The following is a 422,976-nucleotide window of genomic DNA, read 5'->3' as shown; positions in this document are numbered from 1 at the left end:
ATTTTGTTGTGTTTAAATAATGTGCAGATATTACTGCCTATTTAGCTTTTTTTTAATGTGTTATTTCCAGGGCTAGAGATTAGAACATTAGCATGCCTGTTTTTGCAAAGTTACTGTATTTCTGTACATGTTGCTGTCATTTGGTTCCTCTTTAGATGTTTGTTTGTTTGTTTGTTCTCTTGAACTTTGTCACCATTTCTGGACCAGAAATCCTGTAGCCGTAAGCAACAAGAATCAGAAGAAGACACCGGAGAAAGATTCATCATGCCGTTATAGTTGAGGTTCAGGGTTTTCAACCCTGTCCCCTAGAAATTATGTTTGAACTAGTAAATGGTTTTGCCTAATGCATTTTTGAAGAACAATAATTGTTGATCATGCTTTAGATGCCACAATCAGATATCGTAGGAAAACAAACAAAAAAAAAGGCAGCAGATACGTTCATAAAAAGCGTTATCTGGATGATGTTACATTTCTTTCAAATGTATCGTATTTGCTGTTTGCATGAACATAATTTTTAGGGAGACAGGGTTGGGGAGATTTGTGATTAGTGGTAAGGAAATGGTCACAATGAAGATTATAGCTGTGTCCCTTTTCATGGGCCACATCCCTCAAAGTCAAGACTGAATACATCATAAGAGGTCAACAGGGGTGTCCCATTCCAAAGGCGAAATATTTCCTGAATTTGATGTAAACAGCTGATGTTGTTTGTTTCTCAAAATCTATCACAAATCAGTCAGTTGTACCGCTTTCAGTCCTCATCAACTCGTAAAGTCAGAAAATTACAATGTGACCAAATATACCAGGTGTATTCATGTGGTCATATCACTGGTAAATATAGCATATGAACTGGACCAATGGAAAAGCCACTACAAGATGTAAATAATAGAGGTCCACTGTACCAGTTGTTCATCATGTCCTTGAATTTACACATCAGAAGTCTGCCACATCTTGGGCAGTTTGAGGGCAACTTCCTGCTTTGACCTTATGAGTTGACGAGGACCACCCAAACGCACCATGAGTTGTCTCTGTGAGGCTCGCAGTGGGAACGAGAGATGACATTAAGATGAATACTCCGTAGACCATCTCATCTCAGGAGGTTGTGCAGGTTCAGCCCACTAGCCTTGAGTGCTTAGACCGACACCCCTTGTAAACCATGTCCTTCGAAAGAGGTGGTCCCTGAAATGGGACACAGCTCATGTGTGCGTTATTAATATTGTCGTTTGGTTTTCTTTAGGTTAATTTGAGAACACACTTTCATCTCTTTCTCTCTTACATACACACACCTCACCTTTTTCCAGAGGTCTCCTTTAAGCATTTGGACCAGTTCTTAACCTGACAGGTTTGGGCTCAACAGTGACTCAAAAAGGCCACATGTGCTCTGTCAAAATGATTTTCAGCAGGTTTGGACTGCTAGGAATCTAGCCAAACAAGTTCTTGGCACACAAGTTTCCACTGCCTGCAATTAATCTTGAATATCACATGCAGTTTGCTGCCTTGGGCTCAACCATCTGTTCTTCATTGTCTGGTTCATAGTCCTTGTTTCCTGCTTTCCTGCGCTACTCGCTGATGTTCACTGCTTATAACTTAGTGCTCAGAGGGCTCAGCATGCTGACATCTCTACACCATAGAGTGACCAAACATCTGATTTAGCCGTTTTTTTCTCTCTTTCACCACAGCTGTTGACATTGTGAGTTTGTGTCACCACTGCTACCACCATCTTGTCTTTAATTTGTTTGTGCCTGCAGTGATGTGACATGTATTGTAACTTTAATTCCTCACTTTATATGTCAGAGATAATGCCCCTTAACCAACATAAAAATAATGGTCAGACAAAAAAAGACCCACTTCCTGGGAAAATGTCTGGGAATTTTAAAAACTATAAATGAGCCACAAGTCTAGTCTTTATCTGTCATCTGATCAGATATTAAAGGCACTCTAAAGAGAGGAAAATTATGTGTTAAATTGAGCAAATTATTACAAAGCCACAAACAGAATATGCTGGTTAACATCATCAGCTTGTGGGGGAAGCTAATGCTGGTTGTGCTCTGGCCATTGTAGTTTTTAAGCACATGCTGGTCTTGCTTGCTAGCAGCTGTGATCTCATTTACCACTATAACCAGCATCAGACTGTCTCTGTCTAGCTAAGGCCAGTTAAAGACCAGCCAGATCTACCAAACTGCTCTAAGCTAGGTTTTTCATTAAATGTTTGTACTCTTGGTTAACAGTGGATGTTGTAAAAGACTAAGATCAAGAGTTTAGATAATGCCAATTGGCTATACTACATGCTAAGACTTTAGCATGCATACAGAACTACCTAGACTGAGGTAATTTTGTTTCCAATCCTCATTGGATAAAATAACCAATGTATTAAACTACCAAAAACAACCTAGCTATTTCAAACTAATGAAAAAAGCCCAAGCTGTCACAGGTCCAAAGGATTCCAATGGAAAACTGTGCTGTAGCATAAGTTTGGCTTAAATGGGTATACGTCTTTAAATGAATGTACACACTCAAGCCGTTAAGCATATAGCCTTTTAGTGGTCCTTTTTTTTCCACGAAAATAAATGAAGAAATTTGGCTTCTTTTAACTAACTAGGAAAAAATTGGTCTGTTTAAAGGTCTCATTGTATGCATAGAATGTCAATGAAATTATTTTAAAATGTTCTTACTCAAGCCATAGTACCCTGCTGTGAATTTGGAAAAAAAAATTTTTAGTCTGACCATCTTTTTTTTGTACAGTGTTTCTCCTATTTTAGACTGCAAGCTAGTACACTGTGAATGTGTGAATCCATTGTGTCCTTTGTCATAGAGTCGAGTCAAATTAGTTTTGATTGTGAAAATATGTAGCTGATAGTATGCAACAGAATTCCCAACGCTAACGTACATAAGTCTGACAGCAGCAAACTGGAAAGACACAGTGCCTTTGAATAAGAAAATGGTGGCATGCATTCCATTCCTCTCAGTGTCTGTCCATTAAAAGGTTTCACATCTCCATCTTCCTGCCAATTTGCTTTTATTTACTACATTTCACAGTCGTAAGCTAAGCAGCACTCTGTTCAAATTGTGTCATATATTCAAAATGGCTACATCTGGTATATATGATGGGATCTTCTCATTGTCCTTGTGAAAGGATAAATCTGGTTTATTACAACTTGGATCTTATTTTTTATAGGTTTTGACATCATTTGTACCATCATAATAACAGTGTACTCACCAAGGTAATTGCTAAGAATTCCAATGGGACAAGAAACACCAGCAGTTAGGTTGTTAATGAAGGTAAACTGCAAAATTATGACTCAAATTTTCAGTTGTAAAGGCCACCATTTGAAGACCGATTGTAGTTGTGTGCACACAAGATATAAGACCCAAGATGTAATACCTTGGAATTGTCCTTAGAAGAAGACATTTGGACATACTGTCTCCTCATCCTAGAAATTTAGAGCAAACCATCACATCTAACTACAACAACACATTTACACTTTGCTCAGGTCCCATATTCTCAAAAATATCTGAAATGGTTGGATTTGTCAGAAGCAAGCATGCAAACAAACTAGAAATGGATATTATTATTATCATCACAGTTTTTGATATGGAAGAAAATGAAGGCTTCATGTATTGTATTGATCTTTTCTCAAGTGTTGTGTAATTTGTCCTGTTTTTGCTTCACACACCTCTGAAATGTAATTTTAAAAAAGGGAGAGTGCCATTAGCTAATTATACTGTCTCTGCTGAAATACAGTGTGAAAACATACAAAAGGAACCATGTGAGTTTATTGTTTTGTCCAAAAACAAGCTTGAAGGTGCTCTGGAATTGCAAATGCAGGACCAATTTTTGTGCAAGTTTTCTACCTTTGTCACAGCTCCTGAAATTAATTTGTGGGAAGACATCAGGTGAACCAGTGCTCTTTGTTCAGATACCTCAAAAAATGCAAGAATGACACAGAGGCAGCCTTGCATTGAACTGTTTTGAATCCACCATTTGATTCAGTCAGTCAGAATAAAGACATGTACCAGATTTTTTCATCTTGCTCGGTGTTTGTGGGGAGGAGACAAAGCAACATGATTTTTTCAGGGTTTGAAAAAGACAAAAAACATCCTGCCAAGGTTCTCTGTCTCACAGTAAGAGTCACCAAATGAGAGTGTCTAACAAACAACTGCTTCATATTCAGTCAGACAGGAGACTTGAGCCTCCACTGCCAACAGCTGGTCACTGTCATTGATCCAGAGCTCCCTGTTCTTCAGCTTCTCTGTATACAACAGCTTCTTTACTGCAGGTCAAACGTTGGTAGGCTGCCACTCTGTCTGTCCACTGTCACCGGTGTAAATACTGAATACTAACTACGGAAAGAAGAAGCAGAACACATTCTGACTTTGCATTCTGCCAGAAATTCTTGTGCTGAATAAAGTTAAAAAAGAAACAAAAGACATTGCAAAGTTTTCTTTTAAGGTATGGACTGTCTGGTAGTTTCTAGCATGTAAACAGACTTATATAATATAATAATACATTGATAACATTAAAAAGGAAAAAATATGTTTTAATATTTTATACATAGTTCATAAGAATTATGAACACTTGCTGTTAAAATACAGTACATTCTTTAAGGTCCAAGTCAGAATGGAAAAAGAAATATTTATGAGCTTAATGTTAAATCTATCTGCCAATTATGAATTATAGATGGTATTTTGACAATTGTAAGATTTCCCCAACCTTTTCCTTTATTTATTCTAAAGCAGTTTTAAAATCAGCTTTAAAAAATGTAATATTTGGAAATATTTGACATACCATTTTTTGCTATGCTATACTATTGCTATAACTATTTATGTGGTAAAACATTTTGCAAGTAGGATAATGCCATTAAAATGCTATTTAATATTACTGCTGTATGTCCTCTTAACATGTCTCTGAGGCTAACACACTATGAGAAGTTATTATCTAAAATATCTTCTTCGGAGGTAAAATATTTTTAAAATACAGCAACCCCTGAATGTCTGAAATGTTGCTATAAATAAATCAGAAATATGTGCTATGTACACTAATTTTGTTAGTTTGCTACAATCATGATTTTTAAACTTTTATAAATACTTGTTATTTTGCTAATGTAATTCAGATCTGGCTGAGACAGCAGCATCAACGAAACATTATGAATTATTGCACAAACTTAGTGTAATGAAATGAAATAGGAGGAAACACATCCGTTTCCTTAAAACAATAAGGCTTGCAGCCGTTTCTAAAGTTTAATTTAAAAATAATGATGTAATAGATTATTGTTCTCTTATGTTTAAAATATTTAAATTCATCCTGACTTATTCAGTGTTTTTGGTTTTCAATTTTTCTGTTTTCGACACAGCAGGAGCAGCACGTTTGATTTTTTTTGTATGCATGCTTTAGCCCTGGGTGAAGGATAAATACCAAACCAAAAATTACAAAAGTTCACTCGTTTATAGAACTAAATAGAACATTTCAACTCAGCATTGCCTATGAGCACAGAATCTGCACAATGACATAATAGAAGAATGTGAATGTAATTTAATTTGATCTATTAAACTCTGGGGGGGAAAAATGAGGCATTTAACTATAAATCCAAAGATTCGGATTTAACACTGTTACTTGTCATTGTTCCTAGGTGTTGGAGACATGAAGACATTTTTTTTATAAAACAAGTAAAATGAATGGAAGCTACATACATTTACACCAATTATCATTTAGAGACTAATTCTTACCCAGGTCATGATTTACTGACTCACAACTAATCCATAACAAAGGCTTTAGTGACGCTCTTATCCACATATCATGCAGTTCTGTATATTGACCACTAGAGAGCAGCATGTCTCCAAACTAGACACAGACTGAAGCCATGAGAGCCAACAGTGTATTACAGCTGAATCACAGCACTGGGATGTTGTATATGAAAATGATGCGACGTTTATAATACTTTCAGTATCACTGTTGTTAATTGCCGTATCATTTTATTTCATCACTGGAAATTATCCAATTCGGAGGATGCACCTCAGGGAGCATCAGCTCCCCCCATACATTGCATTCAATGCAATGCAAAATCAACAACAACGGCATGGATCCCTCAGTGTGATGCACTCAAGTCTGTGGGAGTAATGTGTGTCTAATCAGAACAGTGCAAGACCTGGTGATTATTGAGCTTAAGTAGTTCTCTAATTTGTCCAAAAGGTGGCAGACTAATTCAATTTAACAGAAATGCACTCACGTTCTATGGAAGAAATACAGTCAAACGTTGGTTTAAATATTTCTAAATTAGGAATATGGTGACATGGCTGAAGGTATAGAATCTACAAATATAGAAAGCCAGTTTAATCATACTATTTGCAAACTACATGTGTCAGAATACCCTTTTTACATTTACATGTGACCTATGAGTCAAAAATTTCAAGTGATTTCTCACACTTGGTTAGAGAAAAAGTCAAAACTAGATTGCCTCAAAAGTCATTGAAACCCTGAAAAATTAATTAGATAATTAATACATCATCAAAAGAGCACCATGAAGCATCACTTTAGATCTGCTCTGCATGTTTATCTGAATGACTGATAAGACTTGATGACGAGTCAGTGTGTGATGAGGACACCACACAAAAAGAGTCATGACACTTTCGTCACGTCATTTTGGGACACTGAGGCATATACTTCTATATATTTACAAAACATTTGAATGAAAGACTTGTGTTTGTGATGGATTTTTCTTTTCATTCAGGAAAAGATACATTAAAATACATTAGTACACATGTGTTCTGATTCATAAGAGTCATCAGATGCTCATTAAACTGGTTCAAAAAGAAACAAAATGTCATATAAATGACTAAATGATGTTCAAATAGTCATTTAAATAAACTCAAAGCTTCATGTCTTCCCCTCTCCTGCTGACTTCATCTCACTGCTCCACTCTCTAACCCCCAACTTCACATGCACCAGATTAGGGTTCTTTTCAGGAGAGCCATCCCTCCCCCATACAATAACAATGGTCCAGTGTGGTCCTATATGGCCTGAGATTGATCCTACACGCAGATAGCTAAAGGCACAGAGCCCAGCCTCATGGCTATTACCTGTTTGAACACATGTTTACTTCTGCAGTCACAGTCAGTAGTGAAGCCTTGTGTTAAGCAGTTTGGTACACACGACCCCACCTATCTTTAGTTTAGAGAGGACATTGGTCAATGTGTGGTAATGAGTTAATTAGTGAAGTGGTTGTGCCATGTATGTAGCATTTTGTCTGCCTTTTATCACTATTAAAGGTGCAATTAATCCCCTGTTAGATTGATAAAATTGAACAAATCAAAAACCTTTAGACATGATAATGTCATCCATCAGTTTTTAAAGGGTTATTCTTTGGAGCCAGAAAATCCAAAGGCAAAGTGGGTTGTTACTGGATGGTCTTGAGGTAGGAGGAACGTGGAATCCGAGGGTGATAGGCTGAGATACCTGTCAGTCAAGCAGAAATGCCCCCAACACACCCATTTGTCATCCTTAGTATCTCATGTTGGAAAAAGTGAACAGCATTGATATCTAAATGTGTTGTGGCAATGTTTTAATACTGTTATTGACAGATGTTGATTATTACCTTTTAATGTCGGGGCATTGTGGTATCTCTTCAAATTAAGACCAACTTTTCTAACAACTGCATGCAACAGTGTAGAGAGCTGAAAGATGCTGCCAATCTTTTCCACAAGGCTCTGGCAGTTTTACAATAACTTGGACAAAAAAGTCACGTGAAAAATCATGTTTTTTATACCTATCTTGGTTTCTACATTTGATATTGTGCTATCACCTGTGTCAATTAATATTTCAAGGTGTAGCTGTTTTCCTGAGTGTGAATAGTTGTTCATGTTTTCAACAGTTACAACGTTTTTTAGAGTGAAGCTATCTGTGGAAATGTAATTTGAATATTTATAATTTTCAGATGCAACAACCAAAATCTGTTAAAAAGCATATATGGTAAGGTAATAAATTGTACATCTTTTAAAAAAAAAAAAAAAAAAAAAAACTTTAGTCATGTTTGTCTCTGTCAAAGCAGAGGAAACAGTTTTCCTGTGTGGCATGTTGCAGTCCGGTCTGTTAGGATGGGATTTCAGCACTAGGTGGTCTGTGGACTAACAGTGTTCTCTTCAACACTGTTGCCCAAACTCAGAAACTCGAGCATCATGATAATATTCTCCAATACAGCGTTGGTATTTTGTGCCAAACGCAGGGATCATTTTCCACAGTAAAAGCATGTAAACTGTTGTAAACAGTCACATTTATTTATTGAAGCTGAAGTGATTTGATGAAACAGAAGGCCGCGGTTCCCATCGAAGTCAGCTTTGTTGAGAAGATTAGACTGCAGACTGAAGATACCTGAGGCTGAGCTGCAGTTTGTTTTGAAATACACACAAGCAGATGTTTGCACAGAGGATTCTCCTTCTCTTTTCTCTTTTTTTTCTGATTGTTGAGAAATATTTGTTTTTTCATGCATAGAATCACATTTCAGCTCTAATTTATTTTATTTGTAAAGCGCTTTTCTAGACCCAAAAGCACCAACAGACAGAGATACAAAAACAGTACAGACAGTGATACAAAAACAAAAACATTCAACATGAAAGCACATAACATTGTAGGATCTCATTTCCAGGCTGCTCCTGTCTTGTCCCTTTTCGCTTTAGCCTCAGCAAAGAGCCAGCCAGCCATGCATTCCTATCCAGAACACTCTGCTTAATCTCTGCCTCCCAACCTTTAAATCACATCAGTGTTACATCACAGCATACGCACTCATACTTCCTGCCTTGGCCACCATGCCAAAAACGTTTTTCTCGCACACAACAAGTCCTCCAAATCAAATGACCAGAAAGGTCGTTTGACCATGCGCTCCAGAATGAGCCATAGGGGTGTTTTCAGAACAACACATAGGGTTGTTTTCTAATCAGGCACTTCCATCAGCAGTAATCAGCAGGACAACACCATTTGTCAAGTCACTGTTAAAAGATAATGACGTTTTATGATGTGACAGCTCTGTGGTTAAGGTCTGGTTAGGTTTAGAGGCACAGAAACCACATAGTTAGGGTTAGGGAAAGATCATGGTTTGGGTGAAATGTGGTGGGTGTTAAAGTTACTACTTCCTTAAAGTTAGGCAACCTTCATTGTCATGGCAATAGCAAACACCACAACAATCACAGTTATCTTTTTTTAAAAAAACTGTCCCGATTTGCAATTGGAAGCGGGAAGAGCGGCCACCTGCAGCAGGGTCCACTAAGTCCACTTGTTGCAAGTTAGGATCTAACCAGCCACCCAACCCGCCACATGGTCATAATTACTACAGTCACTCAAACGTAACTATAGGTCGTTTTTGGCAACTGTCTAGAGGTCATTTTTGGGAGGACAGGCTCCTCGCACAATATGTTTCCCTCCTGTTTTGTCCAAAACTTTCCTGTAGTTACAAAGAATCATCATCTACATCTTTTTTTTCTGATCCTTAACTCAAGAAGAAACTGTTCTGATATTTCCAGTGTGCACATACCAAAATATTTTGGACAGACAAGGAGCATTTTGTACTAGTGAGAAGGTACCAAAGGATATTATGTGCATATGAGCAGATTTACAGTATTTAATAAATCCTTTTATTTTGTGAGGTTTTATAGACCCAAATGCAGACTGTGGAAATACAAAGACTTGTGTCATGCAAAATAGACCTGCAAAAAGAAGGCAACATTAAAAGTTCATAAATTCTTACAGAATAACCTCAGTTCTTGTGATAATCATCATCACACAGACATATTCTCAAGTATCAAGAGTAATGCAGTGATTGATTGATCCATGGTTACAGTGCAAACAGAAACTGCTGGAGACTTAAATGGTACAAATCCTTGAAAATGTAAGCCATCCTTTGTAGACTTTGTAGATAGTTTTACAGTAAGTTTGATATTTAGACATTTGGTGAGGTGAACTCTTACCCTCACAGATGATTCATTCTTGTATACTGAACAGTAGGTTACTGCTATTAAATGATATCAAAGCCTGACAAAGGAAAATAATCATGAGCTAAATTAGATGCTGTCCTCAATTTTTCTCAATGTAACTTTCTCTTTTTTTTGTCATACTTCCAACCAACTCCTCCCTATTACATTACAATTTCATCACTATATCTTGTTTTAATTGCCTTGTAAAGCACAAATGATGTACAAATGGCTATATATAAACAGATATATAAGTTTATTATTATATAGCACTATAGCACACATTTTGTACCTGGATCAACAGTTAGGCTACATAGAAGCTGTTTAGTAGGGGTGTGCCCGAATACAAATACATTATTCGGCAAAGCACAAATAGTGGGTTTTTTACGAATATTTGTTTCACACAAAAAAGCCACGTCACATACAAGCGTGCAGGTTGGTTACATTGCTATCTCAGTCTCTCTCCTTTGCTCCGCTGTTACGTCTATCAGCGGGTCTCGACAAGGGGAGTCACATCCACCTGCTACATGATGCACTTTTCCTTCACATCACTCCCAGAGTTGGGGGTGTTCCCCAGAGATAAAGTTGAGCTACTGACACAAGCAAAGTGCTTACAAGGGACTCTCCATAACCTGTTGTTCCCCTGCTCCTTTCCACAAAGTTAGGTTGTAAAAAATAGGCAAAAATGAAAAGTGCAAAGCAAGTATCACCTTTGAAGTTCCTCCCTACACGTTACATGCTGTATTGTCTCTGTGTTATGGGTGTATAAATAGGTAGAGGTCTGTCTGCAATGAGGTGATGAGTAACTTTAAATTTACTCATCACTTATATCACTCATACTTATATCACTCATCACTTATCATTCATAAATTTCTAAAATTAAACAAAACAAACAAAAAATGAACAAAAACAAAAACAGGATTTTTAAGCCTCTTTTCACTTTTATTCGAATACAAATACAAATACAAATAATTTTGCTGCCTCAACAAATACACATACAAATACAAATACTGGGCCCTCTGCACATCCCTGCTGTTTACTTACTCTATTCTGTTTTTAGGGGTAGGGTTCAAACACAGACTGATTATGCTAATCATAATAAACTTTTATTCATATGGAAAATGTAAAAAATATTGAAGTATTCAGAGTGTATTCACATTCATACTACAGAAACACCCAGAATCTGTCCATTTTCTTTTTTCTTCGTTTCGGCATTCTCTTATTGCAGTGGACCTTTCATAGAAATGCACCAGCAATTTGCAGAACCTTCGGTTTTTGATCAGCAAATCTTCAGAAGGGGGCTTCTTCAAAGAAATAACTTCCCACTTCACTTCTTAAGCTGAACAAAAAACTCCTCCTAAATGAATGGCTTTTGCTCACAGCTTGTGGCCGCAGCTGGCAGTATTGTTGCCCACTGTCGTCCTTTGGCCTCAGAACAGACAGACAGGGGATGAAGGTTGATAGAGGGGGTTGACACAACAGGTACACACATGAAACGACTACAATTATTGCCTTTCCTCCTTCCAAACACCACTGTCTGACTAGACAAGGTGTCGTTGATTTATGTTTTGTTTTGGGGGGTTTTTTTTTCTTATGTTGGAAGGCTTCCACAGATGACTTTTTCATCTAACATCAGAATGAAAAGTTCAAGCCAAGAAGGTGTTTGATTCTCGTTCTTGCTTTAATGAAGATCACAGAATATTTGAGTAGCACTGCAAGTCATTGATTATCAATAGAGGTATGGATACAAAAAACAGACTTCCAAAACAACACCTCCAGGAACACAAGGCCAAGATAGGTGAATAGATAGATAGATAGATGCAAGGAGGAGGAGCAGGGAGACAGCCAGATTGACCAAAGAAAGTCTCGAAACTGCATGCTCTTTACCAAATCAGGGAGAAGTGAGCATGCTTTATGGTTCCAAAAATCAGAAATTGCACTTGTTGCTGTGGCAACTCCAGTCATTTAGAGAGGAGCAGCCAGAGTTAGCAGTAGGCTGGTAACTTTCTTTTAGTATTGAGGTGCCTACAAATACTGAATTTATTCCGATTTATTAAAGGATAGGTTCACAATTTTTTAAAGTCTGTCCTAAAACAATAGTCAGGTGCTCATTGATACGTTTGACCCGCTGTTATCATTCCTCCTGGTCATACTGGCCATTAAGAGATCCCTTCATAATGCACTTTTAATGTAAGTGATGTGAGACAAAATCTACAACCCTCCTTCCATGCAAAAAAAAATATTTTAAAGTTTATTTGAAGACAATACAAGGCTTCAGTTGCACAAATTAAACCCCAAATTCCCTGTTTTTGTTACTATTCTTCCACTGCAGCTAAACAGGAAAACTCTGTCCACTGAGACACAAGGTGGAACTTTTTACTACAAAGACAGTAACTTTGGAAGATATTGTCTTTATTTATCTAACTTAGACTGCTGAAGCCTCATATTATCTTCAGATAAACTTTTAAATATATTTTTGCTCAAAACAAAGACTGTTGATTTTTTTTTTCACTTACATTACAAGCACATTTGGAGGGGATCTTCTAATGGTCAGCATGAACAAGAGGAATGATTACAGCAAGCAAAACCTGTTTCAGTGTCCATATGGGCACCTCACTATTGTTTTAAGACAGACCTAAAATATTGTGAATCCATCCTTTAATAGCCTTAGATCATCAAATACAGAACAATTTTTCTTGTCCCTGTGACATTCGTTGTGATGCCCGTCCATCCACCCCAACTTACTCTGTAAGAAGAATTTTCTGTCTTAATAACAGCATCACATTATTTCCACCTTTGTACAGTCTTATTTCATTCACATGTTAGACTTCTTTTTGCTGTTTTTCTCGTGAGGACAGTATCGACCTACCTAATTCATTACTTATCTAACTCTAAGCAAGCAACTGCTCAAAATGTTCAGGGTTCAACAAGTCAAGGTCCCCCCTGATATGCCTATCGTTAAAGCTTGTATTTTGCTTATTTTCTTTATTTAACTACAGTTCATCTCTTTTTTTTTGCTTCTATTCTCCATTGATTTGTCTGTCCTCCATCTTCCTCCCCATCTCATTGCACTCTGTATGAGCATGTCAGTTCTTTGAATGTGGGGTCAAGTGTTGCTACTACTTTCAGGTTTGAGATGGATTATTCTTACTCTGCCAGCTCCTATGTGAAATGTAACCTTGAGGCACAACATATTGGCTAGCTCATTATATAAAATCTTATTCATTGTGAATCCAAAATATCTAAGATGGCATGCAGTAAGGCAGGTGCTGCCTTGCTGCCATCCAGCTTTGACTCCTGTTGCCAATTCAGTGCAGCTGTGTTTGGTCAACACACTCAATCAAGCTCATCTTCATCAAGAAAACACCTGTCCCAGACATCTAGTGTTTCCTTTGTTCTGTGGATATACAGAGATATGTTTGCCTGTCAAACAATTTGCTTTATATTGCAATGTTCTTAATAAGCAAGAAAAGCAATCATCCCAAATGCTGCTTCCAAAAACAAAACAACCAAGCACAAGTCTCCCAAACTGCTGTGGAAACTTTCTGCATACCTGTTTGTCACATTCCTGCTTGCGGGGGATGTGCATCCTAATCCTGGGCCAACTGCTAGGGACGTGGGCCCAGATCGACATCATCCAGCAGCACTCACAGATAGCGTGCATCACTATCCTGGCTTGGATGATATTACACCAGGGTATAAATTTATTGTTATAAACAGCAATCTGCTTACCACCAAAGCCATCAGACTGCTTGAGGTTTCAGCTGATTCAATACGAATAACTACATCACCAGCAGTAATCTTGCCAAGTGTTGTGCCACCGTCCATGGCAAATCATATGAAAAAGATAAACTCTGCATCACCAAACAAGTCAAACGTGAACCAGGCTCACATTCTGTGGGACTAAACCAAACGGGCATTTGCATATTTGAAGTGCTATTCCTAAAAGAGAACAAGCACAACATCTTCTATATGAATAAAATTTGGACTTCCTATGCCTATCAGAGACATGGTTACACAAAAACTCCCCTGCTGAAATCAAAAGTGCACAGCTACAATATATTTAGACAAGATAGTCTATTTCAAGGATAGTATTTGATGTAAGCAAATCCAATGGTTGTGTGTTAATGACTTGGAATGAATTGGTCTCAAATTAACTCTCAGCCCAAATGTCATTCATTATGATTGGAATTTATAGACCACCATCTGCAAAATATGTGTTTTATAAGTTGAATACCCTTCTTACAGACTATGATACTAACAATGAGATCATATTATTAGAAGATTTTAATATAAATTGGAATGATAAAGCAAAAAGGAAATAGCTAAAATGTGTAACAAGCAATTTTGCTTTTCAACAGGTTTTTGATGGACTAACTAGGATAACTAGTTCCTCAAAAACACTTATTTGGCTTTCACTACAGACCAGAAAGAATAAAGAAATCTTATCATCTGGTTACAGGATTGTCTGACCACAATATGATTCTGATTGTAAGAAAGCTCACTAAAAGGAAATTTAATCTATCAACCTACAAGAAGCTAGAACAGTATAAACTTCCTAATAGTCAGTTAATCAATCTTGGAAATGCAGTTAAAGAAATAATTTGGAATGAGCACCTTGTATGTAAAAATATGGATGATAACTATAATTCTTTCATGGCTGAACGTCAAACAATTAGACACAGTCTTATGAGGAAAGTGAAGTGCAAGCCAGGCCAAAGACACTATCTACCATGTTTAAATGAAAAAATACAGTCACTCATGAAACAAAGGGACCATGCTCTCACAATGGCTCTCAAGAATAAGGTGGAACATGAGAGGCGTTTATTTACCACACTAAGAAATAAGACTTTAAAAGAGCTCAGAAAGGCAAAATCAATGTTTTCCATTAATGCTATTAATGAAGCAAAGGGAAATGCCAAAGAAATCTGACAGAATTTAAAGAAATTAACAGAGAAATCTAATACCATTAATAAAACAATAGAGCTAAATATAGAGCAAAATGTGACCCATGATCCAAGTAAAGTGGCAACAGCATTTAATACTTATTTTATTGATTCTACAAAAACTCTGACTCAGAATTTCCCTATTATTATTATTATTATTATTATTATTATGTCACTCCTCTGAGTACTTATGCTCCCATTCTGACTTTTAGAGAAGTGAACAACTCCAAAATACATATGTTTATTTCCTATCTTAATTAAAGAGCAAAAGATGTATATGGGATGTACACAGTATTTATCAAAACCCATAAGGAAGCACTCATTTCTCCTATTTCAAAAAGTTGGTCCATTAATGAAGGAGTGTTTCAAAGTGCCTGGAAAACTACAATAATTACACCAGTGTACAAATCAGGTGAACACATGGTCATTAGTAACTACAGACCTATCAGTGTTCTTCAAGCAGTATCAAAAATTGCAGAAAAATGTATTTCTGAGTAGATAATATAACATTTGAATACTACTTCGTTCTCATTGCATCCTATGCAATTTGGGTTTCAAAAACATAATTTCACTGAAACTGCAAGTTTTTTTCTTCTGGAAAACATTACGTTTCATCATCTAATTTGTTTTGTTTTTCCAAGTTCTGCCTCTGTTCTTTTGTAAATTATTTTGTTATTTTGTCTAGCTATTTTATTTATGGAAAGCCTTTGATGCAGTTAATCATGAGGTTCTAATTACCAAGTTATCAAAGTTTAATTTTTCACCTAATGTAACTAAATGGATAAAAATATACCTTACAGACAGAAAACAACGTGTTTGCGTAGACCATAAAACCTCACAAAGGGTTTATAATTATGTTGGTGTACCTCAAGGTTCAACTTTGGGTCCTCTGTTATTTAGTTTGTATATTAATAACCTACCTGAGGTTTGTCCACCTACTGTAATTTGTCAAATGTATGCTGATGATATGGTCATATATTTACATGCTAAAAACAAGAAGCAAGCCACAGAAGAATTACTGTATGTATAAGAGAGAAGTAACAGGAGTGCTGCTGGTGTCCCTCAAACCACCGGTGCCCATGGAAGGGAATAATATTGAAGAAGAGTGGAAGAATTATGACCAATGGTCATAATTCTTCTGCTCTTCTTCAAAATTGTATGTATGTTTTTTTCAAAGTCTGCAAATAGAGATCCATACCCAGATGTTATAGTAGCAGGGAGAAAACTATCAGTAGTGCATAAGTTTAAGTATTTAGGCATAATAATATATTCACAACTCACATTCAAAACATTGTGAATAGATTTGAATTCAATTTAGCAAATTTTAGACACATTAGGAACAATTTAACTACTGAGGCCTCAAAGTTGTACATGACTGCCACAGAACTAAGAACATCACATCTCTCAACTCTTTCTCCAAATGTAAAAAAACAGTGGTTACTGTTAAATCAAACATTCTGTCATAATCTGGGGTAGTGTTTATGTCATTGTTTTGCTATTTGTCTGTGTTTATGTGCTCTTATATGTGTTTGTTTTCTTTAAATGTTTTTATATGCCATCAACCTGCCAGGGACTGCAGATGGAAATTAGCCAGTATGGCTAAATCTGGCACATTCACATGATGGACCCAAGTGCTTGTGTTAATAAATGTACATGTTGCAACACAACTAGACACATTCACACCATCCAAGAGCCCACTGAAATATCAGTGATGTTCGAAACCAGTGAGCAGAGACAAACTGACAATAAATCAGTCTAGAGTTATGTTTGAGGACAGTACCCTGGGAAAATGTTAGCATGGGCATGTTATACTTCTGCTTCCCTGTTTGAAAGTATTTTATTCCACTACATCAGCTCTGTCAAACCCTAGACATGGACATAATATGTGTTATATTATTCACTTCAAGCATCTGAAAGGACTTTTAAAGTCCAAATGTAGGGAAAAGGCTAGTGAAGGAAGCCTGGGAGGAATTGACATGGGTGGAGAAACTGGGCACCATTGTGAATTGTGATTGGCTGAGCCTCATGTCATTTATGCAAAATGAAATCTCTGTAAGTTCACCCATATCACACTCACCTCTTGTGATATTTAGCCATGCAAATAATTTCAGTTTGTCTTTTGGGGGTTTTTTGTCCAGGTTTTGAGATAAAGAAGAAAAAAATAACATGAAGGTGAATGGAATTTCATTTGTGGTGCTATAAGCATTTCTTCCTTAGAAAGGACTTCCATTTAAACCATGCACAGTGAGGTTTGCGGTTTACACAGAGTAACTGGGAAATTGTTTTTGGAAAGGCATGTTGCTGTTTGAGCATCAAAAACTAAATGCCATTAGAAGGACTTTTTATGTGACATACCATCAAGAGTATTTTGGATCCAGTATCAAGTGGCCATTAATAGAATGGCCGAAGATTTTGCATTCCCCACCTATCTCTAAATCATGCATAGAAGTTGAGGCACCATAATGATGTCACACTGCAGGGCAGACAGCCCCCAGGGTACCAGGCCCTAGAGTGCTCACGGGGTGCACAGCTGGACCTGGACCTTGAGATTATAGAAATATACCATGTCAAAGCTACTGTTGAGCAGTTTTCAGGGAACCCAGAATTATTGTGACACCTCTGGCCTGTGTGATCATAGCAAAAGACATGTTGCATGTCATTTAGCAGCATTTGTCAACCACTTATATACTGTTTTCATACTTTCATTGATTACTGTATAGCTTACAGCTACAGCGCCACCATTGTCTGTGTTTGACAATGGCTGTAAGGGTTCTTCAAGGCTCTTCTTCCTGACATTAGGTCATTTTGCAGTTACTGACATCCGTTGGATACATTGCTAATCGATGCATCTGCAATTTGAGTTCAGATGATATCCTCTTTGTTGCTCTGTTGTCTGATGTTGCTTTGAAAACTCACATGTCAAAGTACTGATTGTCAGACTACTGACAAATGCTGCTAAAATGGGTTTCAAGCTGAAATTACCACCACCGTAGAATCAGTGTTGTTAAGTGTGATTAAATGTTCCTGAAGTACGTCATACACTCAGTTCTTCACAATTTTGATATTAGTCATATTGTAGTACTTGCAGTTGTGTAAAATAAAAGTCTCTTCTTGCAACAGTTTTGAATACGTTTTACTAACTGATACTGATACAAAACATAAAACTGATCCTTGACTTTGTGCTATATTGTAAATTTCTCAAAGAACTTCAGTACAAAATCAAGATGCTCTGATATGTAGCACAGCAGGCTAGGGAAGCTGTATAAACACATGCTCAGTGGCGTCTGCCTTACATGGGACTAGTCTTACTGTTATTAGTCTTTGGAGCCGTTTCTAAACAAACTACCATGACCATAATGTGCGTGGTAAAGGAACATGTCACCTAGTGCAGCGGTGTGGCTCACTGACATGTTTTTAATATTTTTTGGACAACAACGAATGAAGGCACAGAGGAATATGATTTGTGTGCAAATGAAAATTTTTAAATTCATTCCTTTATTCTTATTGCGTTATTGAAACTCTGCTGCAAATGGTACTGAAATGTAAAGGTTAAATGGTTAATGGTATATTAGCCACCAGGATGATTTTCTGGTGATTGTGAAATATTATGGAGTATGGAAATGATAAAACTTGCATAATATGGACTGAAATTGGAGAAAACATTCTCCTATGCTGCCCGCTAGTTGAGCATGACACTGCAGATTAAAGATTAAAGTCTCTTGGTTTTGGTTCATACTTACATATTGCTCTCTCCTAGATTTTTGTAATCTGTATTTGAGTGACTTTACCAATGAACTATATTTTTATCATATATTTTCAGTACTGCATGTATTCACATGCAAGCAAATGGATGAACTGAAGCAACCTTCCAGCGTTTGCTACATGAAATGTCTGTAACTGATTTTTATCATGGACAGTTTGTTCTTGTGTGATTCAGTTTGACATTTCATGTTATTTTGTTATTTTTATGAATACTGTTCGTTCTCAGGTCTCTTTTTATATTTGAATAACTTCCTGTGTGCCAAAACACAACAGGAAGCGCTTAGAACAGCAAATGTAAAACTTTCATGAACTGTGTTACCTCTGCGTCAAATTACCACTGTGTTTTATTCCTTTCAGGAGAGAGTAAAAAACATACCCTTTTGATAGTCAAATAGAGCACATGACAGTTGTTATGTATTAAAGTCTTTCATCAACAATAAATCACAAAAAGAGGATGTTCCACATCTGAAGATGCATAAAGCTTACTGGTATGAAGCTCACATCAAATAATAAAATGGCCAAAAAAAAAATCTGTTATTGCACAACAGGGTTTCGCAGGACAGTTGAAAAGGGAGAATGATTACAGCAAGCAAAGCTGGTTTCAATGTACATATGGACACCTGACTATTATTTTAAGACCATCTTGAAAAAAATGTGAACATACCCTTTAAAAAAGTAGCTGTTTACCATAACTTGTACACTGTTGTCAAAGGGCTGAGGAACTTCATTGTTGTAAGGTTTGGTTTTCAAGACTAAAACCTTCTATGGATTGCCGTCACATCTTAAGACATAAGGGAAAGGTGGCGGGAGTTTGATGGGGTGGCTTAAACAAATCATGGTTATCTTAAATGATTCCTGCGCAGATATTGGAAACAAGATGGAAGAGAGAAAGAGCAGAAAGAAAGAGAGAGATGTGCTAAAGGATTAGCTGTGAGGAGCTTCCCTGTGGTGAGCGGGCCTTCTTTTTCCCGGGAACACCAGGAACACTGTAAGGTGATTACTGTGTCGTTTGCCATCGGTCCAGTGGTTAAGCACTATGGACACAAGAGCTTGAGTGCCTCCACTCAGCACAATGGGAATCAGAGTTGGGAGTTTAACATGCCTTGCATTTAGCAAATGCAAAGAAAGTGTATTCGCTTTTTGAATTTTTAAGTTAAACATGACATGTTGAAGAATTTACATGTTAATGACCAACAAAACCCAAAAAACAGAAGGAAAAAAGAGAGCAAGGGAGACAGGTAGGATTTCAGCGAGCGGTTTTGGAATTCTGCTCCACTTAAGACAGCTGGACTCCTATTGTGTGTGCATGTGTGTATGTGTGTGTGTGTGTTTGTGTGTGTGCACGTGTGTGTGTATGTGTGTGTTTTAAGATGAGGAAAAAGATGAAGAAATGGGTGATGAGGGGAGGAGAGGAGGTTCTTTTCTTTTCTATGAATGAAAGGCAGCTGTGGCCTTGCAGTGCAATACCTTGGCCGGAGGAGGTGGATGACAGGCGGTGGGTGGTGGGGGTGGAGGGTCAGAGAGGATAACGCACACACACACATACACACACACACACACCTAAACACCGAGCAGAAAAATACATGCAGCTGTGTATAGAACGCTGTATAATGTAGTAAGTATGTGTTGTTACTTTACTAACAAACACACACACCACACACATCTAACTAAATTGAAACATCGAATGGCCTTGTTGATGCTACACAAATAAACTTGTCTTGCCTACATAGAGCCAATAATCTGAGACATTTTTGTATGAAAACACTATATGTATTCAGTATGAGGTCAACTCTGTTTATTTACCCTAGATTGTATCCTTAAACTAGTTGTCTGAAACTATCTACTGGAATACAGGACAACAACAATGTAAATTAGCCAGTAATGCTACTAGTGCTAATATATGGAAGTAAAGAAGAGCTGTAAGGATTGGAATCTGAATTCCTCACTACTGAATACTTGTCATACTGAATATTACCAAATTCATAACATTTAAACATTTTACTGAAAACTCATCTATCTGAAATTCTCGGGTTTGAATTCCCATCTTTGCTATTAGTGCACAAACATTTTTTAATGCTTCAACATCTTCAAAATAAAAACATGTTGCACAACTCTTCTGAAGTACACCATGCTTTATTCACCAAATATTTTTCAGCTATCTTGCCTTCACCCTGCTGAGCATTTTTAGGTTTACTGGAGAAAAGCTGGACAAGTGCAAAAGTGTTTTCATTATGATGGACTTGCATTGAAGCTCACACTGGTCTGCAACCCTGTTGTATGCACATTCTTAAAGGGGATATATTATGCACATTTACAGGTTTATATTTTAAATCTGGGGCACTACTGGAAGTCCTGATTTAACTCATACTAACCCTTCATGCAATCCCATAGTTCAGCCTCTGCCGGAAACAGGCCGTTTTAGCTCCTGTCTCTCTAAAGCCCCCCTCCCAATGAGCCCTGTTCTGATTGGTCAGCTCTTGGAAGCTGACTCTTCCTTGGGAGCTGGCTCCGGAGGCTACATAAAAAAACCATGCAGCAAACTATAGTAATAGGATTTCACTTATTTCCCTTGTTCTTTACTTTAAATGTCAACTTGTCAAATACATCTGTACACGTTCGAGCTGAAATCCAAGCGGATGATGCAAACGACACACGGACAAACCTTAGCAACAAACGCTATGGAACGGATGGCCGTTTATGGGCATGTACAACAAGCTGACGTGATGAAGAAAAAAAAATTTAGAGCAGGCTGAAGCCCTGGATTTTGACTTGCAGCATTTCTACATATGTTAACCCCAAGTTTTGGAACTTTGATCATGTTTAGCATATATATCCGACATAACAGTATATAAATCACATAAAATCACAAAAAGCATGACATATCCCCTTTAACCATTGCTGCTACCACTTATCAAACTAACTGTGAAAGGACAACATCAGCAAGCATATACTGTATATATTGCTCCAATTCTTTTAATTCAACCTGAGACGGAACTGTGGATTCCCCATTTTTTAAAAGGATTTCAGTGTGTGTGTGTTAACTGGGTCACCTCACTATGCACAGTGTCCAAGAGGCAGGAAAAGCCTCCCGTCTCTTTCACCACAGGGTCTCGTGTGAAAGTAGACTTGAGTTGGAAGAAAAGATGAAAAGAGGAAGTACTGGGCAGCACAGCAGACTAATGATGAGGAGGGACTGGGCTATATACTGATCTAAACGTCCCTTCTTTTTTTTTTTTTTAAGGTGTTTGGTCACTCATCATATTCCTTTCACAAATATTAACTGAGGTGATGGAGCTGTGTTTCCTCCACTGCAATGACTGCACCTCCTGGATATTTGTATGTGTCATATAGTATTATTGTACATACTGTTGCTCAGCGATGTGTAGTAGATTGTAATAGATTTAAGAGACTTTATTGTGTACTGTTTAGAAAGCATTGCATTAAATCTAATATAGCCTTAAACCAATTATCAGACCTTCATCTTTTTCCCTTTCTCTCTCTCTCTGTCCTCTTTTTTTCTCCTTACTGCCTGTCGTTCCACATTTATTTCTTCACCCACCATTTCACCATTTAGTCCTTCCCTTACTCATTACAGTGATCTGAGATTAATTTAGGTACATGGACTTCGTACTAAACTAGTCTATTGCTGGGTTTTTTGGCCCTTTTGAGATGTCCATGCAATCTCCTCTAAAAGGAAAGAGGCTATTAAGCAGAGCTTCAAGAAAGGATGGAGGGGATCAAACCGAGGGCAATTGAACACAGGTAGACGAACAAATTCACACAGTGGCACTGGGAAGAAATTGAGGTGCGTGTGTGTGTAAAATAGCATTTCTTTAAATATGCCCTTTTAATTCTCTTATCAAGTATTTCCAAATGTCCTAAATATGTGGTTATTGCAGTTCAATCAATATGGCAAACATTTGATGGTGTTTGATGTTTTTTCTGCTTCATTAGAGAATCAGAAAGACTATAATAGGACTGTATGCTGTTCAAACAGTTACTCTACTGATACAGTCCCAAGAAATAAACAAAAATTATATCAGTATATACTCTCTAGATGGGAATGGCCATATAAATCGAGCTGAAAATGAAAGGCAAATGACAGGTAACACAGTAATGTGATTGCATGAGATACCTACAGATATGGCAGGTACAGACAGGTATGGTCGATATGAAAATGTTGAAATAAGTTAATTGCTTTTTGACACATCGACACATTGAAAAACTGTTAATTTTAACTGTTTAGTTGTTCAGATTATTTAATAACAAGAACAAAAGTGTGAAGCCAATACAACAGTGACTCTGTGGCTTGAGGGTGAAGCTAAAGGGACACTCTTGGAGTGTCCAGAATCAAGTCAAATCAAATCAGATTTATTTATAAAGCACATTTAAAAACAACCACAGTCGACCAAAGTGTTGTACAATAAGATATCAAGAATAAATTAAAGCAACAGGGTAACATCAAAAAAGAAACAAGAGCAAATAGAAAACAAATAATAGTAGAACACTGGATTCTAACGACAGTCAAAGGCCCGAGCGAACGAGTGAGTCTTTAGTTTGGCCTTAAAAGTGTCTAGGGAAGGGGAACACCTAATTCCAAAAGGTAAGCTGTTCCAAAGCTTTGGGGCAGCTACAGCAAATGCGAGATTTCTGGCATGAGAATGAAGGTAAGGGGCCAGGGGCCCTAAGAGATTAGCTATACCCCCGCTGGAGTCGGAGGGACCATATAAAACCATTTCAGTCTTAGAACACATCATCCTGTAAGAATAATAAATGTGCTTATCAAATCTCATTTCCACATCGGCCAGACCACTTCTGGCTCACATTGCGATATCAGTGTTGAGCTGTAAATTGTTTTGGATTTTTGTTAAGCCAACAGATTTATAATGTGAGTCTGACTCAAGTCCAAGTCATGTGACTCGATCATAGACTGTATAAAAATATGGACATAGTTACCGTGACGTCACCCGTTGGTTTCTGAAGAGCAGTTTTGAAGCTCAAAGCGAGCTGCTCCGACCGTCGCCATCTTGGCAGTGCGTGATGCTGCCTAACTTCCAGCCAATCAAAAATGGGCAAAGAGGCAGGCCGAATGGCTGAAACAAGCCACCTAGCGGCTGGTGGACCTGTTACTCAAAGCAGCCATGTCCTTCATTATGCATAACTTTACGGCTTAATAAAATTTAAACAGGCTAGTTATAAAAAAATTCACCCCCTGTACAGTTGTCATGAAAGGGGAAATTAGCTATAGAGACCAAAACCATTTTTTGTACCAGGCTGTAAACATGTTTATTTCTGCTGTAAAGTTGGGCATTTTAACATGGGGGTCTATGGGGATTGACTCGCTTTTGGAGCCTCAAGTGGCCATTCAAGGAACTGCAGTTTTTGGCACTTCTGCACTGGCTTCATTTTACAGCCCCAGAGGTTGCCACTTGGACTCGAGTCCACACATCTGGTAATTGAACTGTAGTCAGATTCAAACTGAGTACAGATTCACCAGTCGCTCTTCTTTTGTTGAATTTCTGACAGAGTAGCTACTCAAGGCATGTATGCTTCCACCAGTGGTTAATACCTGTGCCATGTGGTTGACACACCTGTCATTTTGAATTAAGCTCCAAGACTTATTTTATTAAAACACACTCACCATTACCACCAGTAACCACACACTGTAAAAAAAAAAAAAATCGTAAAAGAATGGTAAAAAGTCTAGCAGCAAAAGTTGCCAAACACTTACCATCAAATAACAGCAAAAAAACTTTTAGTTATCCTACAGAGATTTATTTTAAAAATACAGATAATTACTTTGGACATTGTCTGCATTTTTACAGTCCAACCATTGTAAAATAAAAATAAAATCTCATTTTAAAACATTGCTAGAATGTTAAACAAATGTATAAATCTGTATAAAAAATGAAAAACACTGCAGAAATACCTTAAAATGACCTAATTTAAATGAAGACTACTGTTTTTACACAGTAATCTTTGGTAAATTCTTAGGATTATTAAATCCATCCACAAGAACTCCCCTCAAAGTACAGATTTCTGGATGTAAAACACAGAAAAATGATGTAAAATTACATTCAAATTACTCTCCTTTAACACCCATTAATGGTATCTTGAGAGCTTTAGGCTTTTATTTTATGTGATTATCCAATCTATTTATAGTAAATCCCTGGCAAATGTTAGTTTTATACTGTACAAAAAAAATGGTACTGTACAAAAAATTGCACAAAAAAAACCTGCAGGTGTTCCCAAATCAACCAGGACAATTATAACCTCAAGTGTAGTGTTTCTACTGTCCTAACGAAAAGAAAATGCAATTTAGTCTTTTTTCTCACATCTTTACCCCTTTTCTTTGTAGACCAAATCTACAAAGGCCCACGTACTTCCCACAGGCTTGAACAAATGTGAAAAACGATGTAAACGGGGTTCCCCCAAGGAAAGACTCTGTTCAATGTACAGTGAATCCGTCTGATTTATTTGGTCAATGCCTGCCTCATCCACTCTCACTGTACAATGCATTAGGACTACCTGAGGCATGGGAGAGAATTGATCTCCTGTCAGACTGTAACTGGGGCTCTCTCCTCTCAGATCACCACTTTTCTGTTGTGATTTCTTCAACCAAGGAGATCAGCTCACATCGGTGAAGAGTGTAAATGGGTTCAAATATGTTAATTATTAATGAGAAAACTACCCCACCAAAGTCCATGTGGGGTTTTGTGTTTGTCTGCACAGGTTTGTGCCAGACGTTTCCTTTTTTTCCTATGTATTACCTGTCTAAAACAGAGGAGATCCAAGCTTTAAGGTTTTGTTATAGAACTGAGAATTCAACTAGAAATTCATGTGTGCGATGATATTAAAACGATCGCTTAACAATAGATGAGTTGAACTCTGATCTCCTTTTTCTCTTACAATTAGCCTCATCAGTGTTAATTTAGCAAATAAACAGAATATAATGCAAAAAAGGTGATACTCACAAATGTAAAAGTTCCGTGAAATACATGAGAGAGTAAATCCAGAGAATATAGCTTCTAAAGAAAGGATGCTCTCTCTGCCGTATGCGTACCTTGTCTCTTCTAATGCTTTTATTCTTCTATTTTATTGTTCTTGTGTTGTTGTTTTGTTCTGAAGAACCTCCATTCAGGAGTGAAAATATCAGTTTATAGCTGGGATGAATTGTTAAGTTAATGTTGTCTTCCCCTGAAAAAGAGCAATCTCAATGTGGCAGCTTGTCACACACATACATATACCTACAGGTTTTTGGTATTAAAGGTATGACTACGTGGCTATATATCACACTAACATCACAAGGACACTTCCATTACTTTAATGAAGTTGCTATAAATGACCCAAAGTCTTGTCTCATGGATAAAATCACTTGTTCCAAAAGTGTTATTGTGCAGTACATTGCTCACTGGAACGGTTGTATTGGGCTGTCCATTCTCCTTACAGACTGCACTTATACAGAGTGGTAGTTGTATGACTATCATCACCTCATCATGAAATTAATTTAACTCAAACTAAGTGAGCCATCTCAAACCCCCTCACAAAAAGCCCAGGGGTGTGCTGCAGTTTTTGAAACCACACACGTTCAGGTCTTTCTTCCAGAAAGTTCACTGTGGAAAAATCTAAGGTTTGATTGGCTTGCCTCACTTGTAAGTTGCTTTGGATAAAATGGTGCGCCGAATTTAAAATGTAAATATAAAAATTGTTGTTCTTTATGGTTTTCAAAAGTAATCATCAAGTAATCACAGGATTTGTTGAACAGAATTATAATTAAATGCATACACAGTAAAAAGTTTGACTTTGTAACATGTAAAAAACAGCATGCTCAACTAATTGACTGAAATGTCCATAAATGGTAAAGGTTTTGTTGTGTTATTTTTGTTGTTTATCTTGTTTCTGTTTTTTTTTACCAAAAATAATATTGCCATTGAATGCAAAGTTTTCTGATTTGCTGTCAATATGATACATGTAATTCTCATTCCAATGTATATTTGTTTTATATGATTTTTAGATGTTTTCAATAAAAATTGGATTACTACTTAATACTGAATACTGAAATAATTCAACAAAACTATAATTATAGCAGTATACTGATTGTGAGCAGACCACCTTTACACTGATCAATGAGGTCGGCGCAGATTTTGTGTCCACGTTGAATTGTTTGGGAATTATTTTGTTTTCTTGTATTGGAATACAGGTCAGCAATGCTTTGTAGAATACCAAAAAAACTGTTGAGCTGTTGCACTGATGAACAAGTCTGATCTACTTCTGCAAAGACTGCACTGCATATTATATGACTTTTGGTTATTTTTATATGAACATTATCTTTTATAATTTCATCTTCAGCACTGCATTGCAGTTTTGCTGTAAATGGACATCTAAGTGTTTTGGCACAGAGGTGGAATATAAGTACATTTACTCAAGTACTGCACTTGTATTTGGTATTTTGTAGGCACTTGTATTTTTCTTGAGTATTTCCATTTCATGCCACTTATTCATTCTGATTCTGACTCTTATATTGATTCTTATGCCCTTTGTAATCTCTGTTTTTGATCAATTCTGTATAAATAACTCACTCCACTTATTTGACAGCCATGTTTTCCAATCTTTTATGAATGAATTCAGCATCTGACATTAAAACATGTTTTAACAAGTTTTCCTCTAGCTGTGTCAGGGAGAAATTAATCATTATAATTAATTATATTTTCAGATTTGGCCAATATACATAGGGTCAATATAGCAAACACATATTTTGGTCAAACCTTAGTATGAATCAAAAAACGTTTTATTGCTTTTCACTCCACCTTTCAACTGAACATCACATTTATCTTTAGATGACCTTTTTTTTCTTCTTTCCTTTTTACTTAGCAAACAATCTTTGTAACAACCATCCTTTTAACAAAGCCAAAAATCCCCATGTTGTAATGATTAAGAGATGATTGCAATGTCTTAGGTCAAGGTACTCGTTACCTGAAACTGACCACACAAACCCAGTTTGTTGAGCTGCCATTCTTTTGCCATTCAAGACAAGAGGAGTATTGATCCAGTGGCTTCTCTTAAGCGCTGTAGTTTGTCCTCTGAGGGTGCAGCTGGAGGCTTGGAATGGAGAAGTAAACAGGCACTTGGTAAATAAAACACCTAGGTCAACATACCCATTTCACCCATTAACCTGAAGCAGGTTTGGCCATTCTGTGGGGTTACGTAGTATGTGTGTGTGTGTGTGTGTGTGTGTGTGTGTGTGTGTGTGTGTTGAAGTGGTCAAACCTGCAACTTGGTAAACACAACAGACCTTGGTCATTCAGAGGTCAGAAAGGTTTGATATTAACCAGCTTTGGTTGAATGAAACACTAACAGCAGATTTAAGTTTTTCTTTGGAATTTCTAAATATATTTATAATTTATCGCAATGTATTATGTAGAAATTGTAATTATTCAGTCTTACTAAAAGATGATCTTGTTAAACTTCCTTACTATCAACAGCTTAAACTGTTAAGTACACTATATTTGCAGTTACATATTTGAGAGGCTGGGGGTTAAACTAAGATTCAAACTGAATGATTTTTGGCTTTGCCCATGAGCACATGGTGAGCAAAAAGTACTTCCCGACCAAATCCAGCAAAGGTCAGAGGTGAGGGTTAGAGGTCACAGAGGCGTGGCCTCGGTGCCGGAGACGCCCCCAGGTTTACACAAGTGTAAAAAGAGTCCATTCAGTCTGGCTGCATAGGCAGAGTTTCACAAAGGTCCACTGTGTGGGGCCTATAACCCCCCTACACACACACACACACACATACACACACACACACACACACACACACACACACACACACACACACACCTCCTCCATGCACATGCCAACACAGGACACAGACAATGGGGGGTTTCTGGTCAGCAGAGCCACATACATGTTAACCTGAAAAAACTTTCCTCCATTAAAACTGAAATATTACCCACGTTTCCCCTGCCTGTTCACTACATTTTTGTTTGCAATTTAAACCAGAATGGACATACCAGTTCCTTCTTTTTCTATCATCTGCTAACCTTACCTTTCCACTTTTCAAAGGTGCTTCACCATGAAGAAGAATAAATAGTAATGAAAGAAAAGTCAGACAAAAACTGTTATGGTAAGAATTTAAACAATAGATGAAATAAATGATATGAGAACTAATTAGACAAGGTAAATAACAGCCAAAGAATATTAAAAAAACAAGCAGTAAAGCACACAAAATTTAAAAAATTATATCATCAACAAACCCCATGAAAACACCAGAACTAACAATGAATTAGTCTGTCTCCCAATACTTCAAGACTTCATACCTGTCTGTAGCATTCAGCCCCAAATCTGAAAATGTAAATCTTAATACATCACATATGGCTTCATTAAAAAAAAAAAGCCTCAGTCATTTCCTAAAACAGCTGGGCACTGTGGTTTTTAACAAACGAGACTGAAACAGGGGTAAATAGCAGCATTTGTTGTGGACTATTTTCATCGGTGGATTAATACATATTTGGTGCTACTGTACAGTGAGTATTTACAGCAGATCAAATAATCAAATGACAAGACATTACACATGTAGGCGAATGTATTTGCCTTCTTCAGCTTATAGGGACAAATCTGCTACATAAATTGAGTTTTTTTTTGATTGCTCTAATTATTTTCAGTAATAGACACTAGAGATTTGACCTTATCACATATCCCAAGTATCCCTTGAATTATAAAACAGCTACGTGAAAAATTAGTGTGAGGGTGCTCATTGTAAACCAAACTGATAACTCCACCAATCATTACCAGAGGTAATTGCATCATCACTACTAATTGTCTATATTCAGGGTTCTTTGGTTTTACATGAAATGCTGTGGCATGTGGAATAGTAATTGGTGTTTCTTTGTAACTGATCATCCTGTTCCTACATAGAAAAAAAACAATAAAGCTGTGGCAACACAATGGACATACAGCACACTGTAGATAACCAACCTCTGATTCACTCCCTGATAGTTAATGGTCCTATTTCTAACCTCAGCTACAAACCAAAACTTCCTCCAGGCAGCCTATCGTTTTCTAACTCTTGGTATTATTTTAAAGTGCAGTGATGATCTGGTTTTTATAATTTAGCCCTCATCTTCCTTTCCCTCAGTAAAACGGTGGATTATAACCAGATTAAGGGAGTGCCTTTTTCTTTATCCCTGGGTAAGCCTGCACAGCACGCAGCTCAAAGGTAATGAAGCACTCTGTGATCCATGCCGGGATGAATCTAAAAATTCCCAGAGCACCGCTGTATTTTAAAGGAAATGAGATTTCCCTGAAAGCCCCCTTCAAACCTATGCTTTCCATTTTGAAACAGCTATAAACTGCGTGACTACTCACAAGCTGGTGCAAGCACACAGACCTGTTGCCTTTTAAAAAATGAAATAAATAGGAAGACAAGCATTTTAGAATATATTAGAATTATGGCTTTTTTTTTTTTTTACAAGAAAATGTGCTTTCAGGTTCTTCTGAACAAATACATACATTTCTTTACCAGAATGAATTAGAATGTCCTCAGTTTTTGGTCTGACATTAAGATGCTCGGCTTTGTCAAAGGTACTGAAATACAGTGTATTTTAACAGGTATTACTCTAGGAATTTAATGAAGCTTTAATGATTTCGGTGGGGTAAAGTGGGTCAATGCAGCAGTGGCAAATATGACTCACTAAGAATATAACAAATACATTATTCAAAATTGTATTGTGTAAGAAATGAACAGACATTCTAAATATATTATCATATTTTGGACAACCTTCTCTCCTAGAAATTACATTTATATACTACCGAATTGCCACACGTTATGCAGAAAATGTGATGCTGGATGAATTACATTTTCTGTAAATATAATGAGAACATTTTTGTTAATTAACACATTGTGAGTGTATGAGTAAAATGCAGTTTAAACGCCTTACTTTCTCAACACCTGGCCAATGACTGTGAGAGGGGGTTTTAGACAATCTGATAAGCACTCCTTTGAAAGCATACTGAGGCCTTGACAGTCCAACGGTAGGTCCACAATGGTGATTGTCAAAGGTGCTCAGTTACTTCACTCAGTGGCAAACAGATGTCTCACAAAAAACTGAATTTGAGAACGCTTTGAACCAAGAAGACCAATGCAAAGCTAGAGTTATTGGCTGTGTCTCTTTTTATTAGTAGTCATGTAGTCATGAAAACTTTTAAGTTGAACTGAACCACTGGACCTTTACAGGCCAAAATAGGCAGCTCTTGACCACACTGAAGAACACTATGGACCACAATTTATGCCTTGGCACCTACCCTAACCCTAACCCTAACCCTAACCCTAATGCTAATTTTAATGTTTCCTCTTTAGCGCACCACCACAAACCCAAGTATGCTGTCAACTACTGATTGATAGAGCGTACTGACTGATCTGTTGCAGACATTGAACAACCCCAACCTCCTTCAGATAGTCTACTTTGACCTGACTTGCCCATTGCTTCAAACTTTTATCAGCCTCAGTCGGCAGAGTGCTGATGTGTGTGTGATGCATGAAGGTGACTAAACTCAACATCCTGGATGATGAGGCCCTTCCAGCTATTTGGTCTGTCTGCAGTTGTGTTGTAAATGGCTCTTCTTGCACCACCTGGCAAAGCTCCTTAATGGACCACGCAGCACGCCTCACCATCGCAGACAAGTGAAAAATAAATACATGTAAGGAACCCAGCAAACCTCAGCTGGATGTATTTTCACCTGTTGAATTTTTCCAATCAGTCAATGGTGAACAGGGTTTTTTTTATTTGTCCTCAGTAATATCTCTCTGGCTAAATGAGAAAAGATGTATGCCTGAACCACTGACAAACAGTAATTTATATAGATATTTCACTGTATCTACTCTGCAAACTGTAATATTTATGTGTTAGATGAAGATATTTTTTTTAAGAACAACATACATTCAAAACTCAAAACAGAAAATGTCAGTCTGCTGGTGGCACTAAACAAACATTCAGGGGATCAACATAGTTATTAGGATACATTATCTATGAACCATGAAATTATTTTCCAGTCCATCTAAGTTGAGCTATTTTACTGGATAATTGAAAACCTGATAGTGGTGCTAGATAAAAAAGTTAGGGGATCAACAAAGCCAATAGGATTCATCTTTATAATATAAATGTCTGTACACATTAACCAAAAGCCTACATTATGCTCATATTCTCTTCCTTCTACCACTTCAGCCAAAGTTCTTAAATAAAACAGACAAAAATAACCTCATTTGTCCTTTGAGGCATGGAGCACTTTAAATGTCAGATCATTTGTATTTTTGGCATTGGAAATTGGAAGTAAAAGCTTACAAGGAGCACTTTAAAGCAACCTAACAAAAGAATAAAATATACTTAAAATATAACATTGGTAAAGAGTTGCCTCCCGTTGGTGATGATCATTAGTTTATTTTCAGAGGGGCACTAAAGTATGCTTTTACTATAAAAGACTTCCAGAATTAAAGCACTAGTCAATGGAAAAAGCAAAATTAAAGCTTTGAAACAATGAAGGACTGTTAATGCAGCTAAAAGTATTGATCATTGCGGATGTATTTTTCAGAAAACAAGAACTTGGCCACCTGTTCCCAGTGCAATTTATTTATTTTTTTTGATTTGCTTCAAATTATGGTCAGTATCTTCAAAAAAAAAGAGGAAAAACAACTTGAAATCAGTTTAATTTTTGGAAACAAGTGAAGTAATCTCCCCCTAGTGCTTGATTATTTTGTGTTTCCTAAGAAAATCTGGTTGTAGAACTGAATAATAGTTCCAGTTTTTACAGTGTATTGTTTCTTGCAGTACATCGCAAGTGTTAGTATGTTGAATTTTGCTGTGTTAACACTACAATGTTGACTGATGCTTCCATGCCATCGGATGGCACTGGAACCTTTTTTAACGACTGACCCATCTGTTGTCATATGTGGTCATGTGGCCTATTACATGGCTTTTGCATCTGTTCAGGTTGAGGTACATACCTGTCTGTCACATGACCCTCGCTTGGCTGTGACGTCTTGCTGTGGACGGTCCATGCCAGCTTCATCACTGAAGGGTGATGAGTCTGCAGCCTGCAAAACTTTGGTGTGTACTTATGTAACATTTACACTTGGGTGATGTGTAGAATAATTCCATACTGATCTTCTGACCCACTTTATATAATCTGTTCTTTGTTCTGTTCTGTCTTTCATGGTTTTGCATTTAAATATTGTCAAATGTATTAATAATAGTAGCAGTAGCTTGTATTGAGAAACCTTAAAATAACTGTTAGTATAGTGGATGAAGCATTACAGGGAGACAAGGGCAATATAGTGTTATGATGTTGGATAAAAATACAACAAAAGAAAATAGTTTCTCCCACTTTTAATACATTAGGATACTAAACATGGTATAAAGATCTTACTTCACGTTTTTGTTGCTTGTGACTCCTCTCTCCATCAGGTTTATGCATGGTTGATTTTTTTAAATCTGATTTTCAAATGTTTTTGAATATTTAAAATATGTGATGACGTTTATTGTAACCCCCCCCCCCCCCCCCCCCCCCCCCCTTTTTTTTCTTTTCATTTTGTTATGCAGAATGGCTGAGGTGTTCTCCCCAGTTAACCTTTGCATTCATATCTGCTGTGCTCTGCTGCCACTTTAACACAGACTGTAGTTTTAATTAATTGATAGAAAATTGTTAAAGCGGGCTTAAGGAGTCCCCATACTTGACTTTCCCTTATAGGATCTCATAATCTGCCCCTGGCTGGAGTTTGAGAACAACTGTAAGCTGTATGTGAATTCAAACAGCTGGAGGGAGGGCAGTGTCGCTCAGCTTTCACTGCCATACTGTAATACAGCCGTTTGACATGAGACAGCCCCCTAGGTGTCTCACTTTCTCAGTGTTTGTATGGGCTGGAGCGCTGCGCCGGCTGCCCGCCTGCCTGCTGCTTGTCTGGCTGACTGGCTACGTTGACGTCAGCGCCGTGTTGATTTGCTAAGGCGAGAGAAGAAAGGAGTTAGTGCGTGTTGAGAGAGCGGGTACTGCGAACTGCCTTACTATGCTGTAGCCCCAATCCCCCTTCACTATACGGAATCAAAACGTGCAACTTAGGTGAGTACCAATCCGGGCTAAACGCAGCTGCAGTTTCCCGGCGACAAGTGCCAGACCCGCTACTCTGCATGCGTCTGCCACTGTTTTCTCTGTGTACTTTCATTCACCATGTGGATGTTTTGATGCATTTATAGCGCCGGGGATCGTTTTGCTTGTCCCCGTTCAACCTCATGCTGAAGTTAACAGTAAACGCGACTTTGGCACGCAAGTTGGATCTGCGCACCGGAGTGCTGGATGAAAACAAGTGTTTACCTGATTGCGCTGCAAGGTGTTTAAGTTTGCATTAACGCAGCCTATTGTAGAGATGTAAAGGTTGACGTAACCCCCCACCCCCCCACCCCCCTACCTCCACCTCCCCCCCCTTTCGGTCTGGTTTAGTATGCTGGAGATCGCAACCAGAGGACGTGAGGTCTGGCTGTTTCACCGGGAGCCAGACAACATATGACGCCTCGCTCCATGTGACTTTACTGGAGAAATCGCGTTTGCTCATTTTGATGGAAATTATGCAATTTTTAGACAGCGACACTCTTGCCCGTCCTTGTGTCTCCAGACGCACCAGTGTGGTTCATTCAGCCGTGATGACATCATGATGAAGACTGGGGACACTGGTCTCTTTACTCGAAACAAGCCCAAATCCAGTCAGTGTACAGTCACACTACAACTGATTGACAGGCGGCTAGATGCTTGATTGGTTATCAATAATCGGCTTGCAGTAGCACGCGCATCACACTGTGAGGTGGGGAATTGGTAACATGCATTGGCAAATTGATTTGTTATCGAAACTGTCTTATCTCTCTCTCCCCCCCTTCCACTCATTTTCTCTTTATCCTTTTGGCACCTTTCTCTAGATCATAGCCCTCTTCTCCTTTATTGTTAAAAGCCAGCATCGGAGTATTTCATCCTGCCTCAAACAAAGTCCACCTGTGCGTTGATCAGGGGAGAGCTGGCATGAATCGGCGTGAGATCCTGGCAGCTGTCTGTCTAGTGTCTACTTTTTTAACACGTTCACAATGTCTCTGGTTTTCCTCCTTAGAGATGCTGTACCATCTTGCTCTCTCCACGTTTGTGTCTGTCAGCGTGCATGGTCTGGAATATTGAACGCTGTTTATTCTTGTTGTGGCTGGGTCGCCAAGGCGCGCTATGGCAGACAACCCGTGATCACATTGATTATGCTGCCTTTCTGTGAAGTCGGCCTAATGTGGTTATTGTCAGCGGTCTACATTGTCCTCCGGGGAGAAAATCTCTCCTGGCTAAATGTATTTAATGTAGTACGTGGTGTTTTGCATAATGCATAACGCTCTGTATAATTTGTCTGTTGTGGCTGGCCAATTTTAACGCTGTCTAGACGCACGTAGCCTTCCTTTATTAATAGAGCGCCAACAGGCGCGATAAAGTCCCCAAACAGCAACTTTACATTGTGCTCCAAAGAAGCCACAGCTTGGTTGATAGCCCACAGAGCGCAACAAGCATTGATCATTTACGGGGCCATAAATCGCAGCTATTGGCATACCTGTAATAAAGATAATGGCATGTTTTGGGTACGACCCTGTTGACTGAGAGGTTGAGCTCAGTTAGATGAAAACCTGTAGTTTCATCATCAGCTCCCGACTATATCGATTTTATGAATGTGCCCAAAAGACAAACTGTCGAGTGTCCCAACAGCCGACAACATTGTGTATCTGACATGATCCTCAGCGCAAACAATAGCTGTCAGCAGCATTTACCTCCTGCATATTCCGATTTAGGATTGTGTGGTTGGAGGTTTTTGCGGTCAGGTTACATATTTAGGAATTATTGATATTTTTAAAAAGTCGTCTAGTTGAAGGGCTGGTGATATTTCCTCTTTTTTTTCTGTGTCTCTGTGTGTATTGTTCTCAAGCGGGAAGGAAGGAAAAGAAGTGCTCAGATACACAAACTCTTCATTCTTTTCATATTTCAAATGAAATTTTGGCTTTTTGAAACTGAAATGTAAGATTCTGAAAATGAAGCTGTTGAAAATGAAAATGAACATTTTCTAAACAGATAATCAATCAAAATGAAAAGAACTAACTGAGCTGATAAAACATGTCATTATTAACCTGATATACTGAATAGATGTAGACTAGCCATCAGTAAGCTCATCCTGGATGTGGGTCAATGGATTGAGACTGAGACTGTTTATTTAATTGGATTAATGAAGAGAGCATTATTTTATTGTAGTTCCTAATGTAAGGTATAGAAATATAGTCCCCTGTTAAGTTGAAAAATCAAGTTAACTTAATCATTTCTTTGAAGTGCAAATTGTGGTGGAAGTGTTTATTTAATTTGAGCCTCTTCATTATTTTATTTTAGGGTCAAGGTATGCTGTAGCTATGAGATGAAGCAACATGTTGCCCTGTTAACTTCAACTTAATAGCAGTCACGGAGACAATCATTCATTTTGGATATTCAACATGCGTGACAGCAGACAGAGCGAGGTGTTTGGTGCTGCAACGTTGTGTGCTTTTGCCTCGTCCTGCTTTCCTTTCCACCCATTTCTGGCCGCTGCTCTCTGCTCCCGTCTGTGATGGGAATACTGAGTAAGATGCTATTTAATTTCAGAAAGGCTGCTGACGGTCTTTGTGAGCCAAGCAGCAGTGAAAAACCACAATTCACACTTGTTTAACTGGTGTACATCCCCATCAGATAATCGAATGAAGATATCTTTTTAACATAACATATGCTGGACTGATTGGTATGCAGGGTGAACCTGTTGGACTGCTCACAAATTGTCTCCCTTCAGAAATCTACAGTCAATACTCTCCACTGATTTTAAGAACAATGCCATTGCCAGTGTTTACCATCCCTGCAGGATGTTTTACAATGGTTTCTTCACGCTTGCCATTTACAAAATAAATAATGGTATACTTTAAATAAATTTATTGACATACTAATTACATTTTTATTTTCAAAATTTAAGTGTTGAGTGATTTAAAAAAACATTTTTCCATTTCCATCCATTAAAAATGACTCAAAGTTTATGAAAAAAGAGGATTGCATTTGTTGGATTTGAAAGTATAAATGTAACAACATTTGCTGTTCTGTTTCTGTTTTTTCATCCAGGTTTCATCTTGTTTACATAGATAGATAAAAACACTGCTGAACGGGGAAGGCGAGCCTCATGAGTCGGCTTCGTGGATTGCATCAACGCAATGGATTTAAGTAAAATGGGTATGATCCAACTCCAGAACCCCAACCATCCCACTGCCCTTCTGCAGAAGGCCAATCAGATGCGCCTGGCTGGGACTCTGTGTGACGTGGTCATCATGGTAGATAGCCAGGAGTTCCACGCTCACCGGACTGTGCTAGCCTGCACCAGCAAAATGTTTGAGATCCTATTCCACCGCAGCAGCCAGCATTACACCCTGGACTTTCTTTCACCAAAGACGTTTCAGCAAATTTTGGAGTATGCTTACACTGCCACGCTCCAGGCCAAGGTGGAGGACTTAGATGACCTGCTCTATGCAGCAGAGATCCTGGAGATTGAGTATTTGGAAGAGCAATGCCTCAAAATCCTGGAAACCATCCAGTCCTCAGATGAGAATGACGTGGAGGTCAATGTGAATGACGGGAGCACAGAAGAGGATGACGAGCGCAAAGGCCACAACGGAGCTAAGAACTCCAAAAAGCATTCCATGGAGAGTCTCTATCTGTCAGGTACCCAGCAAGTTTCCACCATGGCTGGCATGGTGGACCAGAGTCCCTCAGTTTCCACATCCTTTGGTGTCTCCACCTTGAGTCCCACTAAAGCTGCTGTGGACAGCCTGATGAGCATCGGTCAGTCTCTTCTCCAGCAGGGCTTCGGGGGTGAACAACTTATCCACGGCAACTCCCACCACCTGATGACTGAAATCAAGACTGAAATGATGCAAGTGGACATGGGTGGCAACGGCCATGAAAGCCCGCAGAACATGGAGTCCAGTGGCTCCAGCAATGGAGAGCGAAGTGGGGAGGACAGGAACCGAGATGGTCCAGGAACACCAACCAGGAGCAGCGTAATCACCAGTGCCCGCGAGCTGCATTATGTCCGTGATGAAGGCATGGGCGACGCTCAAGCTGAGGTCAGCCAGATGGGTCTGGAAGCAATGTCTGGAATGACAGAGAAACATCTGGCATCGCTGTACTCCCTACCAGTCAATCATAAATCAGATGCCATCATGTCCATGCCGGCATCCATGGCCTCCGCTCTCCCCATGTCCCCAGCTCTGGCTATGTCTATGGACTTCAGTGCCTACGGGGGTCTTCTGCCTCAGAGCTTCATCCAGAGAGAATTCTTCAGCAAGCTCGGGGAGCTTGCAGTGGGCGTGAAACCAGATGGCAGGAACCAGCATGAACGTTGCAATGTTTGTGGTGCAGAACTACCAGACAACGAAGCTGTGGAACAACACAGGTAAGCCAAGTTTTCTTTTGAGTATCTGCTTGCTGATCGTTTTGGCCTCGAAATTTATAGTCCTTTTCAGCCTTTTAGCACAGTTTTTTTGTTTTCAAGACTAACATTTAAAAGGTTTATGCAAGAGTACTTTGGCAGTTTGCATTATGTGCAACAGAAAGTGAAAGTCATTTGGCCTCAGAATTTTTTAACACCTAACTATAAATAATTACAAACATATATGATTACTATGGTTACCAGGGACTCTATTATAACTTTTTCTCAGGTGTAAGCCAACTGTTTTCAACTTAGGAATAAAGAAATATCAAGTACATCTCTTTGAGGCTTGGTTAACGGAGAATAGAGGGAATTGGGTGTTTTCATTTTCTTCTACTTGTTTGAGGCTAATACCAATCATTTTCTATGTCAGACATCATAGCAACCAACAAAAGAACCCATCCACACATCTTTAATGTATGAGTAAGTGAAATCCTTTGATGGACACAAACCGTAGTTCTGTGTGGCTTGTAGTTCAGGCCCAGAGATGCACTCCTTCAATAACTGCCAAGCCTGTCCAGGTGACTGCCAAAGCAGTGCTGTCGTAACATTGTCGAAGACTATTAGTCACACCTTACAAGATGTGGACGGCAGCTATCACACACACTCTCTAAAGTGGTACCCCCTCATCCTGGATCTGACTCCCCTCCCCTTTCCCATAACTGCACAAGGGGGACCCTTATAAGCTTGATAATTGGAGTAGACGGTCAGCCCAGGAAATGAGCGCTGAACCTGGGACAAGGAGGTAGTTCTAGGACAGAGGAGTGGTAGTAAACCAGCACAGCGCTGTTTCAGTCAGTGCATAAAAATGAAATCTTAAGGCCTGGAAACTTCTTTCATAATACTGTAACTCACCTATAGACTTTTCAAAACTCTTAATGCATTTTTTGTCATTTACATTTATGTCATTGCATGTGTCATGTAATTGTAAACTGCATCTTGCAAAATTTTATCAACCCAGCTAGAGTACAAACATCTTGTTGAACTTACATCACTTCTTTGTGGATTTTGCACAGTCAGTGTTTTTGTGACTAGAAGCCTTTTCTTACCTTGAAGGCCACCTTTTCACCCTGTGATGTTTGCTTAAATCAATTGGAATGCACAGTGGTTAAAGTTCACTTGAGGATTTGAACCCCATCACCCATCCCTTCGTGCTTGAGCCAGTATCTTGGTATGCATGGCTAAGAACTGTACTGATTCAGTCCAAGCTCCTCAGTTTCTAAATCTGTCTCAAAGTTGTCTTTAGAAAATACTCAATATTATAGAATGGCTTTTACCCTAACAAGAAGTGTCCTTGTGTGCAGCCTTGCACTGTGTTATAGAGTGTTTTTTCTCTGTTTTTATATGGATGGTGTTGTATGGTGAAGCAATTTATGTTGTGGTGTTGGAAGTTATTTCTAAAGGTGTACACATTTGTGTAGCCGTCATGATGAATGCTCGATATTAATTGAATAAAAGGGGAATTTCTGCATTTACTGACTATGAGTCTTTAAAAAAGCAGCGACTCTAGAAGTGAATTTTGAGCAGCTTATCATCAGTTCTTCCTTTTTTGTTTAAAATACACCATAGTTTCTGTGTTACATGCAGTAATGTAGTCTCAGTGTGTTAAAGGACAGGCTACACTAGTCTCTGTCTTGAGAAAAGTCTGGCGTGTGAAATGGTTGCCTGTGTTTCAAGAGGAATTTCATCAATTCGCTCAAGCTGGGAAATCTTGTATCAAAGGAGATTTCCAAACCGTTTCATGCATTGATGTTCCTGCTTTGCCCCATAGCATACTAATGGGTTAATTTAGACTGGTTGATACACCGACACAACACTGTTTAATATTGTACGCGCTGTCCTGACAGCCTCCTGAAGTGTAGAAATCAAACATTGCATCATCCGCTGTCTGCTTTGCTGTCCGTACATGAAAGGTCTGCTGTGCTACCCTGAGATGCTTGATAATTCAGACGCTCCTCGTGTCCTCACAAATTCCAATGTGGCTCATTTGATAGCATATCAAGCTTCCTTTTCTATGCACAGCCTGTCAAGCTGCTGATTCTTTTGATGTGAATACAAGATGTTTTATTTCAGATGAGGGGAGTCGTGTTCCCTCTGACTAATTACACATCAATTCCCCACAGCCACTGTGTCAGGGTCACTGCAGCCCCTGCAACAAACACATAAAAAAGTTGGCAGAGTTCACTTGGTGCAGGCAGGTCAAGTCAAACATGAGTGTAATTGTTTCCAGATGTGGCACAGGTCGTTGGTGTGAGGTGTCTGTGTGTGTGTGTGCGTCTATGTTAAAATGAATGCACCAGAAAGCACCTACTTCCTGTATAAATTTAGTCTCTGTTCCCTTTCATTCCTCTGTGCCCTGGATTATATCATAAAAAACACCCACCCAGACTGAATACATTGTATATTGGCTCCACAAGCGGTGTATGACTGTTTTATTATATGTACGGCCCTTTGAGGCGTACTTTGTGATATTGGGCTATAATAAAGTTTGACTTGACTTGACTTGACTTGACTTGACTGGACATACGAAGTATATGCTGATACAACACATCCTCATGAAAGAAACGACAGTATAGGTCTAAAATTCAGGCCGGCAAAAACGACCTATAGTTACGTTTACACCATCTAGTGGCCATAACTTATTAATGTGCTCTGGCTTTCCAAAACCGTTACAAAACTAATATGTATAAAATAATGTTTTATGGTGTGATAATGCTTTGGTTATGGTCTGGTTAGGTTTAGGCACAAAAACCACTTGGTTGGGTTTAGGGAAAGATCGTGGTTTTGGCTAAAATAATCACTTGAAACTTGGTTTATACTTCCAACTACACGCAACCTTTGTTGTCATGGCAACGGTAAACACCACAACATTACGTTTTTAAAAAAAAAATCCATCCACCTATTCTGCCTCCTCCTAACATGGCAAATATCACCTTATCAAGTCACCTTTATATCGACGTCATCTGAACTGTGTCACTTCCCGGGGTCGTAATTACTACGGCTGCTAGATGGCGTAAACGTAACCATAGGTTGTTTTTGCCGGCCTGAATTTTAGACCTATATTGTTGTTTTTCTTGTGAGGACAGGCTGGCTGATAAGATGGCGGAAGCACAAGAGATGCTTCCTTGAAGTGGGTAACGAAACCTTAACACCTTTTGGGTAACAGACCAAAATCTAGCAAAAAGTATCAAAAACTGTCCAGTGCCAAAAGATGGCATTGGGTGTCTGGTCTGATTCATCACTTAAAGTTCACTTGAGTGATCGTTAAAATAAAAATAATATTTAACAGTTGAGAACTTTTTAAAAGTAAGATATAAAGAAGTATTGTATTGGCATTAGTATAATTAGATAAATTTGAAAATTTATCTAATTTCTCCTCCATAGAAATGTATCAAGCTAAATGAAGGGCCACACCTTATAGGTACCTGAGGTTCTGTTGACTGAATCTAAGTAGTTCCCATCTGACCACGACAACTTTTCCACCGTCTCTCCTCCAGTAGTCCATCCCGCCACTTCCTTACTTCTCTACTGACAAGCCCTAGATTTATTTCTTAAAGGAAGCCAAGGGTGAGTGTTGTTGCGGCTTCAGGGAGACAGGATTACAGCAATATTTTAGTAACCCTTGCACTGAGAAAATAATCAACACAGGAAGAGCCTGAGTGATTATTGGGAAAATAAATGCATGATGCAGGGGGCTAATTCTGCAGTGGCGGGGGAAAGAGGAAAAAAAAGTCCACTACTGCTTGGTATTCCAAACACAGCATCCAATTCACGGGAACTAGCCTTGGGTTTATCTCTTTCACTTAATCGTCCATTCTCATGCAAATGACTGACCCTCGCTGTAATGTACATCGCATAAGTGAAAAAAGAGCCTATTTTAAAGGAGAGCTTTTCCAGCATATAGCTGTTAAGCATTACTGATAGCCATCAATGCTTTAACTTTGCCTTTTCATAATACAGCCTGGGTTTTTGCGGAGGGGTGAGGGGTGCATGAATGAGATGAATCCATGAATTCCTGCTTTTCTCCTCTTTGTTTTTGCTCATGTTAATTTTATTATTGATGGATGTATTTGGTTAGGTGTTGGAAGTGGTGGAAATAATCACCCTTGCATTAAGGTCTGCACGCGCGCACACTCATGTGTTCATTACTTTTCACACACATTCCCCTCAGCAGCAGCAGCCAGCACTCACTCTTCTATTTCCTCCCCTTTTGTGGCAAAGGGGGACGGAGGGCGCTCTAATACCCCGGGCCCCAGGTGTTTAAACAGCGGGCCCAAGGCCCTTATCTGTGCATATCAGAGTGGGACAGATAACCCTTGGCACTCCTCCTCAGTAAACCAAGAGCAGATTGAGCTCAGATAGCGGCCCATAACGTTTGTTGCAGGTGATAACGATGTATGCACACACATATATACCCTGCACATTGAGGTGAAGCCAGTGGAAGGTATACAAGTTGTTTCCCTACACATTGACACTTGTGTGCTTTGGCCACTATCAACCATTAACCAATGCTTTCTATACATTCACACCATGAACAACTGAGCACAAGAAACGGGCTTCAAGAAATCTCTAACTTTAAAATCCAATTTTATCTCTTGAAAAGTCAAACCAAGATCTTAATACTGTAAGTAATTTCACTTCCTCTGATGTGTCTACAATTTGAAAATCATCTCTCCAATTAGGAGACACTAAAGCTTGAAAAGAAGTTTTACCGCATGTTTGCTCGATTGTCAAGTGACTCAACCTATCACAATCAGCTGTGGTAGTTCCTACTTATCTACTTATCTTCCTACTATCTCTCCTTAGTTCCACCCAGGCTCTTGGCCAAAAATTGGGTTTTATGGCTTTATGAAACCACAGTGATTTTTGCAAGTGGTAGTCAAATCGACGCTTCAGACACCTGAAGGGATGTTTTTGGTGACACGGCAGATGATAAAACCATTTTTTTGAACAGACAAATTATACATTTTCGCTCTGATAGTGGCTGCCATAGTTTTTGTGGGTTACTAGAGCTAGCTAGCAATTGAAAGTAAAAAAAAAACAAAAAACTGGCAAAATGTTCAGTTGGGACCAACTTTTCGCAGATATGCAGAGAATCTCCACATTGGCCGAGCTTTTCTGTTTTAAATTAACTGACTTGGTGACGATGTATTACAATGGTGCTGCTCATGGTTTGAAAGCATTGCTAGGGTTTCAGTCAAACAAGCACTGCTGCACCCATTTTGTGACCATAGTAGCTGCCACTACCATCAAACAACACTGTGATGTCCAACTGTGAAACATTCACCAGAAGCAACACAGGCCAAGTGATGGAAACTCTTATTATCAACTAGCAGCATTTTTTAACTTCTATTCTTTCTTTTTTTTTTACCTTTTAATGTTGTCATATGAAGACCGACCCTGTCTAATCTAGCAGCTGAATGGAAGGCTCAGAGACAGCTAGAACTGTTAAGGCAAATTTGTTCTTTCCGCATCAGTGTAGCCATGGGGGTCCGCTAGGGTCTGTAAGACTTTAATTCCATCAGACACCTGTTAGTGTTGACCAAAATGTATGACGGCGAAGACTGCACATGTGCTAGAAAAGCAAAATGAAACTTGTTGTCAAGAGGTCATGGTTTTGATTTTTTGCACATGTGTTGGACATGTCCATGCACACACACCTGAAGAAACATTGTGTGCATGTCTGCTTATATTTTGGAGTATATAGATAGTTTTCTTTGCACAACTTCAGTGTTTTGCTGTAAGGAGCAAGAAAGAAAGGTGCTGGCAGTTTGGAAAAATGATGGGTAAATTTGAAATGATAGTCAGCCATTTGCTTCATTGTCTCAGTCTTGCTGTCCAAATATATCACATTAACTCTAGTCTGAAATAAAATAATTCAAACCAAAACTGAAGCACAAGCGAGCTCATGATCCTAACCTGTAAAACTGAGCAAGCATTTTCCTGCTTCCTAAAAGCAGCCTGGCAACAAAGCATCCATTACATGGCAGTGGATTACCCTCTATTTGAAATCACTCAGTGAGCTAAGTCTCCCCGGCTTGCACTCAGAGGTACAGTACATGCTGGTGTAATAATCCAATAGCACAAAAAGCCTCACTCAACTAAAACGCCTCTCCAAGAAATACCTCAACCACAGACAACAGTAGAGGGCTCATTCAAGTCTGGCATCCACACCGTCTCTCTTTTTATCCTCACACAGGTGTTTTTTTTGCCCTTATTGGAGGTACAGTGTTTGTTTATGCCTCTGAGGAACTGGTGCTTTGACCGGGCCCACGGTGATAGCCGCAGTCAAGGCAGCTGCTGGCTGAGGCCCAATTATAGACAGGCTTTAAAAGGCTCTGGTTGAACCGTAAAGATTTACACCGCCATCGCTCTGATCTCAGATCTGGGCTCTGTCCTCACTGTCAGGATAGGGAGATGTATCGATTAAAGACTTAACACAGGGGGCTACATCATGCGGAATGGACTACACACATACGCACAAACACACACCTTAGTACAGATCAAGCATTTTAATGTCGTCAGGTGGCATGTCACCATCTCACGTCTGGAGAATCAGTTTTTTTTTTTTTTTTTAGGGAATAGAGATGCTTTTTTTGGAAAATGGGAGGGCGGGAGGAAACTTAACTGAGAAGGACAACCACCAAGAGAAAGGATGGGGGGGGGGGGGGGGGGTTTCTAATATCCAGACAGTGGCTATGGCAATGGGGGGGAGGGCGATCTAATCAGCCTGCTGATTAGATCGCCCTCCCTCTCTGAGATAAGAGTAGAGGGAGGTGCTTGTGCAATAAAAGTTAGCAGCTTGACTTGGTGCGACCAGCTGCCTCTATGTGGCTAACAGCGCTCAGCAGACGTGGCCTTTGCTGATGCGGTCTGGCAGGAGCTGCTATGAAACGAACACACTGAGGCCCCTATCTTTTGTCCCTGTGGGGGCCTTGTGGTCTGGAGGGAGGGATAAGGATAACATACTGTACTGGAAGTTGGCCTTGTGTGTGTCCATGCAAGCATGTGGGTTTTTTTTTGTTTTGTTTTGTTTTGTTGTGAGGGGGCGGGGGGGGGGGGAGCTCAAGGGGAGTACTAATTACAACCAGTTATCAGGTGACATGCAAATGTATTATCAGCCTTAACTTCCTGATGTCTATCTCTACTCCCAGAAGCTGCTGTGAGTGTTGGCAGGGGAGGAGGTTGCACACTGTGTGAATTTCAGCAAGTAGAATGCTTTAATAGCATTATCTACTCTTATTTTCTCTTATTTTTTAAACCATTATTAGATTTAGTAGACCTTCTTCTCTTGGTAGACTTTCTTACTATATCGAGGTGCATGTCTCATTGTCAACATTAAAAAAGAAAAAAGTCAATAGACTTAGAATGATCTGGCCCTAAAGCTGAGTGGGTTTTAGTTCTAGTTCATAGAGCTCTGCCTCCGTCCTCCTGGACCTGAACGCTCTGGGTTCTAATCCCATCGATATCCCATTAGCATCCCCTCTTCGGGTCCCCGCCACATGAAAGAAGATGTGTCGGTTTCCCCTCTCTGATTCTATCGCTCTGGCGGACCATAGGGAGGACGACCACAATGAGCAAATGTGCTAGAGCCAAAGGGCCAAACCAAGTGTGCTCACAAATGTCCTGTGGGTGTGTGTGTGTGTGTGTGTGTGTGTGTGTGAGAGAGAGAGAGAGAGAGAGAGAGAGAGAGAGAGTGTGTGTGTGTGTGTTTGTGAAAGCTAACACTGCCACCTCAGAGGCCCCCTAGCCTCCCTGGGAAGTATCAAACCAGAGCCCTCCGCGGGCTTCCAGCGAGAGAGCTTCTAATTAGCCTCTTTGTTACCACTTGAATGGTTTGCCAGAGATTGGCAAGGGGCCCCAATGGAGTGATACCAGCACGCTAAGAAGCTGGTCATAAAAATTACCCCCCATTCTCTCCACCGTCACCTGTCACAAAGGAGCTCTCAGGTAGGAAACTGAGGCTACAGCAGTGCCATGTGAGCTTTTAATCGACGTGACTTTGTGTACACTCACTCAATTAAATTCTCTTAGATCCTCCACAATATTGTCTATATGAGATTGTACCATACCATTTTGCCGCACTGCATTTTGGAAACTTTCAGCCACGAATCAGTGGAACACCCTGCCTGTTGATGTGAGGAGCTGAAGCTTTATCAGAAAACCAACTTAAAAAGTCTGTTAAAAGCTGCTTATCTCTGCACTCACTGATGTTGATATTCTATTTTATGGTCTTCATGACTTGTTTTTATTTGACAAGCATACATTTTTGATGTGCTATTGTGTGTAGTTTTGTATTGTGTGTCTAATGTGTTCTTTTGTATATGACTTTGTATTTTGTTTTTACTCTGTTATTTTGTTGTTTCCTTGCTCTGACCTGCCAAGGGACTACAGATTAAATTAGCTGGAAGCTATAATCTGGTACAGTGCATCAAATAGTGACATTTATGTTTGAGCTGTACAGCTGTACTGTCTCCTTTTAAATAAAATAAAATAAACAAATAAATACACCTCTTCAGAGCCCTAAGAGCCATGTTTCCACAGGTGGATGCTAGGTTACTGCTAACTATCTGCTCACAAGCTGGGCAGGTCTTGACAACATGTAAATAAAAAAAAATAAAATCAAAGCAGCCATTATACCTTCCAATAATTATTGTTACTGCTGCTATTGTACACTTAGAAAGGCTCATTGCGTTACTGGTAAATTGCAAAAAAAGAAATTAATTTAGCATGGAGTAGTCAAACAATATGCAAAATATATATATTAGCCCAGACTGATTAGCGACAAGTCAAATATGTTCACAGGTGGTTTGAAATATAGGGGAACACAAAATTGGCAGTGGAAATACACTAAACATCTTTGCAGTAATCACTTACAAATGTAGTCACTGTATGAAGGACAAGTAAGAATTGGCGCAATGACACAAATGACTTTTAAACCCAGATCTCATGATAAAATTATAACTTTTTAAGGTATGATTTCCACCTATCTTTGACTGTATGTTCAAAAAAGTGAATTGTGTGGACTCAACCAGGGCATTTTTTTTTTTTAATGTTACAGGTAGTGTAAACAAAATTTTCGTCAAACTAATTTAAGTATAACTACAACAATGTAGCTAACTTCAATCAAAAAAGCAGATTTTTGTTTGTTTTCATGGGATTTGTACAAACAAGAACTAACGTTCAGGAGAGCATATTGACCTATTAACTGATTACATGAATACATTTCTGAATATAATGTCATAGTATGAGATTATTTCAAACTATATCTTGAAAAACGTCATTGTCAGGTGGATTACACTTTATTCATTGATTGCATCCTAACTTCATAGCTGTAATCAAAATGATTGAATTTTCACTATGTAGTTTCAGATGTAGTCACTATATATAGTACCGTATAGGGTCAGATATTGTTTTTTGACAGCTGACAATAAAACAATAGTCAATAGAAAATAAGTGAAAGATTTCAGCGGTAGTATTGTATATGTTCTCATATTTTATGCTACTTAGCAACTAGCCTGTTAGTTGCTAAGTGCCAGCCTGTTAGCCACTAGCACCTTATTCGTAATAATAATTATTTGATTTTTTTTTAGCGATTTTCACATTTGTTGTCGACTGTTAGCCAAAAATGCCTTATTTAACTTGGGATTGTGCAGTTAGTAAATTCAGTTTTTAACTGGCTGCTGTATGTTGATGCAACCATTGGCTGTTGCTAGAAGCAGTCCACAAAATGTAGTAGTTTGTGTTAAATGTCAAATAAACTACTGATATTACATACCATATATAAATAATCTTAAATCATTACTCCTTCACAGTTAAGTCAACAAACTCAATTTAGACCCTGAACCTTTGAAAACTTTACATTACAAGTCTTGAAATTCAAATCAAAGAATTTAAAGAAATGTAAATTTTATCATCAAAGTCACTGTGATATCACAGAGCAGTCTATCTGCCTGTCAGCCTGCTCAAAATGCTTTCAAATCCATACTCGTGGCATCTGACATGCTGCTTGGTGAGCGTCGTGGCAGGAGCGCAATGAATGTCAAGGCGACTTGAGGCTTTAGCACCGACTGACACGTTTTAAGCTCCGCTGTAATCCAGGAGGGATCAGTTGGGTAAATCATGGCATAAAGCTTAAAACTATAATTGATTTATGTATTTGCTGACCGAAGACGCCCAGAGAGATTACCAGAGGGAGAGAGCTGATGATGGATAGGCCGGCCCCCTCGCAAAGGCTGCATGTGAGGTGGGGGTTGAATTCAATTGCAGGAAGATTTGTCTGCTTGAGGAGCAAGAATGTTGGAGTATTAGTTGGAAAATAAATGCATAGAGGTGAATTTACAAATATGCATATTAAAGCCAGTGTATTTCTGTGTTTTAAAGAACTTTTTCACCTGTTTATGAAATTGAATTGATACATACTGATTGTATATTGAACACCTGCTGACACAGTTTCTGATATTTTATCTATATTTTTTATACTATATTTTAAAATTATTTTATAAAGTTTTGCTTGTGCCACCAAAATATTTATATAGTTATGCTCAGTTTTTGAGGATGATGTTATTTCACTTACACATTAAACAAACACTAATTGACATACGGGAACTTAACGAAGCAACAGTCAAAGTTAAGGTTTGAAAAAAAACATTAGTAGATATTATTTATTATATATGCAAATAACATAATTTTTTTCAAAACTGTAGAAATACCGAGGTCCCCAGAATTATTTAACTTTTCAGCCACAAACCAAACTGTATGAAATATATTTAAATAAGAATTATTAAATTTCACACTGTATGTATTTACTGTAACTATAAGTAAAGATTTAGTCATTACATTAGGGTCTGGTATGGGCATGTAATTCAAGTGGACAATACTAAATGAGTTCGTTTTAATTTAATTTATTTAGGTATCTTGCTTAAATGCAATCAAATTTGGTTTGCCCTGAGTTAAGTCCCGCAATTACATGTATTTGTAGTTTTGAAAAGATGGGATTTGTTTTAGTATTTCCAGGAAGATCAGGGTCATTCATCACCTTGCCCATTGACTGGAAGATGTCAGATTTTTTATGGAGGGACATCACCACCCTAATTGACATCATAATAATCCAGATTGCCACTGACGATATATATTTGATAGTGAACATTTCATTGGTCAGATGGTTTTCCTGCCTTAATCAGCCTGTGAATTTCTCTACTGACACATTATGAATCTTGTCTTTCTTGTTTACTGCTGGGCTGTCAGGCATCTCCAAGGTCTCTCTTGACTGCTTCAAGATTGTTTTGTGTTTGTCTGTTTGTCCCTGGGCCCCGAAAGGCGAGAGTGGGATAGTAAAAGAAGGGGGGAAAAAAAGCTATTCCATTTCCTGGACTGATCACTGAAGCGGGTGGCTCTGACATGTCATGACTCAAACAGCATCATTTCTGCCACTCCTGTCTCGCCGCTGACCTTACAAATGATGCTGTAGGCTCCCGCCATATGCCATTAGGCATGGTGTAAAACAGGATGGGGTTTTATCCCCCTCATACGTGCGGCAGCACCCAGACACCCTCTGCAGCTTTCATTCCCTGCTCTCACCTTTCAGAAAAAGAAAAGCAGATTACAACAGCAGTTTTCTCTCTCTGATGGCTTTGTCCGTATACCGTCTTTTTTGTTTTTCTCTCTTCTTCCTTCTCTGCTTGTGTTTTATTGCCTCCTGTGAGTGTTGGTCTGAGGCGAGCAGCTCAAGCTTCCCTAACAGGTGTTTGGGTGCTTATCACCCACGTCTGTACCCTTATCTCTGGCCCTCAGCTTCCTGCATCCTCTCTCTTGCATGCCTCAGAGTGGGGATATATTTCACTTAGCCTCTGACCCGAAACCATCCTCTCTATCTCTTTAGGTCTCTCTCTCTCCCTCTCTCTCTCTTTCTCCTTCTTTGTCTCATACACATGCACACCCATACACTCACGGAAGGGTAGCTGACAGGACAGCGAAGACATTTCGTCATCATCAACTAACTTAACTGTTTTTTTTCTTCTCATCTTCTTCATAAATCTTATAGCCATTAATTAACAATTCATGTTTTTTAATGTCCTTGATGAATTGAGTTTTCTCTGTAAAATGTTAGAAAATTGTGCCCATCACCTTATGCACAAGGTCATTTCTTTATATTGTTTATTTTGTCAGAACCCAAAAACATTAAGTTTACGATGATTTTTTTTGTTGATTGACTAATCAGATTAGATTATAAATTTATAAAAGATCATAAATTCAAATGATGTCTGGTAATGGATATAAGAAGTTCACTAATATTTTTTCAAAATCAAGCCTCCAAATGACACAGATTGTTCTAGAAAGAAGAAAACAGTTGAATAAGAGTGGAAATGTCTTAGTGGCTTCGGCACACAGTGAGCTTTGATGGTTTTTTGAGCCGTGAGTTTGATCCAGCATTTTGTCAGAGTGATTGGTCTCAGGCTTTTAGCCCCACCTCCACATTCCCTCGATCCTTCTCTGCTCCCAAGTCTCACACAGGGACAAAGGCTAAAGTGTCTGTGGGATGGGGTTGTGATGCTGGTTTGGAGGGGGTTGACCCCCTTGGAGGACCTGACAGGGGCCCTTCTTTTTTTTTTTTTTTTTTTTTTTTCTAATCCCCATTCTGAGTGGGCACAGAGGGGAGAGAGCCCACAGTCTAACACCCATGAGAGAGTCTATTGTGAGCGGCAGGCTCTGTTACAGTAGGATGGATGCAGGGGTCTTAGGCCCAGATAAACGCCAGGGTCAGCCAGGCCCCCGTTATTTACAGTAGGTCCTTTCATTTGGCGAGTGAAACAGGAGCCCACAGTGGAGGTGGGGGTGGTGGTGGTGGTGGGGGCTTCAGGGGACGACCACTGTTTGTGCTCAGCCAGGCCTCCACTATAGGTCAAAGAGCACAGGGGGTGGGGCCGCAGGGGTTACAGACCTGACTTTTGTCTGTGTGTTGGTGGGGGGGGGGGTTGTTGCTTCATAGGGGAAATAGAAAAGGTGGGGGGGTGGCTTCAGAGAGAAAAGGCGGCAATGATGGCTTCCACACACAGCTTTGCGTGATGTGACATAACTAAAGAACAAGTACTGGACTGTAGGGCTGACTGATTTGAAAAATAATCAAATTTATCTGACCAATGTTGGAATATAAATACATTTCCTATCATTTAGACTCCAACCCTGTATTGGTAGTATGCATTTATAAAGAATTGTCGCATATGTATCTTGTTTCTACATAAAAAGAACAAGACTAAATAATACAGTTGCTTGGTGTTGAGGTCCTGTTTTTCTCAAACTAGTAAGTTAGAAAAAAGCTCTAAGTTCTAACTAAACTTAAATAGTTTTCTGCAGACTTACAGAATTAATGTTAATTAATTACAGCCAGCTGGTTATCAAAACTATATTTGTACTTTACAGAGTACTTTACAAGTATATAATTAATTGTACAGACCTTTTGGATTGTTATTGTTATTTGGATTTGATGCATTGACAATGTTTTTTTCTTGATACAAACCTTAATACCTTGGCTGATTTTCATTTTTCACTTAAGTTTAGTAAGATTCTATGATCAACATTTCTCACTTCACAACATCAGTTAATATTTCTGCTCTTTTCTTTGTTTCATTTATGGAAGGAAAAGCAAGGCAACAGAAAGTTTCATTTTTTTTTTTAATAAAGGAGTGTAGTTTCTGTTTCAAAGACTGATTGATGTAAACTTACATCAACTTACATTGTCAGGAAAAATGGGTTTGAATGAGAACGATTAGAACTGCACCTTGCAGCACAAAGAGCATTGTCGGGAGTGTAAGAACTCACTAGGTGTTTTTTTCTTTGTCATTTTTGCCAGGGTGTTGCTCAGAAAACTGCAAATTCAACACAATCCCCAAACGACTGCAAGCTTGTTTCAATTGTCTTGAAGTGACTTACTGACCTACAAAAGCACAGTGCATTACTTGACCTGCTATAGAAGCTAAAGAAACATATACACTACAAGAAAAAAAAAGGTTTACAGGAAGTTGCAGTAACTCAATGCTTCAGTTAGTTAGGTCATCCTCTTTCTCACGTGACATTCAATACTCTGTAATAATCCCTATTTTCTGACAAATCCGAAAATCCAATGGTCTCAAAGCAGGTTCAAGTATCACCTCTATACTAAAGCAGTTGCTGTCAAGTACATTTATTTAGCTTAATCCCACACGATCCATTACCAACCCAATTCCCGCTTGTTGTCTTTCATTAAGAAATGGGAAGTTGCCAGCGGCCAGCATTGCACGAAAAAGAGAACTGGTACCATCTGCCAGAAGGCTGAAGTATAATCTTGCCATAATCTTAGTGTCAACCTTCCATATCAGGAGGCGAGGACAGAGGGTAAAGCCAGCAAAGACGTACAATAAAGACAGCAGTCTCTCAGGCATTCATTTGCCGGAACAGATTTTATTATTTTTACTTGGACAATGACAGTAGGGGTGAAAGGTCAGCAGGCAAGAACTTTACAGATGAAGCGGGGTTTGGTTTGACCCTCCACCTCTCACCCCTATTGTCCTGAGATAACACAAAGGCTCCTGTCAAACTCTAGTGGTCAGCACTTCGGCCAAACCCGCCGAGCCACAGACGCAGCAGCAGAGGGGTTTGAATCTGGCTGAAGCCGCCAACGCCTGACCAATCAGATGATGAAGAGAAAGGCAGCAGTTTGTCCTCTCTAACGGCTTTTTCCTAAATTTAGAGCAAGCAGGAAAGAACTTACTTGTTCTTTTCTGACCTTTTTATTCAAGGACGTTCAGTACAATTTTTGACGGAGTAGTACTTCCTTTCTACGCAACTTTTTCGACTACATTTTAGAGGGAAATATTTTACTTTTAATCCACTACATCTACTACATTTTTGACATCGATAGTTACTTAAGATTTATATTTCACATACAAAACATATGATCAGCTTATACCTAACAGTATTTAAAATATTAAAAATTAGCTTCACTTTAACCAGCTACAACATTAAAATACTGCTTACATATGAATGCATCAGTAAAATAAGCCAATAATATGCGATAATGTACTGTAACACTGACAGGGGACATGTTTCTTGTATAAATAGTACTTTTACTTTCCATACGCAAGTTAATTTAATAATGCTTCTGTATTTTACTTAAGTAACCTTCTGCATGCAGGGAATTTTACACTGTATTACAACTTTTACTGTAACTTCTTAATACCTGCATACTCCATATATATAAAGGGAGGTGGCTAACATCCTGATTGACCCTGAAAAAACACCTTTCAAACACAAGCAAAGCTCTGCAGTAGGTATCTGTGAACCGCTACTGTCCTCATTCATCCATCAGTACCTTGAAAAATAAAAATAAAATGCAAAAAGTAAGTGTGTGCACAGCTGCAGTTCGAAAAGGGCTTGTTGGCGTCACATTTTCTCTGCATATGTCTTGCTTTCTGTCCTCTAAATACCCTTGACATATTACGGAGGAGATCAAAAGCGCAGGAGAGAGATGTGGGCTGCATGTGGTTGTCAAGGTACAATGTAGGCCGGAGCAAGGCCTTACAAAAAGAATATGCAGTACGCCCTTTGATTTCTCTCCTTCTTAGGCTGATGTTCTGGTTATGGTCATTTATGTATAGTTCACTGAGTGCTGACATTTCTGTATTGATTCTGCTGATCACCCATATGTTGTGTTGATATTCTTCCAATATAACAATTCAAATTTTAATAGTTTCTTAACAAAATAGAAACTTTGCACATTGAGTAATTGGTTAGTCAGTCTACAGAAAGTTTGATAATCAACTAGTAATTTAGGAGGGAAACTGCCAAGCACTCTGACATTTTGAAGCTGTCATATGGGTTCCAGGAACTTGTGATTTGCATTTTGCGTGGTTATATGATAGGTATTTTCTAACAATTTATAGACCGAATGATTAATTAATCAAAAAAATAATAATCAGATGATAAATCCATTGGGAAAATAACCAGTAGTTGCAGGCAGCCCTAATTTTATGCAAGGATCATTCCGATGGGACTGGGGAAGTTAATTGGCTGACTGGTGATGATCCTTTTACAGCACATATATGATGCTCCTCATACTATGTCAACTCCCTTCCTATTACAAAGCCCTCACCACCAAACACAAAACACTTAGTCAGTAATCAGGAAAGCCACTCTGATCAAGCAGGACCCCTCTCACCCCCCTCCAACAATCCTTCAGTTATTGACATCAGGTTGACGCTACAAAGTCCAAATGGCCGGGAAGAACATCTACAAAAAAATGTTTTATTTCCTCTGCGTTAATCACTCTGAACAAATTAAAATAGGCACTGTACTCTGACCTGTTTAACACTGTTCTTGTCAGTAGTTTAATAATTTTGGTCATTTTCTATGTGTGTGTTTGGATGTGTTTTTAAATGTGCGTTATTTGTTTGTTATTGAGCCTTGTCAAATGAGAATTTCTGTTGCTTTGTGACAGACAATAAAGTTATCTTAAAAAAAAATGTCAGGCAAATCAATAAAATTAACTAATTATTGATTCTAATTTGAAAAATTTCTTTTTTTTGTTATAACAAAAAAAAGCATTACATGAATGACTGATCTGCAAAAAGTTATTTAACAATGACATTATGTCCAAAGAAAATCAAAAGCCCTATAATGACTGGTCCATTAATGAGGCCTTTATTAAATGCTTCAACATAGGTGCTATTGATATAAACCTAATCTCAAGGAGATTAAAAACTTTTGTCTTTTGGAATTATAGCTGACATTGTCTTTGTAGTAAACAGTAAAAACAGCAACAGTCTGTCTCTCTGTTTGTTGCGTTGGGCAGTGGTGCGGCGGCTGGGCCTGTACAAGCACTCAGAGGTCAGTGGACATGGTACAGCTTTCACATGGCCCTGAGGTCCTGACCCCCACCTTTGTTGGCCATATTCACCCCCCTCCTCCCAGTAAGGACCGAAGCCCTTTGAGCCGAGCCCTCAACCCCCCGCAGAGCGCGCCCCTTCAGCACATTAATAGTGGCACTGGAACTAATTGCCCAACCTTAGATGTGCTTGAGACCCAGATTGCCTCAGCTGCCAGCGTGCCACAACCCCCCAACACTCCACCCCAAACAGAAGAAAACCTTCAAAAGAAGAATTGCAAAATTGCTGGTTTCTTTGCCCAGTCTTTTGGTAAAACACAGCTCTTCTCCTCAAAGGCCTTCATCTATTTCTTTGTGTTACTGTAAATGTGCATCTATTCAAGCTTGTTTTGAAAACATGTCCCTCCCTTCTTGTGCCGCGTTCTCGATTTTCTGTCTCGCCATTCAGGATGGCATTGGTTTCGCTTTTATTCCTGCAAGAGGACTGACAAGTACTCACTATGTACCTCACGCCTTGGCGAGACCTTCCCACACATGCCATCCACCGCCATTTTGTTGCTAACCTCATCAGGCACGATAAAGCGCCAAATCACCCTTTTGTATTCGGCACACGTATCGGTAATCCTTCCCATCATTCTAAAATATTTTCTTTCAGGCGTGCGCTTTGAACTGTGAATTGCAGTACGGGTGTTAAGTGGTGTCTAGTACCAGAATGTTGCTGTTAACACTGTCACGTCTGCCGTCTCCTTGGCTGCATTCAGTGTCACCCCAGTTCAAAGAGATACTGAAAGAGAGGGAAGCAGCCTGAGAGGCGTTTTATGATTTTATTGGGCCAGAGGAAGCATTGTTGCAAAGGTGTTGGACTGTTATCTGTGCTGTCTTTGTCATAACGGTACTACAGACTGTGGCTGTCTTACTTGATTGTGAATGCATGTGTCTATACACTGTATTCACAGTTACAGTGCTCCTTTATTTGTGCAGAAATGTGTCAATCCTTTATTGTCTGATTGCTTAATTTCAGTGGAGGACCAGGTAGGGAATATGATGCGTATTTTTAGGTAAACATCCAATCCCAAGCTTCTCCCTCAGTGTGTCAGGTCAGATTAACTACACACAAGCCAAACTCCTCATACTTATGTTAAAATGCATGTACAGTTTAATACCAAAAGCATTTTAAGAAACAGAAACACAAAAATCATATAGATGAGCATTATGGCACCAATTTTACCTTCATTATCACTTTTAGGAAATGGAATTTTCTGAATTTTTGCTGCACTTCCTGTGATGGCATTGAAAGAAATGTGTCTACAAATTTACTGAAGTGGTGAAGGACTACTGTCTGTAAGAAAAACCCATTGTAACCTATTTAGTAATGGTTATTTCAACAATCATGTCAAAAGTAGGAGAATTAAATTGGAACTTAACCTAGAACATCAGTGTTTTCCCCTTATTTCTTGAATAAGACAATGGCAATGTTTTTATGAAAATTTTACCGTATCATGGTCAGCTAATGTATCTGCTGGTAATAGAAAAATGATCATTATGGCGAATTGGTTCCAACTTAAAACACAAATGTCTTTACATTGTTAGACAAAAATAATATTAACTCGAGGTCCACTTTATAGATTCTGGCTAGATATACAGTCCTGCTATGTATGGGCATCCCACTAGGATGCTCATGTTGGTCCCTGTTGATTTAGCAGTGTACTCCCTGGTCTTAATTTGTGGAAGGAATATCATAATCCACTCCTTGCACTACTTGCTGCACCTCCCTCTTTCCATCCTGCTCCTCACTGACAATATGTTCTACTCTGCGTAGGAGGAGCCTCATCAATGATCTTTTATGCTGTAAGTGGTGGTTTGTGTCAAAATTAAGATTGTGGTCTGTGTGAGTGTATATATGTACATGTATACATGACACTACAAGATGGCCAAGTCTTTGTTGATTATCCAAAGACAACAAGACATGTAAATGACCAGCCTTTAAAGGATGCTACAGCCCAAACACCAGCAAAGTGTTTTGTACTTCACCTCCACTGGGATGTAAGTTTCTGCCCTAGATTGATTTTATCAATACTAATAAAAAAGATTATTAGAGCACTAAGTTCACTGGTGCAGTAGTGATGACACATTTTTTCTACTACTGCATTTTGCCTGAACCTCATAGTGGAACCATCAAGACATTTGGCTATGATATAGATCATGTGACACATACTCCTTAACATACTGGAGAAAAAATTGTGGACTACAATATCAAGGAGGAGGTTTTAGCTGTGAAATGATTCCCTCCATTCCAATCCTTCAGATTTATACTTCAATCTCAAACATTTACTTTCCCTGACCCTGAGCAGAAAACGGACCATTGGAGTTGAGGTCTTCTTTTTAATGTCATGTGAATCTTACAAAAACTCACATAAGACATTACACCGGTCTTCATAAAACCCGTCAGCAGTCATGGAAACTAGTGGTAATGTTTATTTTATTGGGGGAGGGGGTTCTTGTCTAAAAATATCTTGTTTACTGTCTTTTAATTAAATCAGTGAGCTCTTAAAGATGCAAGTTGAAATACACATAAATGGAAGAAAACCCATTTACAGTATGTCGTACACACTGCTTCACTTTATGTCCATTCATCCATTTGTGTGTGGAGTAGTTGGTTCTCTTAGCATGTACGGATGTCTTCTCATCTTGTCCTCCTCCTTAGCTGCGTCATGTTTTTATCTGCTGTTGCCTCATCCCAGATTCCAAACATGGATCATCAGAGTTTCAGCCTGTGAGAAAAATAGTGACCCACTTGTGTTTTTATCAGTTCAAGCAGAATATTTTATTTTGTTGCTGTTTTAGCCAGCTAGTTAAGTTACTGTGGGGTCTGAAATATTTTCAGGTTAACAATTTTCAGTTATCTGGGTTTTTAAGGGGTTTTGAACAGTAAAGTCCCTGGACGCTGGTCAGAATAGAAAGAAAGAGAGTGTCGAAAAGTTGAATGCAAGCGGTGAAAAAAGTTTCCAGGTTCATTATGACATCTATAAAGAGAGACTTCTCATTTGTAATTTGGAACTGAGAAATGCAAGTCGGTCCTTCTTCTCTGACATCATCACCAAAAACAATAATAATGCCTTGTTTGCTACTGTCGACAAGCTAACAAACCCTCCTGTGTCAATAGCCTCTGAACATCTTTCCACTAGGACCTGCACTGAATTTGCCTCCTTCTTCACCGACAAAATTGAGAAAATTAGACAAGCAGTCAGTGCCTCCATATCAGGTACAAGATTGGTGTTGACCCTGTGTTCACTTAAAATCAATTCATGTAGTATGACACAATTTTATCTATCAACCACAAAAACTTGGAAGACATTACACAAGATCTGAAATTCTCCACCTGCTGCCTTGATATTCTGTCTACAGGCCTTTCAAAAAATGATTCTAATTGCATGGCCTCAGATCTATAAATTCTCAACATGTCTCTTCTCTCAGATGTCTTTCCACAAGCCCTGAAAACTGCCATCATCAAGCCACTCTTAAAAAAGAACAATCTAGACACCTCACTAATGAACAATTATAGGCCCATATCAAACCTCCCATTTTTATGTAAAATAATTGAAAAAGCTTTCAACAGCTGAACAACTTCTTGGCACTAAACAACCTTTTTGATGTCTCCCAGTCGGGTTTTCAACCACACTGCTGCACTGAGACTGCTCTTGTTAAGGTCTTCAATGACATCCACTTAAACACAGACAGTGGCAGAATTTCAGTCTTAGTATTACTGGATCTCAATGCTGTCTTGGACGTGGTCGATCACAACATATTACTAGACAGACTGGAAAACTACGTGGGACTTTCTGGCACAGTACTAAACTGGTTTGAATCCTAGTTTAAGGACAGGGGCTACTTTGTGTCTATAGGTAATTACACATCTGAGTGGACAAAAGTAGCATGCGGAGTTCCCCAAGGCTCCATTCTGGGGCCTCTTCTGTTCAACATCTACATGCTCCCACTAGCTCAGATTATGGAAAACAACAAATTATGTTACCATAATCATGCAGATGACACACAACCATATCACTAATACAAGCCATTGCAACAAGGAAGTGCATTGAACAAATCAACGATCGGATGTGCCAGAATTTTCTTCAATTAAACAAAGATAAAACTGAAATAATTGTTTTTGGAGCCAAGGAAGAAGGATTAAAAGTCAGTGCTCAGCCTCAATCTGTAATGTTAAAAACTACAAACCTTGGAAATCTTGGTGTAGTCATGGACTCAGACCTGAATTTCAACAGCTATATTAAGACAATTACAAAGTCAGCCTACTATCACCTGAAGCATAAATCAAGAATTAAAGGACTTATGTCTCAGCAGGATTTGGAGAAACTTGTCCAAGCATTTATCATGAGTAGACTCGACTACTGTAATGGTGTCTTCACAGGTCTCCCTAAAAATCAATCAGACAGCTGCAGCTGATTCAGAATGCTGCCGCTCAAGTCCTCACTAAGACCAAGAAATGGACCACATCACTCCAGTTCTCAGAGCTTTACACTGGCTTTCTGTCTGTCAAAGAATTGATTTTAAAATACTGCTGTTGGTTTATAAAGCAGTGAATGGTTTAAGGCCAAAATACATTTCTGATCTTCTGCTACATTATGAACCATCCAGACCTCTCAGGTGGTCAGGGACAGGTCTGTTTTCTGTTCCCAGAGTAAAAACTAAACATGGAGAAGCAGTGTTTAGTTTTTATGCTCCGCTTATCTGGAATAAACTCCCAGAAAACAGCAGGTCTGCTGCAACTCTCAATTCTTTAAATCACAGCTGAAGACTTTTCTGTTTGCCACTGCCTTTTATTAAATCAAATTTGAGGGTTAATATCTTATACTGTAAAGTAACTTTTACTCTCCTGTTTTACCTGTCTTATTCTTTTAGCTTATTTTTTATTTCCAATTTAAAACGTTTTAATTGTCTTTTTATGTTGTCTTGTGTTACTTTTATATTCTGTCTTGATGCCTTTTATGTTCTATTTAAAGCGCCTTGAATTGCCTTGTTGTTGAAATGTTCTATACAAATAAACTTTCCTTGCCTTGCCTAAAGTCTACCAAGTAGCACAAAAAGCCATTCCTGAATTTTAACCTTAATTAAAAAAGTAAGGGCTTTTTAAGGTGTAACTTAATAACAGCTTTCATGTTAATTGGTCAATTTTTAGGGTTTTTACTCCTTAAAAAGCCATCAAACTGAAGATAATCAGTTTAAAAAAACCTGTTACAATCAATTGATCCATTAATTAAAATCCCATTTAAAGTATCTTACTTAGATTTTTTTTAATGGGTACATAGGGGTACATTTTAAAATGGAAAAATAAAGGACTCAGTTTTGTAGTGTTATGGAGATAACATTTATAGAAAAATGAATGAAGAAAATATACAAGAATATTAAATCAGAAATATTTACTGTTAAATATTAAGTGTTTTGGTAGCTTATCAAAAACAAATTCAGTGTGGTGGGGTTTTGGGAGAACTTGAGACTCATGACCTAAAATCCTGGCTACTGCCTCACTTATGATGTTACCACCAGGTCAGCTAAGTTGACTGAATGAAATTGTATGTATATCAAGGTATGCGAGGTAGCACGGTGCATTGACAATTCAATTGATACACAAAGGAGCAATAACTCCAGATTATTGCATTGCAAACCCAATCATTTTTGTAGCACATAGACATAATGTCAGATTAGATGTGATCCAAGGCTCAGGCTGTAATGTGAAATAAAACTCTCCACTGAAGCCAAGACCGATAAAATTCTTTGAGGCTTAGCAGCTCTTTAAAGAGATAGTAGCAACCTCTTTAAGAAATAACTTTCAGTATTCATGTTATATCCCTGCTTTTAAAAGCAGATGATACTTCATCCTGCAAGCTTTGACCAAGCTGATGTAACCGCTCTCATACCGTCAAACTGCATACAGAGACAGAAACTGCATCGATGAATGCCTCTGACTAAATAAAGAGTTAAAAATTCTCCAAACTCCCAAATGTCCTTTAATACCACACCTATTCAATTACAGAGAATCTTCCATTCAAAGTATTTTAGGCAAGGTAACCTCTATCCTTGACATACAGTATATTTATTCAGCATTATGATTCAAATAAGGCACAGATGAGGGCACGGGTGCAAGACGAGTTCAGTCATGTAGTGACATCTCCGGCGAGCCATCTTTCTCCCTGAAACACTCAAAACCTTTTTTGCTTTTCTAGGGCAGCATCTGCCCATTGAGATTTATTAGCTCTACCTGCTCTCTATGAAATACAGCATCTCATACTTCAGTTGCATGTTTGCATGCCACCAAATAATCCGTCATAGGAAAAAAAAATTCTTCTTGCTCCTTTAAATAAACTCCTCTACAGCAGCAGCAGGAGCAGTGTGTCTGCTTTCATAGCACGGCCGGTCAGATAATCCTCCATGGAAATGTAGCTGCTGACAGATGTGTGCATGGCTATCAAGAATTACAGCCACGATAAGAAAGAATGAACTTTATCCTCTTGTAACAACAATACAGTGATGGAGCGCTGCGCTGTTATTATATGGTAAACATCCTGAACATGATGTGCCGGCTGTAATCCCATGACCATGCACTTCAAATCTCAGTTTGCTGCTGACGTGGATGTCTTTTGTTCTTGCTGGTGTGTGATAATTCTAAGTGCTGTGTGAGTTATATTAAACATGCTATGAACACGACTGCATGTGTGTTGCATTCTGACATGCAGCAAACTGAATATTTCAGGTTGACCAGTCAGTTAGTGTTTGATGATATGAGATGTGAGTGTTTGGAACTCGATCATGCTAACTTGCCAGAGGTAAGAGAGAAAAGAGAAGGTTTATCAGCATAGATCAGTTTCAGGTTGAGTCATTTCCACATACTGTATAATCTTGTTAGGACAGAGAAAACTTCCCCAAATGTCTTGTCCAGTATTCCCTTAAATTTCCCTCTGTGAAATTTGTGGTATGAACTGAAAAAGTGACATCACTGTTATCTCTGAGTCAGCTCGGAGATAACGCATTTTAATTGAGAAACCTGCATGGGAATTTACCAGGCAGGGAGAGGTTTACAAAAGGGTTTTACTATTGGTTGCATTATGGAAGTGGAAGGATCTGATGTTTTAGGAGCTTGACCCTTAAAAGAGCTGCTTTGAATTTGACCTTTCTTTTTCTATTTTTTTTTTTTGTCAGTCTCTCACAAGTCCTTCAGCTTTATGAAAGTACAGCATTAAATCCCTGTGGCAACCGTTAAAACTAGGGGTACAATCAATTATTATTTTCATTATAATATATATATTTTTTTAAAAACACATTGCTTAGTCTATAAAATGTCAAACAAATTGCAAACAATGTCCATCACAAACTCTCAGAGAGAGTCACGTCATCAAATTAAATCTAAAATGAAGTAAAGAAAGGAAGTGAATGTGAATTTTTTGCATTTTTGCTTAATAAATGACCTAAATGAGCAATGTTGTTTTCCAAATTTACTAATTAACCATTTGTTTTAGAACCTACATAGACTGTGGTATTTGTTTATTTCTACATGATACACGACAATGAATTTTGTTATGTAATATTTCGTTTCAAGTTAATAATGGTTATTGATGTTTCCGTGAGAATTGAGGGTGTGGACGCTTGCACATGTGTATGACTATGAATTTCATCAGCCTAGATTTTAGTTTAGATTTTTTTTAATATCTCAAAGGATTTTCTACACTGATAAGAATCACATTCTGTTTGAAACCCTGAATATGATCTCCTTCATGCCAGAAACAGCAAATATTCAAAGATGATTTATTTTGGCAAAAAACAGAGAGAATCAGCAGCTTGACTTTGGCAGAGTAGACGAGGCAGTGTCTGAGATTTTATGTCGGGAGGCGTGTGAAAAGTTGATAAAAACAGTTGATTTTGAAGTTTGAAAGGCAAACATCTTTTCAGCGTGATGAATAAAATAGTTCAAACCACTCTAAGAAGGATAAGAGTGACCGATGACTGAAGCCCATTAACCAATTTTAGGTTAACAAGCTTCATTTGTTTGTGGCTTGTGATCATGCAAATATATCCAAAAACATGAGCGTGCACGGTTGTCTGGGGCTGCGTGACAGTGTTCACACTATGTGAATTAACTTCACATTTTAATTTAAACGTGCAACACTGGTTAATACTGACTGAATCACACAGTGTCACCCTTCTCTTAACACTTCTCCTCACATGTATTCTAAGTAGCTTTTTTTTTCAACCTTTATACAGAAGTTGTAAATAGAAACTCTACATACTACAGGCAACTGTAGTCAGAAGTTTTTGTTTTGTTTCAGCTTGAACTTATGTCTCTTTTGTTCCAAGGTTCTAAAGTTGTCTTGAATGCAAGGCGCTGAAATCGTGATGATTGGGTTGAGTTTTTTTTCTTTTTTAATTCAGTAAAATATGCATCTGTGTAAAACTAAAGACACTGGGTGTTAAGGAAATGCTAAAGGTCTCCTGCAACATGTTCATCCACTTTTACATTATATCAAAGAGTGGCAAAAAAATCACAAAACTGACATTTACTCAAAAGTAAAGGGCATCCAATTATTACAGAGTAGGTTTATAGTCAGGCAGAATAATCTATGAATATTCTCTGAGCTTTCATGGTAAATGGTGAAAAACCAGTTACCAGCAACTAAGCTGTTTGTGGCTTCATGTCATTTTCTATAGAGATGACTCATTTTTAAGTTGAAATACAACGTCTCCACCATTTTGCATCATTACCTAACAGTTGGTGAGTAACAAAAGTGATACATAGCTAACCCCTTCCTTATTTACTGATGAGTGAATCCCCCAAAATATGGAGCTAATGAGATCAGCAGTTTACATCTCACTGTCTCTAGTCAAAACAACCAAAAACAAACATGCGAGTCGAACAGCAGCTAAGGAGACCAAACAGGGCCTCAGTGACTCATGTGTATGGGTGAACATCGCTTTTCCAGCCCCCGCCTGCAGTTTTGGAGATCATTTGGCTGCGCCACCGTGTCACTGTCACCATCTAATCTCATTGGTAAGCCCCAGGCATGCCACAGTGTCCTGGCTGCCCACATCTGAACAAACACCCTCAGAGAGAAAGACACCAACCTTTTAGAGAAGTGACAGAGGAATGATGAGTAAGGGAGGGAAGCGTTAGCACAGGGAAATATACAGTGCAGTCGCGGGGCACCTGTCTTGATATTCATCTCAACAGTGTAGCAACAGAATCTCCTGTCCGCCTACAAGTGATACCAGTGAGTGGCTTTAGGCGAGAGCAGCACTGTACAGCAACAAGGAGACGTTGACTGGATTCATATACCAGGAGTCTTCTTTTTATGTGCTTTAGCACTTGAAAATGATGATACAAGTAGAGCTGAATGATATGAATAAAATATCTAATTGCAATTTTTCTGAACAAGTTGGAACAAAGTAATGTTACTTTTATTCTACAAGAAAACCAATATAAACATAGCTCATATCTAGTTAGATATTTCATTGCTGGTATATTTAACATTACTTATTATTTTTCAGAAACAATCATGGCAAATATTAAAGATTAAATTATAGGTAATTTATGGATTGCATTCCCCCCCTGTTGTACATAACCAGGAAGGAAATGTGTAATTTACTGTATCTAAAGGTAAATGGCGGAACAACAACCACACAGGAGAACAAGTTAATCAAGATTTATTCAGACATCAGAACAAGTAAGGTACGAGGTGGACAGAGAAGGGAAAAGAACAGTTGGTGCTCAACAAGCAAACACATCAGTCAGATCCAAACTATGATGAAACTCATTTATTCCAATGAAATTCGACTTGGTTCAATTAGTTTTGGTAGTTGATAAAATCCAATTTACATGAGGCAGCATGAATGTTTTGCAGTTTCCAAAGGGGGGAGCATGACAGAAAAGTTTAGGCCAGGTTTTTTGCATGTCGATGTACCTGTTACGGAGATTCTGAATGCACCAAGTAAAGTGGTCAGACATGTTTCCTTATTCCATTTCCGTCTCCACCCCCTTATTTTGTAACAAGGCTAATTAAAAATGGCATGTTTTTTCTGACACGGCCACCGCCAGTCACAGTACTGACTTTGTTTGGAGGACAGGGTTCTTGCCAACAGGAACTGGTCCAGCAGAGACTATTGAAAAGAAGACTCATTTCCACGCTTCAAAATAACACCAGGGAACAATCAAGGTCGTGTTTATTAAAACACATCAGAGAGGTAGACTCCTCGCCAAAAGCCCCGCTCAGCCAAATGCAACGCCTGCTCTGTGATCAGAGAGAAAAACGTATTCGGCGTCATTTTAATAAAATGATAAGGTGGCTGGATCCACATGGCCACGCTGGGCCGTTTGTTTTTACAGCCTTTTTGGGGACTGTGCGGAGTTAATCCTCCTTTGTAATCAATTCCTTTTTGTATCGCTTTCAGTAATAAAGCAGCCTGGACTGAGAACACCACACAGAAGAGACATTTAACAAAGAAAGGTTTGAGAGTGTGTGTGTGTGTGTGCGCACGTGTGTGTAAGTAGCTACTTCCTGCAACAATCTCACAGGCGTGCGGTATTTAAACTTATTCAGCATCTGCTGAAATGGACGCAGACCTCAAAATGAGGAAGCGATAGTGACATGGAGGAAGAGGAGCTTCTTTCAGCTTGATAGACTGTTTGGCATCACTCACATGAGCCTGTTTTATTCTTAGCACAGGCACGTTGTACATCATCGAGTTTACTAGAGTGCACTGGACAGCTTGGAAAAGAACTGGGAAGGGGTTTGACACTATATACAACAGTCTATTTATTTCATCATTTATTAAAAGCTAATCAAAATTTTTACCCAGTTGCGAAGCACAAACTAATGCCAGAAAAGAGTGCAGGCAGTGATTAAAGGATAATTCTGGTTTATTACAAGTTTGGTTTTGAGCATGGAGGTTCATTGTTAAAGGACCAGTATGTAGGATTTAATGGCATTTAGCGGTGAGGTTGCAGATTGCAACCAACTGAACACCTCTTCCCTCCCAAGCATGTAGGAGACCCTGTGGTGGCTGTGAAACTTGCGAAAAATGTGAAAGGCCCTCTCTAGAGCCAGTGTTTGGTTTGTCCATTCTGGGCTACTGTAAAAACATGGCGGTGCAACATGGCGGGCTCCGTGGAAAAGGACCAGTTCCCCTTGTAGATATAAAGGGATCATTCTAACACAATGAAAACACAATGATTCTTATTTTCAGGTGATTATACACTAATTAAAACATACTTATGAATATTATATTCCATTTCTGCAAAGTCCTTTCTGCTAGATGCCACTAAATTCTACATACTGCACCTTTAAATAATGAGTGTCAAAAATTGGGACCTTTTTAATACAAAGGTGAGAAGTAAAGTTATTACTCAAAGTGTCTGTTGTAAACATCTTTCACAGTTTACAGCCTAACTTTTTGTTCAGCTTTGACCCGATGTACTTACTGTAGTTTTGCACCCAGTTGTCCTGAACAATGAGGTATTATTATGGGCTTTTTGTGTGTGCTCACTTTCAGTTTCACCTCCAAATAAAGAGAGATTTTAGATAATTTGGCTAATCTATTGACTTATTTATCTGATCATCTAACTTTGTTGTAGTTATGTTTTTGTGTTTCCGGGTCTCAGGAATAGCTTAATCGATAATTAAATGATTGTATAAACTACAAAAATATCGGAATAAGTTGTTAAAAAAGCTTTTTTACTGACATTAGTGAGAAGTTTTGTAATGTTTGAGAAATATCATCTAATATTTGTCCGCATTCCTGATGAGGAGCTTATTCAAATGCAACTGGCTCAGCAGTTTGACCCTGCAGTTTGCATTCATAAAGGTCATAAAAGCAAAGTTTTTGAAAAAAACAACAAAACATGAAAGAGAAATGGTGACTATTTCTAAATATTGGTTCTGCTTTTATGTAATCTAATAAGTCATGCCTTTATCAAAACAAGCCAATTTATCAGTTCAGTTGTACTTTCATCAGCTGTTTCTTTATATTTATCCTCCCCTCACTGGGACTTATTACCTGCACACAGTAATTACAGTAATACAGTAAGATCCTGGCAAGATAGAAAATTCACTCACTGCAATGTTAACTCTGCTGTTAGAGAGAGATGACCTCTTGAAAACTCTTCCAACCTGTTTCCCAAACTATAAACGGTCAGTAGCAAACATATATGCCGCCACTCCCCATCATAGCCTAAAGACAGATTGTTTGACAGACTCTGGTCCTGAACGGCGTCCAATACAATTATGAGGCAGAACAGGACGTTGGAATGGAGATGCAAGGGGTGGAGTCAGAGCAAATACCCGACTAGCCAAAACAGGCCTAAACAAGACCTTGTCACCACCTGTCCCCTCAGTAGAGGCTGCTGGCCTGCACCTCGCCTCTGCTTGTCCTGCTATAAGTGGAGATAAGCAATTGCCCTGAGCTGATATACAAACTTTTTAAGACCATGCTTGACACACACACACACACACACACACACACACACACACACACACACACCACACCAGCTTCCTTCAGAACTTGATTGACATGTGTGGAATGGATGCCTTTGCCGATGCCATTGTCTCGCGGTCAAGCTTTGCGTCGCTTCCCTCTCAGACAAAGGTCATTCATCATGACAGCATAAAGCTCTGGCCATTAGCGGTTGATGAATGACCTGGCCTACCGGTCAAGCCTTGACCTCCCCCCTCCCTCCCTCCCTTCCTTTGTGCAGTAATCCACACCTTTTTTCAAGACTTCAGTCAGAGTTTGAAAAGTGCTCAGCCTGTTGGACGTGGAAGGTGGAGTCGTTGGATTCCAGTTGGTCAAGCTTTACTGTATCTATTTGCCCAGTGGCTGGTATTAGTCTCTCTCACACACACACACACACACACACACACACACACACACACACACACACACACACACAGGATGCTTCTAGTTCTTATCTCTGCTGCTTTTAGGACAGCTGTTGAGTGCAGGCAGCTGACCTCTGACCCCTTGCACGACTAGGCTCCTTCCCTCCCACCACCACCAGTACAACCAGCACGACAACCCCCACCCCTCTATAAATTCCTTCCCCTTCCAACTCTGCAGTACTTTGTTGTCTGTCTGGTGTTTTTCAAAATAAGAGTCTTGAAGCATACATTCCTTTGCATTAACAACACAAAATGTATCCCACTGGTCATTTGGACCATTTACTAAAAAAAAAATGGAACCATCTATATTTCTTTTTGTGTACATACACCATATGTAAGGGGTTGTCAGCCATGGCTTCCTCCCCCACCTCCCCTTCGTCTGTGTGTCTGAAACATATGTGAGGGGCTGGGGGTCTTTTAAGGTCATGCATAGGACTGGGGAAAAAAACAAGAGAGGGTCTTTACTTTTCCTCTCTTCATTGCGTCTCTGGTCCCTTTTCAAACATGCACTGCAACCCTGAACTGATCTAGTCATTACCTGGAGGAGCTGTATGTGAGAACGCAAATGTCCGAATCAGTCGGACCAGACATTAAACAGACTTTACCCTGCCAGCTCCCCTAGTGCAAAGTCTGTGTAATATCCAATTGAGCCCATGTGTGAATAGAGCAGGTCATTGTCTGGAGAATTCACAGCGAGTGAGTGGGTGTGTTGATCACGTTTCTATCATGCGACCGGTGCAAAACCAGAAGCCTCGTCTGCCATCTTCGATGTGCTGTAAACATTTCCGCAGTATACTTTTTGCATCATCTCCTGCCTCCTGCATGCTCTACCCAGGCGCCGCCCCTCGTCTATACTAAACAGAGTATTTCCAGTAAGTGAGAACGTGTCAGACATGGACAATCTCCTGTTGTGTGCTACATGTGTGGAAGGGGCAACTCCGGACAATGTCTGGACCTGATTCTCTGGATGTTGTCTGGAGAATGAGGTCTTGCTGACGGTGTTAAAAACATTTACCCTATGCAGAGGTGGGGGGAGGTTTTAGTTTCCGCCTAGAGGGCACTACTGTATTCAACATAAGGAACTTGCAGAGCAACCTGAGCAAACACACACACACAAAGATAACTGGACTGTGCAGCAAAAGTGCCAGTGTTCATAGAAGTCGTTAAGTGTTAAAATCAACACTGTCAGAGCTTATTGGAGGCCAATCAACACTTGTTAACACTGGAAAGTTGGGTCAGGAGAGCAATTAAAATATACTTTGTCCCATCTAAAGGACAAGGCAGGACAGTCATCGCACTGCACTGTATGGAGAGTGTTCACGGAAAGTTAGTTTCAACCACTGATGGAAAATACTCCTTTTACTGGGAACAAATTGGCAATATCACTCTTTACAAGTAAAAGTCTCTAAGCAACAAAAGCAAAAGTATGCATTCTATAACAGTGGCTTTTTAAGAGCATTTTAAAGTCCAAAGTCTCACTACTTTATGATTCAGTCATAACTCTGAGCTGTTAGTTTCATGTTTTGAATGTAAAATGCTAATCAGTAAAGTAACTAGCAACACAGCTGTCAGATAGTTGATTAAAGTACAATACTTCCCTCTGAAAGGTAGCAGAGGAAATGTCACCCAAAGTGGAAATATTCACATAAATTACACAGTGAGAAAATGTAAATGTGAATTACTTTCGGCCTTGTTATATGTATGCATGTATTATTTACCCCAAAAAATGTGTTGGTGCTGAATATGTATTCATTGCAAGTAAAAATAGGGAAACCACAATGTAGGAAATACTCATTCTACTACATACGTACTACATAAGTACGAGAGCATTATCAGTTAAATGTACTTAAAGTATCACGCAGATTTTATACTGTTATATTAATAAGTAGAATGTACAGTTTAATGTTGCAACATGCAGCTTAATTTACCTACTTTATATACCTTTGGTTAGTCTAATCTGTAACAATGTGGCATATTTTACAAACTGATCTTATATTTTTTAAATGTCAAAGTTCTGTCTGCAAAGTAACAAGTAAATGTAGTGGAATAAAAAGTAAAATATTCCCCTTTGAAATGTAGCGAAGTACAAGTGTAGAGTAGCAAAAATGGAAATACTTAAGTAGTGTAAAAGTACCTCAAAAAAAGCTAGTGTAGCACTTGAGTAAATGTACTTGATCACTTTCCACCACTGACTGAAAGTAACTGATTGCAGCACATTTGCCACTTCAAACACATGCTTTAGTAATATGGCTGGAACTATTAAGTATGTTGTCAATTATTGCTTCAAGATGCAATGCAAGACTGTTTCTGTGTTCTGTAAAACCTCAAGCTAAGCTCATTTATGTCAAGGCTTTGACTGCGAAAAGGACCGCAGTTAAACTGAAGAAATCATGTTTGGCACATAGTATTCACGATTGGTGCGCATTACATTTAAATCCTGAACCCTGCTTAGTGTCATGCATAAAACGTTGACTTTCGGTTCACTGGTTACAAAAGGTAGATAACCTTTATAATACTGTTTAGATTTTGCACTTTATAGTATTGCTATTTAAGTTTTTTTGTTCTTGTGATAATTGTTGCATCCTGTCTGTTGCTGTTAATGCTTATAAGATATAGACAATATAAAGATTATTTTGCCCAGTGAATTTTGCAAAATAAGATTAAATCCACTGTTTCTAGAATAAAGTTCTGCAGAAAAGTCCTTTTTTAATATTGTCAACAAGGACCAGTAATTGTGCACATACTCATGAACACACATCCAGATTTCCCTGCCCTCGCTTCAACTTAATTGTCCTCCCCTCTCTCCCTTTGCAGTGAGAAAATTTGCCGAGTGCCAAATGAAATTGAAATCAACTTATGTGTTAAGCAATGAGCAGGGGAGAAAGAGAGGCACAGCAAACTGCACTTGACCGCTCTTGACGATAGCGCCTGCTCCCACCAAATACACATTGATTAATTAATTAGAATCCCTTATTAGCAAATTGACTGTCTCAGCTGATTATCAAATTCAGTTTCTTTATTAGACGCAGCTGCCGGGGCTGCTGGCCCGACGCTCCATCTCTGCTCTCTATCTGAGCGCACCACTCAGCTCCAGAACAGCACTCATCCAGCCGTCTGAAGCGATCCTCTGTGAACTAACAATCAGACTGGACCCAGTGATAATGATTCCTCTGCCAGTATGTAAATTTATGGGATGGGGAGTGTACTGTTAGACCAGTACATGAGGTTAAAGGACCATTCAAGACATATCATTTACAGGTTATATTTTCACTAACCATTTGCCTTTCAGTTGTAGATTTCAGGATTTATTTAACCTGTATTGTTCCAGGCAGCCATTGGTTTCCATTCATTTCTGTATGGCATAAAAAATTTAGCAGTACTGTTGAAACTTGCTTGAATTGTGTTATCCATATCAATGAACATCAAGTCCCGTTTAATATTTATCATATTTACCATATGGACAATTACTGGCAAAACCACCAGTATGATACTTTAAACTTTTAAATATATCAGCCTGCTACTTTTGTCCATCTCTAATGAAAGTTTATTTTTTTTATTTTTGCTGCCTTTTAGCCATTCAAGTGTTTGAATTTGGTAAGTTAATTTGGAAAAAAAAACATGAAAAAGCAGTACTGTATCCTAAGGATGGGTGCTACCATCTTTTGGGTGGGTGTGGTGGGTCAAACTGCTTTATAGCATCGCTAAACCTCAAGTCTCAGTGCTATTTCTGATGCCTTTTTACCCTTACTGCAGAAGAATTCTGCTAAAAAAAAAAAACTGTCTTTATGTTTTGGCATGAAATTGCCAAATTTATAATATTAATTATGAGTAAACAGCACTGCATGAATAGCTTTAAGAGGCAATTTAACCCAAATTACAAAAATGCAAAACAAAAAGATTTTTCCACTTGCCGTCAGTGGTATGTAACAATGCGGATAGTTTTGGTATATTTGTCCAACTTTTGACATGTATCTGTCTCCGAGATCTGTGCCTCCGCCCTTAAAAAGAAAATCCCAAAATTCTGTATTGGGTTACAGAGAGAGATATCTCCAAATCTGGTCCAATTAAACCAAAACGATCTGCGTGACTAGATACCACTCGAGGTAAGTGACAAAACGTTTTTCTGTAATTGTGGTGAACGGAGCCATTAAAGAAATCAGCTAAAATCAGCATTTTGTAACACGAGGGAATGGTGAACAGGCATTTCATTTGTCACTTGTGCATTCATTGTTGGTATGTATGGTGTTTTCGCAAGCTGGAGTCATATGATGATTTGAAATAGCGATAAAACAAGCAAAATAGGGAAACAATCGTCTCATTGACCCTTCAGCTAATGATATGTTGACCTTAGGCAACATTCTTCGCATCCACACACTTGTGCGGGCATCACAGTGGGCCTCACAAATGACCCTGTTCACCCTGACTGAGACAGGAGGAAGGAACCATGGAACACACACGCACACACACGCGGCTGGCCTGTAGTGGAGCCGATGGATATCTAGCTCCATGCCTCCAGTGCCAGGTGGAATGAAAAAGCCGATAGTGTGAGAGCGCTGGCTGGCCGTCGGACCACATGGACGGGCTTGTGTAGGGCCATTGTGGCCGATGGCTTTGTCCAGATGGTTCACATACCTTTAGTCGTGCTCTGGGTTAGGAATGCGCTCCCTCGGGACGGTTCCCGACCCTGGAAACAAGGGCCAACATAAACACCCATCCCCAACCCCCAATATGGCTCTCACCTAAAATCCCTCCAATCCCTGTTAGAGCTGATAATGAGGTTGCAGCAGGAAGAAGAGTTATAGAAAACTTATAGAAAACTGGCGTGCCACCTTAAAATGCAGGTGTTGCATTTATTGTTCTGTATTTTTAGTAATGCTTGTTAAGTATTTTCTCCAGGAGGTTTGTGCATGACACATTTTTGCAGAATTAAGGGTGACAAAGTGGTTTGTCACATGATAGTATTAGGATGCAGTGTTCTGAGAGAGAGAGTGTGAGGGATTATAGCCTGACTAATTACCTTGTAAAATGCTGTTCCTTCCATTTAAAACACAGCAATGCCACAATTCCAATAAACAAGCATTATTCCAAACAAGAAAGCGGCGAGAGCGCGGCCTGGAACCCTCTGTTCCAGCTGTCTTGTAAACAGCGGTCGTCATGGAAGGATGATATAGTTCCATTTTTATCAGTGAGCATTTAAAACGCGGGTATTTATATTTCGCTATCATTTAGTGAGGGGAAGGAATTCCACACAAGTATACTCAGCAGTTCTCAAAGATAAGTGTTTATTCTGACATATTTGTACAGAGAGGAATTAAGAGGCTCAGCTTGTTTACAGTACATGTCTGCGCTCTTGTGTGTCTCTCTCTTCTCTCAGCACTGATGGGTTAATAACATGAGAATAAAATAATATTTCTCTGTGTTTTCTACATGAGGAGTGTTCTCCTTTTTGTAAGGTTTGTTTATCAGCTCGAACCAAAAAAGGAACGTAAAGTCTAAATGAGAGACTAAGTAAAATGTATTTTCAGATGAGAAGAAAGGAAACGTCTTGCTCTTGGCTGAGATTTCTTCTACTGGAATAGACTTATAAACAACAACGGCACGGTGTCAATAACATGTGATGCTGCTGTATCTGCTGCAGTTAAAAAAAAATAAATCCTTAATTTTATATTTAAGGGTTTCTCCAAAAGTTGAAGGATGTCTGGTGTCCCCTAACTGTCGCTTTGTGGCTTTGCAGGGCTGCTCTCAGTAGCTCTCTGCCAAAAAAAAATGGATGAAAGCAAGAAGAATTCACAGCCTTGCAAGCAGTGATTGAATACGTCTGAACTGTTTCAATAATAACTTCTCCTTGATTTCTTTGAGAATGTGTGCTTTTATAATCAAATGTAAGGCATCCTTATTTAAAAGATTGTTTTTTCATGTTAAAACTGAATATTGGCAAATTGTTATTGACTTTTTCTTAAACACTCAAATATTGATATTTGTTTCTGTCACTAACATTTAGCATCAGTCAGGCTGCAATAGAGATAATTTCCAGTTTCATGTTTTTGCTGGCATTCATTATTTTTGAAGGATCAAAAGAACTGAATTGCTGAGCTGCAGCTAAGTAAGCAAAGTAGCTCTGTAGTGAAGCAATTGACAAGATTCAGGTCTGAATCAATCTGTATGATGAAAGAAGATGGGAAAATCTGCGATAGGTTAAAAAGGGCTTAAAGCCAAGCAGACTACCATTTTCTATCCTCTCCTCCTGCTTCTCTTCCTCTTCTGCTGGTATCAAGGCCTGCGCTCCCTCGCACATCTGTCGGCATGTATCCGCCGCTCAATCGCTCTCACTGGGCCACGGCGGGTTCCCTAACAGCTCAGTATGGCTCTTCCATTAATCAAAGACACTTCCAGTGTCCCATTACAGAAACACTGCTACTCGGCCTGTCTGAAGCTGACAGCTCGCCAATTCATCTTCTAGGAGAAAAAAAAAGCCATTGTGGCACGCCAGTCGCCTTTACCTGTTCAAACGAAGGGCTGTTAAGAGCGCAGGAAGACCCCTCTGAAATTGTTTTCTCTAGGTCAGGCAAACAACAAAAAAGGTAAATTGCTTGTCTCAGGTAACACGCAAGGGGGAGTTTGGTGGTGGCAGTGGGTGTGATGTGGAAATGGGGTTGGGTGGAGGAATGGGTCAGCGAGAAAATAAGAGGATGGAGATGTGTTTGTTAAGAAGCTGATTTCAATGAGGCTACAGGGGATGAAATGCACTGATGCAGTTTACCGAAACGGCCTAAACACTGTCCTGACACCAAAGAAGACCCTCTGAAGATGCTGGCCACCACTAAGTACGTCTCCTTATACCTCCCCTGCTGTCTGAAGACGGCAGGTCAGGGTGTTTAGCTCTTTGTGGTGGTGATGGTGAACAGACTGAGAGGAAATGTACCCTTGTTCTTTCCACAGATCACTTGTCATTAAAACGGTGTAGTCAATAATGAGTTTAACTAGATGTTTTGTAGGTGTGCTTTTGCATATCTTTATAGCCATCACTGCTGTTTTTCTCCTCTCTCAAACTGTAAAAATAAAATTAATGACACTGAAATAATACACATTCTGTGAACCAATTGACGTATGGAAATACATCAAATGTCAAAGCTTTCATGAAATGATTCACTGATGTTATGTCAATGGCGATTTCAAGGAGAAAATCAGACGATAATCTGTTACTTCACATACCATTACTTTTAAGCGAAGGCTTTAACCATTGTATTGTTCTAAGATAGCCTGCACTGCAAATGGAATCAGAAAAAAAATGGAAAGCTTAAAGTTGCATTCATTAATTTGTGGCAGAAAAACTCAAACTAGCTTGGAGACCCACACTTCTGGCATATTATAGTCTTAAGGCGTTGCTATGGCGAATGTGTTAGAAAACAGTTGCCTATTTATTCAGAGGACATGGAGTTACGTTAACATTCATGCACTGGATTCATGTTCCTGATGGGTATTCACTGTCCTTTTAGCTCCGGTTTGGTCTTCACCCAACCTCAGAGAACGTCTTCTAGCTGTTACTGTAGATGCTCCACTATGTCGGCTGGTTAATAACTAACTTTATCTGTCTGCTGTTTAATGCTGCAGGTACAGGTACAGTGCTTTTTGGCTTTAAGCCAGCTGTGTACCAGGGGTGGATCACAGCGTTTCAGACTGAAGTAAATGTGTAAAAGCAAAACAATGAGCTGAAAGAGGTTAAAAAGTTCCATAGCTCTGTGGGCTTATCACTCGGAGTGACACCTTTCACATTACACATAGCATTTGATTCAATATTCATATTAAAAAATACAAATTAATGCAGCTTTAAAATTTGGACCCAGCATTGAAATGCGCTTGTGTAATCAAGATGAGCTTGAGGTAAAGTTTGTGAACAACAGCACAGTATAAAGAAGACATACGTCATGAGTAAGCATTTCCCCTCTTCATTTTTGAGTTTTTGACACAGCACCCAATACAAGTTTTACAGTTTTTACAGTTTCCCTTTTTATTAGGTGAATATTCAACCTGTTGAATCTTACTTGTACACTGGCAGAATTTGGCAAATCAATTTCTAAAGGGATCAAATGTTTGAATCCTAATTTGTTAGAAAATATGGCAGATTACTACAGTTCTCAGTCACCAGGGTATATTTCTAGGAAAGTTGTAAGTGCATGCAGCAGTGTGCTGTGCAAACATCATGGACATCCTCTGAAAATCATAGACCACACCAACAGGGCCTAACAGGGGGGGGCCAAATACAAAAATGAATACACTGCCAGCATTCAAATTCTAAATTGCTGTGGGATTTTAATGCAAAGAGTGAAGGTTAAGTAGACATGACAAAGTCTCAGTTGAGAAATTGTTTCCATCTAAATCCCTGTTATTATTTGAAAGTAGTTTGTTGGCACCCAGACTGTAAATAGTTTACCCTCTGCAGTTTAGAGGGAAAAGGCAAAGTGAACTGTGAAAAACCCAGCTGCAGCTCAGGGTGTGTGGCTCTGAACTGGCAGCTGGTAAATCCAACATTTTTAGCTTTGTGGAAGAAGAGGAGTGGTTAGCGGTTCATTACCAAACCAAGGTACAATTGGGGGGGGGGGGGGGGATACAGTACTTTACCACAAGCCCTTTCATGACAGTTCAACGCGATGACGTTACTCTCATTCAGATCAAATCTTTCTTTATTATGAACACATGGACAGTGAAAGTGATTGAGACTGAATGAGAAAGGACAGCTTGTTCCCTCCTTCTCCGCTCCCCTCCAACCCTCTACACCCCCTGGTCGATTTGATTGGCATAATGAGGTGAAGGCTAGTTGGCACAAAGCTGCTCGGGGGGCAAATGGAGACATTATTATTTTGTGTGTGTGTATGTGTGTGTAAAAGGGTGTCTTGGCGATTCACACCAAGGCCCCACTGGGCTATTAATTACCCTCTCTGTAACATGGCATCTGCTGAGACGGGGCGATAGAGCGAGCACTGCCAACATGGGCATAGCTGCTCTCTCTCTCTCTCTGTCTCTTGTCTCTGTAGACCCCAGCTGCAGTCTCGCTCCGTGCTTATTGGATTCTATCTACATGTATGATTGATTCAGCACCTGAACTGTGCTTTTCATGACAAACAGGCCAAACACACACACACACACACACACACACACACACACAGCCAGAAAAGTACCCCAGCTGGCAAATATTTAACTAACCATGAGACACGCTAAGATGCCCGCTCTGTTCAAGTAGGTTGGGACATTTTCTGAGCATCTGTTTGATTTGCTGTTCTGGAAGAGAAAAAAAGAAATGGTAAGAGTGTGTTTATATGTGTCTGGGTTTTGTCTTCTTGTATCTCTGGCAGCCACAGTTTTGATTTGATGGGAGCACAGACAGCAAAATGGTTTTTATTGACTCATGCTTATGGCACAGTCTCATTAGCCTCTTCCCATTCATTGCAATAGAGAGGGAAAAGGTCCTGGTCGTCTCTCTGGCAGACTTGTGGGGTTGTGAGTTCACCTTTGTTCAGTTTTTATTAAGGTTACACTGAAATGTTGGCCTTTAAAGGAGACATACAGTATCATGCTTTTTTGTGATTTTCTATTATGTTTATGTTGTTATGATCGAACATGGTCAGAGTTCCAAAGTTTGAGGTGAAAATATGAAAAAAATGTTCCCTGCAAGTCAAAAGCCAGAGGTTCAACCTGCTCTGAACACTTCATTTGCACCGCTACCTCTACTTCCTCCCTGTGATGACATCAGATTGTTCGCACACGCCCACAAACGTCTGTTCAGTAGCATTTGTTGCTAAGGTTGTTTCAGGGCTTGTTCACGTTGTCCACACTCGCATGTTTCGGATCGGATTCGGGCTTGAACATGCACGGATGTATTTGAGAGGTTTCTGTTTCGAGTATTTGGTAAAGAAGTGAAATCGTACTACTACTGGTTTGTTTACGTAGCCTCCACAGCTGGTGGATATCTGCCGAGGGGCAGCTTCTGGAGGGCTGGAGGGTAGTCTCAAAAAGACAGGAGCTAAAATTACCTGTTTCAGATTGAACTGAGGGACTGCATAAAGAGCAGTATAAGATAAACAAGGAGCTTTTTGAACTGTAAATCATACAAAGATAAAATGATAATCATGCATCACACATCAAGGTTTCTGCTAATGTATTTGCAAGCCCTGCTAAGTTGACCCCGTCAAGCCTTAAGCATCAGGGAATTTTTTTCTCTAAATGTATTTTAAGAAGTTTTCTAAACTAAAATGTGTTATACAAGTAGCGTAGCTCCTTTAAGGAATCAGTGTAGCGAGTGTGCGAGAGAGAGAGAGGCACGGTGGGGCTGCAGCGACCGAGTTTTTAGACAATTTGTCGGTGAATATATGCTACAACTCCTCAAGACCCGAGCCAAGTTCCTGTATCTTACTCACCACCCAGCTGAAGTGAAGCCCCAAAGCTAGCAACTAAAGGCGGCTATTTGCTTTTCAAGAGCAATATAGTAAGGACTCTTATTTTGGTGTTTCCAGGCTTCCTTGATTGCAAGTAATGTCCTGTAATCACTTTGACTGTAGCTACCACCAAAGACACTGTGGTCATGTTGTCAGTATTGGGTTTTTTTCCAGGGAATTTTGTGGGATTTTAGTGAACTGGAGAGCATTTTAGGTTATTGTGGTCAATGTTGCAAATCTGACTGACTGATTAATGACAAATTTGGATTACATATACTGTGATATAAGGTTTTGTGTCTATATTACTTGCTCCCTAGTAGTTTGGGATACACACTAGTCGTGCGATGAAGAACGTTTAAAGGTCTTGTTTATTGTTTATCCTTCTCCCTGTAAGCCCCCCACCCCCACACATCCACACACACACGCACACACGCAAGCGTCTGGTGAGTCACAGCATTAGCAGTCATATCGATTTCTTCCTTTATGTTTTCTCTAACCAGTTGTAAAGAAAAGGTACCCCCTCTCCCCCCTTACCACCACCACCACCTCCACCAATCCAAACCACTGCCAGCATTACCACTACTGCTTGGACACGACACACTACCACAACCCCCCACCCCCCACCCACCACATTACACAACAGTCACTACAACAATGGATCAAAAAAATAAACTGTCAAAAGTATTGCATTATCCACCACATTGACTGTAAAATATCTCATTATGTAACATCGCCATGAAGCAATCATCCTTCTCCCAGAGGTCGTCTATTCATTATGACTTATAAAGAAATAATTCCTGCTTATTGCAGTAAATAAAATAGTTTTATTTAACTAACAGATCTCCTTATAATTTCAACCTCTCTCAAGGTGCATTAGTGTGCATGTTAGTACATTATCTGTCAGACACTACATTATCAGCTGACTGTAGTGATGTGTGTGTGTGTGTGTGTGTGTGTGTGTGATGTTTTCCTAGCCGGGGTCGGGAGGAAAGTCTGCTCTCAAGTGAAGGGAGCGACCCCGGCCTGACACCCAGACGCTACTATTTCAGTGTTCTAGCCCTCTGGCCAAAAAGCTGTCAGCACATATTTTATCCTTTCACTCGCACAGTATATTTTCCCTCTTTTCTCGTCGGAGCTCCTGTCTCATGGTCTCCCCCTCCTTCTGTGTATGAAGCAGTGACACAGATCCGATACAAGGTTCTGAGGGTTCCTTAAAACGTCTAAAAATCATTTAAGCTTGAAAATAATTAAATCCTGTTTTGAAAGGTGCCAATGTCTTATTTTTTTTCCACTCAGGTTTCTGTGTGTAAAACAATATGTATCCTATTCCTTCACTGAACCCAGCAGGACGTCATGCGTCTTACCATTTCACCTGCTGGTGCTCTTTTTCTTATTCTGATCATTTATAGCTTAACAACATTAGAAAAAAGGCTGTTTTTCACAGCTTTGTTTATGAAGTGTCCTTAAATTTAGTGCCTGGCAGCTTTAAAACTTCGTAATGTGTTTTAGAATCTCACAATTTGCCTGATGCATAAGTAATACTCAATTTTCTTTTCAAATTTTTCGACATTTCACCAAAATCATTAACCCGAATGCCACCAGGCAGCATGGACTGGCCCAGAAGAACGCAGCAGTGGTGGAGTAAAAAAAAAAAAAAAAAAAGCAGAAAAAAAGCCATTAATTGCTCTGTTATTAGCTATATTTCACACACACACACACAACCCTAAAGTCTCACATGACCCTCCGCTGTGCGGGCAAAGGCACTGATTCAGACCGACAGAAATTCTTGGCACAGACCGCCCACTCCATTCACTGGCTGTTGTTCAGCAATCATACTCACTTGGCTGAAGTTTTTTTTTCTTATAATAGGGGTGCTGTGCAGAGATGAAGGTACTAATATAAGCCGTGGCAGTCAAAAGGCAGTTTCTTCATCCGTAGCTCACTATACCTTTACGGTCAGATATGATGAGAGTGAGAGGATGCTGTTTTGTGATAGTAGCAAAGAAGAGACATCAGGTATGAATGAGAACAGAAGCAATCTGTGGTTACATAATATACACCAATGATTCCCAAAGTCAGGTTCAGGAAGCTCCGGGGAATATCAGGGGGCTGCCAGAAATAGGAGCAATTGTCATGCTTCATTATCTTCCTGCTTTCTTTGAGTTATCTTAGACGGAAGTAAGTCATATTTAATATGCTTCTTTTCCCACAAGGGGAAACACTTTTATTTTAACACCCAGTATTTGGCATTAATAAGCAGTATGTAAACAATTATGAAAGGAAAGTTTGCATGCATACTAGTCTATGTAGGGCTTGGGCTGCAAAAATGTATTATTTTATACATAATTATAATATAATTATTTCTTAAATCTATTAATCATCATGAATATGTAAAGGGTTAAAGCAACACTTCAAAATCTCAAAATAATTTAATTCATAACATTGAAAACAACAATTGTAGCAAATCCTCACCAGCTAACCAACTTTTCCTTTTAAAAATGATTCAAGTTATTAAATGGTCATTAAAATGCTGTTAATATTCTCTCTATTGTCTAAACAACTTAATGACTTAATTGATTCATCATTTTTGTACAAAATGAGTTAATGAGGAAATTGCTGCAGTGTATTTAAAATATGAAAACAATACCTAAATATGAAGTATTTTATGAAGTATATTTTCATATGAGCAGCTTTTTATTCAGTCCACATATACAGTATGAGTATAAATACACACTTTATTTATACAAAGTTTTTATAGCAACATATGAGCATAACATGCATATCAACTGTAGGTAGAGATACATGAAGAAAACAAAAACACTCCATACTATTATAGGTACTGCGATGTGCACGAGCACATAGCAGAGTATCACATGGCCTAACCTCCCCCCCCCTCCCCGACCCGACACACACACACACACTCTCTGAGATGAGAGCGACTTGTTTACTGCAGCCCCGCAGAGCTCCGGCTGAGGCTGTTTGGGACGCCTGTGGGTGCTTTGCAACTCTTGGAAGGCGGACGTATAGTGAATGACAGTGCAGATGGCCTAGTGCCACCGATGCCACCTGAACCTCCCCGAGCTGCCCCACACACACACACACACACACACACACACACACACACACACATGTTCCCGAGGTCAGACATATCAAAACAACCTGCCTGTAGCCGTCTCAACTGTCAAAATACGGCATTTTTCTATTTAAAAACTCTTATTTCCCTCCGTGTAGATGTAGTCCTTCCTGCTCATAATCCCATTTGTATATTTTGCACAGATAGATAACACACACACACACAGAGTCTCTCATTGAGACACACAAACACACTGGCCTGCCTCTTTTCTTTTCCCAGAATGTGATCTGTCCGGCATTACGAGGTGTACAGTAAATCAAACCCAGGGGCATTGCATAATAGTTTGAGAGCTGTATCCAAATACCAAAAATAATCACCTTGTCAACTGGTCCGTGCTGGCTCATGCTGGTTACAAAAAATAACATCACAAGGTCCCTCTAACGTTTTCCAGGCAAACAAGAGTGTTTACACGGAGCAGCGTTATGAAGTTGGGACACCGCTGTCGACGAAATATTGACAGTGAGCCAGTATTTCCTGAGATAAACAGCACCTGGTCAACAGTAGCAGTCATAGTAACTATGGAGCAATCACACCTCTGCATATACAGTATAACTACTACTAGACTACTACTTTAGATTATTAATAATGTTTTTTACTTCATATTTAGAAGTCTGTGTTTCAGTTCTATCACTATTATGCTTTCAGAAGCCTAAAATGATAACTATGTAGATCATTTAGATGTTATTTGGAAATTATTCTACAGGTGTTACGGCAGTTTTAAAATATAATGATGACGTCTGCAGCTCCTACATATTTTCAAGGCCTTAAAAGTCATTAAATAGTCCAAAATAATCATTTCTGGGAATGTAATATCAGCATCGTCTATTGTCTTCTCTGGTTTTAACTTTTTCTTTTCATCCAAATTTGTTAATTTTTTTCAGCAACACCAAAAGTCTGTTGCCAAGCAAATCTTCCTCTTTACCCAGAACCTAACATTTAGAGCTGTGTTTTTAAAAAAAAAAAAAAAAAAAAAAAAAAAAAAAAGGCTGTAAACCATCTAACATTTAACCTGATGTGTCGTACCGAGAAACCAAACAAGCCGTTGAACTGATCCGCGTGAAACAAGTCAAAAATATCAAATTGGGTTGCTTTTATATTATTGCATTATAAGTGCTATTATGCCCTTCTGTTGGAAACGTTTTCATCATCAAAGTAATTACTCTTTTTTTCAATTCTTGAGGCTGTTTTCATGTTTTTTGAATCTCCCCCTTTTCTGTTCACTGCGACAGCAAAGACAAAACTTCTCCACAAGGTCAAAGTTTGATCCGGTGTCATCTAATCTAATCTGAACTCACTCACATACTCCCCCTGCTACTATCAGCATTTAACTCCTTTTTTTGTGTGTGTGTGTGTGAGTGCTGTGCCATCACACAGGTTGTCGTTGTTGTCATTCTTGTTGCGAAATTCGGCTTTTATTGATGTAACAGGTGCTTAGCTCGACTGCGGCAGTCAAAATAACACATCTCCTCCTCTGTTTGGCTTTCAGAATGGAAGCTAAAGTTAGACATCTTTGAGGTTTTTCTGCCACTTGATGGAAGGTGATGCCAATGCATAATGCATGAGGAGAGAGGGAAGACTTTGTCTGGCTGCTTTTTATAGACCACCAAAGCTCTGCTACTGCACACACACACACATACACACACACACGCCAGAGCCAACCGTCTCACTCGATGCGCTGTAACCTCTCTCAGATCAAGAAAGCAGGAGCGGAGGAAAAACAGGAATCTAGCAAACTGGCAACATTGTCAAGAATATATAAAAAAAAAAAAAAAATGAAACAAGAAGACAAAACAGAAATGTTGACGCGCTATTTTCAGATGGCAGGGTCTTTTGATGCTCAAAACCAAAAGAGAGGCGGGGGGGAAGAGGGAGCAGCGGGGCGGTGTTTGTCTCAGAGATGGGCTTTAACAGAAATACTTTATACATGTGATCTTACAGGCTCTCCCTCATCTTTGTTCCCCCTGTTCCAACGCCTCGGTGAAAGTGTCTTTAGGTCTAGTTAAAATGAGAAAAGAGAGTTATGACACGGGGGGGGGGAGACTGGGGATATCAAATTATATGCAGGCAAAGCTGAGCTTCTACTTTTGGCTGCAGACTTTGCAAACACCATTTGCTACCCTCAAAAGTGTTGAGTTATTTTCTCCTTATCCCTCTAATCCTTATTTAACCAGGCTGGTTGACTAAGAGCACACTGTCATTTATAGTAATGACCGCGGGGGGGGGGGCAGCCCAATAACACCACACAGTGAACTAAATCTATGAATAAATAAACTGATCTTAAAAGTCAGTCCACCTTAAATGAGCGTGGTCAAGTTAAGCTAACGCATTGTTGCTAACTTCGAGGCTAACCCCCTTCGATAGATGAGTTTTTTCTTTGTCTTGAGGAGCTGCAGCATTTATTAACTGACTAACTGTACATTTACTGCCAGATTGACGATTTACTTCCGCCGCTTTACACACACATATACACACGCGCACTGCCTTATTCCTTCACAGAGTTACACTATTCTTGTACCTTTCACGTAGATGTCCTTTGAAGAACGAAGAGAGGGAGGATGACTAAAAAAAAATCCACAATAATGCAGGGTTTTTGTGCTCACACAGTGTGCGAGTGAAAATCATTAGCATTAGCAATTTTAGCATTTTGCTACTGAATGAATATAGGGGAAACACTGGACTTGTAGTATATGTGGTTCTTGGGTCTGTGCCAAAGGGTACCATTAACAGTCTTTGATAATTTTTCACCACTAAATTTTGCCCCCTACCAGTCTGGGGATTTGAACTGCGAACTGCGGGTCATATTCTCTCTTGATTGTCACCTCTAATTGAATAAAAGAACTTTGTCAAAGAGGGGAAAGCACTTCACACTGAGTGGAACTATAGGAGGGGTTGAAATGGCTTCCTCGGTAATGCGGAGAGTATTAGAGAGTGAATCCTACCTTCTAAGCTTTGCTGGGATCCAGGTATCTAACTGGGATTAGGTTACTGCCCAGGAAGCACAATTAGAAGTTCCTTGGATTATTCCCCTTCTATTACCTGAGAACTCAGGCTTTCCTAACTGCTTAGGTAGTGATCTTGCTTAGGTGTGATAATTAGTTTAAATCTAAATAAATACATTTTTGTTTGTGACTTGTTTCGACCTCTGACATGCATCTGCACCGTGTTTTAAGCCCAATCTCACAGGAAACAGGTCTGACAACAATTTAGTTTTGAGCATAAAGGTTCAGGTTTCAGTCACCCTCCATCACTCTCTCTTTTTCAGAAAGAAAACAAAATTGAACAGTATCATAGACATGTCTTCCCTGTCTGAAAGGGGTTTAGATGCTTTGAGAGCATGCTGACAATTTCAATTCTAGTAATTTTTTGGTGGTAACTGTCGAAAAATACACTCGATATTTGGCCGCTTACTTGATGAGAATGGTTTTGGCTCTTTTCATCTAAATCCATCTCAGCTCTCATTCATCTTCTTGTTCTTTTAAACACATAGTAGGGAGAGGTGACACGTGTTTGCCACTGAAAACATCAGGATTTTATTTGGAAATGTGGTCTTTAGAGACACATGTAACGCCATTAGGAATGTGTGCGACACATTAATTAGTACTGTAGGTTAGGACATCTCCTGTGGGCTAACTCAGACATGACTGATTGGATTTTAATGAAACTTGTGGATATCATTAATCTAACCGCTTACAGCCAACTGTCAAAATTTCACTCTCAGATTTTGATGAAACTTGAGAGAAATGATGCATCTCACCACCACCGAAGGTTTGGAATCATTATTACAGGTGATGTTTCTCATCGGCCGAGACAAAGAGTGTGTCATGCAGAAAAACATGTTTACTATACTTGCTTTTTTTTTCATTGTTTTTGCCCCAGCAATGTAGCTTTTTCCTCTAGAGACTACCTCAGGTCAGATTTAGGGGTGACAGAGTCTGTGATATTATAAATAACACAGCCAGGATGAAAGGAATTGGCGCTCTCCCCTCCCCATCTTTCTGTCTCTCCTCTTTTCCTCTTGCCCTGCTACTCATCTATGCTCAACACGAGTGCCTCGGCGTTCGCGTGTGTGGCTTGAATTTATATGAACGTCTCCCCGGCGGGGGACAACGGGGGCCAAGTCATTGATATGTGCAGGAGGACTCAGGATAAACAGCCCACGCCGACCGGTGTTACGCCAGCCTGCCTGATACATTTTGATTGAGCAAAGACAGAGGGGTGGGGTAGGGGATGGGAGGGGGGGGGGCAATTGAATTGGGAGGCTTAAAAGCAGGGATAAGATGACAGAAAGGGAGCTTTTTTTTCCACCTGCTTCCAGACAGCCACAAAATGGACCCATGTAAATGTTGTGAACCACACATGGTGCCTCACTAGACTAGATATGTGTGCGTCACTGAGCTTTGGAGGACCTCAACAAATAGATTAGGTGACATTATTTCTCTGATCGTCATTTTTTTTTTTTTTACCCCTAAATGTGGGCTGTAATTTAGTTACATCCAGATAGGATTTTCCTCTTATTTCCTTCTTAATGATCCTTTTGTTTCACTGAACCACCACCACTATTCCCCTCTCGCCCCCGTCGCTGCTCCCACCATGTTTGTCTGTGTGACATGGTCGGACCCCTAATGGACTGGAAATTCGTGTTGGGGGGGGGGAAAGTCCCTTGTTCCTCCTCTTCGTCTCTCTCACTCTCTCTCTCTGTCAGAAAACCAAAATAAGAGGTGGCGGTGGCACACTGCGCCACTTATGGCCACATTAGGATCAGCCACCAAAGTGTCACTGAATCGCCTCGTGCATCATTTTGGCTTTGTTCACCATGACAGGGAATTGTGTGTGTGTGTGGCGGTAGCGGTGGCGGTGGTGATCCTCTTCCACCCTGGGATTTTTTTCCCCAGATGGATGTATCATTGGCTGGGCTCTTACGTCTGGAGTGCATTATCCCACTTATACCATGGATAATTTTTTATTGACCTGTGTTTGTTGTGCAATACTTATTGACCGCAGTGTTTGTTACTGCTTTGTAATTATGCCGGTTGACTGTTTCCAGCACCTGCCTTTGTACTTAAGCTAGCTTCACATTGTAGTTCCATCTGTAATTTAAAAATTTTATGGAATAAAGATCATAGATAATATATGAATAGTACAGTTTGCCTATAACCAGGTCTTTGAAAAAACAAAAACAATGAGTTAAAAGAGGTTAAAAAGTGATAATTCTTTGTGGGTTTGTCACTTAGAGTGACGCTTTTCCCATTACGCATAGTTTTTTGATCTTTTGTTAACATAAAAATATTGATTAATGCAACTTTATGGATACACATACACACAAAAAGCAAAAGGTTCAATTTTTTTTCTTTTATGCTAAGCTAATAGCTAATGTGAGAGATAAATGGTTGCATTTATAGGTTGAAGAACATTTCTATAACAACTTATTTTTATCTTCACCAAATGACTCAGATGCCCACATTGGACAATCACCATCCCTCTGCTATTTAACCCCAAGCTCTATTCAGAGGCCCTCCGTTCCCCAATGATCAGTTCTTTTTCTTCTGACCCCCAGAATAAATGCACAAATAGTCACACACACACATAGTACACAGCCTTTTCTCAATTTACCACTTCTTATCAATTGCCTCTCTTTATCATTTAATGTTTTCATCTCTCCATCTCTCTCTCTCCATAACCCTCACATCCCTCTTTTTCTCAAGCTTTTATTTAGGAACATCATTTCAGGTTGTTTTATAGCTTCCCCTCAGGAACGGAGGATGGAGGGAAAAAAATGGAAAAAGATGAAAGGATAGATGAAGATAGAGAAGAACACTCAAAGGCTGCTGAGGGAAAATAGATTTGAAGCAAGCAATGAGAAATAAGTTTAAGCCATCAGGCATGGCTCTGTCTACTACATTTTTTTTTTTTTTTTTTTGTCAAACAGTTTGGATGTGTTGATGTGAACTGGAGTGGGTATCATCATGAGTTCGAGCAGAGTCATTTGATTTAATGAGGTTTAGTAATAGTTCCACTGCCTCTGTTAAAGCCCAATCATATGAAATCTGGATGACTCAAAGTCATTTAAGGGCCATGCAGGTCTTTCAAGTAGCTCTACTTGTTGTAGTGTATAGAGCTAGTAGATAACCTTATTTTTGCCTTGTTTAACTGTGCCGTATTACAAGTGGAAGCGCAGGTGGTAAGCTTCGGTCTTTATTTCACCAAATGCAGTACTAGATATGATATATGGCTGGCCAAGTCCACCGGCAAAATAGGAAAAAAAAAGTTCTGAATCACATGAGGCAAGCTGTTACGGCTCAATAACGCAGGCCTGTAATCGACTCACATTTCAAACACACACACACTCCGACAGCCCTCGGTTGGGCTGTTTTTTATGAGGAAGCACACCGCACAAGGTGATCAGCATATGTTTTGTTGACATAAATTTAAAATTTATTGCTGTTGTCAAAAGTGACTGTTGGACAAAGTCGATTATTAACTGAGTAAATGGCCTGGCAGAGTTTTATGTGAACTTCTTAATGGCTACAGTCAGTCTGTTTCAAATCACCCCCCCCACCCTCCAGCTCCCACCCACCACACACACACACACACCTCTCATCATCTATTTCAGAAGCATAACACGAAAGCTGACATTTACGATGGGATTTGACAGAGTGTGTGTGTGAAGAGGTCTATCCGAGCTGAATCACTGAGCTGAGACAATAGTTTAGTATCCTTTAACATATCATTAAACTTTGTTGAAGTACTGAATTGTTTAAATCTGAATTACAATATATTATTAGCTCTGCTTAGGCACACAAAGCATTTCAAAGTGTATAAAATTCACCTTGAATGCTGACTCTAGTCTAATGTTGCATATTATTCTACTATATTCTGTAGGTGTGTGTGACTGTGCATACGATTAAATACATTTTCTCTGTCATCAGATCAGTGAATAACTTTTCTAGCTAAACATATTGTCACATTATTTCAAAAATAAGCATAAATTTCAAATCATCTCTTTATTTCTAAATTACACACAGAAGTGTGGAAGAAATCTCAGATGGCTGGCTGAGTTCCCCTTCCCAAAAAACGGTCAGATAGCCAGTCAAGTTGGGCCCATTGAAACTTAATGTCAGCGTACTCAACTGTGTTCTGGCCCCAGGACATCAAACGTGATCTGGCTCAGACACATTTAGATACTGTTTCCACATTTGGCTACGCTTTGTGGATGCGGACATGGGTGTTTTAGGCTAATAATCGGCTATTGTTCGCAGCCGGCATTGGACTGTTAACCAGATTTTGGTGCATTATTATAATCATGAGTCTGGCATGTTTCTGGCAACCAAGCATGTTGAATATAAGCCATTGCTTGGTCAAGCCATGTTGGGCGATTAATAGAATTAGGACTCGAAATTAGCATTTACTTGAGAATAGAAACTAAATATTATTATATGCCAAAAAATAGGGCGTCATTAGTGTTTCAATAGGACAGTCCTCTAAAAGTCCCTTTAACAGACTGAATTGCGGTTGTTACCATTCTGTTGAACATCAAGTAATGTGATGTTTTTAGTGGGTAGAGCTAGCTATTGCAGTTATATTTAACACACTCTCTCAGCTAGGGACATACACACTGCACTTTGCTCATCAACACTACATTTACGATGAAAGTACACGGCACGGCTTCCACTTGGAGTGGCCTTAATAAGTCCATCCATACCTTATCAGTGCTCTGTCTGGGGGGCACAATGGTCAGATTGAGGAGGGACACAAAAGGCCTTTGAAAGGCTTTGTGCTCTGTGTGTGTTGTGGTTTACCGCCTACGTGTGTTTTCCCCTTATCGGAGTGAAAGTGTGTACATCACCTGATCCTTAAAGGAAAAAAAAACCTGTTCCATTCCTTCGTCCATTGTGTATTTCTTTAATTCAAATGGATAACTAGTCAAAGAAGATTAAGATTACATTAAGATATTTTTCATTTACCTGAAGCATAATTTGTACACACTAGGCTTTGGTCCCTTAAAGTTACAACACAAGGGTTATCACAAATTTTAGTGCTGCTTTGCTGCACCAAAGAATTCCAATGTAGAGGTGGCCGAGATGGCAGGTTGTCCACTGGCAGTTGCCTCAATAGACCAGAATGCAATGCAGCTGTAAGACACAATGTATACTCGTGCAATTGCTATCAATTTGTCCAACTTCATGTATAACTAACAACCGTAATTGTTATGCCTGCTTTTGAACGCAGCAAATTCAGATTTCTTTCTTGCTGGTTGTGAGAAAAGTAGGAAGTGGGAATTTGTCATTCTAGTTCATTACATCATGATATAACTCCTAGTCTATATGCACCATCACATACTGATATCAAACAGTGGAAGAGATTTCTTTACTTTCTTAGCTGTGCCATTAATGTCTCTCTGTGTCACTTTCTCTTCCCTTTTGGCTTTTCAAGTGTCCTTTCCCTTTTGGGGGCATTTGGCATTTAGGGCCTTTTAATTACTCCCTGCTTGCCAAAGGGATGTCATTCTGCCTTTAGTTTTCAGGGTCTCTACAAATTCTAATCACTACAATGGCTATCATGACTTCTTCCACTCCCCTGCATTTTTATTACAACTTAGATTTTTACTCTTCCAGCCAGGTCTTCAACGATGTTTTGCAGCAATTAATTTTCACTTAACTCATACTAGACTTTTTTTTGCTTAATAACTCCTGCAGCCATTGCCATAAGGACATGATATAATCTCTCTCCGTCTGTCTCTGTCTCATCCCCGCTCTGTTTCTCCCTACCCCTTTCTCGAGGCACAAAAGAGAGCTGTAAATCAATTTGCATTCGACATCTGACATCAATCAGTCATGTTTTGGGAGAGTGGCACCACCTCTGCCTCTGCGGCTTTGTTGAGAGACGCTAAGATGGATGGCTGTCATCTCGCCCAAGTTGAGCGGATCTCTTATCAAGGGCATTGTTTCCCCAAGAATGCACTCAGCTGATCACTCTGTGCCACCTGACTCGACAATGGAGACTATGAAATCCTTCTGTTTGACATTGTCTTTTTTTTGCCTGCCAGAAGCATACGTTCACTTGAGTACTGAATCATGCACTTGTTTTTGTGCATATTTGGGGTATCTTTATTTAACTTTGCAGTAAAATGTTGAAGATTTTTCCAAAGCTGGAAACATGACAATCAAACCAAAGCCTTAAAGAACTATCAGTGGTGTTTTTCACCACTTATCATGGTCTTGATCACTCGATCCTTTCATCAAGAAGATGATACTTAGTTTGAAGCCTTACTGTGTGAAAAGGTTTTAGATTAAAAGCGCCAAATCTGAAACAGCACCAACTTGACCAACAATCATTACTATCCGTGGCCGTGTGTGCTTTTCTGTACCTCTCTCAAGGTGAGGTATTTGAAGTTCTTGGGAGGCTTAAGGCACTGTGGCAGTTGTTTGGCAATTCGTGTCACCTTAATTGCTTTAGAGCACTTTCAGATATCTCTCAAGAATAATATGCTTTGTACCGAGCCGTGGGGTCTTTGAGGATTTCGTAACGGAGAGAGTGGTGAGGCTAGACTTTGTGTTGTTAGATGTTATTTAGTTACCTAACCTTCAAGGCCTTTACCGCATAATCAAATATTGACCCTTAGTCTTGTCTGACCTTGTGAGCTTAAACTATGTTACAGCCTAATGACTGTCCATTTGGAAAAAAAAGGCAATTCGTTTTAGATCAGATTTTTTCTTCGAGCTACACATCACCTTATAGTTTGGAGAGCTGTTGTCAAAAACCGGCCAATAAATGGTTCATAACACAAAGTAGCTGTCTTGTGTGTTTGCCTAAATAAATCATTTTATTTCACTTTACAGCTCCTTATCCATCTGCAGCACTTTAGATGTAGGGAGTTGATATTGCCTCTGCTTGAATAGCATCTTATGATTTATAGCACTGAGTCATGGTCTGGTGCTCCATGTAGAAGAATATGTGTGATAGTTGGACAATATGTTTCACTGATGGTTATTGTTATGGGCTGATGTTATAATTGATGGAGTGTGACATTTTGTGTCTTTTAAACTGCAGAAGGCAACAGGATAGCCAAAGCTTTTGATGTACTGAAAGTCATCATTTATGTGCTGTAAAAAATTTTTTTTTAAAAAAGCCACTTTGTTTAGAGACACAAACATCTATTTGAGAGACATGCACATTAAACTTTGTCTGGTCAAAACAAGACTTTCTTAGCAGCAGAGTCCGCATACTTAAAGTGTTTGTTTTTCTCTTTGACAACAGGAAGATGCATAGTGGAATGAAGACCTACGGGTGTGAGCTGTGTGGGAAGAGCTTCCTGGACAGCCTCCGTCTACGGATGCATTTGCTGTCTCATTCAGGTAAAAGAAAAAACCCACAAAACCACATCCCCATGCAATGATCACTGTTGAGCTCAGCAGCAGTTCCTCCCATTATCATTGCAAGTTTATGGTTGATAATGGGAGTTTTTGAATGATAGAGCATTTGTTACTCCTGTTCCATACAGTTAAATTAACCATTATGTAGCTGAAAAAAAACTATATATCAGTGCTTCTCTCAGAGTTTCAATGAGAAACTGAATTTATATTGAAATCCTAATCAAGGTTGGAGGTTGATAAGAAGAAGGTCCTTAAAGAGTGGTTTTGCATGAACCCATTTATTACATTTGATTAACAGTTTATTTCTTCTATATTATTAATTTAATTCTTCACTTACATGTTATATATATATTTTTTTAATTGTATCAACCCTCCCAAGAAAAGACCTCAGTATCCTCAATGTTAGCTATGACCCTGAACTTAAGCAAGCTTTATGTTCCTGCAACTTGAATAGTTTATTCAAAGGAATGTGAAACAGGAAGTAACAATGCAGAAGGCTTTCAGTGTGATCAGTAATGACAAGTATATAATGTGTGATTGCAAGTAAACACATTCAAAAACACAGGCAAGTTCCTTAAAGGGGAGGTTGCATCTCTCTCTCTTGCAGACTTACGCTGTGATACCCTGCAAACCCGTACTTAAGCATTTACTCTGGTATCTCAAAAATCTGGTTTACAACCATTCACAGATTCAAAATGATTGATCATGAATGCATTGTACAGTACAGATGACGTCCCTGCAGCCTGAAAGCTGAGCTTTATACGTGCTTTAGATATCCCAGTTTAAATATATGGATGTGGAGCACAACCCATTTTTCAGTGATTTGTGGATTAAATAACTGTTCAGCCCAGTAAGGCTGAACAGCTCTGGGAAACGTAACCCAAGAAGTGCCTGCACATCATCATCCTGTCATCCTACACGTCTGTGACATTAGAGGTCTGAAAGGCAGTACAAGTCAGAACTCTGGACACCTTGATTGGTCCAATCTGACAGAATTACATCCAACCCCAAACACACACACACACACATATACACCAGCAGTCCTTGTGCTCTGAGCCTACTTAGCGCAGCACCGTTTTAATGGCATGAACCGTCTTTTATAGCAAAGAGCTTACACTCCTAAGGCCCTAAGTGCAGATGGTTTATTGAGACACTGTAAAAGCCATGGGACCTCTGAGGGAACCCCCCCCCCCCCACACACACACACACACATGCACAAAACCCCAAATCCATGTGTTGACATTGGCCCACAGATTGAGCCCTCTGTTTGGTACCCTGTATGTTTTCCAAAGGGACGCACTAAGCGGTCTGAATTGTCTGCTTGGCATTAATGTTGTTGTTGTTGTTGTTGTCGATGGGCATACCACCCCCCACCCTCCAATCCCGCGGCCCACCACTGTCAGTAGGCAGAAAACTATAATTGCTAGGATCATTTGTTTGTTCGTATCTCACCAAAACTTAAACAATGACTGAGATGGATGCTGACACTCCTGCTATGTTGTGACAAAGATGAATGACGAACTCACGCTGTGCCGGTGAATTGGCTCAGCACACAACTCAGCGTGTCAAAAACAAAAGTTGCTCCGAGGAAGTATTCAGTGTTTATTTTAAAATTACACCCCATTTTCACAGTCTCCCTGCTGCAAATGCACGCCCCCCCCCATCTCACTCACTTGTCAATGCAGAGAGAAGAGCGCTCTGTCACGGACACAAATAGGATAGTGAATGTTTTGGAGATTTTATGTGTCCCCCACTATGTGCCTCTTCAGACATAACATCCTGCCTTAAAGCCTAGAGCTGGCTTGGTGTTTATGTTGTTTCATGTCGCGCAGTTCAGCGGTAAGCATGAAGGTTTGAACTCAGGATATATGACAAAGTGGGAGCTAAGGGTGAGTCGAGGTAATGTTGAGCTCAGACACTTGTTGACTGTTCCTGAAGTGTGCGTGCAGCTCTCTGCATGCTCCGGTGGAGATGAGCCGTAAAGAGCCATGACATGGATCCAAGTTAACCTGACTTGGCCTCAGGTCCGACTAGTCTTAAAGCAAACTTACAGTTAGAAGCATATTGGGCATTTGTCATTGTAATAATTGTTGTAGTTATAAGAGTAACAGTAACGCTAATGTAATGTACCTGGCGCATTATATTTCTCCTCTTAATATTTGCAGTAGTAGCAGTAAAGGTGCAAGAACAAGTTGTAATAGTAGTGATAGAAACAGAGGATTTACTAGCAGTATTGGAAGTTGTAGAAATAATAATATGGTAGTAGAGGTAGCAGTAATGGTAATAGTAGCATGTCAATGTAGTGATAACAGCAGCAGTATTAGAAGTGTAAAAGTATTATTTATCAAACGTTTAAATTACCCTGTGAGACGATGAAAAATGTGCTTCTTTCTTCCTTCTATTCCTCTTATCTGAATTGTTGTATACAGATATATTATGTAGACGTGTATATATACAGTTATAATTTCTGTTTTTCTTTTGGCTTTGTATATTTAGTATTTTGTCCACCTCATTTATATCAATAAGGGTAAACCTGGGATAATGTACTTTTAACAGGATAACTGATCATGTTACTGGACCTGCATAAAATTATAAAAATAAAATAAACTAACAAACCTAAAAACGTTGAAGTCATCAACACTCAGTAATTTAAAGTGACAAAAATGTCACAGACTAAAAGCATTCTGAAGAAATGTTAAGTGCTTTTCGACAGCATTTGTACCATGCATGCAGAGGGTTAACGGCGCTAAAAAGTCTCACTAAAACAAATGAAATCCATTTCATGTTGAGGGAGGATCATGGTTTGGATTACATTTAGTTGTAGAGTTTAGGTAAATGTGTATGTGGGATATTAAGACCAGAGAGATCATGATTACGTCTTGAATAAGATCAGACTAGAGTGATTTGGATGAATATATCAGAACATAAATACAGCTCCGTCACATCCAGGAGGTGTTTGTGTGAGTTTCGACCACACTGAGGTAATCATTAGAAGACTTTCAGTATCTTCTGTGATATCAACAGGTGAATAAAAACTCACAATTTGTACCAATTGACATAAGGTGAAACTCTGTTGATATGAGATCAAATGGAAAAAGCAGAACACTGAAAACTCTAGGAAGAACCACATACTCCACCTTGAGAAAGGCAACCGAGCGGAAAATGTGGGCAGTGTATTTTTAGCAACAGTGGCAGCAAGTGCACAAACTTTTTTTTTTCTTTTTCTCTTTTTTCCTCTTTCCAAGCGGGGCTGTCTTGATGCACAACATCAACCTGTGCTGTTACACACATCAGTGTTGATTCATAGTCGCTTTGGTCTGGCGTAAAAGGCAAGACAAGCGCTTCTGTGGAGACGGGCGACGGTTAGGGAAGAGACAGCGCTGAGGCAAAGCTTCTTTGATAGTTTTTGTTGTCTTTTTTTTGCAGTATTTCATTTTTTTTTGTCTCCTCCACCTCCGCCTCCACCGTTTGACTTTCAAGGCTTTTCTCAGTCTGACACTGCGTCTCGATTTTTATCGTGTCTCTCTGTAATGATGACACTTCACCAAGTCCCAAAACCCTCATCCTCAGCCCCTCCTATCCTCCTCCTCCTCCTCCTCCTCCTCCTCCTCTGCCGCCGCCGCTGCCGCCATCATCCTTCAGCTCGCTTCAGAAAAGACAGAATATTGGGGAGATGAAGCGAGAGAGTGGAGAGGCTTTTTGGTATGCGCAGCGTGTCATGGATGTGGAGCGTTTCAGACGCCGCTGCTGCTGTTGCCTCCTCCCTCCCCTCTGCTTTCCACTCTGCCTGTCTTCCTGCCTGCCTGCCTGCCTGCCTGCCTGTCTGTTTGTCTGTCTGTCTGTCTCTCTGTGCTTGTTGTACGGAGGACTTGGCGGCTTGCCAGTCTGGGCTTCTTGCCACCACTGAGGGTACAGTATGTACAGTCTACCTTGTGCCAGCTATTTATTTTTTTTCCTCTCGTCTCGTTCTGTCTCAGTCCTCTCCACGTTGTTGTTTTTTTCTTTTTTCTTTTTTTTTTTTTTTTTTTTATCACCGCCTGACGTTTAGTATTTGACAGTGTTTGCTGAGCCAAAGCCTGCAGATGGGGGTTCGAGCAGGGTGGAGGACTGTGACTCAGCCCCTTTTGGGTGCATTTTGAGGTCTTGGATGTTGTTTTCTATAATTGATAGCAGCACCTTTACACTGGTTATAGAAAGTGATTCCAGTATTACATAAACTTTGACCAACTGAATGCAGATGATTACCTTAAAAAAAACCCAAATAATCATGTTTTACCTAAAATTGTATTTGATTCCAGTTCTGAAATAGCAGTTAAACCACAATTAAACCCCAGAATAATAATAGTAATTCTAAATATATTCAAAAGTAGTGTTGGTATTGAACTTTAATACATCTTTGGTGCTGACCAAAATGTGTCCGTTGCACTGAGTATCTTGTTTAGTTATTCTTAGATCAGATCCTGATTTGAACAATTTAGATGTATTTAGCCAAAGTTCTTGTGCAGCTGCTTGTGTTTAGATAACATATAAAATTTGAGAAGTTTGGCTTCTTTTATAAAAAATTCTAAAATGAAAAAAAAACCTATAACCCAAGGTCTACATATTAGGAGCTTTCAGGCCACATGATGCTGTTTTGGCAAACTGCTGTTTCCAAGGTCTTCAACTGCCACACAAGTCTAGTTTGAATCAATGAATATGTATCAGTCAAACTGCATATTATCCACTGTATCAATAACCTACTAAGTGTGTGTGTGTGTGTGTGTGTGTGTGTGTGTGTCTTGTACTGAAGCACACCAAACAAGACTAGACCAGACTGATATGATTCACAGTTTGTTTTCTGAGCGAGCCGATGCAGATAATAAGATTATCAATAAGACTCCCCTGAACACCCGCATCCCCATCTCTGTTACCACCAACTTTTCATCTCACTGCCTTTATAGTTTAAGAGTCTTAATCCTCTGTTTACAGTATGTATACATAGTAAAGAGTTTCCTGGATTAGCTGTCTGTGTGTGTGTCAGTGTGTGCGCATGAGATCTAAAGCACATTAAAACAGATCCATCTTTATTTAAACTGCAGTCGCAGGCTAAGTGTCTTGCTCAAGGGCACAATGCGATGATATATGAATGGAGAGATGGTGTCTGTGATGTGCTGCTTGGTAGTGAGGGAGCCAACAAGAGTATTTAAATATAGAGCATGGTGGATTGCACTGTCTGCTTGCTCAATACTGTCTGACTACATACTGAAATGTATCCATAGCATCGATTATTGGAACGTATCAGTACAAATACGTATGTGGTATTGAATGCTTTCTTAATTCTAAGGCATATATACGTCTTTGATCTGATATTTCCTGAAACCCTTCTAATATTTAACTGTGTTTTATATAAGAGAACTTATTTTATATTTGACTCTGGTGCATTTATCAGCATTTGGCTAATTTTTTGGTTAAAGTATAGGTTCACAATTTTTCAAGTCTCTCTTAAAACAATAGTCAGGTGCCAAAATGAACATTGAAACAGGTTTTTCCTTGCTATAGCCTGCCTTTAGCCTGTTCATACTTGATGTTAAGAGAGATCTTTCTTCATAATGCCTTCAAAATCCGCAGTCCTCCTTCTGTGCAGCATGTATTTAAATGTTTCTGTGAAGCTTCAGCCACCAAAATTAGTGAAATCAAGAAGATATCTTTCAAAGATGAAGTCTTTTTAGTGCCAGTTTTTTTGTTACTATCCTTCTGCCACAGGTCAAAAGGGAAACACTGTTTGGAAAAAAATATAATTTTAACATTTTAAACTGAAAAGACTGTAATCTTGCAAGACGTATTGACTTTATTTGACTAACTGAAGCCTCATGTTAACTTTACATGAACTTTTTAATACATTTTTGCACAAAACAAGGACTGTAGATTTTGCCCCCCATCACTTACATTGTAAGCACATTTGGAGGAGGGAATTATTACACCAAGAAAAACCTATTTAAATGTTGACAGACTTGGAAAAATTGTGAATCTGCCCTTTAAAGCATGTCTATATTCCGCAAATATAAACATGTGGTTTTGGTATTGGAAAAAAAACAATATCAAAATTTTCAAATGATGCAATACCTAGCTCTATGCTTAGTTAATCTGCACTTGCAAAAGACCATCATCATCATCATCATCATTTTGACATTTACCAAGGATTATTTTGTTAGCATTCAACATCTCCCGACCCAATTAGTCTTCAACACATCTGCTGTCAAAACCCTCATAATAGACTGTATAGTGAACACACATAGCACATATCATCTCAGATTCTCTACATTATTTGCCGTAAAACGTGACTTAACATGATAATCTCCTGTCATTTCAGGTCATATACTAGCGCTGTGTGGTGGTGTGTCACACAGCCTTCAGCAGTTTGGTATGCTTGTGTTTGGTTTAGAGCATTAGTCAGCCAGTACAGTATATTTCCAGAGTGAGGTTTAAAGTTTAGAGCAGTGTTTTCTGAGCAGGCTGAAATAGGATTTGTCTTTTACGACACCTCGTTTGGTACTATAACATTATGTTGCCTATTTGTTGATCTTTTTGGGGTTGTATGTTAAAAAAGAAACAAAAAAGCTGGGATACTTGGTTTAGAGCAACTAGAAATGACAAAAAGAAGAAAGCAACGACATGAATACACAGTCAGACGTTAAGCTGAATGAAGAATGTTTTATTTAAAAATTCATAGATGATCAGTAACCATGTGGATTTTAAAGTAAATATGTTTAAGTGTCTGTGCACCTGACTAACTCTAATTGTTCACATTTTGGTCTTTCGTTTATTTGACCTGAACAGCACACATTAGCTAAAATTATTATAAATGTGCCAAAGATAAACAAAAGGCAAGTTTTCCTCTTGTCGTCCCTGACTAGATGTTCAACTTGGCTCCTTGAAATTAAAAGCTTTGTTCTAGTCTGATCCCAATCTTAGCGTGGGAGCAAAATGCCCACGTAAATGTCCAGAGCGTTTAGATGAGGAGAAATGCAAAGAATTTGGATATGAACGCGGCGAGGCGGTAGGGCTGCTTTCCCATTGCTCTTTGTCTCTGTTTCTGTCTCTCGCTGCATTTGTTCGGCTGTTTGGCTGACGGCTGGTCGGCTGTTTTGGCGTTGTGCCGGCTCTTCCCTCACAGTGATGACGACATATTTGTGCCGGCAGGTCTGGATGTTCTGCCAGCATTCCAGCATTTATGATCGCTCGCAGATGTGAGTCCAGGAACACACTGTACTGTACCCAAACCGAGAAATTAATGAAACTTGACTGCCTTCCAGGCCACAAATTCTTAAATGTGTGTGTGTGTGCGTCTGTCTCTGTGTGTGTATGCATGACTGAGAAGAGAGACAGGAGACTCTGGGGAGGGAGGGGTGGCGGGGGGAAAGTGCTATTAAAAGCAAGTAGTAGGAAAAGAAGTAGTTCAGAAAAAAAATAAAAGTATGGCCCAAAGTGTTAAGTGGTTTGCATGTACATTTTTTTTTTACCACAGCTTATGTTCTGTCCTGCCTGTGTGCACACACACACACATATACACACATATATCCCTGCTGTTACCCTGTACATTAACACAGGATGACAGACAGAGTGGATAAAGAGCAGTAGCTCATGCTTTAGTAGGATAATGTAACTGCTTCTCTGCAACTTAAAATTCCCCTTTCCCCTGCACTCCTTGTAATACTTCCCCTGACCTGTTGATTTACTGGTCCAAACACCACTGGGATTATGCAGCTGGACAAGTCTTGGCTGGGTTATATTACATGAGAGGAGGGCACGTCGGGGACAGACAAGCGAGAGGTGACATGACGCAGGGGTCGACTTATAATACTGTAGAATCAGTAGTTGCTGTCAGATTGATATTTTTATTTCCAGCGGAGACAGGCGGTGGAAGCAGGGGGAGGTAAGGGGAGGAGGAGTGGAGGGGAGGCAGGGGGGGAGAACTTGTTAGACCGCTGTCCTGAGCAAATGTGACTTCATTGGAAACGTGTTTCACCAAGCAGCTGCGCTCCTTAGCCAGTACTCAGTGTACCTGTGCCGTGAGCTTCTGGGAAAAGTAGAGTTTTTAAAGAAATAAGACGTAAAAATAGCCAGGCCGACGAATACGTGAGGCATGATACTCTGGGTGATAGACTCTCCAGCTGACCAGGTTGACAGCTCCCTGTCTGGAGGCACACTCAGACTAGACGGCCAGTTGCCTTCAATGTAATTTTGCTCAGCATGGTTCTACCTGACACCTGTAACTGTATTCCTGGAAGAAGCTGTGTGGTTACTAAGAGGAACTTGCACTGCTGAGAAATGTTTCACTAACTAGCAAAAGATGTGTCATAGTTTAATGATATGTATGATGTTATTGCAGAGAAGTACAAATCATACTTTGACATCCAATTTACATTTAAAGGTGCCAAAGTATGTGCAGCATGTTTTAGCTAGGCGTGGGGCTAAGGTTAGTGATGTTGGGTAATCCATCTGCTGACTCATTTAACTTGGAACGTCGGTAGTCCAGGAACATGTAATTTTTCTGAAAGACCAATGTAAGGAACCTTCTGCAAGAGACTGCATTGAGGCTTGTAAGCTAGCGGCGGCAGCAGTTAGCATGGGAAGTGATTGATATGAAATTTGCTTACTTCCAATGCCCCATTTAGGACTGTTCTTTTTATTTTTAGCCACAGATAAGATTAGCAAGAATCTGTGAGTTTTTTTATACCATCCAACACTTATAGGTATTGTAGCCTCTAGGGGCTGCTAGTTTCGCGTCAGACTTTTTGTCTTGTAAAATCTAAAATAATCCCTGTTGTATTTCCTTTCCCTAAAGACAATAAATATGTTGTCCTTCCATCCTTTATCTGATAGTGCCGGACAAATTTTTGCACGGGAATAACAGAACAGCGCCGTCTTTCTGTTTTGTGCTCCTGTTTGTTTATGATCTTAAAATGAACAAGCAACTGATTTATTGATGGTACAATGTGACTGAACTGTAGCTAGAACATGTTCAAATAGAAAGTATGTTAATCAATTTGGGTACGGCGAATTATCGTTCAGGTACAGAATTGTCAACCGTAACATATTGGGCTCTTGCTTTTACGGTATATTATCTTATCATACTTATCTGCCTAACACGTGGAAATACAATTACATAGCATTTTACATGGGAATACATTAATGCAACAACATAACATTGAAACTAGCTTAAAATAAAAGTAATGCCTTCAGATACATCATATACAGTATGTACAAGCTCAGCTTTTATTCACAAGATGTGAAAAGATTAATCGTCCCTCAAACATAAATACTACTAATTGTATAATCCCACAAGTAATCACCTTTTTCTCAAACAAGCAGCTCCGACAGAGCCGTTACCATCTTTTCTTGTGGTATCGGTTACTCCCAAAGCCTGTCAATCAAGAAGTTGGACGGGGAAGCTCAGAGTTGACTTTTCAGCCCTCTCTATTTTCAGACAAGAAGGAAAAAAAGGAGGACTTGATCTTATTCCTTTTATTACAGGGATATTGCAGCTTTAAATCCTTTTGGTTGCTAAGTAGCGAGTGCCCCTCTGCTCCCTTAATGGGCCTGATTTGGTATTCCGCTCTGATGCCAAGTCTTATTTTTGTATGCGAGACAAAGTGTTTTGATGGAGGGTGATTGCTGAAACGTCTGTGTGTCTACCAAAGGCTGTTTTTTTTTTTTTCTTTTCTTTTTTTTTTTTTTTTCTTTTTTGGTGGAGAGTGAGAGTTTTATGGCCTCTCAGTACAGTACACTGTGTGCCTTCTGCTCAAAACAAGAACACAGTCGATTGAATTTTGGATTCGCTTCATCATCCCTCCCTCCTCCCAGCAGCTTTGTTGTCAGCGAGCAGCATGTGTGTGTGTGTATGTGTCTGAGAGAGAGAGCGAGCGAGCAAGAGAAAGAGAGATGTGAGTGCTCGCTGTGTGTGCTTGATGCGTATGTGTGTATGTGTGGTAAAAGTCAATTATTGCAAAAGGCTGCCAATTAATTTGCTCTCCTGGAAATTCGAATGATACTGTAGAATGCACACACACTCATAAACACATGTGTGCACATGAGTCAAGCACACACACACTCATTCACACACACAAACATGCAGTAAGCACGCACACCCTGCTCACCATTACGTCGAAAAGGAGGGAGAAGAAGATGCACAGGCTGCAGACATTTGTTTGCTCCAGAGTTTGATGTCAAATTAGGTTGTGTATGTGTGTGTGTGTGTGTGTGTGTGTATGTGTTCAGAGGGGCTCTTGCTGGATGAATAGTGAACATTGCTCAAGGGGGCTAAAGCAGGATCAGGTGGAATTGCCCGGTCTAGTCTCCAGGTATTCTGGGAGTGTCTTTTTTTAGGCAAAGGGTCCTTCAGACTGTCTCAGGGCGTTGAGATGGCAGAGGGGCAGAGCTGATTGTGAATCCTCCATGGCACTTATCTCGACACAATAAGTCTTGTTTTTAAAGAATTTGCTAATCGTCATCATCAACATTGTTTATTTTAGGGATGAAGTAGAATTTAGAAGCAGATGTAACTTTCAGACACATTCTGTGATTAAATCAATTGAACATGGTGTGTAACACATTAAATGTGACAAAATGTATTGCAAATACTCTCTGATCTGGTTACGATTTTTAAAAAAAGATGACCTCATGAAACCAAAGTTTACTTAAAAAAAAAAACTTGGGAAGACAAAAAAAGTGTGTGTGGGTTTGTATGGCTGGTACTGGCAAGGTCCAGTTATGCAATTCTCTATAGCAATTAGTGGTATTTGCCACATTCAGAGGAGGTGCTGCTATGTGTATCTGGACTGCACATGTTGATATAAGCCGTGCTCTATTTTTACTCTTGTTTCAATATATTTCTCTTTAATATGTAATTACTCTTTACAGAGATATTCATTGGATCATCGAAATTCCTTAACCTTGGGGGACTTTTGGCTAAGCATGTAACAAGCAAGACATGTGAGGGAGGCTCCTACAAACAAGTTTCATTTTTTTAAGCCTTCAAGTTCTGTTGGTCATATTTACTTTTTCAGTTTTGACTTTTGCATTGGACTGCAGCACTAAATCACCATCAATCACCCACAAAGCCACAAGGAAACATAGAAAAACAAGACACAAGTGAAGCGACCATGCTAACCCCTAAGCTGATGCTCCAGATGGTTTGTTACACAGAACCATCTGAGAAGTCATCCTTGGAAATTGTTTGGAAAAGGGCCCTTTCAAAAAATACTTGGCAGGTGATTGGATGAACCATCTCTATCACTCTCTATCACCGTCTTACCTTGCGAGGCAGCTGGATTTGCAAGATCACTTGAGAATCCTCATAGGATGCTGATTGGTCCGAACTACCGGTGGTTTGCACACAAGCACATAATTGGAAGCCTGACCAAATGGATTCTTGTGATGTTGTGACATCGTGATCTTGTGAATCCAGCTCCTTCTCAATGTATGCTAACCCTTATGAATCCTGTAATGGTGTCTGACGCTGAAGCTAGTGCTGAGCTACTCACCGAGCTTGACAAACTTCATGCCTTTCTCCTGAAAGAGCTAACTACATCAATTAACTCACCATTGAAAGAAGCACTTGAAAGTGCACTTTCACCCATCTCAGCATCTTTGGATAAGACTTTATCCACTACCGACTCTCATGGACAAATATTAAACGAGGTCAAGCACACACTATCAGACCCCAGTTATAAAACTGTGGCTCTAGAAGTAAGATGCGCTGCTCTCAAGATGGAGAACAACCAGCTTAAAGCCAAGACTGATGACCTTGAAAATAGGTCAATCAAACATGCAAACTCTTGGAATTCCTGAAAAAATAATACCGTAAAAATATACCGTAAAAGCAAGAGCCCAATATGTTATGGTTGAGTCGTAGTAGCTACCAAAAGATAGTAATGTAATATTATTGCCTCTTCAGGCTTCTGATTTTGACTAAGGCGAATTTGATTGTGATGAACAATTGAGGCTTTAATCAAACAAGGGTTAAAGGTTAGGTTAAGGTTACTCAAATACATTGTACATACTTGATCCACTGTAAAGAGGGAAAGATTACATAGATCCAGATGTATTGTAACCCTTACTCACTGTTGAAACAAAACCGAACGCAGATGCTTCATTTAGCGGCATACTAGGGACCATCACTAAATTACATACAAAAGGAAAAATGTGACAGTCATATCTTAATAAATAAATAAATCATTTGTAGACAGACAATTTCAATGTCATTCAAATGTAATATGACATAATTATCAAAGTGTATTGAGTGTATTTTTACCAAAATTTATTTATTTTCCCAAAAGTCAGGACTTGGGCGCTCTTCTTCTTCTTCTACTTCTCAGACTATCACTCAACCTTGAAAAATTATACATTTGGTAAAACCATACGCCTGGCAACTGATACTATTGGCTGAGAGTTAGACACCACCACAAAGTCATGTATGAGGGGAAAAAAGTAACTGTGGGCTGTGTCTTCATAATAAGATTATTTGTAGACATACAAGTACTTCAAAAGTGATTTTTTTAATAGGCTAAAATATCGTGTGTATTGTGTATTAAATGCTCCCACTTGTTTCTCAGTTCCATATTTCAAGGGTGTACTGATCCTGGACAGTCTCGGGTCACCCTTTTGAGTTGATCCCTTCAACTTCAGCAATTATAATTGTGGGGAAAACACACAGCCGACAATTGGTATTGATTGACAGAAAGAGGCAATAGACTCCTACCCTCTGTTGTCAATTGTCTGCCCTTAGCTGACTCATTACAATTTCTTTTTTCCTTTTATACACATAGGCCAATAGAAATAAGAGGTGTTCTTTAATCTAGCTTACCTATGCTATTGTTCTGCTGAGGGGGAGAGGGTTAGATCTAAAGGCTTAATTCTGTTCTATAAATAGAGCCACTCTCATGTGAGAAAGGAGAGGAAAGAAGAAGTTTCAGATGCACTGGAAACCGAGCACACAGTTTTTTCCTGCGGTCTTTTCTGTTCACGAAACAAGACGTACGAGTTTTGCTTTTTTGTTTTTTTTTGTGTTGTCCTTAAGCCTTGGAGGTATTGGAGAATGAGAGGGGTTGGCTTTAGGATGTATCTTTGTTCTCTTATCTGTTAAATGATTGAATCGATCTCAAAAATGCATTGCACATGATTTCTGCCATATCAGACATAGGCCTGAGATTTTATTTTTGTTTCTTTTGGTAAATGGCACCAAATAACAAGGTTAATAGAGGCGGTCAGGCAATCATGGAATATTAAAGGAATGAATAGCCCGGTCACACACTCAAAAGGTTTTTCTCACCTTAAACGTCTCAGTACTGAGATTGTGGTCTTGCAGGAGACACATTTCAAAGTGGCAGACCAGAAAAAATTACAAAAAGGTTGGATTAATCAAACCTGCCATTCTAACTTTAACAGTAAAGCTAAAGTTGTAGCAATATTGATCAGTAAAAAGATTCAGTTCATCCCCTTTAAAACTATTTCTGACCCCAACAGTTTTTATATTATTTTTATGGGTTCTTTATAAGACATGCCGATCCTTTTAGTCAGTGTATATAGTCCTAACTGGGACGACATTCAATTTGTTAACAAACTCTTATCTTCTCTCCCCTGTTTAAATACACACTGATTGATCTTAGGAGGTGATTTAAATTGTGCAATCAATCAGAGATTGGATCGTTCAAGCTTGAGAGTAGTCCCCCCAATGGGAATGGCAAAAGCTTGTGCCACATTTATTGAGGAGAATGGATATGTGGACCCATGGAGGTTCTAAAACCCTTCAGCCAAAGAATTTTCTCTTTTTTTTTCAAATGTCCATCCTACATTTTCCAGGATAGATTACTTCTTTGAAGACTCAACCGTTCTTAGTGAAGTCAAATCTGTGGAAAAAAATGGCAATTGTCCTATCATATCATGCCCCACTGACACTTAAAATGAACCTCTACAATTTCTTTACAGATCGTTCTCCATGGAAATTTATCTCATTATTGCTATCCAATGAGAAATTCTACGACTACCTATCAAAATCTATAGAATCGTTCCTAGATATACAAATACAGATTAATCCATCTCTCATTCATTACTGTGGGAAACTTTAAAGGCATTCCTAAGGGGCCCAATAATTGCCTATTCCTCTCATATAAGTAAACAATGCAAAAAAACTACTTAAAGAATTAACATAATCAATATTAAACATAGATCACCAGTGTTCCACAAACCCCAAAAAAGATTAGATCTACAATCACAATTCAATTTGTCATTCACAAATAAGGCAGAGCGCCCATTACTCCATTCCAGTTTTTATTATGATTACAAAGAAAAAGAGAGTAGGCTTCTCACTAATCAATTAAAATGATCTCGGCTTATACCCCAGGTGAAGGACCCTGGTAATAACTTGGTGTCAGACCCTCAAGAGATTGACAAAATTTTTACATAATTTTATACACTTTTGAAGCACCAGCAGACGATTCCAAAATGCTAAATTTAATATTTAATTAATATTTCAACAATCAGTGAGGATCTTGCCATGGATTTGGAGATACTTGTAGGTCTTGTTACAGCTATAAGATCAGTACAGAGCTGGAAGATTCCAGGTCCAGATGGTTATTCTGCCAATTTCTATAAGTTTGTTATAAGTTTGCTGACAAGCTCTCGCTTCTCTTGCTTAATATGTTCCAAGACTCGATTGAAAATGGTCAGTTACCTCCAACACTTAATCAGGCATCCATATCCCTTCTACTTAATAAAAAAACAAGAACCCCACTAACTGTGGTTCTATCTCACTTCTGAATGTGAATGTCAAGATCATTGCAAAGGTGTTTGCTCTCCATTTAGAATAAATTCTTCCAAATATCATCTCTGAAAACCAGATGGGCTTCATAAAAAAACGGCATTCATTCTCAAATTCTTCTTTTAAATCTTATATACTTTCCCAGCAACAACTCCTCTCTGGAAGTGGTCACCTGCCAATGACTGAATCAAACGGGGCTATTTATTCACAGTATTTGACAAATTTGGTTTTGGTAATAATTGTATTGCATGGATCTGTCTTCTCTATTCCTTACCACAAGCTGCGGTCTGCACTAACTCTATAGGGTCTCCGTTTTTTAACCTCTCCAGGAGACCTCATAAGGGATGTCCCTTATCCCTATTGCTCTTCGCTATAGCCATCAAACCACTTTCCATAGCGCTACAGACTTCACCATTACTGCAAGGTGTGAAAAAAGGAGGGGTTGAGCACTGTGTGGCTTTATATGCAGATGATTTGCTAGTCTACTTAACTGACCCTGAATATTACACAACAACAATTATCTCACTCCTTCTGGATTTCGGGTTATTTTGCGGGTCCAAATTAAAACTTCATTAAGAGTGCTTCCCAATCAATGAGAAGGTCCTACAAATTTGACAAGCTTCAATTCCATTTCACTTATCCTATTCAGGTTTTAGATATCTTGGTATTCAAATTACTCGCTACCTCTTCTGTCTTTGCACAGCAAATCTTACCCCACTGCTGAATCAAATCAAATTTGATTTCAACAGATGGAATAGCCTTCCACTGTCATTAACTGGTAGAATCCAATCAGTAAAAATGAACATTCTCCCAAAGTTTCTGTATTTTTTCCAATGTCTCCCTATATTCCTCCCTAACACAGAGTGTTCCTGAGTTGACAGATGACTATTGAGAGGAAGCATTAAAACAGGACAACTCCTCCCCATCATATGCTAGCCTAGCAATCATTCAATTTAAGGTTTTTTACATAGAATTCATTTTAGTAAATTCAGGCTAGCTGAGATTTACCCAGGCTTGGATCCACGGTGTGACCATTGCTTTCACTCTGACCCACCAAGCCCACAAATTGCCATCTTTGGAGTACCAAATAATTTGTTCTTATCCTTGAATAATAAACAAAATGATATTATTGCATTTACAACTCTTTTGACTCACTGAAACTCACTGGAAATCTCCCTCATCACCATCACATTCTGGGCCATTAAAATATGCAATTTCATATTTAACCTCATCTGCTGTTTTGTCTGTTTTGTTTTGTTCTTGAAAATTTGAAACATGTAGACATTTGTTACTTTTGGACACTGTATTTATACCTACATCTCCAGTAATAAAAATACTTTTTAGAAATTCCTTAACCTCATCTCACTTCATTCATATCGTGTCAAAGTGCATACACGTACAGGCATGAGCGTATGTGTGTCCAAGGGGGGCGGGTTGGTGGTCTTAAAGGGTTTCTGAATACATTACAAACACCCCCTCCCAAAACAAAAAAGAAAAACAGTGGTAGTGATGAGAGGTGGGTAGTACAGGGGGGAGATAAGGTTGTGAGAGCAGGAGGCTGAATTTAAATCGTAATTGGCCGACTTCCACAAGCTTGTGGGCATTTTAATGAGTCATAATAACTTCATTTAAAACCAGCTGAGCAGAAAATAGATTGGAGAGGAGCCTGTGGCTAGTATGGATTTGTGTTGCTGTGTGAATGTGTGCGCGGGTGTGTGTGTGTGTGTGTGTATTGAGCTTGACTGTAAAACCTACAGACTTGCACACACACACACACACACACACACACACATACACACCCTGCAAAAAGTAACTGGTGCGACATTTATCCAGGACAGCTCGCAGAATAACACTGAGCTGCTTTTCATGCAGTGTTTTTTTTGTGTATTGGTACACGATAATGAGACAATCAACACATTTATAACATGGTGATCGTGACACTTATACTACAGTTACAACTAACACTACAGCACTCAATATCCAAATAATATCATAAAATAGGTCTGTAAAAGAGCGAATATGTGAAAGAAGTGAAACTCAGAATTCTCACCCCAATAGGTGTTTCATTTAAGCCAAATCATTGACATAGTGTACATCTCACCTGTTTGTTTTATTGTTCTTGTTAGAGGTGTACCTTTCCCACCCTATAACCAACCACTGTTAACCTGACCAGAGGATAAATGTATCTGAAATTACCACACAGCTGTATACAGTACAGTGGTGTGCTCACCATTTTAAAATGTTGCTCGTATATTTAGTGAGAATTATCATACCCTGTTGTAGTGAACAGGCTGTGTTTTGTGTATTTATGATCCAAATATTTCAAGAGCCTACTAATGAAATTATCTCTAACATACAAAATGTCATGAAGAATTAGTATCCCACTCATTTTAATTTGTGGCTATTTTCAACAACATAATATAGTGCTGAGCTCAATATTTAAGAAAACTCTTAGATTCAGTATTTTGGACAATGCTGCATGCAGCTAAGCCAGCCTAATTCTGCTAATTCTGAGTGCCACAGACCTTTTGCTATGTGTGCTAATATCCAAGCATGAAATGCGCTGTCTGTCTGTCCGAGGTCTGCTGTGAGCAAAGCTGAAGCTCTGTAGCTGTCATTCTGCTATATATTGTTACCATCATCTACTTATGAGCTTTATAGGGAGTCGCACCTGGAAGTGAAGGGGGAGTTATCCCATGAGACAAGCGGCGTGTGACTGAGTCCTTTCAGGAAAAAACAAAAAAAAAACCACTATCCTTGTTTCAAAAAATGCCTCAGATTTCTCCAGCATTATGTCCAACAGTAAAACATTGTTCTGTTAATGATATAACAGTGTGTCATACGTTCACGTTGGCGATTAGATTTTCACTACCACTTGTCGCAGTCTCTGTAATGAGTCCCTGGTATGCACTGACATCGGCAGAAATGGAAGTCAGCCAATCAAATTTGACAGCTCTCTCATTGTGTCATGACAGTGTGTGTAATTAAGCAAGTTTGACATGACTGTAGACAGTCACACACTTCTCTGTTCACTTGTCCTGTTCAGATTATTGGCCTGCTCATGCCTAGAGCTTTAAATCGAGGCTGTATTAGTCACTAGTATTCCCATGTTTAACAACTCAGCCAGACATATGCTTTTTTTTCTGTATATCTTAGCTGCACCATGTGACAGTCAGATGAATGACATATACATATGTCATTGTCTTTGCCTGGTTCAAATTTTGCTTTTTTTTATGTTGCCTACTTTTATTTATTTAACAGAGCAAGACTCATTTTTTGACAGTTTGACAGATTTTCTTTAGCATACTAAAAATGTATTTTTAAATTTGAAAGAAATGTCATTATGGCAGTTTTTTTTGCAATGAATCTAGCTTTTGTTACAATCCCAAATGTGAAAATGAAATGGGCGGGATTGTTTGTGACACAAATAATAATAAAAGTAAATATTCTCTCAGGCACGACCTTTTATTGCATTATGTAAGTTGGCCAATAGCTCTGGGAAACTTTTTAGATCAATTTCGCAGCACAGATTAGAAAGCTATGAATCCCATTTATGGAAGAGCTCCCTCATGAAATGCTCTTTGAAACTTTTATATTTTCGGATGAAGAGAGAATGAACCCGGCTAAGCAAAGATCTGCCGACGGCACTTTCATGTGGGGGGAAGAAAGAAAGCAAGAGAAAGTGAAAGGAGACAGAGCGAACGAGGCAGAGAGAGAAGATAAAAGCACTCCTAAAGCCATCTGGAAGTAGCCAGGACACACAAGGATTGCTTTTATGCTACTAATTCCACTGGGAGGTGCGACATAAAAGCAAAGCATGGATATTGTGTTATAACTGTTGAAAACAAGCAAGTGGCCACGGAATACTAATATGGTCGGTCAGAGGGAAAAGCACTTCAATCACAGGCCTTTTTGGATGGCCTCTCAGAGGATTTTTGGGGTGGTGTGGGGGTATGGGGTTTATTGATTTGCAACTATTAGTTGACTATCTTGCAGACAGTTTCTCAAAAAGGCTGCACCACATCTGTACTGTGTGGCTTATCTAAGTGTTTCATGTGATAATTAGTTATTAGATGTATTTACATGCAGGTAGAATCCTAATCATTGTCCCTTCTTTGATAGTTTGATACTTTAAGGTTTTCATCATATAAAATGGGGAAGACAACATTCAATCATGATTTCAGAGTCATCTTTATTAAAACAACATGATGCAATAGATGCTCTCAGCCCACGGTTTGTTTGGCGGTACTGCTAACAGATACACCAGTTGCTCTTCGTACAGTATACTGCTTTTCACACAGTGTAGTCGAGTGTTTGCTGCCTCCAGTGGTCAATACATTTGTCATTTGAAACAGAACTCTGGGACCTGTATTATTACAACACACTTGCTGTTATTATCACATTAAAGGAGATGTGAATTATTACCTAAGGCTATAGTGATAATAATTATGTGTAAGCATGCCACAATCATAAAGTGAACAAACAGTAATATTATAGCACTGATAGCACTGTTAGTTCACTGCCTCAGGCGATCTGTGCACAGTATGACAGTATCACGCTTCTTTTAACTCATTTATAATGTCCGTATGCAGTTTGCTTGACCTGCTTTTAAAGGGAATCGCATGTAAATGTACCCAGTGAAAGTTCCTATAAGAGCGAGCCTTTGCTTCATGAGATGTCCACCGAATATGCAAAGACGTCTCTGTGGGTTAAACTGAAAAGAGCACAAAGACATAATGAGTGCACCCAGCATGACAGTGACACACACCACCGATACAGATGTTTCTGTCAAACTGTCACCCACTTTCAGACTTACACAAACCTTTGAAATGTTGCATAAAATTCAATGTGAACTTGGGATGTTTGCATCAGGCTGGTTGAAGTGAATAAATCAGCTCCTTGAACATCAAAAAGCACATCCGGCTGAAAAATCCAGCCCGGTTGGTACGTTCTGTCACATTTTGCTGCTAGTGGCACAGTTTTAACAGGCTTTAGAAGATGATAATAAACTGAGTAAACTAGCTGTTAAGTAACTGCATATTCAATAGAATAGTGTTTGTGTTTTAGGCTTTTCGGATTTAAATTGGATCAGTCATGCAGACGCAGTTTTGTTTCCATTTAACTATCCAACAAGTTTGAAATAGATGTTTGAAATGTCACAAAGTATTAAATATGATAATAGAAGTATCAATCAGTATTGCTGTCACTGCAATTTCTGTTTGCTCTTTTTTAATATGTTGCCATTTATTATAATTTCATGGGTTCACAACCAAATTGGATAATTGCATGCTAAAAATAATAGATAGGAATGAACGTGACAGATTCTACTGTACCAACTACCGATTATGCAACCTGAATAGACATTACATGTTTAATGCAAAATCATGGTCATACTGTGAAATAACCAAAACATTGACCTCACTAGATTGTCATTGACATGCAAGATTTTGCGATTTGACTTGATGCATGCAGCCACAATTTTTAATACTGCTTTTTTTTTTAATAACTTACTTATAACTAGCTTTTACTTTGTTGCAATTAACACACCGAAATGCACAAAATGAATAAAACATACAATAAATAAATGAAATTAAGTAAAATTTACATCCAGCAAAAGAATTTCCCAGATAACCCTACTAGGTAACAGCAGGAACAGAGGGGGAAAAAACCCTACTCAGAGAGCAACTAGAGAGGACAGGCGAACCCTTTGAACCGTACAGTCACCATTTGGCCTATTTCTGCCTCAGCTGATTGTATCCCCCCCCCCACCCACCCGCACATATACACACACACACACACTTCTCTACTTCTGGCCGCCTGCCAAGAGCTGTCATTGCCTCTACAGTATCAGTTCTGCTGTATCTATATCCAGAGCTGTGTGGAGGCCCGTGCACAAAGTGGCGGGTCTGCAGGGGGAAGTGGGCTGACAAACCCTCAAACCAGAATAGTGTTAATACCAGAATCCACTTCACTTTGGTCAAAAGAGGAAAATTATTAACAATTTTTTTTTTTAAAATCTGGTATCCAGGGTAAAAATGACCAAACTTTTAAAAGAAATCTTAAGCCTCATTTAAGTGACTTTCACTCATTATAGTAAACAGAACATGTGAAAATCAGTTTCCAATTGTCTGTTCTTTATTTAGGACTATACGTGTCTATGTATAATGCACTATGCATGCCGCAAGCAATGTCTTTTAACTTTATTGTAGCACAAAATGAAAGCAGCTGATCAAGGCAGCCTGAGAGCTGAGCTCAGGCTCTCATAAATGATAACTAATTGGATCTCAATGTCATCTGTGCTGTGGGTCTGGACAGAATCTGATCTTGGAGGATTTCCTTCATCTTTTTCTTACTTTACTCACCAAATAATATCCTTACTCTGACACCCCATTTGGGGAAAAACAAATGACTTAATGGAAAAGAGCTAGTAACCTCTGTATGGTGTCATTTGGCAGATAACACGGGCTTGATGACTACAAGTTCTGTGGTATTTTGAGACAAGTTTATACCCCTAAATAGCTTTTGTTGTGCGATTTCCCTAATTGATCCGATTTGCCCGTTTGAAGTCAGCACTTATTAAGTTTTATGTGGAAGATTTAACAGGGTGGAAGAGAGGATTTTGGAATCAAACAAAATAAACAAGTATGTAAATCAATGCACCTGAGAGCAGTAAAAAAAACCTGCATGTTTCAAGTATTTCCTGTTGTTTAGCCATTTGGATATCCTATCATCTGCAGCCTCAGTTATGTCTCCTGTTGTTTCTATTGGCTTTAGCTTGGCTTCTCTCCTGAGTTGAATTGACTCACACAAAAAAACTGCTCTCATTGTCTTTTTTTGGTGATCGTACAATTAACTAATCTTTGCACCAAAAGCACAATTTTTTTCATCTTCTTTTCTGAATAATTTTTGAAATGTCATCACATCACACCCGTGCTTTGTTTCCAGATTTTGCACCAATGCCAGTTTACACTCTTCTTCCCTCATTTTTTTCTTTGTCACAGTTTTACTACCCAAGTGATCACTGTATTCCCTGCTTTCCACTCAGGCCCTGTGACTCCAGCCTTAATAAACTCAGCATTGCCTTTGACAATGTGTGACTTGAAAGCAGGAAATAATGGGCCCTAAACACTAAATCTTTACAGGTTATTGACCTGGGGTAGGAGAGGGAGAGTGTGTGGGGGGAGCATCCACCAACTCCTGCCATGATTTCTTTGCTCATGTGGCCATTTTGGTTCACTGGGGCAGAGGGAGATGAGTGGACAGGACGGTGAAAGGTTATGTAATGCAGACATTAGTTTCCCCAGCATCTGACAAGAATGCTTATGCTAACATGAAGCTCGGTGAAAGCATTGTGTGTCCACCACACAGATTTTTAATGAGCGGGAGCTCGGTGTCTCCTGTTACACCGGTAAAAGTCCCAGGCTCAGCCTTGGCTTTTGCTTTGGTTTTATTCTCCAGCAATCCTTGGCAGTAATTTTTTGCCTGCTACTGTAGAAGAAGCAAATAAAAGCACAGGGTATGTGTTGCTAGATTTTGGTGCACTCACCCTAAACTTCAGCCCACCACCGGCATTCCCCAGGCAGCAAACGACAACCAAAATTAGTTTTCCTGCTCCGATTCAGCAGCCATCTCATCCCTTCCTCTGTTGAACTATAAATGCATTTACAGCACTGTAAAGAGGATGTCAATTGCTGCATTCCCAGCAGCTGGCTGGGCAACAGTCTATGGTGGTCACAGGGGTAAGAGTTCAACTGCTGGTCAGAGTCTCAGGTCTATCTGTCTGTACCTTTTCCCAGCACACAGAGAATAAAGCTAATATTGTGTGTAACTTAGCTTTACCCTTTACCCTAAGTCAGTCTGTCAATCTGTCCAACACTTTCAGATCACTATGAAATTTGGTGTGGTTATTCATGATCCTCAGAGGATGAATTGAAGCCGTCCTCATAAGAAAAAGACAGTATTGGTTGTTTGATCAAACCTTTAAAATGACCAATGTTTACATTTTTCTGATGATGAAATAATTACAGTTGTCTCTGAAGCAAAAGTAAAGCAGTTTGACAGTTGTCGGGGTGGATGGTTTGACTTCCAGATAGTCTGAGGGCCGACCTACCAACAGTCAAAGTTGGTTTCTTTTACCCATGACCAAGATCCTTTCCTAACCTTAATCAAGTAGTTTGAGTTGCCTAAACTTAACTAGTCCTTAACCATTGACATGGAAGATCAACACTCATATGAATTATATGGATTTTAGAAGACACAGACAAACAATCTACTGTATGTAGTTGTCATGTGACTAAAGGGGGGCGCTAGAAAACACTAATGGTCGCAGTGGAAGGCACTGATAAATGACCTGTTTTGGCGTTCAGTTTGGAGTACTTGTTGGACGATTGCTAATGATTTTAGTGAGCCTTGACGCACTAGGGTATCTCAAAATTTCATAGGCAAACTGATATGTAATTTACTAATTCATGCTCTCAAGATGATAAACGCTCTTTATTGCAATGACCCAAGGCCTTGCCTCCTTAGCTCAAACTGTTTTAGCTCAATTACTGGCAAGGTTTAAATAGTAAAATTGTTCACCATATTGTTTTTGACATACATTACATACTGAGATCAGCAAATATAAATAATTTACAAGCATTTCCGAAAAAAAACGTGTTTACTGCTAACACTCTCTGGACACAGTGTACATTGCTACAAAGATTCAGAACTGCTGTGTGGTTGTTTGAGGGGTATTGCGAGCTTCTGTTTCATGTCAAATTGCTTTGGGAAGCTACTGTTGAGAAAAGGAGCTGGTTTTGAAGGTTTAGGCAGTATGAATTCAACAGGAACATTCACTAGCTGTAGAAGAAGTAAACAGAGCTCAAGAGCTGAGCTCCCTAAGAAGAATTAGAAGAGCACATCACAGAAACAGTGTCGGGATTTGAAAGATGTTGCAGCAGCTTTTAACAACACACTTGCAAGATAATATTATTGGAAAACAATGTGACCTCATATCGACTTGTTCCTAACAGTGTTATCCACAGTCATATGTAGAATGCATCATCAATGGACTTGAGAATCTTCTCCTATAGCCTCGTATATTTTAGATAGTCATTCTTCAAGATTATACATTAACTTACCACCCAACTGTACTTACAGGCTGCTCTTGATTGACCTTGAACTTAATATTGGGTTGAATAGTTTAGAGCTCTTTGACCTCTAAGTTCAGCACTGATATGTAGTATTGTTAGTGATAGGATTGATAATTATCCTTTTATTACAGATGCTCGATTGTGAAATCCAAATGTGTCAGCTCAAGATAACCCAGCTGCAGCTCATTATGTTTACATATTACAATCACTGGCAGCAATTACAAGCAACCAGTTTTGCTGTTTAGGTTGGAGTTCATGTTGTTACGCGGACAGGATGGGAGTCTTAATACTCGTGTACACATCCTGACACAGCTAGATCTTTAAACTCTCATCCCATCATTATCCTTTGCTGCTTGGACTGATAAGCGTAAATACTGAATGCATTTTCCCAGAGTCACCGTACATTATTCTTGGGTAGTGAAGCCTTCAAAGCTGCAACAAGTTTCACAAGCATTTCCAAGCATCAGATACAAACTGACATTCAAGTTAATTTAAAGTTCAGCTTCATCTCATCAGGGCCTCTATTAACAGACCTTGGTAGAGTCAAACTGCAGTAGGTCACTCATGTCAGCATATATTTCACCAGAAGCCCACCCACCCTTGTCCAGCTAGGATCTATTAATACCAGGCCCTGAGGCTTGTGAGAAACGGTCCACTTTGGCATTTTAGAGCAGCCCAACTTACTTCCTGTCTCTTCACACCAGGAGAGCCCCGGGTGGTTCCTCTGTGCGTCCAGCTCTTGTTTCCTTCCTCGCACTCACACACACACACACACACAGATACACACATCCACCTAAAGGCCCCCAAAGATATCCTTGCATCCCGGCAGCCACTGTGGCCTGCAGGAGCACACGGATACATGTCAAAGCCTCATTTTCTTCTCTCTTTTTGAAAACAGAGGGGGGTTGAAAGCAAAGCTGAAAACACATGGCACCTTTCACCTCTAGGGGCAGCAAGGGGAGGAGGGGGGGGGGCCAGGATTTGGAGAGGGTGGGGGTGTCCTGAAACATTTGGTCAGTGTCTTGCAATGGCAGGGTAATTGCTGTTACTGGTCAACAAGACAGGGCGTATATGGTTGTGTGTGTGTGTGTTCTTACACCTGGAAAAATTACATGTTTTTACAACTTGTATTGTGTTTTGATTTAAATCTGGCTTATGTGACACTATTTGCACATTTTCTTGCAAGTTGTAAAGTTGTAACATGTCCTGGTTTCTCTACAGTCAGTTTTATGTTTTCTGATTTTAATAAAAAGAGCCAAAATCTTAAATAATCCAGGTTTGCTTTTAAAATTAAAACTAAAAAGTATTTAAAACTTCTTAAGCTCATGTAATGATATATCATAGATAATAATAAGACAAAGGAATAGTAAGACATTTGTAAGAAGTTGTAAGACATTTTCACATCTCTCCAATGTATTGCATCACTTGAAAGAAGTAGTTTCAAATGATGCATGTGTATTCGTGTCCATTAGTGTCAGTGCAGACTTGAAACTAGGTTTCTGTGACGTCAAGACAATTCAAAAAGGAAAAGGAGGGGGGAATGGGAAAGATAGAGGTAGAGAGCAGGAACTGACGAGGAAAGGATGGAGGAGGAGGAGGAGGAGGAGGGATGGATGCGTGTACTGAGATGCCCTCGATCTCCCAGGGGGCAAAAGCTCTGGAAATGGCTTCGTCGTTCAGAGAAAGTAAGGCAGAGGAGAGGGAGAAATAAACAGTACAAGAGAACAGGGAACAGTGAGGGCAGGAAACTGTCTGTGACCTACTGGACAAACAAATTGGTTTGCAGGCAAAATGGATTAAGAGGTTGAGCTGGGCAAAAAAAAACACGGGTGACTGATGTTGCAATGTGAGCTCATCCATTTTGAAAGGGGGCTGAATTTACAGGATTCATGTGGAAGTGTCTTGTGTATTTTCCCTCTGTGTGTGTGTGTGCGTGTGTGTGTATGCGTGTGTATGTGTGTATGCAAACGCTCTGCAAGTCAATATTTGTCTGCTTTGCCACGTCCCTAGACATCCCATTCGGCGCAACAGACCGTAAAGCTGTCAAATGCGACCTGAATATTCTCTGTCTTCATCTGTTTCCTCCTTTTTTTTCTCTCCCTCCCTCTTCCTTGTGCTCTCTCACTTCCCTTTGATTTCTTTTTCCTCTCTGTCGATAACAATAACATCGGGAGCAAACATGTTCCTGTGCTCTTGATGGCTTGTCTATAACCCCCCCCCCCCCCCGCCCGCCACCCCCCACAGAAAAGCGAGATTATCTCCTCTTATCTATCGCCATGCTTGCTCACGACATAGCCATTTCACATTTGTACGTATCTGTCTGATAATTGCAAGAACCAGCATGTTTTCTATATTTATTGCAATGCCCATCTACAAAGTACATCATGTATGTTCTGTTCTGTGGGCACCTACTCTGTGTTTATCTAGTACACTTAGATACATCGGATAAAACCAGAGTCTGTTGTACTGTGGTTGTTCTATTAGGTTCTTTTACTACTATATCATCCATTTCTCTATCATTTGTATCAACATCTCTAAAACTTAGAGGCTAATGTCTACTGCTACAGCTGATTAGCTGGTAATTTGGGCCATGAGCCAGTTCATTTTGTGGTGGTAGTTTGCTAGCTAATTTAATAGCGGATATTTCTTACCGATGACATTATTTTATTACTGTGCCAGTCTGGTTTAGTTTTCCTGGTTTAAAGTTCCTGCTGTACCTATTGTCAGAATAGCAGCCGTTTCAATATTACTTCAGTAGAGCAGCAAACTATCCAATTTTATATTTCTGAAGTCCATGCATTTGATATTTACCCAAATACATTTCAATGGTGACAGACAACTGAACTCATGTACATTGACAGACATTTAAACGTCTTCCCGCACTAACATTCACTGAAATAATATTAGAAGTTGAGACATATTTGTAGTTAGCTATCTGCCACCTGTGTTGTTTTCAGATAAATATCTTTATCTAATGATTCCCTTAAAAGTTTTTCTCTGCCAAAATATATCAAAAGAATTCTGTCCTGGTTTTGTTCGGTTGTTGATCTCAGCCTCTCTCTGCATGTTGCCATCTGTTACATGCTTTCTGGTGCACATTTTTGTTAGGTAAAAACTGAATTGCAAAATTCTATTCCATCATATTAGAAATATGCTAAGTTGCTAAAATGACTTAAGGTGTGTCTACCCCCATTACATCCCTAAATGGAAACCCCTCTCAATTGTATGTGTTCTGCAAGACCAGTGTAATAACTTGGCTGTAGTTGTGGTGTCTTATTGCAAACTCATCGTGTGTGTGTGTGTGTGTGTTTGTGTGTTTGTGTGTGAGTATGTTTTATTATTTTGAGAGGCAACCTGGCGCGGGACCAGTCTTTTTTTGAGCCTTGATAAAAACGTGCTGGGAGCATGGCGGTACACACCTACTCTGCTACAGGGTACAGGCAGTACCGTGGCCTGTCCTCTCCAATTGGCAGCCTCTGTGCTGCTGTACCACTGATAAGAGGCTGGTGTAAATAAAACTGTACAGCACGGCTCGTTATAACGCTGAAGGTAGAGCGAGGGGGGTGGCGGTGGAGGGGGGGTTGGAGAGCATGTGGTGTCTGTACTCATTGTTCTGACAGCATACTGCGTCTGTGTGTGTTCCCGTGAATATGTGTGTGCTTGTTTTGTTATTTGTATGTGAACCAGACTTGAGTTTTACATGCTGAGGAAAAAGGATCCTTTTATGCTGCTTAAAGTCATTTTGGCCATTGCGTCACTTTAATTTTATTTGTTTATAAAGATTGACGTTATGAATCTAGTAGAGGCAATAGAAGTTATTTTTAGGGTTATGGGAATGAATGGAAGTCCTCAGAAGTGTAGTGAAACCAACATGTGTGTGTGTGTGTGTGTGTGTGTGTGTGTGTGTGTGTGTGTGTGTGTGTGTGTGTGTGTGTGGTGGAGGGGGGGAGGGATGGACGGTGAGGGCATGTGTGTCTGTGTGTGTTTATGGATTTTTGCTGTTTTTTGGTACTGAGAGTACTGTCTTACGTAAGCCATTTATGTAGGCTCAGTGAACAGCCAGGCTATGTTTTTGATGGTGACTGCGCTTGTCTGCCTTCCTCCCTCTGTCACACACACACACACACACACACACACACACACACATGCACACACACACACACACATGCACGTTCTCTCTCTCCCTAATCTGTCTGTCTGCCTCTCTCTCTCTCTCTCTCTCTCTCTCTCTCTCTCTTTCTCTCTCTCTCTCTCCTGCCCTGTTTACACTGTTAAAAACCACTGAGTGTGATATTGGTCGGCCATTGACAGACACACTGTAATTAGCCTTTTTAATTTCCCATTTAGCCTCCCTGACTCCTGCAAACAGATCATTCAGCCACTTCCTGCAGAAATATGTGCATATGCAGTAAACTGTGTCCTGCCCTGCAATAACCAAAGCTGCACAAGGACTTAAGGGGGGGGGGGATCTGAAGTGAAGCTTTCTCATGTCAAGTTAACCTTCACATATTTTTGTGCAAAAAATTGGCCAACCAATTAGAATTCAGGCATCATCGTCTTGTCAGTTGTTTAAATTTTTGACCTTACTGCTATTGTTACTTCTCAGGTCAGTGTGGCCATGGCGTTTTAGAGGAAATGTGTAAAAAGGGAAATTTTGCTAATAACATGTTTTTTAAGCCATATTATTCAAAACCCCTACTTCATATTAACAGACCATAAAAGAATATAATCCCCAATTTAATTTTGAGCAACTCAAATTTAACAATGAAACGTACTATTTTCTGGTTACACAATGATGGTTGTCATCAAAATTTTCAGTAAAATATTATATTGGGTATTCAGTCCTTTTATACAAAATACAAATGTTAGGCCAATAGAAACACTCTCAAGCAAACTCTTTTTTTTTTTCCAGCATAGACTAACCTCTGCAGCCAGAAATGCATTTGTGATTTGGACAACAGATAATCAAACTTCAGTCTTAGAATTTGCTTAACTCGATTTATTCAAAAGTTTTGCACAAGGCACAGTTTTGTCAGCTCAAACTAAATATTACTGATATGTTCATCGGCAATATTTCCGAGCAGTTGGACAGGTAATTCTCAACAAATGCAGCAATTTATAAAGAGCTATGGTCCCCCCTCCTCCTCTCCTCCGCTAGCCTTTGTTCCAACCTGATGTTTCACTGATGGAAGATGATACAATTTATGATAAGAAAGTACAGATAAATTCCACAAGTTGACTACACTGTAGTCAAAATAACAAGTGGCATTTTATGTATACCGTGTTGTTTTTACGTGTGATGAACTGTCCAGCTTTGAATTTTGCATTTTATGTGTTAGCTTCTTCTCTTGGAACAGTTGAGCTCTATTGCAGAACATTTCTTCACTGTGGAAGCTCTGGGTGTTTTTATGTAATAGATGCTAAATAGTGTCATGCCTTCTCATGCAAGCAGATGACCATATTGCAAGGAAACAGAAGGTCTATGCATGACATGGCTGATTTTTTTTTTGGAGAACTTCGTGTTTAATTCTGTATTTTGTTTTTGTGACCCGTCATCTTCGTTTCTTCAGTAATATGTTTAATTGACAAAACTAGGTCATTTAGTGCATGAGTTGCAATGGGAAGATTGATGAATTCATCGGATTACGAAATGATCAGCTGTTGTTAAAGAAGAAATAATTTTTTTCCTTCATGCAGGATGAAATGTTTAGCTCTAGTATCAACATGGTGGCCTACTTTTTGTATGTTGCTATGAGCAAAGACTGGCTCTCTAACTCTTATGTTTAATTCTGTGATTGTCTTTGATGAAAGATTCTGTTTAGACTGCAATCCCCAAGGGGGGACATCTGTTGCAAACTTAGCATATATGCTCTACCTGTGAAGGAAAGTAGGTTGGAACAACAAGTGTCAAGCCTGAGTTCGGGCATACAGTCACAAAAAATATTTAGTCTTCCACAAGAGGTACAGAAAAACAAGACTGTTACCCCAAACAAACAGGGCCTTTCTCTGTCTCTGACATATTCCTTTAAATGAGAAGAGCCTCTGAATGGAGGCATTATGAGATCACATTGCTGAGCTGGATGATGCGAGTGTGGTGATAGTGTGTGTGTGTGTGTGTTGTTGCACCCAGATACACTTATCACACCCACAAACCCCCAAATGGGCACTGAGGTTAGGTTTTCCCTGGTCTTCATCTCTGCACCGTAACGTAGCGCTGGTTCATATTTGCAACTCAGTTTCTGTGCACACATGGAATGAGTGTAATAGCAAATAGGACAATGTACCATTGCACACCACATTATTTAGGGAAATGGGAGAATGAGCACTTAGTATGTCAGGGGAAATTACAGGCAAGGGAATGCACCATCACTTCCCCGTGAGGCTGGCGCAGTGGGCTAATCCACAATCCTCATCACGTCTGCATGGTGAAATGTTGCCACTGCTGGGGGAAGCCCACAGCAGTTAACTTTAAGTGAAACACTCTTGAATAATGCCAAAGAAGTGGTTGGAGTACCTAGAGTCAACTAGAATCAACAGTAATCACAAGTTGTATTTATAGAGCACTTTTTACAACAAACAAGTTGTAAAAAAGAACAAAAATGTAAATGATTGATGAGATTGTCATATCATTTTAGCACATGTATCACATGAGTCAAGTCATTTTTACTTGACGCGTTCCTTATTTTAAATTTGAAATGGTTTGTGACATAATGGCTTTGCAAAAGCAACCACGTGAATCACATTAGTGTTTATTTATCATAATAAAATTCTATTAAAGAGTTTAACATATTTTATTGTATAACAGGTATTAAATTAGCACTGCACTCTCTTTTTGTTCCGACTTAACTTGAGTTTCCAACATTTAGATTTGAAATCTGACATTATTGACACACATTTGACAAAGTCTTGACTTTTTATATTCTACATTTAGGCCCGGAGCTAATTACCAACTTGAATACTAATTCCACACAGTCAGCAGGACCTGCTGCGATTAATTTACACCCTCAACAAAGGATTTAGCCCACTTAAAATAAGAGGAACACAGCTGCAGAAACTAAACCAAACATGTTGATAAAAAAAAAAAAACAAAAACAAAAAAACCCACTTACCTTTTCAGGAAACCAAAGAACCGGATATGAATTTCTACTAGCTAGCATACGCTTACACTGCAGTTGCTACTAGCATTAACATACAATAGTTAATCTAACTTTATAAATCAGCAAAACACACTGAGAGGCCAATGCTTCTTGAAAGTTTATAATGTGGCACCATATGAGGGAAAGCTTTCTTTATCAGGGGGATGCAGGGCCTGAATAAACAGCTCAAGTTTACAGTATATAAGGGACCGTTATATTACTCTTTGCTGCCGGGCTTTGTAGGAAGTTTACTTTATTGGCAGGGAGCCCTCCTTTGGCTTGTTCTCTTTTACTGCCCTTTATGAAATAACTGCGCTGCAACAACAGTTGTGCAATATTTCAGAGAGGGAAGCGAAAAGGGAAGCGGCTTCGGTGGCATGTGGCACCTGATCACCATCTCCTAACTTGCGCACACACACTAACTCAATATGGGTTGTGCAACTTTTATTATGTCAGCTAAGGGGTTGAATCTGTAGCAATGTGCTAAGGGACTCCCCACTAACAGAGGAGACGGAGAAGACCTCTTTGTTTAATTTTGTTTTTGGTCGTCTTGGATTGTGTGATAGTTAATTTTTATTTTCTGCACATTAGCGTGTGTGTTTTCATTTATTCCTGATGGGCGACTGGGGGGGTGTCACCTTTTTAATGTTGGTGCTGTACAAATGAAAATCTTGTTGAGTGAAATTAAAGATCATTTCAGTGTTTCATTTGGAAATCATGTGCCTTTAGGTTCTAAAGTGGGATCTTGAATGGGCTCCCGGTTGGAGTGTGTTTTTTAACTATTAGTTAGAGCACACGTGACAAGAGTAACAGCTGATGTCAAGTGTATATCTCCTCGGTCCCGGTTACCCCGTCTTTCCTAACTAACAAGTTCACCCTCTTGCGATCAAAGGGGCCTCGAGATTTATCGCTTTAATTTGGCAGTGAAAATGGCCAGTGGCGGCTGTTACCAAGCGGAGGGCCCCCTGTTAGCACTTAGCTGGCTAACTAGAGTGACGGGCATCTGGCTGGGTGGCTGCCTGGCTGTGTGTACCCTGGATTCCTATGCTCCCACTTTTCCTCCCCCCCTTTGCCCCACAGTGACCTCACACAACTCCATTCTCCTTGAAGCAAGGCACCATGCAGGCATTTCCTGACAATTTATGTCCTTGTGCCACAAGCAGGGGCATGCCCTGCACTAAAATCCTATCCCTGGCCCATTTAGCACACGCCTCTTGGCCTCCCAGAAGACTGGTTATAGTGTTGCACCACTGTCTGTGGGGCGGAGTAACTGCTGCCATCTCTGCTTTTAAAGAGCTATGCCAGTGTTAAGCTGATTTACTACAAATCACCTATCTTTTACAATACTGCAAACCATAGATGTGTGTGTGTGTGTGTGTGTTTTTCTTACCTTCCAGACAGCCATTGGTGTCCATGCATTTTTTTTTTTTAAACAGATTAGATTCGCTGAGCATGAATGCATGTTTCCTGCAACACAGTCACACATTTACACACATTCACACATGGAAGCTGCCCAGTACAATCAAACAAGTCGATCTGTTGGCCACACAGGAGCCCATCTAGAGCTACGTGGGGTTAAGTGCCCTGCTCAGTGGCACCTCTGTAGCGGCAAGGAAGGAAGGAAGGGAGATTGTACATTAAAATTGACTTTTTTGAAACTTACTTATGACTGATATTCGCTGTGATGTACTACTCACTTTCAAGCGAGATTCAGTTCATTGCAAATTGATTTTCATAGATTACAGAAATGAATTTAGTAGCCAGTGGCTACATGGAGAATAAGACGCTACAGTATGTTTTGAGAAATGGTCATAAGTAATGTAAATATGCACTGTACAAGTGCAAAAATCACCAATATAGCCCCTTAGATGTTTCCCTGAAATGGAAATGTTAACATATATTTACTTTGAGCACTGACATCTATATGTAGCACATGATTCGGAGTCGGGGTTGTACTTGTATGGTCATAAAATTGTCCTATTGCTCCCTGCAAAGGCAATCATTGAGCTCAAATCAATAGATGCAAGGGGTCCAATGCAGGTTAGCAAAGCAACCATAGAACATAAAAATAATAATTACAGCTGATCCAGCAATGATGAATCAAGGAGTTAAAGACGCAACAGAGGGACTATGTGATTAATGCAAATGAGGGACATCAGTGGGTGTGTTGGGGGATTCTGTGTACATCTCTACTACATGTCTTGTTCTCTAAAGGTTAAGTGGCTGCTTTTGCCAGCTAATTCGGCCATATGCTCATCTGTGCATTTGACACTAGCGCACCATACGCTCACACTGCAAATTATGCCTCTTGAATATGCAGCCAATTAAAAAAAAAAAAAAGGACACTGCTCACCAGCTCGGTCTATTTAGTCTAAAGTTGTCAAATGGAAATAAATCTTGTGATCTCACAGATTAATCTAGGATGTGCTGGCTTTAAAGGTTGCATTACAGTGGCTTATGATCTAGTCACGCTCAGTTGTGCAGCGTACCGTCTTTTGCATAACTTGTTGCATAAGCACTCTACTGGCAGGCACACTCTGTCATGTACGGTCCGTGTCATTTCTGCTTTTGGTAGGGCTTATTACAGTACAGGCCGTTCCCTAATGTCACTGTGGTTGCAAAACCACACAAGCCATCTCTCCCTGACTTTTTTTTTTCTGTCATCTAAGAATTGGCTTCCTGTTTTCATTGTGTTCTCTTTCTCTCTCTGGAGGTGTCGTAACCCAGGAGGCCGTGCCAAGAACAAACCATGGTCTGGTCGGGAGAGATCGCTCTGTGCTTGCACTGGAAACAGACACACACACTAGCACACATGCACGCCCATTTTGCACACACACAATATCCAGATGTTAAATGTGTGTGTGTGTGTGTGTGTGTGTGTTTGTGTGTGTGTGTCTGCTTTGTGTGTGTGTGTGTGTGTGTACGTTTGTTTGATGTGTGATGTGTATGGCATGTACAGTGCTTGTTGCCAAGCCATAAAAAGTCATTCGCCTGGGCTTGATCTGATGTGCCCTCCAATAGCACCCTGTATATGTGTGCATGCCAGGCTTCTGTCGCTCCCTTTTTTATTGTTGTACAAGGTTGTACAATTTCATAAAGTATAGAGGAACATGACAATTCAGACCGTAGCTCAAGGGGCTACATACTTGATCTACTTGCATAAACAGAAGCAGAGTGTGGTGCAACAAAAGTGGAATAGTACTCAACAATAACTTCAACTTGGCTTTGAGTCAAGAACAGGAATGTATCAGCCAAGTGTACTATGCTGATACCAAATATATTTACTCAGCTCTATAGTACATATTAACAGAAAGAGTGTTCACTTCTAAATTTCCATTGATCTGAAAGTTAGAGAGTGAAGAGAGTAATGTGCTTGTGGACTTGTGGCTCCATTTTTACTGTGTAAGTAACATGATCTGTCACAAATAATGGAATCTATAATTATTACTGTTAGACATTTTTGGGAAATTAGCCTGTATCAAGCGTGTACAAGGAAGGAGATAACGCTTACTGCCACTATTTGCATATTCCTTAAATTTGCTGAGTCTGACCAATCTGAAGGCTGATAGTTTAACATCAAAGGTTGCACCCTTTTGCAATTATGCACCCATTAATCAATCAAATAATGAAAAACACTAGATTCAAATCTAAGCGATGAAAAATAAAATAATGAAGACCTGAGTCTTTGGTTAATACAGTATCAGACTGCAAAAGATGCAAGACTGCAAGTTAACTTTGGCCCGGTACATGTGACGGAAGTGACGAATTATATCGTAGCATATTTCAATGTTTTGCTTATGACATGAATGAGAATTATGTGTTTGTGTGCAAGAATGAATGTAAAAATGAAGCATAATGAAAATGACTTTTACTCACTTCTCATTCAAGAAAATATTGTGCAATCTGGATATGACTACTAGAGCCTAACTGATACTGGATTTTGAGGCTTGTACCAATATCGATATTTAACAGTTTGAAACTCAGCCAATAACTATATATTGCCTGAAATTCTTACCGCATAAAGAATTTTATTTTGATTAGGATCCCTTAAATTTGTTTTTTTGAAGAATTGTTACCATGTCATGGACTCGGACAGTCAGTGCTCTCTGGTGGACAAACTATGACACATCTTTTGGCATTTCTGTACCAGCATTCTTCATTCAGTTTTTATCAGCCAATACTGTATATTATCCTGGATAGTTTATCGGTTATCAGTGTTAAAGATTCACTTTTTGATTTTGTGATTGCTCCCTACTACTCCACCCTCAAATCCAAACACTTTCCTCCCAGCTGATTTTTTTTTTGTTATGTCTTTCAAAGTTGAGTTTCAAAGCATCAGCAGTGACATGAGAGGATATTTTGTAATATGGGTGCTGTGGTTGCTTTTTTTTTTTAGCCAAGCTATGGCACTAACTCTTCATTTCAAATTCAAATCATGCTACATTTTAGTTTAAAATGTCAGTGTCAGGATGGATGTGTTTAGGTGTAAAATGTCTTTTTAAAAATGAATGCAATTCCATGCTATAAAGCTCTTGTTTCTCCCTATTTCATACTGAATTTCCAAGTGTGGTACGTGTGTGTGTGTAAGTGTGTATTAAGTCCCCACTTTCTTGTCTCTCGTTGTTTTCCAGCTGGTGAGAAGGCCATAGTTTGTGACCAGTGTGGCGCCCAGTTCCAGACAGAGGAATCCCTGGAGGCTCACCGGCAGATCCACACCGGTATGAACACACACACACAGCCAGACATATCATCATGACACTGTGGACATAAACAAAAATATATGAGCCTCTCTGCTCCATCAACACGTTTGTATTGGTCGAATTCATACACTGAGTTTCAATCAATGTAACTCACTAAATACATATGTTTTGAATAGGTTGTAGATACTGTATTTTAGATAATAAGCATGGTCTGATGAGACAAATTCTTTTAAAAGTAGCCAAATACCTTACAAAAGCTTCAAAGTATGTACTGTAACCAGATCAAATTCAAACTGAGAAACACTGAGATCACACTGAATCATCAGGTCCCTCCTGATTCACACTCCCAAACTGCTGGTGCATTTGCACAAATCAGCATGCATGTTGTGGTGCGGTGTGTGTGTGTTGTCGAGGCTCATTCAAGCCTTCTCTGGCTAGCTGGAGCCATGGATTGACAGACAGATAGATCACATCATCTTGGATTAGTCCCCCTCGTCCTAAATCAAGACAGACTCAACAGTAATCAACAAACCGGGAAAACTTGGCAGGGCGATGTTGTTTATCAGTGCTCAGCTATGAAGATGGGGAGACGAGGACGATCTACATGCCAAGATGTAAATAGGAAGAAGTAAATCCCCTTTCAGCAGATGTGTGATGGCCCAGAACAGTTCACTGCTGATGATAAACTTTTTAATTTGGGGGAAAGGATTGTCTCATATTTCCCCCACTTTGTTATGGAGACGGTGTGCTTGGGAAAAGGGTATGCGTGTGTGCGTTTGCTATTACATATGGTGACTTTCATGTACGTGTGCATGTCTGTCCATTGGTCAGTTACATTTATGCATCTCTGTGGACCATCTTCTTTATCCCGATTTTCACTTTATATAGCCAACATTTTGGACAAACACTCCAGATCCACAATAATTATATAGTTTTTGACAGAGCAAGCAACAACATGTGGATTTTGTTATTCTTATAGTCTTACTGGTACTGGTGGTAAAAATGTAAAGAGGTTGTATCACCAAATTCAGAAAGGTTCATTCATTCATTCTTCCTCTGAGAACCACAAATGTACTCAGCTAACATTTTTTGCAGTCAGTCTGTCACAGTTTTCAATGCTTTGTGCAGAAGTTACTTTAAGTGTGTGTGCTAGAAGAAAGGCAACAGAATATCCACATTGAATAGAAATCATCCTCTGAGGACCATGACTGTCCACAGCAAGTTTCATGGCTATCTGGCTATTAACTTGTGATGTTATGCGGACAGAGTTGACATTTGTGCTGCGGGCTGCAGTGGAGGAAAGCTCCAAAATGGAAATCGTTCAACCTCTTTGGAGCGTGAATGTGCTTGTTAATATCATGGTTCATCATCTACCCAGCACATTTTGATATTTCTTGTACATAACAGTCAACTTTGGCCCTAATGGTAGCGTCAGGGGAAAGTTCAGCAGGTTACAACCCAACGATCAACATCGCCATCATTTAGCCCCACCCTAGCATGTCAAATAAAATGAGACGAGAAAAAAGAGTGCTGCCAGTGCCAGAAACGGATCCCTAAAATAGCCACACATCATCATTATCATCAACTTGTGTTTTGTCCTTCATCTGAAGCCATGACCCTCAGGCTCCCAGTATCAGCTCTCATCGGGCGGCTCCACTTTTTCTTTGCGGCCATTCATGCTCCTCCACACTCCTCCTCAACATTTGAGAGGGGGAGGTGGGATGGTGTAGTCAGGGTTAAGGTGGGAAGGGGGGGGGGGTTAGTCCTGAGGGGCATGCCCTCAGCCAATCAGCTAGCCGGAGGTAAGGAAGGGTTAAACGAGGCTAATGATCCAACAGCCATAACAGCGGAAAGGAGCACTCTAAATATAGGCATTCCAGTCTGGAACGAATGGAAGGGGTTGGGGGGGCAGCCGCAGCCAGGGCCAGACGTGTCTTCCTGCCAGACAACTTGAGCAGCAGCAGCAGCAGCAGCAGCAGCAGCAGCAGTAATAGTATAGTAATCATCCATGTATTGAGCCCCTCGGAGGGATCAGAGTCAGAAAAATGGGCTCTGGTAAGATATGACGAGGCAGTTTCACTGCACCGTCTGATTTGCAGTTTCTCTGTCTCTTTCTTTATGCTCTTTAAGCTACTGAACACGTACATTATAGCATCACTGGCTCTAGACTTGAGCACTTGACATATGACCTCCCCTAGTGTGAAAACATGCTTTTAAGACGTATTGCTGTGTATTGTAATTCAAAGAGTATACATCACACATGTTATCATTATGGAAACTAAAAGCCTATATATTGGCATACTAACATATACATACTCATCTCACTTTTGTATAGTCTTGTCTAGTTATCAGTTATCCGCCCTATGCGTCTGAAAAAGTCATTGATTGCCTTTGAAGGCTACTGCAGATCCACTCATCAAGGTGTCATGATGATTTGGTCTCAAAAAAGTTAATTCCACGTTCCCTGTATCATTTGTGGCAGACAGAGTTTATTGTTGCCTTGTGTCTCTTACTGTGAGTGTGTGAGTGTGTGCTATTACATATGGTGACATTCAAAGGTTAAGTATTATTCATGCACTGAGCTCAACAGTGAGCTGAAGGTTGACAGCATTTTAGCCGGTTGGTCTGTTTCCAGCAGGGGAGTGACTGATGAGATGAGAGTGAGAGAGGTAAACAAACAAGTCCCTTTCTGTGTCTCTCACTCTAACTTTGTGGAGACTTATTATGACCATCCCTGTTGTTGTCTTCTCTATCGGCCAGTGGGACCTACAGACACGCCGATGGACAAGTCCAAAGCACACCGCCCTTGAAGGGGAGCTTTACAGCACAACACGACACCACAACTTGTAATATCTAAAGTCAACCTTGGTTTTAGAAGTCTGTTGTGTAGTCTTTCAGTTAATTTCCCACCTGATGGGCCAACTTCTCCAGCTATGCCTTGCTAGGCAATGCATTTTGAATACCAACTCTTGGAAGTCAGTATTGTGCATTATAGATAGTTTTTGTCCCTCAGCAGTTACTGTCTCACTGCCCACTGTGACACCCTCAAGACTACTGTTAATTGGATGTGCCAATCAAGGGAAAAGTTTTAAATGACTCCAGGTTTCCTGGAGAGCAGTGTCGACACTATAAGATACTGTTTCCAATAGTTTTTGTTTGGTTTTTTTTGTTGTTGTTGTTGTTGTTGGGTTTTTTTTTTGGACTTTCCTAATTTACTTTTCCCGGGTTTTTCCCGGGTAGTTTTCCAACACATTCATTCTCCCCAGAGGATAAACCCTTTGATTTCATACACTCCGCTCATCTAGCGCCACCCCTGGGCCAAAAATGACAGCATGTACACAAGATATCTTACAATTTAAAGGGCAGATTGTGTGACATTTGCAATTCATGGTCCTAAGAGGATGAACCATTTCATCTGTAATGACTTTGTGGACTTTCTTCTATTTTTTAGTAGCCCCAGAGCTAATAATACCACATTGTTACTGATGTTCATTCTGATCAACACTTTTATATTGTGGGCTATGATGAATACAGCATCCTCTGGGGACTGCCAGCAGGGCTTTAGACTTGTATTCTAATTTTAAGATATAGTCTTCTTTATATGTCTAGAAAATATAAATAATGATGTTTCTGCTGTCTATATAAGGATGGACAAAACAAAAGAAACTAAATCACATACAAAAGCAGCTCCAATGGACAGCACTGTGTTAAATCCGTTTGAACTAAAAAGCTTAACAAACACGGATTTATTTATACAGAAATGACTGTGTGTACAGTACCCAAGACACAAAACATCAGAGAGGGCGTGTTGTGGGAGCAGGGGGTTACTGTTGGCCATCAAAGCCAGATTTGATCTCTGCCTGCCTCTTGGCAGCGCTTCAGCCCTTGGCTAATGTTCTCTGATGACAATATTTGGCCTCTGAAACTGTGGCTGTTTCTTGCTGCTTTGAATGGGAACTATTGTGGCATCTTCTCTGTTGGCCCGATCAGCTGTCTGACTCAACCTCTCTCTCTGCGAACCATGGAGTCTCTTTCTTACTTTGCCTTCTCTTGCTTTTAACTGGGCAGGCCATGCATGGTATATCGCACACCTCTCTGTGTTACTCAAGAGCTCTCATATGTGGGACGTATAGCGAGTGGTCATTCAAAACCATGGGATAGTTTAGAGGCCGTTGAGGCATTCCTGAAGTTGCTGCCATTCCTAACGGACAAGCTGTTTTGCATGGGAGTGGGGAAGGGGGGCTGGTCAGGATGCCAAAGGAACTAGCAGCAAAACATCATGTGGCTGTTTTTACCCACTGAACTCGTGCAAACACACACTGCAAACTACCCCCTTCTTTGGCAGTGTTGTGCAACACATACAGATAAATCCAAGAATGTCTGTGTTCAGGAGCCCAAGTCACTTGTGAGTTGAATTACATCTACTGAGGCCTAATTTTTGTCACATATTATCCCAAATTGGATGGCATCACATCAGAGTCTCTCTCTCTCTCTCTCTAAACTGGGACTCGCCTGAGGGCTTTTGTAACCAAAGAACACAGTCTGTTTCGCTTTCATGGAGCTCTCATCCTTAAAGAAAAACACTGCTGTCATTTAAGAGTTGTAGCCCATTTACTACTGTCTCTGCCTCGTTTATGTGTCCTCCAATTGTTATGCAATGAGACTACTACTCATTTCAAAAGTCCCAGCTTTGCATTGGTAGCGGCCGTCCAAGACAAACACAAGATTTAATGCTACATGCTTACTAGGGACTTTTTAGTAGAGACTTGTCAGGTGAAGGACAAGAAGAAGCAGTGCATAACATAATGTGCATACTGAAATGAAGCTACTCCAAACAGCATTTTATTTTGAAATACTGAATAGCTTCATGACAGTTGTAAGGATGGATGGCAGTCAACGGCTACCTCTGTAAGGAGAAGAAGGAACCTTTCAGTATACCATTTGGTCTTTGCTCTATCTTCTTAACAACTTGTAAGGTAGAAAACACAATCCCTCATCATCAGACAACTAGATTACCTGCCATCCACTGACTTTGTATTTTCAGCTTTCCTCCTGAAACAAATCTTCTGAATGTCAAGTACCTCAAATGTCCAGGATCCATGATATCCGGGACTGTGATTCATATGATGATCCTGGATCAGGGATATCATAATAGAAAAGGCAGGGGCAACTTAGACCTTTGGCAGAAATTTAAAGATCACCTTTAATTAGGTTTTAATGTGATTTCGTATGCCAGGCTGCACTCGAAATGTCCTCAGTTGCAAAGCATGCCACTGCACTCAGACTTTTTAAGAAGCGTTGTCCTCTTTAAAGAGATTTTCCTCCTACTATCCTTTTCTCTGGGAGCACATGCAGGCACACCTCAGTTTTTTAAACTTTGACACGAGCATCAAATTTAGCTGTTGCATTTGTAATGTTGTCTTTCAATTTATGGGGCAAAAAAAGAGGATGTTACCTATAAATGAGGTTTGGATTTATGGCAGTTTGAGGCAATAATTTTTTAATATGGACAGTCATTAAAGCTGGGGTAGGTAGTGTTCTGGAAAAGGCAAAAAAAACAAAACAAAAAAATGCCAGAATTTCAAAATAAAGCCCTCCTCCTGCAGCTCTCTCCTGAGAGCTCTCTGCTCTCTGTCCTAAGCCCCTCCCACCAGTTGCGCACGGGCATATGCACGCGCTTCATACGCACGCAACACAACAGTTTAACAGCTTTCTACTGCACTCACTCACACACACGCAAAGCTTCTTCTCAAGACACAACAGCCCTTAGTAAACAGTAAATGGTAAATAGGACCACCACTCACCTGTTTGAAGGGTGCCACAAAAGTAATGAGTTTCCCATCTCCCTGCTTGAAATCAAGTGACATCGCGTCTTTTTCATTGTCCGCCTCCAAAACCCCTCCAGTCAGAGAGCCGGACCTGCAGCTCCAAACCAAGTCCCAGAGCGATGAGCAGGACGCTGAGAGTTTTCACTTCTGGGAGTCTAATTCACTTCCATTGAAAGTCTCTCGCTCAGGTGTTGTTGATAAGCTTATGCGGTGTTCAGTTTCCCCTGCACTATAGTATGGGCAATAGTCTGATGATCGCACGTTGCTTTTCATTCTGAGTTGATCTTCCAATCTTTTTCTTCCCTCCCTCTGCAATTCATGCAGTCCCGTCACTTCCTATCCATCGGTATCCCGCTGCTCGCCTGGCTTCAAAACTTTGCACAATGAGTGCACAGGCAGAGTGTGCGCAGATAGGCAGGCAGGTAGGTAGGTTGACAGGTAGGTAGCCCGTCCAATCATTTAATTCAGGCCGAATGAAATAATTGGACAGACTTATTCCAGGCCTTTGCCAGCCACAGATACTGGATTTTTTCCTTTTTATTGTCAGAGCACTTGATGTATTGATTGCTGTCGGGATGCACAGAGAATTTCAACAAATATAACAATAAATTCTTCTGAAATACATCACCTACCCTAGCTTTAATGCATTTTATTTTCATAAATCTTGAGCGTTGGTTAGTGAAAGACAGGTTTCTCAAAAAAACAAACAGTCCTCAGAAGTAAATGTTTCTGCCATAAAATCTGTAGTTGTCCATTACTGCTACCACTTGAGCTTGATTTTGTCCCACACCGTATTATCATATTGTGAAACTGTTGTGCTCATTTAAACATGGCCACCTCCAACGTGTCATTTTCAGTTTGTATTTCCAGTAAAGCCTCTCCCCGTGGGGCTGCACAAGACTGCCCTGAGTTCTGAGCTGCTGTTTTTCTCTCATTCTGTCTTTATCTCTTTACATCTGCCAGCCATCTTCATCTCTTTTTTCATTAGATTGTTTTGGTCACCCACATAATTTATAGCTCTTGTATTTTATTGGTGAAACCCACCACAGTCACATTCCACTTGATTAAATTGTAGCTCGGTGCAGAAAAGCAAAAGGTCAGAATATGTGCACATTGTAAGTGGCTCACACACACAAGAAAAAGCAATAAATTGAAGTTAAAGTATGGTTTTTTTGTTGTTGTTTTGTTGTTTTTTTCATCTGTCTATCTGCAGATTTAAAATCGATTTCACCACAAGGGATTCATGCATTTTACAATCTCTGCAGGCTCTGTAACTGTCAATCTGAACTGCACACACTTTGTAATTTGCATTGAAATCTGCACATTCATCCGCCAAACTAAGGCCACATTCAGTATGAGCAGTTGCCCGTTATTCAGTATGAGCTGTGAGTAGCACTAGAAACGACAGGGAACTGCATCTCCCATGTGACCTGTGTAGAAATGAGTTCGAAGTCCACAGGCCTCGGAAGAATTTGTTGTCCGACTGTGTTCCTGTTTATACATGAATCATCCCCATGTACACACACATGCACACACACACACACACACACACACACGCAGCAGTGCCGGAGAAAATCCACATATAATAGGAGGGGGAGGCAGCTCTCTTACTCTTTTTCTTTTTCTTTCTTTTTCTCTTTATCTCCCTCTGTCCTTTTTAAAGTCTTGTAATACAGGGAAAATATGCAAACCATGGAGTGGCAATAGTGGGTTTAGCCAGTGGGAACACAGCGTGATTCCAGCAGGCCTCAGCCGCAGAGTAAACACTTTCTTTTCTCAAGCCAGAAATAGTTTGGCTAGAGAGAGAGAGAGAGAGAGGCGGAAAGGGAGGGAGGGAGGGAAGGAGGACGGGGGGGGAAAGGGGATAGGAGGAAAGACAAAAAAAAGAGAGAAAGAGAACAAGAAGATATGGAGAAAAGATTGTACAACAAGGTTATGATGGTCAAAAAGAAGGAGCTCTTTTTTAGTCATTGTCTTTTTTCTGCATAAACCGGTGGCCTCACAATCAGTTACCTCAAATACAAAAACACACACACATGCGCACACACACACACACACACACACACACACACACACACACACACAAAGTCCAGTCATGTCACTCAAGCAAATTAGGCCAATGGCAGTGCTACACAGGGGTCATGTCAAAAGTGCCGATTGTCTCAATCACATTAGTCCAGCACTGGCATCTGTTTAGCATTTAGTTAATTGTGATGTTATTAAGTTGTCAGTGAGAATTAGGGCGGCGATAAGCAAAGCAAATATTCTTCCAGCCCAGGCAGGCGGTGCTGCACATGTGTTGCTGTGTGTTGCTGCATACACACACACACACACACACACAGAGCCACACACACAGACATGTAGAGATATACAAGCATACAGCCCTCTGAACCCTGGAAGTATGAGTGTGATTCCACTCAACCTATTTATCACTCTTTACTCTTGACAGCTATTAGAATGAAATAATCACCATAAAGATAAAATAAGTATGTTTTCTGAGGCGTCGCAGCTCGTCGCTGTCGGGCAGATGTGCATTAGCATTGTGACTTTTGATCACTGAATGTTAGCATGTCGAGCTTCCTGTCGGTGTCATCTGGTGATTCAAAGTGCTGATTAACGCCAGGCTAACGCTCGTCATTTCGGCATCATACTCATAATTGAGCAAGCTGTCAGCGGTCTAGGCTGATTATCAGTCAGTCAGTCTGTCTGTGTGTCTGTCTGTTTGTGCCCAGCTGGCCATACAATTCATACAGGGGCCATTTTAGGTCACAGCATGTATCAGCCCTCACACTCACTATACCAGGCCAATACTGAGACATACATAATCATAGTGTGAGTCACTACGAGCAAAATACTACACAGTACATTTCATGGTCTCACGTTCGACCCTCCATGATGGCGTAAATGTATTTTTGTCTGTTTTATTTGTCGGCCTCCTTATCTCTGAAATGTCCAAATAGCTTCTATTGTCAAAAGGACTCGATACACAGTGATGTAAAACTAATTAAAGAAGCAAATCATCACATTTGTGAGTTATTTTTGCTAACTAACAATTATTTGATTATCAATATTGTTTTAAAAATGTGTAAAAAAAAATCGATTAATCTGCATTATGTCAAAAGAAAAAGTCTTTTAAGGTAGTTGTAGGTCTAAATATCAATTATTAAAGATGACTTTGTCTTTCTTTTTGGCTCTGTATTCACATATTCAAGATTTTTAGCCACTATTTATTGTCAGAATGTTTCTCATTTAAAACCCTGCTCTTCTTTTTACCTCTTTAAATGAATATCTCTTTCTCTTCGCCTCTCTCCATCTCCCCCTCTTTGGCACTCACTCTCACTCACCTTCCAAAATAAGAAGAGTACAAGTGGTCAGAGACACTATCGGTGGCTAAATTAAATCAAGCGGCACAAGCTAGACTACAGTCACTTCTCCTGCTACTAACCTCCTTCTTCTCCCTCAGCAAACAAATTTTTCCCCAGATAAGATCTAAATGAGTTTTTCCAGGCGGAGGAAGATCCTCCGTGCGGCTGATTGATACTGTGCAAGGCTGCAGTGTGACCAACACCCAGTAGTAATCATCCGCCACAGCCATAAGTGTTACGCACAACAGCCTATGTGAACAGGAGATGTGTGGTTTGTGTGTAAATGAGATAAAATGTGTGAATGAGAGTTGGCACTGCTACATTCCCCCCGTACCCAGCTTCATTCATTGAGAAACACCCAACTGGGCCCCTGCACTGCAGAACCTTAGTGTTGAGGCTTAGTGTCATGGTGGGCACAGGCGCATTGAGGCATCGCCACAGGAAACCATGGGACAACAGCATGTCAGGGAGGGAGGTAGTTTCTTATAAGGGGGAAATAGGTGGGTGGGATCCAGTAGCAAATTGGGATGTCCGTAGTGGTGCAACAGTTTGGCTGCGGGAGAATCCCCACATGGATGGATCATTGTAAACCAGGGACAGCAGCAACACATCCAGAGAGACCAATAAAATGATGTGGTATGGGCAGTGGGAGGGGGTTGAGTAGGGGTGGGGGGGCGCGCGGATTATAGACTCCCAGAGGGCTCTGCGATTCACGGGCCATAAAATGGAAGTCAGCAGGACACACTGCAAATCTGGCCAGCCAATATCCACCATCCCCTTCCTCCCTCTTTCGACCCTGAGGATGTGTCTCAGCCGTACGTCACAATGCAACCCCGGCGAGCACGTCCCGTTGTCGGACAATCTTAACTCCCTTGGATGCCACTATTCTATCCTGTTGCATTTGCATGTCAGCCGCTGCGGCTTTGTTCAAGATCTGCTTGGTTAATAAAAAAAAAAAAGGATAGATAAGGAAAGAGACAGAACAGTGGAAACCAACGCAGGCCTTTGCCATCCGGGGAATAAAAAGGCCGCTTTTGTCAGGAGGCTCCCCACTTCCAGATATCCCGACGCATTTTAACCTTGGCAAGGCGAGGACTTTGAATATAAAAGGATTCGCCCAAGAGAGTGAAAGAGAGAAAGAGATGTGGAACACTGGTCCCACGTCAACAATAGCCAGGGTTCTTTTGTCCACAGTGTTATTTGAAGTAAATCTCCCTCTGTAATTAGATTGGAGCTGTTTGTGGACATCTTAGGAGAGCATGTCAGTGTTAAAACAGCAACGTGCGAGGGCCCTTTTAATTTACAGTGCAAATACCTTTCGATTAGCGTGGCGAGAGAGGAGGGGGAGTACAGACAGAGAAGGAGGGACAATAGAGGAGTCTTTCAATCCTTTTCTTTTTGTTGTTGTTGTTTGAGAGCGGGAAGAGGTTCGAGCAGCTCTCCTGTGTTCCTTAATTGTGAAGCAAGGAGATTAGTACGAGTGCTTCCAACCTTTCACCCCAAACAAAGGAGCCATCAGATCCAGTTGCCTAGTGACATGGGGTTTCACACCGGCAAATTTAGCCACTACATTCACCACCCAGCTCCTTGTGGTCCATCTTAAGAGATGGAATGAAATCTCAGGCCTTTCGCTTGTGCAGCCCCATGCAAACCATTTCCGTCCCTGTCCGTTTGACAGCACCCTTAATGGTACCGAGCAGCCACACTAATGAAAATGGCCGCTCATCCTCACTCCAAGTCTGTCTCTCAGACTCATATAAAACTTAATGTACCCGTGACAATGACATTCAGAAGACCGTTTAGCTTTGGACAAATGCTGCATTTCTTGGTGGCAAGAGCAGCCGGGCACACAGAAATGTCCTTTTACACTGCGTGCAGCTCAATCAAAGGGCACTTAGCAGTGTCATATTGATTATGGGAGCTTAACCCCCGTCAATCTCTGATGGGTCATTTTGGCAGCCTTCCCGTAGACGGCTTCAATGAATAGAACCGTCTCAACAGAAAGAAAGGGGTTCCCTCATCTTAAGTCAGTGCTGGTCACTTCTAACATAAGATAGCCATAAATACGTGCTCATCAGACAGAGACAGAAGGGTGATTCCTGTATGTATGCATGTCTTGTCTCAGGCAGGAGGCAATTATTAAGACAAAACAAGCACAGATCCTGGACAATCCCAATTATGAAAATGACATTTAGACCTAATTAATTATCACTCCATTGAAATGTAATTTCAGCTCGCAGTTGATGAGCTGCCTTTCTCTCTTACTCCATAAAGAAAATGAGCTACTTACCAACCACACAATAAGAAAATGCTCAGATGTCACATTACACACAAACAAAGAGCCTTTAATATAGTGTCATTTATTATACAATTTACAGCAGTCCATAGGAACTAACACAATGATTTTGGTATATTCCAGTCAGAGTTGAATAGGAATTTCCAGGCTGGTGGACTTTAATTGTGGTCTGCTTGTGTTTCAGTGGTTTATTTCAGGAAAAACCAGGGGAGAAACATGGATGCTTGCCAGATTTTCTTTTCCCTATTGAATATCCTGCTCTTAATACATGTTAGCTACAATAAGTCCGGCTTTAATTTACCAGATTTATGGTAAACTCAGAAACTCAACCCTGAAAGGTCAGATGTTTCCCATGTTTTTGCTCATTTACCCTTTTTTGGGGTTTACAGTACCTACCTCCCAGGCAGCCATTGATTCTTATTAACTTTAGTACAGTGTGAAAATCATCCTGAGGGGTTCTATTAAACTCAGAAACTCAACCTTGAAAGGTCCACTGTTTTTGCATGTTTTAGCACATTAACTGCAAATATCATCTACTTAACATTACTGCTACTTCTTTTTAAATCTGTTTTTAAATGTTTTAAATAGTTTTTTTGCCATTTACAGCCATTGGTTCCCATTAATTTCTGTGCAAAATGAAAATCATCTTGCAAGTAGTTACTTAAGTTTGATAATTCATGTGGTAATGTATGCATGTTGTCTCTTTTCCGATCACAGTCAGAACTGTATATTACCTGAGGAATTTTATGAATTTTACATACTGTACTTACAGTAAAGAGATGTGACTGAATGTGTAAATGAACAGATTAGATCATGAGTAATGAGATACTGAGATAATATGTTCTTCAAAATAACCTCATATTGTTTAGTAAAAGCTGATCTGTGCAAAATAACGACTTCACTGATGGCATTTCTTAGCTTCAGAGGAATTAAGTCTTTCTCCTCAACTGATCCTGGCTGAATTTGGCTCTTGAAGACCATTTGTTGGCGTGAATCAGCTGCTGTACTTTTGACAGGGAGGAGTGAAGCAGTCATTGGGTTGGGTTTGTCTTGGAGGTGGCCTGCTAGGACAATACTACGAAAAGGAACTCAAGTGGGACCCATTACACCCCACCGAGGGCAGACTCTTATCAGTTAATAGCAGGTTTCCCTCTGTGAGTAGATTGTTTTGATAGATGGCACCTGGTCAGGCCTTTTGCTACCAGCCACAAAAAATCCAATAGTGTATGCCAGATAAGCTTTGTAAGGAAAAAGAATAGAAATAGAGTATCCTGTGAGTGTTAATTTGTACATGGAAGCAGAGAAAAAGTACACACTCTGGTGTTTTCTGACTATTTGAGACACAACACTTTCTCGTTTCACTTCCTCTTATTTGCTCATAGAAACAATGAGTACTGTGCACGTTTGCTCAGGTGTGGTGTTAGGAATGAGTCAGCAATTCACCTGATTAGACAGCATTCCTGCTACAAATTATACATTTTATGTGCTCTATTTGGAGAAACTGCTGTGACCTGGAATGCTTTGATCTTTGGTTGCTGTTGACTTCAGCATCCTCTGTTGTACATTAGTTAGCTTTATATCACCATTCACATATTGAGTAACAGGCAAGTCTATGCTGCTATTTACAACTATGAGTGGAAGATGTTTTAATGGGAATCAGTGTCAGATTAACTGAAAGCTGCTGCTATGAAACAAAGCTTTTCCAGTCACAAGAGAAAATATTAGTTCAGCTATTCAGCTACACACATTATCATTTCCAAGTAATATGGAGTACAAGATGTAGTACAACACGCATACTGTAGCTGCTAAACATCTTTTGGCAAGTATAACGCCTATGACTTAGACACAAGAATAGTATATTTGTAAGTAAAGCTTACATATTTACATATTTTGTATCTTGAATACAAAATACGTTTTGTGATTATCAACCAACTTTGTTATTTTATATGAGATAAATGGTCAATCCATCTCTCACAGGTCATTAATATTTAGTGTCTATTTGGTCTGTCCTAAACTGGTTCAACAAGATCCATGACTCAACTGAAAAGCCTTTGTTTACAGTCTGTGTTGCCGTTAAAGATTGCTGAAGAACCAGAGAGTCTGAATCCCTTTTAATCCCTGAATGTACAGTCAGTTATGCTATCATTATTTCTAAACAGCAGTATGAGAATCTTGGCTAAAACAGACGAGACTAGAATGGTAAAAAGCTACATATCAGTCGTGCATATTAAACATTAGACAGAAAAGCAAAGTAAAAGTCCAGGCTTATTTAAGAGCATTAAAAACACAACTGATCTTGGGTATAAGAATATATTACCAGTAAATCAGTGATCACTGTGCACCTCTCCTTGTTGTCTTTAGTGCCCTTCATTCATGCTCTCTTGGCTCTAATATGTAAATGTTCTCTTGAAAATTAATTTAGCATTTAATTATGTATTTATTCACAAGCAAATATGCCAAAAGTCTATGTGGTGTCAGCAACACGCTCGCAAGTCAGCGGCCAGCTGTTCAATTTCACGCTGACCTTGACTAACTTTAACAGCTCTGGAGCAACGGCATTATTTCATAGGAAAGTCAGAAGTCTTCCTCTGGTGCTCAGTGGTGTAATTCAGTTGGGTGCTGGTCAAGCAAAGAAGAAGAATCAAATGAAGAGAGGGGGTTTGCCACTCATAAAAAAAGTCAACTCTGGACAAATGTTCTTGATATTTATTTAAACATTTTCTGCAAGTGGACAAGTAAGCAACGCTTTTCACGTATGCACAAACTTCACATGCATTATTTTAGACATATTGCATATACATATACAATTGCATCCCAAGAATAAACAAAAAAAAATATAATAAAAATACATAAAATAAAATAATTTTAAAAAATCCAAAATTTCAAAATTCCAAAAATAAAAGACAGACCTCAAAGTAAACTTGGTAAGAAGGCTACTTTATTATTTTATACTTTAGGTCCCACATTATGAAGATTTTTCTTCTTTTTAATAACATGTTTTTTAGTTTTACAGTATTCAAACGTTAGACTTGTTAGAGTTAAATTGCCTCTTCATTGTCATTATAAGAAACAATAAGCAGTAATGGAGAAAGTGCAACAAGTATACACTGCACTGTACAGTCAGTTAAAAGCCAAGAATTGATCAGTATTGTTAAAATAATGAAATAAGTGGAATTCGGTCTAAAAAAAACAATAATCCAAAAAAAATCAGTAAAAAACTAAGTGATGAGCTTTGACTATGGGTCAACATGGTGAGGGGGGGGGGTTAAGCATTGTTGGCATGTCCATCTCTCTGTGAATGGAGCGTTTGTTTGCAGTGGACAATTTTAGATTAGTGGAGAATTCCCATCACCAGATTCCAAAGGATAGAGTTAAGGAGTTTGAGAAGATTTTAAAAAGTATATTTTGACATGACCCACTAAGCTTTCATTTCTGAAACCCCACCTTTGGCCCCCAAAAAAAAAAAACATGGAATGTTTGGGGGTGGGTCCGCTTGTCTGACTGAGGTGTCTCCTTACAGTCCGGCTGACCAGCAGGCTCTGGGAGGTGATTGATTGGGTGGTGCTGGGGCCACCAAGGACCCTTTCTGCAGCTTTAGAGGTGAAGGGTCAGCTCTTCTGCAAATCTGCTTCCTTTTGTACAGTCGCAACACCAGGAGACCAGTGTCACATCACCCCCTGCTCTCTTCTCTCACCCCCTCCACCACCACCACCACCCCATCCCTCCTCCCTCTCGTCTTCACCCTGGGAAAATGGGGGAGGCGTCAATTAAACCTTTTCTCTCTTTCGCTTCAGTTCTCTCTATCTTCTGAAGTTGCTCTTTAAAAAAAAAAAAAAAAAAAACACCAGCAAATTCTTTAGGTTTAGATGCAAAGAAGAGCTCGGGCCAAGCCGCGGTGCTTTTAAAAAGGGTTTGTTAAGGTTTCTCAGAATAAAACTAATGATAATAGAGCATGCAAGCTGTTGTAGAGACACTCCTTAATGAATTACTTAAGCAAGCAATTAGTAGTACACAAGCAGCCAGATATCAGCATCTGAATGGTTTAAAATATGTGTCACTTGTCATGATGCAATGTGGCAATTACTCTTGCCAATAGATTGATGTGAAAATGGTTAGACTGAGGCATCAAAAAATTAAATAAAATAAGCTTTTACTGTTCTCTCTGGTGCTGTTGTTAAGTTCTCCAACTAGATTCCCGGAAGGTTTACGTTGTATTGTGCAATCGTGTTGTAAAATATAAAACCATAACTTATTAATTTAGAGTTCTTGATGGGTAGGGAGTCAGTTTAGGCTTCATGGCCTTCCTAAAACACCAGAACAGAGAGAAGAGCCCTGAAATGTAATCCTTTGATATGTAGTCAGTCCAAGGGGTTTGCTGAGGGATAACATTGCAATTCAGAAAATGTGGCTGGTCCTTGGCCCTCAGGGGCCAAAGTCTTTGTGGTCACAGGACCAGGATTATACTTTAACCCCCACCACTGCAAGCAACCAGCTCCCCCAACCCCCCTGGCTAAGGCCTGGGGTCAGGTGAAAGGCCAGGAATCTTAAACAGGGTAGAAAAGGAGGGAAAGGGAAAAAAAGAGAAAGTCCATCTTTTAAACATCCCAAAATGCAGCACTATGACTCAATCCTGGATTTCATTTAGATTCCACCACTGAGGACCATAGTTTGTGCTCTATTCCTCACCAGTACATGCAGGGTTTTTGTTTTTTTACATATTTACATCTCTATTCAAGTAAATGTAAGGAAATAGATTGTGTTTGAACATCAGAGACTTGCTTTGAAAGGATGAGACATAAATGAACATGAAATGCAAACTTTGTCAAAACTGAATCTGAGACATAATGTAATCATAAAGCAAAGCCAATAAAGAGAGCCAATCACAGAATCTGCTCAGATTAAGTCTCAACTTTGCTTGTAAAACATTTTAAACACTGTACGTGCATCTGAAGCTAAAGTTAATGGGGGAAGGACAACTAATCCAATGTCTGTCCATATTGACACCCATCGTCAGCCAGAGGTTTTTGTCCGTTGTCCAGCAATCATTGACGACACGTCTGCTTCATGTCTGTTAGATCTCTGTTATCATCCATAAAAATCAAGGGTGCATCTGGAGTTTATCTTGAGGACAAATGTTAATATTTTAGATGAAGTTTTGCTAGAACTGTCCAGACACTTGAACAAAGATTTGAGTATCTTAACAACATATTCTTGGCTTCCATATAACATTTGTTACTTAACTTCTGCTATTGTTCTAAACTAACTCTGTTCTCATATTTAACTACAGATTACATGCTCCTTCCTAGAAAAGCGAGAAACATACATTTTCTCACCAAAATATGATTATATGAAGGAAGAATTCCTTAAAACACTTTGACCTGTTCTACTTCAGATTGTTAGTTGTCATAAGTGTTTGATGTTAAATTTATCCGGGCCAAGTGAGTGAAAATGATACATCCCCTGCTGGTGGTCATATTATTCAGTTAGTGATGGAAGAATGTAATGTTCACACAATTTCTGTCCACAACACATGATCAGCATTTTTAGAGTGCGTGCTCATTTAATGAAATTTGATTAGGGTGTATTGTCTCCACAGGCAGAATCTTTCTTACAAATCGGTCCATTGTGGCTGCACGGTACTGCTCAGTCACATGTATAAAGTCAGAAATGCTGGCTCTTGTTTCTATCTGCTGTGTGTGTGCTCTCTTCTGCCCACCCAAGTGTGTGAGCAAAGCCTGTGTTTGTGTCTGGTGTGTGTTGCTGTCAAGTATGTCAGTCAGCTTGTTCGCAGGCCAGGTGTACTAAGGAAGCGTTGGGGTCCCCCACCCCCGCCCCCTCCCCCTAAAAAAGAGTGGATTTACAGCGTTAAGTCTGGGTCAGAGAGCTAGTGGTCTCTCCCTCCCACACCACACTATAATTTCCAAGGCTCTGTCCACGGAGAAATATGGCCTAGAGACAGAGAGGTAGAGGAAGAAAGGAAGAGCTAAAGATAGAGATGATGGAGGAGATGCAAAGTGGCAACACAAGGGGATGAGGAAGACACAGTGGGAAAGATGTCATCTAGTTGCACATTGTTTTCCAATTCCCTACCTTTTTTTTTTTACATAAAGCACAAATCTCACAATGTCTTTCATTAAGATCCTTAATTATTCTTAATGATATTCGATGAACAGATAAAAGGCTCATCAAACAATCTTCCTGCTCCGAGAGGTGAAAAGATATGGCTCGCAATACTGTCTATCTTACTGTCAAATCCCATGAAAAGACCAAAACTGACAACGAATTGATCCTACTAACAAGTATTGTCTGTGCGTCTGAGCTACTGTTGTCCAAAAACTATTAAAAACATAATATGTCACTCTATTACAGTGACACGTTCCCTCATTACTACGAACAGTCATTTATTTGGAGTCAATCACACATGCACTTTCCTGCTGCTGTAAATGCTAGGGTTAAAGTTAAAGTTATTCATGTATTATATTCAGGTTTATCCAGGTGGACAAACCTCATTTTACCCCCATACCTAACCCTACCCTAACCCTAACCCTAACCCTAACCCTAAATATTAGAGCGCCAGAATACATATCAATCCTCAACTGAAAATAGTCCAAAACAAGTACACTTTTTACTCCTGTTTGGGTAGAATTTTCTTAAATCTACAGTTTTACAAAATTACTGAGCCTTTATTTTAAATGAAACTATATATTTTCAACATGTTCTTACGAGTCTACATCTTCAATCCTGCATTCAGTGTATCAGGAGTTCCTAAATGAACTGAAAAATGAATGAATTTTGTTTGATTAGCGGTAAAATGCATTTAAATTTGCCTCTTCTTATGATGGAAACAATATGTCAAACAAAAACTAAATGAAGAGCAAAATGAAATCTTTAAAAGTACAGTCTGGCCTACCAACCATTTCTACAATATTAATTGATATATTACTATTCTATTACTCTGCAGTTCATTGTAAAGTGGTGGAGTGTGTGTGTGTGTGTGAGTGATTACAGTGATTAGCTAAGATGGTCATAGAGAAAGTGCTCCGCTTTGCCGCACATTTTCATTCATTCTTCTCCAATTGTTAACCGAGTATGTTTCTATTACCTCGATTTGTCTTATTCTTCTTTTGATGCATCCCATTAATATTTGCTGATGCTATGGCCCAGTTTCATTTAGCGTTTTATGACAGTGTGCTCAAAGGATGCACAAAAAGCAAAGATCTCAATGCAGAAAATCTCAATCTTCACCAGCGATTCAGTCTATTATTAACTCCATAAATTCTATTCTAACAGAAAAAAAAACTGCAAATAGAACGAGTTTTAACTGTTTCTAATTTAATTATGACTTTTAAAAGGCATGTCTGTTTTCTTAGTCATGTGAAATGTCTCATACTCTCTTGTTTCACTTAAAAGAAGACAAATGTACTGTGAGCAAATGGAATTATATGACTCTCAGCAGAATAAGAGTCAGTTTTTTGTAATGCATCTGTAGAGTATACCTGAATTTAACGAGAATTTTCCTTCTCAGGTATGTGAGTGAAACCGCATTTATCCTCAGTGACCCCAGTGCTCTGTAACAAACACCTGACTCTCTAAACTCCTTTCTAATCTCCATTCTCAGCCATTAACTGTCTCAGCGGTCGACACTGAGGCTGTTAAGTCTTACCATATACCATATAAGAGGCTTTTTTTTTTTCTTCTGGAAGCAAACTCCTGTGAACTGGAAGGTCATATGAGGACTTCTCCCCTTTCCCTGTTGCTCTGGCTCTTCCAGTGTTGAACCAGTGTGTGTGTGGTGTGGAGACAGAGGAGCGCCCACTGCTGGCGAGAGGCTGCACTGAAGCCCTTTGCACACAGCTGTCTCACACATGCTACCCAGTGTGAGCACTTTACTGCTTTATTCCCACTCATCTGTATCGCCTGTTCTTTATTCAGAGGTGACTTTATGGGGCCGTTTTGTTGCAATCGGTGCTATCATCACCATTATATGATTATCTTTCACTAATCTCTCCAATGTAATAGTCCTGCAGGACCAATTTCTGGAGCAGGATCGTTTCTTATCTGCATTTTTAGGCAATCTGGGGCAGCAGGCATCTCACTTCTCTCCAGAGATAGAGGCTTAAGATGATGGTCTTTTAGTAATGATTTCATTTCTGCCTTCAGTGAATCCCCCAATTTGATCATTGTGAATGAGAGTATTCAACTGAATTTGGGCAGAATTTTTTTGGATTTGCATGCAGTCGTACTATACACTCATGGTGAAGACACGTGTGAATCTATAGGAGATAAATCTCTATCCTTTCACATTTGAGTGAATATTTTCCAAAGTCTTCATTTTTCAAAGATAATTTTAGGATTAGTCCTAATTCCTCCTGGGTACTAGCTCTTTGTGTGAGCTATTTTAGAAACCACAGGTGGGCACATACAGGTGGTTGTTAACAGTCCTGGCACTAAATACACTCATTTTCACTCCTCTCTCTTTTTCTGTCTGAGAAGCTTTTGAGCCTCGCTGAGTTTCTCGTCTGCTTTGATTTTCCCGTACAAATGTGGAAAACATGAACCTCCTCTGCTCTCATCTGCCTCAGCATGCACGAAGCAAAAATGACTAACTCTACAAGCCGCCCAGTGATATTGTGATAAGTGGAGTTCCCTGGTGAAATAGATGAAGATAGGAATTAAATCAAAGTCACAATCTAGATGTGTGGTAGGAGTGAGTCCTCTTTCTCTCTCTCTCTCAATCTTTGTTATATAAAAATGAAATATTAGCATTGTGTGAGGAGTAGATGAGCATCTCCTCTCAGTAGTTTGATTGGAATTGGCTGTTCAGAGTTCAAACTGAATGAATTGTACAATAACTAGGCAATATAACTTATTTTTGGAAGCATATTTTAATTGTAGCCTACAGTATATGTAAACAGCCTACTGTTTTTTTTTATTCTGGTTTAGTTCTCTTTTGTCATGTAATTCACTTTAATATTAATAAAATATAGATGATGATACAGTATTCTCCTACACCATTAAAAGGGAATTAATCAAAATCTGAATGGAGAAACTGGGTCACTGCAGCAGCAAAGTACAGAAGTAGAAACAAAAGAGAAACATAAAAAGGCAGGTTAAAAATATTATAGACTCACATTTTTTAATCAGTTCTGTCGTTTAATTCGTGAATTTGAATAAAATGTATATTATGGTAGAATATTCTCCTTCATCCTTAAAAGGATGGAAAAGGAAGGAAAGAAAAACACAAAAAGACAGAGAAGGAAGTTGTAGCAATAAGAAATGATGTACATCAGGAAAAATTAATTTAAAAAAGCATAGTTTTTTTAAAAACAACATACACTATTTTGGAAATATCCAAATTTTTAAATCTGTGTTATTAAATCCAACTGGAGCTTCAAGTGACGATGTTATCCATTAATAAAAACAGTAAGGTTAACATTAAGCTTATAAAGAACAAATGTTGGAAAGTAACTAGTAATAAGATTCTTCTGTTGTTTGTTAAAAAAATGTTTTGTTTAAAAAAAAAAAAAAAAGACTGATATGTTACCAACCTTTCAGGACTTCAGAGTAGGAGAGGAAGTGTTAGTCTGCTGCTCAGAATTATTCCATCCATCTGCCATAGTTCTCATGCATGTTGCAGTGTTAATATTAGCAGTTGCATGTATTTATGCTGCATAACCCCAGTCTGCTGCAATCCTTATTTATACTCTGATTTAAAATTTATGTTCCTTTTTTTTTTTTCGCTGCTACTTGTTGCTACAATGAGCCCCTTCCCCCCTACAGGGATCATTAAAGTTTCATCCCTTTTATTCTTATCACTGTATATCATAGCACAACAGCACACACCACTGTACATAGTTCCACCAAAGGACACAAATGAATGAAACGAGGCCAAGATTGTAATGCAGAGAGAGAACAACCCTGTGCACTCCCCCACATCCCCCCCCCCCCCCCCCCCCCCCCCAACCTCCAAATCAATTTCCTTTAAATGGAATTAAGTGAGATTGAGGCACACCACTGTATTAGTTCTTCAAAAAGCAACCCTCCCAGCAACTCTTACACACACACACACACACACACACACACACTTTCACTCCTCCTCCTCCTCCTCCTACTCCTCTTCGACGGCTGCCGTTTTCCCCTCGATGGAGTTTGATCGACACACAGCTGATCTATAAATAAAGGCTTTTCTTCTTACCCACAAAGTCATGTCGGCCACTCGCAGTTTGGCTCCAAGGTCACAGCTGCCTGAACTCGCCTTCGTCGCGGTCGTTCACCACTTGTTTGGGAAATGGCTTTAAATGCACTTTAAGCTAATGTAAATCTGTTGTTCTGCGGAAATGGACATAAAATAAACAAATTAATGCATTTTTTTTTAAAAAGCATAGATTTTAAAGCTGGTCTTAAACCCACCTGAATGCCTTTTTAATACCTATAATGACACATTTAACTTCATGTGCATGCATCACAGTAAATGAATGTTATCAGCCAGATGTTGCACATAAATTGGGCCTTTAAAATGATATGAATGATTAGATTTTTTCTTTTGTTTTAGACTGCTGACTGCAGAGTGATGTAGAGTAGAATTAACTTGCCTACCTGTATATTAAATGTGATTTTTTTTTTTCACATAAAAAATTTTCCACTATACCAAAATGGCTTTCTTGAAATAAACCAGATTATGAATCGCTGCAAGCATCTCAAAATTTTTACAGTAAAAAATTGCTTCAGCAGTAATGTTTAGTATTTGATTCAATTTTTTTTTTTTACACCCTACAAGCAGGTTTGCAGATAATGTATAGAAGTATAATATGAGTTCATTTATCTGTATCAGTCGGCATCAGTACAAAGAAAATATTTGACTCCTGAAATTAAATTCAGTATTAAGAAGAAATTAGAAAAAATAATAAATACGTAAATCTCACAATCCTTAATATATCTTTAATTCTTGCTGTTTTATTATTTCTTTTCTGTACAACTTTAACTAATCTTACCCACACTTTTAGTTAAATCTAATTACTGTTACATCTTAGTGGTTTTTACTTAAATTATAATACAGGCAGAAAATCTTACATTACTGTAGTTCTTTTATAAGAAAATCTGAATTTGCAGCCCTGATACCGCTCCCTGATGCTTATATTTCTATTGTATTCGCAGTCTCCTGCTCTTCACCATCTCAGTTATTATACAGGTTCACTCTCAGGACCTACATTGCTCATCTTTAGTGCAATCTGTTGTTCCACTTGTACCACTGCATTCAGGCTGTGAATGCCAGAGTATAATGCACTGTTGTGGTATTTGAAGCTCCTTCTCTTGTGTACTGCTAATTGTTTGCTTCACTAAAGAAAGTGTTCAAGGAGTATTTTCTTTGATTCCATATAAACGCTGCTATTGGCTCTTTAAGAGGTGTCTTGATTTCATCGAGATGAACTTAGAAATCAAATTATTATTTTTCCTTTTGTGTACTCCTGCTGAGATGGCTGAGAATGAAGTGTGCAACTCTGTGATGTCATGGCCTCACCGCTTCCTTGTGGCATATTTTGCAGTGGATTGTTTTTCAGTTTCAGAAGGGCGCACGCAGCCTTCACCTGCTCTCCGCTGTAAAAAAAAAAACACTCCTGTATTTGTGTTGAATACAAACCTCCCCAACAATGGAGACTTGTAGTGCTCTGTGACTTTGTTCTTAGACCTCCAACCCTGTACTCATCTTCTGCTATTCACAACAAAAGGCCCACGTTAACTACATAAAGCCGGCTGAGAAGCATGCCATCCCCATTGTACCTAATACCTTTATCATTCAGTAGTGATTCAGCTATGCTTCTCCGTGAGCATTCACATATGAATTGTGTTCTACTTTTTTACACACAACAGATAGCCTTCAACTCCCATCCACAACACCCCCTCATCACAGGTTCTTTTTGTGCCAGCCCACCCTTCCCTTCTTTCCAAACCGTCTGAGAAAACAAAACAAACACCCCATCCTGTCCAGCATGTCTGTGTCAGAAGGGATGGAGGGTGCTCTGTGTGTGTGTGTGTGTTGTGGTTAGGACAGTAGAGTGAGGTGCTAAAAGCCTTTTGTCCAGCAGGAAAGACGATGTCAGCAGCCACAGTGAGGGGAAAAAAGTAAAGGGGGGTGGGGGGGGCAAGGGTCATTTGGCTTCAGCCTTTTTTGTGTGTGTGTGTATATGTGTGCTTGGGTCGGAGGACTTAAGAGCCTGTGACTAATGTGGGTTTGCAACTCCGTCCCCCCCTGCCCCCTTTTTCTTTTACGTTCTCTGCCCCCACTGTCCAGATGGCCAGTGGGAAGAATAAATCCTGGGAAGGCGAGGAGAGATTTGGGATTCCATTGCAGGACAGGGGGTAAAGGTGGGGGGGGGGGGGGGGGGGTTGACGGGAGGTTGACAGGGTTTGAGTTGAACTGGTCACTCCCAGTCTGTCTGGCTCACAAACCTTTTTATTTTAGGGGAGCAGAGAGTGTCCTGTGAATGGTCAACTTTCTGAATTTAAATTAAGTATACAGTACATGGAAATTTAATGATGAACGTTTACAGTAAACACAACCGGATAAAAAACACAGTCGGCCAATGGAACACAGGTAGACAACAATAGCAAATGTTAGTACAGGTGCAGGAATGACACTGAAAAAAAAATCTAAAAGACTTGATGGACTGGAAGACTGGATTAAGATGGTATGAAACATAGCAGCCGTGGAAGCGTGCTGACACAAGTCTTTATTGGGACTACAGCAGAAGTTTGTGGCCCCTCATAACCCCACTCCGCTATATACTGCACTGTAACAGCAGACTTAAAAACAGCACACAACACAAATCACTTAAATGAATATAACAAATGAGTAACTGCGGCAGTAGAAGTGAACAGAATCTTAAAAATTGTGGGAATATCTGTTAATAAAATAACAAAGTAAACTGTACATTAAGTATCTATTGAACCCTTAGAAACTGAAAAAGTAGGGAAAAAAATTGAAAATGAAGGAGTTATTTTAAAAATTGTTTTTTGTAAGATATATGGAAGAGTACAAAATGCAGTTTTAATTATTTTATTAAGTAAATTTTGATAAAAGTGGAGAGAAAGCTTTTTTACCAACTCATTTATGGTTAAAGGAAAAGTATAAAACATTTTTTTACACTCCAATTCAATTATTTACTATAACTATTATTTATTAATGTATTCAGCAATATTCTTGCCTTGTCTGATCACATTTTTAGAACATTTTGTCTGTTTCACCACATTAAACATATAAATTTAAAGCTGCTGCCATTTGAATGGATTTCAGTTTTTTTTAATGCCAAACATGAAATGGCAGATGACAAAACATGAAAAAAAAAATCATGTTTCTGCATTTAACAAAAAAAAAAAAATGTCAGTAATTATGTTTTGTTTATGTTTAGTAATTAATTAAATGTGTGAAATCAAGTCAGTATGACAAAAGAATGATACATGAAGACCATCTGTAGTAAACCTCACACTCCGAGGTGTAAAAACATTAAAGATTTAGAAGTTTAGAAGCTTTGGCACAATTTAAAATAGTAAATACTGTTCACAGTTGTGATATGAACAGCAGGAGACACATCACAAATGTAAATAGCGAATATTAATTTAAAACATTATTCTGTAGTGCTATTAAATCCCACTAAACTCCTTTTAATGAATTAAAAAGCCCTTTTCTAATTACACGTATATATTCTTATCCATATCTTATTTGCAAATGTGACTTGATATCATCTTTAATTTCATGTTTGGATAACTGGTACAGCTACCCTTCCTTCATACTTTTAAATAATACATATAAATGGATTCACTCCTTTGCTATAAACCAACAAGTCCGGCTCTTTTTTCACATTTCACGACAATACAGATGGGTTCGTTATCAAGGTGTTTAAGGAAACAGAATAACGGACAAGAATTTTTTTTACTTTGTTTTTTTTAGGCTGTGCAGAAGGAGACAATGATCAGAGAGGAAGGAAATGATGCAAATGTTCAAAAGGTGACAGGTCCACAATCAGACATTAGACTTCCAGTAATTAACCTGTACAGACACGACACACACACGGCCAATGTGAGGTGACATTTTCGGCACTTTTTGAATTGGTCTGAGACCCTCTTCCTGCTTTGTCTCCCTTTTCATCTTTTGTTGTTTATGTCTTCAACTCTCCACTCTCACAGTAAAGAAGATATATATTAGTTTTTAAACCTTTTAAATAAGGTCTATTTGAGTAATTTTCCCCTCCCAGTTTTAGCTATCATAGCTGAAATCCTTATGTTAATGTATACAGTTTACATTTGTTTTTGTGCTTATTGAATAAGTGTCTCAGAATAAGATCAGAGAGGGGGTTTTTTTACATGTTCAAGTTCATTAATCTTGGTGACAGGGATATACAGCAGCTGGCAGATTTTCTGATATATTTAGAGTGAAAATGTCTCATTTCCTGTTAAAGAGAAAAATAGGATAGCACTCAGATGTGGTGCTTCATCTGTAAACACACAATTGAGCATTTTATGTGGAGAAAACTGGATATACAAATGGCCGAGCTGCGCAAATTTCTCCGTGGGATACTCGAACCCCCCACCGAATGCTGTCATTTATTTTCATTGGTTTCCTGCAGTAATGGACTTCGCTTGAGCAACATCTTTGTATTTAACCTTGAGAATGAAGCATTTGAGTGCATATGTGCATTTATGGAGTCACAAACACACATTCAGGCACACACTTTACTATCGTGATGATCATCTTATTTACTATTTTTTTCTTTTCTAATAGCGCATTTTGCTTTTTTGCAATTTCAGAATGCTTGTTGGGGTAAAAAGCCAACATTTTAATTCAAGACTGAATCAGTGCAGCTCTGTTGCTTTAAGTTATTAAATGTGCAGGTATTTGTCTTGGTGATAGTACACACTGTGTTGCTGAATTGAGAGCATATATATATATATATACTGTATCATCCTGTATGACATTAAAAAAACAAGTCATACGTAGAAGTTGCATTTCAATATACAAATTTCATGTCATGCCACAATGTGGGTGACACACAAGAGATAAAATACAAAAAAAATGTTACAGAGGTAATTCTGACTCCAAAAACACCTGGATCCTACAGTTCCAATAATGCAAATAGTAGCATATTTTTTTTATTAAATCTCTCCTGCTTTGTAAGCCTCCACATCTGTAACTCCAGTTTGTAAATCAGGGTATTTGTGGTATCAAGCCGTGATGACCCTGAAGACATCACTGTGACATCATCAAGGGTTATTTTCTCAGACATGACAAACTGTTTGCATGATCTATCAGATATTTTGTACTAGTACTAACATTTCAACACAATATTCAAAGTCTAGAGTCTTATATTGATATGAGCCTCAAAAAGCCAGCACTGATGAGGCTGTAGTTCATGGATTACAATATTCAACAACTAAATTGAGTTTTGCTATGAACATACGTCCTAAATGTGAAGTCAGAGCCTACTCAGTGGCCTCTACTGGCCCTTTACAAGTTGTACATCCTGGACTGGGCCCCTCCTGCTAAAAAAAAAAAAAACGAGGCCCCTCCCTGACTGGCAGAGGAAGAGCGAGCCAGTTGTCATGGCCAGCCTGGCTGAGAGTTAGGGGAGGCCAGCTGTAGCACAGGAGCTGTTCCCTCTCATTTCCACTTCATTTATCTGCCCTCCCTCCTTCCTTCCACTCTCCCTCCCTCCCTCCCTTCATCCCTTCTTCCTTTCTCTTCCTTCCTCTGCCAGTGGACCAGCACTCTCTCCATGCTGAGCTCCACTGTGCCCATTCAACTGTGGTAGAGCAAATGGCATCTCTTTGTTTCTTCACTCTCCTCCTCAGATTCAGAGTTAAAGTACAGTCATATGTTTGTTTTCATCAAGTTTATATATATATATATATAATCGTTACAAGTGAAAGCCCTCAGATGTTAATGACGCTCAAAGCCAAACCATTTATGTTTCCTTCTTTCACTTTAGTTCTTATATATGCCTCTAATTTTTCAAGAAGTACATAAATCAGTTAATTAATTCAGTTACAAGAGATGTATGAGAGACAGTTGGGCTGCGTGGAAATAACGATAATAGTAGTCATGCGGGAAAAAAACAAAAGTAAAGAAAATCCAATCACTTCCAGTCTTGACCCACTGTAGAGCAGATCAGGTCCAGGCAGAGAACTCTCTGTTTCCTTTTCCCTCCCTCCCTCCTCTCCTTGGTATGAATCTGCCGTATCTCATTCCCCAGCGCTAATTCCAATTTAATTGCCAGTAGCCCGAAGCCTTCTCAATAGGAGTAACAAATGGTTTGATTCTGTAGACTTCATCAGACTGCATTTTAAATGCGACACAGTAACCCGGTGCGAATGCCAATGAAGCCTGGCGAGTAGCTCCTCTGTTTACTAATTATCCTTTTTCTTACTCCGAGCCACACTGCACAAGTTGTCTGATTAAATCGGATTTGTGGGGATTGGAGGGTGGGGTAGGTGGGTGCTCCGGTGGTGGTGGTGGTGGTGGTGGTGGTGGTGGGTGAGGAGGGGATGTCAGGGGGGGCTGTGGTGGGGTGGATTGGATGGTAAGCGTGGTCCGTCTTTGTAAATGTTCAGCAAGTCAACAAAGAGAAAGAGGGCCGGGCACTGCAACTGTAAATCATGTTAAAGGGCTTTGCCACTGTTTTTCACATTGACATTCATTCCCCAGCTTGCATCGTTTATGATCTTTACAGTCAGCATGGTGGTGAGGGGGGAAAAAAAACAAACACATGCTGGTAAAAAAAAATTCTACTGACATGTCGGAATTTATATCCACTGCAGTCATGCAGGGGAAGGGTTTGAAATTCCCTTTAAGGTTCTTGAAGGTGGGTGTGATGTGTATTTAAGATCTGAAAACCTTCAAAGGGGGCCATGTTATAGGAATACAGATTGTCTTCTCTCTACACATCTCGTATGGTTAACAGTCACTGAAAGAAATTCTTGCATTCTAGCTGGTTTATTCCTAAAGGAAGTTTCCAATTAATTTCTCAGTAATTTCCTAAAACTGTTGGACACTGTAGTTTTTGGCAAACATTATTCAAACTGGAGTAAATCATGTATTTGTTGGGAACTATTTACATCCATAGATTAATACAAATTTGTTGGGTTTTCGAGTATGACATCAGGACGGCGTATGGTAATGGAGGAGCATGTCCCACAGTTTTAGACAACAATAGAGATCTTGGTCCTTTCATGGGATTTGTTGACAGTGTCAGAAATATAGAATATCACCTTGTCCTTTAAGCGTTGGCAAGCCTTGATTAAAATGTCATTTTTGCTTAAACCTCAAAAGTACATTTAAAAATCATTACAAATACTGAAAAACACATGACCACTAAGGCTTCCTAATACTGTATTATTGTCTATATAAAATCCTACAGATGCAGAGTTAACAATACCATCATTTCAGTAATAATGTGCAAATAGTAGTGAAGTGCTCCAGTTGCTACAGTAGAGAGAGAGAATATGGCGAAAGGCTGTGATGCTGTGCAGATGAGGAAATTTGCACTGCTATAAAGACCTCTCCCTGTCAACTAAATGGCCAGTTGAGCTGCCATATGGTTGTGCTGACATTATCTCTGGGTAATTAATATGGCATCTCGCCTGGCATCTGGTGGCATTAATCTAGCTGGGAGCAGTTCATCTTACAATGTCAGCGCTGCTGCAGGCCCGATGTGAATTATCACTGCCCGATGGAAGTGGGAGGCAGAGACGAAACAAAACAAAATACAGCAGGACCGACTCCATTCACTGTGTGTTGTTGCATTTTTTTATAATAGACATTTTCTTTCCTTTGATTTCTGGTAGTTCTTTTCAGCTGATCCTCATTCAGTAAAGCTTAAAGTCACTAGTGGATTGATCTTAAAGTGCTCATGTGATTTTATCGAATATTGTTGTTCTTGGTATAAAACATTCAGTGACTCATTTTATTGTGTTTCATTGCACTTGTATTTTAAGTACCATAGCGTCTCTCCGAAGCCAAGGTCATTAAAAAGTCAAAAGTACATTTATATACATTTAAAATGTATTCAAAGACTTAAAATATAAAGGTAAATGTAAAGGCTTGGTCTTGTACCACATTATTTATGAGTACTAAAAGATTTACTCACATGTTGAGTGTATTATCATTAGTATTTACAGTTAGTATACAAGAGATGAGTGTACTGTACCATTTAATACTAACAGGAAATGATAATGATAACGTAAGGCTCCCAACCCCTTAAAGCAAAGCGGCCCACATACATACTAGTGACGAATTCGACCAATAAGTGTTTTTTCCTTCTCACATTGCTTTATCTGAATTATTTTTAAAGGTTTGACTCTTTGAAATATGCTTTTATCGCTTTCCTGTCCGGTTTATCAGCTTTCAGTCCTTCAAATCTATCTCACGAGTCCTTGAGGGCTCCAAAAGATTTCTGTGTCCATTGTTTATTTTAAGTTTCTCTCCTTACTTTTGTTTTCTGTAAATTGTGGTGAATGACATTCTCATGCAGAAGCAGAAAGTCTTAAATGTGACTTTCTACCACATATTGACAACCTGGAACTTGAACAACAGCGAACCTATGCAAGACTAGATGTAAAGATTTTAATCAATTGTTGCTTTAATCAAGTAGTTTTCCACTGCACACAGATGTAAGACTCTCTCTCTCTCTTTAACAAGGAGTCCCTCCTCCAGTTAGATCAATAAATACTTTTGTGAAGGTGTTTTAAATGAATTAGCAGTAGCGCAAACAACCCATTTCATTTTCTTTCTCATACTGTATACAGAGCGCGCTGTGTTAGAGGCCAGGCAACTGTGCTCGAGTTTCTGGTGTTATGTGTCTGTATGTTTGAAGCACATAAGAGGAACCAGGCTGGAAATGTGAGCTGAGGAAAGAGGATGTTAGTGAGGGCCGTACACAGTTGGATAACAAGATACTCCGAGTGAAAGGCAATTCTTGGTGAACAGGTGATACTGTAACAACAATTCTGAAACTGCTCCCCTAAAAGGTTGTGAATCCAGTATGTTATCTTAAAATGCAAATATGAGCTCTGTGCTCCACAAGTGAGGGAATGATAGTGTCCTAAACCTGAAAGATTAGGTAAAGGAGATGTGACTAGCAAAAGGTTAAAGACTGAAATACTTAAGTGCAGGAAAGCGAGGGCGGATAGTTGCATATACCGTATATTTACATGCTTTTTCATCTGTATTTCAACAGTTTCTGATGTAACTCTGTCCCAAACCACACTGTCTGAACCCAGAGCTTCCTCACCATTCGACTGCGAAACTCTTGATGAAATGGGTTCATGATATATAATATTATGTGAGCTTTCACAGTGCTCTTGAATATAGAAATATGTCACATGACAAGTTAACGGCTCTGTAACTTTTTGGGGTCATGGACATTCCAGCACCTAAAACCAGGCTCCAGGATCCTGATCATGAAAGTAATATCAAACTCAAACCAAGATCATTTTTCTTCCTAAATTTAACCATTAGCAACAGTTTGCGTGTGACAAACAGGAGATGATTTGCCCATGCTGTTTGGAATGATGTAATTTGGAGGCAATGCGTGTTGCGTTAACTTCTTTAACAGAATGCTCATTTCCTAATTTCTCCATATATGTGTTGGCAGTCCTCATGCTTCTGTTAGCACCATGTGGCAGCTTTACTGCAGTCACTCCAAATGTACAGGATCTGTTCAGAGTTTGATGAAAGCTCTGAGAAATTGTTTGCATTGTTTGCATGTTGGTTAGCAAAAAGCTGGCCATCTTTCTTTCCCCAGTTAAGAACAAATTGGTTCTCTAGATAATCTGCTGAAGAGACCATAATCAGACTGAGGAGCATATGTCTAACAGTATGTCTCAATGGCTAAGTAATAGAGAGAGGCAAAGAGTTGGAATTCTTTAATTTCTGCATAGCCTGCTTTGAAATTGTCAGTGTTTGACACTGTTGGATAAACTATACGGTGACTGTTAGTTTCCCCCGTGGTGCCACAGACAACAACAGTTTCCCACGGGGGGTCCTGCTAGCCAGCGATATGCCAGAAATGATGACTACAGTTAAAAGTTATGAGTGTGGGGGGCATAGCCAAACATTTCAAGTGAGACCTTTTCCAATTCATAAGAGAGAGCAACAGTAGATACTTATTTGTTTGTTCATGACAAGATGCATTTAACAGGTGACACCCCATGGAGGTGGAGGTAAAAAAGGTGCTCGGCGACCTTTTCAAAGCAGCTGTGACCTGATGTGTGATGAAGCTTGATTGCAGATGAGAGCAACAACAAAAACATGTCTTGTCTAGACAAGGCTAAAGAGCAGCAGGAACGACACCTCGGCTTTTGTTTCTCACACCTCGCTCCGCCAACACAGGCAGGACTGTTGTGACTGGTGTTTGTAGTGACTGGCAGTTAGATGGTGGCAGCTAGCAGAGCTAAGAATACAACAAAGCGCCTGGAAGGAGGGATGTTATTGTGACTAAATGTTAAAGGCTGCGGTTGCTGGTGTAAAACAAAGACAGTGTAAGGCAAGAAGCGAACAAACGGGTCTGACTGTTTTTGACATTTAATGACCTAAACCTTTACAGATCAGCTGTGGTAGCCATTCTTCATCGCACCTTTTTAATAGGTTAAACAACGATTGGGGAATTTTGGAAAGAAAAACTTTACATACTGTGGATGATGTCAATTTTTCCAGCAGTTTTGCTTTTGATATTTGCTCCGACACTTCATCTGATATGTGAAAAACCTGCAGCTGAAACAGAAATACAGCTGAGAATAGTAGGATTCCCTTTAAGCTATGAGGTTTCTAAATTCACTCTGTGCTTCCTGTGATGCGCCTCTCAAATGCTCCATATATGATGCATATTTTCCTACGTTTTGCATCACAAAGCACAGTTTCTAAAATATAATGAAAACTCTCAAGGTGGAAGAAGAAATAAGAATCCTCTGTTACCTCCTCTGGGACCATTTTTATATTTTATATAACTCAAGGTCCACATAATAGATTTCTCCAAAACTTTCAACCTCTTGTTAAGAGTTAGTAAGTGGACCCTGAGTATTGCTTTTTTTTTTTTTTTTTTGTCTAACTACTGTTTCCAGGAATGAACATTCATGCTCGAGGTAAATCATGTTTATGACAGAAGCTCAGAAGTTTCAGAAGTTAAAAGTCTACAAAGCCGGACTTGAAGGCAGCAACTCACAAAACCATCATAAATTACACAACATGGTGACTTTGGGATCATGTTTCTGTTATTAGGCCTCAATCCGAGATCAAACTGAGACACCTGAGATTAATGTAGGTGTTTTAGGATACAGACGCCCACATTTGGTCACTATTTTGCAATCCCTATAGATAAACTATAGCTTTCAATAGATTGCTATTGACAAGAGCAAGCAGTAACGGAGGTTGAGGGCTGTGGTAATGGCCTGTGATTGAACACCTTGTGCTGAGGTCCCGCTGCTCTCTGCCTCATTAACTCTGGCAGGTCCTCTGTTCAGCACGCTGCATTGCAGGCCAGAGTCGGGACACATTTAACTGTCTTGACTACAGTCCAAGACACACAAGTGTTCAGGATGGATTTAAAGCAGGTACAGCTTGTTTTCTGCTCACATTAACACTCACCTTGAAAAATGTTGAGTTGTTACAGCTTCTAAGTCTCTAAGATGGTGCTGTGTGCGTAAAACAGTTAGTAAATCCTGCGTTTTTCCAAACTAGTTTAGAGTGAGAAATATTGGTTTTCACCTATGACGGGAAGCTTTTCAGAGGCTCAGCTAAGGTTTTCAGTGTTTTCTGAAAGTTATGAACATAAACTGTAGAAAACCAGGTATGTAGAATATGTGAGTGACATACTGAAATTAGTAAAATAACCAATTTAGACCTTATACTGTAAGTTTGATAGAATTCATGCAGTTTTAATACAGAAGAGTAATGAAGACAGTTAACCACAACTACATAATATGTACATGCGTCATTTGCTGTGAATAAACTGTAAAAAGTAAGTGATTACAGGCATTTTTCATGTCAATAAAAGTAATGACTGTTGTGACTTATTGTGACACTTAAATAGAACAGAGACATTGTAATTAGTAACCCCTGTGCTTTATCCTACTATGACAAGTTGAAATGTCTGCTATTCAGAAGGCCTCGCTGAAAAAATGTCGTCCATAAATATCATCAAAAATGCGGTTTGACATGATGAAATTTGAGGCCATTCATTGAGGTCTTTTAAGACTTTTTCAGACTTCTTTTTAGGGGCTGGTGGGTGGATGGGCGTTCGGCTACCCTGCTGCACATCAGAATCAGAGAAAGTGCCTACCTCAATGGCCGGCCTCTACCCCTTAGGCCATTTCTCTGCTCTGTGCCCATCCAGCCACTGTCAACTCCCATCGGGGAGTATTCCTCTCCATTACCGGCCTCTGTCCGTCCCCCACTTAAATAACAGCAGCCTTGCCACTCCAGGCCCATTAAGATACTGCCGGCACTGCCACAGCCGCACACACACAAACAGCCACAAACTGCCCAAGCCTTTATAAATAGATGGCGGAGAAAGGGAAAGAGGCTGGTTAGAGGAGGTAAATTATTCCAAAACAGCCCAACAGGACTGAGACTAAGAACCCCCCCCACTACTCTGGCTCCTCCAGCTCTTCCTTTCAGGTGTCACTTTGGGCTGACTCAATTTTACACTGTAATGGACCTCCTGGGTCAACTACTTTTCTCCCACCTTTCCTTCCTTTTTTTTTTATCTCTCCACTGCTCTCTTCATCTATCAGCAGCTAACAACACCTTTACTCACTTTCCTGTAACACACACACATTATTCCCTGTACTGACTGTATGGTTTGTACCACTTAATTTCGTCTAACTCTAATCAGGGTTCACACTACGCTTTACTAAAAACTCCTGTTTGTAGACAAGAAGGGGGAACGATAGCAAGTAGATTTCCCACTCATAAACAGTTGAAAGGCGTAGATCATACATGTAAGATGTCACCCGTAGGATGTATCAAAGCCTGGATTTGCATTTACTCGGCATCATCTTTGGCAGTTGCAGGTGAAAATCCAGAAAATCCAAATTCATGACGCATTCACACATAAAGACACAAAGAGGCCGGCGGGATCTCATCTCTCAAGTGTCTGAAGCTTGCAGGCTGTGTTTTCTTTGAGCATACTCAGCTTTGTTTGTGCAGTTATTTTCTGCGTGCTGCAACTATACTTGTGCACGATGTTGTTCATTTTCACGTTCCGCTAGCTTGTTAAAGTTATATCGACAAACTTTTGCAGCGTCAAGTCAAACTATGTTCATTTGCCTCACACGGAATCAAAATCAGCACAATTTGTTGTCTCTTAAGAGGCTACTTCTGCTCATCAGAAGACATTTACGGGGCATTATGCTGCAATTACATCAGTGGCAATTACATAGTTTCAATAAATGTCAGACTACGTAAGATTTGCTTTAAAAAACAAATCCAAACTTCTCTCTTGAAATACAAAATAAATGATTTTTCATGGCAGACCCAAAACTCAATCATCAGTGACATTGCAGGTGTTAAGTCCATGTTTTTTCCACAGTCTGTGTACTCAAAAAATCAGTCCACAGTTGGAGAGTAGTCAATACTAGTAAGATTCCTGTACAATGCGATCTGCTGAATGGGGATGCCATGGAGGTCATTCAGCTTTTTCTTGGTGTTAATGAAACGCAGAGTAGAAGAAGACAGCTCAAGGACCTGTCATAGCATATAGATATTAACCACCAGTGGTGGGAGAAGTACTCATATTCTTTTTATTTCAAATTAAAAGTAGCAATACCACAATGCAAAAATACTCCATTACAAGTCCTATATTTAAGATCCTACGTAAGTAAAAGTACAGAAGTATTATGAGCTAAATTTACTTAAGCATTAAAAGTAAAAGTACTAAGCCCCTGTGACTGATATATTAAATACATTTAATAAAATTTATACTGAAGTATCAATGTTAGAGCAGCATTTTACTGTTGTAGCTATTCGTGGTGGAGCTAGTTTAAACTACTTTATATACATTTTAGTCCAGTGGTTCCCAACCTAGGAGTTGGACCCTTCCAAAGGGTCACAGGATGAATCTAAGGGGTCGTGAGATGATTAATGGGAGAGGAAAGAAGAAAAAACAAAGTTCTGATACATAAATTTGGATTCACTTTTCAGGCTTTTCTCAAACCTTTCAGTCATTGAACTACTGGTTTCATCTTTAACAACGTAATGTAATTTATGAGCTCATCATATGTTATTTCATGTAAAATTTAACTAATTATAGTTGTAGTAAAAGATAGCTATTACAGTGGAAACAGTCTGTCTGGGTCAAAGCGTATGACTATTATAACTAATTTTTTTTTCATTTTCTTAATTTCTCGTGCAGATGACCATCATACATTTTTATATTTAATACATGAATATAAAGTAATGAAATGGACAGCTTCACTATTTACTGAATTTTATATTATTTTTATTGTTTTAAAATACAGTACAGCTGTTTCAAACACTTGTTGTTTGGCTGCTGCATCTCGTTGGGTAGTTTGGGCAGGTTGTCATGAGCTTCGAGGAGACGACGTGTTTCATTGAGAGAAAATGACTTTCTTTTTCCCGTCATGATTTCAATGTGCACACAAAACCAGCCTCAGGTCACCCGCCGGGAGCAAATGGGTTACCACAAGGCAATAATAGTGCCACAGCCACTAAATACATATCTTACGTGTATCATGGAAGTAAAGTAAAAACAAAAAGTAGAATTATCATAGTTTTAAAAATTTTTTCCATATGTTGTCATGAATGAAAAGACCCAAAATTAACACTGTAAGCAGACTACTGTATTATTATAAGTGAATTATTTAAACAGTATTTGTATAAGAATGATTCTGTCATGAGCTTTTTGATCCATATAAGCGGTTGATCACTGTAACCATGATCACTACAAGCAGTTTCCACTGTAATTATAGCTGTCAAATAAATGTAGTGGAGTAAAAAGTACAATATTTGCCTCTGAATTGTAGTAGAGTAGAAATATCAAGTAGGATAAAATGAAAATATTCAAGTAGAGTACAAGTACCTCAAAACTGTACTTAAGTACAGTTCTTGAGTAAATGTACTTAGTTACTTTCCACCACTGTTAACCATCTTTTAGGTCTTCTGTCCTCTTTACATCAAGGTGTGCATCTTTTTATTTTGGCACTGAATACAGGGGCTCTTCAAATTGCAACAGTTAGAGGCTGGACCATAGATGTGGTCATTTTTGATTCTTTAGTTTGTTCTTTTTTATCTTGTGGACATGTTTGCTTTTATATTGTCCAGGTTGAGGCCAAGGACAATTTTCCTGACTCAGCTGGACAATAAAGTTTATTCTATTCTGTTCTATTCTGTGCAGTTGTCTGATTGTCATATGTGTTTTCCCAAATTTTACTTTCACATTGACTCTGTTGTACTCTCTCAGTTGTCTAGTGTTGCTTAACACCTATAAAACACCTATAAAAGCCTTGAATGTCAGACTTCTTTTAAAGTTGATACATACTTGCTGACACATATTGTACGGCATTTAACTTATTATGTCTTGCCACTGTAACTGCCCCCACTTCAAAGTAAAAGTCTTTTTCATGTGGTTCTTCCGCTTCTGGCTCACCAGCCCTGTTTTTCTGTGTGTGTGTGTGTGTGTGTGTGTGTGTGTGTGTGTGTGTGTGTGTGTGTGTGTGTCAGTATCTGGGTTTCGTATTTCCACCATGTCCACGCCTTAGCCCAGACCTGAGGTCAAAGGTCCGCTAACCTTTTACATTCCAAAACCTTTTTTCCCTCTAATTCTCCATCTTTGACCACTCAATCCCCCCTCCACTCCTCTTTCACCGTCTCTATCACTGGTTCTGCCTCAAGACCACTTAGGCCATTTTCATTTTCTGCCTCTGCAAACAACAACAGTAAGATCTTTAATGTAACCATCAATGATTTGGTCTGAAGAGGCCTGGAGGAAGACGTCCTCTGCTTATTCTCCCTCACTGACTGAGCCAGGCCTAAAATACACACCGGACTAAGAAAGAGAGAGAGAGTTGGAGGGGAAAGAGAGAATGAGGCACTGGACAAAAGTGAATATGAGGAATGCTTGTCAATCAAAGCCACTTAAAGATCTCGAGTCCCAGAGGGATTCCAAAAGCAATCGACCCCAGTCAATAGCCTCTTCATTGATAAAAGCAGAGAGCAGAGGAAGAGACAGGCACAAACACAAGAGAAAACTAGCTTAGCACTAGTTACATTTATGTTGTAAGTTATTTACGCAAACTATAGTACACTTTGACTAACAGTAGGAGATTTTACATTTGCTGTTATAAACACATTGTGCCTTCAGGTCTTTCCAGGCAAAAGTCCAGTAGTAAAGAAGAAGTGATGCAGTTTTTGACCCCAGTTTGCTTTGAAAAAAGAAAATAATTTGTTATTTTGCATGTGCAATGTTATAGACCATGGCTGAAATGTAAAGAGCACCACCTATTGAAATTAAAACTTCAAAATCATCAATAGAAAAAATCTGATCCAGTCCAGATTGTATGCGAAACTTGTTGTTGGTTAACATGCATTCATATATTTTAAAAAAGAAAAGGAGAAAAAAATGCATAAAAAACACTCCAATCAGTCTAATCACCCTAAATGAAGACCAAATACGGAGTCACATCTTGTACCATCTAGCCAATCACTACTACACAAAGTTAAAATTGAAATCCATAGAACTTAGTCTAAAAGCATACATGGGGCATCTAAAGTCCATAATGTTTGTGCAGCAAATGACAAATTCAGTAGTCTTACAGCCTGAGGGTAGACCTTGAGGAAATGCCATGGTGGTGTTAAAATCAGACGGGTTTATCCTCAATTTGCTCAGAAAATTTCATGTCAATTTGGCCATTACTTTATATCCTAATCATATGGCGCATAATTTCTCTGAAGTTGATACAAGACAAAAGCTCATGATGTTCCCAAAATGAAGAGGGTTTACCTTCTTGGGAGCTTGTGCTCTGTAAATTCTCATGTAATTTTCCAATGGAACTTTTTTTTGTGAAAGTGGAAAATCCACCTTGATAGTGAGGCTAGAGAAAAGACCAATGTCATCAGCACATTAGGAATCATCCTCCAGGGACCATGAATACAACTTATTTCACCTGTAGGGCTGACACATTAGTACCACAGGCTTTCTGTCATGATTTTTAAATTAGGACCTAATGAAAATTATACTCTCCTGCAGGCACATCTGCTTTCTTTTCTGTACACAGAAAATGAAACATGGAGACAGGATATAGTCAGAGGGGGAAGGTTTGTCAATATTTATTTCTCTTTCCTACATGCGCCAAAATTAGATTTTTTTTTTCCCTCGACAACAGACTGAATCTCCTATCTTTACCTGGTCTCCAACAGCTCCTCTGTATCCTTCCTCCTATCATCATCCTCCAGCGGTGGTATCATCCCCGTTTTTGAGCGTGTAAAGCAGCCGAGACAGTGATTGATCTGGCGTGGAGGCTGTCTTGGGCCCTCCTCCTCCTCCAGTGGTTATGAACATGAGGCGGGTTGCTCTTCATAGATTTTTAAATTAGTGTCAGCTTTGCCCCAAAGATGTGTTATTGACTGATGAAATAGAAACTGAGCTCCAAACACTCAGTCCTTCCCCAGAGTTTTCCCCAGCCTGGTAATTGAAAAAGTGTGAAGGGAGTGTGTTCAAGTGAGCGTGCAACTGTGTGTGTGTGTACGTATGTGTGTGTGTTAATGGTGTTTGTGAGTTTATGTGTTTGTGTGCTTGCGACTGTGTGCTCTTTATCTCTGCTGGAGAAAAATGCACAGTGCTCACTAGAGTCAAGATTCGATTGAAGTATTGCATAGGAGATCTTTATCTTTCTGCACCCATCCTGAAACATGAGTATTGTGTGTACCTTTAATCCCATAAACATAGTATGCTTAAGCCTATGAGAGTACAGTTAGTGAACTATAATGTGTCCCACACCATTACACCTCAGTTGTTGCATAACCTGTATCTTAATAATTTTGTGCATGCACAACCTTTATTGAGGCTTACGGATGAGGTTGACACTCCTGACTAGTTCCACAGTAACAGCGCATCATTAAAAAGACATGTGACACTCTTTTTAATGACTACCCACGTTGTAAGAAACTTGAGTTATCCTTTAAATCGGTGGCCATTAGCAAATTAAATGAAATCATGCTTTCCGCCACTCACCACTAACTCCCTCGATGTGTCTTTTTCTCTGCAGGGTCAGACATGGCCATCTTCTGCCTGCTTTGTGGGAAGCGTTTCCAGACCCAGACAGCATTGCAGCAGCACATGGAAGTCCACGCCGGCGTTCGCAGCTACATTTGTAGTGAATGCAACCGGACTTTCCCCAGCCATACTGCACTCAAACGTCACCTACGCTCACACACAGGTCAGTGGAAGCACTATCTATCTATCTTTAAGTTTGTAGATAATATGAATGGAAGCACAGTGTGTTATCCATCCATTTATTTCCGGCCCTTTCTCCAGGTTTGTTGTTCACTGTCCCATGACCTTTTGACATTCTTATTTTACACTTCTTGTGATGTCTGAGCTTCTCCTTCAGCCTCTAATGCTGAGCACAGATACTCAGGAAAGGAAACTTCCACACATATGCACAATCTTATTCTTTCAGTTACTATCCAGAGTTAAGACCATAGTTGAGGACTGGAAGACAGGCTAACACATAAAGAGCATTACCAAGCTCAGCTCTCTCAACACCATATTAATCCAGTAAAATGATTAGTTATTACCTCAACTGTCCATTCAACTATTGACTATGTTTTGGGAATGATAACCAGTACAACAAATGAAATTAAATAGCTCATAAAATTTAGTTTTTCATACTTGCAAGCTCCTACCACACTGACTGACAATTCATTTCTCCTGACCCAACCCATTTTACATCAGTGTTTCTGGTGCACCAGTTTAATGGTGCAGCAGCAACTATGGTAGTGAAATTACTCAAATAAGCATTTGCTACAAACTTGCATCACCCTTTGTATTTTTTTTTTTTGTTTATTTATTTGGAGCCCCATTCGCTGTTACCAGTGCAACAGCTACTCCTCCTGGGCTCTTAATTCTCAAAACAGCACACTTCAATGTATTATTTGTCTACCAAATTACTACAGGATTCATACTGACATCAAGGATTTCTCATAAAAACTGAATAGTTGAGTGTTTAGTCATAGGCTTCAGTGTCATTTTAAAATTTATTGATTTTTAAAACACACATACACATAAAAAACTACAAATAAAAAAGAAAAAATCATGACAGCACCTAAATCAAGGATCAAATCGATGTAACAATATTAACAACATAGAAGACTAGTGTAACATTAAAAGAGATCTACTGCATTCTAGTATTAGGCTACTAGTTTTCAGAGAAAGAGGATGGGAAAGAAGATAAATTCATAAATAAAAAGAGAATAAGGGGATTTGAAGTCCAATTTTTATATGATGGGATTCACTCTGAAAGTTAATCCACCCCTCTATAGAAAGTCTGAAAGAAATTAACTAAAACTGGTTGCCAGATTTTTAGGAAATACGTGTCATTCCCCTTTAAAGTAGCAGAGAGTCTTTCCATAGGTAAAACCTTGTATAATTCTCTGTACCACTGTGTTACTGTTGGGGGTTTGTCTTTAATCCACTGGAACAAAATACACAGCCTGGCTAGCAACAACAGCTTTGTTACAAGAGTATACTGTGAAGGGTTAAGATCAAAACCTTCTGGCGAGGATCACAACAAAAACAATGTAGGTTCCAATATAATTTCCATGCGAAAGATTGTGCAAAGATTTTTTTAAATATTTTTTCCAGAAACGTGCAATCACAGGGCATTGCCATATCAAGTGAAAATAAGTTCCCACATCTTTCTTACATTTTCTGCACATGGGAGATATTTTGCGGCTACTTTTGTTGAAAAACTGAGGTGTGCACTGTGACCTATGAAGTATTTGGTACTGGCTCTCATTTAACCGATTACATGAAAAGATTTTACTTGATAACGAATACATTAGACCACTCTTCCTGGCTTGTTTGGATTCCAAAATCCTTCTCTCATGTACTGATGATTTTATCAATGCTATATTGATCCAGACACTGCAGCTCCTGATAAAAAGGGGAAATAAACTTTTTTGTAATATTTGGAGTTAGAAGAAAGTCGTCAAGAGGGCCCCTAACATGCTTATCATCAGGAAACTTGCAGGTAGTGAATACAAAATGTCTAATCTGCAAACATGTAAAAAAGTATGCTGAAACGACATAAGTGTTCCTGCCTCAAACAGGTCTCTGATTGCTTTAACATCTTTTGCAAACCATTTTTCAGAAACACCTTTACCTTGTCCTGGTAGAAAGAATTTATTAATTATGGTTGAAGGGATGATGAACAATTTCCATGGCCAGTCAATTTAGAAATATCATACCATGCTTTTCATGTGATGAATACAATTACATTTTTTTTAATATCTGTAGAGAGTCGGACATTACTTGTCAAATACTTTAGTAAGGAATGCTGGTGACAGAAGGCAATTTTGTTTTTTTTGTCTTTTAAGAAATTATGTATCCAATTATAAATTGTTTGAGCCTGGCAAGCCCAATTATAATAGAGAAGAACTGGTAGGGCTATCCCCCCTCTGTCTATAGGATGTTATTTTCATTTTCACTCTTGTTTTCCTCTCATGCCATAAATATCCAGACAAAGACATTTCAGTATCATAAATAGTGTTTTTTTGTAATATGGAAAGGGAGTATTTGCATTGGGTAGAGAAGTCTTGATAGTCTTGATAGTTCATCTTTATCAAGCTCACTCTGCCTATCCAATATAGGGGTACGTCCAGCCAGCGATTCAGATCTGTTTTAATTCCTGCGGTGATATTTGTAAAATTTGTCAATAAAGATGATTGAGATTTGCAGATATTCTAATTTCAAGTTAAGTAAATCCAGATTTTTCAAAAATTATTTTTTAACCTGTGATTTTAGAGAATTCATTTATAATGGAGAGGATTATAGGGATTGACGATTAAGGGTTATTGACAAAAAGCAAAACATCATCTGCGTAGAGCATAATTCTGTGGTCCACTCCCGCCAATTCAACCCCATTAATTTCTTTATGCATCATTATCATTTCTGCCAATGGCTCAAGAGCCAGTGCAAGAAGGAGGGGCAACAGGACGGAAACTTGGCACATCCCTCTCTGGAGGTAGAATGGGTCTGAGCAGCGTCCATTAACAAGAACCTTGGCCATCAGTGATTTATATAAAATTGTCATCCAATTGATAAATGTGTCCCTTAGCTTAAATCTCTTCATTATATTGAATAAGTACTCCAATTCCAGCCTGTCATATGCCTTTTCTGCATCTAATGAAATGGCAAGAATTTTGGATCTGAGAATACTGGATAACATTTATTAATTGTTGCATGTTTGCATGGCAGTGTCTGTTAATAATAAATCCTGAAAGAAATCTCTCCAACCTGGTAGCAAATACCTTACAGTTCACTGTGATCAGACTGATTGGTCTATATGAGGAACAGCTCTTAGGTGGTTTGTTCTTTTTAAGTATAAAAGATATGTCAGACAGATTAAGGGTAGGACGGAGACAGCCATTGAGGAAGGACTCAGAAAACATTGGTGAAAGGTTCCACTAAATAGTTAACAAATTGCTTTTAAAACTCTGAACTAAACCCATCAGGTCCTGGTGGTTTTCCCCCTAAGTTCCCAATAGCTTCACATACTTCCTGTTTAGTAATTGGAGACTATGAGGTTGCCCTTGCATCGTCAGGCAGAGTTGGCAGTGCTATTTTGTCAAAAAAAAAACTGTTTCTCAGGGTAGAACTGTATTCACATTCAGATGCGTATAGTTATCCATTAAAATCCTTCATTATTATATGTTTTGTTTCAAAGTGTTGTACACCATTTTTGTCTAAGGGTGAAGGTAATGTCATCCTTTCAGCCTTTGACTAAACACGCCAGTAGCCTTCCTCATTTGTTGCCATACTCAAAAAATGTATGTTTACATAGAAAATTGCCTTTTCTGCTTTTTCACTAAGAAGTTGGTCAAGGGAGGAGCAAGCAGTTTCAAGGTCTTGTCGGGTTTTCTTAGTAAGTGAAGATTTAAATTCAATTTCTAGTTTATTTATAATATCTCCTAATTATAACTGTAAAGGCTTTGGTCATTTCCCATAAAGTTAATGCAGATGTGTCTGGATTGCGGTTAGCAGATAAAAAATTTCCCACTGTTCCTTGAGGTATAATATGAATGAGGAGTCACTGAATATGAACACATGGATTTAGACACCAATGTCTCGACAGAGAGTCATAATATGGAGGGTCTAATTCCAGGCTAACTGAAGAGTGATCAGAAAGGATTTGAACATTTTTATTTCAGATATTTTAGTGATTGAAACAATTTCAAGAGTTGGAGCATTAATGGCTGAATTATAGCTGTGGTGTAGAACAGCCATGCTGGTTTTTGATAACATGTCAGAAGAAAATCAGTACTCAAAGATGGTTTATTATCATTATATCACCATGGTTATCAACTGCTATGTGGCCCCAGATTCCCAGAGCAAAGTAAGTTACTAAAATTAATTTGTGTAATGGAGCACACGTGTATTACATGTAAAACACACTTCACACCACAAAATATAACATGTATAAAACATTTATTCTGTAATTTCACAAGTGATAAGTTCACAAGAGGGAGGGAAACCAAAATCTTTTTTTAAACCATGAAAGGGACTAGAGAATAAAGTGAATAATAGCCGAGAAAACATTTATGACGTCTCATAAGTTTGGCAAATATCTAACCAGTAACCAGGAGATTTTACATTTAATTCTAAAATCTTGAATATTTTTTTGGCTTTTTGCATATAATTGTTATGCTCAAATTTTCACATGAATTCAGAAATTTTCATCAAAATGTGCATCCTGAATATCAAGTGAAATAAGTCTCTTTTTTCATGTAAATTGCTTTGTGCTTTCATAATGTATAAACAGCTTTTTTTTTCAAATTACCATATATCACCACCTCCCACCCTGGTGTATTAGAGTAATAGAATAGTCAACCATTAAAAAAATAGAATTGTGTACAGCCACAGTAGAAAAAAGCCTGAAAAAAAAACTCACACACTGGCCCACAACAAGGATTGTCATGGAATGACATTTCATGAATGTAGCTTACAATATAATACAAAGTAAAAAAAAGCATGTTTTATTTTAGGAAATGGGAATGAATTATGCTATCCCTACCCAGTTACATTGCTACTTTAGCTCAGCTGAATAAACAGCAGTAATTCAGGTCAACGTGAAATGAATTCTGCAGCAGTCAGACGAAGCTTATTTACAGTGACTGCTTTTTTGTTTTGTTTTGGGGTTTTTTTTTTACTTCAGTCCACTAGTACTTCTGTCAGTGCTAGCTCTCTGATGAGGCGAGGCCAGGATACTAATACATTGTTGTGAGGGAGCAGAGGTAGCCTGACAGATGCGGCTATTCAGAATGGGGGGGGAAAAACAAAACAAAACGTAACCATGACAGAATATGAACACATGGAAATGAATCCCATTTCACCAGCGAGGGATGGATGCGTTTTTCCTCCCTCTCCCTCTCTCTCTTTCTCTCTCTCTCTCACCCAGCCGCCTGTCTGCGACCTTAAATAACAGTCTCACTGTCAGAGCCGATTTAGCTCACCGGCTCACGGATAAATATTTGAAACGAAAGGCAGTGAGATGAGAGCAGTCAGCCCTATTTACAAGTCAGGCGAATACACCATTAGTATGTGATGGTGGTAGGGGGCTGGGGGGAGGTGGACGGGGCTGCTTGAGCCGCCTGTACAGTAGCGATGCACACATCTGCTCTGTCTACTAGACATTGGAGAGGACACAAGCAGCGTCTCTGATCCACCTGCCCACCCGGGCGACGCAAATGTCACCTCAGCTCGTCTCTGGAGCTGCAGATGAGACTTTGCAGCCTCGTGCCACTTTGAACCTCATCCCACTGTGGGCGTGTGGTAAATCACAATGAGCCAGCCGTGAAAGCAATCGTTTAAATATGATGTGGAGCCTTTTGTCAGGGGATTATAAAGTCAGCAACTCACACAGCCATCATAGGCACCAGAAATATGTCCTAATTTACCCTCCAAAAAAAAAAAACAAGTAGAGGCATGATGTTCCTCTACATTTACACTTTGATGTTTATAATCTCATTCACACTTTGCTGGGTAACTAGGCAAAAATAGTGCTTAAAAACAGACGGAGCTAGACAGCGTATCCACCTCAGAGAATCGGCTTTATTTACCTACATGTAGCCTTGTTTGTGCATACACGTGTGTATTGCAATCCTCTAACAAAGTCATCCATGCCCCCCCCCCTTTTTTTTTTTACTTTCAAGATTTCCGATATGCATCCAAAATACACTTCAGTCAAAATAGCAAAGGTGAAGGTTTGGTCCTTGAAGTGAGGAGGTGTTGTTTGATAAAACATGTTTGATACTGTAAAAAAATGCTGTTTTAATAATGCAATGCTTTGAATAATAATGTGTATCTGATATGGCTTTTCCATTAAAAAATAAAATTCAACTACCTAGTTAGAAAGTCTTTACAAATCATGCTCAGAGGCACACACCTTAAACTCAGATTCAAGGTGAGCAAAGAGAAAACTTCACCACTTCAGCAGATGAAAGTGAAAACATGCACAACCTGCACAGTGACGCTCAAACATCCACGTGAACACAATAAGCAAAACACATTTTTGATTGTTTTTAAGGACCCATTTTAGCACGAAAAGTTATTAGAAGAAACAGCGGCTCAAACATTGATCAAGAATTATTGCTGTAACAATGACATGTCAAGGTCAGACTTCAGTATTTGGGTGCAATAGTTGTATTGATGAAGTTAAGTTATGAAGTTTTGTGATGACGTCTTTGTTTTGGTTGATACAACAGTAGATACAAGCACACACACTAAAAATAAAATCTCATGTTCCCACAAGTATTTTTCCCAACAAACAGGAGTCGATTTTGGTGAGAATTTCCAGGAAATAGCGAGATCTCAGTTCCTGGTATTCAGCCTAATTTTAATGGACAGCAGAGTGTGGCAGCTCATCACCCATAGAAAGCTTTCTAGATATAGTTCGGTTACTGGTTGAATCACCGTTTTGTTGTATCAACTGACAACAGAAAGCAGCAAAAAGCATTTTATGGACATTCATTACATGTGCTTCATTTTACCTGTCTGCTGGCTTATCTTTTGAAAGCAGCCTTGCTGGTGCGGGCTCTGACATTGGATCACCATTTAGGATGAGGGAGAAAAAAAAAACTGATTTAATGGTGTTTATTTCAGCATCTTAATCTTGCCATCTCTCCCTCTCTCCCTCACTGCGTCTTTCTTCTTATTTTCCTCCATCCACCTGCAGTTTCAACACCAGGATATTACACACACTTACCTCCATGTTGCCTCTTTATTTTGTTTATATATTTTTGTTGCATGTTCATACAGTACATTATAGGTTCAAGCACACACACACAAATACACAATGTTGGCTTATAACAGTAGCAGTGATGGCAGCTGTGCTGTTTCCCTTCCCCACACTTTCTCTTTACAGACCAGGCCTTCATTAATATTCCGTTGTTGTGCACTGTCTGTGTGTAAGTGTCTGTGTGTGTTTTTTTTTAACTCAGAGCCAATTTGCTGTCTGCTGTGGCAGGGTGTTTTGTGTTCGCAGCTGTATTTGATAGTGCTACAGCCAGAGAGAGAGAGAGACAGAGAGAGAGAGAGAAAGAGGGAGAGAGAACTGAATTGAATTTAAAGAGAGAGAGAATGAGCCAGTTCTGGTCCTGGCAGTGATGGAGCCTGGTGATTTACAGCCTCTTACCGTATATAATGAACACGCCCCGGGTGCCCATGGGCACAGGCACCCTGAGCAGGCCTTTGGGGTGTCAAAAGAGGTGGTGTTGGTGGGGAGGGTGTAAATGTAGAGGTGGGAGGGGGGTCAGGAGACGCAGGTGGTGATGCTCGGGGGCACCCAAGGGTCCACTCACCATGCTGTGGTTCCACCTCACTGTGCTGGGTCCTCATCTGTGGCCTCCTTGCCATGTGGTCACAGCAGAAAAGAGAAAGGAAGGAAGGGTGGAAGGAAAGAAGGAAAAGAGGGATGACAGAGGAGGAAGTAATAGTGGCAGATTTGGGATGGACAGAGGACATGTCCCCATTATTCTGCAGCCCCCGTGAGAATATCCTGACAAAATGAAGTCCTGTCTGGCTCTTTACATCCTCACAATGTGATTATAGAATTGTGTCTGATTTATTTAAAGCTCTGCAGTACAACTTTGAACTTTGGCGTCCCCAAGTGGCAAGAGAAGATATCATGCATTATATGCACCCCAGGGATGAAGATGCATTTTATACCATTCTGTACATCTTTTTCAGACGTCCTTCTCTGTTTTACTGAGTGGACCTGTAGGATCTATTCTCAATAAGAAATGGACTATCAGTTTATTACCTGTTGTCTGTTCATTGTACCTAACAATGTAGTTGTGGCCAGTAGTTTTGTCTTTTTTTTTCTGGTATGGTAAATGTTTTGATAGAGTATAAAATAACAGGAAGCTGAAATAAGTGAGTCTTCCATTTTATTGCTGAATGACTTCCTACAGTAAGTTTCCTGAAAATTGAAATTTCAAGATGATAGTGAACAATAAAGTGAAATAAAATGAAGTATAGCTCAAATCCAGAAACCTATGGGTGATGAAATAAACTAAAAAGACTACTACATTTTAAAAACTTCAATCTAAATCAATCTACAAACTAAAAGTGAAATGGCATGTTTTATAAAAATGTCCTGCACTAATTTAAGTGCCTATTTTATAGTAAATTATGCAGAAAGCCTAGTATATTCTTTACAAATTGCATGTGACAAATACACCAGGCTCTTTCCTACTAATTCAAGATTTTTGATAATGTTCGCCAGCACCAGACGTGCAGCAACAGGACATTAAGCGTAAATAACCCTCCATAGGCCTCCTCTGAGTATTAGCATCCCACTCGCTGGTCTGATCAGAAGCCCTAATTAAAGGCAGGTGAATCTGAGCTCAATTATTATTCTTGCAGCGTCGTGCAAGCCCACCGAGCTCCGTGATGGATTGTGATCTCTGCTGTGGTTGAAACGCTAGAAAGAGCACAATGTCTTACAGCGGGAGCCACTGATAACTTCATGCAGACAAATAAAGACTGTCACTTTTATTGATTTTTACCCAGCCCCCACCTCCATCGCCATATACACCCACATTCCCTGCTCCCTCCCTGTCTCAGTTTTATCCCTCCCCCTACACTCCTCCATCCCCATCAAAGCTTCCCTTTAATGGGAAGGCGTCCAACATCACAAGGCACTGAAAACGTTTTCTTCCATGAAAGTATAGCACATCCAAAAATGTGATCAGCATGTAAAGGATATCCATCTCTTACTCCTCTTTCATCCCTCTTTTTGTGTGTCCTCCTAAATAAACCAAATAAACTCATACATACTGTATATACACAGACATAAAATCCTAAATAAAATATGCAGGATAGAACTGAAATCGTCTCTTAACAGCGGGTTAGCGGCAGCGGCACATAACGAGAAATGCAATTTATTCCGTGGCACGTTGCTGCTCGGACAGGCAGATAATGAAAGGCATAGGTCATTGATGGTGACTTAAACCTGCAGCAGTGGAGTGAAATACATTAATAAATATCCACAACATTACTTGGCTGGAGAGTGTAACACGGGGGGTGGAAGCAAATGATGCGAGGAGCAGCTACTCATCAAACGCAGGAATACAATTAGTCTTTGGACTTGCTGGTGAGAGCCTCCTGCAAATCATAATATCCTGATCACTGACATCTGAATATCCATTACAGTTGCCCTGTGGGGACCTGAGCTCTGGCATCCTAAGGAACAGAATGTGATGCCTGTTGTCATTTGAATTTCTGAAGGCACACTGGACATCTACTGCAAGGCTGGTGTCTGAAATTAATCTTAATGTCTCAGAATGGAAATATAGGTGCTATGTAAATAAATAGTGAGACTACATTTGCCCACAGTGAATGGATTAGACAGAGGAGCCATGAATAGAAACAGACAGTATGCTGATAGTAAAGTAATACAGTGAAAGTAAAGGCATGGAAAGGCGGACAGATTTGTCTCCAACTTTATTTCCACTTTATATGTGCTGAATCATATTGCTAAGTCACTCTGGCACCAAACACATTATGAAATGTTGTCAAAGCAACCAGTAAACAGTGTTGGTATCAGACTAAAACTACAGTATAACAAGAGGTAACAGCAAGTACTACTTGGTTAAGGTCAGAGAGAGATTGTGGTCATGGTTAAAAGATGCCAAAGTTGACTGTTAGTAGGAAACAAGGACAAGGTTTTGCAGTGCTATAACATTGCACTACTCAATAATAATAATAATAATAATAATAATAATAATAATAATAATAACTTTATATAGTAACCTAATTTACTTCTGCCTGTGCTTCTGAGAGAAGAGAGTCATTAATAAGATAACCACAAGATGTCACTTGATGTTTAGGAAAACCTTAATCTGTAAGTGTTTGAACAACCAACTGATGTTGTTGCTTGTTGGTGAGGATGGTGTCCTGCGTAAATGTAAATGTGAGATTATGACAGCGTTCACCTGACAGTGATCTGGATTGTGCAAACATTTTGACAGGTTCAGCTCACCATCCTGCAACAGTGCGCCAGTCGGAGACAAATGCCATGCTTCTTTTTGTTGACAAAACTGCCCTTTGGTTTACAGTTTGGCCTTTTAGAGAGATGGATGATGCCTCTTGGTCTTCTTTCAAGTGGAAAGCGATGTGGTTCATTTAGAACAAACCAACAATGCATCCATAATTTACCCAGCCGTACACCCGTGTGTCACCCCTTTTCTGACTGTGTGCTTATATACAGTATTGAAAAAAAAAAAGAGATAGTGAAACTGATTTGCTACTTAGAATGTATATAAACCCCTGTCTTTTTCACAGCCTTTATAAAACAGCCATCTTGCCTGTCCAACAAGAAGTGCAGAAAATGGTGTGTTTGTGATTTGTAGGCTTATACATAGATACCCAAGAATAATACATTCTGGGATGACAAACTCAGCTCATTATTGCAGGATCACTGCATCAGTCAGGTTATCCATTAATGCATTGTGAAACTGGAACCGTATGGTCAATAACACATCTCATGGCCAGTGAACATCCATGACAGGCTACAATTATTTAAGGTTTTACACAAAGCAGAACAGCAGTGCAGGTGATTTGAGGAGAAAGACAAAAGATTGGTTACAGTTGTATGCTGGTATTAAAGCTTTTCAGTGGGTATCCATCAGAATATAAACATGTGATGCTCTGGTATTGTGCATAAACTCAGCAAAATCAGATATAGGATGAGGTAACACACAACTGTATGTTTACATCTTTTGGATTGTAAACCGTCTAACCATGAACATCAGTGAATCTTCGTCAGAGTTTTAACAAAATCAGATTAATATTTTACATGTTTCTGAGCTTGACAATGACCGAGCATCCATCAATATCAATCCTGCCCTTTAACCTGACAAGTATTGTCCTTTTGCTTTTATACAAAAAGATTTTCTTTGCAGATGAAGTGAATGTTGCTTTTTGCTTTTTTTTTCACCCCCACATTTCAGCAGGGGACCACCCATTTGAGTGTGAGTTCTGCGGGAGCTGTTTCCGAGATGAGAGCACGCTGAAGGGCCACAAACGCATCCACACCGGGGAGAAGCCCTATGAATGTAACGGCTGTGGGAAGAAGTTCAGCCTCAAGCACCAGCTGGAGACCCACTACCGTGTGCACACAGGTACTGTGATGAAACTTACAATGAACATATGTGAAGAGAAACACAGTGCATTTATTGATGCATTTCTTGATAATTATTCATATCCCGCTCTATGGTGTTTGAAGGAAAAATACATACATAAAATATAAACAGTGACCGATCTCACTGTGACTCTGGGATGCTGCTGCTTAGTAGTCTCACTGCGTAACTCTCTCTAAACTAACAACGTCCTAACTCTAGCTCCAGAAAGCCAATAAACAATTACTGGGATCCTCGTAAAAATTATTAGTTATGTGTTTAAAAAACATATTGGCCCTTATATCATTAGAAAATGTTTTACGTCCCAACTAGCAATATTTTAATCCGTCTTAATAGACCGCATCAGTCTGGCTCTATTCATGAGTATCATGAACACTTTCAAATTGTAGCAATGAGATGTTATCCCATTCTTCCACTTATCCTAATTTGATATGAGTGCAACATTATATCTCATTGCCCCTCATAATAATACAGCGTTGAAACATATTGATGCAGCATATGGAGCCTGTTAAAGTGCTCTGTTGTAGGAAATCCAAGTTGCAAGGCGCAGACCAGATGAATATCTTTGTTGCTGTGATACAGTAGATGAATGTCTCAGAAGACTTTGTATTGATCCCAGTATATTTAGAGCCCCATAAAGATGTTGACACAGTGATAAGCTGGGTGCCCTGGAGAATGAGTGCATGCTATGTACCAGACTGAGCGAGGATACCACGAGTGCTCACCGGGATGGCACACAGCCAAGGCTTTATGCTTTCTCACCATCCCTTTTTCTCTAACACACACACATACACACCAGCAGCAGCAGCAGCCTCCCATCTCCCATTCAATAAGCCAGCTGTTAAGCCACACTATCAAGGCAGCCTGTCCAATAATTGGCTCCCCCCCCATCCACCCTTTCCCCTTTTGTGAAGGGGAGGGGGGGCTTTGCGTTAAGCCGAAGAGCAACAGCAGATAACAAGAGCAAGTGACAAGCTCACAGTCAAAGGCCACCTCGCACAAAAGGGAGCTGCTTGATGAATCATCGACATTGGCAACCTAACCCCCCCCGCCCCCTTCTCCCCACACATCTCAAATGCCAATGACGGATCAATACCTGGGCCCTATTTGCAATTCATTATTAGCCGGTTATTTGAGGCGACCCTGTTTACAGTCTGGTTATCAATATCAACATCATGCAGGTGTCCACACTGCTTTAGAGTAACACATGATGGCCTGGAACACTGTATTTATGCTTATTGGCTAAATGGCGCTGTAACCCAGCACCCACAGAGGTCAAGGTTAACCAGGGCTCCGAAAGAACAGACAGACTAAACAGCAGAGGCACAAAGCTGCCTGTTTTGCCAGCACACATGTACGAGGCTCCAGCTGAAAGGTGACAGCAAGTGCCGAGCCAGATCACTTCCGACAGCTCATTTCAAATGCCATTGGTAAAGGTCAGCATTTACATGTCTAATTTGCGTCTGCCGGCTTGAGCGCTGGTGGATTATTCCCCGCCATCACTCAAATCATTAGCACATTTAGGATGGCTGCTGTTGCTGAATTGAAATGTGCCTCTTGAATATAGCAGCCCCCACAGCAAGAAAGCAGCGTTGCACTTTGATTTATGACACCTTCAGGAGTTCTCCATGGCAGGAGCTGCATTTTGTGTAATGTACCAGAGATTAATTGATTAGGTGTGGGTTATAAAAGAAATAACAGACATTTTAACATCACATATTCTTTCACGTAAAAGTAAGATCTGGTGTTTAAGGCCATTTATATCTTCATCTAAATTTTATTTGGTCGTTTTTTTATTTGAGTTAGCACAGGTCTGAATATGTACACAATTAAAGGATAACTATAGTATGGTTTATTACAACTTATCATGCAGTATTTTCACAGTTTTGACCATCATTTTATCAGTTCTCTATGGTGAGATCTGGGAACACAGTGACAAAATGAAGTCCAACAGGGCAAGAAACACAAGCATATATTAGCTTAAGAAAATAACTAGCTTTTTCTGAAACTTTCAACTGCATCTCATGGTCTTCCTTAACAGAGGCAGTTGATAAGACAGTGAGATGAGGTTTAAAACTCAAGAAAGAGCTAGAAAGTGGAGCTTGACTTAAAGGGGACATATGCACATTTCCAGGTCTATATTTATATTCTGGGGCTCGACTGGAATATCTTTGCATGTTTTACAGTTATAAAAAATGCTTTTTTTCTTATATTTGCTCTTTATGCAGCCTCTCAGTTCCACCCCTGTCTGAAACAGGCCATTTTAGTTCCTGTCTCTTTAAGGCCTCTGATTGGCCAGCTTTCAGAGGTTGCCTCTCATTAGACTCCCGTTGGCTCCGGAGGCTACATAAACAAACAGTTGTAGTACGATTTCATTTCTTTTTCTCGTTCTTCACTCAAAATGGAAACTTCTCAAATACATCTGTACATGTTCCAGCCCGAATCAAGTGAAGATGGTCACCTAGGACATCGCTCCAGAAAAATCACCCATTTCACCCTTGAGTTTGATCACTAAATGCCTAATTTTGCCATCTAACAGCGGTATGTTGTTTTTTTAATCATTTGGTGTCATTTTTGAAAACTGCTGTTTTTTTCCGATGGCTGCTACAAGCTCGTAGTCTTTAATGGCTAAGCAAGGGATGAACTAGCCAGCATAGCTAGCGGGATGACACTGAAAGCTGCAAGAATGGCCAACCCCACCTCAAGTGCTCCAGTTAGTCAAATGAAAAAATCAATGCAAGAGATGCCACAACTCAGCAACATTCTCAAAGAACTGCAGGAGGATGTTTCCTCAGTGAAAACATCACAGGCTAAAGTTAGCATGGATATTACTGCTATTTTTGAGAGACTGGAGGAGGCAGACGGACAGATAATGGACAGATAATGGAATGCTAAAAAGAGCAGTGCAAGATGAAGCAAACCGGGATAGACGACTCAGCCTGTGTCTAGTTGGAGTTAAGGAACAGCTGGAGGGCGGCTGGTTGCAGAGGTGCTTAAAGTGGACCTAGCTGAGAACAAACTTCAACAAGTGCACCAGTCGCTGGCGCCCATTAAAGATGAAGCTTGTCTTCCAAGACCTATTATCATGAGATTCCAAACATTTCTGGAACGCAAACAGGTGATGGTTTCAGTGAGAGACAAGTGCAAAAACAAAACAGAAATAAAGTGGCATGGCAAGAGAATTTCCTTTTTCCCAAGACGTGACCAGGGATGTGGTCGACAGGATGAAGAAGTTTACCAAAGTTCGGAGGAAACTATACACAATGGATACTCGCTACACACTGGCCTTCCCCACTGTGCTGCAGTTTTCATGGAAAGGGAAGAGGATGAGTTTTGAGGACCATTGCAAAGCAGTGGAATTCATCTACAAAGGGGACACACATAGTCCAGAGTGACTTCAATCAGATTCTGGATACTATATTGGCTAGGACAACATATTCTAGTAAACTTCTGAAGGATAGATTTGCAATACATCAGCTTGTAAAAGACCTGAGCCTGGTAGATGTCTGGAGGCTGACAAATCCCAGAGAAAGAGAATATACCTTCTACTTACATAACCATAAAATGCATTCCAGAATAGATTATTTTTTTACTATCCAAAAGCATGATTGAGTCTGTTATGGATAGTAAAATATCACTAACAAACCATGCTACAGTTGAGCTGTGCCTATCAACGGATACTCAAAGAATGAGGAGTAGTAGGTGGAGACTTAACACTTCTTTATTTCAAGACTCAATATTTAAGCAGTTATTATCTGAAGAATTTGGACAATTTTTCCAAATAAACATGGGTTCTACTGAAAGAACAGGTTCCATCTGGGAGGCCTTCAAGGCATTTATTAGGGGCAAAGTCATAGCCCATACATCAAAGGTGAAGAAAGAAAATAGGGAGAAAATCAGTAAATTGGAAATTGAGTCTGAAAAGTATAGTGAGACCTTATTGAAACAGATATATCACATTAAATATGAGTTAAATGAGATGTAAATAAGAAAGCTGAATTTACCATATTTAGACTCAAAACGAATTTCTAAGAAACTGGAGAAAAGTCGGGAAAATTGCTGGCAAGACAGTCGAAGCAATTTGAAGCCACATACGTTATATCCGGTATTAAGGATGAATCTGGACATGTGATGACTACACCTCAGGAAATAAATCAAGTCTTTAAAAAAGTTCTATTCTGTATATGTCAGACACTCCTGTTAATATTGATGAAATTAATGCATGGTTTTCAAGGATTGATCTCCCTAGGTTGTCATCTAATCAAGTAGAGATTTTGGACGCACCAATTACAGAGGATGAAGTTAGGAAAGCTATTAAATTAATGAAGTCAGGAAAGGCTCCAGGATTAGATGGCTTCCCTGTTGAATATTATAAGAACTACATTGATATTCTGACACCTATCTTAACGAAGTTATATTCTAAGGCTATGAGTACCGGAGGACTTGATCCAACCAGCTACAGGCCTATCAGTTTATCTGTGGTTGATTACAAGATACTAACGAAGGTATTCTCTATGAGCCTAGAGCATATCCTGTCGGACATTATACATCTAGATCAGATAGGATTTATAAGTGGAAGGTCATCCTCTGATAACCTCAGAAGATTGCTTCACTTGATGTGGCTAAGCAGGGAGGATGACACTCTGATCGCGGCCTTCTATCTAGATGCGGAGAAGGCTTTCAACTGGGTGGAGTGGGGGTTTTTTTTGTTGCATACTATGAAAACTTTTGGATTTGGAGTTGGGCTCATAAATTGGATTAGAGTGATATATGCAGACCCACAGGCATCAGTCCTTACAAATGGGTTGATATCACCCTCCTTTAAGCTGTCACAGGGCATAAAGCAGGGAGACCTGCTCTCCATTATTGTTTACGTTATTTCTTAAAGCACTTGCAGTAGCTATTAGAGCAGACCCAAAGATTGGTGGGGTTAGAGCTAGAGGAAGAGGGCACAAGCGATTTCTTTATGCAGATGACATTTTGTGGCTGCCAACAGACCCTGCCCCTTCAGCCCCTATATTGTTAGGTTTATTTGAAACATATTCAAAGATATCAGGTCACAAAGTTAATTGGCGCAGGTCTGAGGTAAAACCAGTATTGAGAACTTGTTATAAGAGAGTAATTAGTTCACTGCAATTCAAATGGATAGATACAAGAATGTTATATGTTGGGATAAAACTTTGTGCAGATCTTACCAGTATAATGCAAATATGTCCCCACTACTTCAAACGATTAAAACAAAATTAGATGAAAACTAATAAATCTGAGTTTATGGGGAAAGATAAGCATAATAAAAATGGTAGTTGCATCTCAGTTTAATTATATCTTCATGATGGTGCCAGTCAGCATTCCTCCAGGGATTTTTAAACATTTTAATCAGTTAATTAGAGACTTTCTGTGGAATGGGAAGAAACCTAGAATTAATGGTCTTAAATTATACACTACAAGGAATTTAGGAGGGTTGGGATTACCAAATGTTGAGTTGTGTGGAACATCATTTGAAACTAGTGTGTGCATTTTCTGAAGAAAAAATACGTGTGGGGGCTGGAAGCTGTTAGATACTGCTGCTCCCAACTGCTACCTGCTGCCACCTGCTGCCAGGCTCATTCAGCAGATTGGCAGCACCTGCGTATGTCTGCATTTTTTGAACTTTCAACTCTACTGAGTGCTGCACTTAGATGTGTTTGAACTCACAACCTTTGGATCTAGAAGGGGCACAGATGTGGCAAGATCTTAAACCAATGGACTATTCGGATATACTGTAACCTGACAACTAAAGATGACTGTTTTTTAAATGCAATCTAAATATTAAATAATAATATTAAAGATTGCAGGAGTCACATTGAATGATGGTACATGATAAACATATAAACCAACTTTATTCATAAGAGCAGTGTTATATGGAGGACTGCGCTGAGCCATTATCAAACCCAGAAACTTGCTATCTGCCTAGAACAAAGCTTCTAAGTCCAAAATTTGAACATCATTAGTGGACGGAGGACCTGCAGAGCATTTGTACAAAGTGTTTGAAGGAAGAGAGAATCTATAAGTTTAAGAAACGGGAATGAGAGGAGACTGACAGCCTACAGATTGTACTGCAGCCAATGAGAGTGTGACAGCGCTCTCCCTATCAATTAAGGTTTAGATCTCAAACACTATGCGAAATGTATTTACATCGTGAGAGAGAGAGGAGGCTTGTGGCAACATTTTAAGGTATGATATGGGCTTGAGGAGTTAAAACTGTGGCAGTGAGACGTGTTTAGTATTGTTTTTCTGATCAAAAAAATATCTCTGCTCTGCACTGATCACATGACACATGGAATCATGGGTGGATAAAAATATATATATAAAGTTAGTGATATAGAATAGAATAGTATAGAGCAAGCATTTTTCAATCATTTCAAGAGTTTAAAGATAACAAGAAGGAGTTTTGGAGGTTATATTAAGTGAAAAGGAGAACAAACCATCATGTTATTTTAATTTCTTCACTCTTTTATAAAACAATGGTTTTGTTGATGCTTCAAGAATTGTTCTCCATTGGAAGAGCCGGATAAAACCAGATCTTACTTAATGGTTAAAATTAATGACAGATAATGCCTCTTTTGAAGCCCCAATCACAAGGACTCATATTATAACAATTATCAAGGAAAGTTTTATGAAGTTTGGTCTAAGTTTCTGATTTATATAAAGGAAGGAACCTAACAGGAAGTAAATATTTGTTTGTTTGATTTTAAGGAAAATATGCTACCCCATTTGCTGGTACATGGCACCCCCTTATTAGTTTATTGTTTGTTTGTTCTTTACTGTACTTGTAGCTAATTCTGTTTGCCCAGATTTATGTTATTTTGTTTTCTTCTGTTTGTTCTTTTTTTTGGAAAAAGTTAATTAAAACTTTAATTACAAAAAAATAAATCCTGAGTGTCGTATATGGCTGTTTTCATAAGAGGATTTAAAGAAAGTAGACATTGAACATTATTCTCTGCCTGGTCTTAGGAACCTCAAGTGCCACATTCAGTAGTTGCACATCTGCTGCTCAGCTTGATGTAAAAAAAAAAAAAAGCTTAGATGCATGGTTGCAAAATCCGAATACAGTGGGGTGTTTTTAATAAAGCCAAGTGAACACAAACAATTCCTATCCTTTCAACCATAAGAATAATTAGAAGATCATTCTGCTAGCTGTTGGGGGGATACAGTGTTTCTCCTAGGTTGACTGCTTTGGGTTGGTAGGAAAGTAGGAAATAATTACAATGTTACAGAACATTTAGACCTGATCAAACAAACAGTTAGAGGAGTCATATGTTACAAGTCTTCCCATATTTTATTTTGTTTCACAGTGATCCGCTCAGAACAATTTTTTTACAAACAGTCATGCTAGCTTCTAGCATCCTCGCCACGGTACGTTTAAAAAATGCTGATATTTTGGAGTCAATGTCTGTCCATCTTTTGGGTGGATTACATTAAGAAAATTACTCTTGTTGGCTTTTTACTTGCAAAGCTTTTATTGCGCTTACAGTAACGTAATGAGTGTAATGAGTTGTCGTCAACTCGAGACATGTTATCTTCACTTTACCTGTCTCTCCTCTGCTCCGCTCGGCGTATGTGTGGAGGAGTTTAGAGCAGAGCAGAGCAGAGGAGAGGAGAGAGACTAGCGTGACTATAAATCACAGCAAAACTCAGTCAAGACTCTCACACAGAGCTGAAATGAAACAAAGCACATAAATTAGGTGAATAACAAATAAAATATTTTGTTTATTTCACAAGTTTCCCAGGCAAGAGGTTGATTCTTGTTTCTCAATAGCTCCGCACAGAGGCTCCCAAATGCAGATGATTTTGATTCCAAATGAATGGATATTTGGCGTTATTTTTGGCATTAAAAAAAAAAAGATTTATTTTGGCCTGGCGAATGTTCTCATTGGCTCCCAACTGTGGACCTTTGTTGCATTTTATATTCCTCTCTCTATCCATATTACTCTCCCTGCACTCAAATAAAAGAAAAAATGTCAAAAAATAATTTTAAAAATAATAATAATGTGTTCCAAGTGTGATTGAAAGAAGCTGCTACATTTACCAGAATACTACACAGACTAATGTGGCTGTTCCTTTTAAATGATTTGTGTGAAATGCATTTATTTCTAGATTAACAGGTACATCAAGCTTCACATCAAGGACGTAATACTGTAATTGAATGGCACAGTTACTAACGCAGTTATTGTCTTCAACCCCACCCCATCATCATCCTTAGGTGAGAAGCCATTCGAGTGCAAGCTGTGCCACCAGCGATCCAGGGACTACTCGGCCATGATCAAGCACCTGCGCACCCACAACGGCGCCTCACCCTACCAATGCACCATCTGCCTGGAGTACTGCCCCAGCCTGTCAGCCATGCAGAAGCACATGAAAGGCCACAAGCCCGAAGATATCCCCCCAGACTGGCGCATAGAGAAGACCTACCTGTACCTCTGCTATGTCTGAGACCGGAAGAGTAAAGAGATGGGGGGGGGGGCACGTGTGAGGGTAGGGACGGGGGTTGTGAGGTAAGGGGAATGTAATTGAGATGATAGGAGGCGTGAGGCTATGGTGGAGTGTTGACGATTGAGGAACGTCAATGACAAGAGACTCGAAAGCAAGAGGGGTTTGTTTTCTCATTTTCTTTTCATGCAAAGGCGGCAACAACCGACGGGGTAGAAGGGTGGTGATGGTGGGACAAAAGTGCTAAGAAGAGGAAGACTTGGACATGGAGAGAGATTCTCCACCATTGTTCGGATTTACCGGGTCATTCACTACATCTGCAACTGTGTTATTGTTTCAGGTCATTGCATGCAGCACCATAAAGCGAGCAAGCTGCAGGGAAGTGACATTTTGGACGCTGCTGCCACAGCAGTGAGAGAGCAGATTCTCAAGGGCTATCTGAACCTGCGCATCCTTACCATCAGGAACCAAATCTTTCACTCCATCCTTTTGTAGAGTTTGTTTTCTTTCCAAAAGGGGGAAGACTTTTTTGTTCTTCTACTTTGGTATTTGGTTTGTTTGCATTCACCCTACACAGTCAGACTAGTTAGGATCACATGAAGAATATGTGAGTATGAGAATCAGTTAAGGCCCCCAGTTCATCATGCTTTGTTCTACTTTCCAAGTTTTGAGGAAAAGCTGGATTTCAGATGCTAAAATCCTTCCCTTTATGGCCACAAACCACTATGACTGAGTTAAAGAAACAAATGCTCCAGAGGGTGCCCCTAATCCTTTCCATCCCCAAATGGAAAATGTATCTGTTTTGTCAATTCCCATCATTTCTGCCTGACCAGTAGGCAAAGATCTTTCCAGTATTCACAGAAATCTGCCAGTGTAACCTGCCCATACATAATATCCTTCAGATCCCAGTGGTGGCAGTGAGATAGCCCCTGAGAATCAACAGCAGAGCTGGTAGGCCTATGCAGTAGATGAAACGATTGAACTGGACGGATGGGAGCACTAAAATACTGCAAACGGAGTACCTATTTGGTTTTGAGTGGGGAAGATGCTACTGCTGCTTTCTGTTGGAAATCTCCCCAGTTTTCTCAGTAGTATTCCTGGTTCTGCATCTCTGACAGAGCTGGAGACGATCTGGTCACCACTGGCCACCCATGGTTCTCCCCAGAGAGCCAAAGGCTAACTTTTTCATCTAGTATTTTTTTTAGCTCTGCTTGATTTATCATGGCTTGATTGCACAGGTAAAACAAATTACGACAACAGTCTTTGTTTGATGCAAGGTATATATTTTTCATTAAATCATAACTCTCTATTACAGTATGTCACATTAAACCCAGCCTATCCACCTTCTCAGCAATAGATAACTGGACTGCTTTTATCATGTGCATTTAACCAGATGACTATCATAATCTCACACTAACAATGAACTACACAAACTGACACATAAACCGTAACACTTTTGACCGCAACAGATCTGTCCATTCACCGCAGTGATGGAAAACAAAATGGGAAAAGGCTGCTTTTCGTGGGAGTCCTGTGACTTTGACTGCTAGAGGTGAATGTTGAGGGAGTCCTGGGAATGCCTTAGCTGCACGCCATAACGTTTGTTAAAGGTGGTGTGGCAAGATGAAGACTGTTATATGGCATCAAAAAACATGAATGTGAAAGACTGTAAGCTGGGTTCAAACTAGGCTAGGTTCACGCTGTGTCAAAAATTGCAGGTTAATGCTGTCTTTCAGTAGAAGTCGGAAACCTATAATTCCCACCTTGGAGGTTGTTACTACTCTCCATGCTTTCCAGTGGATCAGCTTGGAAAATTTTCTCCAATGTCAAATGCTGTTCCTTGTGCAAAAGACATACGTTAGCTGGCTAGCAGCTGCAAATGCTAACTGTTCACAACTAGGGTCTTTGATAGATTGGACAAGGCTTGTTTACCAACCAGACAAAGCAGACAATTTCAGTCTGGTTTGTGTTTGAGATCACTGAAATGATAAGGACCTTACCCGGGAGTCCTTTCTTCTAGTTACATTACAAATATTGTTTTTAAATGGTGCATATTCACAAATTTATTTGCATTGCATATTGCTGCCAAGGCTTTATATAAAAGCCTATATTACAAAAAATATTATATGAAAGATGATATATGTTCTCTACTATGTGTATTGGATACTTATGTGCACTAATGCATAGAGAGTAGGGCGGTCAGCAGGATTAATTCAGACCCTTCTTTGAGAATAGTTAGTACGTTAAAAGTTTTGTGTTGTGTTTATAGTGCTGCATAACGGCATCTTGGAAAAAAACGCTACCTTTACTTGTTCCAAAAATGCAGTATGAGGCTCAAATGGGAATGGGTTATTTTGCTGAGGAGGAAGTGGGAATTTCTGACTTTTTTTCTTCTCTGAAATGTAGCATTAGACCTGTATGGCATACACAGTGTATTATGGTGGAACCTATGGCATTACTGAATATCACTGCATGTCACAGCGTTACCAGGGTGATTGCATATCCAAAATGGCCGGTGGAAAAGGGGGGAAATCACTGATTGGACGAGACACAGCCCAGCAGCTTAGGGGGGGCGACCAGTAAGACGACAGAATAAATCAACTCTTTCTCTGTGGTTTTGTCCCTTCGCTTCGTCTCTCTCGTCTCCTGTTGTTGTTGTTGTTGTTGTTGTTGTTGTTGTTGTTGTTATTATTGACCTTGAGTTTGAGCTCAACACATCGTACTTGAATTACCTCGTTTTTGTGACCTCATGTTGCTTGTGTATTTTAATTTTCCCTTTTGTTTCATTGTACACTTTTTTTTTTTTGTTTGTTTGTTTTGTTCATGAGCGTATGTGGGAAAGATGCATTGCACAACATGATGAAGCAATGTGTACGCAGAAAAATTAAGTGCCACGGTGAAGAGATTTGTTTGTTTTTCTAATGTTGTGTATTTCTTTGTGCATTACTTGTTACCAAACTTGGTATTATTAACCCCGCTTGTTAAAGAGCCGGAAAGTTTGGTCATTTGTTATAAAAGCTACCTCTAAGTTGTTTTCTTTTTTTTTTTTTGGCAAAAGCACATTTTTTTTTTGTTTGTGTTTTGCATTATTTCATCATTGCTACTTCATCTCATGCTTTTTTTTTTTTTTTTTCTAAAGTTGATTTATGATTGTCTGTGTTTTTAAGCGAAATGTATATAAAAGGGTAAGAGATAACAATAGTAGAGGTTGATAGGCTGAGAAGAGTCATTCAAATGGATGTTTATTCCTCTCTTATAGTCTCCCCCTGCACCTCCAACCATAGAAGAGCAGAGAAAAAAAAGCAATTTTGAAGCCTTAAGTGATGAGTAAGAGGGATGCAGCAGATAAGAGGAAGACCTATTGCTTTTTTTTTTTTGAGAGGGTTTAAAAACAAGAATTTAAACTTGAAAATATGTGAATAGAATTGTAGTTTTGTAATGTGAAAAAAAAAGAAGGTTCATCATGACCACCGCCCCCCCCCCCATCCCCCGCCATCCCCATCCCCCCCCCCCCACCCCAGGACAGGTCATATTTGCAGTGATGCATAGTGCGTTGGACAATTGGAACTGCAAGTGGTAATCAAAAAAGAAAAACCAGAAGGTTAAAAATAAAGATTCTCTCAGCTGACGAGCTCTCTATGGAGAAATGAGTGTATTCCTGAACAAGAGCCAACAGAGGCAATTTGATATATAAAAATTGTGATATTTTTGTATTCAGTGTCAGTCCTTTTTCCATTTGTGGAGGGTTACAGCAGGGCACAAATATTTGTATTTCTTTTTTTTTTTTTTTTTTTTTTTTAAACCTGTTTTTTTTCTCTCTCTCTCTCTTTCTCTCTCTGGGTGTGAATCGTTTTTTGCCTTGCTCCTCTTTGATATTGTTGAACAAAAAAACATGTGTGTGAACATATTGTAATAATAAGTGTTGCTTTCTGGATGTCAATTGCATTGTAGGTGAAGGACTAAATCTTATCCACCACAAATTTTACGAATGTGTGTGTGTGTGTGTGTGTGTATATGTGTGTGTGTGTGTGTGTGTGTGTGTGTGTGTGTGTGTATGTGACAAATTGAAAAAGGAAAAAAAAAAAAAAGATGATAAAATACGGGACGGCAGAGGGACGCTGCCAAACCGAACAATTAGTACTTGTCATTCACAATTTTTCAATCAAACTTGACTGTCAACATATTTTTTTTGTTTTGTTTTTGTACTTGAAAAAAGAAGAAGGGATGGCATGTCCCGTGGTGTCTTGCCATTTTATTCTCAAACACTGTGAGCTGAGGGGGCTTTTTCACCCTCATATAATATCCACCCACTATGATATACCAAGTCACGGCTCAGTCTGAACCACCACAATGCAAAACCTGATCAGTCACGTTATTCCTATCATCGTCCTCTGAATGTTTTCTACTTTTTTGTGCAAGTGAAAGAGCGTGTAAAAGAGTGTGAAACTATGTGTGTGTGTGTGTGTGTGTGTGTGTATTAGTGGAAAAATGCACTAATCAGATCAGATACAAAATAAAATGATATTCTATGCCACTTTTTTTTCTCTATGTTGGAAAAAAATATATATATACATTGGCATTGATATAGTTCTTCCCTCAGTGTTCTCCGATGTTTCTGTACTATCTTTGTGCCTAAAAATGGAAATTGTTCAACAAAAATATCCATCTATATCTGCTTAGTTTCTGTATTTTCAGAAGAAAATAAAAATGGTGTCTCCAGCACCCTAGGGATGTCATGACGCTCAAAAATGACCTGATTTTTTTTTTTTTTCTTTTTTTAATCCTGAACAGAGCAGGGCTTCTTTTTTAAGGACTGCAATAAACTCTAAACGCTATCGAAATAGCAACTGAGATTCTGCATTCACGTCTTTTCTTAGGCCGTACTCTGTAATTGGCACCTAAAAGCATTTATTTAGTGACACAAAACCAACAATGATGGGAAAATTTAATTGAATTCAGACAGGCTGCAGTGGCAAAAACCTCCAAAACTTTTGGGAATAAAATCTATTGTATGAAATTGTTTTTTTTCTGCCATCAAATTAAGCCAGAGTCTGCGTTTCCACTCAGATTGTCTTTTCTCCTCTTTTTTTTTTGTTGTCAGCAACAGGTTTGCTGAGGAGAACTTTATATTGCTCTTCAAAAAATTTAAATAAAATAAAGAAAACCTCCATTTGGGTGGGTTGGCAGTAGGGTATTCCCGTTCTGCTTTGTTTCCGTTTTTTTTGTTGTTTTTTTTAAAAGTACTTTCTTTTCTACAAAACGCATTTAGAAGGGAGGGGGGGGGGGGGGGGGTTGTTAAAATTCGTCAGAGAGGAATCATGGCATCCCTGGAGCTGGCACTCTGTGTTTTGGTGTGGTGTTTCTAGAACAAAAGTAGCCATTTCATGCAGTGTTTCAATGCATGTGCCATCGAGGTCTAGACTAAAAACTGTTTGAGTAACAAAGCACCAAGACATTGTATTTTTTTATATTAGCACTGAGGACCAATTGCCCTGTCGGACCAAGCATAACAAAGCTTTTTATGTAACAAAGCTTTTCTCTCTGTCTTTCCCTGGCTTGTCTGTGCTACTTCTCTCCTCCATTGTTGTGACAGCACAAGTGCCAGTCAAGTTGCTCTGTATTAAGAAAATAGTGTTTTTATTATGATTTGAATTATAGTTTTTGTCTACCTCAGCACCTAATCTTAGCCTAATCTTAGAAGGTGCCCAATTATTATTTTTTATTTTCTTTATTTTGTTCTCTTATTGTTGTCAGTTGTGTAATTTTTTTTTTTTTGAAATTTGCATTAGAGCTTTGCAAAGGTCCTTTGTCTTTTCCAGCGACAACGTGCTATTTTTTTCCGTGGCAGTACGTTTCCTGTTGAGCTGTGCCACCAATCTATAGCCACCGTCTGTTGATATAGAGGTTGTTCTTTTTTGTTTCTTTCCATGTAGAATCAGACACATCTCTTTGTAACATTTCAGTGTTCTCTGATGGAGTGTGAAAAAAAAATAAAAGAAAAAAATAAAAGATTTAATGCTGCAGGTTCTCTTCTCCATGTTGTCACTAAAGTCAATGTTGTGCCTTTGATAGTGAAAATATAAAGAATATTTCTTTTTTCTACATCCTACTAACAGTAGATTGTTTTTTTGTAGTGGAATTTTTTTGTATTTTTATTTATGAGTCTCATAATAAAAATCAAATCATGATGTTCAGTTGTATACTTTCAATCTGCAGTTAGAAAAAAATAAAAAATGGACTTCATGTTGTCTGTCTTAGCCCTCTTTCTGGCTCATAATTTGTTCCCTGAATCTTTTTTAGGAATAATATACAGAAAGTATGAAACAGTAGGATCTAACACAAAATAATAATCTTGTAGCTGTGTGTGTGTGTGTGTGTGTGTGTGTGTGTGTGTGTGATCTGCTCTTGAATATTATACAGAACTTCAATAATACACTTTATAAATATAAATATACTTTTAATTGGTTAATTGTTTAATCGTGTGATAAATTGCAATAATCATGATGTATTACAGTTCAGTGAAAATAAAACAGCTTTAGTGGCATCAAACTTCTTTTCCTTTTTTATTTTATCTTTTTATTTACTCAAAAAAAAGCTAATCACATCCTTGATTTATTTGTGTGTTGTTTTTTTGTTGTTGTTTTTTTAATATTAGTTATATAAAAGTAAAACAAAGACTACAAATACGTTTACTTCCTAGTATTCCCTCACACTTTCATATACATATATACAACCGTACATATATTTAAATGCCCTCACATGAAAGTACAAGAAGCATGGAAATATTTGTAACAAAGGTCCTAAATGCAGGTTCTGCTCTGCTGAAATTTACTGAACACATTCATACTCTTGACTTTTGACATTCTTGGTTACCCCATGACACGTCCTCAAGCAGCATCTTCCGGATGAATTTTATGGTTATATTTGAATTTGTGCTGGAGAGGCGTGGTTTACACAACAACAATGCATACTGTATGCTTCTCTAGCTGATTTGAAAATCAACTACTTGTAGCATGTTGGTTAACTAGCATGTGAACTAATTATATAGAATGGGAAAAATACCTTCTGTATCAAACAGAAGAGTTACTGTATTGTCTTTGTTAGTCTTTGTTAGGTTGTCTAAAGATTAACTCTATGTACAGTATTTCCTGGATAATGGTTGCATAGAGCCTAACAGATAGTGATTTGATAGTAAATACGTTGACATGCCAGCAGCGTTGTTCGATTGCAATCCTTTGCCTTTGCTTTGGTCCAGACTGAAATATTTCAACAACTATGTTATGGATTTCCTTGAAATTTGGTACAGATATCAACAGTGCCCATAGGATGAATCCTAAAGAGTTGGGTAATCCCCTGACTTTTCCTCTAGCGCCACCAGCAGGTCAAAGTTCTCACTGATTGGCACAAACATCGGTGCCCTGACTTTTAGAGCCAACATGAGGTTCACATTTGTGGTTTTGAGCTCAACAACTAATGGATCTCCTCAAGGTGAATTTTACTGACTTTGGTGACTTTTTATCAAGTACCGTCATCAGGCCAAAATGTTAATTTGTCCAAAACTTCAGTTTATGACTAAATAATTAATAACAATAATAATAATAATAAACTTTATTTGTATAGCAACTTTCATACAAAATGCAGCTAAAAGTGCTTCACATTAAAAAAATAATATAAAATAAATAGATAAATAATTGAGAACATTAACAGGAAGAATAAAAGGAGGCAAACAAGAAAAATGAGAGATAGTGCATTATATTAAAACAGAGGAGACACAGCTAAAAATCTTAAGTAAAAGACATAATCATTCATGAATAAGAATGCAAATGCCTTAAAATGGATTAAAGTGTTTTAGTATATGATATGGTGTAAAAGTCATACTATAGAGAGGCTAGGTTAAAAAGATATGTTTTTAAGTGTCGTTTAAAGCTTTCAACGGAGACTGCTTCTCTAACGTCTTTAGGTAAGGCGTTCCAGAGTTTGGGAGCATAATTGAAAAAAGCTACATCTCCAATTTTCTTCTGGGTAGCCACATGGATCTCAAGCAGTCCTGCAGAGGAAGATCTAAGAGCTCGTGAGGGAGCATAAGGTATCAGGGAGTCTGTGATGTAGCTCGGCCCTGATCCATTGAGAGCTTTATAAACCAGTAACAGGACTTTGAAATCGATTCTGGAAGACACAGGGAGTGCTAATTTAGCAAACGCTAGCATGTTAATGTGCTAAAATAAGATGGTGAACATGTTAAACATTATATTTAGTGAACATCAGCATGTTAGTATTATCATTGTGAGCATGTTAACATACTGCCGTTAGCATTCAGCTCAAAGCACAACTGTGCCCAAATACACCCTCACAGAGCTGATAGCATGGCCGTAGTCTTGTTTTCTGATACATATTAATACAACTCATGCTTAACAAAGAGTGTTCCCACAGCTTCTGCCCTGCTTTACTGCCTGTTTTATCACCGGCTGATAGGAATTCAACATAATACTTTCCCGTAACCTCTCCTGCCCCTGCTGCTGCTATACAACATGAGGTATGCTGGCCAGGCCAACTGAAGCGCACTCATCCTTTCACTGACAGGTGAGTTTTAGGAGGTGCGATACAAAAACATCACAACAATAAGATTAGCTGCAGAGATGGAGACAACATGAACAACAAATCGTGTCAGAAAACTTTTTCCATAGAGGATAAAAAAACGTTCATAGTTAGATCTGTAACAGGGACACTGTCTCCGGAAAAGAGATGTTACTATTTTTAGACGTTAAATTAATCTCAGAGACAGATACTTTTTTCTCAAATCCTGGACAAGTAAGACCAAAAAATATCTGCATGCATATACATCTCAACGGTTCAGTTGTCATGTGGATGAACTGTCTCTCTTTGCTAATGGCTGTTTTGAATTTTACGGCTGAAATATGACATTATTTGACATGTGTGCCAAGTATTTTACATTGTAGACTGACATGATAAAAATTTACCCCACAATAATAATAATACTGTACATACCTATATAAAGGCAGTGTGAATCCATCAGTGTTTCTGTTATTACAACCATGTGGGATATTTTTTTTTTATCTAGTCTAGTTAGAAAAACCTAAACTGATGCAGGAAAGCTAACACACAGCACCTGACTAAATGCCACCAGTCATTCTTGACAGCCTGCTGTATGTTTCCACAAATGTTCACTTTTGAAGCACAATCAGCTGTCTAGTTTCACACTCACCACCTGGCTGTACACCATCTTTCCTCACTCATAAATGTGCTAATGGTAACTACTGCAGCACTTCAAGCCTGACTGCCTTTTGTCTGTTCTGCCTCTTGTGCTATAGAGGTCATAAATGCTATCATTAGATATGCAGAGCATGTGTATGTTGTGCAACTCACTCGCCACACATGAATGATTGTCATTAGAAAGGAAGCGAGCCAAGACGTGAGATGTTCAGCTTTTGCGTGGAGATAGATTGACCTGAACAAGGTTTAGATTAGTGTTCTTGTGGCAGGTAGTCACTCATGTCAGTCTCTCTTTTTGTGTTTTCATCGCTTTAGCAGTTGATTACACATATAATTTTGTATCTTTGCTCAATCTCACATCTAACCAACAGATAGAGTAGGTGTTGAATGTCTTCTTCCAGTGTTGAAGTGTAAATACAGCAAGAAAGATGAAGTCAAAGGAGTAGCTCAACATTTTTGGGGAAATACGTTTATTCACTCACTTTCCAACTATATAAGATGAGAAGATCATTATCGATCTACTGTTTGTGTAAGTACAGAGCAGGGGTCAGGACATGGTTAGCCTAGCTTAGCATAAAGACTGGAAACAGGAAGCAGTTATTAGAAGAAAAGTTTTGCATGTGCATTCAGTTCAGTATACACACATTTTGCAACTTTCAGTCTTGGAGTTTCTAACAGAATGTATTTGCTGATTCAAATCAGTAGTATATAAAAATAATTTTCATATGCAGCAGTAGGGTGGGGTTAGATAGAATTACAATAGTCCCATGGAAAAAATTATCATATGTTTGACATAAATTCTGTCTACAGAGCCCCTCAAGGCTCATTTGCTAGAAAAAAAATATTGACATGGAAATCCTTGCAAATGTGCAGTTTGACAGCTGAGACTGTCTGTTAAACCTCTATTCTGGCCTGTCCTGCACTCTGTGACCCCCCTAAACTGTTGTTCTCATCTACATATTTTTCATATGCATATGATACTTGAAACTAACTTTCAAATGCATCACATCTGCACTTAGCCTTGCTTATTCATGTAAATATAATAAATTCCATAGCCGTTAACTATCACCAGCAAGAAAAAATCTCTCGCTCCGCCTACAGTATGATATCTTTTAGAGGACGATGTTGAATTAAGTTACTGTATCTACACAAGTATGGTAAGATTTCCACGTCATTTTGTATGAGTATTCGTGGTCTTCCAGAGGATGATTTATAATAATTATTGTGACCTCACTTGTCCGTTAGTGCCACCATCAGGCCAAAATCTCCACACACTCCCCTGACAATGAAACTTTTCAAACACAAAGGCAAAATTTAACAGGCAGATTGCATGACTTCCTGAGCAGATTAATGCCTCCCAAAGGAGGAACCATTTGAATTTCGGGATTTAATGGTCTGTTCTATACTCTACAATCACAGTTACACCATGGTGGCAGACTGAGAAGAACAGAAAACCTCCCAATTAAATTTACTAACAAGGAGGCGTTTAACACCAATGCAGTTTGAATTCTTCCTGCTTGCGTCTGCACCACCACATGACATACAATATATGTGATTGGCTTCCGAAAATACATGGAAGTAATGTTACATGTGTATTTGATTTGTAGTTAATGTGCTAAAACATGCAAAAATCCCTATTAGCGCCCTTTCATGTGTTAGAGTTTCAAAATGCATCAGAATTAGTGACAAATATTCACTGTCACCTTTGTGCTGGTTGCTGAAATTTCTTCCCCAATAAAGTTTGATATGACAAGCCTGTGTATCCCCTGAAATAAACATCATATCAAAAGTGTTGCCAAGGCATCCCAATAATGCCACTATATTTGCTAATTTCCTCTTTCTGGCACATTGGATCAGATCTCGACTTCAGTGTATTGAAAACTAATGAGGCAGCTCTTCTCTTTCTCTGTTCACTTAAGCTCCCACTCTCAAGTATTACACCCAAAACATATTGCAGCTCTGTGGTTATTTTTTTGACTTTTTTTAGATTTTGACAGAAAACAAAAACAGGAAATGAGAGAGAAAAACTCTCATTGTGAGTGGTTTTGTTTGACTGTGTTGCTTTAGGGTGACTTTGATCTTATTTTGGGGTATCAGGAAGGAAGGGGCAGGGGTTGGTGAATGGTTTGTCAGGATGGTAATATGAACAGTGAAGGCCTTTGTGTTGAAACATGAGGTTTCACCACTGATCTTTGACCCACATATCTAAAGGCTGGATTCTGAGTTGGCAGCCTTAAAGTGATGATCCCAAAAGTCCTTGTTTTAGCGGTTTAAAATGAAGGTTTAAATTAAACATGCAAGGAGAATAATGTTCTATTATTTTATCACGCACCTATTATTGGACTTAACTCTTAATTGCAAATAAATGTTAACCGCATTAATCATCTACAGCTCTTTTATCACACCAGTTATCCACAGAGGGAATTGCCCGTTGAATAATTTTATGTTGATGAACAATAAAAATAAACCTAAATTAACTTGACAATAAACCTGTGGATCCCTGTGGTGGATGAGTCACAGATTACGTCACCGTGATATTTTCATCTGTGTAATGTCTTAGCTTGCTTAACATGCACTAAGTAAGTTTAATTGCAATCAAAGGATTTAAGTGGCTCTAACAGGGCTTGGACTCAGTTAGGAGAAAGACATCTCACACTTAACATTGCTGGCTGACACAAATGCACCAGCATGAGAACCATCCTTCAGAACAGAGTGGTTCTTTGTTCAGTCGTCTTTACAGCAAAAGCTATAATGACATTAGATGTACTATAGGTCCCAAAAGTATGGGCTTAAAGGGGACACAGGATTTAAAACATGCATAACTACAAAAACTAATGAAAGACTGCAAAACTTACTTTAATTCAGGCCAATGTGATTGGACAATGTGGACAATAAGGGCTGAGTTTAAACATTAACACTCTTCATTTATAAAGAAAAGTGTTTTATTTGGCCATTTATCTATTTAACTTTGTGTTTTGATCTTGCACAAAGAGCTACATCAATTTAAAAAAAAAAAAAAAAAAAAAGACTGATTGATAGGTGACATTAATAGTAACACTGTCCAGTTGGTAGCATGAGAAAAACAAAAACAAAAACAAAAATCCTCAATATGCCTGCGTTATCATAAACCATAATATAACTTTCCTCACAAGAACAGAAAATGTCAAATATGAATGAATATCTCCATTAATCACAGACATATATTCCACCACAAAGGCGGCACTCCATACAGCAAAAAGAATCACCTAATGTATTGATCTCTGTCAAATTAAGCCTATTGATTGTAAATCTAAAAGATCAATACATGAAGTGATTCCTTTTGCTTGTTTTTTAACTATGGAGTGCAGCCTTTCTTCCTCACTTTGTTCTGGAGAATATAGACAGCTTTTTGCAGGAGAACTACGTTTCCTCTTATGATCTCAATATACTGTATTTGATAAGAAAAAAGATTTGAAGCATCTCTGCAAGGCTGCTAATAGTATCAATATCACGTCTGGCGTATCTCACTGCTGTTGAGGGAAACTGATGTCATTGTGCATGGTGCCATCCTCTGGCAGCTGTGGTGAACTGCAGGTGTTAACACAATGAATGAGCAGTGTAGTACAACATGCATTATTAACAGGTTTGTAGCAAATTATGAGCAGCACATTATTATTGTGATGGCTCCTCTGCTTTGTGCTCCTTGTTGCTGCTGTGTTCTTTGTTTGCAGGGGCAAGTTTCTGAGCACACTGATTAGCAGGATGGGACACACCTGGGCCCAGTGTGCCCCATATATATATAAAGTCTTAGAAGCTGACAGTTCAGATCCTCTCTTCTCTCCCCCACACACTCCTGCATTGCTTTTTGGTTCCTTTTGTTTCACCATACAACACCCACACAGCATACATTCACTCATCCATTCCCTACATGACTGATTTTACAGACTAACTCTACCTATTGTTATTTTTTGTTTGTTTTGAGTACTTTGTGTTAAATAAATTTACTTTTGTATTGTTGAATACTAGAGCCGGGCTGTGACATTATGCTCACTGTGTCTATATACATATTTAAACCTCTTATAAGTAACAGAATAATCAGCAGTTTACTGACACATTTCACTCTACATATATCAATTTAATACAGATCATATGGGTGGCAGACCATCATATTACGGTAAAAATGTATTTGACATGATTTACATGTCTTTACATGTCTCTTATTAAATGTATACGACTATAGATTTGATTATACATAATAATCATGCCATTCAAAACTGATTTGTTCATAAAACTACACAGATCTATGGATTTTTTATTTCATTTTTTATAAGAAAGGCAAAACAGAAATCCAAATGACCATGTCCTATAAATGTCTATGCCATATTTAATGGACATGTGTTACAGTTACACTTTCAATTCATTGATTATGGATCTTTTGTAGATAAATCCTTATTTCTTCACTTCACTTCGTGCTGGGAATGCATATTCTAAAGACCAAAATTGTCGAAGTTCATGTGGGACAAAAATAACTGAATACAAATGAGGCTTTATTAAATGAATAATAATATCAATAAATACAGAAAACATAAATGAAACAGTGGGAAATTAATTACTACAGCTCAACTAATTATTTTTTTTTAAGTCAGAGTTTTATTGGAGCTCATTTTTGATTATATGGTAGCACTTTTTTATTAATAATTTCCTATTTAGAGGAAATACCTGGTTATCAGCTAGTCATTATGAAAGTAAGTGATAAAATTAAAACTTCTGTCATATTATTTTTTACAGTTAATTTGCTAATTTAAAAATTGTTTTCACTTATTCATAACGTGATTAATTTACCTTTTTTCCATAATGGACTTCCATAGAAAAGTAAGGTGAAGATGGTAAAGGCTTTTTTTTATCTGATGAACTCCTATGGGCGAAACATTTACTGAAACATGTTTAAATTTACAATGACTATTCTAACATTGCATGTAATTATATCACATTTCTTGTTGACACAGCACACAATTAAATAAAAGGTATAAAATCAAATTAAAATCTGCCGCTGTATACATAAAATATGTTGAAACACTGTTATCTAAGCACTAATGTGAGTAACAAGATTCATGTTCAACATTCCAATAGATTTTTGACAGATTTTATTATATCAGGTGACACATTAAAGCTTAACATGATTTTGATATGTATTTGAAGCTCTGCAGTTTAAATTTCCATCATTTTACTTACAAACATATGATTTATCATGACATGAAAATAACTCAATACACACCTCTTCAATATATCCACAGTTTAATCAATTCAGGGCAAGGGGACATGCAATGAAATGTTTTCCTTAATATACATGTAGAGCAAAACAGGTCATCATATGCAGTTGTTACCTCATTAATATAAATTATTTGTTTATTGATCCATGTATAATAAGAGGAATACATATTTTAAATAGATGTTTTCAACAGTAGGAGCAGCAATTCAAGATTTTAAAGTTAACAGATGTGCTGTCAGTCAGCAATCGGTTTCATAGTCCAACTTTTTTTATAGGTTTATTGTTTAGGTTTTTAAAGGTAGATATTTTTGCTCATTACATTCACTTGGAAGTGGATGAACATTATTTTAAATTGACTTTTCTCCGAAGAATTATATTCCTTTAAACCCAACCAGACCAGTCATAAAGAACTACTGTAACTGGAAGTTTAAGGCTCCTCAGCCACATGAAACATGTAAATTACACATGTGTACAAGTCCACTCTTCCTTTCTTCTGATAATTCAAGTAAAAAAATGTATGAGTTTTTTATAGTACTGTACATTTTCAAAGTGCATGTTTTAAAACAGCATTTTTAAATTTCTATCTTTCTTTATTGTATTAATTGTCGTTTGTTTGTTTGTTTTGTGATGGGACAATACTAAAGTCAGCTAAGATGTCTTTGCTTGGTGTGTTACTGCTACTGTCATCCTTTATAATCCTTCATAATGATGAATAATAATAAATGTGTGAGGCAGTATGTCAATTTCAATCCCAAAAAACCTCAAACCGGCCCTGAAAAAGCATCTCAAAAGACATTTACGTCATGGAACTTTAAAAATGATCAAACCTAAGAAGATGATGATGATAAAGAATAGCCTGCTGTTTTCAGGGATATAATGGCAAACCCAATAGGTCAGCTTTGAATGTACATACTGTAGGCTCCAACTACAGGAACCGCTTTCCTGTTCCATTACTATGTGAGTGCCTCCCTGTACACAGAGCTCCACAGGCATAGAGCAACTCACTCAGATATTCTTAACTCCATGTTCTACCCACTGAGCTTTTGTCCACAGGACTACAGTGGTGAGACTCAGGCAACGTGCCACACTGACCACAGCGTGCCCAGTGTGATGCTGTAAGCCACCACGGCCACCAAGTAGACTCTGAAGAGCAGCACGTCCAGGACGTAGCCAACCTGCAGCCACTCCTTGGCAACTTCACGGCACCTATCCCTCTTCTCCAGGAAGTGGCGAATCGCTGTCACTTCCTGCAGGATGTTGTCCATGACGGGTGGGGTAGGGTCCCTGGAGGGGGGCAGGCCCAGTCCGAGCAGCCCGCCCTCCCTGTCGTGATGACTGAGCCTTCGGCCTATCTCACAGGTGTGGTGGAGGGTGCACTGGGCTGCAGGACGAGAAACAGATTTCAATTTAATTGCAAATTCATTGGAATATAACTTTTATGGAGGTTCATATGCACATTTTCAGGTCTATATTCATATTCTGGGGCTCAACTGGAATATCTTTGCATGATTTACAGTTTAAAAACTGTATTATTTATCTTTATTCAACCCTTCAGTTCAGCCTCTGTCTGAAACAGGACGTTTTAGCTCCTGTCTCTTTAAGGCCCCCCTTACCAATGAGCTCACTCTGTTCTGATTGGTCAGTGGTTCTAGAGGCTACGTAAACACACAGTTGTAAAAGGATTCATCACTCGAAATGGAAACTTCTCAAATACATCTGTATATGTTCAAGACCCAATCTGATCCCAAATATGTGACTGGACAACCCGTGGAACAACCTTAGCAACAAAAACAACAGAACGGACATCAGTTTGTGGGCATGCACATACAATATGACGTCAGCACGAGGAGGAAGTAGAGGTAGTATTGCAAACAGGTTGAAGCAGGTTGAAGCCCAGGCTTTTGACTTTCAGGAAGAATTTTTATGTATGTTCTCCTTGAACTTTCACCATGTTTAACATCTGACATCATAACAGTACATAAATAACAGAAAATCATAAAAAGCTTGATATGTCCCCTTTAAAACAAAGGTCCAGCATCTGGGGAATTTTGCTTGATTGCTTTCCTACCTAGCTGAGATGAAAGATGAAATTTGTGATATCAGTTTGATCTTCCTGCATCAATAGAAATATGTGATGTGTTTAGTTTAGCTTAGCCAAAGATGTGATGTTGTGTCAGTCTGTCCACACTTCTCTACTCCCAACACAACCAGCAAAAGCAAGATATCTTGACAACCAATGGCCAGATTACTATTACATACTGTGGATGCAGGGGATGAATGCCCAATAGTTTTAGTGATACCTGACCTTTCTCCTAATTGCATTATCAACCTAAAACATCCACTTGTACATGAGAAATATATACCTCATTCATAATTATATTTGAACGACTCCTCTTGTCTTTTTTTCCACAGCTTTTTCCCACTACTGGTAAGACTATAGGAATAGCCAAATTCTCGCTATATTATAGGTTGCATTTAACACATTTAGGGGTGTAACATACACTGCAACCTCCAGGAGATGTCTAACTTACTTTAGTGTTGTTATACATACGCTGTATCACTTTTAGTTAACCCAAGAAAAAAAGATTAGAAAATCTAGACAGTGGTTGTAGAGAGAGTCATATGGTTAGAACTCTTTTCTTCATTTATTCATCTGCCCTGTCTCATTAAAATGATGTTTATATACTGCTAATTTGCAACAGCAAATGCGTTTTGAAGGAAACATGATGCTGCCCAAATAATGGGTATATAACAAGGAAGCATTTTAATGTATGTATCGGCAAAATTGTTACTGACAACATATTTAATTTGTTATCCCATTTATTCACTTTTTCCTAAGCTGAGCTAACATTAGCCTCCATAGGCATACACCAACCAGCCTTTTCATTCCAGCAGCTAATTTTTTTGCTATACATCTTCATCCACAGAGGGGAAACTAACCAGTGAAATCAGCTGCTGTAGCAGTTGGTTTGATGAAAACCCTGAATACGCTTCCTCCTTATTGGCACTAGACTGAAAACCACTGTTGTAGGCTACATGCGTTCACCTGTACCTTACCAGTCCCATAGTTGTTGTCCTTGTAGTGCTCCAGGTCAGAGGCCTGGGAGGACAGTCTAGAGCACAGTCGGTGGTTCTTGTGGATGCAGAAGAGGACCGCAGCTCTTTCCAACACCAGGTACTTGACCCAGTGGGGTACAGGCGGCTGTAGGTCCTGTTTGTGGACCAGGCGCACAATCAGCACAGTTTCTGTCAGGCTGATCACCAGGAGGGCCATGCAAACCACGAAGTACACACCTACAGTACAGGACAGGTAAAAATGAGATACGGTCAGGAAATTATTTGAGAGCATGAAATTGAAACTTCTCAAATACATCTGTACATGTTCAAGCCCGAATCCAATACAAAATATGCGAGTGGACAACACAACCAGACCGTGGGACTTTAGCAACAGCTTTAGCAACAAGCTTAGTAACAACCTTGCTTTGTGGGCATGCGCCAAAAATCTGATGTCATCACAAGGAGGAAGTAGAGGAAGTAGAGGTAACTTTGCAAACAAAGCATTTTGAGCAGGTTGAAGCCTGGGCTTTTTATATATGTTCACCTCAATTTTTGGAACCATGTTTAACATAGACATGTTAAATGACACCATAACAGTATAGAAATAACAGAAAATCACAAAAGCATGATATGTCCCCTTTAATCTGTGCTTCTTCCAACAATCAAGTGGATTGAGCATGAATGGTAGTGTCTGTTATAGGCTTCTCAAGGATGTTGCTCTGCCTTCCACCCAATACATGCTGGGATAGTTTCTAGCCCTCCAAAACCCTTAAATCAGTGTTTGAATTATTTCTGTGCTCATTCTCAAAACTTGTCTTTCCCTGCATGCTTGACTTGTAGACTAGTTACTCTACTGACATCATGGTTTACCTTTCCTTTTTTAGCTTTTTAATTCCACATCAATTTAAAGGTAAAATCAGATCATTTTCAGGCAAAATCATTTAAAGTTCTAAGAAGACAGTCCTTGTAGGGACCTTGTTCTGAATGCAAAGTGTTGATAAGCAGTAATTGATGCCAGTCACCTATCAGTGGGGTTCCTATGGCGGTGGCAGGCAGAGTGTCAGATACAATGATGAGGAAGACAGAGTAGCCCAGCAGCAAGGTGATCTTGAAGGAAACCCTCTCTCCGCTGTCTGGTGGCAGATAGAAACCCACGATGTCCATCACCATCAGGAAGATACTGGGCAGCAGGAGGTTCACAGTGTAGAACAATGGCCGCCGCCGAATAACCACCTGGGAAATGTAGTTTTATAGGAAAAATTGCTTTTTTTAATTTTGTTTTGATGAGCACCTGAAACACTTTTTGTATAGCAAGTCTTGTAAGTAAATAATCTGAGACTATGTTAGCACTATTTCCAAAAGATAATTTTCACAAAAGACATTTTGACATGTCACATTAGTAAAAGCACAGGTGCAAATAATGAAATTAATGATGGCTGAACTCCATTTAGCTACTTCAGTTTCACTATTGTGCATGTTGGGTCACTGTCATGGCTTACTGGGACACTTTACTGGAGTGGAGTCATGGTTAATGTTATTAGTGACATCTGCGATTGTCCTACAATAACATTTCAAAACTTCTGCTGTGAAAAAAGTTAGTTTAACTGAATATAAAGACAGGAAACAAAGGGACAGAGTTCATTCCTCAAAAATATGGCTACTAAGACATATAAATCTCATTATTTTACATATTATTTGTTTAATCCATATAAGAGCAGAAATGTAAAAACAAAACATTATCTACAGTATCTAAGTATTTCTGTCCAGCGTTTCCAGATACGGGTTGCCAGATGCAATGAATGAGCACTTTTGGTCTCCAGTCATGAGGCTACACTAGGCTAATTTTTTGAGTTCTTTGGGGTTTTGTTTTTCGCTTTTATTATAGAGTTGACAGTGGAGATATGACTGGAAGTTAGGGAAGAGAGAGATGGGGAATAACATCAACAACACAAGTCCCTGACCTCATTTGAACCAGGAACTTTGTGGTTCTTGGTCAGGGCTTTAAACCCCTCAGCCATCTGGTACCTTGTAAATGTTGTAGTTTCTTAAACACATTCATGGCCTTTAAAATTCAAACAAAAGTTTTATCTCATTCTAGTCATACAGTCACTCAATAACATATTCATCATATTTGTCATATTTGTATCTCAGTTGGTTCATTTTTAGTGAATCCTTCTAATTTCAAACCCAAAACTCTTGCTGAACTGCTACTAACAGGTCAGGTGCTTGACATCTGACTGCATTGAAAAACGTGAGTATTATTTTATTGTGGACTTGCTATGACTATGATAATTTTTGCATTGTTATGAATGGGAACACAGTTTTAATTAAAGAAAGAGAACAAAGAAGAAGATAAGAAATGTGTACAATAAGAGCAGGCAGCCAGGTGTTGAGGTCAAGGCACTAAAGAATCCTTATAATCATTTAATATACTCACATGGAACTTCATCTCAGCGTAATAGTCATCATTGTCCACACTGAAGATCTTGTAGTTGGACAGAACATGGAGCAGCTCCCATTCTCCTTGGTTCATGAAGACACTCTTGTCTTCCCTGAGCTCCTCGGGGCTTCGCATAAGGGTGATGTTGATGTCATCAACTACAGATCGAATACAATGTCGGGAGCAGTGTGAGACGGCAATGGCAACAACTTACCCTTCACCTATCACTCTGCTCTCTGAGCACAATCACAGCAGGGGAGAGTTCATGGACTCACAGAACACAAAGGCTGTTCTGCTTTGTTGAGAAGAGGTAATGTGAGTGTTTGGGTGCTATGCCTGTGAATATTCCTTGTTGGATGTTTGTTAGTGACAGTGTTTATCGTTAAATCATCAAAAGCAGCATGATGACTATGATTTTTGTGGTATTGATAGAGCTGCAGAGGGATATTGCTAATGTGAAGTACCTCCAACTACTCCAGAAATGTGTGAAATCTGCCCACATTAGCTGTACCATGGAAAATCCATTGAGAAATGATGGTTTTAGAGTTTAATGTTGGTAAAAAGTGTAGAACTCGTGAGTTAAGCAAGTCACATAATTCCTCCACAGGGAAAATTAATGTGTCATTGGTATAGATACTTTTGTCACAGTCAGCCTAAAGGATAATTCCTGTTACAACTTTGCTCTCATTTTTGTAGTTTTGTCCATCTTACCTATCCATAATGACAACATTGTTATACACACCAAGCTAATTGCTTGGTAATAATCCCTTTTATTCAAATAAAATATCATCTTATTCAAATATCATATCATTTTCCTGTAACGCAAGTTTAAACTCATACTCATATACTCACTGATATATGTTTCTAATGGCAATGAATTTCATTCTGTGTACATTTTAGCTTTAAAACAAACTTGAGCTCACAACAAGCTTACACTGCTGCATCCAATTTGGCTATTGCATTATACAGCAGTTTTGGGATTGCTCCTTGCAATCATTTTTATCTAGTTTGAGACGTTATTTCCAAAAATGTTATGCCCACACACATCCATGTAGAGGAAAACACGTTGAATACTTTGTGGCTTTGTCATATGATGAAAACTAATTTGGAAAATCAAAATTTATACCACATCAAACCCAGAAATCCAGATTCTGGTGGTGATTTTTATTCTTATCTGTATGAAGAATTAAACTTATGAAGATGTTTTTAAGACAAATTAATAATATGGGGAAAATACATGAAAGCACAAAAGGGTCAGTCAAATTGTAAATGTGTGTTAAGTAAGAGATGAATATCCTACTGGTATGAAGCCAGCTCTGGAAGGTGAGGCTGCATTTCTGGACGTCGAATGGAAAGTTGTAGATGTTGAGAGTGCAGGCTGTGACAACCTGGATGGGCTTATAGTTGCGCACCAGTCCATCATGTGTTACATAGACATAAGGTATGTCCGGAGACTTTCCCACATCTACACTGGAGGTTAGAGACAGAAATGTAAACAACGAATTGTTCCAGACAACAGAGAGGCTGCAAGTCCTGATAGTATAACTGAAACAATCTAAATAACAATATTAACATCAGCAGTTCTTACAACTCATTGATGAGGATGTCAGGCACCCACACGTTAGCGGTGGGTATAGACACTTGTTTGACTTCATCAAAGTCTTCTGGGTTCCAGACTAGGAATTCATCCGTCCATGACTAAAATGTTCAAGAGCAGAAGAATATAAATATTATGATTCTCATAAAACAATCTTTTTTTTTTTCTTTTTTTTTGCTGCATTGTGTATATAAACTAGGGATGTGCAGAGAGCAAAGTATTTGTATTTGTATCTGTATTTGTTGAGTCAACAAAATTATTTGTATTTGTATTCAAGTAAAAGTGGAAAGAGGCTTAAAAATCCTGTTTTTGTTTTTATTACATTTATAATTTTAGAAAATTAAAGATGAAAATTAAAGTGATGTCCAAATTAAGAAATATGCGTCATGTAACAGGTGGACATGACTCCCCTCATTGAGACCTGCTGATAGATGTAACAACAGAGCGGAGGAGAGACACTGAGATAGTGACTATAAATGACCTGCTCGCTGCTATTTGACATGTTTTGTTTTTTTCTTCCCAAAAACAAATAATTTTAAAAAATATTTGTATGAAACAAATATTCGTAAAAAAACAAACAAAAAAAACCCACTATTTGTGCTTTGCCGAATAACGTATTTGTATTCGGGCACAGCCCTAATATAAACAGAACTACAGCATCACTGGCTTATTTTTACAGAATGAAAATATATGTTATATGCATACTGTAGAAGCATGTCACAGTGTTATTAAGTTCTTTACAGACATTTATTAATACACAAAGTAAAGGTAATTTATAATATTATAATATAAAAATGCTTTAATGGATCCAATATTTGAAAGATAAATAATTATCAATAATGCAGTTAACCAAAAAATAGTTATGTTCAAGATATAATATCTAGTATCTTTATCTTACCTGTCTGTACCACACATATGTTGTCAAAACCTGGTTCTTCTCATCCTGTGTTAGAAAACAAGAAGAAATAGTTTTTAGAGTCTGTATATGCAGTTATACATTCATTATATCTTTTTTCATTACATTATATTCATATGAAATACATCTTATGTTCCTGATATATTTGAATATTTTTAAAATGCTTTTTTTTTAAATTTAAGTTTTTGCATTTATGCTACAACTTGCACATGAGGGGTTATTTGGCATAAATATTTAAATTTACCCACAAATAGTTTTTTACACATTGCGCCTACTCCGACCAATCAGATTTTGACATTTTGCAAACACACACAATAATCCAACCACATATTTTCTTATTCAAATAATCAGTTGGCATTTGTTGCATAAGAGAGAGAGCTACCGGTCCACATATGCATATTTAATTGAAAAGCTTCTATACATTTGAGACAATGAGGCTCAAAACCAAAAGCGAGTCTTATCAAGGTGATGCATATATGCAAAATCATATTTGTCAACTAAGTAGTTTGAGATTTGTTAAATCTCACATGTCTTCATGGGCCCTGAAAGCTACAGGCTTATTGTGTGAATGCCATACATGTCATACTGGTTTGTGCTGATTTAATTGAATGTGTGTTTGGGATTATGCACCACTGAAGCACAAAATCAACAGACATGATAGAGGTCTTAAAGTGATTACAGTGGTTGGTTTATGCATTTCGTAATCATAGGATAATTTCTTGAAGAGAGTCCCTGTGTCAATGTTTCTGTTTATATGCATATTTTCAAATTAATTCCAGCTTATAAAACAGGCAGCTAAGTTTTCCTCCAGGGCCATAATGCAGGATAATCATGTTGCAGTAATAATGCAAGGTTCATTTGAAGTGTTACAAACCTAATATAACCTTATGTAGGAGTGATGTAGATAATTGTGCAGACGACATATAGCATATACTGTAAAACAATAATTAAAGAAGGCGGGAAACTCTAAGCAGAGGAGCTGGATATAATTATAACACTGCACAGTGGCTCATTGTGACATTCATTAGTGTGGATCATTTGTGCAGCATAAGTAACTCACCACATTGAGGATAGAGTAAACCATGAGGTCTATGGCTACGATAGTGGACGTTCTCCAGTCTTTTACTGGTCTCACTCCCTTTTTATACCCCGCACTCAAAAACTCTGACAGACGCACTAAGGTGGCGTTGGCAAATCTTCCCGTGCTGCTGCCCAGTTTCTTCACTGAAAAGTTACAAAACATTCATCTTTTACAGCAGACATTAGAGATACAGCACAGTGTTTATCTCTTATATTGTCAGCAGAGGTGAACGTTATACAAGTCAATTAAAGCAATAGAATTATTGCTTATAATTTATAAGAGTAATCTTCATTGGAATAAATAGCTTTTTTGTTTTAATGAGATCTCACTCTGGAAGTGAATGGCATGAGGAGAAAGCTGTCTTAAATAAAATGCTTATATATAGTAGAATGAGTAAATACTGTTTATAAATATATATAGTATATATATATACTATATACACAGTATTGATTAAATTGAATATATTTAATAAAGCTAACAGCTAGTTAATTCCGGCAAAATAACGTTAATAATGAAATGTATTTATTAAATGTTACTAACTTTTTTTACCTTTCAAGTTTTAGTGTGTTTTTTTTATCTTGGTAAATGAGAGTATACAGATCAAATAAACAAAAAATGTGAAAATCTGTATTTTAAAGTTATTTATCAGAGCAGTAATGTAAATAATTTCTAATGGTTTAGAGCTTTCTAATAACACACTACTCTGACCAAATAACAATATTTGTACAACTAATAAATTATGTTTTTTACCTAATTTATGCAATTGCTGACAGCAGTGATGTTCTTTATTTAATTTTAGTGACACTTTAATCTCAATTACCTAGCTAATAACCTTGAAGATATTTAATGTTCACTTTTTTTACACATTATTGTATTAATTATAAGTCTTAGTTGTAATATGATACCATATCTAATATCTCACTGAATTAAACTAAAGAGAAGTAAACCATAAATCATAAACAAAACACATTGTCTGCCAATGATACTCTGCATCTATTGATCAGATAATAAAATCAAGTCAGTTCCTGTGACTAATAATGTATTACACAGACCAACTATAAATATAATAAAAAATTTTCAGAAATGTGTCATATTACACTTTTTAATTGGGTCTAAATCTCAAAATTTTGCAGGCAAATAAGAGTGAAGGGACTTTGCCATAGTTGATGATTAGGTAAGCTGACAGTCAAACGTTTGAAAGCGTATAATGGAGTTTAAAACAGAAGCTGCTGTACCTGTGCAGGCTCTTAATGCTCCTTGAATAAGAAAGAAAACAAGTGTTGTCCAGGCTGATGAGAGTCTCATGGTGCCAGTTCAGTTCATCTGTGATTTCCCCTCCTGCTGTGAACCTCTGCCTGCTGCTCTGATGAAAAGCCTTGGGACGCCTGATACCAATATCCTCCATATCCATCCACTGTATCCATCACTTCACTCACTTCCACTATCAAAACCTTGTTAGTGTCACTGAGCTCATAAGGGTGGATCCATCTGCTCTGACGCCACTCCTCCTCGTTCAATAAAGCAGCAGTTCGCTTAGATAAATGGAGTTGAGAGACTCTAGTGATACAAGCTCTTGTGACCAGATCGTATGTCATGTCTGAGTAATCATTTAATTTAGTAATACAACATCACGTCAGTTTGTTACAGTAATTTAGAACAGTTAAGTGACATGGACATCTGTCTGTTTAGTTGATCGGATTTCAGCATATAAATGATTTTAGTTATGTATTTAATTTTATGTGGAAACTTGATCTGTTTGACTCCTGAAGTGTAACTTTATTTTTTATGTTTATGCACTTATTTATTTATTTTTGGTTATATTTGGTGTAGCCTTGCTGTTGTTCAATTTGTGTTCTTTTTCTTTGAGAATGCACTGGAATTGTTTCCATTGGGATTTTGTGTCATAAAAGGTCAAATAAAATTGTCCAAAAAAAGAACAGTTGCAAGACAGTTTGACAAAAGTGTCAACTCGATTACAGATGGCAAAGTCTCAGCATTTAAGGCCCTTTATTATATCAAATCTACACTAGCCACAATTTTCACTGTAAGTCAATATCTGATTTGGTGAAATGCACCAATCAGTATACCATTCAACTGCTTAGGTTTCTGGCCTGTTTACCATATCTGCCCAGTATAAGTGAATTTGCGTTTGTGAAAATAAATGTACAGTAGTCCAGTTGCATGTTGGACTTATTTTTCACCTTTCTTTGCTTTTTTTTGGAATTTTTCATGTATGGCTGAATGTTAGCTAATTTATAGAAACATCATAACAGGAGATATAGGGGCTGTCAGCCATCCCCTTTTCATTGTCCAGTTCTGTCCCAAACAGCTGTAAATCTGAGCATCAAACACATTCAAAAATAATCTGACGTTCGTTTCAATTTGAACATTTAGATCCAATAAATTGAAGCCATGAAGATTTTAGTTTCATTCATGATAGTTTAAATTTCTTTTTTCAGCTGTAAATCTGCTGCAAAATGATGAACATGAACACTGCAGCTTCTGAGTGCTTATAGCTGCCTTTCATAATGTATACAGAGTATTTAAAAAAATCACCAGGGACCTATTGATGGCAGCCAACTCCGAGCTCTTAACCATACTCATCACTCTCTGAGTGCAGCCTTTGATACCATCTCACATAACATCCTCCTAGAGAGATTAGCTTCCATTGGAATCATTGGCACCTTTCTTGCCTGGTGTAAATCATATCTCTCTGGCTGCACTCAGTTGAGATCACAGTCCTTTCCAGTTACTAGCGGTGTTCCCCAGGGCTCTGTTTTATGCCCCCTCCTATTTATTATTTACCTTCTACCTCTTGGCCATATTTTCAGGAAATTCTGCATTCAATTTCACTGCTATCTGGATGACACTCCGCTCTAACTCTATCTATCTACCAAGCCTACTTCCACTTTTCTGCCCACTTCCCTTTCCGATTGCTTACTGGAAATTAAATCTTGGTTCTCATAGAACTTTCTCTAACTTAATAGTGATAAACCTGAGGTTCTCCTCGTAGATCTACTTTGGTTAAAACCTAACAATTCCACAGTTCCTCCTTCCCCTCAGGTTAAGAGTCTGGGTGTCATCTTTGAAAGCACATTATCTTTTGAAGCACGCATCAACAATGTTATTCGGTCTGCATACTTCCCTCTACACGATATTTATCGTCTTCACCCATCGCTTACACCTAACAGCACCGCCATTCTCATTCAACCCTGACTACATCCCATACTGACTAATGCAAATCTATCCTCTTTGGTCTTCCTCTCAAGTGTCTTCAAAAACTTCAGTTGGTTCAGAATACAGCTGCCTATATCATTACCAGAACTCAATTTCCTAACAATTTCAAAATTCTGCTTCTCACCTGTAAGGCCCTTCATAACCTAACACCTTCATATCTTTCCAAACTCCTACATATCAACACACCCGCCTGTACTCTCAAATCCTCCTCTGCCATCCAGCTCACTATGCCATCTGTTTGCTTGTAGCAGTCACCCATTCGTGGGACTTGCTGTCATTTCCCTGTCTCCATGTTCCGAATTTGTGTAGTTGCATGTCGAAATCCCTCTGGGTTGATTGGAGGGTTATTCAGATCACCTGTTGTGCGGGTTGTGGGGACTGGCTCCCACATAGTAATTGAGGGCAGCCGAGTTCATTTCCCTCTTGGCCAATCAGGCTGTGGTAACACCTTTTTTCTGGGGTTTAAAAGAGGAGAGAAACTGCACACCCTGGTCACTCTGTTCTTTCCTCAACTGTTTGCAGACCTCATTTGTAGAGCTTGTCAGACAAAAACTCTGATTTGTTCAGGCCCTTTTGAGTCTTCATTCTGGTCTTTTGCCTTTCTGATTTGAGGGAATGCTAAAACATAAACCTTTCGACCAAGTGACCTGCGTTTGGTTGATCTTAGTGGTATTTGTGCAAGTGGTTGTGCTTACCTCACAATAGCCTAACACCAGCAGGCTTTATATTTTGTTTATTTATTACACATATTGAAGAGGCATTTTTTCATTATTATTGTTGAAGAGGCATTTGTTTATTAAGGGGACGTTTCCCTATATACAGAACCATGTGAGGTGGTTTCACAAGTGGCTGGGAGCAGGTTCTCAGGCTACTTTCCGATCAGCTGTGGTCTGGAGGATCAGTACCGCCACACTGTTGACTATCATTGGTCTAGAACCTTCAGCTGTCCTGGATCCCGCTTCTGGAACTATCTCCCACAAGATATTCACAATATTGACAGTACATACTTTTTCAAAATGGCATATTCAGTCTGATCCTGGCTCTAATGGTTACACCCACATTGGGTTTTGCACTGATGATGATTTTATACCTATCTATTGTATTAACTTATTATTGTTTATCAAAGCTTTGTTTGATTTTATGATGTCTTGATACATTGCTGCTTGTTTTAACTGTGTTTTGTAAGGTGTCCTTGAGTGCTTTGAAAGGCACCCATAAATAAAATGTATTATTATTATTATTATTATGGTAATGATCAGATTTCTCATGAGTCAGTGTACTTCAGAAATAAAAATACACAAGTCCATGATTGGTTTTACTCTGTGAGGCTTTTATTTTCACGTATATATCATGTATTATCTTCACAAAATAATCATATGCAGCGTAAAGGCTTTGCTTTTATTTCAAAATAACAGGTAACAAACAACAAGTAAACAACATTTTTTAGCTCTCTTGCATAACATCATGTAACTTGGTCCACTGGATAGTGCATTAATACAGATCCCTCCACTGGCAAGTTTTCTATAACACACTTCTGATATTCTTAACATGACTACTAGGAAACTAGCAGGGAATAGAGACACAGCAGCTGAGCTCTGAATGTGTTTTATTGATCTATTTTATGGCAGTGGGATGGAGATTAAAGTATGAATACAGTATCATAACATCAAACGGGCACTAGGGATTTTCTCCAGAGGGCCATCTCGTTCTACACTATCTCTCTGGAAAACATGATAACAGACTCGCTACACCAATGTCTCTGTCAAACTATGATGTTGCTATAAAGTGGGAAAGCAATATCTGGAGGTTATAGGAACAGAATATTAAGGGATAGTAGAGGTTTTATACAACTTGGATTATATTTTTTATTTTCCTGCACCCCATAATGTCCTAGTCACAAGTGTGTAGGACCAAAAACTCTTGAAAAGAAAACTAAAGAATCCCACACGCTGTCCATCACTTTAATAACACAACATTTTGGTCCTCAGACCCTTTTTTTGCAAGATGAAGGTTTAAGGCTAATAAATAGCTAAGATCTGGGAACAAGGTAACACTGCTAAAAAGACGATCAAACAGGTTGTAAACAAACAGGTTAGCCAAACTTATATGGGAGAGAAAACAAAGACAAACAGCCATTTTTTACACAAACTATCTGTTGTAGTTCATCGTTGACCTGCTCACTCGCTAGCATTGCGATTACTATCATTTTCAGTGTAACGAGGGATTATCACCAACATTTCGAATGTGCTCACTTTCAGTTTTAGCTCCAGATAAAGTGATTTAGATATGAACTGTTGTTAACAACCTGCATGGTCGTCTGACTCTTTGTATTTCTTGCCCTTTGGACTTTGTTGTAGTGATGTCACAAGGTTTCCAGGTCTCAGCAACTTGATGTGTACAATGTCATCATGACCGATTAAAATGATGCCAGAACTACACAAATAAGAACCAAGTTTTTATAAACCAGAGCAATCCTATAAAAGCATCTGTGAACAAGGCTTTGCAAACACAGACTGAAGTGCTGCATATAACATGCGGTTAAACAAAGCTCCAGCTGGCCCAGAGCAGCAGCAGGGTACCGGTGTACGAGCCCAGAACCAACAGGTAAAGGCGGAAGAGGAAGCAGTCGAGCTTAGAACAGAGGGCCAGCCAATCAGCTTGAGCAGAAGACTCACTGTCCTCCTGGGATAAGGCCAGACGGAGGGAAACCAGCTCTTGGAACAGCCAATCCAGCCCGGAGGGAGCCTCCTGGATCTCATTCAGGGAAAGCGCATCTTCCTCCATGGTGGGCTCAAGCTCATAATCTATGAGAAGATCAAGGTATTTGGTTTCACCCATGCAGCTTAATCATGTAGTTTAATAAATGTGAAATCAGAATAGGATTAGGATATTTTTTAATATCCCCATCCTTGATACCAGTATTGTGATAAAGACACATGTCAAAATACAATATATCAAAAAAAAAAAGTTATTGGCATGATTTTTCAATTGTTTAAGAGCAAAAATAAACAATAAAAAAATACTCTGTGATTTAATAATTCATGCATGAAAGGGTTAAACAAACATAAGTCTTTGCAAACAATACTGTAACTAACTGAATGAATAAAAATGTGGTTACAGATGTGATTACAGTGAATGCAAGAGCAAATATGACAAAGACAGTAGATAAATGAGGAAGATAATAAAATAAAAGAATACATAAAGAAGTAAATAAAAATACATTTAAAAAACATCATAAATAAAAATAATAATAGTTGGCTCCCTTTCATCCAAGTGTTCTTCTACTCTTGACACCAATAAGCACCTGTTTTGTTTTTTTTTTGCAAACAGACCTTTGATTTGGAGAATCATTAAGCAAGAACACACTCTGATATGTTTGAGTTTGTAACTTACCTCCAGACTGGTTGATGTGGTCGAGGGTTCTGATAGAGGTTAAAGCGCTTTCTGTGAAGCCGTGACCAGCTGAGCCGTATTTGTCCAGCAGACAGGCAGACACTGACATTTCCCTGACCTCCTTCTCGCTGTGGTGGAGCAGCTTCACCACCAATATAGACTTGATCAAGCTAAGCATCAGCAGGGCCATGCACACCACAAAGAACACACCTTGAGCGGGAAGAGAAAACATTGGTTACTTTTTTCCATACACACACAATAGTTAGATTATGTCCAGTTATCGGAGGACATGGGTCTCTCCGGCAACCAATAATGCTGTTCTTTAATTGCATCATTGCCTTAATCTATATTTTTACACACAAATAAGGTTGAGAGGCCGTGATTTCACCTTCTGTGTTTCCTCCAATAAATCATTGTGTTAAGTCTGGTGGGAAATCTTCTCTACAAACAGGGAATGTTGAACAGTGGCCATTTTAACATGGGGGTTATCTGATAGTGGTGACAGCAGCAAGCAGGAGGGCCATTCCAAACTACAGGTTTATTGAGTTATCTGGACAACTTTAAAATAAAACCTGGAAAGATTTGAAAAGGAAAGGTCCATATTTTTCTCAGAAAAGTTATCCTGAGCAATCAGTAAACCTGGTTCTTTTTTCTATTTCATCCCTTTGGTACTTTTTAAACATCACCGGCCAGGTCAGGCAAGTAGACATGAAAATGCTCTGTATACTGTGGTTTACTGGTGTTTACTGGTGAATTCATACAGGAATTCAGTTTTAAGATTTAGTGAAATTTTCAAGTTTAATTTTGCACATGTACTGTATACCAACAGACAAAATCAAGGTTGAAGAAGAGGAAATGTGGGTGCAAAACAAAGCTAATAAAAACCATAGAAAGTCTTACCTATGAGCGGTGTTCTGACAGCATTTTCCGGCAGTTCATCTGTCAGGTTGACTCTGAATAAAGTGTAGCCCAGCAGTATGCTGATCTTAAAAGCAATGCGTGTACTGCTGTTCAGGGGCAAGTAGAAGCTGATCACATCTACCAACATCAGGAAGATGCTGGGGATGAGGAGACCAACCACGTACTGCAGGGGGCGTCGGCGGATCAACACCTAAATGAAACATGAAGACAAACAGCTGAGCTCTGATAAGACACTAATATGATTTATTCAACCACATGTCCTGAAATTTGACACAAATTACAAAATATAATAATTACAGTAATTTAAAATATGTGTAGCCTCTCTTTAGCAGTATCTAGCCATGCTGATAACTTCACCATCTCTTCTGTGTGTCCTTGTTACTCTGCATTATCCACACAACACACTGTCAACAGATTTTATGGGGATTATTTCTTTGCATTCACTCATTGTTTATTATTTCACTAATATCAGCGTATACTTCAAAAACACACATAATATACTCACAAAATAATTTAAGAACATTATTAATAGCATCAGAATGCAATTTCTCTACCGTCGGCTATCTATAGAAAAAACACAATTTTTTTGTAAGTTTTCAAGATGCTACAGCTCCCAATTCAATTTTTCCAGCATTGCAATTCACACATAGTATCACACGCCATCGTAATGGTTTTTCCCTTTATCCATGATATCCATCCAGGCTCTCTGCTAATGTAATTTTTCCAACTTTTTGTTTGCTGGCTATTCCCACACATCCCCATTTGACTGGTCTCAGTCTATGGAGCTGGTGATATTTAACCCCTGATAGTCTTGGCTTGTGGGAAATGATGTTTGTTAAAGGCCACTTAAAGCAGAAATATTAATAATGACATTGTCTGGTCTATAAAAAAGACAATTACATCTCATTGACAAGAGCCGTGACACTGTTTACATAAAAGTTGGTAAACTCTTCAAGTAAAGGCGTGGACTGCCCGTGGACAGCTTGAGCACCTGGTGTGGAAGTTAGTATGCACACAGACTATCTCAGTGGGCTTTTCAGTGCACTACAGTGCATGTGTTAACCTGTCCCTTTATTTCATGACGAAATATACCAAAATATATTTTTGATCAAAATGTCCCCACGCTTGAATTTGCATTATTACAAATGTTGTTCCAGTTTCACTTCACCTCTCTACTAAGGCAACAACAACATTAGAAGAGTATTTGCACTTTGCAGGCTATTGCAGTATTTATTGCATCATGTAGATAAAATATGTGTGTGGATGTGTTTATTTGTTTGGTCATAAGTGCTTCAACTATAAAATTGTTTCTTTCAGCTGTGTAATACATCTGTGTCGTTTCATATCCTTTGCTTAATGCACATCTTTCTCAATCTCCAGTTTTATTAACATCCAACATTTTCTCAGAACTGGAAATAATTTTCCAGCAGAAAACCTCTCAGATGAAATATCTACCTTTAGCGATAAAACTGTCACAGTGTAATAATATCCCAGTGAGCCATGAAATGCTCCTTTACCAAAAAGTCTTTGCTCTTTAAGTTAAATAAATAGCAGCAGCCCTCCCTGATCTCCACCTGCAATGGGCTGTGGGGCCATTTTCCTCACCACTAACAAGAAGTCCATTGATCAGGCAGCCACTGAGACAGTCTCATTATGGTTGCTCACCCCACCCTGTCTATCAGACTCTCTCTCTATCTGTCTCTTTACTTGCCAGAAACAGCCTCAGCCTCATCATTTGGCATTAGCTCACTAGCCCGATCCATGAAGGTCGCAGCCAATTGCTTTACACTTAACAATTCTACTGCACAGTGGAGGGGGGGGGGGGCGCTGCGGGAGGGGTACTAACACACAGAGGGCCACAGTTTAAAGCTCACCATCGATAAGCAATCACAGCCATCACAGTGCAGTTACTTGCTCACTAGGAATGGCTTGTTACACAGTGGTTGCACCTCCACTGTAATACAATATTAAAGCCTCTGGAAACGTGGCTTGAAATCATAAAAAATGTATGCATGATATCAAAGTTGAGTGTCTCATTAAGCATCCACAAAAATCTGAATGAAAATAAACATTCATAACTATTAGAAAACTTAGCTCAAAAACAGCTCATTTGGCTGCTCAAACCATTTCTCAGGACTTTCAGCTCAAGTGCCCTTTTATTTTTATTCATTCACTAAAACGTTTTGCTGATATGGAATAAAATCTATCAAATGGACCCTAGTTGATTAGAAAGCTTGACTAATCAACTAACTAGCAAAACAGGTTAAACCAGCCAAATCTGTGTTTTTATTTAATTATACCTCCCAGAGTATGACGCTAATTGTTTTAGCATCCTCCATTCACTTACATGAAACGGTTAGCATTGCTATTAACTACCAAATCTGTCAAATGGATCCTACTTGGTTGAAAGTTTGAATAATCCACTAACTAACAAACTAGGTTAGACCACCTGAAACTGTGTTTTTATTTAACTATACACCCCGGATAATTTCTGTAATGTTCGGATTATATAAAAATAACCTGCAGTGTGACTTTATGTTGCAATTAAACCTTTTTTACTTTATAATTTAGATAATTTCCTCCAGTGATAATGGTGATGAATCTACATGAAGTAACATACATTGAACTGGATGTGGGCGTAGTTGGTGTCGTCTTGGTGCATATGCCAGTAGTGTGAAGGAATGGACAGTAGCTCCCATTCTCCGTCATTCATGAACTCCCTCTTATCATTAGCAATGGCCTCTGCACTCCTCCACAGAGCCAGGTCAATTTCCTTCACTGCAGAGGAAGAGATAATGAAGGATAAAAAAGAGGCGGAAAGTGTAAAAACAATTTAGGAAGGCAGTAAAATATCTGCTTTCTCTGTGTTTAATGGTCATCACTTTTGCCCCACAGTAAGAGTGGAGTTTGTGGGTTTACATGGAGGTTTTTCTCTGATGCAAGTGAGGTGAAAATGTAAATTGCTTGTTTCACTCTTCCTGCTTGTGTCTGTATTTATTTCATAAACACTGCAGGCATGAAAACTGAATTTAGTGAGCTTGCAAAACAAAATAACAATTTTACATAAAACAGACAAATTAACAACAGACCTGAGTGAAGCCAGCTGCGGAAGGTGAGGCTGCAGTTCTGCTTGTCAAATGGAAAGGCGTACATCTGCAGGCTGCAGGCCAGCACCACCTGCATGGGCCGGTAGTTCTTCACCGAGCCGGAGGAGTTGACATAAACATAGGGGATTGGAACGGACTTCCCCTCATCAACACTGAAAAGAGAGGTAAGGTGAGATATGAACAACCATTTGGTGGTCCAAGTGCTCACACGTTTATCATGCTTTAGTGGTATTTAAATGTACTTTTGATTAGATGTACTAAGACTTTAATAGACAGAGTTTTGCTCACTGTAATCATTCTTTATATTCATACTGACCATTAAGAAATCCCTTCATAATGCATTTTCATTGTAAAGGATGGGTTATAAAACTTGATATCCAACTTGATGAGGCTTTGGCCATCCAAATGAGTCAAATCAAGTTAACATCTTTCAAAGTTACTGTCTTTTTAGTACCAAATTCCCTCTTTGCGTCTCCTCGGACAGCGTTTTCCTGTTAAGTTGCAGTGCAAGGATCAAAAAGACAATAAATTTGAAAGATATTGACCGGATTTGAACAATTTGAGCAGCTGAAGTCTCATATTAGCTTCTAATAAACTTTTAATGGCTGTGGATTTTGTCCCCCAAATAGATGTTCAGTTGTGTTGAAGTGTTATCATCTGAGCCCTACCAAGTTGGTGATGTTAGTAACTAGTGTCCTAGTTGCAAATTGAGCATACAGCACAGTGTCCTGCCTTTCAACTTGCCAAATTTGAACACCCAAGAATGCAAGTTTGACCTTTAGCTTCTTTATTGAGAAAGGCCTGTCGTCTTCTTTGATACTCTCACTGGACTAATGTCAGAAATTTACAAAATCTACTCATGATCGCTTTAATGTGATAGTTCAGTGCATATACAGTAAGTCTCATGGTAGACATTAGCACTGGGACAGGTTCTCTACAGAGTTTACTGAAATTAATGGAGTCTACAGCCAGTTTAAGACCTTGGTTACTGCTGAAAACATGACAGACTAAGCACTTATCGTTTCAGTAATTTCTTACAGTTCACTAATGATAACATCAGGTATCCAGATGGCATCAGATGACAGTGAGATCTCATTGATGCCATCAAACTCCTCTGGATCCCAAACCAGGAACTCATCTGTCCAGATCTAAAAGAAAAAAGAAAAAGAAAGAAAAAAAAAACAGCAGAGGAAGTTTGTGGTAAAATTATGTAAATCATGTATTTAAACGCACAATATGTGATTTCAGCTGCTAGGGGTCTCTCAATCAAAACAATAACAAAAGACGGAGTGTGATGACTTTGTGAGGTAGCAAGGAATCATGGGAGTTGTTGTCTTCGTTATTAAATAACCAGCTTCACCGGGATAGGATTACTCCAGTGTTAATCATTCGGGATGTTTTTACCGGGAGCCGAATTATCCGCAGAGGTCTCCTCCTCTACTAATTAATTAAAGCTGTTTCACCTAAAAAAAATCAATATTTCTCAGACGATGCTGCAGTTTATTTCTCTGATGACTTAAGATCCAGACGTCCAATGACTAAAATCCTTCCTCCGGCTAAAAGATATAGTTAAAAGCAGCCTAAACTCATCATGAAAATGTGGCTTAAAACTGAATAAAAGTCAATTCATAACAGTTTCTGTGGAACAACCATAACGCCGATGTATTATCTTATATGTGTGTAAGTTACTCTTTGGTAGACGCCATTGTAGCGGACAAACACAGCGCCGCCGTATGCATCTTGTGTGTGTTTACTCTTTGGTAGAGGAGGTATGACGCCATTGACAGGCGACCAAATGAAACGGTCCGTTACTTTGATTAAATTACAGATTTCTCTGGGTTTGAAGATTGTTGGAAATATTTGGGATAATGAAGCATTCAGTAGAACACAGTAGAGGGAAATAAATGACTGGTGTTATTTCAAATATACAGTATTGATTTTACAGAGAGGAAAACATGTTCTAGTCCTTATACAACAAGTAACAAACACTGAGGGAAATGAGGAGCAACCTACCTGTCTGTACCAAATACTTGTAGTAATGCTCTGGGTCTTTCCATCCTGGGAAAAGGAGAATGTCGTAATAATACTTTTAAATAACACTAATAATATACTATCTATACTTATAATAACACATTTATATTAAGGCTACTGTGTGGAGCAGATTGAGTTGACATTATAACCAAACCAAAGTTGTTAGGAACTCGCCTCATTGCTCGTAGTGCAACAGAACAGACAGGACAACTTTCAACACAGCAAACTAATAAAAACCATCATATAAATAAACATATTGAAATATATAATATATATATGTTGGGTAGAATAAGCCTCTTGCCTGCAGTATTATAAAGAGCTAAGTTAAAAAAAAACCCAGATTTGTTGTGTTTCAGAAGAAAGAAAATCCTTTAAATCACATTGATATTAGCAGTAATGTGCATGATCTAATCTATGATCTAATCTAGCTCAACAGTCTGTGGTGCGGTCAAGTCATGCCATAATCTAACAGTACATTGCCATGAAATTTACTGAGACATTCATGCTCATTAGAGGATGAACCCTTTTGATCTTAATGACACCATGATCGTTGCTCCAGCGCAACCCTACAGATGGAAAATGTACATTTTTTCAGTCCTTTTACTGGTAAAACCCAAAAAAGGTGTGTTCAGAGTAAAGCAAATTTTAGAGGTGGTATAATTGCATGTAAGGTCCATTGTGGGCAGACCTCACAACAAACATTTTGACTTGTTATAGTGGGAAAAGCACAGGTGTTAGTACTAACATGGCTCTGTTTGGCTCTGTTCCTAAAGTTGAAAAGTTTTTTTTACTTGTTCTGGATAAATGTCTGTAGAGGAAATACACAATGAGGCCTAAAACGTGTTTTTGCTCTTCTCATTGATATCAGATCTCTTTAACCACTCTTTAAGGGGGGCAGGGGGGCAGCAGTATGATCATAGCAGAGAGCATTCAAAGTTCACATACCACATTGAGGACAGACTGTAGTATGAAGTCTACGTAGATAGTGGTAGGACTGGTCCAGTTGTGAACAGGTCGAACTCCACAGTCGTATTTCCGCAGGAGGGTTCTGGTCAGCTGGTTCAGAGCTGATCTCTTTGGCTTCGCTGGCACACATTCAGCCAGATGGGCTAAAAGACAGAGTAAGATTACCAACTAGACAAGCAGGCAACTACTCAGGTTCACTGTGTGGTAATTAGTTTGCAGTAATCCTGATTAATTGTATGAACACTTAAGTACAATACAAACTGAAATGATCAGGGTTCAGTAGAGCCTTTCCTCTCATTTTTTGGGGGCCTTACTGGCTTAATTCACCCCTGTCAAAAGGTTAAGGGATGTATAAAGTATTTGTCATTTTCTCTGAAATACAGTGCATACTGAAAGTAAATGCAGGGATTATTGTTAACCCTTGCTGGAATAGAGTTGAGCATATTTTAGGCTTCCAAACATAAATTAAATTACATTTATGTTTTATATAAAACGTATTTCACTTACATTAGGTCAATGTGTCACTCTCTTACAGATTTAATATTAATAGTTTGATGGTCTATTTTCAAATTGTAGTGTTAAATTCAAGTGACACTTATTCACATGAAATTCAAAAATATGCACATATAGTAATTAAAGCCAAGAGCCAAGAGGGCACAATAACTTTTTCTTTACTAATGCTTTAATTATTAAACACTACGGTTTGAAAATAGACCATCAAACTATTAATATTAAATCTGTAAGAGAGTGACACATTGACCTAATGTAAGTGAAATAAGTAGAAAAGCACTGAGTAATGTCTGCAGTAATTTAATTTTCCTGGAAAATTTCACAAAGCAGAAATCTTAGGAGCAAAACACTGCTGGTGTTTCTAGCTTACAAATGAAAGAAATAATCAATACTTTTTTTTAGAAAATGCAAGTGTCTGATCTTTTCTTTTAGCCAAAAGGAGCATCTTACCTGAGAACAACAGCATCAGCCAAATGAGAGACATCAAGCTAAAAAAAAAAAAGAAACCAACCTTCCAGATTACAAGTGTCAGATCCAAAAGTCTTTTCTTTTCAAAAAAATATCCACAGTTTCATTAAATAAGTTGAACAGTGGCAGTACAGAGTGTGGAGAAGAGCAATGAGCAGGGTTGTGCCGACATTTTGGTTGCACTGATATTGATTTTCCACTGCCCGAGTAAGGTGATACATACAATAATGAAACACACCAGAGAGGAAACTCCCAGAAGGTTTGTTTAGTGCCAGTTCGTTGCTTCATTATAGAGGATCATGGACACAGGTTATTGAAAATGTGTTTTTAACCCAGCTGAAAACACCAAAGAGAGCATGTTGTTAAAAAACTCCTGCTGAACATCTTATAAACTGCTACTTCCTTCTCTTTAAGACCTATAAGTATTTTGTTTTGACATTTTATTTTGTCCCATGCAAAAGTTGAATCAATATTAGACATAGAGGTCATTATGACTGATCAAGTCAAGTCAGTTTTATTTGTGTAGCCCAGAGCAAAACTTACACCAGACACCAAATATCAGGATGATCAGGATCAGGATGAGTTTCACTCAGTATCATAAAGTGAAATAAAGATTTTAGAGTTTTCAGATGAAGGAGCAATAAAATACAGAATATACTGTTCCTGTGTGACACTTGTAATAAAAATATGGGAGGTCTTTTTTTAGAAATTAATGGGGAAATTAAATAAATATTAACACAATTGAAATTTACACCTGATTAATGGACCTCAAGTTGCAATTTTATTAAGGTGCCCACATTCCTACCTGACAAGTGGCTGTCACCTTTAAATATGGTTGGCCTAAAAAGTGAAAAGTTTGACTTGACACAAAAACTTTTTGACTTTTTGACAACTAAAAACAATCTCAGGTTTGTGCTAACGTTAAGCCTTAAGATACCTGTTACAAAAAGGTTGTTTTTTTTCAGATATTACTATTTATTTACACAGCTATAATGTATTATGCCCAGACTCAGAAACTTAAAGTCTAGGTTTTTTGAGGCATGAAGACTGTAAAAACTGCTTTATATAGTTATTTAAAAAGCAAAACAAGAAAATATACCTCAATCATATAATGAAGCCTATAATTCAGCAGTACTGTACTTTGCATTTTGTGAGACAGTAAATCTCATAAATCTCAGAAGTCATAACTTATATTTAAATCTAAATTATGGTTCACTTATTTTTATGCTATTGGTTTTAAATTTAAATCTATAATCTAATAACATCTGATAACTTCTTAAACACATACCAAATATAGGCTAATTCAGGGGTTAGCTATTTATAATAAAACTGAGAAACAAATCAAATAACTTTAGGGGCTAATTTTTAGTGACTAAACTCATCAGAATTTTTTTTTATTTTTTTATCAGCAGTATCTTCAACAAGGAGGAACTTTCATGATTGGATTTTTTTGAAAAATCAATAACAAATGTGTGCCGATATTGCATCATAAAAGGAATCAAACTAATTGGCTGTTACAAAAATTACCAAGATATATGGGAGGCCTATTTTTTTATTTATTTATTTATATAAAGTTTATTGTAAAGGGACAAATATGAACGTATGCCACAGCTTTTATAGCCTAAACTATTTTGCAATGCCCGTCCCTAGATGGACTTTTAAAATACATAAAACTTTACAGTAAAATACATATGAAACTGCACTCAGCGATAGGTATACGTACATTACAGCACAAAACACAAAACTCAACAACAAAGCAGCACAAAACTACACATAAACATGTTCTGGGAAAATGGTGCCCAGTTGCTTATAATTAAAGAGGCATTTTAAGGATTTCGGAAATGTAAACTACTATATAAAACATACATCGGATGAAAATTGTAATTATAAGTAAAACAGTAGCAGAATCACACTACAGCCTATAGAGACATGCTGAAAGGCTTTGACAGTTTAAATCCGCCACAGACTCCGGAAGCTTTGCTATAAGACCTGTCATATTCAGTCACTCACGTCGCGAGAGCGCGCGCGTTAATGCCAGCGCTCGTTTAAAGTGTACGCGCGTGTCTTGACAGGTGAGCGCGCGCAGCTGGCTGTTCGCTCTCGGCGTTTTGACAGATGGAGTTGGTTTGACTCGGAGTCAGAGCTGAAAGCATTTTGGGCAAAAACAACAAGGAATTTCAGTTTTCTTTTATTTATTTTTTCTATCTGCAATGAAAGCTGAACAGACTGAAAATGGAGAAAACTCGACGAACTCGGTGAGCGCAAAGGATGACGGAGCTGCTATTAACATTAACAATGCCTGAAGAACTAACGTTAACACTAACCCCTCTGTTGTGTGAAGCATTTAAAAAATCTGGTATTTCAAAGTTACTTTGATTATAGTTTCATGTACATAGGGGGTCGAAAAAAGTTTAAATATACATGAATTCAGCACATATAAAATACACCAATCGCCCTGATTTTGTTCCACAATCTAAATGACTGGTAGCTAAATATGATAAGCGAGTGTTTGATAAATAAAATCTCCACATTTTAAGCGTGAACATATGACCTATAGGCTACTATAATCCATTAAATAGTAGCTAATAAATGCATAAGCCTAACATATTTTTTTTTTCTCTTTTTGACTTAGATTCTTGTTGATGAAAACTTGTTCTAGGTCATAACACTTACACTTCAGTCTGTATTTGGCTCAGTAGCCTTGCAATCTATCAATAGGCCTGTTATATTATTCCTACTGTGGGTCTACAGTATACGGAGCCAACAGTCCAAAGATGTTATGTAAGAGGGAGGGTAAGTAATGATTTATGGTAGGCTATGTAAAAAAAAAAAATCTAAGGAGTATTTAATGTCAGAAAATTGGTAATATTTGTTTGCCTCTGTCTTCTGTTTGGTATTGACATAGGCTCTGTGTGTGTGTGTGTGTGTGTGTGTGTGTGAGAGAGAGAGAGAGAGAGAGAGAGAGAGAGAGAGAGAGAGAAAGAGAGAGAGAGAGACCCAGTGCCTTTGTCACTCAGCTCTAGTGGCATGGTGAGTGGAATGATAAACAGAAGTCTGTGCTATCCATGTCAGTAGCCTAAAATAGAGGCTAACCAAGAGGGTCTCAGATAGCCCCTGGACTCCATATAAGTCTGGTCAGCCTGCTCTTGGCTTCCTGTGTGTGTGTGTGTGTGTGTGTGTGTGTGTGTGTGTGTGTGTGTGTGTGTGTGTGTGTGTGTGTGTGAAAGAGAGAGAGAGAGAGAGAGATACCCTGACATGTCCACCTGCTGTTGGGGTAACGGGCTTTATATAGCGCCTCTCACTCAGCAGACTCAAGTTTGTTTTTTTTACTTCATGTGTCTATGAGGTGAAAACGTATGACGACCTGTGAGAATTTGTGTTTGCCAGTCTAACTGTGGATAATGATGTAGGCATGTTGTATGAAGTAGCTGCGGCCTGAATACATTTCAATACATTTTTAAGTTTAGTTTTAAAGAAACCCATTGGCTTAAGGACTCTGGGCCACTTTTGTTCAGCTCATGGCTAAAATCTGGTCTTCCTATGCTGCTTATTGAAACCACAGACTTTTGCTGCATTTTATTACGCAATTGTTCCCCTGGCGCAGCCAACATGTGGACCTCATATGGGCATGACAGGTTGGCATTCAGGCATTTGTCCTTCGGCTCCATATAAACCCCAAATGTGTCTGAGGCTCACATGAGCCATTATCCTCGGTTCCCACACGGGCTCTGATGTGTGTCCACCAATAGTACATGGGGCACAATGGACTACAAATGGAACTCTTATGGGCAAGAAGTGGGATATCTACCTGTTACCACAAGGGTTAAACATGGATTACATTGGCTAGTTTGAAAATCTAAAATAGTAAGGAAGCAGTGGAAGACATAGGGTAAAAAAAAGCTCAAATTATTCCTGTAATTTCATCTAAGCTCATATTTTATCCAATTGATAGCCAACTTGTTGCTCAGTTTTGTTTATTTCGTCACCCCAAGCACCAATCTCTGAAAAATGAAGCCACAAGCAAGTGCCAAAAACTCTGTTCCTCGAGTGACCACTTGAGGCTGGTTCCAAAAGCAGGTCAATCCCCATAGACCTGTTAAAATGTCCAACTTTACAGCAGAAATAAACATGTTTACAGCCTGGTACAAAAAACGGTTTTGGTCTCTATAGCTAATTTCCCCTTTCATGACAAGTGTACAGGGGGTGAAGTTTTTTATAACTCACCCATGTAAATTTTATTAAGCCGTAAAGTTATGCATAATTAAGGATGTGGCCGCTTCGAGTGACAGGTCGCTAACCGCTAGGAGGCTTGTTTCAGCAACCAGGCTTCATTCGGCCCGCCTCAGCTTCACTTCTTTACCCTTTTTGGATTAGCTGGCAGTTAGGTGGAGTGAAGCACTGCCAAGATGGCGACTGCCGGAGCCACCCACTTTGAGCTTCAAAACCACTCTTCAGAAACCAGTCTATGGGTCACCCCAAATGGGAGTCAAATGCCAATCTATCACTAACCCTAAAATTGGAGGTGCATGAAGGATCTAAAACTCAATTGTCTTTCTTTCCCTCAGCAGAGTGAAATGCTGATCAACCAGCTGAGGGAGATCACTGGCATCCAGGACCCACAGATTCTCTGCCGAGCCTTGAATGTAAATCATCAGCTGCAATGGATGGCGTCTCCCTTGTGTTTTGTTGTTGTTGTTGTTGCTTTACCACAATGCAAATCAATGAGTGATCTTTATACATCATAAACATCATCACAGCAATGTGCTATTCCACATATTGAACACAGTTATAAAACATGGCCAACCCAGTCAGTACACATGTCAAGATAATTAAAAAGCATTTTTGTAGATCTGTTACAGCTACATAAATTTTCAATTAGTCAAATCACATAGGTCTAATGGACACACAGTGAACCTGGGGCTCTCGATATGATAACCTGTAAGTAAAAACTGCTATCCTGCTCTACTTTCATTATATTCCTATTTAGGCAATAATGTCTATAGTATTTAAATATTTAGTTGTCCTATCATTTTTTAGTTTGGCTGGCAGTACAATCAAGCAATGAAATTAATTTCGTCAAACTGGGATGAACCTGGACTTTCATACTGAAAAATCCCAGTTTACATGCAGACTTCTACTTTAGCCCTTACCATGATAAAGGAAACACGCTTACAGGACATTTCAGAAACCATGTTAATATATATATAATAATAAACTTTATTTATATAGCACTTTTCTTAACAATGTTACAAAGTGCTTTACAGGAAAAAAAGAAAGAAACATCAAATAAACACTATGCCAGGAGCAGTAAAAAATAGTGCAGAAGATGGTGTCAGAGAAAGAAACCTACTGTATATCTAAATGATTGATCATGTTGCGTGCATACAATTATTAAGAAATGTTTTATAATTATTTATCCTGTGGAGAACATGACTGTTTGTACAAAATGTCTTGGCAATCTATCTCTAGAGCTGCCTTGCTACAGTAGTTGGCTATTCTTTGAAGCTGTTCTTGATGTGTAATTAATGTTAAAGGAAGACTCTTTGATTACATTAAAAGCACCCCCAGGAACACTGCTTATGTTTTCAAATGGAACTGCACATAAAAATTTCCCTAGGAGCTTGAGTTAATAGGAACCTCATAAAAGTTATAACTGACAAACACTGCAATAAACAGCCTGGCTGACTGTGGTGCACGCATCATCCAACCTGTTGTACCAGGGGTAGATAGAGAGACAGCAGGAAGTCACAGGTTTCGGAGGGGCACTGCTATCTGAGTTCCATATCAAATCAGGGATGTTTGTGTATGACTGGTTTCAAACACAAAGGGGAATTCTGCACAATAATCGACAAGTGTCACCTTAATTAATCAACTGTATGTGCCCACATGCTTGTACTATGTTTCCCATTCACTAAATTGTGTCCAAACGTTTGACTGGTATTGTATGTATGTATGTCATTTTTGTTTATTTTGTTCTAGTGCTGTATTGTACTGCCGACACTTATAATATCCAGAATATCCGCCCTTATCTTTTCCCTGTGTCCCTCTCTTTAAGGCCAGCCAGGGTGACATTGGACATGCTGTTGGACTGCTGACAACCCAGCCAGCAGAGGTTCAGGATCCTGGAGAACCACAGGAGTCTGCGACCCCTGGAGTGGCCTGGGAGGGGCAGAAAGGTACATTGGGGACAAAACACTGGTGCACAAAATTCTGACACTTCTGACAAATTATTTTCATATTTCAAAATTAATATACACTCATATAGGTTAACAGCAGAGATAACATTTTCAGCAAAGATTAAAGGTGCGTGACAACTGAGATCAATAAATACTTATTATAGGACTGCAACTAATGATTATTTTCTCTATAAAATGTCAGAAAATTGTGAAAAATGCTCAATAAAATTCCCACTGTGTCCAAGGTGACATCTTCGAGTTTCTTGTTTTGTCCAACAGTCCAACACCAAAACATATTCAGTTTACTATAATGTATTGCATCAAATTCTTATATTTGATAAGCTGGAACCAGCAAATGTGTGTTCTATTTTGCTTCATATTTTGTTGAAATTAACATGAACAGTGTTTTACTTGGCATCATGGGATCTTGGTTGTCACATTGTTGTCTGTTTCCTCAGTAATTCATAAAGATGAACTGCAGACTGCCATTGAACTCAGCCTGCAGGAGTCCCACAATGCTCAGGAAGAGGAGAGAGAATTCAACAGGTACAGGAGCGCCTGCTTTTTATACAGTGTTGCTTTTTTATTGGCAACTGTGATTGTTTGTTTGTTTTTTATTTACTGTTGACTTTAAAGGAGAAAAGGTATGAAAATAGAGACAGTTAACATTAGGGGTGTGCCCGAATACAAATACGCAAATAGTGGGTTTTTTATGAATATTTGTTTCATACAAATATTTTAAAAAATATTTGTTTTTGGGAAGAAAAAAAAAACATGTTAAATACCAGCGCACATGTTGGTTACATCACTGTCTCAGTCTCTCTCCTCTGCTCCGCTGTTACGTCTATCAGCAGGTCTCACCAAGGGGAGTCACATCCACCTGCTGCATGGCGCACATTTCATAATTTGGACATCACTCTCGGAGTTGGGGGTGTTCCCCAGAGATAAAGCTGAGCTACTGACACAAATGAAGTGCTCCGAAGGGAACACTTCATGAACAATTATTGTAACACTTTAATTTTCTAAAATTAAAAGCGTAATAAAAACAAAAACAGGATTTTTAAACCTCTTTCCACTTTTATTCGAATACAAATACAAATAATTTTGCGGCCTCAACAAATACTGGACCCTCTGCACATCCCTAGTAAACATGGACACTTGTGAGTTTTCTTCCTCTCCGGCTCACAAACTGCTTAGATCATAACCAACAATTAGCAAGATTACGCCACAGGCAAGACAGTCATCAAAGTTAACTGGCTACAGATGATAGCCCATGGCTGATTAAAAACACCCAAAAGTTGTCAGTGGAAAATTAAATAATTGAAATGAATGAAAGATGTCTGGCAAATGGAAATGAGAGACACTTGTTCAGCTGTTTCATGTTGTCTGTACCTAAAATAAAGTGTATTTACTTTTTAGCTAAACTATTGGCTATGGTTTTAGGGTTGGCAATGTTGGTTAGTCTGTTGTCTGGTCGACCAATTTAGTCCAGACTGAAATATCTCGCCAACTGCTTGATGGATTGCCCTGAAATTGAGCAGCACAGATCAAAGTTTTCACTTACCCAGTGAAATATCTACTAATCAATGGATTGGTACAAAATTTGATACAGTTGTCAGTGTTTCCCAGATGCTGTTTCCCAAAGACTCTGGCAAACCACTGATTTTTCCACTCAAGACAAGTTGACAAACAAACAACATTTTGTTTGAACTAGAACATGTTAGCATGCTAATATGTTAAACTAAGATGGTGAACACGATGACCATTACCTGCTAAACATCAGCATGTTAACATTTTCATTATGAGCACGTTGCCATGTGGAAGTTAGTCCACCAGGCATTTCCTCCCATCTTGCAACAGTTTGTGTTTTCCTGGGAGACTTTAGGATTTTACCTTTAACCCATAAAGGTCTTGTTATACAACGTCTTACTGGGTCAATCTTTTTTTAATAGAGTTGTCAAATCAATACTTTGAAATGGGTAATTTGATGACCTGCAGGGCTCTGGAGGCTAGTGCAGAGGAGAACACAGCTAAGATGAAGAGGAAGAGATGTGAGGCCCAGAGTGAGATGTGCAGCCCTGGAGACTGGATCCGCCAAGACAACTGGCCCGTGGGCATTCGCAATGTAGGAAACACCTGCTGGTTCAGCGCTGTCATCCAGGTAAGAGTCAGTGTCTGACTGGGTACAGCCCCTTTCACCCTAATACATAAAATAACATGGTAAAGCAGGGCCATCTCACCATTGTGGGGCCTGAGGTCAGACAAATAACAACAACAGCATTGTGCTGTCAACTCACTGCTGTCATGCTTTAGTTACAATGCTACCAAACATGCACTGTACCCACCACTGTTTTTAACAATGACTTCACTTAAATATCACAATTATTATTGGCAAATAACACATTAAGCAATCCAAATGATGTAATAAATAAGGTTACATTTTGCAAAAATCTTGTAAATCTCTCTATATAAAGCAAGGAATCTCTGTCTGTCTGTCTGTCTGTATGTATGTATGTGGGTTTGTCCTTCACGTGATCTCGAGAACCGTTCATCTGATCTACTTCATACCTGGCAGGTGGATTGCTGGGGAAACAGGGAAGTGCAATGTCGATGTGTGAAGTTGTTTGGATGAGCGGTTCTCAAGAAATATATAAAAATACCTCATAAATACCGTTGATTTGCTTCTTCTTCTTCTGCCCGTTGAGTCAACAAATGGAAATACGGACAGCGCCACTCTGCCATTGCAACCCACATTGTAGTTTCCAGATACTCTGCGTGTGAAGTGTTTAGGGAACATGAGTAAATTATAGCGTCTACTAATAGCCTATGTGTGAGGTGTTTAGGGAGCATCGGTAAATTGTAGTGTCTAAATTGTAGTGTCCAATAGTCTGCATGAGAGGCGTTTAAGGGACGGACAGAACTCTCTCTAGGTATTGAGAAATCAAGCCCTTTTCGAACGGGCACATTTTGAATGGTCTTTGCACTAGTCTTGTCCAATTTTAGATTATGCTGCAGGGATCTGGGGGTGTTGTGGACACACAGAAAGCGATAAATTGCAAAACAGACTAACGCACTGTTTTCTAGGTTTGCATAAAGTGGCCCCAAAATGTGCAATTTACTAAACAAATGTTTGACAGGAATTTTTTCATACTAACCACAAGCAAAGAAGCTTGAAGAGTTATTTTCAGTTTGGTTTACAGTATATGCAGTATTGTAGAAACAAGTTCCTTGAAGAGTTACTAAAATTAAATGTTATTTTTGGGCTCCTTAGGGGCAGCGCAACAATCTGTAAACACAACATTGACATATTATCACCTTAAAAAGTTGATGTAGCAAACATGTAAGCAAACAATAGCCAGTTTACACACCCAACAGACACAGAGAAAGATCAGCGTTCATTTTAAGTCATATTTCTTACATAAGTCCAACTTTCACTCTTTTTAACTCTGTTTTGGTCTCGACCATCTCCTGAGGAAAATATCATGCTCTTTAGCTGCTAAATGCTCCTAAATGTTCACCAGCTAGTGACTAACTTTGATCATTTTTCACTGAAAAAAATTAGGTTGATGAGAGTAGTGAACCAAAATAGTAAAGTTGCTGGCTGTAAATACCAAAACAATCAGCTGAAAAGTGTAAAGTTGCAGAATCAGGTGATAATTACTTGTTGGCTCTATTGGTAATATCAAAATATTGATTAGATCATCTTTAAATTCAGATCTGATGTACTTTGTTTTGACACATGTATACAGTAGTTTTTTGTTTTGTTTTTTTATTCACATATATGGTATATACATATGTTTTTATATCACATAATGCAAGTTTTGTCTTGTCTTGAATAAAAAACTGAATTCAAATTCAAAATACAGAATATAGCTGTACTGTGTACATCTATATAGTCTGTTAAGTGCACTAAGCTCCCTCCACCTGTTCTAACAGTATCTCACATCCTTGGCTGCTAAGGCTGAAAATAGCTCTCACACAGATCAACAAACATTTATAGATTTGGACTTTCCCCCCTTCCAAGATTTCTAACTTGAGTCGGTCAAAGTATCACACCTTTTATTCAGTCAGCAAATTTTTTTGGGGGGGGGGCTTTTACCAATATCTACAGAAGTAGTTTAGATTATTTTTCAGGGTAGAAATTAATGCACATGTGTTTTATATATATAGTGATGTTCTTTCAGTTATTACAGGAAATGGCTCAAAATGAGATCAATACCCACCGGTTTTTAAATTGACAACAGAAACACTGACTACAGAAAGATTAACCATGAACCTCAGTTTTTCTATATGACTCTTATACCACGCTAATACACTAGAAACATCAGGAAGAAAGCCAAAAGGTGTGGGCATCTTCCTGCCAAACAGTATCTCTCTGAGCTGCTAATTCTATTACAAGTCCATTCCTGACTGAATTTAGCCAGACCTATCAGGTGGCTCGGCAGAAACTGGAGACTTCATTGAGATGCACACGCTATATGGATAATTAAATAGCGTGTGATGCGATGATGGAGCAAACTGGTGGACTTTCCAGTCTGATCCTGAGATGGACAGAGAAGAGATGTGATTCTTCTACATTGATTTAGAAGTCAAACCCTTGAAGGACAGGGGTTATTATCTAGGAATTTTGCATACAAATGGTGTTCAAATGATACCCTTTTGTTTGTTTTTTTGCTGGTGTCGATACTGTTTGTTACCCCTGACCTGACTGTTGTAGACTCAACAAACCAGTCTCGCCTAAAAAAAGTAATTATGCTATCAGATTGAGGCCAGAGTGACCACATGATTCAGTTGTCGGCTCGTATTCTCTCTATTATCCTTTGTGGTATGAATTACAGTAAAACTGAGATAAGCCATAATTGAATTTCCTGCTCAAATGGAAATACTGTATATATCAAGATATTCATAGGTGCTCAGAAGCTCCGCTGAGACTCACAACACATGACATATAAGACTAATTGACTGGTAATGCGTTTAGCTTATCATGAGAAACACAAGTATCGTATAACACAGTTGATGGTGTGTTTGCTTGCCTATTGTGTGTAAAATGAAATAAAAATATTGAATTTGACAAAAAATAATAAAAGCAAAGACACCTATTATAGAGTAAAGCTGTGTTCACAGATATTGGAGCAGAATTACAAGCATGAAAGGGTTTCTAATAATTCCTGAAATTATACGCCTGAAGGCGAAGAGAAAGTTCCTCTAATGTGCAATAAATGCCAGCTACTAGAAACCTTTATGATTTTAGACATTAATGGAAAGTTCCTCCCTCCTCTCTTGTTTACACTCAAATTTTGCATTTAATTTCACTAACATTTCTAATTAATTAGATATTAGGTAGGGTCGAGCTAAAGTGGTCACCATTAAAAGTATGCTGAATTAGCTGTTGTCAATTCCTGTTTGCAATGTACCTGTGGATGATTCCAAGGCAAGTTCTGAGTTATTCGGAGCATCTTTTTCTATGATTTCTAAGCATATTTATGGAGGTGTAAGTCACACTGAATCTTAAAAATGTGTTTATCATGCAGTGATTCAAAGAAGGAATAAGAGTTTTTATGCAAATTTGCAGCTCACGCCTCATGTCTCTCCCTCTGTACCCTGTGTGAGTAAATTTCAACCTGGGCCTCATTTCCAAAACCATCTGAAGGTTAAAATGATGGTAAAATCCATTGTTTGTTTGTTGTTTGCAGTCATTGTTCCACCTGCCTGTGTTCAGGAGGCTGGTTCTCAACTACCATCTGTCTGAGCGACTACTGGACAAGTGTAAGAGTCACGCAGTGAGTAAACTACTATGCATACCATTTGTCCAAACAACAGTGGCTTACTCTGTCATTCCCACCAGTCAATCCTTTGTTTTGCACTTTCATTTTTACATATTATCAATTCTTTCAACTTCACTAATTATACACAAGATGTGGGAATTTTCTATTAGGGTTTCTATCAGGTGCAAAGGGGGTGAAGTTTGACTTTGAGCTTGTGTTAACAGGACAAGAGGAACATTGCTTTCATGCAGGAGCTGCGCTGCCTGTTTGCCCTCATGTTGGGCTCCACCCGCAGGTTTGTGGATCCTTCTGCTGCAGTGGAGTTACTGCGAGACGCCTTTAGGACCAGTGAGGCCCAACAGGTACAACAAACATACAGTATTTGTCTTTTAACAAAAAAATCTTAAATCTTAACTTAAAGCTATAATATGTAATAATTCCACATTAAAATGTATAAAACCAACTAGACCTATGTTATATATGTTGTTGAGTTGTGTACTTACATTATCCCAAATGTTTCCAACAATTTTCAAACCCAGAGAAATCTGTAATTTAATCAAAGTAACGGACCGTTTCATTTGGTCGCATGTCAATGGCGTCATACCTCCTCTACCAAAGAGTAAACACGCACAAGATGCATACGGCAGTGCTGTGTTTGTCCGCTACAATGGCGTCTACCAAAGAGTAACTTACACACATATAAGATAATACATCGGCGTTATGGTTGTTCCACACAAACTGTTATAAATTGACTTTTATTCAGTTTTAAGCCACATTTTCATGATAAATTTCGGTCACTTTTAACTATATCTTTTAGCGGACGTCTGGATCTTAAGTTATCAGAGAAATAAACTGGGCAAATGTTAGCAGCATCGTCGGAGAAATATTGATTTTTTAGGTGATACAGCTTTACTTAGTATTTTTAACGATTTTAATCTGCGTGTACGTTTGTTTTTGGAGAGGAGGAGACCTCTGCGGATAATTCGGCTCCCGGGAGAAACCGAACAAGTGTTAGCAGCAGCTCGGCTAACAGCCCATACCGGACATCCGCTGGTCGCCGTACATCGTCAGAGAAACACTGATTTTTTTTAGGTAAAACAGCTTTATTCAGTGCTTTTACCTGTAATCTCCGGGTCCGTTTGTTCTGGAGAGGAGGAGACCTCTGCTGGTAATTCGGCTCCCGGTAAAAACATCCCGAATGATTAACACTGGAGTAATCCTATCCCGGTGAAGCTGGTTATTTAACGACGAAGACAACAACACCCATGATCCCTTGCTACTTCACACCGTCATCACACTCCGTCTTTTGTTATTGTTTTGATTGAGACCCCTAGCGGCTGAAATTACATATTGTGCGTTTAAGCTCCACTTATAGGTACACCTTCCACTTGCAGATAATGCTTGCCTGTTCCTGTCTCATTATCACCTCTGGAGAGAATGGTCTCAACTCTTTCCCTTTTGAGCTCTCTTTTCTCGGATGGAGATAGAGCAAGAGATTGTCCCTGAACCAAAACTGCATGATTTGTGCACAGACATGTGAACCCACATGTGCTTTGTAATGGCCAAATGCAGCCCCCATGTCTCGACTGCCTTTCCAGAGTGTGCACTGATGGGGTCTGAAGAGGGCAATTTTGTTGGCCAGCAATGTGCATTAGCAGCGTTTTCAACAGCATCTGTTAGTCTGTCAGTGGATGCAGTTTGTCGCTCAGTGGTAACAGGTGGTCACACACCTGAGTTATCTCCATGGCAACTGAGCAAACTCCAACCACTGAGATAAGGTTGAAAGCTTTGGAAAAACTGAACTTTTAGTTTGGATGTTTTTTTGTCAAAACTTCTGTTTCCAAGGTAACGGGTGAACTTTCATGTCCAGTGTTTGTTTCCTGTAAAGAGTCGAGTAAACTAGCATTTTCTTTTCTTGTGTCATCTTCATTTCAGGATGTCAGTGAGTTTTCTCACAAGCTGCTCGACTGGCTAGAGGATGCATTTCAGCTGGCTGCCAATGGAAAGTAAGCTATGAGATGATGTCATCGACATACAGTACATGTTGATCTCTGTTCGCTATATAACATAAATATAATGTCATGTTTTTTTTTTCAGTAGTGCAGAAGACAAACAAGAAAACCCCATGGTTCAGCTTTTCTATGGTACCTTTGTGACAGAAAGAAAACATGAGGGTATGTTTTTTTTTATAGGTCTTTTGTAATGGTGTCATAATCAATATATATTCTGCTCTTAGTCGCTCATATCTCTCTGATTCTGCTTAGGTAAGACTTTATGTAACATCGAGCAGTTTGGCCAGTACCCTCTGCAAGTCAATGGCTTCAACAACCTGGATGAATGTCTAGAAGGTGCTATGGTTGAGAAGGAGATTGAGTCGTTACATTCAGATCACAGTGTTACGCCTGGCCGTGAGGTAAATAGCTTTTCCATAAGAATTTCTACAAACAGAGTGTTTTCTGCCAGTGTTTGTGTAGTTTGATACTCTGCCAAAATAAAGTCTGTATTTTCTCTTGTTTTTGCAGAGATGGTTCAAAAAGTTACCACCAGTCTTGACTTTTGAACTGTCTAGATTTGAGTTCAACACCCAGCTTGGTCGTCCTGAGAAGATACACAAGAAGCTGGAGTTTCCACAAATCATTTATATGGACAGGTGAGCTCTGCACAAAGCACTAAATCATATAAGTGCAAGTTCATTCAGTTCTAGTGAGAGCTATTTCACTACACTCACCCAATAACAGAACTTACATAGCACCGTGGTGTGACCACTAGCAGTCATAAGCTAAATACAAAATGTTGCTATTTCTTCTCTCAAATGAACAAAAACTTTATGGAAGCAGACTTTTGTTAAGATAATATTTGCTATATTTTGTCCACCTCTACCATGTATGTCTGTGCCAAGCTACAGAATTATTAAAATATTAACACACATGAGGTGATATTAAATTGTTTCAACCAATCTTAGACAAATTTACTGATCACTTATTTGGGGATTGTCACAGATATCTTCACAGAAACATAGAGCAGACCCATGAGCGGAGAGGAGAGGTAAAAAAAATGAAGGAGCAACTTGCAGCCCTTCAACAGAAACTCGAGTGGTAAGTTACCTGTTAAAGCTGAGATATGAGACTTTATAGGAACAAATCTAGTTCTAATTATCCCATATCTTTATTCATAGCTATAAAAACTATGGCTCAGGACCTACCAAGTATCCTCTGACTGACATGCTGCAGTTTGTGTTGGAGTTTGCTACCACCAAGCCTTCGAATGTTTCCCCAGCTGAAGACTTTAGACCAACTTCATCTTCACCAACTCCTTCAAGCCACCCACTCAGTGAAACCATCTCTACAGACAACAGGTTGAGTACACGGATGACCAGAAAGACAAAGAAGAGTAATATATCGTGTACAGACTTTTACTAGCACAGCACAAATAGTAAACAACAGTATATGCCATATATACATAACCGTAATATTAAATCTTCAATCCTGAATTCCATCAATTCCAGTTATCTCTAATTAAAACAATCATTTGTTTTTGCATTGGAACATGTATGTAAATTGCCTGAAGCCATTTATAGATGTGGTGTTATTGTGTGTCATGTAATCCAGTGTGGGATGGCTTTTTAAATGGTAATAATTTTGGTTTTAATTGGTGCTTATTAAAGGATAATGTGCTCTTTTTCTACAACTTCAGTCTTATTTTTACAGTTTTGGCCATCATTCCTATTAATAATAATAATAGCTTTACACTCACTAAGTTAAAGAGAGTGATCTCTTTAATGGATTTAACTGGCTGATTTTGATACAGGTTGCCTTTATATAAAACCGCTTTAAAAAAAAAAAAAAGACAATCACAACCTTCTTGCAAAAACTGAACATATTGGACATTGATGCTTTTCTTGCCTCCCCCTCAGTGAACCTGAAGACACAGATTCATCAGAGGGCCTGGTTTCCAGTGTGTCCAGTTGCCAGCGGACCCCCATATACAAGCCCTTCACCCAGTGCAGACACCCCATTGATTGTCCACCACACCCAGCCCCCCACAGCATCACTGAGGAAGAGCTGCACAATGTTAAGAACTGCCTACAGCGTTGGAGGACAGAAGTAGAGAACGACATAAATGGTGAATGTTTACGATGTACACACTAGCACTACTTTTGACACAGTTATTATATATTGTATATGATAATATACAGTCAGGTGATCATAATATGTGTGAATTGTCAAGTTGAGTCATTTTCCTCTGATTAGAGATGCTCACCCTGCTCTCCAAAACTTTGCCATTGGGCGCAAATAATAAATGAAAGAATAAAAAATTAAAAGTCAAAATTCAAAGAAATTCATCTCAGCTGAGCTGTAGGTGCACTTAATATTTTTTTCTGTTTTCTCTGTGTTTTTTTTTTCCTTATTTTTTATTTTGCGTATGTGTGTGTGTGTGTGTGTTTCAGAACTAAAGGCCAGCATTGACAGGCTCAGTCAGGTGCTTGAGGGCATGTATTCAGACAGCAGCCTCTGCCAGGTAAGGCTACATCTACGGTTTAGGATGTGCATAAACTGAGATTAGATGAAACTTTATTGATTTCCATGGAGAAACAAAAAAAGGAATATGAAGTAAACAGGTGAATAGAATACAAATAAAAACAGATTAGAACATTTAAAGATTATGCTGCAGTTGAGAGTCAGATCTCAGTATTTGGATACTGAATCCTAAAAATTTAGGGCTTCAGATTTTTATACAGTGGGCAATCAATACTGTCTCCCACTCTACTCTTACTTAGGTGCCCTACAGACTCCACGCAGTGCTCGTCCATGAGGGCCAGGCGTCAGCAGGTCATTACTGGGCCTACATCTACGACCACGCCAACCAGCGCTGGATGAGGTATAATGATATAAACATCACTGAGTCGTCATGGGAGGAGCTGGAGAGAGACTCGTTCGGGGGCATGACCAACGCCAGCGCCTACTGCTTGATGTACATTGATGACAGGCTACCCCACCTTATCACAGGTACATCTACGGATTTGATTTGAGATTAGATTAATTTTGAATAATCTGGAAGGGCGTATTGAATCATTGCAGCAGCAATAATGAGACACAACAAAGAGTGGCGTGCACAGACTCTCTTAAAAGCAAAATATGTCATTTCAGCCGTTAGGGGTCTCTCAATCAAAACAATAACAAAAGACGGAGTGTGATGACGGTGTGAAGTAGCAAGGGATCATGGGAATTGTTGTCTTCGTCATTAAATAATCAGCTTCACCGGGATAGGATTACTCCAGTGTTCATCATTCAGGATGTTTTTATCAGGAGCCGAATTACCTCCTCCTCTCCAGAACAAACGGACCCGGTGATTACAGGTAAAAACACTGAATAAAGCTGTTTCACCTAAAAAAATCAGTGTTTCTCTGATGATGTATGGCGACCACCGGACGTCCGGTACGGGCTGTTAGCCGAGCTGCTGCTAACACTTGTTCAGTTTATTTCTCTTATAACTTTAGATCCAGACGTTCGGCCGGTTCCTCCCGGGACCCGAATTATCCGCAGAGGTCTCCTCCTCTCCAAAAACAAACGTACACGCAGATTAAAATCGTTAAAAATACTAATTAAAGCTGTTTCACCTAAAAAAATCAATATTTCTCCCACGATGTTTGGTGACCACCGGACTTCCTGGAGGGGCTGTTAGCTGAGCTGCTCCTAACACTTGTTCGGTTTATTTCTCCTATAACTTTAGATCCAGACGGTCGGTCGTTCTCTCCCGGGACCCGAATTATCCGCAGAGGTCTCCTCCTCTCCAATAACAACACTGGAGTAATCGATCCCGATGAGGCTGGTTATTTAACGACAAAGACAACATCTCCCATGATCCCTTGCTACTTCACACTGTCATCACACTCCGTCTTTTGTTATTGTTTTGATTGAGAGACCCCTAGCGGCTGAAATTACATATTGTGCGTTTAAATCAATTAAGTATTTTAATGGCCAATATGAACACAGGAGGTCAGTGAGTAGGTTTTATTGTGATGTTATTAACTGACACTACCCCACATCCACCCAGAAGACACAGATGACGAGACAGGCCAGATGCTGCATGGCATGGACTCCCTGCCGCCCATCCTCAGACGCTATGTCCATGAAGATAACCGCTGGTTCCAGCAGGAGCTCAGCGAATGGGAGGAGCAGTTCTGCCAGACAGCGACCCCACAGGGAGAGTCTACAGTCTCTACAGAGCCCCCAACAAACCCCAGTCCAGACAATGAACAGCAAACACCAGTTGAGCCAGCTCCACAGTCCTCCAGTGGAGGGTCCTCCACTGAAGGGCTGGACCAGGGAGCTGCTTCAGAACCACAGCCAGACTCAGAAGCACAGAAGGATCCAGAGCCTGATCTTGCAGAGAAGCCTGAAGGTCTGTAGTGGTGACTGGAGAAAGGGAAATGAGGGGACGTTTTTATAAGATTTAACAACCCATTGCATATTATTCTCAGATAACTGATAGTCTGATTCCGAAATATTTGTATCGGCATGTAAAACATATAGTAACGGTCATTTTATTTACGCCAATTTTACCCATCATAAACCAGTAGCATGGATTTTAACCAAAACTTAAAGCTTTTTGGAGAATGCAAAACATTTTTTAATTGATTGGATTGGGAAACGTGGATTATCTGTTTTATCTAATTATAAGATGGATATTCCATGACAAGCTGTGTGCAAAAAGGAACTGCACAGCTCGTTATGGATGATCTCTTATATACTGTACATATGCAAGATATACAGAGATATAATCTAGCAAGATAATAGGGAAGGGTTTCTTTCATTTGTTTATCTAAAGGATGACAAAGACTATATGGTCCCAGAAAATGGACACAGACAGTTAGAAGACAATTGGAAGCAGGATAATCCGCCCCAGCGATAACACTCAGTACAAGTAAATGTCCAATTCTGCATGGATTATCCCTTTGCTTAGTTAATTTTGTTATACTTCTCATCAACTTCACAGAGATTGGAAGACCATCTAGACCTTTGTTAGTTTGCTAACAAAGGAGGTCTGGCTACATAAAATTAGGATAGGATGGGGATTTGGTAGCGATTAAATATTTTCCAAGTCAAACTAACTTCTATAACTAGAGTACTTTCCATTACAGACACACATGTTCACTCACAGCCTCTCTCTCTCTCTCTCCTCTCTCTTTTTTTGACCTTAGAAGAATCAGAGTTAACGTCACCGCCACCAGAGAGCCCGGGCTGCCAGCCAGACGACAGCAATGCGGCAGTCACCGACACCCTGGAGCCCAGCCAGGACTCCACCACAGCTGAGAAGGATCTACAGAGTCAGGTGGGCCCACTCGCTCCCACTCTGTAAAAATATGGGTCAGAAATTCTAGGCCACAGAAATTAAAGTGTGTACATCTGGGTCAAGTATCCCATTTCACCACTTAGCATAGAGATGGAGATCCAGGCTTAATGCCAGGCAGGCTGTAGAGTAATGTACAGACAGAGTAAAAGTCACAAGTAATTACTATCATCAACTGATTTCTTTGATAGTCAGTATCTAATTTAGAGGCTTAACATATAATATCATTTATAAATATCAGTGCATTGCAATGCAACAACACCATAATCTACAGCCTGACACTATGTCAACAATAAAAGCTTCATAAATATAAGATTTATTGTAGGCCATTGCTTTAGAAGACATTAGATAAACTGGTGTCTAACCACCGCATCACAACTCAATGTCTTGTTGATGAATCTGGTGTTCCATTGATTAATTTGTCACTTGTAAGTGAAATTTGCTCCTACAGAGCTTCAGCCCTTTCTGCTGACCCACCTGACTACATATAATAAGACCAACCTTTCACCGGATACAAATAGACTTTTTGAAATCCAGTTTGTTCAGTGTTGGAATGAGGGTAGGTGTTGTGTTGATGTCAGTTGTCCAGAGACAGAATTAAAATAGACACACGTGCTAAACGCTCCAGTCGAACTGACATTTTCCAGATATCACTCCACAGGTGTTTAGATGGTGGGTCGGTGAAGTTATACATGAACACTATACCAGAACAGGACACGTGGCTATAGATAATGGATGGATGGATGGATGGATGGAAGGCATAGTAATGTGTGTCTTATCAAATCTTTCTCTGTTAGTCTCCTTGCCCTGAAGCTGAGCTTAGTAACCAGTCGCCATCGGACCTCCATGTGGAGAAGGCTGACACAGAGGTGGCAGGCCTCAGCTCTGAAGCTGAAGGTGACCCAGAGGCTTCCAGAGAAGCTCCTGAACATGATGCAGATCATGAGGATGAGGAGCAGCAGCAGCAGGAGGAGCAGCAGGAGCAGCAGCAGCAGCAGCAGCAGCAGCAGCAGCAGCAGGAGGAGCAGCAGCAGCAGCAGGAGCAGCAGGAGGTCCCAGCTAGACAGCGACAGCCTGAGAACGAGGTCTCAGAAGTGGAGATCCCCAATGTGGGCAGGATCATGGTGAGGGCTGATGCTGATGGATACAACGAAGAGGTAAGAACTCTTTGGATTTTGTGGACAAAATATAATATTTTTTGACATGTCACATTGTTTACTTTTAAGTATTTTCTGACATTTGTCCCTCAGTTTTTCTGGGGGTTTTTTTCTAGTTGAAGCCTTCAAGTGCATGATTTTATTCTTCCTGGCATATCTGTTAAAATCATTCTCGTTTCTCTTCTTCGCTGTTGTGTCATTTCCTAGATGATGCTGACTCCAGCTATGCAGGGCGTCATTCTAGCCATCGCCAAGGCCAGAAAAACTTTTGACAAGGAAGGACCTGAGGCTGGCCTCATCAGGGTATATTTTTTTGAGAGATAATGACAGATAGATTGTCACGTCTTACATCAAACATTAAGTTGCACAATATCACAAAATAATCTTAATGATTCCTGAAAGACTTTTGCAATTGAAATATTAACATTACTGCATTCTCTTCAAATGTAAATGTCTCTGGAGCAACCCATTCTCTCCATACAGTTTTGAATGGTCATCATTTTGAGGGACCTTTTGGCTCCAAAAAATTAATTCTGTAGTGAATTCCCTCATTTTCAACTGCAGGTTTTGTTGCGATATCATCAGCATGCAGCATACACTATATTAATAGAGGCCTCCTAAAGATTTCTTTCTATAAATCATGACATTTATAGTAAAAATTAACTTTACTTATGCATATTTTTGACAAGATATTCAGCTTTTTAGTTTATTTTTTTTAGTATGTATGTCTTAACTCTGTTAGCCGAGCATTATCACCAATCCTTGTAGTCTATCAGTAACTATGAGGTTTCATCAAATAAAATCCATCTTAGTGCTGTTACATGCTTGTCAACTATGAGCATTTGAGCAAATTAAAATATTAAACCTCCCCTCTGTTCCCTCAGGCCTTCCATGAAGAGTATTCTCGCTTGTATGAGCTCTCCCAGGAGGAGACCACTCCCCAGGAGGATGCACGTCTGCAGCACGCTCTGGTCTACTTCTTCCAGAATAACGCACCCAAGCGTATTATTGAGAGGACATTGCTGGAGCAGTTTACTGACCGGAACCTGAGCTTCGATGAGAGGTACACACCGATAGAAGACAAATGGTCCCCTTTAATGAGTCTCAGATATTAGTCTATTACGTTGGATGGAGTTTTAAAATGTTTTAAATGAAACCGATGTTTAAAAAGACAATAAGATCTGGATCAGAAACTTCAAGATCAAGGTGAAACCTATTTTGGACATAATATATTAAAACAAGTAGGGAGAGCAAACAGAAAACAAATGTTTCTGTCTATTGGGTTGTACAGTGTGTACAGATAGCAGAAGTAACTGAGGTAAATCATGGCTGGCGAAAGGTCTACGCTCACCAGAATTAGAGGAAATACAGTAGACTATACAGCATGCATGTAATGCCATCTAGTGTCCAGAGCAGAGACCTGCAGCATGATTTGGATGTTGCTGTATCAACCTTGTCAAAAACATCCATTCACTTCATATTGTGTGTCCTTTCCTGTACATGCAGGGCCATTAGTATCATGAGGGAAGCTCGATCCAAGCTGCGTCTCATCAAGCCAGAGGATATGGACATGGATGAATACCTGGTACTGTCTATTGCATGGTCTGTGGTCTGTAGATTAAATATCAACAGATGGTCCCACCTCTGCCTTAATGGATAGTTGATTATTCAGGCATGCACTCTTCATGTTTGGGGAGTTAATCTGTCCTAATTTTGTAAAACACTGGAAATGAATCTGCTCCTGCTGTCTACTTCGATTGCTTTAAGTTTAAATCTTGACAGGCAGGTTTGTCAAATCCCACTTTTGAGAGGGAGGAGCTTCACTGATTTGATGATAAAGACTTTAAATGGTTGCATAGTTGCATCAACATGTAGATATAGAAATTACATGTAAATTTGAGACTGATATTTGTTAACAATATCATCATATCCTTCCCGTTATAAACTGAAACACACAGCAAAAACAAAAGATGGGCAGGTAGCTTTCTTTATGCTGATTGGGCCAAAGGTCGTTCCCACTAAAGAGCACCAGTGGAGAAATTTGTAACTGTGTAAGGAGCTAATCTGTGGCCAAACTTGAAATGTTACCTTAGTCTGGCTAAAACAAGTAGTGACAACGGGATAAAATGGTACAACATGTACTATTGAATGCAATGAAAGTATTAACACACAGATTGATTGGCCGTTATTACATTACAGACATTATTACATGGTGGTACCTGCTTTTTGAAAGACGTTTGGATCCTGTTTAGTATGTTAAAGCCCTGATCTGAATGGTATATTTGGATCTGCATGGTTGGAATTCCAGCAGGAAGCGTGTAAACCCAGTGACATTTGGTCCCAATGGAATGAAAACTATGTTGACTCCGGCATGACATGAGAGTTGGAGTGATTAGCATTGTTGTTCACTAATCACAGACTGGAGTTTTAAACTGTTTCTTAAATCAGGAACATTATATAAATTTAACATAATTCCAGAAATTTGTGATTTGTCAATAGTTATGGATACATTAAACTGCACTTTCTTATTGTTGGTTAATCCCATTTTACTGTTTAATCTGCAAGGTATAACTAAATTGAGTTGACACAAACAGCAAAAAGCAAATGAAGTGATTGGCTGGTTGTCCTGTGTGCTCTTCTACAGCAATGGCAGGATGACTACAGGACGTTCAGGACAGTGTTTGTCTACCTGCTGACTGGACTGGAGCAATACCAGCATGGGAAGTAGGTGTCAAATAAACTTTAAAAACATGCGTTCAGTTCTGCAGATCAATATCCAGCTGTTTGTTTGTGTCCATCCATGTGTTGCACCAAACATCTCACCACTGAAAGAAGTTAAATATTCATACTGTACATACAATATAACACAATCATTGCAAAGTAATACTAAATATAGTTTATAATGTTGCGACACTGTGCATGGGAAGAATAAGAAAAGGGATAGCATTAAAATTTTGTGAAAAAAACTTTAAAAAATTAAGACCTTTAAGTACAATTTTACTTAAAAGACTTTTTAATATGTTTTAAGACTGTAAATCCACACACACATATTTTAATGATGTGTGATTACCATGCTGAATTAGTTTAGTGTAGCTTGGGAAATATAGACATCTGTGTTCTGATAAATTACAATGATTGGTTTACATACTTCCTAGTGATTTGCCAATAGTGGCAGTACTTTTTTTTTTTTTTTTGGTGGAGGATGACCATGGTGACTTGTGTGTGTGCTGCAGGATACGGGAGGCCTTGAACTACCTGGCTCATGCATATGAGACCAACGCAAGCCTGCTGAAGAACGGAGAGAAACGCGGCGTGGACAAGTCTCTTATTGCAGTTTACAGGAGGAAATGCCTCACTGTGAGTAATTACTGTAAATTACTGTGAAGCATGGTGTTGATTTTAAAGAACACTGAGCTCAATCCTTCTGCATAAACAAAGGCTAGAATAACAACAAAGAACTAGTCATTCACATTTCTTGCATATAAGTAAAAAATTTGACCTGAAAGGAAAATATCTTGCTCTCCACCAAAGTGTAGGACAGATGGACTGACTGCCATATTTAGACTACATCACAAGCAAGGAAAAAAAGTTTTAAATAAGTAGCACTTAGTTTAGTGTCCCACAGTAGTCTTTATGGTATGTAAAATGCCTTGACCTTGAAGTTAAGAAAACAATCTCACCAAAAAGTTCTAGGTCCATTTAGTAACTGTTCTGGAGCTTTTGATCACCTCAGCTTTTAAGCCAACATGGACAAGAGGTCCTTTAAAGTTCTCAGGAAAAAAAAGGGAATTTAAACATCAACAATTCCATGACATCCACTGAAAATCTTGTCTTTGCTGACCTCCAGTGGTTTAACCGCTGTCCTTGCTGCAGTGATGTACAGGTGTACTCCACGACCGTGTGACATCACTGTTGAGCAGGGTTACAGGTGCAAAAAAAGCACATCCAACCACACCCATCAGGGTTGAAACCAGACCAACTGCTTTACAGCCTGATGTTAAGTTACTCTTAAGGTTTTAATCACTAACTTGCAAATGTATGCATCAAGATACACCAACACGACTACATTGTCTGCTCAATATGGGGCAACTGATGAATGTTTTAAGAGCACCGTGTTGCAAACTGATCATATTAAAGTAGATCATAACAAATACAGAGGAAACTGAGTGACGATTGCTTTAACTATTCCATCATCCTTCTTTTCCCTACATCCTCTATGCTGCAGATGTTGAATGAAAGCGCATCAAAGCTGTTTTGCAGTGGTGAGGAGAGCAATGTGGAGGAAGGTGTGGCCATCATGGATGAGGCCGTCATCCCATGCCTGCACCTCATGAGCCGTGACTCGGCTTTAACACAGGAAGACCGGGACACTATGGAGAGCATCCGTAGCCACTGGTGCTGCTGCCTGGGCCAAGACATGGATGGTAAGATCTGTTAAATTAACACATCAGCATAGCAAATAATAATGTACTTGTGGTTCCCCATATGACATAATTTGTTGTCATAGTTTTCTACTCACTTTATTCTAAATATTCAGGTTCCAAATATTAATTTCCAAAAAAAAAATGACATGAGGTGGCTCTGGAAAGTATTCAGATCCTTTAAATTCTGCCACATCTTTTGTTCTACAAACCCTTCACGTACATTTGGTAAACTGAGCACCAGAAATGGGTTATTTGTTGCTCAATCTCAGAGTAATTAACTAGTATTATTACATTACATTTCTAGCGTTTATTGTATTGAATATCACTACATATAATCATCAACAGGACCTTATTGTACTTGTCTCATTACATTTTTTCCCTAATTTTATTATAGTCATAGGAATTTTTCTAAACAATGTTCTTCTATTTTCTTTATAACAACATTGCCCAGAAGCACCAAACTTAAAAAAAACTACAATTAATCAAAACATGAACTATAATCTCAACCACATTTAATTGTAGTTTAGTCAAAACCTACACCGAAACTAACACTAACCAACAGTAAACTCAAAAATACACTGAAATAAACCTCATCAACTCCATATTTACTGCTCTTCCTTTGTGTTCAGACTCATTGCAGGTGAAACTGGGTGAGTTTCTGCCCAGGGTTCTGGACTGCTCAGCTGAGACAGTAGTGCTTAAAGACCCACCTAAAGTCCACGTCAACCAGGACCTGTGCAGTCGCCTGGCTGCTGTCATGGAGTCCATCCACAGCACCTCGATAGTCACTGTTAAATAAAGCCCTGGATGAAGAGTCGCGCCTTGAACTGTGCGTCCTACCTTCCAGCAACCATTGGCCAAATGATGTGTTTCTTTTGATTTGCTGGTTTGGTGCTGTACATGTATATTATTTTGATGTTGTGTTTAATATAGCTAGCTGTAAGCGCTCATTAGGGTTAGACAGGCAATGGGGCAGGGCTGTCACCTCATACAGTACATACATGCTCATGTATTGATTACCGCATCAAGAATTTTAAACCTAAAAGCACATGGAAAAGCCCTCCAAACATCTCAAAAGTATCAAAATAAATCCTATGTATTCCTCACAGAAGTTTGTGTGTCATCTGCCTGTCCAACCACCACCATCAGCAAAAACAAAACAAAACAAAAAACTACTAACTGTGCTTAAAAATCATTATGTCCTTGAAGCAGCAGCAGGTTATGCAAAAGGGAGGACCCAAATGGTAGCAGCCCACTGTATTTTTTTTTCCTCTAATGACCTGCAGAACTGGCAACCCAAATAGCACTATTGAAAAGATGGAATGATACAGACTGCTGTAGCATTTTAACCCTAACCCTTAAAAATGTTATACATACAGTCATACTGAAACGACAAAACATCCTATGACATCTCGTTCTTAGTGCCTGAAACATCTGCAGTCAAACTAATGCATTTGCTCATCACGTGTCAGTTAACATTTAAAAAAAAAAAAAAAAAACATGTTTTAGGCTTTCTGCTTGTGACTCGCTGTGACTATAAATACATCCTTTTAGTTCTCGCTCTTTAAAAAGCACATTACTTATTGACAGCTCTGGTGCTATTTAGTGGCAAAATGTCATCAGTAAGAGAACAGGGAAGCATGAAATCCTGATTTGCATTCTGAACGTTTAAGATATGGACATGTTTTACTGGCTGGCAAACTTGTTAACTTTAAATACTGTTAACCATTAAAGTGCCACTCAACTCTGCAGGAAGTGACTGGATTCGGCAGGATTAGTTGATTGTGTTGCTAAGCAGCGTGACCGCACAACGGGGCCTTTAAATAGGCCAACAAAACCATTAAATTTGTACTGCACGGTAACAAATACTGTTTATTAGCTTTTTTTAAATATGTGTTTTATATTACTTTGTATTTTTCCAAAACACATTGCGAAATTTTAAATGTAGATGAAGCTTAGAAAGTTATCTATAGTATTATTACGCATAAAAACATTAGTGACAGCAGGGGGACTCTCACTTTGTTACGCAGAACCATGTTCAACAGTACTTTGCTTATACAGATGTGCTTTTTATCCCTTTTTGAGTGGTTCTCTGTAAACCATGTGAGCCCTTTGAAAGGAAAGCCATGGGACAAAATGAGATGAAATCCTTTTTTTTTTTTTTTTCGGTGTCCCAGATGAAATGCAGTCATCATGAATGAATCCTCTCAATCAGGATTTTCAGGCCAGCAACAGCCTGTTGTTACTGTTGTTACATATGCCGCTGATTTCACACAGCTTTTTCACTTTTACTCTGTGATGATACTCAATAAATCTTTTAAATACTCTCTTATACTCCTTTATTATTGACTGTCTTTGCTTGTGTAGCGGAGCTTGCAAGTTCATCTGACTGACATTTCTCTGCCAATCATGAAGCCAATACAGTATATTCTCCTGAGGAAATTCATAACGGAGTCTGTGGCGTAGTTTATTGCATGTTCAAGAGTAAAAAGGTAGTTGATATTTTTATTATCTAAAAATCCCATGAAAATTAATTGGTGCTACAAAGTATTTCTCCAAGTATGCAATAAACCTCCAGTGTTGTCCAAAAACAAAGCAATCAGTGAGCCGCACCGCTGCACTCGGTGACATGTTCCATCATTACCATGAACATCACAATGTATTTAGTATTCTGTGTTTTTATTTACACTGTACTGTAATGAATCCCAAACAATCCTGTTGCTGTAAATACTCACTAGAGCACCAAATGTGTATTAATCCACAGTTTAAAATAGTACCTAAAAAATGCACAATTTACTCCTGTTGTGTAACATTTTCTGTTGTTTTTTTTTGTATTCAAGTTTTTATTGAACACAACATTTTTGTCCATACAGGAACAGGCAGCATAAATATATATATATATATATATATATATATATATATATATGTATAATCAGGAATCAATTCTAGCGACAGACTTAGCACCTCGAAGAGTAAATAAACAAGTGAGACAAGTAAATAAATATATAAACAACATGAAAACGTAAGAAATGAAGATAGGCAGCCAACATGAAAGAAAGTGAGCACAGGCCCCTGAATATGCAACTCACATTCTCACACCTGTATGTACATTTATTACATACCCAACATGTTTCCACGTATCTCATATAGGTATATTACTGTGGTATACATCACAAGATCCCACTTGGGGGAGGCACCACGACAACAACAAAAAACAGAATCCTAGTGGGGGTCATTATTTATCTTTATATAGTCCCAAAACCTGTTCCACAGGGTCATATTGGGTAACTGAGATTTATCCCCCAGTAAGCAGAGCTCTGGACTTGAGGAGATTTCTGCTCCGAGCCAGTTACTTAAAATAATTAGAATCTGAGCCCAGAAAGGTCTGATTAAAACACATTCCCGCATACAGTGGAGGAGGGTTCCAGTTTCCTCTTTGCATTTCCAACATAAGTTTCATCCTATACAGTGTGGATGGTGTGTAATAATATCTATGTAATACGTTATATTGTGTGACTTTACCCCTTGCCTCTCTCATATATTTACCACAGTTTGCCACAATTATCGCCCATCTATCACTTTGTGTAACATTTTCTTAAAACTTTAGTGTCCAACTGTTTTTTTGAACAAACTATATATATTGTGACCTGTTTTTAAAAAATGTACATCTTCAGTTGGAACCAACAAACAGGTGAAGGAAGCCAGGTAAGTTCTTTTAATGGGATTTGTTAAAATTTAAATATATATATATATATATATATATATATATATATAGAATAACTCCAGCCTTATATTTAAACAGATATAACTGTTTTCTACACTGTCACAAATTTGGACATGAGTAACTCTATTAGCACTTGCAGACCGCTCCCCCACTCCCCCACCCCTCCATACACCCATTCGGTCCACAGCTGGCGGTGACATTTCTTGAACCAAAGTGGACACCAGAGAAATAAGCTCGTGTTTAACAACTCACCTGCTCGTGCCATGTGTCGTGTGTGTGTGTCATGGTTTTAGTTGGCAACATACATAATTGTCCCAAATTCAAACAAGCCCCTTTTATCCACGTGTATAATACTGTACTACAATAATGTACTTAACCATTAGACAAGTTTAAATACACATCAAAGATCTAATTATACTGAGATTAAGATAATAATACTATAAAGTCATGGTCTACATTAGGGTAGATTAAGTTTTGAATTCCATCAGTCTCTGTTTTTCATAACTGACCTCATGCAGGATGTGCCAAGGAGGGCCAAGGTAAGAGGTGCTGTTGATGATGTCTACAGCTGTCCTTAAGTGTCAGGACATGTGTGTGTTATTGTTCCATCTGCAGCCCAATATGTGAGGAAGGTCTTACTATTATTATATTACAGAACTTTTCACAGACCACATCTGTTATGTTAGCTAATGGTTCACTATTCTGTTCACATAAATGTAAACAGTGCTGCACTTATCATCACGGGGGGCAGGAGCATGACCCGCGATATCCTGAGGATGTTTTGGATACAGCGTTCAACAGAGCTCCGTTCTTAAGTTCTCTCCGCTCTGCATCTGTGAACATATCCTCATCTAACAATGACTTGTTGGATGTGAATGACGTGTCCTCTCCTTTTTTTTTTTTTTTTTTTTACATCCACTCTTTCAAGAATATCATCTGAAATGGCATTTTGCAGGTGAGTTAAAGATAATAGGCAAACAGACTGTCTAAGTGAAGAAGCATGGCCTTATTAAATCAAATTTGACAAGCAAATTAGGGATTTTTAAAAAAAAAAGCCATGTTAGTAACAATTTTGACAGCGACCACTGTCTGTTATCTTTGTTGAATGACTGAAATAACTGGCACACCCAAACACTTGTCCTTATCTTTGTTATGGATCAGGACACATATAAGTAGTTGAAATCACCAATTCCCAGTAGGTACTGCGATAGTCTTCTTGTGTCTGCACGACTGTTTTGACATACATCTCGTGCTCTAACACTTGGGTGAGGAATGTGTCTTATCCATCCATCTTAGTCATATGTACATGTAGAAATATTTGTGTGGTGCTGAACTGCAGATTAGAGTGTTTTATCCTTATGTTTTTTTGCATTAACAATGAAATGGGCCTCAAGCAGTGCTTAGTGGCTGCTACACAATATATAATGCAGCCTCTGCAGTAATAATTAACATTATAGGATTTTACATTATTATGACATGAATGTGCACAAAATGATTCACAAAAATCATATTTAATGTTATACTTTTCTTAAAGGATAGATTCACAATGTTGTTTCCTGTTCATACTGGATATTAAAATGTGCTTTCAATGTAAATGATGGAGGCCAAAGTGCCACAGTGTGTCCACACAGTCATTTTATGCAAAAATGTATTTAAGGTGCAAGTGATGTGAAGCTTATATGAGGCTTCAGCAGTCTGAATTAGTCATATCAAGTGGATATCTGACAGATTTACAGTCTTTTTAGTATCAAATTCCCTCTTTGTGTTTCCCTGTTGAGCTGCAGAGGAAGTAGTGACAAAAACGGGGACTTTGGCACTAAAAAGACTCTAACATTGAAGCTTCATATTAGCTTCAGATAAACTTTTAAATACATTTTTGGATTTTGTCTTGTCTTACGTATTTGCATTGTGAAGGGGTCTTCTAATATTCAGTATGATGACAGGAAGAAAAGAAAAGCCTGTCTGAATGCGCATTTTGGCTCCTGACTGTTGTTTTAAGACAGACTTGAAAAGTGTGAACCTGCCCTTTAATGTGACTGTTTTGTGCTTTGATTTTGAATGCAACACGCCCAACCGGAAGCCTTATCCTAGCCTCGGTTTCCTCGCCCATCCGCGGGTCTCCGGTCGGGAACGGGCCGATCAGAGACAACAGATACCCGGTGAACTCAACCTGGCAGGAGGGAAAGTCATCATCCAGGTACGCTAAATATGGCGGAGAGGTGTGCAACTCGAGGCTCGGCGTATTGTTGATAGCTGCAACCAAGAAGCGGAAGCTGTTTCAACCGAAACGCTCGGAGTGGTTCAGTCTCTGTTCATTTAACGTTGACTCACACAGCGTGGAGAGAAGAAGACCGAGCCTCCAGGAGTTTGCATCAGTTATTCACTTCTGCAGACAGGTAAGATTAATTAAAAAAAAAAAAAAGTCGTCTAGCTGCATAACAGACGAACAACCTTCGTGTTGAATAGTTTGCTAGCTTAACTAAGTTAGCTAGCTAGAGGAGGAGTCGGTGTCTAACTAACGTTATCTGATCATTTTAACACTTTTATCATTGTTTATGACCGCAAATGGAGATGCATTTCAGTCTTAACTTTGCTCCGTAATCTTGCATTAATGTTAGTCATGTTCTCCTCCAGTTTTAAAGTAATGTTTAGTAAAATAACTGCAGCACCGTGTTAGACTAATCTAGCTCTCAGTTAGCTAAACTCGGTAAACGGATCCTGCTAACTTACCCGTTTTCTAAATATACACAAAGCCGTAAAGATGCACTCCTCTGCTGACCTGTTAGTCCTGCAAGATCAGGGGATCTCGAGGGGGGGCCTAACTCCCCACTTAATGTCATGCATTTTTACTTGATAATTCATCACTTAAACTTTGCTTATTTAGATACACATCCATGGAAGTTATGATAAAATCCCTTAAAGTTGGTTCACATTCATCTACAACCACCACATGCATCCGATCAAAGGTGGAGACACTTCAAATCTTTAACTCTGATCACTGGAACCAAGTTTGGATTAAAGTTAGATTTTAAACAAGGAATCAGAGTCATATTTGTCATTCTTATTCAAAAAATAAATAAATAGACATCTTCTAAGACGTTTAAAATGTAAGATCCAATACAAAAAAACAAAACAGATTTCCAATAAGACTGGAAATCCTGCAAGAACCAAACATTTTTTTTCTCATAAGGTAGATAAAAAGTCTTATAAAATCCTAAAAAGAACCAAAACTTTCCTATTTGATTTTTAAAAATGTTTGGAAATCCTAAAGGATTCTATTGGAAAAGATGAAAATCCTTTTTCATTAGGGACCACCATTGTCCAATTTGATGCATCCAGTTTACTTTGAAAGCTATTCTAATACATTCCTTATCGTCAAGGTTAACCGCAGTGGAATAAAAACTGTCTTCTGTACTTCTGTGATAGTAATCTGCAAGCTTGTACAAACTCGGAAACCCGGTGGTTTGTATTTGCACAACGTGTTGCTGTCAGTGGATGTGAACAGAGAGTGTGGCTGAACGGAAATGTCAAAACCTCACTCGCATAGATACATATACAGTGTTGGAAAGTTTTGAGGTACTTGTACTTTACTTGAATATTTCCATTTGATGCTACTTTATACTTTCTACTCCACTACATTTATCTGACAGCTTTATTTACTTTTCAAATGAAGATTTGACCTGAAATAACATGAGCTTCCAAATTTCACTGTGTTATTTAAGATTAAACCAGCGGTCCCCAAACGTCACATAAAATCAGTGTTTAGTTGTGTCTCTTTCTGATGTTTCAGATGTTTGTGAGTTGTTAGTTTCTCAAAACTTTGTTTCAAATAAATAAAACCCAAACAAGGTAAAACTCCAATATTTCACAAAAAACACAAAGAAAAAGAAAAGCTCTAGAAAATGAATCCAAATGTTTGTATCAGAACTTTGTTTTTTATTATTTCCTACATAAATTATCATCTCACAGTCGCTCAGATTTATCTTATGACTCATAAAGTCCTGAAGATCAAATAATAACAATAAAATGCTGCTTATGCACTGATTCATCAATATTAATAAAAGGGGTGCAACGGATCACGAAACTCACAGTTCGGATCATATCATGGATTTGAGTCACAGATTGGATCATTTTTCCGATCAGCAAAAAAAAAAAAAAAAAAGGGCGGGGGGACAAATAAAAAATTTGCTTTCCGTATATTCTGTAAAACACTAACCCTTTTGCCCATGTTCTTAATTAAAATAACATTCAAGATGTCCAATGTTTTAAATAAAATCTTAAAATATATAAAATATTCAATGCTCAGTTGTTAAATTAAATTAAATTGCAATATGAAGCCTGATACCTTTCTCCTTTAAACATGGTCGTGAATGAAACAACAGCCTGTGTCCACATCATCAAAACTTGATGATAACTTACAAACATGAACCGTGCACCGTTAACGTCGGACAGCTAATTAGCTGCTCAGCTGCAACCTCCGGGGTTGAAAAATGAAGCCAATGCGGAAGTGCCAAAAGCTGCAGTTCCTTGAATGGCCACTTGAGGCTCAAAAAGTGAGTCATTCCCCATAGACCCCCATGTTAAAATGCCCAACTTTACAGCAGAAATAAACATGTTTACAGCCTGGTGCAAAAAATGGTTTTGGTCTCTATAGCTGATTTCCCCTTTCATGACAACTGTACAGGGGGTGAATTTTTTTATAACCCCATTTAAATTTTATGAAGCCGTAAAGTTATGCATAATGAAGGACGTGGCTGCTTTGAGTGACAGGTCCGCAAGCTGCTAGGTGGCTTGTTTCCGCCATTCGGCCCGCCTCTTTTCCCATTTTTGATTGGCTGGATGTTAGGCAGCGTCATGCACTGCCAAGATGGTGATGGTCGGAGCAGCTCGCTTTGAGCTTCAAAACCATGGATGTATAATAAGATATAATTTTTCCCAGTGGCCACTCGCGGTACTGCAGCAAAAAATCCCCCTGCGGCCCAAAAATGATTTTCCCCATAGACCACCATTGTAAAAGAGACGTCTGTAAAACTGTTGACAAGACACCTCAAACTGCAAACAACATCTATTATGACTCTTTCTATCATGAACTTTTGATCCATGGAGGTTTTATGTTTGTAAAACTTTCCTCGAGCTGAGAAAAGCGATTTAAAAATCTGTGACATCATCACAATGTAAAGTCTATGGGCCGAGTGGGAGCTCGTGGGCGGGGCTAGCGGGGAAAACACTACTGTGCATATTCAGTGGACTGAATTCCTTCAATATTCCTTCAGGACTGAATGGGCGCCATTTTTAGTCTGGTATCCAGCTCTTATAATACATCCATGTTCAAAACCACTCTTCAGAAACCAACGGGTGACGTCACGGTAACTACGTCCATATTTTTATACAGTCTATGGTGTAAACATACCTGCAGATGTCACTTCGGACCTTTTTAGATGCTGGTTTGGTCGTTGCTCTTTGAAATCCCTGTTAGCGACGCGCTGTCTGTTCATTACTTGTACTTACAGCAGTTTGTTTACTTTGTCTTAAACGAGACATTAAATTTTGCAGTTAATCCGATCCATACGGGTCACGGATCAACTACATTCCATTACACCACCAATTAATAATGTACTGTACCCGATTTTCTGCAAAACGAGCACTTACTATTAATACTTTTATGTAAATTTACCTGGTAATACTTCTGTACTTTCACTTAAGTGTGATTTTTCATGCAGGACCTTTACTTGTAATGGAGTATTTTTACATTGAAGTATTTCAACTTTTACTTAAGTAAAGGATCTGAGTACTTCTTCCACCACTTCACATACAGTATCTGTGATTATATGGCCAAAAGTGTATTATGGACACCCACATTATTGAATAATCTCGGCAGATTGTTGATCATGTCGTTTCAAATCAATGAGCATTTATATTCTATCTTCTAGCAAGGCTTTCCATTAGATTTTGTAACCTGGCTGCAGGGATTTGCTTCCATTCAGCCACACGAGCATTAGTGAGGTTGGAAACTGATGTTTGGTGATGAAACCTGGCTGCAAGTCAGTGTTCCAGTTCATCCCAAACATGTTGGATGGGGTTTAGGTCAGGACTCTGTGCAGGTAATTAAAGTTCCTTCACCCCAAAACCGTAAAACCATTTGGACCTGGCTTTCTCGCTCGGGTGCATTATCATGTTAAAACAGGAAAGGGCCTCCTCAAGCTGACAGCTGGAAGGACACAATCAGGGCTGCAACTAATGATCATTTTCATTATCGATTAATCTGATGATTTTTTTTCATCAATGAATCGTTCTGTCCATAAAATGTCAGTAAATGGTGAAAAATGCTTTTTATCATTTCTTAGAGTCGTAACGATGTCTTCAAGTGTCTTTGTTTTGTCCAATCAACTGTCCAGAACAATCTAAAAAGATCAGTTTACTATCATACATGTCACAAAAAAAAGCTTAAATTCATCACATTTGAGAAGCTGCAACCAGCAAATTTTTTGGCATTTTGCCTTTAAAAAAAAATATGACTAAAGTGATTTATTCAATTATCAAAATTGTCGGTGAGTAATTTTCTGTTGATTAACTAGGCTAACTGTTGGAGCTCTTAACACTATTTCCCTCTACAAGAGCTAAAAGGCCAAAACCATGAAAAACAACAGAGTGCAAAATGTTTTACTCCAAATTTTGAGCTCAAAATCTCATGTTGCATGCAATGAAAACAACTACCGTGCTTGTTCATTATATAAAATCAGTAAATCAGTGTCGTATTTTGCATTAAAAGGGTCATCAAACAATAAAACAGTACGCAAATGAATGCTACTGCTTGCATTTTCTGTGCCATTTAGCTGACATTAACCTCCCATAATGACTTGGCATAGACCCCAGTTTTTGTCTTTAATATCTGGTGCAGATCAAGCTCTACAGCTGTTAATTTGTTCTTTTATTGACTGGAAAGGTCAACTAGATCAATCAATACAATATAATATATATTACAATGTGCAGAGCATTAGTGTCAAGACAACAGATGAGAAACAACAAGTCAGTAACATTTATTTATTCTGAAAGTTTTATGGAGCATGCTTATTTTTCAAAATGATCTTGACATTTAAAAAAAAAAAATTAAAAGTATGTTCTAATCTTTTAGCTACAAACAATATTGTGAGGAAACAGTAGAGTTGCTGGTTTATTTTTAATACTCCCCCCTTATTTGTTTTCTTGCTTTATTTTTACTCATAATAGTTCTTTCCTGTTTCCCCTCCGGCTCTCACGTCTCCCACTCATGCGGTGAGAAGCTACTGCTCTTTACAACACTTCAAACTTTTTTTTTTTGCCAACAGCGTACTCGAACAAAACATTATTGTGACAGACGGACGTCATACCCTGCAAAAGGTTCAGTCTGGGCAGAGTTATTGTTTAATATGAACAGAAAGATGTGGAGCTACGGCGATAATGTGCAGAGGAGGAAACACGACAGATTACACTCTGATATAATGTAGAAAGACAGTTGCAGTGATGTTGCATCAAGTGTTATACATCAGAAAAGGGTTGGAGGAGTATAATGTAAAGGTTAGTGTATGTTTTGTTAGTAAAAATATGTGATAACTTTTTGGGAAAATTAAAATGTTTAGGTAATTTTTAGTGTAGTTGGTAAAATCAGCGTCCACAATGCAGAAGGTCAATTTGAAATCATTGTTTTCTTAAGGGTTATTGTAATGAAATCACAATCAACACTAAAACCTAAAGATCTTCAGTTTACAGTGATTATAAAACAAAAACAAGCAGCATATTCTCACATATGAGAAGTTCTGTCTGACAAACGTTTGGCCTTTTTGCTCGACAAATGAATTAAATGATCCATCAATTTTCAAAGTTATTACCAATTTATTATTTCTCACGCTTAGAGTGTCAGCACTGATAACGATAATATCCGTAATTGTATATTCAGAATGAAATATCCTGAAGGCCCCAATGCAAGAGTGTCCAAAAACACGACTCATGTCGTGTTTGTGGGGAATTGTGAGGTTGCACTTTTTGTAAAACCTTCTCTGTTTTGGAGGATCAATATATCGATCTTCTCACTGACACCAAATGGATTATAAATTGGAGAATTTTACACATTTACAAATTTTGTTGTTTTCTTTTTCTCTATTGAGTTGCGTGTGTATTTGCAGAGAGGCACATCTAGAGACGACCAGTTCTGGCAATAAATGCTGTGGTATGTGGCACTGATCCATGCTATGTTCTTGTCTCCCAAAAAAATAAACATTCAATCACATAAATGTTCTGTAACGGCTTTAATTCGACATGACAGGAATGTTACAGAAAGAGCTGCAACGGCTCGGTATTGTGTGCTCAGTGATGTGTTTTAAAACTTATTTTGCTGTCGAAGCCTAAATTAATGACCGTTGTGCTTTCCCTGCTTCTCACAGTGAATCACAGTTTCATCGTGTATTAGAGAATTATGCAGCCTAACATGTAATCTATCACAATACGCTAGCATTAACAGTGACATTAATGTGGCACTCCCGTTTAATTCATATTTTTTTACCCTCATCACAAGGGGTAAAAGATCTTTTTTTGTAGACTTTATTTATTAAACTGATTTTATTTTCTTTGTTCATAAGAAATAAAAATTAAGTGAGTCCATTCTCACTGTATGTGCGCACTGATTGGCTCAAAACTAGTTGTGATGTCACAAATCATGCTGGTAGGGTAAACACCTTAAACTCCGATTTTTCCAGTAAACACAGAGAAACTTTCCACTTCCAGTAGCTGAATGTGAACATTTCTAGGGCTGTAGTCTCCTTGTCGACTGGTCAATTAGTTGGTTGATATGCTCTCGTCCGACCAAATTCTCATTGGTCGAATAATCGCCGTCTTACTTTCATAAGGAACAAAGTGCTACATCAGCAGCCTTCTAGGATTAATCCATTATTTCCTGCAGCAGGAGGGACAGACTAACAAATATTCAAAACACCCCCGTTGTTTTCACATCTTTGAACTCGCCCAACCTAATGGAGACTGCTGGGTCTAACTGTTCTCAACGTTTACTGAATCAGTGTTTCTCCTATAATTATAACAACAAGAACTCCCGCCAGGCCAAAAAAATAATTTTTAATGTCAAAAATAATGCCAAATATCCATTCATTCGGAAATCAATAGCGTTTGGGAGTCTATGTGCAGCGCTGTTCAGGTATGTGAGTCAACCTCTGTGTCGTTGCCTGGGAAACTATTGGTAGCGTAACTCCGTTAAGGAATACGGAAGTGCGTAGTCTGTTGGTGTAGCCGGTAGGAAAAGAGTGAGCGGCAGGAAAGTGACAGTTGTCAGTTTGGCAGTAAATGTACAGTGCAGACTAGGGATTTGCAGAGAGCCCAGTATTTGTATTTGTATCTGTATTTGTTGAGGCAGCAAAATTATTTGTATTTATATTAAAGTGGAAAGAGGCTTAAAAATCCTTTTTTTTGTTTTCATTACGCTTTTAATTTTAGAAAATTAGCATGTGCCAGTAGCTCAGCTTTATCTCTAGGGAACACCCCCAACTGCAGGAGTGATGTCCAAATTAGGAAATGTGCGTCATGTAGCAGGTGGATGTGACACCCCTCGTTGAGACCTGCTGATAGACGTAACAACAGAGCAGAGGAGAGAGACTGAGATAGTGATGTAACCAACCTGCGTGCTGGTATTAACATGTTTTTTTTTTCTTCACGAAAACAAATAATTTTTAAAATATTTGTATGAAACAAATATTCGTGGAAAAAACCCCACTATTTGTGCTTTGCCGAATAACATATTTGTATTCGGGCACACCCCTAGTACAGACTCCAGTGTAACACTTAATAAATGCTAAAAAGTCAAGTCTGTTGTTTCACCAAGTGCAGGAAAAGTGAAGGGGGTTAGCTCCAAAGTTAGCAACAATGGGTTAGCATAACCTGAAGATGCAAAACAGAAAAATAGAGAACGGAGAAATGTGGGACTCTGTCCCGTTACATCAACCCTGCAACCAAGATTTTCCTCGGTTGACTACAGCCCTAAAAATTTCCCTCTGGTGTCGATATCTGAACACACATCTTTCTGCACACTGAAGCTCAAACATTCAAATGAAGTAACAAGAAGCAAAACACTTTTTTTTTTAAGCGGAGGGAGACTTTGAGCTTATGCTGCTGTAGCTTTAATGTTAACATAACGGCATTCAATTAAAAACCTGTTGGAAGTTTACAGAAATGTTACTAGTAAGACTACGTTTACATCTCTTACCTATAAAAGTGACTTGTGGAGGCTTTTTCAGACATAAAACCAACCAATGTGTAAAATTGTCATGTCTGAAACGGACTGTTTAATGGTTAAAGAGCTGACATAACCAACTCTCTCCCCTTTATACCCACCAGGTGCCATGAGCAGTGAGCTGAACGTACCCATGGGTTCTCCGGCTCCAGGGGGGTCAGAGCGGGCTCCAGATGGCGGGGGGATGGACTATAGGGACTGGGTGAGGCGCAGTTACCTGGAGCTGGTCAGCTCCAACCACCACTCAGTGCAGGCCTTGTCCTGGAGGAAACTCTACCTGAGCCGGGCCAAGCTGAAGGCCTCCAGCAGGACCTCCGCACTGCTCTCCGGCTTTGCGATGGTCAGTCGTATTCACCTTTCTCACTAGATTCAGTGCAACGCAGCTTCTTCTGTGTATGGTGCTCAACAGGCAGCTGGTGGTTTCAGTTCATTTTATCACCATCACAGCTCTACCACAGTGACCAACATATCACATGGTAAACGAGTTGTGGGCAGGCACTGGTTTTTAGCATCCTGTTTGTGCTTACAGGATGTTACCTTAATGTTTAGTCTGTTTTCTGGTAACATAAAGCCTCAGCCACTGTTGCAATGGGGAAAAAAGACATGAATCAGACTGGTAGCAAATTCAGAATGCTTCCTATTTGAAGTTGAGGAACAAAACATTGACCCAGAATCTGAAATTTAACTTTTTTTTTTTTTTAAACAACCGAATGTTTAAAGATGTACTGTTTGACTTTCCAGATATTAGAACCAGATATTTTCTAACACAGTTTTTCATCTTTTGTACTAGTGTGCTCTATCTCTCTTATCATCTAACATTGTCTTCTACTTCAAAAACCCACAGACACCCGAAATAACTTCCTCCGATTTTGCAGCTCTATTACTGGCAGCCAGTGTGCTGTTATCCACATATAAAGCTTTGAGATCACCACAGGACATCAGAAGAGCTAAAAAAACCAATGGAGTTTATTTACATGCACAGTATTGTGGTGTGATCTATACATAGATGTATAGTAGGGGTGTGCCTGAATCCAAATACATTATTTGGCAAAGCACAAATAGTGTTTTTTTTTTTTTTTTTTTTTTTTACGAATATTTGTTTCATACAAATATTTTAAAAATTATTTGTTTTTGGGAAGAAAAAAAAAACATGTCAAATACCAGCATGCAGTCGGTTACATCGCTATCTCAGTCTCTCTCCTCTGCTCTGTTGTTACATCTATCAGCAGGTCTCAACAAGGGGAGTCACATCCACCTGCTACATGACGCACATTTCCTAATTTGGACATCACTCCCGCAGTTGGGGGTGTTCCCCAGAGATAAAGCTGAGCCACTGACACATGCTAATTTTCTAAAATTAAAAGCGTAATCAAAACAAAAACAGGATTTTTAAGCCTCTTTCCACTTTTATTAGAATACAAATAATTTTGCTGCCTTAAGAAATACAGATACAAATACAAATACTGGACCCTCTGCACATCCCTAATGTATAGTAACCTGGTTATTCATATCTGTGTTGGTCACAGGTGGCGATGGTGGAGGTGCAGCTGGAGATGCAGTACAGCTACCCCCGTGTGCTCCTCATCGCCTTCAGCGTGTGCACCACCGTGCTGGTGGCCGTGCACCTCTTCGCTCTGCTGATCAGCACCTGCATCCTGCCCAACGTGGAGGCCGTCAGCAACATCCACAACCTCAACTCCGTCAGCGAATCGCCCCACGAGCGCATGCACCACTACATCGAGCTGGCGTGGGGCTTCTCCACGGCCTTGGGTATCCTGCTGTTTCTAGCGGAGGTAGTGCTCCTCTGCTGGATCAAGTTCCTGCCAGTAGACTCATGCGGGGCCAAAAAGGCGAACTCTTGCGGCACGACGACCGCCACCGCCACAGCGAAGCCTACGACGACTTCTGCCTCGCCGCAGAACAGCGGCTGGCAGGCAGCGCTGGCCTCCACCATCATCATGGTTCCGGTGGGGGTGATTTTCGTGGTGTTCACCATTCACTTCTATCGCTCTCTGGTGCGCCACAAGACGGAGCGCCACCACCAGGAGATCGAGGAACTGCACAAGATTAAGGTGCAGCTGGACGGCCAGGAGAGAGGCCTCCAGACTGTGTGATAACGTGACGGCAGCTTCAGATTTATCAGGCTCTCTCTCTCTCCTCTCTGACATTTTGTTCTGGTCATTGTTAATGCCTTGCTCAGACTGGTAGACAGTGAGATTTAAAAGCTCCTCACTTTGCAGTACAGACGGCCAAAATATGTCAGACTGCTAATTTATTCTTAAAATAAAGTTATGTCATAGGATATGTGTAGTGACCTTGTCTGTGTTTGTAATCTGTCTGGGGTTAATCCTGTTAGAAGGATAATGAAAGATGTACAGAAAAAGGGCTATAATGTTCTGTGTGCCATTTTGTTTTTGTTTTGCCATGCTTAGGGTTGGGTGTTGTTAGCGTTTTGAATCTGGTTCAGAGGCTAACAAATCTCTTATCAAATATTTTCTCTCCTCTCATTCCTTATTAGGAAATAGCATTGTAGAAAAATCCTTTTTTTTTTAGCCGGTACTGGCTTTCACTTTTTGCCAGAAAAGATGTCAACAAGAAACAGCAAACTAATACAGATATATACCATAAGTAATTTGTTAAAACACAGAAACAAGTAACTAATGTCTGGTTATTTAGCCCTCTGTAAGCTGGTGTGTGTGTGTGTGTGTGTGTGTGTGTGTTTCCTCGGCCAAAGATTGTTAGACATTGAACACTTTCTCAGGATTGGACTGTGTGTTTTTTTGTTTGTTTTTTTTTGCAGTTCAACAAAACCAACAGAGTCAGTCGAGTGAATCTCAAAGTTAAGCCTTCAGCCAAATATCAACAATCTTAAAACTTAATTGTTCTGAATCAGAACCTCTGGTATTTATAACGTGTGCCAAAATAAGTTTTAAGGAATCAACATTTCATATCTTTGGGGAGCTTATTTAATTTTTTTTTTTTTCGAGATATAGCTGACTATAGTTTAAATTTAGTTACTCACAAATGTTGATAGTTTCATGAATTTCATAAGGGATTCAAAGGGACTTCAGTACTGGATTCAGATTCGATGAAGCGCTATCGAACTCCAACCCTGTTGCATTTATCATATGATGACGCAGGTCTCACTGTTTACAATCAACCTTCCTTGTTTTGATCGTAAAGAGAGTCGTGTATCACACTGCAAGCAACTTGATGTGTATTTCACTGTATTCTGACTGATTGAGGGTAATTTCTACACTATGTATGCGTATGTTTGGTGCAGAAAGGTGAGAAATGACCACCAGAGTCAACAAGCTCTGTTGTTAAAGTCTTAAAAAAAAGTGTTGAAGTCTTGTAAAACAGAAGGGAAGTCAGTGACAATGTGTTTTTAACGTCCAGAATCTCAAACAAGCTTCAAACATTTTGTCATTTTCCTTCTTCGAATAGCTTTTATCGTCTTTGACGAAGCCTGTGGAGCCTGTTTAAAAGGTGTCAACTCTGCATACTCAAAGTGCTTAAATATGAACGTGTCCAAATATAGTTCTGCCTTACAGAATTATTGCCTTTTATGAACTGCTCATAACACAGACTGATCTTTTGCCGGGAATGTCGTGAAGTGTGACAAAGTTTAAACCAAACGAGTTTAAACATTGAGTCTGATGAAGAGTAATGAAAGTGATGACGGACATTAGAACAGTCACAGAGTACATATTTTAATCAGCATGATCTTGTGACCTCCAGTTTACTGTATGTGCCAAATTTTGGGCAGAAAGAATCAACACATACGGTGTCGGCAGTTACTTGGAAAATGTACCAACCATTTATCACATTCCAAATAAGACGAGTGACGAATGTTGCTCAGTTGTTTGTTTCTTGCCTCTCAGAAAGAGACAAAAGTGCACTTTTAGTTTAGTTGTTGTACAGTAGTGAGTGCCGGGGGGGTTCTTATCTCAGAATATTTTTTTCTCTGTCTCATGTTGGTGGACTTGTGCTTCTTAAATGAATACTACAGAGGTCATTGAGACCTGTGCTTGCAACAGACTTCCAAAATAAATAAAAAAAAAAAAGTAAAAGCTCACATTGTCTCTTGTGTGTCTATAATCAGTCACAGCCGCTTTTTGTTCTCAGCCTCTGCCAAAAGTGATGATCTGTTTTAATACCATATTTTGCTTTGACAGAGAAATTCTCGTCAGGGCTACGATTAAAGGATAGGGTCATAATTTTTCATAATAGTCAAGTGCCCAAATGAACATTATTAATCAAATCACATTAAGAGATCCCTTCATAATGCACTTTCAATGTAAGTAAAAAAGTGTATTTAAAAGTTTATTTGAAGCTAATATGAAGCTTCCAAATGAATCAAATGTCTTTTTAATGCCTCGTTCCCTCTTTTTGTTACGATCTTTCCGCTGCAGCTGAAGAGGAAAACATTTTTTTTTACTAAAAAGACAGTAACTGGAAAATATCCTCTTTATTTGACTAACTCAGACAGCTGAAGCATTTTATTATCTTAAGATAAACTTTTAAATGCATTTTTACTCCAAACAAGGACCGTGGATCTTGTTCTCCATCACTTATATTATAAGTGCGTTTGGAGATCTTCCAATGATTCAGTATGAACAGAAGGAATGAAAAACATGTTTCAGTGTTTATACGAGTACCTGACTATTGCTTTAAAGACATACTTGAAGAAATGGTGGACCTTTAACAACGTGAAGCGTAGCCACACGTGGAGATAGCAGCTTTTATTTCTGAGTCTCTGAGTCTGATTAAATGTGATATTGGTGCGACTGAGAGGAGACAAAGAATTAATCATCGTCAAAGATGATTAACTCAACTTAAAAACAGACGTTTGTTTGGCAGCATAGCAGCGCCGGTCCATCACCACCTAAGAGGCAAAATAAACTTTTATTATTCCACTGTGTTGTCAGAGAAACATGATCCTGTCCAGGATTCAGAGAACAAGTAATCCAATCTGTTAAAGGACGAGTAACGCTTTCCATTTACAGACAAAAAAATGAGAAAATTAAACCTCGGTGTCATTTTCTGAATATTTTCCAACAGGCTCGGACGGTGCGGATCTTGAGTCAGGAGCTCCTGTAACAATCGAAAGAACAGAGACGGCTCGTACTTTGGGAAAAGATGGTGGGACGTGAATGCAGTTTGCAGCACGTACGCACGTCACAACGAGGAGATCACAAGAGAGAAGAATGCCATAACTTTAAAGTTGCCCAACCCAAGATAAACAGGCTCTCTCCTTACCTTGGTTTGCTTTGATCCAGTTGCTGAGGCTTGTTCGAAGGCACTTTGACTTTACTTTTCATTCTTTTTTTTACACCTTCGTATTCATTCTTCCTTGTCTTTTTTTACTCAATGTTTTGGCTACTCCTAATAGTATCACTCCCCTTTTCTCTTTTTTTTGCTTTTTGTAGTTTTATTTCTAAATTATTGCACTGTCTATTTTAGTATGTGTGTGTGAACTGCATGTGTGTGTCCTCCTGGTGAAACTGTCCATTTGTGGAGCTGCTGTCACGATGCTTTTCCTTAAGAGACTGCATGTCTCAGTCCCATTCACCCGGCTGGGAAACCTCTCTACCACACACACACCTTAAAATAAATACAGTCTGCAAATATTTACACATTTTCTCTCAGATAGCTGCAAGATTCTTGTGACCGCAGTAACTTCACCTTCTTCAGAAGATCGAATAAAATATGCAAAATTCAAATTAATAAAATGTTTTGGGGCTATGGCAAACAGTTGTTTTCATTATCAGTTCATGATTGTTTTCTCGATTGTCTCCAATGTCAGAAAACTGAAAGATAAATTTTACTCATCGCCAAATCGCAGACAGACCTCTACCTATTTATACACCCATAACACAGAGACAGCACACCATTTAATGTGTAGGGAAGAACTTCAAAGGCGATTATTGCTTTGCACTTTTCATTTATTGCCTATTTTCTACAACCTAACTTCGTGGAAAGGAGAAGGGGAACAACAGGTTATGGAGAGTCCCAGAGATAAAGCTGAACTACTGACACATGGGAAGTGCTCCAAAGGGAAACACCCCCAACTGCGGGAGTGATGTGCAAATTATGAAATGTGCGTCATGTAGCAGGTGGATGTGACGCCCCTCGTTGACACCTGCTGATAGACGCAACAGCGGATCAGAGGAGAGACACTGAGATAGCGATGTAACCAACCTGCGTCCTGGTATTTGACATGGGGGTTTTTTTCATCCCGAAAACAAACAATTTTTAAAATATTTGTATGAAACAAATATTTGTAAAAAACCCACTATTTGTGCTTTGCTGAATAGCGCATTTGTATTCGGGCACACCCCTAGTAGGAAGACACTACATCTTTAAAGCTTTCAGCTGTATGTTGTATCTCGACCTTTTTGGAAATGAACACAATGATGGACATACAAGAGTTTAATCTACTGATACATATATTACACGTTCATATTTAAGTCACTTTTCACAGTCTGCAAAAGTTGCACCGAGGTTGAAACACCACCACATTGCAGCTTTCTTATTCTTGTAAATAAGGGCCAAATCACACACACACGCAACAATACTGACGGTGAAATTTAGCACCATCTGTGGATTGACTGCTAGTCTGTCAAGCTCATCTTGAAAGAGTCCCAAATGATGGAAGCTCTCATTTTTGTTTACTCTGTTTCATACAGATCTTCTTGACAAAACACAAATTGTAATGTCAAAACACTATGGGACACTTACTGGTGTGAATGCAGCCCTAACTGGCTAAACCTTGTACTATTAACGCTGTGATGTGTTTGAGTGAGATGCACCTTCCACACTTTCCCAAAAAGGAAAAGTATCATGTGGTTGTTGAAAGTCACAGTGGGAAGTGTAATAAGGAAAGCACTGACTGAATGTTGCAATGTAAGCTGTTAGCAATAAGAGGCAGTTATAGCAAACTTCAGTAGTGGAAGAAGTATTCTGATCCTTCAGTAAAAGTAGCAATACAGCAATGTAAAATACTCCATTACAAGTAGAAGTCCTGCATGAAAATTCCCACTTAAGTAAACGTACATCAGTATTATGAGCTTGATGTAGTTAAAGTATTGCAGTAAAGTAGTGGTTTGGTTCCTCTGACTGATATATTATTATATATGACATCATTAGATTATTAATAGTGAAGCATCAGTGTTAGAGCAGCATGTTCCTGTTGTAGCTGCTGGAGGTGGAGCTAGTTTCAACTACTTTATATACAGTTTAGCTAATTTAGTCCAGTGGTTCCAAACCTAGGGGTCGGGCCCCTCCAAAGGGTCGACAGATAAATTTTAGGGGTCGTGAGATGATTAATGGGAGAGGAAAGAAGAAAAAACAAAGCTCTGATACATTAATCTATTTTCAGTTTTTGGACTTTTTCTCTAATCTTTGATTTCTGGTGAAATATTGGATCATTTGAACATTTATTGAAATGAAACCATGTGAGAAGTTTAGAGGGAAAAATCACTATTTGGTGGAGCTGTTAAAGGTTGGAAACCACTGGTTTCATCTATCACAATGTGTTGTATTTTAAAAGCTTGTTATATAATCCATTGTGTCAAATCTATAAACAGGCCCAGATCAATGATAAGAATAACTTAATACTCTTAACACTCCAGTTTGTTTAAGTTTATGACCAGTAACAACCAGCCTATATGTGATTAAAGCATATTCATTTATGGAGGTTTCTAGCACAGATGAAGCAGGTGTAGCTTATTGTTTCATATTTTATGTGAACTGTGAAAACTTAACTGAATAATTATAAATGTATAAAAACACTCTCAAAGTTCCAACCAAGTAAAATTTAATGTCTACAGAGTCCTGAACACAACAGAAAACATGTGGGAGAAACAAATTTCAGTCTAGGAGACAAACACTCCATGGCAGCACATTTAGTAGGTAACAAGACTCCATTGTTTGGCTTTGTAATGGAGATGATGTTCAAATGATATATTTTTTTTTTGTTAAAGTCTCATTTCTATCTGCAAAAATTACAAAATCAAAAACCTGGAAAATAGAAGTGAACTAATATGTTTTATATCCTCTTCCCCCTTCAAAAACTAGAATGATGCTCTTTATGCATAATATTTTCTCCAACTTTTATATCCCAAAAACTTTTTTTTTCAGTCTGCCTGCACTTTTCTTTTTAGGCCAGCAGAGAGCAGACAGTGCACATTCAATGCTTCATAAAAGTCACAGCCTGGCTGCTGCAACCAAGATTTACTGGAGCCTCCTTCAACATTTCGGAATAAAAGAGAATCTCTAAACGATGCCGGTTAATCTGCTAACGTGTCTTGAAAAGGACGCAAACCGTGTTTACCAGCATCTGGCAGCTATGTGGTGTTTACTTCCCCTTTACTTTACATGCATAAGCTACATATATACTACATCTTCAAGACCTTCAAAAGCCACAATAAACACATTAATTCATATACATGGCCTCAGTACGGATAGAGGTACAGATAATATAGGCCTTCCTCCATCATCCTGGAACTGTGAATTACACAGGGGGTTATTTTTGTTTCATAAAATGTCAAAAAAACAACAACAAAAAAAGAAGAAGAAATTAAATCAGATTCACGGCTTTGTTTTGATATCTTACAATTTAAGTAACCGGTTCAAGTATGTTTTCACGATGTCTCACAGACTAAAATCTCATTTTAACTTAAAGTAACATTTGTAACTCAGTGAGGAAAAAAATCTAAGAAGACATTTTTGCAAAGACAAATGAAACTCTTACTCAATTTGTAAGATATTAAACATTCCTATGGAAGCCTGCAAGGGACTATATTAAAATGATTATGTAAACTTGGAAAAATTATAACACATTTTCATTTTCAAATTTCCATTATCATTTTAATATAGTCCTCTACAGGCTTCCATACATTACAGAATCTTATGTTATTTATGGGTTTTTAAAAAAAACAAACAGTCCAATTGCCTCATTTGACTAAACAATGTGTGTGATTCTAAAGCTTATTGATAAAGCTTTAGGAGAAAATGTACAACTCAAAGACTACGATGCAAGTCGGTATCGTAGTCGGTATGATAATTAGTCGGTCAAGTCTGTCAGAAGCAAAAAATGAAAAGCTGAATGATTTGCACTAACTTTTGATGGTTTACAAAGTTCATATAGTCTTGTTCTTGTCAATAGCAACACAAGTTCCCCAATGCCCTTTGAGCTAAAAAGATAACCGTAAGCTAAAATAATAACGTATGCTCCAAACAGAGATAAAACTAAATAAATGTAGCATTATCGTTGATCTTTTGTTTGCCAACTGGTGCTGACTGGGGAATGTTCAACAAAATGTAAGGAGTGCTGATGTTGACTATCTGTTGTATGAGGGAGTATTTCTAAATCACATGACTTGGCTTCAGTTGTTTTTTGTTTTTAAAATCCTGAGTTGATGAGACATTTACGGTGACATCACATGAAAAAAAAAAAAAGATAACATTTGAATTTCATCATTATTTGAGAGTGTGGGCTTAAAAAAAAACCAAAGAATAAAATGGTTATAGTTCTCGCCCACCTTCTGGCTCGTTGTGTGTTTCATGAACAAACTGTCCCATGTTTGTGGGTGGGAAGCCAGTGAGGGATCATGTCGTTTTTGCTGCACTAGTGACTCCCGACTGGTCGGTCAGGGCACCTGTACAAGTGAGTGGAGGCGGATAAAGTCAACTCAGGTCAGAGTAAAGACCTCAATATGCTTCAAAGTGCTTGAAGGATTGTCTAACAGCGTCTGAAATTCCCTTTCCAATAGCAGAATTTTTATGAATTTCAGAAACGGACGATCCGAGAATCATGTCCACTTTAAGACCAAAAAAAACCATCCACTTCTTAAAAGGGTGAGATCAGGAAGGCAGTGGGATGCAGCCAGAAGGTGGAAATGGAAATGATGGCCAGCTTTTTGCACCTCATCTAGCAATTTGTCCATTCCCAACAGGTATAAACACTTTTCTCTGTGGATGTGGTCACATGGTACGTCATACAACATTTGAAGCATACTGAGGCCTTAAGAAATGAAGTCTTTAAGGAACTGGACATTTCTAAATTGGGAGAAAAAAAAAAAAACCCAAAATAAATAAAAACACATTAGTTGTCTCAAGGTAATTGCATTATTATTACATGATGATGAGCAACTTTAGCTGATCTGAACTTCCATAGTTAACGGTGCAGAAAATCCTGCTATTGACCCATTTTTAAATGTAATCTTATACAAAACTTGTTTCAAAAAGACAGCAAACTTGAAATACAACTGTCACACTTCCTGAAAAAAAAAAAAAATCTAAAAATCAGATGAAACAGAAAAAAGAAGACAATGTTAGACAATACTTCTGTTATATTGTTACTCTGAAAGTTGTTACAATAAGGTCAAAAACTGATCGTGATTGGTGCAAGTGCTGAGCATTACGATGTGAAATCTATTTATTGTGCAAAAAAAAAAACATCTGACATCAAAACTAATGAAACTGACTGACTTTGTGTGCATCTACCAATAAAGGCAACGACAACAACAACAACAACAACAACAACAAAAAAAAAGAAAAACGCAAGAAAAAGTAAAAGTCAGCATGCAGTTGAAGGACTAGCGTCACACAGTAAGGCAACTGAACAGCTCGTTTGGCTTCCCTGCCCGAAAGCTCCTCTAAAATACTGCTGAACAAAGATGTTCATCACGGTGTGTGTGTGTGTTCTCAAAACAGAACAAGACAGAAATCTGTTAATGAGCATTTGGTGTTTTGGCAGTTTCTTCTGCATTTATCAGCCACAGCTGAAAATGTTTGTTTTTTGTATAGCTAAGGGCTTTCAAGGGTTGAGGTTTGCTCACAAGCACTTCAGCTTTAATATGAGGACACTGAAGTTCAACTTGTGTGCGCTTGCCACCAAAACCAGCTGTTTTCCTTTGTAGACCTTAGATTCTGAAAAAAAAAAAAAAAAAAGCTGATAACATACTGGAAGGATTTGGTAATTCAAACTATAGTTATATTAATCATCGTGGAGCATGTGAGCAGCTTCGTGAGGAGATTTTGACAGGGCTGCTGGAGTGTCTCAGAAGTTTAATTTGTAACATTTATCATCAAAATGTCTGTTCCTGTTTTGAGGCTATGTGACAAGTAACTTCAAAAGTGAACTTCTTTAAAACTGAAGCTCTTTTTTTTTTTTCTCTCTCTCTCTCCATCTTTCCTCATTAATATCAATGTCCACTATCATGCACAGTTTGTCCCGATAACCTAAACATTCAAAAGTTCATACACCCCCTTGAAATTTCAAGATGACATGCCACAGGGTACAAAACACAAAGGGAAACAACCGAAATCATCAACTTGAGAGCTAACATAGCTTATAATCAGTCTAAGGCAAAAAGAAAAAGAAACAAGTAGTGGGTTGGTGAATTTAGGAGCTTTCTGACAACATACTGTAGAGGCTATCACTTTGTGGACCAAAGTCCTGAAGTCCCTCTGTACCCCCTGCATGGCCTGATTCCTAAGGTTGGGGTCTTACAGGATGACCTGGGGCTTTACACTCTGAAGCTCTCTCCTTTGCCGTCGATGTGGCGCAGACGCAGGTAGACATCAGTGCCGATGCCCTGCATAGACTGCACGGACAGAGAGCCACCGAGGTACTCAGCGTAGGCCCGAGACGTGGGCAAGCCGAAGCCGAACCTGCAGAAGACAAAAAACACAAGACAGCGGGTTGAAGATGACGGCGAGGCACATTCAGGCACAGCTAACCAATTCACAGCTGATTTGTTGTAGGAAAAACATGAATCTAAATGTAGATGCAGTCACGAGACCAAGGAGGTCAACATGGGGGGGGGGCAGCCATGTTAGTCTGGAGCCCTGCAGAAGCTGCTATTGTAGTTTTTCTGATCCCAAATCAGTGCAACCATTATAGACTATGTGGCTATGATTAAAAGGAGCCCGAGGCATGATTGTCAGCTTATCTACATTTTACAGACGTGGATTGTACACCATCAGTGTGCAGCGACATTTACATACCTCCAGATCAGCTTCAGCAGCTTCCTCAAACCATTCAGTGAGCTTTTGTGCCCTGTGTGTATGTGTGTTTTTCAGCGTTGACACCAGACTTGCAGAAATTGATTTGCGAAAGCTCTGGCAGTGTTTTTTTTATTTTTCAGATTTATCCATACTGGTTTAGACATTCCCTGCAATGTTTTGAACAAATGTATTCTGTACTTCCAAATTCTTACCCATGCATAGGCCCAGACTGGTTTCCTGTGTTGGTAATGTTGTTGAAGAAGTTGCTCATGCGGGGGTCCTGTGCGCTCTCCTCAGCCGTGCTGAAATGGTAGTCCATCACTTTGTCTATTATGTTGTGAGGGATGCCGCCACCCCGGTCTGAAATCCTGCAAAGAAAAAAACAAGCTTTGAGCACCACAATACCTGACTACTGTCATTGTCTTTTCTTTGGCTCAAAACACTGGATGCATGAAGGAAACCTTAAAACACTAGCTGACATTTTAAGAGTCTGTTTATAGCAACGATTGCATTGTTATAATGCTTTACTTGGGATCCAGCCTAGATTCTAAACTTGCAGTAGCAGTGGAACAGATGTTTAGCCACTCACCTGATGACAAAATCAATGTCGTTGTTGGCAATGGTGACAACCACATCAGGCACGTTGTATGGGGTATCTAGATGGCTCTCCATGGTGGCCCTAAAGGGACAAATAGATAGATGTCAAGAGGAGTAAAATATTGAGTAATATCTTCTAAAAAAGTTATTTCTTCAGCAAAAAAGGGCCGCTGACATGGACTGTACGTCTCTGTGCAGGATGGAATCATCAACAATCATTAAACTAATTAAACCGAGCCTGCAAACAATAGTTCAATGTCACCGGTTTTCTAAATCACTCCTCGCCTCTTCTGCTTCTGTCCTCTAAACCGGTAACCCAACATGAATGAGAGGAATGTAGGCAACACACAGTCAGCACCTCCAGCCAAAAACACACAGTCCTCTAAGCTCTGATGATGAGGCAGGACTCACTCACACCAGGGTACAATACACAACCTCAACAGTAAAATATATATAAAAATCATCATTTGTTACCATTAGAACAATGTTGATAATGGACATTTCAGGACAGAAAAACATTCAAGAGACAAGTGTTGCTTCCAAAGATGCTTGTGAGGTACAGCAGAAGGAAACAATGATATGGATTACCTGAAGTCAAGACCAGAACCCCCCATTAAGATGTTTTAATGATTCCTAAAGGTTTACAGCTTTCTTGACTGTTCTGTTCTGTTTTAAGGCTTTTTAAATTCAAGTTGGTCAATACAGACCTTAACAAACCCGTGTTTATACTTGAGCTGTACTTGATTGTGTGAACTCTTCTCAGTGTTTCCCCTATAACCATACAGGCCTGGTGGGTCGCCAGGCCAACGAAAACCCCCGCCAAGCCAAGAAAATCTTTCCTAATGCCAAAAATAACGCCAAATATCCATTCATTCAGAAATCAATAGCCTCTGTGCAGCGCTGTTCCCAAACATGCGTAGCTCCTTTTAACGAATAGGGCGGTGTGTAATGTGTGTGTGTAGCAACTAAGTAGTTGAGAGAGAGAGAGCGAGCGGCAGAAAAGTGACGGTGAATGCAAGCAGAGCAAAGGAAAAGGGAAGTAGTGAGTTGTCAGTCTGGCAGTAAATGTACAATAGAGGCTACAGTGTGTGAGCTCATAAATGCTTTCCCCCAACTGCTGGCAGTACGCCGCAACCTGACGACGCTGAACGGAGAAATAGAGAACGTCCAGGCCAAAGCACTCAACCTAGGTGAAACACTGCTTCTGCATACAACATTTCCTCAACCAAGACCTTATTTTTAAGTACTAGTAGTTGTTTGCTGAGTTGTTTTAACAGAACAGTCCTGACTGCATGTGCTGTACTTTGTTTTATTGGGCGGCAGTGGACCAGCAGAGAGAACTGGAGTGCCTCTCATAGGGATTCCAACCAGGTTTATTTTAGATTCACTTGTTCCTTTACCAATAATTTAATGGCTCACGGCCACGATCTCGACTGTGTTCCTGTATGTGCCCAGAACAACTGTTTCCGAAGTCAGCGTCCAATAACTACTGGTCACGAGCACTGTGAGATTTCTCATTTCATTTTCTTCTTTTTTAATATTAGTGCACTCTCATACTGTAAGTTTCACCACACATACAAATCATGGGATATGATGAGATGCTTATACTCTTAAAAATGTTCCTTTTCTAGAAATGAGGGTTTGTGGTGAACTGAGGTAATGGAAAATGTTATTTTAACCAAGTTCAGGCATTTGTTTTTATTCTTTTTTATGACATTCTCATGTGGATCTTTTTCCATTCTTCTTAGTTTTAAGTATAAACTATTTTAATATTAAACATTTTGTTTTGTTTTTGCAAGTTTCATGCCCAAGAAATATAGGAAATAAGAAATTTAACTGAACTTTTAACAGTTTGTTTTCATCCTGTTAAAATATTTCAAGTGTAACAATCATGAGTCCTGTATTGTGGCTCGACACCTGACACATCCTAACTTGTCACACTGCATCTCGAGTTCTTTAAACAACAGGAACAGAAAGTCAAGCTGGAGATGAACAAACATCTTCATGTATGTTACCTCATGGCGTTCTTGAGGAGCTCAGGCAGAATGTAATCCAGAGGCAGAGGGATGAAGGGAAAGCGAGCCGCTACGTGTCCGTTGATCCTCACTCTGGGCGAGTTACCGTACTGGTGCTCACACAGACGTCTGGTGGACACGAGGAACACATGAGGGCCGTGCAATATACAGGATATGATCCACTAACACCCGTGCTATAAAACTTCATGTATAAACAAAGCTTGAGAGGGTTTGGAATTCGGTGCAACCAAAGATGGCGAACGTTCAGGATGATGTGACAGCTACAAATAACACTTGATATGTTTGCTGAGCGCTTTCTCAGTTTTGGCGATTCATCCAATAGATGTTGAGATACGCCATGCTGGACCAAAGCGGTGGACATTATGGTTCATTATAGGGGATTACACGGTACACAAATGTTGATTCCATTGTGTTAAAACATAAATAAATAATTTCCAAGCTGGTCGACAAATTATTAGTCCACACACAAAATGAACTTTTTTTTCTTTCTAACTCAGCAAAAGTTACAAACTCTAAAAAGGTCATTTGATAAGATTACAGAAAGTAAACAGCTCCTATCTCATTCACAGCTCCACTGCTCTGAAACACGTCTGCTGCCGACAGTTTATCAGCTGACCTCTGACCTCTCTCTGTCAACAGAGTGCTCAAACAGAAACGGAAAGTCATCTAAAAGGTGATAAACAAACAAATCCATGGAACTAAACACTTACCTGGCAAAGTCAACCCACTTCTCAATGATTTTTTTGGGAGACAGACGTCTGCATATGATCCCAACAAAATCAGGCTGAAATGACAACAGAAATACTTTAAATTTTTACTCAAATCAAAAGAAATTATAATTATCAATACTAAATAACTGTAATTTATCTAAATAAGTAGATTTGATGCGAATGTGAGGGTTTTTCTTCTTCCTTCTGTGTGCTGTATTAATTAATTTATTCAGATACCGTTTGAACTGCATGGCAACTCATCTGATGTTCTCTAACATTTATTGGTTTTGGCTTTTATTTGGAATTAGTTTTGGGTTTAGAAGCCTTACTTTATATACCGGTGGGTTAATATTGGTCTTTTTTGAATGTTAGATATTGGCGATCCATGTATTTCAATGAGTCAATATCGCTTGAGCATCAAATTTGAATCCACAGCTGAAAATAGTCCCCAACAAATGCATTATTCACTCCTTTTAATGGAATGTTTGCTAAAAAAAAAAAACAGCTGCTGTAAGAAATAATTCAGCCTTTTTTAAAAAATGACATCATATATTTTTGAGCTGTTTTTACAGATTTCCATCTTCTTCAGGAACCAATGAGCTTGGGGCTGGTGCCACAGACAGAAAGAGTAAGGGACTAACACATTGTTGATTTTGGTCTTTTCATGATATCTGTTGTAAATAAGAAAAATATAACCTTGTCTTTTAAAACACTTTGTAATACAAAGTTTACAGGGTTTGCTGGATACCTGGATGGCCTCAAAAGGCAAATAATTTATGTTCTAAACTGTAGAAATTGACTACATGACCAATATTATGTTTGAGTTTACCTCCTCCAAAGGTTAACAGCCAATAAGCCAAACAACACTAACCGTAGACTATCTAACCTGCTCCAGGCAAACAACACAGTTAAAAGGTTTAAAAATCCTGTGAACAGAAACAGTCAGACGTACATTGTCTTCATGGAGAGCGAGGTGGTGTGTTGCCAACATTCGGATTCCCAGACGAGAGCACAGTGTTGTATCCAGGAAGCTGCGGACCATTGTCTCATCCTGTAACAGCGGGGAGGGGAGAAAAAAATGCTTCACAGCTCAAACAGTGAAACCAAAAACAAACAGCTGATGAAACCTACCAAATAAAGATCAAGAAGATTTCCTATAAAAACAAAAATCAGGGACATTACTAGAGCCACTGATTTTTTAGATTAGATCAGCAAGTTTCATAAGCAAAACAAACCAGTCATTATATGCAGAGAATGAGACTTCCTAACTAGATTCAAGACACTTGTAATACATTTAATTTAATAATAATTATAATAATAATAAGTTTATTTAGTATAGCACCTTTCACACAAAGTTCTTCAAAAGAGTAAAAGTTAAAAATAAGACCATGAAACATACAAACAATAAAAACATACGCCACAAGTTAAATTTAACACAGAAACAAAGCACAGGCAACAGGGTACCACGAAAGAACAATCACTTCACATCACACACATCTCAAGGTGACACAACTTAAAAAGACGGGTCTTCAGTTGCTTTTTAAAAGCTTCTATGGACACCGTATGTCTAAAGGAAGACAGTTCCATAGTGTTGGAGCCACTATTATAAAAAAGGCACGATCTCCTTTAGTTTTCAGCTGAGACCGAGGGACAACCAGTAGTGACCTACTGGTGATATTGGGATGGAGAAGATCACAAATGTACTCAGGTTCCTGTCCATGCAGGGTTCTATACATGATAACAAGAACCTTAAAATGAATCCTAAACTGAATGGGAAGCCAATGTACAGAACTTAACTCTCTTCCCGTCGACTGTGCAACTTTTATCCTCCCGGGTCAATTTTGACCCGGGAGGATAAAACGTGTTCAAAAAGTGTCTTTCATACAGAGTTCCTGTTAAATTACTGGGATAACCTTCCAGGCACCGCTTGTGATTTTCACTATTTCTTCTACATGCAGCTACATGCAGCCACATTCGGGAACATTTCCGTCTTGCGCCTTTTTCACACATGCCAAAGCAATTTACCGGAATAGACGGGGCAAACGGTCAGTCCAGTGGACGGCGGTAAAGCAACACTCATGGATGCCAACTACCATAAAACTCAACAGAAGAAGAAGACGGGGAAATGCAGGATGTACATGTACACAGAGGAAGACGTCTCTTATTATTTTCAGTTTCCAGCCATTCTTGAAAAAAAAGGAGCTTGTTTGCAAACACAAGAACTTGGATTGCTTGTTAGTTATCAAATCACCCAAAAAAGCATCGGCAAGGCAACCGTAAACAAGTCACGTATTAATTACGTCATCAGCAGAGTCTTGTGATTGGTTCGCTTTCTCCACGTCAAAGCATCTTTCGTCAGACGGACGTAATCCTTTACGTGCTTGTCCCTGCAATGTTACTGCTGTCATTCTCAGCTGTACCAGCATTTTCCCTGAAATGTTACTAAATCTTGAGGTGGGAAATTGGCGGTACAGATTTTTTCCCTGAATATCGATCCCTGCTCCCATTCATACATGACCCTGTGCAGGAAATGTTCCTGAACATTTCAGGGATGGACTGCATGTGTGAAAGGGGCTATAATCATTAGCGGGGCATCACTGCCAACATAGGGTCTATAATTTAGCTCATGAAGTTTGGTGTTCTCATGGTTCTGGAGGTGCAGCTCTTACCTGCAGGTGTTTGCGACACTCCCTGAAGCCCTGGGCCAGCATGGTGACCACATCTTTGTGGTCATCCAGCAGCTGCTGCACCAGCTTACAGAAACGAGCCTCCACGTCCTGATCCTTGATCTGTCGATAGAAGGGCACACTTTACATCAACCCTGTAGATGCTGTTTTTGCTTGGTTTTCACTCACTTTATTTACAGACCTATGGCAAAGTTACTGTGTGAGAGGGATCAGGGCCTATTTCTAACTTCCCCAGTTTTATAAGTATATCTCATCATGTGTTAGGCTGCATTTACACCAAATCAGGCAGTGCGGCGAAAACGGCAGTCGTCCCATTGATTTGAATGTGGGTAGTGCGGCTCGGCTGCGGCCATTTTAGCCGCTGCGGCGCCGCACCGGACTGCGGCCGGAAAGTTGAGCCGGAGTCAACTTTTGGAGAAACGTAACCCGACGTCACTGCAGCTGAAGGCTGGCCAATCACAGCGGGAGATCAGACTGACAAGAGTTGTAAATTCTGCCGTGAGGGAGGACAAAGACGTTACTAGGACGAGGGAAGGACATTTCTCTTCGCTTGATAACGTTGCTGCACCGCCTGATTTGGTGTGAATGCAGCCTTTCTCTGCTCCCGCTCTGCTGAGTTTCTCATTTGCTGTTTCTTTTTCTATCACTGTTTTGTTACCGACAATAAAAACTAAACAGTATTTCTGTAAAAAAAAAGAAGAAAAGAACTCAGAGCAGCAAAGAGGTGAGAATGACAAGTCTGTGGTTGTACTGATGGAACAAATGCTGTGGAAACATTACAATGTACCATTTCAGTCATTATAGTACAAGTAACACCCATAACAAATTTTATTTGTTCAAGCAGCCAGAGTCAGAGAAGCAGGAGTTTCAGAGCTGAAAGCTGGTAGACATCCTCTAATCTTCATGCTCATTACTTACAAATGAAACTCCTGGAGCCCTTTTTTCTGTTCATTAGAGTCAGAATAAATAATAAGCATCCAGTAAGTGGAGTGTATCAATAGTGATTTACTTTTCTGGGCGCTGTAAGTACAAAACCTGGCTCGAGAGGTGTGTTTTTCTGAACCTGGCGAGTCTGTAGTTTAGTAAGCCAGAGGGCAACTTTTTTTCAGATCACACTGATACATAAAAGGGGTGCCTGCATTTATACACAGCAGAGCATAAAACACGTTGAGCAGGTCTGCTCTTATCTGCGGTATAACATGTGCTAACACAGGAACAAACAGACACACTTTTTTCTTTGTCAAGAAAAAAACCACATAAGAAGTGAGTAAAAGGCCACGGCTGAGGCTGTTTACTGTTACCGTCAGCACGCTGTCTGAAACCACCCAGCAACTGAGACTGCACTGGTTACCAGCTTTTAAAACCTGTAGCTGCGTCACACAATTACATTTTGATTGAAGATCATAAAGGCTACAGTCTGTCAGATTGAACACTTTACAGCCTTGCAGCACTCACACACACACCTCAGTGAACACACACTTCTTACAACATTGCTACTATGTACTTAGGTAGGTGTGTATTTACCTTTGTACTCTTTGTTATGCACTTTATCTGAATTCAATGTATCCAAGCACTTTTTGTGTCCTGATCTCATAGCAGTTATGCTTCATCTCAGCTGAACTGACAGTTAAATTAAACTGGAAACTTAGAAAAACTTCATCATCATTTTTAACACAAGATTTAATGCAGCAACTACAGGGGCGTCCAACATTTTTAAAGCCATGTACAGCACTGTTTAGCAGTTGTTGCTATGAGAAAGTAATTATGTTATTTCTCTTACTTTTAAGAATGACTCAGCAGATGGCTGGATTGTTTTGCCGTGTTAGTTGTGTTAATTGAGAAGTAAACTGCTGACACTTTGAAAAGGAAGTGAATTGATTTCTCTGCAGAGTGATGCTGTAAATACATTTATCTATTTCCCATTAATTGATCATTTAAATACCTTAAAAAAAAATTTAAAACACAAAATACAAGGTGGTTGAAGTTTGTCAAATGTGAAAGTGCTTTTCTCTGTTTGTATATCGTTGTAAATTAAATAATTCTGGATTTTGGTCAGGGGGTTTTGAAGCTGTCACTCTTGTAACTTAAGACACATTTGAATTGATGAACCGACTCTTGATGTGCTACATGCAGGCCCATCACAAGTGTTTATAGACATAAATAAAGCCACTCCCTGAGAAATGAAGAACTTGAACTGTTTTCTGTGTGTGTGTGTGTGTGTGTGTGTGTGTGTGTGTGTGTGTGTGTGTGTGTGTGTGTGTGTGTGTGTGTGCGTGTGTGGTCTGACTTAGCCTACTTTCAGGGACACATTTCAGACTAAAGGCCAGTTAAATGGGGACTGCTTGTCCAATTGGGGATAAAGGCCGTGTCCGCAATTTGGCAAGTGGGAAAGAGATGATTTTTGGGTAAGGGTTATGGTAAGTCTCAATGAAATGAATGTAAGTCTAAATAGTGTCCCCAGAAGTAACCCAAGTAAACATGTGTATGTGTGTGTGTGTGTGTGTGTGTGTGTGTGTGTGTGTGTGTGTGTGTGTGTGTGTGTGTGTGTGTGTGGTCTGACTTAGCCTACTTTCAGGGACACATTTCAGACTTAAGGCTGGTTAAATGGGGACTGCTTGTCCAATTGGGGATAAAAGCCATGTCCGCCATTGGGCAAGTGGGGAAAAAGATGATTTTTGGGTAAGGGTTATGGTTATGGTTATGGTAAGTCTCAATGAAATGAATGTAAGTCTATGTAGTGTCCCCAAAAGTGACCCAAGTAAACATGTGTGTGTGTGTGTGTGTGTGTGTGTGTGTGTGTGTGTGTGTGTGTGTGTGTGTGTGGGACACTCACCGGGGGAAAGTCAATGAGCATGTGGTAGGCTCTGATATACAGTTCATGCTGTAAGAAAGCAGAGGAGAGGGAGGAGGAGGTTTTAGACACATTCTCTGTGATCGTCCATCCAACCAGAAAGCATCACACCACCAGCACCGGCCCCTGACTGGGGCCCCACGACTACACTGACAAGTCCATGTGGCTTATATTACTGACATTTTTGGATGCTTCTACATGATGAGTTTTCTTTTACCGACAACTCTTCCCCCAGAAAAATAGACTTTGTTCCTCAATTAAATTCAGTAAATATCTAGTTAGTTCAATTCATAATCTGTGTATGAGTTGAAAATCTGCTCCGATCACTGTTTTTTTTTTGGCAAGAGAGGAGAGGAGAGGAGTGAGAAAGTAAAGTCACCCTGACCTACATTACAACCGGTGACACACAAAAGGATCTGTGCTTTATGTAATTGGCACAGAGGAGCTCGGCGATACTGGGGAGGAAGGAATCTGGGTGAAAGTTCATCAGCAAAAAAGACATGTGGAGGCTATGAATCGGTTATGAAGGAGCTGAAGGGAAAAACAGAGAGAGAGAGAGAGAGAGAGAGAGAGACTACTGTTCCCACACAGAGGCCCTGGAGACTAATAAGAAACTCTCACTGGAAACAGAAATACTCGACACCGATCGACGCTCTCATATTTAACAATTTGCAACAAAATGCGGCAGCGCCATTTAGTTTCACAACCACATTAATGTAGCCGTACGGATCCTTTCGTGGGTTTTATTTACTGAAGTTTTGACATATTTGTGTACAAGAGAGTTCAATGGAATTTTGTTTTTGTCGAAAATGGCATTTGAAAAACTCGACAGCGACGTGTCTTTCCAGGAACGGTGACCTTGTTGCCCCGGACATTCCACAGACCTCACTGTGGACAGTTTTCATTGGAACGACCTTCTCCTGAAGAAACAGTCCCTGTGAAAACTACTGAAAATAGCAACTGTTTAGGAATTATCATGAGCAGAAAAAATCGTTAAGTGACGGGCCTGAACCACTCGTGAATTTTGTTTTAATTCTGACAGGTTCTCTTAAATCACTTTCAAGAATGAATCCGTCCGTATGAGTGGTATCTGCATGAGGCCCGTCGTGCAGAACATTAGGGTTTTTGTGCATCTTGTGCACTGAAGTTAACCAGTAGTAACCTTTTAAATTCTTTAAACTGACTATGCAATACCCACAAAAGCTTTTATATGTAATCAGTCATGTTAACCCAAATACTGAATGTATATGATAAGTGGTATCATGCCATGTTATAACGAATGATACACAAAAGCTACAGTAAAAGATAAAATATGTGCAGCATCATCTCTACAGGTGCTTTAAAATTTACAGTTCATGATAAATTAAATTGGAAAATTACATCCCGTAGCTTAATAAAGCAGGTTGTAGCTTAACATTAAAGGAATTGTTAGCAAATTAATTAACAATTTATGGGCCCGAACTGGATAATCGAACATAGACGTAGTGTCCCGACACCGTTTTTGTATTGATATATTTGTTCCCTGCTTATGAAAAGATGTGTAATCCACATTACTCATAACAGTACGATGAGCTCATGTTTCGTTTTCCTCAGTGTGGCGTCTGTGGTTGCTGTAGTCATGTCGCAAGACACGGCAGCAAATACAGCAAACTGATGAAATGTTTAGAGTTTTGACATACTGTTTATACTGAGGTAGCTATGACATCTATGAGGAGGACTGTTGTTTGGAAATATTGCATCAATGTGATGAAGCATTTAATTTGTCTGGTATTTTATTTGCTGGATTAGACAAAAACAGACATTCCTGTCAGCCAATTTTATCCATAAACAATTTTTCAATCAATTTTCCAGGAAATTTACTGTAACAGAATAAATATAAAATGACTGTGATAGAGGGTTTTATCACCCACTCACTCCTCGTTGCTACACTGGGAGCGACGGAGGCTGCAGCAGTAACCACTCTCTGTGTGTAAAGAGCACATTAAGAGACCGTTTTCCTCCTTTCATTCAAAGTTCAGCCATGATTCTCCTGTGCAGTAGCCTAGTTGTTACTTTCCTATTATAGGATCTGCTGCAGTGTCAGTGCCCCCCCCCCCCTTTGCTTCATGTATAGCTCCGCACTGTAGCGAGAGGTGAGCGGTGGTCGAGAATTGCGTTCTTACCACTTGCAGGATGGTGGGGTTGCAACCAATGATGAAGGGCAAACTACGGAAGCCTTTGATGCGATGAGCGATCCGTACAGGCAGCTCCTTGTGTAGATACCCGGCGCTGCTCTGAGATCACACAACAAACAGTAGCGGAGAGCGGATGAGTGCGGAGTCTCACAAGCCCTCTCATTAGAAAAGATGTAACTTGGCAGTTCTCTCAGTGTGGCTGAAATATTTACCAAGATGTGGTGTCCGTCCGGAGACTTCCCAGAATACAACAGGGTCGCTAAGGTCAGTCGCACTGAGGCCTGGGGAAACATACGATCACACATTTACAGTCAGAAATTCATTACAAAAGAAACAGCTGCAAAACTGTTTCCTACGTTACTGTGCATTAATTGTGCACGTTGAGTGTATTTTTCAGTTGTTAAACATCCCATTCAAGACGTATTTTAGTCATAACTCTTTAAGAACCAGCTGATGTATTGTTATCAGCTGTTTTAATTCTGAAATATTGATAATCAGTATTGGCTTTAAAAAATCCAGCAAAGGTAAAGCTCTAATGAAACCGACTCTTTGAATGATCACAGTTTAAACCACTAAGCTAAACATACACTCAACAAACACGTTTTTAGGAAGAGGAACAAGCCATAAATTCTATTTTACTACGCTTGCGCATTTTCAGGTTTTGTTGACATTGTCAGAAAGGTGATAATTCTACTTTGTGTTTATTATTGAGGTCGTAGTGTGTGGTGTTGGTGGTGTACTGGAGGGCGTTATATTGTAAAGTGTTCCTAATATTTTTGTCCACTCCATTTATATATATATGAGGAGGGCAAAATATAAAATATACTTTTAACAAAAACTGAAAATGGAATGAATTTGTTGGCAGAGCCGTTGTTTTGGATTGCATAAGATTGCACAAGTGATCTTTTTCAGTGAGTGTATTCACTAAAGCTACCAAGTGTATAAATATATAATTTTTGTGTCAACCATGAACAAAGAGTCAGTCAGGCTCAGCCAAAGAAAGTCACCAGTGCTCACGTATTATGGGAGAGAAAGAAAAAAAAAAAGAAGTCTTTTTAAACATTCACTGCGCCGTGATTGGATTTCAGGTCACTGATTCACTGAACACCGTTACACCTACAAGACAATGACATGCAACATTATTCCACGGCAGCCCATGACAATCACATCCACAGAGTTACGTATGCTATAGTGTCAACATTACCAAAATAAACTCGACTAACTTTTGAAAATATGAAGCTTCTGACAAATATTAAACCTACTTATGAAGAAAACCTTGTAGTGGAATTATTGTCATTGTTGTCATTATAGCTGCAACAATTAGTCAATTAATTAATAAGTATATTTTGATAAAAAGTAAAAATACCACACATTAGATGGCTCCAGGTTCTCAAATGTGAGAGTTTGTTGCTCTTTTTGCTTCTATAAATTGACTTTTTGGGGGTTTTGGACTGTTTGCCAGACAAGCAAAGACATTTGAAGACTGTGAAGGACATTTTTCACTGTTTTCTGTTTTTTTTTACAGTCCAAACAATTAATATTTAACACAGAAAATGAAAGTCAAGAGGTCACCTACAACATTAGGGTTCATTCTTCAGGGACGCATGAACATCCTCAGCAAGTTTCACTTTTTTTTTCGTATCCTTTTTGTCATCTAGAGACCCGTTGGGGATCCTGACCCGCAGGTTGAGAACCCCTGCACTAATGCTTGACTATAAGTCATGAGACAGTCAGACAGATTTAAGGTCTCAGAGTATCAGTAGCTACCATTTCTGTTGAAGAGTGTTTACACGTTTATTACTTTCCTTAATTACTTGAGTACTTTCCTGGCAACTTCAGGTTTTGTTTATTACTCTGCACTTTTGACTATTGCATTTTTCATTTACTCCAAAGTTGCACAAGAGGGTTGATGTTTTAATTCAGTGTTTTAAATTAAAAGGCAGCTGCAAATACCCTCATTTTACTGTTTGTTTTGCCCCAATCTGAGTGATAAATCTGAACATTATGTCCAGACAAGCTGTTAAACATCTCAGGAAGTACTGAGACATCCGCCTTGTTGCCATGACTAAAGCTTCTCTAGAAAAATGTTTTGAAAGAAAGGAAGGGCGGATTTTTTAAGAAAGTATTTACATTTCCTTTTGAGTCTACCTTAAATTCATAATTTTACATGTTTGATTTACACATAACTCACGTTGAAAGACGAATATGACGGATAATAAACGCTATAGCTACAGTTACCAGAGCCTATAAGACACTTGAGTACTATTAAATCCAAGAATAAATAGAAATGTAGACGGTATGTTTCTACAGAGTGAAATAGTAACTGTAGCCAGATAGATAACGGATTTCACATGGGTCAACCTGACCTCCATCGTTGAAACTTGACTCCGTTATTGGTCAATCTCCAGACATCTACAGTTTCAATGACAGCTTTGAACTGTCAGATTTTCTAGTACGGTTAACGTCAGTTACAACAAACCACCACGCTGCCAGGATTTTCAACATTTTAGTGTTAATTTGACCGAGATTAAGAAAACCTCTGCTAGCTAAAACATAATGTCCCCATGACAAGACCGTGGCGCTGCGTTCAGTCCTCGGGAGCAAATCATGTTGCTCATATTGCTGTTTAAGCTAACGTTACGCACTTTGGTTATTAATAAATATTTATTGCAATAGTACATGTAGTCACCATCGTAAACACTGTATTGTCATCAGAAAAGACATCCAAAAGTAGCTACTTGAGTTTTCATGTAATATAGGTTACTTTCCATTTTGTTCATTTGAAAGAAAGACACAATTTAATTCATTTACGAAAGGTATTCGTGACAGTTTTCTCCAAGTTGGAAAGAGAAATTGAGGCTTCTCTGCTAGTTTGGATCCCGGAGAGTAACTTTATTTAGCTAACTTTGAACGCTAAAGAGGATCCGCTATCCGAGAAGGAGATAGTCATATTTACTACGTTTTCTGTGTTCTATGAACGCAGCACAAACCTTGCTAACGGTTAGCGTTACTGTCAAGCTAGAATTAGCTAGCTTTACTCCCTTGTTGCTTCAGTAGTAAAAGAACCGTTTAAGAGACGCACACCGGCAAAGAGTCACATTTTTACCTTTTCTGCTGAGACGTCGATTGCAGACTGGTTGTAAAACGACGTGACAGTCTTCGACCGCTCTCTTGCCAACTCTGAAAATCCCTGCATCGAGGACGTGGACCGAAATCTCCGGTTCCCCGTACTTGATATCGGCGGCACTGTTTTGGTAACGGGGGCCAGCAAGAGGCTGCCCAGCCTCGGCCTGGCCCTGCAGGTAGCACCGCTCAGCATCTCCACCGCTATACCCGCCAGTCCAGGACGCATTTGGAGACGAGCTGTATGTGAGGGTGTGTGTGTGTGTATGTGTGTGTGTATGTGTGTGTATGTGAGAGAACAGGGCTGCCCTGTTCCCGTAGAAGCAGTTGTCTTCTAATGGACCGCTACGAGGCCATTAGGGCCGCGTCGTAATGGTGCACAAAGGCACGTATCTGAATACAGTACGGAGAGAGTACAGAAAAGGGCTTTGTAGGCATTGGCCAGTGGTGGAGAGAGCAGGGCAACGACATGGCAGCTGAGCCAATCAGTCAGTGAGAGGCGGAGCAAGACAGCATCAACAACGCCCTCCTCCACCCCTCCACCCCCACTACTGTACAGTAATGTTACTGCGAGGAGCAGGAGAGACGGACGGTAAACAATTCCGGGTATTTTAGTCGACTTGCGCCTCTTAGGGACACTGGGAGACACATTTGAAAATGCAGTTTGTTTGCAGGTACACGTACTTGTTTAGAAAGCATGATGTGTTCCTTCAGGCCTGATCCCTCTGTTTACTCTCACACCTAACCAGCGGTGGAAAGTATATTTACTCAAGTACTGAAGTACAATTTTAAGATGATTAATTGACACAATGGATAATATAACAAGCTTTAAAATACAACTAATTTTTAAAGATGAAACCAGTGGTTTCATTTCAGATGTCTATGAGTTGTTAACAGCTCCACCAAATAGTGATTTTTCCATAAACGTCTCACATGGTTTCATTTCAATAAATGTTCAAATGATCCACCAAAAATCAAAGATTAGATAAAAAGTCCAAAAACTGAAAACATATTTATGTATTGGACCTTTATCAGATATCAGATTTATCCTGCGACCCTTTGGAGGGGCCCAACCCCTAGGTTGGGAACACTGGACTAAACTAGTTAACTGTATGTATAGTATAGCAACAGTAACATTCTTCAGTATTAATAATCTAATGATGTCATATATTATAATGTATCAGTCAGAAAGATTAAACAAGTACTTTTACTTAAATTCTTCAAGTACATTTTGCTGCTGATACTTATGTACTTTTACTTAAGTAGGATTTTTCATGCAGGACTTTTACTTGTAATGGAGTAAGGATGTGAGTACTTCTTCCACCGCTGCACCGAACACACAAATAAGTTCCACTACCGAGTGGAAAATGAATTAGGGAGAGCAAAAAAAATATATATATATATAGATAAAACTCTCAGATTGCTCATATAACTACTTAATACTACTTTAAGGCTCCTAGTAACCACCTACCTCGCGCCCTTTGTCTGCTGTGTATGTACACTTATTTTCTCAATGAATCATTTAGTTAATGAAATGTTAAAAAACTGTAAAACAACAGTGACATTCACAACGTCTCAGAACTCATGTTAATGTCTTCAGTTTGTTTGTTTTGTCTGACTAACCGTTCAAAACCTTAAAATATTAATTTTACTGTCATATATGACAAATAAAAACAGCAAATTGTCTCATTTGAGAAGCTGGAAACAGAATGTTTGACATTTTTTGCTTGAAAAATGACTGAAACAATTAATTGATTAACAAAATAGTTGCTGGTTCATTTTCTTTCGATCGACTAATTGATTAATCAGCTGATCGCTGCAGCTCCACCTTCAAGTAAAGAATAACACACTCAAAAAAATGCATTTTTGATCAGTAAGCTCAGGCTCAACGTGCTGCCTAATGAATGAAATGAACAGAAGCCGTTACTATGCAACGCTTGTGGATAAGATCACATTAGTAAAGGTGTGCTCAAAGACAAAGGTTCAGATCAGAGTTGATCTATGAGTTACACCCTACAGTTATGATAATTATTGTTTTGCATTAATAATTTATCCATTTTGAGTGTTTATGTCGTATGTAGTCCAAATGTATGAAGGGAAAATCCACCTTAAACAGAATCTCTATTCCATTTATTTTTTTTCGCCAGTAAATTTGACAACTTCAAACATCTGCGCCTGTTTGGCTGCCACTTAAATTTACTTATTATTCTTGTAATTAAAAATAAATATCATGCTAATTGATCTCAGCCACTAAATTATTTTAAATGGATCCAGAGCTCATCCTCAGTCAGGAGTCACCAACAGATGGTGAGACGCACTTTGACACAATGACATGGAGTTAACAATACGCAGTCTGTCCCATCACTCACACAGCAAGACCAATAAAAACTCATTAAGTTCATGACATGAAACGACAGGACATCCACTTGTACACCTATCTATGAATAACAGCTTACTCTCAATATATTAACTGTGAAATGTAATTTAATTTTTAACATTCAAAACAACCGGGGTGTCCAGGGGGGTTTGTAATGTAGTAAAACTGAAACATAAAGACTGATTTAATTACAATGTACAGTTAAAATAAATTTACTGATATGACACACAAGAATTCAATTAGTCAAAAGTACAGTCATTTATTATAGTAAATGAGGATATTTGTGCAACTTCACAACACATGAACCATGATGGGCTGCACACTGAAAACATGGGTGCAGTAGAACAGTATATATATATATATATATATATATATATATATATATATATATATATATATATATATATATATGTATACAGTACATTCTGTTCAGATCAATATAATTACACAGCAGGAAGAAACACGCTGTACTGCACTGATTCTCTCAGCAGTCAGCTGCCGGGCTGCGTCTCCGCTCTGCCTCTTTAATCCTGTGAGGAGTGTTTGCATTCCTGACTGTTATTAGAACATTACAAAGTAAGATCCAAAGACTGGCCTTTAAAACAGCAGACAAGGTTCATTCACATACAATTATTCACATTAAATATTGTATGTACATTAAAAAAAAAAAGAAAAAGAATACAAGGCGCAAACTGCACCAAAACATTTCAGTTCTATTCATGAGGCCACTGACTTTAAAATGTTTTGAACTGATAACCAGTTGCCTGTTTACACATCCAGTAAATACAAAGCAACACAAGCAAGTTGTGCAGTTGTGTTTATAAATTTAATACTCTCTCCTTTTGGCTGTTTTTGTTTCCACATAACTCCAGAGGGAAATATCTGGTGCTTTAGCTGCTAAATGCTAAACTATGCTAACGGAGCCTGGTTGCCAGGTAGCGTACAGTTAGTCAAAACAGTAAAGCTGTGGGTTGTAAAACCAAAACAATGAAGTGAAAGAAGATAAAACACTCTGTAGAACTGATGAGAACAGCGGTCAGGTGATAATTCTCTGTGGGTTTCACTTGTGACACCTTTCACATTACACATAGTCATTTGATCCACTGAGCAGCTACAACTAATCCAGACTAAATTGAAGTTTAGCCAAAGTATCTTAATATTTCCCATCCAGCTAATCTGGTTTTTTGAACACGAGTGAATGGTTTGTTACTGTTGAGTAGCTTTGCACTCTGATACTGAAGGAAAGGAAACACGAGTTGTAGCAGCATAGTAACACGGTCAGCAGCTCTTCACTGCGGCTGAGTAGAAGTCAATTTGATACTCAGGTACACGTCACAAATCTTATCCAATTACTGTGAAATAAAATTGTGCAAAAGCCTCTAACAAAACCACAGATTAAAGAGACTAAAAAAAAAAAAAAGATCAAAAACGAATCATCTGAGGCTGATTACAGTTGCATTTGCAGCCCATGTTGAATTATTGTAATTATGTTGACTCAAATTTAGTTTGGTGGTTTGTTTCAAAGATTTATATCCTTTTTTTATGACCAGTTTCCTGTAAATTGAGTCATATGTCATACTGGATAATTCACCTCATTTGTGAAACTGAATGAATGAATGTTTTATGGTTGGACTTTATGAATTTGGATGATCTTTCAAAATACATTAAAAAAAAAAGTAAAATTCTCTGCCAAACTCCACATGATATATTTTCATATAGAAAATAAAGAATATTGTCATTGTTACTTGCTCTGATAGATCTCACATCATCATAAAAGTCACTTCCCTTCACACAAATTGTGAAGAAAATGAGATCACAATCAGGATCGCTACAGTCCGTCTGTCTTCGCTGAGACAGCGGCATGTTGGGAGACTTCCTGAAAACTCACAAATACCAATGTTTTGGTTTCACTCAACAGTTTTTCTCCAGTACAAAAAAAACTTAAGATTTGTATCAAAAATCCAACGGATCTGTAGGGACTTCCACCGAGGAGTTACAGTCATACAGCCGGCGTTTGCTCAGGACGACTCCGCTCTCTTCCACACCATCACCATATTCTTGTCACTAAGGGCCACCAGGTAGCGGAGCTCAGGGTCCGTCGCTACACTGTTGATGGAGGGACCCTCCACCCGGCCGAGGCCCTTCTTCACCGGGGTCGGCCACTCCAACACCTGCCAAAAACGAAGAACACGAAAGCGGCTGAGCGGTGAACGAAGCGAGAGTTTCACTGGCTGGTTCTACATCTCAATACTGGTCTTTGCCCAGTATGGAAAGGATAACATGCACACAAAATACTGTGTCATGTTTCTAATAAATACATCTCTCTATTGTGCTTTTATGTAACTAAAGATAGAGAACAATTACACATCTTGAAAGTCATTTTTAATTAATAGCTAGTGATATTGTTGCAATACAGTTCATTAATAAAGTCAGACAGTGATACTTTAGAAGCCTTTCAGCTTTAAGAGTCATTAAAAGACAATGACAGAATAATCCCAGTTTAATACTGGTCAGATGTTGGGAAACAACTGGGGCTGCTACTGACGATTATTTTCATTATCGACTAATCTGTTGATTATTTTCTCAATTAACTGATTCGTTGTTTGGTCAGGTGTATTCAGTTCACCTATCTATATGATATCACCTGTCATAGAGGACTAAAGAAACCAGAAAACATTTACATTTGACAAGCTGGAATCAGAGAATTTGGACGTTTTTTCTTAAAAAAATTATGATTAATCGATTCATTTTCTGTTGATCGACTGTTCAATTAATCTATGAGAAATATTATCCAAGTTGTAATAAAACAGAATTATCCGTTAAAGAGTGTTTCCCAAACTTTTAAAAGTCACTGGACATTTAGAGGATGTGGATACCTCAGTGGGCGCGATGGGTTTCCCAGTCTGGAAACGGTCTTTCTGGAGATTAGTGACATGGTATGTCCACAGTCTGCCTTTGTCATCACCACACACTATGTAAGCTTGGCCTAAAAAGAGAGGAATGAAAACACACCGAGTGTAACATCAAGCTGGGTTCAGATGGGTTTTTTCCTCTGTTACTTAAACACAAAGCTGAGAAAATACAGACATTTGATGCCAACGTTGTTCTGGAGAGAACAGTGAATGAATGTGAATTTACAGACAACGGCCCGAAATAAATAACATCTTTAACTGGGTCACATCACTCTCAAAGCAAGTAAAAGTGGTTTACAACTGGCCTGCTCATATGCAACCATACTTTTTTTGATCATATTTGCACCGTTTACACATAACAGGAAATAGATTTTCTCAAACCCACAGCTCTCTCTTCTCACAAAGTTACAATATTTTCATCAAATGTAAAAAAAAAAAAAAAGAGCTGAAGTGTTCACAAAAATGGCTATGAAATAACCTTTTCTTGTCATTTGCCACTTTTGGCATCCGCTGTCGATCCATCGTCACCTGAGAATTAGACCAACGGCCTCCGCGCACAGAACTATCGATTTGATTTTACTATCCTCTCAAGAACTGCAGGTAATCTAGTCTGAAGTTATATTCTAAAGCCTTTGGCGCCCCCTTTCTACTCCAAGTGTATTAAACCTTCTGACCTCTGCAAGATCTGCTTGACAGTATTTTATGTTTTAATGTTCTATCTCTCATTTTTTGGTAGTTTATAGTGCCTTGTTTTTATTTTTTGTATGTTTTTAATGATATTACATTTACTATTCACTATTAAATATCAACTATTTGTCTGCTATATACAGTATTATATATTTTAATGCTAATTTTGTATCTTGGTGAGTTGTGGCAAGACTTCACCATAGCAACGGTCGCTGAGGATCATGGGTAGGCTAATGTAGTCGCTTCCGCTATTGTACAAAACTGACAAAAATACTTGATTTCTAAACCAAAATTGCACGGTCTTTTGAATTTGGTTATGTGGATTTTTGTTGGAAACTGAAAAGGAATAGATCATGTGATTTGGTTTTTGGTTTTTGGTTTAAAATGAAAAAAGGAAAAAAACCATGTGACTTCCGTTTTTGGTTTCAAACGCAAAAACGAATTGGCTTGATGTCCGCAGACCTGTTCGATATTCAATCCAAAAAGGAATAACGATAAAACGTATCGGCAAAAACCAAAAACGGGCCGGGTTTGATTGGTTTTTCGTTATTTGATTCTGACACCAAAAACGTTTTTTTGTTTTGAAACAAATAACAGATTTACCGTTTTTTTGGTTTTTGAATTACAAATGAACTACAAATTATCCGATGATACCTGGATCCAACATACACACATTTTCTTCTTCCTCTTCTTCTTACCGTAAGATGATTTTGCTTGTAGGATGTTTGAATATGTTATGTAAATGTGTATCTATGGCCGCCTTACGTCAAGTTCAAATCAAAGTGCTTAACGTAAATTAAAGAAAATTATTCATATGAACTCAAAGTATCAAAACGGTAATAAAGATAATCGACGAACTAAGAAGCTGTGGTTTCTCTGCGGCGTCTCTTTCCTTTGTCTTGGTAAACAAGTGGCACTGAAGTACTGAAAAATGTATGTTCATCATTATATTTTAAGAAATGTACTGATTAAATGACACGGACTCACCAGGACAGGTGTTCAGAGCCAGGTAGGGAATCTCAGTGTTGGCCCACTGCAGCTCAGCCAGAACCACGGCGCACACTTCTCTGCTCTTCTTGTCGGGCCGCTGAGCCTTCGTCCTGCTCCAGCTCCACAGGTAAATGGACCCATGCATGTAGTTCTTAGAGGCTAGAAGACAAAGACAGAAGATGACCCATAATAAAAAAACAAAGGAAGAAAAGAGAAATAAAAGGAAGCAGAACAAGGTTTTTGCAGATGAAATTTAAGACCTTTTTACCATCTTGAGTTTTATGTCAATTTGAGACTGAAATAAAGACAAAACTGCCCTCATTCTGACTAATTAGACCTGAAGTTACAAAACTACAAATTAACAAACACATCAACACAAGCAACAACATGGAGATTGAAACTCCTTAAGGGAAACAGCCTTTATTTAAGACCATATAATACAATATCTCTATCTTTAGCGAGATATGGTATTTAACGTAAAGCGCCATGGCCAACATGACGTTCAATCACTCAAGAGTTTGATACTTGTTTTATAGCTGGATAATAGTAACCAAATATATGGTTAGATACACTAATACATTGGCATGTGGTACATTAGGAGTCATGAAACTTAATTATAGCACCATCATGTGGTCTTCTACTCATGATATTTAGTGAGAACATTGGCGTAACAGGGCACTCACAGGCTCAGTTTCACCTGAGCATCAAATTTGAACTGCGTTATTGTTGCATCTGACTTTATTTGGTGGCCACATGAGACGCTCTCTTCCAACATACAGCACAGCTGAGGGGAAAATAAACTCTATAGAGCTCCATAAAAACTTTTCAGCTGTGGTTTGATTAAATTATTGCCAACAAAGTGCTGTTTGTTGGTGATCATTATACCGTTAAACACTATGATTCATCCTCTGGGCACCATGGATATCTATACTTCAGTCTGGACCATGGCATGCCTAAAAATCCAGCGTAACCCAATGGTGCCCCCCAATGGGCATACTTTTAAAAAGGCACTGTAAAAGAAACTACAGTGGTACCTTGGTATATTATAAGAAAGAGCCTCACTTACCCACTATGTCATCAGTAAGAAAACTCAAGCCGTCGACGGTATGGTAGTCATGGTCTTTGTCTTCCTTCTTATATATGGGGAAAGTTATCTCCATTTCTTTAGACCTAGTGAGAAAAAAAAAATCATACTATATGATACTAGCTGGTCCACATTTATCAGGGTCGAGTAACTGGCTACCAATAGCCAGTCAATGATTGGATGTGCCAGAATTTTCTTCAATTAAACAAAGACAAAACTGAAATAACTGGTTTTGGAGCCAAGGAAGTAATAATGTTAAAAACCACAAACTAAGCCAGAAATCTTGGTGTAGTCATGGACCTGAACTTCAACAGCCACATTAAGACAATTACAAAGTCAGCCTACTATCACCTGAAGCATATATCAAGGATTAAAGGACTTATGTCTCGGCAGGATTTGGAAAAACTTGTCCTGCATTTATCTTAAGTAGACTCGACTACTGTAACGGTCTTCACAGGTCTCCCTAAAAAATCGATCAGACAGCTGCAGCTGATTCAGAGCGCTGCCGCACAGCTGAAGACTTTTCTGTTTGCCGCCTTTCATTAAACCACGTTAAGGGTTAATATTTTACACTGCACTGTAGCTTTTATTCTCTTGTTTTATCTGTCTTATTCACTTTTTAGCTTTTTTATTTCCAAATTTAACACTTTTTAATTGTTTTTATATGTCTTTTTAATTGTGTTTGATGCCTTTTATGCTCTATGTAAAGCACTTTGAATTGCCTTGTTGTAAATAAACTTGCCTATCCTATCCTAATATCACTCACACACTGCGGATGCCTTTACCTCTTGGTGGTGTTGTTGGTACCGAGTTGTGTGTTGAAGCAGTACAGGCCGTCCTCACAGCCAGTCAGTAGGTGTGTTTTGGGGGAAGTGGGGATGAGGCAGATGTGCAGAGGGGTGGCGCTGATCTCCAACACCAGCAGCTGACTGGAAGGTCAAAGAGCAGAAACATCACGGTCAGAAGATCTACTCTACCCTGCTGGACCCATTACATCATCTTTACAAATGTATATGTACAGCTGATATATGTTTAGACTCCAAGAATTTTCATTTTAATTCAAGCAGAGAACCCAAAGTTACTTCAAGATACTGAAAATGAAGTTGCAAAATGTGCAGAATAAAATGTCACAAGACTTCCCCTGCCATGTATATATCTTGGCACCTCACGTACACCCAGTTATGTCAAAATAATACTTTATAAAAAGGGAAATTTTGCAATTTCTGTTAAAGAGGAAATGCTAAAAACACCTTCTAGGAAGGAATAAGAGCGCCTGGTTCAAGCAGAAATACTCACACAACTTTGTAGTTGTACTGGCTGTCCACTCCACCGATGTCCCACATCACTATCTTGTTATCATAGGATCCCGCTACAAAAGAGAAGGTGAACTGGTGAGACCATGTACTGAAGTCAATCAGATTTACTACTGTTATTACTATAATAAATAAAGACGTGCAGCTGGACCAGCTATCAAAGCAAAGAGCAGAGAAGCTCGGATAACATCACACACAGAGGGTGTGTGACTTCATTCTCTGCTCAGGACGCCATCACTCCATTATATCTTTACATAGGAAATACTTGTTTACTGCTATATTGATGTTCAAATTGTCATATATTGGACATTAAAGCCCCTGGAAAGGCAAATCCAAGATTGGCTACTAATTATGTAATTTGGGATCTAATGTGCATATAGTAAACACCTAAAAAGTATGAGAACATAGTCTCTGTAATTCTTTAGAAAGTCTCTCCCCTTCCCTTGTTACTGGGTTGCAGGTAGGTGGAGCTAAACTGGGGAATTTATTACGTAATAAATACCTGCCCAATCATATTTAGGAGAAAATGATTGACATGGCTATCTGGTCAAGCTGACTTCACAACACTTACTCTCATCTCCCGCATGAGAAAACAATGCAGTGCACTTTTCTTTGCTTTTAGCTAGAATGAGAATTCAAATTAGCCTGACATGGTTTGAAAGTTACTGTGTTAAGCTAACTAGCAGACTTGGGTACACCATCCAAATCTGTATTAATCATGGAGTGGATAAGTAGCTCAAAAGTGTAGCATAACAATGCTAATGCTAACCGTTTCATGTAAGTGAATGAAAGATGCTAAAACACTTAGCTTCGTAGTCTGGGAGGTATAGTTCAATAAAAACAGATATGTGTGGTCTATTCTAGTCTGCTAGTTAGCCGATTAGTCAAGATAACTAGTAGACCACTGGGATAGTTGATAATAAGCTCAAAAGTTTTGAATAGAAAAGCTAATGCTAACCGTTTCATGTAAGTGAATGGAAGATGCTAAAACGATTGGCGCCATACTCCAGGAGGTATAGTTAAATAAAAACACAGTTTCAGGTGGTCTAACCTAGTTTGTTAGTAAGTGGATCATTCAAGCTTTCAACCAAGTAGGGTCCATTTGATAGATTTTGTATTTTATTCCATATCAGCAAAAAGTTTTAGTGAATGAATAGAAAATAAAACGGTACTTGAGCTGAAAGTGAGCTGTCAATCAAATGTGATCTGGACGCGCCCACACAGTCCTGAGAAATGGTTTGAGCAGCCAAATGTGCTGTTTTTGAGCTAAGTTTTCTAGTAATTATGAATGTTTATTTTCATTCAGATGCTTAATGAGACACTCAACTTTGATATCATATATGCATTTTTATGATTTCAAGCCACGTTTCCAGAGGCTTTAATGCTTTTAAAACTTTACACAACATGCATGTAACGGACATGATATAAAGTCTAGCCTCGGTTTTCCTCTACTGTGATTTCCTTCTCACAGCATCAATGAATTCACCATTAACTATTCACCTGAACAGTTTATGATGTTGTACATGGTATCATTGTAATCCTTGGTCATCAAAACATGGGGGTAGACATCACTTTTTCTGTGTTATGTTATGTTTGGTTCAGGAGATATGATGCGATATACATAACTACGTTATGTCGGAAAGCAAATTGGTCGCCATGGCCACCATGAGGCTCCATTTCTGAAAATGTTCAAGGCCCCAAACTGTACAAGTGTGCCCAGTTTCATGCTTTTATGAAAAAGTGAACTACTAAAAGAAATGGCAAAAACCAGAAAAATAAGTTGTAATAAAGCAGAATTATCTTTAATCTTTAATAATTTCACTTTAATCTGTCTGATGTTGCAAATCTGAAATGGAGGGGGCATCAAAAAAATCTGATACTGCTGCTGCTTCTTTATCAGTATGGAATAACCGTGACTCACTGTACAGGAAGTTTCCCTGGTGGTGGTTGAAGCGGAGGACAGACAGCGCCTTGCGGCTGGCTCTGAACTCCCCGTAGGCCACATTGTTTCTGGGGTGGATCAATTTGACCAGCCCTCTCTTCCCAGCAGCTGCCAGGATGCTGCAGTGTTGAGCCGAGGCCCCGCCCCCCCTGGACATCAAGACCGTGGACCAGGCGAGGGAGAAGAACTCCTGTTGCGAGGAACAAAAGAAACGAACGTTACACAAACATCTCAAGCTTATATTATTATATGAATACTCAATTACATCCATTCATACTCGATGTTTACCCTTCATTACCACAGTTTTATCACAACTGCCAGATAACCATAAATATTGACAAATCCAATCTGAAATCTTCTTGTAATTATGAATTCTGTAGGAAACTTCTCATAACTATGAGATTTTTTTAATAAAATCCTTTAATAAATGATATTGGTTTACATTCCATTTCCATAATTTGTATTTCTAGCGTGTATAAAGGCCTTTACACACTGAGCGCGATTTTTTTGTGCGATTAATTTGCACATCAATATATTTTTTGGAACTGTTGTTTGTGTCATGAGGACTTTAACACAACGCAAATATTACGAGGCGAAAAAGTGATTTTTTTTTCAGAACAAGGTCGATTTTTCTGAGTTTTCACACAGCGAATAAAAGCATCACAGACAGCTGTTTCTTGCGACAGTCCGCGTGGGGTGTTGAGTATCCTGCTGTGTGTGTTCTGAACTTATTTACTGTATCTATATTGATTAATCAGCTCCCAGTCTGTCTGTGAGCACTGCAGACAGACAGGTAGGTTCACTCGCTACGTTGGGCGGAGAAATATAGACACTGTGGATTCCTTCCCATGGAGCGGACATGCAAACTGTTTAGGTTCAGTAACTTCCTGCTGTCAGTCAGCCTGGTGAAGGCAGTTTGTCCAGCGGCTGCTTCTGTGGACATGAGACGCTGAACGCAGGTCGGAGATCATCATCCTCCAGTGATGATGATGATCTTGTCCTTCTTCTCCTCACTCGACAAAAGAAGAGGGGAGCGTTATATCCGTTCAATCCACACCGGCTCCGACCTGAAGCAGCCGCTGGACAAACTGCTTTCACCAGGCTGACTGACAGCAGAATGAACTGTCGCAAATTCATGTGTCTGTGTTTCTGTCGCAAATATGCATCGCTGCCGGTGTGAATAGTTTTGATGCAAACTATTCGAAAGCGATTATTTTGCAGTTTCGTGTCTTTTATTCGCATCGCTGTGTATGTGTAAAGGCCTTTAGTCTCAAATTGTTTTACTGTTTACATTTGTTCTGTCTTATTATCGGCTTGTCAGTCATCTGTGAAGCACTTTGCATTGAACTAACCTGTATGAGAGGTGTTAAATATACAAATAAAAATTAACAGGATGGAAAATACAATCGACTTCAATGAGTTTTTCTTTGCATGGAAACGCACCCAAAGCAGCAAAGACAAAGACAAGACAGCAAGACACCCTTTAGAGCTATGCTATGTGTAGACTCGGAGAATAAATGGAGCAGACCTCGCCAGGAACTTTGTACTTCTTCATCACCATCCCTGTTTCACAGTCAATCACACAGAGAGAGTCTCCACCGCAGGTCGCAACCAAGCGGCTTCCTCCACCACTGCCTGCTAAATATAGAAGAAGAGACAAAGTTTATTTCATCTTTCCTCTGGTTGTGGGAAAGTTAATTAAATAACTGTTTTTCTAAATGTGTACCAGTGTTGTCTGGCAGCGGCTGGAAAGCACAGGCCCACAGCTGGGTAGAGAAGTCCTCTGAGCTGTCCTGTTTACTGTGGCACTGGAGGACGTGGACTGGCTTCAGACACACCAGCTGCTGGAGGAAGGACACATGTGGACAAAGATGTACAGACATGCGGCTGAACTGAAGACAAGAATAGCATTTACAGAATTTCATTATTCTATAAGTGGATATTTCAAAATTTTCATCAAAAACATTAGGATTTCTTCTCTGGGAACCATGAATATTCACAGTATGTTCCTTGAAAATCTGGCCAATGGTTGTTAAAAAAATCTGTTTGTATGAGTCAAAATTGTCAATGAAGTTCATAGGAAACACCAAACAAACTTGATTTTGTAATCCCACAATCTTAAATCACATCAGGAATAGCTTTACATTACCTTTGTCTTGCTCTTTATTGTGTGCAACATGTCGGCGTCTCTCTGCAGCCTCGCAGCTCCGACAGCTTCCTTCTGTTTAACCTGAGCTCCGTTCTCTTTGGTTTGCCGCGTTTTCGAACCTCTCCCGGGTGTCTCCGTCCTCGTCTGTCCTCTGGTGGGGGTTGTGGGAGGCTGATCTTTCTTTCGGGGGCTCATCCTGATGGTGTCGGCCTGGGTTACTGTCTGGTGTTTGAGGCGGAGGCTGGATTTGCAAGGACTGTCTTCGACTAAAGAGACTGGGAAATCTTCACGCAGTTTTTTGCGAGGTGTCAAGTTTATGTCGGAGTCCATTACTAAAATTTGCTTCCTTTTGGCGGGTGTTGTAACTTCCTGATTAACAAAGCAAAGACACAAAACAAACTTTAAGATTAAAAACATCCTATATTTCCTTTACTATCCCTAGATCATACTACCCAACACACAACTACATCACATTATTATATTAATAGTGGTACTGGATCAAAAAATAAGGTTTAATTTTATCAATATTGCCCAGTTCTTTGTAAAAAAAAACTTCTAATTAGACCCAACAGTGTCACTGCTTTCAGTCTTACGCAGTTCTCTTTAGTGTCAGTCGACTCCTTGCTCTCCGTTTCATCCTTTTGTTCTGTCAGAGAGTGCAGATACTCCTTGGCCATAATTTCCACCTAAGAACAGAGAAAATGAACTATATTTATGCTGCATTTTAATCAATTTGCCTCTCGTTTAGCCTGAGAAAACCTGAGGACGTCTCTCACATCCTAAACTTACTCTCCATTTGGTGAAGTCGCTGACTGAATTGGGTCCATATTTAACCTGTTGGCGGGCAGTGCTGACAAAGTTTGTCTCCAGGGCGGACATTTTCTCTGCTGTGATGGGATCCGGGAGACTGAAGCTCTTCTCCCAAAGTGCAGTGATCTAAAATAACCAAATACAGTTTGTACACTGACAACAGCAACAGCCTGTGCGGTAAAAAGGTGCTATACTGCCACGTTTATTTTTACAAACACTACAGAGAAATTGTAACCAAACTTAAATTATTCTTAGCAAAAGACTTAATACATTATGGAGTATAATACTGGATTACTGACGATATCATAATAAGTCAAATTAAGCAGTCAGTCCCTTACCCTGGTCTGCAGGTTCTCACTGTACACGTAGCGCAGGTGGTTGGCAGTAGTGCTGACATCTTTACCGTTGTAAATCCTCAGGTTAGGCAACAACACCATCAGCTTGTAATTATCGCTCACCTGATGAAGAGAAGTAACATTGTCATCTCATTTTTATCTCAAAAGCACTTCTTAAATACACGCCACAGCACGACAATTCTGTGAATGAGATTGATCTCAGTTTATTAATTATGGGCAGTATTACGGTGTGCCTGTGAAAACAGTTTTACGACCTGCGGCTGGAGTCTGAGAAAATAACTGATGATGTCACAGTGATGTCATTAAGGTTACCTCAGCTTGGCCTTGGAGATGACAAATTTATAACAAAAAGCCTGAGTTATAAGTGGGTGCTTGAGCATTTACCAGACAGGGAAAGTCTAACTCTCCAGATCAGTGAAATCTTTCCCCGTACTATTATAATCTGCTCTGCAGGGTTTTGGCATCTGATAAACTTTCAAACTCAAGGATCTATTACTCAATCTGGCCTTCAAATGCCCCAACCAGTGGAGGGAACCAAACCTGAGTGAAACAACTGAGCCACTGAGATATAATTTGTAGTGAATAAACTAGAGAACTGGTGTAGTCCTTTAACATATTATGGATATGATATGACGAGTCTTAACAGTGCTCTACCAAAAAGAAACAAACTGTGGATTATAAACAGTAAACAAAACCATAAATCACGTCCTCACAGTAATATAAAGGTTGTTCTCCATCTTGAGTTCCTCCAGACTGCTTAGAGACTCCAGAGTGGTAACATCCTCCATCTGGTTATCACTGAGGTCCAGGTAGCGAAGCGCAGGCAGCTCCAGATTCTTGGCAAACTCCTGCAGCCTGTTCCCAGACAGCTCCAACCGCTCCAGGGACTGAAGGCGAGACAGCAGCCTGACTGGTAAGTCCTGGATTTTCAGCCCCAGCCGAGATAGACTGAACGACAGAGAGCTCAAAGTCAGTGTTTCCTCATAGAAAAAATAAAATAGTTCTTTAATGACCTTAGCGACAACTTATCTTTTAATCTCATCATTGCAATTAAGACTCAAGGTTCTTCAATAATGTATAAAAGCAATAAGATCCCATCTTTACACAACCTCAGTTTCAAATGAATTCCAATGCTTTACATTACGCATTCATAACAAATTAATAAAGGTGGAGAAAATGTTCCCAAAAAAAAAAAATCAAAAAGTGGAAAAATTGTGATGACATGAGTTTACACTCAATGTCAAAATCCAATAAAGTTAAAGAGCTTCACTTTTTTTTCCTCATGTTACATTTTAATTACATTGTTCTAGAAAGTTTATAAGAAACATTAATTAGTGTTCATAGCTCTACTACATAACACAAATAAAAGAATAAAAGCTTACTTCAGTGTCTTGATTTGCTCCAGTTTGTTGGTTTTTGGAGAGCCTTTCTCCAGTAACAGTTTCTCAGTTATTTTCTCCATTGCTTATCTGTAGGGAAGACGACAATTCATAAATGAAGATATCAGAGAAACAACTGCAAAGCAAGAACGCAGGTGAGTAAATTTATAAACAGAGCGGTAATATCTTATTTCAATGCCCTCTTCTGGTTGAAAGATTCACGTCTGTTGTGCTTCAAATGGTCAGAAATGTGCTTGTTGAATCTGTAACAGTGACGTCAAGGTGTACTGACCAAACCCCAACTACGCTTTTACATTACGTGCTCCTCAAGCAACTGGGCGAGGCAATACACGTTCCTGCCCACAGTTTCACACTATTCCACTGACCGCCAGATGGTGGCAGCAACACACCAAAAAAAAAACATAGCAATGTACCAGCAAAAGGGAGGGAAGAAGAAGAAGACATGAATGTAAACAATGCAGGTCTCAAAATATTTCTAAACTGGCTTTGCAAAAGTTTTATAAGGATTGAAACACAACTCTTAAGTATCAAGGATGGACATGATGTATAATGGTTAGAAACACTGAATGTAAACATACGTGATAAAAACTTTGCATTGTGCCTTTAATTTACTTAGTCCAGACCCTTTTTTGTCTGGTAAGGCAAAGCTGTTTGCATTGACTTTAAACTGGTTGTTTGTAAATATTACTGATTACACAATAGTGGATAGAGTTGCAATATTTCTTCATACAAGACATATTGATCCTGGAGTTGTTGATGTTTAGACTTGGTCTCTTTGTTTCAGGAGGTTCAGACAAGTTTGCACTCACGCTATTACCACATGGAGTAGCTTTCTACTCCTCTACTCCGTTTGCTTCCTTGTTTCCACATACAAGTCAATCACAGCATGTGGTTTTAAAGCATTTCACTCATCTGGAATCTGCATGTTCTTGTTGGTAGTTTTTTGGTTATTGTGACGATAAATATACTTAAGATCTGTTCTGTGAAGGTTTCATGTATACAACTAATGAAAGTATGACTTCTTGTCAAATCTCCTTGGTTTTAAATTCATATAATGGTTACAGTAAAGTCTTGATTGTTCTCCTTTGTACTCACATGCGTGATACATTGTTTAGGGAGCTTCTGCTTTGTCTTTTCCCCCCATTTCATTGTTAACCTAGCAAAGATTTCCCTAAAAAGTTGTATGAAATCTGCTTGATGAATGAAAAGTTTCCTCTAATAAAAAACACACGTTTAAGATGTAAGATGGGTGTATATCAGAAATATAAATAAGTATAATACTACAGAGAAGAAGTCATTTACCTGAGAATGGTCACAGACAACAACCAAACAACAACACACAAGTTTCACCCACAACTGTAGTTTTTACAGCTCGAACAATACCAGCTTTTCAGGAACGTTTCCTTACCTTTGAATGCCTGTTTTTAGCTTGTACCTATCTACATTTGTTGAGGAAACCTATCTAACTTGTATCAATACCCTCGAAAGATGTTTTTCTTACATACAACAGAGGTTAACGCTCAGTTAGCTAACTTAGCCACGTTGGAAGAACTAACTGCCATGTCTTTGCATCTCGTGGCTAAACGTTAATATAACACACAATAAATCAAACATTATTGAGTTTTAGTGCGAATCACAATCGTTTGTCTTTCAGAAACAAACATTAGGTTCATAAATTTGTTAATATTTGCAGTTAAAAGTACTTACAGGGACTCCAGCAACCTGAGTGCACACAACTACCGCAGAAATGAGCTTTCGCGGGGAAACTACGTACTTCCGGTGGGCGTGGTTTAAATAACTTTGAGCTTCTTTACCCCCCGTTCAGCCTCCCAGGCAAAACTAATGATTAAACTAATGAATATTAACATATTCAAAATCAGAAATATTTTTAAACCTACATTTGTACAGTTGTGTAAAGACTGGTGAAACGTATCACTTATTATATATCTGATAGTTGGTTTATGTTATTTTATTTATTTTCAAAGTGATTGTATAATGTAATTGTGTTTCATTTTATTTGTTTATTTGTGTGAGCGTGCATTTGTTTCTTGTGTATGTGCTCTGTGGTTTTCATGGACTCTATTGATATATTGATATATTGCTGTAAGTAATGAAAACTCAATTTAAAAAAGTAGTTGTCTTTTTCACATTTGTCCTTATACTTGTCCTCATACTGCATTATTGTGTAAATAAGATATTAGATAATATTTAAAATTTGTTGTTTGTGACTGTCCAGGGTTGTGTACATAAAGAAGTTGTGTACCTATATTATGTGCACCTAGTATTTTTCTATATGTAGCTGTATTTAACAGTTTCATGCAGCTGCATAATTCTCCCTCTGGGACAATAGAGAATATCTTATCTTAATATATCTGTAATATAACTGTTACCATATATCTATCTATCTATCTATCTATTGATTGATCGATATCAAATTTGGGGTTTCAGTGTTGTGGTAATAACTAAATTCTATACACCAAAATACCAACTTATTTCCTGTCTGTCACGTTTTTCTATAAACATGTGTCGTTATACTGTATTATTATATCCATATTTGTTAATTTCTTAATCTTTTTTTTTTTCTTGTATTATTTATAGGTTACAACTGGTTGGATCATTTCCTATATGTATTATACAGATGCAATGCCTGCATGTTGGTGTTGAAATGTTAAATCTTAAAACAGATCTTTCATCACCTTTTCGTTTTCTGATCAAAAAAGAGTTAAATAATCATTAAAAACGTAAATAATAATACAATAAAAAATATATATATATACCGTATATAAATATAAAAATAAAAACTACACGGTCCGTTAGGTGGCGATATTGATCTATTACAGCAGCTTTGTTACCGACAGTAGAAGAAGATGCAGGTATGATGGCTCCTAGCAGCGCTGACGGTATCGCTCCTTGTGCTTGTAAAGGCATTCGGCGGTGTCTTCTCTGTGAAAAGTGGAAAGAAATTAAACATTTGGAAGCGAATGTACCAAAGGTAAACAATTATGGTTAAAAACGATGTATTTTACATCGATGTTAGTACCAGAATATGGACGCTAAACTGCTGCTAGCGCTACTTACAACTAGCTACGGATGCCCTCACGGGACATTCCATCCTATGTCTAAACTTTATTACTGAACTACAGCGGTGTAACAAGTATATATATGATTTACTGAAGTAAAGGTACCAATACAGCAATAAAAAAGAAATACTCCATTACAAATAAAAGTCCTGCGTGAAAAATCTTACTTAAGTAGAAAGTACATAAGTATTAGCATCATAATGTACTTAAAGTATTGCAGTAAAAGTAGTGTTTTATTATTATATATGACATTATTAGATTATTAATAGTGAAGCATCAGTGTTAGAGCAGCATGTTACTGTTGTAGCTGCTGGAGGTGGAGCTAGTTTCAACTACTTTATATACAGTTAGCTAGTTTAGTCCACTGGTTCCCAACCTAGGGGTCGGGGCCCTCCAAAGGGTCACCAGATAAATCTGAGGGGTCGTGAGATGATTAATGGGAGAGGAAAGAAGAAAAAACAAAGTTCTGATACACAAAGCTGTTTTTTGGACTTTTTCTCTAATCTTTGATTTTTGCTGAAATATTGGATCATTTGAACATTTATTGAAATGAAACCATGTGAGAAGTTTAGAGTGAAAAATCACTATTTGGTGGAGCTGTTAACAACTCATAGACATCTGAAATGTGACCCCGACTACACACAAACCACTGGTTTCATCTTTAACAATGTGTTGTATTTTAAAAGCTTGTTATATTATTCCTTGTGTCAAATCTTCATCTGAAATAACTAAAGCTGTTAAATAAATATAGATAAGTGTAGTTCTAGTATAACATTGTACATTGTTATCTGTAAATGGGTTGGGCCGTAGAGAAGAAACAATGTTTTGACCTCCTAGAGGCAGTTTTATCTCTCAGTGATCAGCTGGAGGGACACAGAAGGCTGCATGGATTAAAGTACACTGTCAGTGAGTTTTCTACACTGAGGATTCTTCATAGCCTTTTACTGGTTATTCTCCTCATTATAACAAGATAAGAATGTTTCTTGGTGGCATTGATATACCAACAATGGGGCCTGTGTGAATGTGTGCTTTGGATAAATACAGCCGATGACAGAAAAAACAAGAGAAGCTGATTTTTGTCAAAGTGAATCTAAAATTCAAAAGGAACAAAAAAGATTTCTATACATGTCTTATTGTCAACACATCCTATAAAAAGAGCAGCAACAAATGGATCTGAATAACAAGTATTGTTTGATAGCTTATCACTGTGCTGTAGAGCTCCATTGCAGTACAAAAACAACTAAAAACACATCAACGAGTCACTCAGTTGTACTAGATTATATTTTCCACTATCACCATGATCACGACCACTGTGGTTTATTTTGAAAGGATCCCACATTCACTTTCCTGTTGCTATAAAAACTGACTAGAGCGCCGAATGTGTATTAATCTGTAGCTGAAAATTAGCCGCAGACACGGTTACTCCCCAAGAGACAGACTAACGCATTGTTGGGTGCAGACTTTAGCAATAAAAGTGTAGAATAAAGTCAGCCTATTACTTTAAGTTATTGACCCCACAGTGTTCATAATTACAATAGAAAGTGCTGCTGAAAGTTTTGAGTCATACTTCTTAGAGAAGGGACAGAAGGAGTGTGACCCAAATCTGGATCAGATATGTGATGATTCAGTCTGTTTCCTCCGCCCAGCTGTCTGAGAAAGAGATTGAATTCTACACTGTCAGATTGTGGCTTGTCATCAGAAGTGACAACATAGGGACCGCTATGCCTTTTCAATGTAGTGCAGACTTAACATTATTATTTGTTTTTGTTTATCACAGACTGTGCATCATTTTCTCTACAATCCTGAGACGAAGCTTGCCATTCGCAAAGACGCAGAGCCGGCATCTTTCTCCTTTCCCGGTGTCTTCGTTTGGGAGAACTTCATATCAGAAGAGGAGGAGGAGGAGCTGATAAGCACCATGGACCAGGATGTGTGGAATCAATCCCAGTCTGGTCGAAGGAAACAGGTAATGTGAAACACATGGCCTGATGAAAACAACATGCATGTCTAACTCTAACATATAAATCCAAATTATTATTATTATATTCCATATATGTGCAACACCAAAACATGTAATAATAAAGCTGTATAATAGATAGATTATGTAGATCATTATGTATGAAATGAACAAAAGTCTCTTCTCGTTTTGTTGCAGGACTTTGGCCCAAAAGTGAACTTCAAGAAAAGGAAAGTGCGTGTTGGCAGCTTCAGCGGACTCCCTGCTTTGAGCCATAAAGTAGTTCTCCGGATGCAGCAAGAGCCAAGTCTAGCAGACTTCCAACCGGTGGAGCAATGCAATCTGGATTACCATCCTGAACGAGGCTCTGCCATCGACCCTCACCTAGACGACTCCTGGCTGTGGGGGGAACGCCTGGTCACCGTCAACATGTTATCAGATACTACACTCACTATGTCCCTCGAAGAAGGCCTTCCAGAGGTCGGACTAGCGGAGGAAGTCCACGTAGCTGTGCATCTTCCCCGCAGATGTTTAGTAGTGTTATATGGCGAGGCGCGGCATAGATGGAAACACGGCATTCATAGGATGGATGTTCATGAGCGTAGAGTTTGCAGCACCTACAGAGAGCTGTCTGCAGAGTTCCTACCTGGAGGGCAGCAGGCAGAGCTGGGAGCTCAGCTGTTGAACACCACTTTGAGCTTCCAAGGAGCTCCGATATAGCCTAATCTTAAAGCTGTACCACCAGAGTCGAGACTACTTGGATGTGTCTTGAGCTGTGTCTTATTTCAGACCTCCTTAAATGGAACAAAGAAGTTCCCGTCAGACGACTGAAGGCCAGGAGGCTAAACCTATGCCTTCTCCCCACATGAGACAGTCTCGGAGGACTCACAGCACTGTCATCACCACTTCCTGCCCACTCCGAAATTACAGTTGACCAGTGGACTTTGGGATATGGGAAACTGCAAATTACCAGTAGAAGAAGAAAGAAGCCACACTTGTTGGCAGCATATGGAGTGGCCTTTTAAAAAGGGACAACCCTTGTGACTCATTATATATTCTGTCATAAATTGTGAACTTCATAAGATGTGGTTCCTGAAGTGGGTTTTGGTCCTGTGCCTGTGTGACGTTCTTGGTCTAAAGTCAACTAATATTGTAACTCTCATTCTGTCTAAGGGAATTCAAGGGACTAGTTTTTCCTGAGACTTGAATGAACCGTTTTAGTAGTACTGAAGAGTACTGTGTGCGACCTGAATATGCAGTTGTCATATGATTTATTATTGGTAATATAAAAATATATGAATTGACTTAAAATAAAAACTCTCAAAGCCATGAATCAAAAGAAGTTCTGTCTCCCAAAACAATCCTGTATAGCAGGTTTAATTGATTTACTTATGTAAAGCTAAACTAGTTTGGTTTAAATAAACTTGTCTTTAAATGTGATTTTAGATTTACTGCAGTTGTGACCTTGAACTTGACATTCACCGGCGTGCTCATGTTCGGCCTTTGGTGCCTCGTTCGGCTGTGATATGAAGGCCTGAAGAGGAGAAGGGAGGAGAAGAAGTGGATGTTGATGTGAAGGTCATCCCGCTGTGGTGCTGCTGCAGCTCATGTTATACGCTGCTTTAAAGGAGCATAAATCTTTGTTCAACGATTTAGCTCATTTACTGCTAATCGTGTATGGCTTTACAACTGGCTGCTTTTCAATACACATTATGGAGTTTTAGAAATTTGAATGTATTTCTCTATCTCCCAGACTGCCGTTGCTTCCATTCACACCTACAAATTAAAAGTCGCCAATTAACCCCCCACCCCCCCACCCCCCACTCAATGTTGTGATTATTATTCTTTCATTTCGGGATGTTTGACAGAATGATGAATGTGCAGAGTTTGACACTAGAGGGCTGTTTTCACATTCATCTGCTGAGGGAGGAAAGTTTCTCTGCGTTCACCTTAAATCTAAAGGGTGGGCGTACGAGCAATGTTTACGACATCATAACTAGGGTGGGAGCTAATTTTGGTCTTTTATGCAACTTACAAAGCTGTGGCACTGAGAATGGACTTTTCATTGAGGTGGGAGACATCCAGCAGTTAAACTTTTGAATTGAATATTTGCGTACTTGTAGATCCTGAATCTTTCAATGAGAGAGAAGGAGGAGATCTAATTTTAAGGATTTTAATGTGGTAAGTGGACTTTTTTTGTGTGGAACAACCACATCAGACTCATATTATTATTCCAAGCAGGGTATTTTTTTTTATATATCTTACAACATGTCAGTCAGTTTACTGCAATATTTTAACTACATCAAGCTCATAATACTTAAATACTTTTTACTGTAGGAGGGTTTTTCATGCAGGACTTTTACTTATAATGGAATATATTTACATAGCTGTATTAGTAGTTTTACCGCAGTAAAGGATCTGAATACTTCTTCCACAGCTGACTGTTTGCATGTTGATTTAACAAGCCTTTACTTTGAAGGTCACAGCCGGATATCCGTGTTTACTCCAGCTGCTGACTTGTCGTTGACTGTTCTGCTGCACAACCTGTTTGTTTGTGTGGCTTATTAACACCCTGAGTTTATTATAAGCCGGGTCGATTTCAAAGGGCGCTTTAACTTCCCGTCGCCAGGAAGAGATAGCTAGCTGTCTGACAGCAGACACAGCAACACAACGACTATGTCCTGAGCTTTTATTTAGCGACGGAATTAAAACGGAGAGAAGCTTTTTCAAATGTAGCTTGTTAGCTAGCTACGTCGCGTACAGTGTACACAGCCTTTTTGTTCTGCTCTTGGACAGATTCTGCTTGACCCATTATTACCAGTGTTAAGTGCAGATAAGGCGCAAAACACTGGTAGTTTTGTTGGAAAACGTGTCAAGAATAATCCCTGGTTGTCAACCGTTGCCCCGGGGCTAACCCCCGGTCGCCGACCGAATTAATGGCCGGAAATCCGAGGAGGGGCGCCGGTCTCATCGGCTTGATGAAGGACGCCTTTCAGCCCCACCAGCAGCCTCTCCAGCCTCACCAACCTGCAGTGGTCGATAAGAAGATGGTGGAGAAATGCTGGAAACTCATGGATAAGGTATTGACAGTGTCTGTAGGTGTTTTAAAAAAAGACATTAAAATAATAGTCCAGAAAATGTGTTCATTATCAACAGTTCAACATCAGAAAAATAGTCACTCTCACTCTTTTTCATTAGCATTTTGATCGAAACATTATCATGCCGATGGCATTTTACCTTTGAACTGCTATAAACACATTATTCCATAATCTGTTGTGAAATGGGATTAACCTTAGTCCCACTAAACCTTTAGTCTCATATAGAAAGCTATTTTGGCATTAATTTTAGCTTTGACTTGCCTACATTGTATGTGTGAGAAAATTGAAGATTTAACCTCCAAAATTAGAGTACAATTGTATCCCTCATGTATTATCTAATTAGGATAATTTGTGGTGAATGAGGTCAGAGTGAAGTTAATCTGTTAGTCATTTTGCCAAAGACTTTGTGGAAACACCTGAGGAGCCGGTGTACTGTACGTCCCTGTGAGGCAGCCTTATGTTTGGCATTAGATCTTAAGAGGTGTGTATGTGTGTACGTGTACGTGTGTACGTGTTTAATGGAAAAGGGCTTAGTTCTGTGTATTCATGCCTGACTGTCACTCTTGTTTATCTTTTGCACAATCATAACTGAGCTAAACAGAAGAGATGAAAGTAGACAGACAGAGACAGAGAGAGAGACAGGAGCAGCAGACGGATATAGAGGTTGTAAGAAGTGAGGCAGCATCAGATAAGAGAGAGTGCAAAATACTATTGCACGACTAAGCAGTTTACTGTGCAAAGATGTGGCTTTGTGCTTCATTTAGGTTTTCAAAGCTCCCAGTTTGATCTGGGTAATTGAGGTTTTATTGTCTTTCTGTGTAAACATACTGTGATGATGTGATCACATGCTGTATCATCACGATCTTATGCAATTAAAAAGTGAAAGAATTTATTATTGAAGAGTGGAATTACTATGAGATTTTTGCACACATTTTCCATATTGTGGCACATTGATATAAAGAAATATTCTCATTATTATCTATTTCAGCCTGATCTCCCAACTCACTTCTCTAGTCCCCTGATTTATATAATGCGATTGTTAGACAGCGCTATACTGGAAAGCAAACATTGAAGTACACAGTCTGCGGCTCTCACAGTGAATTTATTTACCGTCACAGTGCATTGATGTGTCAAACCCACTCATGCCCATCCTTCTTGTTTTTACTGTTTGAACAAAAGTAAAAGGCCAATAAAAATCTTCTAGTCAGTAAAACGTAGGTATAATGTTTATGTTACTACAATTACTTAATTATATTTAAGTGGCATTTTTTTGTCCTGCAGTGTCGGGTCTTAAAGGATGACTTGTTTTTCCAAGTATTGGCCACCATTCTTGTCAGTAATTATAACTTTGTACTCACAAGTTATTTGCTGAGTTCTGGGAACGCAGAGACATTGCATTTGATTGGTCAGGTATCATGAGCAAAGAGACGGGTTAAATGGTAAATGGACTGCACTAATATAGCGCCTCAGGGTGTTTTTTACACTTACAAGCTACATTCACATATTCATACGCTGATGGAAGGAACTGCCATGCGAGGTGACAAACTGCTCACCAAGAAGATCTAATCATTTACGCACACTAGCAGTTCGGGGTCCAGTATCTTGCCCACATGCCCTTTGACGTGAACCGGAGGAGCCGGGAATCAAACCGCTGATCTTCTGATTGGTGGATGACCTGCTCTACCTCCTGAGCCACAGCCGCCCCATGTTGTAAACAAACCGCCGGCTTAGTTGAACTTTATTTTGAAGAGAAAATTATTATTATTTTGAAAGTAATGTACTTGTCTGTTCCCAGATCTCAGCAACTGCTAAAGTGTGTAAAATATCATCATAACCAGTGCAAGTAATGATAGAAACAATTCTCCATAACGACAGGCCACATTGAACATGTCTGATATTTTTGGTGACCTCCTGACCTCCACCTGACCTTTCCTCTAGTACCACCACTAGGGCATAAACCCAACGTTGCTAACAAGATAACCTGCGATCTAGTTGGCTGATTGCCACAAAATTTTATGAGCACAAAAATAAACCCTTTTTTATTTTAATAACCTCATGGCCTTTCATCTAAAACCACCCTCAGGACAATCCAAAACATTTTTAGTCCCACTATCGGTTGTGAACTCTGTAGGGCTCTACTGGGGCCGAGACCTTGTTTGTTTGCACATCGTGTTGTCATGCTTTGTTAAATACTGTCTGTGGGCCATTGTGCTTCCTGTTCAGGTGGTGCGTTTGTGCCAGAACCCCAAGGTGGCATTGAAGAACAGCCCACCTTACATCCTGGACTTGCTGCCTGATACCTACCAGCACCTACGCACCGTTCTCTCCAGATATGAGGGCAGAATGGAGATTCTTGGGGAGAACGAGTATTTTCGCGTCGTCATGGAGAACTTGACCAACAAGACTAAGCAGACTATGAGCCTTTTTAAGGAAGCAAAGGAGAGGATGTATGAGGAGAATTCCCAACCCAGGTATGACATGATGAACGTTCATTAATCCTTTGGAGGGAAAATAGGCTAATACATCCAGATGTGAAAGGACTGACAGATGTACCAAAGAGGCTAATCATTGAGTTAGCTCAATATACATACAATAAGACCTGGATTACATGACTTAACAGTACAGAATTGCACATAGTATGAGTTGATTTAGAGTAAGTGGTTTCATCTTAGGGCTGCAATGAATGAATTCAATGAATTGTTTGATCTACGTAATTCCAGAAAACACTGAAAAATGTCCTAAAGCCTGTTGTAGTATCATCAAATTGCTTCTTGTGTTCGACCAACAGTCTAAAATTCAAAGATATTGAATTTACTGTCACATAAGACTTAAGAGTGGCAGCAAATTTGCATTTTTGCTTAAAAAGCGTCTTAAACATTTAACTCATTATCAGATTAGTTGCAGATTATTTTGCTGTTGATCATCTAATTTCATGTCCATGCTTTGTTTTTGCTGAGCTGAAATCCAAAATTGCAAGTAAAGCCGTTCAAAATGAGTCCTCTGAATTCCCGCCTTAGAAATTTCATTAGACAATGAAGAACAAAATTTAGAAACATATCAAAATAGCTCATTTACATAGCATTTACCTTAATTTTATCATTCTGTACGGTCAAGTTAAGTTGCCAGCGATCTATAAACATAATTATAATACATTAAAGGGCTTTAAACAGGTTACCAGTGTATCTAAAAGAACCAATGAAAGATACTGATCTGTTTTGTTATTATTAATAACATGAAGTTTCTCCATATTTACACTTTCCATCACTGTGGTGAAATGCAGCATATGACAAAAAGGTACACCAACCATGTGCACTGAAGTAGAATCACTAAAATAAATGCATGATTAGTCTGTCGCAATCACATCCACTTCCTCTTTCTCAGAAAACCATTACTAAGCAAAGGTTCATCCTTCCTCTGACGCACTGTGATTTTAATCGAGCGTTTCCTCATAGATATCGAGGGGGTTTAGGAAATGTCACCAACGCTGTACTAAATACAGTCCTGTTCATCAAACTGTTGAAGGGAGGTTTAAACATTATGGCCCTTTTAGACCCCAGTATTCAATAATTATAAAAGATTTTAAGCATACCTACCCTAATAATGCTGGCCATTTCATCTAAAAGAACTTGGATGAATAATAGAGACACACAGTATAAATACAAGCATAATAAAGGTCTACATTCATATATACATGTTTGTTTAATGCTTGTAACCTTTTTGGCAACTAAGATGAATTTAGATGAATATTTGCCTGATAATGTGCCTTAATAACTTGTCTTTGCGTTCTGTCGCTTCCTCTTCCTTCACACTCAGGCGAAACCTCACCAAGCTGTCTCTGATCTTCAGTCACATGCTAGCGGAGCTAAAAGCCATCTTCCCCAATGGCCTATTTCAGGGCGACAACTTCAGGATCACTAAAGCAGATGCTGCCGAGTTTTGGAGAAGGTCATTTGGGGACAAGTGAGTTTCTACTTTATCAAATATTTGATACATTTTTTAAAGTCTGTGCTTGTAAACTTCATTCTGTAATTATGTAAATTAAGGCGTTGGCTTGAACATTAAATTAGCAGATTTGTATATTTTTGTAATTTTCCCGTTTCCCATTAGATTCTATGCTTGTGAGTTAAATGTTACCCTGACATTTTCAGCCCTTTCATTCCATTCACACGGTTTTTTTTTTGGTAGTTGCTGTCTGAGGTTGCAAACATGATGTATGATCCTCTTCCTCCCCTCGCAGGACCATAGTGCCCTGGAGGACCTTTCGTCAGGCTCTCCACGAGTTTCATCCTATCAGCTCTGGCCTGGAGGCCATGGCCCTCAAGTCCACCATCGACCTCACCTGCAACGACTACATTTCTGTCTTTGAATTTGACATCTTCACCAGGCTCTTCCAGGTAACAGTAGAGCGCTCTGGGGCTATGTCACAGCATCTACAGATCAATGTAGTGTGAAACAGTCAGTAACACTTAAGAGGCTTTTGATCATTAATGAGTTCAGAGAATCAAAAATGATGCAGCGTTAAGTGGAAAAAGCTGTGGAGAGATATCAAAGAGGTTCATTGTTTTGACACAAGAGTGCAAAGCCAGCGTGTTTCAGCTCGTGTCATCGCTCTTTCAGTGAATCTGGCATAAATTTCTGCTGCGTAGATAAGAAGATAAATGATGGACTCTACATGGAAACTGATACTAAGGACATTCTGCTGCGTTGCTTAATTTTGGAGTCAGAATTTATTGCACCAAGGTGACGTTTTGAGCACAACTGCTCTTCATCAGACTAAAAGTTTTTAGTCTGATGAAGAGCAGTTGTGGACATTGGAGCCCTGCTGTGTGTGAGATAGTTATTGGCTCACTTTCAGTCCAGCACCTGCCCTCTGCAGTGTGGACGTGCGTGCATGGAGAATGCATTGGATTGATCAACGATATATTAACTAAGCTGATGTTCTGCAACAGTATTTGTGCATCTCTGTGTTCAGGGCAGGTTGAAGGTTTAAAGGGAAACTTCTGTATTTTTCAACATTTTATAAACATCATTTTAAACTTTCCATTAAAGATTTTATCACAATTTGAATGCAAAGACCCTAAAATTTGACATTCTTAAATGTAAATCTAACAGCTATAACGGGAAAATGTTTTATTCATAAAAAATCCAAATTTTTTCTATTTTCCTTCATGATTCATGGGCTTGATTGTGATTAAATGGAAGTTGTTTTGATCAATAAAGTCAGTCCGATTAGGTTCCAACAGGTTTAGGTCTATGGAAAGTTCTGGTCACGGGTCAATAAATTCCTGTAGCGGAAAGTTTGACAGAAAAGCTGAACGTGGCTTAAAACAGCTGATCTGTGTGTGTTTTGTGTAGCCGTGGTCGTCTCTTTTAAGGAACTGGAACAGTCTGGCGGTCACACACCCTGGTTACATGGCCTTCCTCACTTACGATGAAGTCAAGGCTCGACTGCACAGGTTCATCCACAAGCCCGGCAGGTAAGACGCTGACAAACCCTCAGAGTGACGAATATCTTCAAGTAACTTCCTGAACACTTTGTTTTGAAACATTTCTGCATTGCAACATCCTGTGTTGATCAGAAATACATGTAACTATGGAAACCACAGTGCATTGAAATGTTGCCTCCTCAGGATTTTTAAGCTTTGTATGTTTTGTAAGAAGGGTTGCCACTAACTCTTTTCATTATCAGTTAATCTGTTGATTATTTTCTTGATTAGTTGTTTAGCCTATAAAAATCAGAAAATGGTGAAAAACGTTACAGCTTCCCAAATCCTAAGATGCAACCTAAATTGTCATGTTTTGTCCCAAACAACCTAAAGATCTTCAGTTTTCTATCATAGAGGACCAAAAAACCCAGAAAAATTCACACTTTTTTCTGTAGAAATTACTTAAAACAATCAATCAATTATACATTTTCTGTGGATCGACTGATAGCTGCAGTTCTACATCTCAGAGGAATAACCCAAGAGTCTGATTCCTAACTGCATTAAACATATCGCTGCCTGTGTGTGTGCCATCGGTTGAGACTGTTTTCTTTCTCTCAGCTACATCTTCAGGCTGAGCTGCACTCGGCTGGGCCAGTGGGCGATCGGCTACGTGACGGCTGATGGGAACATCCTGCAAACCATCCCCCATAACAAACCACTCTTCCAAGCCCTCATTGATGGATACAGAGAGGGATTGTGAGTCCCATTACAACGCAGTGTCAATGCACCACTGTATACATTTTTAGAGTACATAATGTTATAGTTCATACACGTTTAAAGAAAAATAGAGTCCAGAAAAGCTATTTTAATCAGCTAGACGAGTAGTAAGTTTATGTCCAAGTTTCTTAATTACATTTCTGCAAATATCTTTACTTTGCATTGATGGCAGCAGGTCAGAGTTGTAGCTGCAGTTTTTTCTGACTTTACACAGTATATAAGGATGCACTAACAGTATTATTTACATAAATTTCTGCTCTTTATAAATAGAAAACTTATCTCTTCCTGTGCAGCTTTACTATTTCACACCAGCGTAGAAGATCAGAGCAGGAGATTGTGATAAGTTTTATGCTGAATAATTTGTTTCAACCTTGTACAGTCACACATTTCACTGGTAAAATAAAAAAAGTATTTTACAACAAAAAAAGAACTTAGAGAGATGAGTGCAGCTCGTTCTGCATGAAAGGAATACGACTGTGGTCTTTTAAAAGTGGATGTTTAAGGTTTGTAGCTCGCTCTTTTAGTGATGAAGACAGCAATTATCGTCAACTTGGTTAAATTTGGTAAATAACATAAATAAAGACGGTCTCTTCTGCCATTTGTTGTCATCTATAGTCTCTTCTTCTGCTGCTCCTTCTCAGCGTGGGTGGACACTTTGTTTCCATTAACCCCCCACAGTGACATTTAATCTAGAAACAATAATTAATAAAGCATGAAGGAAAATGTTATATAATACTGTGTTTGTATGTGTTGTGGTGGTTCTCCAGCTATCTGTTCCCAGATGGTCGTGCGCAGAATCCAGATCTAACAGGGCTGTGTGAACCTTCTCCGCAGGACCACATCAAAGTTACTCAGGTTTGGCTTCATCTGTTTCTTATCTGCTGACCAGTCAAACCCCTTTGCTCCCTTTGCTTTTAGTACACAAGTGCTGTAGCCACACATTGCCAAGGATGCACTGTTATAAGGCAAATTAATTCCACTATGGTAAATAAACACTCTTGTTTCTTTCTTTCATCCGTGCAGGAGCAGTACGAGTTGTACTGCGAGATGGGCTCCACTTTCCAGCTTTGTAAGATCTGCGCAGAGAACGACAAGGATGTGAAGATCGAGCCGTGCAGACACCTGATGTGCACTTCCTGTCTGACCGCCTGGCAGGTGATGCTGCACTTTATACTTACTGTTTAATCACACTTGTTTATAGCAGCTCTATAAATCCTGACAGTAAAAACAAGGGGGAAGTCCATCTTTCTTTTATTTACTGCTGGAAATGTTTTATTCATTCGTGTTGGACTTAAAGTAGCACAAAACTAAAAAGGTAGGTGTTGTTTCTTGCACCATAAAGATGTGTTGCAACTTTCAGATTTGTGATGTTTCTTCAGAAATGAACATGAATAATCTGAGTCACCATCAGTCACTTGTAACAGTAAAAGCTGCCAGGTGAACAAGAATAACAGGAACAGGAAAGAGTGTTTTGCTCATATACAGTAAGAGCTTTAGTAGCTCTTTTAACAAATAAAAATGACCAATTGTATGACCAATATTTTCCTTCCGTTTTGATAATAACCATGAAAAGCAAAACATCATCATCATTGCTGTTCCACAGAACATGAAGCAGTGTCTTTTTTATGCACACAAATTTTAGCATTTTTGCGTTTGACTTTTAATAGTTACTGCAAATTAATATTATCCCCAATATTTTATATTTTTTTACTACTATTTAAAACTCGGTGGTTTAACTGCGCTTCCTGTGTGTGTGTGTATCAGGAGTCGGAGGGTCAGGGTTGCCCGTTTTGCCGCTGTGAGATTAAAGGCACGGAGCCCATCGTGGTGGATCCCTTCCACCCGAAGGCCAGCGGGGCTTCCTTTGCTGGTTTCCAGGGGTCCAACAGAGCAGAAGCTACTGGCAATGATGAAGAAGATGACGATCGCTTGGAAGACCAGCACTTAGTCATGAGCAGACTGGCGTGCACCAAGGTCAGAATACCACATACAAAAACCTCGAATACACAAACATCAACTCATCTAAACATATATACTGTATATATGTGTGTGTGTGTGTGTAGGTTGAGCGCCCGCCATCTCCGGTGTCTCAGCTGCCTCCGGTGCCCCCCCGGCTCGACCTCCTGCAGCAGAGACCCTCCAGCTCCCACTGTGCACTGAGCCAAGGAGCCACAGCCAAGGTAAGTGTGTGTGTGTGTGTTTGTGAGCTTGATTTGTGATTGATTTGATCACTTTAATTGTCCCTTTCCGCCATACTGGCTGTAAAGAGAACATGATTGAAATGGAAGCGATGGGGAGTCCACAGTACTTGTTCTGTGTAAAAACACATTTCAAAGTTCAACTGAAGCTAATATGAGACTTTAGCAGCTTGAGTTGAACAAATCTTCTGAAGTTAGTCTTTTTATGGTACAATTCCCTCTTTGTGTTACTATCTGTTTGCTAAAAAGTGGAAAAAAAGTTAATTAGAAGTGATTTTTTTTTGGTACTTTTAATAATCTAGAGCAGACTGACAGACAAAAGGTTGTATTTTTTTCAGTCATACATGCTTACATGCACTTTTGATTTATAACTAGGTTAATATAAAACTCCAGTTACTCTATCTATCATGTAAATATTTCAACCATCTTACTCACATAATTAGGTTAACGGTGCACCCCCATTTCCTGTCTTGTGTCTTCATATCTTTTTGGTTAATAACATCTACCTCCACCCGTCTTCCACTCCAGATTGCAGCCACTCACAGAGACAAGCCTCTACCTCTGCCTCCAGCCCTGAGAGAGTTACCCCCTCCTCCCCCTCCGGAGCGCCCTTCCTTGGTCAGCCAGGACTCCAGACTCCAGAGGAGACCCCTGCCCTCCACCCCAGACCAGCCCGCCTGGGCTGCCAACTACATGGTCCCACGGCCCGTAACCAAGGCCCCCTCAGCCATGTCGTCCATCCCTCAGAGCAACGGAACCGGCGGAGAGGGAAGCAAACCTCAGGCAGCTACCAACGCCATCTACTGCCTGGCTGCAAGGTAAGAGGCTCCGCTGCTGTGAGGTGCGGTGGAAAGAGAGAAACATGATAAAACAAGAACTGAGGAGAAGCAAATGCCTGTAAATGGCAAATGGCTTTTGGCCAATTGAGCAGAACCTTTTAATCAACATGTTTCTTACACTGCTGTTTTTAAATTTTGAGAGACGTAAAATATGTCATACTTTAATACCTTAAGTGAGTCAGATGCTTTAAAATCTAAGTCATAATGTGTTCCCTGCTGGTGTGGATGTACAAAGTTCCCCTTTTTTGGATTTTAAGCAGCTTAAAACCGTACTGAAATACAACAGATTAACATAAAAAACACAATATTCATACCATTCACACACGAGACCTGAACTAATGATTATTTTCATTATGGATTTATTTCCTGATTATATTATCAATTAGTCAATTTATCGCTTGGTCTATAAAATTGAGGTAGTCAAGATGTTAAGTTTACTGTCATGTATTACAAATTAAAGTGTGAAATCTTCACATTTGAAAAGCTGAACCCGGCAAGTTTTAATTATTAGCTAAAAATGACTAAAAGCTTACAAAATGACTAGAATAATTAATTGAATTGAATCGATATCAAAAATGGTTGCCAATTAATTTTCTGTCAATTGATTAATCAACTAATTGTTGCAGCTCTATTCATATACAGTTGTGCTCATAAGTTTAGGGTCAGGGTTAGTTTACATACCCTGGCAGAATCTGTAAGATGTGTACCATTCATAGTGTCTATAGTTGTGACCATAAAACTCAATTTTGGTCACTCCAAATAACTTTGTTCCAGAAGTTTTGAGGCTTGTGTAGTTGCTGTTTGGCAGATTGTAAGTGGGCTGTTTTGTGGCGTTGGCACAGTAACAGCTTTTTTTCTCTGGCAGTTTTGTTCAAGTACCTCCTTATTATGCATCTTGAGACAGCCACATGCAACTTTCAGCTGAAGTTACATGTGGGGTTTTTTCTTTGCAACCAGAACAATTTTTCTGGAAATTGTGGCTGAAATCTTTCTTGTTCTACCTGACCGTGGCTTGGTAACAACAGAACCTTTCATTTTCCACTTCTTCATCAGAGCTTGAACACTACTGATTGGCATTTTCAAATCTTTGGATATCTTTTTATATCCTTTTCCTGATTTATAAAGTTCAACTACCCTTGACAGTTCTTTTGCTTTCCTCATGGCTCAGTATCCAGTAAAGTCAGAGCAGCCCTGATTGAAATGTGCAGGGTCTCTCAAGAGCTGAGAAACTCATTGACTATTTATACACAGATACTAATTACAATCAAACAAATCACAGGTGTGGAAACTTACCTTTCATAGCTGTTTAAACCTGTGTGTATCAACTTGTGTGTTTATTATCAGGCCAAACATTCAAGAATATGTAAACTTTTGATCGGGGCCATTTTGGTGATTTCAGTTATCATTATGATGCAAAAAGGGCAAATACAATTATGTGAGAATAAATGGCTTCACCTGACTACTATCCCTAAATAAAACAAAAGTTTTCAGCATGATCAGTCATATTTTCCAAAAAAAATGGCCAATATTTCACAAATTCTACCAGGGTATGTAAACTTATGAACACAACTGTACGTGGCACAAGTCTCTTATCCATCTTCTTAAGATACAAAAATAAACACAGTATTGCAAATGTTTTGAACTGCTCAGGTGAAAATTATAGAATCAATATGGAATATACAAGGAACCACACAAAATTCATTGATAGATGAAATTTTAAAATGTTACAGTCACGTTAAAAAATATCATTACATGTAGTTTCAAGGCCTGTATTCACAAGTGTTTGTGTTGTCTAAATGAATTGTGTGTTGCCAATTTTATGCATATTCTTTGACCTCAGATATCTCAAAAATATTATATACATCACAAATGAAAGAGTCAAAATCCCTCCCTGCTTTGTATTTTCCAGATCTCTTCCAGCGTCAGCGGTGACGAGCGGAGAGAAGCTGTTGTCTGACTGTGAGGAGAATGAGTACATGAGTCCCACCTCTCTTCCAGCCTCTGGTGCCCCCTGGGTCATAACAGGCTCCTTGGTACCCCCACCACCTGCCCAGGCAAACCACCATAATGACATCAGGTAAACGGGAAACTCATGCCGAGGTCCCCGGGGCCATTCATTGTCCTGATATTTAATGAAGTACTTGTCAATCAAGCTTCTCTAAGTAGAAAATCGTTCCATGTAGAACAACGAAGAATGCTTATTGGATTAATGAAATGTCCTGTTTCTCATTTGTAATTGGGTATTATCGGCTATTAGTAACAAAAACCAAACCAGAAGATTTCTCATCATTTGGGAAAGAATGAGACATTAAACAAAGCCAAACAATGCAGGGAAATAAGTAAAAAGATGAAACAAGATTATATAAATTTGATGAAGCAGTTTCTTCCATTGGTGTCTGTCTCTCAATCACTTAATTTACCTACTAAACAGTACATAAAATTGCATATTAGGTTCCTCTGTAGCCTTTTTAATTATGAATTCCATAATGTTCACAGTGGAAATGCAAGGAGCAAAGCTTCACAAGGTTCTTAGAAGTTCAGGTTATGGGAATATCCAGGTGTTCTCGCAGTGGAAAGGGGGTTGAAAGATAACCTGGGAAAATAATTTAGCAGAGCTGTTTTAACCTGTTAAGAGTTTCCAGCAGGTGGCAGAACAACACATCTGATCACATTCTGGGAGACATGGATATATAATGGAGTGCATCACATTGAATTTAAAACCACATTCTGCCTTCAAAAGATATTAATTAAAGAAAACTTCTTGCGATCTGTATTGAACTGTAGAAGATTAAAACAGAGAAAAGTATCTAATGTGAAACAAGACTCTTGGAAATGTCAGGATGCTGTTAATGTTCAATCTGACTCATTACTTCTCAGGAAAATGTTGATTTTAATTATCCTACATCAGAATTTAGTTCCTGCTTACGCACAAGATAATTAGACATTATAACATAAACATAGCACAAAAAGTAGGGATTTCTTTGTTGTAACAATGCTTCTTGGCAATAAATCTTATACCGTTGGAAAGCCTGTTTATTTGCCTTTTAAATGGCCACATTTGTAAGGAACATGCATTTGTGGGAGGAGCAGCATAGCTGAGTATGTGGGTTGCGCCCATGAAAAATTTGCCAAATCTTCTCTGCCAATGCCAAACAGCTTATTCTGCCATTGACTCTTGATGGCATCCCATTCTTCAACCAGCATTTGTCGCAAGTCAGCCAACGTGGTTGTGTTGGTCACTCTGGCACAAACAGCACGCCCAAGCTGATCCCACAAGTGTTCAATGGGGTTGAGGTCAGGACTGCTGGCAGGCCATTCTATCCTCTCCACTCCCAAATTCTGGAGGTAGTCTCTGATGAACCCCATAAACCGACAAATGCTGGTTCAATCATCCAATCCACCAAACGACAAACAAGAGTCAATGGCAGAATAAGCTGTTTGGCATTGGCAGAGAAGATTTGGCATATTTTTCATGGGCGCAATCCACATACTTAGCTCTGCTGCTCATCCCACAAATGCATGTTCCTTACAAATGTGGCACCATTTCAAAGGGAAATAAACAGGTTTTTCAACGGTACAAGATTTATTGCCAAGAAGCATTGTTACAACAAAGAAATAATCTACCAGACACACATTTCCTTACTTTTTGTGCTATGTTTATTTCGAGGAAAGCACTGAGCACTGACATCTGCACAGTTTTGTACAGAATACTGGACCAAATACCGCAATAATGTTACTGGAGCAGTTAATATTTTGTCCACCAGGGGGCTCTGGAGCCTCATTTTTGTTTGTCCATGTTAAAAAACACAGATATCTCACTTTCACTCATTCTCTGTTTTTTCACCTTCCTGACTAAATGACATAAAGGAGATGAAGCAAATGAAAAATGTGGTTTTAGATTGATGCTTTGATGAAAAGATGATAAAACACAGGACTAAATCCACACACCAAAGCGAAAAATGAACAGAAGATTAAAGACTGGGCATAAGAGATGACAAATACTAGCACTCCTGAATGATTTCTTTCTCTCGCTCTCTCTTTGTCTCAGCAGTGAAGTTGGTGAGAGTGACTCTGAGGACCCCCAAGTCTACGAGTCCATGTGTAATATCCAGGCCCAGGCTGGTGCATCTGAGACAGCACAGACCTCTGACCTGGGTAACATTCACACTCAATCACCAAATTATCACCATCAGTAGGGAAAATAAAGGGAAATAATGTAATATGTCATTTTTATCACTACAGTACTGCTACTTCTTCTACTATGGTACCAGTATTATTACACTGGTATTTACTACATTGTGTATAATAGCTAGGATTAGAACTGCAACAGTTAGTCAATTGATTAGGTTTTAACTATTAAATTGATCAGGAACTATTTTGATAATTGTTTAGTCGTTTGGAGTAATCTCGTAAGACAAAAATGTTTACCTGGGTTTTTGGAAATAGAGGCCAAAACAACTAATCAATTAATCGAGAAAATAATTACAGATTAATCGATAAGGAAGATAATTGTTAGTGGCAGCCCTTGCCAGGATTAGTTTGCTTAAAGGAGAGCCCTCCAACAATGAAAATTACTATAATAGGTAATTACTCCATTGATATATATACTGAATGGGTGTTGCTATAATTGAAAGTGCAGATCATAAATAATGTTAAAAACAGCATTTTAAGATTCCTGAGTGAACCACAGGAAATGTGAAACACAGTCTTTGTCTCAAGAACAGATGTATTCTCTACATGAACTGAACATTTCAAGTAAGGTAATATTTATTTCACAGATGTTATATGTTGCATTGCATAACTCACTGTATGTGAATTGTATATTGATTACAACTAGTCATCATTTGACGTCTGTTTTTTTTTTTTTTTTTTTAGACCACCCTCAACATTCGGCCGCGGTTTCCCAGGACAATCCGCAAGAGGCCAGTTTGGAGGATGTTTATGAGTACGACTGTCCCAGACCGGTTGTCCCTCCGGCCCCCACCAGAAGAACCCTGGCGGAAATCGGTGGTCCTTCAACAGCCTTCAGCGCTCTCAGCATTGACAGTGCAGTAGAAGCAGGTATGTATTTATACAAATTCAGTTGTGTTCAGTGACAACGACAAATCATGTTGTTTATGTTACAGGGGACTATATTAGCCTCACAGTTTATGATGCCCCCGTTAAGTTTGTTTTATATGGCTGATAATAGTGACAGCCTACAGTCTCTGCGTTGTGTTTTGATGATGATGGTGGACTAATGGCTGACAGTCACTAACGTCAGTTGACTCCCAATGAAGACACCCAGACAGCTCCGATGTCGATTCGATGATGTCTGTTTATTGCTTACAAGCACTTCGGGATCTGGGGGATACAAACCCGGTCTCAGTAAAACTATTTAACATAAATAAAATCATAATCAAAGGAAACTTACAATACTAATAAATTATTTCTGTGACGAAGCTTAATAACCGTTAAATAACAAATTACAGGGCCAACGGTCTAACCTTGACCAGGATCAAAAACTCACTATATTACAGATTATTGATACAGATGAATCAGTTCACATAGATAATCACTCTGAATGTCAATATAATTATAATTAGTAATAAAGTCTTTCTCAGATCAGCTATACATTATTATTTACAGGTTTCCATTTAACAGTCACACACTCACCTGGGGGATACAAGCCTGGTCTAATTTGTGATCCCCGGTGATGCTTCATAGCTGCATCGTTACCTTGGATACTATGTAGCCAAGTATTAATATTAAACATAAGATAATAGCATAAAATAACACAAAATTATATTCTACATAAAAAGATTTTGCTATGAGACCATTTAAAGCACATCTAATGTATTTAATGTAACATGAAAGAGGCAGATGTTACATTTACCTGATAGTGTGTGTGTGTGTGTGTGTGTGTGTGTGTGTGTGTGTTAAGTTCACGGCTCATTTCCAGCAAACTGATAAAGCATCTGCTGAAAAAAATATCTTATCTAACATCTTGATAGTTTAAGCCTTGATATGGTTGGTATGGAAACGGTTTTAAATGGGGAATTTTCTATTGAGAACAATAATTTAGACTCACCAGTTACCACCAGCTTCTAGCCAAAGTGGCTGTGAAGTTATGCAAATTACTGTCATGAATTGACACTTAAACCATGTTTTTCAAGTGACTGAGTGACCATGACATGTCTTATGCTAGTTTCAAAGTCACACAAGTGTCTGCCCGCAGCTGCAGAGGAAAAAAAACTCAAACTTTGTATATTTATTTTCTTAAAGATTGGTGTTCTTTGAATTATTATGAATCGACAGCCTGTCACTCATTAGTTTGATCCATATTAAGTGTCACCATAAATCTACAATCTACTAGTGAGCACAGTCTGAGAGCGAAGTTGATGAACAAAAATCCAAAACTTTTCCACCAGTTTTTTTCATCTCCTTACTTGTGTGTTTGCAGGTATGTTCGCAGCAAGTGTCTCCCCTGAACAACCCCCCAAACCTCTCCCACGGCGAGCCAACTCCGACCGACGACCTCAGCCCTCAAGCAGAGAATTTCCTGCTCGACTGCCAGACATCCCTGGTCCCTCCTCCTCTGCCTCTTCTCCTCCTCCTCCCCCTCTTCCTCCTCCTGCAGGCCCAGGAAGCCTGGCCTTGAACGGGGAGATTGAATGCCTGATATCTCAAGGCTACTCCATCCAGGACATCCAGAAAGCCCTGATGATCGCTCAGAACAACCTGGAGACGGCCAAGAACATCCTGCGCGAGTTTGTTTCTATCCCCTCCACGGCGCACATCGCCACATAGTCGCTTCGGGCGAACTCACCCTCTTTGTCTCGTCTCTGTCTCCACTCTGTGCCATTATCATGGATAGCATTTACCAAGCACTTTCCTGCAGGGCAACAACAACTTGCCAATAGGCTTTACTCCGGGAGTAATGCTGTGTTCATGTCATGTCAGAAGATGCAGGCGAAGAAGATTACGTTTTCGTCACTGAAATACGCACATCCAAAATCATTCGTAATCCACAATGAACAAACTGCAGCAGGTATTATATATTATTTTGATTATCTTGGACTGATGTGCAGTTATGCTGACGCCAAGTGGTTGAATTTGAAGCCTCAAAATCTCTTGTTTACTCTTAATCGCCACTTGGAGATTGAGGTTTTTGGCCTAGCAAGAGAGAGCACAGGGCCCCCGCAGGGTTGGTGGGTGTCCGTGAAGTTCAAACCTTTAGTCCAGTTTGGATTAAAGGGGATGTATCATGCACATTTCCAGGTCTACACAGTACTTTTATGCTTGGGCTCTACTGGAATATCTTTGCATGAGTTCAAAATACTCCTTATTTATCTTATACTGGGTCTTTATGCCCTTGCAGGGACTTGCAGGGAGCATTTTTACATACGCTCAAGTTTTGAAACTTTGACCATGTTTAACAACTAACATCATAACAATATTAAAAATAATAGAAAATCACAAAAAAGCACGTTATGTCCCCTTTTTAAGGAGCAGCTCAGTCGTAGAGGCAGACATTACGTCCGATATGACCTGAACGCAGCATACGTGGAGAATCAAAGCCTTTTAATGTGAGCAATTTGTAGCCAAGCTTTGACCTTGCCGTACTTTGTGGCCGGTCGATTCGTGCCGTGGCGGTGTTTCCCCCTCAGTCTCAGTACATCCTCTCATTAAGCTAAGTGTTGAAGCTACAGTGACTTTGAACAGTAGAAGGGACCGCTACGGATCGTCGCTCTCGATTCGGCGTCCCACTGCTGGCAGCAGTTCAGCGCGGTGCTTTATGAGCTTCTCAAGCAAAATTGTGGCGTACGAAATATGTAGCGACATGAGTTCGGTCGGAATTTAGTGATTAACTCTGTGATGTGTGTGTGTGTGTGTGTGTGTGTGTTCACGCTGATGAATGTTCAGTCGCAGTTGCAGTATTGCAGGGCTTCATGTCGTACACGTCACTGTGGCTCTCGCTCCGTTTCGATGGTATTTGACAAGTTGAACGTGATTCTCCTCTCAGCTCCCAGTTCAATAATGAAATCATTGATCTATAATGAAATAACAAGTTTAATGTTTAAGTACTCTCATAACGTGCCGTGCTGTGTGTAGTACTAACAATGGCTGGAATTTCAGAAGTTCATTTTGTCATTTAAAGGACCAGTGTGAAGGATTTAGTGGCATCCAAGCAGTGGCCTCCGCGAAAAACACAAAAGGCCCTCTCTAGAGCCAGTGTTTGCTTTGTCCATTCTGGGCTACTGTAGAAACGCAACATATAAGTAGATATAAAGGGCTCATTCTAAGGTAACGAAACACAACAGTACTTATTTTCAGGTGATTATTCACTAATTAAAACACACTTATGAATGTTATATTCCATTTCTGCCAAGTCCGTTACGTTAGATGCCATTAAATTCTACACGCTGCACCTTTAATTCCATGATTGACACTGAAGGCTGGTTTATTTAGTCAAAAGCTTCTGTATACTCTTATAGTTTCTTACTAAAAAACAAAATGACTAACATGTGCTGTCAGATTTTGTTCATGTAATTTTAGATCAGCATCACATTTATACCCAGAACAGCTTCTCTGGGTTCACTGAGAAATCAGATTGAAGGGATTTACTTACGTTGAGCTGTAACGCAAAAAAAAAACTGAAGGTGCTGTGTTGTCGTGTGGCCTCAGGTACTCAGAAATAAGCCAGGGTTGTATGTAATGAATGAACAGATGCTAAAGGACACACAGGGGTGATATAACGTTGGCGGTGTTGTGGACGAGCGTGGCAGAAACATTTCTTGCTTATTGTTAGACTTGCATACAACCAACCATATTTATTATTTTAAAAAAATCACTTCCTCCAAAATTCAAGCTCTGGAGATGTTTTATTTGGTTGAAAATCCACTTGTAGAAGAATGATGAAACTCTCAGTCAGCGTTTGATTTCAAAGACGGAGTCACTGATGTCGTGACCGTCGTATCACATCGTCAGACTCAGACCTTTCATTTCAGTCAGCGAGCGAAAAAGAAATCTTGTTCCCTTTTTGACTATATGTTATTTATATTAGCTTTAATGTAAGACACCATTAGTTGGAACAAATCATGTTTTTGTTACATTACACCCAGCGTTCGCTTGGTTGGTCCATCACTTTAGTCCAGACTGAAATATCTCGACAGATATCTGACGGATTGCCATGAAATTTGGTGTTGACGTTCATGGTCCCCAGAGGATGAATCCTAATGATGATCCTCTGACTTTTCCTCTTGCACCACCAGCAGGTTGAAATTTTCGGTTCAGAGTGAAATTGAATGGATTGGATAACTTAGCTTTTCATCTAGCACCACCATCAGATCAAAGTTTCAGTATCTTAAATACTTTATAATCAAATGCCTTCAAAACTAACGGCATCTTCATCAGCCTCAGCTGTACTTAATGTTTAATGCTACTTAGCAATCTTTAGCATGCGGCATGTAAACATTAGCAAACCTAAGAATGCTAACATGCTAAACTAAAATGTTGAATGTTAGACACCTATGTTAGCATTTAGCTTGACGTGCCTGCAGCCTCATAGAGCTGCTAGCATTGATTTAGATTCTTAGTTTTGTTTAAAAGTTGTTAAAAATGGGATTCCCTTTCATCTGTTGAGCGCTTATCATCAATATTCTTCCTCTAATGAATTTTATGAGCTGCTTGGTGACTGAAACGTCTGAGTTCTTTGATGTAGTATGAACTGTCCTTCATCAGGAATCATCAAGTCTCAAGTCCTCCAGTCAAAGTCATCAGTTGGACTTTAGTTGCTTCAACAAAATATCCAAATTAACAAACTGAAAATGAGTCCTCTGATGTTTCGGGTTGCACTCAGGTGTTTTGATTTTTCTTTCCAGTGGACCAAAAATGAGCAGCTGTTAACTCTCAGGCACCACAAATCAACCCTTTCACAAGCATTTTGATGTCATGTTATCTGTATGAGTGCCTGTGTTTTAACCCAATCAGAGGAAGATGAAAGTTTTTTTTTCTGTATCATCAAAGCAGGGAGTCTTGATCTGAGTCCAGGACTACATCAGCGCAGAATACAAACACATTGTGAGAGATGCTCCGTTAACTGTACGATGGCTGTTCCATATTAACGCCTACATTCAGGAACATGACGGGACTCGGCGTCTCGTTTCCACTTTCACATATGAACAGGGAAATACTTCTGAAGTGAGCGCAGTTTCTCTCCAAAATAAATCTTCCATCACCACCTTTTTGATTTCAGCAGTAATATGTAAACGTGCCTTCTGTCAGTCACAACCTGCAACCAAAACCGTACAGTTACTCCACATTTGCTGCTTAAATGAAATGGAAGATAGAAGAACGGCAGATTCTACAGTTATTGTTTTCAGTCGGAGCCTTTGTCTGACGTTGTTTGTCTCAGACTTTTAATATCATAAAAAAAATTTGGTCATTTGATATGCAGACAGCGCCACATGGAGAGATTAGAAACTGATAATTAGAGCACCATTGATACTGGATACAAGCTGACGGCAATAATAGACAATTGAAGAATTTTGACTGAGATATTTACCAAACGTTTTAAAATCATAAACTATGATTCCAGATTACTTTAAACATATTTGGTCCAAATGTCTCCAAATTTTAAAATTTTGGTTGAATAAAATGTGCTAACATACTTTGGCATTTCTATACTGCAATTTCTTGTCACTTTTTTCGCTGACATAATACGTTTTTGTATTGGTCAGCCTGTGATAATACAAATTTTTGTTAGATATTTCCCTCAAAATTAAAACATGTTGCACAACTCTTCCCCAGTACACCACGCTTTATTCACTAAAGGTGTTTGAGGCAGTTTCTCGTTTCCCTTATATACATTTAAATAAAAGCAGAAAACAGATACATTTCCTCTGAAAATAAATGTGAAATGTTGAATCCATTCAGCCTCCGTGCTCTTGAAAATAGAGTAAACTGTCCGTAATACGATTCAAATACAATAGAAACAAAAGTGTAGATTGATCACGACCCATCGGTGACTCTGCTGGCTGGACTGAGTTTAGTGAATTTGCAGCAGCTCTGCTTTCTGTCCCGCTGTGATTCCAGACGAGTCTCGCAGCTTTAATCGCTCCAAACCAAAAGCATCTCATCGCCCCTTACAGAGAACGTGTCGTCTGTCTGTCCTTTGGCTTTGTGTTCACTTGATCTCAGTGGTACAGTAACACACGTTTGAACACTCTTAACAGGCACTAGCACTCCTTGACCATGAAAAAGTGCCGCTGTGTGAAGATACAGACTGTCGAGGCTGACAGTCGTGTTGAATCACTGCCAGAAGCTCCACTGTCTCACACACACACACACATTTAAACACATTTAAACACACACACTTTCCCTCAGCTGGTGTGTGTGTTGCTTCAGAGCCACTGGTCAATGATATCTATGGTATAATCATGTTTTAACTCGCCTTTTAAAATAAGAACTTGCCTACTAAAAAGTTGTCTTTGTTGCTTTGTTATTGCCTGTGTAAATATGATTTTATTTATTGTCTTTTTAATATCCTCAGCATTCATTGTGTTGCCATGTTTTCATGCCTAAGCCATTAAGATTTTTAATTAAACAGTATTTTCTTTAACATTTGTGATCTGTGTGGTTTATCAGTTGTGGTTTTCCGTTGTTTAATTTTTATAACTGGGACTAACTTCACCCAAAAATGTCAATAGTTTGTCATTTCAGGTATTAAATATTACATACATAGTTTTAGGTTAATAAATGAGGATTGTTTTGTTAGTATATTTATAAAATCAGTAATACATGCACCGAAACAGCAGCATAGTAAGAGTGTGTAGGGACATTTCTGTACAGTATTACTTCCAGTATTTGGTTTCAGTACATCAGTTATTCTATTTTTTTTACATTAAACAATAGATTCATCTATTCCTCAAGTGTATATATTTTATTTGGTTTACTTTTCACATTAATTTTATACTGTAATATTAGTGGTTAAAGCAGAAAAAAGGTGCATTTGTTAAAATATCAGCTATCCAAAACTTATTTTTGCAGCCAAATCTTGAGTATTATTATTATTATTATTATTATTCCGACATGTTGAAATATCAGTGCATACTTAAGAGTGTAATTACTGTTATTTCACATACTTTATATTTAAACTTGCATTTACTGATGTTTTTTGGACACTTGGGGGCAGCAGGAACAAGATGTGAACACAACACTGACATTTAAATTTTAAATTGATATGTTGAACAAACATCCAGCAGTCAAGGAATAACTTTATTCATTTGGAGTCGTGTTTGTGTCCACCTGGAGAACGTAAGTCCAATATTCACTCTCATTTAGCTCTGTTTTTGTCTCTACTAACTCCTGAGGGAAATATCTGGCTCTTTAGCTGCTAAATACTCCACTATGTTCACCAGCCAGTCGTTAACTGTGTCTGTTTGCCGTTTGGTGCTGAGCAGGTAGTGAACAGTGGGTTTTATTTAGAGCTTTTTCCACTAAAAAACAGCTGTCTGCTGCTGCTGCTGGAAACGTGAGAGTGGTGAGAATGAACCAAAACAGTTGCGGACCATAAAACCAAAAACAATGAACTGACACTTTAAAGCCTCACAGAGTTGAGATGAACTGCAGAGACAGGTGATAATTCTCTGGTGGGTTCATCTCTACAAGCGACTCCTTTCACACTCTTTTCTATTGTTCATATAAAAATATTGATTGTAGCAGCTTTAAACATATTTGAAATAACTTTTTTTTTCAAATTAAACCACTTAATGACAATTTAATGAGTACAGGCTACTACTAATCCTGTGTTCAAAGGTTTTGTTCACCCAAAATCAGAAAAAAATCACTTTCCTCTGGTGGCATCAATCCATTCAGATCATCTGATTTGTCCAGGTTTGCAGATATCTGTTGTTCTCTGGACAGCAAAATGGATTATTTAACTCCCCCATCAGTACTGGTTATGCAAGAGCTGTCTACATCCAACTGAGACATGTGCTTTAATGCACTGTGCTGCTTTTTTTATATACATATAAATCTCTTGGGATTTTATCATTTTTTAAAGGGAATTTTTTAGATATACAGTATATCTTTATGCTTTCTGTTGTTGCACTGCTGTGAGCTGGGAGGAACAGCATTTCATTTTTTTTGTGTGTGTGTATGCAAATACACAAGAAAACGACAATAAACTTAATTTTGAAATCTACTTTCAACCAAGTACAACAGAGGTGAATCAATTTAATTTGTGGTGCAACAAGCAGTCAATGTTTCCTAACAATATAAGCATAATAGAAAATGCACTTTGGTTAAAGACACGATGAGTAAAATGTGAAACGGTTGTATCAGCAACGCATTTGAGCAGAGCAAATGCAGGACAAAATAAAAGCATGAAACAAGGCGCTATCAGTTCGTCTCCACCTGGAGTTGTACGCTGTATGCTAAACGAATGGACAACTGCCAGTTTGTATTGGATCGAGAAAGGCGGCCGTGAGCCGTGGTGCCTGAATTCATTGCAGATGTGAGCTGTGTTTTCTGTCTTTCCTCCCGTCTCTCCTCGCAGACTCCGGCTGGAAATCTGAGCTACTGTTGAAGTCATTTCTTGCTCGTGCTGACAGCGGTTTGGAGGCAGCGCTACTTCCTGTCTCTTCCACTGTGGGACTGTGAAGCACTGAACTCACTATTGTTCTGTTTCATACTGAGGCTTTGGGCAATTGAAAAGCCCGTTCCAGCATGAACTACTCTACCTCTGCAAACATAGAAAATACATATAATAATATAAAATATAGAAAAAAGAGACAAAACAAAAAGGTCTCTCTTTAAATGAAACGTTTTTATTTGGCATTGTTTTCTTGCAAAAAATATATAAAAAAAAAAAAACGCAAGCATCAAAGAATCACATGTACAGTACTTAATTTACACACATTTAGAAAAAAAAAAATTTCAATGATCAGTTTCAAACATGTTTTTTTTTTCCCCACTGGTGAAAAGTCCAGAACAATAAACGTTGTGTTGAAAAGTTGTTTTTTAAAACTTAAAAGATGCAGATTTATGAATCAAAGCAGAAATATTTAACTGCACACAGGAGACGTTTGGTGTTATGGCTTCGTGCAGCTTTTCTAAAACCATAAAAACAGCGTCACGCTACACATGAGGATACTTCTTGCCTGAGGACGTCCCGTACCTGGATATTTCTACAATGTTAACATCTCAACTCAGTGGAACAAACAAACAAACAAACAAAGAAAAAAAACGTATCACTACTTGTTAAATGTTGCAAGTCATTGGGCAATGTAGCGCTCTCAGCAACAAACCTTTTCACAAAACCTACACAGTGAACAACCAACACATCATATTCACAACGGCGGCCCTTAAAGGAGCAGACCAGGCTTCTCGCATGTTGTAGCTGATTTACTACAAATTAGGCAGTTCTGACTTGTTGTAGATTACGTTTGAATCGCAGAGCTAAACATCTGTTGTACTACAAGATAAATCCCTGATGATTTTTGAAAAACCCCAGAAAGCTGTTTAATAACACTAATCAATGCTCTGGTTGACGCCTGGATGGAAGAAAAATCCATCCATGAAAAGGTTTTTTTACCAGTTTCTCAAGATGTGACTCTTGTTTTCTCTTGTTTTTCTTGCCTTCGTTTTGTACAAATAAAAATATAAATGTGTAATTGTGTATGAAACTATTAAATAATCTTATAAACGTAATAATAATAAAACATCCTACAAATTCTGCAAGGACATTTCTGCTTTACCGACTTTGTTTGGATTGTTTGCAATTAAATTTGGGGTTGAAAGTTGTCTTTTTTTTGTTTGTTTAATTTCTTAATTTTAGATCCAGATGGTTAAAGAATCTTTGAGAATTCAGGAAAGACTTTTAAAGCATCGTTAAGTGTTATTTTAACAATCTTCTGAGTTTTTCAAAGCTCGGCAGGGATTTCTCTAATTCAGACATTTTCATGTATTTTCTACCTTCCGCAGCGATCGCTTTATATTCGTTTCATGAATTAAAAACACTTGAAACTTGCTTAAACCGTCACAGTGAACATAATGTCTGCAGACTTTCCATATCAATCTACAGTAAAAACAACATTAACATGGAATAATATTTAGATTTAGAGCAGAAATGTTCACTATGGTGGATTATCTAAGTCGAGCAAGTTTTAAGTGTCTGCCAGCTGAAACAAGAACTAATGGCTGCCCGCAAATGAAAGAAAAACTTTTTGCAGAATGTTCAACAGTGATGTGTGTGTGTGTGTGTGTGTGTGTTATCTGTAGTAAATGTGTTAAACATGCACAAACACCGGAGCAGTCCTTCAGGCTCAACTAGCTCTCAGTGGAAAAAAACACAAAGAAAATACACAGAGCAAACCCAAGAAACAAGAAACTAATTCAGTGTATGATGCATTCTCAACACAGGCACAGCAGATCACTAACCTTTGACCTTTTCACCTTCAGTAACAGTCCAAGGCCACCACTAACAGGTCTGTACACTACATGTATTTACAAACAGTACAAGGGCTTGACAGCAGTTTGCAAAAGAAAAGGCCCCCAGTGTGTCTGATTGGCAGTTTTTATCTTGTGTTTCAAGCTTTAGTGTCTCCTGATGATCTAAATGTTGATCAGAGTTTTTTCCCACCCAAACGAGACATTAACACCTCAGCATTCGTAATTTTTTTGGCTTGAAAACATTAAATTTTAAAATCAATTTCTACAAATATTGGAATCAATCAAAAACTTGAGCAAACACACTGACAAGCCTCCTCTCGGTGTGACTGTGAACCAACAGTAAAGAGCTGCTGAACAGGCGCAGCGTTTGGTCTCTGACGTCATATCCCGTCCTAAAACTCCGGACCAATGAACACGGATCAACATGCACACGACCCAGACGCTACCATGAAATGAAAATCTGAGTGCCAAAATATCTTAAATAACAAAATATATATAATATATACACTTTCATAAAAAAAAAAAAAAAAAGAAGATGATGAACATGAGGCACCATCATACACACAATGAACAACAGTTTGAGGAAATAGTACAAAAAAACAGAACAGAGGAACTGTGGAAGCAAACATTCATTACACCTGTCATACCTGTGTGAGTGTGTGTTGGTGGGTTTCGTGTCTACGGATGTGATTGTTCCTGTGTGAATCTACTGAATACTGTTGATTTACAAAGCATGATGGGGGGGGGGGGGGGGGGGGGGGGGGCATGTCCGGTCTATGAGGTGGTGTTACCCTGCAGGTTTCAGATCGGTGGAGGCTTCCGCAGCTCCGACACACACTGACAGCTGGCTTCAAGACGTCACTGCTCGTCAGTCGGGGGGAGTTTACTGGGAGGACAGAGGAGGACACAGCTGTAAACACCACTGTCACACACTCACAAACATCTTCTTGTGATTCTGGCTACAGTTACTACACAGGACAAATAAGCTGCGTTATGTAATTAACCCTTTCATGCATAGTGGTCACTACAGCGGACAGCTGTTCAAAAGCCGTTTTCTTATATATGCATGGGGTTTAATGGTATAGTTGCATATCAGCCAACACACTGGACTCTAGTGTGTCATCCCATACCCTGCCATCTATTGGCCAGCCTTTGTAAGTGCAACACAAATTTCTCAAAATCAAGATGGCTGCCTGCCCGCCGGAAATGCTCTTCAGCTCAGGAACATCTTGCCAATCCTTCTATAGTAATAGACCCTTGCAGGTAAATAAAATTTTGTAACATCAAGTAAAACCTAAGGAGTAATACAATTGTTGAAATTTCCAAGTATTGATTTTATGTTGGGAGAAAATGACAATTCATCATCTGTCCACTAAGTTGGACAAACTCATTGAAAAAGTTGTGTTTTTCATGCCTAAAGAGGAATAAAAAATCCTGACTGAGGTTATCATAATTCATGCATGAAAGGGTTAAAGGAGAATTCCAGTTTATTACCATGTTTTATTTTTCCTAGTTTTGTCCACCATTTCAACCAGTAAAATTAAGACTGTAAATAGCATCTGGAAACTCAGCATCATCACTAAAAGCCCGATGTGGCAGGAAACACGAGTTGTTTGCATCCACAAGTTTTCTTGAGCAGTGACGGATTAATACCAACATTTCAGGTTCCATCGCTCTCAGTTTTACTTCTGTATAAAGTAGTTTAGATACTCTGGCTCGTTTACAGCCTGTCTGATCATCTGACTGCTTATGTTTCATGGCCTGTCACACTTCATTGTTGTGATGTAACCACATTCCCAGATCCCAGCTATGTCAAACTATTCTCATGTCACAAACGTTTTTGTACATCCATAAATCTTTTCTTTTTCTGCATGCTAGCAAGCTGGTATCAAGTTATTTGTAATTGATGCTAAAGCCACATCTACTAACCAAAAAACATTACAAACCAAAATGTCAAACAGCTTCTGTTAAAAAAGGACGTCAACCATGTAAATGAGCCAACTGTGCATTTCCTGAAATACAGTATTTACATAGTTACATATTTACATTTACATACAGTACTTCTAAGAGTCTTCAGTTTTTCCAACCATGACTTTACTTCACAGAATGAACTGTTTTGATTTTGGACACTTATGTCCAATTATGAGCTTTATGAGCTTTTCTCTCGCACAAAGAAAAGACAAACTTTACTTTTAGCCTCTCAAATGGTAAAAACTTAAGAGCAAAACTGTATGTTTTTTTGTGGGGTTGTAGTGAACATTACAGTTTTGTTTTCACATTGTGAAATACTGAAGTCCTATTCATGTACCGCTATAGTTACCTTGTCATTGGGGCCTTTTTTGTCTCCGTTGACGGCCTTTAGCAGGACAGCTTCCTCATTCTTTGTGTTGGTCTTCATCTCCACGACAATGTCATCTTTGGTGGTCTTCTCTTTGGTGCTGCGGACAGACAGGCATTTAACAAAAACCCAGGTAACTGCACATGACATTCCTTATTTTAACATTAGTTATAATCAGCGTTGGTTTATTGTGTTATTATACCTAGTTTAAGTTTTCTTAAACGCACAATATGTAATTTCAGCCACTAGGGGTCTCTCAATCAAAACAATAACAAAAGACGGAGTGTGATGACGGTGTGAAGTAGCAAGGAATCATGGGAGTTGTTGTCTTCGTTGTTAAATAACCAGTTTCACCAGGATAGGATTACTCCAGTGTCAATCATTCGGGATGTTTTTACCAGGAGCCGAATTACCCGCAGAGGTCTCCTCCTCTCCAGAACAAACGGACCCGGTGATTACAGGTAAAAACACTGAATAAAGCAGTTTCACCTAAATAATCAGTGTTTCTCTGACGATGTACGGCGACCACCGGACGTCCGGTACGGGCTGTTAGCCGAGCTGCTGCTAACACTTGTTCAGTTTATTTCTCTTATAACTTTAGATCCAGACGTTCAGTCGGTTTCTCCCAGGAGCCGAATTATCCGCAGAGGTCTCCTCCTCTCCAAAAACAAACGTACACGCAGATTAAAATCGTTAAAAATACCAATTAAAGCTGTTTCACCTAAAAAATCAATATTTCTCCGACGATGTTTGGTGACCACTGGACTTCCTGGAGGGGCTGTTAGCCGAGCTGCTGCTAACGTTTGTCCAGTTTATTTCTCTGATAACTGAAGATCCAGACGTCCAATGACTAAAATCCTTCTTCCAACTAAAAGATATAGTTAAAAGCGACCTAAATTTATCATGAAAATGTGGCTTAAAACTGAATAAAAGTCAATTTATAACAGTTTCTGTGTAACAACCACAACATTGATGTATTATCTTGTATGTGTGTAAGTTACTCTTTGGTAGACGCCATTGTAGCGGACAAACACAGCGCCGCTGTATGCATCTTGTGCGTGTTTACTCTTTGGTAGAGGAGGTATGACGCCATCGACATGCGACCAAATGAAACGGTCTGTTACTTTGATTAAATTACAGATTTCTCTGGGTTTGAAAATTGTTGGAAATATTTGGGATAATGTAAGTACACAACTCAACAAAATACATAACATAGGTCTAGTTGTTTTTTTAGACATTTTAATGTGGAATAATTACATATTATACCTTTAAGTGAGTTAGTCTTAAAGGACAATACTTTTCAACTTCCTCAGCCTGTCTGTGGCTCTCAACCTCAAGCCAATTCATCTTTAAAAAAGGTCACATATATATATTTTCAGATAAAAAGGGTAATTGAATCAAGCTGGTCACTGTGGTTTTTAGTAAACATTACTCAAACAGGAGTAAATAGTGCATTTCTTGGGGACTATTTTCAGCTACAGATTGAATGTGGGACTGACCCGAAATAAATTACATCGGCTGTGTTCATAGTAATGAAGGAATGTGTCAGTAAGTGCGACAGCGTGTCTCATTCATGTGTTTTGTGTGTGTTTTTTGGACAGTAATGGAGCTCTATGGCACAGAGGAATAATACTTCATCACTGAGTTCATAGAGTCAATTCATTTGGTCTTTCATTGGGATTGGTAGACAAACATTAAACATTAAAAAGGTGTTGCGTTGCTCTATAGACATCGCAGCATTAGAAGAGATGGTACTCACATCTCCTGCTTCCCTGAGCGCCCGCAGGGGATCTTTCCCTTCTTGTGCAGGAAGTAGAGAACGCTGCCGAGGATGGCGAGCAGCAGCAGACTCAGTATGATCACCACTATGATCACTCCGCTGCCTTCAGCTACACAAACACACAGACAGAGACAGAGACAAGAGAGGTCAATCACATGTTAGAATCACTTCATCTAGAAACAACGATAAACTTTAGAGCTTCTTCTCTGATGGCGGTCACAAACAACACTGATGATGTAGACAAAGCCGTAGTCGTGCACCTGAGATCATGAACCTGTTGTAGGTAAAAGGAGGGTGTGAAGTTAAATGAACTGGGATGCTTATGGACTTCTTCCCAAGCAGGAAGGTCTAACAAAAGAGAAACTATTGGTTGAATTGTAGGAAGTGCATATCTAAAAGTCGGAATATTGCTGACTCCTTTTTTGTTAATCTGCTTCTTGCAAATTCAACAACTTCACTGAAGTGCGACACTAAATAACCGGATTACCCTTTTAAAAACAAGGAAAGTTCTGTTCTACACCTTCACATTGCAACTACTTTATTTCCTAAGTGGCTTATTTAACAAATTCAGTTTCTTTATGCATAAGAGATAATTAGCCAAGTGTGAAATGATGTTATTATATTTGGGCACAAAAATGTCATTTATTTTGTTCTGTGACTCGTAGCCTTAATATCTGACTTCATTAGGATTACATTCATGAAGTAAAGATGAGTTATTCAAAACAAAGAGGACACTTTGTTTTTTATAGTCTGCTTCTTCAGTTTGTGTTCGTTTATCATTTCAAGCCCTGTCATCTTATTTTGTATCCAAGATTATATTTTGGCAGCTCAGCCTGCAGGTTCCTGTTCAAACAGTCTCCAACTACACGAGAGGAGATATTTACTTTTGTTTGTTTCATTTGTTTTTGTCATAATGCACGACTGTATTCATAACACACTCATGTCAGGATTACAGGCTCCACTCAGCTGTAAATAAAAGTGAAAAAAAAAGCAGATTTTGTTGCAACCAAAGTGTAAACATAAAGCAAAGCAGCAGTCACAAGCAGAAGGTGTGAAAGAGACATTTCAAGGATGCATGTTAGTGACGATGACGACAGACAGAAATCATAGCAAGTCAGTGCACTATTACTAACATGTCCAGCTGTCTGCTGTAATCCAAAATGTTTAATGCATCAGAGTCATGTGTCCCTTCAACCTCCACCTCTCCCCACTGTCCAACACCTGAAGTTAACTTTCCTGATGTGTGAATTTGTTGTTGGGATGAATATTTTGGTAGAAAACAAAAAAACACACATACAGCAGAAAAAAAAAAAGCACAGAGAAAGCAGCACAGGAAAACTCGGTGTAGTAATAATAATGTAGTTGTTTTGCAAAGACTGTGGACGGATTGAGATGCTCTTCATCCTTTGGTGCACCTGGGACTTTGTTTTATATTCAGAGCTGTGAGCAGACAGGTGGGACAGAAGAAAACAGATCTCCGTTATCTTTACTCCCAGATTCTGCTTCTTCTGGCAGTTTAAGGTCTTAACGCTCCAGCGGGGAAAAGTGCAGCTGTTACTAATAACATTAACGAGCGTCGCAGTGAGCCAGGATGAACAATACAAGGAGCCTGAAACAGACAGAAGCAGCTAAATATAATTCATCCATCGTTAATGTTATTATTTACACCTGTGCTCTTCCTACTATTACAGGGTGACATTTACATCACTGCATCAAGCTAGCCTTGTTTTTATTTCATGGTTTGTCTGAGAATTTATCTATTAATTAAATGATACAAATATGTTATCTAGCCAAAGGTTGATCTTTATGATCTTCTGCTTTAACCCTCTTAAAAGCTTTAGAGCTTTTACAAACTTTTAATTGATTCTTAAATTTTGTTCACAGCATGTTCTGCTGCTCCAACAGTTGATACTTCTGGGCCGACATTTATCACAAATTTGAGCCTTTACCTGTGATACTCTTTTGTGGATTTTATTCACTTTTCCTGCGTAAAATCATGCATTAACTAGATCAGCATTTTGAATACGTTGGATCCACAAATCCTGAGAGACAAACTAAGAAGACGTCATTGTGAGGGTCATAAAACAGTGATGTAATTCAATTTTAAAATAGAGCTTGTACTCCTTGCTTGTAGGAAACTTCATAAATATCTCTCATGTTCTACTCTGAGGGAATGTATACGTGTTTCTAGTCGAGTCGAGACTGTCTGTCTGTGTGACTCCTAGAAGAGGTCAATAATTAGAAAAGCGACCAGTAAACAGGATCTGTTTCCTGACAGATATATTTCACGTTGTTTCTCCTTTTTTTTATTGTTATTTTTAACGGGTGGGAGTAAAATGTACTTAATTTGGCTGCTGTATTCCCAACAGGCCAGTGAAGATTTTAATGGTATGAAATGAAGGCTCAGACAAAGTCAGAAAATTACCCCATAATAATGCCCCTTCTCCATACTTAACAGCAATTTTTCCTGGTATGTAAAAACCCGCCATAAAAATACACGACTGTCTGGAAAAGTCTGTTGAAGTGGGAGACGGTTTGTTTTCAGTGTTTTGTAACGTATTTGTGTTTGGGATGAACAAATAATGTTTTTACAACTGGAGAGCATTTGGTAGGAATGCAAGTATCATTACAAGGGTTGGCGTGCTCGAATTTGCTGGTGTTATGATTTTTCTCTCTATATCAAGTAGAATATTTAATAAGCCCACAGGCCATCCAAAAGATCTGCCAGCAAACCAAAGACAAGTCCTAGTGTGGAGTCTCTGTATGAAAATCATAAATAATGTATAGAGTCGTCCCGATGCTTCATTGTCACGGACAGAACTTAGTTGAAAGTGTGAATATTGAGACAGAAGAAAGTCTTTGAGTTGGAAAAACAAAACAAAACAAAAAAAAAAACGGAGCGAGAGGGACAAGAGGAGGAGACTGTAGGGTAACGATCTTACCGGGAGAGAAGGGAGCAGTTGAGGTGACCATGGGAACTGTGAACAAGTAGAACAACACTTAAGAGCGGGGCAGCTTTTACCCAAACATACACACACACATGTACGTCTCATATTTAATTCCCGGCTGCTTTCCTAATTACACACAATCCCGCATCGCTGTGGAGGTGTGAGCGAAAACTGAGGGACTGAATATGTTCTGGCGTCTTCTATCTGTTATATAAATGGCTTTTTTTGGCATTCAAACATGGGTGTCTGTTTGAAGGTTAATGCTCGTTAGGGCTTTACACAGACTCAGAGTATTTGTCACCTTGTGTTTGAGTTGTAAAGTTATAAAATCAAAGAAAAAGAGTGTTTTCTGTTCTCTCACAGGCTGCACCAGCGATGGGTTTTTAAACTCCTTCTGTAGTTGAAGCTTTAATTTATGACCATAATTAATTTGAGAATTCTGCTGCATATTATATAATGTCCGACAGTCCACAAGCATATAATATTAAGTTAGAACTCTCATTTATGACACACACACACATGACACATGGCACGAGCAGGTTGAGTTGTTAAACACGAGCTTATTTCTCTGGTTTCCTCTTTGGTGCAAGAAATGTCTGAAATGAAATATAAGGCTGGAGTTATCCTATATATCGAAGGCTGAAGAGCAAAACCTCCGATCTGAAAAATGCACTTTTTTGAGAAAAAAAACTTGTTTTCTTGCATAATGCTATTTGTTAAGGATACCCGACACATAATACATTGTGTTTGGACTATATTATTATATTATGTGTTATAGATAAAGTGCAGATAGGAGCTTTTCCACTTGGTACAAGTTGGAAGAGGTTCTACAAAACGATGCTCTAAATTAAGTTAATAATTAAAATAAAATTAAAAATGAAATGAAGTTTGTTTTCAGGTAAAAAGATGTAGTAAATGTAATAGTTACTACATTGTAGTATACTAGGCTCAGAATTCCTTAAATTCAGTGTATTTGCTTCCTCGTCCACTGGAAATGAATGTTCAGTGATTGTGTAACACACTCGTGCTGTAGCCTCTCTACACATCCAGGGACTCTGCGTTGTGTTTTTGTTTAGGGCAGGATTATCTTCATTATCTTGCAGACAGACTGAATATGAGCAGCCTTCCTTGTTCTCATCATCCAAAGTGAAATCCGCCAATCAGAAAATTCTGCAGATAGGAGGTTTTGTTGCGCTCGATATATTATTAATTAAGGACTCTCATTTAATTCCTATTTGCTCACACGCTGTATAGTTTACTGGATAGTAAAGCCTTAATTTCATCCACGCCACCTGAAACTTTATGGCGGGAAAGTTAAACTGATGACTGAGAGGTGGAGTCAATATAATCGCTGATATCAGACACCTGATTAACACACAGACGCTGAGGAAGGCAGAGTGTGTGTGTGTGTGTGTGTGTGTCTGCAGCATTGTACGTTATTCATCTGTAAGACTCTACTGCAAAAACTGCCTCGTTACTTCTGATCTCTGGTCACATATAATTACACTTCTTCAAATGTACCTCATGTTCACACTAAACTGGGAGGAACTGGTTTCAAATACTCAGCTCTGTGCAGATGGCGTGAGCTACAAGAAATGTAGAAATTAAACTCTCTCATTTCATCTGAAGTTTTTAAAAATGGTAAACTCGAGTCTGTAATTGCTTTTCTTAATGTGAAAATAATGTCAAATGCGTGTGTGAAGTTTCTTTCTGTCCATGTTTATTCTTGTCTCTTGAAAAAGAGATCCTGATCTCAATCAGACTACCTGTTTAAACAAAGCATTAAATAAATAAATACATAAAAAGAATGATTTCATAAAAAGAATACTGTAAGAAGAAAATTTGTGTGAATTAAATAAGAAATTTAAAAAAAAAAAAACCTTCACACAACCACAAAAATCATCAGAACAGAACTCCCTCCATAAACAAAAATTATGAATATCCAGTAATATGTTTTGCATACAACATGTGAGCAAACAGGAAATTATGACCAGAATTCTCTAATAAATAATGAAATTGATGAGATTCACTGTGAGAATGCGGAGACTGTCTCCCGCACTCATGATCATAATTAAAGTCGTCCTTCACTCAAAAAAAAGTGTTTTTCTTCTTGTTCCTTCAGTTGGATGTTTGAGCTTCACTGTGCAAAATGACGTATTATGTATCACGTTCATGTGTTTAAAGATGTGCTCGCTAAAAATCTAAGTTAAAGGCGTGAACCTACAAGCAGGATTTGTGACATCACAACTATTTAGGAAGCTGATCCTGGTCCGAAATGCAACTTCCACGTAGTGTGATGTGGAAACTTGAAGCCTCCAGTGCACAAATGCTAAAAAGAGAACGAACTTTACAGTGAAGATTACTTTTTAAATAAAAAATATTTACATATTCATAGATTCTGGATTTTTAATGAGGGAGAAGGAGGAGATTTAATTTTAAGAATTTCTAACTAGGTAACTGAACTTTTTTTGTGGAAAAACCATATTAGACACAAATTATTATTCAAGGCAGAGTATTTTTATGTCTTAAAACATGTCTTGAGGGGAGCCTTAAGGCTTACAAAAGCCTAAAAAGCAGGTTTTTAAAATCCAGCAGTGATGCAGCCTGTGAGAGAACAGAAACGCCGCTCCCTCTATGAACAAGCATCGTGGTGCCGTCCCATCACATCTGAATAAAGATTTGTACTAAACGGGGTAAAATATGAAAAAACATAACATGAACCAGCACTAATTGATGCAAATGTGACTGCTGGGGATGTGAAATCAAACACATTTCAGAAGATTTACTATTTCAAAACCTAAATGTGGTTCCATCTCCGTCCCATGAACCCACATCATGATCCACTCATACAGATCCTCCAGTGTGTGTGAGAGAGAGAGAGAGAGAGTCTCTTACTGGCTTTGATGCTGAAAGCCTTGACTTCAGTGCCCATGTCATTGGAGGCGTTGCACTGAGCGCTGATGTCCGAGGTGACCTTGACTGAGATCACGCTGTGAGTCATGTGCTCATTCGCCTTGTTCATCACCTCATTCCAGCTCTGTGGAGACACACACACACACACACACACACCTTGTTGATGAGGATAACATGAACATTTCTTTCTCTCCATTCAGCAGCGTTACCTGCTAACGGGAAAATGCAGCATTTGGGACAAAGTATACTCTCATAGTCAAAATACTGCAGGTTGTCACAACTAGCAAAACTACAGAATAAATCGAGGAAAAAGCTGCCAGTAGCGTTGGCGTCTCACTCGTCAACTTGTAAAACAAAAAACATAAATAATGTATGTAAAGGATTCTAACTTTTATTAACATGTGAGGATCAGTAGATCCGGTCGAACCTGCTTTATGTTGAAAATAGTAAACAAACTAACCGAAACAAAGGTTATTATCTAAAAAACTTTTAATCGATGGTTCGACTTTTTCACCTGCAAATCACCGATGTGACACTTAAGGCCTTTACACACTGGACATTTTCGTGTGATTAATTCGCACGTCAATATATTTTTTCGAACTGTTGTTTGTGTCATGAGTACTTTCAGACAGAACGCGAATATTACGAGGCGAAAAAGCGACGTGATTTTTTTTCGGAACAGGGTTGATTTTTTTTTAAAGTTTTCACACAGCGAATAAAAGCATCAACCAATCACAAAGCATGATCTGCACAGACAGGTGTTGAGTATCCTGCGGTGTGTGTTTTGAACTTATTTACTGTATCTATATTGATTGATCAGCTCCCGGTCTGTCTGTGAGCACTGCAGGCAGACAGGTAGGTTCACTCACTACATTGATGCATCATCACCATGTATTTATAGATACAAACACTGTGGATTTCTTCCCGTGGAGCCGACATGCAAACTGTTTAGCTTCAGTAACTTCCTGCTGTCAGTCGGCCTGGTGAAGGCAGTTTGTCCTCTCAGGAGCGCAAATTCGTTTTTCCGTGTTTCCGTCGCAAATTTGCATCGCTGCCAGTGTGAATAGTTTTGATGCGAACTATTCGCAGGCAATTATTTCGCAATTTTGTGTCGTTTATTTGTGTCGCCCCCCAGTGTGTAAAGGCCTTTAAGCTTCATTTATACTCCCGAGTGGACGGACGCGCACACGGACAGCTGCGGACACCACGGACGGATAGTTGATGTGTTTGTACTACCTTCTGGGGTCTGCGTGGAGGACGCGTTCCACACATTAGATCGCCGTCTACAGGAACACAGTGTTGTGACCACACGGACTGGTGTGGACGGGTCCACGCGGACACAACAAATTGCAGGTACGCGGATGTCCGCACAGAGCCTACACGCACGCCATCTGATGACGAAATTTACGTCACACGGACCCTAGCGGACCCTCGCGGACGTGGCAACTATAATTTCAGCTTTATGGAGCTGTGCCATTATCAGCTTCTCCAGACAAATAAAACAAAAAAACAAAGACAACAGGGAACAAAAGTAGTTTGCAAAATCTGAACCAATTACATACTAGTATTTTGAGACTGAATAACTTTCATATTCAAACAGTTTGTGTGAATGCCATCAACCCAAATATATAGCAGTGACGGCAGTGTCACTAAAAAGCACTTCGTATAAATCAGCTGTCAGATTTGGTCCATACATTCATAGTGCAAGACTTTAATTCAAGATGTTGCTCTGATCAACTTCACATGCAAACTTTAAACTTAAATCATATGTAGAGTCTATTGTTCATGAGTATTGAATGATGAATTGCATCTCCAGCTGTCATGAAGTCAGTCAGTGCTGCGGGTAAGATGGATACCTGGCTGCCGATGATGTTCCAGGAGATGCTGGGTGGTGGATGTCCCTTAGCCTCACAACTCAGGTTCACCATCCTGCCTGTTGCCTCCTCCAGCTGCACCTCCTGCTCCACTCCCAGCAGCTGGGGACTACCTACACACACACACACACACATCATCTTTTAGTAACCTTACTATTAGCCTCTTTGCTGATCTACTTCCATTTGCTGTTGATTTTCTGTTAATACGTTTCGATAAATAAATGCTAATTGATGACACCGGTAAGCCTACGAGTACAACAACAGGGGCAGGTCATACTCTCTTTTAACAGAAATATTGTTTTTACTCACAAATGAATTCCAGTCAGTTCTGCTTTCTGTTCAACATTAAACTACTTTGTGCACATATGTTTCACATTACAGTAAAACGCATCCGGTGGCTGAAAGGGCACACTCAAATCTCTTTCCTGGTAGGTTTTTAATGTGATGCAATCTTTTATTTCAAGTTCTAAAGATCAGTGTTTTGGCACCTGCCAACGGTCACTTAGGGTGATCAAATAGGAGGAAATCTCTCTCTTCTTCTTTTTGGATATGTCAACTTTTCCACTTCGGCCAAGCATAAAAACATTTTTGCAATATTTCAGCTCCTTTTTTTCACCCTGAGGTTCCTGCATTCCCACTAAATTCTTTGAGCACAAACTGGATATGCCTAAAAAACTAGTGGATGGAAACCACCAAACTTTGTTTTGGCTTCAGCGATACATCTAATGTAGAAGACTCTAGAAAAAGTCTAGTATTTAGAAGCTTCCCTTTGCATCGTATCATTCATAAAGAGAAGTTGTTTGATGGTGTAGCGGATCACTGACCTTGGACGATGATGTGAACGGATCCGCTGGTGTGCAGGGTGGGGAGGGAGGGAACGGTCACCTCACATACATACTCTCCTGTTGTGTCATAGGTGGCGTCCTGCAGGTGCAGTGTGTTCCCCTTACCCACCAGCTTCCCATTCTACACACACACACACACACACAAACACACACACAAAATCAGCCACCCGCATTGTAAAGAGGTAAAGCACACTTAAACTAAATTATATGACTGTACTGTGATGAAACACATTAATGCTGGTGTTAATATTGACACTTGACACCACATTTTTTTTAAAAAAATCACCATTTCATGGCTTGAAAATGGCTCAACACCTTCTTGTTTTGTTTTAAATCAGCCCTGAACCTCACAGGGCCAATGCTCGACCATTTGGGACTTATCTATGTCATGAAATACCTCCCCCTCCCACACTACATAACCACGAGGCCATTCCCCCCTACAGTTGTTACCCTGCAGTCCTCTGCTGCATTTTTAAAAATACTCTGGGAGGGAGGGAGCTAGCAGAATTTAGGGTGTGTAGTTATTCTTTAAATTCTCAAGTTCTTGTTGTGGCAGAAAGAGATGGATGAAAGAGGAATCAGCTGGTCGAGACACAGGTGTCAGATGGGGAATCTCTGTATTCACAGTGGCCCCACTAACAACGTAGTCAGAGATATCTTCCAACATTACAGAACGTGACATGGGTTATGTGTGTATGTGGACAGGTTTCATCTTGTTTACTAGACTCTAACTATCCCAAGGGGGGAACTTTTCTCAATCTCACTTATCTTGGACTTTGACCAAATGTGAGTAGGTGTCTCTGCACTCTGTCTGTGTGTGTGTGTGTGTGTGTGTGTGTGTGGTGTACTTTGCCCCTTTCTCAATATTCCAGATGTCTCCTATTTGTTTGGTGGGCTGACATGTTTGGCATCAGTACAGGTCATGATAGTCGTAGTGACCTGGCCCTGAATTGCCTGCTCATTCCTCTACATTCTCCAGCTGAAAACGATGCTGCTGCTATTCTACACATCCTCGGCATGCTGGAACTTCATTCATGCAATAGTGCAGCATTGTACTGAAATGTGTCTGCTCTACATATTTTCTTTGCTGTATCTGTTTACTCTAAGATTGCTAGTCTAATCTGACTGAATCTAAACTAATGATGCAGCCGTACACATAATGTTATGTGTTCCTGCGTACGTACCTTGTACCACACGGTCGATGTTTTCAGGGAGGACAGAGCGTTACAGGTTGCAGTCAGATCTTCTCCTTTGAGCATGACCTCTGAGTCTTTGGGTACCACCACAGCCGGGTCCAAGTCTGAACACAACAAACACAGACAAGGTGAGTCAATATTTGTGTGGGAAGCGTTGAATTTTACGGTGGCTTAAGCCTGAACGCAAAAAATAGCAAAGTTGATATGTTGGGAATCAAATTGTGAATTAAAACAATATTTCTGTTAAAAAGAGAAACTCAGAGCAGCAGAGTAGGGATTATGACATGACTACTGATGAAATTAGTGCTGTGGAAATGTACATTATACTGAGTTTATCAAGTCAACAGGTAAGCATGAAGGAGGTGTTGAGTTTGCATCAACAGCAAATCAAAAGATGAGAAAAAACTGAGACTTGTTATTATAATATAATGAAATATTGATGGCCAAAGCGCAAAACTTCATATCTGCAGAATTTTCTGATTGGCAGATTTCACTTTGGATGATGAGAACAAGGAAGGCTGCTCATATTCAGTCTGTCTGCAAGATAATCCCGCCCTTCGTTGTGACAGAAAAATCACACAACAAAACAAAAACACAATGCAGAGTCCCTGGATGTGTAGAGTGAGTCAGCACAAGTGAGTTACACAATCATTGAACATTCATTTCCAGTGGACAAAGAAGCAAATACACTGAATTTAAGGAATTTCCCACTTAAGGAATTCTGACCCAAGTATACTACAATGTAGTAACTATTACATTTACTACATCTTTTTACCTGAAAACAAACTTAATTTTATATTTAATTTAATTTTAATTATTAACTTAATTTAGAGCATCGTTTTGTAGAACCTCTTCCAACTTGCACCAAGCGCAAAAGCTCCTATCTGCACTTTGCAAGGCTTTAATATCTAGTCAGTATTGTTAACACATAATATAATACTATAGTCCAAACACAGTGTATTATGTATTGGGTATCCTTAACAAATAGCATTCTGCAAGAAAAAAAGTTTTTTTTAGTTTTCTCAAAAAAGTGCATTTTTCAGATCGGAGGTTTTGCTCTTCGGCCATCAATATACTTATAGGGGAAAATTCAGGTGAATAAAAAATGTTTTCTAGTGTGTGTGTGTGTGTGTGTGTGTGTGTGTGTGTGCTCATTCCTCACAGTTAACAGTCAGCTGCATTTCTCCTTTGACTTCGGTATAGCTGTCGGTGTCCAGAGGGCGACACTGGTAGATGCCGCTGTCTTTCCGTGACACTGCCGACAGGAACAAAACATCACCGCGGCTCTCCAAGTCCACATCCGGCTCCTGCAACAAATACTCTTTTTTTGTAACCTGAAACCATACTGTCATGGGAAATCTTCAGATGGGCCAATAAATCTTCAGGTCACCCACAACTTAGCATTAAACTCAAGACTTATAAGAGAAAGACTCAAAAAAAATACACTTGAAGCTGGTAGAGTTCAAGGTTTACTTTGCATAAAAAACAATACCAAGCAAAACACCATATTATATACTTTTCCATAATTTCACCCAATGTGGAGCTTATTTTCTAGACTCCACCTCATTTTTTACCATATTCAAAACTATTTTTTCATTATTTCTGAGTTCATTAGTGACCTTGACACTTTGGTAATAATCCAAGTATGATTCATTTTAGAAACAATGCTGTCTCAGACTTCTCTAAAATATATCAGTTGCACCTGGCTTGGAAATAATAATAATGTCTCAGCATCTTCCACATTTCTCAAAATAAAAACAGGCCTAGCCGCCTTTAATCATCTTACACAGAGAACCAAAATGTTACTTCACTGATTAGCCTTCTTTTTAACTTCCCTGGGAACTGTCTCTTATTGACATAAATGTTATCTTTACACATCCACTGGCACATCCGTTCCATCATGGGAAGGCAGCCTCCACCACAATACCGGGATCATGTGAAAGTAATTACAGAAACTAGACATACTGTATTTCCAAAGGACATGGAAATCGTTCTGTCAGGCTAGTCCTGTGGGTGACAGTCACAGACTTAATCACTATATTGAAAGTTCTGACTGAGTATCATCACTTATTTTGTGGGAAGAGGAGTTTTCTAGTGGAAAACAAGTGATGAATCAAACCCGCCCACTGGTGCATCATATAATCCTTAGAGTCCTTTTAGTGATCAAGCGCAGCCAGAAAATCCTGCTTTGGTTGCCAGTTTGCTACAATAGTTTTTCCCAAAGCATTTGTGCATTCATTTACTTTCAGCATTCAACTTACATAATAAAAAACTTGTGCTCGAAATGTATTGTCACAAGTTGATGGGATTAAAAAAAAAATTATGGGTATTTTTTACAATCTGAGACTTCTTTTCATAATTTTGACCATCATCATAATGTTTTACTGACCAGTTTCACTGCTGAGACCTTTGGACAGAGGAGTACATCATGGCAAGAAGCACAAGTGGTCAGACTTTTAAACAAATCCTTAATGTTTAACCCTGAATGTCTGTAATATTTATATTTAAATGTTTATTGCATTGCAAAACAGTCAGTGTGTTAAACTATGGAGATTGTGTTTTGTGAACACTGAACCACAAAGTAGGTTTCAGAGATCTTGTGGAAATAAACACCTGACAGTTTGAGTAATAACTTGTAAATATTTTCTTTGCTTTCACTTACGTATTTTAGACAATACGGCGAAACTCTGGACTTGTTTAAAACCTGTCTGATTACTTGTGTGTTTTGGACTTTTGATGATGTCGATTGGTCAGCCCCTCGGTCCAGAGAGAAATATCTTGACATCTACTGAATGTATTGCCATGAAATTAGCTAAAGTCATACATTATCTTTATGGAATGAAATGTAATACCTTCCTATGATGACTGCATTTGTACCAAGCGGCAACCTCCGCGGTTGAAAAATGAAGCCAATGCGGAAGTGCCAAAAGCTGCAGTTCCTTGAATGGCCGCTTGAGGCTCTAAAAGAGAGTCAATCTCCATAGACCCCCATGTCAAGATCCCCAACTTTACAGTAGAAATTAACATGTTTACAGCCTGGTACAAAAAACGGTTTTGGTCTCTATAGCTAATTTCCCCTTTCATGTCAACTGTACGGGGGGTGAATTTTTTTATAACTCACCCGTTTAAATTTTATGAAGCTGTAAAGTTATGCATAATGAAGGACATGGCTGCTTTGAGTGACAGGTGGCTTGTTTCAGCCATTCGGCCCGCCTCTTTACCCATTTTTGATTGGCCGGGTGTTAGGCAGCGTCACGTACTGCCAAGATGGCTTTGAGCTTCAAAACCACTCTTCAGAAACCAACGCGTGACGTCACCGTGACAACGTCCATATTTTTATACAGTTATGATTTGTACATACAATGTGTCAAAACTTAATTGGAGGAATAACACTGGTAAACATTTTAGCATCATGAATGTTGCCGTGCAAATCTTACCCTTTGATTCAGGTAACAGCATGGTCTTTCCTTCATGAGCACCCAAACGTTGAACCTTACATTTTACACCCCACTAGCAGTAAGAATTGTCATCTCTGAACCAAACTATTCTGTTTTCTGGTGTATAACGACTTTATAGAGGTTTAGTCTTGTGACAGCAGAGTCTAGCAGAGTCATTGTGTCTCCAGATGTCAGCAATATATTTTGATGATAGAATGATGGCCAAAACTAATAAAAAACAGACTATTAAAAAAAACAAAAAAACAATGAAACAAACAATTTCACATTTATGTCTTTCACAGCTAAAATTATGCTTTTGTTTCATAAGTTATGGTTACAACAGCCACAAACCAAATGTCCCTGACTGCCCAGTTAGGGAAAGTTAAACTGGCAGTCAGCTGAGGTTTTTGTATTGTGCACACATACAATGGATGTGTGTCTAACATGGGAATGAGTCCTACCCATGAGCCCTGTCAGTGTGGCCTCCGGTCTCAGACCTCAGCCTGGATCAGTAGGGTCAGAGCTGACAGAGCCTTCACAGACCTTGCACACTCATGTCTACATGGGGCCCTGTGAGCTCTGCATATCAAAAACATTCTCTACATGTCTCCTGTGTGTCACCCATTCTCTCTTGGGGGACTTATAGGGTGAGAAAAAGCCTTCAATTCTTACTTGTTCTCTGTTAAAAATGAAGGGCGGCGGGGGGTTGCCATCACCCTGGCAACGCAGCTCCACAGTATCCCCCTCTTTGACCAAGCCCTGGGGCGACTCCTTCCACAGCTCCGCCATGGTGGTGGGGTCTAGACACACACACACACACACACACACACACACACAAAATCAAATTAAGCAGGCTTATTCAGCGAGCTGCTAAAGTCACTTTACGAGGCCATTTCCATAACGCTGACAGCACAGACTGTGTTTGGCTCTGCCTGCCACTGTGTCACTAACAAAACAGTTTCAAACAACAATGGACCAACAGAGAAATAATGTAGCTGTTAAAGTGTTATTGGATGATGGGAAACATTTTTGAACATTTCATAGTCTAACCGATTAATCGACTACTTGAGAAAATAATTGGTGGACTAATCGATAATTGGTTTAATATTGTACTTCCATAAGGGTTAGAAAAGGATAAAAATCTGTGAAGCAGAGAGTAAGATGTGACTTTTAGTCGTTAGTATGAGTCAAGCTTCAAAAAGATGTCAAATTGGCATCATCAGGGTTATCTTTTCAAACTTAACCCTATTTTTTTACAAGTTAAGTAGAACTCTTCATGACGACTTAACTGAACTTAATGTGTAAAACTGGTGGAATGCCCCTTTAAAAGACTAGCTGTTTGCCTAATAGGTTAAGGAGAATTGGAGTAATATATTATCAATATAGCCTGAAAAATACTGATATTAATACTTGGGAGTTTAAGAAATCTGAGGATGTATTGTCCGATGATATTTTTTTAACATAAACAATCTGTCTCATTTAATAATATGTTTAATAATCAATTTGTTTAAAAAAAAATGACCAAGACACATACTGCTGGGGACATTTTACAATTAAAAAAATCAACTTGACTGTTTCTAAATGACCTCAAACCTTGTTTAGTATTTCTGTACTGCAATTTCTTGTTACTTACTCGGCCAACATATACAGTACAGCTATACAGATATATCTGCCATGAGATAATATCAGTAGATATATCAGTTTGGCTGATTTATTGGTCTACCACTAATTATCAAAACCAAAATACTGTAAAGATGCCAATTTTTTTGTTTTTAAAATTGTACCTTTCCTCCAAAATTATAAGAAGCTGCTGTTATCACCAGCACTCTCATAGATGCATCGGTGTGTGGGTGTTCCTGACGCGTCATTTGAATATTCCGCAGACAGCGTGCAAGTTTGACTCATGCATTAACATATGTTATGTTATGTGTAACTGAAAAACAAATATCTTCCAACAAGGATGCACCCGTTGAGTTGGCCAAATAAACAAAACAAAAGAGTCTCTTCACACAGTCCCCACATTTATGTTATAATGATATCAAATACAGAAAAATATTAAACTTAGGAACAACAGAAAGTATGGCACAGTCAATTTAATAGATAAATACATTAACAGGATTAAGTTAAATAGTCACTATAAATGATCTTATATCAACAGAAAGAAACATGAGTTATAACAGGATTATTTCAAAATATCATATCAATCAAGGAGGAGGGGTCAAAAAATACATAAATAAAAATGTAAAAAATCAAGGAAGGCTCAGTGTTAACTTACAGTGAACAGTGATGTTGACGCTGTTGGATTCGACTGTCCTGACGGCTCCTGGAACAAAGAAGATGACCTCGCAGGAGAAATGAGCGTCCTTGTCCTCCTTCACCACCTTGTATTCCAGCGTGCTCTGGACAGAGTAGAAACTGCTTCTCTCTCGAGTCACCAGGATCAACACGTTAACATCTGGAGTACGGACAAGATGATACAGATATGTAACAATGCAACACCACCACTACTGGTATGAGATTTTAATCAGTTTTCACACATCAGAGGCACCAAATGAGTGTTTTGACATTTGAAAAACAATAATCGTGTGGTCAAGTGACTTCTGGAAAGTGTAAATAACATATTCATTTTCACAAACCTGGCAAGTACCAATAAGACTTAGGCTGAATTCATTGATTAATCGTTTGGTCAACAAAATGTCAGAAAATGGAGAAAAATCACCGTATATACAGTACCAGTCATAAGTTTGGACACACTTTCTAATTCAAGAGAATGGGAAGGTGTGTCCAAACTTTTGAATGGTAGTTGATGTCTTGTTTTGGTCGTCTCAACAGTCCAAAACCCAAAGATATTAAGTTTACTATCACGTATGACGAAGAAAAGCATTAAATCATCACATTTGAGAAGCTGAACCCAGCAAATGTTTGGCATAAAATGACTAAAATGAATAATTGATTATTAAAATAGTAAATGGAAAACAGGTGATAGAAAATATAAAATAGATACATTGTCTCCTAGCCACAATATTGTGGCTAGGAGATATTCCAGTGCTGAATCTATGTACTATATTTGAAATTAAATGGGATATGGCCTGGATTTCATCTGAAGAAGATCCATATTGGTCGAAACGCCGTCCACATGCAATGAAAGACAAATAATTTAGCAGTTCTCTTTTGTTCTTTTCTGGATTTACACCAAAGAAAAAACACTACGGTGTTGTAGTTACTGTACATGGCAGACGCAGAGACACACACAATGGCTCCTCTAGTATTTGTACTTACGTCCTGGTACAGTCATCAGTGGCATGTTGTTTCTGTACCAGGTGATGTTGGGTTTCGGGAAGCCGTTCCGAGCCTCACATGATGCGACCTGGATTGAGAGTCACATTGACATATCTTTATTTTATATGTCATGCAGTGTGTGTTCATACTGAGGCTTATTGTATTGGTTCAAGCTTTGTATCATCTGAGCTTAAGTGGACCCACCTTAGAAGGCAGCTCTTTGGTCACCGAAATCCCAGTAAGGACACCTTCGATCACTGGAGCCTCTGGGGGAGCTGGATCAGGAAAAGAATCACTTCAGTTATTCATAGTGAAGAACTACATCATAAAAACAGAGACCTAGTATCTCAAAGACTTTAAATCTTCCTTTGAGAGATGTTTTTTTTCTGCCTTTCATGGGCTTCCTTACCAAACACTCTGAGGTGGGTCTTGCCCTCAGCGTTCCCCGCAGCCAGCCCGTTAACCTGGCAGAAGAATTCCCGCTCATCGGAGAGCTGGACATCCTGGATGATGAGTCGAGATCCGTGCTTGTCCGAAGTCACGTCGATGCGTCCGCTGTAGTCTGTGTTGTTGTCCACCATCTCCTGACTGAAATCACCGTAGAAGATCCGCATCCGCGCGCTGTTACCTCCAGCTCTCTGCAAGAAGACGCACAGTCATCATTTACTCAACTTTTACTACATCTTAGATATACAGTATTTTAGAGTTTGCTCATATATTTGGTTAATATTGTGTAGTTTTGCTTAAAGTGACTCAGAACTGTCTGATAAATACAAACTTTAAACTAACTTCAAATAAATGCAGACTCTTTTGGGTGAAACGAGCGTCCAGCTGTTCAAATTAACTGCAGCCTGCTGTCTGACAGGCAGCACAGCAACACATCTGCACATTAACTGTGACTGATTGAGTCATTTGCCTCAATTTTTTTTTTTTAATTCAATTTTTTTGACATGCTGCTCTGATTAATTACTGCAAAGCAAATGTATGATGTGATCCATCGATCAATCCCATACTGAGCTGAACCTCACAGATTCCGATGTGTTTCACCCAAGCAGCAACCTCTGCGGCTGTAAAATGAAGCCAATGCGGAAGTGCCAAAATCTGCAGTTCCTTGAACGGCCACTTGAGGCTCAAAAAGCGAGTCATTCCCCATAGACCCCCATGTTAAAATGCCCAACTTTACAGCGGAAATAAACATGTTTACAGCCTGGTGCAAAAAATGGTTTTGGTCTCTATAGCTAATTTCCCCTTTCATGACAACTGTACGGGGGTGAATTTTTTTATAAGTCACCCGTTTAAATTTTATTAAACCGTAAAGTTATGCATAATGAAGGACATGGCTGCTTTGAGTGACAGGTCCGCCAGCCGCTAGGTGGCTTGTTTCAGCCATTCGGCCCGCCTCTTTGCCCATTTTTGATTGGCTGGGAGTTAGGCAGAGTCACGCACTGCCAAGATGGCGACGGCCGGAGCGGCTCACTTTGAGCTTCAAAACCGCTCTTCAGAAACCAACGGGTGACGTCACGGTAACTACCAATCAGATGATGGTTGGAACAAACGCCTCACTCATTAAATAAGTGACATCTGTTGTGTTATTGCATCTGCTCGTTTTCCCTGAAACATTATATTACATATAAATATTATACTTCATAAAAGTGTAATAATTTCCTCTGACATCAGTGGAGGTGCTCTTTATTCACATAAAGTATTGAATATATATGGGAGATGGTAAAACATCTGAAACGACCCCAGAAATGTTATTCGTAACAGTTTTATCATGTTTTCAGCACTGAATTTATGTTGGTTGTGAATCACTTTGTGACATACTGTATAAATGATAATAATGGCTGTAGTAGTAATTTGACAATAACATTTCTAATATTTACTGCAAATAATTTACAGGATCACATACTATATATATCAGTTATCAGAGTCATTGATTGATTGATACTAAGAATTCTTATTGCGCTCAACCCTAAAAAAAACACATCAGATGTGGACTTTATTGACTGTAATTTACTGGAGAAAAAATAATCTAAGAAACAGCCACAAACAGTTGTTTTAAAGATATTTTGTGTTGCGACTCAGCAGTCTGCTTAATCCATCAATACGACACACGATTACCTGGTCAATGCATCATCAGAAATTGCAAAAATTCTATTTTGCTGGACTGCATGTGGTGAGATGTGACATTTTATGAGACTAGTGTGTCACTTTGCAAGTAGGGGACTCATGGAAATCATCTCTAAGAAATGAAGAAAGGAGAAGCAACATCACATCTAGGTTTGTAAGTACTTATGGCCAGATTTCATCCTTTTATTTGATCTATTTTGACCATTTTTATTCATTTGTTTATCATTTTTTTCTGCGGACAATGATGCAAGAAATAAAAAAAGTCTGATGCTTCAACTAGAAATTGAGCTTGTCACTCCCTGACTATGATTCAAATGATTGAATCCTGCTCTATGCATCAGCAGCTGGATATGTCCAGATATATATAGTGTCGGTTTTCACAGAGAGCTCAGCAGTACTCACCACAAACCACTGGATCATGACGAAGCTGGGCTCGTTGTTGGCTTCAGTGAAGCTGTACTGGCAGGGGATCTGAGCCGAGTCACCCAGGTACACCTCAATACTGTCATGCATAGTCAGCTCCACCTTGGCCCACGCTGAAAAAAAAAAACACAGACATGCACATAAATCAACTCTGTGCTTTCTGCAGGTGATGTACCATGTCACATCATTCATGAGCCAAACTCAACACAAGAAAACCCGACATTAATTCTAATCATTACCTACATTTAATTCTAATTTTGACCCTCAACCCCTAAAATAATTCATCGCTGCATTGTATTTGGCAGATGACTGACTGTCTTCCCAGGCCAACCTGGAGCCAGCCTGCCATGTTCACAGAACAAAGAAGAAAAGGCTTCTTGTCCACATGGCATAATTTTCATCTCCCTTCTGCCTGGCTGAGCGTAACCACAAAACCACATCTTGGCTAGAAAATCAGTTCCCTAGGCATCATCGGGGGGAATGCAGGCATGGGAAGGCTAGCCAGTCTGACACTGGGATGTTGATTCAGAGAGCCAAGTGCTTTTTAAGCCATGTTGGATTTGGCTGGTGTACCAGAGGGGCCAGCTCACACGGTAAAAAAAGAAAAACAAGATGGTACAAAAAGTTTAATTTCTCTATTTAATCTGGTTTAGAGTTGTTATGCAAAATGGCAACGGATAGTCTTTCCCCCTTTCCTGTACACATCAACCGTCAGGTGTCACTGTTTGATGTTCAGTGGAGTTACTCTTTCATGTGTTTTTATTGACTATTTGCCTCAACTCGCCTACTTCTGCTTACACTTTATGTTTGATATTTCTATATTTATGTGCCTGGCTTTTGTCCTGAATGCAGCTTTGAACAGAGACTGTAGCCTCCCAGTATGATTGAATCTGTTGTTTTGAGAAAGGGGGGATGTACTTACTTTTATGATTCTTACATCCCAGCAATTGAGGTCAACAAATGGTGTTAATCAATAATCTTTGGTCCTAAAAAGGTGATTTCTAATAATTTTGGTAACTAAGTTGTTAGATAAATGTAGTTGAGTAAAAAAAGTATATTTCCCTCTGAAATGTAGTGGAATAGAAGTATAAAGCAGCAGAAAGTGGTGATACTCAAGTAAAGAACCATTATATTTAAGCACAGTCCTTGACTAAATGTACAAGGGCTGCAACTAATGATTATATTCATTATCGGTTGATCTGTGAATTATTGTCTCAATTAACGGATTAGTCATTTGGTCTATACAATGTCAATCAAAAGAGTTGGTGATTCATTTTCTGTGGATTAACTAATCAATTAATTAATTAACTCAGCGTTTCAGTTCTAAAATGTACTTAGTTCCTTTCCTCCACTGAACATTACAGAATACAGAAAACTACACAAAACACAAAGAAAACATGAAAAGAAAACTGTGACTTTATTGTCTTAATACAGAGTTATTCAACTGTAAAACATGATTCAAATGTTTTGTGTTTCCTATTATTAATGTCTACTTTTAATTGTACTGTACAACTGTATTGTGCTGTAAAAAATCATCGGACACTCAAAAGGATTGGCACAATCCTAAAAGAAGCAGTTTTTATTTGACTATTCTTTTGTTGTGAAAAATAAAGGAAAAACAATTAGCAAGAGCTACACCTCAGTGTCCTCATATGTGTTTTTCAGCGTTGGTTGAAACAGACCAAGCATGAAAAGAGCTTTAAGAGTCCAGTTGCCACCCTGCTGCCCCCATTCAGGCCGGCTGTCCCCCCCCCCCCATTTCCAGCCTGTCTCCCTCCCTTCCTCAGCACCAATCATTTTCACAACTCATTTTTTTTCCTTTCTGTCCCTCCCTCCTCTGCCCCAGCCCATGCTCAGCCAACCATTCCTTTTAAGACAACGGGCGCGCCATTGTTCCCCCACCTGGGTGGACCAGATACCCAAGCTTCCCTCTCTCTCTCCCACACACACCACACACACACACACACACACACACACACACACACACACAGAGTCAGCCAAAAGATGCTTTTCCATCTCTAAACCAGGGGATAAAAACAATTCAACATGTACTGAAGTTGTTGTTTACTGAAACAAAGATGACGTGAGACGGCTCGGAGACAAGAAGCAGATTATGGAGGCCGGAAAAGCAAAATATGTCACAGAAGTAAAAAAATGTTGCGTCTATTTGGGGCCGTGCTGCTAACTTTTCAGCTAATCCGATTAGCACTGGGGGGGTTGCTGGGGATTTAGCTTCTAAAGCCAACCTGGGACCGGTCTTATCTGTTTCTGTTGTGACTTTATGTTGCATGGACTACAGCACAAACACACATGACCCATGATCTATGGACCCTGACAACCAAAACTCCTGCCTGGGTGTGTGTATGTGTATGTGTGTGTGTGTGCATACAATTGTTGGCTGTCTGCTGTCTGTGTCTGGATGATACAGAGCTAATTCATTCAGACGCTGCTGCAGAATATTTGGATGTGTTGACAGGATCAGGCCTGTGATTGGGCAGCGAGACCCCAAATGACTGGCCTGTCAGAGGGATGAACGACAGAAAGGGACAGAGAGGGAGATTTTCCCAGTTCAACAACAAACACAATTACATGTCAAACAGCAGATTAACTCCTCCACTAAAGGTAGATTTGTGCACAAAAGTCTGCTGTGACATTATCCATTATTTAATCACTATTATATGCCTTTTAAAGTAACAATAATACAGCAATTAAGTAAAACCATACTGGAGATCCCTTCCAAACGGTTTATGTTAATGCTTTTCCGCCTCCTGTTTTCCTTCCTTACATCAATCTCTCCTTTGTGATCCCGAAACTGATTCCAGTGCTGCCATCTTGCCAGTCATCATGGCAGGTATGGCAGGTTATGATTTTAATCAATTTTTGTTTGCCTGCAAACTGCAGCATTGAAGAATAAGTGCAAGAAAAATAAAAGACATGAATCACCTGCAAGGCCGTCATCATTATTCATAAAACACAGGTTTTCACACACAACTAGTGACTGTCAATGCCAGATTCTTCAACTAAGCAGAGCATTGGCGTCAACTTTCATAACTTTCGTAGATGGTAGCTGGCTGATGTCGCCATCTACCATCTACATTACTTTTTTTGGCTAAGAATAACCGTTTTGTGTTTATTATCATAACTCGATTTTCAATCAATAAATGAAGCAGCTCTCTAGGAAGATTAATCAGAGGAAACTGGATGATTTTTGTTTGTTTTAATGTGGTCACTTCTTGTGTGATGGATTAATTTTTTTTTTTTGTCACAATACAAAGAAATGATTGTTCTATTTCTTTTCAATCCTGTCTCCTTCTCACTTTCCACCTCTCCTTTTCCCCAAATACTCCGGGTTGTGAGTAAAGGAGTTGAGGAGAGGAAAAGGGCATGAGGAAAGACAAATGGAACACACGCTTTCTCAAAATTAAGACCACATTTCCCATACATAGCAATGCCTCCACTGAGAAGCACAGAGGGATGTCGCTGCTTGCTCCATTTGCACAAAAAGAGCAGTGCTTTGACTTCTTCTTCTATGCAGTAAAACAACCTCCCTTCACGTCATAAAGTAATCCAGATGATTTCATGACAGATCCCACCTGGTGCGAAAATCTCTGTCTGCACTTTTAACCTCTCTAAAGATTTATAGAGAAGACTGAGCATGTAAACACAGAGTTAAAGAGAGATGACAAATGGGTTTTCTGTCTTTCCATCCAAGGTAAACAGGGAAAGACTCTCACAATACTCTCACAATACAAATCAGACAAATAACAGACACAATGAGAAGTGAGTGGGCCACTTCTAGAAAAAGCTTCTGCATACAATCACTCATTATGTGCCTAACACACAGACAATGCCCTCAGATGCTGACTAAAGTAGTCACCATTACCGGCTTCCCCCATTTGATTAAGGCTGTCAGCTTAGGCCTCCAGTAGATCTGCAGCTCTGCCACTGATAAAGAGTCCAAATCACCTCTGACACCACAAACCAGCCTCATTTACTTACTCTAATCCTTCACATGTCCACTGAGCCATGAAATGAGTCTGATTGCTTGTGAGATCATAAATTACTTCCAGTAATAAATGTTCAATACATTTCAACTTCAAGCAGTCTGGTTTTCAGCAGACACATTTCCAACATTGTTCTGCCAACATTTTTTTTTTGTGTGTTTTATGAGCATATGAAAAACAGGTTTGCAGCTCATTTATGATCGATGTGGTGACAGATACTTTCTGGATATACTTTACTTGCTTTAATCACTACAAGTCGCACACCATCTTATCTTTATTCATTAATTTATTTATGCCCTCAAACGGTGGAACAGCCTACCAGCAGACATCAAACAGGCAATCTTAATAGATATCGTAGCAGAATAGCCGCCATGATATAAATGATAATTCTGATGGTTTACATTTGGTTGATGTTAAAAAACGTCTCACACCATCATTGGATAAAGTGTATAAAAGGTCTATTGTCAATAAATATATTATTTAGCTACATTAACGTAACATAAGTGAATTTCATGCTTCAGATATTAATGTTAAGTTCACATCAGGTGGACGAGCATTGTAAAATAAACAAATTAAGCTTGAACTCCACATCCGAGATTTGTCAAAGCTTTCAACTGCATCTCATGGTCTTCATCAGCGGATGGAGTTTACTCAGTTTAAAGTTAACTTAAATTCTAGGAAAGACATCGAAGTTTTTGTAAGGATAACAAATGTGTCAGCCTGCCTTTAGGGGAGATAATAATACACAGACATCTGAAATATTCATAGTGTAGCTACTAGGGATGTGCAGAGATCTCAGTATTTGTATCTGTATTTGTTGAGGCAGCAAAATTATTTGTATTTGTAATCGAATAAAAGTGTAAAGAGGCTTAAAAATCCTGTCTTTGTATTTATTACGCTTTTAATTTTAGAAAATTCAAGTATTCATGAATAAACTACCTTATGAAGGAGGTCCCTACACCGGGTCTCGAACTGGAGTCTCCCAGATCATAGACGACTGTGCAGACTATTTATACACCCATAACACAGAGACAGCACACCATGTAACATGTAGAAGAACTTCAAAGGCAATTATTGTTTTGCACTTTTCATTTATTGCCTATTTTTTACAACCTAACTTTGTGGAAAGGAGAAGGGGAACAACGGGTTATGGAGAGTTCCTCGGGAACTGGTATTTGACATGGTTTTCTTTTTTCTTCCCAAAAACAAATAATTTTTAAAGTATTTGTATGAAACAAATATTCATATAAAACCCACTATTTGTGCTTTGCCGAATAATGTATTTGTATTCAGGCACACCCCTGGTAGCTACAGAAAACATTGTGTCCGGTTTGAATTACAATATAAGCATCATATAGGTACAAAGAAATGTTGGAACTAGCAGATACACAATATTCTCCATATGTAATGTAATACATTTTATTCCACATACACATTTTGGGAAAGAAAATCAGCTTTTTTGAAGCGACTCATGTGGAAATGTAAGAGTGGATCAGCGTTTCAGGACCTGGAGACTCCTTGAATAAAAGTTGTGTGCGGACACTGAGGGTCCCTCAGAGGGTGGAGGGTGTAAAAAGCTAGCATGTAAGTGTGGATGACAGGGAGGAGGATTTCTCAATACACAACCCTGGTGTGGTATTGAATACCTGGGGGACACTGTGTATTGCCTGACATCAAAGAGCACATACACACACACACAAACACAGTGAAAGCATACAGCCCTACAGTGCAGATGAGAGGTCCTTGTCCTACTGATGCGGCTGTGCTTTCAGGAGCAGCATCTGGCACAAATCTCCCAGCAGCCCGTTCCCTGGGTGACAGTCAGTGGCAGTGAACGGTCCAGGATTTATTCTTTCACATAGAGCGATAAGGAAGTGCTGCAAATCTCCTCAAAGGCACCTCTTTATGCAATTATCCCCCCTTTCATGCAGCAGAGCATATCACAGCTTCAGGTCAGGACCCTGTTTTCGCCCCTCTATGATCAATGTTGAGGTGAACTCAGTCAGGTTAGGATGGTTTGATAGTGGCCTTTGATTCACAAGACTAAGGGATTGTACCTTTCAGAGGGCGGGAGTGAGTTTTTTTTGTGATTCTTTGGTAATTTTCTGGCTCCAAACAGTCTTTCATGCACCGAGGTGGGTCAAGTGGTAGAACTCGTGCTGTGTTTATGCAGATTAGTGCAATTTTGGTTTTAGTTGGAGGAGGCATACACACACATAGTCTTGATCTATGATTAATTGTTTTGATTCTCCAGCTTCAGCTCCAGGTTCCAGCTTCTCAAATGTAAATATTTCCTGGTTTCTTAGTCCTCTACAATAGTAAACTGGATATCTTCTGGTTGGTTCTGAGGCTGCATCCTGGGCTTTGGGAAACAATGATTGACTTTTTTTTTTTTTTTTACCATTTTCTGACATTTTAAAGACAAAACAACTAATGGACTAATTGGGAACATAATCAACAGATTACTAAAAAATAAACATTAGTTGCAGCCCTAATACAGATGATTCAAATAGGTCTGGTGTGTTGCTCATTGATGACTATTTCCAGTGGTTGGAGAAACAATTTGCCAATCAGAGCTTTGTAGGCAGGATGAAGAATGTGGATGTCATCTTACTACATAGCCAGCAAGTTACCTAGCTCGACCCATAAAAAACTAGCAACTGAAAACTGGCAACAAGGTGGATGAGACCGATGCAAACGTTAACTGCTCCTGGCAACCAAAGTGACGTCAGTGGGACAGATTCATCACTTGCTATTGATCATTTAGAAAAGACGATGTCAGGCTGAATGATTCAGTATGTTTACATGCTCTCAAGACCCCGGGTTACTCAGAGAAATCAAATTACGCAGATAATCAGAAAATGTGTTTACATGCACTGTAGTAACCTGGTTACTGTAAATCTGTGTACACATGCAGCCATGGGCGCCTGGTTGTTGTTTTAAATGTCTCATATTGCAGAAAGGGAGATTTCCATTTCTTTTTGGATTATAAAGCAGGTCTAGGTGTTATATAAATGTTTTGAAAGTCAAATTTGAAATAAAAATGCTCAGTCCACAGAGAAATGCACAGAAACCGTCCCTTTAAACAAGCCGTTTGGAATTCTGTAAGGTTGTGATGTCACAACTACACGTTTATTTATGTTGTTTACCTAATTCATGTGCACATGTTTCATTTCAGCTCAGTGTGAGAGTCTCTACCGCGTTTCGCTGTCATTTATGGCCATGCTAGTTTTTCTCCACTCCTCTGCTCTCTGTGTTTCACCCAGGGGGCATCGGCTTAGCCCCTCCGCACACGCACACACACGGAGCGGAGCAGAGGAGAGACAGACAGCGGAGGAAACGCTGTGCAGCTGTTGGATGTCAGGAAGCAGGTTTGTCACTGCACAGCCTTCCAAAGGTTGTATAACATTATCCTCAGCGGTGGCCATTGCAATTTACTGGTGAGTTTTACCCAGAGCCCTTGTTTTTACCTGGTTACAGGCTAGGCTACAATCCAGCCTGTGGTTGGCCTAGGCGTGCGTCACTCAGAAAACAGTCAGCCAATCAGAAAAGAGGGGCACTGAGCAGACACAAAACAGCCTATTCTTGGTAGAGCTTCAGAGAGAGGCTTAAGAGAGGAGATGAAAAACTATATTGAGATGGTTTAAAACCACAAAAACATCTTCTTATGGATATCAAGACTTTAAATAAAACATTGGAAAAGTGTAAAATATGGGACTTTTAAAATGGAGAGCAAACTATGCAAACTAAGCAAGCTAAGTATCCAATTATTAATTGGCAAGGGGGTCTGTGGGTCCTCCCTGTAATTTAAAACAAATTCCCTGCATTTCTACATCACCTAATCTCTTGGATTGAGTTAAGAAACAGCCACCTGCACTAGTCTAGATAAAATAGATTGAGGGAGGGAACCAAGAATGAATGAATTGGGTGGACAGGAAACAATTATTAGAAGAATTTAAGTATGACGCATACTAACCAAAAAACCTATTATTGGAAATTGCAATAAAGTTTCAGAGTGACAGACACAGAGCGTCCCTGTAACCATAGTAACTCAATGCCTGAGTGGGCACGGTGCAAGGGGAGAGGGAGAGACGCTGTGCTGCTGCCAGAAGAGCCATTGACTAAGATTACTCTGAGCAGCATGCACAGGAATAAATTTCAATATAATAGATTTGTGTATACAGTATTTCTGGTCTGAGTGACTCGCTGCTGCACGGTGCTGCTGTTGTGCTGTGCTGCTCTGTCCGTGAACTATCAGTGTCCTCAGTGTCAGAGTGGCATGAGAGCATGTCAAAAGTGTCAATTGCGTGAGTCTCAGAGTCAATGCATGAGAGTTGGGAGCCCTGTTAATAACCACGTTACACTTAAAAGAGCTGACTCTGATTCAGCTCCTTCTCTAGAGCCGAATTCTGTCTGATCAGCGAGCTGACGTTGGGTGAGCGGGCTGGGCAAAGTTAGCTAACGTTAACTCACAAATTGGTTCGGCATTTCAGCGACAGTACAATCCTACTTTTAGCTAATTTAATCTTTTCTTATGTTCTGTTTTCAGTCATTGATCACATTTAAGCTACATGGCAAGTTTCTCACCTTTGTAAACAGTCAGACTCCTGTGTGATTGACAGCCAAAGCATCGATATAGGCTGCTTAAATATAATCAGCTGATTGAGGGGACTGTATGATGATACATTTCTTTTTAAAAAAGACAAAAGGTGGGTTGGCAAAACCATAACTTTGCTCCCCCTAATTGAATAATGGGGTTGTTTTTGCTCCACTCGCTCCATTGCTCAGGTGTCTATGCCTGCAGCAGGTCAGTAATCAGAATTCTCCTCTACATCCTTTGTTTTGGAAGCGTGGCTTTCTTATTTTAACCATAGTAGTGACAGAAGACTGTGCTACCAGCCTTTTTTTAATGTATGTAGACTGATGGTCAATGCTCAGTGGTGGAAATGACCTTTACTTAGACTTCTAGATGCTAATTTTCAGTTTTAGTCTAACTTTGGTGAAATTATCTTAAATATGAGGATGAATCGTTCCATGTGATTGCTTCTCTCATCCTTGACTCTGCTGTTAGTTTCCTTGACTGAGGTCTTTGTCAGGCCTACATATACATGTAGACGACATGCAAGGTAAAAAGCCTAAAAGAAACCCAGTTACCCGTATAAATGGGCAAGAAATTGAACTGAGTGAAATCAGGTTTCCCTAATCCTTTACCCAATTATTTCACTTATACAGACGTTTAAGAAATCTGGAGAAATCCAACTGTGACTGAGATATTTAAGCGCATATAAACGCATTGCATGACATGAAATGAAACGGCAATTCTGTCTGATTATCAGTGATAATGAATAATGAGTGATTTGAACTAAAAAAGCATCATGAATGTGCTCAGTAAATGTCATCGCCATCTGCCTTAGATGTTTATATTTCTTGCACAGGTTGTCGGTGGGTGGTGGGATAGAGCACATTTCACATGATCACTGAAGACGATGCAATGTTCTGCACACTGAAGAAGGCATAGCTAAAGTGTTACGCTGTGCTTAAAATAGAGAATGAAAACAGAATTTCCACTGTTTTTGAGAGACGGAGTTGGCTGTGACTCTTTTGACATGGTTTCTGACATTTATTGCACACACAGCAGATCCCTTTTTGTACTAGGATGTTCTTTTTCTTCTGTGTTTTTACAGCAAAAAATTAAAATTAAAATCTTTGCATTAACGGAATTTCTGCTCATTTCAAGAAATCTGTTGAGAATGCCATGGCATCTGAACTCGCAAACATCAAACCGCATACCCGCACATGACTTATACAAAAACATATCGCCATGCTGGGAATCTTTCTCAACTTCTATGTGGTTCGGTGCATCTTCCGGCCGCCAACAAACAGTCCACCAATACTGTTTTATAAAGAATTGCTAATCATTCCTGCTGGTTAGCAACTTCTTCAGCAGCTGCATTAATTTTTCATCATTGCGCCCGCTGGGTGAGACTTCATTAAAGGAGCAACATGAATGTTTTATTTATGATTGTATCTGATGTTCAGTAGTGAGTGCGGCTTGTTTCTCGGCATCCTCTACCCATCAATAGACCCCCTTAAGAGCTGCCGGGCTCTGGCATGCAGGTTGCTCCGCAGCCACAGGATGGCTAATTAAAGGTCAACAGGCTAAACACTGTGTCTACATCACAGGGGGCTTCCTTTAGCTATCAGCAGAACAAAAACAAATTTGGGGAATAAGCCTGCAGTGAAATTGTTTCCTAAAAACTCATTTAGCGTCGGTGCGAACCTCATTGCTAGTAACTCAACCCCAAAGCTAAAAACATGGAAATGCAACATAAATATATTATCTAGTCATATTGCCTGCCAAAAACAGACCAAATCCAACTATAACAGCTGTGTATAAATCATCATATAGTACCTGAATGCTAGTGCCTAAGCAGCTACAATCACTGAAACTACTGCTGGAGCTGGAAACAAGAACAAATTCAAGAAATACTCCTGACCACAATGCTGCAGTTCTGGAGGAAACACAAGAGTATAATTCTGTTTGGTTTCTCTTTTAAACATAAATATCAATTCAAGGATACATGATTGGATTTCCTTCCCCCTGAATGGATTGCCAAGTTTGCTCTAAATACCAACCACAAGTATGAAGCATGTCCCGACCTATCAAGAAATGCAGGCATTAAAACAACCAGATAAATGAAGCTTTGGAGCCGTTTCCATCGATTAACCTTAACATTCCAAAACACGTCGAGTGATCTTGTGACATTCAAGCGTGTTTTGGGGTAGGCAGAATCTGGAAATGGCAGTGGTTCTTTCTTTGACTCATATTAAAGTGTGTGAAAGACAAGACATTAAGGTAAGAGGGGCCAGGTATAAGGCCTCGGCTGTTATTCTAACGCTATAAATAGGAGACCTTTTTTCCAATCAAACCTCTGACGACAGCACACTGACTTGCTGCCGTACTCCAACAAAGGCCTTCTTATCCCGGCCCCTGTGGTCATCATCACAGTGCTGAATATCCTTGAAAGCTACAAACTAGGTGCCAACTAAATCAGCTTTCCCTCAACCATCCAGCAGAAAGGCCTGGACTGAGGTAATTACTTCCATTTCAATCTCCACAGGATGGGATTCAGAAAACCCAAAGTTCTGCTCGCTGACTCAAAAGGTCAGTCTGGTTAAACAGCGCATCAGGCCTGTTAATGCTAAATGTGTTCTGAACTTTGGATTGCTGGTGGAGCGAAATAGATGACTGAAATTACTTAAAAGCTTTTCTTAAACTGTCAAGATTCATAAAAAAATTGACCAACAAATTTTAAAGGGGACATATCAAGCACATTTCCAGGTCTATATTTTTATTCTACTGGAATTTCTTTGCATGATTTACAGCTCAAAAAACTATTTTTCTTATACTGGCTCTTTGTGCAGCCCCTCAGTTCAGCCTCTGTCTGAATCAGGCAATTTTAGCTCCTGTCTCTTTAAGGCCCCGCCTGATTGGACAGCTTCTGAAAGAGGCATCTCAGCCGACGTAAACAAACAGTAGTAGTAGGATCCCACATGTTTTTCTTGTTTTTTTACTCAAAATATAAACTTCTCAAATATATCTGTACATGTTCATGCCTGAATCCGATCAGAAATATTCAAGTGGACGACGAGAACAACGCATTTAACAACCTTAGCAACAACCTTAGCAACAAAAATTACAGAACAGACGGTCATTTGTTGGCATGTACAAACAATCTGATGAGTAAGTAGACGTAACATCTTCAGCACTGAAGCGTTCAGAGCAGGCTGAAGCTCTGGCTTTTGACTTTCAGGGAGTATTTTTACACACGTTCACCTCAAAATTTTGGAACTTTGACCAACATCATAACAGTATAAAAATAACAGAAAATCACAAAAAGCATTATATGTCCCCTTTAAAAAAAAATCAAGATGTCACACACTTTAAAAATAGCAGAAGAAAGTGAGAAAGTGTACAATAACGATGTCATGGTTTTCACATCCAACAACATAATAATTATTTATGCAAACAGGCTGAATCTACTCAGTATGAATATTCTCTTATTTCACCTCATTTACATTAAAATCTTACCTAATTAGCTTTAAAGAAGATGATGAGCTATGTCTCTATGAAACACACACACACACACACACACACACACACACTCAGCCAATCATATCTGTTTGAACATTTTTGCATTGTTTTGTTGGATTGTGTCTATTTGTATCTGACTGTATTAGCATTCAAACAGCGCCTGTCCTACAACAAAGGCCTATGTGTGCACTCCCTCTCCTTTTATCCCATCTACCAGACATGAGTAGAGCTGTCGGGCGGGTGGGCCACACCTAATTCACAGGGATCAAAATGGCGAACCCCAACACCCCCGCCAAATCCCCCGCTGAGAACCTTAATGCTCTCAAAGAGAATATCAGAGTGATCACAGGTGCACTGCTGTGTTAATGAGGAGGAGAGGCTACTCCCTGTACCCAGGCCAGTCCTACTAACACCCCCCTCCACCCCCACCCAAACACACACACACACACACTCTCCCTACATGATTCAAAAGCAGCGCAATATTAAATAATAATGTCAATTCCGATGGCAGACGCCCAATCAAAAACCTTCTGAAACACCAAATCTAATAATCACACCTACTTTCCACAACAACCAGGTGTGAAAATGGGCAGAGCTCCAATCACCTCACAAATCCTGCACCTGTCTTGTTTGATCCAATTACATATGGACAGCTTAAGTACAGGTCTGAATGCACCCAAAGTGCATCAAGGATGCATCGAGATCCGATTGTTCAGACCACATTTGGAGGTGACCACATATGGCCACATTCTTCTAGCAGTGTGTACATGAATGTGACCTGAGCCACACTGATGGACCCCCTACTTAACTGATATCCTCTGTGTAAGCAGAAGTATGTACTCATTCATCATCATCATATTAAAGTGTGAAACAACAAGAAGAAGCCACAACAACAGGCAAAATGGATTCTCGTGGATGGAGTACACACAAAATATGCTGTCTGATTTCCATTTGGACTGAAGAGTTTTGATTTTGTTTGTGTGCCAAGGTCTTTCCAAACTTCTTCCTCCTGAACAGGGCCTTTTGTCTCCACATTCCTTACCTCCACAACAACAGCTACAATGTTGGCAATGATGCAAGACAGTGACCGAAACTTGGATGAGATACAGAAAAGGCTAAAAAAACAAAAAAAACAAAAACAAAACAGGATTCATGGAATGGTTTGATGAGTATGACAACGATGTAAATCACTTGCTATGGCCCTTACAGTCACCAGATTAGTTCTGCAGCTAACAATTATTTTCATTATAGAATAATCTTTATCGATTAATCGTTTTGTCTATAAAGTGTCATAAAATACTGAAAAATGTCACATTTCCGTGTCCTGGGTGATGACACCAAATGTCATGTTTTGTTTGACCAACAGATATTCAGTTTACAATTATATAAAAAACCAAAAAAGCACCAAATCTTTATATTGAAGAAGCCAGAACCAGAAATGTTTGGTCACTTTTTCTTAAAAAAATGACTTAAACAATTAGGCCTAATTGGTTTTCAAAATAGTTGCAAATAATTTTTTCGTCAATCAATTAATCGACTAATTATAGCAGCTCCACACCAGATTTGATCCCCAGAATGTACTGTAGCACCCACAGTATGTGAGATTTTGTGATGTTTTAGACACACAATCTCCCGAAATGCAGCAAAAAAATTTTTTCAAAATAAGAGTTTATCCAATCAGTCGAGTTCAAAGACTTGGAGAATCTATGACGAGAGGAGTGAAGCTGTTGAAACAACACCTTACTAACTCATTTATGTAGGTTTTCTCTTTAATTTATCACAAGATCTGTCTGTGATTCTGCCCATCTACCCTTAATGCCTCATATCTTATATAAAGCTCTCAGTAAATGGATTACCTTCCCAAAGGCGCTTTCACACATGGTCATCCTGCCTGGGGGGGAAGTCCAAGAACAGGCCATATAAACTTAACCATGTCTGGCAGAAATGTAACTGTGTTGACCCTTTACCACCCATCCTCCTTCTGTGGTGTTTCACTTAAATGAAAACAAATGGACTATGTTTGATTGTAGGACCCTCAGGCTAAAGGATTTTCTAGGAATTATTATATTGGGAAGTATAAAATGTAACCAGGTTTCTCTTAAACTCTTGTTTAAACCCTGATTATGGAAACCAAATTTTTCATTTCAAGCTGAAATGCATGCTCACTACCGTATTCTCCCAAAGACCACACTACTAATAAGACGAACCCCCTTCTCCAACACCTGTTTTTGAAAAAACACTGAAGGTACGACACACTTTCACACTGGGGAAATGTTTCCCTGAGATACTGTTAATCCACAGAGAAAATAGTCCTTGAAAATCCTTGAAGTCTTGTCTCTTGTGAAAGTGAAATAATACCATTAAAGCTGAACGTAAATCCCTCGTTTTTGTAACTTGTCTTTCAGTCACACACTCGCGCTGTCTCTTGTCAGGCTCTTTGAAGTGGTCAAAATTATATTCTGTGGCAGTTCTTTCTGTCTTTTTGAGCTTCTCATCATGTGTGACGGCATTAATTCTTGGCTGCTTGATAGATTATTCAGTCTGCAGTCTATTTCTGCTGTAAGGGATGCTTTGGATTTGTTTTCATTTGTCATGAATTTATTTCCTCTTTGGCAGAAAAACATGTTACGCAAGGCTTCAGAGGCTCCAGGGGTGAACTAAACACTTTTAAGGCTGACTAACTCTAAAAGACACAGACTTGAAGACACTTGATATCCTAACAACAATAAGCACCGGTACTCATTCTGTACTCATTAATTCAAAAGGAATATCTGATTGTCTAGTCCTCAAATATAACATGACATGAAAAAAATCCAGAAAAAATAGTATAATATTGCCATTATGTTATTAGCACTTTCTAAAAAATATCACTTGCTGTAATAGTTTGCAGAAACACTCTGCTCCTACTATTGTAAATTACATAATTCTGATCTTTTATTAATGTTTTATTTCAGAGGGGGCAATAAGTCTTTGTTGTACTTGTTTGATATGAAGCAATGTTTGAACTGACATGCATGTACCTGTTCTGAGAAAAGAGAAAGATGAAAAAGGTTGATAAGAGGGTTCGCCTACAGTGAACGGTATTCCTGTACTGGAATCTTATCAACCAAATGACAAAAAGTGAGCTCACCCATCATCTCTGCAGCTGCAGGGCAGGAGATTCACAGAAAATAAAGAAACACAAAAACTAAAAGAAGATTTTAGGATCAGATAAGACCTTTGGATGTTTTGTCTAGTTAATCATCTGGTGAGCTTTGAGGATGTTCCACGGCTGGGTGAAGGACAATTACTTGCAGGTTAAGGAGAGTGCAGCTCCGACAGCGGCGGGGTGGGGGAGGGGAAACTCTGTGGAGGAGGGCGGGGATGGGGAGCAAACAAAGCACACGTGGTATTTTTTTGCTACTCCAGGACTTCAAGCATTCAGAAAACACTGCACAGCCATTCATAAGACTTTGAGACAGGATTTTACAAGACTGGGTAGTTATCATGGTGGCAATCGTTTTATTCTTGTCTGCATGATCGGAAGGTAGAAATACACCCTTGTCTTGCCTTATCGGACTTGACTTTGCATTGTGTTGCAGCAAAAAAGTTGTTTTTCTGCAGCCTTCTTTGTCGATGCAGCAACATCGCTGAAATGAATGAGAAGGCAGCGCTAATCTCAGTCTGAACACAGTCTAACCCCTCAGACAGAAAGCTGGACTTCGTCACGTTACAGGAGCCAAATTGTTATGACGGTATGCCAGCATCTCTGCTGCCAACACCACAACCAAAGCAGTAGGAAAATCAATGATATATACTCTAGATTAGGGCTGCAACTGATGATTATTGTTTCATTATTTTCTCGATAATCAAAATTGTTTAGTCCATGAAAGGCCAAAAAGAAGTTGCAGACGCCCTTAGAGACCCCTTAAATTGCTTTTTTTTAATCCAACCAACAGTCCAAACCAAACAATATTTGATTCACTAATCATGATGGTAAATTATGATGAAAAACAAGCAGCAAACCCTCGTATGGGACAAGCTGGAGCCAGTATTTATCAGAATAATTGCCAAATTATTTTCTTCTGATCAGTTTATCGACTAACAGCTGCAGCTCTTCTCTAGATCGCAATATTTCTTTTTCACTTTTTTATGATTAATTGTTTAGTTGATGAATATCAGCAAGTATTCAACATTTCACAGAGCCGAAGCTGACGTCTTCAAATTGCTTGTTTTGTCTGAACAACAGACAATAATACAATAATACATAAAACAGACAAAAGCCATAAATCCTCACATTTAAGAAGCCGGAAGCAGAGAATCATTGGAAGTTTTTGCTTGATAAATTACACAATTGATCAAATATCAAGATTGATGGTAATTAAGTAGTCTCTTTAAGTACAGACAATGTGCAGTGCATATAACCTGGTTTGTTGTGTGCATGTAAACACGGTCTTTGAGAGTCAAAAGTTCAAAACATGTTCACCTTCACAGCGGCCTTATTGACACGTCTCACAGATCTAAAACTCGCTGTATTTTCACAACAAACTTGCCCCGTATTTCACGTCAAAACACAGTCTTCGTCCCCCAGGAAGTAATAAACACTTTCTCCTTTTTGCTCTAACAGGAGTCAGATGCCTGCCGTCGGTCAGACACAATGTCAAACACAATGATATAGCTGTGTTCAGAACTCATAACCAGCTGCATTGTTTGATATGAGAGCACAGTGAGCAGCTCAACGCCTACTTTATCTTCATCTCTAGACTGGGAGACTCCAGTTCTCAGGGCTCGGCAGACAATATCCACCACTTGTTTTATTCGCTCAGCTGCAGCGTGCCAAGACCTTGAGCAGGGCAGGGGGAGGCTGCGGTTATGACTGGATTCCCAGTCGTCGGGTGGCACTGCGTCCTGCTGGGCTGGAGGGGTGGATGGAGGAGGTGGGGTTCGCATTGAAACAGGCAGCTCTGAACAATAAGAACGTCCCCCCCCCCCCCCCCCCTTCCCATGCCGTGGAGGACAGGGGGGCAGCTGAGGAGGGAAGAGCTCTAACAACACCTGTGGGCGGCCCATTTGTCAAGTGATTTGTGGGAAGAAGTGTAGGAGCTGTCAGAAGAGAGGAAGAAGGGGCACATAGTGGTGTGTGTGTGTGTGTGTGTGTGTGTGTGTGGAGGGATGGGGGGGTAACTTAGTAGAGTATTATCACGGGACCACACACAATGAAACGCCTGTTGAGTCCCCTCTCACACACCTGTGCAGCTATAAAAAATCTTGCACTTCCTCTAACCTTCTTCCAACTTCTATACCATGTTCAAGTACTGTCAAAAAGTGAGACGTTTCTCTAGTTTCCTGTGGTTTACTGGTGAGCTCAAAACCTCAAAACCATTCATTCATCCAAATGAATGAAACCAACTGCACACACAGAAATGAGTCTACCTACTCCATATATACCTGTATGTACTATATATACACACAATAATGTAAAGCATTCAACTGTTTCTGTGTGCTCAAAGTTTGATTATGAGCTCATCAGTTAGATTAAATGACTCACATAGTTCAACATGACTTTAAAGGAAAATTACAGTTAATAAAATTTAAGTCCTGAAGATGCATTAATCAATAGTTTTATATGAACAGTGGACAAAATAGGTATGTGACAAACCTACAGAGAATCATCACCCAACTCTTCAGTTCCACTCAACTCTACTGAGCTTTTAAGTGTTTATAGCAATTTTTTTTATGACCTACTACTTTTCTATTTTGGTTCACTCAAGACTCTAATCATCCTTGTTTCCAGCTGTCGCTGTTTGGAGCAAAAAGTCTCTGATTTACACCAAGCACCAAGTGATAGACAGACAAAGTTAGCAACTAGCTAGTGAACATAGTGGAACATGTAGCAGCTAAAGAGCTAGATATTTCCCTCAGGAGTTGGTGGAGACAAAAACAGAGCTAAAAGGAGAATGAATATTAGAATTAAATTCATCAGAAACATGTCTCCAAAAACAAAGCTAGTGTTTTTTTTTGTTTCTTCTGGATGTGTAAATAGGCAACATTAGCCATAACTTTATAAGGTGATGGTATGTCAATGTTGTGTTTGCCACTTGTTCTGCTGCTCCCATGTAATAAAAAAAAGTGAATGAAGCTTTGTTTTTTTCATAGCTATCATACTTTTTTATCTGTTATGACAACATTTCAATCACCAAAGAAATTGTTTTTAGATCTGGGAGCAGTTAAGTCAGATTGGGAAAGAATGACGAGCAGTGACGAGTTGTAAACAAACAGCTTATTACCTAAACCGCTTTATTTTGAGGTAAATCTGAAAGTGAGCTAATAATTGCTAATCATTGCTAATAATCCCTTATTACACAAGTGAACGTGCACAAGTACAGTAGGCACAGAAATCAGTGTAAACTGTGACGGATGTTTATAACAAATAGAGTGGGTAACGATATGATCATTCGCCTCCGTTTTCTCCACAAAATAAGTTTGGCTCACCTGAGGGATTGTATAAAATCGTTTGTTTAACTAACTGGTGTTTCTTGACCCATCTGACTTCTTGCTAGTACTGCTGCAGTGTCTCATCAATGAACTTGTTGAGTACAATGTTACTACTGAGAGGAACGGCGGCCAGAACTACAAACATAAGAGCATAAAGTGATCGCCATGGAGACTTGTATTCTCACTAAATATCAGTCAATACATGTGGCAAAGACAGTAGTTTATAGAGTATAAGGATCCATATACACAAGTGCTAATAAGACAAAAGTTAGGGCAACCAATTTTTATGCTGAAACATGTATAAATTAACTTTCACAGACATGCACACCGGGAAAATCCTCTCCTCAGAACACTCCTCTTTGATTAGGCGGTTGATCTTTTAACAGCGTCCAATATCAGGGCTGAGAGGAGCGGGGGAGGATTTGATATTTAAGCATCTCTTTATCCTCTCCCTTTTGAAATGTCAAGTTCAAAGATCCAGACCAGCGGCCTTGATCTGTGAGCTAAGACGACCCAGAGAATTACCAAGCAACTCCTAACCGTCATCACACGGCAGAGACGACCGCAGCTTTGTTGGCGAGTTGGGAGACGGTACACATGGAGTGTTATTAACTCTGATCACATTAAAGTCAGTAAACAGGCTTTTGATGTTTGTTCCTCATGCTCTGGTCAGACCTGCCTTAATCAAATCAAAGCAGTGTTTTCTCTGTAATGAAATGCTCATTGTGTGTTTGAGCCTTTTCTGACTGAATTTAACTTATTCAATTAGGACACTTTCCCAAGCAGTCTCTCTGATGTAACACCATATCCCACGGTGTCCTCAGTTTGTGTGATTTTTAAAGTCGAATATCAAAAAGGTTTTGATGCCTATAATAAAAAAGAACTGATGGGTACTGCCCCGCAATTTTAAACAGAGTGCCAGTGTCAGTGAATGAAGTACTGCCAGTTCATTTAAGCTCCAACATTAGTCATGCCAAACAGAGCCTGATGTCCTGCTGAACTGGAGCCAACACTGAAAATAACACTGATACGCCAAAGATAGAGCAGAGCCAATCACAGTGTTTTTACGTGTCATACATATTTTGTGTGTGTGGTCTGGTATACTCATGAACAGAACAAAGAAGGAAACGGTTCAACAGTCGTGTTCACTCTCTACGGCTTTGAGAGTTTTTTGGGATTTTTCTGTTATTTTTATACTGTTATGATGTCAGATAACATAATGTCTATGTTAACCCATAAGAACCCATGGTGACACCTGTGTCACCAACCCTTTTAACTCATGAAGTCCCCTAAAGTCCACTAAAGGTAGGTTTCAACCCATTTAACAATTCTGATGCTTTAATAAGACGTCCTGTATTACATTTAACCTGTTCTGACCACATTTCTTGAACAAATTGATATAAAACAAGTTAGGGAAATATCATTATGACATATATGTTACATTACAGAAATGTGTTCCTTGTGGTCCATTTGGTCTGTTTTATATGCCCCATAATTTCCCTTTAAGGAGAAATGAGTCTGGGTTCTTACGGGTTAATGGTCAAAGGGTCCAAAACATGAGGTAAGCATATGTAAAAATCCCTGCAAGTCTAAAGCCAGGGCTTCAACCAGCTCTGAACACCTCTACTTCCTCCTCGTGATGACATCAGATGGTTTTTGGGCACGCTAGCAAGTGTTACAAAGGTTGTTCCACGGGTTGTTCATGTTGTCCACTCGCATATTTCGGATCGGATTCAGGCTCAAACATGTGCAGATGTATTTGAGAAGTATCCATTTCCAGTTAAGAACAGGAAATAGAATTGAAATCCTACTACAACTGTTTGTTTATGAAGTTTTCAGAGCTGCTGAAAGTCCACTGAGACGCAGCTCCTGGAAGTTAACCAACCCGAACAGAGTAGGCTCATCTGGACGGGGCCCTTAAAGGAGCTAAAACTGCCTGTTTCACACAGAGGCTGAACTGAGGGGCTGAATAAAGGGCCAGTATAAGATAAATAAGGAGTTTTTTAAACTGTAAATCATGTAAAGATATTCCAGTAGAGCCCCAGAATATAAATATTTATATATGATATGTCTTTAACTATGAAAGTTTTTATGACAACCAGGCAAAATCTTCTAAGTCCAGTTTTCACCACAAGATTTCAGTGTGTAAAGCATGCAGCTACATTTGACACATACAGGACCGATCAACTGATATTTAGGTGATGAGGTGATCAAATGCTTACGGTAAATGCTTATGGCAGATTGAGTCCACTGAACAATGATAATTGCCTACACAAGGGGATGAGCGAGAGAACATGAAGGCGATATAACTTTGAAAACGCTGAATCAGAGCTGAATAAAGTTGAAAAATTACGTTTATTCAGTGGAGTTTAAAAAGTGATAAATTGGGTTAAAGTTAAGTTAGTTCCAAAGTGTCAGCTTACAGTTTTCTGAGGTGAGGTTGCATTTGCGCATAGCATGACTGCCTCTTATTAAAGGGGAACTCCACCAATTTTACACATGAGGATCAGTTTTCTCGCCATAGAGAGTACGACTCAGTCTGTTGAAGCGGTTGTATAATGTCGTCTGTGGTTCTGGAGGAGCCGAGAAAACCTGGATAATGTCATCAGGGTTATCGCAGCTCAGGCTTGGAGACTTTTTGGATGCATTTTTATGAGAAAACTTGTATGACAAACTAAGAATGTGGAGTTTGAAAGACCAGCCAGGGAGGCTTTTTTTGGGAAGTGCAGGATCCAAGAGCTTAACCCATACTACAAACTAAAAGTCAGGATATTTTGTCCTCTGCTTCTTAAAATCTGTCTCCCAACTAAAAGAAAAGCAGCACTAAATCGACCCAGTACCCCTTTAAGACCAGACAGAGAAAGAGACAAACAAACATTAAGATTCTAGGTTACTGAGAAATTTGGGCTTGTTTCTTTGCAACTTATCTGTCGGATTACTTTAGGAGATGACATACTGACATTTGAAACCTGATTTCTTTCTTTCAGCTGGCGGCTAATCTCTCTTCCCCCTATGTTGCTCTTCTCCAGCTCCGGGCTGGAATCAGTGATGGAAACCTATCTGCTAAAGCACTCAAAATCTGTCAGAATTAATTTACACCCTACATCATCTGGCCTTGTGCAGGCTGCTAGTAGAAAGGGGGGGCGGGGGTGAGATAGGAGATGAATGTTGTTGTCACATAACATCTTTGCCGCTGGGTAACAAGCACTGCATGGAGCTATACACGGTTGTGGCCCAATCACTCATCTAAATTACAATCCTAATAGGCAAAGAAGTAAAGAACTGATGGTCAGAACTGGCTTTAAACTCAAAGCAAGAATGTCACCAAAAAACAAACAATCAAACTTAATTATCTACAGCCATGTTGCTGTGTTAAATGTCTACTCCTCTACTGTTACTGGACATGTGTTATGTACCCTTTAACAAGCAGGCCTGTCGATATCAGTGTTCCTGGTTTCTGCTGGGCAGCAGATGCCGAGCTGGCTGGTGGTGGAGGAAGCCCATGGCGTCATGACTCCTCCGGCCCTGCAGGGGGCTTTGCAGAGTCAGAGATTTCTTTAACAGGTTTGCCGCTTGTCAACCTTACTTGGGTATTTTAGACGTGGTAAGTAGCCCAAAAAGTAGTCGCACTGAATTTGTTAAGTTTAAATTAAGTTTGTCAAATTAGTGATTGTAGCTTGCTGACATACTGTGCACAGAAATGGATCTGCAACTGATGACTGTGCAGCACTTCAGGGGCCATCATTTATTAAATGGGACTCTGGATGGGGTCTGTTATATCGATATGATGACATATTAAATAAGTATGACATATGCTAAAACTTAAACATGGGGCTAATCCCTCCTCCACCTGGGTCCTAAAGCTGAACAAACACACTTTATGTAGGAGTAGCGGGTATCTTTTGGACAGCATGGAGGTACTTCCAGGAAGAGCATGCAGTACAAAAATGACTGCTAATGTATAATATGTCTATAAAATATAATATAAGAGGTATTTTGTGCTGCTTCTAGAGCTACAATGACTAGTTGATTAATCAAACAATCTTTATGACCGATTAATCATTTCAGTCATATTTCAAGCAAAATTGCCAAATATTTGATGGTTCCAGCTTCTCAAATGTGAAGATTTCCTGTTTTACTTTGTCAGACATGTCAGAATTTGCTATTTTTCTTTATCATGTACAACACTAAATTGAATATCTTTTGGTTTTTGGACATCACCGTGGTGTCTGAAAACTTAAGAATACCATTTTTCCATTATTTTTTTTTTTAACATTTTGCAGATCAAATGATCAATCAAGAAAATAATCATCAAATTAATTGATAATGAAAATAAATCATTAGTAGCAGACCTGCTGCCATTACAGAAGGCTCAAAATGTGGATGTGAAATAGTTTTATATCTTCAGCGCTGTGTTATACCTCTTAAATTTAGGCTTACTACAAAAAAGTTATTTGATTAAACCATAATCACATTAGTAAACAAGAAAATTAACAATTTCTCCATCAGTACATTGACACAGTGGCACAATATCACTAAAGATATAAACAAGATATGTAAGAGTCTGTATTCATACTGTAATAAACTCTGTCCACTTTCAGTCATTTATCCAGGTCAGGGTCACTTTCACAACAGGACAGGCAGAGCAGCCCAGACGTCTGTTTCCCCGGCAACCTCATCCAGCCTCCATGGGGGGGATGTCCCTGCCAGATGCCCAAACCACCTCGGATGACTTCTCTCAATGTAGAGGAGGCAATGACCTGACACCAGGATGTGCTTCTGTCACCCACTGATGATGTCAGAGGAACTAAAGGGAGACTGGCTAAGATAAGATTCATGTTCTCCTCTCCCCCTCCAGGGAGACCAAGAGGTTTTGCTGCTGTTCGGTTTGCGGTCACAGCTGAGAAGTGCCTTTAGGATGGTTGAAATCACTTCCCAGAACACAGACACTGTTATGGTTTACTTCAAAGAGTCAAAAGACGCACTAGCCCAAGTGCAAAGAAACCACAGTATGTTGCACTGTGTCATTCTTGCCCAAAGTGTTTCTTTTGCTGTGTTGCTCATGCAGTAATTCAGCAGCACAAGAGACACCCATGCAAGCCAAATTTTACAGTATGGCAATCTGCTCACTGGATTACGAGAAATCCCATGTCACATCTGACAATTTGACCACAGGAAAGCGTCCAAAAAGGACAGTTTTCGTCCTTAATTGTCTTCAGAAAACTTGGAAATGTTAGTTTTTCAAGATATTTTGTAATGGACCAAAATCAGAGGACAGTTCAGACATCAGTATCATTACAAATCATCACATATTTTGCAATAAAAAATTACATCAAGTCATTGCAAAAAAAAAAAAGACAAAATCAACCAGCCAACCTGCACAGACTACACAGAGTAAAACCCAAATGTATTGGGGTTTTATTTCCGCCACACATTCTAACATTCTGGCTGTGAGAACACACATCAATTATACTGATGAATATGTTATTTAAAGAGTGTCAGCCAGAGAGCACAAAAATGAAGGACTGGTTTATTCTAATTATTATAATAGCTCCTCACACCTGATTTACTAAAGGAAAAACAGCTCATTTAATCACACTATTTACCATCAAGTGAAAGCATGTTTTAATTTAGGTGCAAATATAGAAAAATATTTTCAAATCGACCTGGTTTGCACCTGCCTTAGTGATTCAGGGCATGAGTCTTTATTTGTATCACAAAACTGAGGATTAAAACTTACCTACAGAGTGAACTCTCCTGTTCTCTCATAGGAACCTACATTTCAAAAAGGTAGAAGACTTTTCTTAAACAAATAATTCATAATCGTTATATTGTTATTAACCGCTTTTTTTAACCATGTCTCATCCTGCACATTTAACTAAGAATATTTAATGTTTCGGAAAAATATAATCAAAGAATAATTAATATCGTAATGACTAGAGGAAACTCTTGCTGATCTATTGTCACATCTGCTTTGCATTTGAAGGGACCCAATCTAAGGCTAATTACCTGGTCAGACTTCAGCGACTTCAAACAATTAATTACTTTTTTTCTGATTAAGTAATAATAGCCGAAAAAAGACAAATAAAATGTTATTATAAATCGAAATAAAAGGATGAAGTTGTTCCTGATTTAGAAAAAAAACAGAACATATTATAGACATATAAAAGGTATAAAAGAAAGTATATAAATCATTTCACTTCACTTCATTTTTGAAGTGTCAGCAGCAGAGAACTTCCAGGTAGGTTTGACAGTTTTTTTTTATATTTGCAAATAATTACAGAAAGTAACTACAACTTTTAAAATACCTCATTACATGTAGGGAAGACAGGAAAGCAAATACACCCAGAAAATTGAATCCATGCAGATGGCTTTGATACACAACTCTGCTTCTCACATCAACTTAGTAGGTGCTTGCCAACAGCTAAACCACAGCTTTTATCATCCTAAAGCAATCCAAAATGATAATTCAGATAGTCTTCAATACAGTTTGTATAGTTCATCAGATTATGTCAGCTTGGAGCTTTGACACTTCTTTATTCTTTAATTGTAGTTGCAGAAGAAGCCCCACGAGGCAGATTCCAGTCTCTAAACTTGAGCTGCAGCGGTAGATCACATTACAGCTTTCATCAGACACATCTTCAAAAGATGCTGGCTGTGTCTGGCAGCCACTAGACTGCCCAAAAAGTCAACTCTGCACCGTGGCTCCTTAATAAATCCTGTCTGGGACACGGACATCACCATTCAGTGTCTCATTCTTATCTGTCACCAAAGCCTGTTATCACGATCCATGTCAAGATCTGTGACACTTCACAACAAAGCCCACACCAGGTCACAATGCCAACTCTGTTATAACCAAACATCTACTCCAAAAAAAGCTCATGTTATTCCATCTGCATACTGTGAAATCCATGTTAAAGACTTTCACAGTTAGAAAAGGACACATTTGTTTGATCTTTCCTCATTTAAATTCAGCTCATCTCACTTCAAACTGCCGGGCGTCTGTCAAAAACTCTTCCCACACATCTGCTCTCTGACTTCTGGTAGCTGAATGGAGAGCGACAAAATGCATACAGATTCTACAGTCATACAAGGTTCTCGATTTTACTAAGATTAATTTAAACAAATATGTGTTTTCCCTGACCTGAGTCAGGCTGAAATGTGTCCATCACTATGAGTATCGAAAACTGTAAAGTACTGAAATCTGGCATCTGCATCTGCTCCGTTCAGTTGTTTGATCATCTAGATTCCCATTTAAGTCATATTTCTGCCCTATTTTAAACTCTTTTATCTTTTAGAAAACCTTCTTGTGTTCTAGTTGTGTTTAGACAAATCTTGGGGTCTTCGAGAAGACAGCAAGATGTGGTCAAAGGCCACAGGAAAAGTGAGTAAGCAAGCTTTTTGTCAAAGAAAAAAAGAGTATTAAAGAAAAACATGTATATTCATCAGACAAGTTATCAGAAAGAGTATTGTTTCCATATTGGTACCAAAGCTAAGGTGTCATATTGCAATAGTATTTGCAAATTTTAACCTTTTAACATCAATCGGGTCGCCGGCAACCCACTTAAGCCGGTTGTAAGTGGTAGCATCACACAGTAATGAGTAAAAGCAATTAGCACGATTTGGTCGATTTGAGATGATTGGAGAGGTTCGGGGACACCAGTGACATGACAAACTAGCCACATGCTAAACAAACACATTTCCAGAAACTAGAAGATGTTACTTGTCAAATGAAGCCTAATACATGCTTTTCCATTTGAGTATGCCAAATAGGCCAAAATTCTATAAAAAGGGTGGATGTTTAAGGGTTAAAGAATACCATGCCCTCGTAATAATCATAACATTTACTATAGATTTAAACCATTTATACTAACTACAATGTTGATATCTGGTTAGATCAATTAATAGATTAGATGACTGATTAATTGATACAGATTAGTTGACTAAAAGTAATTTTAAGGCAGAAATTCACTGGTTCTAGCTTTGAAATGTGAATATTTGCCGGTTTTCTTTGTCTTCTATGATAATAAACTGAATATCTTTGGTTTTTATGTGTTGGTTGGAGACAATTAACAATTTGGAGACATTATCTTAAGTTCTGTAGATTTGTAATCAGCATTTTTTTTAAAATTTCTGACATTTTCTAAACCAAACTATTAATCAATTAAACAGAAAATAATCAGCAGATTAACTGATGATGAAAATTACTGTTATTTGTAGCTCTACTTCTGGACTAGAAATATTCAAAGCAAATTCCAAGGTCCAATCAACAGTTGCTGTTGGTTTTCCTCCACCAGCTTATTTTCCGCCTCTCTTGATGCTCCTGAGAGACACTTAGCCTAAACAAAGAGATGAGCCCTCTGGGGAATCTGCCAAACAAATGCCCTGCAACTACTGACTTGACATGAGAAAAAGACAAAAATAATTAGGCCTTGCACTATGAATCAGCTGACGGGGAGAATCCCACACAAAAGCATGATATGTGAGTTAAATCTTGTCCTGATCGTTGAGCCCGAGGGGTTGGGATAACATTTACAGACAGCACTGACACAAGACTCTGTAATTCTACTCTACGCATAATATCATATACAGATGTCCCTCCACTCCTTCATATAGAGTTTTTTTTTAAAGAGTACATAACAGTAGGGATCTTTTCTCATTTTAACTAAAGAAACTGGGCGTCTAGTGTGCAGACTTCACACTGAAAATTCATTGAAATTATAAAAAAAAGCCTATGTGAGATTAAAAACAGTCAATTAAAGTTCTAAACCTATAGCTGGTTGCACAGTATATAGCAATGACTGGATTAATCAGGAAAACCATACCAGATGTATGCCATATCCATCGCATGGCACAGCCCATTAGCACAAGAGGCAAACACCATGAAAGACGCTTTGGTTAGCCTCCCGGGTCATCATGAATATTCATCTGCACATGTACACGCTGTACACAGAGATGCCTTTTCACCATCAAAGTCAGTCTGGATTTAAAGCGACTTCATTTTAATTTGACAACAGATGTCAGTGCAAGTTGATGTGACAGGCAACTTCCTGGCACTGCGCCAGACAGCATGAGCTTAATCATTTCACCTGGATGGGCATGTTGAAGATAGAAACTGTATGTTGTCTTATAATATCATAGTGAATGCATTCTATACAGATATTTTTTTTTAACAAAGTTTATTTATATTAGCCGTGCTAGCAGCATGGCTCTAAGGATGGATTGCTGCACCACTTTGGTCCAGATTGAAACAACTACTGGATGGATTGTCATGAAATTTTGTGCAGACATTCATGGTTCCCAGATGATGTACCCTATTGTCTTTAGTGGTCTCTTGACATTTCGCCACCATGACGTCAGACGTATCAAGCACGCTTCCAGATCTATATTTATATTCTAGGGCTCTACTGGCATCTTTGCACGATTTACAATACAAAAAATGCCTTATTTATCTTTTACTGACCCTTTATGCAGCCCCTCAGTTCAGCCTCTGTCTGAAACAGTCCGTTTTAGCTCCTGTCTCTTTAAGATCCCCCTCCCAATGAGCCCACTCTGTTCTGATTGGTTAATTCCCAGAGGGTAAAATAGTACAAGGATTTCACTTCTTTTCACTTCTTTTTCTCGTTCTGTACTCAAATGGAAACTTCTCAAATACATCCGTACAAGTTTGAACACGACATTCAACATCATAACAGTGTAAAAATAACAAAAAATCACAAAAAGCATTATTAGTTCCCTTTAACATTTATGGAGTGAAATGTCTCGACGACTATTGAATTGACTGCGGTGAAATTTAGTCCAGACAGTGGACGAATTGCAATAACTTTCCATATATCCTGTTTCGAGTGTCTTTAGTTGAAAATAATATGGACTCTGAAACATGAGGAGTTATTTTTGGTGGCTGTCATAATAAACCACTTTCACCATCAGGTGTTAACGTTGCCCGTGTGCTCTTTGCCCCTTCAATGTCAGGGGAAACACAGACATTACCTGTTGTATTTCCTATTTTGTTACTTTCGTCATAGGCACTCATGATATCATTTTGCAACTCAATCCTGGTGATGAGCTGAATACTACACTAAATATATTTTTTCAGGCTTTTTAGGCAGGTGACACAGACACATTGGTTGGTTTGGCAGTTTGACATAAACCCTACGAACAAAAGATATCAGTGGACTTGGCATTCCTCAGCACAATGATGTGGTCTGAGGGGATGCCTTGAGCAAATACCAAAGACAGGTCGGTGGCATCTGCATTGTTCCAAGAAGAAACGTATCTCATATCCATTACAAGAGAACAGAGGTAAAGATACAAGTGAAACCTTTAACGAATGACATAGTGCTATGGTCACATTTCACACACACACCTAAACCCCTCAGGTTTTAAAGGGGAATCTGTTCTTTCCAGCCACCAGGAGTAATTAAAGTTAATTTTGAACCCTTTTACACCCAGTTATAACTAAACAGTCTCCCTGATTAATGGGTGACTTTGCTCTGATCATGCTACACTCCAGGCTGAGTTATTCAACCTGGTGTCAGGGTACTGCATGTAGTTGCTTGATACATTACAAGAAATTTCAAGACTGACATATTGATGTTTGTTTGATGTGCTTTATGATGAAAATATATTACATACATGTTTGAACATGATTACCATTTCTATTTAATCAAGCTCCATTTGGACACCTTCTGTGCTGGTCAACATTAGAGCCCAAGAGATAAATCAGCCAGTTGAATATCAGTTTATCACATATATTACTGGGGACATAACATACTTTTAGTGATTTTCTGTTATTTTTATGCTGTTATGATGTTGAATGTCTATGTGAAACATGGTCAAAGTGAATGTATTCGTGCATGGCCACAAACGGCCGTCCATCTATTCTTTAGTATTTGTTGCTGAGGTTGTTTCAGACTGAGGCTAAACTGATAAAGTATAAAGGACCAATATAAGGTAAATAAGGTGTTTTTTGAACTGTGAATCATTCAAATATATTCCAGTAGAGCTCAAGAATAAAAACATAGACCCAGTAATGTGCGTGATACGTCACCTTTAAGCATACATATATCAGTTGATAGGTAAAAGAAACTGCAGAAGTGTCAAATATATGTTTCATGTTTTACGTTAATTATTCAACTGTGAAATGTCCTGCTCAGTACATATCTTGGTTACAATTCTTTAAAGGAATAGTTTGACATTTTGGTTTGACTTCTTGACGATAGTTTGATAAGAAGATTGATACGATTCTCATGTCTGTACTGTAAATATAAATCTAAAGCAAGCAGCCAGTTAGCTTAGCTCAAAGGCTGGAAACAGGGTGAAACAGCTTGCCTGGCCCTGTCCAGAGGTATCAAAAACACGAGGCTAGCTGTTTCCCTCTGTTTTCAGTCTATGTGCTAAGCTAAGCTAAACAGCTGCTGGCTGTAGTTTCATATTTACGGTACAGACATGAGAATGGTTTCAATCTTCCCATCTAATTCTTGGTAAGACAGTAATAAGGTACTGTATCTCCCAAAATGTTGAACTATGTTGAACTTCAAACTCTCAAATATAAATATTGGTATCTGCCTCGAAATTCCTGTATCTTAGTAGATTTTTGTTTGTTTCCAAATTTCAACATTAGCTGTGTCTTCACAAAAAGTACAAAATCTGTAGCACTCTGCAATGATCTGGGCTGCATACGAAAAAAAACACATTTAGAGCCAAAAATGAACTGTTTTGAAATCAAATTGTTTTCATTTGGCATCAGGACGTATTGTCCTCGCTGGTTGGACACTTGAAAGACGGTTCTTGAGGGATCGGTTTTCTATGTGGGAGGTATGCTATGTAATGAATGAGCCAAAGCCTGATAGACTAACAATGCTGACATGACATGAGCTAAACTTTTACAAAAACATCGAAAATATTCTTATTCTTATCATCAAATATTACAGTGTTTGAAAATTTAACAGACTAAGGGTGATGATCTCTATCACTCCAGCACTGTATTCCACATTTATTGAGTTAATCCCACCTTTTATCTGCATACTATTCTTTCCTGTGTGTTCCTGCTGTTTTAGTCAGAACTGTTGACAACAACAAGAGCAAAGTAAATATTCCCAGGCTCCATCCTATGCACTCAAAAAGAAAAAAGGCAACAGAGGGGGCATGAGAGAGGTGCGTGAGGAGACACAGGATGGGGGGGACACGGCTCAGAAAAGGCGGGAAGGAGGCACAGACCATTGTGGTGTACGATTTCTCTGTAATGTGAGCTGTGTGCTCCAAAGCCCCTGCTTGTTGCCCCCACACCAGAATGTGCCTTGTCCGATGGATTGGGCGTCAGGTGTGTGCAGCTGCTGGTTAAGCTCTGTTTGCGGACCAAAGAGGGAGAGAAGTGGGAAAAGGAGGAAGGAAAAGCATATCAATGAAGGCGATACTGGAGGTTTTTTGTCTCTCCCTCTGGCACTGATGGGACTGCTGCCAAGACTCGGATTGAGGCCCATGAGAGTGCCATGTGTCCCACAGATGGGCCTTCTAAATATGAAGGGACGTCATGTACAGATGGCCAGTTTTGCATGTGCAGAGTTTAGAGACAAATGGCCAAATCTGCTAAAGACTGACATACTACTAATGACTGTCTTATTTTAAAACAAAGAAAACAGGATGGTTTAGGATTTGTATCTAAACAATTCTATTGAGACAGATTTTGATCATTGAACATAGCATCTTTTTTTATAATTTCATCAATTTCTCACCATATGCATGCATATAACTGTGGTAAATTTAGCCTTTATAATGAGTGACAATATAGAAAGTGTGACAACACATGTTCACTTAGTGCTATTGCTGTTTTAGAAGAAAGAAACTAAATATAAATACACTGAGCATCAGACTGCTTCTTTGTTTTAGCTTTTCTGTGCAAAATTACATACTGAAGGTTACTTTTTGTTGTGCATTAGGTGTAGGCCTGATTATATTGTTGATAATAAAACTGGTATGAATCTTAATGTGATAAAAATTATATTTACGTCGTGACTAAATACAGCAGCAACACACAAAGTAAATTTGTGCAAGTGCTTCAGAGAATGAGATCAGAAGTACAACATCACACAGCGAAGGACAGGCATCCTCATCAAGTAACTAAATTGATCACGAGATGAGACACATCAGGATCTGTCTGATTCAGTGACAATGATTGATTGATCACATTGTGCGCTCACTTCGCAATTAATCAGCAGCATGCTTTTACTGTGGATCTCATTAATTCAAATTGCTCTGTGTCTTTTTTTTTTTTTAATGCACTTCACTACTTTGCTCGCTCAGAGCTGAGAGAGGTTTGAGTGCAACTATCACAACTGTCAATCATGACGTCACACCCCCTTTTTATATCGTCAAATCACTAATTAAAACAAACTTATCAGAAAAATGAGCACTTGGACAAACATCAAGGTGATAAGAACTACCTAAAATGACGGGGTGATCGAGATGTTTTGGCTTCACTTTTGGGGCTTCACCTCTGAGCTTACCTTGCCAGGCAGGTGGATTCACAAGATCATGCGAGAATCAATCTTGTCAGGCTTCAAGTTATGCGGCTTCAAGACAGATGGTTCATCCAATCACGTGCCAAGTATTTTTTGAAAGTGTCTTCCCTTTTCCAAACAGTTTCCATAGACGACTTCTCAGACGGGTATGTGTAACAAACCATCTGGCGCATCAGGTTACCTCTGAGTAGGACAGCACTGATTCCTCAGGACAGACTGGAGGTCCACATTATAAGTCGCACAATGTTTATTTTCAGATACTGTATAACTCTTAGCACATAATCACGAAGACAACTGTGCTCACACGGCTGTGCTTCAGCTGTGTTGAGAAAAAGGACTATTTGACAGGACAAAAACATGCCTCTGAATCCTTCACACAACTTTTACAATATTGTCTACAAATAATCAATCCAGTGCGAGCAGTGCAGCCAATATTTGAGATTCAAAGAAGCTTTTAAGAGACAAACCTCTAAGCATTCTCCCAACACGCCGAGAAAAAACTGATATAAAACCCTGCAGCACTTTCATCACTTCAAAAACAAAACCAAAAACATCACTATGGTGCTGGAGACATTGCTCACATTTCTGACATAGTGATAAGAGTTTAATGCTCTGGCACGACTCCATGACGAGTTCTTCACCCCCTTTGAATGCACACAGATGATCCTCACTCTCATCATGATTGAGTTTGCTTAAACAACTGTCCCAAGCTCCTAAAACAGGTCCTGTCTCCTCTAGGGCGGATTGTTCACTGTATAGATTTTTCACTCTGTTGAATGATGTGCTTTGAATTACTCACCAGTGAAGGATGTTTTGTGCAGTTCTTCAGCACCAGAGAGGTAGTCAATACCGAAGAAATTCCCTCCCAGAAGGCCAGGGATCAAACTACAGAGACAGCTGCTGGATATAAATCCCACCCAAACATCAACCCATCCACTGACTGCAGAGATACACTACACATGCAAGACTAGACCACTGAAAAGCCTTTAGTTTAGGCTTACGGGTGGATGTCAGCTCTGCTCCTGCCAGCTAAACAGCTATGGTTTTGATTTTCCAAAACATGTCTTGGATCTTCAGAGCATACACATACTTTAAACCAAAGACTGAAACAACAAACTGGGCTTTTAGAACAAAGTGAATTCAAACAAAATGATTCTTTGCCAGTTTAAGTCCATTTGAAGCAGCTCAGGAGACATGTTGAGCAGAATTAAGGAGATAATCTGCAACTTTTTCTTATAAATCGATGAATTCTGTCAAGATTTTATAAGAAAACAAGTATAATCAAGCATGTTGTGTTGGCGCAACCTAAATTTACGTTAAAATACAACTTGTATGCCGCTCGAATTGCACTTTTTATCAACATAATGAGAAAACGTTTATACTGAACAAGAGCTGCAACCAACGATTTTCTCAATTAATCAATCTTTTTGCTGATAAAAAGTCAGAAAATAGTGAAAAATGTTATAATTCCTTGGAGCTCATGGTGACATCTTCCGTCTTGTTTCATCTAATCAACAGCCCAGAATTTAAATATATTCAGTTTACTATCACCTATGATACAAAAAAAGCTTCAAATCCTCACATTCAAGAAGTTGCAACCAGCGGATTTTTAGTGTTTTTGCTTAAAAGATTACCAAAACAAAATAGTTGCCAATTAAAGTCACTCTATACTGAACATATTTGTCAAACATTTCATTTGTTTTCCCGCAATATCTGCTTCTGTCAACTAAAGCATGAGGACTGTTTATATAGTTATGTTTAGGTAAATAGGTTCAAGATGGTGGCCTTGGTTAAATAAGGGAAAAAAGACTTTAATTAACCAAAACCGCCATCTTTCCCTCACCATAACCAAGTGGCCTGAACCTGACCACACAGGATGTGAGTGCCGGTGTCTGGTTTTTAGGTCAAGTGCTGTCCTGTGTTGTGTGTGTCCAAGACGCTGTTTCTCTCATCAGAAATGTGAGAGTCAAAAAAACATAAAGGGTTACATTAAATAGGATGTAGAGTATTTGACTGTACAGCATGTTAGTTGAATTAGCTTACATATAGCTAACGCTATAGAGAGGCACCATTACAATACCACAGGGATCAAACTGTGCACTCTCTTTAATGAAAACAATGAGCCAATACATTAGATTGCATGGCTGTCATGCCTGGCTATCACTCAGGCAAATGCACTAATCCCACATGAACAACTGCTGCCAACAGCTGCACACTTCCTGCCTCATCCAGACAGGCCCAGCAGCAGGGCGAAGGCATTCTCAGGCATTCAGCCACAGAGAAGCATGAAGAGTTCATGGAGACCAGCCATTATTTACACAAGGACCTGACCCAATGGGATACCTAATGGCTCTTTTTACTACTACTATACTTTACATTTCCTACAAAAACGTATTTCATTATCTGGCAAATAAACAATGATTAATGATGTCTCAGGAGCCAAACAAGAACTTTTACAAAATATAATACATATGTTTATAATCTGACTCAAAAATAAGTAAACGACACAAACAATCTGATTCATTGCTGGACAGTTTTGGATAGTCTATGTATTGAGGTTTCATACCCAGCAGTATTCATAACACCATGCAAGATCTATCAATTCATTTTCTGATGGGTACAAGTGTAGTTTCTTTTTTATGCAGTCTGACCTTGTGGTCAAAAACAATCTGAATATTTCAATTATAAGATTGGTAGTTTGAATAATGTATCATTCTTAATTTCACTTTAAAATATCAATAAATCTATATAAATCACAATGAATACTAAACTGCATTTGTGTTCAAGAGCACTACAAAGTCATGGCATATTGGGTAAATTCTGATGGTGTTGACTTGAGTCGTCTGTCAATCCACTAATAAAGTGCTGGAATAATTGTTTCTGCTGTTATTAACAATGTCGCATATTTTTGGAGGACATTAATAATCAAAGTAAAAGCCCTTTAATTGTGTATTAATCTATTAACGAGGACCTCTAAAATGTGCAAACAGAATTTAAGATTTTTTGTGAGGTTGAGGCTTGAGGCTACATTAGTCACTACTAGGACAAAACACCAGAATCTCAGACCGGACTGTCAGCAGTCAAGTTGCATTATGGGTGATGTAGTTGCCAGGTTTTGACAAAGAAGAGGAAATAAAAAAATAAGATTATCTCTTGCTCTGCTGCATCGATTTTTATCCTTTTTTTTTCAGAGGCGCAATACAAATCTGTGAAGGAAAGCTGCTAAAATGTCTTTGCACAACTGTAAGAGATATAAGACATTTTTCCGAATGTGACACATAAAACAAAAAACAAAGTCCTGAAATTTGTTTTTGAGAAATTGAATTAATGAAGCTGTTTTCCATTCAAAACACCATTAAGATGTGAACCTACCCCTCTCACATTCAGTTTCTACATCAGACACTGCCTGAGGTAGCTGAACAGTTACAGTACAGTTGGTTCAATTCATCTGACAATGGGAGTATCCTGGTAGAGTTTTCCTATTTTCACTAGGGGTGGAAAGATACCTTTTAGAGATACTGTTGTGCCAACACACAACAACAGATCCAATCCAAAATCTGTGTGAAATTCATCAGAAATAGATACATCTGTCAAAAACCTATATTTTTAAGTTACTCTGGCTCCCTCTGTGCACTGACAGTAAAGTTACCACCTGAACAGTTAGCCTGAAGAGAGCAACACTGCTGTTCTGTTAGTTGGTAACGCTATTTTCCACAAAGCACTAAGGCTCAAAATGTTTACCAGTTCTAGGATAAGGCTGCTGTTATGTTTCATATATCTTATCCCGGGATAAGACCCAAACAAACAATGTCTGTCTCTCAATTCCTTCTGAGTCCCATAACTGTGCCAAAACTGTTGTGCAATATTTTTGGGCTTACATCTAGTTCAGAAGGTGCCTGTCTTGCATATTTTAATTGCAAATGACATTTTACACAACAGAAAACTGACTTTGAGGATTCTGCAGAGCTTTGAAACGCACTGAAGGATAAATCCTTATTTATTTAAAAATATTTCATAATGGCATGGACTAACTAAGCCCGTCCTTTGTGCCTACTTTCTGTTCTGTAAATGTCACCATAAAAGCTCTGCTGCTGCTCTGATTTACTGCACAAACACGCTGCCCAGACCACTTGCTCATTCTTTTAATACAACATGACCATCATACTGATGAACACTGGTCTCCGAAATCAATAAAGGTTAGTGTACAGTGCATCAACTGAGCTACATGTTTGGGTTTCTTCTCATACTCAGGATGGGTTTATTTCCATTCAGGAAAAAATGCTGTCAGCCACAAATTGTATTTGAGTAAGTGCTCCTCAGGGCCCATTAGGGAGGAGGTCCGTTTAGATAGAGAATGGTTTAGCGGCTCTTTAGAGGGCCAGGGTCTCTATCAGTGGTCAACGACCTAATCCAAAAACAGACAGCTTTACCCTGTCTCCAGAGGAGGTAGAGGGGAGATGAGGATTAAATAGAGGTAACCCAATTAAGACAAGGCTGATAGAGTAAAAAAACAGGGATTTAGGAGAAAAAGAAGGATAAGGTCAGAGCAGAGTGAGTGATGTCCTGTTGTGTCTGTACAGTAAAGCTTGCTTGAGTTAAGTAATCCATTACAGGGAACATAATGTCTGCTTTTACTGGTGTCAAAGTTCAGTATCATTGCACAGAAATGCAGTTGTAGTTAAGTGTAAACAGATTTGAAAAGTTCATACTGCATTATCACACATAAATACATGCTGCCTATCTTTAAATTGATATGGACACAATGCAGAAATTAATTAATAAATGTTTTAAATTGTCAAAAAAGTAGAAACAAAGTATAAATTACTACTAAAGTCCCACTAACCTCCAGCAGTCTGATGGATACTAGATTTCTAAGGTGGATCCATTGACAATATATCATTGAATAGATGTTTTACATTCAGTTCCTAAAATATTACGACCAAGATAGTATGTAATGAGCGGGACATTTTACAGTTGAAAAATAAACTTGTCAGTGCTCTCTGGTGGTCAAAATGTGTAATAGACTATTTCTAAATGACCTCAAACCTTTCAATTTCTTGTTAGTTATCAGCTGTTACAATAGTGATATAGATGTGATAAGCTCAAATTGCTAATATGTGATCAAATAACATAAGTATTCTGTAGTCTATCATTGCAGTACAAGTTTATTTTTTAAATGTAAAATGTCCTCCTCAGATCATATCAGAACATCATAAACAAATTCAAGGGATTTTTACCAAAAGTGTATGTTTCTGTTTAAAAAATATACATATAGTTCATATTGTCGGATAAATCTCAATCAGATTTTCTTTTTACTCGACAATACAGGCATCAGCCTCAAAAACCTAGTATCAGTCAGGGTGTGGTGTATTACATCACAACAAAAATTTGGGCTTTTCAACTGTTGGTTGGACTATGGCTGCCACTGATGATTATTTTCATTATCAATTAATCTGTTGATTGTTTTCTCAATTAATTGATTAGTCATTTGATCTATAAAATGTCATAAAATGGTGAAAAATGTCAATCACAGTTTCCCAAAGCCCGAGATGCAACCTAAAATGTTCTGTTTTGTCCAATAGTCCGCAACCCAAACATATTTAGTTTACTATCATAGAGGACCTAAGAAACTAGAAATATTCATATTTAAGAAGCTGGAACCAAATAATTTTAGTTTTTTTTTTCTTAAAAAATGACTCAAAATGACAAACTGATAATCACAATAGTTGTTGATTAATTTTCTGTCAAGTTGGACAAATGACATTTGAACATGTGACCTTGGTCATTTTTCAATATTTTCACAATGAATCAAGAAAGTAATGGGCAGATAGATCAAGAATGAAAACGTTTTTTTTTTTGTTGCAGCTCTACACTAAATAAATCTAAATACATTTCCTGGGAAATGAGCCAAGTCTTTGCAAAAATATCCACAATCTAAAGGTAAACTCAGACTGGTTCTCATAATGACAAGAGCAGAGGAGATAAAGGCAGACACATACAGTACAAATACTCACACATTGGCCAGTAGCCAACTGCACTGTCCTGTATGTAAAACCAGCATCTTCCACATTCACATTGCTATTATTGACCTTTTTATGTGAAGAAAAACATCAGCCATGACTCAAAAAAAATCACCATACTCCTGTCTTAGAAAACTGAGGCTCTTTGCAAAGTTTGGTCCTGCGGTCCAAATAAAGTGTTGTGGTTTTTTAGATGTTTACAGCAGTTGTATTAAACCTTTAATAACTTATCCAGCCCCTGTTGCCCAACACTTTATGCCACAAGCCTTTACAAACCCCCTTTGCATGCATGCCTGTGCTCAAACGTTACGCTACGTGTTGTTCTGTTAATTGGCCCGTTAACAGCATCAATTACGCAGTAATTAATTACACTCTTAAATATTTTATAACGTCGTCAAGTTGAAAAAGACTTAAAATAGAGGCTGACAGGCTGAAGAAAATGTCAAATTTGCAGAATTTGCCCACATAATGCAACTATAGTGTAAGTAATAGGCTTTCAAATTCACCATCGAAGCGAACAGTGACTAATAAGCTAACGTAATTAACCGCATGTGAGCCCACAAGGACAAAAAAAAAACACTTTTAACACCCGAGAAAGCAGCTGAAGTTAACTAAAAAGCTTTTAATAACAGAAGTATTTAGTCGGAGCATCCAAGAAAACCCTCACACTGTATTCTCATTCAAACTTGCCGTGACTATACCAACGCTTATCCTCCTTTACTAAACTTTTGTGTTACAAAGCCTGCAAAAAAAAAAAAAAAAAAAAAACGTATTGAATTTACTCACCGCTGCAGCTGAGAAGGCAGACCTGAAGAAATAGCGGTATGAAAACAGTCGTGTGTAGGAAAGCCATTTCTTTGCTGCTTGTCGTATCCAGTCCAAAACAAACTGAAATGAAGTGGTGTGTCGACGAGAAGTTAGTCTCCAGAAGAGGAGGAGAGGAGAAGGAGGAGGAGAGGAGAGGACGGAGGAGGAGGAGGAGGAGGAGAGGGGAGGGAGCTCAATTAAAGTCTCCGTGTGGCGGGGTCCTATTGTGGGGCTTCGTGTTTGTGTGTGTGTGTGTGTATGGGTGTGTGTTTGAAGCAGTTTATCAGTGTTTTCCTCTGCTACTAGCTCTCCTAATTCACAGTATATATTTCGTCTCTTTGTAGAAAGTCCTCAGGGTCATGACTAAATAAGCAAAACCTTATCACATCTCCACACCTTTTAGCCTCGCTTAAATCACACGGACCTTTTAGCTGAATTCAGCTTAACTGAGGCACTTTATTAGCATTTGCATGGAGGTTGAAGGTAAGTTCATTTACGCATTACTGGAAGTTGAGTGTTTCCATTTTGCAGTAGTGGAAAATAATTAAGTGCATTTACTCAAGTAGCTACTGACCTTAAACCTGCATTAACTGATTTTTTGGCCACTTGGGGGCACAAATTGTGATCAGAGCATGGACATATTCTTTAAAAGGTGATGTTATGTCACATATCATCACTTTTAAAGAACCAGTAACTGATTTTTTGGCCACTTGGGGGCACAAATTGTGAACATAGCGTTGACATATCCTTTAAAAGGTGATGTTATGTCACATATCGTCACCTTTAAAGAACCAGTGTGTAAGATTTAGTGGCCTCTAGCGGTGAGTTTGCAGATTGCAACCACATGAACACACCTCCCCTCCCCTTCCGAGCATATAGAAGAGCCTATGGTGGCCGTGAAACGCAAAAGACCGTCTCTACAGCCAGTGTTTGGTTTGTCTGTTTTGGGCTACTGTAGGAACATGGTGGTGCAACATGGTGGCCACCAGCGGGTAGCTCCCAGTCCGAGAGTGAAGCCAATGTGGAAGTCTTAAACCTGCATTCTTTCTAATGGCCAGCAGGGGGCGACTCCACCTGCTACAAAAAGAAGTCCGTCTATGAGAAAATGACCCAACTTCTCACTTGATTTATTACCTCAGTAAACACTTTCCTAATGGATTTATGGTCTCAATCGCTAGTATCAAGTCTTCTTCAATGCATCATGATGTTCATTTTATAAATTATGGTCCCATTTAAAGTAAAATAGATGATAAAACAGCGTATGCTTTAGGGCCTGGCTACGTTGTGATTGACAAGTTGCTACCACGCCGATAATGTTGATTACGTAACGTAACTATGGCATAACCCCAGAGTCACAGAGAATAGGCAGAGCTGCTGCTATTTCAGTGTGTTTTCAGTCCATGAAAGTTAATTGTAACATCTTGGTCGCCTAAAAGTCTTGTTCAGTGTTTATTTGTACTAAACAACCCTCTAAGGAATCAGCTGTTCAGTTTTTCCGGTGAGTACATTTTGTTTTAATGCTTTTAGGCCTGTTTTTCGCTGGCCTAAATTAGCATTAGCACTATCACCATGCTAACCAAGCTAGCAGCTAGCGTCATGGTCAGCTCCACCCTCTCGTCCAAATATGGTCACTTCTGGCTCCAAAAATCAAACATGGCGATGGTGAAATCCAAGATTGCGATGGTCAAATGACTAAACTCGGGGTTTCAAAATGGCAGTTCACAAACCAATGGGTGATGTCACGGTGACTACATCCATATTTTTTTACAGACTATGGGCGGCCACTGTGGAAGAGGACCCACTCCCTATGTAGATACAAAGGGCTCATTCTAAGGTAACAAACACAAAACGATTCTTATTTTCAGGTGATTATACACTAATTAAAACATACTTATGCATATCATAATCCATTTCTGTAAAGTCGATTCTGCTAGATGCCACTAAATTCTACACACTGGTCACAATTTTTCAAGTCTGTCCTAAAACAGTCAGGTGTCCATATGAACGCTGAAAGAGGTTTTCTTCACTGTAATCATTCCTCCTGTTCATACTGGCTGTTCAAATGCTTCAGTGTAAGTGATAGGGGCCAAAATCTGCAGCGTGTCCACACAGTCATTTTGTGCAAAAATGCATTTAAAAGTTGATATGAAACTTATATGACACTTCAGCAGTCTGAGTTATTCATATCAAGTGGATATCTGCCACATTTACAGTCTTTTTTAGCATCAAATTCCCTCTTTGTGTTTCCCTGTTGAGCTGTGGTGGAAGTATAGTAACAAAAGGAGGGACTTTGGCACTAAAAAGACTGTAACGCTGAGAGATATCTACTTGATTTGACTCATTTGGACAACTGAAGCTTCATATTAGAATCAGATAAACTTTAAAATATATTTTTGCACAGAAGGCGGCTTGTGGATTTTGGTCCCCATCACTGACATTGTAAGGGCATCATGAAGGTGGTCAGTAAGAACTAATGGTCAGTATGAACAGGAGGAATGATTACAGCAGGAAAACCCTGTTTCAATGTTCATTTGGGGTCCTTGCTGTTGTTTTAAGAAAGACTTGCATCTGAAAATGAGTTGACACTATGAGAGCAGTGAGAGTGAACCAAAACAGTAAAGTTGCGTGCTGGACAGCTAAACAATGAGCTGAAACTTACAAGTGGAATTGTAAAAACATACAGTATAATAATACAGTATAATAATCAGCATGAACATGGCACCAGGACAGACCTTGACTACACTGAGCCATCTGATTCAATGTTAATATCACAAGTATAACACAGGTTAAAGGTGTCCCATAGTGGAGGTCACTACAGGTGCAGAGACATGGAAATGACTATAGGGGCTAGCTGTGAGCTACCATAAGCTATTCACACTTTTGTGATTTTACTGTTGACAGTTGACTGTGATTGCAGAGACAGCAGCTACATGTTTGTTTGCTTTTTAGACTGATTGCTGAGGCGGCAACTGGTTGAGGAAGTCTACATCACTCTTCATACATCATACTGATACTGCAACAACTACTATTAATGTAAAACTACTCCTGCAGAAGCTAGTTCTAGTATAAATACTGCCTTTAGATCACCACAAATACTGCTATTGTTACCATATATCACTGTTATTCCTGCTACTACCACTATGAATTCTTTTTTTTTTGTAGTGAAACCTCCACTTCAGCCACATCCAGTAGTAGGGGGGAACAGACTCAGTTGTAATACAGGTGAGTTTGCAATGCATGTGCTGTTTCCACACCTGATTGTATTTAAAACACTAGCTCCTGTAGCACGTTGGGTTTTATCACTGTGTTTTTAATGCATGTTAAAACTGAATCCACCCATGAGTTAAAATTAAATTTTCTTTGGACAGTATTTGAGAACTTTCATAACGAAATGAAGATCATTTACACACAAAACCTAAACACTTAACAATTCTGATTTTAAAAATGCTATCATCAAATAATTTCTCACTTGCTTCTTTAACATTTTTCACATAGAGAGGACTTGTTTGTAAATGTAAAGGCTGTCTATTGACTTATTGACTGACTTGTAGTGACCTATAGAGCTTTGCATGGTCAGTCAGGCATCTGCTTAGAGAGATACCGCACCCTATATCATCTTTAGTCTTCTAACCAACACTTTTTGGTTGTACCTCTCTCCAGGCTCCAGGATCCAGGCTTTAAACCAAAGGAGACTGTGCCTTTGAAGTTTTGGCTTTCTAAACTTCGGAGCTCTCTCACTTTGGACTTAAGATCTGAGGACACCTTCAAAAAGCAGCTCAACACCCAACCAGTTGAGACTTACTTTTGTTTAGTTTGATTTATTTCTACCTCTATTTTCTCTATCTCTTGCTTTTGTCTTTTTTTGTAAAACACTATTAACACTACTAACACTAAAAGTCTGACCTAGAAAGGTAAATAAACTTTACTAACAAATGTATATTTTCTCAAAAATTCTGAAATTATAAAACATGCTTCAACTGACCAACCGATCATCTAGCACGACTTAGCAATCATACAGTAAGTTATAAATCTGCAAGCTACCCACAAAGTCCATAGCAACCACTTTGAATCATCTGGCAATAATCTACAAACACCCTAGCAACTGTTAAAATGTTAGTTTTTCAAATACTTCCAGCTGTTTACATCTTGCTCACACATTTTCTCCAGGACATAAATGGTCTTGTTAATATTCTTGTGATTAAAAAAGCTAAAGGAAAGTATTAATATTTGCATATCTTTCAACACAGGAGTGCATTAGGGATAAATAATCAGCCATGATGCACACACTCAAGTGTTCAGAGTGAGGATTAAGCAAAGATTTAAGAAACTCTTCCAGTAAAGTGAGCAGGCTTCTGCTGTTTTCTTCACTGACTTTAGAGTCACCTTGGCTAACAGCTGCAGCAGAAAAGCTCACCCAGCTGTCTGTCCCCTGTCATGCATGCACCTACAGCTGCGGACATAGTGCAGGCATTAGACGTGGAGACAAAAATCCTGTGGTTGCAGAACATTTACAGCCCACTATAGACTTACCAGAAAGTACCTCCAAATGTGGGGCACTCATGTTATGAAACTGTGACTGTGATTGACTCGTCTTCAGTAAAAAAAGGCGTGTACACTGTGACCTCCAGTGACTTCATCACCCAACTGCAAAACCACCAATAAAAACAAAAGTATCTCTACTCAAGCATTATCTGTTGCCTCTTACATACTTCACTCTATAACTATGTATATGTATTCATTTTACTTAGTCTAAACAAAATCAGTATCAGGCAATCTTTTTCATCCATGCCTTGAATCAATATAGAATACATTTAATGAAATCATAAAAGTTTGATTTGACAATAAATTATATTGAAGACAGCCATTATTCATTGATCCATGAATTTCATCAAAGTTACTTGAAAGAAAAAGGGACATGAAATAAAGTATTTATTAATAATCATTATATCTACAGTCAATCATACACATGTTATTTTCTTGCCACAAGCTTGCAAACTATTGTACTTTTGGACTTTTTCCAAGCTGCTGAATCTTCCTTTTAAACCTTCTCGTATCATTGCTATTTTTGGAATCAGCTGAAAACTCCCAGGCCTTACAGCAATGAAGACTGATGCCTTAGCTTTTGGTTGTAGCTTGGATTGGAAATACTGTGACCCTCATTCTCTTTTGTGGTTCAAGGATCTCCTTTCCTTTTTATACTTAGAAAAAAAATCAAATACACTTTAAGAGGATTGACAGCACAATATCATAAAAGATCGGACCTCCTTGCCTTCATTTGGCATTCAGGATGGTGACCAAACATGATATTGACAACTGTGGTATTTCTTTTTTTGAAATATATCCTTTACTTCATTTTCAGTTATGTGCCATACATGCATATTGCCTTCTTGGATTGTTTCATTTGAAATTTTTTTAGAAACCTGAGTAGTCCAGTATTTCTCGACAAAAAGGCAAAAACTAGAGAGAAATTGTCAAAAAATAAACATCATTGTGTGTTGAGCATGGAAGTTCATTCTACTTCGCTGATGAAGACTGTGAGATTCGGCTGAAAGTTCCAAAAAAGCCAGTAAATCAAGCTTCGTGTTGAGATTATTTTGTTTCTTGATTATGTACTACTGTAGATTTTGACCAATATGAATCATAACTAAATCAGCCTTTTGTCAACTTGAAATAAACCTAGTATGGACTTCATGCTGAAAAGCAGCAGCAGCTATACACACATGTGTAAAAGTGTATCTTGCACCTCATCAGGGAATATTTGGTTTGGATTTGAGCCAGTTTTTCTCTCCACTCTGGAGGAAACCATCTCTTACATGAAATCTATCTACCTCTTACTCATGAGACATGACTCTAACCAGGCTCTTCCTGAAACAGGCTTTTCCCAACTGTTGGCCCACAAATTTTCTCCTTTGTTAATACCAGTAGCTCACTATCCACTGGCTCTTTCCTCCTTAGTCTGCAGCATGCCCTAGTTACCCCCGTTACTGAAGAATCTAAGCTCAGACTCTCTTTGATGTATAAAACTGGCACCAGTGAACATGTCAGAGATACTTTGCCTTATTGATTACATTTATCATATTTAACATATACAACATTTTCAATGTGGGCCAAAACATCTGTTATTAAACACTTCCTCTTAGTTGTGGTCTCCCTTCCACACTAAGATAGCATTTTTCAAACGTATAAACTGAGCTTTTCAGCATTCTCTCCAAAAGGAATCTTATAACACAATTCACACTTTGTAGTTTGGGCAATGAGAACAAAGCTTTTACAAAGTAATGACATCCCTGCTAAGACACAGTCAGGTGTAGCAGAAATGTTAAGAAGTCACTCTAATTCTCTCTCTGATCAGTCATTTTGAACGCCAAAATAGCCAATTACACAATACAGCCGTTGTCTTTAATCTGTAGTGATGTTTATGCAGTCAGGTGACTTTTCAGTGTAAAATAGTGATTTGATTAGTTGTCTCACTGTATTGTCAAGACTGGGTTTATGAGTCACCACTATATATTTGTCCAGTTTTCTGTTACAGAAACAGAAGATATGTCGAAGAGAACTCTTACATTGCCCTTCAGCTTTTTTGGAATATGAAGGAGGCAACAGAAGGCAGGTTAAACCTGCGAAGACCAAGGTGAGTATCCAGGCTGTGTTTGTCCCACTTCTTGCCTGATTATGGCTGCAATGCACATTTATTGTTTGCCAGCCCCACTGGATGCTGCCATCCAAAACAGGAAAGACTAGTATATTGTTTTTCTGTTTAATTATGGGTGCAGTGTTCAGATTTATCCCTTTTAATGTGCACATTACCTTAATTATTCCTTTGACACTGTTAATCACAATATTTTACTAAGTTAGTTGGATAAATTGCTTGACATCAAGTACTCATCTCCTCTCAAAATGTTTTGCTAGAACATTTTCTGTAGTTGATGAGGCTTCTTGTTTTAACGCTCCCCTTACTTGTGGTGTCCCACAGGGCTCCATACTAAGCCCCGGTATTGTTTCAATCAACATGTTTCCTCTAGGTCATGCCCTTCATGAACGTAGCATTATCATTAATTTTGGTAACATGATAACACATTTTCACTGCTATTCAGATGACACCCAGCTGTGTATCCTTGCTAAACCAAATGAATGGTATCTAATAAGAGTCCTGATCATAATTTGAGTACATTTTTGACCCCAATCATACTTCCACAAATCTAATAACTGAGAGAGTTTAATACTGTTTTCCTCAAGTTCATTTTCAAAAATTAGTTGTGTCTAGCTCACACTGAAAAGGTCATCCTGCCTTTGTCTTTGTCTCTTGACTTAATTTTTTTTGCTTTATACTAACTCACAGTAGAGACCTTCATGATTTTACTGATAACCCTTAAAACCTTACCTGGCAGAGCCTTTGTGTTTAGCTTATTTTCAGTTGTCTCCCTTTTTTTCCCTTCAGTTTAGAGTGCTCAGTTCCCTCTGCACTGCAGTCATTTCACTGCTAACTCTACTGTTGTCATGGGAAGGGTGTGGACAGGCATGTGCTATGTCCGTGACAGATGGTATCGCCAGCCATTTCTTTTCACCTGCCATTGGAGAGGGGCTTCACTAGGAGAGCATAATGAGCCGGAGGTTCATGTATGCCCTCTAGATCACACCCCCCTCTGTGCAGGTGTCCCGACCAATCATTCACTCTCATAACTCAACTTTGACTGGACTTTTGCAGTCAAAGCTCCTGAACTTTGGAACTTCTTGCCAGAAGACCTCAAGCATTTTAAGTAAATCTCCTCTTTTTCTGGTCCATTTCTTACCCTACTTTTTAAAAAAGAGTTTTAGCTTTTGAAACATTCTACATATGATCTACATTTTATTGTGCCTAGTTTAAAGCACTTTATGCCTTTCTGTGGGATTCAAGTAGGAAACAGAATTGGTGTCATTGTTACTGGCTGTGATGTTGCTGTAAAAATCTATATTTGACTCTTTAACTCATAGAAATGAAGGCTGGGCCACACAAATATCACTGACCCGCAGAAATTAAGTCTGTTTTATGTAAGAGTGGAAAGAAAGTCAGAGGCTCGTGTGAAAAAGTCTTTGAAGTGGGCAGAAATCCCAGACCCCATCTGAAATCCTTCTTTTCCCCTGTAATGGAGAGGAGAGGCAGAAAAAAAGATGAGTCCCCTCTGCCAAATCATTCTTCTACTGTACTTTAAATCAGCTGTGCCTCTTTGTTATATTCCTTTCTCTCAACCTTTTTTTTTCTGCTCCCTTTTAATCTTTATTCCAGCCATCTCTAGCGCTTTGTGAGTGGCTGGAAATCAAACAGAGGCAGCGGGAGCAGAAAGGGTATCAAATTTTAGATTTAACGGTCAGACTCCATTAAAATTCACACATGCCGTGTAAATGTACTCAGACTTGACAGAGAGATGATATTCACTTTCCTGTTAATTTATTGAGGTAAATTTTCCACAAACAAGATGAAATCTTACTGATCCAAGAGCAAGTGAACTCTGTGTGTTGCTCAGCTTTATATATTTTTTCTCTTTAATCTCTATATGACTTTCTGACTGTCTGATTATCCTTTTATGAAGCCCTGAAGCAAAAACTTTGTTGTCATGCCCTTATTATGGCGAAAACAGCAAACCAGCAAAATCATGATGTCCAAAAAAAGACAAGTATGTCAGCTTCATTTGAAGAAATGTAAAACTGCAGTTCAAGACGAGACAAATTCAAGTTTTGAAGACCATTACAGTATTCAATCAACTTCAACCTCATTATCTCATCTTTGCAACAGAGCAAATGGCCCTTATATACGAGTACTGAGCTTGTTTACACTAGATAGGAATTGAATTATGTATATGGAGCGATGTGAGTTAAACTGGAGATTGACTGACTGAGGAGATCAAAGAGACTTGACTGTAACGTGTTTTGAAGAATTTGTTTGAAAAATGAGGTTGAGTATATCATATGACATATTGCAAGTGTTAAAAAATGGAGCTTTTTACCCATTGTGGGATTAAGATTAATTACTGTATTTTGAAGAGTTGGTTGCAATGTTGTATATTTTTGGTAATTTATTTATTAGTTATGGCCTTTTTAATCTACCAGGAGTAAAAATTGTATTTTGCAGAAAGCATGTTGTTTTTCTAGTATTTATGTTGATTTATAAGTCACATAAATAATTGATGAACTATAAAGAAACAGGAAACAACCTCAGGCACAAACCTGACTTAATCACTTAAGTATTTCATCATTCCTCTGTACAATAATGATCAAAAATACATTAACCATGATGTAACTTTCAGTGGCTATATACAGTAGATGTCTGGAAAATGCCAATGTCAAACTCCACAAAACCAGTTTGTAACACAAACTTTCTGTTATAGATTTGTTGTGTCCGAGCCCAAACTGAGATGATGTTATCAGCAGGTGTTATTTTCTCAAAGCTTAAAAATCTTCCCCCAGAACCACAGATGACAATATAAAACATGAGTAGTACTAACCTAAAAACTGACCTTCATGTGTAAAATGGATGAAGTTTCCCTTTAACATTTTGATATATTGATGATGGTGTAAATGGTTTTTGTTCTTATTAAGACCGCTACTATTGCGTGAATCAGAATTACAGAAAATACGACCCTTTCTCAATGTAGTCTTCAGGGCAGGATTTCATGTTAAGTTTCATATGTGCAGTGCATCATGTGTATGAATACCACACAGCTATAATTGTAGAGGCAGTAAATGTCTTCCCCAAATCTGAAATGAAAATGGTGCTCTTGTGTGTAGGCCAACATAGAGGTAATCAACCACTGGCATAAAAAAATCTTTGAAGTAGTCAGGGCATTTTACACAAGTTCATCATCATCATCATCCATCTCTCTGCAGCCCACACACGGGTGGCTCTGCTCTCACAGATTGGGGGCAGAGTGTTTCACCACAGGGGTGCCAGACGAAGTCAAGGACTGATGGTTTGAACAGACTCTGTCAGGGGGAAGGGGTGGGAAAAGAACACCATTCACCAAAAAAATACCAGGGGGCTTCAAGGGCAAGAAAAATGAATTTTAAAAACTTGTATATGCTCACCAAGGAAAAACATTTATGTCTATAACGTCTTAAAGAAAATTACAGCAATCACACTGATAACCCTCCAAATGGAAACAGGAATATTGCCCTGTCGGAAACTACATCACTGGATAGAGGATTCTTGTGAGTCTTAACTACTTTTATTGCCTAAGAGGCAGTCCAGACTGAAAATAGCACTATGCTAAAAAATGCAAGAGGCTGTTTTGGAAGAGAGATATTGCTGCGGGTACCAGTGAGGAGATGAAACACCAACCAGGAAGTCCAGTTTTAGCAGTGGCTCCACAGGCTTCAAGCATGGTATCATTCAGCCGGAGACTGCGGGAAGTTGGTATTGGTCCAAGTACCAAGGTGCAGTACAGTGATCCTCTGCAGCCCCAATTAGATTAGCATCATTATAACAGAGACATCTATAAAACTGATGCCACTTAATTTTATTATGAATTTTCAAACCATGAATGTTGACAGAGCCCAGAAAAGCCTTTTTTATTTGCATGACATTATCTCAAAAAGTCTGTAGGACTGGGCGGAGCTGCTCTGGGCGGGGCCAAGAAGAGAATCATTAATGCACATGTGCGGTGAGTCGTATAATGCAGATTAGGGATTTCTGGCACAACTTCATCTACTTCCAAGGTGCATGGAGAAGGAAAGAAGTGTGCAGAGATCAAAACCTCAGCAACACTTGTAGTATAAAGAACAACTCTATTATGAGACCAATGCATTTCGGCTTGTAGCCTTATAAAGACCGCTGGTTTTTCTTTTCTATGCACCTTGGAAGTAGGTGAAGTTTTGCTGAAGTTTTGACCTCAGTGAGTCGCATAACGCAAACTTAGAAGAGAGAAGACTTTTGTCTTATGTTCTAGGTGAGTGACTTTCATTGGAATGAATGTGCGCCATCGTGGAGTCTGGGAAATATATAATGTGTTTATTAAGGTAAATGAAAAAATAATGTTCATTATTCAACAAAAATAATTCTATTTTGTTTTTATTTAGATGTTACTCATCTGGTAATTACCATTACAACAAACATAACTTACTAGAGGGAGTTATTCTACAGCAACCATTCATAGCAGATTCTGAATAAGTCAAGTCAAGTCAGTTTTCATTTATAAAGCCCACTATCACAAATCACAAATTCGCCTGAAGGGGCTTGCAAACAGTAAGAGTTCTGGGGAAATCTAAAAATAAAGTCATGTGCCTTCACCTCTCATTTGCAGTGGTGAAATTTGCAATGCTGGAGGCGTACTGGAATAATATGAAGTACCATTAGATATACTAGCCAGAATTTCTGATTAGATTATAGTTGGAGCATTGTGTTATGCAGCTGTGTATGTGCACATTTGTGTGTGTTTTTGAAAGGCTAAGGGCATAAATGGGTTAGCAGACCTCAGAATGTTTTGGGGGAGGGGTAACTGATTGTACCTCCTGCCATTGCTCAGATCCTGTGACAGGGTCTGCCCTGAAGGGGACTGTCATGTTACCGTTGACCTCTTGGAAAGATTGTTGCCATGGCCACAAGACACCTTAATGAACTAATGAATCACTGTGGCACACCTCGGCTCAGACACATCAGTGTCTCATTGAGGGCACAGAAGGAGGGAGGGAAGGGGCGGAGCAAGGGCTCCATTTAGACACAAAATAGGGTTTGGTTAAAGCCGTGCATGGGACCCAGGTGGCCGATTGCTCCCAAATGTAGTGAATCAAAATTTGGTCAGTGCAGCTCTTAATCACCAGCAGACAGCCACACTTCACATCCAGTCTTCTCTGATTACATTAACAAGACATGTAAGACTATCATCTATTTTCTACTCAAATAATGGAGAGACTGCAGTCACTTTTGTGTGCACTGTGCTACGGTATGTGGAAATTCTCCTGGACCTTGTAAGACATTTGTCCTATGTAAATTCTTTATTCCTGCATTAATCCTAACATTGCACATTAAAAAAAATAGTTCAACATTTTGAGAAATATGTTTCGTTTCTGGGAATGAGAGGATCGATATCAGTCTTATGTCTGTGTGTAAAGTACAGTCAGGAAGTGGTTAGCCTAGCTTAGCATAAACACTGGAAGCAGGGGGGAAAAGCTAGCCTGGCTCTGTCCAAAAATTTGGAAATAGCCGCCTAACAGCACCTACGAAGGAGGACCCAAAAATTCCAAGATTTGTTTAAAAAACACTGTAATTATTAATCTTTCAGCAGAATCTTTCTAATCCCCTTCAAAACACTTTCCATGAGGTGCGATACACTTGTCCCAGCACTTCTCCGTCTCAGCATAATCTTTTGTCATTGTGTCAAGAGCCTCCTGTGATTCTTCCTGGATTTCTTCCACGTCGGTGAAACTATTTCTTGGCAAACAACAGCTGCATGTCGTGTTGGTTTTTGGTATCGTTGTACCTACATATACCACCTACAGATACATATACCACAAATTCTTGTTTTACATGACATTACATTGCCGACAGATCTAGAGGTCTGGCCCTGACCCGTTTCTGAGTATATGAAAAATAAGTAGACCTTGTATGGGAGCAATGCTTTGGGAGACTCTCGAGGGACCACTACGACCCGCGAGATGGGGGTCACATGCCGAGTAAGCATTAGACCTAGCAAGACATTAGTCTACTTACTCAGGCTATTGAAAAATAGCCTACAGATGCCTTTCGCTGCCTCGGTGTGTTCACCAGGTCTGTGTAATTTGCATATTGAGATCTGATCACAGTGCAGGCAACACTGAGATTGAGATAACACGAAAAGCTTATTAATACCAGGTGTAAATGCAAAGACCCTTGATTAGATGTCATTATCCAGATAACAAATCCAGATAATGATTCCAGATACATATCAGGTGTAAATGGGGTGATAAGGATAGTATTATTGAACAGTGGGTAGGGTACATACAGTCTTTTGGCAGAGGAGGGATACAAAACAATGGGCCAAAAGAGGCTAAAAAAGCTACACAGGCTGCAGAATTGGATGTTGATTCTCAGCCAGGGACCTGTGTACACGTCATACCCATCTCTCTCTTCCATTTTTTCCTGTCTGCTTCTTCACTGCCTACTATCCATTAAAGGCAAATTTAAAAAAAACAAAAAAAACAACAAAAAAAACCCAGAGCTTTGATGATGTGCCTCTTGAATATTTACATGGAGTCAATAATCCCAGTATATTTTAATTCAGTCAAACAAGGATTTGAAATAAAGAGCAGGAACCTTCAGGCAGCTCTGATAAGGCAGCGTTAATCTCCCGCTCCTCAGCCTCATTATGACTGCAGCCCTTTCAGCTGTTTGCAGCTGCACAGACAAGAAATAACAGCTTTGCTACCCTTTTCTGGGGAGTTCTCCTTTACCCAAAGCCTGCACTGAAAATCTGAGCAACAAAATGTAAGTATCACCTTTAACAGACCTGATGAGAGACCTTTTAACTTTTCATACACTAATGTGAGATACTGTTTCTTGTTGTTGCATGGAAAGGCATGTCAGAGGGTCAAAATTGGCCCCTTGAAACTAGCTCCCTGTAACTTGAGTGACAACTCCAAGTGCAGTTGCTAACACCATTAACCTTAAACCATTCAATCATCCAATCACATAAAAAAGTCAAGTGTGTAGTTTTCCCAAAGGTGTTAACTATTGACAGTGTTCACAACTGCAACATTTTCACAATAAGGTGTAGGTCAATTTCAGGGTACGATTTTCCACCGTTTGTATGTTTTTATCCTGTGACTGTTTTAAGAAGCACATTCTTTTCTTATTAGACTTACTAGTACAACAGTGAACCCATTCTTAGTTTGTATATTTCATGTATTAGTGGTCTTTTTGAGAGCAAACACGTTCTCTTAAACCTCGGTTAACTGAAAGCAGTCCCACTTTTGTTCTTCTTGACGTTTATCATGAGTTTTAACTGAGGCCCAATTTTTTTTGTTTTTAAGCTGTTTTGCAAATGATTAGGTGTCCAACACTATTTTATTACCCCCCCACTGTTACCACCGCAGACAGCTGTGACACAGCAGCAGCCCTGTGGTTGCATTGTTCAGTGTGTTTTTTATAGTGTGACACGTCTTGCAGCTGCCAGCTTTATATTTACACTGTTTTGTTGAATTAAGTGTCTATTTGGTGTTTCAGTTATGGGGAGTGAGCAATAGCTAGCTGGAATGTATAATTACATGTACTTTGGTTTATTTCTCTTGCAAAAGATTTGCTAAATTTTGTGCTGCTAGCAGTTGGCCTTAAGAAACAGTGACAGCACAGTATCTGTGGGATTCGCATCCCTATTGGACAAATCTGCACCTCATAATTTATATCCAGTACTGATGTTCAGTGCTAATGCAAGAAGTCATGTGCCCTTAATGTTGGGATGTGGGACATCATCTGACTTTCACGCAGAAGACCAGAATTTGCTTCCTGTCACAAACCTGCAGTTAAAGTTTGCATCTTTATTCACTGCCATGATCTTTCCTTAACCTTTAAGGTCTCCTCCAGACATATAAAAATACTCTGCTTTGAGTAATAATTTGTGTCTGAAATGGTTTTTCCACAAAGAAAAAGTTAAATTACCTCATTAAAATCCCTAAAATGACATCTGTTCCTTCTTAAAAACTCAAGAATCTATGAATATGCAAACTTGACTTCTGGTCACAAGATGTTTCCTACTTCACTGATAAGTCCATTCTCAGTGTACCTGAGGCTTCAAGTTTCCACATCACATTTGCATACTAGATCGGGAAAGGCTCCAAACTAGTTGTGGTGTCACAAATTCTGCTTGTAGGTACACACTTTAAACTCAGATTGAAGACACGCACAGGAAATCTTTCCACTTTCAGCAGATGAATGTGAAAACATCCTTCTAGTGTCATTCTGCAGTGAAGCTCAAACATTTAACTGGAATCAGAAAAACTAATTTTTGACTGGAGGGGGACTTTAATTAACTGTTTTAGTTGCCTATCCTTAACCATAATCATACCTTGGTGTGTGTGGAGCAAGATAATTCAACAACAACTGACCACATTGCCATAATATTTTCTGTGTTAATCGTATTCACACAAAAGAGGAACCCTGATGTTTCTGGTGACCTTCTGACCTTTCCCGACCTAACCTCAGGACAAAACAATACTCACATGAAGTATGAAATTTTAATGGGTAGGTTGCTGTGAGATTTACTGAGCACATTTATCTTCCCTAGAGGATGAACCCTTTTCATTTTGGACACCCCAGGAGCTTAGGACAAAATGTCAACTGTGCATGCAAGATATCTTGCACATAATGTAATGGGAAGATGGCGGGAAGAAGCATGGGGTTTTGAGTCATGGCTCGGGTGTGACCAAGAGACCTGCAGTAGCTTAGACACTTCCTTTGGGTCTTACTGTGTTGATGCAGATCTGCTCATGTTACTGTTACTGCCACCATCTGCTGTGAGGCAACCACTTTTGGGTGGCATGTTCAGTAAGCTTATCTCCCTATCTCCCTTCTCTCTGTGCCCCTTGGTGCTGACTGTCAGGTTTTTTTTTCACAGGTCTGAGTTCTAAACCAAGAAGAAACTTGTGGGTGAGAAAGGCTCTGCTCGAGTCTGGAACATCTTTATGTTTGAGGTTTACTGTTGCTCTCTTGCCCTCTGCTGAGCAGCTGTTTGTAATGTCAGTGCCCTGGCAGGGGATACACTTACTGAGCTTCACCTCTTGAAAGATAGGTTCACATTTTTTTTAACACTCACTCTCCCCCGTGTCTCTGGAGATGCCCGTTGAAGAGTGCAACCTGCAGTGTGAAATAGAAAAACTGTTACATATTGTAATCCTAGTTCTCTGAATAACATAGGAGCCCTTTAACCCTGTGGCCCATGCACACCTGAAACAGTTCATGGGACTTATGACCCTGAATATTTTTATTCTATACTGTTTAAGGTCATTTTTGCAGTAATTACTTGGAACTTGATGCAATCTGTGCTGCATTTTCTTCATCACTCCCTGCTGTGCCCTGAACAAAAAGTATTGTAGGTCATCAATACGTGAGGTAACCAGTCCATCATCACCAACTTTCAGCATGCAAGGTGTTGTTTTTTATGTGCCCTCACTCTCTCTTGTGTTCTTTCTTTTCTTTCCATCCTAATTGTGTAGGACAGGAACAAATCCTCTGTTTCCAACACTGGTAAAAACACTGTAATGGTATAATGCTAGAAAGAGATGCATCATTTGGATGTATTCAGAGCCTGTGCTGCAAATGTGTGTACACTCACTGTAGCTTTGTTTTATTTACTTGTTCACGCCCCACCTCAGTGGGAAGCAAATGACGGATTTAAAAGGGAAATGGTAACCAGGGGAAACTAGAAATAGTAGTGGCCAGTGCTCACTAACCATGGCTGCAGTGAAAGTAACAATGACAGCTGAGGCAAAAGGAGGCTTTAGAAACCTTTTACTGAAAAAGATGGAAACAAAGGCAATAAACCACACGCTGGAAAGAAAAGCTTTTCAACAGCAGTGATGTGATATTTTAAACCTGTCACACAGTGGGGCTTTCTTTATTTCAGCCCACCAGCTTGTGTAATGCCCTGCAGTCCTTTGTTATTTCAGGATATTCAATGTTAGAAGTACCTGCTCAAATTTGTTTCTGCAGCGAGAATATAACCAACTTTACTTGACATAAAGTATTAGTCATAGAAGAAGGAATCGACCAACCAATCCATCCTCACAGATTCATAAACGTGTCTGTAACCCTGAACAGGGTCACAGGGTCATGCACTCTGTGTTGTTTCTGGGAATTTGGGGGTCTACCGACCCCAGGATGTGTTTACATTGTACAATCACACCTGAATTATTATTGTTGATTGTAATTTTTTTGACTAAATATCTTCAAATTACCCTGTGTTTATGCAAAGACTATCAAAATTGAATTACATTTTAATAACAGATTTTTTATTTGTGTCTGCCACACAAGGAACTACTCTCTGGAGACTGAAAACATGATCATGGTTATTAGTCTTTGGAGCTGTTTCTAAACAAACTAACTGCCTGTAATCCTCATAATGAAGGGACATCTCACCCAGTGCAATGGTGTGACTCCCTGATGATTTTTAAGTTTTTGGACATCAACACTTGACTACAGCACAGAGGAATACCATATCAGGCTTTGTTACAAACACAAGACTTGTAAGTAGGATGAGTTCATTGTTAGTTTGGCTCTGCACATGAGATTTGTTTACAAGAAAAATAACAAGAAAAATTGCCAGCCAAATTTTTTAATGGTGGTGTATCTTCCATTTTCTACCCGTTTGTATATTGCACCTAAAACTGAAAATGGTAATTGTTTATCATTTGCCCCAGAAATCGAATACGAAATACCACTGCCAAGGTTCTCAAAAGAACTAGAAAATTTGTTTTGGTCTCCTTGCACTGGATATTTTTGGCCTTATTGCTTGTTTTTTAAGGCACAGATAGGCCTTGCCCCACCCTGCATTGCTGACCTTTTCTCTCCCTGCTCTCCGGCTCATAGCCTGAGATCTGCTGACCAGTTGTTGTTGTTGTTAACTGTCCTCAGGTCCAGGCTGAGGACAGGGAGTGGTGGTGCATTTGCGGTCAGGGGTCCAAAACTTAGGAATAGCCCTCCACTGGAGATTTGACAAGTAACCTCAGTATTCTCTTTTAAATGTCTCCTAATCAGCTATTTTTATAGATTGGCTTTTAATTAATGTTGAATTGACTTTTCATGTTATGATTTTATCTTATTTTATTCACATTTTCTCTGGTAAATCTAATTATTTAGTATGTATTTTCTGTGCTCCTATGAGTGTTCATTTCTTCATTGTTTTATCCGCTCTTATGTCTGTAAAACACTTATTTGAATAAACCTACATAAAGATTATTATTATAATTCAAAAAGCCACTTTTTCATCAGGACAGTTTAGTTTTAGTTTTACAGTTGCAGCTCTTTCATAATTGTGTGTTTGCTCTTCCTGTGTTGTACAAGCAAAACCCAGATTGTTGCAAAAAATTCAGACAAAAGCCAATTTTAGAAATGCATGAAGTCATTGGCAGAAGTAAAATTGTATATATGAGACGCGTTGAATACAAGAATGATTACATGAAAAAAAAAAAGTCATTTACAACACTTCATCACAAAATGACAGCTGGAGTGCTCCATCCCAAATGCAAGTGTTTCCTCCTTTGCTCCATTGTGAACGTACATGTTCAGTGAACGTGCTGCACCTGACATGCTGACTGTGCACTGCGGGAGGCTATGGGGTGTTTATTCTGCACGGTGCAGGGTGATTGTATTCAATCAGACGGAGGACAAAATGTGTTGTGATTAATTTTCTCGTGGCTCGGACCAAATTGGCCATCTGGCTTACAAGAAGTGTGTGTGGGAGTGGGCCTATTGACCCACTTTACTGTTAAGGTGTTCATGCTTTGTCCCCTCGGGGATGAATATGTTTCCTATATGTGGGTCAAGGACTGTGTGGGATGCCCTTGTGTATGATGGTGCATGGTATACAAAATATATACTCCATTTAATTATATGGATGTATTAGGGATGTGCAGAGATCCCAGTATTTGTATTTGTATCTGTATTTGTTGAGGCAGCAAAATTATTTGTATCTGTATTTGTGTTTGAATAAAAGTGGAAAGAGGCTTAAAAATCCTGTTTTTGTTTTTATTACACTTTTAATTTTAGAAAATTATTATAATTACTGAGCTAAAACTTTACTCATTGCCTCATTGCAGCCAGACCTATCTATTTATACACCCATAGCACAGAGACAGCACACCAGATAACATGTAGGGAGGAACTTCAAAGGCGATTATTACTTTGCACTTTTCATTTATTGCCTATTTTTTTACAACCTAACTTTGTGGAAAGGAGAAGGGGAACAACAGTTCATGGAGAGTCCTTAAGAGCACTTTGCATGTGTCAGTAGCTCAGTTTTATCTCTGGGGAACACCCCCAACAAATAATTTTTTAAATATTTGTATGAAACAAATATTCGTATAAAACCCATTATTTGTGCTTTGCCGAATAATGTATTTGTATTCGGGCACTTCCCTAGGATGTATACAAAGGCTACAGGGTGTTTTAAATTGTCTACATATTCTGTGGAATATTGATTTGTCTTTGTTTTCAGCCATAAAATCAATTTGACAACTTTGGAAGGATTTTGCAAATATGTCATATGATTCTGATAGCTGCAAGGATGATTTGTGGTCACAGTCTTAATATCCAAGAGTAAGTGAATAGTACATGATGATCTACATATCTTCACATCTGAAGGATTACAAGGATCTTCAAAGGGTTTGTGGATATTTTACAACCACTTAGGCACATAGAAATCTCTCTCAAAATCTTTTGGATAACGTCTAACCTGCAGGTAAAACAAAGCTTTTTTTTCTGTGCTCCTAAAAGAATAGGTCAAACTTCTTTCTCAGAGTGAGATGAGGAAATCGATATGAATCAATATCATGTCTGCATGTGGCGTACGAAGCTGCAGTCAGGACATGGTTAGTTTAGCTTAAAATGAAAACTGGAAACAGCCAGACTGGCTCTGTCAAAAGTTCAACAATACACCTACCAACTCCTTCTTTGCTTTACATTTGGATCACTGGTTGTTCCTTCAAGCCTGTTGCCCGGAAGTTATTGATCTTTGATTCACTTTTTCTTCAACTAAAAACTATCTCAGTAATCTGATAATTCCTGTCCTTTGATAACATGGGAAAGGTTGTAGAGGTGTTTGGATCCTCTCTCTGAAACTACTGCTTAGACAGACACAACTCCTACACTTCCAGCTGGTCTAATATGCAGGTGTCAGACTTTATAAAAAGAGCATAGTACGATAATTTTCATCCCTGGTTTGGCATCAAGACTTTGTTTATAAATTAGAATTGTTTTTCTCTTTTAAAAACTAGTATGAATCACTTTGTAACGCAGGTTGGCCTGGCTGCAGAATAAACAATAGATCTTCTACCACCTCATGTGTATCTACTGTGGAGGAAAAAACTATATTATAGGTGTATTGTTGGAGAAAATACTCTATTATTATATTAATATTTTAATAATCATTAATCCAGTGTAGAAGTGTGATCAACTGATCAATTTTATCTTTAAGGAACATGATGCACTCTTGACCATGTCTATTGACCTTTATATGTCGTAACCACATTGTTCTGTTATTAAGTAAGATGTTTCACTCCTTGTTTGTGTAAGCGAAACGAATGTCTCATCTGTTAGGAAAGAAGAAGTAACAAAGGTTATCATGATACATGGTGACCCTGATTATGAGAAGTGATCATTGGAAAACCAGAACTTATGAAAGAACTGGAAGTCGTGCCAGATGGGTATGACACAATTATGGAATTATTATTAATAATCTTGCAGGAAACAGGTGTCTGCAGACAGAGAAGTGTGAGTGAGAACACAGGGTGCTTGTGTCAACGGATGTGTTGGATGGAGGCTGAAAGTATAAAGTTTTTGTATGAGCTGGTCAAGGGGCTCCTCTTGCTGCAGAGCTTGAGGAGCCTGTTTGCAAATGCTTTAGTAGTTTATTAAAGGAAGTTAGACTGCAGGAAAAATACTGTGTCTCTGGTATTTAATTGCCTTTGTCACCTAATTAGACAGGCGGACTTTTGAGCTGCAACGACACTATGAATCTACCTGTTGGCATCAGATCTTTGCTTCAGGGACCCTAAACTCTGGGATGATCCACAGACCTCAGAGTGAGCATATATTTCTTTAGTAAAAGAGAAAACGGTTCACAGTGAAGTCTTTTGGATTAACCAGAGTAACAGAGACACTTCTTTGTTTCTTGAAAGAGAAGTAGAGAAACTGTTGAATCCTTTAAAGTTAGTTTCCAAATTTGTATTGTGTTATTGTTTAATTAAAGCTTTCTAAAATCTTAATTTTATTAAATTGTATAAAAGTTCTGTAACCATAAAAATGTATCATAATAATAATAATTATTTAGTACTACTAGTAGTAGAAGTAGTAGCAGTATTACATACAGTATATTGCATGCAGGTGTACAGTATATGTGTTGTTACTTGTTTATGCCACGTAATTTAATTGACAGTGTGATCATATAAAATATGAAAATATTTAGAAATACAAATATAAAAATAAAGGAATACAATGATAAATATTTTATTGTTGTGCATTCCTGAGAGCAGGATTATATCTTATAATCAA

At 39.0% G+C, this 422,976-nt stretch overlaps 10 protein-coding genes and 1 long non-coding RNA gene across 24 annotated transcripts; 6 read left to right on the top strand and 5 right to left on the bottom strand.

Annotated features, from left to right (window-relative positions):
- Positions 1-33,504: 33,504 nt before the first annotated feature.
- Positions 33,505-191,004, top strand: zbtb16a (zinc finger and BTB domain containing 16a). 2 transcript variants are annotated; one of them, XM_042432275.1, is made up of 7 exons: positions 33,505-33,767; positions 36,849-38,175; positions 91,825-91,922; positions 127,639-127,725; positions 167,466-167,636; positions 178,936-179,103; positions 187,364-191,004. In XM_042432275.1, the coding sequence occupies exons 2-7, from the start codon at positions 36,938-36,940 to the stop codon at positions 187,591-187,593; spliced, it is 1,992 nt and encodes a 663-aa protein (XP_042288209.1). In that variant the 5' UTR covers positions 33,505-33,767; positions 36,849-36,937; the 3' UTR covers positions 187,594-191,004. The 2 variants fall into 2 exon arrangements, with proteins under 2 accessions (XP_042288209.1, XP_042288208.1); XM_042432274.1 differs by having other exon boundaries at positions 33,506-33,767; positions 178,933-179,103.
- An 11,448-nt stretch (positions 191,005-202,452) lies between these two features.
- On the bottom strand, positions 202,453-212,471 carry htr3a (5-hydroxytryptamine (serotonin) receptor 3A). The gene is made up of 9 exons (XM_042431512.1): positions 212,396-212,471; positions 211,140-211,303; positions 210,062-210,106; positions 209,155-209,264; positions 208,867-209,036; positions 207,564-207,724; positions 206,149-206,359; positions 205,127-205,363; positions 202,453-203,450 (listed from the first exon to the last, which is right to left on the bottom strand). The coding sequence occupies exons 1-9, from the start codon at positions 212,463-212,465 to the stop codon at positions 203,140-203,142; spliced, it is 1,479 nt and encodes a 492-aa protein (XP_042287446.1). The 5' UTR covers positions 212,466-212,471; the 3' UTR covers positions 202,453-203,139.
- A 2,427-nt stretch (positions 212,472-214,898) lies between these two features.
- Positions 214,899-225,809, bottom strand: htr3b (5-hydroxytryptamine (serotonin) receptor 3B). Its single transcript, XM_042431742.1, has 9 exons — positions 225,776-225,809; positions 224,795-224,958; positions 223,832-223,876; positions 222,857-222,966; positions 221,801-221,970; positions 221,332-221,489; positions 218,691-218,901; positions 217,791-218,000; positions 214,899-217,201 (listed from the first exon to the last, which is right to left on the bottom strand). Exons 1-9 carry the CDS (start codon positions 225,807-225,809, stop codon positions 216,936-216,938), a joined length of 1,368 nt encoding a protein of 455 aa, XP_042287676.1. The 3' UTR covers positions 214,899-216,935.
- Positions 225,810-227,867: 2,058 nt separating this feature from the next.
- On the top strand, positions 227,868-252,992 carry usp28 (ubiquitin specific peptidase 28). 5 transcript variants are annotated; one of them, XM_042430270.1, is made up of 27 exons: positions 227,868-228,048; positions 230,359-230,436; positions 231,849-231,969; positions 232,428-232,515; positions 233,968-234,130; positions 237,663-237,749; positions 237,959-238,096; positions 239,670-239,740; positions 239,832-239,908; positions 239,999-240,147; positions 240,257-240,384; positions 240,734-240,829; positions 240,910-241,089; positions 241,648-241,856; positions 242,182-242,252; positions 242,512-242,740; positions 243,789-244,136; positions 244,936-245,066; positions 245,882-246,052; positions 246,125-246,241; positions 246,449-246,544; positions 247,126-247,304; positions 247,748-247,826; positions 248,886-248,965; positions 249,475-249,598; positions 250,467-250,665; positions 251,295-252,992. In XM_042430270.1, the coding sequence occupies exons 1-27, from the start codon at positions 228,004-228,006 to the stop codon at positions 251,462-251,464; spliced, it is 3,624 nt and encodes a 1,207-aa protein (XP_042286204.1). In that variant the 5' UTR covers positions 227,868-228,003; the 3' UTR covers positions 251,465-252,992. The 5 variants fall into 5 exon arrangements, with proteins under 5 accessions (XP_042286204.1, XP_042286201.1, XP_042286202.1 ...); XM_042430267.1 differs by having other exon boundaries at positions 230,362-230,436; positions 245,882-246,241; XM_042430268.1 differs by having other exon boundaries at positions 239,835-239,908; positions 245,882-246,241.
- A 3,418-nt stretch (positions 252,993-256,410) lies between these two features.
- On the top strand, positions 256,411-268,199 carry orai2 (ORAI calcium release-activated calcium modulator 2). The gene is made up of 3 exons (XM_042430273.1): positions 256,411-256,785; positions 264,764-264,999; positions 266,186-268,199. Exons 2-3 carry the CDS (start codon positions 264,769-264,771, stop codon positions 266,771-266,773), a joined length of 819 nt encoding a protein of 272 aa, XP_042286207.1. The 5' UTR covers positions 256,411-256,785; positions 264,764-264,768; the 3' UTR covers positions 266,774-268,199.
- A 4,265-nt stretch (positions 268,200-272,464) lies between these two features.
- bckdk (branched chain ketoacid dehydrogenase kinase) lies at positions 272,465-291,276 on the bottom strand. Of its 2 annotated transcripts, XM_042430271.1 has the most exons (12): positions 290,839-291,276; positions 287,945-288,013; positions 287,721-287,831; positions 285,541-285,588; positions 282,690-282,809; positions 282,321-282,407; positions 280,973-281,071; positions 280,021-280,094; positions 279,290-279,418; positions 277,267-277,356; positions 276,890-277,045; positions 272,465-276,341 (listed from the first exon to the last, which is right to left on the bottom strand). In XM_042430271.1, exons 1-12 carry the CDS (start codon positions 291,082-291,084, stop codon positions 276,197-276,199), a joined length of 1,374 nt encoding a protein of 457 aa, XP_042286205.1. In that variant the 5' UTR covers positions 291,085-291,276; the 3' UTR covers positions 272,465-276,196. The 2 variants fall into 2 exon arrangements, with proteins under 2 accessions (XP_042286205.1, XP_042286206.1); XM_042430272.1 differs by lacking the exon at positions 282,321-282,407 and having other exon boundaries at positions 290,839-291,274.
- Positions 291,277-293,466: 2,190 nt separating this feature from the next.
- lrwd1 (leucine-rich repeats and WD repeat domain containing 1) lies at positions 293,467-309,810 on the bottom strand. Of its 3 annotated transcripts, none has more exons than XM_042431759.1 (16): positions 309,728-309,810; positions 306,858-306,944; positions 306,189-306,423; positions 305,458-305,577; positions 305,099-305,245; positions 304,903-304,995; positions 304,310-304,678; positions 303,887-304,004; positions 303,689-303,798; positions 302,140-302,350; positions 300,202-300,274; positions 299,691-299,834; positions 298,888-298,991; positions 297,819-297,980; positions 296,109-296,218; positions 293,467-295,403 (listed from the first exon to the last, which is right to left on the bottom strand). In XM_042431759.1, exons 2-16 carry the CDS (start codon positions 306,935-306,937, stop codon positions 295,251-295,253), a joined length of 2,229 nt encoding a protein of 742 aa, XP_042287693.1. In that variant the 5' UTR covers positions 306,938-306,944; positions 309,728-309,810; the 3' UTR covers positions 293,467-295,250. The 3 variants fall into 3 exon arrangements, with proteins under 3 accessions (XP_042287693.1, XP_042287692.1, XP_042287694.1); XM_042431758.1 differs by lacking the exon at positions 309,728-309,810 and adding an exon at positions 308,583-308,674; XM_042431760.1 differs by lacking the exon at positions 309,728-309,810 and adding an exon at positions 308,583-308,674 and having other exon boundaries at positions 303,887-304,001.
- Positions 309,728-313,352, top strand: alkbh4 (alkB homolog 4, lysine demthylase). Its single transcript, XM_042431761.1, has 3 exons — positions 309,728-309,867; positions 311,733-311,921; positions 312,111-313,352. Exons 1-3 carry the CDS (start codon positions 309,751-309,753, stop codon positions 312,630-312,632), a joined length of 828 nt encoding a protein of 275 aa, XP_042287695.1. The 5' UTR covers positions 309,728-309,750; the 3' UTR covers positions 312,633-313,352.
- A 1,062-nt stretch (positions 313,353-314,414) lies between these two features.
- LOC121910739 (E3 ubiquitin-protein ligase CBL-like) lies at positions 314,415-332,445 on the top strand. 2 transcript variants are annotated; one of them, XM_042432042.1, is made up of 15 exons: positions 314,415-314,992; positions 317,234-317,481; positions 318,824-318,970; positions 319,248-319,404; positions 320,366-320,487; positions 321,055-321,192; positions 321,981-322,068; positions 322,237-322,368; positions 322,978-323,187; positions 323,277-323,393; positions 323,940-324,229; positions 326,160-326,327; positions 328,302-328,405; positions 329,126-329,311; positions 330,693-332,445. In XM_042432042.1, exons 1-15 carry the CDS (start codon positions 314,849-314,851, stop codon positions 331,037-331,039), a joined length of 2,598 nt encoding a protein of 865 aa, XP_042287976.1. In that variant the 5' UTR covers positions 314,415-314,848; the 3' UTR covers positions 331,040-332,445. The 2 variants fall into 2 exon arrangements, with proteins under 2 accessions (XP_042287976.1, XP_042287975.1); XM_042432041.1 differs by having other exon boundaries at positions 328,299-328,405.
- A 5,596-nt stretch (positions 332,446-338,041) lies between these two features.
- Positions 338,042-402,238, bottom strand: mcama (melanoma cell adhesion molecule a). Of its 2 annotated transcripts, XM_042430468.1 has the most exons (16): positions 401,748-402,237; positions 362,828-362,961; positions 360,705-360,933; positions 360,500-360,570; positions 360,296-360,383; positions 359,292-359,471; positions 357,689-357,816; positions 354,742-354,886; positions 353,568-353,683; positions 352,363-352,504; positions 351,521-351,651; positions 349,647-349,788; positions 346,746-346,781; positions 343,783-343,912; positions 342,006-342,123; positions 338,042-340,571 (listed from the first exon to the last, which is right to left on the bottom strand). In XM_042430468.1, exons 1-16 carry the CDS (start codon positions 401,812-401,814, stop codon positions 340,569-340,571), a joined length of 1,860 nt encoding a protein of 619 aa, XP_042286402.1. In that variant the 5' UTR covers positions 401,815-402,237; the 3' UTR covers positions 338,042-340,568. The 2 variants fall into 2 exon arrangements, with proteins under 2 accessions (XP_042286402.1, XP_042286403.1); XM_042430469.1 differs by lacking the exon at positions 346,746-346,781 and having other exon boundaries at positions 401,748-402,238.
- Positions 402,239-403,560: 1,322 nt separating this feature from the next.
- LOC121909779 lies at positions 403,561-420,376 on the top strand. Of its 4 annotated transcripts, none has more exons than XR_006099515.1 (5): positions 403,561-403,602; positions 404,931-404,990; positions 405,429-405,558; positions 408,288-408,399; positions 419,341-420,376. It is a non-coding gene; the product is annotated as an uncharacterized LOC121909779 (long non-coding RNA). The 4 variants fall into 4 exon arrangements; XR_006099513.1 differs by lacking the exon at positions 419,341-420,376 and adding an exon at positions 409,207-412,727; XR_006099516.1 differs by lacking the exon at positions 419,341-420,376 and adding an exon at positions 409,207-412,727 and having other exon boundaries at positions 403,564-403,602; positions 404,718-404,990.
- Positions 420,377-422,976: the final 2,600 nt, after the last annotated feature.

The sequence above is a fragment of the Thunnus maccoyii genome, chromosome 13 (assembly GCF_910596095.1).
Source record: "Thunnus maccoyii chromosome 13, fThuMac1.1, whole genome shotgun sequence".
NCBI lineage: Eukaryota > Metazoa > Chordata > Actinopteri > Scombriformes > Scombridae > Thunnus > Thunnus maccoyii.
The sequence above is the reverse complement of the archived record's forward strand: the minus strand, read 5'-3'. Positions and strand labels throughout refer to the sequence as shown.

Coding starts and splice junctions, on each gene's coding strand:
- zbtb16a (XM_042432274.1), top strand. CDS start 36,938: ATGGATTTAAGTAAAATGGGTATGATCCAACTCCAGAACCCCAACCAT. Junction 91,923..127,638: donor GCATTTGCTGTCTCATTCAG/GTAAAAGAAAAA, acceptor GTTGTTTTCCAG/CTGGTGAGAAGGCCATAGTT. Junction 179,104..187,363: donor CCACTACCGTGTGCACACAG/GTACTGTGATGA, acceptor CATCATCCTTAG/GTGAGAAGCCATTCGAGTGC.
- htr3a (XM_042431512.1), bottom strand. CDS start 212,465: ATGAGACTCTCATCAGCCTGGACAACACTTGTTTTCTTTCTTATTCAA. Junction 211,304..212,395: donor AGCATTAAGAGCCTGCACAG/GTACAGCAGCTT, acceptor GTAACTTTTCAG/TGAAGAAACTGGGCAGCAGC. Junction 210,107..211,139: donor TTTACTCTATCCTCAATGTG/GTGAGTTACTTA, acceptor TTTCTAACACAG/GATGAGAAGAACCAGGTTTT.
- htr3b (XM_042431742.1), bottom strand. CDS start 225,809: ATGTCTCTCATTTGGCTGATGCTGTTGTTCTCAG. Junction 224,959..225,775: donor GCTGATGCTGTTGTTCTCAG/GTAAGATGCTCC, acceptor TCTGTCTTTTAG/CCCATCTGGCTGAATGTGTG. Junction 218,902..221,331: donor ACGCCCACATCCAGTTCAAT/GTATGTTACTTC, acceptor TGTTTCATTTAG/GTGTTGATCCGCCGACGCCC.
- usp28 (XM_042430266.1), top strand. CDS start 228,004: ATGAAAGCTGAACAGACTGAAAATGGAGAAAACTCGACGAACTCG. Junction 240,385..240,733: donor CAAATCATTTATATGGACAG/GTGAGCTCTGCA, acceptor GGATTGTCACAG/ATATCTTCACAGAAACATAG. Junction 249,599..250,466: donor ACAGGAGGAAATGCCTCACT/GTGAGTAATTAC, acceptor TCTATGCTGCAG/ATGTTGAATGAAAGCGCATC.
- orai2 (XM_042430273.1), top strand. CDS start 264,769: ATGAGCAGTGAGCTGAACGTACCCATGGGTTCTCCGGCTCCAGGGGGG. Junction 265,000..266,185: donor TGCTCTCCGGCTTTGCGATG/GTCAGTCGTATT, acceptor TGTTGGTCACAG/GTGGCGATGGTGGAGGTGCA.
- bckdk (XM_042430271.1), bottom strand. CDS start 291,084: ATGCGTCCTGGACTGGCGGGTATAGCGGTGGAGATGCTGAGCGGTGCT. Junction 288,014..290,838: donor TCGACGTCTCAGCAGAAAAG/GTAAAAATGTGA, acceptor ATGTTTCCCCAG/GCCTCAGTGCGACTGACCTT. Junction 282,408..282,689: donor AGTGTCGCAAACACCTGCAG/GTAAGAGCTGCA, acceptor GTAACATTGCAG/GGACAAGCACGTAAAGGATT.
- lrwd1 (XM_042431759.1), bottom strand. CDS start 306,937: ATGGAGAAAATAACTGAGAAACTGTTACTGGAGAAAGGCTCTCCAAAA. Junction 305,578..306,188: donor AGAACAACCTTTATATTACT/GTGAGGACGTGA, acceptor TCTCTTCATCAG/GTGAGCGATAATTACAAGCT. Junction 304,996..305,098: donor GCGACTTCACCAAATGGAGA/GTAAGTTTAGGA, acceptor CTCTGTTCTTAG/GTGGAAATTATGGCCAAGGA.
- alkbh4 (XM_042431761.1), top strand. CDS start 309,751: ATGATGGCTCCTAGCAGCGCTGACGGTATCGCTCCTTGTGCTTGTAAA. Junction 309,868..311,732: donor TGGAAGCGAATGTACCAAAG/GTAAACAATTAT, acceptor TGTTTATCACAG/ACTGTGCATCATTTTCTCTA. Junction 311,922..312,110: donor AGTCTGGTCGAAGGAAACAG/GTAATGTGAAAC, acceptor GTTTTGTTGCAG/GACTTTGGCCCAAAAGTGAA.
- LOC121910739 (XM_042432041.1), top strand. CDS start 314,849: ATGGCCGGAAATCCGAGGAGGGGCGCCGGTCTCATCGGCTTGATGAAG. Junction 317,482..318,823: donor GAGGAGAATTCCCAACCCAG/GTATGACATGAT, acceptor CTTCACACTCAG/GCGAAACCTCACCAAGCTGT. Junction 322,069..322,236: donor ACCACATCAAAGTTACTCAG/GTTTGGCTTCAT, acceptor TCATCCGTGCAG/GAGCAGTACGAGTTGTACTG.
- mcama (XM_042430468.1), bottom strand. CDS start 401,814: ATGGCTTTCCTACACACGACTGTTTTCATACCGCTATTTCTTCAGGTC. Junction 354,887..357,688: donor TCATTTTTAACAGAGAACAA/GTAAGAATTGAA, acceptor TATTTGTTGCAG/GAGCCGGATGTGGACTTGGA. Junction 343,913..346,745: donor AACTGCTCCCTTCTCTCCCG/GTAAGATCGTTA, acceptor GTGTTTGTGTAG/CTGAAGGCAGCGGAGTGATC.